Source organism: Ambystoma mexicanum, chromosome 1p (genome assembly GCF_040938575.1).
Source record: "Ambystoma mexicanum isolate Mex_15411 chromosome 1p, UKY_AmexF1_1, whole genome shotgun sequence".
Taxonomy (NCBI): Eukaryota; Metazoa; Chordata; class Amphibia; order Caudata; family Ambystomatidae; genus Ambystoma; species Ambystoma mexicanum.
This window is the reverse complement of record NC_090921.1, coordinates 301,669,654-302,157,240: the sequence shown is the minus strand read 5'-3', so window position 1 is coordinate 302,157,240 and position 487,587 is coordinate 301,669,654. Positions and strand designations below refer to the sequence as shown.

The 487,587-nt window shown below is 46.9% G+C and overlaps 1 protein-coding gene across 1 annotated transcript; it reads left to right on the top strand.

Moving 5' to 3' along the window:
- Positions 1-1,926: 1,926 nt before the first annotated feature.
- On the top strand, positions 1,927-314,208 carry LOC138569467 (uncharacterized). Its single transcript, XM_069647453.1, has 6 exons — positions 1,927-2,165; positions 93,459-93,679; positions 145,134-145,960; positions 284,795-284,967; positions 307,151-307,306; positions 308,008-314,208. The coding sequence occupies exons 2-6, from the start codon at positions 93,514-93,516 to the stop codon at positions 308,153-308,155; spliced, it is 1,470 nt and encodes a 489-aa protein (XP_069503554.1). The 5' UTR covers positions 1,927-2,165; positions 93,459-93,513; the 3' UTR covers positions 308,156-314,208.
- The last annotated feature ends 173,379 nt before the right edge of the window (positions 314,209-487,587 follow it).

The window sequence follows — 487,587 nt, the reverse complement described above, 5'->3', positions numbered from 1 at the left end:
TCCAATGACCACGGACCTCAAGCCGCCCTTCGGACCGATCGGAGGCCTGTCCACGGACCCAACTGGAAAGTGAGTTTGCGTACCGAACCCAGATATCACACACTTGTTTTTCACTACTCTTTGGCCATTTAAAAAAATACTGATCGGATTTACACCAAATTTACAAAAACACTCTTTTGGGACCAAGCCGCTGCTCCTGGCGCAAATTTGGTGAACATCCGTACAGCAGTTTGGGCATCTGATGTTGAATAAAAAGTCAAACTATGTAAGAAACCCCAGTCATGATTGGGTATCCATCCAGTTTGGACCATCCTGCGGATGCTAACACAACCATTATCATACACTTGTCCGTATCTCATTCTTTTAAGATGCAGGTCCCGCTCAGTGAAGCTATGACCATCTGAGCGATCCAGACTCAAAAAGAAGTAGCCACCCATGTCTCCCCCTAGATGAAGTAGTAACCAGAGGTTAGCATCTCCATCTACCTCTCAAGTTCACATCCTTTGTTGATATATCAACTTACACCCATTAGAGAAACATATACATTATTAATTATGTTCATATGCAGGGCTCCTCAAAGAAATTGTGAAAGGTCTAGAAGAAGGCAAGAGTCAAGCCACAGTCAGTTGTCGAAACGCCACATGGCTAGACAGATACGCCAAGAGCCCTTGTCATATGGTTCATGAGGGTTTTTAAGTGCTAACCCCTCAAAATAAAATGTATTTTCAGACATAAGCGCCATTAGGATTCACTCCTTGCCCAGTCTAAACAAGTACTACAATCATCACACTTGTACATCATATAGTGTGCTTATAAGAATTCAAGAAAATGCGTGTTCTTCAATGTATGTCATGTATTGATCTATTGTATGAATTTTAATTTGAAAACACCACCATGTATTAGCTTCGGGCATTGTTTTCTGGCCTCGTAGTTTATTAGAGACTTGTTTTTTCGCTCATTTCTGCTAGTAATCACTTGTTTATCCAATGTCACGGGTATATTAAATTGCTGTACACAGGTACAATGGATAAATGGACATATTTTTTAGAGTATATATTGGTGAATAAGAACGCGTTTTTGAAAAAACAAAAAACAAACAGAACGTTCCTTTGGCTCAAGGTTCTCCTTATGCATTCCTTATATTTGAAATTACACTTTTTAACTATCAAGCACATATTGGTAACCCACCTATGTATTTTGCTGGGAACGATCTACCATGCTAAAAACACCTGTACAGTTGCATGCTACCGAGGGTGAGAACGCAGCAGTTTGAAAAGACACAGTTGCCAACATGACCCGTTCCAGTTTTATAATGGGAACAATTGAACTACAAGTCCCAGAATGCAAAGTAAGAAAACAGGACTAGATACGCACCTACACATTGGAATGGGTCGTGTGGGTATTTTTATCGGCAATAGTTCGAGCACACCCTATTACAGACACAACAGGGGCCCTCGTTCCCAATGCCCGTGTGAGTGCTGTCCCACGATTTTGTTGTGGCGCTGCAGAACAGAGATCCGTTTAACTTTGTCATAATGTATCAATTTGCGTATCTTGCGACCTAAAACGTTTTCAGTGCCAACCTACATCATATGAACCCTTTGAACGGTTCACCGTATGCAAAATGCGTGTAGCGTATTGCATTCGTATTTTTGTTCTAAATTTGTATTGGTTGTTCAATACCTCATTTGTTTTGTTATGGCGTTCGTACCCGCGCATGTTTGAACTTCGTTGTTTTCGACCCAGCCGCCCTAGACAGCGAGCATTTTCGGTGAAGTCATGAGGCTGCTGAGATAAGTTTAAACCAATCCGAACTTGCCCTTGAGCATGAGACCTGCCCAGGGGTGGCACTTGCAGCCCCTCCTCCCAGAATCTTTTGTGTTTATGTTGTGGGGCTGTGCTTGGTCCACTGTTTGTGTTGCCACTGGCGCTGCTTTGTGTCAAAGCTTTCCCTTCTCAGAGAGATCAGACAAGGTTGCTAGGACCGGTAATCTCCGTGGTGGGATCCATAGGACGCTAAAAGCGGACCCTCCGCCCCCTCCACCCCCATCTTCTCCCAAATCGAACTCTCCAGACCATAGACCGCACCTAATGGGGTTCCCTGGGCTTTCCCTCAAATCACCCGTCAACCACTTCGAGGACATGACAGCTGAAGAGCGTCCGAGGTATTAATTGAGAGGTGTATGAGGAAGTCATTTAGTGTGAGTGGGATGCATGCGATGTTTGCGTGAGTGGGTTGGTGGGTTACCAGTCTTTCACAACAAAATACTGATGGGAACTGAATCCTTCACAACCCACCCTATCTTGACTGGTATTTGCACCCCCCCCCCCCTCTCTCCGTTGTGTGTGCGCTAACCTGACATCAAACAGAGGTTTTCACGGCCCTGCCGGCTTTTCCTGCGACTCACCCACTCCCATCGGCTTTTCCGAGGTTCTCTAGGATGGCATGTTTTTCAAAGACCCATGTCTGCCATGTCGTTGACTTCCCAGCCCACCTCATCATGCTTTTCAGAGGCATCGTTACGTGACTACTGCCATTTTAAAAACAAGCACCGAACTGACAAGTGATGGTTATTGTGCTGCCTTGCCAATACCCACATGTACCTGCATTTGTGATGACTTGTGATGTAAGTGGCAAAGGAACTGATTACAAGTTTGGTAGTGATTCTGTGAAATTACTCCCAAAATCGTTTACTGTTACCACCACTCTGTCCTGTGGGTTTACCACGGGAATACGATTGGTGGTAAAGTAATCCTCATTTTTGGAGTATTTAGGACTCTTGGATTTACTATGAATAATTATGCGAGGTAAATTTTCTGATTATTGGATTTCAAGTGGAGGATTTCTTTCTGGTGGGAGGGCTGGTAACCTTGTTTTATTCAGGAGTTGACTGGGAACCGGTAACTAGCCATAACGCTTGTAAAGGAATCCTGATGGTACATGTACACATCCCTGTGGGAGGGGAGATGTTAGATTTGCTTACTGTGAATACATCTTGGAATCTGGTAATTTGTGACCTTTGAGTCTCTTCAGTCATATGTTAATGACTCGTGTAGCAGAGGCGTAGACAGTGTAGGGCCTGAGCGGCCATGGCCCACCCAAAATCTGTAGATGCCCACTGAGCAGCACTGTGTGGGCAATTACAGATGTTAATGTCACCGCTGTGGGTCCAACTACATTAGCTTCAGGCCCCTCTTGTTAGACAATCCTGGCTACGCCTCTGTCGTGCAGTAGGATAAAAAGGTGGCAGATAATTGTTGCAGGGAAACTTAATGCAGCTTATTTCGAAATGGAGAGAAAAACCTTGCCCCCGCACCGCTCTCAGGCAACTAAAGAAAACGTAAATCTTGTGGCAGGATGATATTGGCAAAGGTGTATGCAGGTTTTGGGCCTCACTATACTGATAAGGGCGGTCAGAGGAGATGTGCCTAGTTGCATTACCTGGGGACCTTGACTGTACACTGAATTATAGCTTTGTGGGAGAACGATTGTTCAATATGTGAGAGTTTGGAGGTAAAACATACTGAATTTAGTGGCCATTGTATGCTGATTGCCACATTCAAAGTAAAAATGAGTGTGGGTGAACATAATGGCCTGAAAGACCTACCAGTAAATCAGGCGGGTGTCAGCGTTATATGGAACGCATGTAATTTGAATCTAGGTTAACAGGGTTTTGGCTGCCTGCCTGGATAGAACCTCTGAGGAGTGGAAAGTGGACCCCTTCTCTGTGAACCTTTTTGAACCTTTTGTCTTTGTGGATGATGTCATGAAGTCCTCCATACTATGACGGAGAATGTTACACCCCAAAGTATATAGGAAACGCACCCATAAATACAATCAGAATCTGGTGAAGAAAAAAAGATCTATGAGAGCCCAGATCAGAGAACAAAAGCTAAAAGCTGATTTGTCTTGGGAAATTCGAATCTTTAACATCAAGAAGATTAAACATTATTATACAAATTGGGTGAAGTAAAACAAACTGTATGTATCAGAGGGACGCAGAAACTATGTCAGGTGCCCTGGTAAACAAGAACTCCACCAGGTTTTGGCAACTGATTAATGAAAAGAGGAAACCCATTGGGCGATCAGCAAATCATTGCAGTTTCTGAGGAGGAATGGGTAGGTTACTATGAAAAGATCCTTGCGGAAGAACCAATGGAAGGTGCAGATTGGACTTTACTAGCAACTGTAGAAGACACAAGTTATTACCTGGTATTAAGAGATGATTGAGTGCCTAGTTAAGTGGACAAGCTCCTCCCAGAGCTTCAGGTCCAAACAAGATATCAAAAACGTGTGAGATCTTTGCCACAAAATTATAGACCAGTGCTTATACTAGATGCTGTTATCAAAGTTTTTGTATCTAGTCTGCTTCAACATCTAGAGACGTGGCCAAATGAATCGGGTATTTTAAAAAAGTGGCAGACACACGTCCACATCACTGAATGGCATTGTATTGAAAAGTGTTCAGTTTTTAGCATGGTCTAAAAAATATGAATCAGTGTTTATTGACACTATTGACCTCATTGCTGCGTTTGATGTAGTTAATAGACAGCTTTTGTGGTCAAAGCTTCAGTACTGGGGAATCCCATATGGCCTCCTAAAATGTATCATTGGGTTATATGATCACTCTGGTTCAGCTGAGGGTGGATCAAAAAGGAGCTCTTATCAAAAAGCATTCCGGACATGTAGAGAGAGGAGTTAGACGGGGGTGCATCTTGGTCCCCTGCCTTTTTAATGTATACGTGTTGGATTTGTGGGAATATTTGGAACCAGTTGCATTTGTACCTCCCAACAATAATTTGTCTATCACATGGCTAAGCTATGCAGATGATTTTCTTCTTTTTGACTGCACAGAAATGGGCTTGCAGTGCCCGATTACAGCATTTTGACATTTGTCAATAAGAAGTCACTGGCTATCAACCTCTGCAAATCTAAGGTTTTGCAATGCACTAGGAAAATAAAGTGGTCCACATATAGATGGCATGTCCTTTCTGAAACATTGGAGCAGATAAAGCACTTCATTTATGTTGGTTTTCCTCTCTAAGAAAAGTCACATAGGTCACAATTAGAAGAGTGTTCCGAATGGATGCAATGTATGGCAAATGTTCAGTACTATCTACACTAAAATTCTATGAACGGAATTTGGTCACTAAATTGCTTTACGGCTTTGACCTTTGTGGGCGTTAGATATGCTCCACGTACTGGAGGGTCAGATGTGGCGTAAGGTTTTCGGTATTCAGACTGCTCTGCCACTGGTGGCCATCCAGTACGAACTGGGCCTTAACTCATTAACTGTTAGAGCTAAGTGGAAAATCCTGTCTTTGTGTTATAACATAATTTGTCCCACAGAAAATGTATTATACAAGGATTTGTGCAATGAAATTCAATCTGTGAAAGTAGTATTCCTCAGAGAATTTGCTTCGTTTTGCCTGTCCTTGTTGAACTCCTTGGGGCAACGGATGGAAGATCTAATTCTAAACCCTGTGAGAGTTAAGAAATTGTTATATGACGATGATTGGATTCAGATCGTAGAAAGATTCCATGGGTATAAGTCGTTGGGTCACCTTAGTTACAATCATAAAAACAGAGGAACGGTAGCCCCCTTTCTTAACAATCTATCCAAGTAGAAAGGTGAGAAAGTGGTTACTGAGATTTCGATGGAATCTGCTCCAGTTGAATGAAATTCAATTTAGGTATGGACTTATTAAAACCGAGTGTTAAAAGTGTAGATTCTGTGAGTTGTGCAGTACAGTGGAGTCCTTGAAACATCTGTGGAGCGATTGCTCTGCTCTTGGTACAAAAAGACATTGCTATTTTAGTAAATGTGCAAATTATCAATACCCGGGTTGGGAGGATACGTTTTGAAGGACTCTCTGGCTGGGAGAACCACATTGCTTGTAATTGCAACTGCTACATCTGTAAAAAGTATTAAGCTGGAAGATATCGTAATTGGATAATGTAACTTGAATACTGCAGTGAAAAGTTTGTGTTAATTGGTATAACGGCCCAAAGTAACACTTCTTTTCTTTCTCATTATTTTTGTGGATGTTTGACTTCAGCCTCCATATGAGATCTTTCTTATTTGTATAGTATAGTGGCCCCGTACTCTGTTAATTTTAACAGTTATACAAGATTGTTTTAGTCATGGCAATTAATTCTAGGCTTTTATGAAATTTAAAGAAAGTTTCATTTACGGTATTTTATTAATTGGATTACATAAAAATAAAAAGTAGTACAGCAATAAGAAAATGGCAGTAACAGAATCAACGCATTTCTGGTATATAACTTGTCAGAAACTGGGTTAGCCCATGTAGAAAACAACTTCATATAGAATTCCCTTATGTGAGGATTCTGAAATGAGTCGGACACAAGTTGGCCATGTTTTTGGTTAAATACTTATCTTGAAAATAAAAGGGACTGGGACAAGGTATCTCTAACCCTGCTCTAGAGGAATGTACCTACCTAAACAAAAACTAAGACTGTCTGTGTCAAGATGTCAAAAACAAAATTGTCCTATGTCGAATGTTCTATTCTGACCCTCACACTACAAACTTAACTCTAAGGTGAAAAAGGAAAGTGTATTTAACCTTGAGTGTTTTGGAAAAAGTCTTCATAAAGGAAGGATAAATGACTTAAACAAATGTTTCTTCAAGGATAACGTTATTGGTTCCAGAGGGTATATCCCTTCCCCCGGATACTTATGTATTCCTTGAGGTTTTCATACACTTGTGTTCTCTGGACTCCTTAAGGATAAAGGTCTTTGGTCCAGAGGGTTGTTCCCTTCCTCTGAATTCCTCTTTACTTCTTGGGTGTTTATTCACCACAGTTCTTTGGACCTTTCTTGGCCAAGTACAACACTTGCACCACAACTGTTTGACTTTACAATCTTTGGGCCGCTCTTGGCCAAGTACAACACTTGCACCACAACAGTTTGACTTCACAATTTTTGGTCTCTTTCAAGAACAATTCTTTGGGCTTCCCTTAGTCAAGTGCAACATTTCCATACAAAACTTAATTAGCATCACAGTTCCTTTCAAGAGCAATTCTTTGGGCCTTTCTTGGCCAAGTGCAACACTTGTACACAAAACGTGCTTAATAATCTTGTTATTTAGGTCAAATTGAACTTTACACAAGATTTACTTAAAACAATACAACCAATTTATACAAAGCCAAATAATTCATCTACAATTTCTCAAGCAGCATAGCTACATAAAACCTAAAATCATAAGACCTAAAACAAAACATAAAATACCTGAATATTAAACCAATTCTGTCTTAAAACATACTTAGTAGATAGATATACCTTATTGCTAAAATCTATAAAACTGGCCTTCCATATGTTTGTTCAAATTCATTCAATTGGGAAATGTCAACAGTAACTGTTTCAACCACAGCCCCCTAGATCACATATTACTGTCTTACCCTCAACACTACAAGGAGCCAGACCAGGTATAAGGCTTTCTGCCAGGACATGGAGTCAGTATTTAAGCAATAATTCCAGAAGGTCTCTGTGGTGATGGCCTCATACCTGTGAACCGTACTCCCAATTGCACACATGTATGTGGGTCCCATATCAGCACACTGTGTCAAGACATGTCTGGCTGTCTTCCTTTTTTCTGGATTTTTACAGATGGAGCAAAACCGCCCCTCAACTGCAAGTTGCAAAGGAGGGCCATATACGTCCAGTACTGGAAGTTGGTTTGTTCAAAGCTCTAGGTAAACCTCCTTACTTCACTGTCTGGGCATAGTAATATATAAGGCTGTGTTTTCCTATACCTATGAACCACCTTTTACAACTGTCTCGTATCCATTTAGTTTAGATAGGTGAAGATAGTTATTGCACCAGTTCCATCTATTGAGCCACCTCACAAATGCCCCCTTCAGGGTCGCATAAGGTGTACCCAAATCGTAGTTGGGAACACCTGAAATTACTTCCCCTATAGACCAGTTCTTTATCGCCACTGTCCCCTAGCCGAGACAAGGCACAGCCCGGTTTAACCTTGGTCTTTCCTGTAGAAACAACCACGTGCCCTAAGCGCCATGCCCCTGAGTGAGGTTCATCCTAATTCTAAGCGCAAATATTCCATAAGGCAAGAGGGGCTAAGACTCAGGACTGTGTGCCAAAAGAAGCCCTCTATTTTATTTAACCTGTCACGATCCTGCTTGCAAAAGCTTAAAGCCCATAAAGAACTGCAGGACAGAGGCATTGTTTGTACAAGGTTATGTTGCCCTTAATTGAGTATCCTGCATATTCATGAGCAGACTTTGATAGGTCAGTAGTTTGGCTCTCCTGACCTTGCTCGCAATGATTTGCTCATAACCGGACCGGACATTTAATTCCAAACCCAGATATGGGTAAGAAGTGACAGTCTATCACTCCCAGAGTAGTTTTCATTGTAACTCTGTGGACTTTCCTTCTGGATAGTAACATGATCTTAGTCTTGTCCAAGTTAATAACCAGTACATGCTTGTTGCCATAAATTGCCAATTCATTAAGCATGTTCTTCCTTCCACTAAAATATGGTCGCAGATGACCAAATCATCGGTCAACAGCTGGTGTGGAGCCAATCTTAGGGGGCAATTAGCTTTCGCCAGCAAGCACATCAGGAGATCAGATACATAGAAATTAAACAGGGGAGCCAACACGCAGCCTTGCTTGACTCCCCTATAGACTCTGGTTAAAGGTGTCACTGTCCCTCCATTGTCCAACCTAACACAGGACAATTGTTACTATGTATCTTGGTTAGAACCTGCAGCAGCCAAAGTGGGCACCCCAATTTAGCGAGTTTAGCCCACAGTGTCTCCATGTTCACTTGGTCGATTGATATTTTATTTCTATCGCGCTCGTACACAAGTGTTTCAGAGAGCGCGACAAGGCAAGGGAGGGGAACAGGGCAGAACAAAACAGCGATCTTACTAGGCCCCGTGACATTGAGGACACGCAAGTGCATGGGAGAGTGGGGAGGGGAAAAGTGCATGGAAGGGGGGAGAGGTGGAAAGTGCGAAGCAGAGGAGAAACAGATAAATAACAATAAATAAATAATAAAGGCAACAAACAGTGGTAATGCAGCCAGCAATTTGCAAGTACTAGGTTTAAGGCAGCAAACAGGGTAGGTCCGATAAGTGCAGGACAAAAAAGGGGGGGCTGTATGGGTACAGATACAGACCCCAGTGCAAGGGGTGGCCCGGAGGCTGTGCGGGAGGGTGGCACGATGAGCACGTACATGGGCCCAAAAGACAGAGGGTGGCCAGGTGTACGGTGCCAAGAGAGAACAGATCAGCAGGGGAGAGGGGGAGCGAAGGCAGAAGAAAAGAGGAAGGTCTTGAGGTGCTTCCGGAACCGGAGATGGTTCTCCTCAAGTTTTAGATTGGCAGGGAGGCTGTTCCAGAGGGAGGCCCCAGCCGAAGACAGAGATCTACCCCCAGCTCGTTTCTTAGAAAAACGACTGACCCTGAGTGAGTTGGAGGTAGAGGAGCGAAGAGCTAGAGAGGGGAGGTATTTGCAGAGGGATAGCTGAAGGTATTTGGAACCAGGCCCCAGAAAGCCTTGTGGACAATGCAGAGGGATTTGAATTTAATCCTTGCATCCACTGGGAGCCAGTGAAGAGATTTCAGAGCTGGAGAGATACGATCCCAGGGCTTGAGGCCAAGGACAAGTCTCGCAGTCCTGTTCTGGATTAGTTGCAGAGGGCAGACAGTAGAGGCAGGTAGATTTAGAAAGAGGCTGTTATAATAGTCCAAGCTAGAGAGAACCAAAGCTTGAGATACCATGAGCTTCTGGGGGAAGGAGAGGAAAGGCAGAGTACCTTTGACTTTTTAGAGACCTCAGATGTTGGCGGAGAAGGAAAGGGTGGAGTCAAAGATGACCCTGAGGTTCTTCGCCTCGCAGGTGGGGGTAGGAGGAGGGCCAATGGAGGCCGGCCAGAGAGTGAGGGGAAAGGATGCTGATGGTGTGCCGATGAGGAGGATCTCCGTCTTGCTTGCATTCAGACAAAGATCATTGGCGGCGCACCAATCTTGAATGGCAGTTAGGCAATCAGGGATGAGAGAGGGAGAGGAGGTGGCAGAGGGCAGCCGGAAAATGAGTTGAGTGTCGTCAGTGTAGCACTGGAAATTTGAGCAGAAAATGGCAATGCAGTGGGCGAGAGCTGCCTGGTAGAGAGGAAGATAGATGAAAGGAAGGACCCAAGTTGGATCTGGGAGGGTCAATTTGAGAGGAAAGAGGTCAGCCAGGCCAGAGCCTGATCAGTGATACCCAAGTTTTCACAGAGACGGTTGAGCAGGATGGTATGGTTGACCGTGTCGAAGGCAGAAGAGAGATCGAGGAGGATGAGGACAGAGGGAATGTTGGAGTCAAGGTTGGTGAGCAGATCTTCACGGATGTTTAGGAGAGCAGTTTCCGTGCTTCTGGCAGCTCTGAAGCCAGACTGGTGGTCATGGAGACAGCCAACAGAATTGGAATGAAGGTTAAGCTGAGAGATGGCCAACTTTTCCAGGAGTTTGCCAAGAAAGGGAGTAATGGAAATTGGGCGTTAGTTTGCTGGACAAGAAGGATCAGCTGTGGGTTTCTTGAGAAGAGGATGCACAAAGGAGTGCTTCAGAGGGGAGGGGAAGGATCCAGAGGTAAAGGAGTAGTTGCAAAAATCAGCAAGGGCCGGAGCGAGGGTGTCAATGTGGTCCTTGATGGTTTTAGAGGAACAGGGATGAACCTGTTTTGAAGAGGCTTTCATAGATCGGACTTGTCTAGCAACCTCGTCAGGGGTGAAAAGAGGAAAGGACGAGAAGGATGGTGGGAGGGTGGCTAAAAGAGGGTCAGCAAGCACAGATGGAGAGGGAAGAGGAGGAGTGTGGGTGGAGAGGGTGGACAGGATGTCCTGGGTTTTTTAAATGAAGTGAGAGGCAAGGGTATTGCAAAGAGCCTGGGAGGCAACAGGAGGGGTAGAGACTGCAGCAGGGTTGGCCAGCTCCTTGCAGATTTCAAAGAGTTCGGCCGAGTTGGTAGATGCCGCAGAGACACCAGCTTGAATGTGGACTCTCTTCTTGGTGAGGACAGAGAGTCGGTATTGCCTTTGAAGCAGGCGACAGGCCAGTTTGTCAGAGGATGAACAGGAAGTCCTCCATTTCCTCTCAGCTGCCCTACACTTACGTTTAAGTGTAGCTAGGTCAGAGTCATACCAGGAATTGCACTTGGCTTTGGACTTCAAACGGATCCTCATGACAGGGGCAAGAACATCAAGCGTATCAGAAATTGAAGAGTAGAGCAGAGACAGGGCTGTATCAGGATGAGACAGCCAAAGGTGGAGGGGGGGAGAGAAAGTGGCGGCAAAAGCCTCAACTGACACACACTTCATGGGCCGAATGTCCGAGAAGGTAGGTGGCAGTGTTTGGGTGGGCTTGGCTTGGGGGGAAGAGAGGATGAGATGAGATGAGAGGAGGGAGTGATCGCTCCAGGAGAGAGGAGTGGTCAGAGGGATTGAGAGGGGGAGGTCAGAGGAGATCAAGACATCGAGTGTGTGCCCTGCAGAGTGAGTCGGGCCAGAGGGGAGGATGGACAGGGAGAGGTAGTCGCAGAGGTCACGGAAGAGTACAGAGGAGGAGCAAGGAGAGTCTAAATGTATATTTAGGTCACCGAGGAGGAGGAGTTGAGTGGTAGAGGCCAGGAGGGAGGAGGAGCGGTCTGCCCACTCAGAGAGAAATGAGGTGATTTGACCAGGAGGCCGGTAGATGGTAACCACAGTAAGAGAATGGGTAGGCGAGAGAGAAAGCCTACAGACAAGGCATTCAAAAGAGAAGTAGGTCTGAGTGGGAATGATAGAGGCAGGAATCCACTCAGGAAAGATCAGGGCTACCCCCCACCGGACCGGGAGGATCTGGGTGCTGAGAGGATCTTGTAGCCATCAGGGAGGAGAGTGTCAAAGCTCGTAACAGAGCTGGCCGTGAACCATGTCTCAGTAAGACCAAGGACACCAAGGTCTAGGTCTTCAAGGAGGTGGCAGATGTCAGAGTAGTGTTTGACGGCAGAGCGAGAGTTGGAGAGTGGCAATATGAAGAAGGTTGCCAGCCTTAAAGACCTTCCCGGGAGGGGTACAGATCAGAGGTACACCCTGCGGAGGAGAAAGAGCCCTAGGAGGGGCAGAGGAGGAGGAGGAGGAGGGAGAGGGCAAGGTAGCCAAGGGGGGAGAGGAGGGGACAGCAGGAGATGAGAGGAAATTGATGAGGCGAGGGAAGCGCCTATCAAAGAGGAGGAGATTGGCCCGAGGGCCTTGGGCCATGACAGTGCCATTTAGGTAGACATTAATGATGACTTTAGAGGAGTCGAAGGAAGCCATGAGAACTTCCCAGCGAGTGCCACCATAAATGGGAGAGGAGGAGATAGGGCAGAGCACAGAGACCATATGAGGAGTCTATAGATCCGGCGAAGGAACGACAAAGAGGATGTCGGTTAGGGTCTGTCTGGCGGAAGCATTGGAGTAGGTGTCGGCGATAGGAAGACCAGGATTAGAGGCCAAGATATCCTTTTTGAACTTCTTCCTACCAGACTTAGTGAGAAGGGAAGGATAGTCAATGGAGAAGCAGTTGGAGAAGATAGGAGAAACAGAAAGCGCCATTGGGGTGGAAGTAAGGAGAGGATGGAGATACTGGGGGTGCTAAGGCAAGTAGGTGTGAGACAAAAGAGAGTGGTGAGGTCACTGGGCTGGCAAGGTACAGAGAAGAAACATACAGAGAATTTCGCACTGGGCAGCAAGATATGATTTTTAAGAGCAAAGCAAAAACAGCAAGATTTGACTTTTTAGCACAAAGCAGAAACAGCAAGATTTGACTTTTTAGCAGAAACAGCAAGATTTGACTTTTTCAATCTTGGAATCGGATGTTGGCAAATGGTTTAGAAGCACTGCGCAGCAAGATGACAACATGGGAGCAACAAGCTGTGGGATGTTTTTACCCATGCATACAAGCCCTACCATAAAACTGTTCAGTACTGGCATGGAAAACATCATGATGGCCAGAACTCCCCAGAGGGTGCACAGGGAAAACATGAAGAATAGGCTGCCACCCATTTTTGCCTATGTTGTGAGCACATGAGGGCACTGCCTAAAACCACCATTGGGCTACACACACAGTAGCCTGAAACCATTGGGAATGGCAATGCTGATTGCCAAAAGCAACCCAGAACTGTGGGGAATTCATTTTCTTAATCCCAAAAATGGTTGCATTACCAGTACTCACCACTATCGGAAAGCCAGCGTTTTAAAACCACCAGACTTTTGTGTAAAACTGAACAAATGAAACAAAACCAGACCAAGGAAAGACTTGCTAAGAGGTGGATACAATGTAAAACTATATTCTGAAATGACTTGAAGGGAGTAATTATTTAATGTATAGGTAAAAATTGTCAGTTTGATTTGAATGTAGAAAACTGGGAACAAAAAGTGACATTTAGCTGAAACCTGGCTTAATGAAACTGAATTCTGCCTGACAACTACCCCCGACAGGAGTTGAAACTGGATGCTCAGCCACTCTGCCCCTGGCCAAAAGGAGTTAACACCTCTCTGATTAGATTGGGGTGGAGCAGCTGGGGACTACAGGGAGTTGAACAAAGGCCTGTCCTGGACTCAGGCAAATGTTATATTGGGGGCGTCGTAAAATAGCTTCCTCTTGGGAGAAACTGGGGGGCAGCTGTGCCTCTGTGAACAAGCTGGCTTGGGGGAAGTGGATAAACCAGTTATTCCACCATGTGATGTGGGAAGCCACACCCCTTTTTGACCAGAGCATAATTTTAAAAAGATAGATAACTCATAGTGCGGACTTGTCAGAATTATATAAGTAAATCATTATTTTTGTGATTTTTCTGTGAACATTTTGAGAGGCGTTAGGACCCTGTGGTGTATTCTGGGGGGTTGCTAGCGGAAAATAGGGTCTCACTCCAAATGTCTGCATGTTAAAAATCTGACACTTCATCAATTAATGTCCATACTCCTTGCGCACATGTGTGTAATTTTGGGTAAATGTCCGATATTGCAAAACCAGTTAAAAAGTGCAAAATGTTGTCATTTTTGAATGCAAGCCCCCAGGAAGATCAGAGGCGGACAAGCATGGACCATGAGGAATATATAATGTGCACATGTAATTTCAACAAATGGTATATCTGGGAAAGATGTATTTGAATCAAATATAGATTTGTGGGCAAACTGACCATGGGAGGATCCTCTGACCCATAAACAGACCTCATCATGATGACAATCCATTTCCTTCCCCCAATCATGGGAGAGGGGAGAATTGGGCCAATGACAAGTAGAGAGGGGCAGGCTTAGCTAGGCCCAGGCACACACCCATTTTCAAAACACATAAAAAGAGACTGCTGGGACAGGTAGAGACATTCAATTCCATTTGCTGCAGAGCATTCTGACCGACAACTTCACATCCAGAGATCCAACACTTAGACTTCCAAGCTAAACAGAGACTACAGAACTTTGAACCAAGAAGGCCCACTGCAAGCAAAAGTATTTGTCTGCAGGCCTCAAAATCATTTGCAAACTATTCCACAGCCAGGCGAGCTGTCTGAATTCTTTTGCCAAGAACTCTTGCCAGTACCCAGAAAGCAGTGTCACATCCAGAATCCACTTGATCCGGACAGCAGAGCAGTATCCAGAACCAGAGGCCGCTGAATCCAGAGAGGCTAGACCAGCAGAGCAGAGCTGACCCAGATCGCTGTGAGCAGAACCGGTGCCTGATTGACCCGCCGAGCAGACAGAACCGCAGCCGGACGTGTTGACCAGATCCGTGACGAGGCCTAGTTCAAATTTATATTGTGAGTACCTAGCAGAACTGTGCAGAACCAATCTCTTAGTTAAAATAATCTAATCCAAAGTATTTTAACCTAAGTAGAACTGCCTCCTAGAAATCGTGTCATCAGTCATTTTTAAAGCTGCACAACTGTCACCTGTCAATTCTGCAGCTGCAAGCTGTCACCTGTCATTTTGAGTTTACTTTAAATCCGAAAAACTACCTTTATTTAATTGTCCATATCTCTGGAACCGTTTGGGCTAGGAACGACATATAACTTTCCACTGAAAGCTTAGAATCTAAGCTTTCCAACAAGCCTAGAACCGACTTCCTACTCACACTCACGAAATTTACCGCTATTTGCGATTTTTGGCTCAATTTCTCCACTTGTCAAAATAGCAGCTCCATTCTTTCTTTTGTTAAAATCCATTTGGAACTTGGTAATAACTCATAGAGCATTGCTAAAGTGAGCCTGAACTAATACCAACACGCATCTCCCACTCACCCTGAATCTCTAGAGGGAATTAAAATCGGTTGGCACATTTTCCCATCCATTGCCATCACATTTAAAAGCATTTTGGGCCTGTGTTTCAAACTCCTACCTGTTTCCTCTAAGCTTGCTGGGGGGGAACTGAATTTCATATTGTATTTGATTGTATTCCTGAGAACTGTGTGCTCCTCTTTCCATCTCCTTCCATTTCTTACATTGCATAGGGGAGGGGGGTGAATTGCCAGAGAAAAGTGATTATCTTATCTTTTGCTAAAATCATATGAAGTATTTCTGTACTGCATTGTATTCCTCATTGCTTTTCCCTTGAAATCATAATATTATTTTTGCTACTTTATCCATCCTATACTAACTCCTCATTGATTGTAAAGAAGTGTGCTAGTGCCAGATTACCCATTGTTGATCAACATCATATGTCTAAGTGTACTATCAGATATTAATTTATTATAAAGTGTGATATATATATATATATATATTGTTTAAATTCTCAAATAAACCTTTTTAATTTGCAAAACAAACCTACTTCTTGGCTCAGTGAGGTCAGGGGGATTCTAAGAGGGGGGTGTTATACAAGGGTGGTCATCCAGAGTACTGAACTAGACATACAAATATATTAATAAGGGTTTTCCTCAGCATCCCAGACTAGGCATTGACTTGGCTGTAGTGTTGATTGAATATCGCTTACAGAAGTGGGGGCTCGGAGCCGGGACATTCTGGGTTAGGTTTACCATTTGTGCAGATTAATACAGTGTGCCAACTGACCAGATAAACATATCCGGTTAGATCACCACGCTGTTTTACACTGTGAAAGCACCCCTCAAAGGAACGCTCTAAGGAAACGGTCTGTTTTGCAAAATAAAATACAAACTTCTGTAAGTCAGGAAGGAACTCGAATTCCAGAATGACGACCTTGGTAGATATGAAAATAGCCAGAGAGCACTTCTTACATAAGCTATTTGTGAGAGGTGAGTGGACTCATCAGGACCAAACGGTATCGCGCAACAGGTCACTGAAACAGGGTCAGATATATGCAGAGTTCAGGGTCCATTACATGTGGCCCTGAGTGAATTATACATGGCTCCTAAAGTTAAAGATGAACAGGACCAGATGGTTAGGATAGCGGCATATTTGTATCTATATATGGGAGCCATGCAGGACAAATGTGCTGAAGGCCAAGATCTGGCAAGTAGGCAACAGCTGGCGTTAGAAAAGGCCCAATCTGACCTGGTCTCTTCTGAGCAGAGGCTGCATAGGAGCCAGGAGTCAGAAAATTATAGTAGGCAGTATATCATTAAAATAAAAGAGGACATGGATAGACTGCAACAGGAGAAGGCTGACCAGGATACCAGATTTCTGGCCTTGCAGAAGGAGTACCAAGAAGGTTTGGACTCCCTTCTGCAGAGCCAGAAAAAGCTGGAGCAACAACTGGACTTCAACAGGGCATGCACAGAGCAGGTAGCCACCCTGCAAATTTGATTAGACAGAGAGAAAGAGGAAAGCAATAAATTGATTCTGAAAGACCTGGATACCCAGGCAGAGTTTGATCAGGAGCGCCAGAAAGCTGGTGCCTTCCAAAGGCAAAGGGACGACCTGGCGGCACAGATGCAGGCTCTTGGTCAGGAACGGGATACCTTAGGCCAGGAAGTCTGCCACTTAAAAAGGAAAATGGAAGAAAATCACCTGGCCCTCCAGGGACTGTGTGACCTCCAAAAAGAACACCAGAACTTGTTAGAGCACACCAGGAGGGTGGAGGATGCTCTGGCAAGAAAGGAGCAGGCCAATAGGGACACAGCTCAGGAGGTAACCCTCCTGCAGCAGAGACTGGCCCAGTACCCCAGGACCAATCGGGAGGCACAGAGAGAAAATGAGGCTCTCTGTCAGCACAATGATAGGCTCCAGCACCAGGTAGCGATGCAGGAGAGACTGATAGAGTCTAGTAAGGCCTTAACTGAGGAACTGAAAGCGCAGGCTCTTGCATTGCAACAGGAAGCAGGGGCGGATAGAGATGAGGTTCGCTGGGAAAGAGAACCTCCTGAGCATAACCTCAGGAGCCCTAGTACCAGAGGCCTTCATCTCTCCCAGTCCCTGGACTCTGCCACCCCCATGTCCCCTCGCGCACATGAGCCCAGGGCCACGGGGATGGCAGATTACTATCCAGCTAGAAGTATGGGGCTCATAGGCCAGTACCTCCCAGGAATGGATGGGCGGGTATCCGGGTATGGGCACCCAAGCACAGTGCAATTTAGTGGGGGAACCCCAGGAGAGTAGGCCCATTAAGGGCATCCTGAAAACCTCTGCCCAGTTAGGTCAGGGGGGGGGTACCCAGCAAATCCTGTTAGCAAGGAGGGATCTGAAGACTCCTCTGAGTGTCACAGGACACAGGAGACCAGGTCCCCACATTCTGCCAGCCATTCCCAGGCTCGCAGAATCCGGGAAAACCTGGAAGATCAGACGGGCACCTCTGGGAGCAGCGCTTCTGAGTCGGAGGATGAATGGACCAGGGTTACCCGAACCAAAAAGGCCAATAAGGCAAAAAGGGCCTTGCTTAAGGACCCATTGAAACAAATGAAGGCAATAAGGAGTGTCATCACGCCTTATCATAAGAACGCCAAGTATTCTTTTTGGGAACACTTGAAGCTCTATGAGCAAATGATGGAGACTTTCCATTTGAAGGACAGCCAAAGCTGTATTCAATATGTAAAGTGGACCTTCTCGCCAGAATACTTCAGTTTCTTTGCGGGGCTGGAGGATCAAAACCATTCAAGGTGGTCCACATACAGGGCGGCCGTCTTGAAACATTTTTCTGTGCACAGAAATCCTCAAGAGGCTCGCAAGGCAGCCTACAATTTGCAATGTGGGGAGGATCAGGCCCCACAAGAGTTTGTGCAAGAATTAAAGCGTGCTTTTGCGCAGACCACCAGAAGGGTGCGCACGGATAGCAGAGAATTTATCAATACGTTTTTCCATGCCTTACCCAAATACATAATGACCCAGCTTGTGAGAGATTTTCATGAGAAAAGATCTTTAGACTGGGTCATTGAACAGGCTACCCGGAGCTATGAGGTGGAGAAGCCCATCGAAAATAAAAATTATGCGCCGAAAAACCCCAAAAACAAAACAGCACCCCTGCTGCTGCCAAGGTGGCAGAGGTAAAGGTTGCCCCCGTTTTAGATTTGGAGATGGGGGGGGCCTAAAAACCTGCCTGCACCAAATAATTCACAGCCCAGAAGGCCCTCGGGCCAGTCGCAGACAGGGAGTCGAGGAGGTAGTCCCACAAATGGGGTCCCCCGCCCCCCTGACTATGTACGTCCCTGCTACAAGGGAAACCGACCAATCCTGGGTTATGTGTGGACTCCTCCAGCCCAAGGGGGGGGATCCAGCCAAGCACCTGACCCGGGGAACTTCCCTCCTAACTTCCCCCAGGAGGGCAGAAATTCACCAAATCCTGGGCAGAACTTTTATCCCAGGTATCCACCCAATTTCCAGCCCCAAAATCATCCATCCTTCTTTTCCCAATTCCCTGAGCCCAGACAACCTAATCCGGGAGAGGGGAGGCCAAGGGTGGAGGGGTACCAAAATCTTCCCAACCAGGGGTACTACCAGAGAAGGGATAGCTACCCTTCCCGGGATCAGCCCAGGGGGGAAATAGAGCCCCGTATCAGCCTGAGCGGGTTTCACAACTTGAGCGCCAGGTCCAAAATATGGCACGAGATCTGGGTCACATACTGAGGGCTCAACAGAACCCTCAGATGAGCATGCCACCGCAGAATGCCCCAAACTCTGGACCTGGTGCTCCAGAACAATGACGGGGGCAGCACCCCGATAACCCACCGGTTCCCAGGGAGGAGGCACAAGGGGAAGGGGGGTGTAAAGCCTTGGAGGAAGCTTCCTTCCCAACTTGTAAACAGCCCCTGGAAAACCAGGAACCGGAAACAAAATCTCCTGCCCCTGAAAGCCTGCCTCCCAAGGAGCAGAGTGGGGTAGGAGAAACTAAGGACCCAAACAGACCCACTTTGTGGAGGAGGTACAGGTCTTCCAATTTGAGGGAGAGGGATCCTCAGAAGACCCTGGGAAAAAGGATGTTCTCCTTCAGAGATGGGGGAACTCCTCCCAAGGAAAAATGGGTCCCAAGGGATTCCAATCCAGATTGGGGAGATGTGGAGACTGAGCTACCGCCGCCCATCATCTCATCCCAGAACCGACAATACCAAAATCCCCTGGTTCAAACCCATCCTGGTGACTGCCTCCAAAAAGGGGGGGGCGGCCCAGAACCGGAACCAGGGCAACCCACAATGGCTCTGATCTCCAGTTGCCAACTTTTTCTTTCAGATTCCCAAGGCTCTCCACAGAATTCTGCCCAAATCTCTTCGCTAGCAATGTCCAAAACCAGAAAGTTAGCCCACCAGTTGTCCAAAAATGTGCATTATCTGTGCCCCCTTGAGGAGAAGGAGGGAAGATACTATGCCCCGGTACAAGTACAGGGGCAGGGTACAATTTTGGCACTGGTGGACACTGGATCCCAAGCCACCCTTCTGTCCAAAAGGGCCTTTGAGGAACTAAATGCAGGAAGGGGGGAGAATTACCGAATTCCTCTCACCTCTCTTCCTGGACAACTGCAGAACTTTGACCGGAAGGAAATTCCCGTTGAGGGGACTGCAGACTTGGACATTAAAATTGGGCGACACAAGGTGAAACACCCGGTCATAGTAGTGACTCCAGAGGGCACCCCTTGTTTACTAGGGAATGACCTCCTGAGAAGGTTGTCACCCCTAATAGATTGTGTAAACAAGGTCCTCTGGACCCAGACTAGCCGACCAATAAAATTAAAACAGAGTGTCAACCATGTTAGTTTAAACGGCACCTGCCACATGGTTGAACAAAAATCTGACCAAGTAGAATTTCACTTCCAGAACAACCAAACTCCAGACGTGACAGTAATAGCAGTAGGACAACAGACTGGTGATGGGGGGTCCTCTCTATTTCTGAAAATCAACCTTCCTTCCAGTTTAAGGTGGTATTCCACACTGGAAGGAAACACCCTGAAATTCTTTACTAATCCACAATCAGAAACTCCCGCTCCTATAGTCCAGAAAGATGTGAAATCAGCTCAGAGCCTGGCTGATATTCAGCAAATTGGAGAGCAGTTGTTCATCCCTGTTCAGTTAAATGATGGGAAGGACTCTGTTCTCGCTTGAGTGTGTGTGAACAACGGTAAGAGCTTCATCAGCGAAGTCATGTTCCGCCAACTCCCAAAAGATCCAGCCATTCCCACATTCAAACTGATAGACAAATGGGAAATGGACCTGGAAGCACCTAATTCCAGGTGTATGCTCAAAATCTCCATTGGCAACAAGAGCATAGTCCATAATTGTTGGGTCGTGCCAGACGTCACTGCCGCCTTTTACTTAGGCAGTGACATTCTCAATCGCTTTGCCATTAGTTTGGACCTAATAAACTTCAAAGCTTGGTCCCGTTTAGCAGATAATCCCATGGGCTTTGATGATCCAGAAAAAGCATTTAGGTCAGCTCAATTGCTACCTTATGCAGTTGAAATTCAGATTAAAGAGGAAGTCACCATCCCAGAAAGGACCCGACAATTCTCCCTGGGAGTGAAAGTTAAAAGAGGACAAAAATTGAAAAAACCTGATGCTTATATCCATCTAAATGCTTCTCTCCAACAGCAAGGGTTGGGGGTAAACCCAACTCCATTAGTCAACATAGAACATGACACCATTCCAATAGAGGTGGATAACAGCGACTTAAAGAGTATTACTCTAGCCGCAGGCACCATTATTGGAATGGCGGTTGATGACCGACATTTCTCCATTGATTTAGGAAATTAACTGTTAGGACCAATCCCCAAGGACTGTTTTGACAGTGACCGTGATTACAACACAACACAACACCAGACAGGATTTTCACCCGGCATGGGGGGAACTTCCTGGTGTACACTTCTTGCCCTTATGGTAAGGAAGATGTGACTTGTGACTTCAGGAGGGATGAGGTGATTTTCCAGGTCCATGAGGGCTGCCTTTCCCACCTGAAGCCTCCAGTCCAAATCAGCACTCTGACCAGGGACTTCTCCACCCAGCTGGAGGAGGCCGCTGAGATAGCCAAACCAGAGGTCTTTCCAGGCTTCAGGCAGATGGTGGAAGAGAGAGTCAACCTAGCTGATGCCTGTGTGACTCTGGAACAGAAGCAAAAGTTGAAACAAGTTTTCTAGGATTTCCAAGATCTCTTTGCGGTAGACTCATATGACTGTGGTCGCACCGACATCCACACCACAACAATTCCCACGGACCCTGGAACAACTCCAGTGTTTGTGAAGCAATATTGCTTACCTCTCGCATCCATGGAGTCCCTTACTGAAATAATTAAGAACCTTGAGTCCCGGGGAATAATCCGTCCAGTCCACAGCACTTTCAATAATCTGGTGCTGGGAATACTGAAGCCAAACGGCCAGTGGAGACTCTGTGCCGACCTTAGGGAGCTCAACAAACGGGTCCATACTTCCCGATGGCCTCTGCCCTACATTGACCAAGGGCTGGCCCAGATTCAGGGGTCACAGGTATTCACAGCAATAGACCTGACCAATGGATACTGGACCGTGCCTGTCAGTAGGGAGGACCAATACAAACTGGCTTTTACCTTTGGGGGCCAGCAGTACACATGGACCCGGACTCCCTTCGGATACCTCAACTCCGGCAATGAATTCAACATTTTCCTACATAAGGCCATGCCCGACCTGGGTGCGAGGGGTAACCTGGCTTATGTAGATGATGTCCTCATCAAAAGTTCATCTGTGGAGGAACACCTAGCGGAGATCCGTTATGTTCGGACACAGTTGAGGGCCGCCGGAGCAAAACTTTCCTTTCAGAAAGCACAGTGGTGTAGTTAATTTCTTGGGGCATGAGATTACTCCTCAGGGTCTCTGTCCCCAGAAGAAGAAAGTGGAAGCACTCCAGAAGCTGAAAGACCCCACAACTCAGCCGGAACTAAGGAGCCTCCTTGGACTGACTAATTACAGCAGAAAGTTCATTGAAGGCTACGCAGAGATCATTAGACCCCTGATTCATCTCTTGAAGGGGGGGGGGTCAAGTGGGAATGGGGTCCAGAACAATCCGAGGCAGTAAAACAACTCAAAAGAAGCCTCTCACAAGCGCCTTGCCTAGCTTACCCTGTCAGAAACAAGTTCTTCCTGGAGACATGGTTCTCTAATACGTGCTTGACGGCAGTATTATACCAAAAGCATGACAAGGTCAATAAAGGTCAATAAAGTAATCTCCTATGCGAGCAAAACTTTATCCTCTATGGAGGAAAAATTCAACGATTGTGAGAAGGCACTCCTGGCAACGGTATGGGCATTGAAGAATTACCACCCGTTTATCCAGGGAGAACACATCATAGTGGAGACTCCACACCAGCCTCTGCAATATCTCCAAAGTGACAGAATCCGGGCCGGAAATGTGAGCAATTCCCGAATTACTTCCTGGATTCTGTCAATGCAAGGCTTTCCTGTAGAGGTCAGAAATGGCCGGGAAATTTCCCGTATTTCCGGGAAATCTCATCACCTTCTTCAATAGCAGCTGGCAGAGCCACCCTTGTCTGCTGTCCAATGGGTTGACAGATAGTCATAGGTGGTGCTGGAATAATAATAGCCTGTTGTGGGTCATCGTCCTTCATCAGTCAACTAGTCAAGGTGCCTACCACTTGAGCGGATCTCCTGTTGGGGCTGGCAGCACGTTTCTTTGACTTTTTTGTGTTTATAAGAATATCAGATCTTACCGTAGAGTTGAGAGGCTGGGATTTGATGATGACCACCTGTGTATGCTGACTCTTTCTTGCCTTGGACACCAGATTCTGTTGGCGCTTTATCCTGCCGTTGCATTTTCCGGGTAAGTAGGCTTGTATGTATTACTTCACTCACTTCATTTACACCATTTGCACGTTTAGGTTTAACAGGAGCAACGTTGAGACATTGCGCTCGTACTTTATTAGCTTCAGACCGAGGTATGGGGTTACTAAGGGGCTGCTTATTTGAGCAGTTCAGATCTAAGAGTCTAGTCATCATAGATAGTTTTTAAGATCCTCGTGCCTTGCCCCACATAATTCCAGCAGGATTTTGACTGCAAATTTGTAAGACACCAAGGCTGAAACTGCTCTTGGGGTCATCCGCCAAGTTGGCGTGCAGACTTGAATTGTTGCTAGCAGGAGATGGGACGAAGTCTCCATTGGTTTCATAAAACATTTTAGGGTTTCCAGAAAGTCTCTATTGGAGAGGTTCTGAGTGGGAGGCGACTATGTCATCATCGCGGCCACCGGCGCTCCCACCCTCAGCGCTCGCAGAATTAGCAACATCCCTTTCTGCTGCAGATATGTTTGAGAGACCTGCTTCCTTGCTGGATGAGTTTTGTATACTTCCATGAAGGCCATAAAACAACATCAGCAACAAGTTATTATCAATGTCATGGAGTGAGTAGCTCAAGCTCTCCTGGTTTAGATTCGGAACATCCTTTGCATTGGGCAGATTAGATGGCATTTTCGCCCCCCCCAGACTTAGTGTTATATCCTTGTGCCTCCTCCCCCCAACCCGAGGTCTTTCCCATCCTCCTCACCTGTATCACTGGTGTCAGGGCTGCTTGGAGTTAAACGCTGCTTGGATTTGCAGTCCTTTTCCTTCTTATGATGAGATATCCTACCTCGAGAAGAAGCCACAGTGATCGCCTGTGAACAGCAGATCAGTGGCCCCTTTCCCGAAGAAGGACTTGTATGAGGAAAAAGCCCAGCTGGCACAAAAAACCCTGATGTAGTAGAGTCTTGCAATGTGTGACTTGAATCCAATTAGCTGTGGTGTCACGACTCCCGGATAGTAGCTGGATAGCAGGTAGAAGGTATCCGTCTCTGGAAACAAAAGTACTTGGCTCCGAAAACGAGATGAAGGGGACGTTCCGGAGGAATGGTCTGAGGTGGTTGGTGAGGATCACGGAGGGCAGAGATGAGCGACCTGTACCACTGCCGAACACGTGAGGAAGGAGGAAAGCTCAACACAGCGGCAAGCAGGTAGAGGTAAGCAGCTAGGAGTCTGCCGGAAAGGAGGAAGAAAAGGAGAAAGCAAGGAAAGGAAAACTGGGAACGAGGAGAGTAGGAAGGGAGCAAATGTATGGGACATGACCGTACGGGAAGAGACCGTACAAAACTACAGATAAAGGCAGGAACAGCAGAAGAAAGCACAGGGTGGAAAAGCCGAAAATCTCACTAAAGGGGGAAAAGAATTCTGAACGCAGGAACGGAAGAGAAAACAAGCGTTTGGCCGCAAAGAGAGTAACAGGATATGAGCAGTTGCAACGCACCGACCGCCGGGAGTGAGACAGCTCAGAAGCCCCCGGCGGCAGCCATGATGGAAAAAAAGACTAGACCAGCAACAAGAGGAAAAAATGTGGTGGAACAGTCTAATGGTGGCCCAACTTCCACCTGTGCCATAAGTGCCAAGATCCTGCGCGCATGACACTTAGAGGGAAAGTGGGCATTAATTGTACTCCTCACCCTTCTATGAGAAACTGCTGCAGAATCTATGTGGTCGTCATTCCTGACCCCAATTACACCCGACGAGGCGTTTCCCGTTTCACCGATTTTCGATGGGAAGGTGCCTTGCCAGATCTAAGGCCATATACCTTGGAGTTGCGTGAGAGGGAAGGTTTCAAATGGCCCTGGGCTTTCCCCAGCATTTTTCGACAGCATAGCTCTCAACTCACACACTTTTGACGGGTGTCACCCGCCTTGTAAAGGGCTGTATCACCCGCCAAGCCTCCTGCACGCCCATTTATTCCAATGGGCATCTCACCTGCCAAAAATAAAATCAGTGATTTCACCCGCCTTTGCAGCACAAATGGTTGAGAGCTATGCGACAGCTAGTACTAGGAATAGGCCTCCGCTCCCCAGCCACAGCTCCACCGAGATGTATGTAGTGGGCGGCCCAGAAGGCTTAGCAATTTCTTCGCACATCTCACCTTAATCACAGGGGCAGGTTGAGCACCGTTTCCACCTTGTTCCTACTTCAACAAAGGTCCTTGAGAGGCAGGGAGGAGAGGGGGGCCTGCCACCTCCACCGGTCCACAAACAGAATACCTTCTCAACCCACTTAACACAGTACTCTTCAATTGCCTGGTGTACTCTCCGGCCAGGCCCTCTGATTCACTTTTCTTGAGACTGCCTGGTGTATTGTCCAGCCAAGACATCTGATTCACTTCACACACTTATGACTGCCTGGTATACTCCACTGCCAGGACATTTGTTCATTTGAGTTTATCACCCTCTCCCAAATGCTGTTCCCCTGTGCCTGTGAACTCTCAAGAGTTCTTCTCCAGCTCCTGGCATTCCTGCAGCGACACTCGGTTCAGCAGTCAAGGGGCTGCAGGTGTATAAATGGAGCCCAACCCCGCGGCAGAGGGGAATGACAGAAGAAGGACCACGAAGCTAGTGCAGGTGGCTGAGGACCCTGCAGCTTGGAGCAGCAGTGGGTACTCCCTGGAGCAGAATAGGAAAGGAGAACAGAGCCGTGCTGGAAAGCTGCCCAATTCCTTTCTATTCAACATGCTCATTCCCCTGTGGTGGCGGACCACCTCAGGAGTGTCTAAGGGGCAGGAACTGGAGCCCCAACACAAAAGGAAGAAGGCTGTTTGATCTGTGCTGTAGTTCAAACATTGAAAGCGACCAGTGAGTTTCTGGTGCTTGAGAAATTCGGTGTGCGTGTGTGAATTTGAGCATTTCCTGAAATACTTCGTATCATATTGGTCGTGTGTAGCAAGAAGTACTTTTTCGATGTAATCCGAACATTAAATCGCCCAATTAAAGTGAAACTAACAAATATACTCGTTAATTATTTAACAGAAGGGAAATGCTTTGTATCAGAGTGTTTGCATGTGGCAAGGTACACGTTTTTCGAAAATCTCTGAACTATTTAATTAAAGTGAAACTAACAGTTTTATTTCTCACCTATTAAAGAAAAAGGTAATATTTAAAGAAAAACAACCCAAATCCCAAGGTGTTTAACTATTGAATACCGAATTGATCTACAACTTTGCTGCTAAACAGAATTAAAACAGTTAAAATCCAAAAGAGGAGAGAAAGTTTAAATCCATGCAAACCATCATAAATTGAAGTGTTGAAATTAATATAATTCTTAATCAACTATGGTATGCTGAGATATAATATGACTTGAAAAGAGAAGGCAAACAAAGGATACTGAAGCCTGATTTACAGTGATATTTCCAACATGTGTGAAAGTTACAAAATTACCGGAACTGTATATTTTGAAATGTGTCTTTGGCAACAACATTAATTAAACTGAGGAAGACTAGGATATGTTGTGTTTTTTTTTGTACTGTGCAACTTGGAATTTAGGGATGGGAACCCTGAGACCTGAAAAGACTATTTTAAAAAAAAAAAAATAATAACATTTTATTGGTTTAAAAGTAAAAAATAAAAAACATTTTTACACTCATTAAACCTTTAATATATGACATATATCAGATGCGGCTCCTCCATCATCTATTCAACACTCCAAAAAAATAAAATAAATAATAATACAACAAATTCAATTAAAAATAACCCATCCCTCTCCAAACCGGGATCGTTGCTTCTTAACACATTTAAATTGAACATGGATGACAGAAAGCTATGGGAAAGTACCAGAGGAAGCTAATTTTCTTAAATTTCATTTTCCTCCAACACCATTTTTGTAATAGAGCAGTCTCCACGCTTGCCCAGATTAGCTTGCTTCTTATTAAGTTTATTTCCAGATCTTAAGTTACAAGACACTAACACATCAGGTATAAGACAATAACACCGGCACCCATCACCCAGGGAGGGAGGGACCAACTGACTCAATACAGAACACTCAGCACAGCATTCTCTCACTCATACATCAACATTCCACCTGACGCTCACATGACCTCACCAAGCACAGGACACTACAGCAGACTCAGTCACTACACAACACATCTCCCTCCTTACCGAAACACATACACAAATCACAGGCACTTCATCTACAGGCACGTCACAACACATCTCCCTCCTTAACACACACATACATAGCATTCACTCACACCGAACACCTGCACGCATCACAAACAATCCACACCAACCAGCTAGTTTCACAAGATACTCCCCACAGCTATGCAATACCAAACTTCCCCTATGCTTATCCAGATCACCATCAGTATAAACACAAATCTCCTTCCTTCCGTCCGTCCCTGCCACGGACAAATTCTAGACTCTAACACTCTAGACACATACCAGCCCAGATCCAAGGCTAAACCTACCCTACAAACCAATCACCCACTAAAATAACTTTTATCCTTCCGCCCGCCACAGGCGAGCCTCCAGGCTGCCACCCTGAAGCTCAGCGTGCCATCCTGACTCATTACTAGACATCCAGGATAAAAACAGAATCACCATAACTAGAAAGAAACAACTCATCGAAACACTAAAACCACCACCAGGAAATATCAATCAATATGCATGCATCACAAACACACACACAAATACATCAATGGACTAAGCCAATCGAGCACACCCAACCACACCATGATACAGAAATCCTCAACAACTTGAAAATGCTGGCCAGCCATCTCCAAGACCACCTGGGGTTGACCTAACCACTCATCTCAATGGCAGCACTAGCAAGTCCCATAATTGAACCCTGACCTCATAACACAATGGCCAGGATTGACAGATAACACACACACAAAAACAAATCACCAGACGACTCTTCATCTTGGACAGCACCTTTCCTTTCGCTATTATGTTTACTGCAGGGCATCCCCAACCAGTGCCACAACTTCATCTAACAGAAACACTTGTCTCTTAAAATAGGAGTCGACTTCTCCTAACAGTGCACTACTACATCTCTTGACATTACCAGACATACAACCTTCCCATTCTCCTTAGTGCACATCTCAAATAGCACTCGCTCATACTCCTGACAGGGGCGCTAACCCCAGCGCTTCTCACTCACCACTATTACCAAAAGAGGCACTACCTCACAACGGTTAACTCGTACGAGGTGCTACCTCCATAAACACAGTAGTGCATACCACCCTTAAACCCAAAATGACTATGGGGCGCTACCACCCAGCAACACTTATCCACCAAAACGGAGGTGCTACCTCCCAACGTTGTGGTGCCTAACACCTGCTATAACAGATGCATACTGTGCATAAGCTCTCCTAACGCGCCACACACTGCAACAGAGTACCTGCTCCCTTCTTGGGAGTATACTTTACCACACACAGAAGACATGCGCACGCATCTCCCATACCTAACACCAACAGTTCCTGTTGCTCGCTCCCAAACTTGTTGAACTTGGTGAATGGATAATATCTCCAGCACAGTTCATTTCTTGTCCATGGCCTGAAATAGAATTAAATGGCTAAAAGTCCATGTTGTTGTTCAACAAACTGAAACCTAGAATTCCTCAATGTGTTAAGCTAACCCATTCACACGCCTGTAATCTCCACATCTGAAAACTTTCCACACCACCTCATTTAATTGCATTTCGTTCTATTCATTTCGGTATATCGTCCATGAGCCTGCAAATGCCTAAAACATGTTAAGTTCCTACCACAAACCGCAATTACCTAACACACGTTGCTGCACAACACACCTACCCCGCTGTCATATAGAAATGGCTAAAGCAACTATGACTCTTGCACACACTCACACCTACTACCTTCAACTGTGCGTGCTTTGTACAACTTAACCTTCACATGTAACGCCTCACATTTTGCAGGCAACACTCTGCAAAATATATTTGAAGCCACTTTAACCTACAAACAATTCCCAATATCATGCATTACAAAACTCTATTGTTGCACCTGATACGCCATAAGCAGCAACACCCAACAAAGTCTTCATATCATGGCATCTCATGTAATATGTATTCCTGACTCAGCCAAACGTTGTCCGCTACATGATGCCTCGCTAAACAGGGCGGAGCAGCATTTCCTCTCATTTCCGACGATGAGGAAGGGTGTGTTCCTTAACAGACAATTCTATCCTCGATGTCCCTTCCGGATTGTCCAACGTGATGCCTCACGTTGCATCACAACGACCAGGTATTTTACTCTAAACTCATGACTTGTTTCACTACGATCGTACCGATGACTAGCAGAAAACTGAGACCGCAGAGTTCTACTACTTCGCCGACTCCCCCTGCTGGACGACCGACGTCATCACATCCAAACCGGTCACCGAGGACAGAAGAGTTCCTGTGCTAATTCGTGGGCCAACTGTCATCCTGCAGGGACTGCCGTCGCACACTCATTTTCTTTAACCAAATGTCCTAATAGCAACGGGGCTGCTCATCATGTAAAGTCACGGTGACGTCCACGGTACAACAGCACCACTTATGTGAAAGCGTCACGGTTTCCCACATAGTCAAAAGTCAAATTGCTATACAATATGCCTTCAGCTTGGGACCACCTCTCCCAGTGGGACCCAGCTCCACACTCGGGCTCTCTGAACCAGCTGACCCTGCTTTCTTCATGGTGCTCCGGGTCCATCAAACTATGGACTGGTGAGTCTGGACATAGCTCACCACGTTCCTCACGGAAACACTTGAAACGGCACAAAAAGTCCAACCAGTGTTACACAGGGACGCAGACTGCACTTTAAATTCCCCTACTTCTTTTTCAACAGCCCGCACACCACTGTACTACCAGCAATGCGACACCTCCAGCTATTGTAATGGGACGCTTCCACCTGAACGGCAAACTTCTTTTTACTCATGCAGGCCTTGGAAATCCCTTCTGGCCCCTGACACAGCACTCCCACTGTATGGCGGACGGCTGGTCCTGACTGCTATGGGGCTCTCAACCGCCTCCCTTATCCGCCCTGGGTGATGTGTTTCCTTACTTAGGGGTGGGGTTGTCCTTTTCTTTCCTTCTGGTCCTGATGTTTCCTGCACCCCCGCAGCAGTCCTCTTCAGTCTCTGTCTTTTCTTTTTCATCTTTCCTTGCACCAGGGTTCTTCTTTCCAGAGATCCTCGTTGCCAATGTAATAGAGCAGGTTCCACGCTTGCCCATCTTGCTTCTTATTGAGTTTATTTCCAGGTTACAAGTTACAAGACACAAGACATCAGGTATAAGACAATAACACCAGCACCCATCACCCAGGGAGGGAGGGACCAACTGACTCAATACAGAACACTCAGCACAGCATTCTCTCACTCATACATCAACATTCCAACTGACGCTCACATGACCTCACCAAGCACTACAGCAGACTCAGACGAGCACTTCACACAACTACCATCACAGTCATACTCCGTCCAAACTGGCGACGCTACCACCAGACACGAGCATACATATGTTACCCATGCATGACTACTTCCACAGTCACACCCAGACCGAACTGGTGGCTCTTCGACCACCAAACACACGTGCCTTGCTTAACCATGTGCGACATCTACCTCAGTCACGCCCATACTATACTGGAGGCGCTACACCCAGATACCATACTTTGTGGCACTACCTCTCAAATATCCTTGTGGCATACCCATCCACATCCATACTGAATATTAGGCTGAAGGCGCTACCCCCAGCAACCACATTGAGAGGTAAGACATGCGGACCTGGCTCTTACACCATCAGCATAACCATTCTTATAAATTTCATATAATCTTCACCCAACCAAACGCATGGGAGGCACTACCCCCGCAATCGCCAGACAATCATATCCACACCCATACAAGGGATAATTGAAGGCGCTACCCCCAGAATCACTAAACTGCCCGGATCAATACAGACCATACATAACATAATACAATATGCAGTTCACATTGCAACGTTCCATACATTTGAATTGATGCATTTCTTAAGACACATCATGACGCCAAAACCAAATCCAGCCAAAGTACTGTTGGCTGCGGATGGGAATGACCGGCCGTCTGGACTTCCTCTGCGCGACACTTGACTCTTTGCTTCTGAGAGCCTTGCTCTCTTAGGAACTTTCACGCTGACTGAAGAAGGAGGAAGTCTTTCTGTGAAGCACACGGACTGCCTGGCCTTCGCACTTGCTGCCGGAGGTGACTTTTCCCCCGCCCATCTCTCTCTTTTACTTCCCCGGTGTCTAGGGGCTTGTGTTATGTTACGTAGGGCTTGTGTGTTAACCTAGACCTATTTGAATGTGGGTTAATCCTGATCATATGTAACTTTGCCCCCTTCAGGTTTCCTCCCTATTGGTGGCTCCGCCCCCCTGTGCTGTGTGACGCCCAGGAAGACAGGATAAAGGCTCAGTCCCCGGCACACCCGCGCCGCGCAACTAGCCAAGTACATGCAAAGTACTGTTGGCTGTTAGCGGTTTGTGGGGTGCGCGGGCGGGAGCCCAATTTCTAGGTAATGACTGCGGCCATATCTGGAGTTTTGGCTTGGCATTGATTGTCTTGTGTTTTTTCTGCTGCCAAACGGGCCATAGCCTTGGTAGTCTCACTGTAAGCAGTGCGACGCTTTACAGTTAAAAAGGTGTGGGGTGGGTCCTCGGTCACAGAGTTAACACCGGGCTCTCTCAGTGATCTCTAAAGGTGACTTATTCAAAGGGAGGTTTGGCTTTGAAGTTGGTTTGGTGGCGGGATTGTTGGTGGAAAATGGGTCCCATACTAAGAAGTGGGAAATCCGGTTCTGCCTCTAAGGAATCTGGCCCGCAATCTTCCGCTATCTTAGATAATGCGCTGCTCCCCCTGTCGCCCCCCTTCACTAATTCTCCATTGCTTATGATTGGCTTGCAGGAGGAAAAGGTGGAGGGGGCTCTATGTGAGGGTAAACTTAAATTTGAAAATGAGGCTACTCTTAGTTCTCCCAAGCCTCCAACCTTGGCTGGAAAGGCCTCGGCCTCATTAAGGGCTTCCTTTTCCCTGCAGGAGGCGAATGATAATGTAGGGGAGGGGGGGCTTGATGTTTGCCTCGGTCAATTTGCAAATTGTTCTCATCCTCAGGTTCAACAAGGGTTTCCTTGTAGCTCTGATACTTCGATTTTGGCCCCTACGATTGTCAACGAACTGGGTCGAAGAATGCGGCTCTCGTTGGGCCCTTCGTCTCCAGCCGCATCTTCGTTCCCATTTCGCGAACAAGTTCACCTATATCAGCCCCCTTTATACAGCTGTCTGAAATCTGGAGCCAGTATGAGTAATTTGGTGTTGATGCCATGCAGAGAGGCTGATGGGGGGGCCGCCTGCTTTTATGAGGACCTCCAGGCTGAGGTAGTTTCGCCTGCGGGATTTACCCAGACAGATGGTGCTAACCCTCTTGACTCAGGATCAGAGGGCTTTGATCCTGCTGTTCCAAAGGGAGAGGGTGTTTCGGCCTCAACCCCGGAGGACTTACGGTTGCCAGCCCAAACCGCTGATCCATTCAACTTTCCCGTAATTTCAAGTTTACTTAACTTACTAGATAGAGGTCATGAGCTCACGCATTATTCCATTAGGGAGATGCAGGGTTCGCTTTCCTTAATGAAAGACAAAATGGCAAAAATGGAAGGCTTTATTATGGCAGAGGAACGATCTAGATCGTCCCACCTGGCCCAAGTTGAAGCACTTTTGGAGAGGATAGCAGTCACCTACACCCAGCCCCCATGTGGGGTTACGACCGCCTCCCAAAGCACTCAAACAGATAGGGTTTATGGTGCTATAGAAGCCCCACAGAGATCTTATGCCCAGGTGGTGAGTGGAGGAAAGGGTGATAGAGTGGAACACGTAGGGGCTGAGGAAATCAACTTGGTAGAGGCTTTGAAACTCCAACATATGCGTCTGTTGCAGATGGAGCAGCTAGTATATAAGCTTGTTGACGTACAGCGTACGCCAGACCCTCAAGGTGGCGTAGGAGAGGCTATTTTGGCTGTTGATAGGCAGGCCTCTCCACCTGACAGCCCTTCCATTTTGTTGGATTTTATTAATGATCAGACTAAGCCCCCTGACATGGCCCCTATACCGCCCTCAGACCTCGAGGATGCCCCCGTGGAACATGAGGGTAGAAACTTTGTATCGCGGAAAGCTAGGAAATCCTTTCTAAGAGCTCAGAAGCGACTGAAATTGACCAAAGCGAGACTAAAGAAAGTCGACATGGCCACCTCCGACCCTGGAAATGCTTTGGTGACGGAGGTGGGGCCATGTCCCAGTAATGGTACCTGCCACGATGACTTGGGAATGGCCTTGCATGATCTAGACGATGAAAGTAGGCGGCATCTGCAGATTGCCGCCGTGAAGATCGGAAGCACTCAGACTGTGCCCCGTCCCCCGGTAAGGGTAGTTACCGACAAGCTCCAACCTAAGTTGCACTGCTTCTTCCCTAATACTGCCTCTAAAAAAGTGGCTATAGGGTCGATAGCGGTCAAGCAAGAGGCCGAAATGGCGCCTTTACAAAGTCCCGCTTCTATCCAGGAGACTCCTATTATGGTTAATCCGGATGTCCAGGGGACCCTGGGCCCGGCCCCGCCACAGGAGGGACCCCTCGAACAGCCGAGCAGCCTTGTTAGGGCAACTCTCACTACTTCAGCTTTAGTGTCTCCGGTGTGTGCTCCTTGTGTTAAAGTTGGGTCTCCATCCTTAATAGCTCCGGGAGGGTCAGATCTGGAAGCACCATCCTTTGCGCAAACGCCAAAGGATATGAAACTAATAATAGGGTGGACGAGTAATCCAGAGATAAATGGGCCTGCTCGTATAAACAGATCCTTCCTAATGAATTCATTTTTTCAAATCCCAGCACTAAGAAATCTCTCGTCCAAAGACCTGGATTGGGTCAAATTAGCGACCCATAATAACAATAGAGTACTCAGTAGAGTTCAATCGCAAATTATTACTAAAATGTTATTTGAATTTGCTGAAGACTTGAATTCCATTGGGCTTGTCCCTAGATTGTTTTCTGATATGGAATCCGCATGGGCATTTCTTGAATGGGTTCAGCCCCTCCCTCCGGTATGCTCAAATGCTCTGGCTGGTGACCTACCTGATTCACAAATTAACAAATTATCTATCCAAGTGGCGTCACTTTCGCAAGCCTTAAGTGGATTAGCCTGGTTGGAACCTTTGATAAAAGTGGCAGTTGCCAACATAGAGCCCAAGCCAGGCTCATAACTTCCATACTTGAAGGTGGCCTCTTGGAATTGTTGTGGGTTAGGCAATCTTACAGCATGGCACAAGCAAGTTGAGCCAGACAAGAGACCCGACATTTTGTTTCTTCAAGAAACCATGTCACTAAACGCCTTTAGCCTAGATGGCTATTCATGTTTCTCCATTGCGGCTGCAAGGATTAGCACAGGTCGCCCCTCAGGAGGTATAGCGATTCTCATAAATAACGGACTAAAAGCCATAGCATCTGTAGTGGATTCATCGGCCTCTTGTGCGTTGGTAAAACTGACGCTCAAAGGCTTTAAAGATCTGAATCTACTCTTATTATCTATATATTGGAATCCTAAAGTTGTTTCTCTGGATGTGTTACTGGAGGATCTGGAACGGATTCTATCCTATGCAGCCAGTGCTTACCCTGCATATGAAATCATGATTGGAAGCGACTTGAATTGCTATCTATACCTAAAGAGCGTTATATGCTCCTTTTCTTGCTGCTCAGCCTATACTCAACAGGCCAAGGACAGAGGGCAGAAATTATTACTGTTTTTCCAATCGTGGGGGATATATCCAATACAATTGGCTCCACAATCCATTCCGTTCTCATGGCATCGAGGTCTAGCCTCCTCACTTATTGACTACTTATTCGCTTCTAAAGTGAGTTCTGGGCTGCTTGAACCCATATTGATATTAGACGTAGGTCTGAGCGATCATCATATGCTGTTTTCTCGTCTGCATATGGGGTGGGAACAATATGCGGCTTCTGCCCCTGCATCCCTAATGGTATGTGATAGACACACTATATCAGTAAAATGGCACCCTGCGGTGTGTAGGAAAGTGACATTTTTGGTAAACAGGGACATCTTAGTGAGTTGGGACGATAAGATTTCTATAGAGAATGTAACCAAAATTAATGAAATAAATGCTAACATGATCCACATGCATCTGGTAGATGTTGCGAAAGATCCCTTGGGGAAGGCCGAATTTGGGGCTGCCCAGGTCAATGCTTCTCAGGTCGCGTGCTTAAAAAAGCAAAGAAATTGCGATCTTCGGCTTCTTAGGAAGCGCGTCTTATGTCTGTTTGTTTGGTTACAACCGTCAAAGAAACATGATTGTGGCGCGATATAAGCACCATTTAAGATTGTTGTGTCGGGCAGCCCACATTTTAGCCAACCAACATATGATTGGTCTGCTGTACAAAAAAAAAGTCCGGGACTTATGGGCCATTTTAAGAAATCCAACAGGAAAGGTCGATCTTCGCATGGTGGCTGTTATTTTAGGCCCAGAATGGGAGAGGTTCTTTGGTTTGAAATTCTCTGTACCTGATAGGTATATCGATTCAGAAAGTATCCCCGTGCACTTGACCCTTCCGGTGATCTGTCCATGGGAATTAAATGATATTATATGGGCGATTGAGCAATTGAATCCATCTAAAGCAGCCGGACCGGATGGGCTGCCCCCATGCTTGTTTAAGTCCGATCCCCACTTTTGGGCCAGATATTTACTTCCTTGTTATCAGTCGATCTATCATACTGGGATCATTCCGACATCATGGCTAACGGCCATCATTATTCCCATACATAAAAAGGGGGTGATAAGCAATCCTGCGAACTTTAGACCTATTGCGTTGATTGACAGAGCTGAAAAATTTTCACACAACTTATTTTGGTGGACTTAGAAACCCATATAAGGACCCTTAATATTTTGTCCAAAGCTCAGGTAGGATTTCGTAGGGCCATGGGTACTCAATTAAATGCCTCAATTTTAGCACATCTTAGGAGATCTGTGCATGGAGAATCAAAGGGCTCCATTTACATGGCAGCCGTGGATCTCACGTGTGCCTTCGACAATGTTCTGCGAGCGCGCCTTTGGCAGAAGATGTTGGCTTATGGCATCCCAGCCACCCTGGTGGCCCTAATTGCTGCTTTACATACGAATACTTCTTGTCAGATTCGGATAAATGCCAAAAGGCTTCTTTCTGCCAATATTCCGACGCGGATAGGGGTCAAACAGGGCTGCAATCTAGCTGCGGTTTTATTCAATCTATACCTAGCAGATATTGGGACCCTTTGGAAAGATATTAATGCATTTCCTGTAACATTGGGCTCTATGCGACTGCATTGGTTGGCATTTGCTGATGACATTATCCTATTCGACAGAGTGCCATTCGGCCTTCAGAACAAATTAAACATATTCTATGAATATTGTCTGAAGAACAACATGACCTTCAACTCGGTGAAATCACATATTATGATTTTCACGGCAAAAAAAAAATTGCCTAGATTTACCTTTACTATCAATCAGCAGCCTATTTCTAGGAGGGACTCGATTGTTTACCTGGGCTATCACCTGTCGAATAGGAACTCAATTGGTGGATGGCGGACTTTGCTGAACGCGAAGCTCAGCCCGCTTATGGGTCAAATGCGAATAATTTTCGCTAAATACTGCAGTTTTTCTCTTTTGCCCCTTATCCAATTTTACATCATGAAAATAGAGCCCACTTTGCTCTATACGCTTGATATATGTTTGTTGCAGCTGGGGCCCTTGTTAAACCAGATCCAAGGACAACTTTGGAAGAAAATCTTAGGGATACCAGGCTATGTACCAAATTCCATCATACTACATGAGCTGGGGCTCTATCCTCTGGCTGATAAACATCTTTGGAGGAAGGTAAATGCATTCTATAAAATTCTTTTGCCTCCCCCAAATTCACTTTATGAGGAGTTTCAGTTAATGTTGGATAAAAATTGCCCGGCTTCGGTTTTGGAAGCGAAGGTAGAAATAATGGAGACTCTAACTTCGCTTAATATGACTTTGATGGACCTGATTAATACTCCAATTAAAGTTAAAACTCGCTTCTTTCGCAACTCCTGGGCTCAAAATTCTGACAAGATCGGGGGTTACTCCTCCTTTTCGACCTATGCTATGTTTAGACACGCAATTACTCCAAGGTTGCCTTATATCCTATGTTTTCCTGACAAAAGGTCTAGACGGATTTATATGCGTTTCCGTCTGGATCTTATCCACACTGGAGCTCGTATTCGCTTTTGGGCTGGGTATAGGGATTTGGCGAGGTGGGATGAATGTCGATTCTGCCAGAATAAGTGTGTAAATGAAACTCTTGAACATCTCTTTATGTACTGTGAATTTTTCGCTAAGCAAAGATTATGCTGTTTGGATTCTGTGTTTTTTTCTTACTCTAAGCTTGAAGCCAACTTAGTATGGTTAAGATGTATGCAGGGCTCTTCGAATGCCATTATTCTGGCAACTGTTAGACTTGTTTTACTGATTGAAGAACAGCTGCTACCAATGAATTGTACTTCTTTTAATAGGATGGGTTTGGCCTATCCCCATGGGCAATAAGGGGTATGGATGCAGAAACTAGCTCTGTACCTCGCTTAATTGCTGCTTTTTCCTCTGTTTTTGTCTGTGTTTATGCTCGTCTTGTTGGGTTGCCTGTTATGTCTTCTCTTTTTGCCTTTGGCGATCGTGCGTATGGGAATGGTTAGGTGGTGGGTATTTTATTATGAAGTATTGTAGGTGATTTTTTTTCCTCCTTTTTTTTTTTTTTTTTTTTGATATGCCTACTGCGTAGTTGTATTTGTATATTTGAATGGATCTGTCTTAAGGTATTCTTTAGAGGAAATGAATTTAGGTGAGGTGACGCAATATTATTGTATTACTTTAATGTATATAATATGTTCTTAAATGTATTTTTATGACGATCAAATTTTGTAAAGGTGTAAAGTAAAATTTACTACCGAAACAATAAAGAAAAAAAAAAAAAAAAAAAAAAAACAAATCCACTCCTAAAAGTCCAAATCGCAATTTAGGTTACATCTAGTCTCTAATACATTAGATACCATGAACTCGACCCACATCCAATCCTAAAAGTCCATATTGCAATAATGTGACTTAAATACTGCAAATCCTCAAGAAGTTAATTCTAAGCTTCATACATGCTCACATCGCCCAACAACAATCCTCTGTATGCATCTTTTTCTGTTTAAATGCTAAAAGTCCATGTCATCTCCTATAACCATAAGTTGGAAATCCTCAAAATGTACCTTGTAGAACTACAAGGTACATTCAAAAGCATGTATCTCTTAGATACGTCGCACACAACCCATTGATCTGGACTGCTACCAGCACTCGCTCACATCCTCATCGCCAGTCACTGACGCAACCTCAATGCAAAATATGACCATTTTTACACTTCACATTCTAGGATCATAATCCGCACGATCCCAGATTTCTTATATAACTACAAATATTCCATTCCATATCAAATTAACCATACCAATACCAAACTGTGAAAAAGGATATATTTTCTTTGCTTGGAGTTTCACCAACAACCTTTTTGCTTGGAGTTTCACCAACAACCACTATATAGCGGCAGCCAAAAGAAGTTGCTTCCTTGTCCTCTGCCTGCATAACACTTCTTCTGAGCGTATTGCTCCGATCTGTCCCACGTTCGATACCAGGTGCCAGTCACTCCTCAAGCACCATCCACTGATTTCAGTCTATCGTAATTCAAACTTTTTCAATGAATCCGCCCAGACCGGAGATCAACCCCACAGCACAGCACAAACACGAGCACCACGCCTCCAACACTTCTCTGGATACATCTGCTGCTCGAACGCACTGAGACCCAAGCAAAAATAAAATAATCTTTAATGAGGCACAAGCTCCAACTGCACTCGGATCGTTCCTGTAGCTACATGTGACAGGACTGTATGGGCTACAGTCCACGCTGCAAGGTGCCTTACTCGAATGGCAAGCCGCTCCTTCATATTATTAGTAAATATTCCCGAACTGCATAGGCGTAAAAATACGGGTGACGCGCACTACCATTCCGAAGACAGTGCCACACGTTCCACTGAGTTGCTTACTCCCTCCACAGTGCGGATTACGCCATCATTTGCCAGCTGTGAGCAGGTAGAACACAAGTTCTCCCTGACCAACTGTCAACCTGTGCCTGACAACTCTTAACCTCCCCTCAGTGCCACGTCATTCTACTGCACAAACGACAGTGATCATCAACCATCTTTGTCACCCAATGCGCTCTCTACTCTGGCGCATATCCTCAGTTGTAAAAGCAATCTTCCTCAATTCCACATAACTACCAGATCTCCTGCCATGTAAAAGTATGAGGCACAGCTTCTCAGCCCCTCTCTTCTTCATATGGCTCCCTGCCTCCCGATCCATGGACCAATCTTCACCCTTAGTTTCAAAAGCTCACATCAATGCTCTCTTGATGGCCCATTTCCAATCCTGCACCCTAGGACACTGCTCTCCCTGCATTCCAAGGACTGCTGAAGGTCCCTCTTTCCTCCAAGCCTCCCTCCAAACAAGGGCCTTATTTTCCGTCCTCTTCTACTGCCCTGGGTGATGGGCCTTACTTGGATGGGGGGCAGTGTTGTTGTCCTTCTTCTTCCTGCACCCCCCGCAGCAGGTTCCCAGCGCAGATTCTTCTTTGAAAGACCAGCTCGTCGCCAATGAAATAGAGCAGTTTCCACGCTTGACCAGATTGCTTCTTATTAAGTTTATTTCGAGATCTTAAGTTACAAGTTACAAGACACTAAGACATCAGGTATAAGGCAATAACACCGGCACCCATCACCCAGGGATGGAGGGACCAACTGACTCAATACAGAACACTCAGCATTCTCTCACTCATAAATCAACATTCCACCTGACGCTCGCATGACATCACCAAGCACATGACACTACAGCAGACTCAGACAAGCACTTCACAACACATCTCCCTCCTTACCGAAACACATACACAAATCACAGGCACTTCACCTACAGGCATGTCACAACAATTTCCCCTGCTTTTTCTAACACAAACTCCACCATCTTCATTACTGCAATGACCAGGCTGGTTCGTTCTCCCAAGAGGATACACTCCCTCAATTGGGCCGGCCTCAATAGCTCAAAAACATTTCGGTGGCCTTCTAGGAATTTACAACGCACTTCCTTTAATGCCTTACAAGCAGTCACCAGGTAGAAAAGCGTTTCTACACTGTCCTGCTCATTGCAAAACCTGCATTCGGCATTCATAACCAAGGGCAATTTTAGAGCCCACTGTACTTCCCTAGTGTTAAGGATATTCAGTCTACACCTGAAGAAGATCTCAGTATACCGGAGACGTGAATTTTTTCAGGTATACTGGAAGACAGTTTAATCCTTTTTGCTCAAGGTCAAGGGGCTGTCTCAGTTTCCCCAGAGTCCATTTCTTCACTGTTGGTACCCAATCAAGAGACTGAAGATTCTTTTGAACTTTTACAGGATTTGATTCCAATTTGCACATTTCGATCCCCTTACTATCCAGAATCATTTCCAGCTTTGTTCACCATTGGGTTACATATCGATCCTGTCTTTCCTTGTTCAAATCAAAAATAGCAAAGGGAATAACAGCGTGTTCGTATGTGCACTTTCTATATAGGGCTATTTTCGTCCAAAGGACCAGAGATTCAAGCAACTGTAATGTCAGTTCATGTCTGATTGGAGAAATAGACAGTGTATTTGGGAGTTTTAATACTTGTCTCCAAAAATAGGCTTCCAGCCTCTCCCAGATTTGCCAGGGCAGTTGTAACACAGCCTCTGCCCCATAGGTAAGGATCTGGGCAACCTTTTGTTTGTAAAATGAGACAATCGGCACCACTGAGAACTTCCCTGATTGGTCAATGAGATTACCTTAGACCTTAAATGGTCATACTGTCCTTTTTAATCCAGGTTTCGGTTTACTAAAACCCCTAGATATATTATGGAATTCACTATTTCAAGCGGTTTTCCACCCACTCTCCATGTGAAACCACAATCTTTCTTTTTGCGGGCCGACTTCATTGTCAATATCTAGGATTTTGCCACATTGACCTTCATGCCATTTTCTTCTAGATATTTTTAAAGTGCTCCAATCCACCGCTGAAGGCCAATTGGTGTCAAATCTAGAAAGACCAAGTCATCTGCAAATAGAATCCAGGGCACTTCACCTGGTTTATTGTTGTGGGGAATGCTGACCTATTTTTATGAGAATCGCTCAGGTCAGCAATGTAAAGACAGAATGGTAAGGGAGCTAGGGCACACCTTTGTTTTAGTCAGCGGAAGGCTAGGATCTTCCTGGCAAGAAGTCCTTTCTCTGAGACGAATCTTTACTGAGGTGTTGGAATACAAAGCCTCCATGGCCTCGACCATGTCGACGGGACATTGCCAAGCTCGAAGCTTGGATCATAGCCTTCCTCTAATGACGCAGTCGAAAGCCTGTTCTAGATACATGAACGCTAAGTATAAGCAAGTTTAGTGTCCAAGGCTCTCTCTTTAAGGATGTTAATTATAAAGAGGTTGAGTAGAGTCCCAGCTCCCTTGACACATCCTGTTTGTCTCGGGTCCAGGATTCCCCTTCTGATGGCCCATAACTTTAAGTCTCTTAGTAAAACTGTTGCAAACAGTTTCCCCACTGAATCTAAGAGTGCGCTAGGGTGGTAGATCTTGGGATCCGGCCCATCTCCTTTCTTAAAGATGGGGACGATGTTGGCTTCTCTCCAAGTGGATGGAATCCCCTTATTTCGCATAATTTGGGCGAACATAGTAAACCATTTTCCCCATAGCCCCTTCTTTTTTTTCAGTACTTGATTGGATAGTCCATCCAGCCCAGCCGCCCTAGATGAGCTCAAATTACCAATCATCCTCCGGGCTTCTTCTTCATTGAACTGGAATTTCCAACTTGGTGTAATGGCATCACTTTTCTCCTATTCCACCCTACCAGGGTAAGTAAATAGGGCAGTTTAGTGGGAAACCCATGCCTCTTCGGAAACCATACTTATGGAATGACCTGCTCTAAAATTGCCCCCAATATTTATCAGCTCCCAGAGGTTTGGGTTATTTTTTGCACAGACCATTTTGAACATGGGCTCGGCATCCCACTGGGCTCTCCCTATTCTAGAAGAAGTTTGCCACTTCCAATATTTTTGCCTGGTTTTTTGCATTCTGTCCTTCTTAAATGGGCCTCTATCTCTCTGGATCTTTCTAATGGAGGTTCACATCTCTCGTCTCATCATCACCATGTCAAAATCATATGGATGTTTTCGTACCATTATCTTTCTGAATGTATTGCTTTAAGAATATATTGCTTCAGGATTCCCAAGTATTCTACACTATTTGTATGGGTTTTGGTAAGAGCTTTATACTGACTAGTAATTTGAGCAATGTCTCTAGCTTTCAGTCTCAGACTATTCTTACTCCATTCCAGCTCTACTTCCCCCACCCCCCCCATTTTCTCTAATCGCTTTGTTGGTTCTAATACCGAGATTGCTAAAAGATCATGGTCACTAGATCTTTGCTGTAGTATCTCAAAGCGATTCACCCGCTGCCTCCTGGGATATCGCCCTCAGTTTGTGCGTTCAGCATACACATAGCTCTCCCATGCATGCCCAGCATCCATTTTCAAGCTTTCTCGTCCCATTCACACTCTTAACAGAGGGGAACCTTCCTTGTTAAGGAGTTTGATGTTTCTGCATAGAATTATTTTAGCATCATCCCAATCCCTCATTACCTCATCCATCACACTAAAAATCGACTCTACAAATTTGACTTCTTTGGCCATATCGACTCTCCAGTAGATGTTGACAAGGAGGTAAGTGGCACAGTTCCTATCGGTTGCTCTTGTTAGAGTCATAATTTTGACGTATGGATTTTGGGTACTCAATGCTTGTAACAGTTAAACTAGATCCCATTTTTATCAGAGTCTAGAGTCCTGAAAAAGGCTGTCCATTGATTCCTTTCAGAGCTGGATTTAAGTGGGCAACAAACCTTTCACACTGGGGCACAGATCTTAACCACGTTTCTTGGAAACATAACACGTCGAACTGTTCCAGAAGCTGGGATTTCTCGCTAAACTGCGTTTTTAAATCCTTGTGTGTTTCAGGAGGCAATTCTGAGATCTGTCAAATGGTCTTGGCTATTGGTCTATTCCCTTCCTGACTTTTCCAGGCCCCCCGATAGCCAGTCCCATGCACTAGCATCTTTGGTTGCTGCATCCGATTCATCCCCGGTCAGATTTTTTTGGTTTTTCTGGTTTTCGACTGTAAACTTCATTGGGGATAAGGTCCTATTTGGAGAAAGAAAGAGGCTCTGACTTCATCAGATTCATGGTCTTACTTGAGGTTTTGCCTCCTGTTTTCAGTGACGTAGTACTTGTGTCCGTCTTTGTTTTTTTCTTTAATTCTGTCGCTGTCAAGGATGGCACTCTGTCAAGAGTGGCACAGGGCCCCCAGGTAGGGTTTGGTTGGCTGTGCTGATGTAAGGTGACAGATAAGTACACACACAGCAGGAAACTCATCAAGAAAGAAAAGTAGGCAACTGTAATTGTGAACAGAAAGGGGCAGGAAATACAAAGATACAAACAAACTGGATTCCCTCTTGGGGTGTATGCAGATATGGAAAAAGAGTGTTCCACGGACCTTTGGAAACTCCAGCCTTCTGCACAGATTACTATTACAGAGGCCCACTCTGTCTGCTCATGGCTGGGAACAACAGCTGTGGGTGTCTGTTAAACAGAAAACGCGACAAGGGAAGGGGCAGAGGTTGCCTGCCGGAAACCAACAGTCAAGCTCTGTACAAAGGATCAACATAAGACACAAGAGAGACAAGAACAGAAATAACCAGTGACAAGGAAGTCTAAGAGAAATGTAGCAGAAGGGAATGAAGGAAGAAACAAATACAATAGAAATGGGTAAACTAAAAGGGAGGACAGAGGAGTCAAGGAAGAGAAGGACCGGGATCAGGAACAAGGGGTTGCAAACAAGGAAGAGAGCAAGGGAGCAAGCAGCCAGGAAAGAGGGGGGCTGCAAACAAGTAAGCAATGCTGCAGTACCGAATTGCACAATGTACAGAACAACTGTAGTGGATTGCAGAGGACTGTAGTAGGCTGCAAGGCAGAGAGTCCAGAGGAGCAGGACTGAGAGCTGTAGTAGGTGGCAGACAGAGAGCCCAGAGGAGTAGGGCAGCAAGGAGCGAACCCAAAGGAACAGGGCGTAGAGGCAGAGAGACCAGAGGGTCAGGGCTGAAAGCAGAAGAGAGTAGCAGGCTGCAAGGCAGGGAGCCCAGCAGAGCAGAGCACCAAGGAGCGAGCTCAGAGGAGCAGAGCAGCAAGGCAGGGAGCCCGGAAGGCTATGGCTGTAGGCAGCGAAGTGTAACGGGCTTCAAGGCAAGAAGCCCAGAGGAGCAGGGCTGTGAGGCAGGGAGCTCAAAAGGCTAGGGCTGTAGGCAGCAGGATGTAGCAGGCTGCAAGGCAGGAAGCCCAGAGGAGCAGGGCTGTGAGGCAGGGAGCCCAAAAGGCTAGGGCTGTAGGCAGCAGGGTGTAGTAGGCTGCAAGGCAGGAAGCCCAGAGGAGCAGGGCTTTGAGGCAGGGAGCCCACAAGGCTAGGGCTGTAGGCAGCAGGGTGTAGCAGGCTGCAAGGCAGGAAGCCCAGAGGAGCAGGGCTGTGAGGCAGGGAGCCCAAAAGGCTAGGGCTGTAGGCAGCAGGGTGTAGCAGGCTGCAAGGCAGGGAGCCCAGAAAGAGCACTGGAACAAAAGCAGGAAAATGCAGCAGCAGGAACAGCATATAAATTTGAGTCAAAAGGCAAAAAGGGGCTGGGAGGACTCTTGATGCAAGAGACTGAGCTCCTGCAGGCAGCTGCTTAAATACCGCCCTGTACTGAGGCAGGCTAATTGGCAGCACCTGGAGCAGCACACTGGAATACAATCTGCCTCCTCCTTCTCTGGTCCTGAGATGGTGGAAGCAGCACTGATCCCTAGGGCTTCTGGGGATTGTGGTTCCAATGCTGACGAATGGGAATGGCCAGGAATTGATGGCTGTAGCAAGGTGCATTGTGGTACATGTAGTTAGTTGAGTTAAATAAGAAGGCACTAAAGTCACGCAAATGGGAATTAAGTACCAAAGTGTGAATAGGGGTTGTTCTAAGAGTATTCTGAAGATAAATGAATAACAAATAGTCCATGATGGTTGCCAATGTGTGTGCCCATGGCGCAGGCATGACAGTCGCTTTATTCCAGTTTGCTCTAATTCTGTCCTGGTAATCACTTATATCGTACCCCAGGCGGAGGAACCTTTCATTTAGAGATAGTAGGAGGTCTGTTAGATCTTATATTATCTGATAAGAAACACACAGGATACAGAATATAGTGCCTTGGATTCTCTTTAAAGGATACAGACTGGTAGCCGTAAAAGGATACTCTCAACATCTTCTCCCAACCGAATGATGGTAGAAGTAGAACGTAGTGCAGTCAAGAAAAAACGTTTAACTAATGTCACTCTGTGACTGGTAAAAATTCTACAGTCAGAGAGAGTCATTAGCGGGAAGGGCGTGAGTGGACCAAGCTTCACCAAGCTGTTGATAGAAAGAAATTGTATCAGGATAGTAGTAGAAAGGAAGAGGACAGTAACAACCTAGCTATTATGCACTAACCTTTTGTACAGCCACTGGTAGTCCAAAGATGTCCAAGGAAATCCAGGGAAACAACGACAAGGAAGGGTAAGTGAGGAAACTAACCCGTACGGAACGAGGGCTGCACTAGAGCCGGGTTGGTGCACACAGGAAAGTGTCCAAAGTTCAGTGCACTATTTAGTAGACAAATAAAAGAAGGAGATGGAAAATCTTGGTCCAGGAAGGTATGCCCTTTTGATGATGGAATGGAATCCAGTTGAGAAGGTGGTAGTACAGACTCTTTGAGAATAAACCACTAGAAACTATTCTCTGTTGCAATATAGGTAAGATAGGAAACCGGACACAGCAGGGTGTAAAAGGTAATCTTATGGAGTTGGAGCAGAGGGAAATGCCACGTAGGAACGCAGCTGGAAACCCTGTGTGGAACTTGGGGCTGGAATTTGCAGCATGCCGTGTAGGAGCATGGCTGGATACTCCGTAAGGAAAAGGAACTGCGTGTTGTTGGGCGCCGCGTAGATGACACGGTAGAGGCTCTGTGCAGGAAATCGGAGCGGAATGCGGGGCGTCGCGGAAGACAAACTCCCCGTACGGAATGAAAGGCAGTAAATGAGCGTCTGCGCGGAAGCAGCAGATGCAAGGCTCCGGGATCAATAACACAAGTTAACGCGATCAGAAGCGTCGGCGCTTAGGATCTGATCTGTTAAATGCGGTCAGCTGACCTACCCCTGACCAACGTGATGATGTGATGTTGGTCAGGTGATCCAGGCTCGTAATCCAGGAAGAGGAACAACACAAAACACGATCGGAGCCCCAACATGACAGCATGCAGGTGCAGCATCAACGGGGTCTCCCGGATAACTTCCATTGTGTGTAGACCGGTCTAGCCATTCTAAAAGCCGAAGATGCCGGTAAGCGGGAGCGTGTAGGGTGTGTAGAGGAGCCTGATGATGCAGGCATGACAAGGTCTTTCTTGGACTGTGAGGCCAGATGCAGAATAAACCAATCTGTCCGCTTATCTAGAGAAAATTCCACAATTTTGATGTCGGCTGATGATTCCTGTCTTTGTGGGAGGATGCATTGGAGCAGTCTTAGAGCATTTCTTCTGTTGAATATCGTAGACTTTGAGCCCTCCATGACTCTTTCCAAGTAGATCTTGCGACTGGCAGTAGATGTTCCAGTGGCTGGGGCTCGTTGGTTGCTTTTGTTTCCTCTGTCAAAGTGGCCCCAATGCCCTCTCCTTCCTTTGGGGCCCGCCCCTCTTACACCGGTATTTGCCCGGTTTCTTTGTGATTAGTCATTCTCTTTTCCTCCAATGTTCTAAACCTCACTGGGTCTTTCGAAGCTAGTTGGGGCAGTTGTTTGGGGATTGATTTATGCTTTACTGCACTCGGGAGGCTGAGTAGCCAGGGTCATTTGGTTCTCAATTTCAGCCCATTCAGAGGAACTACTATTATTCCAATTGTCATCTTCCTCACACTGCCCAATTTCTTCAATTAAATCACTTAGGCAGGTATCGGACAATTGAACTATTTCCACTGATCTAGGCGGCTCCTGAAATGCCACATCACCAGCCCCTTCCACCAACGGCATCGTGAGCTTTTTCTTGCACGTTTAGATGTTGGTCTATCGTTCGGAGGCGAGCGCAGATTCCTTAAGAACGCTCTAGAGCCATTTGACTTCCTTTTAGGCATAGATGACATATTTTTCAATTTTGTTAGCCTGTTGCATATTTTTCCTTTTGTCAATCATAGGACTTTTAATGACCTCATTTGTCTTATTTGATTTAAACAGAGAGAGAACATGTTTTCCTCATTAGCAGTTTTGAGTGGCTCGTTGGACGGAATCGTAATTATCTCCTCAGCCGAGCCTTTCTTATTCACTTAATGACTGCACAATGGAGTCTCTATCCATTTCCTTTGGCTGTTTATAATGGGCTCCTATGCATCGGCAATCTTCTAATAGTGCGTCCATCAATGAGGATTTATCCGCCGTTTCTCACTTCGCCAAGTTGCACAGAAGGTTTTGCCACCTTGCCGAGGTTTCGGCCTCCTTGTCCAGCCAAGAGTCGACCTTACTCGCCAGTATTTCCAATCGCACCATTTTACTGGACACGGCAGCAATAATGGCCCATTGATCCTGCAAGGTATTACAGAGGGTCTCATAGAGCTTAGTGAACGGTGTTAAAGATGCTGAAAGGATGCCATCACCATCTCCTGGAAGTAAGCTTGTTCCTCAACTCGCGATTGCCCCACTTTTTCCATCGAGACTTCCCCAATGTGTGGAGGGCGGAAGCTGATGAGGGCGTTGAGCAATCACTCACACTTTCCTCAGTCTCATCTTGCGTCCTTGATTTCTCCCTCAGCTCCCCTCATACACCACTTTCACTTTGCAGAATGTCCTCCTCATTGATACCAGGGGTTTCCGTTCTTTTTCTTGGGACATCTTCATCATGTATTATCTGCAGCTGGATGGACTCTTGGTCAGTTTGATCAGTCTGTTGCTGGACTGACTTCAGCACCACCTGTCTCTCATAAGTTCCAAGGGCGAGGGGTTGTCAATCCCTTTCCGAGCTCCTGTAACGCTGCACTCTTATCCGCCTGTTTCAGGATTCGTCCAACGCCAAGAACCTCTCTTTAGCACAAGACAGGCTAATTCTTTTCTGTTGTGCGATTTCTCTGGTCAAGTCTATGAATTCTGTTAATTCTTTTGCTAACTGGGCTGCTAGGTCTGAATTACAGCCACTTACTATCATGGGGGTTTGCTCGCCCACACTCTCACTTGTGCCGATAGGTGGTGGAAGTGGTTGATCAGCTTCAAACCGGCTTTCAGGAGCGTTGTCCAGATTATCAATGGCTGCTTCCTCCAAGAGGCTTGTACACTCTCTTCGCCCTGCCAGCACCTGTATTGACGGGGAAAATGGATGTACTAGATTCTAGATTCGGCATTACTGCCACTGGGACAGCCGGCAAGGTAGGTGTAACATGCCCCTCTTGCTCATTTAAATCACCCTGCATATTAGGCCTCCTTGGGAGACTAAAGACTATTAGATCTTAAATTCAAGAAAGGGAATCCTGAGGGCCCGATTCTTAACTTGGCACAGTGAACGTGCTAAAGAGCATGAATCATTGCACCAAATCAGGACGCCCAGGCTCCACCACTATTCTCGAGTGGGCCTAGGCGTCCTCGTAGTGCACAACAGTGCACCTTCAGCATTGCGCCCGTTTCTGGCTAAACGGGTGCAATCCTGAAATCTCTGCAGCCTTTTTGTAAAATAACTACATATTTGTTATTTTACAAAACTGCTGCCGAGAACACGGGTGTGTATGAACACTTTCATGCACACCAAAGTAAGCAGTTTCAACATTGTATTCCGCAACGCTGAAGCTTCTTACTTTGGTGTATACGAAAGTGGTCATATACACCTTGTATATGAACACTTTCGTATACACCAAAGTAAGCAGCTTCAGCTTTGCAGAATACAACGTTGAAGCTGCTTCCTTTTTGTATACGAAAGTCTTCTTATAACTATTATAACTCTTTGACTCAGACTTTACTTAATTTTACTTAGGTAGGGAAATCCCACCTTTAGTATAGGGCAATTTAGGCCTTTCTCCATCCTGACATTTAAGTTAATAAACGTGGTCGTTTTGAAATTGGAATCTGTTGTCTGTGTCCTTCTTCATGATGCCTTCACAGATGGTGTCATGATTTGGATGCGCTTGAACCGATCCAAGTTGGGGGAGCATACAATTTGAGAAGTTGAGTGCCAGAGCATCTGACCCCTCAGTAGCCTCTTAAAGCTCTATCAGGTTTGATATCTGTAGTAGTAATGATGAAATAATTCCTCCAGGAGAAAGAAGACTGATACAGACTGATCTGATTTAGATTCCACCCCTGATGCATACATTAGACTAGCACCCAAGTCAGGATTTGAATGGGGATTTGGGATTGATGTTTTTAGCGGGGTGATAGACCCAGACTTCCAAGGTGATGTTAAGGTTCTACTACAACACCATGAAAAGGGTCCATTCCAGATCCATCAAGGAGATAAGATTGCTTGAAAAATCAGTATTCCCTAGGCGTAAGGAAAAACCTGGGTAGGGTAGCACAGAATGGGAGACTCAACGCTTTGGGGAGGCTGACCGAACACCTAAAGAACCTCCCAAAACTGAAACTAGAAGACCTATAAATGAAGAGCCAGAGACACATCCTGACTTAGAGAAATGACAACCTGACTTAGAGAAATGACCCCTTATTGACTGAGTCATTCTTACAGGCAGTTTTGGAACCTGAGGGATGTGAGAAAGGTGGACCCTTCTTTGTTGTAAAATCTGGACTTTATAGAGGAGACCTTTTGGGAAGGTCTAGTTAAAACATAGTTGCTGATCCCTAAGAGTTAAAACCCGGTATTAGAGCGAGCCAATTCCCATCTGACGGGAGGTCATCTGGGGCAGTTCAAGACTCGAGCACATATTGCGCATAAGTTGTATTGGCCTGGAATTTATGCAGATATCAAGACCTTCATTCAAGCATGCGCAGTCTGCCAGAAAACTAGTACACATTACCACCACCCGCTCGCTTGAATCCGTTTCCAATAATCGAAGTTCCATTTTCCAGGATTGGTATGGATATTGTTGGACCTCTGTAGACTTCTATACTGGGGAATAAGTATAGCTTAGTCATTGTAGATCATGCCACCTGTTATCCAGAGGCCTTCCCTTTAAGGGCTAACGCGACCCAACAGATCTTGACGTATCTACTTCGCTTTTTCTCTAGGGTAGGATTTCCGAAGGAGATCTTAACGGATCAGGGCTCAACTTTCATGAGCAAGCTTATTGGGGGAGTTAATGAACTATTACATATCGCTATCGCTATCCTTGGAACCTCAGTGTATCATCCCCAAACAGATAGTCTAGTAGAAAGATTTAACAACACTCTTAAGACCATACTCCAAAAGTTAGTGGAACAAGATGGGAAAGAATTGAGATCAAATGATACCTGGGCCTTGTTTGCCGTTTGGAAAAATCCCTCAGGCCTCAACAGAATTTTCCCTGGTTGAGCTGTTTTATGGACAAGAACCAAGGGGTGCCCTTGATAAGTTAAGGGAAACTTGGGAGGAGAGTGAGGCAGCTCCAATTCCCCTCTCTCAGTCTGCGAGCAGGCTGAAAGAACACATGAGGGTTGTAAGATATTTAGTACAGGCTCTATGGCCAAGGCACAAGAGCAACAAAAGACCTCTTACGATAAAGTTTCCCTCTTTCTTTTTGATAGGTCAAAAGGTACTCGTCGTATTGCCAACTTTTGAAAGTAAACTTGTATCCAAGTGGCATGGACCATACGAAGTAACTGAGCAAACGGGTCCATTTAAAAAACAATTCTGTCATGTCATTTTGTTAAAGGAGTGGCATGAACATTACACACAGTCTCCAACCATAATATTATCTTGTCTGTTGCCCGAGGACACAGAAAGTAAGGGTCTAAGTTCATCGGACCTCAATAATAATCAGAAACAAGATTTATATGAGCTTATAAGATAGAATACTGATGTATTCCAGGAAGAACCTGGAAGAGTGAAGGATGTTTATCATATCAGCACTCCTGCAGGTGAAGTGGTACACCTAAAACCGTATTGATTACCTGAGCCTAGGAAGGAAACTGTAATTCAGGATGTGAAAACTATGCTAGAGGCTAACATCATTGAACCTTCTACTAGCCCTTGGCCCTCCCCCATCGTGTTGGTGGCCAAACCTGATCGAAGTTGGACATTCTGTATAGATTTTCGTAAATTGAAGGCCATCTCTGCTTTTGAAGCTTACTGAATGCCTCATATTGATGATCAAATAGATCGGCTGGTTATGCTGTATATCTGTCAACACTCGATCTCGCAAAGGGATATTGGCAAGTTCCTTTACATGGACATGAAGAAAAATGTTTTTTTTTTAAAAAAAAAACCTTTGCTACTCCCTTAGGATTGTTTCAGTTCGAAGTCCAACCTTTTGGGTTACATGGAGCTCCTGCCACATTTCGGAGACTTATGGATAAAATCTTACAGCCATACTCAGAAGTTTGCAGACCTATATAGACGACATTGTAATTCATAGTAACACATGGGAGGATCATCATCCTCTATACTATCAATCATAAGATTATTGAGAAATGCGGGGTTAACTGCTAATCCCAGAAATTGTAAAATGGGCCAGACGGCAGTAAAATATTAGTTTTTTTTGTGGGTAATGCTACCGTCCAACCACATCAGGAGAAGGTAAGGGCTGTCCTGGAAGCACCCCTTCTAAAACCAAGAAAGGTCTGAGGGCCTTTTTGCGATTAATCTGGTATTAATGCAGATATATTCCAAATCTTTCCAGTAAAATGCACCGATTGATAGACACATTGAAAAATGCTGAGCCCCAAAGGATCTGGTGGGAAGAAGAAGATGAATCTGATATAAAACTTTGAAACGGGCCTTTTGCCAGAACCCTGCTTTAGAAGTAGTCGATTTCTCCAAAGAATTCATTCTTTAGATTGATGCTTCCTTAACGGGACTAGGAGCGTTCTATCACAAAATGATGATGGGTTTGAACATCTCATTTTATACATCAGTAGAAAGCTCTTCTCCAGAAAGAAAAACTGTTAAGTCATTGAGCTACAGGCACTAGTAATCAAATGTGACATAATTCACCTAAAATATTACCTTTTAGGTTGCACATTTTTCCTAATAACAGACCATTCCCCTCTAGTTTGGATGAGTCAAAGTAAAGAGTCAAATCCTCGAGTAATGCAGTGGTTCTTGGACCTTCAACCATATTGCTTCACAGTGGAACACCGGAAAGGTTGATAGTAAGGTAATGCAGACTTCTTCTCGTGGTTTCCCTGTGACGCACCTCAGTCCAACACGCATTGGGTAAGGATATGTGAGAAACCTGAGGGTATTCTCACTCCTAGACCTCGTGGGTGCTCTGCGTAGGTGGCCAGTGAAAGGCCATTGCTATTGGATCCCCACCCTGTGGGTGGAGAATCGAGGGAATATTTCTAACCCAACCCTTCCAAAGCCTTTATGGGCTATTGTAAGTCAGCTCCCCTAATTTCTCCACAATTGACACTTGACAGTACTGGGACGAAGAAGAGACAACGAAGAGCAATAAAGATGATGCTCTTTTACCACTCTAGTACTGAGACAAGGAAGATGCCTGCTAATAGCAATGAAGGTCAGGCATGTCCCTTTTCATTGTGGTTAGGCAGGGCTGAATAATCAGCCACACCTGCAGCCTGTCAAGGGGCTGTAGATGTATAAATGGAGCCCAACTCAGTGGCAGAGGGGAACGACAGGAGAAGGACCAGGAGACCAGAGCAGGCGGCAGAGGACCCTACAGCGTGGCCTGGGAGTGGGGACTCCTTGGAGCAGAATAGGAAAGGTGAAGGGAGACGTGCTGGAATGCTGCCCATTCCTTTCTATTCAACAAGCTCATTCCCCTGTGGTGGAGGAGCACCACAGGAGTGTCTAAGGGGTAGGAATTGGAGCCCCGACACAGAAGGAAGAAGGTTGTGTGATTCACGCTGCAGTTCAAACCCTCAAAGCAACCAGTGAGTTTCTGGTGCTTGAGAAACCTGGCGCGCGTGAATTTGACCATTTCCTAAAATACTTTGTATCAGAGTTGTCGCGTGTAGCAAAAAGCACCCTTTCGAAGGTCTCAGAACATTGAATGGCCCAATTAAAGTTGAACAAACAGCTATACTTGTTAATCTCCTAACAAAAGGGAAATAATTTGTATCGGAGTGGTCGCGTGTGGCAAGGAACACCTTTTTCAAAAGTCTCGGAACATCGAACTGTGTAATTAAAGTGAAACTAACGGTTCTATTTGTCACCTATTAAACAAAAAGGGATTATTTCGAGAAAAAGAACCCTAAGCCAAAGGTGTAACTATTGAATACTGAATTGAACTACAATTTTCTGCTAAACAGAAATAAAACAGTTAACATCCAAAAGAGGAGAGAAAGTTTAAATTCATGCAAACCATCATACATTGAAGTGTTAAAATGAATATAATTCTTAATCAACCACAGTATGCTGGGATATAATATCACTTGAAAAGAGCAGGCAAACAAGAGATACTGAAGCCTGATTTACTGTGAAATTTCCAACATGTGGAAAGTTACAAAATTACTGGAGCTGTATATTTGAAATGTCTTTGGCAACAACATTAACTAACCTGTGGATGACGAGGACATTTTTGGTTTCATTTTGAACTGTGGAACTTGGGTAAGGGAACCTCAAGTTCTGACTTGGGGAATGAGATCGCGAGACCTGAAAAGATTATGACATCTTAAATTCAAAAAGAGGAATCCTGAGATTTACTTTGTGTTGAACTGTTTTATACTTAAGGAAGGGAGCTGAAAGGAAGCTACGAGCTGGAAGAAGCGCAGAACTTTCTGTTGACTACTGTTTTTCTTGGTTGCTGACATCCTGACACTTTACATGGATTAGTTGTGAGGGCAAGCATAGGTTTTGGACACAGACGGATTCCTAAATTGAACTCTTTGACTCAGACTTTCCTTAGTTTTATTTAGGTAGGGAAATCCCAACTTATTATAGGGAAAGTTAGGCCTTTTTCCATCCTGACATTTAAGTTAATAAACTTGGTTGTTTTGAATATGGAATCTGTGATCTATGTCCTTCTTCATGATGCCTTCACAATTCCCATTGGTATGTTCTCTCCACATACTTCCTAAAGTTGCTTGGTTTGTGGCATTCCCTTTTGGGGCTATCATTCTTTAATCCTTTACTTCCTTCCTCTCGTGACAAAACCCTTCCTGCATTACTCATTCCAGACTGGCTGCATACAATTTTCACATTCCAAACTCTGCATCTAAAGTTTTTACTGCTTCATGCAAACTCTACAACCTTGATCGGTTAAGACCACACTATTTCTCCTTCTGGTAGGAGGTTTTTTTCTGCACCCAATCTCATACACTGACAACCTTCACGTTGGCAGCTTTCCTCAAATTTAAATTTACCTTATTACCTGTGGGGTCCTTGTAACCTTATGAATGTCAATCTCACTCAGTTTAGCCTTTCCTAGCCACGGCAGATACTCTAGTATTGGGCTGTCTCACACTGAGCATCTCAAAGGGAGACACACCTTTGGTCGACTGAGGTGTGATCCTTTAGGCTACAACTGGATCATCCACAGGCATCCTCCAATCCCTCCTTTCTGGAATTGCACCATGTTTGCAGTCCTTAATGGACCTATTGAAGCATTCCACAATATAATTAGTTTCTGGATGATAAACGGCACTGGTGCGATGCTCTATAGCATTCCCCTTAAATAATGTCTCAATTTCTTCAGACACCATTTACACCAGGTATATCCTTCCCTCTTGAAAATGGTGTCCAGAAAATGAATATCACCAGTACATATGTTCTGTACCCAAGATATCTCTACCCATCGAGACAACCTATCTAATAACACTATGCAATATTTAAGATTCCCTTGGCTTCTCGCAGGACCCACAATGTACAGTCCCAAACATTCACACGGTATGGCTGGAACCATCATTCACATCATAGGGTTGCTGGTACACCTTTTGGCAGAGTTTTCACGGATGCTATTTTCTCTTATTAACCTTTCCACTTGTACATCCATACCCGGCCACCAATAGTCTTGCCTTATTAACTGTTTAGTCTTAGATATTCCCTGATGTCCTTCATGAGCCATTTTAAGAATTCTGTCCCTCGTTCCAACAGGGGAAAACAGCTTGCCACCTCTCAAAATCATGTACCATTTCAGGTGCAGTTCATCGCAGATCATCCTCACGGAATCTGGTATCATGCCTTATCTGTTCACTCCTCAAACCACTTTCTAACCTCTGCTCTATATCCATCATTGTGGTATCTGCAACCATTGCATCTTTCCATTCCGCTACTGATACTACCTCCTGATTAACCTCCAGTATCTGATCCTCACTTTCCTCATTGACATAATGCTCCTCCACCACGTTGGTTAGGCGAGAAAGACAATCGGCTGCCTTTTTCTCATTACCCGGAACATACTCCACATCCCACGTGTACTCCTGTAAACCTGCAACCCATTTTCTTATTCGGAAAGAGACCTTGTCCTAACCCTTTGTAGTAATTATCTCCTTCAACGGCTTGTGGTTGGAGCGAACAGTAAATTTGTCACCCCACAAAAAAGGTCTAAACTTCTCATCGCCCATTTCACAGCCAACAACTCTTTTTCTATAGTCCAATAGTTTATTTCTGCATTCTTAAGAACACTGGAGGCAAATCACTGTGAACTCTCTACCATCACACCTGATTGCTGGTATTAGTGGTCAATGTGTTCCTCCTCATAGGATCAAAAGTACTCGGAGTAGGAGTTTTGTTCAAAGCTAACTTGACTTCCTGGAACTCGACTTTGCTTTTGGCATCCCACTGAAACCTCACACCCTTTTTCACCATTCATTCTTGGGGCGGGGGAGGGAGATTTGGAATGAATTTAGAATAATACTCTGCCATCCCAAGGAACGACACAATCTACTCTTTATTGCTTGGACTGGGAAAACTCAAAATATTGTCAACTAGCCCTTTCTTAGGAAGGATACCAAACTCTGAAATCTCATGACCTAAATACTGGATCGCTCCTTTGTGGAAATTACATGTATCTTTACTGAGCGTCAGGCCTCCAGATAAGGTGTGTACAAGGCCTTTTTACGCATGAAAATCTTGTAAATATGACAGCTTTATTTTTTACCTGTGTACATTTACACACAAGTTTAGAGCAGAGGGCAGTGCAAAGGTCAGGTTACTTGACAGAACATAGAACGCTTCTTTTGATTTTTATCTACATGGATGTAATTCAAGCCATGGATAAAAGCCTCAAACAAAATGTATTTCTCTGAAGCCTTTCAAAAAAAGAAACTGCACACCATGATTTAAGGAATGGTTTCTTTCCATTCAGCTTCTGCAGTGGTGTGTGTGTGGAGCAAACAGAAGCACTGTGCATATTTATTTTCCTAGCACTTTAGGTTTGTATAATTAATAAGATGAAAAACTAAGATGCAATTGAGAATTGATATTTTGTAGTGAAAGCAATCCAGTATTACACAGTTGTATTTTTCAGAGTTCCGCTGCTGTGTGCATAGTCATGCGGAGGCAGATCATTTTTACTCTTATAATTTGATTCACACTCTAATTATAAAAGCAGTGTGTAAAATGATGACTATGCACGGTCTAGTTTACATTCATTCAACCTTGCAGTCAATGGGGTACATTATTATAAATGGCCCGTGGCAGCAGAGTCTTTGTGCAAGGGTGAGCGTTGTTACACCAGGTGTTCTAGCCTCTCAAATCTTCAAGACTACAATTAAAACATCCAAAACCCGACTCTCAAGGAAGTGCCAGCTCTGTTCAAATACCAACAAATGAAAGTTACATTTGTAATTGAAATAGAAACTCAGCAAAACCTTTCCCTGTGATAATTCAGATAGGTATTTAACTTTATGTAGCACTTCATGAATGGTTCGTCCAACATCTAGGCACTGTGATTATTATACCTCAGTCGATACTCAGTTTACCGACCTCTGAAGGATGTTAGCCAATAAGATAGCTCAGCCGGTTGAGCACTTGTTACTGCAATCTGTGCGTGATCTGTAGGTTGCAGGTTCGAATCCCGGCAAGGCTAATTCAGCCTTTCATCCTTTTAGAGGTCGATAAAGGAGTGGCGACTTTGGTTTTGTGATGATTGTAATAAATATGTTCTATGTACAGCGCTTTGCCAAAAGCGCTACATAAATAACCATTTGACCATGAGATTAAGTATGGAATTTAGCATGGAGTGCTTTCCTCTCTGCACTGTTATATGATATGATATTTATAAGGCGCTTAATACCCATGGGTTTCTAAGCGCTGACTCAGGGATCGATCCTGTGTTGCTCCATGTCGTCTTGTTTCTAAGGCGAGCATGTTGCCGCTGAGCTATTCTCCCGATAGCAAATATCATAACATTGGCATACCATCAGGTAGTAATAGCTCCAGGAAATGAGGACTTTCATTAAACATCAAAAGACAATTTTGCTATCTAACCACAAAACACACAATACAATTCTTGTTTGCTTTACTGTGTAATTGGCTAGGTTTTTGTGTTTTCAACATTTAAATATATACAGGAGAGATCAAATGGTCAGACCTTTAGAGAAATAATGAAAGGTGTATTCTGTCACAATGCAGAAAGCTGCTACCTAGTAATGATTTCCATACAGTTCTTGCACACGTCGGCAGGGTGTCACATACATTTTACTCTCTTGCAAAGGAGAAAAGTAATTTTTACTCTTAAAATGACATTTACTCTCAAAGTTTAAAATGGGGAGTACAATATTCCCACCTCCAAAATTTTATCTGGAGCACTGCTGAGCGTCAAACCTGCATTCTTCAAAATGTCCAGGGCAGAATGTTACACAGTGCAATAAGATTTTATTTTATTTTATTTATTTCACATTTATAAAGCGCTCACACAGCCCGCAGGCATCGAGGCGCTGTTACAGGAATTGTCTGGCGTAATTGTGTGTGTTTTTTTTTTTCTTAGTTACGTATTTATAACGCGCTTAAACACCCAAAGGTTTCTAAGCGCGGACCCGGGGATCGAACTTGTTGCTTCGTGTCGTCTTGCTTCCAAGACGCGCACGCTGCCGCTGAGCTATCCTCCCGGGATAAGATATTGTGATCTGTTGTTTTGGGGTATGTATTTGCGGTCAGTCTGTCTTCTCTCATCTCAACCGGAAACACTAGAAATGTGTACATAAAAGAATTTGAATATGATGGTGCCATGGATGTTCATGAGAAAAACCAGAAGTCTCGGCTATTATTTCTAATAGTGTCATGATAAACACTCTGGATGATCCTAAATGTTCTTCTTGCAATAACCATTCTACCACTTCCTGACCTTTGCCATGGGGGTCAGTAATGTGAGGCGGACAACTGCTTGTAGCTTTCTCAGAATTTAACATTTGATTAATGAAAGAAAACCTCCCTAAGCCTAGTTCCCTACCTAGTGTAGATTCTAAGGGAATATCTCCACTCGTATACAAAATTGGCCTCTCACTAAACAACAAAACATTTAAAGTAAATCATAAACAACATGCTCTTAATTTCTGTTTATCCCCCAGTTTGTGACACTTATTTAACCCCTCTTGGTCATACCCCTTCTTTTTTCAGTCGCAATCTTCGTACCTTCAATAACCCTCTTTGTATATTCTTGTATCTCTACCCTCCCGTCTCATTCGGCTTTTACAGCTCTCTTGATGGATGACGCTGCCTCTGTTTTTTTCTGCTTCTCTTTCTACTACTCTTGACACTTTCTATCCTCTTTCAAAATGTTCTCCTTCTCGTAAGCCTTCTCAGCCTTGGCTTCCTCTGTATCTTCACTCCATGAGTAGGGCTCTCCGTCGCCTGGAGTATCGCTGGCGTAAATCTCGATCTGTGTCTGACGGTGTGTCCTTCTCTTCCTACCATACTTATATGATGAGGCACATCTTTATTACTCTGATCTTTTACACTCTCAATCCTCCCACCCTTGCTGTCTTTTCCAATCCCTCTCTCGCCTATTGTCTCCCCACCTTGCCCAATCACTCCCTTCTCTCCACGCTTACTGCATTTGACTTTGATAATTTCTTCACTTCTAAAGTAAATTCTCTCCATTCTGCCATTATCATTGCTCCCCAGTCTTCATCCTGTTCTGTTTCTCTCACCGGCTGCTGTTTTTTTTCCCCTTTTTCTCGCCTATTTATAATTCTGACACTTCCCTACTCATTTCTCGGCACATCCCACTGCTTCTCCTAGAGATCCTGTTCCATTCGCTCTCATTTCTAAAATGTACCCTTCTTACATTACTAGTCTTCTTAACATTTCACTCACTACTGCTACTTTTCCTCTTCTATTTAAACATTCTATAATTCTTCTTGTTCTGGAAAAACCTTCTTTAGATCCTGCCATTCCTTTGCATTTCCGTCCAATTTCTCTACTTCCCTATCGTTCTAAATTACTGGAATGTCTCGTCTACTCTCAGGTTTCTTTCCTTTGTTGCTCTTAATTCTATTCTACCTCGCTTTCAATCTGGGTTTCGAGCTCTTCATTCTACAGAAATTGCTCTTTTATCTGTTTGTGACTCTCTCTCCTTTCTGCAAGCTATGCAAAACACTCTTCTATTCTTATACTTTTGGACTTATCTGCTGCTTTTGACACAGTGGATCACACATTACTTCTTCTTTCTCTCTCCTCCTTTGGTTTTTCTGGTTCTGTAATTTCATGGTTTGAATCCTATCTTGCTAATCGTACCTACTCGGTATCCTGGGCTGGTGTTAATTTGGATTCCTTTCCTCTTCTATAGAGTGACCCACAAGGGTCTGTCCCTGGTCCATTTCTCTTCTCTTTGTATACTTCTCCTTTAGCTAAGATTATCTCTTCTTTTGAATTGTCTCATCACTTTTATGCCAATAACACCCAACTTTTTCTATCCTTTTCTTCTTTCACATCTGATATACATTCAAATCTTTCTGCTTGTCTTTCCACGATCAATACTATTCTTCCCCCCCCTGTTTCCCCTCAATTTGTTCTTGTTCCCCCTTTGCATCTGCCTTTTTCTCTGACTGCTCGCAACCTTAGTCTTCATCTTGATGCTAGCTTTCCTTTGCTCATCATATGTTAATTGCATCTTGTTCCTGCCGCTTTCATCTTTTTAACATCCAGAAAGTTAGACCTCTTCTTACCTTCATTGCTACGAAGCTTCTAATTTCTTCCTTAATTTTCTCTCGATTATTCAACTGTTCTGTTCTTCTTTTTGTTCTTCCCACGGTGAGAAACCTGACTGTCTTTCACTTGCTAGTCCCTGGGGATCTGTCATCCAGGTGGCCAAGACACGGCCATCGCTATTGGATCCAGTTCCTGTGGGTAGACCAGTGAGGGAGGATCACCTGGATGAGGGGTCTTCGTGGAGTGGAAGGGGGAAACCGAAGGGTGAGACGTGGTATCCCCTTCTGTCACGATCCGGACCAATTCCGAGGCTCAAGGAAAGACCTGGGCCGAGAAGCTGGCTGCCTGGCGCCAATCCAGGCTGTTACCAGTGTAGCCCCTTCCAAAATGGCCCCCAGGACTGGATTCTTTAATTGGATTCAACATGGCCACTAGAGGGCCGTATTACTAGCTTCCCTGATGGTCTAGTGGTTCTGGGTGGGCCCAGGGCTATGAAAAACCCTGCCCTGGCCCACACCCAGTGCTTAGCGTTTTCTCCGGCTGCCAGCGTGATGCTTGCCTGCTTTGGAGTTCCTCGTGTGCAACCAGCTCTGCACTACGGGTCAAGACCTGTGCAACACAGACCACGCGGCGCGAAGTAAGACTCATTACAATACTCACCTGAACGCGTGCAGACCACAGACTTCTTCCACTCTGTTCCTGCATCACCTGCTGGGTTCTGCTCGCCTTTCTGTTCTTCGCGCACCGCAACATCTGATTAAAGAGACAAAAGGACATAAGGGTAAGCAGAGATCTTGGCAATCATAATCATCCCGCCCACCACCCACGCATCACTTACCTGCTCAGCTGGGTTCAGGAAAAGCGGCACTGCAACCTCGGTGCCGAACTTTTGAATAATGCGCCTGGGGGGAAAAGGAAAACAGGAAGATATTAACACATTGAAAATGTTTTCCAAACACAAAAGAGAAGACAGTGGGTGACGCAGCTGGACTGGGCATTCCACCAATCTAGTGGAAGAACTACTTACTCACCTCGCTTCAGTGAAGGAACTGGGGCGGATAGAACTGAACTGGTAAATGCCTAGTGAGGAAACTGGGCAGCAGCATTACCAGACTCTCGGACTGGAAAGACTTTGCTGAAAACGCCTGGAGGCGCAACGCGCACCAGAACCAGATCTTCCAGATCTCTCCTACCTCTCTGACCACTGGGTGCTTAAACCAGCAGTGAGTAGAGAGGAGGGAGAGTTTTCAGGAGGTGCACATACCGGACCAGGCACTCCTGCAGGGCCCAAAAGCTAAGCGTTACACCTTCCTTTTGACACCTTTTCCCCATGAAACTCTACCCCCACCCCCTTTTCCAACACTAACACTTTCTCATACTGTGAACAACAAAGAACTAAGACCAGAGCCGTTTACCGGACATGTCCCAACACAAGGGTCAGGCAGAGTCGGGCAATTGCTGTCAACTACACACACACACCTGACTGCCCTTTCCCTTCCCCATAGGGATAAAAGGCAGAGCACGCGAGCACACTCTGAGCAAGGCCGAACGCACAAGGAAGCAGCCATTCCAGGACGGCAGATCAAACGGAGGAGAAAAGCGGCAAGCCCTAAAAGGATTTCAAGGAGGGAGTTGCCCTTGCCCTTTTAAAGCCAGACCTGTAAAGCCTCTGATGAAAGGAACCTAAAACCAGGAATCACAGCTGACAAATGGTGTGAATGATGTCAGTGGTACATGGCATCCTTCCGCACTGATGGCGAGGGCGGGGAGACGTGGTTGCCATTGTGGTACCGTCCTTGACTCCAGCTGCAAAAGAAACACCAACGAGTTCAGCACAGCCATTGAGTCGGGAGAACCTGATAGCGGACTGTGTTACGCTCAAGGTTGCAGTGGCAACATTATGAAGATAAATAGAAGTAGGTCTTTTGTTGTGGACAAACATGTTACCAGTGATAGAGTGGTGTGGCGCCACGTGGGCGCTCGTCGGAAGGTCTTTATCTGGTACCCATCTACTGAATAAAGAGAATGTGATAATACAAAATTATTGAAGACAACAAGTACCAAGAGACCATAGGGATTTCTGGCGTGAGGTGGCACTTCTGCTTCAACAAATGTCCATCTTTTTGTAACTTCTGCAGCATCTTTGGTGTAACTTGTCGGAATGCTCTTCTAAGGGGGTATCTTTCTTCTTAACTCCCTTCTGCTAATGGCACAGTGAAAGCAGGCCCCTTTGCTTCACAGTGTACTACTGCTTCAACCACCTTCAATATAATGTTCTCTGCCAATAATATTATACACAACCACAGTTTTTTGTTATCTCTGCTGCAACTTGGTATGGGTAGTATAGCTCACTGGCAAGGCGCTCGTCTTGGAAGCAAGATGACGCAGCGCAACACTGGTTCGAATCCCAGGACCGAACTTAGAAACCTCTTCGGTATTAAGGTTGGTATAAAAAACATTTTTTTAATATATATACTTTATGGATTTATTAGGCAACTTAAAGACAAGACTCTTCAACCTCCCCAGGTAGGCAAGGCACTCTTCCTTCCTATGCCACAAAAAAGGGGCAGTCTCTTTGCCTTTACTGTCTGCCTTACAGCTACCACTGGAATCTGACTTGGCTGCTAGACTGCTTCTCTCTCTCTCTCTCTCTCTCTCTCTCTCTCTCTCTCTCTCTCTCTCTATCTCTCTCAGCTTGAACAGTCTCAGCTTTACAGATTTTTGGTCAGTTATTTTTCTTTTAACAAGCACCCAGCTTCCTTCCCCAGCTTTATGTACACCTTCTTGTTTCCAGCAGTTACCCCAAAGCTGTATTGCCACTCTTCCAGCATTGGATATCCTTGTCACCCTTTTATCAGAGGACACTGGATTTGTAACAACTTTGACAACTTCAAAATAAAGGTGGTTATATCTTAATTGGTGTGGTTTCATGTTAGAAAGAATTTGCCTTCTTGCTTGGATAATGCTTGCTCTTCTCGTTACTTCAGCAACTTCTACAATTATAAAGTTCTTGTTCTGGATGTTACAAGATTTGGGTTTCATAAGTGAAACCAAATTAGGTACATGCGACCACTCTTTCATGGAGAATTTCAACTCAAGACTGTAAAGACTTGCTTTCCCTTTCATTCATACAGAACACTGCTTGAAAGTGGATCAGGAATCACTGTCATTCATACACAACCTTGGAGAAAGTCAGCTGCTACCTTTCGAGTGATTACAAACCAGCATTCCCCCTCTTAATTGGAGATACGCGACTACTCCGGTAAAGATATTTAATACAACAATGGAAAAAAGAGGTTTTCCTTATATGCAAATGCTTTGTGGTTTTAAACGTGCGCATGAGACATTTCCTTTGTTGTAAAGACTTTGCACATCAACAAACAACTTTTTACATGAGTTCTAATTGAGCTGGCTATATTTACTGGCAAGGATTTTTCAGTGAATTGGAGTACAGAGCTTCACTCACCAGATCCAAAAACACTGTGGTTGTGGATGGCTTCCACTTCATGACTGATCTCTCTGCTGCTACTACTTCAGGCACTCTTGGGACCTATACCCCTCTTCAGCACATGTGTCTCTGCTCATCTGGCCTCGAGCATGGAGTCTCCTTCTCTCCTGCTTCCCTCGGCTGGCTTCTGCACAAAAGCCTTGGGTAACAGCACAACTTCAGCTCTGTAGTCACAGCGATTAGGCGCACCTGTGGAAACCTTTAGCTTCTCCAAGTCTCTTTCAGTGCAGCCACAGCCAGACAGGTTTTGTGAATACAGGACCAACTCTGAACTTGCAGGTGAAATCTGTTTGTCCCTTTTCCCTGCATCCCTTCACACTTCCTTGTGAACTGCCAGCTCTGTGCTCATCTCCTTCTGCTGCTACTGTCAACCTTCCTGCTCCAGCTCCTTCCTACTGCTCCAGCCTATTTTGTATTTGTATTTATTGATTTATAAAGTGCCTTACACCAAGGCGCTGTACAGTGGAACAACTTAGCACATAAAACATAAACAATATAACGGTAGAAGCAAAATTACAATATGAACCATTCAACAAAACAGTGAAAAGAGCAATTAACTAAGGGGAGAAGGGGGGGAGTAGTGGTGATGAGTTGGAGGAGGGAAAGGGAAGGGAGAGAGAGGGGAAGTAGGAGAGGGGGGAGAGATAGTCAAGAGGAAAGAGTGAGGAGGGGGGATGGAGAGGGAGGAGGGGGTTTCAAGGAGGAGAATGGAGGAGGAGAGATTTAAGGGAAGTGCAAAAAGAGGAGAAGGTAGGGGTGGAGCGGATTGCGAGAGGAAGGAAGTTCCAGTGCAGAGGCGCTAGGAGTTGGAAGGAGTGGAAACGGGAGGAGGCGCAGGGGGAAGGAGGAACAGTGAGAAGGAAATGGTCAGCGGATCGAAGGGAACGGGAGGGGGAGTAGAAAGTGAGAAGGGAGGAGAGGTAAGGGGGAGCAAGACCATGGAGGGATTTGAAGACCAGGCATAGAAAGTGAAATTTAAGTTGAGCGTGGAATGGTAGCCAGCCAAGGCAGGATAGCGAGGTGGAGATGGAGTCACGGGAGGTAAGGAGACAAAGGGTATGAACAGCAGAGTGGTAGATGGATTTAAGGGGGGCAAGATGAGATGTAGGTAGTCCAAAGAGTAGGGAAGAGCAATAGAAGAGGCGGGAGAAGATGAGGGAGGAGATTAAGAGTTTGGTAGCGTGGAACATGAGGGAGGGACGGATTTTGCGAATATTGAAGAGGTGATAGCGACAGGTGCGAGAAGTGAGGGAAATATGTTGGGAGAAGGAGAGAGAGGAGTCAAAGAGGACGCCTAAATTACGAGCTTGGAGAGAGATAGGGAGATTAGAGGGAGGAAAGTGAATGAATGGGGGAGGAGAGGGAGGGGGAAGAGAGTTGGAGGGAAAGAATAGGACTTCGGTTTTGTCAGTATTAAGAGAGAGAAAGCGTGAGGACATCCAGTTCTTAATGGCAGTAAGGCAGGAAGAGAGTTTTTGCTGAAGGTCAGCTGAGGAGGAGAAAGAGAGGAAGAGTTGAGTGTCGTCGGCATAGAAGTGGTGGGAGATGCCAAACGAGGAGATGGCAGGTGCAATGAGTGAGGTGTAAAGAGAGAAGAGAGAAGAGAAAAGGACCAAGCACTGAACCTTGGGGTACTCCGTAATCAAGAGGATGGGTAGGAGAGGTCCGGCCGCCCCAGGATACAGTAAAGGAGCGGGAAGAGAGGTAAGAGGATAACCAGTTGAGAACAGAGCCTTTGAACCCAAAGGAGGAAAGAGTGTGGAGAAGGAGGGGATGATCGACAGTGTCAAAGGCTGCAGAGAGATCGAGGATAATAAGGATGGAGGATTGCTTGGCATGGCGAGCAGAGAGGAGGGAGTTAAGGATAGAGGTGAGAGCAGTTTCAGTGGAATGTTTGGGACGGAAGCCAGATTGGGAGGGCGGAAGGAGAGAGAAAGTAGTGACAAAGGATGAGAGCTGAGAATAGGCAAGACGCTCAAGAAGCTTAGAGAGGAATGGGAGAAGAGAGATAGGTCTGAAGTTCGAGGTGAGAAGTGGATCAGCAGAAGGTTTCTTTTTTTTTCTTTTCTTCAGAATAGGAATAATTGTAGCATGCTTGAACGCGGCGGGAAAGGTTGCTGAGGAGAGGCAGATGTTGAAGGAGGGAAGGTAGGGGATAAGAAGAGGGTAGATCTTAGGGATAAGGAGGGATGGGAGAGGGTCAGTTGGGGCGGACGTGGGGTGGGCTTTGGATAGAAGGGCGGAGACACTGGACGGGGAGACGAGTGAGAAGATGGACATGGAGGATGAGGGAGGGGAGGGGAGGGGAGAGGGAGAGGGGAAGTCAGATTTTTTGCCAGAGGGTGAGAATTTTGGAGGAGAAGAAGCTAGCGAAGTCAGAAGGAGAGAGCTTGGAATTGGAGGAGGGATCAGGAGTGGGAGGAGAGAGAAGTCGAGAAAGAGTTTGGAAGATGCGGCGAGGGTGGGTGGCTTGAGATTGGAGTAGGTTAGAGTAGTAGGAGGATTTAGCCGAGGTAAGACAAGAGTTGTAGAGTGAGTGGTAAGAGAAGTAAGAGGTTTGGTTGGAGAGTGAGGGAGTTTTGAGCCAGAGTCTCTCCAGACGTCGGAGAAGGCGGCGCATAGAGAGGAGATGAGGAGTAAGCCATGGTTGAGAGGGTTTCTGGGTTGGACGGAAGAGAGAAAGGGGGTAAAGTTGATCAAGGGCAGAGGAGATAGAGGAGGAAAGGGAGGATAGAGCATCAGTCGCGGATAGTAAAGAGAAGTCTTGGAGAGTTGGAAGAGAAGAAGAGCAAGTGTCAATAAAGAGAGTAGGGTCGAAGTTACGTAAGTCACGCCGTGAGTAGATTGGAGGGGAGGGATTAGCAGCAGAGGAGTGTGGGAGAGGAGAAAGGGAGAAAGAGAGTAGAACGTGATCGGAGAGATAGACGGGAAGAGAAGAGACTGGGGAAGAGGGGTAGGAAGAATTGAAGATGAGGTCAAGGGTGGAGCTAGAGGAGTGAGTGGGGGAGGAAGGAAGGGGTGAAAGGAGGTAGGAGTCTAGGATGGAGAAGAGGGGAGAGGATTGCGGGGGAGAAGGAAGATGAAGATTAAAGTCACCAAGCACTGATAGAGAGGAGGGGAGGGAGAGATAAGCGAGAGGAGGTGATCAAGGTCTTCATAGAAGGAAGAGAGAGGGCCAGGGGGACGATAGATGATCAGGAAGGAAATAGGGTGGGGAGAGGAGAAAGATTTGTAAAGGAATTCAAAGGAAGGGAAAGAAGGGAGAGATGGTGAGGAGGAGGAGGAGATGTACTTAGGGTGGTAGAGGAGGCCAACGCCTCCACCACGGCCAGTAGCGCGAGGGATGTGAAAGAAGGAGGAGGTGGTTAGTGAAGCGGGGACAGAGGTGTTATTGGGGGGAATCCAGATTTCAGTCAGGCAGAGGAAATGAAGGTTGAGGTGAAAGAATAAGTCAAGAACTGCAGTGGTTTTGTTGCAGATGGATCTGGCGTTCCAGAGTGCCATGTTCATGAGGGCGGAATGGTTGGCGGTAGGGGGGGGTATAGAAGATTAGGGCGATGAGAGAAGGTAGAAGTGTGATAGGAGGAGTGAGGGGGAGGATAGTGGAGAGGACTGGGCATTGGGAGGAAAAAGGAGAGGGAGAGGAGAAGATGGTAGGAGGGAGAGAGGGGGGGAGAGGGAAGAAAGGGTGGTGGAAAGGAGTTTTGGAAGATCGCATATCAGAGGGCTCAGAGATAGGACAAGTAGGGAAGGGCCGTGGCTGTAGAGACTAGAGATGGCGAGGACAGAGACCTGTGTAGAAATTGCAAGTAGGGACAGTAGATAATGGTGGTGCCTGAAGTGGAAAGGAGGCGCCAGAGGAGGAAGTCAGGCAGCCAGATGGATGGGGAAGTGCAGGGATCTAAGTGCAGCGCAAATCAAATGCAAGTTCAAATGCAAATCGGAAATGCCACGAGTGTAGCAGCTTCTGCCGCTGATAGGATGGATTCTCAGCAGCAAAGCAGATGGATCCGGGAAGCAGGCGTGGGGCCCAGACAGGAGGTGGGAGGATAACAGTACAGCCGTGGTCAATAGAGGAGGCAGGCAGTATCAAGTGTAAAATGTAACGGCTCCTGCCGCTGTAAGGTGGGTCCTCAACAGACACTCCTGGCTGAGGGTGCGGGAAGTAGTGTCTCACACAACAAGATGGGGGTCCCAGGCGGCAGAGGCAGGTCAGAAGACGGAGGTGAAACTTTGCTGCAGCAGGAAGCTCAGGACCTGGAGCTCCGGTTACCTGCGGGAAAAGCAGAGGGCGACGCCTGGACAGAATGGAGGCACCAGGTGGCAAGCACCTTCCGTTTCAGATGGAGGTCCCAGGACCCAGCTCTGTGGATGGAAGTCAGGAGCCAGAATGGGGAGCGCAGTTAGAAGACACTTGAGGGTCCAAGGCAGGCCAGTGGACACTGCAGGCAAGCGCCACTGCAGCTGGAGGATCCAGACTAGGATCGTATGACCCCTGTGTGTAGGTAGATGGGGGCCCCGAGCCAGAAAGGAGACACAGGTAGCAGGCTGAGTGGTGAGATGGAGGAACCGGGACCTGTCGCCTTGGATGGACCCGCCGCCGTGGATGATAGGCAGGAACCTTAGCGGAGGTGCTGTCAGCAGACACCCGTTGTTGTAGGCGGAAGCCCCAGGGCAATGGAGGTTCGAGGCAGCTGGGGCGGGCGGGCGACACCAGAATGGAGGCGCAGTCAGTAGGCACCGGGGGGAGGAGAGGGGGGCGGAGGCGGAACTAAGCCAGAGGACACTGCAGGTAGGCGGCACTGGAGGCTCCGGATTAGGAGCGTAGGACCCCTGCTGGTTGGTGGAAGGGGGCTCCGAGCCAGAAAGGAGACACCAGGCAGCAGCACCTACCGCTACAGATGGAGGACCCAGGATCCGCCGACGCAGATGGATCTGGCGCCGTGGTGGAAGACTGGAGCTAAAGCGGAGAAGCCGTCTGCAAAACACCCGTTCCAGCAGGCAAGGTGATGTAAGAAGCTCGAGGCTGTTGAGGCGGGCGGGTGAGACCGCAATTCCGGGCAGCCGCTTCAGCCCCTGTGTGGGTAGGGCTATAAACGGAGACACTGGGTCCAGGATGCAGGCCCTTGGGCAGCTGCGTGGGCGGGAAGAAACCGCAGTTCCAGACAGCCGCGACGGCCGCCGAGTGGAGGGGGGCCGCAGTGGGAGCAAGCTGGAAGAGCAGCAGGGGGAGCCGGATGAGGCCTGCAGAGGGCCGTGGAGCTGGCCTTGAGGGCCGTGGAGAGGGCCTGCAGAGCGCTGTGGAGTTGTCCTTGAGGGCTCGGTCCACAACCCGCGGAGAACAGGGGGAGCCGGATGAGGCCCGCAGAGGGCAGTGGAGCTGATCTTGCGGGCTCTATCAGCAGCCCGCGGAGCACAGGAAGCAGGAGGCGCTCACGAAGAAGAGTCTCGCTGGCGACGGAACAGGAGGAGGCCTCACCAAGGGGCTGTCCCAGAAACAGTCGAAGGGAGATCCGATTCTCGAAGAAATCGCTGACAGAGGAGCCAACGGAGGTAAGAAGCAGGAACGGAGGGAGGTAGGGCGTTAATTGCTGTTTTTAATGTCTTATTTATGAAGGGTTCAGCCTGATATGAGGAGGCGCCGGTTCAGGCTGCCGAGCTTCTGCGCCCCCTGCTGGCAAGTTTTTTGCATCTCCGGTGAGGCAATTAACTTCAGGTGCAGGTCCTTAATTTTAATTGCTTGACCCAGACAAAGGCTCTTGGGCCTACTTGCCTGTCCTTTACGTCTGCATTCCTACTCAGCCCTCTTCTTCATCATAGTCCCTGAGGGATTTGGAGCATGTAGTTCATGTTGAGGAAATAAGATTGTTCCTCTTCTTTTTCACTTTTAATTCCCTTAATATTTTTAGAAGAGCGATTGTGGGGTTTAACCTTTTTAGATACCTAAGATGCATAGAAAGCAACCCTCTCACCATTCCCTGTAGTGTGCCCTTGATATTGAAGGAGATATTTATGCTTGGGGATAAAAGAGAGAAGTTATTTTGAAGAAACAGATTTAGATATTTCAATCTTAGATTTTATTACTGTAGTTTTATCTATAGACTGAAAGCCATTAGAATTACAACAAGCCATAACCTCTTCTGGAATGGCAGTAAGAGAATCCATTTCAGAAGAAAAATACCATGTCTCATCCCCTGGAATCTCCCAACTACCCTGGGCCTTGTCTCCACCTAGGTGATGCTCCTGCAGTACACCACCCCCAGGATTGGGATCAGGAAGCGTCTGCCCTCGCCTGGCCACCTGGGAGGAGACTTTAGGCAGAGTTTTGGTGAGGATTCCCCACAATAGGTTTTGGACATCCATAGTGAAGAGTACATTGTTGGTTTCGATGTTCACTTAATATTCTTAAAAAATGTGACATGTCTTCAATATATGTCTGTTTTTGGATAAGTGGTTTTGAAAAGTAATCTATGAAGGTGGGTAGAGATTGAGTGGGGAACGTTTGGAAATTGAATGTTTATGCAAATTACTGCATTATAATATTGAGAAGATACTGCAATCTGCCATGTTTAAACAACTGTTCTTGCTTGTGCAAGGTGAGGCTTTAGGCTTTACTGTGCATGACTTTGCGATGAAGGTTCTTCGTCTGATGCGTAGCGATACTTTCCTTTACATCTCTCTCGCTTCCAACGTCTTTCTATTTTGACATATGTAAGCATGTTTTAGGCTCACACTTTCTTAAGTGGCTTTAGCAGACAGTAGTCCTAGTGTAAGCGTTCTCGCCTGTCTCGGAGTGCTTGTGAATCTTTGAGGAGTATATTCAATTTCACTAAAGGTATCACGTTGTGTCCTCCCTAATACCACTGTCTAACATGTATGAATGCCGCATGTATTAAAGACTTGTATAGTGGGGCTTCGTTCGCTGCTTGTAGCGTTCTTTCAGTAGGATTACTTGCACTATCTTGACCACCCCTTTCATTGAAATGCATGTGTTCCTTTGGGTTTAAGAGAATGGTGCATGGAGGGAGGGATGGTTTTCACCTGCACTGTCTGATACTGTCGTTGGTTAGTCTTTTCTTGTGTTCACCAATCCATCAGGATAGTCGGTGGTAATTTTTCAATGACAGTTGTAATAGACTGTTAGTAGCTGATACAGTTGGACTTCCTAGTGGATTAGTCTTATTTGTGAATTTGTGTTAACAAATAAAATGTTGGTGTTAATGGGTATTTGTTAAAAATGTTGTTTTTTGTTTGTGATCAACACTTGTTCTTCAGCTTCTTGTAATAAAGCTTGTACTCGCATAGTAATATCTAGTAAAGGGTCATGTCCTAGAGGAGCATATATTGTGCCATCACTAAGTTATTGCGTACATTCTTTGTTGTAATCAACCTTATCATTAGTAAAAGGGCTCCTCCCTTGTCAGCTAGTTTGCTAACTAGATCATCAGCACAGTATAATGATTGTATCAATCTATATTCGCGATGAATCAGATTAGGAAACTTAGATTTCGTATGTGAAATAGTTTGTAAATCACTTATTACTGAATTGTCAAAATACTCAATTGTGGGAATGTCTATTGGAGGAACAGAGGAACCTCCTAAGTTGAAACTGTATAAACTCTTCTGTGCTACTAGGTCTTTCACCGTTTGTTTCTATTCCTTGCCTGCAATTTTAAATTCCTCACAAAACGGTGTAGTTCAACCTTGTTCTCACAGGGGGAAGAGCGATACCTTTTGTAAGCGATATTCAATCAACACTACAGCTAAGTCAATGCCTAGTCTGGGATGCTGAGGAAAACCCTTATTGATGTATTTTTATATCCAGTTCAGTACTCTGGATGACAACCCTTGTATAACACCCCCCTCTTAGAATCCCACCGAGCCAAGAAGTAGGTTTGTTTTGCAAATTAAATGGTTTATTTGAAAATGTAAACAATATATATATTTCTGAGGCTTGTGGAATCTGCTTAGATCACATGCTGTGCATAGGCCGACATCTAGTGGAAGCTGCGGAGTATTACAGTTTGTTTTTCGAAACTCGAAAATGGGCGTCGACACAGGCGTGCCAGTAATACTATCCCTAGTGTGACGTCCACTGTACCCAAGATCCCTCACGCGTCTGGGATCCTCAGATTGTTTTTTTCCGCCATACTGGTCGGAAGCATCTTGCGGAGTCCCCTGGCCTTAGCTATACTTTTGCTATAGAAGTTTAAAATTATTTATTGACATCCTTCCCCACCCCAACGTCGACCCTCGACACTCGACGACGGCTGGAGAAGACATCGACCGTCGGCTGCTGCACGACGGATCTGGGCCTCGGAAGGCCGCTGGCCTCGGCCCGGGCCTAGTAGGCCGCTGGCCTCGGCCCTGCAAGTAGGGAGAGTGGGGGGTGGTACATACTCTTCACTCTTGGTATATAGGTACACCTTATATATTTCCTACACTTACCAGCCCGCTGCCTCAAGGTGCGTATGGAGGGTACCCCTTTCCAATTCTGCCCCAAGTGTAACCGCAAATACCCTTGGGTCGACAGGCACGCCACGTGCAATCTCTGCTTGCCGAGGGACCACCCCGAAGCGAACTTCAGAGCGTGTAGTAGGTTTAAGCCTAAGACACTTAAGGACCGTTCGACAAAGCGTTGGGCCCACCATGCCAGGCAGGCGGCCATGGCAGCGGAGGGCGCCTTCAGCGATGGCAGCGACGCCGTACTTTCGGACGGCGAGGGCATTGCGGCGTCGAAAGACTGCCAAGCGCAGGTCCCCGACCTCGGAAGGTTGTCCGGCAGGGCGGCTATGGGGAAGACCCCCGGCGACGCAAGCGCTACACACCCTATACACACTAAGCACACTAAGTCCAACCGAACCTCGACGACGTCGACTTCTCGGAAAGAGGCACAGATAGAACGGTCCGACTCGGTGTCCTCTGGGCGCTCTCGATCGAGATCGCCTCATGACGCAAGGCAATCATCCACTCTTGCCAAGAGTGCCTCGCTCCCTAGATTAACGGAAGTTCGATCGTCGGAAGACGAAGACGACTTCCACCCCCAGGCCGCGCTCCAGGAGACCGAGGCCGCAGTTAACGCCAGCGAGGCCCCACGCTCGAAACAAGATACCTCTCCAGACCCTCGACGCCAGGCGTCGAAAGTCTCTGGGGCCTCCAAGGGGCAGGGAAAACATTTTTCCACGCACGGGGAGGGGGGGAAACAGCGGAAAGCACAGCCTTCCACTCCTGTAAGACCATCCTTCCACCCTAAGCAGACAGACAAACATAAATCTACTGGGACATCAACATCCAGCAAAGGTACCCTTGATAAGTCCTCTAAGTTGCCTACTAAAGTCATACCCTGTTCCAAAGAATGGTCCAGTGAAGACATAGACAGGGTCATGTCAAGGATGTCTTCCTTAGCTGATTTTATGACAAAAACCCAGAACATTTCCTTTCGTATGACCCTCAAGGGGCCACACCCTCAGGCTCCTCTGATCCTATCCCCCTAAGTAAAAAAGCCCGGTTCGAAAGACCTGAACCCTTCGAGGTGCAGCCTTACTCTACTCCATACTCTACTCCACACCCCAGATACCAAGGACAGCCTTTCCCTGAAGGGGACCAGGAGTTTACAATTATGGAGGAACAAACCGGGACTGAATACTATGCGGATGATGAGGACCTGGAGGAGGTAGAAGATGAACAGGAAATTTTAGATTCCCCGGTAGAGAGCAGAGCGAAGCCCCAGTTACCGACTCGCCAGTTGATAACCAGCCCCTCCTTAATGAAGTCCTCGCTCGCGCAGCAGAACATTTTCACATCGACACCCACGGTGTACAGGAGGAAAGGGACTTCGCAGAAGAGTTGGTGGGAGAGAGGAGGCCGGTCGCTCAGACCATCCCTATCCTTAAATCCATCCAACGTAGAATAGATCCATCCCTGGTGAGTCCTAACCTCACCAGAGCCGTCAACCCCAGAGTCGAAAAACTTTTTCGGGCAGCCCAGTCTGACCCTCTTTATATAAGAGGACATCTTAAACCAGACTCCCTAGTGGTTACCAACACTCGGAAGAGGGCTGGGACACCCTTATCGTCGTCAGAAGCTCCTCCCGACAAGGAGAGCAAAAGACTGTACGGGTTTGGCAGGAAGGTAGCCTCAACGTCCGCCTACCAAGCAAGGATTGCAAACTCCACCACCCTGTTGGCTAGTTACAACTGCCATCAATGGGAAGAGGTCGCGGCGCTCATAGCCTCTGCTCCTGAACCGTTAAAGGGCCAGTTGGCTCGGATCTCGGCAGAAGGGAGAGCCGTGTCTGGTTGCATATTAAAAGCAACTTTCGACGCCGCGGACAACGCAGGAAGATTGATAGCAGAAGGTACTGTTATTAAAAGACATGCGTGGTTACGGCAGTCGGGGTTCAAAACAGAAACCCAGGCTTCATTAATAGACAAGCCGGTGGAACCCGATCTATTGTTTGGGAAAGCGGTCGAAGACGCACTTAAAAATGCCAAGGACGAGTACGAGACTCTCAAATCCCTTGGCCAGCTTACCAACAAACTCCCTAACTAGAGGGGGAACAGTAATTTTCGTCGCCCACGCGGCCAAAATTCACAAAGAGGCAACTATGCCCAAGGACAGGGTACACAATGGAACAACAACCAGCAGTCTACCCAAAGTTACGGCAGGGGTAACAAGAGAGGTCGTGGAAGAGACAGAGGCAGCCCCAACAAGGGAGGTGGCACGCCTCCACCAAAGCAGTGACGCTCAGTTCAGGGTCCCTTCTCACGCAACCCCAGTAGGGGGACGCATTTCCAACTTCACCCAGGCTTGGGAAGGGATCACCTCAGACAGATGGGTGCTGTCAATAGTGTCCACAGGATATTGTATAGAATTACTGCAGCGTCCCCGGAACCACCCTCCACGACAAAGAATACACTCCTTAGAACATCAGAAGATCCTTCTCGAGGAGATCGCCATTCTGCTAGAAAAGGATGCGATAGAACTCGTCCCAGGACACCAGGTAAACAAGGGTATCTATTCAACTTACTTCCTTGTGCCAAAGAAAGATTTGACAATGCGCCCAGTATTGGACTTACGGCCTGCCAACAAGTATGTCAAGCCCCAAAAATTCCGTATGACCACGCTACAAGAGGTAATCCCCCTCCTAAAAAAGGGGGATTACATGGCAACCTTGGATATGAAAGATGCTTATTTTCATATTTCCATGCTCCCAGCGCACAGAAAATACTTGCGCTTCAAAGTGGACAGTCGCCACTACCAATTCAAGGTACTGCCCTTCGGGATAGCTTCAGCACCAAGGGTATTCACCAAGGTACTGGCGGTGGCAGCTGCACACCTACGCAGGGAGGCAATCCCAGTGTACCCTTATCTGGACGACTGGCTCATAACGGGGGAAACCCCAGGAATTTGCAGGTCAAACATTCAGAGGACTATCGACCTCCTCCACGAATTAGGCTTCTCTATCAACGAGAAGAAGTCAAGTCTGGTGCCAAGCACCTCAAAACAGTTCCTAGGAGCAATCCTAGATACTCAAAAAGGGTTGACCTTCCCTTCAGAAGAGAGAATTCGGAATATACTACTGCAAATTCCACATTATCAGTCAGGTCAACAAATAACGGTACGCAAAGCAATGCGGTTACTGGGTATGATGGCGTCATGCATTTACCTGGTCCCCCACGCGCGTCTGCGCATGCGTCCCATGCAGGAATGGTTGGCGAAACAGTGGTCTCAGGCAAGTGGTCAGTGGGACGATCTAGTGGTCGTTTCGCCAACACTCGTACAGAGCTTACACTGGTGGACAAGAGAGAATCTCGCAAGGGGAAAACCCTTTTACGATCCCGAAGTACAGGCAGTGGTGACTACAGATGCATGCCTGACTGGGTGGGGAGCTCACCATCTCCACCACACAGCTCAGGGTCTCTGGTCTCACTCAGTAGCCAAGAACCACATCAACCTGCTAGAGCTTCTGGCAGTATTCCGGGCGCTTCGGGCGTTCGAGCCCCATCTGCTAAACTTGTCAGTGCAGATCCGGATGGACAGCACGACAGCCATGTTCTATCTGAACAAACAAGGAGGGACTCGTTCGCCAAATCTGTCCAAGCTTGCCCAGAAAATCTGGATATGGGCACTCAGACGGAACATCTTCCTGTCATCACAACATGTTCCAGGGGAGCTCAATTCCCTAGCGGATGCCCTAAGCAGAGACTCCCTCCCAGAAGAACACGAATGGGTCCTTCACAGAGATATCGTAGAAGATCTCTTCTCTCAGTGGGGTTTCCCCACTATAGACCTATTCGCCACAAGCGAAAACAAACAATGCCCAGGATTTGCATCCAGGTTCCCCCAGCCAGACTCCCAAGGGAACGCCCTGTGGATGAACTGGTCAGGGATGTTTGCGTACGCTTTTCCACCAACTCCTCATCAGGAAGGTGGTGTACAAGATGAACAAGGAATCGATGACGCTCATCCTAGTTGCTCCCATGTGGGCGAGACAACCATGGTTTCCACACCTACGCAGGATGGCGGTGTGCGAGCCCATCAAACTCCCAGCCTGGTACAACCTACTGTCCCAGCAACAAGGTCAAACAGTGCACCAGGAACCCAACTCAATGAACCTGGCAGCATGGCTCCTGAGGTCATAGAGTTTGGGCATCTCAATTTACCACAGAGGTGTATGGACATCCTAAAAGAATCCAGGAAACCAAACACAAGGCACTGTTACTTTGACAAGTGGAAGAGATTCGTTATTTGGTGCCAGAATAAACAAATCAACCCAGTTGATTGCACTCCTTCCAACGTTGTAACATACATGCTCCACCTGCTGGACGCAGGTTTGGTTTTTAACTCTCTGAAAGTACACCTGGCAGCCCTCTCGGCTTACACCACATCCCATAACAAAGTATCGTGGTGGAAAGTACCAGTAGTTAAAGCCTTCATGGAAGGAGTAAAGAGACTTCACCCTCCTATTTCGAACCCACCGCCAGGATGGGACCTCAATGTGGTGCTAGCTAAGCTCATGGGCCCCCCTTTCAAACCCATGCATAAAAGTAGTCTCAAACACCTGACTTATAAAACGGCCTTCTTAGTAGCCATTACCTCTATAAGAAGGGTCAGTGAAATTCAGGCTCTGTCAGTGCAGGATCCTTTCTTTACTATCCACAAAGACAAACTGGTTTTACGCACACACCCTAGGTTCTCACCTAAATGTATATCTAAATTCCATGTAAACCAGTCCATCGAGCTTCCAGCTTTCTTCCAGAACCCGCAAAGCTCAGCTGAGGCGAAACTACACACCCTTGATGTGCGTAGGGCGGTCCTCTACTATGTAAATAAAACCAGACCGCTAAGGAAAACAGATCAACTGTTTGTCTCCGTAGCTACAGGCAGAGAGGGGGATCGCGTCTCTAAAGGCGCGATCTCGAAGTGGATTATCAACTGTATACAGCTGTGTTACTCTCTTTCTGAAAAAACTCTGCCTTTTACGCCAAGGGCCCATTCTACTAGAGACATTGGGGCCACTCTGGCTTTCATTGCAAATGTTCCCCTCGACACCATTTGCAAAGCAGCTACTTGGAGCTCTATTCACACTTTTACTCAGCATTACTGCATTGACACTCATTCCAAGACAGATACACAAGTGGGACAAGCGGTTCTAAGACACCTGTTTGCTCATGACCCTTCTCACATCCCACCTCCTTCTTCGGGTACTGCTCGCTAATCTATGCACAGCATGTGATCTAAGCAGATTCCACAAGCCTCAGAAGGGATACATTACTCACCGTAATCGTATTTCTGATGCTTGTATCTGCTTAGATTCACATGCGACCCACCCTTCCTCCCCTCCGAGAGAAGGCGCATGATTGCTTGTAGTCTTACCTTTCTGTCTATCTGCTTGGATTATCTGTACTCGCGCTACTCCTCATGCTTCCTCATGTCAGAAAAAATACAATCTGAGGATCCCAGACGCGTGAGGGATCTTGAGTACAGTGGACGTCACACTAGGGATAGTATTACTGGCACGCCTGTGTCGACGCCCATTTTCGAGTTTCGAAAAACAAACTGTAATACTCCGCAGCTTCCACTAGATGTCGGCCTATGCACAGCATGTGAATCTAAGCAGATCCAAGCATCAGAAATACGATTACGGTGAGTAATGTATCCCATATATATATCACACTTCTATAAATAAATTGATAATGGATATTACACTTGTGAATATGAGCAGTAGTCAGCAAGAGGTAACTTATGAATAGGAGCAGAAGAATAAGGTGGGGAAGAAGGCTTTATATGGTTCAGGGAAACGCAAGGTGGAATAAAATGCAGTACAGAAATAACTGATTTTAGCAAAAGGTAATATGATCACTTTTTCTTTTGACAATTCCCTCCCCCCCCTATGCAATACAAGAAATGGAAGGAGAGCACACAGTCTTCAAGAATCCCAACAAATCACACTTTATAATGCAATACACAGTTCCGGTTCCCCCAGCAAGCTTAGAGAAAACAGGGATGAGTTTTAAACCCAGGTGAATTACTTTAATGTGGTTTGCAAGGAAGTGAAAAGGTGCTAAAATTGCTTTTAATTCCCTCTAGAGGTTCAGGGTGAGTGAGAGATGCTTGTTGGTATTAGTTCAGGCTCACTTTCACAATAATCTATGAATGATTGGCAGATTGCAAACGAATTTTAGCAAAGAGAAGCAAAAAGCTGCTGATTTCTACAGATGAAGAAATCGGGCCAAATTGCAAATCGCAGTAAATTTCGCGAGTGTGTGTCTCGCGATTACGGAAAAAGTATAGGGAGTAGGAAGTCGGTTCTAGGTTCGTTGGAAAGCTTTCAGATGAAAGTTAAATCTCGTTCCTAGCACAAACGGTTCCAGAGATACAGATGATTTAATAAAGGTAGATTTTCGGATTTAAAGTAAAACTCAAAATGACAGGTGACAGCTTGCAGCTGCAGAATTGACAGGTGACAGTTGTGCAGCTTTAAAAATGACAGATGACATGATTTCTAGGAGGCTGTTCTAATTAGGTTAAAATAGTTTGGATTAGATTATTTTAACTAAGAGATTGGGTTCTGCACAGTTCTGGCGGTACTCGCAATATATTTTGGGCAGGAATGGGCCTCGCCGCGGATCTGGTCAGGTTTTGGACTGGACTCCGGTTCTGCTCACAGCGATCCGGATCTCTGGTTCTGCTCACAGCGGTCTGGGTCTGGTCTGGATACAGCGGCCTGTGGTTCTCTGGATCTCTGGTCTGGTCTCTGGCAATTGTTCTTGGCAAAGAATTCAAACAGCTCGCCCGGCTGTGGAATAGTTTGCAAATTATTTTAAGGATGCTGAGGCCTGCTGAGAAGAGTTCTAAGTTTGTGGGTTTAGGCCCTTGCTTTAGGTTCTGAAGTAAAGTTCTGGTCTTTGGAGATTGATGGATGTGAAGTCTGGAGTCTCCCGGCAGAGCGTCCCGCAGAAAATGGAATTGAATGTCCCTACCTGCCCCAGCAGTCTCTTTTTATGTGTTTTAAAAAGTGGGTGGAGAGGCTAGCATCCCTAAGCCTGCCCCTCTCTTCATTTGATAGGTCAATAGATTCTTTGGTCCCTGATTTGGGAAGGGGTAGTGTGTCAGATTCTTTGGTCCCTGATTTGGGAAGGGATAGTGTGTCAGAGTGATGTCATTTTTATGACCTGCCGAAATGACACTCCCTGGTCAATGTGCACACAAATCTATTCCTGATCCAAATACATATTTCCCAGGTACACAGTTGTTTGACATCACATACACACATCATATATTACTAAAGATAGTCCCTGTCCCGACTCTGGCGTTTCTAGGAGCTTTCATTCAAAAATGGCAACTTATTTTCGATTTTAGTGGGTTTTGCAACATTGGTTTTTCATCAAAAATTATACAAAGGTACATATCCCTTCCACATATATCCCAGTAACTTTCCATGTCTCTAGCTTAAACACATTGTCTACAATAATCATAATTAGCGGGGTTTTGCCCCAGAACATGGTACAAATTGGAGTTTGGACTCAAATCGTGAGGGCATTTTTCAAACTAAGACTCTCAAAGTTGTACATTCCTGTCATTTGGTTACAATAAATTATCACTGTTTCTATAAACTATATATTTGTTGCAATTCAACTCCCCAAAGTGTTTGGGACCGCCTCCAGGAGTCTGGGTGGGTCAGTGATCACATTGCTGGCAGAGGGCTGTTGACAGGAAACACTCAAAATTAACGTACCCCATTCAACAGAAAGAGACTGCCTGGAAGTCTCTCCTCAATCAATCAACAGGGTCATGTGATATCCTGCCTCCTGGGGTGGGAATCTCTGAGGTGTTAAGGTTTCCCAGCCTCTTGGCCTCTGGGAACAGCAGGTGGCTAAGGTTTCCAATTAACCAACAAGCTTTGAAGTCCCTGCCCCTCTTGCAACTCCTAAATACAGTTTCCCTGTCAGAGTTTAGACCGCTAGCGCCACCTTGGGGAATTTGTCAGTACTGCATCCATTTTTGAGTTGTCTTGAATTACTGCATTTCAATAGAGTGGTCTTTTGCTTGATAGTATAGGACCCTTGGTTAACATTGTGTTGATGGCATCCTTACAGTAGAGTGGTGATGTGGAACCCCCCACAAGAAGGTTGTATCTTTGGAGTGGTCTCGTGCCAACTGCGCAGTTCTCCTATTCTGGCGTGAATGTGGGCGGCGATAGCTCATCCCCACATCCACCCAGTCTATTGATTTAGTTTGTTCTGGGATAGAATAATGGGCGGCGACAGCTCATCCCCACATCTACCCAGTCTATTGATTCAACATGGGTCAAAACCCTTAACAAATCCCCCCGCCAGACTGTGCTTTGATTCAAGTCGAGGGGAAGTCGGGTGCAAAGGAGGTTTTGAGCCCTTGCGCTGCTATGTCCCCATTATCTTCTTACAATTCTGTAGATGGCACAGTTCAGCATCTTTTCCTCCACCCAGAAGGATCGATCGGTTCTCCTCGCCGGTCCTGATGGGAATATTGGGCGGTACCCCGGGCCCCTTGGGTCCCTGCTCCCGGTCTCCGGATCGTCCTCCTTGGCCAGTCTCCAGGTTTTCTTTCTCCTAGGACGACAAAGGAAAGCGGCAATACCTATTCGTAGACATTTCTTCCCCACCATTGATATAGTGGGGTGGCATATACATTTTATAGTCAAAACCTTTGCGTTCTTATTTTAACAAAAAACAAGATACAATCATAAGACATTTTTTTTTTTTTCTTTTTTTCAAATCATAATATTTTAGAGACTATATGTGGGATATTTTAGGGTTGGAATTGAATTACTCTGGGGCGGTCCCCTCTGGTATTGCAGAGGGCTCCTCCAGTTGTTGCAGAGTGTGCCTGGGATGGCAACACTTTAGCTGATTTATATGGACCCACTTATCTTCCCCCTCTGCCAAACTGCCTTTGGGGATGCAGATCTTATAGGCAACAGGGGAGATCTTGTCTATAATTTCAAACGGTCCCTTCCATGTAGGCAAGAATTATCGCTGTTTGGCCTGGTTCCTTTGGCAATTGTATAGATAGAACCGGTCCCCCACAGTATATTCCTTCCTGGTGGTCTTCAGGTGGTAGTGGGTTTTCATGCTATCAGCTGATCTTTCTAGATTCCGCTGAGCATAGGCAAAAGCATGCTGAAGGTGTTTCCTTAAATTCTCCACATACTCATGAGTTGTTGAGGCATTTATCAGTGTCTGCTCTTGGGTCCTGTAGAGAAGATGCTGGGGAAGCACCATCTTGCGTCCAGTCATCAACTCAAATGGTGACATTTTAGTTGCAGATGAAGGGGTAGATCTGATGGGCATTAGGACCAGAGGTAATCGGATATCCCAACTTGGCCCAGAATCTGCCACAAACTTTTTTAAGATGCTCACAATGGTTCGGTTATATCTCTCCACTGCTCCAGAAGAAGCTGGCCTGCAAGCAATTTGTAGCTTCCTTTTAACCCCAGTATCTCCCACATCTTTGTCATTACTTCACTGGTGAAGTGGCTACCTCTGTCTGACTCAATCCTTTGAGGTAGACCAAAACGGGAAAAGATGTGGTTAATCATCAGGGCAGCTGCTATTTCTGCCTTGCAGTTTGGGGCTGGGAGACATTCCACCCACTTGGTAAACAAGCATGTAACGGTCAATATGTACTTGTTTCCTCTAGACGAGCGAATTACAGGGCCTACAAAGTCGATTTGCAAATCTGACCATGGCAGTGTCATCCCCCTCTTTTGGAGAGGCGCACGGTGTGTGAGGGATGATTGCTGAAATTGTGCACACACAAGACACCCCTTCAAGTATTGGTCGAGGTCCTGCCCCATGTGTGGCCAGTATGCAACCTCCCTTAAGATTTCCAGTGTTGTGTGAAACCCCCTATGACCGGCGGTGGCCGCATCATGGGCGTGACTTAACATCAGGCTTCGGAATGAGGTAGGGACCACCCACTGATCATGGCCAGCTTGGGATTTCCTTACCAACAAACCGTCTTGGATTCGGAACCTTTTTGGACATTTCATCAACACTCTTGGGTCCTCTTTCCCAATGTAATCGGTATCCGTCAGGGGAAAGTTCTCAGGGTCCTCAAGGTGTTGGTAAAACTTACCAATAATTGGATCCCCCTTCTGAGCTGTAATTAAATCAGCATCAGGGGTCTCCTTACTCCATTGTGCAGTTGAAAGATTATTGTGAGCATTGGTCTGGGACCTAGTGATGACAGTGACCTGGATTTCCCCCAACAGTGACTCTATTTCTATTAGATCCCCTTGGATGGCCCCGGTTTTGGCCAGCTGATCAGCGAAGTCATTTCCAGTTTTTTCTGGTCCCTCTACTTTGGAATGACCCTTGATCTTTTTCCAGTAGATGGTCATCCCATTCGATGTGACCAGATCATCAATGTTTTGGATTAACTTCCCATGTTTCAGGGGTTTGTTATTCGCACATAACATGCCTCTGGTTTTCCAATTAACCAGGTGCTCCACGAACCTGTTCCGTACATAATCCGAATCTGTGATTATGACCAGTTCGTGGTGTCGATGTTGGACAGCTGTGAGGATGGCCTGATGCACAGCCATCAATTCTGCCACCTGACTACTTCGGGGACCAATTTTGTATCCAGCGGAGGGTTCTGGAAACTCCCTCACCCATGCATTCCCTACGCCGGCCACCAGTTCTTTATCCCCGTTGTTGTCAACATGCTAAAAGCATCCATCCACATAGACAGTGGGCATTCCCTCACACTTGTCTTCTTCAAATGCCTCCATGTTGTCCTTGATTTTTAGACTTTCGTCCTCGAGACAGTTTTCTCTGGCACAATCGTGCAAGTCAGCCGGACCTTGCGCGAGGGGACTCTTCTTGTTTTGGCCATATCTGACCTCCACAGGAAAGCCTTGCATTGACAGAATCCAGGAAGTAATTCGGGAATTACTCACATTTCCGGCCCGGATTCTGTCACTTTGGAGATATTGTAGAGACTGGTGTGGAGTCTCCACTATGATGTGTTCCCCCTGGATAAACGGGCGGTAATTCTTCAATGCCCACACCGTTGCCAGGAGTGCCTTCTCACAATCGTTGAATTTTTCCTCCACAGAGGATAAAGTTTTGCTTGCATAGGAGATTACTTTATTGACCTTGTCATGCTTTTGGTATAATACTGCCGTCAAGCACGTATTGGAGAACCCTGTCTCCAGGAAGAACTCCTTGTTTCTGACAGGGTAAGCTAGGCAAGGCGCTTGTGAGAGGCTTCTCTTGAGTTGTCTTACTGCCTTGGATTGTTCTGGACCCCATTCCCACTTGACCCCCCCCTTCAAGAGATGAATCAGGGGTCTACTGATCTCTGCGTAGCCCTCAATGAACTTTCTGCTGTAATTAGTCAGTCCAAGGAGGCTCCTTAGTTCCTGCAGAGTTGTGGGATCCTTCAGTTTCTGGAGTGCTTCCACTTTCTTTTCTTGGGGACAGAGACCCTGAGGAGTAATCTCATGCCCTAAGAAATTAACACTGGTTCTACACCACTGTGCTTTCTGACAGGAAAGTTTTGCTCCGGCGGCCCTCAACTGCGTCAGAACATAACGGATCTCCGCTATGTGTTCCTCCACAGATGAACTTTTGATGAGGACATCATCTACATAAGCCAGGTTACCCCTCGCACCCAGGTCGGGCATGGCCTTATGTAAGAAAATGTTGAATTCATTTCCGGAGTTGAGGTATCCGAAGGGAGTCCGGGTCCAGGTGTACTGCTGGCCCCCAAAGGTAAAAGCCAGTTTGTATTGGTCCTCCCTACTGACAGGCATGGTCCAGTATCCATTGGTCAGGTCTATTGCAGTGAATACTTGTGACCCTTGAATCTGGGCCAGCCCTTGGTCAATGTAGGGCAGAGGCCATCGGGAAGTATGGACCTGTTTGTTGAGCTCCCTATGGTCGGCGCAGAGTCTCCACTGGCCGTTTGGCTTCAATATTCCCAGCACCGGATTATTGAATGTGCTGTGTACTGGATGGATTATTCCCGGGGACTCAAGGTTCTTAATTATTTCAGTAAGGGACTCCATGGATGCGAGAGGCAAGCAATATTGCTTCACAAACACTGGAGTCGTTCCAGGGTCCGTGGGAGTTGTTGTGGTGTGGATGTCGGTGCGACCACAGTCATATGAGTCTACCGCAAAGAGATCTTGGAAATCCAAGAAAACTTTTGCTTCTGTTCCAGAATCACACAGGCATTAGCTAGGTTGACTCTCTCTTCCACCATCTGCCTGAAGCCTGGAAAGACTTCTGGTTTGGCTATCTCAGCGGCCTCCTCCCGCTGGGTGGAGAAGTCCATGGTCAGAGTGCTGATTTGGACTGGAGGCTTCAGGTGGGAAAGGCAGCCCTCATGGACCTGGAAAATCACCTCATCCCTCCTGAAGTCACAAGTCACATCTTCCTTACCATAAGGGCAAGAAGTGTACACCAGGAATTTCCCTCCATGCCGGGTGAAAATCCTCTCTGGTGTTGTCGTCATCACTGTCACTGTCAAAACAGTCCTTGGGGATTGGTCCTAACAGTTCATTTCCTAGATCAATGGAAAAATGTTGGTCATCAACCGCCATTCCAATGATGGTGCCTGCGGCTAGAGTAATACTCTGTAAGTCACTGTTATCCACCTCTATTGGAATGGTGTCATGTTCTCTGTTGACTACTGGAGTTGGGTTTACCCCCAACCCTTGCTGTTGGAGAGAAGCATTTAGATGTATGTAAGCATCAGGGTTTTTCAATTTTTGTCCTCTTAACTTTCACTTCCAGGGAGAATTGTCGGGTCCTTTCTGGGATGGTGACTTTCTCTTTGATCTGAATTTCAACTGCATAAGGTAGCAATTGAGCTGACCCAAATGCTTTTTCTGGATCATCAAAGCCCATGGGATTATCCGCTAATCAGGACCAAGCTTTGAAGTTTATTAGGTCCAAACTAATGGCAAAGCGATTGAGAATGTCACTGCCTAAGTAAAAGGCGGCAGTGACGTCTCGCACGACCCAACAATTATGGACTATGCTCTTGTTGCCAATGGAGATTTTGAGCATACACCTGCTTGGCAGGAGATGTTTGGAATTAGGTGCTTCCAGGTCCATTTCCCATTTGTCTATCAGTTTGAATGTGGGAATGGCTGGATCTTTTGGGAGTTGGCGGAACATGGCTTCGCTGATGAAGCTCTTACCGTTGTTCACACACACTCGAGCGAGAACAGAGTCCTTCCCATCATTTAACTGAACAGGGATGAACAACTGCTCTCCAATTTGCTGAATATCAGCCAGGCTATGAGCTGATTTCACATCTTTCTGGACTATAGGAGTGGGAGTTTCTGATTGTGGATTAGTAAAGAATTTCAGGGTGTTTCCTTCCAGTGTGGAATACCACCTTAAACTGGAAGGAAGGGTGATTTTCAGAAATAGAGAGGACCCCCCACCACCAGTCTGTTGTCCTACTGCTATTACTGTCACGTCTGGAATTTGGCTATTCTGGAAGTGAAATTCTACTTGGTCAGATTTTTGTTCAATCATGTGGCATGTGCCGTTTAAACTAACATGGTTAACACTCTGTTTTAATTTTATTGGTCGGCTAGTCTGGGTCCAGAGGACCTTGTTTACGCAATCTATTAGGGGTGACAACCTTCTCAGGAGGTCATTCCCTAGTAAACAAGGGGTGCCCTCTGGAGTCACTACTATGACCGGGTGTTTCACCTTGTGTCGCCCAATTTTGATGTCCAAATCTGCAGTCCCCTCGACAGGAATTTCCTTCCCGTCAAAGTTCTGCAGTTGTCCAGGAAGAGAGGTGAGAGGAATACGGTAATTCTCCCCCCTTCCTGCATTTAGTTCCTCAAAGGCCCTTTTGGACAGAAGGGTAGCTTGGGATCCAGTGTCCACCAGTGCCAAAATTGTACCCTGCCCCTGTACTTATACCGGGGCATAGTATCTTCCCTCCTTCTCCTCAAGGGGGCACAGATAATGCACATTTTTGGACAACTGGTGGGTTAACTTTCTGGTTTTGGACATTGCTAATTCTGTGGAGAGCCTTGGGAATCTGAAAGAAAAAGTTGGCAACTGGAGATCAGAGCCATTGTGGTTTCCCCTGGTTCCGGTTCTGGGCCGCCCCCCCCTTTTTGGAGGCAGTCACCAGGATGGGTTTAAACCAGGGGATTTTGGTATTGTCGGTTCTGGGATGAGATGATGGGCGGCGGTAGCTCAGTCTCCACATCTCCCCAGTCTGAATTGACATCCCTTGGGACCCATTTTTCTTTGAGAGGAGTTCCCCCATCTCTGAAGGAGAAGATCCTTTTCCCAGGATCTTCTGCGGATCCCTCTCCCTCAAATTAGAAGACCTGTACCTCCTCCACAAAGTGGGTCTGTTTGGGTCCTTTGTTTCTCCTATCCCCCCCTCTGCTCCTTGGGAGGCATGCTTTCAGGGGCAGGAGATTTTGTTTCCGGTTCCTGGTTTTCCAGGGGCTGTTTACAAGTTGGGAAGGAAGCTTCCTCCAAGGCTTTACACCCCCCTTCCCCTTGTGCCTCCTCCCTGGGAACCGGTGGGTTATCTGGGTGCTGCCCCCGTCATTGTTCTGGAGCACCAGGCCCAGAGTTTGGGGCATTCTGCGGTGGCATGCTCATCTGAGGGTTCTGTTGAGCCCTCAGTATGTGACCCAGAACCCGTGCCATATTTTGGACCTGGCGCTCAATTTGTGAAACCCGCTCAGGCTGATACGGGGCTCTATTTTCTCCCCTGGGCTGATCCCGGGAAGGGTAGCTATCCCTTCTTTGGTAATACCCTGGGTTGGGAAGATTCTGGTACCCCTCCACCCTTGACCTCCCCTCTCCCGGATTAGGTTGTCTGGGCTCAGGGAATTGGGGAAAGAAGGATGGATGATTTTGGGGCTGGAAATTGGGTGGATACCTGGGGAAAAAGTTCTGCCCAGGATTTGGAGAATTTCTGCCCTCCTGTGGGAAGTTGGGAGGGAAGTTCCCTGGGTTAAGTGCTTGGCTGGATCCCCGCCCCTTGGGCTGGAGGAGTCCACACATAACCCAGGATTGGTCGGTTTCCCTTGTAGCGGGGACTTACATAGTCAGGGGAGCGGGGGACCCCATTTGTGGGACTACCTCCTTGACTCCCTGTCTGTGACTGGCCCGAGGGCCTTCTGGGCTGTGAATTATTTGGTGCAGGCAGGTTTTTAGGCCCCCCCCATCTCCAAATCTAAAACGGGGGCAACCTTTACCTCTGCCACCTTGGCAGCAGCAGGGGTGCTGTTGGTTTTGGGGTTTTTCGGCGCATTATTTTTATTTTCGATGGCCTTCTGCACCTCATAGATCCGGGTAGCCTGTTCAATGACCCAGTCTAAAGATCTTTTCTCATGAAAATCTCTCACGAGCTGGGTCATTATGTATTTGGATAAGACATGGAAAAACGTATTGATCTACCCAGTCTATTGATTCAACATGGGTCAAAACCCTTGACAGTTGGAACACAGCTAATGCTCTTTTGTAAAGTCATATTCTCATTGGTAGTAAGAATACGGTTTGATAAACATACAACTTGTTTTCTTGAGATTTTGTTGTGTCTGTGGGCATAATAGTTTTTTCTTTCTTGTGGCACCTACAGCACCTTTTTGTTTTGTGCCTTGTCCTTAAAAAAAGGGATGAGTGCCCGAGGTACTTCTCAGCAATTTGCCTTACCTGAATAGTGGCATGGCTCTTGGTGGTGAAAAAGTAGGGACGATCTTCTCTTGCAGCCACAACTATCAAAGTAGTACAATTGCCAACCAGAGGCTCCAAGGAGGATCTGAACCCAAAAGGCAAAAAACTCCAATGAAGGAGCAAAAACCTTCAGACTGCTTAAGTATTTCACAAGAACTGGAAAGACTGTGGATGTCGGCTGACTGGAGCTTTCAAGCAGATTGTCAGGAAGTAGAACAAACTGGAGACCAAAGAGCATAATAGGGGAGAGACACGGGGACTAATCCAGGAGCAAGGAGGACCAGAGAATAGAACAAAGGAAGGCAAACCAGGGCCAGCTTTCGGGCCGGCTAGTCATTTCCATGCCATAGCAATCCTACACTTGACTAATATATAGTCCAAATCCGTTAATTTGGTAACATGGTTCGGGGCCTTAGGCCGAGGATACATACCAAGCAAGCACTCCTCAGGTGTCCATGCAAATCTATTAATCCCTGCTCCTTCTATTCTTGACCTGACACCAGACCAGAAGAGCTGCACCACACGGCAAGACCAACACGTATGCATCAGATCCGCCTTGTCCTCTTCACACATGGGGTAACTAACTTAGCTATCCTATACGGGGTCATGTTTGTCCTGTGAAGAATTTATAATTGAATGAGCTTGAGCTGGGCTTTACTAGAAACTTTTTTTCTTGTGTATAATGGCACATTAGCCTGTTCGTTTCCTCAATACTTCTGCCCAAATCCTCTTCCTACATAGTCTTCACCCTAAGGTCCCCCCCTATGCAGACCTGCCAGTAGCATGCAATACATCCTCGACACTCCATGTTCCTCTACAACCAAGTCATATAGCAGTGCTAGGGTACCATCAGGTTCGGGCCATCCGGTAGGCACTGCCAACTTCACTCCCAGTTTTTAACTTCAGGTGAGGGTAGTTGAGGGGTATTGCTTTGAGTTGGATCCCTTGGTCTGTCGACCATTCTGAGGTTAGGCACAGGAATTGTGGTGACATCCCACGCTTGTATTCTGCCTGCATGGTTTGTGGTGAGTTGGCTCTCCTCTCTCTGGTCCTGCGTGTGTAAATGTGAGCCATAGTCCACGTTAACATGCCCATCGCGTGACTATTTTCCCATGATGCTGTGCCGAATCCCCAGATGTTGTCGCTTCTCCCCTAAGGGAGCCTCTTTCTATGAGACCAGGGAGGTGAGTTCACTACCCAAGAGTCTCCCTGGGGGGGTGGTACTCGGCTGGTGGATTTTATAGCTAGGGAAACTCCCTATGGGATTAGTGACTACCAGGAGAGAATGCTTTATCCCTGCCCACTCGCCTGATCTAGCCCCCCTTTCATACTAACATCAACCTCTATCCAAAGATCTCCATGTGCTATTGTCACCATTCACCTAGTACTGAGACGAAGAAGACCTCTAGTGAGTCACAACAGCATGACCCGATCAGTGCTTGTAACACAGAGGAGGCGCAGAGCAGTACAGAGTACCTCCCAGAACCACTTTGCCCATTCTAGTGGTTCTCGATAGCTGACTCGACAAAGCCCAGTTTGTTTGTTTATTTAAAATGTATTAGGCGCGTTAGACCCTAGGGTATCAGGGCGCAAGCAGTAAGAAGTCATACAGCTTTTAAGTTACATTGGTTACATAGGTATCAGAAAAACAGCTGGTCTAATAGTTCATTCAAAATATACACAAACATCAGTTAAAAGCGAGGAAGGACTTGACAAAGTGTCAACCCGCCCTTGAGGAACCGTGAAATGGAGGATGCTCTAGGAAGGAGAGAGGCAGACAGGGAAGCTGAGAAAAGGTTGCTCTCAAGTTGGTCCGGTATGCAGGGACAGCACGGCGAACGGGAATAAAGACTATCCTGGCTTCCCCGAAGGTCGGCTCACATGGAGGAATGGTCCCACGCTGACAACAAGAAGCAAGTACGGTGGAGCCACCGCCGGAGACCAAACAAGAAAGCGGGGGAACCTCCACCGCAGACGGCAGGTGCACGTGACGACCCAAGACCATCACAGACCATGTAAGAATGTATGCTGGTGGTTGGGGTGGCGCTGGGGCCCCTATAGAGTGGCAGAGATAACTCCAGGGAGCAAGTAAACAAAATAAGCCACATGATTGGGTGTGGGACCCTGATGGAAGTCCAGAGACATTTGGAAAAATAAAATGAAATAATAACACTTGGCAGGATAGTGAACCAGGTTTCGTAGGATGCTGGCGAGAACCCGCAGTTCAAGACTGGGACCCTCACCTATATAAAATCAAGTATCTAGATTGCTGTACTTTGTTACAATATCCGACAGACTGGGGAAGCGAGGTGACTACAGCCTAAGAAAGTAAGAAACAAACAAAATTGGGTCCAGCCAAAATATTTTACAAGGCGGGGAGGGGTATGAGACTTATCAACAAAACACACATAGAACAGTACCCCATTCTGTAATTTCACTTGATTTTATCGTGTGCACAGAGGAAAAGTAAACGCATCATGGTATGAATTGGTATAATTATTTATAATTTTTTTGAATGCATGATCATTTAACAAGTGTAAACAGTGGTGACAGCAATAATCTATTATACACAAAAAAAACATTAAACTAAATTCTCATATTGTGAGGGCAATAAAATTCCATAACACATAGAGGTGAACTAGAAAACAGTTTAGCCCATTCAAAACAGGTGAACCAATGAGCGGCACGTGTTACTGGGTTCGTGCTTGGCGCAGCTTTCGGTTCACCACACGATTGTTAACGAGTAATGTTTAGCGCTGCACGATACCTCTAGATTGTCTCTCTCACCCTGGGCGACATGTACGAGATTGGATCTCCCTTACAGGAATGTTCCCTTACAGCGTGTCGGGTCCAGTGGTGTTACAATCTCCAAGTGTCCGCCTTCATTTTTGGCTTTGCCTTATGTGCGACACATTCTAATTACAAGTGTCAGTAGGCTTGGTCCTGCCACTGATGGTGACAGCTGGTAGCTGGACATGCCGCAATTCCTGGAGTGGGTTTTAGCTTTACAATGAATGCAGGCAGATTCATGCCAGACCCATCCTTAAGTGAGTTTTCCTTTTCTGTAAGGGCATTCGTGCAGTTGATATACACCGTACTGACATGGTCACAGGTGGTTCTATGGGGAGCACAGCACTTTGCATCATGACTCAGAGACACAGTGACTGAGCATTGTGACCATTGCCGGTGGAACAGCACATGGTCACTATTTTTGACTCATGTGTTTGGTTCCCCCTGCAGTTTGTATGCATGAGTATTTTTGGAGCGAATGAGATGGGATTGTCATATCTGAAAGTTTGAGGGGCATGCTACGTTTTCTAGTTCAACTCTATGTGCAGGATTTTTTTTTTGCCCTCGCAATGTAAGAATTTAGTTTACTTGGATGTTTTGTGTGGTAGGGTAGAGTATTGCTGCCACCACTGTTGTTTACACTTGTTAATTGATCTTGCATTCAAAAAAAGAATAAATGACTATACCAATTAATACCCTGATGTGATTACCCTCTGTCCAGACTCTGGGCACCGGTTAAAATCTAGTGTGTGCAGCCTGAGAAAGGCCTGGGGAAGGGAAGCATTACACCCCCCCCCCACTATGTGAAAATGGAAATACCATCCGAATAGAAGTCAAAGGAAGGGAGATCACCCTTTGACTTATACACCTTGGGAGAATACAACAGTCTGGAGAAGGGAGTGGTTCTCCAGACATCACAGATCAGACCAAGGGAAGGGAGGCATTGCCCGAGGTCGGTCATCCACATGCTGTTTTAAATTGTTGCTTTACAATAACCTTGGAGAAACCATAAAGGGAACCATGAGAATAATACATATGATGACAGTACTTGGCAGGGAAATGTACCAAGTCTGCATGGAAGATTAAAAAACCATAAAGAGAAAGGAACACAGAGCTTGGCAGGCATGTAAAACAAGTCTGTTTGAGACTAAGAGACCTAATAGAGAAGGAAACCAGGTCTTCCAACCTTGGCCAGTGACCCATCACATCTTGCAGAAGCATCTAGGCCACTCTTTTTCGTCACAGTGCCTGGTAGGAGGAAACCAGGTCTTCCAACCATGGTCAGGGACCCACTACAGCTTGGGGAAGCATCCAAGCCGCTCTTCTTCCTCGCAGTGCCTTATAGGAGTAAACGAGGTCTGACAACCAGGATCAGGGACCCACCACAGCATGGAGAAGCATCCATGCCACTCTTCTTCTTTGCAGTACCATGGTAGGAGGAATCAAGGTCTGCCAACCAGGGTCAGGGACCCACTACAGTTTGCAGACACGTCCGAACTCCTCTTCGTCACAGTGCCTGGTGGGAAAAGATCTAGGTCTGCCAATCGAGGTCAAGGGTCCCAGAGACACAGAAGAATTCTGGGAAGGGCCAATTGGAGAACAGGGCCATTTTCCCACCAATTGTTGAACTGTATAAAATGCCTAATGAAGGCAGGGGAAGCGAGACATCCTCCAGCAGTTTATTAACTATACCAGACGCCTGAGGAAGGCTGGGGAAGGGAGACCTTCCCACCCAACACTTGGGAAACTGATAAACCCAGAACTGTCTTTTTGTCCAGTGGAAGGGAGTCATTCCTCTGGGCCAGAAATACTTTTTTAAATTTAGTTTAAACTTCGAGTCTGAGGGACAGAGCTAGGATTTTGAATTGGATATTAGGATTTTTGCTTTTAACATCCTCACTGCAACATTAGTAATTTTGGTTGTGGCTGGGAAACCCCTCTTAGAGTTAGGGCAAGATAGGGTTTTCTTTTCTTTTTCACACGTGAATAAAAGGTTATGCCAACCATCATGACCCCTCGATGTCAGTGTCTTACTTCTGCTCCCGTTACCATGCTCAACATTTTGTTTCACGACACAGTTTGCCACCCATGCTAGGCTTTGTCCCTTTGACAGACTTGCTCTGCGCATGGGTGGACCTGTGGACCCAGTCCAGATCATGCAGCAAGTAGTTCTTTTGCTCACGAGCTGCTTCTTGTTCTTCTTTACCTGTAGTGGGAAGAATGTAGGAGCTCTGGGGTTGCCACGTTTGCTGCCTGAAGTGGTCCCTGTTTGTAGCTGGCATTTTCTGAATCTGGCACTCTGCAGTTCACTATCTGACGGATACCTTTTTCTTCACAGATGATTGGACCCACTTGGCCTCCAGACCTCACCAAGAAGCTAGTTCTGCACTGGAATGATGGGGAAAGTCAGCCTAGGCCAGAAAGTCAGGCTGGACCGAAGAAGACTGCCTCCTATACATGGGGCAGACGCTGCACGCAGTCGGGACAGGCAGAAACCTGCCTCAAATCAGTGGACGGGGCTGTGCATACCTGCCACAAAGTGCCCGCCCCAACCTCAAGGTGAGATGAAATGACGGAGGTCAAGGTTGTGAATATTTGTCGGTGAAACATGGCACTATCAATGCACAACGCTGCTGTTTCTTCACCTTTCTACATCACAAAGTATATGTAGAGAGCTGTAATGCATACTTTGCCCCTTCCAGTGGGATGGGGATCTTCTTGAGAGAGTGTGGAAGAACCACAGTGCTATGGTTGTCCTGTGATGGATTCTTTAAAATGGCATTTAATGGAAATGAAAAGAGTTCATTGTGACCTAATGAGTGACCCATAAGCCCTCCTATCAACTCTTGAAACATAACGTTTTTTATATTATATAACCAAAAGTACCTGTTCTCCGAACGAGTTCTGTAGACAATCATGATAACAATCTCCTCAATTGTTGAAAATCAATGGTGTTGTAGGACGCTGTTCCAATTCGCTTATCGCTTGATGTGCTTTGCACCCTGAAGTAAACTGCACTGAGAATGGGCACGTGTGGCTCGCTGACATACCCCAGAGCAGACATTGGGGGGGGGGGAGAGGCGAGAGTTAGTGTGCTGCTGCTTACTGGGACCTTCTGTGCTCTCTTCCCACCTGTGGCCACACCCCTGCATGGTGAAGTTCGTTGCGGTGGAAAGATCTCGGAAACCGTGCATCCTAAGGCCTTGAACTGTGGCTTTAGAGGTCCCATAGGAACCTTGAGTTTTGTTCCTCTTGTCGGGACGGTCCTTTTATGACTACATTGATATTTCACTGATTTCAGCCAACCGTCTCAGTTGCTGAAATCCGGGGAAAGAGATGAGGTGTCCAAATGTTATTTAGGCAGCCATGTCGGGAGGCTCAGAACAAGTAACTATGCACAATTTAGTGCAGATTGGTGAAGCAGTGTGGAATTGTATAAGGAACAACGCTTTGCCACACACCCAGCCATCCACACATTTTCACTTTTATGAATATAGATTAAAATAAATGATCTTCCACAATGTATACAATACATACAACCACACGTTTCCAAATGTATTTACATTTTCTTGTACGTCTGCATTTTCCCCAAATGTTATAGACCTAACATAGGTCACTCTTATAAGCACTTTTTCAATCCTGTCAATTATTACAACATATAGATGTTCTCATTTAGATGAAAAGACGATTTCAGATAGATTGTATTCATTTATAGAACTCCCTTTCCCCTTTTGTATGGCCTCAATGAGCTTTGAGGTTGTAACTCCCTCGGTGACCGCATTCCATGTGTAGGAGATTTTAAGAGTATAAATTAAAATGTGTGCATTTTTGTGCCTGGTTAGGGTGGGCTGACTAGGCTCCAGTGAGCAGCCCAGAGGTCAGGCATGTGGGTGGGTGCTGTTGGTGGTTTAGGATAGAGTGCTAGTGCTGAAGAAACGATGTGTGCTCAGATAGACCGATTATGTTTCGTTGGTTGTCGCTGGGGTTTGTGTTGGCGGTTATGTGTGCTGCTAGCCCCGAATAGGATAGTCTGAGCTGCCTTCTAGGGTGCATGGGTGGGTGGCTCTGTCTGTGGTCTGTGTCCACAAACGTGGTGTACAGTATATGTACTGTACGCTTGGATGGAGTTCGACTGCCGTGTTTTTTTTCTTGTTCCAATGCGATTGTCTGGTCTCGCTATTCGTGGCCCCCCTTAAGCGCAAGTGGTTGCGGGGGAGGATTACAGGGGGTCAATAGTTAGTTACGGTGTGCCTCTGTGAACGCTGCCAGCATCCGTGGGGTATTGGTGGGTAGTAGTAGTGTTGTTGTGTTTGGGAAGGATGTTTGTCACGGTGTGCCGCTGCAAATGGCATCAGCATTCGTGGAAACATCAGGAGAATTTAGGAAGCACGGATTGGGATTCTCAAAAGAGGAAAAAGCTGAACGAGGATATGCCCAAACCACCATACCCTGCCAGTATGGCTAAGGTAAGTAAGCTATTTAAAAAAATAAAGAAAAACCAGCAACAATAACTTCTGGAGAACTCCTACACCAGGCTGTCAGACCTGCGGCTTCCAAAACAGAGCAAGGCAAGGGCTGGCTGTTACCTTGAGTTCCACTGCAAAAAAGGGCTTGCCAAAGGACAACCTACCAATCATTAGAGGTGGCTGGGGTAAAGGGTCACATGACCAAAGATACTGATTGGTCGGTAGGACTGCAAACCGGCCTATACAACCACCACAGGAAGTGAGAGCCCATAGACCCACACTGGCTTAAACCAATATGGATGCTGCAAATTAGGTTCACAAAGAGCCCATAAATAGTAAAAACTGCCATTTTGTGCCTTTCTGGTGCTAGTCCTGAACAAAAGCGAGACATAAAATACAAAATTGTCGAGAGCAGGATTTCACACAAAAAATAAAAATGCATTGGTGCTCCAAAGGCTAAGAAAAAAAGATACTTTAGGCTACCAAGGTGGTACAAAACTAAAGTAGAGCTCCCACTAACCTAAGCCCTAAAACCTATGTAGGCTAAAATAATAATCCAAAAACGAGGTGCCTCTAAGCACCTCTAGGACTTGGCACATTAGAGGGACCCATACACCTTAAGTAAAGTAAAAGGGGTTCCAATGGCAGGGTGACTTCAGAATTCCATCTGGCCAGCTAAAATGAGGATGTGGCCTAAAATGCATAAAGGTTACAAGTTGAGGTGTACTAAGAAATGGCCCTTAAGGAGGAAGTGGTGCGGGGGGCACTCAGAAAGACCTACAAGGAACAATGAATGTTGAAAAAAGGTTGAGGAAGTCACACCAGGGAGGAGCCAGCCACAGAAGAACAGGGAACGAGAGGTGGATGGCACAGCAATTGAGGCAGCACATGACTCTGGTGCTCCTCAGGCGAGTGAGAAAGAACCAGAGCACTTGCCAGATGTCCTCAGATTAAGATTCTCTGGTTGGTTTGTTTGGCACAGTCTTTGCAGTAGTGGGTCACCTGCTTTTGGGTTCGGCAATGAGGGAACGGTCAGGAGCTGTGGTCCAGTTGTTCCCACTGGGTCAGGGGAAAGGAGCAATACCGTTGATTCCTTCGGGCAGCCTTGAAGAATGCAGCTTCAGGGTTCCAGCTGTTGAGAAGGTGAGTGTTAGATTCCTGCTTGTATCCACTGGGGGAACATCACTCAAGCACACAGCAAGCATCAGTGAAAGCGGGATGTGGTCAGCCATCCCTCCAAGCACTGTAAGGAACTCATGGTGGCAACAGTAAAGACGGGCACAAGTGATAACAGTGCAAGGGTGTTTATTGAACAATGAATGCAGGGTGGAAAAACGCCTAACCTAAATCTAAGATGGGAGCAAGCGTCAACCATCAAATGAAAAATAAGGCAGACCTAGTGGCGTCCTGCTAAAAAAAAAAAAATACTATAATGAAACTATTGCCAAGTCCTTACAACTAATTACAGAAAGAGTGTGGGAAAGGGTTTCAATAAAGAAAGAAGTGTTTTCAAATCATAAGTCAGGATGGTCTTTAGCCAGGGGTCTCCCTTCCCCACGTTTTGAGCACAGGATAAGGTGGGACTTCTGAGCACAGCACACGCTTGAGCTTTCCCAGCACGAGGTGACAGCTCTTGTACCAGCTATCTGGTTATTCGATGGTTAAGTCTCTTTTAACAAAAGTCTCTTGTCTTCGAGGGCCTGATTTATTGAAAACAAACAAAAGGTTCTATTCCACAATCCACATTGGGTTATGGCTTCAACCCAGGAGCCCCCTATTCCGGGTGTAGACCCCTCAAACAGTTCTTTATCGATATCAGAACCTTCAGTGGCTGAGTCTCCCGCTTCCGAGCGTCTGATGGTTCCAAAAGAAACTAAACAAAAAAACAAACAAAAGTTCCTTTCGGATTGCACGCTAGGTGAGGATTCATCACCTCTGGGTCCCCCTCTTCCGGGTGTAGACCCTTCCTAAATCTCTGCCTCCCTCTGCTGAGTTCACTATAGCTTATTCTCTCATTCTAGGGTGATGGTTCTTCACCCCTGGATCCCCCTCTTCCAGGAGCAGTCCCCTTTTCGAATAGTTGTCTGTTCTCAGCCTCCCTCTTCCAGGATCACTATGGCTTTGCAGAAAGACAATTCACCTTTTAACTTTGAGCAGTCTTGATGTCTCTTCAAGCAATTCTCTTGGACATCCCTCCGTTTCTTGGGACTTAAGACTTTACTCCTCTCGATTGGCATCCCTCCACCGGGTTCACTCTTGCCACTTCTTCTCAATTTCCTTTTACTTTTTATGATTGCAGGGTTCACTTTCCTTGCTTTCTTTTGGTGCTGGATTCACTTCCCTTGCTTTCTTAATTGGTTGCCGGTCAAAGACTTTCAATTGTATGGGGATTTTGCTGTATGACCACTTTGACCACTTTTCGCCTCTTCCAGAGGGCTTCTGGATACAGTAGTTTCTACCATTGGTTAATTTTCCAGCGTTTCCTGCTTGAGAACCCACATGTAGCCGGCCTCCTCGATTGTTGGCTATCCCCCTCTTTCTTCAATCGTATCTTTACAATTTCAAAGTTCAAATTAGCCGCTGGCTACTTCTTGTTCAAGTTCATTTTTTTCATCGATTCTCCCCTCAACTCACGGGCTGTGATGAACCGATTGCCTTTCTTTATCCTTGGAGTCCAGGTCGGTACCTCAGAGAACCAGCGTCCTTCTCCGGCTTGCTTATCAGTGGAGGAGGGTCTTGCGTACCATAGACATCTTCTGCAACACATGCTGGCTATTGTTTGCGGTCTTCTATTTTCTGAGGAGGTTTCACAGGCCTTGGTCGGAAAGGGCAAGGTCGTTTCCCTCCTTGTCACCCTATCTGTCTGCACCGTCTTTCTCCTCCTTTTGAACTGCCGTGCTGAGTTAGCTCTCAAGTCGTGTGGTCTGCCTTGCTCTTCTTGTGCTCCACCTTTTATTCTTGTGGGGAAAGGAAAGGGCCATCAGGTGTGTGTGATTCTGGTTGAATGTCCGACTCAGCCTGACCCTTGTGTCGGGACATGTCAGGTAAAATTATATTCTTAGTCCTGGGGGGAGTTGGTAAATTTGGAAGGGTGGGATTGGTAGGGTTTGTGAAGTAAACGCGAATGATCAGGATTATTATTGCGAAATAAACAAGGGGGTTTGTGGGAATGGTAGTGTTTTATCTGAGCAGGTTGGAAATGATGATCAGAGGGACGGGATTGGTGGGGTTTTGTCAAGGTAGATTGGGTTTTCGGGAAAGAATAATCATAGAGACATGGAGAAGAATGATTGGGAATATCCTGGTAGAAGACAGGATAGTAGGGATTCTGGGAGTTGTGGTTTTTGATGGATTCTAATAAGTGAGAATCACTGGGCATAAGGGAGGTAGTTGTACAGCAGCCTATAAAAGCCATAAGGACTTTGTCCTCCTCACCTTCTTCCCTGGTATAATACCGCATCTCACCTTGGATATTCCACCAAGCATAACCTCGGGCCCCCCTACCTAGCTGATCCTTCCTCGCTCATCCACCCCCAGGGTTGGGATCTCAAAGCGCTAGCCCTTCCCTGGCCACCTGAATAAGGGATTCTTGAAGTCTACTCAGGAGAGTACCATCAGCTTTCTCACAGCACACAGGAGGGTTCTCCTACAAAGGAATAAATCCACTGGGCATGATGCTGGTGTACTAACATCATTGATAACTGGAGGGGGGAGGGTAGGAGAGGCAAACACGGACGGTAACTGCCCTACGACCATGTAAACAGCTCAGACTGGTAGGCCTTTGCTGCCATGTATGGGTCCTATGTAGGCCATTCCCGCTATAATCAATGAGAGTTTCATTAAATAAAGAAAAGGGAACCTTCTCAAAGCTCACATGTATTCAACTTTTTCCAAGGGAATGTAATCTGTTTTGTGCTGCTTTTAGGCGTCCCACCTACTTGGATTTTCAACAGATTTTTAAAAATGTAAGTGAGAAGTGTTGGGAGGGTCTATTTGCAAACAGATTACATATTTCGATTGAGCTTCCGTTCGGCCTAGTGTTGGGAGGCAGGAGGCAAAGATAAGGTCTTTATGTAGGTGAAAGAAACCCATACCTGATGTCATGTCGGAACTTGGGTTCGTGCTCATCGGTTCACATTTTTTAGCCAACAGAAGATCGGATTTCTCCAGTAGCTGGATGAGCTTGATGAGCTGCCACAAGTTTTTTTAGGTTAGTCCTCCACTTTGGTAGAAAGAGTCAAATGTCGTCCAAAGCTCTAGGCATATCCACTATGTAAAGGTTAAATAGGAAAGGGGCCAGCACACAGACTAGCTTTAGACCCAAATTGGTGCTGATTTTGCTAGAAAAGTTCCTCTCCCCATCTAGTCTTATTCTTACGTTAATGTCAGTGTGCAGTTGCCATGCCATGTTCAGTAGGTCCCCTGCGATAACCCAGTGTTTCAGTTTCTTCCATAAGTTCTCTCTGTGTTTGGTATTGAAGGCTCTACTGTAATCAATATAGGCTATATCAAGTGGTAGGCCAGTTTTCATGGCCTTTTCAGCAAGGGTTTTTAATAAAAGGATATTCTGGATGGTACCACATCCTTTCCTAAAACCATTTTGTAAAGGATTGAGGTGTTCTTTATTGTCCCAAGAGGTGAGCTATTTTAATAATATTGTGGCAAAACCTTTGCTAGTTAAATCTAGCAGCGCTAGAAGCCTATAGTTGTTCTGGCATTCGCTGTCCCCTGTTTTAAATGCTAGGATCAGTAATGAGCATTTCCAGCTACAGGGATTTCATGGTGGATGACAATCGTTCAGTTAAGTTTCAGGAGGAGTTGTTACCAAAGTGATGCATTTTCTTTCATTATTTAATTGATGATCCCATCCGGCCCAAGTTCCCCCGAATTTTTCAATATTGATTATTATCTCAATATCAAGCACTTCTAGATCCCTCAAGTCATAGCGCTCTGTAGGAGATACAAAATGCATATAGTCATTGTAGTATCTTTCCTGGATGTACTTGAAACAGATGGATTCCCTCATCACTTGTATTAAGGAGCAAGCCGTCACGCAGGTTTTGTTGTTAAAGGACCGCAACTTCTTAGAGCTGTTGTTGCCAATATTTTAACCTTGGCTTGCCATTTCCTCGTATTGACCGTATTTTTATATTGGGTGTGGCAATCTTTATACTTGTTTTGAAGTGTTTTCGGTGAGATCCTTTTCTCTGTTACATTTTTCACAAAACAATATCTCGGGCTCCTAAAAATGATCAAGCTTGCACAATGCATATTCAATAACCAATTGAATTCATATACACTCAATCTTACTCATAGCTGTGAGAAGGCTGCACCGGGTCTGTCGGGACCCCACCTGAAGGAGTCCTTTCACAAACAAATGCAATCTACACAACAACGCCCTTTGTGTGCCGACAATGAGCATGTAAACACAACCAATCTTACTTGATATTTTGAAATACTTTTTAATTACTTATACAATCCTAAGCATTTAATAATTTGCATAGTAATTGTGCCAGATAGGACAAATGCTTTACAATAATTTCACATTAAGCCTAATATCGTGAAACAATATAGGCAAATCAATACAATATGCCAGCACGTGTTTGTATGGACCTGGTGCTGGTCGAATGACCTGATAATTCAAACAATAGTAATTGATCCGGTCTTCTCTCCGTACACAGTTGAATTGATTAGGTCTTTCCTCTTGTTTGTTAAAATTGGGATTTGAATTGTAACATGGTTTTGTTGACCTTTCCCATTCTACCAATCCCCACCCTTATAATTTCAGGATCATTTTTAATGTTAAAGGGAGACGGGTGCAAAACGCTACTGTTAAAGACAGTTTATCTTCTGAAGCTAAGCCCTTTGATACTTGGGAATGGCTACCTTCTGACTTGCAACATACGAAAAAAATGAATTATTAATAACTCTGATATCTATGTGACGAATTGGATTTTGCCCTGACGAAGTACAAGGATGAGTAGAGACTATAATGCCCACTCAGCCCTCTCACTGCTACAAAGCCGACACAATCCTAAAGGTAAAACGGGAATAGTTAAGAGATTTAACCCTGCCTTTTGTGGAACTGTGGGCCGGCTACACTCGAGGGGTGTGAATATGATCATTTAGCGACCCAAACAGCACAGCAGAACATCCCAAGATAATGTCCAATCAAGGTTCTAACACAAATGGATATACTTTAATAAAACGTACCATCTGCAACATAACTAAATAGAAAAACACTACACAAAACCTTCCCTGAGGAAAGAACAGAGAATAACCAAAGATAGCCTAATACAGCACTGTGAGTAATGAATCGGGTGTGTATGGCAAGTAAACGCCACAATGTTCTTAGGAAGGATATGTTTCTTGGATGCATAAAGGGATTTAGTGACCTAAACAGTCTCTAGGACCCAGAATTGACCATGGGACATTTATGAGTTGATAGTACCCAGTCGACTGCGTTGATCTTGGCTCCAAGCAGTTTGCATTTAACCTGGCTTCAAGCAGTTTGCAAGTGGATCATGCACAGTTTGGGTACGGTGGATTGTGGCTCCGACCAGCACACTGGCATCAAGCAGGGTCTAATGCAGTAGCTCTGTGCAGTTCGAAGGTGGCATTCAGCAAAGAAGGGTGTGATGCTCACCAGGATCTGTTGGAGGTTGAGCTAGGCTTTGACCACTCGATACAGTCGGTGAGTGACGCTCCAGCAGTTGTCAGTGGGCAGTGGGTCATCATAGCAGTGATCCTGCTGCATCGGTGCTCGGGCACCCAAAAAACAGGGGAGGCTTTCACACAACTGGAGGGGTCCTTCACCATGGTGAGTTCCTGTAGCAGTTCACCCCCACTGATCCCTGGGGATGGTTAGGGGGCAGAGCTTCCCTCTGCCTTGAATACTCTGTCTTCAGCTCACTGGTGGAGCACTTTGGAAAGATCAACTCTCCCTACAGAGGTCCAATGAAATCTTCTTGAAAGGTCGGAACCCAAAAGATAATTCAAAGAAGCGGTGCGAGACACCTTCTTTTAAAGGTAAAAATCTGCAGATTATTGGACTATAGCTAGCCTGCCTTGGTGGTCCAAGCCCTGCTCTTGAAAGAAGTGGACTTGCCCTTCTGACATCACACCCAAAGTGCTTTGCTCTAGGAAAGGAAGGAGAGAGCGAGGCAGAGAGAAACAAGATGGTGCAAGTCTTTCTCCATTGTACAGAGCCCTCCTGTCTACTCTAACCACACACCCTTGCCTCCTCATAAGGACCAAAGGCCCTTGAAATGCAGCATCCTAGTGTTGGGCTAATCCTTTTGCGAATATATGTGCCCTTTCTTTCCTGTTTTGTTGATGCATCATGGATTAGCACTACTTTAGTTTTTAAATAGAGCACACTGGTATATTCATATAGTAAGAACAGGCTTACTATCACATAGTAAAATATGGTGCCCATAATATACCTAGTCTGTCTGTGGACCAGGCTGTCAACAGCACCATCCGGACTGTGTTCAGTCCTTCTTTAGTTTTCATGACTTACACTCCACATAGGAGGGGACAGGTGCGTGCGCAATTTTCTTGTGTACCGTGTGGTTCCCCGGACAACAGAGAAATTCATTAGAGAGCGCGCGAGGGTCGCAGCTTCCCTGCACGACAGTACGCACTCAGCCTTTCCAGCGTGATTGAAGAGGATACTGACAACGGACGCTGAATTCACATTCCGTCCTTGAGTAGATGTAGTCCGCTGTACAGGTGAGAGTCACGCAGGGTTCAAACACTGCGTTCTTGTAAGAGACCTCTTTAAGAATAAGAGAACATTGAGTGATCATTTTTGATGTTTTTTGTAGACGTTCACCCCAGATCGCTGCTGTGTATGCACCATGGATGGAAGAACAGGGCAAGCACTATACAAGTAGTGCATTGAAACTTTTTACATCATCCTCACTGTATTAGAGGTGAGCCTGCATTATGGATACAATAATCATGTTCCTGCTTTTTACTTATCCTACAATTGACTGAGTGAATGTATATATTGGGGGACAGTGTGAGCAACATTACCATTATTTTCAACAGATCACAAGCACTTTGCTGACACGAGTGCTATATAGGAACTGATGTGTAGGTCACAGCCGCAAGCAGTTTCGAAAATGGCACTTTGGGAATAGAAGATTGCACCATAAGTTTCTGGTGAGACCAATAACTAGGATCCTGGTTGATCCTAGAGAGAATGTATATATCCCGTATATATTAGAGCTCCTCATCGATACATATTCAAATGCTATGTTTCTAGCAGGGTTTTCCGTCTCAAGACAGGATAGTTATCCAGTCTTGCGAACAGAGCACCAGAACACAGAATTTTACTCCTAGAAGAAGGTCCTCAGGCACTCAAATGAAGGTATGCATATTAATTTGTGAAATTATGCCCTGGGCTGTCTAGACACAGGGTCACAGTAATGCATCAATAATAGTGATACTATATATCAAGTACTGGAATATAGGAAATACACTTGGACTCAGGTTAATTGTAGCTGTTTTGTTTTCACTACGCAAGGTAATAGCACTTTGATGGTAGAAGACAGCTCTGAATTAGAGGGATCAATCCTAGATGGATGACTTTTCTTGATGCAACAACAGTCATGGTACTCCATAATCCATCACATAATCGTATGCTGCCTAGCAATTTGTTAGCATTTATGTCAAATCTGCTGTATCTATTTGACTGGGTCTAACCCTTGTTTTCTTATGTCAGTTTAGACTTTCTCTAAATCTTTAAGTTTTGATTGTAAGGCAAAATGCTTATAGACTTTTCATTTACATTGTTGTTTTACAGTTCAAATTTTTGCTCAAGAAGGAGAGTTGGTTAACTCGAAACGCGTCAGCCGTTCAAATTAAACTTTATACATGTATTGATGAAATTGTTCACACAAGCCGTTTATTTTGGACTTTGTACCTGCATTTCAAAGGAAAACATTTTTTTCACATTAAATTACTGTGTTTTTTATCAAATGAATAACCAGCGTGGTGTTTACATTTACAATTGATGAGAGGTAGAATAATTATTTTTGAATATTAAGAGTATGTTAACCGTCTTATGACGGGATAGTAATGGTGTGCAGGGGACGGGAGGGTTCCCACTTCTGGATCCTCTTCTCTTCTTTACATATGTGTGTTAGTGGTCCTGTGCCAGGTTCACTGTTCCACCCCTGCACCTTAAGTATTTTTTGAATAACTACATAGGCTCAGATTGAAAAATTTAACATACAAATTTTGGAGTGCTCCAACAATTCCCTTTCACCCTTTCTTTCCTGTTCCCAGGCTAACCTCCTGTGGGGTAGCTGTCTTCGGGGGAAGGGTGCCAAGGAACAAAGAAGCAGTCCCCCAAGGCTACATTCCTACCATGAGTGGCAAGGTCCAGCTTGTCTGAGAATACACATAATCCTTTCAAAGCATAGCATGGAACCCCGTGGCTGGCACGTGTGATATCAAATTTCTGTAGCTGTAATAATTATGAGAATACCATGCATCATACCGTAACTCGGGTATAGCTTACATTTAAAGATTATTTTGCCACCATGAGGTAGACTCATAAATATAGAGTGTTGGGACATAAGTGCATATCTTTAATGCAACCCCTGTGCTGTAGAAACTTGGCTGTCCCTGCAGCTGTCAAGTGGGCACCTGTGACCTCTGAACATGCTCTGTGCCACTGGTAGAGCAGGTGCTGCAGATAAGGCTGCTGATGCAGCAGGGCACAAGTACGATGCTTTTGGCATGAAGCCTATGAAAGGGGAATCTGGTCAGCAGATTATTCTTTCAGAAATGGAATTAACTGCATCATTTTGTTAATTAATATAAATAAAAAGCCAGGGCTTCTATACCCTTGCCAAATGGCACTCCGCCACACTTTTGCTTTACCTGGATCTCCTGCAATACTAGAGGCCACTCCAATTATGTTCACTATTCGTCTGGTTATGGTTTATTCGCTAATTATGACCTCTTTGCACTGCAGGAGACTCGGCTAACATAAAAACTAGTTATTGAAAACTAGTTATTGATGGGTACTCCATAATTGAGAGAATGGCTTTGAAGGTGTTTTTGTGAAGGCTAAGAGGAGGGCTTATGATTGGACTAAAGACTCGGAATTCACTAACGGAATTGAAATCATGCGGAGTTCACCTTTATCAACTTACAAAATGCCACTTGGTGTATACGAATCAAAACTCTAGTATGTTGATCATTAATGTATACACTCCTCCTGGGGGTGCCCAGACTCACTCCATTATAACATTTACCACTAAAATGCTGGAATGGAATCAGAATTACTTGATTATGTCATCACCTGTGAATACTTTAAATCCTACTGTGATCTTGTGGTGGCAATGTGCTGCAGGGACATGGTGCATAGTGACATATTTCCAACTCTTCAGATAACCTTGATACAGGCATTACAGGGTGAGAAATGGTTTAATTGTACCGCCAATTATGGCTTACAGTTCATTACTGACTTCAATGACGAAGATGCCATTTGCAAATACACTTGGCCAAATGGAACTACACATAATGATATCGATAAATTCTGCGTCCTAATTTTGCCCAACGCGTTACGGATACCAAATCCTTCTTCAGGGGAATAAGAACTGCTCTTTCTAAAGTCATAAGCACAAAACTAAACTAGTTCTCTAAATTATATACAAATCCTTCCAGAAAATAGAATTAATATAAAGTCACTGACCTGCATTTGTGGCAGCGCAAGTGTGTGTTTTCTTGAACCAGGTATATTCAGAAGTCTTTCTGCCGAACTACAGCCCTCCTCCATCCTTGGACTAAGCCTGGCTGCTTGACCACTCTACCAAACATTTGGGTAGTTCAGGTGGATCCTAAATGGTGTAAACCCTGTTCAGCCCAAGGTGGGCCTTCCTAAATCCTGTTGTAGGCAGTGACTTTTGCAAAACCCCGTAACGATGCTCCTTGCCCTGCGACCTTGCACGGAGTCTGACTTTCTTTTCCTCACAAAGCACCTTAGGGTACACTGACTGACACTACCTGCAATCTTGCATGTTATGCCTCACCCACAGACAGTCGAGGGAACAAATTACTTGTGTGAGGAGCCAGGAATGAGACGCGGACACAGATGACTTATAGTGGTTGTTATAAAATGCCTCACTGTTCCTAATCTAGGAGGTATTCCCCTACCTGAACCATGGGTCTGTCAAATGTCAAGATGCCTAAAGCAAAAATATCCTGTGTCCGAAATCCTATCCTAGCCCTCGCATTCTAAAACAAACTCTATGATGTTAAGGGTATTATTTTATTTGCTTAGAAAGTGCACAAATGTTCAAGTTCAACAAAATGTAAAGCTCCAACTAAAGTTCCTAATTGATAATGTTCACAGTTTCAGAAGAAAGGTCTCCCTTCCCCAGGATTCTCTCTACCAAAACAAATTCTCAATGAATAACCAAGTTCTTTATAGTCCCAGAGAATAACTTCCCCCCTCTTGTGTTGCAATTCACTACAGGGGACTCCCTTCCCCAGGCCTTTTTCCACATTCAATTCTTAAGGGCATGGGTCTTCCTTAGGATTCTCCTTTCAAGATAACACAACTTGGGTGCGTGTCCTAGACTCACAAAACACCTGGTATACTTGTGTGCCAGGTTCTCTTGTTCAGCTCCTTTACACAATGTGGGTGTGTCCCAGACTAGCAATACACCTGGTATGCTGCCCTGCAGATTCTCTTATACAATTATTTATGGGTGCGGATCACAGATCCGCTCTTCGTCTGGTATACTCTCCGGCCAGGACTTGTTGCAATCTCTCTTTCTCATTCAGTACAATGGGGCATGGATCTTCCCCAAGTTACGTTATGGCAAAATACGGTGACGATGAAGATGACACTGATTCCAATGAGGATAACTCTTTCCCCACTCTTGGCAACCAATTCACTCTTTTAGGGTCTCTTTGCCTCAGTTTCGGCATTCCCTTCTCCCCTCTGGGCTCACTGACAGCATATGCATTCTCTCACTCCAAACATACACGTTTGTGTACCCACCTCTGTAAATGCTGAATTCGAACGACATTCCACAGTCAGTCTCTCTCCCTGCACCGGAACAAAGCCCGTCCTGGCTTCCAGTTCCCGCTGTGACTTCCTTCTTCTTCTGCTGGCGGTTCCACAGTCAATCAGCACCGCTTCACTATGCGGCCAGGCCCAAGCTTGCCTCTGCCCTTTTCTATCGCCGGTAGTGCTCTGCAGCCACAGCTCTGTTACACCCTTTTTCTCTAGCACTTTGTCGCTGAGGTACCACAGAACCAATTGTGTACTGGCTATGTGCCAAAAGGGGTAGGTTGAGAGGGTGAGGAACATACATCAGAAAGACATTATCACAAGATAAGTAACTTGTTCTTCAAATGGATTCCTTCATGTTAAGAAGAACAAATGGCTTAACCCTGGTAATGTTCTTGCTGATGGATGATCCTCAAACAGACTCCTCATCTTTGATATATCCGATATCCTGCTCTCAGCTTCGGAAACCTTTTGACAGAAGAGAGCGCCATGCGTCGTCGACTCAAGGTCCCTCTGTGGCTTCCATCTGCGGCTTCCATCCTGCTCTCTGCCGTGACATCGGCATTGGTATAAATAGCATGCGCCGTACCCAAATTTCTCCCCTCTTATTTGCACAGGTGTCTTGAAGATCAAACAAGCACCCAGATGTTGAAAGAGAGGAAAATGTAATCATCGGAAATTCACCCAAGGATAGAGGGACAGGTGGGGAGGGCGATGAGAAATCTGTGGGTGGAACATCCACCCAAAATGACCATTACCAGGGGTAAGAAATTTGTTCTTTTAATGGATTATGTCCTCCCATGGATTTCTCATCTTTGATAGACTCCCATAGCAGTACATAGATGGAGTTGGGATCAAGTATTTGCTATTGATTTATGTTATGAAGGCCAAATTTAGCTGCCCGACTCGACACCGAATCAAGAAAATAATGTTTTGTAAAGGTTTGCAGAGAAGAGCATGTTGCAGCATTGCAGATATCCTGCACCGGTACCCCTCTTTGAAGGGCTGAAGATGCAGCCACTCCTCTTGAGAATGCGCCCTTAAATCATTAGGAACATCCTTGCCAGCTAAATTGTAACATTCAGAGATATAATCCATCGGGATACGGTCTGTTTGATAACAGACTGACCCAGCGTATATGTCCAGTGTATCCAACAAAATGTTGGTCGTCTTGTCTGACTTTAGCAAGCTTGCTAATGTAAAAACTTAATGCTCTCCTGGTATCTAACCAATTTAGTCTCTCTTCATCCTTGGAAGGGTGAGGAGGTGGATAGAACGCTGGCAGAACTATCCTGTGTTGGGTGAAACGAAGAACGAATCCTCAAGACCAGCTTTTCCTTACAGAAAGTAGTACATGACGGTTTGCATGATAAAGCTTGAAGCTCACTCACTCTATGTGCAGAAGTGATGGCTAAAAGAAAAGGTTAGCATCCTAAAAGGGCGTGAATGAAGTGGCTTAAATGGGGATCTCATTAAGAATTTTAGCACTAAAGTAAGATCCCAAGCCTGAACTATGAAAGTTACTGGAGGGAAGATGTTTGTCAATCCCTTAAGGAGCTGAACCCCAATGGGAACCGCAAAGAAAAAGTGCTTGAAAATCAATAGCGCAGACAGATTTCCTTTTGCACCTGATTCCCCGATGGGTGTGTGGGAGTGAGGGGTCGTTTGGGCCCCCATCACACATTCAGCACAATGTGGACCACTTGCAATAGCGGGGGACGCCTCCATTGGCCGTATGCTAACATTAGCACCAAACGGGGCTATTGTGGGGGACACTTGGCTTCCATTTTGTGTGCCCTCGACTTCATCTTTGGACTAGGCCTCACTTCGATAATACGATAAGGCTTCTCGCCCCTCTGCAGCGCTGCGCACACCGCGCTAATGGCCCCCACCTTTCCTCACTCTGTCTTAAAGCCCTTTCTCATGGATGCGCCGGGGATAATTGAAACAAATATACAAATGTAGCATCTCACTCTTCCTCTGAGATCACTGTCCTGTGTGTGAACCGGTTTGAATCCTGCCTTGTAGATCATCCATCTCCACAAACCCGCCAGTGCCCTCTTGGAAAATTTCTGCCAAAATAACCCTGTGCCCTCCTAAGGTATTCTCTTGATGTACCAGAAGTGTGACCCTGCTGTGCAGCCCACCCCAGGGTGCCCCCTACTAAAACCAGACCTCTGTCACCATATATTGCACCCTAGAACTAACACATTTCAGTGTCCCCCCCACAATCTCTTAGATGCACACAGGCCCGCACTATGACTAAGGTTATCACACCAACCAAGAACCCTAAGCCCGATACCCATATACGTCCTAATGAAAAATGGTATAATAATGGTATAATCATTGGCATGCAATGTATAGGTTTGTAAGATTTACTCAAAGGTATACTAATGATTATTGTTTGTGTGTCTAGTGGTAGTTTTTCATGCTAGCTTAGTTAGTGTCCACCATATCTCACCATGCCCTAACCCTCACCCCTCCTGGACGCTGGCAGCCGGACAACGTGATGTTCACCCTCCCTCCAACTGGGCAACCAATCCGGACGAAGCAGCGCCTCCTCGGACATAAGTATCTATACTGTCTATCCAATCCTGTGCTGGTCTAGTACCCTATGTTAGTTGTGTCATCTATGACGCTATTTTACTTTATATTTTCATGTAATTGTAATGTTTGCCAGAGCGCTCTGGAGGCAGCCGAGTTCTCTGGATGCCAACTTTATATAAAGCAACTAAACCTTGCAACCTGTTCTTTGTCTCATTCCCCATTGGGGTGTCTTATATTTTTTGGGCATGCATGTTTAAGACGGGGAGTGAGCCATATGTAATAAGAAAGATAACACAGAGGGAGTGTTGCAAGCAAAAGGATCCATATTTTTAGCTCTGTACCAGCTGCAAAATATGTTCCAACAGCAGCGCTTAGAGTTTTTGTTGCTGGCCTTCTGGACAAAAGCAACACCTTCATAACATCATCTGGGAGGTCCCAATCCTTGTATCGTAACCTCTCAGAAACCAGGTGTGAAGTTTAAGTCCTGATTTCTGCGTGAAGAAGATGGCCTCCCTCTTGTGAGATTAGGTCCACTCTCTGGGAAGATGGATTGGAGGGCAGATGGACATCTTTAGAAGGTCTGGGTACCACGTTCCCCCGGCCCAATCTGGAGCGATAGTGGATCATTTACATCCCGAAATTCCTCAACCTCCTGATGACATGAAGAATGACTGGGACTGGAGGGAACGCATACAGGAGTGGAAACATCCAGTCCACTATGAATATGTCCCCCAGAGCTCATCTCTAAGGAACTTCCCTAGAGCAGAACAGCTCGCATTTCCTGTTGATATTGGATGTAAACAGATCCACTTGAGGGGGGTCCCTCCCTAAAGAGCAAACATTTCTAGAAGGACTTCCTGAGCTAACACCCACTCGTGGGAGACTGTGCTCTGCCTGCTCAAAGCATCCGCTGTCGTGTTCTCATCTAGGGCTAGGTGAACGGTCGACGGAGAGCTTGCTTCTTGAAGTGTCGAGAAAGAGAGATGCATTGCCTCTCTGCACAGAGGTAGTGCCCCTACACTGCCTCTCCTGTTGAGCTAATGCATAGCCACTGTGCTGGCCGTAATTATCAGGACATACTTCCCTCGCACAGAAGGCAATAAGGTCATCAGCGCCAGTCTGATTGCTCTCAGCTCTAAAAGGGTTTTGGATTCTGACAGAGACCAACAACTGCTGATTGTCATATCGTCCATATGGGTTCACCATCCCTTGAGTGAGGAGTCCATGACTACTGTCCTCTCCGTCCATGGTTGCCAAAAATGTTCCCTTTTCAACATACCCTCTTTGCAGGCCCACCACAGGAGATCATTAGACTGGCATCTGGCATTAGGAAAATGCAGGATGCCATAAGGCCGAGCAACCTCAGAAAATCGTAGGACGGCAGATGTTGGGCATTCGGAAATGTTCTTACCATCTTCGAAATATGCTGAGCCCTCACTTCGGGGGTCAAAGCTTTCCCCCGAGGAAGAGTCCAGGACTGCTCCACTAAATTGAAGCTTTCGAGACAGTGTCATATGGGACTTCTTGAAAATGAGGGAGGAGCCCAGTTTGTGAAGGGATTAGCAGGTCCTGCTGAGATGACCCAGAGCCTGTTCAGAAGAACACACTCTGATCGGCCAATTGTCCAGATAGGGATAGATGTGAATCCCTCCTCTCCTCAGATTTGCTGCCACCACCGCGATTAATTTGTTGAAAACCCTTGGGTGGGGGTGAGCCAGAATGTCAGAACCTGAAATTGAAAGTGAGAACTGCCAATAGCGGACCTTGGGTACTTCCTGTGCTTGGCATGTATAGGCACATGAAAGTAAGAATCCTGAAGATAGTGACACCATCCAGTACTGTAGCTGAAGGGCCTTGATGATAGAAAGAGTGACAATCTTAAATCTGTCATTCTTTGTCCAAGCGTCTCAGGTCCAAGATGGGTCGCAGACCTCCGCCTTTCTTAGGATTTGGAAAATGAGAGGAGTACCATCCCTGTTTCCTCTCTGCAACAGGAACTTTTTCTAGCGTACTTTTTTCCAGCAGGGAGAGTATTTCCTTCAGAAGGAGCGGATCTGTTCCCTTAAAGATTGCTTGTTTGTTTGCTTGTGGGGGGGTGGACAATCTGGGGGCCTCTTTAACAATGGAAAGGCAATAACCATGGGCTACCGTTTGCAGTACCCAAGCATCTGAAGTAATGCTTCGCTATCTTCTAAACGCTGTGCTAGTCTGCCTCCCACTAGCATCCTGTGGACCAAGGACTTGGAGATTTTGTTCTAGTGCTGCAGCAGAGGGCAAAGGGGCAGAGGCTTTGTTGGTTGATTTACCTCCATGACCTCGTCCACCACAAGGTAGTCTTCTCAGACCTCTCTGAGACATCTGTCCCCTTGTTCTGCCGAATTAAGTATAGTGTTGAAATTAACAACCCCTCCCACCTTGATTTTTAAACTATTGGCATTTCTTTTTTTTTTAAACGTGTTTATTTTAAACAGGCAGGTTATGGCAATACAAAGCTTAATCACTTGCAACATGTAGCATTCAGTAATATCAATTGATGCTCCTCCCACCCCACCCTTCGGTCTCAAGTTCCGTCTTCACGTCCCCACCGGGGATCTCCATCCTGAATAGTTCTCCTGGCCAGTTGGGGCTTGAAAGTCAGGGCCGGGAACCTTTGGTCAAAGTCCAATACCGGACCCCAGATTTTGCGAAAGCGATGCAAAGTGCCTGCCCCGGCCGCCGTCACCTTCTCGGCGATTAAGATGTCCCAGACTTTCATCCACCAGAAAGTCATGAGAGGGCCTTCTGTCGTTTTCCAGGTGCGGGCTATCTCGTTCCTGCCCGCCAGTAGGCATTGCGATAATAGTTTGGCCTTGGGACCAGACCTTGGGTAGATCCCGGGGATCGGTGCTCCAAGGAGGATAGGTTCGGGGGCCAAGGGCAGTCGCACCTGAGTGATGTCCGCTATTGTCGCTAGGCATTGTTTCCAAAAGGCTTGAGCCTTGGGGCAGGACCACCACATGTGGAAGAAGGAGCCTATTTGGCCGCATTGCCTCCAGCATTGAGGGTTGAGTGTGGAGTTCATGTGGTGAAGTCTTAGGGGTGGGTAGTATCACCGGAGGAGGATCTTGTAGGCGCACTCTCCATTTGTGATGCATGATGAGGAGGTGTGAGCCCGGGACCAGATGTCAACCCACTGTTGGTCTTCAATCGGATAGCCCAGGTCCGTCTCCCATAGGGCCATATACCGGGTCTTGGAGGTTAGGAAATCCGTTTGGAGGCGCTTGTATAGAGTGGAGATTCTTCCTCGGGGCGGGAGTTCATTAATGGTCAGTTCGATGGCCGTGGGGGGACGAGTCGCCGCCTGGAGAGTCTGTGGGTGGGTGCACCAGTGGCGTAGCTGGGTGTATGTGAATCTATCTTGTTCCTGGATCCTAAAGAGTTCTTTGCATCGCTCAAAGGTGCAGGGTTGACCCCCTTCAAAAAGTTGACCCAGGGTCTCTAGGCCTCATGCAATCCAGGCCTTAAAATTCCGGGTAGACAAACCAGGAGAAAAGGTCGGGTTCATAAACACCGGGGAGAGGGGGCTAAGCCCCGTCGGGATCTTCTGTTTCAACGCCTTGTCCCACACCGAAACTGAGTGTTTGGTGGATGCCAGAAGGTTCCGCCACTGTCCCGCACCGGAGGGGGGGGGCATGTGGGAGAAAGCGTAGCGGCAGGGGTAGCTGCGCTTGTTCGAGGTCCACCCATCTAGGGCGGTTGGTGAGGACTTGCCATGACTGGATACAGGACAGTTGAGCCACCATTTGGTATTTCTGCAGGTCAGGGACCCCGAGGCCCCCCAGTTTTGCGTTTCCCAGCATCATGGATTTAAGGATCCTGGGCTTTTTCCCCCTCCGGATAAACTGCAGCATTTTCTTCTGTAGGCGCTGAAGGGCTGGCACCGGGATTGTGGAGCACGCATACAGGAATCTCGGTAGTAAGTTCATCTTACAAGCTGTAATACGGCCCATCAGCGATATCCCTTGGGCCGCCCAGCGTCTCAAATCCGCCTCCAAGGTTGTAAATCATGGGGGAAAATGAGCCCGATAGGTCTCGCTTGGGTTGGCCGGGATCTGAACTCCCAAGTAGCTAATTCCTTTGGTAGTCCATTGTATTGGGCACAGCAGGACTAGAGCTTCTCGATCTTCTCGGGTCACACCTACTCCCATGGCGACTGATTTCCGGTAGTTGACTGTGAAGCCTGTGACCCTGCCATAGCTCGTTATCTCAGCCAAGGCTTGAGGGAGGGAGTAGCATGGTTTCGTGATAGTCAGGAGGACATCGTCTGCATAGAGGGCCAGCTTGTGGTGTGCCGGGCCTGATTGAAAGCCTTCGACTGCAGGGTTCAACCTGATCCGCTGGGCAAATGGTTCCATAATTAGAGCGAAAAGAAGTGGGGACAGTGGGCATCCCTGCCGGGTTCCGCAAGTTAAGTTGATAGGGGAGGAGAGGGTGCCATTAACTCTGAGAAGGGTTTTGGGAGCTTTGTAATTTGCCAGCGTCATAGTGCAGAACTCCGGGCCAAATCCAAACGCCTCAAGGCTGAGCCTCATGAAAGTCCAATCCACCTTGTCGAACGTCTTGGTCGCGTCCAGGGCCAGAAGCACCAGTTCCCGGGAATCCCGGGAGGCAAGTTCCACCAGATCCAAGGCTCTTCGAATGTTGTCGGCCGTGGAGCGGTGTCTGAGGAAGCCACTCTGATCCGCACTGATTATCTCTGGCAGGAACTGAGACAGACGTGATGCCAGGATTTTAGAATAAATATTAGCATCTATGTTGAGCAGGGCAATGGGTCTATAGGATGCAGGGTTTTTCGGATCGCCTCCAGGTTTAGGTAATAAGACCGTAATTGACTCCTGCATGAACGGGGTTACAGTGCCTGTGGTCCTGAACGAGTTAAAGAACTGTACCAAAGGTGCTAATAGTTGGGGTTTGAAGATTTTGTAAAACCTGGTTGTATACCCGTCAGGGCCAGGGGCTTGGGATTTAAGAGCTTTTATTGCCTCGTCCACTTCTTCGTCAGTAATCGCCGTCTCCAGGGAGTCACGGGCTGTACTTTTTAGCCGAGGAGGCGCTGCACTCCGTAGGTCCTCCTTCTGTTCCTCCATGTCCTGTACTGGTGCGGTCATCACCTGAGTCAGGTGGGTCGCAGCGAGCTGCAGTTTGTCCTGGTCAGCGTAGTGGACCTTGCCTCGTTGGTCCCGCAGGCCCACAATTGTATTGTTCCTCTTCTCCTTGGCAAATTTGGCCACTAGTAGCTTATTTGCTTTGTTGTTTTTAGCATAATAAAACTGTTTTGCTTTTGCCATTTGGTGGGCAGTGTGTTCGGCATAGTGGGCCTCGATCTTTCTTTGTGCTATCCGGATGGCCCGCTGAGTTTTAGGGGTCCAGCCCTTCTCCTTATGGGTCTTTTCTGCATTCCTGAGGTCTTCTTCAAGGCCTTGGCGAGTTTGACGTTTGTGTCTATGGTAGGCCGCTCCTTGCGCAACCAGTTCACCCCGCACTACTGCCTTCATTGTGTCCCAAGTGTTGGCGGTAGAGGTGTCCTCACTGGGGTTCTCCTTAAAAAAGTTGGTGATCGTGGTTGCAATCACATCTCCGAGTGGCATCTCATTGAGAATCGGATCATATAGAGTCCATCTGCGCTGTTGGGGGTTAGCTGGTTCCTGCACTCGGATTTCCAGGGTCACCGGAGCGTGATCAGACAAGATTCTGGAGCCAATTGTCACGTTGTTGGTGAACGTGAAGATTTGTGGAGACACTAGAAGATCATCTATCCTGGAGAAGGTTCTGTGGACATAAGAATAAAAAGAAAAGTCTCTTTCCACCACCCCCAAAGTTCTAAATAGTTGTAAGAGAGCCCGGGCTATGGTGAGGTCTCCGGCACTGGGTGGGTGTGACTTGTCTTTCGTGGGATCCGGGAACCCGTTGAAGGCCCCCTCCAATCACAATCTGGCCTAACAGAAACGGAGAGAGAGTTGTACTCAGGGATTCATAGAACAGCGCCTGGCCTGAGTTGGGTGCGTATACAGAAATTATAGAATAAGTTGTCCTAGTAGTAGGCATTTCACCGCCATATGCCGCCCCTCCGGGCAGCTTAGAGTCTAGAATTTGAGGGTTCAGTCCCCTCCCAAATAGGATAGCTGTGCCACCCTTCTTGGAGTTTCCAGATGCGAAAAGTTGCTTTGGAAAGTTTCTGGAGCGTAGGCGGCTATGGTCTGCAGGCAGCAAATGGGTTTCTTGTAGCATAGCCACTGCTGCACCGTCGTTCTGAAGCTTCTGTAGGATGGACTTGCGTTTGGCGGGTGAATTTAGTCCCTTGACATTCATGGAGACGAACCTCAGAGTTCGATGTTCTGGGGCCAGTTCCGGGGAGATTGACGAGTCCTGGGGGAGAGGGGGAGATGTAGAGGGATCAGCCATCATGTCGCGGAGTGCGTGGCCATTCCCCAACCTGCCTGTGGGGTTTTTTCTTGGGCCGCCAACGGGAGGGCCAGGTTTTAACTGAGGGCAGCTGACCTTTTGCGGGTCTAATGCCTCCCTTGGCCAACGGGGCCATAGAACAGTGTGTAGCCAACATGGCTAACCTTACAGGAAATCTTAGTGGTTTGTTCCAAGGACTCGTAGATGGACTGTGCCTTGGAACTGGGCATTGACCATGGAATAATGCCCGCTGCTTCAAGGATGAAGCTTATTTGTGATCCTGAGGGTGCTGATCGGATCATGGTGTCGGACTTCGAGCCAGAATCGAAGTGGAAGCTCCATCATGGGGTCGCCTCTGGCTATTTCCTCTTCCGGAATCTGGGAACCTTCGACCAAGAATCTTGTGTGAGACTAGGGGAGGCCACCAGGTTTGAGTTAGCCGTTGCTTCCGAGGGCAGGAAAGACGTGGGTTTGGAAGCATCTGGGCGCAGGAAATCGGTAGCATCTTCCGGGTGGCTAATTTTCCTGAGTGAGCCCTTGTAGGAAAAATGCAAAGCTGTGGGAAAGAGCCATCTGTAGCAGATTTTTTGAGCCTGAAGAAGGGTGGTTAGGGGGCAAAGGGCTCGCCTCTTTTGAAGAGTAAGCGGAGAAAGGTCCTGAAAGAGCTGGAGGGAGGTCCCTTGGAAAGTAATTTCGTCTTTGGAGCAACTTATTGCCGAGATGGCTTATTGCCGAGATGGCTTCCTTCGTGGTAAAGAAGTGCACCCTAGTGATGATGTCGGGGGGGCATCCGATTCCACTCCACGCCGGGGATTCAGCCTGTGGGTGCGAGCTAGGAGAAGCTGTGAATCTTCGAGATCAGGGAGGAGAGATTGGAAAAAGAGGCCCACATATTCAGCTAACCCCTTGTCTGGGATCGAAGTGGGAACCCCCCCGAATACTGAGGTTGTTGCGCCGGGCCCAATTTTCGAGGTCCTCTTGCTTGTATTCCAAAATGTCGTATGTTGTCCTGCAATAGTCCGATTGAGCGCTGGACCTCCGTTAGTGCGGAGGCATGATCTTGGATATGATCCTCAACAACTCCCACTCTTTATTCAACCTCCGAGACTTTTTTATCTGTGCTTTCCAGTTTAGTTGTGAGTTCCGCCACATAAGAGCGGAATTCTGATTTGATATCTGCCATGAATTCATGTATATCTTCTCTGGTCGCCAAAGGTCCCTTGTTATCTAGGGATTCCCGTGAGACAGAAGGGCCGGAATCTTGTTTTCTAGCTTTGTCGGAAGCTGTCAGCAGAGTTGCTATGTCCGAAGACTTGGTGGTCTTTTGTTGCTTGGCCATCACGCTGATGGTCAGCGGCGGGGCAATGGCCACCAGGAGCACTGTAGCAGTGAAGAAGAGTTGCTAAGGGAGCTGCTCGCGGGCCTCCAGCGGCTAAGAAGCACTGCTCGTGCGGGATGTACGCCTTATCCGGGGGCGCAGGGTCGTGGGCCGGGGCGCCCCAGGAAGGGCTCAGGGAGAATTTAAGTCTCTCAAGGGGCTTCTGCTGAGGGCTCCCACCGTCAACCGTTGGGGGGAGGGTCTCCCATCTCCGTTCCAGGAAATCGAGTCGCTTCAAGGGTCGTTGCATATGTCCATAGGCCGGAAGATAGGCTCCACCGGACACCCAGGAGGATCTCCGTCCGCTGGATGTGAAGCTGTAAAGCGGCGTGGGCCGGGGCGCCCCCGGAGGAAGAGGGAAAAGGTGTACAAACGAGGCCAGTGCATGCGGGAATCCTCGCCGGTTCCAGGGGGGGGGACCTGGGCCGCCCTCACCGGCCGATGGGAACAGTCCCCACTTGTCTGGATATCCGGATGCTCGTCCGTCCCCTCCGGCTCGAGTGCTACGGGGAGGATCGCCTCCAGCTCCTGACTGCGCACGCCATCATACGTGCGCCCGCCATCTTGGATTCTCCGAGCGGCAGATGGGGCAGAGGAGACCGGGATTCAAGCGACGAGTACAGACATAGTGCTCCCTCTCCCGGCTTTCATCTTTGAGCTGCTAGTGCCCCATCGGTTCCGATCCACATAGCTGGCGGCGATGGATCATGTAGGCTACAGGAACCGCATAATTTTAGCTATAGCAGCGGGCAGTCCACAGGCGGCTTTAGAGGAGCGACTGCATCGCGTCGGCTCCAAGCCACGCCCCCAACTATTGGCATTTCTTAACATAACCGGAACATTGTGCCAACTTTAAACACATAACCCCCAAACAGTGGTTCATCTACAGTGCATTAATTCGGAGCTTGTTTTAGAGACAGTGGAGTATGACTTTACAGTTGCTTATCTGTTGAATTATCCGCATTGAGTACTGACTGCGCATCATTGGGGCAACATGCTTACATCTCGTTTCACGTTTGTCCGTCGAGGGTCATGCAACATCAGTTTGTCTGTCGGCAGCATTCCGCAAGTTATCAGGGAACTGCCTTGAGCTCTTTCCGATTCTTGTGTTAATGCAATCAGGTAGTGTATGTACGGTCCCCAGATGTCTCTGGGGCTAGCCCGATGATACAATAGTTTACTGTATTCCACCTCCATGTCATCGCACTATAGGATATCCTTGTGCCATTGGTTCATTGTTGGAGACTGCGTTCCTTGCCATGTCATTGCCACCCGTGTTTTGGCTAAGAGTAATAGCAGGCCCACCAATTTCTGTGTACCTCCTGGGATTAGTCTAGTATGACCCAGTAATGCTGTCAAAAGATCTGGGTTTAGCTTCTCGTCTATTATCTTACTGATTGTCTCGAATGACTGTTTCCAGAATGCAGAAATCTGTGAGCATTTCCATGCCAAGTGCAGAAAGTCAGCCGGCGCATGTTGACATGTTGCACAACTATCTGAGGTGTCAGGGAAAAGGCGATGCATTTGGGCCAGTACATGATAGAATTGGTGCAGATATTTAAAGTGTATCAGTTTATATCTAGCATTGAGGGTCACTTTTCTCGTACCCTTACAACAAGACCTCCAAATCTCTTGTGTTATTGTGCACCCCAATGTTGTTTCCTATTTCTCACTGGGGATTTGGCAAGCTCGCGCCTGCCAGCAAGGTATAAGTGCATAAATTGTCGAAACCACTCTTTCCTTGCAACCACTCTTAAGTACTTTATCAAGTATCGGGGCTATTTCAGGACGGGGACAACTGTTTTATGGAATTGCGCAGTACAAGAACACATCTAGGACCGAGAGCCAGTTTTATGAATTGTCCATTTGGAAACAATTCACAAAAGCAAGCTAACTCTTAAGCGTTTCGTAAGGGTATGGAAAAAAGAGAAGAAATCCCTACACACCAACTCATGGTTTACTGAAGAACTGCACTCAATGCGATCCCACAAAAGAGCAGCACTAAAAAACTGGCAATCGGACCCCTGCACCAATACTAAGAACAAATTCAATTCAATCTCCCACCAATACAAGATAGCTATCACCAATGCCAAAGCCAACGCTTTCAACACGCGTATCTCCAATGCCAAATCACACTCCAAAGAGATCTTCGCCATCTTTAATGAGCTTATCTCCCCCCCTAATACACCGGACGAAATAATCAAAGACGAAGCTTGGTGTACCAGCATTCAAACTGCCATGCTACACAAAATTGACCTTCTCCAAAAAAAAATCAAAGACCACTGCAAAGCACTTCCCCAACAGACTGAAACTAAACCCACCAGCACCACACCCACCTCGCCCAAGCCCACCATACCCGTCTTCTCCTTCAGAGACGTCACTGAATCAGAAGTTATTAACCTACTAAAAAATCTCAAACCCTCCCCCTGTAAAGGAGACATTTGCCCACCAAAACTCGTCAAAGACTGCGCAGACTGCTTTGCGCCGCTCTTCACGGCATTCATCAACACGTCTTTTAAAACAGGCATCATCCCAGCCAACCTCAAAGAGGCCTGGGTCCGGCCTCTTTTAAAAAAAAAACCACTCTCGACCTATTACAACCAAACAACTACAGACCCATAACCACGGTGCCATTTCTGCTGAAACTACTGGACAAAGCTGCACACTGCCAAATCCAACACTTTCTGGAAACCCATTCCATCCTCGGGACTAGGCAATCAGGCTTCCGGAAAGGACATGGCACGGAAACAGCCCTGGTAGATCTGAAGAATCAGATCACCCAAATCATGGACAAAGGCAAGCCTGCTCTTTTGCTCCTTTTAGATCTCTCAGCCGCGTTTGATCTGGTTGATCACAAGACTCTCACTTCACACCTCACACACTCAGCCAACTTCTCCAAAGAAGCAGCCCTCTGGATCACTTCCTTCCTCGAGGGAAGAGCCATGAAAGTCTTCTCAGACATCGCCAACGCCACTCCCACAACAATCCACTGCGGGGTCCCTCAAGGATCTTGCACTGCACCCACACTCTACAACTTGTTCACCAAGCCCCTCTTTGACAAACTTGACTCATACGGCATCACATACACAAACTACGCGGACGACACACAAGTACTTCTACCCCTTTCAGGATCATACAACAAAGACGCCAAGGCACTCCACACAATCTACTCCGTCATCAAGGCCTGGATGGCTGTCAATGGCCTCTGCCTCAATGGTGACAAAACGGAAATCATGATATTAGGTCAACAGAACACCCTAGACAAACTTGACAAACTGTACGCCAACTTCTCCATTGACAACTCCATCATCCCTGTTTCCACAGCCGTAAAGACTCTGGGAGTATACCTTGACTCCTCACTATCCATGACTAGACAAGTCAGCGCAATCACATCCGCATCCGCACACACCACCAAACTCATAAACGCCATCAAGCCCTACCTCTCTAAACCAAATTGCCTCTCTATAGCAAGGGCAACCATTGGAGCCAAACTGGACTACTGCAATGCACTCCTAGCAGGCACATCAGCCAAAAACATAAACAGACTACAAATCACCCAGAACAATGCTCTCCGGGCCGCTCTTAGTATCCCAAGAAGAGAGCATATCACCCAGGCCAGGCACTCAGCCCAATGGCTCCCGGTCAAAGAACGGATCACTCTCAAAATCCTCACCCTCACTCACAAATGCCTCTCTCTCTCCGCCCCGTCCTATCTATCAGAAACCATCCTCAAACCCTCCTCCTCCCGTCCCACCAGGACGCAATACTCCAACCTAATCTGCATCCCACGCATCAAAAGAGCCAAAGCCGGAGGTCTAAGTTTCCCCTACATTGCAGCCAAGACCTGGAACGCTCTCCCTGCTGACATTAGAGCGGAAAACGCACTCCCCACTTTTCGCAGGAAACTGAAAACCTCATTCCTTGCGAAATATCCGTGAAACTCTCAGGAATCCATGTAAATATACTGCATTGCTAATGTATACATATCCACTGTAAATTCTGTATTTTATGTAATTACTGTATCATATGTAACTAAGATATTGTCTGTAACAAGCGCCACGATGCCTCCGGGCTGACGTGCGCTCTATAAATCTGAATAAATAATAATAATAAGGGTGACGGAGCACTTCTCACTAGTGATGGAGACACCTTGGACATAGCATATTGTTTGTAAAGCTGCACTGTGTATCCGTCTCGCCCAGGAGACTTCCCAGATGGGAGTGATCGAATAGCCCCGGGCACAACCACCAAGGTCAGTGGGTGACCCAGCCATCCCCTTTCATTATCCATACACCAGTATAGGGCCACCCGCTCCAGATATTCCCTAACTGCACCTGGGGGGCCCCAGACCTAAGAAGAATATAGTTGCTCGTAAAACTGACAGAATTCCCGGATTATCTCCGTATCTGCAAAACACTCCATTCCCTGTGAATATTTTATGGATAGCACGCGATCCCTGGGGTCGTCTAGCTTGGCCACTTTGGCCAATAATTTACCTGGTCGTTGTCCCTCCCCATGGAGTCGTATGGCAGCTTTTCCCAGCAGGAACTTAACATCTCTGTGCGCTAGCTCGTTAAACCGGTGCAGAGGTCTCCTAATTTCAGCTTGCTCTGAGGGGGTTGGTGTGGGTGTTTCCGCCTGTAATCCTTGGATATGAGCTTCAACATCCAACATTTCCCTCATTATTTGCTTTAATACCCCTGATTCTCTAGCGATAAATTCACCTCGAACTATACACTTAAAGCTCTCCAATAGAATTGCTGCTGACTCAACCGATCCAGTATTAGTTTCGGAAAAAAGATGCATCACCCTCGCGAGGTCCTCATAAATATTGCATCAGTTAGTCCTTTACTTTTAAACACACGGGTCGCTCTTTCTGTCTCCCGGCACGTTAGTTCAATAGCTAATAGCACTGGAGAAGGGTCCGACAGTGTGCGAGTGTTAAGTGTTGAGAGTCGTGAAGATATAGGGGACCTCCGTCCCCAAGTGCCGCACAGGGAGAATCGCTTATCACTCCCTGTGCAACCCTTGAGGCCACAGGTGGAGAAAGAATCCAACGCCGGAACCGAAGTACTAGGAACCCCAAGGCAGCTGTGAAAAAAGGCAATGGTTATAATTCAAGCAGGCAGGTACTACATGTATATGTAACAGAGAAGAGTTCAAGCCTTACCGGGGTCTTTGATGTAATGGATGTTGGACCTAAGAGGGGAAAGGTTCCGGGACTCACGCAGACAAGGAACCCCTTCTGGACCCAAAAGTATCCGTCTCCAACTGGAGAGAGTAGTATTGGAGGAAGGGTCTCAATTAGTCCGATGATAGCCACCAGGAGGAGTGTGACCAGTTAGTGCAGAGAGGCAATCCGGGAAAGCCAAGAGGTATCCGTTGAACAAAATTAGGTCTGTAGCCAGAGAGAGCTGTCCGTATCAATGGGAAACAAGGAGCAGAGGAAGTCCGTGATTCAGTCCGAGGTCAGGAGCCGTGATGAATAGAAGAGCCAATGTCGCCGTAGCCAAACGTGATCCACAAGGAGTCCAAAAAACAAGAGCAGGATTCGAGGAAGCCGGGTGAGTAGCACGGGTAAATCAGCCAGACAGATTCTCCGAGGAAAACAGCTGTGAAGCGTGGTGTCTAGGCGCTGCACCGTTTAAATATCATTACTTCCTGGTCACGTGACACTGAACGGAGTCACGTGACCGTAAATCAGGGTCACATGATCGCGTAATCAAGTCACGTGACCGGGCCACAACGGTGCGAGAGCGTGTGCTACCGCTCGAGCGGCTGCCTAATCTCCATGGCAACTGCCAATGGAGAAACTGTCGTAAGCGCGACTGACAGGCATGTGGTGATTGCCTTGTCAGCGCGTGAGCCAAACTGGGTTGCCTGCGCGAGCCCCGGGAGAAAGGTAAATGGACGGGGGTGGTCATGTGATTGGGTGACGGGACGTGACCGGGGAGACCCCTTGCAGGCATGACAGCGAGCCAGGATAGACGCCTCTATTACTCTTCCCCAGTAACGTTTGGGAGATTAGGAAGTACTTCAGCCTAGACGCTGAGTCGTGCACAGAAAAGTGGTATGTGTATTTCAATGCGTCCTGGTTCCTAATTCTCCAGACATCGGCAGTCTCCCGCATTGAACACATGTTTTGTAATTTATCGGTTGTCTTGGGTATTGCATGGTGGCTCAATCCCATGCGATCTCGACCCTGCTCCATAACCGTGTTAAAATCTCACTGCCAAACTATCTCTCCAGGTGGGAGCTTGCCTAGTTGATGGTTGATCCATTCCAGTGATTCTACTGTGTCTTGATTAGGACCATAGTAGTTGACCAAGGTGTACAGTCGACCCTGTATAATCCACTGCACCACCAGACCCCTACCTTGATCTTTGACCATTGTGGTTAGACGGAACCTGACAGTTGTGGATGAGGATGCACACCTCTCTTGAGTATAATATGTATGAGGAGAAATACCGGTGGCAACCCCAACTCTTCCCAAATTTTGCTTTGGTATCTCATGTCAAATGTGTCTCCTGTAGAAACGCAATACCCACTCTGCATATATAATAACACCCTGCAACCTTTTGAATGGGCAGTTCATGCTCCTCACGTTCCATGTAAGATACCCAAATGATCCAGACTTTGCGTGCCCACTTCAATATTTGTACCGTATATTGGACCGTCTGAGATATATATTTTTTACATGGCCTACGGTAGCGGCCATGTAGTCATGGTTAAGTTGCTCATCTCATAGGAAGAGCACTTTTTGGGCGGCTTATAGCTTCGCTGCCCCTGGACAAATCCTCACCCAACTTTGCAAAAAAAGTATATGGCCCACTCTGAATCATCTTGCAGAGTTTGGTGAGGTTTGGTCAAGGGGGGAAAATGTATGAGGGGGGGGTCCCAAATAATTATTTTTTTCCCCATAGACTGAATGGAGAAAAAATTTCTGTTGTGCCTATGGCCCAAACCGCTAGACGCATTTTCACCAAATTTGCCGTAGGAGTAGCGACTTGGTCCTGAAAGCGTGCTTTTGTAAATTTGGTGAAAATCCATCCAGTACTTTTTTTAAAACAACCAAAAAGTAGGTCTGAAAAAATTAGTGATATCTATGTCCGCTCCGCGGACACACTTCCCTGTTCACTCCGCAGGCAGGACACCGATTGGTTAATCGGCTTGCATCATGTCCGCGGACATGCAACGTGTTTGCTGATTGGCTGGGATTGACGCATGAGGTGCTTCAGATTTTTGGCAACGCCCGCCAGCTTGGATTCACGGACAGCGGCCGGTGTCCTCGGACATCGCGGTAAAAGCATATTAAAAAACACAAAATTGCACTTGTCAAACTTATCAAATAATCTCTGGGGAGGTGAGGGGTGATGAGGATGGGATGGACTATGGCTGCAAGAAGGAAAAAAACAGATGTATTTCACCATGAAAGTCTGCGAACAGTTCGGATGTTCGCGAACAGTCCTGTGAAGTTCAGACACCTCTGCATGACAGGGTTGGTGGAAAGCAGTTCTTGGATGGCTTATAACTTTGGCGCCACTTAATGAAACTGCATGAAATATTGCAATTATATTCCTGACCTCATCCCGAATGCTTTTGTGAAGTTTGGTGGGATTTTGTCAAGAGGGGGCAAAATTAGAGGGGGGCTCCTGAAATAATGTAAAGGCTTATAAATGTGGTGCAATTTGATGAATCTACACTTAATTTGGCAAACTGATAATAGATCTAGATATAAATGTTTTTGTGAAGTTTGTGGGATTTTGTCAAGAGAGGGCAGAATTAGAGGGGGGGTGCCAAAATATTGTAACGGCTTATAAATGTGGTACCATTCGACAAATCTACACAAAGGTTTGCAAAAAGATTATAGGTCTAGATACAAATGTTTTCGTAAAGTCTGAATCGATTTTTGTCAAGTTGGGGTTAGGTTATATGACAAACTGAGGCAATAACAACGAACAGGAAACAACAAACAAACAGTAACAATATGCTCATGGAATACTAGGGGACACTCGCATCTTTTCCAAATGGAACGACCTGAGTTGAACGCAGTAGAGGTGATATGCTTACAGGAGACATGGCTAACAGCTCCCCCAGTATGCGAAGGATTTCTCATACACATGAACCCTGCAATTAACAACAATGGAGGCAGACCATCTGCAGGACTTATTACCCTAATCAGTCAAGACCTGGCAACAGAAATTATTGAATATCAGAATATAGGAAATTGGGCGCAAAACACCCTAGTCAAAATACAAGCGATAACACAACCACAGAGTAATAATGAGACTACAAGGACCCAACACTTAAACATCACCAATGTATATTGGAATCCAAGGAAAGTGCCAGAAGAAACGGTAATAGATACTATCTTTACTAAGATAGATAAAATCGCACAGGAGCATCAAGATGTCGAATACATAATATGTGGCGATTTCAACTTGCATCTATTTGATGATAAAGGAGAACCAATCGAAGACCAACTGCTGGAACATAGAGCACGAAGATGGATAACAGAGACACGCAATAGAAACTTTGAAAGATGGGATGCCCTTAATGTAGCAACAAAACCGATACCAACATGGTCACGAGGGAAAACCAAATCAATTATCGATTCTATTTATACTAGTAAGGGAATTACTCAAACTAAAATCGAAGCCAAAAATCTATTTAGTGAACATAGTGACCACTACATACTAAAGCGTTCATGGGAAATGAACAAAGGAGAATGACTCAAAATAAATCTACCCAATCTGACGCTATCAAATAGAATGAACCGTTTGAGAATTCCGCATAACAGACTAAATGAAATCACAGAAACATTAATGAATTCAAAGAAAGAAGATTCCAATAAAATGAATTATGGATGGTTAACTAACCAATTCCAAATGAAGCAGTGATTGAATAATCGATCAAAGCCAGAACGAAAATATATTTATAACAAAGCTATCGCTGAAAAGAAAAAGGAAAAAAAAGCGATCATTAAAAAAGCACAAAAGGAATCTCCACAAACCAAAAAAAGAATAATTGGCCAAGCAACACAAAAATTCAAAAACTGGCACAAAAATGCTAAAATGATGCAAGAGCAAGAAAACACTGAATCTATGATGGCTTCCCTTAAAAATTGTAACACCAGACGTCCATGGGAACTCTTGAAATCGAATAAAAACTCAGAGGATGCAATGATAGTGGATGTCCCTAAAGCAGCGTGGGTAGAGTACTTCACAGCACTCTACGAAGAAATATCAACAGTAATGAATAAAAGCCAGTAACACACGCAAAAGCCATGGAACATAAAATACGATATTGGTGAAATTACCAACAGAATAAAAAAATTAAACGCATCAAGGGCCCCGGGCCCGGACGGCATGTCAAATGCCACACTAAAACGAAACCCTGAAGTTTGGGCACAATTCTGTGGTAAAATTATAGACCTGATTAACCGTACGAAAAATGTTCCTGATTCCTGGAAAATGGCAACACTAATCCCAATATACAAACAAGGATCATCCAATGAGCCAAAGAACTATCGACCGTTGGCGCTAACCTTATACTGACAAGATTAAACATTTGGGCTAAGCAAACAAACCATCAAGCAGTGTGTCAAACAGGATTTGTGCACAATGTCGGTACAAATATAAACCTGATGATCTTAAACATGATGAAACAGGAAGCTGAAAGAACAAAAACGAATACAATAGTAGCGTATGTCGACCTGATCTTAGCCTATGATAAAATCAATAGAGACTTGCTTTGGAACAAACTTGAACAATGGAGATGCCCTAGCGACATCCTAGAACCAATCAAACTCTTGTATACTAACACAAAAATACAAGTGAGAATGACATCGGATGGAATAATAACAAAACAAATCAGCATCTGGCATGGCCTAAAGCAAGGGTGTCCGCTAGCGGCTGCACTGTTCAGTCTTTTCACGTCAGATTTTGAAGAGTCCATAAGTACATCGAGCAATAATCCGCCGAAATTAAATGCGACTGCAGTCCCTTGTTTGATCTATGCAGATGATATAATTCTATTTGCTAAAACACTGTGCGGATTACAAAAAGCCCTCAACAAAACTCATGAATACATGGAAAATAAATGAACTCACAATAAACATCAAGAAAACAAGAATTATGTATTTGACAAAGAAGAAATCAAAATGGAATAAAGCCTTCAATTATTACCTTCAGGAAGAAAAATTGATCCAGGTCGCAACCTATAAATATCTAGGGATATGGATCAATCAATCACTGACAGAAGCGCCATGGGCAGAACAGTTAAAGGCTAAAACCAGAATGCTTGCCAGACAAGGACTGTCAATACATAAGAAATTCGGGAAATTTTCTCTCATACCAGTTGTAACATTTTACAAGCACAAGGTGACAGCGATCCTTGCGTACGGTGCTGAAACCCAGATCAACCATGACAGAACAATATGGATGAAACTGGAGGCGATTTACTGGCGGAAAGTACTAAGCCTACCCCAGAACATGCCAATGACACGTATCCGCTATGAACTGGGCCTCCAATCACTAGAATCAATAATAGAATGGAAAATACTAGATCTATTCAGAAAAATGAACAGCGAAGAAAAGATACCTGCATTGGAAATACTAAGAACTTCACAAGAACACGTTAATGATGCTACATTAAACAAATGGAAAGAAGCGTCTATGACTATATGTAACAAAAAAGGAATTACACTGGAGACGTTGACGAAAATGCCTCAAATCGCAAAAAAGAAGCTGAGTCGAACTGATTGGATCGAGACACAAGAGCAGAAAGACCGATATAAAATGACTCTGAAATGTGATGGAGAGGCAAGATCACTCAACCAACTTCCATACTACCTAAAACTATACCCAGATCGAAGAATCAGAGACATGTTTTTAAGATTCAGACTGAACCTACTACCAACAAGAGAAGTCCTGGGGAAATGGAACCAAAATAAAAGTGCAAATAGCGACTGCAGATTCTGTCAAACAATAGGAAAAACAGAAACTCTCTATCATGTGATTATGGAATGCGAGACACTAAATAAAAAAAGACTACTCTATAGCTCCAAATATTTTAGTACCACAGTAGAAATGGAAAAAGAAGAAAGATGGAGCCAAATCCTGATGGGAAATAATAGAAAGATGGTGGCAACCATAGTTGACTTCTGGGAAACTATTAGGTTGGAAAACAGTAGCAGTAATGAAGAATAATAAAAGTCAACGATGTTGCCGTTTTTAATAAGGAGAACAATGTAAATCGAATGTGAATGATAAATGTAAGGTTTAAGATGTAAACCAAATACATTTTAATAAAAAAAATTTATTGTATGTGCATACATTTGACAATTTTGAAAAATAAAACATGGATGGATTTCCAGCAAACTTACGTAAGGAGCATTGAGAAGGACCTGAAAGCATGGTTTTGCAAATGTGCCTGTGTTTTATATTTTGACAAGTGTCATAATGTAGGTACAAAAAATTGTGATTTACCTTTGGCGACTGAGGTGTAGCCTGTGACCATGGGCAGTGGCCATATTGTGCGGCTTACGTAATAAGGTCATGATCCGGACAATCTGGCTACTGGCCATGACCATAAGGGACAAAACATGGGGTTAAATTGGCCATGTCCACCTGGGACTGGCTTTGTGGTAAAGTTATTCGAAATTGGGATAGATTTGAAAAGGAATAAAAATGTGCTTGTGGTAATATGGTCATAGAGTTCTCTTTTTGCCTTCTGCAGGCTGCCATGGAAAGCGAAGAGGGGCCCTGTATTTTTTTTTTTTGGCAGGAGAGCTAAGAATGAAAGGTGGGGAGGGAAATGAGGGAAAACCAAAAACTAATATGGAGAGGTAGGTGGACATGGGAAAATGTTGCGCGTGTGTTATATCTAAGGTAGGGGGCAGTGTTTCTCATGCTCCTTGTTTACAGCAGTGGTGGTGGTTCTTGGGGAGGAGGGATGGCATTAGCTGATGCCATTTTAAGATAAATAGCAGTTTTGCTAAAAGTATGTACTGTGTACTAGATTGTTAATGGATAGTGAGCAGGAATTGGTGTTGGAGCTGTGTAATGTACATTTTTAAGTTGAAAGTTCCTAGATCAGTAGAAAATGCAGTTGGGAAGTGCCCGCAAAGCACAGATCTTATTGTGAAATGCGGACGGGTTCTCGGACACTTCATCATTTCGCGCGCGCCAGCGTATGGGATTGTGGCACTGTCCGGAAGGTCCGCAATGAAGTCAGATGTTCGTAGACGTCTACGGATGCAAAACTAGTTGAAATAGTTGCAAAAAGTATATAGAAGTGTTAAAAATGATTCTAGAAGGTGGGAAATGGGAGAGTTTTAAGGTGACATTTTGTAAATTGGACACAAATATTGCTATATTGGGTAAGTATGATAATAGTAAGTTGTAGGAAAATAGCATGCACTGGTAAAAACCCATAAAATTCACTGAAAAATCTTTGTTAAAGGGACGTTATAGTTACAAGTAAAACCGGAAAAAAACAGAAATTCGCCAGTTATGGTAAGCTAAGCAACCATAACTCGCGCCACCACCGTGCACTGCTAAGACTAACACCCATGACATCAAAGATGACATCACAAATGTCATTGACAACATCACATGTGAAATACATTTTGATGAAAAGTCCCTACAAGGAGTTGTGTTTATATTGTTGGTAACAAGATGTTGTCAGGGGTGATCGGGAGACCTATCATAAACTACTTTATCTTTTAAAGAATGTACTCCTCTAAAATCATTGTATTGGAGTGTTGTTGTTAATACAGAAACCTAATCCTATATAAACATAGGCAATGACTGCAGCATGCACCATAGAAGTACACTATATATAATCTTGTAATTTTGGATAGTACAATAATGAATGCTACGTTATCAGAGTTTTGAGTAATGTTAAACATGTAATAACTAGCTAACAATTCAAGACTTAGAACACTTGAGCTGGCACAAACAATACATATGAAGAACCACAATGCATATAAATCAGAGGCACATACAGGGAAACTAAACTAAGGAAGGAAGAAACAGTGTTAGGTGTTAGGTCCAACAATAGTTATAACACATATGAACAGGTGTCAAGTGGACAATACTGGAAAAGATCAGACTACCACGGATGGGACTCTTTGACACTTTCCCAAAAAAGGCTATTGCCAGAGTGGCATGCATCATTTGCCATGGCAGAAGTTTTAAGTGACGTTGCCTACTGGATCCATCACAGATCTACTGCAAGCTGGTTTAAGGCCTAGAAGGATGATGGTGAATAAATACTCTTCATGGCTGTTGGAACCAAGTCGGAAGAAGGTAAAATGGTCAAGCCAAATGTTAGCTTGATTCCAGAGGAATTGGATTTAGTTCTCAGATAAATAATCTGATGTATTTCCAAGGTGAGTGGCAGGATTCCATGACCATAGTCACACCACATTATTATTATCATTATTAGGGCATTTATTGAGCGTGGACCTAGCTTCAAGAAATAGAGCGATTTGCAGAGGTATACAACAGTACAGATGCAGAACAGCGCACTTTTCAGACATAACAGAACTGATATACAGCGGTGGGGGAGCATACAGTGGGCCACAGGGCAGGGTTACAGCTGTACCAGGTGGCAGGGAGGAGTGGGGCTAGTGGCGTCTAGTAAGTCAGGTGGCTTGAGGGGCAACGTGATGGACTAGGCGTTGAGGAGGAGAGACTCCTTGGAAAGGTGGGCCTTGAGTTATTTTCTGAATTATAGGAGCGTGGGGGCGAGTCTGATGCTGACGGGAGGCGATTTCATAGTCTTCGGGTGTAGCCAGAGAAGGCTTGCTTTCTGGTCCTTTCCTTTTTGCAGCAGTGGATTTCAAGTCTGCACATGTCCTGGCTTCTGGTAGTGTGCTGTCCACTGGAGATTCTGAGTTTCTCTGTGAGGTACCCAGGTGACTTGCAGGCGATTGCCTTATAAATGGTACAGCAAGACTTGGAGATTTGTGTGCAGTGGAAGCCAGTGAAGGTCGATGTGGGCCGGGGTGATGCAATTGTATCTGCGTAGACCCTCGATGAGGTGTGCAGCCACATTTAGGACACTTCTCAGGGACACAAGGGAGGGTGACGGGAGGCCTTTGGGGAGTGCATTGCCCCCATCCAGGTGGGATAGGACCAGTGCTTGAACAGTGGATCTAAAGCTGTCCGGAGGGAGGAAAGACTTGAATTTGAGCTGGGGGGAGAGATGATCCACCGCTATGTGTGTCTTGAAGGAGAGGTGTTTGTCGATGTGGAACCTGAGGGACTTGGCGGTTGTGAAGCACAGAGTTCATGGTAGATAGCCAGGTCTGTATTTCTGCGTGTTCAGCGTTGTTGGTGATGAGCAGGAATTCGTTTTTGGAGGGGTTCAGCTTCAAGTATGCACTGGACATTCAAGACCGGATCGGTGAGAGGCAGGTTTTGAGCCTATGGATGTCCTTGATGGACTTGATCTTGAGATATTGCTCGGTGTCATCAGCGTATTGCTGCATGTGCATGTTTTATGTGGCTGGCCGGGCTCCCAGCAGCTCCATCTATAGATTGAAGATCACTGGGGAGAGGATGGAACCCTGTAGGACTCCACAAGTGGCGGGCAGCATTGGAGAGTAGTCCATCTGAACAAACTGCTGGTGGTTGGCAAGGTAGGACTTGAACCAGCGTAGGACAAGGTTGCTGATTCCTAAACGCCGATGTAGAGTGTCAGTAAGCGCCTGGTTATCTACTGTGTGGAAAGCAGCTGAGCAGTTGATTAGAACCAAGAGGCAGGTGGGGCTGTCATCAAGGATGTTGAGGGCATCGTCAACCCGCCTGTATGGTTGCTGTCTCCGTGCTGCATCTGGGTCTGAATCCATATTAGTAGGTTTGAAGGAGATTGCTGGTGTCGATGTGTTGCTGCAGTTGTGCAGCTAACGCTTTCTCAATAATCTTACCTAGGAAGGTAAGATAGGTGAAGGAGTGATAGTTACCTAGGTTGTCGGAATCCAGAGTGGGTTTCTTTAGTAGAGGGATGTTTGTCCTGTCTTTAGGATCCATGGAAAGGTACCTTGAGTTGGGGAGCTGTTGATGATCTCCAAGTAGGGAAGGAGAGCTTCTGTGGGGAGGGTCTTGAGGATAGATTCTGGGAGTATGTCGTCTGTATACGATGTGGCTTTGAGGTTGATCTGGGTTTCTACTAGGAGTTCTTGAATGTTGTACAGGGTGTGGAGATTTTGCAAGTAGGGACGTGAGGTAGGTCTGTGGACGCAGAGTTGGTGTCTATGTGCTGGTGATTCTTGCTGAGTTTATCAATGAAGAATGTGTGGATGGCGGTTGATTTTACAATGAAGTGCGGTATGGCAGGGTCGGGTACCAGGTACACACAGTGCTTGACTACTTTGAAGAGGATTTTTTGGTGTTCTGATAGTAGGAGGCATTGGCTGTGTTGATTAGTTGTTGGCGGGTTTGCTTGGAATTCCTCGAGGAGCGCCAGGTCTGATACGGTCCTGGAGCGGCGTTCAATTTTCTTTCGTTTCCTGAGGACTCTGTTGCTGAAGTTGAGTTCTTGTATGTACTAGGGTGCTGACTGTTTCGATTTGCAGGTGCGTTGTTTCAGAGGCGCTTTTTGTTGACTGGAGGCTGAGATGGTGCCACTGAGTGCTTCCAGTGGAGAGCCGCAGTTCAGTTGGGGGTATTCGGTCCCTGTAAGGTGGAGGGTGGCAATGTCTTCCGTGAGGGCTTCCACCCGGAAGTTCTTGAAGGACCTTAAGGTTTGTCTGATGGGTTTCTACTGGCAGTGCTTGACTGGGGTGGTGTGCAGGATGTTGAAAGACACTGCTAGGTAGTCGTACCAGGCAAGCGGGAGAGGAGAGCTGTAGTGGAGGGAAGACAGTGCAGTGATGATTAGAGCGAAGATGTTACCTTTCTCGCGTGTTGGGTCTTTCGTGTGCTGTATGTGTCGAGAAGGCTGAGGAGAGCTTCCTTCATCGGTTTGGTTGCCTGGGAGGTTGAAGTTACCTAAGATGATGTTGTTGGTGTGCATGAGAGACATGACATGATATGATATGATGGGTTATAAGCGCGGACCCGGGGATCGAACCTGTGTTGCTCCGTGTCGTCTTGCTTCCAAGGCGAGTACATTGCCACTGAGCTATCCTCCCGGGGCATCCTCCCGGGACATGGTGGTGACCGGGTTTTTGAAGTCTCGGATGAAGGCGATGTGGGCTTTGGGTAGTCTGTAGATGAGATGGAAGGTGACTGTTGGCTGGGGAGGGTGGGAAGTGGCAGTAGAGGACAGTGAATGAGGACAATAGCAACAGATACAACTTTGACCTTATGGACTACAAGAGATGTGCTGCCAAGTTATCAGACGTTTAGAAGAGGCAGGACCTTCACAGCTAGAGTGGGCCGCTCCAACAGCCATAGTGGGAAAACCTAATCATCACTGCACTGTCTTCCCTCCACTACAGCTCTCCTCTCCCGCTTGACTGGTCAGTGCAAAGTGGATGGACTGGATCTATATCACAATAGGCCATGCGGTTTTGGGAATTCAAGGGGCTGGTGTTAGACCCTGAGTGGCAATGTGGATACCATGGTCCTGCCAGTGAGTCTTCTTCCGTCCCATGAGGGTTGTCCCTCCCCACCCCCCAATGGTCCTCCCTCAGGCAGCCACCACCAGGGTCGGGATCAGGTAGCAGCTGCCCCTCCATGGCCATATGGGAGGAGAGTTTCCATGGAGTTTCCCCGGAGAGGGAGTGATGACATTGCCAGATTCCCCACAACTCCTAGGACCGATCTATGGGGAGTCCTAAGAGAAGGAGTAGGAGTATGTGGCAATATACCATGTAGCATGCAGGGGTAGGTGGGTCCCAGAGCGTCTTGGGGCCATGGAAAGCCACCCCCTAAGCAATGTGATCCCTGAAGGTGGTACATAGGAGTAGGTGGAATCCAACAGAGACCACCTCCCTTCCCCAGACTGTTGAGTAAAGTCGCTCCCATAGCCCTATCGCTTTGTAAGGTAGAAACAAGTTATTAGAAGCATGGAGCAGAACAGTGGTCCATGAAGTATCACCATGAGCTGAGGACAAATAATGCTGATAGTACAAACTCTGAGCAAGCGGCCCCTGAATCAGAACATAGGACCTCTAGGCCACTCACCAGATCAACAGGAGAACTTTCCAGGAGCCGCAAACCATGGAGAAAGCTTGTCGGAAGATGGGATCACTCTGGAGCTATCACAGAATCTGGTGTCCAACATGACAGTGCTTCCAGTGAGCAGAAAGCCCTTTAATGTCTCAGGGGCTTGGTAGTAGAAGGAACAATGAGAACAGGCTAGTTACCAGGGGACTGAGCCAAAACAGGAACAGGCCTATCTGTCACTTAGCCCTTGGGAGTAATTAGCGCCAGCCCTTACACTGCAAAAGGGGACAGAAGCACGTCAACTAGGGCAGTATTGCTTAATGGTGAGTTGGGTACAGAGTAAGGAACCAGTTGGAGAAGAAGGGGCAGAGCGAAGAGGAGGAGATTGGTACAAGAGAAAGGTTTGAGTAGGAGAAGGGAAATGAGAGAAATATCAGGAGGAAGGGAGTACAGACACGGAGAAAGGGGGAGGAGAGAGATGACTGCAGAGGCTGCAAGTGGTCAGTCAGTTAGGTCCAGCAATGGAAGGACCTTCTCTCTGGGTTGAGGGGGTGGATGCATAATCCAGTACCTGGCTTGAGCCACTGAAACAAAGGGACCACAAGCTTGGTATGAAACCCCCGGTCCTTCGGGCAAGGTCAACTCCTAGGAACTACATTGCTGGAAGGGTGTCCGGTCATTTGGTCGAAAATAAATGGTCGAATGACCATTTGATCGAATCAAAATGGTCGAAAAAAAGGTCGAATTTATTTATTTATATATATTTTTTTAGTTTTGGTTGCTTAAAAAATATTTTTTAATAAAGAAAAAGGAGGGTTGGGGGAACCCCCCCCCTTAAAAAAAAAATAAAAAAAATTCTACTTTTTTTTTTTTTTTTCGACCATTTTACATCGATCAAATGGTCATTCGACCATTTGGTTTTCGACCAAATGACTGGTAACCTCCTGGAAGTTCACCACAGTCTCAGCTGCAAGCCTGTAACCGGTGGCTCCTGTTGTACTGTAAAGCCCTTTGCTAGGGAAGTCAAACTATGAAAGTCCATCAAGGACAGAGCAGAGGGAAAGCGGGTCAACATCTACAAGGCTAGAGCAAGGAAGGATACCGACTTTCAGCATGAGTTTGTCACGCACCCATTCCAGTAGGGCAGTTCTAAGTCGTAGCTCGTTTTCTGTGGCACTGTAAAACTCCCTTTGAACAAATCTCCAGGTTGATAAAGCCCTGAATGTAGATTATAGAAGAGTAGGGAAACCTGGACTTTGGGCATTAGATTCTGTGTAAGTTACGTACAAGCATCCCACTTGGTTTGTGCAATACCTTTGCACTAGTGTACTATGTGTTGCCCCTCTTGTGTTTGTGTTTTCTCCCAATAGTTCCCATAGCCCTTTCTCCAGCCCTGATGTTTGATACAAATAAAACAGTGCTAAAACCTGACCTGTGTTTTGCGTGTTCTGTTGATCCGACACGCTGTGACAATACCTAAGATCCTAAACAGTGACAGCAGCTTTGCTATAGGCATCTTAAAATCGTACTTCTTTTGGCTCAATCTCCTAATCACCAAAAGTAGTCTGTACAGGGACACTGCACTTTACAACAAGCTATTGTCTCCCCTAAAGTTTAAGCTCTGTTTGTCATGCAGCCTGCAGTGGTATAGACCTCGACTTTGCAACTGGTCTATCGGTATATCTTAGGGTAGGAAGGGTGGTATTTGGAAATAGTTGGAGTGAAACCTTCCTATGTTTTCCCATCTTCAATTTGGGTCTGTCAATTTTCTGGACCGATTTCTCCTTTCGAAAGCAATGGTACTGTATGTGCACATGGGTCTTAGAGGAGTCTAGGTGGAGAATGAGTGTGGAGTGAAGCAGTCTGGCATTCCGGTCAGCCTGGTCAGGTGGTAAAGTCGGGGAAGGTCTGTTTCCCTGAGACCCCTTGCTGAACACCAGTGTTGTCAAGAGAAGAAGGCTCCAACCTGGGGGAGGTGTGTTTTGCGAACACCTAGCTGAACCGCGGGACTCCACGAATGGGGTAAGAGAAACTTGCTTCTGTGCTGGAGGAGTGGCTTGAAACTTGATTCTTTTTTGAGTTGTGACCCGGGTGACTGCAGGGTGGGTTTTCACCCTTTGAGCCCAAAAGTGGGTCAGTTATAAGGAAAGTGCAACATGTGTTTAATCATGCCCGTGTGTTGGATCCCTTCAGACTCCTTGCTTGAACATCAGTGTTGTGAAGAGAAGAAGGCTCCAAATCGGGGAAGGTGTGTTTTGCGAAAACCTAGCTGAACCGTGGGACTCCATAAATGGGGTAAGAGAAACTTGCTACTGTCCTGGAGGAGTGGTTTGAAACTTGATTCTTCTTTGAGTTGTGACCCAGGCGACTGTGGGGTTAGTTTTCACCCTTGGAACCCAAAAGTGGGTCAGTTATAAGGAAAGCGCAACACATTGTCTGGCTGTGTGTGTTTAATCGCACCAAAAACATTGCGAAAACTAGGGGACATTACCCAAAATCTCTAAGCTTTGCAATGGCGAGCTGAAAATAACCAACCAAAAAAGGGCGCATTGCTTTACAAGTCCATGAGGAGCTGGAAGAACTGTGCGAAATGCAGTACCCGCAACAACATTTGGAAATTACCTATGCAGAATTAAATGCTGTTTCTAGGGAACAGGAACTCCTCATGGGGGGAGCAACAAAGTACATCTAAGTTGCCGTCCACAGAAGACCGGGGTGACAATCGGGAATTGCATGGGGAGTCGGTCCCTGAAGTAGACAGTACTCCCTGTCTGTACTCTGTATTGGGAGACGGCTATGATTCCCATAAGGAGTTCCAAAGTCAGAGTATGGGTATAACTGGTTAAGTGCTGTCACCAACGAGTAAAGATCTGTTGCCCACGGATAAAGGAGTGCCATCTACGAGTAGAGCCCATGTAACTTTTGCTACCCCAAAACGTACGTCTGGTGAGAACGACGTAAATGCTCTGGCATATACTAGCATAACAGCACAGAATAGGGAGACTCGGGGTAACACCCTTCACTATATGCAATGAACATCAGAGCCTATTAATGCTTTGAGTAACTTTGCAATGACATGTTGGGAATCAAGGAACATGCCTATCGAGCAACTAAGAAAAGTGGTTTGCATAGTGAAACAGAAAATCAAAGAACTGGAAGGGGTTATGAACATGACCTGAGTCCTCTAAACAGCTCATTAATAGAGCACCAGAAAATACGAGGATTCAGACAAGCTCAGTCCGCTCCATTAAACGAAAATTACTTTACCCCTAAAAACATTACACTAAGGAGGGACTCTAACATCATGCCGCAAATGGAAACCCTTGGCTCTGCCTCGATCTCAGCAATTCATTTAGTACTGGAATTTTTATTGAGGCTGTACGACAATGTAAAAGAGCTGGTTCATGCGAATGCCCTAAAGTTAAACTCCCTGGATCAAGGGCTGAACAAACTACTGGAAAAGAGGCTGGAAACCTCATTCCAGCGTAAGACCATACGTCTGTACCCGGAGACTGGAGAAGAAGTGGAGGAATTGGTACCAAGCACGACTGAAAATCAACCATCCGAGGAGATACGGGTGGAAATGAGGTCTGCCCCGGAGGACTTGGAACAATTGGTGAGAACAAACACAGAATCTCCAGACAGTCCTACTCCGCTTGTTGAACTATGCCTCAGGGAGAGACAAGCTGTCTTGGAGGAATCTTGCACAGTGCAGGAAGTTCATACACTCAGTGATTCACCAGGAGAGGAGAGTGGCCGCGGAGGCTGGGTAAGGGTGAATAGACAAAAAAGGAAAGGAAAACTCCAAAAGTAAAAAAACCTGCCAGCCTTAAATGGTAATAAACAGTTTATTAATGCTCTGTCAGGAGAGGTTTCGGTGCAAAATGAGTCTCAACAAAACCAAAGACCAAGCTCCGTAGCCAACAAAGTTGTGGCTGTCAAAAACAACCTGAAATAACATCTAATGTTGACATGCCCTCTCAAGAAGTTTCCAAAACAAATGCCCTGGCAGAGGTGCAGACAACTTCAGCTGATCAGACAAGTACAGTGCTTCCTTCGAGGGTGGATGTCGTCCCAGGCAAGGTGGAAACGATGGATGCTGGTGTTCTTCCTCAACCACAGCAGGCCCTTGGCTCTATCGTCCTGAAACAGAGACTTTGCAGGGTACTACGATGAATTGGCAGATCGAGTCACAAATATGTGGGTCCCTTCATATAAACAGGTGCCAAATGATTAAAAGCTTCCAGGCTATTCCCCAGTTACGGGCCCTGAGATCCGACGGCATTCAAAGGGTTGCATTCCCCAAAAAAGGTGCTGAGAGGTCTGTCTGTTATTATGCCTCCAATTTGATTGCACAAATTGTTTGGAATAACCGAGTAGTACTTAACTCTCTTGGCTACCAACGGGGCCAACTAAATAAATCCGAGGAGATTGAGGTTTTCTTAGCCCCTTTACAATCACTTCAAACTTTTGATATAAGATGTTAAACCTGAAATCCAAATAGCGACAAGACCAGACCTATAGGAATGGTCCTGGCTGGAATCTACAATTGAAATGTTTAAGAAGTCCAAAGTCAAGCAGTTGAGTCTTTGAGGGAGGTTGCCTGAAATTGATGTCATGGAATATGTGCGGCTACCATAAACTGGATGGTCACTCTGGAACGAACCTAAAGATGACAACTGTGTTAATGATACAAGAAACGATGCCTAGAAACATTTTTTAATTGAAAGGGTTCCATACGAATTGTAAGCCAGCAATCAGACGACCAAAGGGTAGACCAATAGGTGGTCTTGCAATTGCAGTAGATTTAAATTGAAACTGTACACATTTCGAGTTAAGTCAAGTTGAATATAGAAAAATCCACATTGTTCCCTTATAGGTGTCCTGCAGAGGTCCCGGGCACCGATTTACAGTATCTGGGAATTCCAATTGCTCTGACAGGCCTTAAATAGCTAGGAATGAATATTGCGAAGGACATCAAAGACCTTTACGCAGCTAATTTCCTCCCGCTTCGGTCTGAACTAACTAATGAAATGGACAGATTGACAGATGGGCCAAACTTACAAATTCCTGTTCGGTTTGCTGCAACGCCCTCAAAATGGCCGTCCTCCCCAGAATCCTCTATCTATACCAGATGTTGCCATTAGCCATGCCAGGAAGCCACTTCTCACACTTAAAGGGCAAAATCAATAAATTCCTATGACAAGAAAGAAAGAAAAGGATAACATAAAAGATGCTGAGACGTGCCAAGGAAGAAGGGGGAGTAGGCCTCACAGATTTCTACACGTATTATCGGGCACCCCAGTTCAGAGCCCTGATTTCACACCTCAGAAATGATGAAGACAAGCAGTGGGTGGAGATAGAAAATTACTTGCTGAGGCCAGTGACGCTAGGACAATGGCTATGGGTGCCGAACGCAGCATTCCTGATTAAAGCTCTAAACCACGGAATATTGGGCACTCTCTTACAACTGTGGTGGAACAAGCGTGAAATGAAGGGAATTACATCTTGGCTGTCCCTGATGAGCCACATATGGACCCCCCACTCCTAAATCATACGATATTCAGGAACCACAACGCTTCCAAGAGTGGTACAAGGCAGGCCTAGAGAGGGTTGGTCAAAAGATAAAGGGCAACAGATGCATTTCCCTCCAGCAATTCGAAGAGGGGCTGAGAATAGGCCCCCTGTCAATCTTCCACTTCCTGCAATCACAGAGCATTCGGACATCCCAGAAATGGAGGAACATGCCGCAACCGGACCTGACGCCGATCGAAAACATATTGAGCCGAGCCACATCCACAGTGGGTCTCATCTCGCAAATTTACATAGCCTGTTGAGCACTATGTTTACTCTCTACTCTACACTATCACACAATTGGAGTGCAGCTACACCCCTCAATCAATTTGGCCTAACTGCTCACATACAAACATTACCCCTTGAACACCTCATCATTCTAATAAAACGCAGCTATATCCCATGACAAACTGGCCTAGCTGCACACTTGAGCGTCCTACAGGCATAATGTAGCTAGAACCTAGTCTTGGTGTGCACCCGCCAGACTGCACACATTCTACTAATATCAATAACACCACACCTAATGCTAGGATGGAGCTACAATTAGGCAATCACATCAGCTGCACACATAACTGGTGCACCCAAGCACCCTATGACGCCCTACTCTCTCAACTGACCTGGACTACAGTCTCAGAGGGCGTTCAACCTACCTGCACTTTGAGGTCATACCAATGATGTATAGAGCACTATGTAAATGCCAAATAACATAACAGAAACAAATATGAACGATATCCTCAAAAGAAGGTGGCAAGAGACCTGTGCAGACCTATCCACACAGAGCTTGGAAGCAACTATGCACCAGCACCCACAAAACGTCCATATCAAGCCAATACAGACTGCATAGGCTGAAGCTACTTTATAGTTGGCAGTACGACCCACTTCACCTCTCCAAGATGTTCCAGGAATCAAGCCCTCAATGTTAGAGAGGGTGTGGCCTACAAGCAGACTACTGGCACATGTGCTGGTCATGCCAGAAAGCACAAGCGTTTTGTAAAGAGGTCCTGGGGTGGATAAGGCGCTTAGACAGTGTGGAGAGACGCTATGAACCCTGGCTAGTTCTATTCGGACTGAAGGAAACAGAGGGACATTGGCAACGTCTCCCACACTTGCCCCACTTACTTCTGTTAGTTGCAAGGGTCTGCCTGACGATAAATTGGAAGTCACTGACGCTTCCCTCAGAAAAAAATGTTGGCCCCAAAGGCCAAAGAGATCTACGAAATGGAAAACATCACAGGGGCTCTGCACAACCTCTCGCCAGCAAGAGAAATGGAATGGTCTCCCTTTCTCAACGCCTACAAATAAAGGACATTCTCGATCCACTGCCGCTACATCTCCCATCTGCCCAAATGCCACAGACTTGAATTCGAACTGTCACCCCAATTCGTCTGTTGTGGGAGGGGCTAATGGGGGTAACAACGGGTTCTGAAGATAATAATTGTTAAGCTTATAACTATGTTAACCTGTTCTACAAAAAGTTTAAAATGACAGCCTAGGTAAAGGCATCAAAAGCAGAACTGTGGGTGATATGATGTTCTTTGTAAAAGGTTCACTTTGACTAAGGCTTAAATAAAGAATACAAAATAAAATAAAAAGTCGAAACACTTCATGGCAATCAATATTTATTTACCCTGTCTAAACGCAAATATGTTGATTGTAAATTTTTATTGGAACCACGCCAATACTAAACTAGCAGATTTACAGCCGGAATTAGATCTCCTGTTTATGGAATGGTTGGGAATGGATGAAAAAGAGTACCTTGTTGTAGGAGGGACTTTAATGCCACCTGTGTTCCGTCTCCACCTACTGGGGCACCCCACGGTGTAAAGAGGCTTTCTACTCAAACGGTGCAGCAGGGGGCGGTTTGGGATCAATGTTTTGCGTTTTGGGTCCTCCAAGTATGTTTACCAAGGGAACTGGAGTTGAAGGACTTTTTTTACGTGGAGTAGGGGGGCAAGAAAGTCATGGATTGACCCCTTCTATGTATCTGAGGAATTGGGATGTTTGTGTGATCCATTGGTGAGGGGGGATGCTTGGGGCAGTGATCATTAGCCTGTAATCCTGTCCATGAGTTTACTAAACTGTTTGTCATCTGCAGTATGGTACAGTATTTTTTATGCCAGCGGGGAGGGGTTTGACCATGAAATGGAATTCCAAAGTGTATAGAATCTTTACCATTATATGGGAACAAGAACTGCTGAAAATGGAGATGAAGAGAGTCCGGATAACCTCCAATAACTATAATCGTAGCTTATTAGAATGTAAGAACCTCTTAAAAATGGTTGAGTCCTTGAGCTATTTGGGGTACCATATAACTAACACGGGTTCCAAGCAAAGCTGTAAACTATTGATCAAGGGGAAGTGGCGCCTTTGTTGGCAAAAGTGAGAGGGCCTATACTCAATTGTGCCACTTTTTGCTAAAGCCTCTGCTTCAGTATTATCTGTAGCGTGGATGTGGTTTTATTGTATGGTCTGGATCTTTCCTTGAACGATTTGGGGGAATATCTCAACTCGGTACAGGGAATGTTCTGGAAAAAAACACTGGGATTTGCAAATTCAATTCCAAACTCAATTATTAGACAAGAGTTCGGCTTCATTTTGGTGGCAACTAGAGCCATGTGGAGAAAGATGGCTGAGTTTGCCAAACTGCTAAATCCCCCCACCCCTCCCTTATGTCCCTTTATCAGAGCTGGGGTGATGACCAGGCTAGGGAATCTGGTGCTAGCAATAGAGAATTATTTAAAGAGCAAATGACTGAAATACTTTCCCTAATTGGCTCATCCAAAGAAGAACTTATTCATAATTTGGCCATAGTAAAGAAGAAGCACTTCAAATATGAGTGGGCGGTCTTCTCTGATCAGCTTGGAACGTATTCCCTGTATGGTGAGTATGCCAAATATCTCACTAAGGAAAAAGATCTCAAAGTATATTCTTAGCTTTCTTTGTCCAATATTAAGGGCAATATACCTCTGTTTCCGTCTAAACCAAATTCTGACACAAGAAAAAACAAGCAAGTGGGACGCGGGTTCGGGTGGCCAGACTTGTAGGTTCTGTACTAATCTGGCTGCTAAAGAGACTATTAAATGTCTAGTAACTAACTGCACAGCACTGAATGATGAAAGAAATGGATACTTAGGGACTGTAATAGTAAATTATCTGATGTTGTCTGGTTTGATGGGAGGGCAACGGCAGAGTTTGATTCTTGCATTATGTGGGTTTCCTACCCTAATAATGACAGAAATGGCAGGGTTAAGGCAATAATCAACTCAAATTTCACTCTCGAATAAACTGTTTCATGAATTGTTTTGACATTTATTATGTAAATCCAAAATTAATCTTGTTTAATTTTATTGTAAATCTGTATGAGGATGTTTTATTTATTCTTTTTTTTTACTGATAGTGAAAGGTTTGTACATTTGATATCTGTACCAAAACACTAATAAATAAAAACATTTAAAAAAAAAAAAAAAAAGAGGAGACTAGCATTGACTTATGGGGAATCCAGTCTCCAACAACTTCACAGGTACCCCAAAGGATGCACGAAGCCCTCTGTGGGGTCCTGAAAAACACCTCATGCCCTCAGTGTCAACCAGCTATTCTACATATAATCTAGGCATATGGGCTTGTTGGTAGGCCAAGTGTGCACAGATATCAATGCTTTGATCCACTAATGATCACTCATTCCTGCAGCTATTGGATTGGTGCTTATAATTTAGAATGTATGCATGCATACAGTGTAGCAGATCAACCACAAGGCAACATGTCTATACAGAAATACTATAAATTAACGCTTTTTTAGTTTATCAGATAGCGGCTGCAAAAAAGTATGTTACTAAGGGGTGCCAATTCATGACATTTAAAAGAGCTGCAAAGCCCAGTGGGATACAGGTCACCTTGCTTTGAGGCTGCAAGTTGGGATAAACCATGTTTTGGGATAAAACATTTTTTTTTTAAACTCTCATATGTCTGCAGTGTAATTTCATTTTTGCAAGTGCTCCATTTGTTTAAGAAAATAAATCCTTGCATGTTCTCGGGAGGATAGCACAGGGGCAACGTGCTCGTCTTGGAAGCAAGACGACACCAAGCACCACAGGTTCGATCCCCGGGTCCGCGCTTGGAAACCTCTGTGTATTAAGTGTGTTATAAATAACCTATCATATCATTTTACGCTTGAGTTTGTATTAAACCTTTTGTCTCATTTATATTGCTAATTTAAAGTGCTTCTTCAGGAGTTGAGTTAAAAACATCTTGGAGTCTATTCCATTTCTCATTCACTCACACACTCCATTCCATACGTTTCAGTCCTATCAGCTAAAATTGTACCTCTGCAGGTCAAGCCCAATTTCCAAGTCAGTTTGTCAAAAAACCTTTTTGGCTTTCTTCTGTCTTGATAATACAACTTCATGTTCCCTCTTGGCTTGAACATACTGTATGCTTTTTCTTTCAGGGATCCTAAATGCTAAGGAAAGGAGGAGCAATTTTGACCGTAGAGGGGGTTTGGTTTCAGACTTTAGTCCAGTGGACCCTACTCTATCAAAAGAAATTAAGTGTTTGGAGGAGTCTTCCATCTTAAGGAAATCTCTCTGGCAGCATGAGGGAAGAGCTGGTCAGAGTGTGTGGTTTGAGAGATGCCAAAGTCCCCCAGACACCCCAAACCAAGAAGACATGTCGACCAATGGCATGGGGTCCAACACCGGAAACGTGAATGATTGCCATTGGAAACCCAGAGTTCACAAGATCCATGTTGACCTCCGAGCTGCATTGGCGAATGTGAACGAGCCCTGGGGCTCTTGGGATGGATACTCCTCAGATACAGGTAGCATTTCTGGAGGGACTCCGATGCCAAGGGAAGATCAAGAACCAACCAAGGAAGAGGAGGATGAAGGAGAAAACGCCCAAACCATGAGAATAAAGAGAAATGACTGCCAGCAGAACTCTTCACCAGAGCACAGCTCCACTTTACAGCCTACGCGGACACGTAGCTCACACAGAGAAAAGGGCTCACCATATTGTCAAAGTGGGTCATATGGACTGTGTTCCACTCTACCTCCTCCACAGACTAGCAGCACGTACAGCGAACAGGAATTGTGTTATAGTCGGAATGGACCATCAAGTCAGAAACTGGTGAGCCTGGTGGAAGTCATGGGAGATGGGACCTTGGCTAGTCAGAAGTCTCGAAACTCCAATGCCAATTCTGCCTCATTTCCAAAAGTAATTCTTAAGCCGGATTATTGGTTGCCGCGTCCAGGACAGAAGTCTCTGGCAGAGATTGTGGTAAGTGAAATCCTCCTTCCAACTTTGAATGCAGGCTATTTTGATTCCCTTGTCCACTGACTGATATCAGATGTGGGGTTGTGGGGGTGTGTTTTGCTTTGTCTTGTCCACGTGGGGAGACCTTGTACTTGGGTCCCCCGGACCCATGCAAAATCAGTTATTGGGCTCAGGTAGGCAAAGAATTGCACACAAACACTGGTTATAATGATATTATAAATGGCTCTTTATAGGCCCTTTATTCACTCATAACATGCATAAAGAAAAATAAACACATAGTTATACATAAACATCGAAAAAGAGCATCACAGTTTGGATAGTTGCAGAAGGCTTCTTCATCTCAACCACCACGACACTGCTTAGTCCCACGGCAGGCAGGCAAAGAAATCACTCGTACTAACCGGGTATGGAGCAGAGCGTCCTCCCTCTCAGCGAGACTGCATCACCCAGGGTCCAAGTTCTAGCTGCTCTCCTAAGAGGAATACCTCTTCTCTTTATGGGGCTAACCCTCATGGGTTACCAGACTGCCCTTGGCCGAAGAGCAGACAATAAGCATGAGGAGCAAGAGTGGAAAATTCCAGCTAGAAGTGGAAAAACCCAGCTTCTCTCCTTGCCTTCGTTCCCAGGACCCCTTATCACTGAACCTGCATAATGCTCCGACTCCCTTTCTGGCTTGCCTTTCGGCGGAAAATACAATAACTATTCTCCACAGTTCATTCATCTGACATGAATATGTGACCTTGTCTTCACTGCAGAAATATATGTTTACTTGCTGATCCCATGCAAACGTAGGCTTTCATTGCTGTTTCATTGCGGTAAATGGCAGTGAATGTTCAAGGTGGCCTCGCATCAACACCATGTTTTCTTTGCTCATTTTTCGCACACGCACTACACTCCAACCCATGAACATTTAACTACCATAACCTAATGGGGGAAAAAGGAGGTTCCCAGAATACACCAAAACAGCAAAAATACCAAAAACCCAAACCAAAGCCGAACGCAACGCCTCAGGAATCCAGGAAAATATTTGACCCCACCAGTCCCCATCCTTATCCTGTGCCACTCGGCCAACTAGACCTCTCAACTCATTAATATGATCCTCAATGGAACGGGAACGATCTTCCAAGTCAAAACAACACATCCATTCTACAGCGTTACACCACAAATTATGCTTCAAAAGCAGATAATCAATAGCTGCCCTATTTTGTAAAAAAGCCTTCCTAAAATTCTTATCATCCAACAATAGCTCAGTCAAAGCCTGCAAATTCTCATTAAGCCCTTTTGACTATCAAACAAGCAAATGTAATCGTGGTTTTATATCCCCCATCTGCCAAGCCCCAAATCCCGAATAATGAAATAGCTAACGCCAACACTTCAGTTTCGGACAACAAATGAACATCAGAGTTACAGTGAGGTGATAGGGCGGTGTAAGGAGCAGATCGCGTAGACCGCCGAATAACAGGACGTAAGGGAAACTGCATCAAGCCAAGGCGTGTTAGAGTACAAGGACCTCTGAAATATTAGCAGGAATATATGAATAGGTGTGGTTCCCACAAGGGAATAACCACCCTGCAGGAAGTGTCACATGGCTCAAGTGGCTGGCATTTAGAACATTGAAATTACACCACATATGTTAGAAACATCAATGCAAACACAAGCGCAGCTCAAAATCAGTTTCCTTCCCATTCTGGTTCAAAGTTAGTTGTTGACATTTACCGACAAAGTTTGGATCCCAAATCATTTGGTAGCAAACATCAGCAGGAGCAATATTGTGAGTAATAATGCTTGTCATATTTCTCCATTTGCGGTCCGTGTCCATACAGAATTTACAATATTCATATATCGAAAAAGAACTCCGTATATCGGAACTCTCAACCAAGGAATCCTTATGCAAGACCCCAAATAAATTCTGTAGCACTGGGACAGATGTCGGTACCGCCACAAGGCAGTTGGAAACCAGTCGCAGAGTCATGCACATCCGACATATAGAAATGTGAAACGTTCAACACCTGTCGAGCAAGGTAAACCTATATATTTTCGGTCTGCCCAACGAGGGTGGGATAGTTATTTTGCACCACAGACATAGAAAGAACAGAAAGGGGCAAATCATTACGCTTTTGTCCTCGGCGTTTCCTCAAGGCACTCCGGTATGTCGCAATAGATGCATCATTAGGCTCAGCAGTGTTAACAGACGTGTCAGTCTTGATCCAAATCCCGACTCCATCGGCAGAATGGAGACACTTGCCACTTCCTCCAACATGTCCCCGGACCCTCCCGAAGACACTCCACCGTGCCTCACGCAGGCACTCATCGGCACACTCTGGATCTATAAATCAAGGATCAAAAACAAGATATCAGCAGAGTACATCATTCATGCAAATAATATTTGTCAGCAGGGATATGCATCCATTTCCTTTTACCAGGTTTCATCACAAGAACCACTTGATCATCTCCTGCTGCAATTGCATCCGCCGAGACAGGCGGACCATTAGGTTTTTCGACTCCTACCTGTCATGGCCACTTGCCCAGGTTCACAGGAGCGGCACCATCTGGTGGAGGAAGCAGGGGGCATCATGGTTCACACACGTCCGTTTGGGGCGTTTATACATGGGGGGGCCTGGGTGGACACAGTCCTTGCGCCTGTGGCACCAGGCTCATGGAAGAACTTGAACAGGACATTTTCATTATGGGCAGAAGTGCTTGGAATGGAACAGAACTCTTTTATTATGGGCAGGAATACTCTTAAGAACTTCTCATTTGTGTGTAACTAGTCCGGGTGTGGCCTCCATCTGCATCTGCACGTGCAACTTTTACGAGTGGCAGGGTGTGGCAAGCAGGACTGAGCTAGGGAGGCGTGGCCTTAAGAGCTCAGCTATAAAAGCCAGCCCAACCCCAAGGCACACGCTTCGCGTTATTCTGCACCTCCGTGCAGCGTAACGCTCACTGTCGCCTGGGATTCATTTTACCCGGAGAGATCCTGCCATCTACATCCGTACTTACCATCTGGAGGATCCTGCTCTCACCTGTACGTTTCTTCCTGGCACCGTGGCTCACCTGCAAACATCTCGCAGCACAGACATCTTCTTCCTGGAACTGCGGCTCACCTGCAAACCTCTCGGAGCGCAGACATCATCTTCCTGGTACCGTGGCTCACCTGCAAACATCTCGGAGCGCAGACATCTTCTTCTTGGCACCGCGGCACGACGCACTCCATCCGAACTCGCAGCACCTGCAAAAGACAAGGTTAGACACTTAACAGACATTACGTTAAGGGCGCGCTGCCATTAAAGATAGCGCCTTCCCTAAAACCATCACTCACCTGCTGCCTGACATCGCGGTCGCATCCATTTACTGCTCAGCCGCATTCCGCGCCTCAACAGCCGTTGTTGGGTCGCATATCCATCTAATTGGGAGAAAACAGAGAGGAACGTTATTCAGTGAAAAACAACATTGAGAGCAATAACATCAAGACATTGAGAGAAAGCAGAAAGAGGGAATAAGACGAGACATTGAGAGAAAGCAAAAGGAGGAGCTTAGTCACAGCTGGACTGGACTATTACTCAGGAATCAGTGAAGGAACTCGAGTACATCAACAAGTGCCCCTGCCAGAAGTAGCAGGACGGAGAGCTCATCATTCACGTTTACCAGGTGAGCCTTATGGGCCGGTACATGCCCACAGATATCGCACCTTGGGTCGAAGGGTTTGGGAGATACCACAGTCGCCTATCAGTGCATTCACGTTTTCCCATATCCACGCAGGAGCAGTGCCAACGATTGTCGCTGCCCACAGCTGATCCGCAGGGGACGAAACCAGTAAGGGGTGACCTAACTCCAGGGAGGCCTACAACCGGACCCCAACGCCTCCACAGAGACCAGGTGAGCGTAACAATAACTTGGCACCTGAAACCATTGCATCTGACGAGCCAAAACCCTTGTACCCAAGAATAGTTAATACATTTAGACATAAGGTACTCAAACGGTTGCGTACTAACGACCTATAAACAGATTCACTTCACACCTAGCTACCCCCGGCTTACATCTGACATGACCTCCCCACTCCCCTCACCCGACTATCCCCACCACTCTATACTCACTACTTGTATACACTCCTTGTATGCATACACGTCCACAAATATCTGCAGTGAGCTATACTGTATTTTAGGCTAATATGTATATATAATTGTATGTCAATGTTTGCTTGACTGTAAGGACACGTTCTGTATTATATGTATGTATGTAATTGTTGCATTTACCTGTGTTATGCACTGTAACTAAGCTATAAGACTACTTGTACTGCTGCGCCCGGCTACCTAAGGGTTTGGTGCGCATTACCTAATAAACAAACAAACTGTGGGTGGCTCTCCTTTCCTCACTATGGATAATTTTATGGGTACTACTATCAATTGGGTCACTCGATCTCCCTTACGTAGAGGCAACATATTTTCTCCACTGTTTATGAGAATGACTGCAATGGGACGGTTATTATGTATCTTCACAGCATCCGACACACATTCTCGCCACCCTTTCATAGTACCCTCATCAGTTTTGCGCTACTGTTCCTTCAACACACGATTCATTCTCTCAATTAACCCTGAAGCCACAGGGTGATAGGGGACATGAAAGATCCATTTGATTCCTTTTTCCTGACAATAGTCTAAAACCAACTTTCCCTTAAAGTGGGGCCCATTGTCACTTTGAATCTGTAAGGGAATACCATAATACACAGCCACTCGATCTAATAATTTAATCGTGTTCAATTGGGTGGCTCTTTTACATGGCAATACCATTAAGTAACTGGAATATGTGTCCACTGTGGTACACGCATATTGACATCCTCGGCTAATGGGCATGGGACCGATATAATCGATCTGCCAGATCTGTCCAGGCAATTTACCCCGCCTCAACGTGCCGTGAGTTATATGTAGAATAGATCTTTGATTCTGATGTTGACACATGGGACATTGTAGAATTGTTTTCACAATCTGTGACGGAATGCGGATTCCCCTGTCTTGTGCCCAGCTGATAGTAGCCTTCTCTCCGAGATGTCCACTCTTCTGGTGGGCCCCATTTAGCCATCCCCTCCAAATCATGTTTCTCAGCCCTCGCGTTCATGATCAAAATGTTTGCATGTTTGTCTGCAACAGAATTGAACCATCGTTCTAATGAATCCGTTGCACAATGTGTGTCTACGTAATACACAGTTACTGTAGTATGCATTAGCATCTCAGCAATGTCTTGCCACAATTCTTTCCCCCACAATTCTTTAGCAGGAATCTTCCATCCGTTATACTGCCAAGTAGGCAGACACACCACCAACCCATTCTCAGTTAACCTCGAGTCTGTATAAATGTAACAACTCCCAGGCATCTTCTGTTTGAAAGACTGGTACACTGCATACAATTGCATGAATTGGCTGCTCTTCCCTTTGCCAGAGGTGGTTAACACTTTTTTCAATCTGGGATTATAAAATGCAGCTTTCCAATGTCGCTCAATTCCCACACATTTGGCGGAACCATAAGTAAACCAGGCATGTTCAACTTGTTCACTCAAACTCTCCATATGGGATTCCCCATTTGACTGGAGATTCATCAATTGTCATCTCTCCCTCGGGTTCCAGGTCTACTAATGGAACCCCTGCCACTTGCTCGTGAAGTTTTGCTACTGCACTCGTTCCTGTCTTGGCACGATCTTGACTGTACCATTTCCATTTAATGATGCTAGCCTCTTGCGCATGCCCAATTCGATGTGTTTTAGGGGAGCTCAATACCCATTGCATGATTGGTATTTCCGGTCGGATCAATACATCATGACCCCCCCCGTCATCTGTTCTGTATCCACAAGCACTAAATAACAGGCTAACAATTGTTTCTCAAACTGAGTATATCTGCTACCAGCTTCAGGCAATTTCCGACACCAAAATCTTAAAGGCACCCGCTTTGTGTCCTGTTTTTGCCAAAAACTCCAGTTGGCATAGGCATCTTGTACGGATACATTTAGTTCCACCTTTCTGTCCCTCAACGGCCATAAATCAAGTACTTTCTGAATGGTGTCTTTGGCTAATTGGAACGCCCTATCTTGCTCATCACCCCATTCCAAATTGAATTTCTTGCATGTTACTTTCTAAATGGGTGCCAAAATCCGCCCCAAATGTAGTATATGTTGTCTCCAGAATCCGAATAGCCCAATAAAGTGCTGCGCTTGTTTCTTAGTCCTCGGAGCGGATCTTCTGTTTGGCTTTGGGCACCATTTCGCAGTGTACCTTATGCCACTGATTTCCCAGAAAAATCACTGTCTCTGCAGGACCTTAGGTTTTGGTCTCATTAATCTCCCACCCTTCTTTCCGTAAACCGTTCATAAGATCTAGGTGCACTCGCATACTACGCTCATCTTTCCCTTGGATAAATATATCGTCAATGTAATGTACGATCTGCACCTCAGGCTTGCACAGGATTTTGTCCAGATGTTCAGCCACCAGCCGGTGATAGATTGTTGCACTGTGCATATAACCCATTGGTAGACGTTGGAATATATACTGCCTCCCATTCCAGGAAAATCCAAATTGCTACCGACATTCATCAGCAATTGGTACAGTGAACAACAGGGTCGGACTGGGACAAGAAATGGGCCCGGACACCCAAATAAAAGTGGCCTATCCCTCGCCTCAAAAAAGTGACCCACCCCTTGCCTCTCGACCCTTGACCTCTGATGATATCACCAGAAGTGATGTCATTTGACACAACCCCAAAGTGATGAAACGCAACCTTTCACCCCTTGACAAAACAGGAAGTGGCATCGAATAGCATTGTTCCTAAGTACACTACGAAAAATATGGTTATGATTTCACTAATGTGATATACATTTCATACAAGAATGGATCACCATATGTATCATTAATATCTGTGTGTGTATAGATCCATATTGTCAAATTACAGCGAATGCAAGCAGACGTCCAAGGCCACATGATAATGTGTTATTGTATAGCACTTAAGCTTAAGCTCTTTTTTAGAACAAATATGCATACAATATCACCCAACCTGTGTTGGTACTCATTTATCTACCTAAGAAGGATGAAAGGCTGAGATGGCCTTAGTGGGATTTGAACCTGCAGATCACACAAACATCACAGCAGCAAGCGCTCAACCCACTGAGCTATCCTATCGGCTATAGTAAAATTAGCAATTATTCTGTAGTGGATACCATTAAACTGGTAACTGAGATTTAACAGCAGACCAGTTAAGTTCATCTTCATTTCTGGTGCAAAGTTGGCCGCATGTCAAGCCTGCATGCATCTATTTTCAGGCTTCAGAGGTTGGCAAAATAGAGAAAGCAGTGCACTCACAGGACATCCAGTACTCTGAGCACTCGTTACCTCATACATGCAAACAAACATCCTGAACAGCATGCCAGGGAGCTGAGAAAGATAGACACATTACAAGAAAGCATTCATTGTGGCACAATGAAGTCAATGGCCACTTGATGTGCTATGGTCAAATATTTCTACGCTGTACAGAATCTTTTAGGCACAAGGATTTTGTGAAGTGACTGAGGACACCAAGATGAAATGTCTTCTGATGATCGTAACAGAGACAACAGCATAAAATAAAACATGCTATTACAACTTGCGAAAGGCAAAATACATAGTCCGAAATTGATGCTTATTCTACTCTAAAATTGTTTTTTATCACTAATACAACAGCACAGCCACTCCAGGGGGCACCGTGCCCCCTGAAGTGGCGGCACGGTGACAGCCGCCGGCCCGGCGGCAGCCCCGGCCCCCTTAACTTTGCAAGCTGCAGTAGCAGATGAATGATGCATGCATCATAATTTATGATGAACACATCATGCTTGCAAATCCATCATCAAAGCAAGGTAACATTTGTTACCTTGCTTTGATGAATTATGCTGTTGCAGGTGTTTTGTTTTTGTCCAAAAAATTTGTTAAAATTCCCAGTCCTTTTTTTAATTATTTATTTTATTTATTTATTTATTTAAACTGCCCCAGGCGTGGTCAGAAATCGGCCCACACTCCCCAGGGATGATATTTCGGCCCGGCCACAGGCCGAGAGGCGAATCCTACCCTGGTGAAGAAGGCATTAGCCAAGTCTAACACTGCATACCAAGTTCCCTCCAATTTCGGCACATTTTCAATCAAAGTCACTGCGTCGGGGACTGCCGGTATTAGCTGAGGTGTATTCTTATTCAAAAATCAACAGTCATCCTGTAGCTCCCGTCCAGTTTCTTAACAGGCCAGATCGAATTGTTCCAAGCCGTGGTCATGGGACGCAGCACATCGGCTTCTACATACCCTTTAATGGTTTCTGAAATCTCCTTCTGCCCTCCTGGTATCTGATATTGTTTCATGGACACTCTCTTAGTGACTATGGAAACCTGCACTGGGGACATCTTCAATTGTACTACCAACACGTGGGTGCAAGTGAACGCACTTACCCCAAATTGATAAAGTTTACCTCCCAATCGGAGCATTAACCCTTCTAGAATGTCAAATCCAATAATGTATTCAGGGATCTGAACCACTAATACCTGATAAGATTCCCTTCTTAAACATCTGATTTTCATATCAATTTTCGTTTGGACAGCAGGGGTCTCTTTGCCCCCTAACCCTGTGATCGTAAAATGTAAGCCCTTAAACCTTGAAGGAATTCCATATATCAATGAGGCCCCGCCCCGGTTTCAATTAAGGTGTTGACCTCCTGAATGTTTCCTGACTGCCAAAATAATTTTACCTTTCCATGAGGCCGTCTGTCTACCTTAATTTGGGCAGTTGTTACCGGAGTTTGACCATCATCCTATTCGTACTTTGAGTGCAAGTGTTTGGATTCCATTTCCACCATCGCACTCACCATTTTCCTCAAATCCGCAGAAATTGGCTGGGATTTTGTGGACACACCTGGGGACTCATCGTCTCCCTCTCCTGGAGGTGGTACAAAAGGATCCTCCTCCCTCTTGGGCTTACGTACTTCTTGCAGCTTCACTTGTTTGTAATGCTCCTTCCTATCTAGACCCCAAACGATTGATATTTTTCCAGCATCTCAATTCCATCTATCTTCTCGCGGCACTCCATCTTTCAGCACAGCTAAAAACATATCCTTTCTGGATACGCGATAATCTCGATTATCAAACCTCTTCCCAGGAGTGCGTTTTTCACTTCGCCTGTGCCTCTATCGCTCTCGGGGTCGTTCCTATGTCTTTTCCCATTCTCCTAGATCCGCCAATTGCATAATAGCATCCACTACCTCATCCGTTATTTTACCAGTCATTCCCACCAATAGGGACATTATGACATTATTATTATTTTTTTTAAAATATGTTTATTTTAAACCAAGGCAAGGTGATAAGTTTACAGAAGTACAACAAATAGCATGGCTCTTGATCATTCCCCACAATGTCCCCCGTCCCGGCACCCTCCCCTTGGTGCAGGTGTGTTTCACATACGCTTGTGTTTCGGTCCGTCCATATTGTTTTGTTTTTCTCCTTTTCTCCTTTCAGGTGGCGTTGTGGGTGCCCAGGACTCGCCGGGCGTTAGTGGGCTTAAAGGTCAGAGCAGGAAATCTCTGGTCATATTTCAGCACGGGGGCCCAAATGTTCTGGAAGCGGTGAAGGATTCCGGCCTTTGCCGCTGTCACCTTTTCGGCAATCGGGACGTCCCATAGTTTCCCCCACCATTGGATCATCGAGGGGCCCTCTGGGGCCTTACAGAAGCGGGCGGTCACAATTTTCCCCTCCAGGAGGCATTGGGTTAGTAGTTTAGCTTTGTTTCCCGAGAGCGGGTATATCCCTGGGATCGGGGACCCTAGGAGAACGGGTCTGGGGTCAAGGGAAAGTGGGATCCGAGTCATCTATTCAATGACCGCTAGGCATAGTTTCCAAAACTGTTGGACCTTCGGGTAATGTCCACCACATGTGGAAGAAACATTACGACATTCTAATATGCTGGGGGAGCAATTCGAATAATGGTATGTCTGACACAGACAACGCTACCAACCCATATGCTCTGCAGTATCTAGATGCATTGCCTCTTTCATGGCATGTTCCCTCCCTCTTTGTATAGCCTCTTTTAATGTATACCATTTCTTCTCCTGAGTCGGCCAATCTGAGGCGATAGGATACTTGCGGTTACACCCTTGGGCTGCCAATTGTAACAAAGACATTTGAACCTCCCCTCCATCATCCTTGCGAGGAGGGCCTACACGTGGGTTTTCCTGTACCTGGATTTCTTGCGTCAAGGGTAGAAACCTGGCGGAGTCGTTCGCTTCTACTCGGGGACCCGCCACACCTCCATCAAATAACCTGACCATCCAGGTCAGCAAGAGTTCACCAGTCATCTGTTTTAATCGGTTAATGATTTCCCCAGGCTCTTGCTATGAATAATCTTCAAGTGCGATCATATCCACTACCCCTCCTCTGGGATTATTTGGATTACGACCCATTCTGCTATGTACCACAGGTTTAACAATTACTTCCTTACTGCCAGATTCCGACTTGGATAACACCTGTGGCTATGAACCACTCTTGGTACTACTACTGTTGAATACATCTCCATCCCAATGAATGGGATCCCAATCCAGCCCTGCAGAAGCAATCGCAATTGCCACCATACGAGAATTTACTCTCTCTCGTCTCTTTCTATATTTGTAACAAGCAACCCTCACAGCCGCTCACACGGGTACTGCTTGATATTTGTTTGCTTTATCATGATACAATTTCATCTGAAACTGCTGCATCAATGCAATCTGTTTTTCAGCAGCCAGCTCCTTTTCTAATCTCAGGGCATTTGCCTGTAATTCCACATTCTGCTGGTGTATCTTTCGAAAGGCATGTAACAGGATCCAGCCCCTCCTACCTAGAGCCGAACACACCTTCAATGTTTCCACCAGCACCTGTTGCAGACAGCCCACCACTTAAGCCGGACTTGCCTCTCCTATACTGGTATCCCATTCCTCGCTCAAGCCCGAACCACATGCCCAAGTCTGTGCGACTTTGTCATACGGACTCCTAATCCACCCTGGAATAGTCACCTCAGGACAGCCTGTGCCTGTGGAGCTTCCTTTTTTCCTAAATAGGGAACTTATTTTAACTAAAAGATATTTCACGTCTCTATTGTTAATACCTCGCCACACAATTTTCGCATTCCAAATTATATCCTCTCAGAGTCCAATACCTTTTACGTATATCAAATTAGCAGGGCATCAATACCAGCACAACAACCCTACTCACAGCACCAATTGTTTTTCTTTGTTTTGTCCACGTGGGGAGACCTTGTACTTGCGTTCGCCAGCACCTTGCAAAATCAGTTATTGAACTCGGGTAGGCAAATAATTACACATAAAACACTGGTTATCATGATAATATAATGGCTCGTTATAGGCCCTTTATTCACTCATAACATGCATAAAGAAAAATAAAGACACAGTCAGTTATACATAAACATAGAAAAAGAGCATCACTGTTGGGATAGTTGCCGAAGACCCCTTCATCTCAGCCATCACGACACTGCTTAGTCCCACAGCAGGTAGGCAAAGAGATCACTTGTACTAACGGGGTCAGGATCCACCCTCTCAGCGAGGCCTCATCACCCGGGGTCCATGTTCTAGCTACTCTCCCAAGAGGAATACATCTTCTCTTTATGGGGCTAATCCCCGCCCATCATGGGTAACCAGACTGCCCTCGGCCGAAGAGCAGACAATAGGCATGAGGAGCAAGAGTGGAAAATTCCAGCTAGAAATGAAAAACCCAGCTTCTCTCATTGCCTTCGTTCACATCCCCCCCTTATGACTGCACCGGCATAACGCTCAGACTCCCTTTCTGGCTTGTCCTTCGGCGGACAATACAACAACTATTCTCCACAGTTCGTTCATCTGACATAAATATGTGACCTTGTCTTCGCTGCAGAAATACGTTAACTTGCTGAGCCTACGAAAACGTAGGCTTTCATTGCTGTTTCATTGCAGTAAATGGAAGTGAATGTCTACGATGGCCGCGCATTGACGCCTTGTTTTCTTTGCTCATTTTCGCACATGCACTACAGGGTGGCACAGGCTTATACACGTTTTTGACACATATGGCCCAGCCCAATGAACATCAAGTAATTTGACAAGGGGAACCTTATAACGGTTCTACTGAGGATTCTGTTACATTCTGAAGCAAAAATGTTCTGTACAGTGGGGCATGGATCCTCTGCTACAAAGAGAGCACCAGACCAATAGAAAATCAGTAGTATTCATGATGGGAGGCCGCTGGTCTGTCACAGATGCACATATTCTTATAAGTGTATATTGTTGCATATTTTATTGTTGCACTGATTATAAGGCTTGGTGTGGTCTCTTACTATTGCATTTTCTGTAAAAGAAGGGATAGTCTCTTGCTGTCGTCCATTTTAAAAAAGGCTGACTGTACCATAGGCACACTTCTTATAAGATACTGGCTGGACTCTGGGCCTGATTCACAGAAGCATATTATAATGGCACAATTCCATTAGAAAAGGCTCTGTGAATCAGTCCCTTTGTGTCATAATTTCCTGGACGATGGGTGCTGGTCTCTTAATGTCATATTTGTGTATTCTCCTATTTTACTACACCCTTCTCCATGAAAATCCATTCAAGTGCAAGGCCCCATCAAGAAAATGTACACGTTGAGTAGAAGAAAACCTGACACACATTTCTACTTACGAATAAGTGTAAATATTTACATGAATTATAGTAAGGGGAAAGAAGCTACCAAAACGAGGAAAATAAGGCACAAAACAAACCACGTAGGGAGGTCAGTAAGAGAAAAAATAGGTAACATGAGGTTTGTCACCTTTTAAAGGAATGAAGAATATAATTAATACAAATGAAGGAAAACAAACCTAACATGCGGTGAGATGGCTTGAGGTAAGAAATAAAACAAGAATATGAACACAGTAGAGGAGGAAGGAGGTATTTAAAATATCAATGGATTTAATGAAAGCAGAGGAGGGGACAACAAAAACATTAAGATACTTAAATATTTAATTAACTTGTACATTTATATTTAAAATATTGGATATAAAGATAGGAGGAAGGGGCAAAGGGGCATATAAAAGAGACATTTTAAATACCACAGAGGTATCATAGAAATTAAAGTTACTCACTGTAGGGGCTAGAGTACTCATAGTCCTAAGCCCCCTTTCCTCCATCCACGTTACCGGAACCTTTGGCAGCGAAAAATGTGAGCTTCTCCTTTATATTTGGTATAGCGGGAGAATAGCTCCGGTACAACGTGCTCACCTTGGAAGCAAGACAACATATAACAACAAAGGTTCGATTCCCAGGTCTGCGCCTAGAAACCTCTGGGTATTAAGCGTGTTATAAATAACCTATCATATCATATAGCACACAGGGGCGTGGCCATGCGCACTAGGCCCCGCCCTCCGGCTCCTCACCTCAGTCCCTTTTTGAGACATCAGATTCTTGTAAACCTGCTGTACTGACAATTTTAGCCCCTGGCATACTAGCGGGGTAAGGTGGGTGGGGCCGTATGGAGGAAAGGGGTGTTGGGACTATGAGTAATCTAGTCACTACGGTGAGTAGCTTTAATTTGAACCCAGTGACCTAGGGCCCTTTAAGATGAGGTAGCAATACTTTGAGATGAATGGGGATGCAGAGTTACTCAAACATCAATAAGCAAACCAACTCAGGAAGTTGGCAAAACTCTATGATGTTCTATATGCAGTGGTCTAAAATGGACATCAACGGACGTTCGCTTGATTTCTCTCAGCCCATATCACAAAAAACACAACTTGTATAGCGAAAACTCGTCATAAGTGACGTCGCACTACGTGGCAAACTACAAAATCTACTTGGGGATGTGATAGGATTACAGGGAACATCTAAGTATACGTTCCATACTGACGGAGGAAGTGATTGGGTTTCTACTGTCAGGTGGGCAACTAAGCCCATCCCAAGTGCAAATCATCTTTCGTGTCACTCTAATACTCGAAACTTCTTGGTTATACAAACTATAGGGCTCTTTGATGGTTGTATACTGATTGACCTTTTCACAATTGATCTCGGGAGAATCGACCTCGGGAGAAGTGACCTAATTTAGAAGGTCAATTAGGACATATATGCAGGGGGAATCCCCCCGCAGGTCCCCACCCAATCCAAAACACCCCGCAACCCCCACCCAATCCCCTTATATCATTTATAATACAAAACCACCAACCCAATACATGTATAAAATAACTAAAATAATATAAAGGTCAATTGTGCAGAAGGTCAATGTATAATCCAAAACCACCAACCCAATACATGTATAAAATAACTAAAATAATATAAAGGTCAATTGTGCAGAAGGTCAATTTGGGTAATACCCACTTGGATACATGGCCCCCTACCATTGGTTTGGCACCTTTGTATCCTTCTGGAATATACCACACACTAGCAGCACGCAGGCTACCATACCAGGTGCATGGAAGGTCGGCGTGATCATGACTGCCCTTCCAATTAGCCCCACATCCATCATCATTCTTGCTGTCTGCCAGTCAATTAGGCTTTGCACTTGGCCTTGTAGAAGCTCTCTGTGCCTGAGAAATAAAGGGAGTATCTTCTTGGTTTTGGTGTAGCTCGACCCAATGTCTATTTTGATTCGACTACGTGACTGGGATTTTCAAGCCTCTTGCAGCATTTAATTCTATTAAATGATGAACTTTTGACGCCTCCAGTGTTTTCCCATTCCATTTCAAACAGAAGTTTGTTTCTTTCTCATGTTCATTGTAACTACTGAAGCCATGGGCTAAAATAGTTTACCCTATAAGGCGGCGAGAACCACATTCAGGTCCCAGATGGGATGGGGCCTTTGCACAGGTGGGAACAGTCTGGTTAAGCCCTGGAGGTGAGCCTTTACCACTGGGTTGGCCCCTTGGAAAAGTCTGATCCGGCGAGTTGTTTATACGCCCCAATGGCCACCAGGTAAATGCGTCAAGTATCCGCCTGTCCCATTGAGTGGGCCAGGTGCGCAGAAAGACAACATGCCATCTAGAGAGTTGGAGTCAATGCCCTCTACTTGTGCCCAATAGCAGAACCTGGTCCACTTACTCTTGTACTGCAAGCATGTGGACGGCCTCCTGGATAATCTCCCAATTACTTTCAGAGAATAGCGAGGGATAAAGCTTCAGCTGAACAGGATGTAAGCCGAGAGGGCCAGTTTGGCCTGTACTGCTGAGTAGGGAAGGACCGGGACCGGAAGATGGACCGGCCCCTGCAACCTGCACTGGAGAAGGTCCGAGAACCATTCCCTTGATGGCCAGTGGGGGGCGATCGGGATAAGGCTGCAGCCCACCGAGGCTTGACATTTGTGAAAGGTCCGCTGTAGCAATGAAGGGGGAAGAAACTCATAGCACCTGCGGCCATGTCAGCAAAGCAGGAAAGCATCCCCCAGTGACGCCTGGCCGCGGCCTGCCCATGATGCAATGAGGGGGCATTTGAAGTTCTCAGGAGATGCAAACAAGTCCAGATCTGGAGAAAAAAACATATCTGGAAGAGGGGTAAAAAGGAGTTGATGTTCAATTCCAACTCGTATGTGTTTTACTCCAAGCGGCTGAGCCTGTCCGCTTCTGCATTGCTGTCTCTGGGGAGTTCATCCCCTCTGACAACGCCCACTGCCAGATGGACACTGCTTTCATGCAGAGGGGAGGAGACTGGGCACCCCCCTGCTTGTTCAAGTAGAATGTTGTTGAATTGTCTGTCCTGACCAGATCCACCTTGCCCCTGATCAGGTAGGAAAGCCCTGAGAGCCAGGCCCACCACCCTGAGTGCCAAAAGATAGATATGAAGGAGGATCTCCACCGTCGACCATGACCCGTAGATCGAGTAGAGTTCAGAGTCACTCACCGACCCAAGAGTCCATCGTCACCACCACAGTTGGCTGCAGCTGAGAGAAGGGGGCTCCCACTGCTACATTGCTGTCAAGGAGCCACCAGCAAAGATCCAGAAGAAGGGTTGGAGAATGGGCAGCCTGTCGGCCATGGGGAAAACCCTCTGACCGACTGTGTTCCACCTGACCCAGCTAAACTCAAAATCCTGGGAGGCGCTCAACTGTGACTTCCGCTGCTTGAGGAAATACCCCAGTTGTTGAAGCACATCTGCCAACTGCTGGCAGGAGTGAAGGTCCACTGCGGGTGAGCTGGCCCTCCCCAGCCAGTCGTCCAGTTAAGGGTAAAGGTGGTGGCCCTTCAAGTGAAGCAGGCCAGCCACTGCGTTCAGAAGCATTGTGAACACATGAGCGGACGAATTGAGGCAGAACGGCAGCACCCTGCATTGGAAGTGGTGCGACATAATCGTGAACCGCAGGAATTTCCAGTGCGTTTTGAAGATGGTGATGTGTAGGTAAGCATCTTTTAGGTCTAAGGAATATATCCAGTCCCTTCCATACAGCGCGTTCTTTTATGTGAGCAGGCGTAATCATCTTAAAGCGTTCGAGCGGTAAAGACAAGTTGAGGAAAAAAGGTCCAGGACTACCCTCAGGCCCGCCTGGTTGTTCTTGGGCACTGCAAAAATCCTGGAATGATACCCAGCCCCTCTGTTTAGAGGGGGCACCGGTTCTACCGCCTGCATGTCCAAAAGGAGCAGGATCTCCCGCAGTAGCGCAGGCGACCCTATCTGCAACAACGGTGGGGAAGAAGGAGGGGCAGGGAAAGGGAGAGGGAGACTGAACCCCATGGAGACAACTCACAGAATCCAGGGATTAGAGAACAAAACACTTCATCTGCTCACAAAGAGAGCCAGCTGGCCACCCACAGAAGAATTGTGGTCCCTGAACCAAAACATCATTGTTTTTTGCTGTCAGAGGCAAGCGTGAAGGAGGGGGAGCAAAAACAAAACCTGCAAAGTTCTTTGCTGCTTCCTCCTATGCTCGCGGGGTGACCTATCCGGTTGGTGAGGTCTTCGATCGCGAAAACCCTTGAAGCCGCTGAAAGAGTGCAGCTTGAAGTCCGACCTGCCCTGACTCTGTGGAAAGGATTTCTGCACCGCTTTCATAAGGATCGCCAAAGACTTAGCAGTCTGGGTAGATGTCTTCTTTTTGGTTTACTCGTCGTCTGTTGATGAGTGGAACAAATTGGAGCCCTCAAAAGGGAGGTAGAGGATCCCATCCTGCTTGTCAGAGTAGAATTTCTGTTGCGGGCCATCCGCCCTATCTCGACACCCAAGCAGAGGCACTTGCTGACCGTGTCTATGTGGTAGCCCGTGGACTCCATAAAATCCTGCGCAGCCACGTGTGCTTCCGCTAGACTCACCTTGAAGGAGGATTAACTCTCCCGGGGTAAGCATGGGAGAAAGCCCCCAATCTCCCGCCATAATTTCTGATTTGCCGCCGCAAGGATGGCATCAGCGTTGGGCTGTTGGAGATGAAGACCCGCATAGAGAGTTTTTCTCTTGCCAAAAGACTCGAGGACCTTGTCCTGTTTAGACAAGCAGTTGGATCTAGCGCCGGCTGCAGAAGAAGCGAAGAAGACTTTGAATATCGAGATGCAGCCACATCTACCGAGTAGTGGGTCTGAGGGTGGCCAGTAGCCGAAAGCGGCCATCCAGCGTCTTGTTGATCTGAGCATTGGGCCAAGGCTTTTCCCAGATCTTCCTTGCTAAAGAGATGTCTTTTTGCAGAGGAATGCCCGAGCAGCCAGTGGCACGCAGGGCCAAGACCTCCGCCAGTACCCCCAGCTCTTGGGGGCCTGTTCAGATGACTGCACTAGGAAACTACATCTCCCAGAATCCCTGTTTTCCCATTGTGTACCCGAAGACTCCCAGTCATTCTTCTCCACGTCCCTCTGATTACTATTTCCCGAACTCCCAGTCTGTTTTGACAAAACACTACCTTAGCCACAATTCCCCCTATTAAACCCCCCCCTTACAAATCTTACCTTTCCAAGTTGACCAACCAACACCCCTTTTCCTACACGAACACTTTCTCACACCGTGACAGACAACGGATTTATAGCAAAGCTGTTCACTTGACATGTCCTTACACAAGGATCAGACAGTCAGGCAATTGACAATGACTATGCACACCTGAATGCCCTTTCCCATCCCCACAGGGATAAAAGGCGAGAACACACTTCGAGCAAGGCCTAACGCACAAGGAGCAAGGCCTTACGCACGAGGAAGCAGCTCTTGTGGACCGGCAGTTCAAACGGAGGAGAAAGGCGGCGAGACCTGAAAGGACGACAAGGAGGGAATTGCCCTTTTCAACTCCCACCTGTAAATCCTCCGAAAGAGAAATCATAAGATGGGGGAGTCCAGCAGATGTCAACGGTGCCCGGAGCTCTCCCACGCTGATAACCAAGGCAGGGAGGCACGCTTGCTACCGTGGTACTGTCCTTGACTCCATAAGCAAGAAACGCCAACGGGTTCAGCACTGCCGGTGAGTCGGAAAGAGTGTTGATAGAAAACCAGCCTGTGTTGAGCCCAAGGTTGCGAACGGCAACATTGGATGAACTTTTGAACAAAACCTGTGTGTGAAAGCTTGACAAAGTCCAGTGAAGGACCAGCTGCAGAGGGCTCAGGCGCCACATGGGCACTCATTCGAAGGACTCTGGTTGGTTCCCTTTGTTGAAACTACAAGTACCAGGAGGCCCTAGGAGAGGCCGGCGTGAAGAGCCAGAGGGGTCATACAAGGGTCGAGTCAAACCCCTTGTACAATCGAAAGTCTCTGACACGTTGACAAGAAAGAAAGTAAGTAAAGGGAAACCTGCCTGGGGGCTGAGATCCAGACTTGGGTAAAAGGAAGAACCTAAGGGGTCTAAAGGAACTGTCATGTGAACTGTGGCAAGAGTGAACCCAACGGAAGGATGTCCTGAGAAGGCTAGGGGAAGGGAACCCCGCTTTCTGATGAGATGAGCAAATCATGAACTGTATTAGCCATTCTAACACAGTTCATGATTTTCTATGTGAACCTGACTGATGGATGCCAAAGGGAAAGCTAACGAGAGTGAGTCCCGCACTGTGACAAAGCAAAGTGAACTGTGTATTTGGCAAATGTGAACCCGGCTTAGGGATGCCTGTGAATTGGGGTGAACAGTAATACACCCGTGAACATTGTGTCGACAAGAGTGAACCCGGCTGAGAGTTGTCCACAATTAATGGTTATTTAAAAAGACATTGAGACTCTTGAATGTTACATTGTGAATGAAAGGCCGTAGTGAACCCGAACGGCAGGGAGGCCCACGTTGTACAAGGGATCGGAGCCCGGCAGAGGGGGATCCTAAGGCAAAGAGTAATCTCCCCATGAAGATTTATTGAAGGAAATTTTGTTTTTGTTGATTTTAACACATCAGGTCCTCTGAGGCAAGAGACTTCAGGTGAAAGAGACTTGGCCACAGAAGGCCATGATATTTTGGACACTAATTGTAACCTCGTGCTGGCAAGTCCTGCCTTGTCCCTTGTTAAAAACGTGGGGAAGGGAGAGCCCAGCCACACCATCCTGACTTAACATTTTGAGAACACTTCTTACTTTTCTGATGAATATTATCCCACACTATTTTGTAATTTAGCAGTAAGGATTGGCAATATTTTTTTTTTTTAGTATAGTCCCTTTTTATTTTGGCAAGAGGTCACTAGGACTGCCTTATTTGACGGTTGTAGCTTGCTCCCATCTTCGATTTAGGTTTAGATTAGCCGTTTATCTCATCTCACCCATTATACAGGTCAATAAACACCCTTGAACTGTGATCATTTGTGTCTGTCTTTACTGTTGCCATCATGGGTTCCTTACAGGAGTCCGGTTCCTGGTGCAGCAGAGCTGGGGGAAACCCCCCCTCACCCCACCAGCCCATACCCTGTGAAGGCTGGGACGGGTAATTGGCGTTTACTGCAGTGGTGGAGGCAGAGCGGGCACCAGAGCCGGAGGAGTAGGAGGGGGGGGCCTGGACCGGAGCAGCCACAGGCTGCGGTACCGGCACCCCCGTCAGAACTGGCTGGGGGCCCAAAGGTGGAGTCCTTGGAGGCAACACTTGTAGGACCACCTCTTTGATGAGCTCCTTATGGAATCCCGACATTTTGATGAGAGCGCACAAGCAAAAGAAAGCACTTGAAAAAACAGTCCTCACAGGCCGCCGGGTTGCGTGATGGATCCCGGTCTTACGAGATGCTGTGCCTCCTGTCTGGCTTGCCACGAGGGGGCACTTGGGAAGGATAACCAAACGGCTGGCTGTAATATAGGTAGCCCTGTGAGGACCAGTTGCCCGAGGACCTGAGCCGAGCCCCGAGGGAAGAGGACTGGAACTGCCCTGAGCCATCCATTCTCCTGGCAATTGGGCAGACGGAGGCCGGTTGTCAGAATCTAAGATGGCCACTGGGCGTGGAGGCTTGTCTTGTTTTCAATTTTGGGAGCCTGCAGCATGCCTTGAGAGGGAGGGCACGAAGGCCCTGAACCCTGTGCTGGGTTCCGAAATAGTCTGGGCCGGTTTGTGACCCGACCCTGAAACAGAAGTGCCAACCTCAGAGAGGTCTCCGGTAGGCCTAGGGCCCTCAGCCCTGTGCAATGACCTCGGAATGGACTGCCAAGAGTCTTCTTGCCCTCAGCTGTAGAGCTGGTAGTTGTATGGGACAACACCTCAGACTTTCGCCTGCAACCAGAGCTCGAAAGCCCTTCACACCCCAGTAAAGTAGAGCTAGAGTGACCCTCCGTGATTAACCCGGAATAGCCCCTAGGCCCCTCTGCCTACCACCAGTGTTAGTCTGGATGACCCCACCCAGCTGGAGGCCCTGGAAAGGCATCTCCAGGCTGGGGTGCCTTAGAGAACGAATTACCTACCTTCTTGTGACACGGGGCCTTACCACAATGTCCTTCAGGTGACAGGGAGGTGAAGTGTGGAAGATCTCACTCCAACAGGAAAGCTAATTCTTCAATGAATGATGAACATTTGAACTGCAAGCCGTGCACGCATCCCAGCAGTGATCAGACCCCAGGCACTCGAGGCAGAGTGCATGGCGGTCTGATTCTGGGAAGGAACGAGCAAAGGATGCGCCTCTCGTAAAGCTTCCTGCTGCCAACATGCGCAGAGGGAGACATGGCACTGGAGGCAAGTAATTCAAAAAAGTAAATAATGGGGAGCACGCGAAACACCCAAAAGTGTCCACGCCAGGCTGCCGGGTCCAACACTGTCCGTGTGAAAAAGGGACTGAGGTGTGGCACCAGAGGGTGGGGCCTCGTGGGCCTTCCCATACCTGATGCCGCTCCCCCGCAAGTTATACTAAATTTAAGGGAGAAGCTACCATTTTCCTCCGCCAAAGGTTCCAGTGTTGTCCACATGTTATGGGACGTCCACTTTTTTTTTTTAATCAAAGATTTTATTGATTTTGAACATAAAGACAACATTACAATCATCTCTCTGCATTACAGGGCGGGGAAAAAGGGGGGCACATGTAGAATCAACATATCCAGGAAGTAAATAAAGGAAGAGAGAATGAGAAACAAACAAAAAACAGAAACACCAAAACTCAACATCAGGGACCACAGTCCAATGGACCGTCAAACTTTGGCAAAGAAACTCAAGGCACAGTTTGTTCATATCTGGCTCGCATAGCCTGGTGTCGCGGAGCCCCTCTCAAACTCGGTACCTGCGGCTCCGCCTCTGGCGCCTAGCTGGCCTCCTCCCACCGACTCCATATTTTGTTCGCTTTTTGCGGGCAGCCCCTCGCCGCATACACCCGGTGTTCCATTACAGCGCAAATGTCTGCATCCGTGACCCACCGGTCGTAGCTAGGTGTACGCTCCGACCCCCACAATTGCACAATGGTCCGCCTGAGTACTGCCGTTGCGGTTGACCAGAGCAGTTTCTCGTAGCGGGACAGATCACTTTCATTGGCAATCCCTTGTATTGTCTTGCCTATGACGCTGGTCAATTTGTCACAGCATTTCCGTCAGAGCTGCTGAATGTTACTGCATTCCCTTAAGATATGAAAGAAAGTACCTTCCTCGCGCTTGCAGTGTAGACCTCGTGCGTCCGTCTTACCCCAGCGGAAGAGAGCCACTCTCGGGTAGTAGGTGCAGTGCAGGATCTTAAGTTGGACCAGTCTGAGCCTTGAGGAGATGGTTACCTCACAAGGGTACATTGGGGCCTCAACCCAGTCTTCTGGTTGAAGCGGTCCCACATCCTGCTCCCACTTGGCTTTCAGACTGGTTAGTTCTGATGTCGCGAAGGATGTTATCACGTTGTACATGGTGGAGGTGACCTTCCGTTCTACCTGGTCCAGTACTATGTTGCGCTCTAGCGGAGAGCTTTCTGGCATGTCCCATGTGATCTGTCCGTGGGCGCTCCAAGCGTGTTTCAGTTGCGTGTAGTGGTACCTTTCTGTAGCTGGGAGGGAAAATTCGAGTGTAGTGTCTCAAACGGTACCAGTTTATCCTCTCATATCACATCTCCAATGCTGGTGATTCCTCGTTGGACCCACTCGAGCCTTCTAGGCAGTTTTTGTATTTCGGGAAGGCAACTGTTGTTCCATAGGGGTTGGGCCAGTGTCAGTTTCCCGTCCCACTCTAGGTGTCGGTGTGCTTCTTTCCAGATTCTCGCAATATGGGTTTTCATGGCCGCTTTTGGTGTACGACGCAGGCCGCCATACAGGTGCTCCAGTGGTGTGGCTGTGCTGTTGGTATTGATCCCTTTGATGTGTGGGAGGCTCCCATCCCCATGGAGCATGTCGTTCACCACCGCCATTTGGCCGCCCCAGTAGTATGACTGCAGTCTGGGCAAACCAATCCCACCTTCCCAGATGGACCTCTGGAGAGTGGAGAGAGCAATCCCAGGGTGTCCCCACCCCATAGCAGCCTCCAGAGGATGCGATCGATTTTGTGGAATTCTGGGTGTGGGATGTATAGTAGGGCATTTTGCAGGATGTACAAGAATTTGGGGAGAGCAATCATTTTGAACAGGGCGGCTCTACCCATCAGCGTCGGTGGCAAAGAGAACCAGTGGCGAGTGTCTTCTGCTAACCTTGTTACAATGGGGGAGAGGTTCAAGGATGTGTAATCAGCGAAGGTGCTTCGCGATACGTATCCCAAGGTATTTTAATTGTTCAGTTTCAATTTGGTAAGGGCCGGCTGCTTGGCTCGTCACTTACAAGTCGCCTATGGGGAATTGGATGGATTTGGCCCAGTTCACACGTAGGCCGCTGAATGCCCCATATCGCTCTAACATGTGCGGGATTCTAGGGCAGGAATTGCCTAGGTCTTTTAGATAAATGAGCAGATCATCGGCATAGAGCGATACTCTGTCTTCCCAGGTTTCAGACAAGCGGAAGCCCTCCCAGATTGGTGTGTTTCGCAGGAGGATTTCCAAGGGTTCAATTGCGATTGCAAAGATCATGGCCGATAGTGGGCAGCCCTGCCTCATGCCCCTCCCCAGACTAAAGAGCTCCAATTGCCAGCCATTAACCCTGGTTCTGGCCACTGAGCATTAACAGTCGCACCCAACTCATGAAATTCTTGCCCAAGCCCATGCGGCGCATTATGTTCCAGACAGCCTCCCATCTCACTGAATCGAAGGCCTTTTCGAAGTCAATTGCTAGTAAGGCTAGAGGGCCTTGTATGCTGCCCGCTCTTTCCAGGGCTGAGTATAGTCTGCGGAGGATCATGCGCGTCGATCTCTGTGGCATGAAGCCACACTGGTCCGGATGGATCAGGGAGGGGATAACCTGCTGTAGACTATCTGCTAGTAGTTTTGCCAGTATTTTAGTTTCGCTATTTATGAGTGAAATAGGCCTGTATGAACTGCAGTTTTCAGGGGGTTTGTCCAGTTTGGGTATCGCTATTATTGTTTCTTCTCGCAGGTCTGGTGGGAGGATGCCCTTTTCTTGTGCATGTTGGTACATCCGCAGTAGGTGTGGGGCAATCACGTTGGTTCCTACCTTCTGCCATAGCTCGACTGGGAAGCCATTTGGGCCTGGGGACTTGCTGGTTTGGAGGCCGGACATGGCGTGCAGCACCTCATCCTCCATGATATCCCTCTCCAGTAGTTCCTGTTGTGCCGCATTTACGGTGGGGATGTCGATTTCCTCCATGATCGTAGTGTCTGTATGAGACATGGGTTCCTTTATAGGGCTCAGCGTAGTATTCCGCAAAGCCTTGCGTTATAGCCTGGTCTGTCACGCGTGGATTTGGCCCCCCTGTTTCTAGCTGATGGACATGGCTGCATCCTTGCTCCTTCCGTTCCAGCCACGCCAGCATCTTGCCGGCTTTATGGCCTGTTTCATAGATTCTTGCTCGCATCGCGGTGTGTGCATGTCTTGCGTTGTCCATTGCTATATTTTGGAGCCTATTTTGTGCTAGAAGCAGCATACGGTTTGTGTCCAGCGTGTCCTCAGTTATATGCCTTTCCTCTGCTTGCTTCACTTGCTGTTCCGCTTCGAGTGTCTTACGTAGGTGCTTTTTCTTTTTTGCAGTTGTCCAGGATATAAGTTCACCCCTTAGTACTGTCTTGTAGGCCTCCCACAGTGTCTCGGGGTTTGATGCACTCTCTGTGTTTAGCTCGAAGTATGTGTTGGTGGCCTCTTGAAGTCTATCCACTAGCTCCGGGTCGCCCAGATAGTATTTGTTCAGGAACCAGCTCGGCAGGGGGAAGCGGCCTGGATGTTGTGAGTTTTAGCTCCAGCGGGGAGTGATCAGAGATGCCCCTGGGAAGCAGGTTTATTTCTTGTTCCCTATGCAGGTCAGTTGATGGGATGAAAAAATAGTCTAGCCTGGAGAGCGAGGCGTGTACCCCCGAGTGAAAAGAATATTCTCTAGTATCAGGGTGGAGTTCTCTCCATATATCGCATAGGCCAAGTGCATTGGTGAATGTGGCGAGTCTAGTAGGTAGGTTGGGGTTTCTATTACGCAAGTGTGATCGGTCCAGGGTTGCGTTCATGACTTCATTGAAGTCTCCGCCCAGTACCATGAGGTTGGAGGTATCATTTGTGATCAGCGGGGCAATATCCGTGAGTAATGGCTCTAGTAGGGTTGGCGGTGCATAGGTGGCTAGTAATGTGGTAGAGTGATCCCATAGCGTGCCCGTCGCATGTACGTATCTGCTGCCAGTGTCTTGGGTCACTGTGTTGAGATGGAAGGGGAGGTTTTTGTGTATCAGGATCATGACGCCCCTTGAACCCATCGTGAAGCCTGCATGGAGTGCCAGCTTATAGTTTGTACGTTTGAATAGGGCACATTCTGTGCCTGCAAGATGGGTCTCGGACAAAAACACTATGTCTGGTGCTTGTCTGTTTAGAAATTGCCGTACCAACCAGCGCTTGACTGCATTGCCGAGGCCGTTGACATTCCATGTCATGAGCCTGAGTGTTCTGTAAGCGTTAGTGGTGGTGCTATGTGATGCCATGTTTGCCTTTGGTGGTAGAGACGTGTGCTGCTATCAACGACGTTATGCGCCAGCCGAGTTTTTGCCCATGAGTTATTACCACCTTGCCTGGCCTTGGTATGCTATGGGTTTGACTGGTCCCTTATTTAACTAAACTTAACAAACCCTCTACCCCCCACCCTATACTCCTCCCAACTAGAAGCTCCGGTCGCCCGAACATGAGAACTTAAGATATCAACTGGACACCTTACATGCAGTGAACTAAGTTTAGGTGCAGGTGGTACCCCGTAGCGTCATACGATCAGGGATTGGCACCACTAGCACTGTTCTGTGGTGTGCCTATGGGGGGGGCCCTTTCACCCGAGTTTCCCCCGTGACCACAACTTGAAGAGGTGTGTTACCTTGTGGTAGGTGTTACGGTGTGTGGCATATGGTTGGGTGATTCAGTATGTACTCACTGTTGTGTTACGGGGCGTTATCAGAGATGGAGGCAGGGGTCATCCGTCACTGTCTTCCGGCAGGTCTTGTGCCGGTGGCTGTCGGGGTGCACGTTGTTGGTCAGGGGGTGGTCTGTTGTTTCCTTCCCTGCTACCATGAGCAGTTGACCAGTCTCCCTCTATGTGCTGTTCAGCCCAACGCCATGCTTCTTTGGGATCATTAAAGTGGACTGTTGTACCTTTGTGGTAAATCTTAAGCTGTGCTGGGAAAAGCAGTCCATATTTGACCCCCAGTGATTGCAGGTGTTTTTTGAGTTGGTCGAAGGACTGCCTCGCTTTCTGCACTTCTCTCGTGTAATCGGGGAAGAAAGCAATTTTTGAGCCATTAAAGGTGATCGGGTCCGTGCGTGTTGCAGTAGAGCATCTCGGTCCCTGTAGTTTAGAAATTTTGCAATCACTGTGCGCGGAGTTGCCCCCAGTACCGGTCTACCTGTGGGCATTCTGTGTGCACGTTCTTTAGAGAAGAACTTGGAGAAAGAGCTCAGATCAAATATGTCAATTAGCCACTGTTCAAGGAAGAGCTCCATACAGGCCCCTTCGGCTTTCTCGGGTATGCCAAGTATGCGCACATTATTACGCCTCAAACGTCCTTCTCCATCTTCAATTCGGTTCTCCAGCACTTTAAGTTTTGATGTGACACTTCTGAGCTGATGTTGCATGTCCCGTACTCTATCCTCTGTGTTTGAAATGCGCTGTTCGGCTTCACCAGGGCGTGCCGTTAGTTTTTGGAGGTCATCTCTGAGGAGGGATACATCCAGACTTATCCCGTCCATTTTTTGCTCCATTGACGTGCGGTAATCCGCTATGGCGGCCATGACGTCCCTCAAAGAGATTGCGTGGTCGGGCTGCTCTTCCTCCAGGGTGGCCGGGTGGGGATTGGGAGCCTGTGTTGGAGGAATGGTATATTGGTCCATTCTGCTCTGTGTGGGGAGCCTCTTGGGTTTGTCTTTCCCCATGCTCCCTGTTGTGTCTTGAGGCCGCCGTTGCCACACAACTTTCACTCGGTGTTAATTTAGTAATGTGCGTCGTGGCAGCACACTCGCCCCGTGGTACTGTCTCATTGCTTTACCAGAGTTTGGGTTATTTATGATACCTGCGATCAGGTTTGCACCAGTGCCTCTGGGATGTCTTGGCCGCCTCTCAGGGTGCTCCCGCCGTGGTCTGTCGCTGGTCACCGCTCGAGCTCCAGCCCGCTGTGCAACGTGTTTTTATGGTGTTTGTGCCCGCACAGTATGTCCGCTTACTGTCCTTGTCCTTGTGGTAAAGGGACTTCGGTCTACCACGCCGTTAAGTGTTTGCCCTGCTCATTCGACTCACCCACTGCTGGTGTGGGTCCAGGGTTATGATGACTCAGGGCGCCTTGGGGCTCCGGTCCCCCACCTCTGGCAGTTTGGCCTCCGTGTGTGTGGGCACAACGCCCCCGCTGTTCCTCCCTCAGCAGGCCTGGCACTGTGTGATCCAGGTTCCACACCCAGATATGTGCGCTGTGGGGAAATGAGACCTCCAGTGTCCCCTCAATGTCAGCTCGTTGGTGGTCATACGTGTGATACGCAGCGCCGCTTTGCAGCTCTCTCGGTCCGCTGTTAGGCAGGCCTGCTCTTCCCTGGTCGCGCGTTTGCGTGGGCCGCCCTCCTTCACCAGGAGTGTCCTCCGTTCGCAGTCTCCGTGCCTCCGTGTGGATGTCGTGCAGAGACTTCTCCTCCGGACTGTCTCCGGCTGCGTCAAGCCCGGACTTGGGAGACGCACGTCAATGGAGCCCTGTCCTCTCTCGCAGCTTCGTTGGTCCGCCCAGGTTCCCACACGGCACTGGGAGCCGCCGGAGCTCTCCAGGAGTCACACCCTCTCTCCGCTGTTGTTGGCAGGTAGGTGACAAGCAGGGTGCCGCTGTACCACACACTCTCCCCGCGGCCTCCGGGTGCGTATTATTTCACACGGGGGTGGCCATCTTTGGAGCAGAGAGCTCGTCGAGAGCGCAAAGTGCTCCATGCCTCAGGCATCGGAGAGCAGACGGGTTTTGCTCTGTTTTTTTGCTCCTCTTCTGTAACAAGCTGTCCCACACCCGACAGGGTTCTTTGTACAGCTTTAAATTTCAAAAAGCAGGATTTTAGGGCAAGGTGAGTGTTGCGGCCACGGGAGCTGGCACCCCTCACGTCTTCCTCATGTCGCTGCTCGGGACGTCCACATTGATAGAGGGAAGGGGATGGAACATATGAGTAGAGATGATATAAGGAATGTTTACATCAGAAGACAGAGCGGGGAGTTATGAAGGAGACCTTCAAATAGCTAGGGGGTGTCGGGGGTACAGTAGATGATGGTGAGGGGAGACATGAAGGAGATATTTGAATGCTCCAGAATATAGGAAAAGCCAGAGAGGGAGATGGGGCAGAAGCTTAAACAACTCAGAGGTATAGTTGAAGAATCAGAGTGATGTAAAGGACATGTTTAATTATCTTTTATAGGTTAAGACAGAGAGGAGGTTATTAAGGAGGCATTTAGTTTGTTTTTTCTTTCTCGTTGAAATAGTTTGAAGAAGTCGAAGTCCTATTGGTCAAGTAAAGATGTTGCCTGTTTCAAAGTCCAGATATAGGGCCCATATTTTCATGATTTCAATTTCATTATGAATGGTGTAATTGAGTTTCTCCAAATTAACTATGTCTGAAACCATTTGCATTCGTTGCTCACCAGTTCTTCACCTCCCCTTACCCCAGAAGTTCTGCTGCTAATTTTGGTCCTTTTGTGAGTTTCCCAAATGGCAAATGTAAAGAGTACCTTTACTTGCTTGGGCTCCCCAGAATGTAGCACTACATCTCATCTGGAAATGGGAAACCTACAATATCCTTTATTGTGGAACACATCGCGAGTCAAATTGTGTGAACATATCCATTTATTAGCATAGCCCCTCAAAAACCCATCTGATCTATTACCCTAGAATTATAGTATATTTGCAGGAGTGTTTTACCATATGTTATTCATTTTTTAATGTTACTACCTTTGCTGTATAAAGCTGGAGGCCTTCCCTACTCATATCCACACATTCATCAGTCAGATCCCACTAACAATCATACCCGACTCTGGATGAGCTCTTGTCAGCATTTAAGATTTGATAGATGTCGAGCACTAGCCTTTAAATGAAGTCGCTGCTTGGATCAAACATTTGAAAACCGCCAACATTTTTATTCCACGCCCTTTGAATTGGCAGATTTGATGCCTAGCGTCTCAGATAAAGGCAACACATGCCCTCATTTTCGGTCACTTAAACATCTGCTTTGCTTCAGCTCCCCCTTTTGTATAGGTCCCCTATCTTATTGTATGCATCTTTCTTCGAGTTTAAAATCTTTGCTCATCCGTGCTGAGGTAAAATATATATTATGGTATGAAAAAGAAGGTCTGGAAGTCCCTCTACCGGCATGAACACAGTCCATTGACCTGTTCTTGGGTGGATGGATGGTCCCCGGGAGAGTCTCAACCACGCTTTAGCTCACTGCGCAGAGAAATGTCCATATGCAGATGATAAGTCTTTGTCCCACCCAAAGGCAGTCGAGCACCGAAATGCTAGGAAAATCTCGTCTGAACAAGAGTACCAACAGCCACTGCAGACAAGTGTTTCAGCATAGTCTGGCCTCATCAGTGAAGTGAAGCGGTGCCTCTCTGAGCACATTCAGCAAGGGGTCCACGTCTGGATTACCCTGGTAACTTAGGGTGAGACCCCAAGTACCTGAAAATATGCAAAGTAAACACTGTTCAACTTATCTATGACTGTTACACTTCTCTTGCCAGGGCTTTTCCATTTAAAGATACTTGCAACTGGTATCCCCCTGGTATACTCTTCTTCCAGGAGATCTCTTGTCTGTAGGTATTCATATGATATGGGTTTGCCTGGTACACTCTCCTGCCAGGGCTTTCCCACATAGGTATGTTCCTGCACTGTTAATCTGCCTGGTATATTTTCCTGCCAGGGTTTTTCCTCTTCTGATTTGAAACTGCCTGGTATGCTTTCTTACCAGGGCTTTCTGCTCTATATATGTTCTTGCAGCTTTTAACTTGCCTGGTATATTTCCTTCCAAGGCTTTTCACAGGTGTATATTCTTGAAGCTTGTATCTGTCTGGTACACACTTACAAATTTGATAACCTCTTTGGTTGCATCTTAAATCTGCCTGGTATACACTTCTGCCAGGACTTGCCTTATATATGTACTGCGCACCCTTGTGGACTTGACGTTTCTTATATCTGTACTGTCCTGTCTGGGAGCCCCCTGACAGGACAGTATACTTTCGTGCCAGGGTTTCTCTGATGCGTGTATTGCATACACTCGCAAACTTGACAGTCTTTTCTGCATATTTCATTTAGCCTCTTTAATAGAATTTCACTTGCTCGTTCTTTGTGCTTTGTTTGTATTTGTTTGAGTTTGGCAGGCTTGCTTATGTGTCCCAGTGTCCCCGCTTCCTTTGGCTGCAGTGCGTCAGGTTTCCTGCTGCAAGCTAGTGGCAGCCATCCGGCGTTCTACCTTCTATCGCCGCATCTGGTTCATGGCCTCTTGCAGGTCTCATCTCTTCTTGAGTCTTTCCGGGCTGCGGTTCGGTGGAGTCAACTCCTGTCCCAACTCCCCCACTCGGTTGCGCCCTGAACCCCCGGATTTCTTCCCTTGTTTGTTTTATTTATTTCTATAGTGCACCTTGACCTGTAGGTATCTGGGCACATTGGAACAGTTACAAATGTTACAGGTATACAGCTGTCATATAATACAGGAATACATTATGACCAGTCAAATGATAATAACAACAGGTTAATATACAGACTATGTACAGTTCGAGGTTCTTAATAGGCAGTGCACGGCAGAGCATCATATGCAAAGATGAAATGCACAGTGGGAAAGCTACAGTTGTCTTTTTTACAATTAGACCTTCTTATTTAATGGCGTTGCTTCTGAGCGAATTATTTGGTCATTTTCAAGGAGAGAAGGAGCGAGTTCCATAGCTGAGCAGCCATTCCCTTAATTTACTTTCGATGAGCCCCCTCTCCCGTTTCCTCTGCGCTCCTTCCACTATTAACATTTCCTGTATTGTGGCCTTGGTGCCATCCCATACCATACAGGGGTGCCCCTCCCCTGTCTCATTGACCTCAAAGGAGGATCGGATTTAGTTCCCCAGGTATTCCTTGAAAACTGCATCTCGAAGTAGGACATCATTGCAGCGCCACCCAGGGTTAACCCTTCTATTTGCTTCAAACTGCCAGGACGCCGTCACTATTTCGTGATCAGACCATGTGACTGTTTCCACTGTGGGGGATGTACTGTCCTTCGCTTGTTCCCGGGGCATCAATAGTAGGTCTATCCTGGTATAAGCAGACTGAGGGGGGGAGAAAAAGGTATATCCTTCCACCTGGGGATGGGAAGCCCTCCACACATCCACCCAGAAGTGGTCCTCGAGCAGGGCAGTAAATTCGGTGTTCTCCTTTCCCACCTGTTTAGATTCTCCCTCTCTCGCTGACCACCAGTCTAATCCCGAATCCACCACCAGATTGACATTGCCCCCAACTAGAACGTGTCCTTCACCCCATTCCTCCAATGCAGCAAATACCCTCCTAAGGAAGTGAATCTGACCCACGTTGGGTGTGTACACTGTGGCCAAGGTAAACCAGACTCCATCCACTTGGCCCTTGAGTGCAAGGAATCTCCATCCAAAGCCCCTCTTAATTTGCAGCCCCTTCATACAAAAGGACCTTGCCAGAACAATTCCAACCCCTTCCTTTTTAGGATTCTTATTGGAGGCCCAGAACATTTGCCCCACTGCCCCTTTCCGCAGGGGCCGCTCCATCCCCTGTCTAAAATGTGTCTCCTGCTAGAACAGGATGGATAACTTGAGGGACTGGAACATATTTTAGGTCAGGGAACTCTTATTTGGGGTGTTCGGCACCATGAGGTTGAGGGTTGCGACCTTCAGATCAACCATATCCCTGCCTAGGAAATTCCCCTGAGCATGGAGTCGCTGTTCTTTCACATGTCACAGAAGCTCCTCCATTGCGTATGCCGATCCCTCTCCCCGTGTCCCCCCTGTTCCCTCCCTAACCCCCAACAACAGACCCACCCACAAACCCTAAAAAAATAGGACTCACCTGCTCTCCAGTATCCCCTGGATTTGTTGTCACCGATCCCTCTCTGCTGTCCACTGCACTCTGGAGGTGGCGCCAGCGCCCCGGGCCACCTTGCCGGCTTTGTCTGGGCCCACTAGTATTGTATTGTTGTATTGCTTATTTATAGAGCGCACCGGGTGGTTAGGCAACTATGCGCTTGTGAAAAATCTTAAGTTACAGTTACATAAATATCTTAGATCTCTTATGTTACAGTTACAGGTTATTGTTGCATGAATTTTACAATTCTTATGTTACAGTAACCGGCATATCATACAAGTTACATACAGGATATAAGGAAACATTTACAGTTATCAGAGGCATAAGGGGGATAAGAGGAGGGCACGGGGAGGGGGAGGTGGGTCTAGGAAACCGGAGAGGTGTCAGCGGTCGTTAGTTTGTAGCCAGAGTTTAACTTTGGTTTTGAACAAGTGAAAGGAGGGAATGGCTCTAAGTGGATCCAGAATAGAGTTCCATAGATTTGCAGCCAGTACTGGGAAGCTTGAACCTACTGTTATTTTCAGATTGAAATTTGGGATTCTGATGCTGTTAGTTTGGGCCTTTCTAATGGGGCTTTCAGATGTGTACCTAGTAAATTTCTCGGTGAGGTATGCGGGCGCTTTGTTATTAAGGTAGTTGTGTAGTGTTCAGGGTTTTAAGTTTGCTACGGTCATTGATGGACAGCCATGGACAGCTACTTAACGGTTCTTCTTTGGTCAGATATATGTTGTCCTTTGGGAATGCCTAGTGTTGTTCTAAGGGCGTTGTTTTGCGAGGTTTGGAGTTTGTGGGTGTCGTTTGCTGGTGCCTAGATACAGTGCGTTACAATAGTCTAGTTTAGATATGATAAGGGCTTGTGCAATAGTGATGCAGCTGTCCGTAGACAGAAGTGGTTTACATGCGTGAATAAGCTTGCAAGTGTAACTGGTTGCAGAGGCTGTAGCATTCACTTGCTTGTTAAGGTTGAGAGCGGAGTTTAAGTAGAATCCTAGCGTTTTTGACTTCCTTGGCTACATTGATTTTGATACCATCAATATTGATGGATTTGTATAGGTGGGGGAGTTTGTTTAATTTACTGGTGGATCCAATGACTAAAAGCTCGGTTTTATCGTCGTTAAGACATAATCCGTGTGTGGACATCCAAGTTTGAATGATTTGGTAGATTTTGTTTATGAGGATGGAATCTTTGTCGTAATCTCCTTGGATTGTATATGAGACACCCAGACTGCCCAAGATATCGAAGAGGGGCTTTGTAAAATTATTATACAAAGTAGGGGAGACGCATGATCCCTGAGGAACACCACAGTTGATGGGAACTGGATCAGCGGCTGAGATAGGCGAGAAGACGCTTCTGGTTCTATTATCCAGGAATGAATTTATCCATGCCATGGCCTTGTTAGATAAGTTGGCAGCCGATTTAAGATGGTTGCAGAGTACTTTATGATCTACCAAGTCGAAAGCGGCTGATAGATCTAGGAGTAGGAGAATGGATGTCTCCTTTGTCTTTACACTCATCTAGTTGGTTTTTGAGATCAAGGAGGGCCGTCTCGGTACCATGCCTCGGTCTGAATCCAGATTGTCTAGTGCCCAGTAGGTTATTAATCTCCAGGTAGGATTGGATCTGTAGATAGGCAGCTTTATCTAAGATTTTCAGGAGGAACGGAACTGTTGTTATGGCTCCGTAATTGGTTGGGTCACCAATTTGCACCTGAGCAGGGGTCGTGTGCCTGCTGTTGCCCGCCGTACTATCCAGTAGCTTTGTCTCGCTTACTGGGATATTCTTATAACTTTGTGGCATAGCTGATCACACAGCTCCACACTCACGCGGCCCATCTCTACCATGCCACATGGTGGTTTCTGTATGCTTTGTTAGTTTTTTTTGCTTTAGGCAAGGTTTGTGCAATTCTTGGCTTTGGGCAATAACGCGTCACTCTTTGGCTTTGGGCAATGTTAGTTTGTTCACTGGCACTCACAATCCTTAAAGTTCAGTCACTTTGGTTCACAGCTACAATGTTTTCTACTTCTTCACCACTTGAGCTCAATACTACAATGGTTTCTGCTGCTTTACAAATTATCCTTTAATTAACCTTCACTTTGGGACAATTTTTAAGTATACGCGATTGGTAATTATGCTGTTTTCCTCAGTTCTGTTTTCAATTAGTGCTATTCAAGCGATTTCACTCATACGAGAGTGCTACTTTTGCTGCATTCATTGTCCAATCACCAGCAATTGGGTTCACAGCATTTCCACTCTCACTCAAATGATTCTTCTCTGTTACTATTGCCTGCCTTTGTTACGTGCAATGGTTTAGAAAGCTTGGTAACACTCACCGACTTCTGTCTTTGGTAGCCTTTGCATGTTGCAAGACTTCCACTGCCATGGCTGCTTTCGAATGAACACACTCCCTCGTTGAAGTTGTCTTCGTCCCTGCAAATTAAGCATGGAGCTTGACTTGCTCCTGAGACTCTCTGGTGCACCCCAGGCCCCAGCCACGGTCTCCAGCACCTTTCCTGCCGCGCAGTCACTGCAATTGGGTTTACATGCGCGAAAGCTGCCTTCTTTCACGCTTCCTGCTGCACAACCTCTGCACTTCAGATTTATGGGGAAAAGGACCCTCTCAGGACTGGCAGCAGGAATCTGCCCTGCAGTGGTCCTGGTACCCTCTCTTTCCTCCAACTTCTGCTTGGACTGCCAACAACGAGCCTGCTGCTGCTCTCAACTTCTGGTGCTGCTGCTCTCAACTTCTGCAAAACCAATGGAGTCCATACTGCCATAAATTCAATCAGAAAAATGCTTGTATAGTGAGTTATTTGATCGGTGTACCTAAGGGTATCACTAAACCACTGAATGTAGGCTAACTGCAGACTCAGAAAGCAATCAGGGTAGTCTCTAATTAAAAACAGAAAACCTATTTATTTTACAAGAAAACATCATAAACAGAAAATGCACAAATAACTAAGAAAATAAATATGCTAAATTAAAAACACAAAAACAGTAATCTTACTTCAGAGATTGTACGAAAGCAGACAAAGACTGCAAATAACTAAGTGGTGCCAAAAAACTGGGCCAACACTCTCTCTTATGGCTTATATTCAGCCAATACAAAAGTTTTTTTAGATTGACAAAATGAATTATTAAATATACTTCATTTTACTGACAGGTCTGCGTGTATGTGTCAGAAAATTAATAATGAAAACAACAAATTAAACAGACATCTTGAACACGTTTCGGCAAAAAAGCCACCTGTCTGGCAAGTAATTCCAAGACATGACATGAATGACTTGCCAGACAGGTGGCTTTTTTGTCAATCTAAAAAAACATTTGTATTGGCTGTATGCAAGAACTTCTTGCGGAATATGACACACAAGACCGAGTCCCGCACAACTTCATTTTGGAACTTATGACCTTAGCACTTAATAAAAACTATTTCGAATTCAATGGTCAATTTTATTTGCAGACGAAGAGTACAGCAATGGGGGCTGCTTTTGCCCCTCGTTTAGCTATACTCTTCATGTTCAAATTTGAATCACAACACATCCTGCCCATACTAACCCATTCCGCTACTACATAACAAAGTGGAAGAGGTACATAGATGACATTATTTTCTTCTGGACTGGATCCGAGTCAGACTTGGCACTTTTTCTAAATTGGTTGAACAATATTGATACCAACATCAATTTCACAATGGAATTTAACACCAAATTGCTTTTTTAGACCTGGTCATCAAAGATGAATCAGGGAAATTGATATATTCCCTATATAGCAAAACAAGTGCTCGCAACACTTTGCTGCACTACTCTAGTAACCACCCACGCCATCTCCATGATATCTTACCTTATGGACAGTTTCTCCGTATTCGAAGGAACTGTTCCAATTTGGATGATTTTTATGAACAATCTGAAAAACTGAGCAGTCGTCTTACTGAAAGAGGTTATCCTAAAGGATTGATTAACAAAGCTAAAAAGAGGGCACGTTTCACGGACGGAGACATATTGCACTCCCCCAAACTTGATACTGACTCCATCAGGCACTGAAAGTACTAAAATGACGCGTGTCATAACCCACGGACCACAAACCTTCCAGATCAAAAAAGTGATTGCCAAGTACTGGCCGATTGTAAAACCCAGCTTGCCCGATGCCCCACTGCCAAGGTTTGCTTTAAAAAGGGCCAAAAATATCTGTGACAAGCTTGTACATTCCACTTTCAAGAAAGATCCTCTGAGGTTGGGACTTTGGGACCTGAGAACAACTGTAGGTCATTTTCCGTGCGGATCTTGCTCTGTCTGCCAATTTACAAAAAAACGCAGAGTTTAAAATTGGGGCCAGAACCTGGACCCTATCATCCATGACAAACTGCAAAACTAAATGAGCAGTATACTGTATTCAATGTCCTTGTGGTCTTCGATATGTTGGACAAACTTCTCGACATGTCCACATTAGGATTTCTGAGCATCGTTCAAGAATTTGGTGCCGGACGGAATATGCACCTCTTGTAAATCATTACATCGAACTACAGCACTCTGCCAATGATATTTCTTTTAGATGTAGTCAAAAACACACCGAATGTGTCTCATTGTCTCCTGCAGAAGGAAGCACGATGGATTCATCGTTTATCTACCCACACTAATGGGCTAAATGAGGAGTTTCTCCCCCTATCCTGAATATACTTTTTGCCCCTTCTGTTTCTCCTTCCTTCTGTTTTTTTGACGCTTCAGTTTTTCTGCTGTTGAGACTGTTTGTTACTCAGCAGCTGCATTCCAAATCTGGTTTCCAATTTTCTACATGTCAGCATTCATGCTTATTTCGTATTATTTATCTGACCCCTTTTTTACCTAAAATTTAAGCATTGCGTTAACTAACTGTCGCTTTTGCTTTTGACACCAGCCCAATGATTCACTCATCTGCCTATCATGTTTTCGAAATATTCATTATTTCCCAGTTTCCCAGATATTTCTTAAACTTTTTTTTTTTTTCCCCTTCAGGACTCGGCAGCCATCTTTTGTGTTGTCCGATTCCCGTTAATGTGACAGCACATCAGATTCATTATTATCATTCGGAGCTCTCCCGCACCTTCGTATTAATCATTTTTTATTTAAAAACGAATAACTAGGATGCTCCCGAACATTCGCTTTAAGCGATTTTTGTTTTTTCGGCTCTTGCATCGGATGTAGCATCTGTCAGCCCTCGGGAGGCTTGTCAGCCTCTACCTATCACAGTCTCACGTCAGAGACGTGCAGATCGCAAGTTCGAACGCCCCACTGAGGCCGGGCAGCTAATATCCAATTTACTTTGTTACATCCGGAGGCACGTCGGCCTTCAGCCTATCCTGGCTCCTGAGTGACGTATCCAGTAGGAGGCGGTTTTTTAGTTACCGCCCTCCTCCATTTCTTGAACCTCTAGGCTGTGCCCCTAACTTATCTGCACTCGCTTCCGAGCACTCCGCAAAGTCGGATCAATCAAGCTACTTATGAGCCGGCTGCCCCCTTTACGCGCTCATTTTGTTTCTCAGCTACGATTCACATCCACGCTGTACCGAAGTACTCCATTTAATTTGACTTCAGGCGCAACCTCTTAATCACATTTTTTGCCTTTTTTCCTGTTTCTTTTTCTTTTTCTGCACTACAGAGCCAGCCTTCATTGCGTTTTCTTTCTCGTGTTCTGCCCTCCACTCCAAGCATTACTTCAGACCACTAGCAGTCTCTAATATCACTTTACTTTACTCTTAAGGTAGGCGTTTGCTATTTTTCACTGTCTTAATGAGCATTCAAGTGCTCCCAACATTCAGTTATAAGCATACTTATACGCATTTAATTATCTGCAGGTTCCCCCTTCGATGTTAACCCTTGAACTCAAGATTCTTTCGGAAACACACTGAGAAATGCTATACAAGCATATTCCAATTTTTCCAGCAACTATGACTGACAGGTCGTTTTGGAACTCCAATGCCTTTTTTTCCCCCATTTTTTGAAACACATGTTCCAAAATTACTTTAGACAATTGTTTTTTCAATTTTACTTTTTAGAGAGTGTTTTCCCCAACGATTTCCCCTCTCTCGATGATGTACCTCTGTTGTGGGTCGCCGCGGGCCCATTTACCCAGACGCCTTGCATCGGTCTTTGGCCAGTACTGCGCCTGGTTATCTCCACTTATCCACAGTCTCCCGCATAGGTAACTTTTGTGCCCCTGGGCTTTTAACTGTTCCTCTAAGCAATCTTGGTAGATTCTCTTTCACATCATTTATTTTTGTTTATGTCTGCTTCCCCACAGGGTCCAGTTGTTGTGTGTTATTTCGCCCTGAGGAAGGCAACTTTAATCATGTCTTGGAATTACTTGCCAGACAGGTGGCTTTTTTGCTGAAACGTGTTCAAGATGTCTGTTTAATTTGTTGTTTTCATTATTAATTTTCTGACACATACACGTAGGCAGACCTGTCAGCAAAATGAAGTATATTGAATAATTAAATTTTGTCAATCTAAAAAAACTTTTTTATTGGCTGAATATAAGCCATAAGAGAGAGTGTTGGCTCAGTTTTTGGCCACCACTTAGTTCTTTGCAGTCTTTGTCTGCTTTCTTACAATCTCTGAAGTAAGATTACTGTTTTTGTGTTTTCAATTAAGCATATTTATTTTCTTAGTTATTTGTGCATTTTCTGTTTATGATGATTTCTTGCAAAATAAATATGTTTACTGTTTTTAATTAGAGACTACCCTGAGTCTGCAGTTAGCCTAAATTCAGTGGTTTAGTGATACCCTTAGGTACACCGATAAAATAACTCACTCTACAAGCATTTTCTGATTGAATTTATAGCAGTATGGGCTCCATTGGTTTTGCTTAGTTTACAGTCCCTCTCCACTACTGCTTTTGGGACACTTCCCCCTCTCCGTGTGTTAAAAAAGCTCTCAACTTCTGCTGCTGCTACTGCAACTCCACCTCTATCTCATCTAATGACCTGCACCTGAGGGGGCCTTTGAAGCCTCTCTGCCTCCCTCCGGTGTGGATCATTTGCCTTAACAAGCTGGCCACTCCTGTTGTATATCTCTTGAGCCCTCTTCCTCGTCTCCATTGTTGACAGCGCTGCCTCCACAAATTCCCAGGACCCTTGATTCGGCACGTGCATGGTAGCAATAGTCAGTACTCTTCCCCCAGAGCTTGCCCTTTACCATCAATAGCCTTCCCACTAGGTCTCGTTTCACTTGGACCTCTTCGAACTGGGCGTTTAGGCGGACGTTAACTCCTACGCCTCTTTTCTTAACTTGCGCCGAAGACCGATAACATTGACCCACATATTTCTTGATGATTCTGGGTTCCTTCCCCCAGCGGAAGTGCGTATCTTTAATCATTAGTATAGACATTGCTCGCAATCTCATTTTCCTCCCCAGTAGCTATCTCTTGGTGGGAGAGTTAAGCCCCTTCACGTTCACTGTAGCTAGCTTAAGGAACCCCATCTCCTGCTTGGTTAGCATTTATAACTCCGGGATCTTGGCTTGCTGCGGGCAAATCTATCGCCCCTCCCCCTCGTGTATCATTCATTTCCCCTCCCCACCACTCATTCCCCAATTATAGGCCCATGGTCCAACCCCTTCCTCTTGCACTGCCCCCTTACACCGTCCTCGGTCAGCAATGTGCAAAGGTTCCTCCGCCACCCCAAACAAGGGCTCTTCCTCTGCCCCGAAGCCACCTCAGTTTCCCTTCTCACGTTAAACCCAATGAACATAGCAACAATAAACCAGTCCCCAACAATTTCAACTTGTAAGTGCCCCTTCCACCCTCTGTCCATGACCCCCATGCCTCCTTTCATCCTTAAATGATCAACAATGCATTTATGCCAGCCTCTCCTGCCCCAGATGACCTCCTTCAGTTCTTAGGCCCCCGTCAACTTACAAAACTTTCGTGACCCCGACGTCCTGACTCTCGTCCCCTTGTCATTAAAAGCTTTCAGGAACCTGTCCTGCTTTCCCTTTTCCCCATGAAGTGGGAGATGAGGCAGGTCTGCCTTCAGTTCCTCCAGAACATCCAAAATGTCTGCTTGATCTGTTAGCCTGTGCAGCACCTGCTGGAACTCGAAGGACAGAGAGAAGGGGGAAACCCCCACCTCTACCTAATGTCACATTCCATAAGGAACGTTGCGAGAGGCTGAGGCCCTCCAGCGAGAGAGTGCACATCGACAAATCCTGAAACACCTGGACTACCGCACCTTCAAAGCTGATTTGCTTCTGTTGCCTCATCCTCGCCAATATCTCCATCTTGTCTTGGTAGTCATGACATTTGGCGAGGGTCAATCGAGAGCCTTTCTTGGAACCCCCAGCTATTTGGATGCGGTCGAACTAGCTCCTCCTTGACACGCCTCCTCCCACCGACTCACCCTCTCCACCTGGCAGGCCCAAGATCCAGATCTGGATGTTATTGTGCCTCTCCCTATCTTCCATGTCATCCATTCTAAGCGCCTTCCCTCCGTCGCTCCCCTCCAGGGCCCGCAGGTGTGAGTCCATCTGGACCTCGAATGTCTAAGGAAAACTGGCTCTGCTCCACCTTTTCCACTCTGGTTACCTGACCCCTGAGTTCAGCCAAGGAGACATGCAAATCTGTGCCGAAGGCTTTTATCTCTTGTAGCACAGCCAATATGTCTGCCTTAGTCAGAGCCTGCCCCATCCCCCTGCTATTGCCAACAGTGGGTGCTCTTCCATAGGGCCTATCATTGACAGACCAGACATGTATTTCCGGGCCTCACCCCACCCATGCCCCCAAGAAAAGTCTCTGTGTTCAAGTCAGTTCAGGGGGGCTCCCCTTCAGGTGTTCACTGCCTGTCCTAGTGCCCCTCTTAGGAAGTAAACCGGCTGCCCAGACTGGTGCCTCACACCACCTATTTGCCTCCCTCAGGGTTCTTGGCAGACGCTGTTCAGGTCCTCACCAGTGCCCCATCCTTCTATATGTCACTGTTGAGCCACCTCTCCTAGGCAGCCTCCTAGAAACGTATTCACCCCGTCCCCTTCGGACTCCAATCCGCGCTGATCCTTTCTCCAGTAATGCCTGCCGGGGCACCAAAACCATCCCCACTGGGCTGCACGTTCCTCAGTTCCACCCAGCTCACAACTCGGACATAGTACCAAGTGATGCTGCACCACGTGGCACGTGCTTGGCTGCTCTCCGCATCTCTGGCATTCGCGTTCAAAAGGGATCTATATGCGCCTTCCTCGTCGAGGCTACCATAGCATGGCTTTCAAGCTGCTGTCTTCTCTGTGCCCCTTCCTGGTTTCCTGTGGAAGCTCTTTAATAACTTGTCATAAGATAGATGCTTGGACACATGTGTAGCATGTTCTCCCTTTGGTGTTAAATATCCGTTGGTCAGTGCTGTAAGGTCTGTCTCTAGTAGGGGTAACCAAACTGGGTAAGAAGCGCCCCCAACACGGTTACCCCTACTAGAGACAGACCTTACAGCACTGACCAATGGATATTTAACACCAAAAGGGGAAGAGGCTATGGAAGTGTCCAAGCATCTATCTTATGACAAGTTATTAAAGATCTTCCAAACCAGGAATCCATCTACGGTTGTTGGATGCCCAATTCTAATTAGCCCAAGCATAGGCTTATTGAAGTGTATCAGTCTTGAAAAAGACTGTTACGGCTCGAAACAAGTGTCACCAACCACAATTTAGGAATACCGTTTTCACCATGTCAAACACTTAATGACTCAACTATTGAATTTTCATCTTGAAATAGAGTATTGGCTCAGGGGACGTGCGTGTTAACACTAGTACCAATCACACGTTTCTGTGGTGATATGGTGCATAGCCACTGTACCAATGTGAATGCAGCAGTCCACAAAATAGCAATTTCCTGATTTTGAACTAATCAATGCAGCGTTGTAAAAAGGGGGCCTGCATGGCCATCTTTCTTGCCTAACTGATACTTTGGATGGGTTTGGTGCACCATGGTGGGGTTTGGAGGAAAGGTGTGGCCCTGCTGTCACCTTCCGCCACCTACTCTTCTCATTCTTCTACATGCGCCCTTTTCCACCCTGCCCGCTACTGGGCTGTCCTTCCTGTCTGCCAGCATAGCTTCACTGTCTGTTTCCACCACCCACATCCATACTCTTCCCCTTGACTGACGGGTTCTTCCGTAACCTCCCTCTGCTCACTGCCTGAGTGGATAGTCTCTCGTTCTCTCACCTGCCTAAGATGATCCAGCTCTTTTCCCCTCTTTAACTTTGTTTTCTCTTTCTCACTGAAATCCTCGCTAGCCTCCAAGTCTTCTCCTTTCTCTACTCCACACCTCTTCTCCTAGATCTTGAGTTTCATCTGGTTTCTCAAGACAAATGTCCAATTCAGTCGCATTTTCTTCTCTAAGATGGCTTCACTCTCTCCCTCAACCTTTTGGCAGATGGTGTTACCTTCCTTCCTTGAACAAGATTTCCCTCCCTACTTTCTTCCTCCGACACACCACACTCCTCTTCTGTCTTCTTCCAAATAGGTTTCTTGTCCTACACAATATTCCTTTCTTCCCCCTCCCTGATAGTGCTCTTCACTCTCCAAGTTGAAACTGATCGGTTTGTTTGCCCATACATATTCTCTCTAACAAGGCAGGGCCTCTATTCGTCTGCACACAACTCTTACTCCTCTTCTCTGATAACACAAACACTTCCTGAATCAACCACCCCCCTTTCTTCACCACGCTCCTGTCTCCTTGTCACATACCAATATCTCCTCTTTCCAGATTGGTCGAATGGACCTTCAGGCTTTCTCAGGCAATGGAGGTGCCTCCTCTTTGCCCAGCCTGGACCGAAGAGTCTTGGGATGTCTCGACGGGCCAAGTGGGTGTCTTTTATGTCCTGACTGCCACTGTCCTCTGCCAGGGCCTTGATTGATTACATGCTTATAAAGCACCGAAAGCCCGCAGGCATAGGGCGCATTACATAAAACACGTAAAAACAAACCAGACAAAGCGAAATTACTTCATCAATTCAGGTATACGATTTTCCTTGCCCTTTCATATAAAGAACATTACACCATATATAATCCTCTTATTGCTGCTGTAGGAATTTGGAAGCGCAATTGAAGGTAAAGTGTAGGAGTTTCAGAAGGACTTGCATTTTTTTACCACAGAGATTCTCCCCATTTTAAAAAGCTTGGTAGGAGGTGGTCATTCTAAACCGCATGTATTGATTTAACTTTTAAGGCCCCATAAAAAGGTGTTCCTGTCATTGTCTTTCATGCCCAAGGTTACATGGCATATTTCTGATTTAGTTTTGTTTTTATTTGAATCCTGCCATTTTAGAGAAATACTGCATTGACTCTCCCACCTCCCCGACCACATTTTCTGCAAAAGGGAACATTTTGCATTGCATTCCTACTATCATTATTCCTTTTTCAGGGTGTTCTAGATCATTTCATCCGGACGAATATTCTATCCATGTTTAAGGCAAGTTCGAGCAATGGAGGGGAATGCTTCTGGCCTACATCTAAGACATCGAACAGTCGTTGAGTATTATCAACAGAGGCATAGACTGGGTAAGGCCTGATCGGGCAAGACCCACCCAAAATCTTTGAATGCCCACTCAGCAGCGCTGGGTGGGCATTTACACAAGTTAATATGACTGTGGTGGCTCCCTACATTAGCTTCAGCTACCACTTTTTAGACAACCCTGGCTATGCCTTTGATTATCAAGGGTATTTCTGTTGGCTATAAATACTGATGAATATTGGTCCTTTAGCAATGAAATAATCCCCATCGAGGCACGTTGTGAGTATTTTTGTGAAAATCTCTGTATTTCTTGAATGAAAGGGAACTTTACTTACTGTCTAATGTTCTTTCTATGGGTTCTCCTCTCGCACAGCTCTCCTCTTGATGGATAGCCACGAGCGCAAGCTGTTCTCGGAAACTTTCGGCAGGGGGCATATTGTGGCTTTGCGCTGATCACCTTAAATCTGCTTACTCAACCCCAGGCATGATATCACTATCCTATAAATGGAGCACACTATGCCCAATGACCTCAGTGTGCCCCTTTTGTTCCCCAGCAGCTAAGGGAGCCACTACTACAGAGAGCTTGTAACATATAACTTAAAAAGAATTATTCAATTGCAGATATTTTTTCAAAAGTATTTTACTGTCATATAGCATGGAAGGCTGGTGGTAAGGTGATGAGCCTGTGAGCGGAGAATCTATGGAACATTACACGTTCAGACATTTTCCCTTTTAATTCATTGCCTCACCCGACAGATTCATAATCTTGAAAGACTATCAAAGCAGTAACAAGAGGGTAGATAGCACCAGCCCGTTCACACCAGAAAATAACCACTCGCCTAAAATGAACACCCTGTCCTGTGAAAAAATCCATGCAGTAGTGTTTGGAATACCTTTGGCGTCTGGTGTCTGGCGTTTGGCGTCTAACCACTCACTGTTTCAAGCTGTCTGGCACATTGTGTGTCTAAGAGTTTGCATTGATGCTAGTAATCATATCCGTACTAATAACTGTCCTTGTGTCCCTTATGGGGGAGGTCTTGGGTCATGAGGTGACCCCGTAGGGCAAAGGTTATACCTTTGTTTTAATAGCAGATTCTCTGAGATTGGAGAAAAATGTGTTTGAGCTTGAGTGCCTGATGGAGACATTAAGAAACAAACCCAGACAAGCAATTTAAGTTGAAGGCTACTTCCTTTATTAGGCCTGTAAAACAAATCGGGACCTGAAATAAATGAAAAACCTTCTATGTTGGGTCCATTCTAAAGAAGACCTGAATAATCTGAGGGGTATATACCCCTGCTTCTTTCCCTTCCCCAATGTGTGTCTTAACTAAACAATCCCATATACCTTAGAATGATTATATTGAATTATAGTGAATCTATAGTCAGCATGCTTCTCTGTAGACAAGTCATTTAAATGTTGAGGGTCACCTATACTGATGACCGACTGTTGTGGAGCAGTCCACCTTATAAAACACTCTAGTGTTCCTATCAAGCCTCCCCTCTACCTCTTTCTCTCTCCAGGACTTGTCCTGGGATTGCTTCCCAAGTGTCAGTTGAAGTCAATTTGTCAGGTCCATAGGATCTCTGTAATAGTTGGAAACAAAAATTGGTCCTGGTCTGTTCCTGGCATCAGTCTTTGGAAATCGTACTCCCTGCCGGTTAAAGTCCAGGCTGGCAGCTGAATTTTCATTGTGAGGCCAGTGTGAGGAGTGTGGCAGATGTGTCTCGAACACTCTTGCTGTATCTTCATCTGCCCTTGAAGTCTGCCTTCGACCAACCTATTATTCTGGAATATCCCTGCTCTTTGTCTCTCTAGGAGTTGCCTGTTCTCCTCCGACCTTTTCAAGTTGAGTAGGTCTGTCTAGTTTATTCTGATGCCGCGCTCCAAAGAGGGTTTTGCGTCTATATTCACCATTCCTCTATCTCACTAGATGACTCCACTCCTTCAATCCCCCTCAAGGTATCTATTTCCAGATGTGAACACCGCCCACCTCCACAGTACTTTCCCCCAACCACTAATTCTCTCTCTACCAGATGGTATCCCCACCTGCTCCATTCTCCTCAATACTCTGTACCCGCAGCTCTCTCTTGTACCTTTTATTCCGAAAAAGTCCTCTCGCTTTCCAGTCTTCCCCAAACACCTTCCCCTAGAACTGTCTCAAATACCCCACACTGCCAGACTGAACTGCCTTGTTTTTATAGGAGGGTCTCCCCCCTCCCTTCCCCCTGGGTGGTGTTTAAGAAAATTGGTTACACCTGGGTTATGTGAGCTGAGCTGTTCTGTGATTCAGTCAGTCATAGAATCCAGTGAGCTTCAAGGGGATTAGTCTAAGCCTACCTCTAAGGCCTTCATCCATCTTGTGAGGTCTTCTTCCTTCCCCCTTAGGCACCTTCTTCCATTGTCTGCTTTACCCTGTGCACTTTTGCCTCCTTAGCGTATGAATTACAAGCCAGAAAACCCTCTGATAAGCCTGTGAAGTTGTCTTGTATGGTATGCCATGAGAAAGATGCAATTTTGTAACTCCCACAGCATTCACCAGAGCAGGAGGATGGGCTTTGTTGACTGTGAGGAACCAGGAATGAGACAGTCACAGAGAATTCATGGTGGTTGGCATAACATTTATTGAAATGATAAAGGTGTTGGAAAATGGCTCACTCTCCCTAAACTAGGCGGTATTTTCCTACCTCAACCAAAAACTAAGGGTCTGTCCGGTGTCAAGATGTCCAAAGCAAAAATGTCCTGTGTCCTAAATCCCCCCCTTGTTAATTTGCATATTTAAGTAACTTTGGGTCTCACCCTTAGTTACTTGGGGAATCCAGACGTGGACCCCTTGCTCACTATTCTTAGAGAGGCACAGATCAACCCTTCTGATGAGGTCCAACCAGACCGAAACACGTGTCTGGGGTTTCTGTTGGTACTCTTGTTCAGAGGAGAATTGCCTAGCATTTCGGTGCTGGACTGCCCCAGGGCAGGACAAAGACTGATATGTTTGGGATATTTCTTCTCTGTGAAAGATAGTGAGCTAAAGACTCTGGGTAAGTCTCTCCTAACCAGGACTAATGTCTGGCAGAGGGACTCCCAGGACCCCCCACGCCCCCCCTTGTTACTTTGCTAAATCCTATCCTAGCATTCTAAAAGTAACTCTAGTTGTTAAGAATAATGTCTTTGTCTTTGGCTTCAAAAGTGCACAAATGTTCAAGTTCAACAGAAACGTATAAATCCAACAAAAGTTCCAAATGGATAATGTTCACATTTCCAGGGAATGACTCCCTTCCCCAGGTTTCTCGCCAACAAAACAAAAGTGCAATTGAATAACCAAGTTATTTTCTTTATAGTTCAAGAGGATAACCCCTTCCTCTTGGTGTTGCAATCCACTCCAGGGTAAATGACTCCCTGCCACAGGTCTTTACCACATTCAATGTAATTCAAAATCCTATGGACATGAATCTTACTTGGGATTCCCTGACTCGCAAAAAACCTGGTATACCCTCCTACCAGATTTTTCTTATACTGTTTCTTAATACAATTTGGGTGCGTTATCCAGACTCGCAAAACACCTGGTATACTCTGCTGCAAGGTTCCCTCATATATTCATTCACTATCAAGATCTGAGGGTACATGCCCCCTCACCCCACCCCCAAGTTCCTCTTATCATTGGTGTATATGGATCTCCCCAAATACAGGGACTTGTGAAACTCAGTTTGTTATGTAAGCCATAGGGAATTTGCCTCCTGTTCCAGTTAGGGACCAGCAATTCCTTTTCCGGCTCCCTCTCTGTGCCCAGACCTTCCACTGTGGGCTCACCAGCTTTAGGATGGCTTACTTGGCTTCTCCGACCCTGCTCAGGTCTTTCTCAGCTTGCACTCTCTCTCTCTACTTGGGGCAGCGCATCTCTGCGGCTGGTGGCAGTCTGCTGTCGCTGCGGCTTCTCTAGCTGGCGCAAAGCTCCTTTGCTTGCGTCCCGCTTTGGCATCTCTGCTGGCAGCGAGAACGCATCTCTGGTCCAGATGCTGCCTCCCTCTTTCTTAGAGCCTCTTCTTCACTCGCGTGTCCACCTGATAGCTTGTTGGCTTCTCTGGCAGTCACTAGCTGGTCTGATCTCCCTGCATCTTTGAACTCCTGCATTACTGAAGGGAGCTGTTTGGAGCCTATCGAATTTCTCAAACAGCTAGGCCACACACTTTGGTCTAGCTGAGCAATCTTCATTCTGGTAGCTCTCTTCTTTGTGTCAATCTTTGTCACTGATGTAACTACGTGATGTTTATAGGTTCTATGACTCAGTGTTGAAGAATATTGAGGGTTACTGCCACAATATGCCATGAGGGCCTGAGGTACTGAAGGGGTGTCCCTAAAAGGGAACAGGAGATACCATGTCTCACCCAATGATGTCGTTCCACTCCCTTCAGGGTCGCCTCCCCCATGTGCTCCTCACTCAAATAGCCACGCCCAGGGTCAGGATCAGGTAGCGGCTGCTGACCCCTGGCCCCATGTGGAGAGTCTGCCTCGGACAAAGTAGTGATGACATCATCAGATTCATCACATTACTTTCCTTCTCGCTTATAACGCAAGTCCGTTTCACTTTTTGTGTGTGCATGTTTGTATTCGTGAGGCTTTCTCAGATGGCGCATATATGATTTACAATAGAAAATGTTTCCTGCGGCATTTGTGCCAAAGGCAGAATAGTATTTCTTTGCTTGCGTGTGACTCTGAACTGTACCAACTGGGTTTCCTTAAAGGCACAGGCTTTATTTCCTATGTGGGGTGTCTAGCTAGGGAGCTGAAATGATTCTTTAAGGGTATCAATTATGGAGAGCAGTTTCTTTAATGATCTACCATTTTCTCCCTGGTGGCCACTAGTGACTGCATGGTGTGACAAATCTATGGATGTCGTCATGCCTCCACCTGGGGGGAGCCCATTCCCGTGCCACCAGGGCGGTGCGGCCACAGTCCAACAGTTACCCTGGGGGTGGTACACAGGGGGAGGATCTCATGGGAGAGAAATCCCCTTCTGGAATTAGGTACGACCATCCAGAGATTAGTTTCCTCACTATAACCTAAACTTGAGCCCCTTCCTATAACCCTAAGAACAACTACGTCCCTAATAAGTTCTTAACTTGTAGTCACCTTACCATTCTCCTAAAAATTACTGGGACAAGGAAGAATAGTAGTTGTCTAAGTGAAGGGTCCTTTCCCAGTACTGTAACAAGGAAGAACCCCAATGATTTATACGGGAGTCCCAAGATCAGTACTGTGATGAGGGAGAAGTGTGGGGCTTGAGGGTTACCTACAGGAACCATGTTGAACGGTCTAGTGTTTTCCCAAATCTTATTGGGCAAAGCCAGTATAAAAGGGATGATGGACTCAGCAAGTGTGAGGGAAGCCCTCCCTGGAGAAGCAAGGAACAGGAATGCTGTGCTGAAGCAGAAGAAGCTGTGAACCAGAGGCTCTGCCAGGAGGAGCAGGAACCTTTGCAGGCCGGCGAAGTACTGAGGACTGGGGGTCAAAGGACCTGACGGAGAGCCTAATCCTCCCTGGAGGAACCTGGGGCGCCACATGTTGCGCAGCTGCCACAGCACACCAGAGAAGGGGAAGAACACTGCAGAAGTCCAAACCCAAAGCAGAAAGAACCCAAGACTGCTGGAAGAGGCCACGATGGTATAGGGGTGGACGGGACGGTTGGTAGGGGCAGAAGGAGCAGTGGGATACCCTGACCCAGTTAAACAGGGGAAGAAACTCTGGGAAGCAAAGTAACCTTCCTGGGCCCTCAAGAAGACAAGACTAGTCTGGGATTACCATCGTCAATCATGTTCATAGTCGCAGTAATTGGCAGGCTAGTGAACCAGGACTGCCACACAATCACCAAAGAACGTTACGGATTTGGGACCTAGTCCCCAGAGACTTGAAAGCAGGGCAAAACAAGCTGAGAGAAGAAGAGACTAAGGGAAGGGAGGTGTCCTCCCTGGTGTTGTGAAGAAGAGGCCAGGGGAAGGGAAGCATCCTCCCTTACTTCTGCACCCTTACAATGGGTAGTGGAGATATGCAGGCATCGTCGCATTCAAAATGGAGCAGTAGTGCTGGTAAATATGATCCAATAAAAGTCGAACAGGTGTGCCAAAAATATGGTAGAGTACCATTTAATTTATTGAAGCCCTGCTAATTAGTGTTGGTTCTGACCCAAAATGTATAGCGCTCTTAGCCGATCCCATTACCCACAAATGTGTATTATCCTGACTGAGGATTATCATGGGGTTAAATGTAGGTCAGGATTTATGCACAGTCAATCCTCATTCTCTGTGGAGTTTACCAAGAAAACACCCACACCACGCACACATCTACATCTTCCCCATAATGAAAACACAAAGTATAATGCTATAAAACTGTGTGCAGGGAGGCACTCCTAAAAGGTCCACACACACCCAAAAACCTACATGCCAGGCTCGATATAGCAATGAGTTTAAAGTATTCCACAAAGTGTTTTGAAATAATTGAAAACTTAAGCCTGCTCCACCAGCATCCTTGATTCACTGGGTAATCTTGCGTTTTCTGTATCATGATCTGTATCATGATACAGTAAGCATGTGATGAATCAAGGATGCTGAAAACAATTTTAACAGTCGAATCTTAGCTTCTTCAGTGACCCAGCAGCAAAAGAATTACGTGAAATTGGTTCCTCCATTAGTAAGGAAGGGTTAAAACACAGCCTCTGGCCGTTGCCTGTTGCGTTGCACAACCTTTCCCCTCCATTTTGTATACAGCAAACAAAAAGACAGGGCGCTTAATCTCCTGCATTCCAAGATGACATCAGTCTTCTCCTTGCAGAATTGGTGAAAGTAGGGGAACCTAATTCCTACATATATACAACATCTCAAACCACAAACCAGAAACACCAGTGGGTTGACATTGACAGTCACTATTGTTCACGACTCCTAATGCGTGAAGGGCACAGGACACCAACAACAGAAATCTGGGTCTCTAAGCAATTTGGGATGTGTTTTATCACATTGTGTATCTTAGCCTGTAATATTTCCGCTGCCAACGAGACTCCAAAGCTCAGTCGCTTGTACCTATATAAGCCAAGATGTGTTACAAACGTGGTAATATAACGGTTCTCTGGGCTTGGGACCAGCTGGTGATGGTCATTAGTCATGTCTAGTTTAGAAAACACCTCGGCGCCATTCAGGAGATGTACCATGGCGGTGATGCGAGGGGCCAGATGCCTTTCCCTCTTGATGGCCTGATTGGGCCGTCTCATGTCCACGCACAGCCTGATGGCCTCAGAGCCTTTCTTTGATATGGGCAAAATAGGTGACACCCAGGGCGTGGGGCCTGACTGCTGACTCTGTAATGTCTTCTTCGAGCGGTTTGTAGAGTTCTTCCTCCATTTAGCTTTGTATGTTAACAGGGATGCCTCTCTAGTGTTGTGAAGTTTGAGCTGTCGGTTTCCTAATTTGCCAATGCCCTTAAAGAGCATCGGGAACAATTGGTCAGTCTTGTCCACAGTGTCAATGTACTTGTTGACCATAAGCCTGTACAGCACATGAATTAGACCCATGTCAATGACGGTCTTAAAACTTAAGATGCATTCGCACTTTGTCGCTGTGGTGATCACATGCACAGGAATCTTCCCTTCTTGCATTTTATAACGGTGTTTTCCTTCAAATTCACCAAGGCACTTTAGCTGGGAATTGAACCCGTATGGGTAGATGTCCACTTCAGATGGGCCAAGTCTCGGTGCGTGAGGAGGGCCTTGTATATGTGCTCACTAATGACATTCACCATGGCACTAATGTCTACTAGGAACACCATTTGCCAATCATTTAAGTGCATGAGCAGTGTGGCGCTCTGCTCTGTGTCCTGCATGTTACCCAGAGCATATAGGTATCCTTTCTGTCTCTGCTCTCCTTCCAACAAACTTAGTTATCTTTCTGATGGTGACTGATGGTTGAACCAGGTAGCATATATCGTGTCTTGAATGTCTCTCTGGGTGTGAGGAGGGGACACTGTATCTTCTCTGATCCCTCACTTATCTGTTCTCCCTCCGGTCTCTTGCTTGCTTCTCTTCTCCTGACACATCTCTGTGTCTCCCGTATACATGGGTTGCAATCTGAGACACTTCTGAGGCCGCGGTTCGTGCCTACTCCTGGGGCCTGGTCACACTGGCGCCTTCACTGTCTCCTTTTCCCGAACTCCTAGACATTCGGCAAAGTGACTTGAAGTGGTCACCCGCCACCCACACGCCGAGCACCTCTGTCCATGTGCTGGGCATGTGCCATCATGGGGAGATTTGTATCTGCATCTGTAACAAAATGGTTCTCCTTAAGCCCCATCAGCTTCTGTATCATTTCCGGGTGCACGTGCAAACTCTTTCGGTTGCCCATGGCCTTCACCTGTGATTCCATCGCTAGTTCTGCTCTCGCCAGCATCAGAATCTCCTCCAGTGTCCTGGCTTTCTGCAACAGCTTCCTCCTGAGGTTCTGCGACTCACAACCCGTAATTATCTGAGACGGCAGAGCTTCGGTGTTCGAATAATTGCTGAAATCAGTGTTTTAGCTTTATTCGTAGCCTCATCACAAATGGGTTCATAGTCGCACCCTTTTGTTTTTTAGTGGTGTGAAATACATGTCTTTTGTAATCCACTTTGGAATATGACGTGAAATAAATAGCAAGGACAGTCTTTAGGCCTTGAATGGTGTCAATAGAGTCAGCTGATAGTTCATCAATGACCTCTCTGGTGGCCGGGTCGGCTGCCAGCTTCAATCGGCATTGTTGTCTGTTCTCCTCCATGGGCCCCATAGCACCCATGTATAGGTCATAATTCCTGATCCATCTGACCCCCATGTTGCTGGGATCAGTCACATCAAACACCCCAGGCAACTGTACTGCCAGGGATTCTTGTACCCTCTGCTGTACCTAAACCTTTGGTGCGACAGGGACAGTGGCTGGAATGTCCTGATCAGACATGGTGAGTGGGAGGGTTTGTTCTTTTTGATGAGATGGCACAGGGCTGAGGAGCCAGAAAATTGTAAGTATCAGTATGCAGTATACAGAAATCTCTCAAAATGATCTCAACTATGGTGAACTGCCAGATGCAGGCAGGCCATCACGTGTCCATATGCCAGTGCTACTGGCCAGCAAATGTCCATAAGGGGTCTCCCCTCCTCCACTGCTCACCTGCACATTTAACAGGCCCGTGGGCCTCCCTCAAAATGGCGGCCGCCAACTCACCACAAGCACCACCTGCCCCTCACACTGATGGCACTTCCTCCTCTTTAATCTAAAATTAAATAAGACGCAGACACACCAGGAACGTGAATGCACATCTCCTGTATTCGTCTATCGGCATACAACTGACTGCTTCCCCCTTCCTGTCGTCACTTCCATTACCGCCCATGCCCCAAGTCATTACCCAAATTCCCTGATACTACAGAATGCTTACAAATGAATGCAGCGAAACAGAAAATAAATCCCTTTCTTTTTCCACAGCACCTGTGATTGAATCTTACATCACGGTGCGTACAGGGGCCTCCTTCTTCTTACACCTCTTGGGCTGGGAGTCAGAATCTTCCGAACTATCCGGAGAGGAAATGGGAGTTGAAGGGGCATGAACCGGAGGAATTGGCTCAGGTATCTCACCCCCACCACCAACCTACGCTTCAGGACCCTAGTAGGGGAATTAGTTTGACTAGGGGAACTGGACACCGGACTGAGTTGTCCTTTCAAATGCTTAGATTTCTGTGTACTTAGGGGCATGTACTGCCAAAGAGGGACCCTGATCAGAACTGGGGTGATAATCAGAAATGTTATTAATCGGCCTATCAAAGGCTGAGGCTAGGGTTGAGTTCAGGTTAAGCAGAGCAGAGTCCATTGAATCCTGAATAGCCCTAGTAATTAAAGGGGGGGCCGCTAGGGAGCTCTCCTCTGAACCCCATAGCCCGGAATCCTCCCCAGACCTTTGTTTTCTTCAAAGGCCTAACTTGGGTACTAGCATCTGCAGAAGGGGTCCATAATTGCAGTAAGTGAAAGAGGACCCAGACAAAAGTAAGTGATAGCCTCCCGGTGCACCCAATAGCGGTGGAATGTGGAGGCAAAGTAATATTTTTCCCCAGGGAAGACCAGGGAGCACCTGGAAAGCCGAGCAGGCTAAGGAAAATAAATAATGAACAGTATCAGAATGTTGCGTGAGGTAGGAATGTGTCTGCAGAATAATTCCATCAATCAATGAAATGTGGATTGAAAAAAGGCCTAGCCTGAAAGCCAAGCAGGCCAGCAAAGCACTTCCAACAAACAACTCTTGTTCACCCCAGGCTGAGCCTGGAATCAGAGCAGGACACTTTCAGACACGCGTCTGGTAATTAGGGAAGGAGGGGCTGCCTTCCATACACACACGCTTGTGGAGCGTTGAGGTTGCTAGGTAACTCAGTGATACGAGGTAGCTTTGCCGAGCAGGCGAGCGTTAATTGTATGCATGCGATCGATCGATCGCTGAAAAAAATAAACATAATAAATAAAAAATGTAGGGTGAATAAATGAAAGTGAATTCCCCTAACACACCCTCGCCAAGCAGGCGAGCAGTGAATTCTATGGGGGCGTGTGAGGAAACGCCAGCGTAGAATGCTGGGAGGACCGAAGGGCGTACCTTCCTCCTCAGCACGCTTGCCGCCGCTGAGTGCGTAACCCACATGGCCCGTGTTGTTGGGCCTCGAAAATGGTACGCCGAGAGTAGCGTTCCTGTGCATGCCACCGCTGAAGGGATGGTAAATAAACGAAGTGGTCGCTCTGTACCCAGGGTAAACAGTTATTCCTGACATTTGTGGCGCTGCCCCGTGTGGGACGCGCACGCGGCGGCATGACGTTGCACGTCGCCGCGTGCAAGTTAAATAAACGGGGCGTTCCCGGACGCGACCGGGGAGCCCAAACTAGATGGACGTGTGTAGTGTGTGGTCTGTCTAGTGTGGGGGCTCACGGGCATGCACGGGGGCCAGGACACACCCCCAACAGTGGCGACGAGTGCAGACGGATGCCCGGGCCCGGCGGTGAAAGGCATTCCGAATTTTTTCTTCATGTCACGGAACGTTCGTGAGTGTTTTGTTTCACGCCGTGGCTGCGAACCGTACACGCGGCTGGTGGCCATTTTGTTTGAGGCCGTGGAGTTTCACAAGGTTCCTGTTTGGAGGGTGAAAGCGATCCAGGTCCAATTTTTGGATATTCTGATTGCAGGCAGCATAACATAAGAATCTGATTACAATCCTTCTCTTTGACCAAGTATGAGTGTAAAACACAGTGGGCCTCATTACGACCCTGGCGCTAAGGGGTCTGCGCCAGCGTTAGCTGCGCGGACCCCTTACCGCCAACTACGAGTTCCTGGAGCGCCATGGTCATTTTTCCGCCCGCTTTTTGCGGGCGGAAAAATCCATGGCGCTCTGGGACCTTGGTGTTAATTACGCCACCGTATTTTACGGTGGCGTAATTAACTCCTTCCCCACTCCCATTGAGCCCTATGGGGCCGAAATGGGAATGGGGAAGGGTAAATGGGTCAATGGGGACTTACCGCCCCGCCGACCTCGGAATGGGGCGGTAAGTCCGCCATCCGCCATGGCGTAAAGGGACTTTGCGCCATGGCCGGAAAGTCCGTCGATGGCGGAAAAAATCCGCCAGGGTCGTAATGAGGGCCAGTATCTAATTGGATCTTTTATGATCCACAGATTGGTTTCCTTGTAAGCACGAGTGGATTTTCTCCATGCCTTTGTGCATAATGTCATTTACAACCCACTGCTGAGTGGGCATGAACGCAGGACGTTCTGTTTTTCACCACTGACCACACCAATGAGGTAAATCCACACCTAATATTCTTTGGTTTCATTTATTTACCTTATAAACCACTTACGGCATTTTTCTTTTTCTTTTTTCTTTTTTGCTATTGATATTTACCCATGATGTAACATCTACTAATTGGTATGTTTCCTTTAATTTTTTTCAATGTGTGTTTCGTTTGAATTGTCACCATTATATGAATTTGTCACATATTTGCATTTGTTATGTTATATACTTGCTTGCTGGACTTATATAATTAGACTCGCCCTGATGAAGGAAATAATTTCCGAAATGCATTGGCTTTTTTAGTCTAATACATGTGGATTGTGGCAACTGCTTCCTCACTAAGGATTATTAGTGATAGCTTTTTGTTTGAACTATTATGGATAAATCATTTTTTGATATGAATCAGAAAGACTCATCTTACTTTCTCTAAGAAGTATGGTATATTATGGATACTTGAACATATTGTCGTGAATCAGATATAAATACGTGCCCATCTTGGGCCCCATATGAGAGCGGTTGTGTGACCCAGTATTATTACTTGGTCTCCAGTGTGTGTTGCAATTATAAGTCCGGGTGTCTCCAGACTTAGTCACAGCCAGCTCCTTTTCAATTGGATGTATATTCTTTTTTGAAATATTTGATTTTTACTTGAATATTCTGAACATTTTTGAATACATGGTGGTGCCCACTCTCTTCTCTGTTTGTTAGCATAACCTGCATGCCCATGCCTGATTTGTGTATTTTACTCCAGTTTTGGGATTCCTACGTCGAGTGAAAGCTAGGGGAAGGACTAATATGGCTGGGCCGAATTAGTCCACTCCACCATCTCAGCTTAATTTTTGGGACATCCACACCACTGTGGCCTGCAGCAAGGTGGAGGCACGGCTCTTCTTTGTTCCCTTCATCATTAGGACGCTGTGGCTTCTTCTTTGTCTCCTTCATCATCACAAGGTTGGCTGCAGTGGATGCTCTTCTTCTCGTCTGGTGCATCGTCACAGACCCCCTAGTTTGGACTGCCATTGTGCCTGGAGAGGGGGAGAAGGTCTTTTGGTGTGGTGCTGAGGGGCAATTGAGTTGCGGCCCCCAGGAAACAAGGTGGGGGTGCCTGTGCGCTCAGGCCCATGAGTGACTCTGATGATCAGGAGGGTGGTGACCAGGTGGCACAGCCTAAGCAGGCCCTACAGCCTCCAGTGCTTCCAGGACAGCGACCAGCGCTACAACCTCAACAGGTTTTCCCCGGGGCACAGCTAGGTGCTCCTCAATTCGATGCATCGGGCCCACCTTCAAGCATGGGGCCTCGGTGGAGGAGGTGGGTTGCTCGCCTGGACATGTACTTCAGAGCTGCTCAGGTGACAGACAATGACAGCATGGTGGCCACAATGTTGTATTTGGCGGGGCCTGCGGTCCAGGAGATCTTCGAATCGCTCACCCCGGTGGACCAGTCTTATGATGCGGCCAAGGCAAGCCTGCTTGCTCACTTTCTGCCCCTTGCCAATGTGGACTACGAAAGGTTTGTCATGTTGTCGGCCAAGCAAAAGGACGATGAGACTCTGGATACCTTTTATGGCCGCCTGCGCCGCCTCTCCCAAGGATGCGCATGGGGGGGACGCGGAGGACATGATGCGCACAATGCTGATTCAGGCATGCTCCTCTGGCAAACTCAGGAGGCAGGTCCTGTGAGAGCCAGGCCTCACCCTACCCCGCATATTGGAACTAGGTCGGTGTCATGAGGTGGCCGAGGCTCGCGCCAATAAGATGGAGGCGGGGTCACGCTCGATGAAGTCGGAGGAGGTGTGTGCAGTCTGGCGGGGTGGCAGAGGAACAAGAAGACCTGGTGGAGGACCCCGGGACAGGGCAGGAAGATCAGGGGAGTCGTGCCAGAAGTGTGGCTATGACCTCCCCCACCCGATGGAGTGCCCGGCAGCGGGGAAGGTTTGAGGCTGGTGCGGCCTGCCGGACCACTTCTCAAGAGTGTGCAGAGCGGCTCTGCCGGTGCTGGTACCGAGAGGTCCGGCCCGGACGTGGACTCCGCGCCAGAGCCGACCACCAAATGTGGCCCAGGTAGACCAAGGTGAGGAGGAGGCCCAGCTGTTTGAGGAAGACGAGGAAGAGAACTTTTTCTTTGTTTCGAACGTGGGGATCCTGAAAGGGAAGAGCAGGAGGCAGCCAAGGTGTGTGGTGGAGGTGAACCACTCGCCGGTTCCGGTGCTGGTGGACACGGGGGCCTCAGTCAATGTCATGGCGAGGGGACACTACGATACCATGTGCCCGCCACCAGACTTGGCCACACCGAGAGCCCGCATATTTGCCTTTGGAGGGCTGGAGCCTATACCGCTGGATGGTGCATTTGTGGCGAAGGTGGAGTATGAGGGCTCGACGATCAAGGCTCGGTTCTATGTCACCCCGGTGAGCAACAACACGCTCCTGAGTTGTGCCGCTGCAGAGGCCCTGGGGATTGTCACTTTTGCGTACTCTGTGTACTTGGAGGACATCAATGACCTGCTTGACAAGTACACTGCCCTCTTCAACGGCATTGGGATGATGACTGGTGACCCGGTCAGGCTGCATATCGACGAGTCTGTACAACCCATTGCCCTAAAGCACCGGAGGGTGCCGTTTCATCTGAGGGAGCAGGTTGACAAAGAGCTAGACAACTTGGTGAATCTGGATATTATTGAGAAAGTCGAGGGCCCTGTAGTGATAAACAGTACCCGCACCTCCCTGGGATCCAGCCCTTTGTGCAAAGTAAATCACTCCTAATTACCTTCCCACACAAATAAGGTTTAAGACGCACGATGAACTCAATCTGGAAAAAAGCCAATCACACAGAATATATGATGCTTGCATTTATTATCTACAGTGTCTAATGAGAACTAAGCAGCAATTTACAATAATGTGGAAATAGAAAAGTGCAAGCTATATTATGCCAATTATCAATCACAGATGAATATGCAATTATTTGGTCTTACGCTCCTAATAAAATGTAGATGAAGGTACGATCTGATCACACCCAGGACCCTTGCCGCTACAGGTGCCCGGCACTCCTCGGAAGGGGAGGGGAGGACTGGCCAAGCCCCCACAGTCCTACACCAGAGCGGGGATGTGATGCTAGGAGTCTCGGCCCAGATAGTGCACAGCTGGTCGTCCAGGCACTGTTCTTCTTGATAAGCGCGTCTCTCCAACAGCCCAGGATGAGTCCCCCCTTCCCTGGTCCAAGTATAGTTCTCTTATTAGGAGCTGCTCATCAATCATCATGACGTGTCAGCTCTTCGAGAAGCTTCTAGGCTCACCCTTCCTGGCAGTAAGCATGTTTTCGCTTGGAAAGTTACAAGACTGGAAACAGCCTGTCTTGGCTCCCAGGCTTCGGGCACTGTGTTTTGAGAAGATCAGACATTCTTGCCTTATCAGTGCACCTGACTCGCAGAGCGAAGACGAGCAAAGCTGTGCCTGGCTCCCAAGGGCTGCATAGAGCCTCTTGCAAATGCTAGATGTTTTATGTCTTCAGAAAAGGCCTTCGCAATTAACCCCTTGCAAGCATGCAGGCCCACCCAGTTCGAGAGGCCTGGTTGATGTCAGCATTTTCCTCCACGCTTCTAATAGGCTCTAATACACACAAGATAGCTCAGTGGGTTAGTGCAAATGCAGGTTACTGCAAGCGCCTAGCAGTTTATCACAACATTCCACCCCTTTCGAAGTGAGGCCTGAAAATGCTGACTCAGTTCCATGATTTGGAAGCATGCACAGTGTGCTGTAGGCCAATTAAGCGTTTCTCTAGCGCAGTCATTCTAGTATAAAGGAAAGACATTCTGCGGAAGAGCCCAATGAAGACGATAAGTATGAATATTAGGGAAATCGGCAACCACAGCAATGGGTGCAGTATTATATTAAGCAGCTTAGTGGAGGAGGGAGACCATCCAGTGAATATATCCCACCAGTGGTGAGTAGTAACTGATTGCAGATGGTCAGCAGTTTTGATTGATTGGTTTCTGTCTATTATCAGCTTGTACTCTGCAGAAATAACTGAGGTAGCTAGCGTCTGGAAATCTTTCCAAGCAGTTTGAGCAAACTGTCTAATAGCTTGAAGCCGGGCAGTAATCACTCCATAGGATAGAGTCCAGTTAAGCAAATGCGTGAGCTCAGCATGCAGAGTAGTGTGAGACCACTGGGTTAAAGAATATAGGGTATGAGTAACAATGTCTAAGATAGTCACAACTTGATCTACGCAAAATACTTGAGGATTCCCTAATAACCTATAATTGTTAATAAGCAAGGAATGATTAGCAACTACGCAAGCTTTATGCTGATCTATCTGGAAGATGTCAGTCCCATTAATGTGGTATTGCATCCAGGTGCACTCCCCTGCTACGGGATGTACGCATGGGTCCGGAACCCTCCCAGTTAGGGGACACACTCACCCCTGATCCCAGGCCTCGTATTTGCGGAACCCACCAGGAACCATTGATTTTCATAGGCAATACTATAAAAGGGCACCATATTTCTAGAGCATAAGCGGTCCTACTAACTTGCATTAACGCATGGCAGGTGTTATTCATGCAATCAAAAGCAAGCGGCTTAATCCATATGTTTGCTGGTAACTGTAGCTCTGTGTGCCAGTGGGTTGAAGATAGTCGCCCCCATTCGGAGCGGAAAGCCAACACCTGCTGATTTAGCAAAGTTTGCCATAAAATGCATCGTGTGTCTTTAGCAGTTTTGTTGACCTGTCCTATGGCAGAGAAAATGTCTTCATAGCTGAAATTCTGCCACTTCCAATGGTTGCCAATACTTGTAGCAGTGTTGCGCAGGGTAGGACTTATCAATGGGCCCCACTGGGCCAGAAGTTTTATAGCGCCGCTGGCATCAGAACCCATAGTGGCTAACTTGTTGCGCACAGTTTCTATGTCAAAAGCATTTAAAGCCCCCGTTCCCACTCCCGCTGCACCCGCAATCAATTAATCTAAGCCCCTAGCTACGCGCAATTTGGTGATGGGCCATAGTAATTGACTCCATTTATAGCAGCTTGGTAGTACTAAGGAAACATTGCCCCGTGACAAGTCTATGTCTAAGTGTACCTCTGAAATGATGGAAGCGTGCATCACATGTCTGCAATTTAAATGTTGTCTTACTACTGGATAATCTAGCATGTTTATATTCCCGCTACTAGGCTTCACAGTTTCTACTTTGTGTGATTTTGAAAAACACCATCCTCCAAGTGGGATGCCTACCATATACAATATTGGTTTTTGATATAAACACCATACTACCATCTGGTAGAGGCTGTTTCAACGTACAATTGTATGAAAGGCATTTGGTCAAGTTATAGTCCAGAAAATCTTGGCGAGTACACTCGTTGCAGTTCTTGGGGTAAAAGAAACATGAGACAGCAAATAAATTATTTCATCCATTCACTGAAACTTTTGGGCCTAAGATTTCGTAAGCACCAGTCATATGAGTTAGTGATAAAAGGTGTCCGACAATGTGCCAATCTAGAACTCTTGCAGTTCCATGTGGATACTCATTTGTAACGCTTTTCTCACAGGTTACGGTGCGGTTGTAGTTATCACGCAGGACTGGAGCATCAGGTGTTAGTGCATGCGATTCTCAGAGTCCATGTAGTGTCTTGCAATAACCCACTCTTTACAGAGAAAGTGTTGGTTTGGCAGGCCAGGAGCACCCATGGCAAGGCAAGTTCCATCCCCTTAATACTACTCTACGTTCGTGGTGTGAGCCTAGTAGCGGGAATATAAACAGGTATGTCAGAATTATGCAAAAGTACAACATAAGTACTTCCAACACCTTGACTTAACACTTCCCCAGCCTCAGGCTTTTTGTTAGGATGGTGCACCCACACCTTTTTTCCCGTGCTACCGAGGGCCTCCTTCCCCCCTCAATGTAGTGTCTGGGGATTGCTTGCTCTCTACTACTAGGGAGACAACTGCTCGTTCACAAATCAATTGTGCAATTCGGTCATATTTGGTTAATGGTACTGCAGATGCACCAGCATTATGTAAAAGTACCGAAACAGTCCCTCTATAATCAGCATCAATCACACCTCCCAATATGTCAATGCCTTGTTTTGCCAGGCTGGATCGTACAGCAATGCGTCCATAAGTACCAGCCTGTAACGCTCACCTGATTCCCGTAGAGGCGCCGGTCTTGACTGGGCGTATACCGTATCTTCAAAGGTGATGTGTAACACACGGCTGGCTCTTTGGGCTGGACCTCTGTGCACTGTGTGTCTGACTCGAAGGGTAAGATGTCTGCAGATAGAAAATATGGGATTAATGAACTGGGTTATTAAATGTCTCTCTCTTCTTCCCTTTCTCTTCTCCTGTAGAACCCCGAAGGTTAACGCTCTCACCTTAGGTAAGTGAACGCCGTGCTCTCCATCTGCCTCGGGGCAGGGTGCTGTGACCAGTTTCTTCACTGGATAAGGGGAGCAGGCCTCTTGACTTCAGAGGACTGCTGTCCGTCGTTTACTGCACGAACGGTAAGTTTCGAGTAATTCTAATGTCTTTAAAGTCTTTAGTAATGATGTCTCTTGTTTTGCAGGGTTCCGGCGATGGTGGATGACGGGCTGAAGTGAGTTGAAGATGGAGCCCGTGTGATGAATAGAAGCGCCTGGAAGCACGTAAGTAAGCGCTTGTTGCCTGCTTCACGATGCGCTCTAACTGTCTTTTTATTTTGCAGGTACAAGTTCGGAGCGGCTGCAGGGTGCCGGAATACCCACTGGGTTAGATGTGGAAAGGAGTAATGGCACGTGAGTATTAAAGTTCCCCAATGTCTTTAAACGCACCTTGTTTTGTCTTTCAGATGCGGGATGCAGCGCCGAAGGCCTCCGGAGCGTGCGAAGAGTTGGTAAGCTTTTGTCTTTCAGATGTCGGAATGCAGCGCGAGGCGTTGGTGACAGCCGATGGACCAGGTAAGTGAAGAGCTGTCACTGAAGACCGTAATGCTAACCTGTTCTTTCTTGTCTTTATAGGTGTTGCTGAAGACTGGATTCAGGATGGTAAGCCTTTTTCCTTAGGCCCAGGATCAGATGCAGAAGACACGATGAGCGTTCTGCTGCAGAGGATGCAGAATAACGCAAAGCAAGATTCATCCATCGGGTGTGGTTTAAATAGCCTCCTGTAGTGCTTAGGTGTCTCCTTCCACAGCCACGCCTAGGTAAGAAAAGAGTTCCTGCTTTCCAGAAGAGTTCCAGTGTTCTGAACCTAGGGAGTGGCTCCTGCCCCACCCAACAGGAAAAGTAGTTCCAAACAGAAGAGGATCAGAGGCTCAACTGGCAGGCAAGTAAGCAGCATGGTCTGCTGCAGGTAAGTCCACCCAAGCATTATGAGCCCGGCGCTTCCAGCGCTGGGACTGGGCATATTTATGAGCCTGGTGCCACTGGCGCCAGGACTGGGTCCAAAAGGTCCCAATTGGGACTGGTTGGCACTCGGAACCTGGGTTATGGATCTGCTTCCAAGGGAGTTGGGAAAACCCTGACCTTTTGGAAGCAGAGATCATGACAGTACCCCCCCTCAAGGCCCCTCCCAAACCGGGCTTCTCCGGGGGTTTTGGCTTGTCAGGAAATGTTCGGTGAAATCTTTTGATTAGGCGAGGAGCGTGGACATATTCAGCAGGTTCCCAGGATCTCTCTTGGGGGCCGTAGCCTTTCCAGTCAATTAGGTAAAATAGTTTAGATTTGGTGATCTTGGAGTCCAGAATGCTTTTGACTTCAAACTCGAGTTCTCCATCAACTAGGATAGGTTTTGGAGATTTAGTTAGTCGGGTTTGAGGTTGCACGGGTTTTAATAGAGAGACGTGGAAGACCGGATGTATCTTCATGTGCGGGGGCAAGTCCAACTTGACCGCTACTGGGTTTACTATGGTAGTGATGGAATAGGGACCAAGGTATCTTGGGTTGAATGTGCGTGGCCCTTTTAGAGGTAGATATTTGGTGGATAACCAGACTTGATCCCCTACTTGATATTGAGGGGCTTCCTTCTGATGTTGATCTGCTCCTTTCCTGTATTGTTCTTTAGCCCTTTGAAGGTGAGAAACAGCTTCCTTAAAGGCTTGGGTGATTGTAGAATGCAGGTAGTCTACTGCTGGTGTTTCAAGATCTTGGAGAGGATCCAACTCCGAGGTTCGAGGGTGACTGCCGTACAAAAGAAAAAACGGGGTTTTCCCAGTTCCCGAATGGACAGAGTTATTGTAGGCATATTCGGCTATCCAAAGGATGTCTTTCCAAGTTTTTTCAGTTTGTTGCAGCATGCAGCGTAAATACTGTTCCAGAGTTTGATTAGTCCTCTCGGTTTGTCCGTCGGTCTGAGGGTGGTGACTGGTCGATAGTCTCACATCAATTTGAGCCGACCAACAGCAACTTCGCCAAAAATGAGAAATAAATTGACTACCTCGATCCGAAATTAGAACCGAAGGAAAACCGTGCAGTCGGACGATGTTTTCGAGAAATTCTCGGGCCAGAGTTGCTGCTGTTGGCAAGCCTTTGAGCGGAATGAAATGCGCCATCTTGGAGAATAAGTCCACGATTACTAGAATCGTATTGTATCCGGAGCATGGAGGTAGATCGGTGATGAAGTCCATAGAAAGCGTATGCCAAGGGCGAGGTGGGATGTCAATAGGGCGTAAGAGGCCTGCTGGTCTTTCCTTTTGACTCTTGTTTTGGGCGCATACTCCACAGGACATTATAAAGTCTCTGATATCTTTTTTCCAAGACGGCCACCAGAAGTAGCGCTTGATCTTTTCTGAGGTTTTGGCTATACCGGGATGTCCTTCCATTAAAGAATCGTGATAACAAGAGATTACTTTTTTCTGTAAATCTGTGCTGGGTAGGTATAATCGTTCTTGGAAATACAATAAGTTGTCCTTTACTGCAAAGTCCTTTCCCTGCAGATGCCAATTCTGTATGTCTGCTGGAGTTACAAGTTGCCTGGCTTTATCCTTAACTTCCTCTATGGATTGTGTGGCGATTACACCCAGAATTCTTTGTTCGGGAATGATTGGTACAGGTTTAGGGTTGATCAAGTGTTCTTCCACTCGCATCCGAGAAAGGGCATCAGCTTTACTGTTTTTTGTACAGGTCGATAGGTAATTATGAAGTCAAACTCAGCAAAGAATAATGCCCAACGGAGTTGTCTAGAGGATTGGGCTTTTGCGGTTTTCAAATATTGCAGGTTTCGGTGATCCGTAATCACAGTCACGGTGTGTCGGGCCCCCAGCAGATAATGCCGCCAAGCCTTAAAGGCAGACTTGATAGCCAGAAGTTCCTTGTCAGTAATCGTGTAATTGATTTCAGGAGGCGAGAATTTGCGGGACCAAAATGCCACGGGATGCAACTGATTGGTTATCGGGTCCTTTTGTGATAGAACTGCCCCCATGGCAAGGCTTGAAGCATCAGTTTCCACGATGTAGGGGAGTTCGGGGCGAGGGTGTTTTAAGATTGGTGCAGAGATGAATTTAGTCTTCAAATCCTGGAAAGCTTGTTCCGCCTCGGTAGACCATTCAAAACGTTTGTTTTTCTTTAACAAGGCAGTGATGGGCTGGACTATTCGAGAGAATTCGGGGATAAACCTGCGGTAAAAGTTAGCGAAGCCTAACATGCTTTGCACACCTTTTACGGAGGATGGTGATGGCCATTTGAGAACTGCATCGACCTTCTTTGAATCCATACGCACTCCGCCAGGTGATAATATGAATCCCAAGAATTCAACTTCAGTCACGTTGAAAACACATTTTTCCAACTTAGCGAAAAGTTTGTGTTGACGCAATCTTTCGAGGACCATTTTCACGTGTTTCCGATGTTCAGATTCCGATGAAGAATAAACGAGGATGTCGTCAATGTAAACAACAACACACACATCTATGAGCTCTCTGAGGACATCGTTCATAAAATATTGAAAGGCGGCCGGGGCATTGCAAAGTCCGAAGGGCATGACCTGATATTCAAATAGCCCATACTTGGTGCAGAAGGCCGTCTTCCATTCATCGCCCTCTTTTACTCGTACCAAGTGGTAAGCTCCTCTAAGATCCAGCTTTGTATATATGCATGCTTTTCTGACTTGGTCCAGGAGTTCAGGGATCAAAGGTAACGGATATCTATTCTTAACGGTGATCTGGTTCAGGGAGCGATAATCGATACAAGTTCTAAGGTCTCCTTCCTTTTTTGGAACGAAGAACAAAGCTGAAGAAGCAGGGGACTTGGAAGGACGAATAAACCCATTTGCCAGGTATTGATCCAGGTATTGTCGAAGGTGAAGGTTCTCAGGCTCGGTGAGGGCATAAATTCTACTACAAGGAGGAGTAGATCCAGGTATCAGGTCTATCTGGCAGTCATAAGACCTATGAGGAGGTAGAGAGTTAGCCTGATCCTTCCGGAAAACATCTTGGTATTCTAGGTATTCGGGAGGTAACTGGGGAGTCTCTGAAGAAATTGCTGCCAGTGCAACACCAGGTGGAGAGTGACAAGTAGATACACATTCTGGAAACTGGACCGTTCTTGCTCGCCAATCGATCAGAGGATTGTGTTTCTCTAACCAAGGTATTCCTAGAATAATCTGAAACTGAGGGGCCTTGATCACATCGAACACGATCTTCTCATGGTGTCCATCTTGACTTACTAGCGTCACTTCTTGAGTGGTATGCGTTACTGGCCCGGAGGCTATCTCCGTACCATCCACCGTAGTAATGACGTCCTTTACAGCCTTGGGACAAAGAGTTAGATTCATCCTCAAAACCATTTCATGATCCACATAATTGCCGATGGCACCGCTGTCGACGTAAGCTTCAATTGAATGTAATCGATCCGGATTATCAGGGCTAATGAGGACCATAGGTATCACAAAATGCGAGGTCACGGAACTGGTTTTCAAGCTCGGCAAGAGGACCTCTATTCTTGTCGGGCGAGGTCGTTTCCCTGCTCAGAGTTTGTAACTTTGGTAACTGCAGCTCCTACTGCCTTCTTGGCAGGTTTCACCGGACAGTCTCGAAGAAAGTGCCCTGAGTTTCCGCAATAGAGGCATAATTGCAACTGTTTTCTCCTTTCCCGCTCCTTTTGTGTTAGAGGACCTTTCAGACCCCCTATTTGCATGGGTTCCCCGGAGTCTACTCCTTTGGAAGGAGTTGGCGGTTTGGAAAAAAACTCGAGCATCAAACTTGGAACGATCGGCCTTCCTGTTCTGCAGTCTGTGATCTATTTGAACGACTAAGTCTATATAGTCCGAACAATCTTGTGGGGGATTCACTACTTGGGCTAACACATCTTTGAGCTCTCCACGTAGACCTCTATAAAACAGCGTAATCCTTTTGTCCTCAGGCCATTGAAAGACGCAATATAAGCCAAAAGGTCTTGATTACCTTGTCGCAACGAAAGAAGCTCATTGTCCAAGGCCTGCCCCTGTGAATGTCTTGCCAACAGTTTTTCCATACTGAGCTGAAAAGCTTGAAAATCATGGAGGACCGGATCATCTTGATTTACTAAAGGGATCAACCAGTCTGCCGCATTGCCACTAAGGTACGAAAGCACGAAAGCTACTTTAGCTTGATCAGTTGAAAAGGCTGCTGGCCGGCATAAGAAATGCAACCGGCACTGATTGATAAATACTGCAAACCTCTTTGGGTCACCAGAAAATCGTTCGGGCGGAGCCAGAGGTACATTCCCAGGTAGGTTGATCTGCACTGGATTCATAGAGGATGTAGAAGGAAGATTTCCCCCAGATGCGGGTAACGGGGTCTGTCCGGCTTGTGACTGTAGCAATTGTCTAGCGAGATCATCTGTTCGCTCCTTGGAAATAATCAGTTCCCTTCTTAGAGCGTTCGTTTCCTGACGGGCTGCATGCACTTCTGCCCTTAGTTCCCCAAGTAACTGGGCTAGTTGGTCGGTATCCGAGGTTTCCATAGCGCCTGGACGGGAGTTTTGTGGTAGGCTTTGCGTTCAGTAACGCTCACCTGATTCCCGTAGAGGCGCCGGTCTTGACTGGGCGTATACCGTATCTTCAAAGGTGATGTGTAACACACGGCTGGCTCTTTGGGCTGGACCTCTGTGCACTGTATGTCTGACTCGAAGGGTAAGATGTCTGCAGATAGAAAATATGGGATTAATGAACTGGGTTATTAAATGTCTCTCTCTTCTTCCCTTTCTCTTCTCCTGTAGAACCCCGAAGGTTAACGCTCTCACCTTAGGTAAGTGAACGCCGTGCTCTCCATCTGCCTCGGGGCAGGGTGCTATGACCAGTTTCTTCACTGGATAAGGGGAGCAGGCCTCTTGACTTCAGAGGACTGCTGTCCGTCGTTTACTGCACGAACGGTAAGTTTCGAGTAATTCTAATGTCTTTAAAGTCTTTAGTAATGATGTCTCTTGTTTTGCAGGGTTCCGGCGATGGTGGATGACGGGCTGAAGTGAGTTGAAGATGGAGTGATGAATAGAAGCGCCTGGAAGCACGTAAGTAAGCGCTTGTTGCCTGCTTCACGATGCGCTCTAACTGTCTTTTTATTTTGCAGGTACAAGTTCGGAGCGGCTGCAGGGTGCCGGAATACCCACTGGGTTAGATGTGGAAAGGAGTAATGGCACGTGAGTATTAAAGTTCCCCAATGTCTTTAAACGCACCTTGTTTTGTCTTTCAGATGCGGGATGCAGCGCCGAAGGCCTCCGGAGCGTGCGAAGAGTTGGTAAGCTTTTGTCTTTCAGATGCCGGAATGCAGTGTGAAGACCTCCGGAGCGCACGAAGAGTAGGTAAGCCTTTGTCTTTCAGATGTCGGAATGCAGCGCGAGGCGTTGGTGACAGCCGATGGACCAGGTAAGTGAAGAGCTGTCACTGAAGACCGTAATGCTAACCTGTTCTTTCTTGTCTTTATAGGTGTTGCTGAAGACTGGATTCAGGATGGTAAGCCTTTTTCCTTAGGCCCAGGATCAGATGCAGAAGACACGATGAGCGTTCTGCTGCAGAGGATGCAGAATTAACGCAAAGCAAGATTCATCCATCGGGGGTGGTTTAAATAGCCTCCTGTAGTGCTTATGTGTCTCCTTCCACAGCCACGCCTAGGTAAGAAAAGAGTTCCTGCTTTCCAGAAGAGTTCCAGTGTTCTGAACCTAGGGAGTGGCTCCTGCCCCACCCAACAGGAAAAGTAGTTCCAAACAGAAGAGGATCAGAGGCTCAACTGGCAGGCAAGTAAGCAGCATGGTCTGCTGCAGGTAAGTCCACCCAAGCATTATGAGCCCGGCGCTTCCAGCGCTGGGACTGGGCATATTTATGAGCCTGGTGCCACTGGCGCCAGGACTGGGTCCAAAAGGTCCCAATTGGGACTGGTTGGCACTCGGAACCTGGGTTATGGATCTGCTTCCAAGGGAGTTGGGAAAACCCTGACCTTTTGGAAGCAGAGATCATGACACAGCCGGCAATTTGATGCCAATACCCAGCGAGATAGATTTGGTTTGCCCCGCCGGTATAACATCATCTTCACAGGTAGATAGATCAAGTCCAATGCTGCCTGCAGTGGCTTGCACAGGCAGCTTAGCTTCTTTGTCGGTTTTCCACACAACAAGAGTCTTTGTAGATTCCACTTTCTCACTTGTCAGTCTCACAAAGGGTGCCTGGCGATTTCCCAGTGGACGATTGTTCAGCTCAAATAGTGCTTGTGCCAGATGTTTGGACCACCCCTTGAGAGTGTGAGTCTTAGTCCGCTTCTTTATTTGTTGTTTGAGCAGCCCATTGCTACGTTCCACCAGAGCAGAGGATTCTGGGTATCGGCTGATGTGCAGTGTCCATTTTATGCCTTGCTCTAGTGCCCAGTCTTGCACATTGTGTCCAGCAAAATGGCTGCCTTGGTCTGATTGGATTTCATCTGGGATGCCATAGTGTCTGATGAGGTATTCCATGCCTTGCAAGGTAGCCCGTTGATCTGCATGGGCGGCTGGATAAGCTAATAACAGTCCAGAGTATGTGTCTACCATGGTCAACACATAATGCTTTCCATTCTCGGGCGGTAAAGGGCCAATGTAGTCAACTTGCCATACGCTAGCAGCTCTTTCACCTTCTCAAAGGGCCTTGAGGCTTCCTCTCCAGAGGGTAGTGCTTCACTTCACAGCACACGGAACATTGGGAGGCAGCTTGTCTGGCTTGATCCATGGTAATGGGCAATTGTCTCTTTTTTGCCCAATGATATGTTCCTGTTTGCCCTAGATGCCCTGAGGTTTGGTGTTCCCAATCCACCATCCCTTGCAGCGCCTCAGCTTCTTGCGGTGTTGTCACTGGGCGAATCTTTGCCATTTGGTCCACTTCATTGTTGAACAGGGCAGCCAGTGAGGCGTCAGGGGGCATGTGTGCATCGACATGCCCAATGCAGATTTTGCACCTCTCACCTTTGCACCACATCTCTTCCCAGATGTCTGCCCCCGCCCCCCCAGATCGACGTGTTCTTGATCTGCCAACCATCTCTTCTCCATGCCGGTGCCCAATGTGTCAGGCCTTGATATGTGGCCCAACTGTCTGTGTATATGTATGCAGTCTCTGTTTCCTTCACCTGTTCAATCACGGAGGCCACTGCCTGCAGTTCAGCATACTGACTTGATCCTCCCACACCTTCTCTCATTAGCAGTGTTTTTCGGTGGGGCTGGAATGCGACAGCTTGCCAGTGTCTTTGCCCTTTATCATACTTTGCGGTGCCGTCCGTGAACCATGCAGACTTTTGTTCTTCCTCTGTCAATGTATCATAGGCGGGTGCGACTTTGAAGGGAGATTCTGGCAATGCCACAGGGGTGTTTGGTTCAGGCATCGCTTCCAGATCTACTGCCTCCAGCATTTGTTCTTGCAGTCTGGAAACCCCTGTGCGGCCAGCTTTCGCACGTTGCTGAAATACCATTTCCATTTGACATGAGTGGCGTCTTGTGCTCTGCCACTTTTCCCGCTTGCAGCAGTGTCACGCACCCAGCCCATGATTGGAATTTCTGTGCAAATTGTCACTGGTTGCTCGCCTGTGATTCTTTTAGTTTCAACTAGAGCCCAGTACACTGCAGCAACTTGTTTCTCAAGCGGAGTGTATCTTGTCATAGGATCTGTGAGTTTCCTTGACCAGAACCCCTGTGGCACTCTTTTCTGTCCTTGCTTTTGCCACAAGCTCCACACAGCCACGTCATTGTAGACAAGAATTTCCAATTCAAAAGGATCAGTTTTTGTCAGGGGCCCCAGCGTGATGTAATTTTGCAATGCGTCTTTAGCCTGTTGGAAGGAAGTCTGTTGCTCTAGGCCCCATGTAAAGTCATGTTTCTTTCTGGTGACTTTGTAAATGGGTTTCAGTATCGGGCTTAAATGAGGTATGTGATTTCTCCAAAAACCCATTAACCCAATGAATCTTTGTACCTCTTTTTTATCTGCTGGTGGAGCCATCTGCTGAACCATATCAATTACCGGGTCGGGAATTTTCTTAACTGATCCAGACCAGATTGCACCTAGAAATTTCACCTCTTGAGCAGGCCCCTGTACCTTTTTGGGATTTATGGCCCACCCCCGATTTTGCATGTGTGTGATCAACTTTTCAGCAGCGTTTTCTACATGTTCTTTCTCAGCACTGGTTAGCATGATGTCATCAATGTAATGAGCAATAAATACATCATCCAACTGCACCATCTTTAAGTTTCTGGCAATCAATCCATGACACAGAGTTGGACTATGCACATACCCCTGGGGCAATTTAGTAAAGGTAAATTGTCTGTCTCCCCAAGTGATAGCAAATTGCTCTTGTGATTCAGTGTCAATATCAATGGAGAAAAATGCATTGGCCAGGTCAAGGACCACATGCCATTCACCCACTTCTCTCGTAAGGTTTTCAATCAGGGTGATGATGTCTGGCACCGCCGCAGCTAAGGGCGGCACCTTCTTGTTCAAAATGCAGTAATCAATTGTCAGACGCCACGCCCCATCCGGGCGGCAGACAGGCCAGATCGGCGAGTTGAATGGACTGACTGCCGGCCTCATTATGCCAGCTTTCACCAATGACTCAATAGTTTCACCAATCTCTTTATGTCCTTCTGGCAACCGGTACTGTTTCACGCACACTGGTCAGAAGGAGGAGGTAAATGCAAGGGGGACCATTTGGCATGCCCAACCACAACAGGGTTAATAACTCTCACATGGATTTTTCGATTGCCAAAAACAAATTCGCCTAAATCTGTAGTCACACTTTTGCCCAACAACACATCCATGCCAAGGATGTACTCCGGTATATCTGCAATCAAAACATTTGCTGTGAAAGGCAATCCCTCGCCAATTGACATTTTTACATTAAAGGCTTTTGCAACAGTTTCTGCCCCCCCATAACCATTGACCAAAACTCTGGGACCAGATAATTTACTGGGATTGCCATTCAGAATGGTTACCTCAGCTCCTGTGTCTAATAGAGCCAAAACATGTTTTACTTTCTCATCTAAGTACAAGGTAAGTGGCACAAAAGGGCGTCTGTCTCTGGAACTAGTTCTCTTTATTAACCGTACCTCAAAGACAGAGCCAGCCCTTCAATCAAAAAAGTTTTTCCCAATCCCTGTCTTTTTAATTTCTTCCATTTCTCAAGCAGCACAGATGTGGGTTTACCATCTATCTCTTCCCTTGGAATTCCCGCTTTTAGCAGGTCCACCCACATTTGTCTGCGTGTGATCTCGACAGTATCAGTTTTCTCTTTAGACTTTACATTTTTACCACGCCTTTTCTCTGAATCATTGATTGTAGCCACTAGGCGCGCTGCTTTACGCACATCCAGCCCTTCTAATTGCCCTAACAGAAGTGCCACTTCACCAATGGCTTTGCCCTGCGTTGGACCCAGCAATGAAAGCAATGCGCCCTTCATGTGACTCGGTGCATTTCTTAACAAACGTGCGCGCATGCCAGCTGTAAACAACTCCATGTCAGGCCCTGCAAAAGTTGCACTGTACAGTGCACACTGTAAACCCATCTCTCTAAGCTGATCTGTTGCTTCAGTTAGTGATTGCCAACCGCCCCAACTCTCTTCCATATCCATTGGACTCCCATATAGAGTCATTAGGGCAGTCTGAAGCCAATTAAACAAGGAATGAGAGCCGTGCTGCCCGAGCGCACCGCGCACTATCTGTCCCAACATCACATTAGTAGTGAGTGAACCCATCTTTAACAGTTCTTCTGGGGTTAAGAAGATATTATCGGCACCTGTGTCCCAGAGGCGAAGGAACCATCTCAGAAGTGCTTCACCTGGCTTCTGTCTAAATAATTTAGCAATCTCTAAAAGCTCTGTCTGTGTATAATCGCGGACAATCCTTGTATTCTGAATATTTGCACCGCCAGCTTGGCCTTTTGACTTGTTAGTGATTAACGGCTGCGCTGGATGAACAAATTTCTTTGGAGCACATTCCAGCTCCTCTTCATCAGAACAATTTAATTCAGCAAGCCTAATTTCAACAGAATCATTCCAGTCATATGCTTGCTCAGTTTCGCTATCACTGACTTCACCTGACCATACATTTGGGTCCCAGTTATCTTTCCTAATTAGCGTGCGAATCCTTATCTTTGACGGATTGCCCCGCCGCTGTCTGCGCTTGTGCGTGGCTACACGCACAGCTAAAGAGGCACACCTGTCCTCCATCTGATCAGCCCGCTTAACGGACGATTCTAGGGTCTCTCTCATAATGATTTGTTGGTCTTGGAGCAGGGAAATCTCATCTGTTGTCAGGATGCCCAGGTCCAAGGCGCAGGAGCGAAGCAGTACCAACCACCCCCTCAATGGTCTCAGTGTCTGCAAGTCAAGGCTTACACAGACCTCTGTAACCAGAGCGGGGAAGGAGGGTTAGGGTCTCGATGAGTGGATAGGTAGAGGGATTTTAGGTTAACCGGATTGAGGGGTAGGAAGAGGTTATGGATGGGACTGGGGATTTTAGGATAAACGATGACTGCACACTTTTCTTAAACTGGCTGATGTAACTGTTTTAACACCTTTACATGTAAAGGTGTTTCCCTTCACATTGCATTGCCCTTCTAACAAAACATGTACGTGCTCCTCTGAACACGAAGTCAAAACAAACATGGATTGGTTAAACAATTTGAGCCCAGTTACATCTTCATGAACAAAGTCTCATGCACTAGCACACTTAGCTTTTGCTTCTGTCTTTAAGTCCTGTCCTGCAAAGGCTGTCGAGTCCTGTGCCACGTCCTTGCGGTCAGGTGATCAGATGCAAACTAAAAGGAAACAAAGGACAAGCATTAGCGTGTGCTTTCTAGTTCTGTTGGTCTCTCACTCTCCCAAACACATTCTACACGCATTCAGCATTCTGTGCATTCATGGATTTCAGGTTCCTTTTGGGTGCGCTGCCGCACGTGGCCTTTCAACCCCCAAGATCTATGTTTTGCCAATATTCGGTCTTCCTTCAGACCGAGTGCCTTTGCACTGTAATGCCCTCCCGTCTCATGCGCCTTTCCGGCGTATGTTCCACGAGACGAAAACACGTGAAAACATTCACAATAAATATCGTCTTTGATCATCACACATTCACTGAAGCAGAACTCTTTCCCCGAAGCCCGCCCACTTAGCTTCTATGTGACGGTGCAGGGGCTCTGGAGGGGTTGGGAAATGCCCCCTGCGCTTCCCCCATAAATCCCAGACACTCCGTGGGCTGAGCGGTACTTATCTCTTTGAAGCGAGGGGCCGGATGGTTCCTCCGGAGGCTCTGGGCCCCTCGCGTGTGAATTCAGTGAAGCTGCTGGGCACACGTCCACTCTCCTCGATGTCTCGAGCACAAGCCCCGTGCCTTGGGGCTTGCGCATGCGCATTCGCGCGCCACACCCAGCGCGGCTTCCCATTGGCTCGCAAGTCCACAGAGCATGCTGGGAAATGTAGTCCTGGCGTGCCAAATGCTGGGATTTGTAGTTTTGAACTGCACATGTCTACAGAAAGGGCATAACAGCCTTTTTAAGTACAATAACTTTCTGGGTCTAGGTTTTTTCATGGTGCCTGGCCCTACAGCTCCAACAGTACATGGTCTATGGCCAGTCCTGCCCCTGACATCTGTTAATTTGCGAATTTGTACATCTTTAAGCAATTCATTCTCATGCACCTTTCTGAGCGCCTGCAGGAATAACCAGCCTATGTTTCCTGCTGCCTTTAGCTCCCTTCTGCATTTCTCAAGCGGTAAACTCTCCAAGCACTTACTAATTACCGCCAGGGAAACATCATTTTCAAGCATGTCCCATGCCCTCAGTGCCGAGTACCGATGCAAAATATCTGCCACACCCGACCAAGCATTTGATGCCGGCCATACTGGAATGTGACAGAGTGCACTATCTTCCCCATTGCATTCATCTTTTGAATGTTTTTTCCAGAATGGCATCGTGCTCGTAAACCCTGCTCACAGCGCCAAATGTAGTGATAAACAGTACCCGCACCTCCCTGGGATCCAGCCCTTTGTGCAAAGTAAATCACTCCTAATTACCTTCCCACACAAATAAGGTTTAGACGCACGATGAACTCAATCTGGAAAAAAGCCAATCACACAGAATATATGATGCTTGCATTTATTATCTACAGTGTCTAATGAGAACTAAGCAGCAATTTACAATAATGTGGAAATAGAAAAGTGCAAGCTATATTATGCCAATTATCAATCACAGATGAATATGCAATTATTTGGTCTTACGCTCCTAATGAAATGTAGATGAAGGTACGATCTGATCACACCCAGGACCCTCGCGGCTACAGGTGCCCGGCACTCCTCGGAAGAGGAGGGGAGGACTGGCCAAGCCCCCACAGTCCTACACCAGAGCGGGGATGTGATGCTAGGAGTCTCGGCCCAGATAGTGCACAGCTGGTCGTCCAGGCACTGTTCTTCTTGATACGCGCGTCTTTCCAACAGCCCAGGATGAGTCCCCTCTTCCCTGGTCCAGGTATAGTTCTCTTATTAGGAGCTGCACGTCAATCATCATGACGTGTCAGCTCTTCGAGAAGCTTCTAGGCTCACCCTTCCCGACAGTAAACATGTTTTCGCTTGGAAAGTTACAAGACTGGAAACAGCCAGTCTTGGCTCCCAGGCTTCGGGCACTGTGTTTTGAGAAGATCAGACATTCTTGCCTTATCAGTGCACCTGACTCGCAGAGCGAAGACGAGCAAAGCTGTGCCTGGCTCCCAAGAGCTGCATAGAGCCTCTTGCAAATGCTAGATGTTTTATGTCTTCAGAAAAGGCCTTTGCAATTAACCCCTTGCAAGCATGCAGGCTCACCCAGTTCGAGAGGCCTGGTTGATGTCAGCATTTTCCTCCACGCTTCGAATAGGGTCTAATACACACAAGATAGCTCAGTGGGTTAGTGCAAATGCAGGTTACTGCAAGCGCCTAGCAGTTTATCACGACAGGCCCGACGCCGTGGGTATCTCCTATTGTTGTGGCAAGGAAACCGAAACAACCGGACTCTGTTCGTATTTGTGTGGACATGAGGCTGCCCAACAAGGCCATCAAGAGAGAGCGGCACCTCACCCCGACCATCGATGACATTATCGCCGAGGTGCAAGGAGCCCGATTCTTCTCCAAGCTAGATCTGCGAGCAGGATACCATCAGGTTGTCCTCCACCCTGAATCCCGGTACATAACCACGATCACCACCCACCACAGGTACAAGAGGTTGAGCTTTGGGGTGTCATCGGCTGCGGAAGTATTTCAAAACATCGTACGGGGCGCCCTCGCTGATCTGGAGGGTGTCCTCAACATTAGCGATGACATTCTGGTATTTGCCAAGACGGAGGTGGACCATCTAAGGAGGCTGGCAAAGACCTTTTGAGAGGCTGCAGTCGCTGGGCCTCACCCTTCACAGGGACAAGTGTGAATTCCTGCACCCCTCCATTGAGTTCTTCGGGTTTGTGTTCAAGGAGGGGGGGGGTGTCACCAGATCCAAGGAAGGTCCAGGACATTAAGAAGGCGCAGCCCCCGGAGTCGGTGTCGGATGTGAGAAGCTTCCTCGGTATAGTGACCTACTGCGGGCGCTTCATCCAAAACCTGGCCTCGAGGTCCGAGCCGCTCAGGGCGCTGACGAAGAAGGAGACAGTCTGGCATTGGGGCCCACTGGAGCAGTCGGCCTTTGAGGACATCAAGAGTGCACTAACAGCGGAAGACACCATGGCGTTCTTTGACCCGGCGCTGCCGTCGGAGATCATTGTGGACGCGAGTCCATTTGGCCTGGGGGCTGTTCTAACTCAGGTGGACTGAGATGGGAGCGTTCGCCCAGTGGCGTATGCCAGCAAGGCGCTCTCGGACATGGAGCAAAGATACTCCCAAATTGAGCGGTCCTCTGGGGATGCAGACATGTTCGACTCTGTCTTGGGGCGCCCGGTGACCGTGGTCACTGACCACAAGCCCCTGCTCCCGATTCTGGCTGGGTCGTCCTCAAAGCCCCCGGCCAGGATTGAGAGATGGATGCTCGCCCTGCTCGAGTATGGAGTCACCCTGGTGTACCGGCCGGGGGCCAACAATGCAGCGGACTACCTCTCCCGACATCCCGGAGTGCGCGGGGGAGAGGAGTATGACACCTGTGCAGAGGAGGCCGATGACCATGTCCGGATGGTGGTGGAAGGGGCCACGCCAAATGCGATGCCCCTGTCGGAGCTGGAGGCTGCAGCGGCAGTGGATGAGTGTTTTCAGATCCTAAAGAACTCGATGCAACACGGCTCCTGGAAATCCATCTTGGAGGCTCTGGCGGGGCGGACCCAGGAGGCCAGGACTGGACTCGAGCAGCTGTGGAAGGTGAAGGACGAATTGTCCTTCTCAGAATCGGGTTTGCTGCTCCGGGGTGATCGCATTGTGGTCCCCCAGTGCAAGGTACAGGAGGGGATCACTCTTGCCCACCAGGGACACCAGGGTGCCGCCAAGACCAAGGCGAGGCTGCGGCGGAAAGTCTGGTTCCCGGACTTGGAAAGAAGGGTGGATGAGTTTGTGGCGGTGTGTGTGTGGTGCCAGGCGGCCTCACTCGTGCAGTGAGAGCCGACCATCGAGGCGATGCCCCGGGGGACCCGCCCTTGGGAGGTCGTCCATGCGGATTTTGGGTCCACGGCCGTGGGAACCCACTTCATCGCAATTGTTGATGAGTACTCCCGGTACCCGGAGGTGGAGTCCGTGGTCGTAGCGGTGGAAAAGATATTTGCGGCCCATGGGTTCCCTGTGACTCTGTGTTCGGACAATGGGTCGCCATTTCAAAGTGAGCGGTTCTCTGAGTTCATGGAGAGCTGCGGAATCAAGCACAGGAAGATATCCCCATTGTGGCCTTGTGCTAATGGAGACGCTGAAAGGCTGATGCGGACCCTGAATAAGACCTTCAGGATTGCTCAGGGACAAGGGCAGCCCCTCCAACGCGCCCTTTATCAATTCCTGCGGGTATACCGCACCACTCCACACGCCTCCACCGGGGTCGCCCCTGTGAAGGCCCTGTTTAAGCGATGCCCCCGGGGTCTACTGCCTGAGGTCCGGGAGAAGGAGCCCGGGGTGATCGACACTCAGCAGGTTGAGGCCGATAGGAGGACCAGGATTGACCAGGAGAACCTGCGAAGGGGTCTTCGCCCCCAGCGGTTGGAACCGGGGGACGAGGTGCTCATTCGAAACAGACACCCCCATGGCAAACTCTCGCTCCCCTACGAACCGGAGCCACTGGACGTGGTGGCTGTGAAAGGGTCTATGGTGACGGCCTCTGATGGACGATCTGCTGTCACCCGAAACGTCAGCTTCTTCAAGAAGCTGGGGGACTCCCGAACTGAACCACCCCTGGACCCTGACATGGCGGAGGTGCCTGAGGACGTTGGAATCCCTGTGAGTGCCCAGAGCTCTCCAGTCCGGGGAGGTGTGACTGGTGGACTTCCCGTGCCGGAGGTAAGCGGGAGGTACCCCCAGAGGGCTGGGCGAGGGAAACCCGCTTATCTCAGCGAATACGTGTTGGGACATGTGCAGGATCAACCGGAGTGAGGGGATCCGGGTGGCTGACATTAAAGGGGCATGGGTTCATTATGTTGATGTTATTTGTACGTGCGGTTTGCAGTGTTTAATAATAGCAATTGTGTTTCCTCCCGAAAAAGGAGGAGTGTGGCGCTGCCCCGTGTGGGACGCGCACGCGGTGGCGTGACGTTGCATGTCGCCGCGTGCAAGTTAAATAAACGGGGCGTTCCCGGACGCGACAGAGCGACCGGGGAGCCCGAACTAGATGGACGTGTGTAGTGTGTGGTCTGTCTAGTGTGGGGGCTCACGGGCACGCACGGGGGCCAGGACACACCCCCAACACAATGAGGGATGACTATTATTGCAACAAAATAGCACAGTAGAACACACGTTCCAATACTAACAAAGACACTGACTTGCCTCAAGTACAAGCGTGAAACAAATGTATTTCGTTTATGGCGTCAGCAGCATAGAAAGTGGAGTTGCTTTTAGAGGAATGGACTTATGAGGGTGGGTCTCTGCTAATTGGTTACTGGCATGGCTTACCTGTCCTCTATCTTGGACTGGGATTCCTCCCTTTGGTTCTACTAAGATACTGGCCCTCATTACGACCCTGGCGGAAAGCGACTGACCGGAGCGCCACAGCGTAAATAGCGTTTCCGCCATTGCACGAAGGAGCAAAGTGCGGCCCATTCCGACCCATCGGGCACGAGCACCACGGCATGGCGGAAGTGCAAAGTCCGCGATGGCGGAAAAGACCCCAAAACGGCCCACACCGCCGCCGTACGGCGCCCCAGGTGCAATACCGCCACCCCTCTTAGCGGTCACCGCAGTGTGCGCCTACCGGAAAGTACGGTGGCCGGAAATATACGGAAACGGAAGTTAAAACATGGGCCCGGAACGGGAAACAACCCGGCGTACACCTATAAATACACTAAAACCACACAACCACTAAAATCACTACCCTGAAACACACCCCAACCCGTCAACCACCCTAGCGAAACCAAGAATAATGGGAAAAGCAGCGAAGAAAGCGTGCGACCGCAAGCGGCAGGTCCACTTCTCCCGTGAGGAACTCACCGTGCTAACAGAGACCCTCCAGGAGAATGCTGCCGTCGTCTTCTGCACGCAAATCACCAGGACGGCACTTGCAAACAAGAAGGCCATATGGGCTCTGGTGGCACAGCGGGTAAGTGCGGTGGGGACCGCACCCCGCACCCCACAGCAATGCCGCAAGCGATGGGACGACCTGCGGATACGCGTCCGCAGCATACTCTCTGCCAACCGCAACATTGCCACAGCCACCGGGGGAGGTCCTGAATCACCCATCAAGTTGACCCCCTGGGAAGAAATCTGTGCCTCCACCATCGGAATGGAGAGCATAGAGGGAGTCGGAGGGATGGAGAAAGGAGTGCAGACATCCGAAGATTCAGGTAGGTGGGCCAGATAAAACAATGCCAAATCCACACAGTCCATCCATGTGAAGTACCATGCGTCCACATAGTGCAACAGAAACACATGTCCAGGAGAACGTCCACACACATCGGCCTGATAGCGCACGTTAAAACCCACAATAAATACATAAATAATTAAAAACCCCTAATACACGCACTACACGTGCAGCAGGCACACCCTAACTGCAGGCTGCCAAACAACTGCACCCTCACTCCACACACAAATCAAAGCACCTCCAAGGGCCCGGCCCAAATCACCCTCAGGTACCACCCCAATGCATGTGACACAATGCAATTCCAATTCCCACAGACCCACCAATAACCCTCGCCCTCCTCTACTCCACCACAGGGTCAGATCCAAACGGCGAGCTACAGGACACCCCTACCAGCACACCTGCAAAGAGGGCCAAGACCAACGGCCAGAGACCCTCCACCTCAGCTGCACGCATCAAGACACGGCAGCAGCACAAATCAGGTGGCAGCACAGAGGAGGGAACATCAACAGGCACCCCAGCAGCCAGCATGCCCACAACACCACCACCACAGGTCCCCCCAATGGATGCCACAGAAGGCACTGCCTCCGGTGGCAGCAGCACCATAGGTGACACCCCATTGATGGCAGCATGCTCCGACACAGAAAACGGGGATGCCGAAGTCAGATCCATCCATGACCTGTCCCAATCCCCCTGTCTGTCCCATCCCGTACAACATGAGGATACCACGCAGGGGCACCCACAAGACGACGACTGGCCATCCCCCACAAGCCCTGTGGCAATGCAACATGAGGACAACAGCCCCTCTGTGACACCCCCGCAAATGGCCTTGGCCCAGCAGAGGCAACAGTCCCTCGACCAGTTGATCGAACAACAGCAGCAACTGGCCACGCTCCTCAAGGACCATGCTGATGAATGTGGGGGCACTAAGGCAGACATAGAAACATCAACTGAGACACTCAGGGCACAAATCGAGAGTAGCACCGAGAGCCTGAGAGTCCAAATGGAGAGTAGCACCGAGAGCCTGAGAGTCCAAATGGAGAGTAGCACCGAGAGCCTGAGAGTCCAAATGGAGAGAAGCACCGAGAGCCTCAGGGGGGAACTGCATGCGACGGCCAAGGACGTATGTGCCGAACTTGCCGCAGTGCGCCGTGTGCTCACTGAGCTCTCGCAAACCCTTAGGGACATGCATGGACGTGAGCAGGCAGACACATCATCCGTTGCAAGCTCCGTCCAGGGCAGCCCCCAACGTAGATCTGGAAGGAACCTGCGCTCCACAGGCAGGGGTGCCCCTGATACCCGCAGAGGGGGCTTGCAATAGCGACAGCCCACTGACAATGAGCATCTTTGGACACTGGTGTTCGGGGGGGACGTAGGGGGGTGGAGGGGGTGTGTTGGGCTCACTTGGGTGGCGGGTCGATAGGGTGTCCAACATGACATCACATATGCCATAAAAAGTGCACGATCAACCAATGAGATGTGTGGACATTGATCTTTGTGTACTAGGCCATCATAGGCGTACAGTCCATATTGTGCATGTCCCAGACACACGCAGTGCCACGAGTCCCGTGTCCATGTATCAGCCACCAGGCGTGAGTGCTAGAAGCATACATCAATGAGATGCTGACGAATGTCACGGGCCTCCGGTGCCTCGCAGACTCCATGAGGTGCTGCCACATCCCCACCCTCATCATGACCATCATCAGGTGCTTGCAGTTCGGCGTCAGGGGGCATGGGCACATTTCTACGTACGCACATGTTGTGGAGCATGACACATGCCATCACCATCTTTGCAACCTTCTCATGGCGGTACAGGAGTGCCCCGCCAGACCTTCTGAGGCAGCGGAAACGGCCCTTCAGTAGGCCGAATGCCTGTTCTATGACTACACGGGTACGTGAGTGGGCATGGTTGTAGTCCTCCTCATGCTGGTCCCGTGGGTTCCGGACTGGTGTGAGGAGCCATCTCTTCAGTGGATATCCAGCATCACCTGTATGTGGACGAGAAACGTATGATGTGGAATGCCATTGATACGTACGCACACCCCCCCCCCCTTCCTGCCAGGTCATTGCCAATTCACATACCCCACATCATCATGCATGTAATGAGACTCACCGAGTAGCCAGGATCTGTTCCCTGCGTGTCGCTCCATGTAGCGTGGTATTGTAGAGTTCCTCAAGACCATAGAATCATGGGTTGATCCAGGGAATCGGGCACAACAATGTGTAATGATCCTGTTGGAGTCACACACCATTTGTACATTCAGGGAATGAAATTGTTTTCGGTTGCGGTACTGGGCCTCCATGGCATGTGGGACGACCAATTCCACATGGGTGCAGTCGATGGCACCAATGCAACCCGGTATGCCGGCAAGTGCATGGAATCCCACTTTCGTGTTTGTAATTTCCTGCTCCGAGCGTGGTAGGGAGATGTAGTCGTCTGCGTGCTGCAGGAGGGCATCGAGCACTTGCAATAGTGTCCGTGAGAACAGTGGCTGAGAAATGCCATGCAACTGTCCGACTGTGTGCTGGTAGGTGCCTGTGGCCAGGAAGTGGAGTACAGACACCACCTTCAGTAGGGGTGGGATGGCGGTTGGGCTATCTATCATGCTGACAAGGTCAGCCTGTGTCATGTCCACAATGGCGGCTATGGTGTCCCGGTCCAAACGGTAGAGGGTGTGGATCTGCTCATCAGTGAGGTTGAACGGATGTGCTCGGAGGCGTGGGATTGCGGGCTGCCTGCGTGGTGGTAGTGGCTGTGCTGGTGGGCCTTGCTGGCCCTGCCTTGCCCTCCTCCTCCTCCTGCGTCTCCTCCGTGCGGCCGGTTGTAGTTGGTGTTCGTCTTCCTCTTGGAGTTGGAGCACTTGCAGTGCTATCAGGTCCCCCAGGGCCAACATCGCGAGTCCTGCCGGTAGCATTTCGGTGTGGTTGTGGGAGGAGACTGGCTGTGCAATTCATGTGTTTTCAGGCTGTATGGCCTCCACCTGTGGTGATTCATTCCACCTGTGCAAACTGCTCTCCCCTTTGGCCGAGCACGTCACGCGCACAACGCTGCAATTCGGGGAATGGTATCTTGCTATTGCTATCATGTATTTGTACCCGATGGGCGTGTTGGATTGGTTGTTATGTTCATTCGGCTATGGTCCCATTGTTTCCCATTCTATCTGTGCAGTCGCGAACAGACTTGTGAAGGGTCAGTGGAACGTAGTACTCGAGTAACGGTGGGCCCTCATGCATCACTGTACCGAGTTGCAACGACGGGCGGGGCGTCCCATTCGTGGGTGAAGGCAGTTGCCATTTTCACACACAGCCGCACTCGATGGAATAATTAGTGATTTCAAACGGCCACAGATGCCTTTTCGACGTGATGTTGCAAATGTGGAATTCGGAGGGCGGCGCTTTCGGTTATCAGCTGGCGGCGAGGAGATGCCCACAGGTCTGACTGCAAATATAACGTTCTATTGTTCAATGTCCTTGAGACAGGGCCCATGGCGAGGGAGCAATGACTGATATGAATAGTTTGGGATGCGCATTAGCTACGTGGCCGATGAGGCCGGCCGTTCCCAAATACATGTTACTTCACAACACTTGAATTACGGGCTGGGGCACTGTGGATTTTGCAGGCTGCATAACGCACAGACTCAATGGATGTTTCTAATGTCATGTGAGTAAATATTCAGGCGTTTTGATACCGGGATGAGGGAATGATGAATGGATGCATGGGCAGGTGATTTGATACAGAGTTTGCCATGTACAGGGCTTCTTGGGATATATCCGCCTCCCCTACGCTATGTGATGCAGGCCTGCCATAGTGGGACCATCGTCTATCTGGCCTTGTTGAGCCCTCCCTGTCTCGAGGCGCCCTCAGACACTTGTGTCCATGCACGTTGACATTCCCATCTGATGGATTCTGTTTTGACAGACGCATGCACGGGTACACTCGTTTGTGATGGTGTTTGCACCTCGATATAGATGGTTATGAGTCGCAAGTGGTTTTGGGGTGGTGTTGATCCTTTTGAGTGGGCTAGCATGCATATGGCTGTGGATTTCGTGTGATCATTGAAGTGAGTTGTTCGAATGTAGTTCTGATGGCCATTCTGTTCTTTTTCTTTTCTTTTGGTTGACAGGTATCTCCTCCCCTTTTGCCACTGCCATCTGTATGCCACTCCTGCAGATGGATTTTACTCCCGACACCTGCTGCTTCGTGTTAATCGGTGGAGCAGCATTACGATCTTATGGGACGATCGCCAATGGCCCACATGCCCTTACGCAGTACTGGTGTCTCGGAGCAACATTTCGGCCTTTCAGCTGGACTAGTGCCTCCCCATTGGGACAGCCCTGCGGTTCTGTGCGCTTCCATGTTGCCTTTTCGTACGTGAATGTGGCTCTGTGTACCATGGGGGTACAGGGCGACACACAAGTAGTGGCTGGTCATTTCTTGCGGATGCAGCCCACAATGGTGATTGGTGTTTTGGAGTTCATGGCCTGATGGCTGTATGGGCTTGGTGTCTTTGATGTGCATAAATTGCTATTCTGATTTGGCCCGTGTAGCGTTTTTCTTTGCAAGTGATGTGGCATATGCCTATTTGGGGGGCGATGTATTGTGAGGAGATCTGCATTGGGTTCCAGCTTCGGGGTTTAGTTGCGTGGTACTGTACTGGGCGCGTTTGCCTACTAAGCCCGTGAGGTCAGGGATGGGGGCTGCCTATATGACAGTTTGAATGTTGTCATGCTCAGGGGCGGGGGATTGGGTTTTGTGTAACAGATGCCGGTCAGCCAGGTGGACTGGTGGAATGATGTGATTTTCGGAATGTTGCTGGGCACAGGTGCCTGTGTTTGCGTGCGTTTCTTGGTGGGGGACTGTGGTCATGTCCATTGGGATGGCTTCTGTATTCGTGCCATCTGTGACCTGCAGCTCCCATTGGCCCCTCTTGTGTTGCTTTTGTTCGTTGGCATGCATGGGTGCTTTGTACATTTCAATGGTTGCATTGTGACTTCATTGCACCTACCGGGAGTTGTACTTTGTGGGCAGGGAGCGGTGTACAGGCACTCAGTGGGGCCGTTTACGGTTGATTCGCGATGCCGTACTTCTCGCCATGGCGGAATGGTACATTCCGCCATGCCTGATGGCGTTAGGTACATGTCCGCTAGGGTCGGAATTGGCGTACCGTTGCACCATGGTGGTGTTTGCGGTTTGGCATGGCGCGCGCGCGCGTGCTTGGTGCAGTTAGCCTTGGCGTTCACTACGGTGTCGCTAATGGCTTCGTACTTTGCGGTGACGGGTCATAGTCGCACCGAGCGCTATTCGATGGCGGTATTGCATTTCCGCCATCGTTTTTCGATTTCCGCCAGGGTCGTAATGAGGGCCACTGTATTTTACTAGTTTACTTGTTGAAACTTATTTTGTTTTTTAAAGGTTTTTTTTCTTTGCTGCTATGGTGTCTGTAGTAAAGATTGTTTTGCATAATATAAAGCCTCCTGTCTTGACCTAGAATTGCCCGTTTTGTTTTTAAATATTTGCACCAGCTGTAGCGCTAGTTTTCAATTATCAAAGGTTAGCCGCTAGCGCGAGGTAGCTGCCTCATGCAGCATTTTGTTTGTGTAATTTGCGTTTAGGTGGCGCACTGTCATGTAGCTGGATTCCGCAGGTCGTCCCATCTATTGACGCGTGATGGAGTGGACAAATCTGCTTGAGTTAACTGTTTTTAGGTGCACAGGAGAGTAAAATAGAAGCATTGGCACATCGCGTCGTTTTGGGGGTTCCTGCTGTTCTTTGCAATGCTCTTTCCATTTTGCATTTATAGGCACCAGAGTTCAAAGGACAGGGCAACGTTTCAAAGGAGGATGTAATAAGGGGATCAAGTGTGCAAACAAGGGCAATAGAGCAAGGGAAAAGGCATTGCTCGAGGCTGAAATCGATGATGAGCAAGAGTAAATGGAAGCAAGAAAGGATGAGAATGGGGTTAGGGTGGGTTTCTGGGGATAAGGAGTGTGAGGGTAGGCTGCTGATTGGAACACATATTGTTAGGGAACTCACTGGGTAGTACGGCTGATGAGTTTGGAAAAAAACTTTAGTGATTTGGCTATTTCATGCCGTGGCATTGCCGGTTCTATGCCAACTAGATGTTCTACAGTTCAGAACCCCCTTTCCCCTCCTCTCTCTTCTGTAACAATGGTTTCGACAATTTTGTGGTGCAAGTTTCACAAAGAATTCACCAAAACCAATGAGTACAGACGACACTACACATTTTGGGGAGATTGACATGGTAACTCTGGGGCTATGCTGCAGTTCAGCACTGCTGTGCTTAAAGCATGTATCGCAGTACCTCTGCCCCCTCAAGCTTAATGAGCGCATGTGTCCTATGCAATCTGCACCCCTCCTGTTTAATTTCCCATATGATCACTCACGGTTTGCCGTTCCAATGGTGGGCCCAATTGCCCCCAACAAATGGTCTCTACGTTGTCCAGTGCAGCTTGTTTGTATTTGAACACTAATTACAGGAGTGGCACAAAGAAAGACAAGGATAGTCTCTGTTGAAAACAATGCCCACTGGAATGGCGCTGGCCGGTGAGGACATTCACAATACCAACCAGGGGCGCCGAGTACGCGGGTGCTCCAGGGCCCGGGCACCCCCTAAGAAACGCTACTTTCATTAAAGTCTCTATTCTTAGAATGGGACTTTTTTCTTAATACCGCCGGCATGGAAACAGCCTGCTTTTTGCTCAAGCAAAAAACAGGAGCTTTTTTTATAGGAAATCATTGTAAACTCCACCTGCCATGCATGCGTACATGGCAGGCAGCGTTTACTGTAATTGCACTGCGGAATGCACACCTGCCATGCGTACATGGCAGGCAGCGTTTACTGTAATTGCACTGCGGAATGCACACCTGCCATGCGTACATGGCAGGCAGCGTTTACTGTAATTGCACTGCGGAATGCACATAGAGAAGTGTAAGGAGTCTCATGTCGCCTCTTGGCACTGCAGGGCGTAAGTGAGAAGTGTAAATGAAAACTATTGCCTGGGGGGGGGGGCACTGATGTGCACTATGACTAATCGCAGGCATTCGTTTCCTCTCCCCAAGGGGGAGACTCCCCCTGTGAGGCTAGGGCGATGAACCTGCACTGCAAGGCTCTCTCTAGGGGTAGAGGTTAGTGCGACCTCACTGGAAGAGTTTCCCCCTTTGGGGACAATTACTCCGGTTCCTGTGAGGAACTCCCTAAATCAAGTACCCTAGCCACATATATGGGAATATCTTCTATGAAGAGTAGTGTGGCAACTTTGTTTGGTTGAAGACAATGTAAAACCTATGTGAAAAAAGAAAGGAAGATCTTTCTTTACCCAGAGACGTGTGTTTAACTGCGATGAGTCGGAGCAGAAGGAGAGGAGAGTGCCATGTGCAGGCCATGCGCCCTGACATCACGCCGTGCGAAGGTGGAGTCAAGTCAGGTTGCAGAGCCCGCAACTTTCAACGAGCCAGAGACGCACAGTGGGAGACACCGGAGGGCCGGTGTATGCAACCGCAAAGAAGCCGTGCGAGAAGGAACAGTGGGCATGGCGTGACCACGCTTGCAGAGTGGTGGGCAGGATGCCCGAGGAACAGTGCAGAATACCAAGACGTGAAGCCTGAACAGCTCCCAATCACCAGCATCTGTAGAAGGCAGGCAGCCGACCAGGAACTGAGAAAGGGAATCCGAGCAGCAAGAAGTAGTATCCGAGTGAGCCGAGCCCTGAAACCTTTTCACGCACAAGGAGATCTATCGGGGTAATCGAGGAAGTGCAGGAAGCTGCCAGGGAATCCTTATATGCATGAAGAAACTCGTCCTAAGGACGAGATAGAAAATATAAAGTTAATGATTTGGAACTGGAAAACCCAGAGAAAGCAAATAACAAACAACCCAATCAGGGAAGGCTGGTGTCACTTGACGAGAGAATCTCGTCCCAACCCCGAGAACGAGATGGCATTGAAGAAAGCAGTTTACAAGGAATGTGAACAATATATAGACGATTTACCCAACCCAGAAGAAAGATTGGGAACTAAAACCTTGGGCGGAAGGGCACCCACCCCATATCTGCAAAGTTGGAAGCTGGAGAAAGTACAACCCAGAAACAAGTAAGAAGAAAGATTAGATGAAGCTTGCCAATGAACAAGATAAAAGAGCAGGCGGCCTCAGACAGAGAACCCTTGGCAAGGAAAGCCTATAAGGGAATCAAGGCATATATCATTTAGGAAAGCATGAGCAAACTGATTGGGAAGAACACATATGTGATGACAGGAGTGTGAGGAACTGTTGGAACTAAAAGTACTCCAATGATAGGGCCACAGAAAGCACAAGAACCAAGAGTCCTTTTTGAAGAACTACAAGAGTTGATAAGAGAGACTATCAAAATAGATTACGCGAAGAAATATATGATCCTAAAAGAAACCTGTATATAAAAAGACTATCCCCAAAGAAGAGAAGACCTGGCCTATTTACTATAGTTACAGTTAGTGGTAGGGGGACATAGTTCGTTTGTACGGAGGATGTCTTTACTTTGGACTTCCTGACATCTGACTAGTGTGTCTAGTTGCTTTAGATAGGTAGGGTATTCCCTTTAGCAATAAGGCAAGGTAGGTGGTGTTCTTACAATTTTTATTAAAGAGAGTACAGAATGTCCTCATCGTGTTTTGACTTCTTCTTCCGACCCAACACTGCACATAAGTACAAATGTAAGCATCCCTGGCCATTTTCTTTTTAAAGAAAAATATGCCTTTAAGTCTCTGGTCTCGCAGCTGCCTAACCCAGATGGCACTTTCGGAGCAGCAGAATGTTATATTATGGTTAAGTTGCTAAACACATAGGACGACCACTTTTTCAGCGGCTTATAACTTTGCTCCCCCTGGAGAAATCCTCACCAAACTTTGCAAAGAATGTATATGACCCGCTCTGAATTGTCTTGTCAAGTTTTGTGAGGTTTCGTGCGGGGGGGGGCAATTTTTTTTTTCTCCATAGACTGAATAAGGAAATACTTTGTGCACGGCTACAGGCCGAACGGCTGGACATATTTGCACCAAATTTGCAGCAGGAGCGGGGGCTTGGGTCAGAAAGAGTTCTTTTGTGTGTTTGTTGGAAATCCAACCAGTACTTTTGTTTCAAAGAACTGAAATGTAAGTCTCAGAAAATTAGTGATCACTGGCTCCGCTCCGCAGACCCATTTCCCTGTCTGCTAGGTGGACAGCCGGGTCATTGGCTTGCAGTAAGCCGTGCTGTCAACGAACTTTGAACGCGGCCGGTGGTTGGCTGGAGGGAAGCGTGCTGTGCGTCAAAGTTTTTGGGAATCCCCGCCATGGTGTATCGGAGGATATTGCTGCGCCGTTAGGGGTTGCAAAACATGGTTTGCAGGATTGGGAGGGTGGAAGAGGAGATGAAATGTTTGGGGGAGTGAAAGGTGGCGTATTCAATGTATTTGTTTGGGTCGAAGAACACGGTGGTGTGCGAGTGGTGTACGCGATCAATGCAGGAATTTTGCCGCGCCGGAAGGAGTTGCAAATCGTGGTGTGCAGGATCGGGTTGGTGATAGAGGGCATGAAAAGGTTGTGGGAGAGAAAATCCGAAATTAGGATACATTTGTTTAGGGCAAAGAAGACGATGGTGTGCAAGGGGTGTATGCGAGCAATGCAGCAATTTGTGGATAGCTCCTCAGGCGACAACCCTTTGTGGCGACTGCATGGACGCTCCATTGGGAATGGATACTGCATTGCAGATGATGCAAAGAAATTGACAATGTATTATGCTGTTACCCAGTGGTGTTGGTACTTATGTTGTGTTTGTGGGGTCCATTAGGTTGTAGCGCTGGGTAGAGGTGTCGGTGGCAGTGGTAGGATTTAACAAGTACGGTACGTGGCCAAATGTTTCCATGCATGCCTCCATTGCCGTCTAGTGGTTGTGGGCAAGGCTTAGCCTTTTGGGTGCATGGGCGGGGGTCTTGGGCCTCCACATGTACCCAAGAGGCCAGGGCTCAGGCACAGCATTGCTTCCGGGAGGGTAGTAAGACATTGTAACATGGAGGGAATTTTTACCATCACAGTTTGGTGATATGCACCATTCACGCAGCAATGCACATGCACAGGCCACTATCATTCTTCCGGTGAGTGCAGGTCAACTCCAATCGGTATAGGCAGTGCTTTGGAGAGACTATGAGGATGTGTGCAGTTGGTGTACTATGTTGTGCCTGCAAAGCCCCTACTGCCTTGCCTGCATGGCTAGGGCCCTTGGAATGAACAGTCTGGCCACAGGTTGGAAGTAGGTTTCAGATTGTTGCCTTCTTTGGGTTCGTTCCTATACTGATATGTAACTCTAGCGAATACTCTTGGAAGTATGCATCTCTCCTGTGGGTTGCCACCATTACAGAATGGATGTGGAGGACATTTTGCAGTTGGTACACCCAAATACACAAGAAAGACACTGGGGAAAATGTTAATGGCCACAAGATTCGTCCCCAATTAACAACATGCGAAAGCTTCTAAACTAGAGAATCTCGTTGCCTTCATGCTGTGTCCCTTTAAAGGAGAACTGAACACTAATGTGTACCCACAGTAACTACACCAAACACTTATCAAGACTGAATCAATTAATTATGCAATTTTAGTATATTGATATAAAAAAACACATACAAAATAGTTTAATTACTACTTTAAAAAAAATGTAAAAAAATTAATTCTTTTTTGCTAAGTGCAAAAGTGCAAACACACAGTCAATATTCCATTCAACCACTGACTGACTAAAACATCACTCGACCCACACTTCAAATAACCACATTTACCGAATACTCAATTAAGCAAGCTCCCACCTTGCGGGCTGCTCACTTTTCACAACTAATGTTCTTGTTAGGTGAATCCTAGTGTGTACACACACAAGGTTCTTATTAACTCAATTCATTGGTGAGTGTTAACATAAAATATACCACTTAAAACACCCTGTTGGTACAGAGGAGACGTGCAGTGCCTGCACTTGCATGTGGTGTACGTCATTGGCCATGTTGCCGTTCATGGACTGACAGGCCACGATTTCTGTTTGGTATGGTGGACCCCTGATAATTCTCTGTGCTATGCGAGTGAAGAAAGACATTGCAACATCACAGCCATAACTAGGCAGCACACATTTTAAGTATGGATAATGTATAGACCGGCTCGCATACATTTGCACTGAACAGAACCATGTGCGCCCATAAGTCCCACTACATACAGGACGGCAGGCCGTCTGACTGTTAGCTTTCTTTTGCGTACTTCTTGAGATGGCCCACAAATGCGGTTGGTGTACCTATTGCGTGCACATTGCACGCTTCCATTACCTATACATGTTTGCACAATATACCATCGCAACAGGCACTGGCATAGCTGTCTTCAGTTGTGGAGATTGGTTGCTCACAGTGTGCACTCCAAGTATTTTCGTTACGTGCATGCCAAGCCTAGCGCACTCTGTCATGTGAGCACCTCGCTCCGGAAAGGAGCAATATAAACAAAAGCAAAAGCACATATGCACACACAGAGCATACGGTTCCAGAACATTCCCATACTGTAGGACCAACACTGTGAATTGATGCAAGAGCTTTATTTCACTCCAGAATGATCCTGAGAATTTGTAAGGTGGCTGCTATCGCCGCTCTTTTATTTTGCAAACAAAGTCCAGTGTGCAATACCGTCTGTGTACTTCTGTCCTTTCGTTGGTGTCTAGCAAAGTGGAAAAAGGAATAATGTACTGGCCTTGGTGGCCCGTGGGGAAGAAGGCATTTTATTTGCAAGATGAAGAAGGTACCAGTTGTTGCCTCTGTGAGGCCTCGTTTCCAAAACGTGTGCATGTTGGTTTGTAAGGCCGGAACCGCAAATGGACAAACAGGGCCATATCGGTCGGCCCAGATAACAACGACTGAAAACACATTGGTTATGCTAATCTTGATATGCTTGGTACACCACCCGTCTGTTGGAATGTGGAAGGTGTGGCATACGCAATAAAGTGTCAGATATCTAAGAAGAAACAGGAATAAGAATAGATGTAAGTCGGCGTTACTACTGTCAGCGTATAGGACAAGAGTTTGCGGGAAGGATTTTGTCAAAAGTGGCTGCCTCAATGAACGTGTAGTGAGTGTTATTGAGCAGTGTCATATGTGAGCCCACTGCTTTGCTCTCTGTTGTGTACGTGATACTGTCCTTGGACGGCGCCACACAAGCGAAATGTCTTTCAAATGTTCCCACCAGACGCTCCTTGCATGTGTTTCCTTTTTAATAAAAAATGACACTGCTAGCGAGTGTTGTTAGACCCACGCCACAATGTCCGTGTGTCCAAAGGAAAAAAGTTTTTTTTAAAAAACCTCATGGGGATCCCCTTGGATTGCATGAGAATGCAGCAGCTGTTTTGCTGAAAATTGCAAAATTGAAATGTGAACTGTTCACGTTTGTGTGCCGGTCAACTGCTGTGTGCACCTCTGGCCGTATATTACTTTGACTACAGTGAGGGTAGAACTGCTGATTTTGAGAAGGAGCATAGTCTAGGCAAAACAGGGAATGTAGTATTGCACGAGTGAGTATAAGGGGTGCTGTTTCACAGCACGAAATGCATTCCCTTTTCATCTTGCCTTTTGTGTCTGCATTTTCATAGGCTGGGGAAGAATGGTAAGTGCTATTATAGTTGCAATGCACGGGGAATGGTGGAGACATGGCACGGTTGCGGCGCGTGAAGACTGCTGTCACAAAACTCTGTACAATGCACACAGAGAAAGTGTGCGGTATAGTAAGTTTATAATTATGCATACAGAACTGCAGTCTCGATGCATAATTGTACTGCACTGCATGTATGTACATGTTAACTCTAATACACTTGTAATGTAAAGTTGTACTTACATAATTTTGGCAATTTCCATGTTTGTATTGAGTGCACCACAAATTGCTGAACGGCATATTCAATCGTTGCAGACGACCTCTGGAGCACATGGGCAGAGCAACTGCAGTGTCAGTTATCTATCTTTTTTTTTTTGTACAATTTCATACATTTTCTGCCCTTGGTGCTAATCATGCGTCCCACTCAAGGCTGTTTTACAATGAACATTTGACCTGTTGAACGAGAGGTATGGTAGGTTTTGCTTTCCGGAAATGATGCTGGAGAAAAAAAAAAGGAATCGGGCGGCAATATGTTTCCATTGTACCATGCATTTCCGAATATTGGTAGTGTTATGATGGTAAAGGTAGTACGACATATAAGGAGAAATGTTGCTGCCTTTCACATGCTGCACTGCATGCACAGATGGCAAAATACATAAAATGTGCTTTTTCTGTCCCTAAGGAACAATTATATGTGCAGTGTGTTTCGAGGCAACGGTGGACGAAGGCAGACTGTGTGTGCCCTGGATCAGAGTACGTGGGTGGCTTGGCCATCGTACGCAGTTTGCTATCTTGTAGCATGAACATGTTTGGGACCGTAGTCGGTCGTGGGCAGGGTATACAATATTGAGTGCATGGCTGGAGCCCGTACACTGTACTGGGTGTAGTGAAGCGTGTAGGGCATAGGCAGAAGCTGTGCAGTGTTTTATAGGTGTACATTGCAAATTGTGACATTGGTATGTGCATTGCAGAAGTAAGTGCACACATTGCACTGTGCACATTGTACAGACGTATGATAGCACAAACTTCATACTTACTGCTTGGATGGGGGAGGACCTGTGTTGTGTGTGTATGGAATGTGAAGTGTTGTAGTACTCTTTGCTGCATTGTCTGTGGGGACCAAGACCAATATGTTAGAGCAGGTATTTTGTTACTTTTTTAGTCGACACTCTTGCATATAATTGGCCTGTGTTTGTTTGCATAATCATTGGGTCTGTGGTGGAAAACAAATCCATGCTGCATTAAAAAAAAAACTTGCAGATTTCGTCGCTGCTATGGTGCACAATGATTTACAGTAACGTTTGCAGTGGTAACAGCAATTTTTTCTTTTTTTTTTTTTTTAACTTTTGTTTATTTTAAATCAAGGCAGGATGGCAAATATACAAATCATGACATATCACAAGCAATGCTTATTCAGGTTCTTCGATCCCCAGTCCTCATTTCCCCCATCAGGCTTCCTCCTTCCCACCTCCCTTCGGCCTCTCCCCCCCTCAGGTTTGGAGGCGGAATTTTCCCTTCTGGGTTGTCCAGTTCGCCCCTTAGCGTCTAAATTACTTTACGCCACTTACCTTGTACTGCACTTCCCCCCTCCCCTTCCCCTTGCACTTTTCCCCCTCCCCCACCCCTGCACTTGCACGATCTGAATGTCACCTGGCCTAGTAGGATCGTTGTCTGTCTCCCCTTGTTCCTCCCCTCCCTGCCTCGTCGCGCCTTGAAACATCTGTGTATAGGCGCGTTACAAATGCCATATCATATCATATCATATGTGTCTTCTCCAGGGTCCTCTTGGTGTTTCAAGATCCATCGGGCCCTGGTCGGTTTGTAGGTCTGGGCGGGGAAGCGCTGGTCGTATTCCAGCACCGGGCTCCAAACATTCTGAAAGCGGTGGAGCGTTCTCGTCTGTGCTGCCGTGACCTTCTCCGCGATCAGGATGTCCCAGAGTTTAGACCACCATTGGGCTATGTGAGGTCCTTCTGGGGATTTCCAGGCCCTGGCCAACACCGTTTTCCCCGCAAGAAGGCAGTGTGTCAATAGTTTAGACTTGGTCCCGGAGCGCGGGTAGATCGCGGGGATCGGGGCTCCCAGCAAGACTGGTTCAGGTTCCAGAGGAATCGTCGTTCCCGTAATTTGTGCGATGGTCTCTAGGCATGTCCTCCAGAACTGTCGTATCTTTGGGCAGGCCCACCACATATGGAAGAAAGAGCCTGGGTGACCACATCCTCTCCAGCAGGCATGATCCACATGAGGGTTCATGTGGTGAAGTCGAAGGGGCGGGTAATACCTCCGGAGGAGCACCTTGTACGCACATTCCCTATTAGTAACGCAGGTGGAGGAGGTATGTGTTCTGGTCCAGATGTCCACCCAGGTTTGGTCCTCGACCGGATGGCCTAGGTCCGCCTCCCATTGAGCCATGCAGCGGCTCTTTGTGGACAGGAAGTCCCTTAAGAAGCGCCTATATAGGGTGGATACCCTGCCTCGGGTTGGAAGGTCCCTCATTGTCAGCTCCAGGGCGGTGGGCGGGCGAGTTGCTGCCTGCAGAGTCTGGGGGTGCGAGCACCAGTGGCGTAGCTGGATATAGGTGAATCTGTCCCTTTCCTGGAGTTGGAACTTCTCCTTGCATTGGGCGAAGGTGAGGGGTGTCCCTCCCATATATAGCTGGTCTATGGTCTCCAGCCCGCCCTTTATCCAGTTCCGGAAATTGCAGGGGTCTGCTCCGGGTGAGAAGGATGGGTTATGGAAGACCGGGGAGCGTGGGCTCAGTCCTCTGGGCACTCCCTTCTGCTTTAGAGCCCAGTCCCAGGAGCTAAGGGTGTGTTTAGTTGATTTTAGGAGGTCTCCCCAGTGTTTTCTAAGGGGGGGCGGAATGTGTGGCAGAAATCGCAAGGGTAAAGGTGTTTGTGGTGGTTCCAGCTCTACCCACCTGGGGCGGTTTGTTATAGTTTGCCATGCCTGAAACTGTGCTAGTTGTGCTGCCACACTATAGGCCCTCAAGTCCGGGACCCCCAGACCTCCTAGCTTGGAGCCCCCCAGCATCGTTTTGATTCTCGCTCTTACCTTTCCAGATGAATTTCAGCATTTTCCTTTGGATGTCCTTGAGGGTTGGTGTGGGGATCGCTATGGGGAGGGAGGCGCAGGCGTATAGGAACCTCGGCAGTAGGTTCATCTTGCATGCTGTGATGCGCCCCAGCAGTGAGATCTCTTGGGTCTCCCATCGTTTCAAATCGCCTTCCAGTTCTTTCAGTAGCCGGGGGAAGTTGGCTTTGTATGTGTCTCTTGGGTTAGCCGGGATGTGGACCCCTAGGTAGGGGATGGCCTTCTTCACCCATGTCATCGGGCACATCGTCGTCAGTTGCTCCCGTTCTGCTGGGGTGAGCCCGATGCCCATGGCCGAGGATTTGTCAAAGTTTATAGTGAAGCCTGAGACCTCACCATAGGTGGTAAGTTCTCGTATTGCCTGTTTCAATGATGATTGGGCTTCTGAGATGGTGAGTAGGACATCGTCCGCATATAGGGTGATTTTATGTTGGTTGGGGCCGTCCTGCAGCCCTTTAATTTGATCGTTTCCCCTAATCCTTTGGGCCAAAGGCTCCATGGTGAGAGCGAAGAGTAAGGGCGATAGCGGGCATCCCTGCCGGGTTCCGCATGATAGGGGGATCGGAGCTGAGCTGTGTCCATTAATTCTTAGACTCGTACTTGGGCTCTTATAATTGGCCAGCACCATTGTTTGAAAAGTTGACCCGAAGCCGAAGGCCTCTAGGGTAAGTTTCATAAAGGGCCAATCTACTCGATCAAATGCCTTGGCTGCGTCCAGAGCCACTAAGACCAGTTTTTGGGAGTTCCGGGAGGCGAGGTCCACCAGGTTCAGGGTTCTCCGTATGTTGTCTCCCGCTGATTGATGGAGGATGAAGCCTGCTTGGTCGGGATGAATGATCTTCGGGAGAACAGGATTCAGGCGGTTTGCCAGGATTTTTGAATATAAATTTGCATCAATGTTTAAGAGTGCTATCGGTCTGTAAGAGGCTAGACTCCTTGGGTCCTTTCCTGGTTTGGGCAGGAGGATGGTGGTTGATTCCTGCATCGATGGGGGTGACCGCGCCTGTGTCTCTGAAGGAGTTGAACAGGGTCACCAGATGGGGGGTCAGTTGTGGCCTAAATAGTTTATAGAATCTGCTCGAAAAGCCGTCCGGGCCTGGGGCTCGTGTTTTAAGCGACTTGATGGCCTCCTCGACCTCCTCCCCCGTGATGGGATCCTTCAATTCGTCTCTCGTTGTGTTGGCGAGACGGGGAACCGCTGCCCTCTGTAGATATTCCACCTGTTGCGGTCGGTTCCGAGGGGTTGCCTTCATGATTTGGGTCAGGTAGTCTGTCGCGAGCTGTTGTTTTTCGGGCTCTGAGTATCGGGTGACCCCCTCAGAATCACGCAGGCCTGCAATCGTGTTGACGCGTCTCCGTTTGGCTAGTTTGGCCACCAGGAACCTGTTCGCCTTGTTGCCCTTCGCGTAATATGATTGTTTGGCTTTTGCCATCATTAGGGCGGTTTGTTCCGCGTAGTCTGGTTCAAGCTTTTCCCTCGCTGTTCGCATGATCCGTTGTGTCTTAGGGGACCAGCCTTTTTCTTTGTGGATTGCCTCAGCCTCTCTTAGCTCGTCCTCTAAAGCTATTCGGGTCTGGCGTCTGTTCCGGTGGTAGGCCGCTCCCTGAGCGATGAGGGAGCCCCTGATTACTGCCTTCATGGCATTCCAGTTATTTGCCAGTGAGGTGTCCGAGGCTGGGTTTTCGTCAAAGAAGTTTTTAATTTCTGTCGCGATCTTGTCTCTCGTAGCCATGTCATTGGGAATCGGGTCATATAGGGACCATTTGCGTGGGTTATTGAGATTGGGGTCCTGAACCCAGAGTTCCAGGAACACTGGAGCATGGTCGGACATGGCTCTCGTGCCGATGGAGACCTCTTTGACTGAGGGGAAGGTGTGCGGGGAGATCAGGAATAAGTCGATCCTTGAGAAAGTGCGGTATACGAACGAGTAGAAGGAGTAGTCTCTTTCGTCGGGGTGAAACACCCGCCACGAGTATATTCTCTCCAGAGACCTGAACAGCCGGAGGAGGCTGAGTGCTTGGGTGAAATCGCTTGGAGTCGGGGGGTGTGACCGGTCTTTAGTGGGGTCGGGAACCCCATTGAAGTCCCCTCTGACAATTGTTTGGCCCTTCACAAAACTAGCGAGAGTCGTGCCCAAGGAGTCGTAGAAGAGTGATTGTCCCGTGTTAGGGGCATATACCGAGATGAGGGTGTATAGGTCTCCCAACAGGAGGCATTTGACTGCTGTGTATCGGCCTTCCGGGCATGTTTTTGTTTCCAGGATTTGTGGGTTCAAGTCTTTTCTAAAGAGAATCGCTGTGCCCCCCTTTTTGCTTGGGCCGGAGGCAAAAAATTGAAGCGGGAATGATCGAGAACGAAGCCGGGTCAAGTCCGCCGGCAGCAAGTGGGTCTCTTGAAGCATAGCTATCGCAGCGTTTTCGTCCTGGAGCTTTAATAAAATTGCCTTTTGTTTGTTAGGGGAGTTCAGTCCGTTAACATTTAGGGAGAGGATTCGCAGAACTTGGTAGTCCAGAGGTGTCCCATTGTCTATCTCTTGAGTTGGGGGGGGAGTTTGGGTCGATGGTTCAGCCGCCATGTTTGTCATGAGATCTTGTAGTACCATCCTGCACTTGAGGTTTTAACGCGGGACCCCAACGGGGGGGCGCAACTTTAACTGGTGGGTAGACCGACGTTGTAGGTACGGGCATACCCTTGGCCAACGGGGCCGGTTGTCCCATCGTGTATCAAGTACTGTGGGTTTCCAAGGAACGAAAGTTGGAAAGTGTCCTTGGAGTGGGTATGAACCGTGGGTATGGTCCGCCGTCCCCGCCCTCGAGGCTCGTCAGACTAGGCGTTATGTGGCGGATCCGAATTCAGGCCGGGTCAGAGGAGACCAGGGAGAGATGCAGTTGGAACCTGGAGGTGCGGGGGGCGCCATTGTTCATCTCTTTTTGTTGATCCGCTGGGTTGATGACCATGGCGTACGTTTAGGTTTCGGGGAGGAAAGCGGCCCGGAGTCCTCAGCTCCCTCCGGGGTTGGTGTGGAGAGTTCCTGGGGCGAAGTTGGATGCGTGATCCTCTCTGCATCCTCCAAGTGACTGATCCGGCGTAGGGTGCCTTTATATGTGAATTGTAGAGCTGCTGGAAACAGCCATCTGTAGCGGACTTGCTGCTCCTGAAGGAACAGTGCCAGGGGTCGGAGTGCTCTTCTTTTCTGGAGGGTGAGTGGTGAGTGGAGGGTGAGTGGTGAGAGGTCCTGATATATTTGGAGTGGCGTGCTCTGAAATGTAATTTCCTTCCCTTGGCGGCTGATCGCCGAAATCGCTTCCTTGGTTGTAAAGAAGTGGACCCTCGTAATGACATCTGGGGGGCACCGAGACTGCCCCACGACGCGGGCGAAGTCTGTGGGTGCGATCTAGCAAGAGCTGAGATTTATCCAGGTCTGGGAGGAGGGCCTCAAAGAAGCGTCCCACGTAGTCCGCTAGCTTGTTGTAGGGGACGGAGGTTGGGACCCCCCGAATGCGGAGATTATTGCGGCGCGCCCTATTTTCAAGGTCCTCATGTTTAAACTCCAGGATCTTGCATTTCTAATGCAGGGAGTCAGTGGCTCTTCGCATTTCCCCTAGAGTGGTGGCGTGGTCCCGCGAGTGGTCTTCGATTTCTCCGAGCCTCTGTTCGGCCTCCGTAACCCTTTGGTCTGTCTGTTCGATTTTGGTGGTGAGCTCTGATAGGCATGAGCGGAACTCCGACTTGATGTCCGCCATGAAGGCTATCAGGTCCCCTGTGGTAGCGTGGGCTCCCCCGTCCTCTTGTTGTTTCTGTGGAGTGAGTTTGGGAGGCTCTTGCTTCTTGCTTTTATCTAGCGTAGTGAGCATGGTGGAGATATCTGCGCCCTTGCCAACCTTCGTTTGCCTAGACATGATGATCGTGTTTGGCGGTCTTGGCTGGAAGAGTTGCGGCGGGGCCAAAGCTGTGCGCCAGCCGCCTAGGAGAGTTCAAGCATGGGAGTGCGAGTGAGACGTCGGGGTAGCTGTGATTCCGCAGTAGACTGGGTCGCTAGCTGGATGGGTGGGCCGGGGTGCCCCAGGAAGCACTGAGTGGTGCGTGAAGGGAGGGCCCGCGAGGTTGAGCTTCTCTGGGTGGCTCTCGGGGCTTAACTCGTGGCCTCCGTGTATCCTCTGTCGACCTGGCCGAGTGCTGCCCCCGATGAAGTTCTCACATGTTCTCCGGGCAACCCCGGCACGATCTGGCTGGATCCGTGTTGGCGGGTCCGTCTGCTACTCCTCTTCGGTCCCCCTGAAGCCCGTCACCATCAGATTCGCAGTATGTTGTTGAGATCCGGCGCGGCCGCCATCTTGGTTTCTTCGAATGGCAACGGGGGAGCGGTTCGGTCGCTAAGTTCTAGGAGAACGCTCCAGCGTTCGGAGGTCATTGTAAGCCAGGTTGTGCCTCATCGGTTCCGATCGCCGTGGATGGCATTGGCGACTTGGATACTCGGTCAGAACCGCTTGAATTTGGCGGCGGCGGCGGCGGACATCCCACGGGCGGCCTCAAGGGAGCGACCACATCTATGGGGCTCCAAGCCACGCCCCCGGTAATAGCAATTTTTAAGGTGTGCTCTTGAAGTAGGAGGAAATGTAATGGTTTATGATTTCTGGCATATACATGTGCGTAGGATGGGAGTGTTGTATAGCAGTTGGGGTTTTGTAAATGTTTACTGGCTTCCTTTTTTCAGCACTGTTTCTTTATGCATTTGGTTACTGTTAGTATTTTTGTCACGATTCCTGTATGGGTACAAGCCAGATGCGTCGGGGCCAGGAGGCTCTCCCCCCATGACCGTGTAGGGAGCCGATGGGTTTGTGGGATGGCTGGCTGACACAGGCATGTATGGAACAAGGCAGCAACCCAGTCCAACATGGCTGCCAAAGAGGAACCCACTGTGGAACTCAAGTTGGCACCGAATAGATAAATGGATCTGAAATCCTTGGTGGTGTACTGCTGACAGGGTGCGGTCCGTGGCTATAAAACCACTCACCGGACCACACCCTGCACCTAGCATTTCCTCTGCTTTCTAACAGAGCAGTGTTAGGCTTACCGATCCTGTTTGTTTTGCACGTTCGATCGGCACCTACGCGAGTTTGCAGAATTTTCAACTGGAATTGAGGAACTACTTGCCCTGGCGGCCTACTGCTTTGTGTTCGGTCTTTATCCTTTCCATGACCTTGGAACACTTGTGGCATCCCATCCTGGTAACTCGGTGTCTGCGGTCCTTCGTCTGCCGTCTAAAGTCATCACAGTTCCTGGGAACTAGAAAACAACAATACTAAGAGACTGAAATACCAAGTACCTCCCAGTTCCCATACTTGGTTTAACTTGGACTTGCATACAAATTCCAGCTTCTTCCCTCCGCTCTGAGTACAGATAGCTTGCCCGTGTTTAGCCTAGAAGTGAAGAAATTAAGAGAATATTAATATTAAACACATCTATAAAGACATTGCACATGCAAGTTATGTTTTACCTTGCGAAGCGATCAAGATCTAGATTAACGCCTCACCAGAATTTATGAGCTTATCATCTGTATCCAGTGCGTTGTAGCCGGTCTGGCCAACTAGTCTTCAGTGATGTAACTGGAGTCTGATGCCTACCAGCTAACCTTGCCGTTCAGTACTCCGTATATTACGGTGAGCTAAATCCGCGACGCGCAAGCCATCCATGTACATTAGGGAAGGGGAGAGACGGGAGGTGGGAGAGAAAGAAATCGAAACCAATATTACATACATACACGTATCTTTTAGGCTATCCAAACCCCCCCAAACACCATTTTCAAGAGGAACCAAGTTCATACAGGTCCCTACCAGCCTCACGACCTCTGGAGGTTAAGCCACCAGCAGACCGCTGGGGAAGAGAGTGGGTGGGGTGTTTTGATTGCAGAGATAACCCGAGTGAGGGGGCAATGCGTTAGAACAGCCCGGACCAGGCACTCCTGTAGGGCATCAGAGGTAAGCGTTACAGAACGCCAAGCCCACGTCACCGGCCGTGCCTAAGTGTCATGGAATCAGGGCTAGACATGTTAGCAGCCCTTTTTGGGGACTTGCGAACAGAGGTGCTCGCAGCCCGTTCAGAAACCAACTCCGTGCGAAGGGAAGCAGTACTTAATAGAGAAAAAAACGATGACTTGGCCAAACGCCTATTGGTAGCGGAAGCAGGCCATGTGCCACTACCTCATTCATCTGATGGGACCATAGTTGGGGAGCCCCATATACATGTAACCACCCCACCCACCGGTCCCCTGGCCCCTCCTGAATGATTTCTAGGGGACTCACAAAGGTATCCTATTTTTATGAACCAGTGTAGATTACATTATTTGTGTCGGCCAAGTGCCTTTCCTATTGTGCAAATGAAGGTGGCTTTAGTATTGTCATATTTGGTGGGCATGCCGCTATTTGGTCAGTGCATTTAGTGAATCGAGATGACCCCATCCTGCATACTTTTGGTGATTTCCAACAGGAGTTAGGAAAAGTATTTGCTTGCAGAAGCCAGGGGCAAGCATTGCATGGGGAGTTGTTGGCCTTACGGCAGGGACCACAGGTATTACTAGTATACATCACTGCATTTAAGCGACTCATCGCTTAAACCAATTGGCCTGAACAAAAAAAAGCACCATTTTCTATTTGGGTCTGTGTGGGGAACATAAAGATGTGTTGGCGCGAGTGGTCAATACGCCGGAACGATGTTAAGAATACATAGATTTAGTAGTACAGCTAAATCACTGATTACAGGAGAGAAAGGCAGAGCATGCCCGGTCAGAGAATAGGCCCTTATACATCCGCACAAGCGAAATGCAACCCTGTGCTCAGGCGATTGCCCCAGAGCCTATGCAGTTGGGTAGTGTGAGGGGGCCACTAGCCAAGGAAGAAAGAGACGTCGGCAGGACCAACTGTGCTTATATTGTGGCAAAGCAGGCCACTTTCTGAAGGACTGTACTAAGAAACCAAGCAAACGGCCCTTGGGAGCAGCTGAGGTGCTCCCAGTGAGCCCCAAAAGGTCCTAATCCACCGTCGGACAATTCCAAGACTCGACAAGAGTAGGGATCGGCTTGTCGAGGGAGCAGAAATCAACCACAGTCTCACACCTTACAGTCATCCTTATCAGACTAGAACAACCCCAAAGGATGTAAACCTTGGAAGCCTATATCGACTGCGGTGCAATCAGTAATAACATAGATATGAAAGTGGCACAGAGAATCGGCATACTGGGGCACCAAAGGAAGAAGGTGGACAACATAGTCTTGGTGGTTTACCATTGTCATCTGGGCCAGTAACGCAGTGTACGGAAGAGGTTGAACTATTGTGCAGAGACAGCCACCGGGAGCGAATAACCTTCGACCTGATTAATGCCCCACAAATCCAACTTATACTTGGCATGCATTGGTTGGAGTACCACAATCCTGTTTTTAACTGGTAAATGCATACAGTAATCTTTCCATCCAAGTGCCTTCGCACCTTTTACCCATTTGTACCGGTTGTGGCAAAGGAGCTAGCGTCTAGAACACACAAGTTGGGGGCCGTGATACAGCCCAATGGAGAGAAAAAACTACCTGCCATATACAAAGAATTTGAGGACGTGTTTCAAAAAGAACAAGTCAATACCCTTCCTCCTCATCGTCCATATGATTGCCAAATCGATTTGATACCAGGCTCGCAGGTTCCATGTAGTCGCATTTCTGCTCTTATGCAAAAAGAAAACCAGTACTTGCGACAGTACTTGGTGACCAGTTCTTGGCAAACAGATTTATTCGACCCTCCAAGTCCCCAGCATCTTCTGCTGTCTTTTTCACAGCAATGAATGAATGGGTCCTCAGAACTTGCATCAATTATAGGGGACTCAATAAGATAACTGTGACCTTTCATTCCCGTACTGTTGGACCAACTTAAAGAGGCGTGATATACAGCTAATTGAATTTGCGCTGGGCTACCATTTAGTCTGCATAAAGGAGGGGGATGAGTGGAAAACTGCTTTTCGCACCAATTCTGGGTTATACGAATATACAGGCATGCCCTCTGGCCTGTATAATGCACTGGCGGGCTCCCCATTGTTTATGACAGACTTTATACGGGAACTCCTGGATGTTTGTGTCCTCCTCTATATTGATGATATATTGATCTACTCAGCCACCGAAGAACATGTGCTTCACGTTAAAGCTGTCCTAGCAAAACTCGGCGAACACTGTTTGTATGCAAAGTTGGAGAAATGTTACTTTCACGTGACCACAGTGGAGTACTTGGGAATCTTCTTAACCCAAGGTGGAAGTAATCTTAAAGTTGCCCTTGTCTACGTCTGTGAAAAATGTGCAAAGTTTCTTAGATTTTGCTAACTTTTACAGGCGATTCCTACCCCGCTTTTCGAACATTGCATACCCCATCACGGCGTTACTGAAAAGGCGCAAAACGTTCATGTGGACCGATGAAGCTGAACAAGTGTTTAACCAACTAAAGGCACACTTTATCTTGGCACCGATTTTGAAACACCCAGATCCTGAACTTCCATTCATCGCTGAAACTGATGCGTGCAGCGTGGTGGTGGGAGCTGTATTGTCCCAACGAGATCCGACCACTAATCATTTACATCCTGTGGAGTTTTGGTCCGAGAAATTATCCCCTGCGGAACTAATCTACACAATAAGTGACAAGCGTTGCTTGCCATTAAAGCTGCTTTCAAAGAATGGCATCATCATCTGTTAGGCGCAAATCATGCAGTTACTGTCTACACCGACCATCACAATCTACAATATTTGCGAACAGCACAGGCGCAAAGTCCCCGTCCGCTTAGATGGGCCCAGTTCTTTTCGGAATATGACTTTGTCATAACCTTCTGTCCAGGAGTCAAAAACGGAAAGGCGGATGCCCTCTCCCGCATCGGATGGAATGTGGAGGGAACAGATGTTTATGCATTTCTAAACCCCGGGAGGTAAATTATTGAGATTGACAAGTTGAACGTTGCCTGCTTTAGATCAGCTGTGCATTGAAAATGGGGAATATCTGACACTGTAACAGTTAGTCCCAATACCCTCAACGAACCATAGAATATGGCGTACTGTACAATCGAGGGCACCTGTAATTACTGGAGCCGAACATGCAAGACAAGGTTTTACACAACTACCACAATGCTTTAACCACTGCTCATCCTTGAATCACCAAAACCTGAGTGCAAATTCTGCAACATTTTTGGTAGCCTAAGTGGCGAAAGAACGTCATCCAATATGTAAAGACTTGTGAGGTGTGTGCCTGCAACAAGACTTCTAAATCTAAACCGTCAGGATTACTTAGACCATTGTGCATACCACCTACTCCATGGCAAACAATATCACTGGACTTTATTACCGATTTACCTCCTAACTATTACAAGACCATCGTGGTAGTAGACCTCCTAAACAAGATAGCGCATTTCATCGCGTTGAAAGGCTTAACAAATGCAAGGACTGTTGTTCAAGCTTTCCTAACAAGCATTGTACGATTACATGGGTTTCAATCCGTAAGCATCTCAGACCCAGGGAGTAAATTCATATCCAAATGTTGGAGGAGTTGTTGTGATGAGGCTCAAATTGAAATCAGACTACCCACCAGCCATCGCCCACAAACTGATGTTAAGACGGAGAGAACTAACCAAACGCTTCAGCAATACCTGCGTTGCATGTTTACCCAGGTGGACAGTTGGGTTAATCTGCTGTGGGCAGTGGAACATGCATACAACAACAGTATTCACAGTGCCACAGGTTTTTCACTCTTCCACTTTTTACATGGAAGGGATCCATGTACCACAGCAACATCTCTGCATACTAGTATCACAGAAACGTTTTATGCAAAGCCACCAGAACCCTGAACGATGCCAAAGCTACTCAGAAACATTTTGCCGATAACAAAAGAAGAAATGCACCAGTTTATGAAGTATGGCTCTCCATCAAACATATTAGGTTAAAAGGCCCCAAAAGGTTTCACCCTAAATTCATTGGTGCCTACCCCATAACAGCCATCATTAACCCTGTTGTACTTAAACTGAAGATCCACCCTGTCTTCCATGCATAGTTACTGAAACCAGTACAGCCCTGCCACATGAAACTCAATGTCTAATCCTCATGTCATCAATGACATTTGTGATGTATTCTTTCATGTCATGGGTATTAGTGTTAGCATTGCACAGTGGTGCCGCGAGTTATGGTTGCTTAGCTTACCATAACTGGCGAATTTCTGGGGTTTTCCGATTTTACCTGTAACCATAACGTCCCTGTAAGAACGTTTGTACAGTGAAGTGCATAGGTTTTTAGCAGTGCAACTTATCCATAACGTCCCTTGTTAACAACATTTTTTGTCGGCGAATATATATCTCGTTTGCACTTGAATTATAAGGAGTAATTTTAACATATAACAACAAGCAACTTAACTCTTTTTTTAAAACAATGTTTCAAAACTTTTTTTAAAATATGTTCGTACAACAATTTTAGAAGGCAATATTTATTCTTGCATTTGCATTAATTACTTTTTACCACCTTGCTAAATATATAGGTTGGTACAGTCACAACATATAGGCGCCCGCAAGGGTAACACACTGCCCATGTGTACATATTAGACCACCTATATGTTTCATTATGAACATTCATAATATATATCATGGATTGTATGTCTCTTCTAATGTATAGTTATGCATAGTGGAATCGACCAATATGTGAGGCACCCGCAAGGGTTATACACAGCCTCATGTCACAGCATCTGGGCGCCCGCGAGGGTAACACACTGCCCATTAATATCAACATTTTTGAAACTTATGATATACAGAGATCTGAGTGGGATAGAATACATATTAGAGGCACCCGCAAGGGTTAAGTACCGCCTCTAGATTTAATTCCCAATCACTTGCGATTTTGCAATATGCACTTTACACTATGCACTTTATTGATAGCACTCAGCACTTTATCAAACAACCGTTTTTCAATGTTTACAAAGTATGCAGCACTTTATTACCTATAAAACACCTGCATATCTCAATTTTGATATCTGCAACATATATGTTGTAAAACAATTTTTTGAGAGCACACTTCAATCCATGTTGAGACAATGTGTCAGCCCACTTGGGCCGAATTCAACATACCCAGCACAATAGAAAACGGTGTACGATTGTCTTACCTAATTTTATTGACATTGGCAAATACCAAGATGAAACCACATGATTTAATATCAGTGATTCAATATCAGCAATCTCAGGCTTTCTGTCTATCCCTTAGCCACTTGGGACATTTGGTTTGATTAAACAAACATGTTTCAAACCGTTACACTGTCTATGAAAATGCCGTGTCTCTTTTAAATGCACTGAACTGTGTTGTTATGCAGGTTTCAACATGGCTGCATTTTTGCCTACCACTTGTTAGCTTATCTTAGTGCAAAACATTGAAAAAGGACTCATACATTTGTCTATATAATACCACAGTCCTCTCTCTATGTCACTTACCTGACGAAGCCCGAGTAGGGTGAAACGCGTCGTTCCTTCTTGCACCTAAGACCGTTGCTGCCTCCTTTCTCCATGTATCTTAAATAATAAAGGACACTTTGACTGCACTGAATACAAGTCTGTGTGTGGATTTATTGAAGACATCCAGCCTTTCGCTTCGATCACAGCCGGAGTGCCGATGTAATCCGGATTGGTTTCCAGTCCTTTTCTCTACATATATATATATATATATATAGAGATAGATAGATAGATAGATATTTATATATATATATATATAGCGTTCTTGTTCAGTTCATTTGTACCATGCTAGCTAAGGGTTGAATAGAAGGTTGATTCAGAAGAAAACAGCGAGCCATTATCTTAATAAGGCTAACAAATTAATTTATTTTGCATATTTGCAAGCTTTCGTGGAATGTCTTCACTTTCTCAGGCAGAGATGAAATGAAGTATTTGGAAAACATCACTGCATTACAGCCTTCATAGCCTGTCCTACTGATACCCCGTTATCTGTGCCTGTCTGTACCTGATTTGTAGTTTTGCTCAGAAAGCCATGTGGATGTTCAACTCCCCCACACATTGCAATTTTCAAGGCCTAAATGTGATGCACTGTGTTAAATGGGGCAAAGTGGAGAGCAGAAAAGAGAAATGGAAAAACACCCCACCCTGTTAGTGTGCTCTCAGGAAGGCAGGAGGGGTTGGTTAGGTTTCATTCAGTGTATGGGCAGTTCAGTTGAAGCTTTGTATGTCAGGCCAGTCCCTTTACAATATCAGTGGTAGCACAGTCATCAGGCTTGTGCCTCTAGATGTCTGAAAGAGGGGATATACAGCCAGTTTATATTTTAGGCCTGTGACCCCCGGAGCCCAGTGTGGTAACTTTGTGTCATATACTGTATTGGGATTGTGTTGCATCCAAATCAAGAGAAAAAGGTAGGATTTGACTAGGGACAAGGGTCATGGAAAGCTTTTGGCAGATGGGGCTGGGTTGTAGGGAGATTGACAACAATTCATTGCTTTAGAGGGGCTGCATTGGAAAAAAAGATAGTGTCAGGCCTGGATGTTGTGATCCCTGTATCTCTGAGTCAAAACTGTGAAAGTCTGTTAGTTGGAATAGTGACTCATGAGACCATGACGTTTACGTGTGTGTGTGTATATATATATATATGTATGTGTGTGTGTATATATATATATATATATATATATATATATATATATATATATATATTCAGTGAAAAAACTTTGTTATGGTTACAAGTAAAACCGAAAAACCCCAGAAATTCGCCAGTTATGGTAAGCTAAGCAACCATAACTTGCGCCACCACTGTGCACTGTTAAGATTGACACCCAGGACATCAAAGATGGACCACTATCCCCCCGTTCAAGCCACTGTAATGGGGGATGAAGGCCTTTAGCACCGTAGGGTCCCAATGCGGGAATCCAGGGTGCTAAAAAAAGGATATTTCTTCAGAGTAGGAAGGAAAATCCTTTTTCAAGATGGCCACCATGGAAAGGGAAGGGAGGGTTCCATACAGGCCCCTCTTCGCTTTCCATGGCAGCCTGCAGAAGGCAAAAAGAGAACTCTATGACCATATTACCACAAGCACATTTTTCTTCCTTTTCAAATCTTTTCCAATTTCGAATAACTTTACCACAAAGCCAGTCCCAGGTGGACATGGCCAATTTAACCCAATGTTTTGTCCCTCGTGGTCATGGCCAGTAGCCAGATTGTGCGGATCATGGATTAAGGTCATGATCCGGACAATGTGGCCACTGCCCATGGCCACAGGCTACACCTCAGTCACCAAAGGTATATCACTATTTTTTGTACATACATTATGACACTTGTCAAAAAATAAAACACAGGCACATTTGCAAAACCATGCTTTCAGGTCCTTCTCAATGCTCCTTACACAAGTTTGCTGGAAATCCACCCATGTTTTATTTTTTCAAAAGTGTCAAATGTATGCACATACGATTGTCATATAACCTAGCCCCCACTTGACAAAAACCATTCAGGCTTTACGAAAACCTTTGAATCTAGATCTATAATATTTTTGCAAACCTTTGTGTAGATTTGTCAAATGGCACCACATTTATAAGCCTTTACAATATTTTGGGACCCTCCTCTAATTTTGCCCCCTCTTGACAGAATCCCACCAAACTTTGCAGACACATTCGGTATCAGGTCAGGAATATAATTGCAAAATGACATTAAGTGGTGCCAAAGTTATAAGCCATCCAAGAACTGCTTTCCACCAACCCTGTAATGCAGAGATGTCCACGAACTTCACAGGACTGTTCACGAACATCCGAACCGTTCGCAGGCTTTCTTGGCGAAAAACACCTGTTTTTTTGCTTCTTTGTTTGTTGCAGCCATATTCCATTCCATCCTCATCCCCCCTCACCTCCACAGAGATTATTTCATAAATTTGATAAGTGCAATGCCAAAAATCTGATGCACCTCACACTTCATTCCAGCCAATCAGCGAACACGTTGCATGTCTTCGGACATGACGCAAGCCGATTATCCAATCGGTGTCCTGTCTGCAGAGCGGACATAGATATCACACATTATTTGAACCTACGTTATGGTCGTTTCAAAAAAAAGAAAAGACTGGACGGATTTTCACCAAATTTACAAAAGCATGCTTTCGGGACCAAGCCACTGCTCCTACCGCAAATTTGGTGAAAATCCGTCCAGCAGTTTTCTCCATTCAGTCTATGGGGAAAAAAAGAAATTTTGGAACACCCCTATAACTTTGCCACCCCCCCCCCCCCTTGACCAAACCTCACCAAACTTTGGAGAATAATTCAAAGTGGGCTATATACTTATTGTGCAAAGTTTGGTGAGGATTCGTCCAGGGGGAGCGAAGTTATAAGCCGCCCAAGAAGTGCTCTTCCTATGAGATGAGCAACTTAACCATAGACCCCATGTCAAATGACACGGAAGTGTATTGAATAATGCACACAACAGAGGCTGGACAGTACAGGGACAAGGTCCTGTATGACGCGTTTCGCACTCGCAGATTGCTTGTTCGCACGAAGGTAGCAAAACATGAATGGGCTTTATAAATCAACAAGAGTCCTTTCTCTCTATTGGCGATGCATTTTAGCGTGGAAGGGAAAACGTGCAGAACAGGCAGACATCTTGGAACAGAAATAGATTCAAGCTGTACATAGCAAAGTGGTGTGGTAATGTACAATTGCAATATAAATAAAAACAAGATGTAAAAACATATTGCACATTGTGTTCCATGAATCATATATTAAGGAGGAAACCGCCACTGAAAATAAAAGTATAATTAATTGGCGAATCTCATGAAGTGCTAGTGCTAGCAGCAATTTGTTATACAAATTTGAAACGCATAGATGAAAAGCATGTAACTAAGAACATTAGTCAATGTCAAGCTAAAAGACATATTCAATAAAGTGCAAGTGTCTGCAACAGATATCAAGTAGCTGCATACGAATGAATCGTCAAAGTGCTAGTGCTAATGCATGAGATTATCTTGTGACCCTCAGTTGTAATTATTGAAAATAGCAGATGAAATGTTCCTTAAAACCACCATGCATATAACACAATACAAAATATAACTATTAGATTCTTTAAAACACAGTGACTGTAGCCCACCAAACAAATGTAATATGTGTGCAGGCTTCCTACAGATCTTAAGTAACATAATTGCCCACTGAATGCCAACACCATAACCAAAAATACTATACATAAAATAAGTACAGGGCACCCCAGCCATATCATCGCCGAGTTATAGGTGGCTGCACAGAAAAGAGAGGACCAAGTGGTGGTAAAGGGATCAGTTAAGGGGGCAAAATGCCATCCAAGCCCCCCCAGCCACCGAAATGTGCAACGAGTGATGAGCGGGACAAAGCAATGTACAAAAGATAATGGCTCAATATAAAAGATGAAAAAACCCACAATACAACCCAATGCTACTATATATGCAGGAACAAATGCGGTGAGAAAAAGTAATACTCAAAGTACTGTACAGCTTAAAAGAGCAGCACAATTTACGCAAATAGATCATTGTTCAGGAAATGAGGCATCAGCATAATGTAAACAGAATAAATAATATACAGAATCCTACCCACATCAGTGAATATTACCAAAGTAAGTATGGAATTGGACAAACATATATGAATGTGTAGGTATAAAAGAGAAACAGAAAAAGAAAGAAAACAAAAATAAGAAAATGGAAAGAAAAAATTGAAAAGAAAACAGAGCCAGTTCATAGCAGCATTCTAACCACATCAAGGAAAAGAATGGATGGGACCAGATGGGCAAGAAAACCAACCATAAAGAACGCTAATGAACATAATTAAACCCCTATGAAAGTATACAGTTCTTCGACATTATGCCTCATCCGCACTTTGGTATCAAAATCTAAAATGTATTTAGTCTCGAGCTGACGCAACTGTAAAACCCTATCTCCCCCTCTGGGATGTTTGGCTATATGAGCAACCCCAAAGAAGGTGAGCAATTGGGGATTGTTATTGTGATGCTCCTTAAAGTGCTTAGCCATAGGATATGAAGGATCAAATGTTTTAATGGCCCTCAAATGCTGAAGCATCCTCAGCTTTAATTTACAGGTGGTGCTGCCCACGTACCTTTTTTTTGCAGGGGCAACAAAGGACGTAGACAACGAATGTAGTATCACATGTGATGAGCTGTTTAATGACCTATGGTAAGGCTGTGATAGGATGTACAAAGGATTTTTGAACAATAGCATGAGGACATACTTTGCACTTGTGACATTTTCACAAAACCTGCAGAAGACACAGGGAGCCATGCAGTGCTGGTTGAATTCTTAATGGGCGGCTGCAAAAACCTTGAAACCAATTTATCCTTTAATGAGGATGCCCATCTATAAATTAAAACGGGACTTGATGAAAGTAACGGGGATAGATCTTTTTCCATTTTGACGATGTGGACAATTTTTCTGACATTTAGCGCTGATGTATCAAAGGGGACAATCAAACGTGGGTCATTATTGATGGTGGGTTTGGGGAGTTTGTTCATATTAAGTAAGGCATCTCTGTGAAGCTCTCTGGCCTTAACATATGCACTTTCCATGACCCCCCTAGAGTAACCTTGTGCTAGAAAGTTGAAAGAGGCTGCTGCACAACTTTTGTGAAATTGCTTGATGTCAGTACAATTCCTCCAATAATGCACATATTCCCCATAAGGGATGCTCCTCTTGCAACTAGCCGGATGACTACTAGTAGCATGCAGTGGAAGACCTGAGCTAGTAGGTTTTTTTTGTAAACGGAGGTGTGTAACCCGGTGGTATCCAAAGTAACAATAACATCCAGATACACAAAATCACTACAGCTACGACTTTCAGTGAAGATCATATTCACTCCATTGGTATTGATGCTTTTAACAAAATCAACCCATTCACATTGGGTCCCCTTCCAGATGATAAAAACATTGTCAATGTACCTCCACCAGACGACAATCTGTACAGGAAAATTCTCAGATATATGATCTGACAGATAAGTGGCCTCCCACCAGTCCATCATAAGTTTGGCATAAGAAGGAGCAAAGGTACCGCTGATGGCAGTCCCATGCACTTGATTAAAAAAAAAACTTCAAAAATAAACACATTATTGCAGAATTTTTACATTTCCAAGATCATGGTGCTATGTGAAAGAAAGTTAAGCGAACGTATGTCCAGAAAATGTTTACACGCATTCATGCCGACCTCATGATCTATGGAAGTGTACAATGACACAACATCAAGTGTAGCCAAAATCAAACCCTCTTCCCATGGGACCGCGTTGCTGTGTTGTAGAAAATCCTTAGTGTCCTCTAAATAAGAGGGTAATACTGATACAAAGGAAATCAAAGTTTCATCAATAAAACGTGACATATTCTCCAACAAAGATCCTGATAATGTAACACTGGGTCTCCCAGGTGGATGCACTAAAGATTAATGGATTTGTAGCAACAAAAAAAAATGGTGTAGATGGTGAAAAAAAGGGAACCAAAAATGTGAGTATGTCCTCATTCAAAATGCCATTCTCACACCATTTGATGACCAATGCCCTCAATTACAACTGCATTACAGAAAAAGTATTGGAGGACAGAGCTGAATAAAGGGTTCTGTCCCTGAGTTGCCTATGTGCCTCAGCCACATAATCACAACGATCCTGCAAGACTATGTTGGAGCCTTTGTCAGATGGTTTGATGACAATATCTTGTACATTTTGTAATTCCTGTAAAACACTAAATTGCAGTGATGTTGGATTCCGACTGGTGGTGAAAATAGATGACTAGCGTAATTTGCGCAAATCTGCTATACATGAATCATGAAATGCCTCTAGGCAACCCCCCGGCGGTGGGCATAGTGGCATTGAACTATATATATATATATATATTTCTGAGGCTTGTGGAATCTGCTTGGATCACATGCTGTGCATAGGCCGACATCTAGTGGAAGCTGCGGAGTATTACAGTTTGTTTTTCGAAACTCGAAAATGGGCGTCGACACAGGGCGTGCCAGTAATACTATCCCTAGTGTGACGTCCACTGTACCCAAGATCCCTCACGCGTCTAGGATCCTCAGATTGCGTTTTTCCGCTATACTGGTCGGAAGCATTTTGCGGAGTCCCCTGGCCTTAGCCATACTTTTGCTAAAATTTAAAATAATATTCTATTGACATCCTTTCCCACCCCAACGTCGAACTTCGTCACTCGACGCCGGCTGGAGAAGAAATCGACCGTCGGCTGCTGCACGACGGATTTGGGCTTGGTAGGCCGCTGGCCTCGGCCCGGGCCTGGTAGGCCGCTGGCCTCGGCCCTGCAAGTAGGGAGAGTGGGGGGTGGTACATACTCTACACTCTTGGTATATAGGTACACCTTATACATTTCCTACACTTAACAGCCCGCTGCCTCAAGGTGCGTATGGAGGGTACCCCTTTTCAATTCTGCCCCAAGTGCAATCGCAAATACCCTTGGGTCGACAGGCACGCCACGAGCAATCTCTGCTTGCCGAGGGACCACCCTGAAGCGAACTGCAGAGCGTGTAGTAGGTTTAAACCTAAGACACTTAAGGACCGTTCGACGAAGCGTTGGGCCCACCACGCCAGGCAGGCGGCCATGGCAGCGGAGGGCACCTTCAGCGATGGCAGCGACGCCGTACTTTCGGACCGCGAGGGCATTACGGCGTCGAAAGACAGCCGAGCGCAGGTCCCCGACCTCGGAAGGTCGTCCGGCAGGGCGGCTATGGGGAAGACCCCCGGCGACACAAGCGCTTCACATACTACACACACTAAACACACTAAGTCCAACCGAGACTCGACGACGTCGAGTTCTCGGAAAGAGGCACAGACAGAACGGTCCGATTCGGTGTCCTCTGGGCGCTCTCGATCAAGATCGCCGCATGACTCCAGGCAATCATCCACTCTTGCCAAGAGTGCCTCGCTCCCTAGGCTAACAGAAGTTCGATCGTCGGAAGACGAAGACGACTTCCACCCCCAGGCCGCGCTCCAGGAGTCGGAGCCCGCAATTAAAGCCAGCGAGGCCCCACGCTCGAAGGACAGGGACACCTCTCCCGATCCTCGACGCCAGGCGTCGAAAAACTCCGGAGCCACTAAGGGACAGGGAAAACATTTTTCTACGCACGGGGAGGGGGGAAAACAGCAGAAGAAACTACCTTTACTTTCTTCCACACCTGTGAAACACTCCACCCCCCTAAACAGACAGACAAGCCCAGGTCTGCTGATAGGTCCACAACCAGCAAAGCTACTCAAGATAAATCCCATAGACTTGCTGAGAGAGTCATTCCCAGTTCCAAGAAATGGTCCAGTGAAGACATAGATAGGGTCATGTCAAGAATGTCTTCTTTGGCTGATTTTTATGATAAGAATCCAGAACATTTCCTCTCGTATGATCCACAAGGGGCCACACCCTCAGGTTCTACTGATCCTATCCCCCCGAGTAAGAAGGCCCAGTTTGAAACTCCAATGAGGTCCGAACCCTTTGAGGTACAACCTTACGCAAGACCATACTCACGGTATCAAGGAGAGGCTTCCTTTTGTGAAGACCAAGAATTTGGGTTGATAGAAGAGCAAACCGGGACGGGCTACTATGGGGATGATGAGGACCAGGAGGAAGAAGAGGATGACCCGGAAACATACAGAGTAGATTCCCCGGTAGAGAACGAAGCCCTGGTTACCGACTCCCCGGTCGATAACCAACCCCTCCTAAATGAGGTTCTCGCTCGCGCAGCAGAACATTTCCACATTGACACCCACGGTGTACAGGAGGAAAGGTACTTCGCAGAAGAGTTAGTGGGAGAAAGGAGGCCTGTTGCCCAGACCATCCCTATCCTTAAATCCATTCAGCGGAGAATAGATCCGTCCCTGGTGAACCCAAACCTCACCAGAGCAGTCAATCCCAAGGTTGAAAAACTTTTCAGGGCATCTCAGTCTGACCCTCTCTATATAAGAGGACATCTGAAGCCAGACTCCCTATTTGTCACCAACACTCGTAAGAGGGCTGGGACACCCTTGTCTTCGTCAGAAGCTCCTCCCGACAAGGAGAGCAAAAAACTATACGGTTTCGGCAGGAAGGTAGCCTCAACGTCCGCCTATCAAGCGAGGATTGCTAACTCCACCACCCTGTTGGCCAGCTACAACTGCCATCAGTGGGAAGAAGTCGCGGCTCTCATAGCCTCTGCTCCTGAACCGTTAAAGGGCCAATTAGCTCGGATTTCCACAGAGGGTAGAGCCGTGTCTGGTTGCATTTTGAAAGCAACCTTCGACGCCGCGGACAACGCAGGCAGATTGATAGCAGAAGGTACTGTTATCAAGAGACATGCGTGGTTACGGCAGTCTGGTTTTAAGGCAGAAACTCAGGCATCATTGTTAGACAAACCGGTGGAAGCCGATCTGTTGTTTGGTAAGGCGGTCGAAGACGCACTGAAAAATGCCAAGGACGAATACGAGACACTCAATTCCCTTGGCCGGTTAACCAATAAACCCCCTAACCAGAGAGGGAATAGTAATTTTAGTCACCCACGCGGCCAAGATTCCCAGAGAGGATCTAACTATTCCCAGGGGCAGGGTACACAGTGGAACAACCAACAGTCTACCCAGGGTTACGGCAGAGGTAATAGGAGAGGTCGTGGTAAAGGCAGAGGCAGCCCCAGCAAGGGAGGCGGCACGCCTCCACCAAAGCAGTGACGCTCAGTTCAGGGTCCCTTCTCACGCAACCCCAGTAGGGGGACGCATTTCAAACTTCACCCAGGCTTGGGAAGGGATCACATCAGACAGATGGGTGCTGTCAACAGTATCCACGGGATATTGTATAGAGCTACTGCAGCGTCCCCGGAACCATCCTCCACGACAAAGAGTACACTCCTTAGAACATCAGAAGATTCTCCTCGAGGAGATCGCCATTCTTCTACAAAAGGACGCGATAGAACTCGTCCAGGGACACCAGGTAAACAAGGGTATTTATTCAACTTACTTCCTTGTGCCAAAGAAAGACTTGACAATGCGCCCAGTATTGGACTTACGGCCTGCCAACGAGTATGTCAAGCCCCAAAAATGTCGTATGACCACGCTACAAGAGGTAATCCCCCTCCTAAAAAAGGGGGATTACATGGCAACCTTGGATATGAAAGATGCTTATTTTCATATTTCCATGTTCCCAGCGCACAGAAAGTACTTGCGCTTCAAGGTGGACAGTCGGCACTACCAATTCAAGGTACTGCCCTTCGGGATAGCTTCAGCACCAAGGGTATTCACCAAGGTACTGGCGGTGGCGGCTGCACACCTACGCAGGGAGGCAATCCCAGTGTACCCTTATCTGGACGACTGGCTCATAACGGGGGAAACCCCAGGAATTTGCAGGACAAACATTCAAAGGACTATCGACCTCCTCCACGAGTTAGGCTTCTCAATCAATGAGAAGAAGTCAAGCCTGGTGCCAAGCACCTCAAAACAATTCCTAGGAGCAATCCTGGATACCCAGGAGGGGTTGACCTTTCCTTCAGAAGAAAGAATTCGGAATATACTACTGCACATTCCGCATTATCAGTCAGGTCAACAAATAACGGTACGCAAAGCAATGCGTTTACTGGGCATGATGGCGTCATGCATTTACCTGGTCCCCCACGCGCGCCTGCGCATGCGTCCCATGCAGGAATGGTTGGCGAAACAGTGGTCTCAGGCAAGTGGTCAGTGGGATGATCTAGTGGTCGTTTCGCCAACACTGGTACAAAGCCTTCAATGGTGGACGAGAGAAAATCTCACACAGGGGAAACCCTTTTACGATCCCGAAGTACAGGCAGTAGTCACTACAGATGCATGTCTGACGGGGTGGGGAGCTCACCATCTCCACCACACAGCTCAGGGTCTCTGGTCTCACTCAGTGGCCAAGAACCACATCAACCTGCTAGAGCTTCTGGCAGTACTCAGAGCGCTTCAGGCGTTCGAGCCCCACCTACTAAACCTATCAGTGCAAATCCGGACGGACAGCACTACAGCCATGTTCTACCTGAACAAGCAAGGAGGGACTCGCTCGCCAAATCTGTCCAAGCTTGCCCAGAAAATCTGGATATGGGCACTCAGACGGAACATCTTCCTGTCATCTCAACATGTTCAGGGGAGCTCAATTCCCTAGCGGATGCTCTGAGCAGAGACTCCCTCCCAGAGGAACACGAATGGGTTCTTCACAGAGAGGTCGTAGAAGATCTCTTCTCTCAGTGGGGTTTCCCCACTATAGACTTATTCGCCACAAGCGAAAACAGACAATGCCCAGGATTTGCATCCAGGTTCCCCCAACCAGACTCCCATGGGAACGCCCTGTGGATGAACTGGTCAGGGATGTTTGCGTACGCTTTTCCACCAACTCCTCTCATCAGGAAGGTGGTGAACAAGATGAACAGGGAGTCGATGACGCTCGCTCCTAGTTGCTCCCATGTGGGCAAGACAACCGTGGTTCCCACACCTACGCAGGATGGCGGTGTGCGAGCCCATCAAACTTCCAGCCTGGTACAACCTACTGTCCCAGCACCAAGGTCAAACAGTGCACCAGCAACCCAACTCAATGAACCTGGCAGCATGGCTCCTGAGGTCATAGAGTTTGGACACCTCAATTTACCACAGAGGTGTATGGACATCCTAAAGGAATCTAGGAAACCAAACACAAGGCACTGTTACTTTGACAAGTGGAAGAGGTTCGTTATCTGGTGCCAAAGTAGACAAATCAACCCAGTTGATTGCACTCCTTCCACTATTGTTACATACATGCTCCACCTGCTAGATGCAGGATTGGTTTTTAACTCACTGAAAGTACACCTGGCAGCCCTCTCGGCTTACACCACTTCCCATAGCAAGGTTTCGTGGTGGAAAGTACCAGTAGTTAAAGCCTTCATGGAAGGAGTAAAGAGACTTCACCCTCCTATTTCAAACCCACCACCAGGGTGGGACCTTAATGTGGTGCTAGCCAAGCTCATGGGCCCCCCTTTCGAACCCATGCATAGAAACATTCTCAAACACCTGACTTATAAAACGGCCTTCTTAGTGGCTATTACTTCTATAAGAAGGGTCAGTGAAATTCAGGCTCTCAGTGCAGGATCCCTTCTTTACTATCCATAAATACAAACTGGTTTTACGCACACACCCTAGGTTCTCGCCTAAATTTATATCAATATTCCATGTAAACCAGTCCATTGAGCTTCCGGCTTTCTTCCAGAACCCGCAAAGCTCGGCTGAGGTGAAACTACACACCCTAGATGTGCGTAGGGCGGTCCTCTACTATGTAAATAAAACCAGACCGCTAAGGAAAACAGATCAACTGTTTGTCTCCGTAGCTACAGGCAGAGAGTGGGATCGCGTCTCTAAAGGTGCCATCTCGAAGTGGATTATTAACTGTATCCAGCTGTGTTACTCACTCTCTGAAAAGACTCTGCCTTTTACGCCAAGGGCCCACTCTACTAGAGGCATTGGGGCCACTCTGGCTTTCATTGCAAATGTACCCCTCGACACCATTTGCAAAGCAGCTACTTGGAGATCTATTCACACTTTTACTCAGCATTACTGCATTGACACCCATTCCAAGGCAGATACACAAGTGGGACAAGCGGTTCTAAGACACTTATTTGCTCATGACCCTTCTCACATCCCACCTCCTTCTTCTAGTACTGCTCACTAATCTATGCACAGCATGTGATCTAAGCATATTCCACAAGCCTCAGAAGGGATACATTACTCACCGTAATCGTATTTCTGATGCTTGTATCTGCTTAGATTCACATGCGACCCACCCTTCCTTCCCTCCGAGAGAAGGCGCATGATTGCTTGTAGTCTTACCTTTCTGTCTATCTGCTTGGATTATCTGTACTCACGCTACTCCTTATGCTACCTCATGTCAGAAAAAATACAATCTGAGGATCCTAGACGCGTGAGGGATCTTGGGTACAGTGGACGTCACACTAGGGATAGTATTACTGGCACGCCCTGTGTCGACGCCCATTTTCGAGTTTCGAAAAACAAACTGTAATACTCCGCAGCTTTCACTAGATGTCGGCCTATGCACAGCATGTGAATCTAAGCAGATACAAGCATCAGAAATACGATTATGGTGAGTAATGTATCCCATATATATTTTTAAAAAATGTCTTTTTTTATTTCTTGAAAGCACACATGAACTCAGTTTTGGCTCCATGCAATGGGAATAAACAGCATAAAAGCCTTGCATAATACTTTTACACTGTTGATTTTCGTCACGCTTCATTTTCATTAATTTGTTTTGCGGAGTGTAGGGCATACATGCCAACCCTGACAATTCAGGCAGGAGACTATTTTTTTCATCAAAAATTGTGCTATTTTATACTTTCTCGCTTCAAAATATATTTCTAACCCCAATTCAATCCAATGGGAAAATTCTATTCTCCCGATTTCTGTAAGAAAAATCCCCCTCCCACCCTCCAAAATGTTGCCATGTATGGGAGAGGCGGAACTCGACTTGCATTTCTGTTGCCTCCCTTCCTCTCTGCCGTACAAATGCCACAGCATGGTAGGCAGAGTTCACTCTTTTGCACAGTGGAGTGCAAATATGCAGGGCAAAGGTTAGCTGACACGCGTGTATGCCGCCTTTTGCCCTGCACATTTGCACGCCATCGTGCACATGACCAAGATTTGGTGACGTGGCACAGCCTATTTGTATGTCTACATGTAACTGCTCCCCAACGCCAAATTCCGCCATGGAGCAAAATTAGCTCCTCAAAGTTTTGGTGGGCTCCAGTCACAGGGCACACCCTCCGAAACTCTCAACAGTTGGCCACTGGATGCTGCTAAACTACACCTTCCATTGTTGGAACGTGCGTAGAAGTCCGAGCTGTCAAACAGCGATAGAGAGGGCACAGTGAATGCCTGTACTGCAATGCACTGGGGCAAAGATGGAGTACTGAATTAGTTGGTTGAGACGCTAGGGAGGAAGGAAACCTGCGGGTGGTAGGGTTGTGTGGAAGTTAATGCTAGGTGGCAAGAGACATGGAATAAAGCAACTGAGGGGAGAAAGGTTAACATCAATGCAGAAATAGAATAGTTGGAATCGGGGGGCTTCTTGGAGCCCAGTGATTTTATTTATTTATATTTATATAGCGCGCAAGCAGCCCAGGGGCATTGAGGCGCTGTTACTTGCAATAACTTAGTTACATGGTACAGGCGTGATAGCGATTGTCAACACATTATGAATACTACAATATATCATACTGTTACAGATATTGCATTGGGACGTATATTACAACATATATGATAAGTATTCGTGCTGGTGTGTCAGGCCTTATGTGAAGAGGGTAGTGGAACATTGTCCCTTTTAAAAAGTGGAAAATTGTATGGAGATAGAAGCAGGTCCCCTCTGATAGGGGAGTGGATGGTGGTTCTGGGATTGCAGTACCATCTAGGTATTGGGTGTTGAAGCATGAGGAGGAGGTGTCACTTATTAAAGGTGTGGACGGTGACCAATGGGAAGCTGTGAAATCTTTAGGTTCTACTGTGAAAGAAACAGTGTTGGGCGAGGGGGATTTCTTGGTAATTGACAGTTATAGTAGTGGGAAGGGATTTTAGAAATGTATGACCAATTGAAATAGCAGACTTTGCTCAGGAGAGGGTCCAATCGCCTTGATACAATAGAAATATAGGCAGGGAAATCTTTGATATGTTGCAAAAGATTTACACAAAAAGAAAAGTGTTCAATATTATTATTTGTTGGTGGTTATTTCTGTGGTATGTACTATTCCTACAGCCAGGGTGAATAAAGGTTCAGGGTTATTTATGGTGCGCCAGTATCGATTTGGAGTATCTATTGGTGGAACATGAGCATAATGTGGCGGAGTGAAACGACTGGGTTGAAGGGGGTAGTGCAGCCTACCTTCGTGTTAAGAACTGTGGCAAATCGAGAGTATTTGTCACTTCTCCCCAAGGGGGAGCCCCTTCATGTGAGGCCGGGAGGTGATCCTGGTCTGCAATACCCTCCCTAGGGGTAGAGGCAAGTGAGTCTCCCCCCTTACGACCAAGGACTTCTGTTCACATGAGGAACTCTCTACAGTGACGAAAACAATGGCAAATGTGAGATGTTCTCCAACTCTGGAAATGTCTTTACATTCAAACTGGGATACAGAAAGCTGTCCCTTTTAAATAGAATGTATAAGTCCACTGAGACGAGTACGTCTTATTACTGTGACGGATTTGTGGATGTCGTCCATTCTGTCCTAGGGGGGAGACATTTCCCATGGGGTCAGGGTGGTGCGTCCACAGTACAATAGTCCCCCCCTGGGGGTGGTGCACAGAGGGGAGGATCACATGGGAGAGGAAACCCCTTATGGGATTAGGGACGACCATCCCCTGAGAACACGGTACCTCCGATTCATTACACCCCCACTCTTTCCTAAATCCAAACTCACCTTCCCTCCTTCCAGCCAGTAGCAATTTCTTTTTTGGAAAGTCAGCTAAACCAGTATGTTAGACCTAAGGCACCAGAGAACACCATTTGCTTACCATATAGTTCCAATGCAAGTACTGCGAAGAAGAAGATGACCAGGAGTATGAAGATCACTCCAGAGAACCGGATTGAACAGTCTAGTCTCTCGCAGCACTTGATTGGTCAAAGACAATACAAAATAGCAGAGGGAAAATAACATGGGGAGAGCCATCGTTTGAGGTGAAAACCTGTGAGAGACTGACCCGGTGAACAGTGAAGCACATCACAAGATGGCGTATACGGAGGCCAATGGGAGCTTGAAGGTAGTCCAGGATGAAGGTACTATGCGGACTGTTGCTCAAAAAACCCTCTGGGTGCCCCAAAGTCCACAAAACTGCTGGACACCAAAACCGCAGCCCGAGAAGGTAGTGGTGAACAACAGAGCAACTGCTGATGCAAAGAGTTACCCAAACAAGGCTGGAGACAGCAAGCCCAGTCCAAGAAAGAAGTAGTAACTGGTAGAAGCGAGAGAGCATCTGAATGCTACTGGAGCCTCGCAGTGGAGCACCACCGGTTGGAAGACACGAACCACAGATACAGGGGCAGACCAAGAGGTGCTAGAGGTCTGGAGGACTGGAACCCTGAGAGTAACAGACAGAAGGAAACAAATTTGCTCGGCAGGAGAGAAAAACGCAGGCAAGAAACATTGTTGCGAGTCTTGGACCCATACCCATATGAGAACCATAGAATAAGAGGGTCTGGGACTCTGAGAGAAACCGACACGGTCCAGAATAAAACATGCTTGGCATGAGTGTAAACCACGCTATTGTGACACTGCATTGTGAGTCTGGGGCCCAAACCCACATGAGAGCCAGAGAATAAGAGGATCTGTGACGCTGAGAGCAAAAGAGACGGATAAGAAGAAAACCTGTACTTGGCAGGAGAGTACACCAAGCTAGTATAATACCTCATTGCGAGTCTGGGACTCGTATCTATGTGAAAGTCTAAGAATAAGGTGCAGCCATTCAAGAAAGTACAGGGTCTGGGACTCGAGGAGAAAAAAATAATATATTAACAGAAGCTACCCGTTATAATTTCCTGGGGAATATTTGGCAGGAGAGTGAACCATACATAAACCCTCAGTGAACAAAGAAGTAAGTTTTGTTGTGCATCTGAGGGGAAAGCTTGGAATGTCCAGGGAAGTGGAGACAAGTCCCCTGGCTAAGTGAATACTATGCTTTCTCCTGTGTTAATTGTGCAAAATAAAGGAAACCATACAAGTCGGAGAAAAAGCCCCTAATTTGTCAAGTAGAATAAGAAGAAATCCAGGGGAAAGGAACCAACCTCTGATCACTCTGATCATTGGAAGGATACATGGTGCAAAAGGAACACTTGTTTTGTTTCTTGACAACACAAGACATTGCAAACTTTCTGTTGGCAAGAACTGTCATCACTTTTGTTCTGAATACAACGTCCTGGCACATTAGATTTAAGTTACTAGTGTTCAGGTCAGAAGCAGGGTTTTTGGACATGACCGTGGCTATTTATTAGACAATCTGACGTTATCCTTCAGTTTCTTTGAGGCAGGGAAATCCCTCTTAGCTTTAGGGACAAAGAGGCAGTGTTTCCAACCTTTTCTTCTGGTTAATAAAGGTTTGTAACCAAAACTATGTCACCTTTGTGTCCGAGCTTTACTTCTGCACCCTTACATAATGTAACCTCAAGTAATCAAAAGAGAGAGCGAAAGAAGAGTAAACGTTGTCGCGGGACGGCCCTGAAAGACGCAGCACCTGCAGGCAGCAGGAATCTGAGAGCCCGCGAGTTTAAAACTCGCGCTAGCAGAAGGAGCGGAACGGCAAGGCTGCAGTGTAGCCATGATGGGAGAATTTAGTCGAACGCCAATGGTAGTGGGACAACAGGGACATGTCTGTGGTGGACCAGTGGTTCAAGTAACATCACTGAGGCCATTGCAGATGGGGGAGGGGAGCAGAAGCTCTCCAGTCTCACGTTCCCAGTACGGAATACCAAGGTGAGACGAGAAGCCAACAGAGCATGGGAAACCACAAGAAACCCTCTAGTCGAGAATGGAAAAGGCCAGCGGTCCATAACAAACAGGAAAGATCCAGGGGTACCTGACCCCAGAAGACTCTCCATTGAAGAGAAAGGTAACGGGGTAGTATGGGAGTTTGCGGGTGGCATCAAGGAGGGGATCGTTATGTTGTGGATCCTGCTTGTCTCAGTAGCTATTCTAAAACACCATTTATCTTACAAAATGTCAAGAGAAAGAGTGAGAACACAAGAGGAGAGTTTATTGAGAAAACCAATATTGTGAAAAGGGAGAAGGTGATTAACCTAAAAGGGAAAAGACTCTACAATAAATACAAAGTGGGATTGCAGGAAAACCCAAGCCATACCCTGGGAAAAGGGAAGAGATTCTAAAGTGAACACAGTGTTTGATAATTTGAGAATCCAAATCCTAACTAAGAAACAGCTACAAGGTGTGCCTCTGATTCATTGCAGCAAAAACCCAGCTGAAGTGAACCATGTTCAAGTAAGAAGGAAACAACCCTCCTATCAGGAATATAAACAAGTATACAGTGAAAGATACAGTGAAGGAAGTGAAATCTGTGACCAGTCAAGAGGTCCCAAGAGGGAAAGGAGACTTCTTAAGCCCATTGGAAGAATTAGAGACTGATCCAAGAAATAATGAGAAGATATTTAAAGTCGTATGTTAAAGGAGAGAGTGATACTACCAGTATCTAAGGGGAAAGGAGTCATTCCCCAAGCCTAAGTTAGTTCAAATAGTGGTAGTGAGTTACGATAGTTTCGACAGAGGACCTCTCTTTATTTAGATCAAGACAGACGAACAAGCACCTTAGTTTGTTAGGTAGGGAACTCCCATAGTGATAGGGGAAGTTTGGAAAGTTTGGCATTAAAATCTTAATAAACCATCCTGACAATGTCATGCGATAGTCCATGCCTTCCTTCTGCCTCGCCAGAGAACCTTTAAGTCACGGAGATACTGCAGTACTTGCGTATAGGCTATGCAGGATTTTGTGTGGTTAAGCACCACTCAGGTGCTTGAAGTGTCAGAGGTTTGGGCATATAGCCATTATTTGTTTAGATAAAAAGAAACCTGTCTGAAGGAACTATGGGGAGGATCATTGTGGCATGTACAAACATGTTCTTCATATTTGCGAGGCTCTTGTTCAATCAGTCAGGATTCCTTGGCAATTTGTCTTCAGCTGCTGCAGTGCCACGCATGCATGCAAAGATCAGCAGAATTATGGTCCGGATCGTTTGGGGTTGACTGAGGCGTTTCCTACTCCCGGTATTAGCCGAAGGTCAAACATTCTCCAAGCAGGTGGATGAGACGATTTTGGTGATGGCAAAAGAAAAAAGGAAAGTTCTTACTCTTTATGATTGAGGACATCAAGTGTTCCTCTCAAACACAAAGTAAAACTGAGAAGATGACGATTAGTGTTGACGGGGCTGAGAAGTGTTGGGACATGGTTGGGTTTAAAAGAGTATTTAAATGAACATCATGTGCGGGGGAATGTGTGATTTGTGCTTGGGCTGATAGGTTGAGTATTTAGCAGGAAGGATCGTGAAGTTGAAAGGAGAAAGAAGGGTGTTAGGCAAAAAAGGACAACACTAATTTAAAATGCATTTTGGAGAGGAGACAGCAATTGATGTCCTAACCAAAAGGGGGTGCACATCGTCATACCTGAGGAAGGGGCTCCAAAAAACACGAACCAGAAGAAGAAAACACACAAGGATCATCTCTGCCCTCTGAAAAAAGTGGGCGGACGCTGTCCACCCCATTGTTCCCTGGACTTGTGCTCTGGTTTCTCCTATGTGGCGGTGCGCTGGATGCCCAAACGTGCTCTACAGCCTGCCGTTTCTCTGTGGGCCTGGTCCATTTATTTGTGCACTGCGGAGCATGACACATGTCTTGAAAGTGCCGCTTGAGACACTTATAAGCCAAAATTATTGCATTAGAGTACAGATGGGGAGGAATGGCGTATGAGGATGGACACACAGCCTGTAGGTGTTTGGTTATGCGGCCACCCATTGGCTGCCCATGGCCATGCTAATCCCTATGGCCATTCCCACCCAGTTCTTTCCCCTCCTCGCTCAAATCACCTCCTTGTGGGAACTTTTTGAGCTCACTTTAATCAAAGTTTACCATCAAACTTTGCACTCAAGTGCCTGCCAATGTTTTTTCAAAGCATTCAGAGAGTGAATTACTTAATTGGAGTTGTAAATACACAACTGGTGTTGTCAAATGTTTTTACGATATCCAGGCATTCCATCAAATACATAGTATCGAATGCAAAATCATCTGAAAAAAATGCATCGAAAAATGAATTTTTTTTGTAGGTAATTTTTTTTTTTTAATTATAATGGGTTGTAAGGGGTAAAAATAAAACGGGGGTTGGGGGACCCCCCCATTAAAAAAAGACCCCCCATTTAAGAAAAATGCATTTTTTTCAATGGTTTTGTATTCAATGCTTTTGCATTCGATGCAATCACTAGGAACCGTTTTTACACGTCTGCCTACAGCCACTGGATTTGTAAGCACTCTGTAACACCCTTCACTGAAGTCCTGTTAAAAACAAGCTGTGGCAAATCTAACAGTTTTGTCAAAGGCCCAAACTGTTGGCATTGCCAATGCTTGTTTGGATAGCATTGGCTGCCCACGACCTCGTAAGACCTTGTCAACAGCTGCTGCATCATAAAGCTTGAAAAGCTGTTGCTAAACGTGGACGGCTTCGATTATGGATGGCGGAAGTGCGTAATGCTGTGCAGAGTCACTGGGACTGAAACTCGTGACCTGCAGGTCGCACAAGGTCTTGCAAAACGTGCATTACCCAGTTGTGAGTTCATCACTCATACATAATAACAGCAGGTTTTTAACTCTATATAGCTCTTCGTGCCCGATTGCGCCCACTTCTAACCCGAATCGCTGCTATCAAATATACCGTGGCGACAATTCGGCTGATTAAAAAAGGGCACGATGAGACAGACATAGCCCTGCAGCACTGCTTGAATTTTCTAAAACGCCCACAATCAAGTGCAGGCTGTGGGATATTTGGGGGGCTGCAGATAAAGCACCGAATGCCACAGCACCACGGAATGTGCAAAACAGTCTTGCAACCTAGTCAATACGGTCCAATTCTGTTCTAGCTTTAATGCAGTAGAAGTAGATAAAGGTTTTGGGCAGGTGTGAGGCATTTGATGGCGTTGTTGTGGTTCTGTTTTTGGCGCAGGTACTTGTGTGCCTCTTTTCTAGCCGCAATGTTTGTGCCCTGGCGCTCCCATGGCCAGGGCTCAGTGTTGTCACTCTTTCGGTTCTGTTTTGGCACTGCTGTGCCACTTGCCCACCGGTTCCAGCACTGGTGTGGATGTGCCTCCAACCATCTTATTATCTTTTTGGGGCCTCACTGGTTATGTATTGCCATGTTCTTCCAGTTTCGTAATGTTTGGCCTGCCTTTTTTCCCACCTCACCCCGAGGTTCCGAGCTGTTGTAGACCTCATGGCCTGCGAATGCAGTAGCCCCAGAGCACCCAACACAAGACACGGGGGCACAAGTAGTTGGTCTGGGATCCGGACGTGCGCTGCTGTGCCAACGCCCCATTTAATGATGTAGCAGAGTTACGTCACTCTGTTGCGTCTCTCTTAAAGCGGCACTGCCATACTCCTCCTTTTTCATAACAACAAAGATCCATTTGAACATAACACACATGCTATAGTTCGACACATCTTTTTTTTGTAACATGAGGGATAGCCTATTGTCAGGCAGGACATGAAGGCTGGATAGATAATTTGTACAGGGGGGTTGTCCTGTCCTCGATCATTTGTACTACATTGAATTATTGTAGTGACAGTTTGAACACATCTCCATATTGATGTTTAATACATCCATGTAAGTATGTATCATTGGAGAAAAGTACGAATCCAAGTCCTTTAAAGCATAGTGTTGTGTAAATGTTGTGGGTGACTAGGACAATATCCCAATAGGTTGACCAATATGATGCAATACTTGGCAACTCGATAATACAACACAGCACTAGTATAGTCGTGTGTAGGTAACACACTATACTCGTCTTGCAAATGTACAGCTTTTATGAACTGTTGGTACATTTCTAAAAAGTCACCTTTGAAATGCTGTACTGTATGGACTAAACAGGCTGAATTAAGTGACTACCTGTCACCACTGGACATGTCTTGCTATTTAAAATATGTTCTTAATATTTGAAATACATGTACTCTTGTTCTAGATAACTTACCAAGTGGGTGACTAGGTTTATTCTATTTTTGTCTCATGTTTAAAAAATTCTTTTCATGTTTATTTTTTGGTATTTACATTGAGTCACCAATGTTTGAAACTTGCGACCTAATTAATAAAGGTCACCGAAATAGTTTTCTCTCCAGGACTTGGATTCGTACTTTCCTCCAATGATACATACTTACATAGATGTATTAAACTTCAATATGGGGATGTGTTCAAACTGTCACTACAATAATTCAATGTAGTACAAATGCTCGAGGACAGGACAACCCCCCCCTGTACAAAATAGTTTGACACATCACCTGCTTTATGCGTCCAGCACATTTTCCTTCAAACGGGAGGGCCTGCTTTTTATCTATCGCTGAGGGTACCTCGTGGCCCCCCCCCCATCTTGATATTCCATCGTCTGCCGGTCCTTGGTTCAACAGGTTCTTGAGGGATCCACTTATCTTTGGCTCCCCCAGCCTTGTCTTCGTTCCCATTCATCAGGGTTGGTCCTGCTTGACCACTTGCGTCTACTTTTTTTTAAAGAAACTCGAGTTCCTGCTTATTGTCACCTTTCCATCGGGCGCTGTGACCATGGACCCCTTCACCACGTCCATGGGACGACGTTCAAAGGTCAACAAATGTTTTCCTTCAGGGTGTCTATTCCTCACCAACACCTCATCCACGGGTGACAGATGATGTGGCTGGCAACATTGATGGGTGTTCTCACTTTCATTCCTGGTTCTCCTCTCTTCTGACACTCTTGTCGTCAATCTCAGCAGGTGACCTTGTTTCTAGGTCTGGTAACAACCTGCGATGGCATCTCTTGAACAGTGCCTCTGCCGGTGCGACTCCTGTTGAGCAGTGGGGAGTCCCTCACAAACTGATATAGTGCCTTTCTCAGGCATTGACCCTGGCCGGAGAAATCTTCCTGTGGCTTATGCCACACTCCACCATGAACTGCGCGAAACTGTCTCCTTGGAACAGTGGTCCGTTATCCAAACAAATCTCCTTCGGGAAACCATGCGAGGCAAATACCTTCTACATTATTGGCACTATGCGCGCAGATGATGTGGACTCCACAAACTCCACTTCCAGATACTGTGTCCACTGATCAATGAACACCAGAAAATGCGTGTACCATCCTATGGACCTAAAGTCCACATGTACCGTCTCCCAGGGGCTACAACTTCTTGGCAATTCACCACTAAAATTCATCACTAAGATATAATATAATATATAAGGTGCAAACCGCTCTTCATCTAATAATACATTCCTGCTGGCATACAATAATAACCTTTCATTATTCCTTGAAATACATATTAATTTTTCGCCACAGACAGCAAAGTGCAATGTGTACTGAATCTCAATTTAAGCAAGAATGCATCCGTTTTAATGGATCCATGTCGACTCACAAACTTCCCCAAAATACACATGTAATCAGTTCCCATTTTTACACACTCAGTAAAAACGTGCGTAGCAGTTTTTTGGTTGTCCTGTAGCTTGCAAATACAGCAAACTGTGTTCAAGGGGTATTTTAGTGTAGGTACCCTGTGTCACCAACAGCGGTAATTGATTTATCCGGAGTCAGAGCATTACATTTGAAATTGCCGGGTTGGAACTATGCAGTAAGTATATTTGCATTCTAAGGTAGGTATGAGCGACGGTAGATACATACTTATAGTTGCGCACAGTGTTCAAATGTTCATAGTTATTAATCCAGTTCCATTGCTCTATTTTTCCCTAGTAAATGTTCTTTATTATTTTGAAACTAGTGCCCCGTCCAAAATCCGGAAACCAATCAATGCTAGTAAAACATTCTTCATTCAGTTTTACAAAGCTGTTGTTTCTTCTCTTGTCTTTGGGCTCAGTGTCATGGTTACTGCCTATCATTCCCAGCATGGGGCCTTTGGGTCCTGATCTAGATTTAATGTACAGTGTCCCTCTGCGAATCAGAACTTGGCTACTGAGACAAACCAGCCCTGACTATATTCGGAAGTATGCCATGGAGGTAGAGGGGGCTTAATTCAGTATTTTCTGGCAAAAATCCCCTTCCATAATGTTTAGCCAAGTCAAATCCCTTATGGCCAATGCCTCTAACCCATACAATATGGCAGGGCTAAAACTCAGCTTATAAAGCAAAATTACTCCTATAGAGTATCCCGCAGTTTGTTTTTTGAGAACTTGTTTATAATAGAGGTGAGTTGGCAGGCTTTACTTTTCTTCCCCTCTTTGATGTTGTAGTAATCCCCACAAGTCGTCAGCTCCAAGCCGAAATAGGGATACGATTACACAGCAGTACACATGCATGGGAGGTTGCAAGGCTTCACAGAAGCAATACACTTACCCCTGGAACAGACTCACCTCATGCATGCAAACTGATAACCAAGCACTGCTTGGCTGACCCAGGACTCCTCCCCGGAATCCGTGACGACACAGTACAATCTCGTGAAGGTGTGGGTAGACCACTACGTAGCGGCCTTGCAGCTGTCGAGCAGGGGAGCACCAGAGAGGAAGGCTGTAGTTGCTGCAATGGCTTTGGTGGAATAAGCTCTCGACCGACCCAGTAGCAGTCTTTCGACCAGATGTTGGCAATGCGTGATACAGCCAGGGAGCCACCTGGAGATGAAAACTTTAGACAGGGCCTTCCCGTGTCCCATAGGACTGAAAGCAAAGAAGAGCTGAGAAGTCGTTGGTGCATGCCACATAGTACATTAAGGCATGCGAGACATCCAGCAAATGCAACACCCTCTCTGCCGGTAAAGATGAGTTAGCAAAGAAAACTGGCAAGACCAAAGGTTCATTTAAGCGTAAGTTCGATAGAACCTTAGGCATAAAGAATGGATGAGTCCGCAAAACCTCCTTAGAAGGATGGAATGACCGATATGGAGGTTTACATGAGAGCCTGCATTTCCCCAACACGCCTGGCTGAGGTGATAGCCACTAGGAAGTCTGTTTGCCAAGATGGAAACCTTAAAGATGCTTGTTGCGTTGGTTCAAAAGGTGAAACCATTAGCTTTGACAACACCACATTGAGCGCTGGAGCTTTCACCAGAGGGAACGCCCTGAAGAGGCCCTTGAGGAACTCCTTCACGAGTCTGAGACCACAGGGATGTCAATCTGGAAAAGTGAATACCCTTCATTTGAATGACAGACGTAACTTGATGGCCGAAGTCTATGCTAACCCCACCGCAAGGGTACGCACCAATAGAACTTACTCTGAAAAGTGGCCCCTGTGCAGGCGCACCCGACAAGGTTGTCCCCTGTGTCCCATGCTCTACATCATCGCTGCAGAGCTTGTAGCGGCCTACCTGAGACAGGAATACGGGGATGGAGGCATTCATATTAACGGAGCCACTCACCTTGTCTCCATGTACGCCGTTGACACCCTCTTATACCTTCGGGACCCCGAACACCTCCTACCTTATATTCTGGAAACTCTGGACTGCTTCCACAAGCACACCGGGATCCAAATCAACAAGAGTAAATCCTGCCTCTTCCCCCTAGCTGCACTACACAGTGAATGTTACGGATCTCTCCCTCCCCTTGATCTGAAATGGCAAGCAACCTCCTTGAAATATTTAGGGATAACTATACACAGGAACCCCGCTACAGAACATATCCTTAACACCGTTAGGGTCAAGGACTCGCTTTCTAAGTCTATGGACTTTTGGGGCCAGCTCCCGCTCTCAATGGCAGGAAGGGCGGGCCTCCTCAAAATGGTAGCCCTCCCTCGCTTACTGCATACCTTCACCAACGTTCCCTACTACATCCCTCCCTCGTTCTTCAGGGACCTCAATAAACTTTACAGGGGCTTCCTTTGGGGGGGGTGGCAGACACAGGGTGGCACTATAGACCCTCCAGAGGCCATACGAGAAGGGCAGACTGAAGATCCCAAACTTCGAACTATATTTTCTCGCTGGTCAATTGAGACATGTTGTGCAGTGGATGGCTGACGAGGACACAATAGACACGCGCCTTCTTCAGCCAGCCCTCCCCCAGCTACTACTCAGGGACCTACTCTGGACTAGAGGTGGCGCCCTTGAACACTGCCCTTACCTCGCCAAACTTAGGACACGCCTCTGGGCCTGTAAGCTGGTAGGGCATAAAGACCCGTACTCCCCACAGATCCCTATCGCAGCACTCATGTTTAACCAACCTTGGGGGCACCTTGAGACTCGCACACTATGGGAGCCCTTTGGTGTGGCCACGCTGGGAGACTTGTTTCATGAACAGGAACTCATTGCCTTCCCCGACCTCTGCGACGCCACTGATCTCTCCACCGGGCAATTTCTACTGCATAGAGCGGTCACACAGGCCTTGAGTGGTAGGTGGCCTGAGGCTACTGACCAAATAGGGGAGAATGTATGCATCGAAATGATCCTGAACGCTGCTGAAGGCGGCCATGAGACCTCTCGTATCTACGAGGCCCTACTACAGGGCTCTACCAAGGATGACCTGAAATGCCGGAACAAATGGGAGGCTGAGTTAGGCCTTGTTTTCGAAGACTCAGATTGGGGGGACATTATCCATTACCACAAAAAAATCTCCCGTAATGCCCGCTTACAGCTCATCCAACTGTATATAATCAACAGAGCGTACCTCACCCCAGAAGCTATATCTAGATTCACCGGCGCTGGCACCCAACTTTGCCCCAAATGCAGCGAAATCGAGGTCGGTATGACACACATGTTTTGGGGCTGCCCAGTGCTCAGAGAGTTCTGGGTACGAGTTAAGGAAAGAGTGGCCGGAGCGGACATTGACATTGAGGTGGAAGACCCCTCGGCATGTATCCTGGGCAGGTTTAAGCGCTGCAGGAAGAACAAACCACTAAATAAACTCAAAAACCTCATATACATCACGGCCAAAAGGCGCATAGCCATGAGCTGGAAAAGCCCCAGAGGCCCGCCTATATCCTTATGGTGGGGCGACCTTTTAAAATGGACCAAGGCTGAAACGGCGGCATGGGAGACGGCGATTCAGGTGCAACGAGCTACAACGTTGGGTGGCCCCAACAGTACCCTTGCTTTATCCTGAGCTACCTGAGAAGTAACCAGATGGCGATACCGACCGGAACGTCTGTTAGAACTCTTGAGGAACTTTGTTCTTACCATGGTCTTGGTGGGGGGGGGGAGAGAGGGGAGTGGGGAGTTGGGTGTTTATTTCCTCAGGTCATTTATGATATGCTTTTCTGTTACGAATGATGATGATCCTGTTACTTGAGATACGGAAAATAATAAATATATTTAAAAAAAAAAAACTTGATGGCCGAAGGCCAACCGTCTTATGCTTGCCAGGAGCCCGGGTATAGCAGGATATGGCGGCCAAATGCACCTTGATAGAAGCATTGGCTAGCCCAGACTCAGCAAGCAGGAGTAGGTAAGGAAGAAGTTGCAGGGCTGTGACTCGCAGTGGAGACATCCTCTTTGAACGGCACCACACTGTAAAGCGTTTCCGCTTGTGCTTATATCAGGAAAGTGTCAACGGAGCTCTGGCTGTAAGCCAGAATTTTCTTGCATTCCAGAGTTATTGAGTAGTGTCCGAATTCTAGGGCTCCAGAAGCCAGGCCGCGAGGTTCAGCAACTCGGGTTCGTGGTGCAGGGTTGACACTCCTTCCCTGGAAAGGAGATCTCAAAGAAGAGGCAGTTTAACAGCTGGCGCCACTGACAGAGATGTTCTGGATACCAGATCTGCCTGGGCCACGCTGGTGCAATGAGTATCATCCTGCAGCGGAATAGTCTGAGAGTATTGAGAAAATATAGCAGCATAGGAATTGGTGGGAATGCATACAGGAACAGGCACTTCCAAGGGAATGAGAAGGCTTCTCCTAGGCTCTTGGCTTGAGTATACCTGCTGGCAAACCTCTGGCATTTCGAGTTGGCTGCCGTGATAAAAAGGATGATGTGAGGGTGGCCCCACTTTCTGGAGAGAAGAGATACCAGGGTCTGTTGGAGCTCCCACTCGTGGCAGAACCATAGTGGGCACTGGAAAGGAGATCTCACTGCCCTGCAGCCCTGTTCCCCTGCTTGCAGTCCTCTGTCTGCATGCAGCCCCTTGCTCTCTACCACCGATTTTCTTGTCCCTGCCAGCAGGTCCTTGCTCAGTGCCCATATTCCAAGTTACTTGCCTTTAGCATCCAAAATTCCAGTCCTGAGTTTCCTTGTTATCTGTCTGCAGACCTGCCCTTGTTCCAGTCCAGACTTATTGTTCTTTGTATTCCTTATTACCAATTTGCAGTTCAGTTCTTGCTATCCTAGTCCAGAGTTTCAATCCGGAGTTATCTTTTTCCTGCTCTGTAGTTCAGTCCGATGTTCCTTGATGCCAGTCTTTAGTTTCCAGTCTGTCGTTCCAGTCTCCTGTACTCTCGTGCTTGGATGCTTGACTTCTTGCCTGTGCTCTTTCTTCTTGATATCTATCCTGAACCTTGCTCACTCTCTCTTTCTGTTCTTTCTCTCGATATTTCTGTTGCTGTTATTGTCCTCACTTGTGTTTGTGTCATTCCTTCGGACAGAATTTGGCTGCTTGGTTTCCCGGCAGACAATCACTGCCCTTTTCCTTTTTCGCATCTCAGTCTTGTCCATTGTGCCATATTTGTAAACAGTGTGCCGATTGCTGTTTCAGGGAGCAGACACTGTTCTGTTCTTGCTGAACCTGTACAGGCTTCAGTCTTGTGAGTTTTGTTTCATTGTTCCTGCCTTAGCGTCCAGAGACGCCTACTCCTGCTGCTCCTTTCCATAAGCATTCAGTGTGGGCCCCTCTAATAACAACCAGCTCAGAAGGCTAGAGTTTCAACTGATCAGTGGGAAACTCTTCTCCCATTCTGCATACACCCAAAGTGGGAACTTAGCGTATTTGTCTCATTGCATTCCTGCCTCTTTCTGTTAATGCCTTTGTTGCTTGTCTGTAGTTATTGCATATCCTTCTTTTTCTGCAGGACTCCTTACACTCCCATCTCTTGTGCACTATTCTCCCCTCCACTTTGTCTGCACGCCTCTGCCCTCAAGCCTATCACATATAGGCCTTTTGTTTGATCGCTCCATTGAGCAAAATGTAATTTGCTATATGAAGTTAGGAGATGTGGGGAGTGATGTTAATTCCAAGCTATCCAAAAGATGTATATACCCATTGAAAAGGGGCCAGATTCTCCAACCTTTTTTTGTCCACATGTGGGTACCGTCAAATTAAAAATGTCCTAATTTTGTGGCATTTACTTAGAAACCTGTCACTTTACTAAATATTGTTAATTCCCATACGCTAGAAGCTCCATGGATAATGAAAATAAAAAGGGTGACGACAAAGGGCAGTCCTGATGGGTGCCTCTTCGTGAAATACATTTGTTACTGTCCCCCTGCAAGGTATTTTGTGAGGTACAAGGTGGGTGGTCTTGACAGTACCATGGTTGGTGCTTCCTGGAGATTTTCTGGTTGGTGTCTAGCATGAATGGTGGGTTCTTTCGATTGCTTTGTGGTGTGGGTTAACTCTTTGAGCGTCTCTGCCACTCGTGTTCTGCTGTCTTGATGCCCCTTCTCCCATAGTGTGTAGACTGCCAGTGAGGCTGCTCCGGCAGGTGTGGGGGGTTATGGGAAAAGTAATCTTGGAGAAGGTAGTGTGAGGGGTCAGTAATGCGAGGCAAACAACTGCTTGTAGTTTTCTCAAAATATACCATTTTATTAAAGAAATTTAAATAAAGAAAACACCTTGCTTTCCCTACTCTACAGAGACATTCCCTACTTAGTCTAAAGGCTAAGAGAACATTCTCTAGCATGGGAAAACTGGCCATCACACTAAACAACAAACCTACAATGGAAATTATAAAGTTACATTACATAATAAAAAATATCAGCACAATATCGGAATGGACATCTCCTGTCCTGAGTAAGATGCCTTCCCCCAGGATACAAAGTCCACTCCCAAAATGTTAAACTAAAGAAAATACGTTTTTTTTTTTAACCATTTCATGAGAGCTCAAAGTCTAAGCAAACGTTCAACAAACACAAATCCACTGGTAACAACTAATTTGTTCCTGGATGAAAAGATCCCCTTCCAACTTCCAGAAAAGAAATTGCACCAGAGGTAACCTGGTTATGATGATAAATTGTCTCTTCTTCAAGATAAATTGCCACAGTTCAAAAGAAAGTGTAATATTCTTCAATGTCAATAATTTCAAGACTACTTTTGGTACTATGAGAACAGTCACCTTTGTCTCGGAGTACGTTACTGCTTCAACCACTTCATTGTAACATCTGTTGACTTCATATACCACCACAGGTCAGGTATTACTACTACTACTTCAGTACCTTTGAAATATTTAGGTAGATTTCGACAAGACACTTCAACCTCATTGGGTAGGAAAGGCACTCTTCCGTTCAATTGCTTTCTTAAAAGAGGCAGCCAATTTGCCTCTTCAGTCTGTCTAACTACCACAAGAACAACCTGCTTCTACTCATAAGACTCTCTCTTCTAGCTTCAGCAGTCTTTCACACCACAGGTTGTATTCTACTGCAGAGTATTCTCCACAAGCATTTGGTTCCCCTACAAAAGCTTTGTACCCACCTTTCTGTCAGTTATCAGCCAGAAGCTTTGTGCCACTCTTTCATCTTCAGGTAACAATGGAGTACTTGTTTCTTAGGCGACTTGCTGTTAACAACTTCACAGTGTAGTTGGATGGCTCTTTAACTCAAAACTGGTTTCACTATGAAAAGGGGATGCATAATGGCTTGGTCTTCTCCTTCAGTACTTTAGAGTCTTTACTTATTTGAAATAGAATGAGTGGCACTTCTGGATACTGTATAGAGTTCAGTCCTTCAAGTGAAAACACAATTGGGCACACATGACCTCTCTTTCAGATAGAATTTACAGTTTGAAGTTGAATGAGGAATTGTATTCCCATGTAATGGTAAAGGATGCAACTCTGACTTCCATTGGGAAACACAATTGGGTACACATGACCTTGTTTTGATGGAGTTTTCACTCTTTGTTACTTGTAACTCATATAACGTCAATGTTAGGAATCCAGAAATGGTCTATAAAGCGTTCCTTTTCACAATTAAGGACACCCCCGCTGTTAATCAGCAACAAGTTAGAAAGTGTTCAACAATGGATTCATTGCATTTTCTTTCTCGGGTGAGCATCAAAGCTTTCACGGCAAGCGCAAGTATTACAAGTGAATTGTTTAATAGAAGTTTGAATATACCAAATAGCTTTTACTCGCTTTCAGCCAGACGGAGTCATTTAGGAGCTGGCTACAGTTACCGGCAACGCTCGCGAATGTATCTGAACTCTGTGCTTCACTCACCGGCTTCAATGACACTGGTTTTGTGGGTTGCACTTTTTCCCCAACTTCCTCTGCCTCTTCTACTACTTCTGGCTCGCTGGTGACCCACACCTTTCTCCACCATGGGTGACTTTGGTCTGGCCACTTGATGTGAGAGCTTCCCTTTCTCCCGAGACCCTTGGCTTGCCTTCTGCTTCTGGCCTTGGTCTCCTGCACTTCCACGGCTTCGCAATCACAGCAACAAGGCTTATATGGGTGAAAAATCAGCCTCCTGCACGTCTTTTGCAATGCAACCGTTGCATTTACGAGTTTGGAAGAAAGGGACTCTCTGAGCTTGCAGGTGAAATCTGCTGTCTACACGCTCTGGTGTCCCTTCTATTCTGCCACGTTCTTGTGATTTGCCAGCCTTGTGCTTCTCCTCTGCTACTGCTGCTTCAGCCAGCCTCCCAGCTCCTACTACTCCTCCTTTCCTGCTGGGTGTAAATATCATTGTCCATGTCGCGGCCACAGCAGCGCTTGTCAGCACAGGGCAAAATCCTCACAGCGCAAGCTGGCAGGGGTGTTAAACTCAAAGTGCATATTAGCAGTAATCAAATTCCAAATTGCAGTTTAGCAGGGATTAGACATGACCATTCAGATTTCAGGGACTGAAAAACTTTATAGCGTAGATCAGTGGTCTTCAAAATTAGTGGCTGCCCCCCAAACCCTCAGGGGGGCCAGAGGATGTCCGGAGAGGAGGGGGGCAGTCTCTTTAAAAAGGGATTAAGATGACTGCTTTTAATATAAAAAAGGAATAAGGTGACTGCTTTTAATAGAAAATATGAGCAGTAGAAAATCCTATTTTTTAAAAGCCTGGGAACCGCCCCCCTCCCCCACCTGTAAATCCTTTGGGCCCCCTAGGGAGAGCCAACTCCTAGGAGGGAGGCAGAAACAATATTTGCACTGAAGGGGGATGAGGGGACCACGGTATGAAAAGGTTTGAATACCACTGGTGTAGATCAATAGATTGGACCTCACCAGGCAAATTAGCAGGGACAAATTCACAGTGAAGAGGTGGCCCTGGGCTACATCAGAAAAGGCGAGATATGAGAGCTATAGCTAACATGTATAAATACAGGAGGTTAAAGGAACATATTGCTGCATAGGAGTTATTATACATCACAGTATCACCAGATAAGACTTGTCAAGTGGGGACTCATGAGCAACATAGACAGGTTCTTCTTTACAGAAAAGGTGTTAAATGTTGTAATTGCCTCATGGCAGGAGTGGTATTCAAGAATTACTAACAGGGAGTAATCAAAGTCATAGGGCAAAGAGAGAGCTGGGGCTTGATTGTTACAGATGTAAGACAAATGGGCACATTAGATGGTTTGCTGGTATCTACAAATACGGTTCCTGTAATCCTGCTTTGTAAGTGACAGTCGCAGGTTTATAACCCTCTACCCACCTATGTGACCTATGCAATATATTCACAGATGAGTGAACCTGTGCAACGGCTTTTGGTCTGCCCTCTTTCCTTACAGCTTTTATGTTCCTTCTTTTTTTCCAGGCTGAAGATGAAGACTACACTCAACCTGAGTATTTTGTGGACTTCCAGCTTCCGACAGCACTCCTCCTGCAGAAGGTGCGGGATCAAACAACCAGCCAACACCACGAGTTGATTGCCCAGGTCCTGTGTTCACTTCGCCAGGGGCATGGGGCAGACACCATAGACAGGCGAGAGTAAGTATCATTCCCAGTGATGCCCTAACATATGTTTGAGATATGAAGAGACTGTTGCAGAGCCAGGATAAAGAAGACGTGCAGTGTCAACTCCCCACAAAGGACTGCACCACGTTTATGGGTGAACATCAGAGAAGGCAAGAGTTGTCAGAGAGCATGTGGAGACTCTGGGTAATCCTGTCCAATAACTGTATGAACAGTATCCCATTGCTCTACTGTGTATTAAGAATGTGTGTCATCATGCACATCCCTTACTATGGTGCAGCCACCATTGTGACACTGTTGTCCTGGGATCCCTCTTGTCTTGCCTCCGAATTCCTGCTGTCAAGCAGGAACCATCGCGATACAAATCTTATCAATTCCCATCTATCATATTATGACATAATCGCTATCATGATCTGAATCTGGGGCACCTCCAGATCATTGTGCCCACCTCCCTGCTAGATATATGGGTGATCTTTTCCTATTATCCTATTACCTTAACTAAGTCTGTGAAACACCCCCTCTTTTTACTTCTAGTAGTGTCACCAAGGCAATATGCCTTGCACAATTATCAAGTGACCTGGATCACAGAATAAATTGGCCACGAAGTAAACTGAAGAACGATATCATCTCGCAGCGTCGGGAGGGACATGAACAGTGTACTACCAAGTTAGGACGCAGGCATTACGTTTCACTGAATATCATGCCGTTGGCACCAGGGAGGCGGGGTATATTGAGTGCTTTGCAGGAAACTATGCAATATGGGACTAATTAAAAATCAAATTTAACAGCGTCAGATCTTTTGAAATTTATGGTGCCTGGCAGAACATCCCTCGGGAGGCCCGGCTGTGTCACTTATGTAGTAATAACTGTGTGTAAACCAGCAAGCACTTATTACTATACTGCAAAGCGCTCCTACCTTTAAGGATTATAGCATTTAGAAATGCAGGCACACAGATGAATACAGCTCTGGAGGAGGTCTGGTGGACATATATGATGGGAAATTCGGAGAGCGTAATCTTCCATTCCTCTTTGTTGTGGAGGAAAGTCAATTCAATCTTCCATGTACTTTCTAACTAATAGATAATTGATGTGTAAGTGGAAAATTCTCTTTTTTTAAAAGTTGGTTCTTGCATCAACTGTATACAAAAATTTAAAAACAAATATATTATTTCTTGCTCCCCCTGTGGGCTGGCGGTAGTCATCTCACTAGATCAGACTTGCTTTGTTAGAATACTTTATACAGTCCTGGGACACAGTGGGGTGAACATTGATTGTGAATGACTGTACCTCCTGGTGATTTATGTACACTGCAGAGGACTTTCTTACTTTTAAGATATATAGATCTACCTATGGGTATTGTGACAGTCATTTGGTGGGGTCCAAAAAAGAAGGGATCCAGAGGCTCCTGCCGCCAGGGTGATTCACTCTCTTGTTGATGCAACTCTTGGAGGTGGAATGTGAGGTTCGCCTGGAGCCTCAAGCCCATCCCCAGTTTGTGAAGGAGTACAGCAACCTGAGTGATGGACATGCGTGGATGACACTATGCGACCGTAGACTGAAGCTCTGGGAAGTTTAGAAGCATATAGTGACACCTACACATGCTTGCTTTGAATACTTTCCAGGAGGCTTGCGTGAGGCAACAATCGAAAGTGGGCCAGTGGCTCCCAGTCCCGTTTGTGTTTTTCCAATTATGCTCACCAACAATAGGAATCTGACGGAGGGTGAGGACACTCATGGTTTCAGGAACGGAAGAGATCAACAAACATGCAGACCCAAAGAATTCCACTACGTGGCTGTGGAGCTTCCATGACCACATTGTCTGACTCAAGACCTTGGCTACTGCCTTTGCACCCTCTACCTGCCCAATCACTTCAGTTATGAACATACTAAATCCCAATCTTTATTGAGTCACTTTAACATGCTCTACCTCAATATTAAAGGAGGCACAAGTAGATATGTAGTGTGGGAGTTCAGCGGAGTTGGAGAGCTGGTGAAAGTGTAGTGAAGGCGAGGAGTACATATTTTCCTGTAGTCTGCTCAGGGCTATAGCCCCAAGCTGGGCAAAAGCCAGAGGACCTCAAGGCAGAAGGAATTGCCTGCTACCTTATTAACCTGCTGCTACTGCACTACTTGAGTCAAAGGCAACCCAAGGCCAAAGGGTTAAAATGCATCTGCCCAGAACAATATCAGAACCAGCCAAAGGACCAGCCAAGAAAGCATGATGGGGCACTATAAATGCCCTGCGATAGCGTGATTTGGTAACTAACCAGAAGGGGCTATATTCTTGCAACTGTAACATCATGTCCACTTAGATTACAACTTTGCACCAATCTGTTACTGTGCCACCGTGACACCATTAGATATAAGTTGCTTCCCCTTTTCTGTTTCCGAGATCACCTTAAAGTTCCTGCAGGCGGTAATTCAACCTTCCTTGTGGAAAAAATAGTGTTAAACTTTGCTCTGTATGTGTTTGTTTGTTGCCAACCATGAAAAGATGGCGTCCATGATAGGAAGAACAGGATATGAATCAGAAGCCCAACCCTGAGAATGCAACTATGAACTTAAGTAGGGTATGCATGTCCCCAGAGACTAAGGTTCCCTATTGGTCTACTCTCAAAGCAGCATGGTTTGACCTGTACAGCTCAGATGATTGTCTAATTTCCTCTAGTTTACTCATCATTGGCTCTGTGAAGAGTCAGTGGACCTCATTACGACCCAGGCACTAGGGGGTTAACGGTGTTGGTAGAGCTGTCAGCGCCGTTAACCCCCTACCGCCTCATTACAAAGTCTGCTCGCGGGTCCTGCTAAGGCCACCTGGTAAAACCAGGCGTCCTTAGCGGGTCCCACGAGTAGACCAGGATGCTAACAACGGGCCCGTCATTAATGGGCCCCTTGTTAGCATCCTCCCCATTCCCATTGAGCCCTATGGGGGCTCAAATGGGAATGGGGATGTACCGGGTCCGGGTTCCTTGAATGGGGAAATACCGGACCCTCCAAGGTCGGAATGGCCCGCTATTTCCCCATTCAAGGAACCCGGTCCCCGGTATGGGGGTAGCCATGCCGCATATAGCGGCATGGCTACCTCCTTACTCGTAATGAGGCCCAGTGTGTGATGACTCACTGCAGGTCCATCATCACCCACTACTCCCTGTTCCTCATACCCGCTTGCAACCTTAATTGGGAAGCCATAACCCGTTCCTCTCAATCCCTCCGAATCCTAACTTACCATGCTGTGTCCCAGCCCACACATTATACACATTCCTGGGTCAATCTTGCTGGTGCAGAGACCCAACATTCAAAGGTCCAGGAGGGGAGATACCAGATTTATTATGATGACAGGACTCCAGATATTGGTTGTTCCTCAGACCTTTAGGATGAATACCTCCCAAGTCTCAACTGATGGTCAACAATTTTGTTGATGCAGGAACTGGCGTGGTGGACTGGGATCACAGGGAAGAAGTAATGATTTTCCTAATTAGTAAGGGCCTCACCCCTGTCCAATGCAAATAGTTAATTTGCAAATTGATCTTTATTCTGGATGTAGATGCGGTGCACATCTTTGAGTCATTCCCCTTATCCAGGTCCCAGCAACATTTTGGACAAAGTCCTTGAGGAGTTAATTGAGTGTTACAAAGCCAAGTAGGATCAATATGTGGCAGACAAAGATGTTACATTTAAAAAGATACAGGTAAATTAGGGATTATTACACAAGTGTGTCAACTAATGGGAAACACTATGGAACCAAAGCCATAGTTTTTCCTATAGGTCCAAAACAAATATTTGTGTTTAGTAATTCTCAATCCTGTGTCCTTTCCAGGTATACATTGGCCAATCTCTGTCAATCAGTCTCAGGGGTTTGTGTCTACCAAGATTATTTCTTGACTCAGTGCTGTGTAGATTCTGGACCCCTGCTTCTCATCTGTGACTTCTTGAAGACCTCTTGTATGGTTCTCTGGGGTCTCCATTAGTGCACAGTAGACCTGGACCATGGCTGAAGCTAGGATAGATGGTAAAAGGATGAACCCCAGAGCTTCCATCAGGAGGCTGGCCATCAGAGTGCCACTACATGCGGAGTATGGGTATTTTTCCTGCCACCTTGTCTCATGGTCTTTACTCTACATCCCCAATGACCCTTTCCCGTTTACCACCTCGATGAGTCACAATGGTCTTGTGCCTAAGGGGACTTTTCCTGTACTTCCTTTATTCTCCCATCCCTCTCTCCTACTTCTGCTTCCTCAATGCTCCAACACATGTTCCTACCTCCACCCATCTTCCACTCACAACTTTGTCTTATGGCTTGTCTGCTCTCCCGCTACGTCCCTATGGTCTTCTCCTCCAACTCTCTGACAGTGCACTGCTTCTCAACTCCACTACCTCCAACTGATGTTTTCCTCTCCTCTTCCTCCACTCATCTACCTGCTCCGCCTCTGCCTTATTTGTACCTCCAACCTCCTCCTGACCCCATTTCTCCTCCCCCTTGATATTGCCACCAATTCAGTGCTTTTTATTTTCTCTCTCGCTCTCTCTCTCACTCTCTCTCATTTTGGTATCCCATTCTGTTAACGCTAGGACCAGGTCACTGTGTCTTGTGTTCGTACAAAGCACTACTCAGCCTTGCATAAAAGACATCAGGACTCTGGTTTCTCTTTACGTAATTAACCACACAAGGCTTTTGAGTGTGGCAGCAGAATGTGCACCAGATTTCTCAGGTTATAATGTTTCTGTTAGTTCTACTTTTACAGTGGGACTTGATAGCCATTTTTTACCTGATGGCCACAGTCTTACCTATACAGAGGCTACAAATGTCACATAAGAGCACTTCAGCGGGGAAGAGGATACTGACGATTACGCAGATGACAACTTTTGGGAATGATTGCACTGCAAAGGTAGACGTATTGTAGACATTCCATACAAGCTTGGAGCCTTTATTATTAAAAAAGGGGGCAGGCTCTTGTTCATATGACACATACCTGCCAAAATATTGGGGGATTGGGGGTGGCGGTGGGGTAGACCAGGAGAACCCCGCACAACTCCCCAGGCCCCGGAACCACGTAGCAAAGGTTGGCACCCTGCCATTGTGGCCACCACTCACTGTTCCCCAAGAGCCAGGCAGGAGGTATCATCACAGGAAATCTCCTAAGTTTGCTGACCACACTCTTCAAAGTGCTTTTGAACAGATAATTCTGGAAACTGGTGGGAAGGGGCAACAGGAATGTTTTATATAACGCACAGATAACGGGGATGGGAAGCCCTGGTACCAATGGTAAATCCACAAAACCCTTACTGCATAGAGTCCTGGAAATTACTCTTTTCCCATTTGAGAGCCATAGACCAATGGGTAACAAAGACCCCAAATCATGTTTTATCACAATTCATTTAGCCAGATATGTACAATCAGTAAAAACTTGATCAGTCCAGGTGCCTCTGTTAAGACATCTCAGGCTGATATCCCTATGGCCAAGCGTTCGCTTTTCCCTACCGCACACCCCTTCTTCTGGATAGGGATGGGTATATTGGAAACAATGTCACCTTCAAGGGCTGGCAAAAGGTATATTCTCATCACAGTGGACTCTGCCACCCAATAACCAGAGCATTTTGCACAGGACAGCACTACCACAGATTCTAAAGCAGTTGGTTCCTGATTTCAGCATGGTAGGAAAGACATCCTAACCATGGATCCAGCTTTGTATCAAAACCTGTGGACAAACGTAAAGACCTTCTTTACGTTAAGGTCTTGCTAATATCTATATAATGACACATAAATTGACAGATTAGCTGAACTTTTAATCCGACTCAAAAGAAATTGGTGGGGAAGTTAGCAGATAAATAAAGGGATAGCAGGGATATTCCCTGGCCATGTTTGCTGTAGGGGAGAACGCCAGAGGATTTTCCAACTTTGAACTAAACAATTGGGATCCCCAGGATGTTGTAGACGTGCTAAGAGACTGGTGGAACCAGCAATGTGACCAGTACCTGTCTTGTTCAAAGCACCAGAGACAAGGTGTCTCTAGTCAAGTAGTTGGTAGATCAAGACATGAGAGGCTCAGGAGAAATAAAAGTAAAGGACTTTACGACTAGAAACCTGACTGAAGAGGTTCAATGTTGATCAGGTTTTAGCTCTACTGCACAGCATGGACAATACGCTTCTAGCCCAATGGCACAGCCTTTATATCATCATACTAATAGTAAGTGATATAAACAACAAGTTCCAGAAATCCGATAGGCATAAGGGAGATGTTAACCATATCAATTGGTTAAAATGATGAATTACCACAGATGCAAGTTGCTGCCCTTTGGTACTGGAAGAATTAACACTTAGAAAAAAGATCATTTACAGGATGTCTTATGTGATGATAAAGAACCCTTCAACCCATCCAGGAAGCTCAAATTCATACGCTTCGGAACGCTGATACATCTTGGACACTATACACTTCACAAGGCCCAACACTAAATATTAAGAGATGGGATATACAAGCCTGTACTGAAGAGTCCCTTTCAGTCCTGTTATGTATGTGCGTTGGCTGCAGGTGAGACATGATTGCAGGTGGTGGTCCACTAAGGTCTCCCTTCTCAGGAGAGTTATCATTATGCCAGTCTAATATTGTCCTTTTTAGGCGGTCAATGAGCGACAAGCGATTTATGCGAAGCGTCATCAAAGACAAAGATTCCTGTTTAATGTAGCCCATTTTGTGGTGCTTACCGCTAAAATCCGCAGTAGAGGTCTTGGAAGCATAAGAGGCCTTGCAGCCGAGTCACGGCGAAGACTGGCTTGGCTCCTGAAGCACCTGACGTTTCTGGAAGTAGCGTGCTGGGGCACCTGGGATCTGTAGTTCTCTTGAAGATACAAAGTATCACAGTTTCAAAACAAACCTAAATGCCGGTGGATTCAATACAATAGTGCACTGATGTTGTCACAAGATGTTAATAACAAAGATGTTTTGTCACAAATGAAATTCTGCCAACTTTTTACAAATCGCTAGCAAACTGCCTGCTGTCCCTGCAATGGCAAAACAAATTACAGATGTCTATTTAGCTGCGCTTCTATATTTTCAAATCATGTCTTTTACCTCAATTAATGGATCAGTTACTCCCCCTTTTATCTTGTAGGGCTCTCCCCATGAGGCTGGTAAATACTGGATCCCGGAGCCCCACCCCCCCCTTCGGTGTGTCATTACTAGTGTAGGCACTGCCTAGTTCAGGAACCAGTCCTCACCGTCATCCAGAGGGAAACCTGCCCAAAGAATACTGGGAAACTCAATTCATGTGTTAGACTTATTGCGAAGAAAAGTAGCCCCAGAAAAGATTTGATATTTAGAGACCACAAAGCCATTCTGGACCCACTTGCGGTTCCTTCTGCAAACAGGAATCATGGAACAGCATATGCCAGGTATGCAAGACCTTGCATGGGATACGTGCAGGAGGAAATAAAAATATTCTATAGGTGAAATACCCAAAATAAACTGATCGAATTGTCCCCATTAGACCGCTACATTATTCCAATACGGCAGAAATGCCTTCTGAGATCTTGGGACACAGAGCCGATTCCAGTTAGCCGAACACACACCCACACATAACAATAAGTGAGAACAAAGGCCAGGCACATGAGGATAAGGTGGACAAATTAGGAAAGGACCGATCACAAACAAACCCATCAACTAGACAACTCGTTGGGACAAATAATATGAAGCCCACCTATAAAGAAACATAAACCTCCTGATGTTGACTGTGTTAGGACGGAATTCTGGCAAGTGATTTGTGTTGCACATGGGTTAGGAGAAGAAGAGAGGGTTTGGGGGGAAGGGGGAGAGGGGGAGAGAACCTTCATTGGCCAAGCAAAATAGATCAGTTGGTATGAAAGTTGCAAAACAAGGGGCACCTAATCCAAGTGAGCCACATTGCATAACAGACCAGGTTGTAAGGGAGCATACAGAAAGGGCAATTCCCCAAATGGAAATATCAATCTCTTCTAAATATTTGGCCATTTCCCAAGGGATAAACTTGGAAAATGATTTCTGTGGTATCGTGTTGCCAAAATAGGAATATACAAATGGGAGCAAGAATCAAACAAACTAGTGCTTTTCAGCAGAAAAAAACTTTAAAAAAATGATCTTGTAGAATTTTTTTTGTCAGAAAAGCCATTTCATATTTTTTAATCTAGAAAGTAGTCCAACTCTGTTAAATAAATAAGAGATTGTATAATGCAATGCACAATAGAACTAAAAAATACAAATAAACAGACTGGCAAGAGTGATGATAGCCAATATTGTACTACTTTATTTTATGTATATAGTACTACTAAATACATTGAAAACAGGTTATTTCCTGGATTTCAGCATGTAAAATGTTTTCCGACGCATCACATTCGCTCATCTTTATGCACTACTATTTTGGTGGCATGCCAACATAGAAATAACTTGTAAATCCCTAGGGAACCTTTCCATTATATACTGGTTGAAAGGCAAGACTAGACTAGACCTTGCACTAGGAACCTCTGACCCACAGGTCAGTAGGATCCTTGTCTTGAAAAAAGAAGTTGGAGAGAAACCAGTTGGGGGCTTTAAACCAGGTACTGGTGGCAATAACGTGACCACCATCCCAACTAAAGAAGCTTGCAACCTTTCAGAACCCAAGACATTTCAAGACTGTGCCTTCCCAAAAAGCTGATCAATGCTGGGATTATCCACAAATTGAAAGACAATAAAGTGTGCTAGGGTATTCACAAGTTATCTAATTAGTACTTTCCAGGGTGTGGAGGCACCAAGGACCTGTGATTTAGCTTAGAGAACAGACATTGGACTCGGAGCACTCATTGCTTGGCGAGAATATCCTCTGTTGATCTAATTCGACTGCTTTTCATATAGAAACCACCATATTTGTGTTTTTTAGCTCAATCGCTAGACCATGTTGGAGTTTCTCACCCTACCGTTACCCTAGCACTCATGAGGCGATACTACGAGATCCGACGGGACCACAAAGGCAGAGGGATACTTACTTGACTATTCCAATATAGGCTTGAGCAATTCTGGAGACCTATCCTACTGATACTAAGGATCATCACTGTCTACTGTTAGCCACCGATTCCAAAGGGTAGATCACATTGGGGTTTAAAGAGGTTCTTTGATACCGATACAAGAGGGCAAAATAGGCATTTTGTTATGTCAAATCCCCTTTATTTCTTTTACCTTTACCCCAAATCGAACTCACAATAAAATGTGTCATGATTCAGCCTTTGGTGTACAAGTTTCTAGTTCTTTCTCCTCATGGTTCACTATACAGATGGAGTCTTGTGATGCATATTTGTTTGCGGGTAAAGCGATCTGCATTTGGCAATGTAGCCCAATAAAACTGTTTTGTTTTGATCCTTTATGCTACTCTGACACTTTGTTTGACTATCCACTCATCGATGTTAACTTTCTCTCCTTCTCTACCTTAAGTCTCAATCTTCTTCCCTCCTCCACCCCTTAGCATTCCACTGCCCCCCTTCTTTATGCTTCTGTTCCTTCTTCTTTCTCAGTTATCCTCAACTCCTCCTTCCCTTTCTAATGTCTTCCCATTCTCTCTCTTCACCTCCTCTGCATCTGGTTTTAATGGTCTCCCTTATCCTCAGTACTATTCTCCAGCTCCTTTACCCTCTTCAACTGCTCCCCTCCTGCACCTCACCTACTCACTTCATGGCCATCCACTGGCTTCCTCCTCACACTGCAAACTCCTGACTCACTCACTGCCCCAGTTCTGTCGCTTTTTATACTGATTAGGGAGGGCATGTAATTACGTGTGTGTGTGTATGTGTATGTGTATGTATGTGTGTGTGTATTGCTTGGCCCGCACACCATAGACCTAGAAGCCCTCCAACTTGAGTTAATTTGTTAACTGGTCTCGGCATGGCTCCTCTGGCTGTTTCTATTTTAAATGGGATCAACCATCTAGAATGTGTATTCTGTTCAATGGTTGTCACTGCCAGCCAGAAGCTCCAAGTCCTTCTCTTTTTTGTATCAGGTAAGCATTGTATTTTGTGACATGCGCGAGGGCCTGAAAACCTCAACAGTGAATTTGTGAAAGCATGCATGAACTAAAGTTGCAGATAAATGTCTTTGATTAAACCAGCCTTCTGCACTGCTGCTGCTATGTGTTCTGTGGACACCCACATTTCCAGGCTTGAAGCATGCAGTGGTGGTGGAAACTAAATTTCTTTGAACCCGGCAGTTCTCCTTTCATAATAGGCAAATGTATGGTTTTCCAGGTTGATAGAACGACTAAAACACAGAAGTTAGGAAACATGATGGATTTGCCATATACTTTCTATGAAACGTACTACTTTGAGTGGGTGGTGGTCCATGGCTACTATGGTCTCTTAAACCCATCTTATAGCTGAAGGCCACCAGGCTTTGTCACATACCCCATCCCTTCAGCGGAGCCCCCGCTTGGGATATGTATAATATGGTAATCTCTACAGCTACAGGGCTCTGTCACAAACCCCCTCCCTTCAGAAGCTGGGTATCTACAAATTGGCAACTTCTACAGCTACATGTGTCTGGTGGTGCTTCTATCAGTCTGTAATGGCGAGGATGGAGAATTGTAGTGCCAGGAAGCACCTCATAATATGCAAGTTGATCTCCCAGTTTCTGGTCAGTCAAGTTAGAGGGTCATGGTTAGTGACAAACTGAAATTGTCTTCCCATTAATTAATATCTGGAGGCTTCTATTAATCACTTACTGGCATGATGCTACAGTTCGATGGTATCATAGTTTTTCCTGGTTAAGGGATGTCCTCCTGATTTACGAAATGGACCGTTCGCTGTCCCCCCCATTGCTTTGAGAGTACAGCCCAAGACCTACTCGAGTGGAATTGGGCTGTAAAATGAACTGCTGAGAAAAATGCAGCATAATGAGGATGGGTGGAGGACACAGCGAACCCTTGATTTCCTCAAAGGCCTTCTGTCTATGACGCACGCAGTCTGCAGAGTGTGAACCCGGAGGCCCGGGTCACAAAAGGTCACATGCAAAATGGAAGGAACGGGGAACTCGGCAGCTGGATGCCAGAGCTCTGAGGAGGGAAGTGGGCAAGGGGGCGTGAGCGGTAGAAGGAAGACGGAGGGTGCCGCGTAGTGGTCGGGGGTTTAGGTGGGAACCCCCAACAAGGAAGGGGAGAGGGCAGCACACAAAAGGTTGCTCCCGCAGGTTTGCAACCTTTTTGAATTGCAGTCGTGGGTGCGACCCTTTGTGCGTGGCCTGTAGACATAGAACAGTCTGTGATCTGTCCACCACAAGTGGTTAGGTTGTGAGTCTCTAAGCTGGTCAGTTAATGGTCCTGATATACTTGAAATCTGGAGAATAAATCTCTGATAAATCTGTCCAGACCAAAGTGTCAAAGCAGAGGTTCTTTGCAGAAACAACAATTGCCACCTGACTACTCCACCAGCAAAGTGGGAGCAGCCCAATGACGTCAAGAAGCTTGAACATTGTTTGGACTTCTAAGTGTACCATTGCGCCTCAGGTAGTCTATATGACCGTAGATGAACAGACTTCCCTGATGGCATGTGTATCTGATGGAAGAGGCCCCTAACTCTTCCTGGCATATCTGAAAATGGATCCCAGATATGATGTAGAACGTTTTGGAGGTCAAACATCTAGTATGGTATTAGTTCTTCTGGGATCATTGTGTGGTAAGACAAACTGGGAGATTCTTGGGGCATCCCACATTTGGTGCTGGCTACCGTCACCAGGTTTTCTGGGTCTTTCCACTCTTTTACCAAGTTCACATATTAAATCTGGGAAGGCTTCTGGGGACCAGCCTCTTGTACTTGGGAGTTGAGATCCCTGATGACATCAATAACCAACCCAGGCTGTGCTAGCAACATTTTCTCAGATGGCGACTGTAGCACCAGTTCCTGAACTTCGAACTTAAACCAGAGTAACCAGACCTGTTTGGCCAGCTAAGATCATATAAGCGCTTTTGTTTGTCCTGAGCCTGGAAATTGTGTTGATTCACGAGTCTGTGTATCAGCACTATCCTCTTCTGCACAAACTGCAGAGATCATGTCTGTTTGTCTATTTCATTCTGCCAACTTTTCTTTAACATGCCCAGGACGTCTGTGTTTGCTCCCATAGCCTAGATCAAAAGGGAAACCTGAAGGTTCTTCCGGACAGCAAACACTGCGCATGAGATCAGATCACCCCAGTTTTCTTTTTCCTCCGCCAACTTACTTACTCATAAGGTTCCTCCCGGTTTCATTCCGGTAAATTGAGGTCCGACCGGTTTGTATGTTATCGAGTGTTTTGACTTCCTCCATGTTACAAAGGTGGACTTCTGGTCTCTCTGAATCTCCTTTGGGAAACCTGCCCTAGAAAAGAAAAGTTATTTATGAGCCCGCCTTACACAAAAACACCACCGAGCAGATCATTAATGTGTTGTGTAATCCACTGTAACCACCATCTATCAGCTTCTTGCCTTAGAGCGTGTCACAGCAGCTGGATCAACAGCCCACTCTGAGCACAACTTGTCCTGTTCAAAAGGGGTTGTGTTAAAAAAGAAAAAAGCAAAGAGGTCTGGGTATACTGGAGATAAGGTTGTAAGGAATTCAAAGAAACAATAGTGAGCAAAGTCGCCTTCTTAAGGACTGTTGTCTGTCATTCCCTCCCTTCCTCATGGTTCTGCTGGCTGATGGTCAAAGCACTTGTCAGGTTATCACCCTTCTTGATAGAGGGTTATACCACCTTGTGTTTGTGGGTAGTTTAGCCAGGCGTTGATCAATAGGCCTGTCTGGGCCTAGGGATGGAGAAGCATGGATCTCCTGATATTGATGACCGAATCTACCGCAGTCTTCACCAGGCCCGCGGTCATAGTCCTCCCACAAGGCTGATCCCCTTGGCTTTGGGCAACTCCTCCTTCTTCTGTCCTTTCTCATTTGCTCCCCCGTACCATTTCCTACTCACCTCTTTCTTCCCAAAGGCCCTGCAACATGCTGGCCCTCTTCTTTCTCTTCACAGTCTAGCACACCTGCTTGTTGTTATCTGTTCCCTCTTTCCTCCACCTCCCCTTGTCTTCACATGCCTTACAGCCACTTCCTCCACCTCACCTGTTGTTGCTCCTTTCACCTGCCTTACACTCACTCCTCTGGCTCCCCATACTTCTGATTACACCTACTCTTCTTTGTGTTCTCTCTATCTGCACGCCCCATCCTCGCTGCACAGATTTGCCAGATCTCTGTCACTGGACCTGTAACTCCTACAATCCCAGCAGCAGTGGTTGGTCTGCCCGTGGATCTGTAACAGAGCGACTACAGATTGGCCTGCAGAATTTAAAATTAGCATCTCGGCTTATTCCGGTTCTATGGTGTAGAACTGCAGACTGATACCGCATGAGGGACTTTTTTCTAAATTTCTGCTGCTGTTCACTAGTCCTGGCACTTTGGTCACACTGACTGAGATTGCTGTATGGTTTCATGTTGCCATCTGTGTGTTTAACAGCTCCAGGCCTGCGGGCGCATCTGTGCTCCGTATCAGCCATCTGATGTCTCAGTTTGGAGAAACAGAAATTTTGTCTGTGTGTGCCCATGTGGACCACTCATTTGCCTGCCCATGAGCAGGTCCCTCGAAGGACATTTTGCCAGCACAGTCCTTCTTGTATCATGATGTAACCTAGGGAACACTAAATGCAAATGTCAGTGGCCGCAGCAATGGCACTACCACATTAGCAGACATGCTAGCGACATTACCATTCGTTATATTCTGTGGAGGGTAAATGTGACCTAGAAATCTAAGAGGGGGCTTTTGTGTTATTTTAGGTATATTCATATAGAAGAGGTAAAGCATGGACTTTGATAGCTGTAGTTTCTGCCATTTACTTCCTCCGGGGCCAACTTCACGTAACAGGTGGTGGTTCCTAGCCCCATGACTCTCCCAGTCTCATCCTCTAAATTACAACCTGGATCTTTGTCACATGGGGCTCAAGGGAGCCATGATGTCCCTACCCAACCAGGAAAAGGGGGACATCAATAATTGGTAGACGTTCCAATGGTGCTCAGCAATCATCTACACTGGTAGTTTTCTGTCAAATTTGACATTTCTCATAGAAGTGTTTGTTTTGAAATCTCACAGCACAAAAAAAGTAGCTTAGGATGTACTGAGTTTTGGCAATGCCCTCCCTGGTTTTGGGCTGTAACTAGCTCTATTACCACTTTCATTAAAGTGGTAGACTGAAAGTTGAAATTAGGTGGCCTCATCCCTTTGTTTGTCCCCTGATACAAAAGTTCCTTTCTTTGCACAAACTATGGTCCCTGTTTGCTCACTCCTTACTATGCTGAAATAATCTGGTCAAAGGCGTTTTGGAGTGAGGCTTCATTTTGTTAGACTGATGCAAATCTAGGCACAGGTAAAGTTCTTCCTTGTGGCATGACACCATTGATGGATGGGTGGAGCCAAACCCTGTTTTGCTCTTTTCAGCCCGTCCTAATCCCTTGACTTCTTCAATCTCCAGGAGGAAGATGAGCTCACAAGCAAGTTGGATAATCTGGTCATATGTCTTAATAGGAAATAGGGCGGACAAGTGCTTAATGACAAAAACCATAACTTCACCTTCAAAACTGCGATCCGTCACCCTACTCCAACATCTCTGCCATTACAAGCTGCTAGTCTAGCCTTACTAGAGCTATTTATGTTTCCCCCCTCTGCCCCTTTTAGATGATGGATTTTCACTCCCATTGATACCAATGTCCTTTTCCCGGCCGGAATCACAGTGTCCTCTGTAGTACAGAGGTCACAAGCAGCAGATGAGGCTCTCTGTGGGAATTTAGATTGGCCGGAAATCCGAACGATCTTCAGGGTAGGGTTGGAGCGGCTAGGCATTGTGCATCCTTTGGGCTGGGCCCTGTTGATCCAACTTCCAGCACCATACGTCTCAGCCAAGGGATCAACCAGTGTAAGGGCTTAGGTCCAACTGAGGTCACTTTATGGTATTTAGGCATCAAAAGACAAACTGTAATGCTTCTCTTAGGACCATGGTCTTTAGTCCTTCCCTCTCCCCGTAAACTCTGCTTTTTTGGTGGCAAGTCATACACTCAATCGGGATTTAATAAGCATACAATAAGCAGTGTCGCATAGCAATTTGCTATGCAATGCTGTAGGCTTGCTAATTAAATTGACACTTGTTTTTGCAACGCTAGCTATTTAAGTTACCCTGTTCAAATGAAGCAGAACTCACCCTGCATTCCTCTCTTGCCCTCAGGGCTCTCGCTCCAGCCTCTCTTCACTGTAAATTCAAAGTGGCTAATGGGGAGAGATAGTCCAGGAGTAATCATCTCCTCCACTCTTAAGTGCCAAAGGCCTGTGTGGGAGTGCTAGGCAAGAATGTTTTATTTTTTTGTTTTCAAATAATTGCAAACCAGAAGTAATCCGGATGATACTTCTATGTATTTGTTTGTTTATTTATAAAGCGCCATAGCCCGCAGGTCTCAGGGCGCACAATTAGACAGATAAAGAACAAAACAAAAGAAAAGTGACAAGCGTATTAACCTAACTACATCCTGTCTGGCAAATGTATTGGCTTTATTTTGTTAAAAAAGATAGTTGGGCAATGCATTATATCCATGCTTTAGAGTAAAGATTAGGTTAGTGTGCCTAAAACTCATTGTCAACTACATTTCGGTTTGTTGAGAAATATGCATCATATTGACAAATGAACACTCTTGGGAATGTGCATGATCACATGGTCAAATGCTTTTGATGGCAAACCTAGTTCTGTGATCTGCTAGTTGCATCCATCTGTGCAACTTGAGTTCAACCGATGAGCTGATCCCATACTCCATGACATTCTATTTTATGTCACTGTTGCTTTATACCAGCTAACCTGAACGTGAGATGACCACCAAAAACAATATTTCTCCTAGTTTGCTCAGTTCTCTGCCTGCTACGCCATCCACTCTGCTTAGTCTCTTACTTTCTTTCCTCATACATAATGAATACACATGCCACCTAGATGTTTACACAAAGCAGTGATCAGTATTTGTATCCAGTCTATACATCTACTGCAATACGGTATCAGCAATTTACTGCGCATACCATTACTGCACAGCCAAAAATGTTGCATAGATTACAACAAATCTACGTGACAATATAGAGGGGGGGTTATGGTATTTATTGAAGTGGGTGGGCTGCAGTGGGTCTCCGCCCCCATTTAGTATCACATAAATTTGCAGTAATAGATGTGACGTTTTCAGCCGCGTAGTAATGGATGTGCACAATTCACATAGATCCCTGCAATACCACACACTAGTTAGGCACCAGAGCGCGCTTTGATCTGATTATGATTGCATATATATTAGCACTTGTTTCTGGTGGACAGATTTTAGGAGGCAACCTTAGTTATAGTGAACATGGGACTCTGGGAGTTCAGCCATGCCCAACCAAGGTAAGTGTGGAGAGTGGTCAAGGCCAAGTCTCAGGAGAGATGACTGGGGTCAGGGGTCTGCAATGAGTCCAGTGAAATACCCAAGGAATCTACTTGGACAGGTAAGAATAAAAATACTATTAATTTTAGGGCCAAAAAGACACTATACAAATTAATCCAGCAGGTAATATCACAAAGCACTCTGAATATTATACATAGGAAGTTTGCTGTTTGATGTCTGTGGACTACCTACGTCTTAATTTTGTAAAAATTGTGATACAATTAAAACAAAATAAAAAAAAAAAAAAAAAAAAAAAAAATTATACATATATACAGTCACAGTCGGTTAATACAATTCACCATTACACCTGAAAGGAAAGGCAAGTAGTTAGGCAATTGTATAACCAGTCCGCAGGAATATAAACCCCAAGTTGAATGGGTCCTTGTGCTCAAAACTTCACAAAGTACCTTTACAAGAAGAGACAAAGTTAGGACATGTTCCTGTGGGTGTGAAGGGGATTTACAGTTAAGTAAAATGTGTTTCCTAGCTTCTAGAGAAGCTTTTTCAACAAACGTTTAACAAGCAATGGAATATAAATCAAAGTACTTCCCAGACTTTATAATGGAGGAGATGGTGGCACCGGTAAGTATTGCGACTACTCACTGCCTTTATTCCGATTTTCCCAAAGGACTTATCAGGTCGAATGGGGGTCGCTGAAGGTAGGTTTTCCCTCTGTTGGATCTAGTAGAAGATGCCCAGGAGCAGGTGCACAGAGGATTCCGGCCAGGACAGGAGTTGGGAGCAACCCTTTCAAGCAAAGAAATTCAGCAAGCACTGATGAAGGACTCTTCAGGACACTCTACTGGACGTAGGAAGGCCTGTTCCAGCGACCGTCACCGCACACAGGCGACAACAGGCGTCTCAGCAGTCGTGACCAAAGGAAGCCTTCCAGAGCAGTACACATCGATGCTGGGAGGCTGATACTCGGCAGGAAGGCAATTTGTAGGATTAGCTGGAGACCACTGAAGTTCCAGGCAGAAACTCGGAACGCTTTTGGCATGGTAGCTCAAAACGGAGCTGGTCAGTCCATCCGGTGGTCCAGGGACACTTCCAAAGGCTCCAGGCTTGTCAGAAGGGATGGAGACTGGTTGGTCCCACCAGTCCAAATTGTCGAAACACCAGCAAGGATATTCTGGGATCAGGTAGTCCAGCAGGGCTTCATTGGGACAGCAGAAATAATGGTCGCCAGGCCTCTTCAGGATTCGTCCTCGGGTCTTCTGCCGTCTGCGCAGCTACACAGGATACTTGGCTCCTTTTCTGATCTGCTGGAATGGCAGGTGAGTGATCAAACACAACCCTCCAATAGCAAGGCTCTGTACAACTCATGCACACCAACAGTCCGATCAGGCGCCACTATGGGGCTGACTCATGCATGCACATTAGACAAAGGCACAAGTATGTAGATTGGGACCAGACAGTACAAGCCCACTTCCTGAACCCATGCACACATGGCATGCACTAGCCCGTGAAAACAGCAGCTTTCCCGGGCAAATGCATGACCATAAAACGGAATTCCTGACCTTCAAAGGCAGGAAGGAGGCCGAAAAACGAAATGGTCAAAGAACTGAAAAACCTTGTGCCACGGCTATCTTGGGACACTAGCTACTGTTAGTAGCCAAACACGGTAAACGCGAATGAGCCGAATAAAAATATAGCCAAAAAAAGGAACGTCTCCTACCATCTTGTCTTAAGGCACATTTAAAAGTAACTGAAAATCCCTTTGGTGTAGGTCTAGGGTGATACAATAGTACCTCCATTGCACTGCATTTTAAGATGCTGTGTACAATATGAAAAACTTACTTAAACAGCTAACATGTCAAAGAAGAAAAGGGAAAAGCAGTTTCCATGTACTGACAGTCTGAGGGACTAGTCAGTTTCCTCATAAAAAATGAGCAAAAGGCCAAGGAATTGAAGCTGAAGGCTTCACTTCTCTGTAAAAAGTAAGAACAACGTGTAAAACAAAAGCAAAAACTTTAGTGGTCCATAGAATATGCAGGGAAAGTTGCCTAAAAGAGAAAACTTTCCTAATGCCACCTGCAGGAGGGAGCTGGCCAAACTGTTTACAGAGCCTTATCATATTTGTGTCCATTGATGCAACTAACCTTTTACATTTAACTGGCACTCATCCAGGGCCACAAAGTTTACTCACCCACTTGCATAGTCAAGTAGATTTTATGAAGGGTGAGTACCATTTGCAGGGGATGTCTGAAACTTTTATTTAACATTTACTTTGTTTGCAGTAAATGTCAAATAAGTTCCACTGTGCATGGCTAGCCTCTGTGTTGCAGATTTGTGCCAAACAATGAGTGGGTTTTTGGTGACATGCACCATTTTACAGAAAGCGCATTTACATTTTGTCATCAATTGCCATGGGCCAAGTGCATTTCTCTGAATCGAGTAGGTAAACTAAGTTACTTACTCAACCTGCAGGTCTAGTGGAATGTGATGTGATGTCACCAAACATTAGAATATTGAGGTGAAATATGCATATTTCATTAAATTGGCTTTGCATAACCACCCAAATTGCATAGGATGAATGGCATTTGCCTTTCATAAAATCAGCACACACATAAAACCAAGAGGGATATTTTCTTCTAATAGTGTTTATGAAAACGTTAAAAGTTGTGCATGATTTAAATTCCAAGAACCAATACACAGGTTTTCCCTTGAGTACTGAAATGGGACATTTCACCATTAGTTTTGTTATTTTTCATCGGGTTATATAGTGCAGAGGTGAAGTGTTCGGCATGCAAACCTGAGACTGCAGTTTGATCCCAGGGGTTGGCTTTTGTTCATAATTTTCAAAGAGGACATTCAATGTTTCTCCTTTTAGCTGAGTCCACCTTCGGAAAAAAGTGGATGGATTCCATCCACCCGCGTGTACCCTCGACTTGAGCCCTGCCTAGGAGAACCCATTTTCTAGAAGGGTAGGGTTACTGTGTACGTTGTGTAAAGAGTGGCAGAATGCTGCTTGCAACAGCTTTTTAGCTTACCCTGACTAGTGCTTTGATGGATAATATGTGCTGCATTTATATGTATCGTTGTTTTGTAAAGGGATTATTCCCCTCTGGAATGCAAGGCTAAGCCCTGACACACATTTGGCGAGGCAGCCTGTCCCATTTGAGTGGTTATTCCACCGTTTTGATCAATATACAGTAGCTTTGTGCAATACTGTGTAAGCGGGCACCAGCAGTTGGTTTACATTAGTGCACTATCACACGCCTTAAAATGCAGCATTGTGCAGTTGGGGGACCACTTCATTAGGCGGCTGATAAGTGGTGTAATTCAGCCTAGGACCACCCATCATGTTCTGCAGCAGTTCAGTACCGCAGGCTCAATATGTGGTGCTATGCAGTCTCGCTCCACTTATAGAACAGCAGCCATTATACTTTTCTTTTTTAGTTTATATACACTTTCCAGGGTACAATTGATGTCCCCTAAGTCTTAAAAAGCACACAAATGTGTTTCTTTATGGGTATCTGTTCGCACATCCAGTTCTCACTATGTGTGTTACTATTCAGACGTTTGTCATGGTATTAGAGTGTTTCTGCTCATAAAAAGGCTTCCAAAAACACAACGAACACGCAATTCGACTCTTGTGTTCCTGCACACATTTATCCAAGGGACTCGAGCAATGATAGCCTCAAAGCAGACACTAAAGTTCTGGGTGCGACTGGTGAAAGCCAAGGGAGTTGCTACTGGCACATTCGATCTTGAACCAAATTACAGTATTTCTATTACCCTTCAAGTCCCTGTATGTATTGCTCTGTTTATTGGGGAAAACCACCAAAGTATGGTACAAACGCAATTGCTTTCCGAATCGCAGTTTCTTCATGCAATCTGCAGTGACAATTTTAAACCGTTGGTATTTTTTGTTCTACCCATTACCCGACAGTCAGTACTCTAGGCCGTCATCACACTTTAGCGATATTCACACCACTCCCACCCGTGCAGAAAATGAGCAGTGTAGGGTTGATGGCATAGAGAGTCTCCCCTGCTTTGTCCGAATACAAATGCCTGGAAAACCAAAGAGGTGATGGCTGGAAGGTTTGGAATTAATTCTAACCTCTGGCATTGTTCTGGGCAACCCTCCAGATCATCGTTTTTCAGCGTGCCAAGCCATTACAGAAGGGGAAAGGCCATATGCAAATCAGGCTTGATCCCATCCCTAAAGGGACACTCCAGCTGAACTGCTAGGTCGTATCCCTTATGTGCAAGACCACAAGCATCCCCAGACATGTTTCGGCATTATTGGGCGTCATCAGTAAGGGGTCGCTTGGGTCTCTATGCCCAGCAGGCTCGGGGCCCACGCTCGGGATCCAAACGCCTGACAGGAAATTGTGGACCGATCAATTTGCAAACTACAAAGACATCCTAGTGTGTCCTTCACATTGATAATTGGGTATCTGCTATTTGGCAGGGCAGCAGATGGATAGTTGTTCAAGGGCTACAGGAAATGAATTCAACTCTTGTGATTTGTCTGTGGCTGTTGGACAGCATTTGATTGAAGAAAATCCAGCAGGCCCCTTTGTGTTGCATCCTCTGCACAGGAAAGCGAGGGGCGTGCATTCTCTTCTAGCCCCCTCACTCAGGAAATAAGTACCACCACCACCACCTATGGTGTCTACACCCCAACCTTAATGTCATTCAAGAATTACAGGAAAACTTAAAATAAAGGGACTCCTGGTTCAGATGTGATTAATGCTGTAATCAAATTCTTAGTAGTGGATGATCTATCACCAAAACACTTTACCGGAAGGGAGTCTTGAAATCGTGGTTGGCCGGTAATGTTGTGCCACTTATTAAAAACCACCATTGGCAAAACCCTCAGCTCCGGCTGTGTAATCGTAATGGGTAAGATTTATTTTTGTAAAGCACCTGGAGCCATACCTATTAGCTTTGTCAGTGTTTGTGCCAATTGCTTTGCACTCATGAAGCCAGCCAAATTGAAACCCTTTCATAGATCCAGGCCTTGTTTTCTATTTCTGGCTTGTATACTTTAAAAAAGGATTATGCATTGATTTAAATGAAGATAAATATACGAAACATGGCAATAATTTTCTTTAAATGTTGCTCTATTCTTTTAAGGAAGTGTGTTTTATCATGTTTGTACCATGATCTGTTCAATACAATGGTTACTTGGATGAGCACTTGAAAAATCACTTGGTATTAGGTTGAATACAATGCTGTTTGGTAAACCCCTATTGATTATAATGGACTAAAGTAAAAACATATACCAGGACTGAAACATGGTGTCTCCCGTGGGATGAATTCATCTAGTAACCTTACTTATTCTGCATTTGGACATTCGGTGGTTTGTAGAAGATGCAGCTGTTTATTTGTGCTGCAGCCCCAGCTTGACAGACATCTGATCTAAAGGAGTTGGATTGCCTTCTGAAGTCTATACATGATATACCATTGTTGAAGAATATCCTTTAGTTTACCCAGTATTAGGCACCGTGGCCTGTAGGATTTATTTTATCTTAAAGGAGGAATATCACCCTTCTACTGCCTTCCAACATGTTTTGAATTATAAACCTATCACGTTTTTTTCCATGTTAAATCCTATGGGGCTTTAATTGTCTCACTTCTCAGATTTTTCTAGTTTTAAAAAAAAATGTCCCTTGTTTTTTGCTGTGTTTAAAAATGCAGTACACTATTCTAAATGTGGTCCAGTAGAAGTAGCTTAAGGGCATGTGGTCATTGTGTTCTTGGGGGAGCCTGTTTCATCTTTATTTTTCCGTTTGGCCGCAGAATGGAGGCACCAACCTGGAGGCAAAATCCAATGAGTGACAACAATGGGTGGAAAACCAAAAAGACAGCTCTGCAGAACATCCAGAGAAGACTGGCACCTGGCAGCCTTCAAGCCCCTGCAAAAGGAATTGCCAAATTCACCTGGCAAAAGAGTAGGTGGGTAATGCGATAAATTCACAAACTGAAACGGGCACAGGCTAATTTAAGGTTGGAACCAACTCTCTGGGAATCTGCATGTCCTGAAGGAGCCCTCCTGCATCGATGGCACTGGACCAGGACCCTCCCCCCTCCCCCCTACTTTGTGGGCTTTAGCATGTTAAATTTGACGGTAGGTGTCCTAGGGCACAAAATGGTGCATCAGCGACCATCTCTTCTGCTTTGTGCTCCATGGCCCTCCTCATACCCTTTCTTTTCTATTGATTCTAATTTCTCAGAGGGAATACACAGCACGAGGACAGTATTCCCTGCATTCTTCACAGGTTAGACGGAGCTAGTATTAATTTCGGAATTAACGTAAAACATGCCGATTGCATACACTTTGTGGTTTTCAAAGGTCTTGTTGCATGATAGCTTGATGCATCACTTCCTCATTCAGCTTCCAAATCTGCAAGCTGGCAGTCGTCCCTCCTTGTGATTATCTAAAGTGGCATGGCCATGATTCTTCTCTTGGACCCTTATTATATGGTGCTTCATGCCAGACTCCAGCCTCTAAGCCCGAGACAGGGACTGGGCATCTTTGTTACCAAAAGGAGTGTTTTCCCTCATCTATCCACCCATCATCTCTTTCAGATTTTGGGCAGGTATATGGTGGGCCTTGGAGGTTAGGCTCCTTTCCTGACTGTGTCTCTCTTTTCCAGTCCACAGGTTGCTGGCACTGTGCCTCTACATGTGCAGAGAGACCTCCACCTGATGGGGCACAATGGAATAAGCAGCTACTGGCGGATGGCCAATACCTCCGGAGAGTCGCAGATGGACACCCAGAAGGCATTTGCCATGAAGTCTTGACACCAGATCCCCTCTGTGCTCTCATGCACTGCTTTCTTGTTTGCCAGCGCCTGACATTTGAACACTGGGTTCTTGCTCAGAACTTTTCTATTCAGTTGGTCTGGGTGCACTGGAATAACTGAGGTCATAGGGCAAAGGAATGCCAGGACACCCCTGATACTGAAAGATCAGAGGAGTCCAGTCTTTAAAAGAGAATTTGCATATTTGGAAGAACAAACAAACTTCACTCTATACAGATATTTAGGACCACAGATTCTTTTACACAATGGTGCTCTACTTTACTCAAATGAACCTACCTTACCATCAAATTAGACTGCACATTCCCTCATTGCGAGGACTTCAGTGGTTCAGATGGTCCTGGGCCATTTCAGAATTCCAGACAATAATGTCCTCGTTCTGCGATAACTCAGACTCCCAGTTAGAATAGATCCGTTTTCATTTCATCCCCTGCCTCCAAACTGATCACATTTAATTGCAGGTATTCTATAATGAAAAATGTGCTTAGCCGCACACTTCTTCCTGTGCGTTGATTCTGGGATGTAGTCCCTCAAAGCGCCACAAGGTGACTATATGGTGGGTCTTTGACATTGGTGGATTTAATTCTGGCTTTGAAATACCTCAGTTCCTTTGAATCTGTTCATACCGAAGGTAGTTCTATTCAATGGCAGGGAGCAGGATTGGCTAGCGGAATGTCCTAAGGAAGGGTGCATGGAAAAAGTCACATTCATTCTTCTTTCTTTCAGACCAATGGAAAAACTACAAATGAAGCTAACGGCAAGAAGAAGGTTTAAGTTACTTACTGTAGCTATTGTTCTCCAGCATAGGGTCTGGCATGGATTCACATGCTCATGAATATTCTCCGTCACCAGGCTTGGAATCCTCAGTAAAAGAAAAAACGGTTTCACTTTCACTTTAAAACTGTGTTTCTCATCTATACCAATCACTGTCCCCTGGGTCATACTGTCCCCATCCAATGGCCGGCCTCTCCCTAAGCCCCGCCTCGCCCAGCCATCTTCAGATTTGGTAAGCACGTAAAGTGGCAGGATGACCAAGAAGAGTAGCAGAGTGGCCCGGAGGACGGAGGGATCACATGTGAATCTCAGACCCATGCTTGAGAACAATAGTTACAGGTAAGTAACTTAAACCTTCTCCAGCATTGGGTCTAGCATGGATTCACATGCTCATGAATAACAGATACACAGCAGTACCACATTACAAAACCACAGGAGGTGGCAAGGCTCAACAGAAGCAATTAACTCTTACCTCTGGAACAGACTCCCCTCAAGCGAACAGGTTGCATAGCACTGCTTAGCCGACTCTGGACTCCTCCCTGGAATCCCTGTCAACGCAGTAGAACTTCGTGAATGTGTGCTTGGACCTCCACGTAGCAGCCCTGCAGCTGTCTAGCAGGGGCACACCAGACAGGAACGCCGTTGTCGCAGCTATCGCTCTGCTGGAGTGGGCTCTCAGACGGCCCGGCAGCAGTCGGTTCACTAAACGATGGCAGTGCATGTTTCAGCCGGAAAGCCATCTAGAGATGGAAGCTTGGACAAGGCCTTCCCATGGTTGACCGGACCAAAGTTCCCAAACAATTGAGAAGTCTTAGGAAAACTCTTTGTGCACATCACATAGAATTTCAAGGCACAGGCAACGTCCAGCGAGGCCCTCTGTGTGCACTCCCCACCCTTTCAGGGAGGCATCCGTGTTGATAGTCTACTGTTATGTGGGTTTTTGAAATCCCTTGCCTTGGCCGATGTCAGAGTGCACCCCCTACGACTCTATCACCGGTCAGGACTCCTTGTCGAGAGGGATCCTGTCCGTTTAAACCTCCGACACCTGTATCTAACAGACATCCAGGAATTCCTGTAGGGGTCGCATCTGCAACCTGCACAGATGGACGAGGTAGATGCAGGACTCCATCATGCCCAGTAACAACTTGATGGCCCGCACTGTGGCCGTCTTCACCGACGACAGTCGTTGCACCTTTCCTTAAATGGTTGCTAGCCTCTCCTCAGAGGGTGATGCCAGGCAAGACACTGTGAGTCTAGCGCTGAGGAACAGCGTGTTCTGCGATAGCGGTAAGCAGGACTTTGGCTAGTTGATAGGGATCCCATATCCGACAATAGTCGGCCGGTCGCCTTCATTTGTTCGTTGGCCAGCTCCCACATGGGGGTACGTATCAAACAATCTTCCAGGTATGGGTATATGTGTATGCCCTGCAGACTTAGATGGGCCAGCACTGTTGCCAGGCATTTTGTGAACACTCTTGGGGCCGACTTCAAGCTGAATGGTAGGGTCTTGAACTGGTAGTGCTGGCCCTGCACCTAAAAACATCGACATTTCCAATGTTTCTTGTAAATGGGGATGTGGAAATAGGCGTCCCCCAGGTCCTACAACATCAAGAAATCCCCTTTTTTCCAGTTGGCTAGGCACATGCTGTAATGTGACCTTCCTGAATTTTTGGGACTTTAAGTATTTGTTCAGATGTCGTATTTCCAGGATGGGTCTCCAGCCCCCTGTCTTCTTTCTGGGTAGAAAGTAACTGGAATAGACTCTGGAGACCTGTAGCAGTTGGGCAACTAACTCTATCTCCCCTTTTCGTAGCATGGCTCATACCTCTTCCAGAAGTTGACGGATGTGCTGCTTCTGACGGGGAATATGAGGACACCTATGTTGGAGTTCTAAGGTGTGCCCCTGGGCTAGAGCGTCCAGCACCCATCTGTCGGTGTTGATCTTCCTCCACTCGCTGACGAACCTCGTCAGCTGGCCTCCGACCAGGGCGCTCGAGTGGGAGCCCCACGTCTTGGCCACTTCAGGCTTGCTTGGGTGCCGGCGTCCTGCCCTGCAGGCAACGGCAACGCTGTCCTCTGCTACCATAGGCCTGGGAGGGGCCTCTGTAGGATCCTTGTGTTGAGGACCGGGAAGGCTGTCCATAAGACGTGTAGAAACCTTTTGATGACCTGCTCGATTTTTTTTCCCCTGGAGCAGCGAAAAGAAGATGAGCGGTCCTGGTGGAGAGTGCAGAGGAAACGGGCCGTCTCCATATCCATCTTGATGGCCTGGAGATGGACTCGTCGACTGCCTTCCCAAACAGATTTTCCCAGTCAAAGGGCATGTACAGTACCTTCGCTATGGACCTTCTGACGGAAGTTGGTGGCCTTCATCCATCCCTGCCGACAAAGGCAGACACTGTTCCCCCATCTGCCGGAAACCTGTGTCAGCGACGTCCACTGCCACCATGGTGGCATGGTCCGATGCCACTTCCTCCTCCTGAAAGAGAGCGAGGGCTTGCATCTTCTTATCGTCGGGGAGGAACTCCAGGATCGGTCCTAGCTTGTACCGCAATTCCCTGTTGTACCTGGCTAGGATTGAAGATGACGCTGTGTAAATCGCCTTCTTCCCCATGGCGTACATCTTTTTTCCACTGGCTGTCTGGAGCGACTGACGATGACGGGTTAGCCGACCGTTTTCTCGCTGCCGATGACACTACCGAGTTCAGTGATAGTTGCGACCTCAGGCACTTGGGTGCGGAGCCTGACACCCTATACTTATTCTCCAGCATATCCCGCTTAGCTGGAGCCATGCAAGGGCTTTTCATGAGGGCCAGGCCCTACTCCCAAATATCGTCCAGAAAATGCACAGCCATGATCGTCTTCCTTTTGGCCTCACGCCTTTGGCACAAGAAGCCCTCCTTCTTGGTTTCCTCGGGCACCGGATGAAATAGCTCAGAGGCCCTGGGATTCAGAGTGGAACGATCCCACCTCATCCAGCGGGGAAACCCTGTGATAGGCATCCAAATTTGGCGATTCATTGTCCGATGGGATAAAATTCTTCATCTTCATCCGTGCTCGTGGTCGCATCCGTCCCCGTCTCTGGGTCCACCGGGGGGTGGGGGTGTTGGCCTGACGCAGTGGAGGAAGTTGATATTGGGGTGTCAGGTGACAATTCCTCTTTTTAGACGGAGGCTGATCTGGGGCCTGGGGCCTGGGGCACTAAAGGTACCAGTGGAATTCTCTGCTGGATCTCTGACACCACGGCATGGAGAGTTGATAGGATGTCCAATGAAATGTCCCTCGGCTGAGAGGACAAAGAAGGAAAAATTAGGCTCTGCGCTGCCGTCGTCCTCGTGGACCGTATGCATGGACTCTTGATCTTCGTCGTCCATGGACAACACCTCTATAGTTTGAGAGGTGACCTGGGTTGACTGTTTCGGGGCCACCTCGCCCCCTCTTTTTTCCTCCCTGAACTGGGACCTGGGTCGGTATCTTTACCCCATCTTGAGTGCTGGCAGTCTTTGCCAAGGCCTCTGCGGTGGTGTTGCGCCATGGGGGCAGCAACACTCGCTGAGCTGCGAGAGCCACCCTCATAGGATCAGAGCCCGTGGCTGCCATGGTAGTAGTAGCAGTCGACAAAGTTGTTGACAAGGACTTTGTCTGTGCCGGTTGAGCCTGCTTGGGCTGCGCGGCTTTCTCCTCTGTCGACAGCTTATGAGATTTCTCCTGTAGCTTTTCCGGGGTGGACAACTTCCTTTTTGAAGAGGAGCTCAACGGTAGGCTGGCTATGGAGGTGGAAGGTGATGCTGATCATGCCCTATCCAACTTGGGACCTACGTCAGCGGCGAACCTGGTGGACTCGGACTTGCAGATCTTAGTCTTATCTTGGACCCCCATGGATGGGGCGACTTCAAAGGATTTAGAAGACTGCTCCTCAGACAGACCGGCCGGTCGTGGACGAGGCATGACCCTGCTTTGAGCATGGGTCAGAGGCCTTGTTCGAGTTAAGCCATGCCACCAGCCTACCATGCCTGTCTTTCACCGTCTTCTAAGAGAAACCTAGGCATATCTTGCACTCTACTCTACATCCTTATGGTCCGGGTGTAGGCAGTAGAGGCTTGTCTTCCACAAACACATTCCGTAGCCCGCAATTGGTGCAGGGCCTGAAGAGGGACCTTCCATCCTCTTCCTCATCCATCAGGGTCAGAGGGCACGAAGTAGGCCCAAGATGGCCTTCTAGAAGCTTCACCCTTGAGGGGCGCGGAACTTCACCAACAACGGATCCCTGTTGCCAGCATATGAGGAAAGCAGCAGTCTATTTGGAACAAAAATGTAACTTTTCTCACCGAAAAAAAAAAAAAAAAGGACAAATAGCTCAGAGAGCAACTAGGGGACTCCCAACAGTGAAGTGTGTGCTAAAAATCTGAAGTAGGCTGCCAGAGGCGGGGCTTAGGGAGAGGACTGCCATTGGATGGGGCAGTATGACCCAGAGGACAGTGATTGGTTTAGAGGAGAAATACAGATTTCAAGTGAAAGTGAAACAGTTTTTTCTTTTACCGAGGATTCCGAGTCCGACGACAGGCAATATTCATGAGCATGTGAATCCATGCCAGACGCCATGCTGGAGAAACAAGTAAATTAGCGGTCAGATTTAAACAAGCACATTCTTGAACAGGGTCTGTCTTGAAGATTACCTCAAGAAAAAAGGGGTGGAACATGCAGGAAAGCCACTGATGCGGTGTGGATACCCTCTAGAGGAGCAATTAACCTAATATAGATTCCTTCCAGTGTACATGGCCTGATCCAATGAGCCTTACAATCCTAGAGGTGAGTGACACCTCCTGTTTGAAGAAAAGATATTAAAAAGAATGGGTTCCTCTTTGTACAGTACAAATAAAATATAAGGGCCTCCAAGTTATGGGTGGTTTATTCTAAATTCAACGTTGTTTTTGGTGGGAGAAAGGGCAGGGGAATGCATTTCAGTCAAATCCTTTATCCCTATAAAAAAGGATGGACGATTTGCCAAAAGGGACTGAAGAACACATTAGCTACATTGTGTTGTCTTCTTTCTGATAAGTCCATCCTCCCACAAATTCCTCATCTTCGAAATATCTTTCCCTGGTGCTTCCTGGTGTTATGTTCCCATCAGCAACTATTGTGCAAAGGAGGGCTCCCTCCTTCGAGGCTTTGATGCTACATACGAGATCACAGGTACATGCATGTAACCACATGCCCCCCATTACCTCAGTTCTGTTCGTTTTCCCCTATACCCAGGGGCAGTGGAACTGCAGGTTATACGAGCAATCCTTCTAAGGGGTAGGAAGGAGAGTGGCTGCGGAATATGCTGGAGTAAGGAATTATCCATCAGAAATAACATTACCAAAGGTAGGTTATTTGGTCTTGTAATGGGTACCTCCCCCCACAGATTCCTAGTCTCTGAAGGCATCTCAAAGCAGTTCAGAACCGGGAGGATAGAGAGGAGCCAGCAACAACAGCTGAAATCTCTGGTGGTCATAGCAAGCAAAGACCATGGGGATCATTACGAGTTGGGAGTATGCCAGTGGTAAATCCACCGGAATACTGCCCAATGGAATTACTGTTACTGCCACTTGGTCCAGCCAAATTGCAAGTTGCAGAGTGGCAATGCAAGTCCAAAAGGTTCTTTTTTTCTATGGACTTAATTGGCCATTTCAGGCAGATTTACCACAGCTTTTAATTCTGCTGAAAATAGGCAGGAAGTTGTCGAATTTACCTCCAGCTCATAGCTGGAGGTGAATCCTTCAACTTTCACCTCACTCATATTTGGGCGGTGCAGTAATGCGGCGGTTTATGGTAATACCGCCCCATTTACCTTCCCCACCCAACTCATAATTACCCCCATGCGTTCACCAGCAAAAGCATCCAAGCAGCAATGCTTTTCAAATGTATGTAATGAGGCCCACATCACAGCCAGACAGATACCAGGAGGATAGCTGATGGGCAACACACTCGCCTTAGGAAAAGGGGGCTACTGTGCATGAAGCTCTATACAATAACAAAAAACAAGGACACTCCAATGTAAGGCAGAAATTGCAGTCAGGCCTTCAGTGGAATGAGCCCGAGGACCCGTCGGCATCTCCTTGTTTGTTTTTTCAACAAGACTTTTTATTAGCATTTATCAACCATATTTGCTTCATACGGTATACATGTCATCAAATAGGTAGAAAGTAGTAAACTTAAATTCAGTGGAGGGTGTTTCCGGGGGGTGCCCAGGTCGGGCCGGTGCAGACTTGGGTTACTGATATGGGGAGCAAGTTCTAGTGCTGGCTGTGGGTCGGATTGCTGCTGTTTAGGTCTGGCAGGGTCCAGTCAAATTTTTCCAGTCAGCGTAAGGCTGGTGGCTTTCTGGCTATCCTGAGGAATTTTTGCACGTAGTCTAGGAATGGGCACCAAATGCCATAGTACTTGCTCCTATTGCCAAAACGAAGGGCTGTGGTCTTCTCCGCTGCAGCAATGTCCCAACACTTTGCCCACCACATTGAGATCGCTGGGCCTTCCAGGAGCTTCCACAGCCTAGCTCTTCAGATTTTGGCTGCTGTAAGCAGCTGCGTGCAGAGGTCCGCTAGCCTCCCTGTCATCAGGAATTGTCCCTTGCCAGTGTCACCCAGTAAAACAATTCCCGGGTCCCATGGGATTGTTAGGCCAGTGATGAGTCTGATCTGCTCCAAGACTTCCTTCCAAAATCTGACTGACTTTGGGCAGGTCCACAGGAGGTGGAACAGCATTCCAGTATCCGCACAGCCTCTCCAGCAGCCTGGTGGTATGGCGGGGTTGTTTTTATGTAAAGTCTCCGGTGTTAAGTACCACCTGTAACAGACCTTTATTGCCCCCTCTCTATTTGTAACGCATTTGGAGGCTCTGTGGCTTCTCGTCCAGGTACGGTTCCAGCTAGCCTCATCCAGTTCTCTGCCTATATCGCGCTCCCAGCTTTTCTTGTAGGGTTCTTTAGACTCAGGGGGTACTCTGTCCAGCAGCTTGTATAGGGTTGAGATTTTCCCTGTAGGCAGGGTCGTCGTTAGTGTGTGTTCTAGCGCTGTGAGCTCCCTGTGACCGTTCGTCCTCGTTGAGTCGTGTGACAGCCAATGTCGGAGCTGGGCGTAGTGGAACCTCTCGCTTTCCGGGATCTGGAGTTTTTCTTTGCAGTCCTCGAAGATTAGCAGGGAGCCAACCGTATAGCAGTCTGCTAAACATTTCATGCCGCCTGCCTTCCATTTGGAGAAAGCGTGTTGTCCCAGCCCTGGGGTGCCCTGGGGTGAATTCAGGGTTCTCCCAGATCGGGGCCCACTGTGCTTCTGCAGTTCCATTTCCTGGCTGCACTCTTCCAACTGTACACCGTGTTTTTGGTCGACATGAGGGGGCCCGCATTTGTGAGGTTCCTGGGCCAGGAGATGTGTGGGAGGGATTCCAAAGGGTACCTACTCCAGTCCTCCTCCAGCTTCACCCATCAGGGTTTGTTGGCACCAGGCTGCCAGATAAAGGCCGCCGAAAGCTGGGTTGCTAGGCAGTACCTTTCAATTTCGGGGACCCCCAGGCTGCCGGATCCGGGGCTTCTAAGCAGTACCCTTTGGGTGATGCAAGGTTTCTTACCATGCCCCTCCATCCCCCATACCAATTTTAGGATGCTTGCGTGTAGTTTCCGGCAGTCCTTCTTGGGCATCGTGACCGGGAGAGCTGCGCAGTAGAAGAGTAGTCTGGGGACCAGGTTCATTTTTAGAGCTGCAATTCTCCCCAACCATGATATTTCCTGGCTTTGCCAGGGGGACATGTCCGATTACAAGTCTTTGAGCAGTGGCGGGAAGTTTAGCTTGTAGGCGTGCTCCACGAGCTTCGGGAGGTGGATTCCCAGGTAGCTGAGGTGAGATCTGGCCCATGGGATGGGGAGGCTTGCCGCCAGAGTGTCCTCCGCTAATCTGGGGATGTTGATGCCCATCGCCGTGGATTTTGCTGGGTTGATCGAGAACCCGGAGGTGGATTTGAAGCTGTTTAGCTCCTCCCATAGAGCAGCAAGAGATGTTTTCGGGTGGGATACCGTTAACAGCACATCGTCCGCATATAGGGCCACCTTATAAGTTTCGCTTTTGAGCTTGAAGCCCTGGATCAGCAGGTTCCGGCGGCAAAGGGTTCCATGGACAGTGCAAAGACAGTTTATTCTGAGAGATGTGGTGGGGTGCTGGTAGTTTGCCATCGTCCATTTTAGGAATCTCGGGCCCACGCCATAATGCTGCAGTGTCCTGCTCATGTAACCCCAATCGAGCATATCGAAGGCCTTATGCGCATCCAGTGATAGTATTGCTAGTTCCTCTCCGGATCTGTTGGCTGATTCTATGATATTTAGAGTGCGTCTGGTGTTGTCTAGGGTGTTGCGGCCTGGAATGAATCCCGTTTGGTCCGGGTGGATGAGATTCCGGGAGGATTCCAACCAGTCTGCGTGCCAGAAGCTTTGAGAAGATGTTGGAGTCCCATGTTCATCAATGCTATGGGTCGATACGATGTTCAGAGTTCTGGGTTCCCCCCAGGCTTCGGTATCGGGATCGTGATCGAGTCCTTCATGGAGGGGGTGATGCGGCCTGTTTCTAGGAAGGTGTTGAAGAGGGAGGCCAACTGGGGTGCCAGGATGTGGGTGTACGTCTTTTAAAAGGGGGCAGTCAGGCCATCCAGGCCTGGGGATGTGTTCTTCATTGCACAAATGACTTCAGTTACCTCCTTGGCGGAGATGGGACCTTCCAGGGAGTCAAGTTGTGGGTGTTGAGGCGGTGCTGGGGTCGACTGCAGGTAGTGGATGTGTGCTTCATCGTCCGTGGGGTTCCCCGACATCGCACTCCTGTGATGTTCCGTCATAATGGCTAGCTTGTCTGTGCAACAAGGCTTTCCTTGTCGGTCCCGCAGGACTAGGATATTGTTTCTCGTGTGTACTTTGAGTTTGTGCACCAGCAGACGATTGGCTTTATTGCTACTCAGGTAATAATACTGCTTTGTGTATGTCAGGGTCCGGGCCATTCGGTCTGCCAGGTGCATCTCCAGGGCTGCTTTAGCTTTGTGGAGATCTCTCCACGTCTTCACCGATTGGCGCCCTTTGTAGCTAGCTTCTTTGTCTGTTACCTCCATTTCCAGCTCTGCCAGTTTGAGTTGGTGCCTTCGTCTTTGTGCTGCTGTGCAAGCCATGGCTATGCCTCGGATCACCGGTTTCATGGCGTCCCTCACCGTTGCCTCAGGGGTTCCCTTGCCTGTATTTTCTGCAAAGTATTTGGCCAGGGCTTCCGATAGTTCTTTGTTAGCTGCTACATATAGAAGGATGTGGTCCTGCAGCTTCCAGGCCCTCTGTGGTGGTATCGGTAGGCCGACTGTTTGTAGCTGCATTATCACCGGGGCGTGGTCAGAGATTACCCTCGGGCCAGTGCGGATGTCCGAAATGCAGGGGAACAGGGCGCTTGAGACCAGCAGGAGGTCTATCCTCGAGAAGCCTCAATGGACGTGTGAGAAGGTGTAGTCCCGGGCTCTGTCGTTTGCTAGTCTTCATGCGTCGATCGTTTCTGTCCCTGTGAGGAATTCCGCGAGCCCCAAAGCCTTGGCAAAGTCTGATCCGGTGGGTGGCAGAGTCTTGTCGATGTTAGGGTCTGGGGTGAGGTTGAAGGCTCCCCAATCAGCAGTTTGCCTTCGGTGAACGTGATTGGGAGTATCTTCCGCAGAAAGCTGCCCTGGGCATCATTTGGGCAGTATATCACTGCTATGGTGATTGGGAGCTCCACCAGAAGGCCTTTAAGCATTAAGAACTTGCCACCTGGGTCTCGTTTGACTGTGATGTTTGATAGGACTATCGATTGGCTGAGCAGGATTGCAACCCCTACCTTCTTCGGCCCCGATGATGCGAAGTATTTCCTTGGGTACCGACGGAACCTGATCTGTTTTTCGGCTGGGGTTAGTAGGTGGGTCTCTTGAAGACGTGCAATGTCCACTTCAAGTTGGGCCAGCCGGTGTTCCACGAGCTTGCATTTCCTGGGAGAGTTTAAGCCTTGAATGTTCCAAGTAATCATGATGATGACCTTAGTAGGCGCTGTCATCCCGTTGAGTCAGGCTTGCGAATTGTGGGTGCTGCTCCCACCCGGTGACTGCAGTGCCGCTGGGGTGCTTGGTGCCTCAGCTGTTCCCTGGGTTGATTTCTCAAATTCCTCCACCGTCTGATCCCCTCTGCCCCCTGTAAAAATAAAAACTTGGTCATCTGGGCCAGCCTACTACCAACGGGGCCTCCGACTGGGCCAACTCTGCCATCTGAAATTTAGACATTTTGGCCTCTGCTGTTGAGTGGTGAAGGTTGGGAGTCTGATCTGGAGAATTGTTCCACTTTGCGGCACACCCTGCACGATCAGTGGCCATGGCAGTTGTCTGGATTCCGGGCTCTGGTCCTTGAGGGTGTTGGGCTGCTCGTGTTATGTGTGGGGCAGGCAGCCTGCTACGGCTGACAGTGCTGAGTCCGCCATTTTGTCACCCCCTTCCTTGCTGCTCCGCCTCGTGCATCAGGACCCGGTTTCACCTCGAACCCGACGATGGTGCTGGCTAGAAGTTGGCCCATATGTGCAGCATGATCTCAGCTATGGGCTGCGCCGGATGAGAGACTTCAGACGACTGTCTCACTCAAGCATTGCGATTTGGCGCGTGGCACCGGCTGGAAGCTCTCACAGAGCCTCTCCTTCCCTCATGGCTCCAAGCCACGCCCCCCTCCCCCCCCAGCATCTCCTTGTTTTCCAATGGATAGCATTCCGAGATGCACAGGCAAATCAGTCTGGGCAGAATCTGTCTGGTCACAGTTATGTACCCTGATGAATCCCAGCAAAGGTCACAAAAAGCCTGTCTTCTTTTCTACTGTGTCTTGTCCATGTAATGTAAAAAATCAGTGATCTCTTTGGCTCCAGACAGTGAGATGAGAAGGGAAAAAAGGCTGCCAAATTGATCTTTGATGAGAGAAATTCAGTGAGCACTTTGTAAAGGATGGGGTATGATGGGATCTATGTGAAAATATTGCATCCCTTACTGTGATGAGAAAATGCAGAATTAAATGTTTTCTTTTACCCCATTTTACCCCCACCAGATCTGCATGGTCGATGAGAAAGTCAGACGCTCCAGTCCCTCAATATGTAGGATGGGACCCTCCCGGGTCGTCGTCGTCATAAGTGCCGAAAATATCAGCCATGGAGCTGAAAAACTCAGTCCCGGACTTGGGTGTGTTTCTTCTTGTGGGGGGTGGGGGGGCGGGAAGAGGACGAATGGCTAGGTGAATGGGACTTCTTTTTGGTCTTTTCCCGATGCCTCTCTTCCTGTTCTGGAGTCGCCCTCTCCGTCTCAGCTTCCGACAACCAAAGGTCGACCACATCAGGGATTTAGAGGGAGGTTTGCCTACCTCGAGCTTCGCTGTCTGTTCCCTGAGGGATTTCGGATTCATCTTGTTATATACAGCCCTTGGTGTCATGACCGTCAACGAGGCACCACACGCAGACTCTGTTGTGTGGTTTTGTCATGGACATTTTGGAACTGCAGCCTCTGCAGTGTTTGAATCCGGAGACTCTGGCGCAGACATGGCTTGAACCAACGTAATGACGCAGTACATGTACAACGATCAAGGTCACATCTGGAGCTGATGATCGAGGCAAGAGGGATCGACAGCCGAGTCAAGGTGCACTATGCCCCCTGTCGAAAAGTTATCCGAGCAGCTGATGCTAGAAGAGATATCTATCTGATGAGGAATCTGGGGGAGAACGGCAATACATTGAAACACACTTTCTACCCAGTACCATAGTCCCCATCTACCCATTCCTTTCTGTTTTTCCCACTCCTCTACGTAATGGACCCTTGTCCACCCTACCTACTTACCTGTCTCAGCTGCACTTTTCTCCGACCTTGCTTATTGACCGGGGAAAGACAGAGCACAGCAATTGACACACTTTACCAGCCGACATGGCAGCGGTGACTAGCACACCCAGGTGTTCAGCGGTGGACTGGGGTGCACTGTCCTATAGGAAACGCTGGAGTTTCTCTGGTAGGCCCCTACACACTGGGCCTCTTGTATGGTAACCTATTTTAGAGAAAGAGGTGGGCTTTCTGAAATGTGTAATATGTGGCCACTTTGAACATTATTTCCAGGGCCTCTTTTGGTTCCCAGTCCACCAATACAGGTGTTCAGTGTGTTTATTGGGATTTACAGATTTTGCTACACAATGGGATAAAGACTACATGGGGAACATCAACCTAAGGCAGATTGTGATAGTGGTTGCACCTCAAATCAGATTTCTCATGCAGCAAGGATGGTAGTGGTGACATGGTCAGGAGAACGGCCAGGACAAGATGGAGTGGGGGAGGATCACGTTGAAAACTCCACTGCAGAGTTTACTAAATTGAGAGAGACTTGTCTGTGGGAAGCTTAGCGGTATCACTGGTGAAGGACATTTTGTGTGACGGACAGATGAATACACCACAGGGTTTAATAGCTTTCTTGGGCCATCTGTGGAGAAACCAGTGTTGTATTTGTGCTGGATACAACATCCTAAAACCTTTACAGGAGTTACAGGAAAGGTGGGAGGGAGGCGATATGGTAAGTTGGTATACGGAGAATGTTTAGAGGGCTTGATGTCCCCTATACAATAAGAACAAGGTTCCAGGCTTTACCGGGTCCATTAGAAGATCTTTACAGAGTATATTTAAAACGGGAAGGAGTACTGACAGCAACTGCCTCAGTTGCCACTAACGATGGTGGTCACCTTTTTAGTTTGAGTACAGATCGGTAGAAAAGGCATATGAGGAGGGACACACAGCCTGTAAGTGTTGTTTGGTTATGTGGCCATCCATTGACTGCCCATGACCATGCTAATCCCTATGGTGATTTACACCCCGTTTCTGCCACACCCAAAACACCTCATGGTAACTCTTTGAGCTTACTTTATTCAAGCCTTACCATCAAACTTTGCACTTGAAGTGCCTGCCAGTGTTTTTGTTGAGGCAGCTGAGAGGTAATGACTTAATTGGAGTTGTAAACCCGTTACTTCTATAATAAAAATATCTAAACCAGGTCTGCCTTTAGCCACTCGATTTATAAGCACTATGCGTGTCCTTCACTGAAGTCTTGTTAAAAACAAGCATTATTATTAGGTTATTCATTGTGGGCAGACCTAGTTTTGGTGAAGCAACGGATCGCTTTACAATCATAGGGGGAAGAGCACATTGAGGGAAGCAGTGAAAAAAGGAGCGAGGAGCTAACAGGGGGGTGAGGTTGGACAATTGCCAGCAAAGGATCTTCAAGCAGCCAGGAGGGGGGGGCAGTGGGGAGCAGATCACAGTCTCAAATAGGGTGGCGAGTGCAGGCTGGATGGACCTAGGTGTTAAGGAGGAGCCATTCCTTGAAAAGGAAGGTTTTGATCTCTTTCCTGAACTGTTGAAGAGATGGGGTAAGTCCGATGTTGACAGAGCGGAGGAAGGCACAGACCAGACTGTATGGCCGCAATTCAGGAATGGTGTGCCACTAATGATCTGTGCCTTAATGCCAGTAAGTCTGAGATCCTCCTCATTGGGACACCCGCTTCCTCCTTTCCTCTCACTCTCTGGCCCACTCTGGGCCCTCTTCCTGTGAGGCTAAGAACCTTGGTGTCATATTCGACTCCGCCCTCTCCTTCTCTCCTCACATCTCTGACGTCTCTAAGAAGTCAAACTATCAGCTGCACCTCCTCAGAGGTATTCTTCCTTTTCTCACTTTCCCCCAGAAGCTCACTGTCTCCAGAGCTCTGGTCCTCTCTAGGCTGGACTATTGCAACAGCCTCTTTCTAAATCTTCCTGCCTCTACTCGTTGGCCTTTACAACTTAGCCAGAACAGGACTGCGAGACTTGTCCTTGGCCTCAAGCCCAGGGATCGTATCTCTCCAGCTCTGAAATCTCTTCACTGGCTCCCCGTGGCTGCAAGGACCAACTTCAAGACTCTCTGCATCGTCCACACAGTTTCTGGGGCCTAGGACTGCTCTACCTCCACCTTTCTCTTCCAAAACATCTTCCTTCTCGAGCTTCCTGCTCATCCACCTCCAACTCTCTGAGGGTCAGACGCTTCTCCAAGCAGAGAGTTGGGGGCAGATATATCTCCTCGGCTGGGGCTTCCCTCTGGAACCGCCTCCATGCCTCTCTCAAACTTGAGCAGAAAGACCTTTGTTTTCACTTCCACTTTCTCTCTTCCTCTCCCCTGCTGATGCACCTGATTGCTCTGGGCACTGGTCACCTGGTCACCCTCTGAACTCGGGCCCAGGCTCCTGCATGACCAGATGCCCTTGCACTTCCTCACGGCTCCCCAGCACTTAAGGGTATGTATCTGCAACCCTACAGTCGCTTCTCTCTGCACTTGTTAGCCACCAGCTGGCTGGACTTGTGAGTTAACTGCACTTCCCTATTCCCCTCCTCCGGCACTTCTCCCATTCCCTTTTCCCCGCACTTGCGTGGTCTGTATGACACAAGGCCTAGTAAGATTGTTATTTTGTCCTCCCTTTGTTTCCCCCTCCTTGTCTTGTCGCGCCTAGAAACAATGGTGTACAGGTGTGTTATAAATGCCAAATCATATCAAAGCCAACTGTTTCGGCTTGAGTCATGTATTAAGACATTTGGCAGGCACTGCTATTAGATGACCAGGCACTCGCGCCATTTGCACCTGCTACCATCAATGGCCAATTAATAGCACCTTGGCTGTGCCTGGCAAGTGCCTTTCCCACGCCTACACAAAAGCCCAAACGGTTGGCACTGTCAATGCTTGTTTTCACCTAATCTGGGATTGTCAAGTAATCAGGGATTTCTGAGAGCAGATAACAGCCAAACTGTCCACTGTGTGATGAGAAGAAATGCATTAGACATGCAAATATCCTGTTAACCCTGACCATTGTTGTGGCCTAGAGAGATCTGATGATTATAATGGGCTGTTGCATTCAAGCCCTCAATAACAAAAGGGGAGGTGGGCATGCATAAAGCAGTATCTGGGCCCAATGTTGTATCACAACAAGGGATTGCCTTTGGAAAGTTCATGAAAAGGTCAAAGTGAATCAGACTAGGACTGTGCACGATGAATAAGGATGATTGTAGATATAACGAGATGCATAATTATCATTGCATGCTGTGGAATGTGCAAGCATGATTGCACGCAGGACTGTATGGAAGGTGGTTTTTGCAGAGGCAAGGCTGTATCTATCCTCTGCCTTGGCAACTTTGAAACCTTGGCTCCAATCGGAAAATGAAAAGTTACTCACAGTAGTGACTGAATTACTCCTAAATCCATGGTTCCTTTTCCTCCATACTTTATGGGCGGCCCGGTACCATTTTGCCTCACAAAAAAATGCAACTTCCCCCTTTAAATTTGGAGTGCCTCAACCCAGTCCACTTTGTAGCATCAGCCCCAAGAAGGACTAGTCTGCTAGATATTTGATTTAGGGGGATGGCTGGTGGGCCGTACGGAGGAAAGAGGAATATGGACTAGGAGAACTACAGTCACTACTGTAAGAAGCGTTGTATTACTCCTACATCACACCCCCTTTTCTCCATAAAGTATGGGCGATTCCAACACACCATTTCTCAGGCAGGAGGCCCAATTCTTTTAATGGACCTTTGAAGAACAGGTGTTTTAGTACTGCCTGTCTGATTGCTGCATCTGACCACGCACTATTGTTGAGGCAGTAATGTTTACAGAAGACCGAAGGTGATGCCCATGTGGCAGCCTTACTTATGACGTCCCACAGCACTTGTCTTTGGAAAGCGACCACTGTGGCTTTAGCTCTGACAGCATGTGCATGCATTCCTGACAGTGGTGGTTGTAATTTGTAAGATTATGAAATAGCTGCTACCATCCATCTGGCTATGAAGGTTTTGGATGCTTGCGACCCTGGAGAGGAACTTCCCAAAATGACAAACAAGGCTTCTGACTTTGTGAAGTGTTTTGTCCTGTTCAAGTAGAATTGTAATGCTCTGTGTGAGTCCTTGGATCTTGTCCCTTCTCCCGTAGGGCGGTCAAGGTCCAATAGTCCCCTGGGGGTGGTGCACCGTAGGAGGATCACATGGGTGGGGAAATCCCTTACGTGACAAGGGATGACATTACAGGGAGAATGCAATATATACATACCCCTTTAACCGCCCTCTTACCCTATTCAACGCAACACAACCTCTATGTATTATTGTAAGGTAGAAAATACCAATTCCTAAACATACACTGACACAAGGGAGAATAGCGACTAACCATGTGAATACTATAACTGGAAAACTGAGACAAAGAAAAGGTGCAGAGTAATGCAGAATACCACGCAAGTCCAAACAGCATGGTCTAGTCAATCTGAAGTACAACCGAGTATAAACATAGAGGAAGGACTGGGAATGGCGTTGAGCCCTCCTTGGAGGTTCCGCAAGAGTGAGCGGGGCCCCAATGAATAAAGAAGGCTGACCGAGATGCTGAGGCGGGAAAAGCAGAAGCAAAGCGGAAGGACCGCTCAACAAACCTGGAAGATGAAGCTCCTGGCGGCGCAGGAGACTGAAGAAACTGAGAAGGAAACATTGCATTACCCAGTAGAAGATTGATTGCAGAGCTGTCGCAGACCTCAGAACGACCACAAAGGTCGGGAAGCCCCACGGCAGACCAGAGATGCCCGGGAAGACTCAAACTATTGCAGACCAGGAAAAAAGAAATGCTGGTTCTCAGGGAGGCGCAGGGGTGAGCAAAACCCAGAAGCCAGGGTCTGGGACCATGACCAGGTGATAGAACTTTGACACATTCAAAACCGCCCTATGATACTTGGCAGGAGAGTATACCAAGTATAGTAGAAGACAGAATATAAGCCAGAAAGGCGAGTCTAGGCCGCGCACCCATATGAAGATTAAATAGTTGAAAATCTTCATAGTCACAGTACCTGGCAGGTTAGTGAACCAGGTTGACTGTGAGAGAAGCTGGAAAGAAACCAGGGGAAGGGAAGCATCCCCCCTGGTATTTGTGAACACTATACCAAGCCAATCGAAGGGAGTGTGACAAATCTTTGGATGTCGAACCTTCTCCCCAAAGGGGAGACTTTTCCCTTGGGGCCAGGGTGGTTCATCCACAGTACAATAATCCCCTGGTGGTGGTACACCGGGGGTGGATCACATGGAAGAGGAAGCCCTGATGGGATTAGAGAGAACTATCCCCAGAGAACTCTGTATACAGCCTGTGCATCACCCTCTGTTTGCTAAAGCCAGATCCTTCTTATACATTGCCAAACAGTACCCACATGTTTTATTGTAAAGCCAGTCCAACTAACACAATAGACCTGGTTACGGTTCAGGAAAATCAAACTTGCCTTGCATACACCATGAGCATCGGTACTGGGAAGAAGAAGATGGCTAGGAGTAGGAAGATTACTCCAATGAACTATGGTGAGCAGTCTAGTCTTCTGCTGTATTTCATTGCACCAACGATATATAAAATAGTCGAGGGAAACCAGGTAGAAGAAAACCATCCTCCAGAGAAGTGCTGTTGGAGAAGCTGATCCAGCTACCGTGAAGCATAAAGGGAAGACGCCACGCACGTAGAGGGAAGAGAGACCGGCTGTAGCCCAAGACGTGGGAACTACAACTCGTACTTCCTGAATAGACCATTAGGTGTCCCACAATCCCAGAAGCAACAGCAAACAGAGAGGAAACTTTGGGTGAGACGTGGTAGTCTGCAGAGCTGTGACCGACGCTTGGAAGAGCTTGAACATACCAGAGCCTCGTGATGAAGTCCTGTTTCGAGGAAGACCCAAACTGAACAAAAAGGTACACAAGCAGACTGAAAGGGGCAGAATGTCCCGGGAAGCCGGGAGAGGCTAAGAGAGAACAGATTGAGAGGTTCGGGAAGCCTGAAAGCCAGAGAATAAGACAGATAATACAAGGGTCTGGGACCATAGCCACAAGAGAACCAGTGTAGGGAGAACTTCAAGCTTGGCAGGAGAGTAAACCACGCTACCTAAGAACAGCACAGCGAGTCTGGGACCCGCATCCATATTTGACTGGGGAGCCTAAAAGCCTGAGAATAAGACTCGATGGCACTCTGGGTGAGACACAGATAATATGTGAGTCTGGCAACCCAGCAGCGAGTGAACCCGCGAAGGGAGAAAGTCTAGCTTGGCAGGAGAGTAAACCAAGCTGCCAAGTAACTGTACTGAGAGTCTGGGACTCGCACCCCTATTGGAAACAGAGAATAAGAGGCTTGGGGACCATGAAAGAAAGAGAATGAAATACTGAAGAAATCCATGCTTGGCAGTAAACCAAGCTGGTTGTAAACAGCACAGTGAGTCTGGGATCCACACCCATATTAGTGTCCAAGAATAAAGTGAGCTTTATTTATACTTCAGGGTCTGGGACCCAAAAGGAAGAGCACAACTTAAGGAGTATTTTATTGGTCCCTATACCACCTTAACCCTAGCAGTAAAATCCCAGAGAAGCCTGACTCCCATAGGTTTATTAGGCATAAAACCTAGTCTTAAAAATAAATGTCTACATCCTTCGAGAAGCATTTAAGGAATGTGATACCCCCAGATAGGCCCAGAGACAATGTGCATAGACGAGTTCCCTGACCAGTTTGACAGAGATATTTTTTTATTTGGGAAATCTGAACCCATTTTGGTCCCCTTCCCGACATCGGAAGAAACTCTTACACTTCTGCCTCCTTCCATAGAGGAACAACTACCAACAGAGATAGAAATAGTAGATGCATACCTCAGCCTCCCAGACAACCTCCTAGGTCTCGGGAGGATAGCTCAGCGGCAACGTGCTTGCCTTGGAAGCAAGACGACAGGGAGCAAAACATGTTCGATTCCCGGTTCTGCGCTTAGAAACCTTTGGGTATTAAGCGCATTCTAAATAACCAATCATATCATAAGTATGAACCCATTGGAAGTCCTGTTGGAGCATTTGGTTGATCACCAAATACAAGCTGATGATCGATTCCAGGAGTGGCTGGAAAGAGTGATAAATGCCCAACAAAAGCCGGTATTAGCCCATGAGATTTTACAGCCCTATCGGGAGGGAGAAGATCTAGGGAATTTCTTCCTAAACTTTGAGCGACTACTTGGTTCCTCTCTTGAAAGGAGAACTTCAGGCGTCGTATCAAACCCTGAACCCATTAGGTACTTTATCTTTTGACGAATTCAAACAGGGTTTATCACACCGGTTAGGACAAACAGAGTTTTTATCAAAGTAAGTTGCGCTAAATAAAATTAAACGCAGGTAAAACACCCATGGAATTCGTGGCATATATACAAAATATCCGAACTTTATGGTTGGCGAAAAAAAACCTACCAGAAGTCTTAGAGGCATTGGCCCAAGAACAGCTAATTAATAGTTTAACACCATCTGTACAAAGGGCCATCTTACAACTGACCAGATTTATAATGACAATGCCCATAGAAACTACCCAAGCACATGCAGAGGCTAACGAACAACTAAGGCCCTTACATCGAACGGTTGAGGTACGGAGGGAATTAAAATTAAATCCCAGTCCTCCTAATCCTCATGAAACAAAATACCATACCAAAGATCAGATTCCAGAAAATACATCTAAAACTCTTAAAAGCGGAGATAAAGATGCATTAAAAAAGGAGGAAAGGAAATATCTATCAACAAGGAATAGAGAAGATAGAAGAAGGGAAAGTGTTAAAACCACTGGTAGTTTTCTGTTTCTCTTGTGCCGAAAGGGGCCATCTAGCCAGACATTGGCAGGGATTCGTAGAGAACAACCCATGGAGATCGGATGGATCAGCGTGGAAAACTGAAGATCTAGAGAAACAGGAGACTTTACCTATTGAAAATATAAATAGCTGTCTCTGTATTTCTCCCCCATTTCAAACTCATGAGAGAGCTACAATAAATGGTACCTTGGTTTCTGCCTTAGTAGACTCAGGTAGTACATATATCATATCAAGTCTGCTCTTATGGCAGTATGATAGGTTATTTATAACGTGCTTACTACCCAGAGGTTTGTAAGCGTGGACCTGGGGATCGAACCTTTGGTGCTCCGTGTCGTCTTGCTTCCAAGGCGAGCACATTGCCCCTGAGCTATCCTCCCGAGACAAGATATCCAGATACCTTGAAAGAAACCAATCCAGTTAAGATCACGTGCGTACATGGAGACCAAGAAATATATCACTGGACTCCGATACTAATAAATATCCAAGGTACAGAGACAAAAAAAAGCTCATCCATCATGCCCAGCCCCACCCCGCCCCCCTGGAGGAAGCCCTCATAGGAACCAATTTCCCTGATTTTAAAAATCTAGTTATGGATCCGATTAAAAACCCTTTCACATATTCCCCTTTTGATAGCTGGGAAGGAGAAGAGTAACCATTGGAGAAACCCCTTTAGTCCTAGGAGAAAGTATACCCCAATAAAACCCTGGAAAAAGGCAACCATTCCAACCCACATGTGGAAGCTGCCGTCTTAAGGTGAAGGTATGTGATGAGTCCTTGGATCTCGTCTCTTCTTCCATAGGGGGGGACCCCTCCCATGGGGTTTGGGCGGTGCAGCCACAGTCCAATAGTACCCCTGCGGGTGGTGCACCGTGGGTGGATCACATGAGTGGGGAAATCCTTTATGGGATGTGGGATGGCATTACAGGGAGAATGCGGTATGTATATACCTCTTTAACCACTCCCTTATGCTCTTACCCTATTCAGGGCAACCCAGCAACTCCCTCTATGTATTATTGTAAGGTAGAAAATACTAATTCCTTACCATACACTGAGATTACGGAGAATAGTGGCTACCCATGTAAACACTGTAACTGGAAAACTGAGACGAAGAAGGGGCGCATTGTAAGGCAGAATACTGTCCAAACAGCGCGGTCTAGTAAATATGGACAATCTGAAGTATAACATTCGAGGATGGACTGGGAATGTTGTTGCCCTCCCTGGAGCATCTCCCCTGGAATTTGTGAACACTATACCACGCCAAGAGAAGAGGGGCATTCTCTTGGCACTTTGAAGAAGCTGAAGAGAAACCAGGGGAAGGGAAGCACCCTCCCCCCGCCTGCTGTTTGTGAACACTATACCAAGCCAAGAGAAGAGAGGCATTCTCTTGGCACTTTGAAGAAGCTGAAAAGAAAAACAGGAAAAGGGAAGCATTCCCCCTGCTGTTTGGGAACATTTTGGAAAGCCAAGAGAAGGGAGACATTCCCTTGGCATTGTGAGGATCTGACGACCTTTTGGCACAAGGTTGCACATCCTTTGGAAGTTTGTTTTTGCACCTTTTTAACTTTGTTTTACGAGCTGGAAAAGGACTTTGAATCTCACGCCCAGTAGAAGATCACCATTAACCTTTGTTTGAGTTCCTAGTTTAAGGGCTGGAAATAGGTTTGACACAACGGTGGACTTTTTTCTTTGGACATCCTGACAGACTCCTTAGATTATTCTGTGAAGCCCCCTTATTATTAGGGATAGCTGGGGTTTCCTCAAAGCTAATTTCTTTAATGTTAGTTTATAGTAATAAACATGCCACCATTGTGTTGATCTCTTACTTCTGCACCCTTACAGCACGTCCAGTCAATGCAAAACAGATGTGGGATTTGGAAAAAAGGTAGGAAGAACTATCTCCTGGTTGATGTGGAAAGCTGAGACAACTTTAGGCAAGAACCCTGGGCGGGATCTCAAAATCACCTTCTCCTTATGGAACAATGTGTATGGCTGCTAAAGCCTGTATTTCACTCTCTCTGCTAGCACATGTCAACGCAACCAATATTGTGTTTTTTTGTGACATTAATAATTTAATGTCAGTGGATGCCATTGGTTCAAAAGGTTTATGCGCCAGTGCAGCAATAAATATATTCAAGTCCCACACTGGATGAGGACGAGCGATAGGTGGATACATTCTCGTAAGTCCTTGTAAATATCTCTTGAGCACCGGGTTAGCTGATAATAGCAATAGTTTGTCAGAATTTCTATATGCACCAATGGACGCTAAATAGATTCGACATGTAGCCACTTGTACTCCTGACTGGGCAAGATGTGTTGAAAAAGATAATACATCATCCAGAGAGCACTGCAATGGGTTGAAAAAGTTGTCCTTATCCCAGAAGCAGAAACTTGACCATTTACTTTTATATTTGGACCTGGTAGAATCTTTTCAAGCTTTTTGAATTAACTGAAACTTTTGCTGTAATAGGAACCAGGTCTTGAGGGCTAACCTGCCAAGCCCTGAGGGCTAGCCAGTCTGGAGCAGGGTGAATCACTTCTCCTTTCTGTTAGGTTAACAGGTGAAGTTGCCTTGTTTTCAACTGAATGGGATTTTTCTGAGCTAGGTGTAAGAAATGTGAATACCACACTCTGGCGATTAACCCTCCAGGGGCCTGAATCTGGCATCAAGGCATTTATTTTTAGACAGAGTAGAGTGCGGCTTAAGCCACAGCTTTTTAGCATCTACCAACACATCTTTTTGCAATGGTATGTCTTTTTTAGAGATAGAATCCCCGGCAAAACTCCTGCTTCCGGCTGTTCCTGAAGTGGTGCAGGTATTCCCAGGAATTCAGCCAGTCCTTCCATGCGGTCAGGAAAAGCTTTTGCCGAGAATGATGTATCCTCCTCTTAATCATCGTCAGTGTCTCTGTGTAGAGACTTTCTCTCATGGGTACCCGAAAACACATTCAGAAGAGTGGGCTCAAGCGATTGGGTAGGAGCTGGCGGAGCCTCTATCAGACTAGGAGCCGCTTGCGTTGGTGGAACATTCACCTGTATAGGAGGTGGTGGTGGTGGTGGTTTTGGAGGAGGAGGCAGCAGAGGAGATGAAGGCATTGGAGCCATTAACTGCGGCTCTGGTGAAGGTCTTGGTGGGTGAAGGTCTTGGTGGTTGAACCGGAGGCACGACATCCGGAATAAAACATTTCAGAATGCCTGGCATTTGCTGTGATCTCATAAGCAGCATAAAATGGTTGAAAAATCATTCTTCGCATTGGAGCTTGAGGTGAAAATTGTGTAATGGGTACTCTGTGACGCAGCAGCTGCTGCAGACATTGGTGTGTAAGTGGCTAAAGGCCTTTCTTAGACGTATCTGGCATGGGAGCTACGAGGTTCAGGCATATTTCCAGAGGATAAAGCATACAAAGTGCACCACAGCGATTGACACTGGTACCTTTCCCCTCTTGCTCCGGAAAATCTCCATAGCTTGACTGTGTCATCTGTAATGAGCGTCTGCCTAGATGCGATACCTGTTCTGAGGAGGTAGAATCCAATGAATACTGTGATTCATCCCCTGACATACGCCCTGAGGTGTCAACTTGTTTTGCCATCATTATTGTGCAAGGTCTAATTGGGATACCCTGAGGCTGCTTGCTCAGTGCAAAGCCCAGACCTATGTGCTCCTTGTGAGTTATCCCGGTATTATCAACGACCTCAGAAGTAGCACCGGGAGGCTTATTGCCCTCAGACTCTGGCCTGGTAGTCTTTTTGTTACATACAGGTGCCCCCTAGGCGTAAGTCTGGTAATAGAGCTATGACTAGTGTCTGGTAGTAGTACCTTTCTTTGGCCCCTCGGCCCCTGGCCTGGTAGAGTCTGAAGACCCCTCGATGCGTGCACCGGTAGACCTAGGGACCTCAGGGCTAACGCCGGTATGAGAGTCTCGAGGGCCCTTCGCAGCTGAAGAACTCCCTGGGAAGGAGTGCTCTATGGTGGTGAAGAAGAAATGTGACTTGCCTGTTTCTTTGACTTCTGTCAAGTGAAGGCCTTGATGTGTTCTAACGGGGACCGCAAGAAGATCTCCCTCCACCTCGACAGACGGTTCTTGTGTGATCTTGGGGTAAGTGCAAGAATCCCACTGGTGTTCAGCCCCTAGACACTCTAAGCAGAGCAAATGGGAGTTTGAAGCCAGAAAGAATCTGTCGCAGGGTGGACCTGGAAAACCCGCTCTGAGCCGACATATGCCGGCGAGCAAGGCACTGGAGTCGAAGGAAAAATGCAGGGGAAAAAAGTTTGCTGCGCAGCAAAAAATACATGCGCTAATGCAAGGCAGGTCTGATCCCATCCGAACGGAAAAGACGACTTAGATGAGGCGCTGGTGGGCGGGGCATTGTTGGGCTCTTTGATGAATCTGATGATGTGATCACTCCTTTCCCAAAGTTAGCCGCTCCTCATGTGGGCAGGGGATGGCAGCTACTACCTGATCCTGACCCTGGCGTGGCTAATTGAGGGAGGATCACATGAGGGGAGGCGGCCCTCAGAGGGAAAGCCTGGCATCATCAGATGAGACATGGTATCCCCCTTTCCCTTTTAGGGATACCCCTTCCAGTCCTCAATGGCATATTGTGAGCACTCCCCTTCAACAACCATTAAAGCCTGCTGATAATATCCCTCAATATTCTGTAACCAACAGAATAATAAAGACTGAGACGAGGAAGCAGGGCTGAGTAATACTCTGCAGAATCAGAAGGAGCAGTCTAGTGGTCGGAGGAAGCCAATTGGCTTCAAGCAACTCCCTTCCAGGAAGCAGGAATTTAAAGATGAAACGGAACAGCTGAAAGTAACAGAGTTAAAACCAACTAGTTACTGCAAGGGAAGCCAAGCTAAGAAGCCCACAGGCGAGTGGGGAGACAGTGAGTGAAGGGCTGCAGGAGCTGGTTCGCCATGCTGGGATTGCAGCAGGAAGAGAAGAGGATCCTTTCTTGCGGCTGACGGAACCGAAAAGCACTGTCTATGCTGCCCAAATATGGAACAGGGCTCAGGAGTGAGGCAGGAGCCGCAAAGGACGTGGAAGCCACCAGAAAAAGGTAGTAAGCCTGCCAAGTGGAGGTGGGATGGCAGGGTGCTTCTGTGCGTTTGCCGTAAGAGGTCTGAAGAGAAAGCCAGTGAGCCCAGGGATGGGAAGCTGGGTCACCAGGGCGCTTCGACAGCTCCACCAAGTACCAATAAGGGCCAGGTACATGAGTCGGGGGACCCTGAGCATGGAAGTTGGGTCACTGGGACATTTAACAAAAAAAGTGAATGATAGAGGATTCGAGACCCGATACAAAAGTAATGCAGAATATTGGAACTATGTGAATACAAGAAATACCAGAATAATCAGAGAACCTGGCAGGGGGGTATACCAGGTGTTTGGGCATTTGACAAAGGAAGTAAATTGAAGTGGGTTTCAGACCCAGTGTTTTTGTGAAAACAATACTGAATATTGGAACTGTGTTAATACGAAAAATACATCGATAAAGCGAGAACCTGGCAGGAGAGTATACCAGGTGTTTGGCGAGTCTGGGACTCGCACCTAAATTTGATAAAGGAATTACAAGAGAGAGCCTGTCAGTAGAGTATACCAGGTGTCTTGCGAGACTGGCACCCACACCTGAATTGCGTTACTTTGAAAAGAGAATCCCAAGGAAGTGCCATGCCTTTGGGGTTTTGAATTACAGTGTTTGTAGAAATCACTTGGGGAAGGGAGTTATTTTCCCTGCAGTGGATTGTAACACAAAGAGGAGAGAGGCATCCTCTTGGGCCTTAAAGAACATGCTCATTCTTTGGAACATGTTGTTTTGCTGGTGGGAAACCTGGGGAAGGGAGCCATTCCCAGTAACTGGGAGCGCTATCCATTTGGAACTTTTGTTTTGGTGGAGAGAAACATGGGACGGGAGCCATTCCCAGGAACTGTACACATTATCCATTTGGAACTTGTGTTGGATTATATCTTTTTGGTTGGCTTGAAAAGTGCATGTTCAAGTTTGAGACAATAACCTTATCACCTTCGAGTTAGTTTTAGAATACAAGGGTTAGGATAGGATTTCAGACACTGGACATTTTTGCTTTGGTCTTCTTGATATTGGTGTCAGAGGCCTCTGCAGAACCTGTGTGGGGGAGGGAGGGTTGGGGAATCTTGCTGCCATATGACCTGTTTTTTTTAAAGTCATTCTGACTTCATAAAGAAATTATTTCCTCTACGGTCCTGTAATGGAAATTTCTTGATGAAGGCAGAACCACTTTAAAAATAAACGATTACTTTTTGAAGTCATAGGCCCCCACACCCAATGACATGGAGGCTTCCAGGTTGGCGGCCTCCATGTCACGTGGTGGTGGGGAGCCCTATGACTTCAAAAATAAATAGTTTCTTTTTGAAGTCCTTTTGCCTTCAGAAAGACATTATTCCTGTTATGGTAATTTGTCCCGTAATGGAAATAATGTATTTATGAAGGCACTATTTATCTTTTAAGTCAAAGGGGTCCCTCGCACACCGTGACATGGAATGGAGGAGCTTCCAGCTCCATGAAAGGACAAGTGTTCTTGCTACACTGAAGGCCTTGTGTGATATCAGATGTTCCACTTGGAGATGGAAGCCTTCGACAAGGCCTTTCAGTGATTCACAGGTCAAAAATGTACAAACAGTTGAGAAGTTTTCGGAAAGCTCCTCATGCGTGCCAGGTAAAACTTTTTAAGGCACAAGAAACATCCAGCAAATGCAAAGCCCTCTCCGCCAGCGACGATGGATTCGGGAAGAAGACGGGCAACACCAAAGGCTTGTTGAGGTGGAACTCCGACAGCACCTTCGGCATAAAAGTGGGGTGTGTGTACGCAGTACCACCTTTGAAGCGTGGAAGGACAAGTACGGCTGCTTGTACAGCAGGGCCTAAATCTCCATGACCCGCCTGGCCAAGATGATCGCTACAAGGTAAGCCATCTTCCACAGTAGAAACTTGAGCGGGACCTGATGCATCAGCTCAAAGGGGGCCCCCATGAGCTTAGTCAAACCCACATTGAGCTCCCAAACCGAGGCAGGAGCCTTCACTGGCGGAAAAGTCCTGAACAGTCCTTTGAGGAACTCCTTGACCAGTCTGTGCGGCCACAGAAAAGACCTACCTGGCACCCTGGTGTTACGGGATATGGCAACCAGGTGCACTTTGATAGAGCTACAGGATTGCAATACGCATAGGGGTAATCGTCTGAGCCCAGCATCACACAGAGAAACTCTTCCACTTATGGCCTTAGCACGTCAAAGTTGAAGAGGCTCTGGCCTTGGCCAGGATGTCCTTACATTCCGCTGGTAAAGAATAATGCCAGATTCTAGGGCTGCATGAGCCAGGCCCTGAGGTTAAGCAATGCTGGGTCGTGGTGCAGAATTGCTCCTCCTTCTCTGGCGAGAAGATCGGGAAGTAGTGGCAGTCTGATGGATGGAGCCACCGACAGACGTAGCAGGCCCAGATACCAGATTCGTCGCAGCCATGCCAGAGCAACGAATATCATCCTGCAGTTACACTCTCTTAGTGTGTTGATCACTCATAGCAAGAGTGGAAACGGAGGCAAAGTGAATGGGAAAACTCCTTCCCATGGGAACGACAAAACAACTCCAAAGCACCTCGGCTGCTGCCGAACTTTTGACACTTGAAGTTTGTTGCTGTCGCAAAGAGATTGAGCTCGGGTTGACCCCACTCATGGAACAGAAGATCCACCGGGTCCTGGCGAAGCTTCCATCCGTGGCAAGAACGTAGCTCCCTGCTGAGCAAGTCTGCAATGGTGTTATTGGTGCCCGCCAAATGAAACGGGACGAGAAACATGTCCTGACGAATGGCCCAGTGCCACAAATGCTGGGCCTCCTTGGAGAGACCCGGGGAGCTCGTGCCACCCTGCATCCGGATGTAGAACAGGGTGGTAGTGTTGTCCATGAAGATCCTCCCCACCTTGCCCCTCAGCGACGGCAGGAAGGATTTGAGGGCCCAAAAGATGGCCTAAAGCTCCAGGATGTTGAAATGAAGGTTCTTTTCATCCGGCAGCCAGAGGCCAATGTGGGCTCCCCAACCTTGCAGGGAAGCATCTGTGGTGACTGTCTCCTGGCAGAGAGGAACTTGGAACGGAGCCTCTTACGTGAGATGAGGGCTCACGCGCCACCATTGAATTGCCTGTCAGAACTCCTCATTGAGGATGATCTTGTCCATCCAGGATCTTGCACTTGCAGCCAACTCGCATCTAGAAACTAGTCTGCAAAGGTGAACGAGGTTGATGCAGGAGAACATCATGCCCAGCAGCGATTGAACTGCTCGCACCACAACCAACCTTGCCCATGCCAGGCGCTGTACCTTCCCCAGGATGGCTATCACCCTTTCTTCCGAGGGAGATGCCAAGCCAGTACGTGGGAGCGGGATTGGACGAGCCAACCATCCAGATAAGGATAGACGGGGATGCCCTCGAGACGAAGAGGCGCCGCCACCCGAGTCAAGCATTTTGTAAAGACCCTTGGGTCTGATTTCAGGCTGAAGGGGAGCAGCTTGAACTGATAGTGTTGTCCCTGGACTCCGAGCTGCAAGAACTTGTTGTGCTTCCGGTTGATGGGGACGTGGAAGTAGGCGTCCACCAGATCCAGCGACACCAGGAAATCTCCTTCCTCCAGCTGGCAGAGCACGTGCTGCAATGTGACCATCCTAAACATATCAGACTTTAAGTACTTGTTGAACCGTCCAGGAGCGGCCTCCACCCTCCCGACTTCTTTCTAACCAGAAAGTATCTGGAGCCACGGAGACACTGGGGGACGGGTTCTATCGCCCCTTCTTCAACATGGCATTGTCTTCTTTCAGCAGCTGTGACACGTGTTGTTCTTGTCGAGCCACCAGGGAGTAAGAGGACACCTGCGTTGTGCCCCTGTTCGAGAATGTCCAGCACCCATCTGTCGGTGGTGAGGGTCTTCCAAGTGCTGACGAATCTCGTCAGTTGTCCTCCCACTGGGGTGCACAAGTGGGGGCCTGAGTCCACAGCTGGTTCATGCCTGTTTCGGGGCTGGGGCCTTGCCCTGCGGGCGGCACCAACACTGTCCTCCACTGCTGTACACCTGTGAGCAACCTCTGTTGGCCTCTTGAGTCGTAGAGCAAGAAGGTTGCCGATAAGTGGTGGTATATCCCTTGGAGGACCTGCCAGACTTTCTTCTCGAGGAACGAAAGGATGACAATCGACGTTGTTGTAGGATACTGTAAGGAAGACATGGTATCAAACAGTGAAGATAGAGACAAGTGATCACAGTTCAAGGGTGTTTATTGAACTTCAAATGGGTCGTTTGAACGCCTATCGGAAGCTAAGGATGGGAACAAGCTAGGACCATCAAATAATATTAACGCAGTCCTAGTCAAGTCTCTGTCAAATAAAAGGGCCTATACTAATAAACCTATTGCCAATCCTGACTTCTAAAAACAAAAGGGTGTGGAACAATGGTGTATGCAAAAAGAAAAGTGTTTGAGAAATAATATCAGGACGGTTGAGCAGTTGCCTTCCCTTCCCCACATTTTCAGCACAGGGCAAGGCGGCACATTCGAGCTTCGCACACACTCTGGCTTCTCGCTAGTGATCATGCTCTACTAGAAGTGGAACTTCGTTGGAAGACTGGAGAGCAGAAGTACCGAGCCGTCCCGGCAATGGAATTGACATGGGGAAGGAACAGGCTAAAAATAAAAGCACAGGCCAATTCTGAACTAGCAAACCGGTTCAAACATAACCTTAAGGATAACCACGAAACAGTAGACTATGGATGACTACTAAAGGACAAATAAAAACAAATAACAAATAAAAACAACAAATTGGTAAGGAAACATGCATATAACAAAGACCTGCTGGAAAAAAGGAGGGAACACCGTGCAGCACTGAGACGCCTCCATAAAAGTACTCATCCCAATAAAGAGGAACACTTAAGACAATGTAAACAGTCTTATAAGAACTGGATAAAATCCTCTAGGGTGTGGAGAACACAAGCAGATGCCGAAGAAATGCTGGCGGCAATAAGTACATCGAATACTAGATCCCTATTGGAGATAATTCATAAAGGAGAGGACTTCCAGTCAGCCCTAATATCAAGTCATGTTTCAAAGGACCAATGGGTAAAATTCTACACAGACCTCTTTCAGGAAAAAGAAGCAATCGTGATAAAGTAAAGATCTAGTAGCCCGTGGGTCATCGACATTGACAGGGATGACATACTATCAAGGATTAAAAAGTTGAGCTCTACAGCAGCAGGACCAGATGGTATATCGAACTGTATGCTGAAGGAAAATGGGGAAGAGTGGGCAGATTTCATCTTAGTATTATTTCAACAGATACTAAAAACAAGAATAATCCCTCAATCCTGGAAGGAGGCCCTAATTGTGCCGATCTATAAGAAAGGGGACCGTACAAATCCCAGGAACTACAGGCCGATCGATCTTCTTGATTCCATCGGAAAGCTGTTCTCCTCTATCATCTTGAGAGACCTAAAAAGATGGGCAATAAGGACCGGAATCTTAGACTAACGACAAACAGCATTCATGAGTGGCGTCGGTACATCACTGAACATATTCATCCTGAATATGTTAAAACTCTGGGCACTGGAAAAGAAAAAGAACATATACCTGGGTTTCATCGATCTCAAACAGGCCTTCGACGGAATCAGTAGAGCACTGCTCTGGGCCAAGTTAAGAAAATTTAACTGTCCGGAACATCTGCTCGAGGCCATTCAAGAACTCTATACTAACACTTCTATCCAAATACCGGTCTCCAAAGGCGGCGATGTGACAGAATAAATCTTGACGTCGAAAGGTATAAAGCAAGGTTGTGCCTTGGCACCCTTTATGTTCATTCTCTAACTAGCAGACATGAAGGAACACCAGGCACATATTCAAGCTTTTCCACCAGTGTTTCAGGATGAGGCACTGTCATGGATTCTATATGCCGACGATGTCGTATTCATGGTCCAAACCCCTATAGGTCTACAAAGACGCATGACGGAATTTAAGATCTACCTAAGCAAAAATCATCTGAAGATCAATGTTAAAAAATCAATGATCTTAATAATGCAGTCGGCCCGAGGGCACAAGGCCACAAAAATAAAACGCATTCACGTGGTCACTGGATTAACCATCCTCTGGACATAGTTGATTCTACTGTCTATCTTGGGGTCCGAATTAACAAAAATATCAACGAACAGGCTCAACAGAGTTTTATTAGAGAGAAGTTCATAAAACTATCAAACCAAGCCCGTGCCCTCCTTTGGCGTTATGGACCATTTTCAATGATGCCATTAATCCTATTTTATAAACAAAAGGTCGCAGCAATCATGTCCTATGGAGCCGAATCACTGCTAAATCTCCATTGGAAGACCTGGGGGGTGTTCGAGGGCCTATTTTGGAGAAGGGTTCTTAGGCTGCCAAACTGTCTCTCAGCATCAACAATAAGGCACGAACTGAGGTTGCAATCACTGGAGTCGATAGTGTTGTGGAAGACACTCTCGCTATTTCGGGAGTATATCCTGGATAAACCTCCTAACTCATTTGAAATGTTGGCTAATAAAGACGTTAGGAATACAGATCCTAATTTCGAGACTTGGAAACAGAATTGTCTAGAAATCCTATAGCATCATAACAATAAAATGGATACGTTGAAAGAAAACCCTCTGTAGAAAGGACTGGGAAGAAACGGATATCCTAAAGAGGCAGAATACAAGCTGCCACATCATCATTTAGGAAGGAAAGGTTCTGAATGATCCTCCACCGTATCTGCAAAGATTCCCTTCGCCTAGACATAGGGATCTTCTGATGAGATGCAGGCTAAACATCTTGCCAACCAGATAGGTACAATACCTAAGAAAACAAATTCCACCTGACGAGGCTAGATGTCGTTTTTGTAATAACCCGGATATCCTGGAATAAATAAAACATTGGATGTTATCATGCCCAGTATTGGCAGTTGCAGTTGCCCAGACCTTTCAGAGTGTTGATCAGGCGTTTGTGATCTAAAAGATCAAACACTGCCGAGGGTTGAGTAAGAGGAGACCAGTCTTCCCTTTGTCGAAGATGGTTAACGTGCGGGTTTGCATGTCAATACGAGCAGTTTCAGTTCTATGTACTGGTCTGAACCCTGACTGACGGTTTTGGAGGAGCATATTTGACTCTATAAAGAGTTGAAACTGAAATGTGGCCACTTTATCTAGAACCTTCAGAAGAAAGTTGGAGTCAGTAATAGGTGGTAGATTAGAGGCCATCTTCGGGTAAAGACCTGGTTTTACTATCAAGGGGGTGACTGAGACAGATTTGATAGCCATAGGTACATGGTTATCTCAAAAAGATACATTAACTAGGCGGGTCAGGAATGGAGCAAAGACCTTTTTATGCTGAATTTTTGGGGAAGAATATTAACCTGACAAGAAGCTAGACGCAAAGACTCAAGAGTTCTTGCCATGTCAGCAAGAGAGACAGAAGTGAAGCTAAATTTGGGAAGGTCCGATATTATGGGAGGAGGGTTACTCACATCAGGACTGGTAGGGGTGGTAGCTAGGTCGCTTTTGATCTTATTGCGTGCTTTTTCCACTTTAGCAGCAAAGGTGATTTGTACATTGGTACAGACTTGGGGTGACAGCGAGAAAGAATGTGGTTGAGAACTACTGTGTCCTCATTTTCTTCAAGATCTCAAACACCTTCCTTGAATTATTTGGAGCTTCCTTGATTTGTTTGTCCAAGAAGTTCTTTTTTGTGGAGATGATGGTGTTTTTATAGTGTTATTCATGAATTTTCCAAGCGGTTTTGTTAGCTTCTGAAGGATGCTTCAGCCATTTTGATTCTAGTTTCCTTTTAATCTTTTTTTAGGGTTGCCAGTTCGGGAGGGAACTAGTTTTGGTGGCCTATATTCTTCCTTAATGACTTAGATTTGAAAGGGGCATTTCTATCAAGTAGGCCTGTAAGTCCGCTCTTATAGGTGGATTCTAAGTTCTGAGCCGTATCCATGTCAGATGTACCGGACATAATGTCCGTTAGGCACTCTTGTAAGTCAGTAGGTGTTAGCTTTTTGAAATTACAGCTGACGATTTTTTCAGGCACATTACTGATTTTCGACAGAAGTTTTTGGAAGTAAACTTGAAACTCAATCATATAATGGTCCGACCAGATACAGGGGGAGCCCATATGCAATTTTAGATTCCTTGCAACCACCCAGTCCAGAATGTTATTCTTGGCTGTGGTAGGTTAATTATTACAGACGTGGAAGTTCATAGCTTTGAGAGAATATTCCAGATCTATGGTCATTTTGTTTACTTTATTGCCTTGCCGGCGATTTAAGTCACCCAAAAAAAGCATAGAGCAATTTGGGCCAAGAGAGTTACTCAGAAACTTGGAGATTTCTTCATTAAAATCAGGCATGTCCACAGGAAGGGGGCGGGGGGTTCAATGAGTATGTAATACGTGCAGCAGTGGCCCGATAGGGTCATTTTTAAGTGCAAAATGTAATAATCTTGGCAGGTGCTGAAGGCGGGAAAGAGTTTGAATTTGCTTTTTGCAGTGATAGCCACTCCACCTCCATGACCTAGTGACAGTTTTTTACAATATATGGAGTAGCCCTCTGGAACCAACAGTGTAATCATGGGGCCACTGGCCTCAGTGACCCAGGTTTTGGAGAGGCACAGCATATCCAGGTCCCTTTCAAGAATAAGGTCATGAATGTCAATTGCATGCCTGTTGAGTGACCTAGTATTTAGCAGAATTATATTCATGCCATTCGTCGGGTTAATTAATAAATCATTATCCCCCTGCTCTTCCAGAAGAGAAGGGGCCGTGGCCGGGGGTTTATTGTTAGAAAATGTTGCCTCACAGAGGCTTGTTTGTCGGGGGCTAATAATGTTCTCCGTTTTGGCCATCACATCACCCTGGATATCTTCAATCAGATTGACTAGTGGGTGACCTGCTACGCCAGCTGTGGCTGTAAGTCGATGAGCCTGGAGTAGTGTCTAGTATATCCTGTTTTAACCGAGCAATGGGGGCTGGCTCCCAGTCCAAGTGAGACTGTGAGGATTCCAGTGCTGGTGAGGGGATAAAAGGTGGTAACTTGAGGACAGGAACTAGGTCAGGGTCTTCGAGAGTTTTGGTTTGCAGATATTTATTTACAATGGCTAAACAATTAGCCTTTTGATCCAAGAGAAGTATGTGGTGGTCGTCAATGTAATCCATGACACCCAAAATAACAAATCAGGTACACAGTTAGCTCCTGCTGTAGAAACAGGTTGCTCGCACTTAGTAGATTCAAGTGATCGTTTTAATGTTTTAAAAAAAAAATGTTTTTATTATTTATATAACAAAAATCAACACAAAAAAACACAGAAACAAGAAAAAACAAAACAATCCAGCAGTGTATGTCATTGTCATCAAGAGTTTGACACATTAACACAAGTTTACCACTGCTCTCCCTTAACCCTCCCCCCAACTCGAGCCTACTCTCCCACTCCGTCCACCGTGGTGTCTTCCAGAGGTTCACTCCCCTCTGTATCGCTAGAGGAATTCTGTTCATTTGGCCAGTCCTGGGTGGACCCATACAGTGTAGCTATTAAGTGTCTCCATGCCATCAGAGTTTCTGCTTCCTCCTCCCCCCTCTATTGGTTGCCTCATACCATACAGCTGTTTCCCCCTCTGCCTATTTCAGGAAGTCCCGCCAGCACACCTCTATTCTGGGTCTGTGGCTCGCCTTCCATCCCATGGCAATTCTACGCTTGGCGAGTACATAGGCCAGGTCCTTGAGTTTGCTTACATGCCTCAGGTTGCGTGATCTTGTGAAGCCCCCCACCATACATGCCTACACTGATTCCACGTCTAGCCGGATTCCTTTCAAGACTAGTCGTTTGGTAATTTCACCCCAGAATTTCCCAATCTCCGGGCATGTCCAGAACATGTGCACCATCCCAGCATTCACCTCTCCACATTTAGGGCAAGCTTGTATTCCTGTGTTTTTAAATCTAGCGACCCTTTGGGGGGTCATATGTGCTCTGTGGGTGTTACGCTCACCTGGCTCCTACAGAGGCATCGATCGGAACTGGACAGCTGCGGTCTCCACCAATGTGACGCCTAGAGCCGAGATGATGGACTGGACTGGGCCACTTAGCTTCATTTGCTTGGCCCGTAGGAATATTCTTCTGCAAATGGAGAAAGGTAATTAACCACCTGTGGAGTTGAGCGTAAATCCCCCCACCCCTGCTGTTCTCCCCAAGGATCACCTTTGATGTCCCCTCTTTTAGTCTCACCTGATGGTTAGAAAAGATGAGCATCCTGCATTGAGTGCAGGGGCGCGTTGATAACCAGTTGCTTCACTGGCTCGAAGGAATTGGTGAGTTCCAGAACAATATTGACTCTGAGATTCCCGGCAAGACGCCGCAAGTATAAAATTCGTAAGAGTTCAAATGCCTGACTTTCACTCTTGTCCGATTCCTTGAAGGTTGCAGCTTGATCCTAATGAAGAGTTCCTCGTGGCAACCGGTAGTATTCTGGTAAGGATTTGTATTTTCCAACACAGTTCGATAAAATAATGTCAATATGTAACCTGTTGCTTTCTCCCTTATTCAGGCACTGAGAGAAAGTATGAAGTCTTGGGGAATAATACCTCCGGCGGTACAATCAGGCAAGTCTATTGTGGTGAGGAGGGTTCCCCTTGTTTGTCCCTTTGTTTCAGCTTGCTGTCCTTTTGTTTCCCCTTAGGGGCCGGGTTCGGCGAAGATGCAGTGGAAGCTGCGCCGACCCGTGAAGAGCTATAGTACCCCCGGTGGTAAAATCAGGTAAGTCTATGGGAGGGTAACTAATATTCCTCTGTGTATTCCCTTGGCTCACCTTGCTGTTCTTGTCTTCTCCTTAGGTGCCGGAGTGCGGCGGGAACATACAGGAGGATGCGGTGGAATGTGAAGATGCTGCGAAGGCCGGTGAGTTCAGCGCGGCGCTGCAGCAGGCGAGGCGACGCGCATAAAATAACTTCTTTCTTCCAGCTCGAAGGCGTGATGCATCGAAAATTCAGGTAAGGATTAAAGGTATTGCTCTTGTTCTAACCTTTTCTCCTTCTTTCTCCCTTTTTTTAGGAGCTCCAAACTCGCGGCGGGCGTGGCAGAAGGCTGGATGCAGACTTGCAGGCACGGTGAGCGTTACGCTGCTGGATGCAGAATAACGCGAAGCGTGTGCTGCTCTTCGGGCGTGGTGTAAATAGCCTTCAAAGTAGTCCCAGGTAAGTATTCCTCCCCAGCCCCGCCCGAGTAAAAAATAGTCCCTACGTAAAGTAGTCCCTTCCAATCCTCTTTCGGCTTGGAGCTCTTGCAGCATGGTCTGCATCAGGTAAGTTTTAATCTATGAGCCTGGCGCCTATGGCGTCAGGACTGACTCTCCATATGAGCCTGGCACCATAGGCGCCAGGACTGGACCCAAATAGCCCCTAGCAGGGGTTGTTGGGCTTGCTTAGGATAACTTGATGCCTGCTTCCGGGGTTGCTGGACGTGGTCTGGGTCCCCGGGGGTAGGCATCATGACAGCACCCCCCGAACCCCTTCCCCCCAAGGCCCCTCCTAAAGTCGTTCTTCCCTGTGGTTTCGGTTTGTCTGGGAAATTTCAGTGGAATTTTTTCACCAATCGGGGTGCATGAACATGGTCACTAGGTTCCCATGACCTTTCCTGTGGTCCGTAACCTTTCCAGTCGATTAAATAAAAGAGTTTTGACTTTATCAGCTTGGAGTCCAGGATGTTCTTAACTTCAAATTCGGGTTCTCCGTCTACAAGGATAGGGTCTGGTGGCTTGGTTAGTCTTGTCCCTGGTTGCACTGGCTTCAAAAGTGACACATGAAAGACGGGGTGAATTTGCATATTAGCAGGTAAGTCCAACTTGACAGCCACCGGTTCGATAATGGCCTTAATAGAGTAAGGTCCCAAATATCTGGGATTAAAGGTCTGTGTTCCCTTTAGAGGTATATGTTTTGTGGCTAACCATACTTGGTCCCCTATCTGGTATTGTGGAGTATCACTTCTATGCCGATCAGCATCTTTCTTGTATTTTTCTTTCGCCTGTTTTAAATATGTAGTTGCTTCCTTAAAGGCTTGTGTAATCGTAGCGTGCAGATGGTCCACTGCGGGCATTTCGAAGTGTTGGGGTGAGTCAAGGTCTGAGGTTCGAGGATGGTGCCCATATAAGGTATAAAAGGGGCTTTGTCCAGTTCCAGAGTGTACTGAATGATTGTATGCATTTTCGGCGATCCAAAGAATGTCTTTCCAGTTACTCTAAGTCTGATGTAACATACAACGCAGGTATTGTTCGAGAGTCTGGTTGGTCCTCTCCGTTTGACCATCGGTCTGGGGGTGGTGACTGGTCGATAACCTCACATCGATTTGCGCCAGTTGACAGTATTTTTTCCAAAAATGTGAAATAAATTGACTGCCCCGGTCAGAGACCAATATGGACGGAAATCCGTGTATGCGAACAATGTTTTCGAGGAACTCCTTGGCCAGGATTGAAGCTAATCCCTTTAAAGGAATAAAGTGGGCCATCTTGGAAAAAAGATCCACAATAACTAGAATGGTGTTAAATCCATTGCATGGGAGTAGATCAGTAATAAAGTCGAACGATAAGGTGTGCCATGGTGTAGGCGGAATGTCTAAAGGTTGTAAGAGTCCAGCTGTTTTTTTCTTTTGACTTTTGTTTTGGGCCCAAATGCCACAAGACATCACAAATGATTTAATATCCTTTCGCCAGGTGGGCCACCAGAATTGTCTTTTAATTTTAGCTTCAGTTTTTGCAATACCTGGGTGCTCCTCCATTAGGGTATCATGATAACGGGAAATGACTAGCTCTTGTAGTTCCTTGTGTGGCAGAAATAGCCGCCCTTCGTAATAAGGCGGATCATTGGTGACAGAGTAGTCCGGGCCTTTTTTACCCAGTCCTGCAGGGCTGTAGGATCAAAGAGTTGCTGGATCTTTACCTGAATGTCCTCTAGTGTCTGTAGAGTAATCATGCCGAGAATTCTTTGTTCGGAAATTATAGGTACTGGTTCTGGGTTCACTTCTGCCTCTCCCATCCCTATTAGGGATAAGGCGTCTGCTTTACCATTCTTACAACCTGGTCGATAAGTTATTACGAAATCGAACTCAGCAAAGAACAATGCCCATCGGAGTTGACGTGACGATTGGGCTTTGGCTGTCTTTAAATACTATAAGTTCCGGTGATCGGTGATCACAGTAATGGTATGCCTGGCACTGAGAAGATAGTGCTGCCAAGCCTTGAAGGCGAATTTAATGGCTAATAACTCCTTGTCAGTAACCGCATAGTTTAACTCGGGTGCTGAGAACTTTCTGGACCAAAATGCTACTGGGTGAAGCTGGCCAGTTTCAGGGTCCTTTTGAGACAGGACAGCTGCCATGGCTAGACTGGATGCATCAGTTTCCACTATGTATGGAAGTTCAGGGCGCGGGTGCTTTAATACAGGTGCAGAAGTGAATTTCGCTTTCAGCTCTTGGAAGGCATTTTCAGCTTCTTCAGTCCACATAAAGCGTTTATTTTTTCGCAAGAGTGCTGTGATGGGATGTACAACATGTGAAAAATCCGGGATGAATCTGCGGTAGAAATTGGCAAAGCCGAGCATGCTTTGTACTCCTTTAACTGAACTTGGTGATGGCCACTTAAGGATTGCGCCCACCTTTCGTGAGTCCATTCGGACTCCCTTTGGGGTCAGGATAAACCCAAGAAATTCAACTTCTGTGACATGAAAAACACATTTTTCCAGTTTTGCATATAGTTTGTGCTGGCGCAATTTTTCAAGGACTGCTCGGACGTGCTTCACATGGTCAGATTCTGAAGAGGAGTATACTAGAATATCATTGATATATACAACAACACAAACGTCAATGAGTTCATGAAGGACATCGTTCATGAAGTATTGGAAGGCTGCTGGTGCATTGCACAACCCGAAAGGCATCACCTGGTATTCGAATAACCCATACTTGGTGCGGAAAGCAGTCTTCCATTCGTTGCCTTCTTTTACACGTACCAGATGGTATACCCCCCCGGGGATCTAATTTAGTGTATATACAAGCGTCCTTCACTTGGTCTAGTAGTTCAGGGATCAGAGGCAATGGGTATTGGTTCTTAACAGTTATCTGGTTCAATGCGCGGTAGTCTATGCACGTTCGGATGTCACCTTACTTTTTGGGCACAAAGAATAAAGCTGAAGATGCAGGGGACTTGGATGGGTGAATAAAGCCATTGGCAAGGTACTGGTCTAAGTATTGTCGTAGGTGAATGTTCTCAGGTTCCATAAGGGCATAGATCCTGCTACAAGGGGGTTGTTCTACGGGTATGAGATCGATTTGACAATCGTACGATCTGTGAGGAGGTAAGGTGTTTGCCTGTTCTTTTTGGAAGACATCCTGAAATTCTTGGTATTCTGGAGGTAGTTGCATGACTGCTGTGGTTACTGTGGCCAGGCCTGCGTACTGACTTTTCTTTGGGTAACAGGTTTGTGCACTATCCGGGAAGTTTATTCTCTTCTCTCGCCAATCAATACAAGGATTATGTGCTTCCAACCAAGGTATCCCAAGTATTATTTGGAACTGTGGGGCTTTGATTAGATCAAACACAATAGTCTCTCGATGCCCATCCTGACCCAATAGTGTCATCTCTGCGGTGGAATGAGTTACAGTTCCAGAGGCAATTTCAGTTCCATTGACTGTGATGATGACATCTGAGGTGGTTTTTCGGCAGAGAGGTAGATTCATCCTGGAAGCCAATTCATAGTCCACATAGTTTCCTATGGCCCCGCTATCAATGTATGCCCTTACTGCGTGCATACGCGATGGCTGTCCTGGATCTACGAGGACTATTGGTATGATGAAATGCGAGGTCTGAGTATCCTTCTTCAAGATCGGCAAGCGGACCTCTACGCTTGTCGGGCATGGTCGTTTCCAGAGTCTGACTCCATATGGCCTTTATCAGCAGCTCCTACCAACGTCTTGGGTGGTTTTACAGGGCAATCCCGTAGAAAATGCCCAGAAGTCCCACAATATAGACACAATTGCATTTGCCGTCTCCTTTCTCTTTCCTTCTGGGTTAAGGATCCTTTAACCCCTCCGATTTGCATGGGTTCTGAAGCATCTGCTCCTTTGGGGTTAGCGTGGGTTTTGACCAACACCCAATTCTCAAACTTGGCTCGATCAGCCTTTCTGTTCTGAAGTCTGTGATCTAACTAGACCACTAAGTCTATATATTCAGCCAGTCTTGAGGTGGGTTTACGACTTGAGCCAAGACATTCTTGAGTTCTCCTCGAAGCCCTCGATGAAATAACGTGATTCGTTTTACCTCAGGCTATCCAGTTTCAACTATCAACCTATTAAAGGTTGCGATGTAGGATAGAAGGTCCTGGTTACCCTGTCGTAGGGAAAAAAGTTTGTTATCTAGGGCCTGTCCTTGGGAGTGCCGGGCAAATAGTGTTCCGTGCTCATCTGAAAGCCTTGAAAATCCCGAAGAATTGGGTCATCCTGAGTAACTAGTGGAATTGACCAATCAGCTGCACTGCTGCTGAGATATGACAATAGAAAGGCTATCTTGGCTTGATCGTTTGGGAAGGCTCCAGGTCTGCATAAAAAGTGCAAGCGGCATTGGTTCATAAAAACGGCGAACCTTTTGGGATCTCCAGCAAAGCGTTCTGGTGGAGCTAATGGAATATTTCCTGGTAGGTTTATTTGCGCAGGGTTACTCGATAACACAGGAGCTGGATTTCCCCCAGAACCAGGTAGGGGTGCTTGTCCAGCCTGGCTTTGCAATAGTTGCCTAGCAAGGTCATCAGTTCACTCCTTTGACAAAATCAGTTCTCTCCTAAGAGCATTGGTTTCTTGACGGGTGGAATGCACTTCAGCCCTCAGTTCCCCTAGTAATTGGGCCAATTGGTCAGTCTCTGAGGTATCCATAATGCCCGGGTGGGAATTTGTGGGTAGGCTTCGCGTTCTGTTACGCTCACCTGGCTCCCACAGAGGCGTCGATCGGAACTGGACAGCTGCGGTCTCCACCAATGTGACGCGTAGGGCCGAGATGACGGACTGGAATGGCCCACCTAGCGTCGTTTTCTTGGCCCGTAGGAATATTCTTCTGCAAATGGAGAAAGGGAATTAACCACCCGTGGAGTTGAGCGTAAATCCCCCCACTCCCGCTGTCCTCCCCACAGATCATCTTTGATGTCCCCTCTTATAGTCTCACCTGATGGTTTTAAAATATGAGCTCTCCATCCTGCATTGAGCGGAGGGACGCGTTGACAGCCAGTTGCTTCACTGGCTCGAAGGAATTGGTGAGTTCCAGAACAATATTGACTCCGAGATTCCCGGCAAGACGCCGTAAGTATAAAGTTTGTAAGAGTACAAATGCCTGACTTTCACTCTTGTCCGATTCCTTGCAGGTTGCAGCTTGATCCTAATGAAGAGTTCCTCGTGGCAACCGGTAGTATTCTGGTAAGGATTTGTATTTTCCAACACAGTTCGATAAAATAATGTCAATATGTAACCTGTTGCTTTCTCCCTTATTCAGGCGCTGAGAGAAAGTATGAAGTCTTGGGGAATAATACCTCCGGCGGTAAAATCAGGTAAGTCTATTGTGATGAGGAGGGTTCCCCTTGTTTGTCCCTTTGTTTCACCTTGCTGTCCTTTTGTTTCGTCTTAGGGGCCGGGGTTCGGCGAAGATGCAGTGGAAGCTGCGGCGACCCGTGAAGAGGAATAGTACCCCCGGTGGTAAAATCAGGTAAGTCTATGGGAGGATAACTAATATTCCTCTGTGTATTCCCTTGGCTCACCTTGCTGTTCTTGTCTTCTCCTTAGGTGCCGGAGTGCGGTGGGAACATACAGGAGGATGCAGTGGAATGTGAAGATGCTGCGAAGGCCGGTGAGTTTAACACGGCGCTGCAGCAGGCGAGGTGACGCGCATAAAATAACTTCTTTCTTCCAGCTCGAAGGCGCGATGGATCGGGAATTCAGGTAAGAATTAAAGGTATTGCTCTTGTTCTAACCTTTTCTCCTTCTTTCTCCCTTTTTCTAGGAGCTCCAAACTCAAGGCGGGCGTGGCAGAAGGCTGAATGCAGACTTGCAGGGACGGTGAGCGTTACGCTTCGGCCGTGGTTTAAATAGCCCCCAGAGTAGTCCCAGGTAAGAATTCCTCCCCAGCCCGGCCCGAGTAAAAAATAGTCCCTAAGTAAAGTAGGGTTTATAGTAATTTTTTCGAATGCAAAAATGAATTTTTTTTAAATACGTTTTTTATTCGAAATTGAGGGGGGGTTCCACCCCCAACCCTCCTTTTCTTCATTTTTTTTTTTTGTTTTACCCATTTATTTTACTCCCGGACCCCAAAATAAATATATAATTAAGAAAAGCGGAATTCAACATTATTTTTTCGAAAAAATTGTCATTCGCCATTTTTGTTCTCGGAAAAATGACCACCGTAAAGTAGTCCCTTCGAAGCCTCTTTTGGCTTGGAGCTCTTGCAGCATGGTCTGCATCAGGTAAGTTTGCAGCATGGTCTGCATCAGGTGAGTTTTAATCTATGAGCCTGGTGCCATAGGCACCAGGACTGGACCCAAATAGCCCCTAGCAGGGGTTGTTGGGCTTGCTTAGGATAACTTGATGCCTGCATCCGGGGTTGCTGGACGTGGTCTGGGTCCCCGGGGGTAAGCATCATGACAGTGGGTTACGTATAGTTGGATCTGCTGCAACCTCGCGTTCCTGGACACTTTTTTGTGGTATCTTTGGGCTCTCTCCCACATCCCATCATGCATGGGTGCCCCTACTTCCTCCTCCCAATCCCGCCTCAGTTGCGGCACCTCCTTTCCCACCCTGGACATCAGGAGTTCATAGATTCGGGAGACCTCATGTCCTCCATCCGAGATATCCAACATTGTTTCAACAGTTGCATCTGGCTGGTCTTCCAGTACCAACTCAGGCCACGTTTCTCTCACCTGCCGGACCACCCTGGTGTAGGTGATGCATTGACCGGGATGTACTCCGGGTCCCTCTACCAGCTCGTCAAATTCTATGACCTTTGCCTTCTGCCATAGGTCTCCCAGTGTTGCAATGCCCACCGTTTCCCAGTGCTTCTGGATCGTCTTTCGCAGTTGTTCGTCTACTCCCTCCAGTGCCACTAGCGGCACCTGAGGGGAGCACAGAGTCGGGTTCTCCAAGGCCCGATAGGCCTTAATACCCTCCATCCCAGTTCCAACAGCCTCGCTCGCCCTCTCCGTTCTATTTTGGGCACCCATATCATTTCTTTCAGGAAGAACGGGGCATATTCAGACCGAAGCAAATTGGATTCAGCCGTGGGGTCGATCTTTATGACCCGCTATCCGCGCTTGGTTTGTTAGGCTTGAGGACAGGGATGATAATAGCCTCTCTGAGGGATTCCGGCAATCTCCCCGCTTCCAACGCCTCATTCAGCATATTAAGCATTGGGGGGGGGGAAGTACTTCTGCGCCATACATTTTATAAAATTCACCAGGCAGTCCACCCGTCCCTGGGGCCTTACTGGTGGACAACTGCTTAACCACTGCTTCCAGCTCTTCTAGCGTAATCGGGGCATCCAAGTACTTCCTTTCTTCCACACTTATTTTGAGTAGGCCTATATCCTCGAATATTTCTGTGATCTCGCCCCCCTACCCTTTTCCTGTGTCTTGGTACAGTTGTTGATAGAATTTAAAGAACCCTTCATTCACTCCCTCTTGGGTGTCTAGCGTTTGACCATTCTCCCCTTTATGGCTCTGATAGCTGATCTAGGCGATTCTTTTTTGTACAGCCATGCCAGCAACCTCCCCGGCTTATCTCCACCTGCATGTTGTCTCTCTGTATATTTCTTAGAATTTAGGTTACATAATATCTCCCAAAGTCCCCCACATTCTTGCTGCAGTTTACTTATGGCTTCAGCGCCCCCCCCCCCCCCGGGAGCTATCACCCTTTTTTCATGGCTGTTTCATCGTTTTAATGTTATATGCTAAGTGCGGTGGAAAAAGAGTCCCTAATGGCTCCCAAACCTATTGAGGAAGCAGCCAGGCAGAGCAAGCGAGCACAGTACCTTAGAGACAGCGTCCGCTGGAACCATACTCCAGACACAACAGGACATCAATGACGCGTTCAAGTCCTTCTACACCCAACTTTATTCGCACAACACCCCCAAACCACGGGAGAAAATTCTAGGCACACTAGAGGAAATCGGTTTACCTAAATTAACACCCGCACAAAGAAATGCCCTGGACGCATAAATCACGGCAGAAGACATCACAGAGGCCATAAAATCTTTAGCCACCTCTAAAACCCCAGGTACTGACGGGTTGCCCCCTGAGTTCTATAAAACCTATGAACCATCCCTCACACCATTACTACTCAAGGTGTTTCAGGAAGCAAACGAACTAGGGACCCTGCCCGAGAGCATGAAGAAAACACTCATTATCCCAATGCTTAAACCCAGAAAACCAACCGATGAATGCGATTCCTACCGCCCACTTGGAATGCTTAATTACGATGTTAAGATATTGACCACAATACTGGCCTCCAGGCTCTCTAGACAGATTGGTGAGTTAGTACATAACGATCAGAACAACTTCATACCTGGCCGTAACACTACGCCAAATCTTCGCAGGTTCCAGCACATTATAGCCCAGACCAACCAACATGAGGGCTCTTATGCGTTACTATCATTGGATGCCATAAAGGCGTTCGACTCCATCTACTGGGAATGGTTACCTACCACGCTTAGGGAATTTAGGTTTGGGGCTGGCTTTATTAAATGGGTGAACATTCTATACACCAATCCCAAAGCAAGGGTGAAGTCTGGTAGACTTGTGTCCTCGATATGGGATATATGCAGGGGTACCAGACAGGGCTGCCCGCTGACCCCCTATGCTTTATATATTAGGTCTGGAAGCAATCGCAATCTACTTTAGGAAGCAATTCTTCGATGCTGGCATTCGGCTGGGTGGGGTGTATCACATAATATCACTTTATGCTGACGATGTACTCCTTTGCGTCAGAGACTCCCATTTAAATGTGCCCTGCATGTTGGAGGTTCTGGACAATTTTTCTGCTGTCTCAGGTATACGGTTTAGTAGACAAAAATCCTGTCTTTTCCCGTTAGCAGGCCTTAAGGGTGTGAAGGTGGAGGATCTTCCGGAGGTGGGATTCCTGTGGCAACCAACCTCATTCAGGTACCTGGGTGTCACCATGATGCATACCCCAGAACTGATGCATGAACATAACACCGGAGCTGCACTTAAAGTCTTGCGCAAGTCAATTGGTTTCTGGTCCAAACTTCCCCTATCAGTGATGGGCAGGGCGTCAATTATCAAAATGATAATCCTTCCCAGATTTCTTTACCACTTCCAAAATGTCTACTACTACATTGTCATCTTTCTTTCGCCTACTTGAAATTATTTTCAGAGACTTTATGTGGGGGACCAGCAGGCACAGGTTAGCGTTGTCCACACTAGCATTACCCCACAAGGCAGGTGGAATTCAACTCCCAGACTTGGAGAGGTATTACTTGGCCGCACAACTAGGTTTTGTGGCCCGATGGTTGTCAGATAATATCACAGCCGAATCCGGACTACTTCAGCATCTAATTAGTCCCCTATGCCTGAAAGAACTTATCTGGGCACCACAAATATGCCTAAGTAATGCACTCATGCTGGTGGTCCTAGGTCGGCAAATATGGGTCAGAACCCGGGCACTACTACACTTAAAACACTCATACTCTCCTGAGGTCCCTATGATTTCAGACCTATGCAAATCTAGCACTGAGCTGGCACAGATCACATTCTGGGAAAGGAATGGGGTTTACACATGGGCGGACCTATACGAAGAAGGCAACTTCAGGGACTTCACATCGCTCCAAACGGCAGGTGGCATGCCGAGCGGGCAATTCTTGTGGTACCAGCGAGTCAAGCGGACTGCACGCATGAAATGGGGCAAATGGCCTGAAGAGCCCGAGGCACACCCCTTCCTGACATTGCTATACAACCTGGGGGACGGCTGGAGACTGGTATCCCAGATATACAGCCAACTCATGGACAGACCCAACCCCCGCAGCGCAGATCTGAAAACCAGATGGGAACGGGATATAGGACAGGAGATCACAGACAAAGAATGGGAGAGGGCTTTAGCGTTACCCAGGGAAATGTCCAGAAATGCCAGGTTTAGGCTGATAAAACTCAATGTGCTATATCGCACATATAGGACTCCACACAGAATAGCCCAGTTCAGCAGGCAGGTCCCCCATAGATGTGTGTGGTATAAAACGGAAAACTAAGAACTATGGCACATGTTCTGGAGATGCCCCAGGGTATCCCACCTCTGGTCCAAAGTGGAGCAAACATCCAGGAAAGCCGGCATGACCAGGCACGACTGGTCTCCCAAGGAATGCTTGTTGGGCACATACCCTCGTCTAGCCAGGATGGACCATGTAACGAAACTCATGGACATGGCTTGCGTGCTAACGAAAAGGATTATTGCAATAGCCTGGAAGCGGACGAACGGCCCACAATTCTTAACATGGCACCGGGAAATGACACGATGGGTGGAAGCAGAAACCCAGGCCTGGGAAGATGGAGTCCTCAGATCCCCAGACGCCGCGTGTGTGGTGCTTGATGCTTGGAAAACCTTAACACAAGACTTGTTTCACTCTTCGGATGATAAACCGCCTTGAGCAAATAACCCTGTGGATAACCAGCGCCCCAACCTCAGGCTAGCTCTCCTGGGAATGGCTGCATAACGACCAATGACACTTCTTCATTTACCCCCTCCCCTCACACTCCCACTCCCAGAGATCCCACCTGCGCCCACCAGGCATCCACCCAGCTAGATTAAGAACTATACATTGGAGACCACGGCAGTTTATTTGTATTGTTTGGTTGTATGTTGTGTTCAAATGTTATCATTGGTTTGCAATTCAGATAAGATGCTGTGACTGTCGCCTGGAAACAACAAAATGGTCACTACAGAGTTGGGATACGGCCAGGGAAAAGAAACGCACCCCACAAGGTCTGGGCCCATACTCACCTATACTGCACAACCCTTATTTCACCCCGGGCCTCCAGGGAAAAGACTGGGTGGGCTGGACTGGAGCCGAGAACCTGACCCTTACGGAGATGTACAAAGATGGTTCCCCACTACTTTTCACAGACTGTCAGAAGAAGTTCGGCATAGGGGAAAGAGAGCGCTACAGATATGCGCAAATAAGGCACTGGATAACCCATCTGACGGTAAGAAGAGCAGGCACACGACCACCATCCAGCCTAGAGCTAACCCTACAGGAGGCTCAGACAACAAAAGGGGTCACCAGACTCTACAAACTCCTCTCAAACTCCCAAACGACAGACCCCCTCCCATACCAAGTGAACTGGGAGAAAGACCTGCAAGAGTCTATAACGGAAGAAGAATGGTGCAAAATATGGTCACGGGCACATGGTACCTCTAGATGCACCACAATTAAAGAATCTGCCTATAAACTGTGCCTCAGGTGGTACATGCCCCCATACCGCTTACACAAGATCACTAAGACATATTTGCCAAACTGCTGGAGAAATTGTGGAGAGAGAGAGGAGACTTAATTCACATGTGATGGACATCCCCTAAAGCTGTGGCCTACTGGAAGGAAATACTGGGCCACATAAAAGACATCTCTGCGATCGAACTCCCGAGGTCCCCGAAAACCATCCTGCTTGGTGTCCCTATAGACGGCAAATATGCAATGTCAGGGGCGTCAGCCACTCTCATCACTCACCTGCTATCAGCGGCAAGAATGACCTTGGCGCAGAACTGGAAAAACGAAGAAGGCCCCATAGCGGCATGGTGGTGGGTTAAGGTCTGGGGAGTGATGGCCATGGAGAAAATATGTGCACTCAGCGCTGGAAAATACCTAAAATTCTTGACGGTCTGGACTCCATTCCACGAGTGGGTGCGTGACAGAAAGGCCCAATACTTCAAACCTCGTCTTCTCAGGAACACACATGTCATATAAGTTCCTACAACAGAAAGAGGGAATGAACACAATTCAAACCCTAACCATGGACCTCACACATGTCGATCTCTGTATTTTTGAAGTTTTGGTTAAAGCAGGGAGGGGGGGCAAGGGGAGGGGGGGAGGTGGGAAATGGGTGAAGGAACTGAAAAATGAAAAACGAAAAACGAGAACACACAAAGGCTAAGAGACTTTGACCATCTTTGAACAATAACAGAATGAGATAGGGGCTGTGCAGCAACAATAACCTAATTATTCTGTACTGTTTTCATTTTCTTTCTTTGTGGTATTTTGTATGCCTTTGATCCAAAAATAAAGAGTAAAAATGCCAATAAATAAATATAAAAATAAATTAGAGGCAGCATCCGCTGCCGGTCGATGACTATCAAAGCCCGGGCTGGACTAAGGTGTGCCGGTGCGGGTGCCCCCGGTCACCTTATTAGTAAATCACTGTGCCACTGGGAAATGTAGTTTATCCAGCCTGCCATTTTCTGGCTGACACAATAATTTCAAATCTAGGTGCTGCTTTAAAAGCAATATTGCTAGATCTTGCATGCAGTGTGAAGCAGTACACCTAAATACAAAACATTGTTTGACAATTATAATTAATAGTTCAGTTTAAATGGTAGTTTAAAGGTTACAGGCAGATTTCATGCAAGGATACACATTCACAGGGTTGACCACTCAAAGCTAAGCTGAATGTTAAGCACACGTCTCACAGCAATCAGAACAGTCTATGAGGTTCCGTATGGAAAAGGTGCTGTATATATACCGGCAAAGACCAGGCTGGACACTGGTGCACCGGCGATGTTGCGCGTGGTCACCTTATTAGTAAAGCGCTGGGGCCACTGGGAAATGTAGTTTTCCGTGCCCAGTATTTTCAGGCACGCACAATCATTTCAAACCTAGGTGCTGCTTAAAAAGCAGGATTCCTAGATCATGCATTCAGCGTGAAGCAGTATACCTCAATACAAAACATTGTTTGACAACTATAATGAATAGTTCAGTTTAAATGGTATTTGTGAGGTTGCAGGCAGATTTCCTACAAGGATACATGCACACAGGGTATGATGCTCTTCCGTCTGGACTCATGTTGTTGGTAAAGGAATCCTTCCTTTTTAAGTTTCTTCAGGTACCAGTTGGAAAAGGTCTGAGGCCTTGGATAGAATTGCGTGGAAGGAGCGTACCTTATCCGGCAGAGTAGCCCTGTGTGGTTCACCAACGCTACAAGGAAGGCATGCTATCAAAGTAAGACAAACACAAGTTATCACAGTTCAAGGGTGTTCATTGAACTTTATCAGGGGTGTGAAAAACACCTATTCTAAATCTAAAATGGGAGCAAGCTACTACCATAAAAAATAATAATACAATCCTTACCGCTATGCTACAAAATAGTGCCGGCCAATGTTCACAAAAAGAAAGAAGTGTTCACAAAATGATAGGTCAGGCTGTGTAGGCCATTGGCCTCCCTTCCCCACGTTTTTAGCATGGGACAAGGCGGTTCACTCAAGCACAGCACACTGCTGGGCTTCTCTGGCACGACATCACAGTTCCTTTCACCAATATCAGGGCCTTCTGTGCCCAAGTCTCTTTTGTGCAAAGTCTCTTGCTTCAGAAGACCTGATGTACCATAAACAATAAAGAAAAGTTCCTCTTTTCTGTATCCACGTCGGGCGATTTACTCTTCAACTTGGATCCCCCTCAGCCGGGCTCCAATCCTTCTTTCACTGTTAGCCTACCTCAGTCGGGTTCAGACCAACTTCAATTTGTAGGCATCACTCAGTCGGGTTCATATTTACCACAACAATCTTCTCGGGTGTGTTACTGTTCACCCAGGATCCCCCTCTTCTGGGCTCAGACCCCTTTTCTACAATAAGTCCCCCTCAGCCTGGCTCAGACCAATTTCAGTTTACAGACAATCAAAGACTTTCGAATGTGCACAGGATTCAACACAAACCACTGCAGGACCACTTTGATTTCACAGTTCAATAATTCTTCCCTGCTCGGGGGAAGAGGGCACCAAAGAGAGACCTTCGAGTGAGCACACATGTGGGGACGGACCACTCTGTATCTGGTACCTATTTTGGTTTTACAAAGTGCAATTGTATGCAAGTTCTCTTTCTTCATGCAATGTTGCAGCTTGCAACCTTGAGCACTACACAGTCCCGTCTGATATCAGTTTCTCCAACTCACTGGCTGTGCTGAACTCGTTTGCATTACTTTGCTGTTGGAATCAAGGACAGTACCACAATGGCAATCGCTTCTCCCCGCCTTGGCTATCAATGCGGGAGGGACCTGTGTACCTTTGACACACGCTGCACTGTCAATCAGCTGCAATTCCCGGTCTTATGTTTCTTTTCCTGGAGGCTTCCTGAAAGTTGCAGTTCTGTGTTGAAAAGGGCAAGGCTAATTCCCTCCTTGTCATCCTCTCTGATCTCACTGCCTTTCTCATAATTGCTGCTTCCTCGTGCATTTTGCCTTGTTCGGAGTGTGCTTTCATGTCTCTGCCTTTTATCCGTGTGGGGAAGTGTGATGGAAGTCAGGTGTGTGTAATTATCTGTAATTGCCTGACTCTGCCTGACCCTTGTGTTGGGACATGTCAGGTATATGGCTCTGGTGTTAGTCTGTTGTCGCTCACGATTAACTGTGCGTGAGAAAGTGTTCATGTCGGAAAAAGGGGGGGGGTTGAGTTTGAAGGTATCCTACCTAGTAGGATGGGGAAAAGGTGTTATGAGGACAGGGCTACCCCGTCTCACCCTTCGGGAAGAAAGTGAAGCACTGGGAAATGAAGAGCCGGGTGAGCAAAAGCGGGAAAAAAGTAAATCAAAGTGAGAAAAGGTAAAGGCAAAAGCAAAGCAGGCTAAAGATGGAAAATGGCAAGAGATAGAAAGCAGAATATACGTGAAAGGTGCGGTAGAGGCACTGAAGTAGAGAAAGAAAGAGCAAGTGCGCTTGGGGCACGAAAGCAGCTAAGAGGGGATACGAGTGACTCAAAAATTAGCAGAGGGGCACAAGCAACCCGAAACAGAGAGAGACAGCAAAGCAGCTGAGACGGGGTGCGAGTGACCCGAAAATAAGGAGAGGGGCACAAGCGACCCGAAAGAGAGAAAGACAGCAAAGAGACAGTAAAAAGGAAAATGGACAATGAAGAGAGGGTGCAAGAGAGCACAGTGAAACACAAAGGGTGCAAGAGAGCATGGTGAGACAAAAGAGGGTGCAAGAGAGCATGGGAAAAGTAAAAAGAAGTGTACAAGAGGCACTGAAAGGTGGCAAGAAGGTGCAAGAGTGCACGACAGGAAAAGGAGGTCTGCAGGGCGCAGAACAAAGTAAAGAAAGGAAAGTGTGAAAGAGGCACAGAAGAGGAAAAGGTGGCAGAGAAGGAGAGGGGTTAGAGGTCAGAGTAGTCGCACCTGGGATGAGCAAAGAACCTGATGTTCTCAAAGGTCTCTGATACTAACCCCATGAAAGAACTGTACAGTGTAAGGTACATTCTGACAAGAGGAACTTTTTTGTTTGTTTGAGACCAGATGGGCCTATGCTTGGGGAAGAGAACCCTAAGAGGCCCACTAACAACATTGTAGAACTTTGTGAAGAGAGGCCTATGCTTGGGAAAGAGAACCCTAAGAGGCCCACTAACAACATTGTAGAACTTTGTGAAGAGAGGCCTAGACTTGGGGAAGGGAACCCTGAGAGGCCTAACTGGAACTGTGTCTTTTTGCTTGGGGCTGGAAGGATCAAAGCTTGGGGAAGGGAACTCCAATAGACCCAGAGACATTGTGAAGTTTATTGATTTGCTGCAAGAGCCCTACGAGGAAGTTTCCAAGGGCAACCTCTTTGAGTTGAGCTATTTTGAACTAGCAGAACTACACCTATTGGTAAGGCTACATGCACCACAGCGGCTGCGGAAACCACTTTTTGCATAGATACCTCCTTGTTTTTTCCATGCACTCTAGGACAAGGAGGAACGATTACCAAACATATGGTTAGACAATTCACCCATGGACATCTCTGCTTCTTCTTCAGTCAGGTGGAGATTTCTTTCTGCCGTTAGTCTTTCCATCATATTTTGATTTTTTTGAAGCCTTTCTTGGATTGGAGCTCTGTGAGGAGTCTGACATGGAAGACGGGCACATAAATTAAGTTTTCTCATAAGTTGCCATTTATGAAATAATAAAGGGTGAGAAACGCCTAACTTTCCCTAAACTAACAAATCAAAACTAAAGCAAAATGACCTAGTGTCCGAATAATGTCTGTTCCTCGCACTAATACATACAGTAAAAATCATACAGGGATCATTTGGCTGTTTCAACTTATAAATTCAAACATAAAGACAACAGGTATCCTTGTGACCAGGGTTGCATCCCCTTCCCCTGGATCAATGTAGGATGTTTCAAATAAAAGTTCAATTTTAGGAAAGTTCTTTTCACTAGCCAAGTTCCATTCCAAGTAGAATACGCAGTTCTTTTCATCCAGTATGTCCTTCACTTGGCAAAGAGACCATTTCAGTTACAGAAAGGTTCCTCACTCTTAACACAGTTGTTAACGTTTTCACAATCTCTATTTGGTAAACCAAAAGTACTCTTTCTTCATACATTAAAGTGGAAAGCCAATGGAAAAAACATCCTTTCTCAAAAGGACCAATGACTTTCTACTACATTGCTTTTTTCTTCATAAGCAATACCTTAGTCAGGATGTATTATATAACAGTTCATTCTTCTTCATAAGCAATACTTTAGTCAGGATGGGTTATATAATAGTTCATCAAAACACAGTAGTGGAATGGCCTTCTCTTTTTCACCACAACCTTCTACCAAAGTCAGAGTACTTCAAATCTTCTTCCTCGTCCAATCGTCTGCCAGGACTAAACACTATTTGTCCCTTTCCTGGTGTACTCGCCTGCCAGGATAAAGCTCTTACTTCTACAACTTGTACTCTGTTGTGAGGTTTGCTCCAAACCTTCTACACTTTAGTCTTTAAAGGGGAAAGTTGAACCAATAACTACTTCTTGGGTAAGTCTGGCAAGGTCTTTTGAATTTATGTTGTCTAAAAGGACAATGATTCTCAAATCGATCTTTTTGGCATAGGCAATGCCAGTTACATTTCTCTCCCTCTTTTGGAAAACTGTTTTCACTTGATTTGTTTATGGCCTCCTCTTGGCTTTGGCGATACAGGTTACAATGTTCTCTTGTTCGACAGCCCCCTTTTGAGAGAGTCCATTCACTCTGTTCAGTTATTACCCCTCTTGGATATGGCAATGTGGGTTACAATGTTCTCCTGTTTGACGTCTTGCAACAGGAGAGTTGTGCCCAGTTAGCTTTGGTTTATAGGCTCGATATTCAAATGGTGTACTTTTGCACTGCAGTCTATTTTGGAGCGTCACAGGATCACGTCTATGAGGCTAACTCAGCGGTATGTCCTGGTGTCTCCGTCAGACTCGCTGCTTCTGCTTCACACGTCAGGATCTTCCTGACGTTTGACAGTTCTGGTCAGCCTTCTTCAGCTCACGCTGTCAGTGGAGCACCCGCTGCTCCACATACACCCTGGTGTAGACTTTGCACCAGAGTGAGACGCCAGACATGGGGCGCTTCTCTCTCCTTTGAGACAGCTGGCCTCGACACCGCTTCCCACTGTGCATCCTCTGCATCTGGCTGGACTCCCGACCTTCGCCAACTGCACGGCGTTCCGCAATTAACTCACAAGTGCAACCAGCGGGTGGCTCATAAGTGCAGAGACAAGGGATTGTAGGGTTGCAGATGCAGACCTTTAAGTGCTGGGGAGCCCTGAGGTAGTGCGAGGACAACTGGACATGTTATTTTAAAAAGAGAATCAACAACTTTACAATAGGTCATTAGGACTGTAGGATCATTAGGGAAATTGCTAAGGGGATTCTCCCATCCCTCCTGACCCGAATCCCCTCCTATGGGATCTTCCCACATAATAACACCCCCAGGATCAGGTAGCGGCTGCCTGTCCCTGGCCACATGAGAAGGGTTCCATGCCAGAGTTTTTGGATGATCACCTCTGATTCAGCCCCCATGAGTCCCAAGCGGCAGGTCATTCTTTTTATTCTCAAATCTGAGCACTAAAGATGAAAGGGAAAAGGAAGGGGAAGGGACCTGAGTACTACAGTCATTGAGCAGGCATTCAGGAGCTTTACCATCTCATTGAATTAATTCCTTCAATATTTGTAACGTGATCTTTATTTCGCTAAGTTGTAGGATATGGGCTAATAGCTCACATTTGATATTCTCATAGAGGCGCACAAAGGATCTTAATACAATATTCAAAGCAGAGATGGAAGAGTCGGTTATTTTCACTTTCTCATCTAAGTCTCGTAGGGTGTGATGAAGATCCTGATCCGGCCTCTTTTCCAATAATGATGTGGAAGAATGTTTAGCAGAGACCAGATGATCAGTGAGAAAATATGTCACATCCTCTATGTCCAAGGGCAACTCATCCCGCACCACCCCTCTGTCAACTAATCAAATTTCAGACTCTACAACAATTGCTTGATTCAAGACCAAAATTCCAAAGTCATTCAAATCATCCTCTAATAGGCTTCCATCATTGATAAAAATTGAATTCCCAGACTGAGTGTTGTTGCTAGACCAAGCTACTGTGCTCATACCAGCTGTTGGAAAGAAGTCGAGCATTTTCTTTGGAAGCTTCCGCCCAGGGCATGGAGGGATGTATTTAGAACAATGTGGTTGTTCATTTAAGACAAACACCTCATCCTCATTTAGCCTCAATTCAAGTGATTTGTCAATCCCAGGGTGAGAGGTAAATGTGTTAAAATAGTAGTCGGTAAGCCTGCTCCTTCCTTTCCCATTACGACTATTTCACCTGGGGCAATTTTATCCGGCAATGCCGAAATCCCTGAGGAGGAGGCGATCACAGGCAGATAGATGGAGCCATCTGCCACAGCCTCTTCCGGTGGTGGTTGAGCCAGCAGGAAGGCTAGATTAATTTGTTTGCTCAACACATGGGAATTGCTCCGCTTAGATGGCACCTCCATGGAGAGATTAGATTGTCTGGGACTGATTTACTTCAGAGATCATGCATTGGCCAAAAACTCTAACTGAAGAGGGGAGCGTAGGAATAACCAAATGGATTATTTACACAGCGCTGAAAGCAGCCTCTTCTTCATCCCAGCAGCGGTTGTATAAGCCACCTGATACCTCCGCCCAGCTCTGCGCCTGTGAGTTTTTTAAACCGAAACTTCTCCTCTTCCTTGGGACGTCCGTTCCAGCCCAGATAAGCAATAAATGAGCGCTGCAGCACACCAAGCTCTGCCACAGACTGCAACTCTGCAACACTCCATGCCTGTGAGGGGTTTTTAAACTGAAACTCATACTATTCCTTGGAACGTCGGCTCCAGCTAAGGTAAGTGAAAAGTTAGCACATCAGCATCTCTGCAGCAAATCCACCAGCAAACACATTGGGAGTACGTCTTTCTATGGATTCTTCTCCCACAGATTCCTCATCAGATAGATATCCATTCCAGCGTCAGCTGCTCAGAATTTTTTTTGACATGGGGCGCAGTACGACATCGGCAGTCGACTCTTCTTGACTTGATAGTGCCACTCGTTGGCTCTGGGCGTGACATGGGCTGCATATATATTATGCCACTACGCCCCTGTACCTGAGTTCTCAGCCGAATTATCCCCCACCCCCCCAGAGCGCAGCATCTGCGGAGGAAGACTCCAAAGGATTTGGCTTGAAAATAGCTAAAAAAATATTCATTTTTATTTTTTGTGAGGAATAGCACTTTACAAGAGGTCAAGAATGACAGTACTAATAGATCAAGGCATCAAACTGTGCCTAACGCCTAAACATCCTAACCTTATCCCAGTAGAAGAAGACAACCAAATATATAAAGCAGAGCACTTTCATAGCGGGCTGGATGGGATGGTGATGAGGAATCTGCGAGAGAAGAATCCATAGAAAGAAAATTACTGGTAAGTAATTTCTCCTTCAATGGATTGCATCCTCCTGCAGATTCCTCATCAGATAGACTCCCAAAGGAGTAAAGATTGCAGAGGCAGGATGAAAGCCCTCAGGCAAGGAAGCTTTGCAACACCACTCTGCTGAATCAAGCTTCCGAACCATGTGCCACTTCCAAGCAGTAATGCTAGGTGAACGTGTGGAGAGACGACCATGTCGCTGCTCAACATATTTCCTTTACTGGCACGCCCCTCTGTAATGCGGAGGAAGCTGCCACACCTCTGGTGAAATGTGCCTTGATGTCTAGTTGCAGCTCTTTACCTGCTCCCTGATAACATGCTGCAATGCAGAGAGTTGTCCACTGAGAGATAGTCTATTTGGACACAGCCAATCCCTTCCTGGACAAAGTGAAAGCCACAAATAATTGGTCATCACACCTAAATTCCACCGTCCTAGCCACATAAAAGCTGAGAGCCCTCTTAGGTTCCAGACTGTGCAGCCTCTCCTCATCTTTAGAAGGATGCAGAGAAGGATAAAACACTTGCAAATCAATACTCTGGGACACATGGAATTCAGAAATTACTTTTGGCATGAATTTAGGACGCACCATGGTGAAGCCTTCTCCTCGAAGAACCACAGGAAAGGTGGTTTGCAGGATAGGGCCTGCAGCTCACTTACATGTCTTTCTGATGCGATTATCACCAGGATAGCCATTTTCAGGGTAAGTAGCCTGATGGGTCATGAATGCATGTGCTCAAATTGAGCCACCATCAAGAATGCCAAAACCAAGTTTAGGTCCCAGTCTGAAACCAGAAATAGAGTAGGCGGGAACCTATTTACTAAGCCTTTCAGGAATTGGGTCATAGCCGGGATTGTGAAGAAGGATCCTTGATCTGGAGTCCTCCTAAAAACAGACAAAGCCGCCAAGTAGCCTTTGGCTGTGCCTATTTGTAGGCCTGAAGAGGCCAGTGACAGAAGGAACTCCATCACTGTAGAAGTGGGACAAGCAATGGAGTCTAAACTGCATTCCCTACACCACACATCGAATCTTCTCCATCTGCATGCGTACAAAATATCTCAAAGACTGTCTGCATGCAGCCTTTAGCACTAAAAGTACCTCTTCTGAGAGGTCTCACTCATCCTCTCTCTCAAGAACCACATGTGTAGGTTGAGGGATTCTGGGTTTGGGTGGAGCATAGGGCCTTCCAACTGAGATAGGGCAGTCAGGCTGTCAATGCAACTGGAGAGATGGACAGATGGTCATGTCCAGGAGCTACGAGTATCATGTTCTTCTCGCCCAATTTGTGGTAATCAAGATCATGGTGGCATGAAACCACCTCAACCTCATGAGAAACTACGGGATGACAGGTATCGAAGGAAACGCATAGTGGAGGTCAAAGACCCACTCCACCAGGAATGCATCTCCCCCTCACCTTTTGCTGGGAATTCCCTTAAGCATAACTGTCTGTAATTCACGTTGGACCTCGTGGCAAGCAGATCTACTGTCAGTGTACCCCACCGGCCAAGAGCTCATTGAGAACTTCCTTGCACACTTCCCACTCATGCGAGATCACATTCTGCCTGCTCAGAGTATCCGCTAGCCCGTTCGCTGTTCTTGCTAGATGGACCGCTGAAGTGGATATCGGGTTCTCCAGCAACCAGAACTATAGTTGCAGTGACTATCTGCATAAGGGCAGAGCTTAACACCCCCATTTGTTGAGGTAGTGCATGGCCACTGTGTTGTCCATCAGAACAAGGACGTGTTTCCCCTTGAGGGAGAGTGCAAATGCCATCAGGGCCAACATGATCACCTGCAATGCCAGCCTGTTAATATGCCACTGGCATTCCAGTGGTGACCAAGGGCTGCTCACGTTTATGCCACGTAGTGAGCACCCCAACTCTTCAAGGATGCATCCGTGACCACCTGGGATTGAGGCCGCGGAGGCCAAAAGGGTTCTCTCCATCATCCTGTTCGCTCTGCTGGCCCACCAAGTTAGGTCACTGGTCACCAACCTCGACACCTTGAGAATGTCCTTCATCGCATCAAAGTACTGAGACCATTGATCCCTATAAAGCCAATGCAGAGGTCACATTCAGTCTGGCCTCTGGCACCAGGAAAAAGCAAGAAGCCATGAGATCTAAGAGGTGGAGGAAGGAAGCCGCTGGTAGACTGTTGTGGCTCTGTAAAAACTTGACTATTCGCCTGACCACTGATTACTCTTTCTCTGGGGTTAGGGGGAGCCTCCTCCACCCGTGGGTCCATTACTGCTACAATAAATTGGAGCTTCTGTGTTGTGATGTGAGACTTCTGGAAATATAGAGAGAAGCCCAACCTGTGAAGCGGAGAGCAGGTTTCTCAAGCTGTGTCGATACCTGCTCCGGGGACCTTCCTTGGATCAGTCAGTCGCCCAGGTATGGGAATACGTGAGGTGCACCACCACCACTGCCATCAGCTTGGTGAAAACCCTGGGTGTGGAGGTTAAGCCACAGGGAGCACCTTGAATTGATGAGTCTCCCCTATGATAAATCTCAGGAACCCCCTGTGCCACTGATGAATTGATACATGAAAATAAGCGTCCTGGAGGTTAAGCGACACCAACCAGTCCCGAGCCTGGAGAATTTCTTTGAACATCAACGTCCTAAACTAGTCCTTCATCAGGAACTTGTTCAAGGCGTGAAGTCCAGAATGGGACGGGGTCCTCCCCCTTTCATGGGTACCAAAAATAACAAGAAAGCCAGCCTGATCCCATCTGCTCAGGTGGCACCTCTTCCATGGCACCCTTCAATAATAGGGCTCTTGGTTCCTCCTGGAGCGCCTGTTACGTTAGTTGTTGAGGGGGCTGGTCTGTCTGGAGGTTTCTTCGAGTAATTGCAGACAGGCCCCCCCCAGTCCCCTCCAGCGTCAGAGGTCATCTTCTTCCACCTTGGAAATTCTCCCTCCAACTGGGAAAACATTTGGGGAGAACTCAAAGCAGCATAGCGGGTGCCAATGCCCCTGCCACTGGTGCTGCAGTCCTGCAAGAAAAGTCTCTGCCCTTGTCCGGCTTGCGGGAGCTGCAGGGGTGTTGCTATGTCTGGAAAAGATATGGAGCTACTCTAATTTTGGGACTGTCGGGCTGTGGGCTAGCTAGCCTTTTTGGTTGTAACCCCTGAGCTTCTATCCAGGGCTACAACCAAAAGGTCTAAGGGCTATAGCCTCCTCATCGCCCCCCCCCTAGCAACACCTCTGGGGAGCTGTGCCCTCTTTTCAAACGGAATATACGACCTGTAGCCTCATCCCCTGGAGGAGAAGCCGAAATATTGCATCGCAGGTTGCAGCACAGCTAAGCCCAGTGACTTGCGAGGGGTCAGAAATGAGAGCTGGACACAAAGTTATGGTATTCTCAAAGTCAGACATTTTATTAAACAGGAGTTGGTTGGAAAAACACCTCTCTAGCCCTATTCCAAAGAGGAATTTCTCTACCTAGAAAACTAAAACTAAAGATCAGTCTGTGTCAAGTAGTCAGTAACTTAAAAACCGTCCTTGTGTCCAAAACTATCTTCGCTGACACTCACACTAGCAACAAAGGGTGCAAAGAAATGTCTTTGACTCAATGCCAGGCAAAGGTTATCATAACCAAAAATGTTAAAATGACTCTAACAATTGTGTTTTCCAAGTAGAAACCCGGGGGTCCAGAGGGTGGTTTCCCTTCCTCTGGAAGTTTAGCTAGGAAGGCAGGAATGCAGGAGTGTCTCTTTGCCTAACAAGTCCTTTGTATCTTCATTGCACTCAAAAAGTTCTTGTTCAAACAATACATTGCATAACAGTCTTTCTTCAGCTCTTCTTGTATCATTGGCAGATTGCCTTGTATACTCCCCTGCCAGGAATCCTATGTGTTTTCCAGTTCCCCTGGTATATTCCCCTGCCAGCTATCTTCTCACAATGTTAGAATCTTTATACAACTTCAAGTGCCTGGCATACTTGCCTGACAGGACTTATTTCATGGGCTTCTCAGATGCCCTGGTATACTCCCCTGCCAGATATCTTCCCAAAATATCAACTGCCTAGTGTAGTGTACTCACCTACCAGGACTTCTTATTTGTTTCACTATTCTTTTCCGCTATACCTCAGTAGCATATATCCCGAGGTGCTCTGTATATTTGCTTATAGTAACAGTTGCTTCAGCTTTCCCCCCACATTGGCATCTCATGCATCTGAACTTGCTTGGGGTTTGTTGCTGCACTTTGTCTTGTCTGCATTCAAATATTAGTCTTATTGAGAATTGAATTGGTATTGTGTTTTGTCTGCATTCAAACCACTTTTGAGTATTGTCTGTATTAGCAATCTTAGACCATTCAGTCACTCAGTTGCATGCATGTAAGTACACCCTGGGGTCCCCAACAGTTTTGGGCAGACTCACCGGTCGTTCTCAGACTCTTGATGTGCCTCTGCGAGGAAGCTCCCTCACTGGTACAGCTTCTTGCACTGTACAGATGTCCCTCCAGCTTTTCCTGCAGCTCCCCGATCACTTGCTAGCTGTTCTCCATGGCCTGTACCGGAGAGCGCTGCCTCTCTGCACGGCCATACCTCCAGGAGATCTTCTGCGTTCCCCAGTGCTTCCACAGGCCTTCGGGTGTGCCTGCTGCACCTCTCTTCCCTTCTAATCACACCGGTATGTGTATCTCGCATTTGCGAGCTGCCGCCTGGATTTGCATGCCTTCTCTCGCATTCATTAGTGCGGATACCATTTTTAACTGTCCTGCGCACATTAGGTCAAGTAAACTAGCCTGCACGTTAGGCTTCGGGCTTCCCTTGGTTTGCATAAACGCCTGCCTCCACTTCCTCGTTTCAGTAGTTGAGGGTTTATGGGAGATGAAGTCCATAGATGTTACTGGATTTCTTGGATGGTGTGGATCAAGTCTCACATAACGATCAGAAACAGAAGATGTTACATATGAGTTGTGAGTGTTTGACTCATAGATGGGAGCTTGACTGGAGTGACAGATGTGAGAAACCAGAAGGTGTCTCACCCGCTAGTCCCCAGGGATCTGTCATCCAGGTGGCCATGACATGGGCATCGCTTTTGGTTCCAGTTCCTAGGGTTGGACCAGTGCAGGACGATCACCTGGATAGGGGTCTTGGGGGAGTGGGCGATCAAATAGTGAGACGGGGGTGCCCTTCCGGTAACACCTTTTCCCCATCCTACCAGGTAGGATACTTAGGAACTCATCCCCCGTCCTCTTCTGCGACACAAACACTTTCTCACACACAGTCCAATGTGTGAGAAAACAGACTAACAACCAAGATGTATACCCGACATGTCCCAACCCAAGGAACAGACAGAGTCAGGCAAATACTGAAAATGACACACAGCTGACTTCCATCACACTTCCCCACACGGATAAAAGGCGGAGCACGAAAGCACACTCTGAGCAAGGCAAAATACACAAAGAAGCAGCAATTCCGAGGTGGCCGTTTAATACGAGGAGAAAGATGGCAAGACCAGAGTGGGTTGCAAGGACGGAAGTGTCCTTGGACTTTTCAGTGGAAACGCTACTTTCATGAGCCCTCGAGAATAAGAAACATAAGACCCGAATTAAAGCTGAAGCAAGGTGCATTGAGTTTCGAAGGTACCCGCGGCTCTCCCGCATCGATTGCCAAGGCGGGGAGGTGCGATTGCCACCGTGGTACTGTCCTTAGCTCTTACAACAAAGCAGCGCCAGTAAAGTCAGCACAGGCGGTGAGTCGGGGAGACTGATAGCAGATCGTTCTGTGTTAGAACCAAGGTTGCAAGCAGCAACATTGCATGAGCAATCAGAAGAAACAGTGTGTGAAGCGTATGTGATGAGCGACACAAATATAATTGAGCATTCAAGGAGTGACTGAACTTTTAAAGCCAAGATAGATACCATATACAGCGTGGTCCGGCACCACGTGGGTGCTCATTCCAAGGTCCCCGTTAGGTATCCAACTGAGAAGTGTGAAATGTGAATCATGAAATCGAAGTGGTCCGCAATGGGTCAAGCTAAATCCTGTGCACATTAGAAAGTTTTCGATGGCTAATACGAACTGCAATTAGTCTGAGCCCGGAAGAGGGAGACTGGTTGTGTAAGAGGAAGGATCTGAGCCCGGCTGACGGGGATCCGGGGTGAACTTTCACACAAGAAAGTATATTCTATGAACATTGGAGAAGGGGATTTGAGCCCGGAAGAGATGATGCAAAGTAACGATTATGATATACAAGGGTTCTGAGCCTGTCTCAGGGGGATCCAGGGTAAAGAGTGAATCACTTAACTTGAGTGCTTGTAAGAGGAAAGAAACTTTTTTCATTTGTTTTGGTACATCAGGCCCTCTGCATCAACAGACTTTGATAACTTAAAGAGGCTTGGGCACAGAAGGCCCTGATGCTGTTAATGGAACTGTATCTCGTGCTGCAGAAGCCTGAGTGTGCTATGCTCGAGTGAACCGCCTTCTCCCATGCATAAAACATGCAGAAGGGAGGGCAATGGCCTGAAAATCCTGACATAACATTTTGTGAACACTTCTTTCTTTTTCATGAACACTACCCTACACTATTTGTATTTAGCAGTAAGGATTGGCAATAGTTTTTTTAGTATAGGCCTTTTATTTTGATGAGACTCCACTAGGACTGCATTATTATTATTTGATGGCCGTAGCTTGCTCCCATCTATAGATTTAGGATTAGATAGGCGTTTATCACACCCTTGTTAAAGTTCAAGAAACACATTTGAATTGTGGTCACTTGTGTATATCTTACTAATGATGCCATGACTTTCTTACACGGAGGAAAGGTTTTCTGACTTTTAATGTAAGGGAGAATCGTTAGGTGAAAACAAGCCATCAAGAACTTGGGTATTATAGGGTCTTTCTCAGGGGAAAGGGAGGAATACTGCATCTCATCAGATGTAGTCATCATCTTCCCCTGGTACTTGTCTCCTCCCATGTGATCTCCCTCATATAGCCGTGCCCAGGGTCAGGATCAGGTAACGGCTGCCATCACCAGACCACTTGGGAGGAGGTCACGCTGGGGAATCAGTGATGACCCACTGAATTCATCACACTAGGCAGCCAATTTAGAGTCCTCACATTTCAACATGGATTCCTCAGCCTTCGGGTCAAACAGGTATTCATTGTAGAAAGCTATGTCCAGAAGTTTAGCCTGGACATTCAGTGAGAATCCTAAGCTGTGGAGTTAGGTAGAACTCCTTAACACAGTGGACGTCCCTGTTGCACAGCCTACGCAATCTGCAGTGTCCATGCCGGACTGCAGTGCTTGGTATGCCACCTCCTTGCCATCAGTGATTCGCATGAACTCACCCCTCATTTCACCATACAGTGGTATGCTCACTTCTGCTTCTGTCATGAGTCTAGTACTTAGTGAATGCGCAAGATGCATTGACTGCCTTCAGTGCCATGCTTCCGGAGGCGAAGATCTTTTTGGACAGGGTATCCGTTTTCTTGGATTCCCTGTCTGTAGGCAGGTTAGAGGTGGGCGTGGCTAGTCTAGAACTTACTGTAGCGGCTTGCACCACTAGGCCTTGTGGCGTACGATGGGAAGACAGAAAAGGCAAATCCCCATAGCCGGCTTGTATTTCTTGGTAAGCTCTGTATCCACAGCTGGCATGGAGCAAGGTCTCACCCACAATGTTGAGATGGCATCTGACATGGCCGCATTAAAAGGCAATGCCCTTTCCGTCTGCGGTCCCCTTTCTAAGATGACCGTTAGATGATAGAGCAACAGGGTTTTTTCTGGAGCACTAAGACCCAACGCATCTATTACCTCTCCACAGTCCTTTGGTACTGTGCATTAGGGTGACTATAAGGAGCAGACTGCTGCATATCTAGATCAGATGATGTGTCCAGTCCACTTGCATCATGCAGCCCTTCGGCCAGGGCAAGCAAATCTGCTTGGCCAGCAAAGTAATCGTCTCCTCTATATATCCCGCCCATAGGCTCAAAACCAAAAGGCAGTTGGTCCCTCTCTTCATCGGAAATTGACCGCATTGCATCGAAAAACATTGATCGGGGTTCAGGGACAAATGAAAGGTCGACTTTCGGCGCTGACGTTGATGGTGTCGTTCCCACCAGGCCCTTCGATGCTAGTGCCGGTTTGCCGGTCATCCTGGCCAAGCACAAGGGTGTGGGACAAGAGTTGGCTACAATGATGCCAGAACCTCCAGGCACAACTAGAGCCATACTGGCCTGCAGCATCGAGACTGAAGTCGTACTTGCTGCGGCTGTACTAAACACCTAGAGCATTTGCTCCTTGAAAACCTCCCACACTTCCGTCAAAGCGCACATTGGTTGGGCAGGCCTTAGTGCAATCCTGCGATGAATCGGAGTCATGCCTGCGCCAATGCCATCTCTTTTTATTATGGGAAGAAGAGGAGGATAAATGGCTATGGGAATGCAAACGCTTCTTCGCTTTCTCATATCATCTGTCCTCCTTTTCGGTCGTGGGGCCTTCGGTCTCCTGTCCCGATGACCTGTTCGTCGAATGAGCTGGGGACTTAAATGGAGGCTGCCTGACCTCTAATTTAACTGATCGTTCCCAAAAGGATTTGGGATTAATTTGTTGACACAAAGCTGCACTCCTCAATATCGTAATCTTTACCTAGGTACCACACGCAGATGCCATGCGGGTCAGTGATTGACATTTTAGGCTTGCATTCCTGGCAACACTTGCATCCTGACGCATTAGGAGCCGACATATTGACAAAAGTGGATCGAATTTGGACGAATAGTCGAATTGAAATGTTCTCATTCCAAATAGCAGCGTGCTGAGCACATGCAAAAAAGCAACTGATGTATGGGGGTAGTGACATAGTATATATGTGGCCGACTTTACGCCTGGGGTCGACGAGTGGCATGACCGAGTCGATGGTCGATGTCGAGGCGTACTATGTCCCCTGTCGAAAGCGTTTCAGAGCAGCTGAGACTGGAATTGATATCTGTCTGATGCAGAATCTGCGGGAGAATACAAACCATTGAAATATCCTTGAGAAGCAAGCTGGGCTCGTAAGCGCAGTGGGCAATACAGAGTATCTTTTTTAAAAAAATCTTTTTTTGCAGCAAGATAATGCAGCATGCAAACTGCATGGGTGATGTGTTCAAACCTTTTCCTCATAAGCAGTAGTCTCACTGCAGTCTTTTATGCTCTTTTCAACTTTCCTGTGAGGTCATCTGGAGACCTAGATAAAGGTTGTTTGCAATCATGTTTTAACATACATTTGCATAACAAATTTGCCGGGTCCACCAGAAATTATCAAAGCATCAAAGTAACGAGCTGTTGCAAAAGAAATTATATATATATATATATATACATATATATATATGAATATGAAAAAACAAAGTAGCCAAAATAGTGGTGCTAGGAAAGGAAACTTTGGCTAAGCTCCTAAATGTATTAAAAACACATGTAAATGGAGGGTTGTAGCACTACAACCCTCCATTTACATGTGTTTTATATAAATATATATATATGGAAAAATTAAGCTTTTCCAGGGAAAGGCAACTGGTGGAATGCACTCCAGGGAGCAGCTGTGAGGGGAGAAATGTCCCTGCAGCAATTAAGAGGAAAAAAAACCACCTCTATATTTCCTGGCAACACAGTTTTCTTTATTGATATTTATGCGTCGGGAAAAGGAACCATCCTGGTAAAAAAAACAACGCGTTTCATGGTATGCAAACCGCTTGATCACATAGATTACAGACAACACAGATGATGGACTGAGATTTCAACCTTGACAATTCTCTGATTGCGGATAGAGTGGGTCTACCTGCTGGTTGCCGCTTGTTTACATGTTTTGTCAAGCGGACATCTTTAAACACTGAAATAGTATATAATTCACATGGGTAAATGCAAACAGTTTCCATTTACCCGCAAAGCATAGAAGACAGTTCTAAAATGTTTTAGAATAAATTCACTATTTCAAAACCAATACAGTAAAGACAATATTAATGCCGTTATAAATAAAACAACTTTCATGAAAGACATTTGTTTCTTGCATACCGTCTTTTTGTGTGTCTGATGTTTAATAACATTGCATGGGAATGAAAAGGATTGTGTACTGCCCATGGCTGCTTAATGAAAATCAAAAAGGCAGCCTTAGCAAGGTGTTAATCGGCTATAATGCTTGTCACCTGCTCAAGCAGAAATATGCGGCGCTAAGTGTATAATACCTGGTTGTTGGATGCTGTAACTATATGTGTAGTACAGCAGGCATTGGTAATACTTAAAAAGAGGGCATGTTGATAATGTTACCCATTTTGTTGGGCTGTGCAAATACGCAAGTATAAGAATATAAAAATATGTGCAAAATGCATTATAGCAGCAGCGATTTGAGTTAGCATAGCAGCAAAAAATAAAGTGCATAGTGCTCTCCGTCCATGCATGTCACTCAACTATAAATGTAAGGCTCCGTAGTCTGATATATGTGGATTGTAGTATCCTCATTGTGTTAAAATAAAGAGTATCTCTATTAATTTATTTTTCTCACAGAGTCTTCAGTGCATGCACGGGCTGCTTGTTTTTAAAAATAAGGGGGGGGGGGAGTTTCCTCTTATAAAGTGCAAAGTGCATGCAAATATTGCTTTGTTATAAAGTGCTGTGTGCATTGAAGGTCCATATTCATAAAAATGCCTGTAAGTCATATTAGTTAGATATTTGCCCATATTTGTGCATCTTTTTTAAAAAAAAGGATTCCAAATGCAGTTTAAAATCACTATATGTTGCACCCATTGTGAATTATCACAGATTTTAACATTTAAGCAGATTCAACACAGATATTTTTGGACTTGTTTTAAAGGGCCACTTGAAATAGGTACCAAAACCTGTACAGCTACAAAGTTCAGTTGAACATTCCATAGCAAAAGGCATAACTAAAATATGTTTAACCCGATCTATACCTGGGAAAAATAACAGCAATGTAATGCATGTGAAATCTGATCCAAGCAAACCTAAGAAAGAGTCTACAAAGAACCTCATGTGCCCAGGAAGGTATATAATTCCTCATCGAGGTTATGACCCCTGGGTTTTTTTGTCTCGAGGTCTAGAATGCATTTGGTTTTCAATTGTCTTAATGTAAGTTTGCGATTGCCACCTCTGAGTGGTTTGATTACTGTATTTATTCCAAAGAAGGTAAAACCCTCCAATTTACCACCATGTTTGTTCTTAAAATGAAGGTTCATAGGATAAGTCGGATCAGCATTCTTGATTGCCCTAATGTGCTGTAGCACCTTCAATTTCAGTTTTCCTTTGGTGCTTCCAACATACCACGTGTTACATGGGCAGTTTAACACGTATACCACATATTCAGTTTCACAAGTAATCCTAGATACAATCTTAATGTTCTCTCCTAAAATGGGATGTAAATAGCAATTAGTGTTAACAGCATAGGTGCATGCTTTGCATTTAGAACATTTTTTGAAGCCCAGTCTTTTAATGTTCATCCAACTGGCCCCTGATTGATCATAAAGAGGACTAATGAAACTGGGTACAAAGGTATCTTTAAATGAGGACGATCTACGAAATGTGATGTTCGCTTTAGATGCCAGTATCCTGCCAAAATGTTCATCTAACTTTAGAACATGCCAGTGTTTCTGTATTACATGGCGAATATTCTGGGCACCATTACCGTAGGTCAAGATCAGACGGGTATCTGCATTGGCCGCGATCTTGGCTTGGACAACATTGGAAACCAGTAGTAGAGAACGATCCATGTCCCTAGCTTTTAAGAATGCTCTCTCCAGTACTTTAATCGGATAGCCACGATTTTTGAACCTGTGAGCCATCAAGGCACATTTGCTGTCAAAAGTGTTAATGTTAGAGCAGTTTCTACGAATGCGAATAAATTCCCCATAGGGAATACTCCACTTCAGGGCTGTGGGATGGCTGCTCTTCGCATGCAGTGGAATGTTAGAGCTGGTGGGCTTCCTATATAGGCTGGTGGTAGGTTTGCCGTTGGCCACAGAGACTGCAATATCCAAAAATACAATATCCGTCTTACTGTGACTGTCAGTAAATTGTAGGTTGAGCTCATTAGTATTCAATAGACTGACGAAGTCTAGCCATTCCTGATCGGTGCCGTCCCAGATCACAAACAGATCATCAATGTAGCGTAGCCACAGTGCTATTTTGTCTGTATGTTTGATATTTCTGGGATGCCAAACAAACTTCTCCCACCAGCCTATTGTCAAATTTGCATACGAGGGAGCAAATGTAGTGCCCATAGCAGTGCCTTGGAGCTGGATGAAGAACTCTTTGTCAAAGAGAAAACAGTTGTTTGTTAAATAGAGTTTAATCATCTCTAGTATCATGAGGTCATGTTGCAGGTAATTCATGGACCTGGTGTACAAAAAGTGCTCACATGCTTTAAGGCCATCAGAGTGTCTGATTGATGTATAAAGGGAGAGCACATCTAATGTTTTTAGTAAGTAAGACGATTCCCACGTTATACCTTTTATCCTACTCAGGAAATATTTTGTATCTCTCAAGAGGGCAGAGTAGTAACGAAAGTAACCAATGTTTCATCCACAAAATGTGAGATTTTCCAACAATGCCCCACATAGTGTAACTATCGGTCTGCCTGGGGGTTTAGTCAAGCTCTTGTGGACTTTAGGCAGAAAGTAAATAGTTGGAACAATAGGGAATTTGGGTTGTAGAAATGTACAAATGTCTTCCTCTAACAAACCTCTCTCCTTCCAAGTTTATAAAAGGTTAGATAGTAGAACACTCATGGCTTGTGAAGGATCATACTGTAGTTTAGCATAGCAATTCTTGTCCATTAGTTGTCTTTAGGCCTCCTTAATATAGTCATGCCGATTCATAATGACTATGTTAGTCCCCTTATCTGACGGTTTGATTATATACTCCTTCATTGCACCTAGTTGTTTCACTGTGCGTTGTTGTACCGGGTTTAAATTTGTTCTCGGTGGAGCCCATTTTTTCCGGATCTTTTTAAGATCATTAATAACCAGGTCCTGGAAAGCCTCAACATGGCCTCCCGGATTAAACATAGGCTTAAATCGGGATTTAACTTTTAATACTGTTTTTCCTGGCCAGCTGATGTCAACATTCATTGGTTCAAGTTCTTGATCCATATTATTTGTATGGTCTGCATTTTCAAGTTCCAAATCTTCAAGATTATGTAGGGTGAGAGTGTCCTGAATCGAGATGTCGCTGTGTCCTGGGTGGCAGACTTTAGGTTTAGGTGGGTACACGGCAAAGAATATTTTTAATCTGATTTTGCACAGATATTTATCAAAATCTATGCGGGTTTCAGCATAGTTGTAAACAGATGTGGGACAGAAGTTCAACCCCAGTTTTAACACCCGTTTTTCTGCCGGGGTCAGCGCGTGGGTTGAGAGGTTTATTATAGACATATCTGGTAATGCAGGAGTGGTTAAATTCATTTCTTTGTTCCAGAGCGTTTTAAGCGCTCCGGTTTTTCCACATTTGCTGTAGATGCAGCGCCTTCCCGTCCTTGCTTTTTTCTTCCTCTTTGGCCCAATGCTTTGCCTCATCCTCTGCCTCTTGTTTTTTTGCCATTGTTTAGTCTGCCTTCCATGCCCAGCAACCTCATCTCTTCTAAAAAATGTAGTTTTCTGGACGGTTGTTCACTCTCGCTTTCAGTTGCGTCGACATCCGAGGATGATAATTCTGTAGAACTGACATTCGTGGAAGTAGAAGGTTGAATAGGGAGTTTTTGTCTTAGTGTATCGAAGCGTTTTGCAAAGGTCAATACTCTCCCTTGTTAATTTTTATCACAAATGAATTTCCTCTGCTTGCGTAGTTTGATATCTTCCTCAAACGTTTTATATCCCTTTAGCATGTTGATACGTATGTTTTTACCCTCTTCACTTGCCTCTAAGTTTTAATATACATTTGCATAACAAATTTGCCGGGTCCACCAGAAACCATCAAAGGAAGGAGCTGTTGCAAAAGAAATAATATATTACACCAAACATGTTTTAAAAAACTGCCAAAACGTGTCTTGTACCTCTGGGTACCTCTGGGTGTACCTTCAGGGGTACAAGAGAAGAGGAAGAAAAGGCTTCTTTAGGAACCAAATCATCCTGGCTCATCAAGGAGGCAGGGGAAAGTGGGGTGTTTGGGAACTGTGAGGGGTCTGAAGGCGTAAAACCCTGAACCCAGCTTGTAAACCAGTCGAAGATGCCTGACCCCTGCTGGAGCTGAACCTTTGGGGCTGTGCCTGGTGGCACTACAGTCGCCATCTTGCTAATGACAAGATCTAAAATGCGGGTGCTCCCAAGCTATGAGACCCCGAAGAAAGGGTCTCCAGAGAAGCAGAGAAATCCAGATGAGAAGAAGCAGACTGTGTTCAGAGGAATCAAGAAAAAGTGCAGAGCAAATAAATACCCACACAGAGTAACTGCGATAGTTCCCGGACGGAGATTTTGTGAGGCATCAGGATCCTTTTACTTGCATCTACTGACTTTTGGCAGTTTAAACCCCACACAGAAGACATGCAATTTTATGCTGCAACTTTCTTTATTTGGGTCAGGTTTTGTTTAAAGGGTAAGTTTGCTCAGAAATGTTACTGGCCGAATCGATCTGACATGTATTTGTGAGCATACATTGATCGATCGTAAAAATAAAAAAAAACAGTGCATCTTTCCTTAGTTTTTCTCACATTTACAATTTAGTAAACAACGGTTCGGGTACCGCCATCTTATGCTTATCTTATCTGTTGATCCATCAACCTAACTTCGATTGCCCTCGTGGCAGTAATTCAGATCACCCGCCCCAAAAGCTGACATCACAAGTCAAAATTATATGCTCCACCAATTTAATGACATTCAGGGACAGCATAGCCAAACGCACCCTGTCACCATCCACACCATAACGTTACCTAACGCAGAACCAGGAACATAAACACACACATCCACACAAAACGTGAATGTTTTGTTTCTTTTCACAAAAAGGAGAAACAAATGTATATTTTGAAGAAAACAGCAATAGTCAGGAACGAGACAAGTACTTTTATTTTTGAGCTAACGCTCAAAAGAGACGATTATGCCCACGAAAACATTGATAACTTTTGCCAATAGAGGTTAGAGATATAACACATTGCATGTTGTGCATTTTATGTAGAACTGTGAACAGTGATCTTATAATACCGATTCTGTTCATCGATCGATCAATCCCAGTATTTGTATTCTTGAATTAAAGTTCATATGTTCCATCACAGATGTGTGATCGATGCACATATCTGTTTCGTTAGTGCGAAGAATGGAGTAGTTTCACTTTCAAATGCATGACTTTCTTTTCAGACACTATGGGCTGTAATATTGCTTCTTACTACTGCAACCGCAAAAAGGCACATTGGTGTCTGGCGGCCATCCCAGATAATGGTTATGAGAGATGCGTTGCTAACGATTATTGTCCAATTTCTGCTGAAGATCCCGTCAACAGGAAGATTGAAGTCATGGCAGGCACACATCGGTAGAATATAGCTATGTAGATTTGGGAATCCAAATTATATTTTAGTACCCAGTTCATAATAGAATATACACAGTACATACACATGTTAACTATCAATTTACGTTAAAATTAACACGTATGATGTCTATTCTGTGCATCTAATTGAACATTCATCCGTCATAATGTTAATCATCAAACATACAACACATATGCAATCCTCACTCGCTAACAATTATGTCAATGCAAGCTTACATTATGTCTTGATTTTCCATTCTCTCTATGTGATGGTGAGCAACTGCTTCGGACGACAGATCTCAGAAAAAGAAAGTTAACTTTCCTATGTCCACTTTCAATATAGTGAATGTTATCAATTCTGTGTGGATATTCAACACATTGTGTCCTTCACATTGTTAGTACCGTTGATTCAAGAACAAATAACAATGGGAGCCTTTATACAGTGTTCGCTGCTAGCCACTGGTTGCTTTTGTTTTATGGAATACGTGCCACAAAAATGCACAATATTATTATCTGCTTTCAATGACAAGCTGTGCAGTGAAACAAAATGAGATATTTCAAGTATTCCACATAGCAAAATATTTACTTCCATTTTAACGGTATTAAGGCGCCTAGGTCCCACAACATTTATGGATTCTTCCACAGATGCGCATAGGTGAGTTGCAGACATGGTCGGACTTGCATATAGGGCAATTGCAGAAACAAAAATGCAAATCGCTAGTGTGGTCCAGTTTTGTTGATCAAAGTATACCACAAAGTATTCCACGTTTTTGGCAAACGTGGGCCTCTTACATGCGTTACATCATGATTTGGCTATTAGTTTTGACCATTGATGCAGAATAAATAGTCTTTGTATTTCCTTTTATCTAAAATATCCCCTTTGGCTACTACTCAAACAGTCTGTTGCAAAAGAAAGGTATTGCCATTTGCAAAGGGGCCTACTTTTTCCTTCTGACTGACACAATTGTATGCCCCTATCCGACCGTGTGTGCAGAACACGTACACCACACATTGCAATTTGCAATGTATGTATTGTTTGATATGAATGTGCAGAATATGAGGCCACCCTGCAGCAGTGTGGTTGGGGTGCAGATCTGTCTCCCCATACGGTTCAAATCAGGCAAGGTGGTGATTGCATTACTGTCCAAAGAGTTTTTTATTGTAAGATATTACACTTATTTCTTATAGGGACAGAAAATAACACAGCACTTGGCATTCAGAAAATGACACCCACCTCTGTCCAGGTCTTCAATGGTCTAATGCCAAACCCAGAGTCCCTTGACGAGAATGTGACCTTACCCGGAATCCCCTCCACGGTCCAGCCAACAAGGGCTAGAACGTGGTGGGGTCTACAGGGAAAACCCCCAAAGGGGAAAAAACCCTGAGATGGGCTGCTAGGGTGCGTGGATACCAGTGGGTGGCAGTGGTGACAGCAGCTGGTGTCTGTTTACTGGGTATGGATGTCTTCTTGCGAGGTATTCTAACAAATACAGAATGACAGTGTGATTGAAAGGTAACCCAAGAAGGAAAGGAAACACGAAGGGGGTAAGAATCAAACAGGTTTAGGGTGAAAACCGACTCTGGCCGGAACAGTCAAAATGACCGTAGAAATCCCCCGCAGCCAATACCTATTAAGAGTTATAGATGTCAGTGATAAGTGACAAGCGGTGAACAGTTAACACGCTGACTGACTGATCTATAGAAAAGAGGTGTGTACACACCGGGCGAAAACGATCCTTAGAGAATTATGGAGGCGGATCCTAATGCCTTGTAGGATGCAGGCTTGTGAGGGCGTATTTGAGCAAAGGAGAGTTAATAAGAATAAATGCGTAGGATAAGGGGTTGAAAAACAAGACAGTAAGGAGCAGCCTAGGTTTCGTACTTACGGAGCGTGGCGAAACTCTGGAGTGAGTAGCAACGCGACAAGCTGACTCCCGGAAGACTGAATGTACGATTCCGGAAGCCGGGGGCGTAGCTACAGGCTCAGCATCAGAGGGCAAAAACCCTAGACCGCTGCGGGCGGTTACGGTCTCCACCATACTGCGGGTGGTGTGTAGCGTATGAACCGCGTGAATGGATGGAATTGGTGGAATCGCACAGAGGGATGTAACAGTATGCCCCTTCTCAGGGCTATCGCCCCCTGGCTTTCCCAGATGGTTCTTATGGAATCGTTTCACCAGCCGTGGAGCATGAATAGAGGAACCGGACTCCCAAGTCCGGTCGGCTGGAGTGTACCCCTTCCAGTCAATAAGGTACTGTAGTTTTCCACGATGAATGCGTGAATCACATATCCCAGAAACCTCATACTGTGCGTCAGAGCGGAGTGTGACTGGTGCAGGGCGTAAAGAAATTACAGGATGATAGCTGCTTCGTATATCAGGCTTCAATTGAGAAATATGGAATACCGGATGTATCTGTGCCCATGTTCTGGGTAACTTAAGTCCGAATGCCGCTGCACCTACAGTGGCGGCCACCCAGAACGGACCCATGTATTTTGGTAATAATTTAGAAGGCTTGAGGTGTCTGGGTAAAAATCGGGAGGAAAGCCAAACCCAATTCCCTGGCTGAATGATAGGAGCGGGTGTTCGATGACGATCCGCTGACTTCTTAGATCTTTCCTGAGTCTCCTTGAGAGCCTTTGCAGCAGCGTCTTGGCCCTGGTGTATCTGTTCCAGAAGAGTTCCCACATCAGGGAATTATCCCCTGAGAATCTCTTATCCGGAAAGGATGCTGGATGAAATCCATAGGAACAGTAGAAAGGAGAAATTTTGATAGCAGAATGAAAAGCGTTGTTATAAGCGTTCTCGGTGATGGGTAGCAGATTCAGCTAGTTGTCTTGTGCAGCAGAAATGTAGCTCCTCAGATAACCGTCTAATGTTTGATTTAATCTCTCAGTTTGGCCGTTGGTCTGGGGATGATAGCTGGAACTTAAGGCCCGAGTGATGCCCAGAATTTTACAGACCTGCTTCCAATATCTAGAGGTGTATTGGGAGCCTCTGTCTGAGATTATAATTTCAGGCAACCCGTGTAGAGAAAAAATTCAGGATATGAATGTCCGGGCCATCTGGGCCGCAAAAGGAAGACTTCCGAGTGGTATGAAAGGAGCAAGTTTAGTGAATGAGTCAATGACAACCATTATGGTTGAATGTCCACCAGAAGGAGGAAGGTCCACTATGTAGTCAGTGGAGATGATCTGACAAGGACGTGCAGGTAAAGGCATTTTAACCAAGGCCCCGACAGGTGAATGCCTAGGAGTTTTGTTCTGTAAACAAACAGGACATGACTCCACATACCTATGGACATCGCTCCTTACGGAAGGCCACCAAAAGTATCGGGAGACCAATTCACGGGTGTTGAGGTGACCCCAATGTCCCGCTGGTTCGGAGTCATGGCACATGTCAAGTACCTCTATTTGTAGCGTCTTGACCGGTACGTATACCTGTCGGCCGTGGAAATAACATCCGTCTCTCTTGACCAGGAGGGATTGCTCATTTTTCGTCAAACCCTTCAGTACTGAGGGTCCTGAGCTTTGTTCCAGTCGCTTAAGAAAGTCGGGAGATTTGCAGCGTTTAGAAATACTTAGAGCACACTGAGGGAATATCGGTTCGGGCTTCACTGTAAGGTGCTGAGTATTTCTTTGCGGGGCAACGCATCTGCCTGTAAATTACACCTTCCTGGGATGAAAGTAACACAATCCTGAAAGGTGAAAAGAAATGTGCCCATCTTGCCTGCCGGCTGTTGCATGTCTGGGCATATTGAAGAATCCTCAGATTCTGGTGATCAGTCCGGACCTCAACTGCATGTTGTGCTCCCAGAAGTAAGTGTCTCCATTCTTCGAAGGACCTCTTGATGGCTAGTAACTCTTTCTCAGGTACAGTGTAATTCAATTCAGCTGATCAAAGGGTCTTGGAGAGGTAGGCGATGGGACGTTCTAACCCCTGTTCATCTTCCTGTAACAGTACGGCCCTAAAGGTGAATTGAGAGGCATCAGTCCCGAGGATAAAACGACGAGACTGATCAGGGTATAGGAGCAGTGGTAAACCTCTTCTTGAGAGTCTCAAAGGCCTGTTGTGTTGTCTGATCCCAGACATAAGTGTCATGAGCACTGCTCCCGAGAAGCCAAGTCAAGCCCAGCATCCCCGGAAGCAGGCTCACAACCCTCGTCCCCGGCTCCAGCAAACCCCTATTGGGGCCCTTTGGACCATGTCCTGGCGCCTCTGGTGCCAGGCTCATAAGGAACCTCAGTCCCGGCGCCAGGGGCGCCGGGCTCATAATTCTTGCAAAGGTGCTTGGGTGGACCTACCTGTAGCAGACCATGCTGCATACTCACCTTTGCAAATGCGGGCAGGATGAAGTCCCCAGCCTTCTGCTGGGAGGAACTATTCCCTGAACTGGGACTACTTTCTTACCTGGGTGTGGCTGGTGCCACTCCTTAGCTCTGGAACACAGGAACTCTTTTACCTGGGTGAGGCTGAGGAAGAAGACACCCAATCACTCCAACACTATTTAAACCACACCCGATTGGGAAAACGTGCTTCGCGTTATTCTGCATCTGCAGCAGGACGCTCACTGAGTCAGCTCCAGCATTCCAGTGACATCTCCAGCTTCAGCTCAGCAACCTGTGGAAGAAAGACACGAGAACTATGCTTACCATCCAGGAATCCAGACACCGGCAGAACCTGCAAGCAAAAGAAACATACGGTTTGCAAGTTGCAACACGTTCGCAGCCGCGCTCGCTTACCTGATCCATCTGTGCGTTCACGGATTCTTCGCAGCCTTCTCTTCAGCAGCCTAACGGCACCTGTAAAAACAAAGAACATTGTTAAGTAGGAATCGGGTGAAGGCGGCCGCATTTACTTTTCTTACCTGCTTTTGTGCGCGTATTACGATCTCTTCAACCGCAGCAGCCCGGCACCTGAAAACAAGAAAAGACATTATTTAAGTGCCATTAAAGACTGCAAGAAAGCCTAACACTTACGTGTTTCCCCACGTGCATCCGTGACTGGGAAAACGCCTGGAACATCTCAAGACCTGAAAACAGAAAACCAGGGACATTATTGAGGTGTCATTGAAATTCCCATACCTACGTACAACCGCACGGGTCGCGCTCTCAGTGACCACGCCCTCAGCATCCAGGCACCTGAAAAAGACAATGCAAAGACTTCATTAAAGGTGCCCATCTCTTCAAGACTATAAACTCTTTATACCTACTGGCATCCGCTCGTGCAGTAACGGCGGCATCGCCTTTTGGCATCTCAGCACCTGTGCCACTTCTAAGGCCACAAAAGACTTTGAGGATCTCCAGTGACGTAACTGGAACCCACGCACCCCTGCATAAGTCGCAGGATGGAGAGCCCAGCATTTATACGCCTAAGGTGAGAGCTCACCAGGACTTTGGACTTTCGGAGAGTTGGCGATTAGTGAGGAGGAAGTCCAGCTAACCGGTCATTAACCCTTTTTTCTTCCGCCTGCAGAAACCTTACCCTGCAAGCCAGACGGTCAATAAGAGGAAGCCCAGTCCAGAGAGTCATCCGAGCTCTACGCTTCTCAATTGAAGAGACTATAACAGTTCAACCGGGACCAGCGCCTCCGTGGGAATCAGGTGAGCGTTACAATAAGGGACTCTTTTTTTCAACAAATTAGTTTAAGGCTGGGTGAGAGCCGAAAAGTTCGGAATGAACCGCCGGTAGAAGTTGGAAAAACCAACAGAACGTATCTCCTTGACAGTTTTGGGTATGGGCCAGTTCTTGACGGCTACGACCTTTTCAGGATCCATAGCTATACCTTGTGCGGATAAGATGTATCCCAAGTATGTTACCTTGGTTTGATGGAAAGAACATTTTTTCAAGTTACAAAATAGATGGTTTACCTGAAGCCTATGTAATACCTCTCTGACATGGGATTCGTGTTCTGAGGTGTCTTTAGAGAACACCAGTATGTCATCAAGATACACGATGACAGAGTGTAACAGAATATCAGAGAACAAATGGTCCATACACCTCTGGAATATGGCAGGCGCGTTGGGCAACCCAAATGGCATCACCTGAGACTGGAAGTGGCCGAAAGGTGTCCTAAACGCGGTCTTCCAATAATCTCCCTTTTTTATTCTGATAAGATGATAAGCACCCTTCAGATCAAGCTTTGTGTAGATTATAGCTCCTTTTACGGCTTCCAGAATGTCCGGAATCAAGGGCATGGGGTACCTATCAGGGATGGTGATTCTGTTAAGACCCCAGAAGTCAATGTAGGGTCTGGGTTCCTGAGTATTCTTCTTGGGAACAAAAAACAGGGATGTTGCTGCGGGTGAGGTGGATTCGGTGATTAAACCATTTTTTAAATTCATGTCCAAGAAGGACAGCCTTTTCTGGTGCCGAAAGTATGTACATCCTTCCGAAGGGCAAGGGTTGATCTGGAATAAGATCTATCGCGCAGTCATCTCTGCGATGAGGTGGCAACACTGTGTATTCGGAGGTGGAGAATACCTCCGCATATTCCTGGTATCCAGAGGGGAGCTCAGTGACTGAACTGATGGTGGTAATCTGTCTGAGGTCTTCTTGTTTCGCACAGTCCGTCAACCCAGTGTGACCCAAGCAGTGGATCAGACAGAACTCAGAACCCAAGAAAAATGAACCCGCAGACCAGTTAATGAACGGATTATGCCTTCGTAACCAAGGCAAACCCAGTATCACTGGGTAGTGAGCCGCTCGTATTATGTCCATGGTAATGGTTTCCTCATGCGTAGCTATTGCCATGAGTAAAGGACCAGTCTGGTTCACTATGGAGCCTGAGGATAAAGGACTGCCGTCGACACTCTCGACCGGTATGGCTTCTTTCTTTGGAAACTGAGGAATATGGTTGTGATTTGCCCAACAATCGTCCATGAAATTCCCCGCTGCCCCACTGTCTATTAGAGCTGATACCTCTGGAAAGACCCGATTTCCAAATTTGAGAGTGATGCGCAACACCAACATTTGTGTGTGAGAAAAGTGACTCCCTAAAGAACTATGTATACGAGAGGAGGAACCTGAAATCAGAACAGGGTCCCGGATCGTGGTTCCTCTTACGACCTGGCGTTGGTGTTTCCCGCTGCCGAGGAGGAGTAATGGGACACTCCTGGACAGTATGGGTATTTGAGCCGCAATACATACACAGCCCTTGTGTCCTCCTGCGTGTTCTCTCCTCCAGAGAGAGAGGACCTCTGGTTGTGGTTCCCAGCTGAATGGGTTCCTCGGTTGTGTTCCCCCTATGTGTTGCTGGAGATGTGGAGAAGGTGTGGGTGGTGACTTTCCCCTTGCGTCTCTCGCTACTCTGTTCTTTTATCCTGTAATCGATCTGCATAACAAGAGTTATGAATTCTGCTGGGGAAGTTGGACGTGGTACCCTAGGAACCTCGTCCTTCAAGTCTTCTGATAAGCCTCTTCGGAACAGAGTCATTTGTGCATCATCTGACCATATTGACTCACTGGCTATCTGTTTGAATCTAGAAATATACGTCAGAATGTCCTGACTTCCCTGTCTCTATTCTAGTAAGTGTTCTTGAGCGGCTATCCGTATCTCCTGTCTCCCGAACATGGACTTAATACTGTTACAAAAGGCAGCATGGGAATCCAGTATAGGATTATTAGTCGTGACTAGAGGAGTAGCCCAAGTCAAAGCAGGAACCACCATCCGTGAGATCATATAATCATCTCTATCACGGTCGGTTTGAAAGAAGGCAGCTTTAAACGTAAACTGGACAGAACATGCGTCCAGAAACTCCTTTATCTTATGCGGGTTCCCGTCAAATTGGCCTTCGGGTAAGGGTCCTGGAGGAACCTCTGAACAGTGTGGAACCCTACTAGTTGTCGCTAGTTGGGCGGCCAGCTGAGCCGATTGTTGTTGAGCCTGTTGTTGAGCCTGCCACAAATTGGAATTCTCTTGCTTAAGAGTCTGAACCTCAAAGGTAAGAGACTGAACTGCAGCTATGAGCTGCTGGATCTGCCAATCCATGACCGGAAGACTGGATAGTGGTGTACCTTAAGAATGCCGAGTGTTGTCTGAGTCAAGGCCGATTGGGCGTTGCTAACTATAAGATAGTAGACTTATTTCTTATAGGGACAGAAAATAACACAGCACTTGGCATTCAGAAAATGACACCCACCCCTGTCCAGGTCTTCAATGGTCTTCAATGGTCTAATGCCGAACCCAAAGTCCCTTGACGAGAATGTGGTCTTACCCGGAATCCCCTCCATGGTCCAGCCAACAAGGGCTAGAATGTGGTGGCGTCTCTAGGGAAAACCCCCGAAGGGGAAAAAACCCTGAGATGGGCTGCTAGGGTGCGTGGATACCAGTGGGTGGCAGTGGTGACAGCAGCTGGTGTCTGTTTGCCGGGTATGGATGTCTTCTTGCGAGGTATTCTAACAAATACAGAATGACAGTGTGATTGAAAGGTAACCCAAGAAGGAAACACGAAGGGGGTAAGAATCAAACAGGTTTAAAGGATAGATCTTACCCTGCACATAAGAATGTGTTCCTTATCCCTGTCTGACAGATCGAAGTTCCTCTGGATAATGAGCTAGTAAACTAGTCCGGATAAACTGATAGAAGGGATAGTGGGTTAAGATCGTTTTGAGTCAATAGAAAAGTAGAAGCACTATTGTTATAGGAAATCAGAGTCAGAGCCTGTTCTTACCGGACAATAGCTATCCTGTAGGTTTAGGGTGAAAACCTACTCTGACCGGAACAGTCGAAATGACCGTAGAAATCCCCCTCGGCCAATACCTATTAAGAGTTATAGATGTCAGGGATAAGTGACAAGCGGTAAACAGTTAACACGCTGACTGACTGATCTATAGAAAAGAGGTGTGTACACACCGGGCGAAAACGATCCTTGGAGAATTATGGAGGCGGATCCTAATGTCTCGTAGGATGCAGGCTTGTGAGGGCGTATCCGAGCAAAGGAGAGTTAATAAGAATAAATGCGTAGGATAAGGGGTTGAAAAACAAGACAGTAAGGAGTAGCCTAGGTTTCGTACTTACGGAGCGTGGCGAAACTCTGGAATGAGTAGCAACGCGACGAGCCAACTCACGGAAAACTAAATGTACGATTCCGGAAGCCAGGGGTGTGGCTACTGGCTCAGCATCAGAGGGCAAAAACACTAGATCGCTGCGGGCGGTTACGGTCTCCACCATACTGCGGGTGGTGTGTAGCGTATGAACCGTGTGAATGGATGGAATTGGTGGAATCGCACAGAGGGATGTAACAGCCACCCTGCAGCAGTGTGGTTGGGGTGCAGATCTGTCTCCCCATACGGTTCAAATCAGGCAAGGTGGCGATTGCATTACTGTCCAAAGAGTTTTTACAAACAAGTGCCTGTCTTTCTTCAATTTTAAAGTCAAGTATCAACATCACAACTAAACCAAATTGTATCGCACCTGTACATGTCCAAGCCAGCTCCTCACTTCTCAAAAAAACAGAATTCGAAGACAAACCATGAAAACAGGCTTTTCAACCTTGACCCCAATACAACGACTTCTGAAATTCTGTCCATTGGTTAAATAATGTCAGCGTAGGGACTCTGCAACCTATTGTAACATTATTCAATGCACCTAGTTCTGAACTCCTGATGCATATGTATTGCTGTTATCTAACCAGCTATTCTATTCACTATCCACATTCAGTGAGGATTAAACACGCACAAACTCATTTCTGAAATCATATTTGACATATAGAGTTGGTTACAGCGCGAAATACAGATGCATGGATATAGATGGATGAAAAGATGTGTGTTAGGGTTTAAGTTACTTACCTGTAACTCTTGTTCTCCAGCATGGGTCTGGCATGGATTCACATGCTCATGAATATTCCCCGTCGTCAGGCTGGGAATCTGCAGTAAAAGAAAAAACGGTTTCACTTTAACTTTAAAACTGTATTTCCCCTCTAAACCAATCACTATCCTCTGGGCCATACTGCCTCCATCCAATGACAGTCCTCTCCCCAAGCTCCACCCCTGATGGCCATCTTCAGATTTGGTAAGCACCTAAAGTGGCATTATGAACCAAGAAGAGCCACAGATGGGAAGGAGGGAGGGTTCGCATGTGAATCCATGCCAGATTCATGCTGGAGAACAAGAGTTACAGGTAAGTAACTTAAACCTTCCCCAGCATGGGATACGGCATGGATTCACATGCTCATGAATAATGATTACATAGCAGCACATAAACACAACCACTGGAGGTGGCAAGGCTCAACAGAATACACACTCACCCCTGGAACAGACTCACCTCAAGTGAATAGGTTTTATAGCACCGCCTTGGCTCACCCGGGACTCCTCCCTGGAATCCCTGGCGATGCAGTAGAACCTTGTGAATGCATGCATGGATCTCCATGTAGCAGTCGTGCGGATGTCGTGCAGGGACACACCAGAGAGAAACACTGTTGTTGCTGTGTTGGCTCTGTGGAGTGGGCTCTGGGCCGGCCGGGAAAATGCCTGTTAGCCAGCCGATGACAGTGCATGATGCAGCCTGAGGGCCACCTGTCGATGGAAGCCTTCGACAATGCCGTTCCCTGAGTCACTGGTCCAAAATTGACAAACAACTGAGAAGTATTCCGAAAACTCTTTTTTGCGTGCCACGTAAAACTTCAAACGAGCAATGTCCAGTGAATGTAACGCCCTCTCCGCTGGCAACAACGGATTCGAGAAGGAGACGGGCAACACCAAATGCTCATTGAGATGGAACTCCGACAGCACTTTCGGCATAAAGGTGGGTTGGGTACACAGTACCCCCCTGGTAGCGTGGAAAGATAAGTATGGCTGTTTGCTGGACAGGGCCTGGATCTCCCCGACCCGCCTAGCTGAGGTGATCGCCATGAGGAAAGCCGTCTTCCACAAGAGCAACTTCAGGGGAACCTGATGTATTGGTTCAACGGGTGCCCCCATGAGTTTAGTCAATACCACATTGAGTTTCTAAGCTGAGGCCGGGGCCTTCACCAGCGGAAAAGTCCTGACGAGGCCCCTGATGAACTCCTTGATGAGTGTTTGAGACCACAGGGAAGGCCTACCCGGTGTCTTGGTGTAACGGGATATGGCGGCCAAGTGCACCTTGATAGAGGCGTGAGCCACTCCAGCCTTGGCCAAGGAAAGCAGGTATGGCAGGAGCTCCGGGGCCAAACGCAGTGGAGTGATCTTCTGTGCCCGGCACCATACAGAGAATCACTTCCATTTATGGCTGTGGCACTTTCACATGGAAAAGGCTCTGGCGTTGGCCATGATTGTCCTTACATTCCGTTGGTGAAGTATAATGTCCAAATTGTAGGGCGGCAGGAGCCAGACCCTAAGGTTCAACAACGCTGGGTTGTGGTATAGAATCGCTCCTCCTTCTGTGAAAAGAAGATCTGGAAGTAGCGGCAGCCTGATGGGTGGTGCCTTCAACAGGCGTAGCAGGTCCGGATACCATATCTGTCACAGCCACGCCTGAGTGACAAGTATCATTCTGCAGTGACACTGTCTCAGTGTGTTGATCACTAGTAGCAGGAGTTGGAATGGAGGGAAGGCGTAAAAGAAGAGTCCCACCCATGGGACCGACAAAGCATCCCCCATGCTTTTCCGCCGCAGTAACCTGCTGGCGAACCTCTGACACTTGAAGTGCATCACTATCACGAAGAGGTCGATATGGGGCTCCCAGATATCATCTAGCAAGGGGACAGACATGATGGTCTTCCGCCTGGACTCACGTCTTTGGTAAAGGAATCCTTCCTTTTTAGTCTGGGCATCATAGCTTGAATGAGCTAACCTCATTCGGTGGAGAGGCCGTGTGGGGGTCATCCATGCCCAACGGTTCCCCGTCTGCTGGTATAAAGTCATCTGGCTCGTCAATGTCCATGGCTGTAGCTGCTGCATCCGTGCCCGTGTATGTTGCCGGATCCCCTGTCAGAGTCAAATCCCGAGGTGGGAGTGGAGGCAGAGGTGTTGGTTGATGCCTTGGGCCTGGTAGGTCCTTTGCCTTGCGCTTGCGCCAGGTTGGACACCCAGGCTGCGGTCTTGGAGGACTCCTAGATGGTGCAGGACCCGGTGTGGGAGGCATTCTCTGCTGAATTTCCGAGACCAGAGTGTGCAGCGTTGTCATTATGTCCAAGGACATGTCGCTCGGTTGAGGCATGAAAGGAACGAGTGGTGGAGGTTCAGGACTGATGCGTCTTCTTTGGCGAGGCAGTGAACCCTTCATGGTCCGAATAATAATCTTCGCGCAGATCATCCTCACCCTTGCTCTTGTGACCATGGACACCACTGTCGTGGCTAGACCCCCCTCGACGAAGAAGTGATGGCCGTCGACGAGGTAATCGAAGAGATCGTCGACGGTGTGGTTGAAGTCTTCATCGACGTGACCGTGGGTTCCATTGACGAAGTTGTTCTGGCCAGCTGAGCTGCCGATGATGATGACGTCGTCGACGGGGGTAGAGAAGGGCCACCTTTCGATCCTTCCTTTGAAGTATTATCTGGCGATGGTAAGCGGAGTTATGATGGAGTCAAGGGCTTTCTCTTAGTTGGTGACAGCGACCTTGGCCTTCCCGCACTGGGACCCGCAACCGCAGCAAACCCAGTGGAATCAACGTCATGCAGCCTGGCCTTTTTTTAGACCTCTGGGAGTGGGGCGTCTTCAAAGGACCTCAACCTCTTTTCTGAGGAAGTTCGTACCGGTGACCGGCCGTTCCTGGGTGTAGCATGACCATGCCCATGCCCTGAAGCAGAGTCAGGGCCCTTACCCAACTTGAAACAAGCCGCCAGCCTGCTGTAGTGGTCTTTCTTTGTCTTTTTCAAAAATCCTGGGTAGACCTCGCATCCCTCCTCATCATGGTCCAGATGCAGGCACTACAGACATATATGGTGTCGATCTTTGACATACACAATCCTCAATCCACACTTCGCACCAAGTTTGAAGAGGCATCTCTTTTCTTCGGGCATGGTGAAAAGGCGCAAAGCAGGCCCAAGCCCAGGCCTTCTCGATACTCGATGAAAGATCCATGATGTAATGATCTTCGCTGACAGCGGGATCCAGCTGTCGGTAGTCGACCTCCGGTCGAACAATGAGACAAATATCGGTCAAAATGTACTCAAGATTTGTCAAAAGAACACTTGTATATGAAAAATAGGTCAGATAGCGACAAGAGGACTCCCCAACACTGAAGCGTGCGGTCACAATCTGAAGATGGCCACCAGGGGTGGCGCTTAGAGAGAGGACTGTCATTGGATGGGGCAGTATGACCCAGAGGACAGTGATTGGTTTAGAGAAGAAATACAGTTTTAAAGCTAAAGTGAAACAGTTTTTGTTTTGATGAGGATTCCCAGCCTGATGAGGGGGAATATTCATGAGCATGTGAATCCATGCCAGACCCCATAATGGAGAATATATAGAAACGCTGCAGTCAGACCGGGAAGGGGCAAAGGGGCGATTGCCCACTAGGTAGGACGGCATTGTTGCTCCCAGGGCCACATGTACAAAGTGCACAAAACATAAATCACTAAACTTCATGTTTTGAGAGGCTTACTGGCTTCTTTGTAACTATAGTCCAGAAATCATCTTGATTTCTGCAATGTTGCAGGTGCGCCTGTGTATCTTCCACATGTGGGCCTCCACAATAAGAGGAAAATGGGCAAAGGCCACATGCACATGTTCATATTGCACATCAGCAAATTATGTATTTAAATGACATATTATTTCGCCCATTATTTCAATGTTGGCTATCACTGTGGCCCATAAACCTTTGGCATATTGCAATCTGCAGCCACATAGCACGATTCTACATATACTACATATCTTAAAAGAGATGTTCGTTGATTTACTTCTGTATGACTGCTGCTCCACTTTTCTAATTAGATTCTTGAACTCTTGCGAGTTCAATACAAAAAAAGAGTAGGCAGTCCTAAAATCGACTCATGTCCGATCAGATGGCTGGCTTATGCTGATGACATTGTTAATAATGATAATGATGTGTTATTTATATAGCGCCTTAATCCAAAGCACTTTACAGAGCACATAATTACATACAATATCACCCAGCTGAAATTGGTACTCATTTATCGACCTCGGAAGGATGAAAGGCTGAGTTGGCCTTGCCGGTATTCGAACCTGCGACCTGCAGATCACGCTCCGATCGCAGCAGCGAGCACTCAACCCGCTGAGCTATCTTACCGGCATATCTTTTGGATAATACAGTAGTTGGACTCCAGCGCATGTTGAATGCACTGGAGACCTATGCAAGATAAAATGACTTTCTAATTAACCTAAGGAAGTCAAATATAATGATCTTCAAGAGACCAGGTAGACAGGTCGCGAAATACAATTGGATCTTGGGAGACCAAACGAACCCGGTGGAAAGGGTGGTTTACCTGGGCTTCACACTATTTGCCTCTCCGAAGGTGGGCCAAATTAACCTAGGTTTCCTAGAGAGATCTCCCAATTGACCTCTCAAATGAGGAAGTTATTTGTGACATACTGCAAATTCTCCATAATGCCTGTGATTAAATATTACAAAGCTAAAGTAATCCCAATTATACTATATGGTCTAGAAGCTAAACCTCTGGCCTGGGAGATGAACTGGCCCAGATTGGAGGGGGGCACCTGGAAGAAGGTTCTTGGCCTCCCTCAGAGCCTGCCTATGGCCAATCTAAGATACAAGCTAGGTTTAAGATCACTCAGATCACATGGGGAACGGAAGCTAGATTCCTTATATTGATTGATATTGGCACCACAAGCTAATTCGCTCTATGAAGACAAACGCACATTTGGAGCATTCCTCATCAGTATTTTTGTCTAATTTAAACCAGCTGGCATCTAGAATGCTAATAGAATGCGATAGTGATATTGATACCCTTCTGTACAATCCAATGAAGGCAAAGAAAGCATTAGAGCAAACTTATTGGATCCGTATAAGGCATAAAATAGGCAATATCGCATTGCAATTTGTGATTAAATACTACCGATTTGCGTTTAATTTATTGAATTATGTCGCTCTCCCTGCAACATGATTTGTAGAGCCAATGCTAGGCTGCTTTAACTATAAAGTGGTGCTGTTTGGAGTGCAGGCAAGGAAGAGGCACCCCCTTGGGCTGAAACAGTGTTTCCATTCATGTACTCAACCTGGACAAACGCACGATGCTGGTAGTAGAAATAATTCGCAGAGGAGCACATGAGAGCTGCAGTGTTCGTGCACCTCCTGCCCTATTTTGTGAACATGGTAAGTTAACGGGCAGGGGAATTCATTGAGGCACCAGCGTTTGAGCGAGTGGTTGCTGAGTGGGCTGTCTTGCTGCTGGATACGCTGTTCCTGGCTGCATTGAGCACACATTTTTGTACTCCCTGTTCTGGGTCTATTTTGTTGCTATTTGCCTCCTTGTGGTCATTTGGACTGTCCTTGACACCCGCCCACTCTCCCAGCAACCCTCTCGGCTCCACTGTAAAACCACTATTTCCGTGTGTTTAGCGCGCGCGTTTGAGCAAGTGGTTGCTGAGTGGGCTGTCTTGCTGCTGGATACGCTGTTCCTGGCTTCATTGAGCACAAATGTTCAGACTCCCTGGTAATAATGTGGTGGACTTGCTCAGAGACTGTTTCTGCACATTTTTATTTTTAACGTATTTTATTGGCATTTGTATTGGATGCATACAAATACAAGAAAATTAACTAAAACATTAAACATAAACAACAACAGTCTTCATATGAAACAGTTCATCTTTCTCAGGTGGGCATGGTTGCAAATAGGGGTTCCGGTATCACGGGAAGTGGGAGGGATCTCGGACAAGAGGATCGCCATCTCTGGGCGAGTGCGAGGGATCAGTTATGGCAAAGTAGTGGAGTTTATCAAGGGGGTTTATGGTCTGCACTGAAGTGTATATCTCTCAGGAGGGCCTTCCAAGAGTCCAGAGTGCCACTCGCAATGTCTCCACTTGAGATGATTCCATCTTTCGGCTGCAGTCCATCTCTCTAGTTCTTTAATCCAGCGTTCATTTCTAGGGCCTCCTGGTGTCTTCCATGCCATGGCTATAGTTCTTTTAGCAAGTATACATGCAATGTTCATCAACTTGACAACATGTTTGTATTTTCTTGGTCTGGGGTAAGCCCCTAACAAGCATTCCCCGGGTGTCCGTTCATATCTGCTTATTCCGGCCTCTGTGCAGGTCTGTTTAACTTTGGACCACAGCGCCATTGTCTTGGTGCAAGTCCAGAACATGTGGATCAGATCAGCTTTGTCGTTACCACACCATGGGCATGCCGGAGAGGCCTGTTTGTTGAAAGAGGCCACCCTGTGTGGGGTCATATACATCCGATATAGGACGTTTAGCTGTATCTGACCGAATCTGGAGTTTCTCGATACCTTCTTGGGATATAGCAACGTTCTTTCCCATTCCTTGTCTGTAAGCGTAGTTTCAAGGTCTGTTTCCTATTTTGCCTTCAGTGCTGCACTTTTGGGGTTGGGTTTGTCGTTGAGCCTCTTGTAGAGTCGAGAGACCAGTTTCCAGCCATCTGTAAGGTCGGTCTGGGGTGGGTTCCTCTGGCCATCTGCACCAGTACTTCTTGGCGGTTTGTTTGAGCCGATGATACCAGAGAAACTGGCCGCTTGATAGCCCTTTGTTAGCCTGCAGTGACTCAGAATCCTTGAATTCGCCCTCCTCAAACATATCTCCCCATGTATAAATTCTGGCGCCGTCCCACCTCCTGGCTGTGGAGAGGTCCGATTCTGTTTTGCACACGTCGACCAGAATAGGGTTGTCTGGAGAGTAAGGGTGTTTCGAGACTGTTTCTGCACATGGACATTAATGTTGCCACGTGTGTTGCTAATATATAGCAAACTAAAGAATACATGTTTTCTTTTAGTTCTGGGTCTATTTTGTTGCTATTTGCCTCCTTGTGGCCATTTGGACTGTCCATGACACCCGCCCACTCTCCGAGCAACCCTCTCAGCTCCACTGTAAAACCACTATTTCTGTGCGTTTAGCGCGCGCGTTTGAGCGAGTGGTTGCTGAGTGGGCTGTCTTGCTATCTAGCGGGATAGCGGGAGCGGGAGTGCAGGTATTTTGGTGAGAGGAGTTGTTTATTTTGTTGTATATCAGTGTTTTATAGTTTAGTATTGGTCATGTCAAGACAAATAAATTCATTAAAATTGGGAATGCCAGAGAATGGGCCGGATATTTATAACCTATTGCCCCTACAAGCCAAGAAAGCCTTAATGGTTAAAAGGCTCAAATATAACAAAAACAGAAAGCGTGCGAGTTCTTTAAATGTAGATATTCGCACGTTTTGCAAAATAGACACAGTGATATTGGAAAACTTGATGCCTGCTTCCCTACAAAAAGATGTTAACGTACAATTGCCATGCAGTATGTCTTCTGATGTAGCGCAGCAAAGGACTATAACTAATGTTCCAGCTGAAATGCAATTGGCTGCTAACAATGTTTCAGATGAAGCGGTGCCTGATCCACAACTATGTCCTCCTAGTGTGAAATCTGAGCAAGCGGGGAGAGAAGTGGCGGATACAACCATTGCCTTAGCATGTAAAACGGGAGAAATATGTATCTCCCAAGTAACGGCCACCGTTGACATACCTCCTGCTGCCCAACCTATCAAATCGCCCACAAATATCGCTATGTGTTCTGTTCAAGCACAGCACCTATTGCGAGATGAGTATGAAAAACTATCAGCAGTAGGCGATATTGATGAAGAAACAGTGGCCTTTATGAATCAATCTAGTCGTCATGAATCAGACCCACCAGAGGTGATGTATTGAGGCACCAGCACTGAGCTGCTCCTTTAGTAGCTGCTGAGGCAAGGGTCATTGCCCATGATGTGTGGGGGTAGGGACGCCCGAAGAGAGTGTTTCACAAGACATGGGATACAGGGCTCCCGAGCTCTCCATACAATGTAGAGCTTTAGTTAAAACTCGCACTGGAACAGCACTGTAATGGGTTTGACATAGAAGCATAGAATTCACTTTATTGCATGTTTGCTGAAGCTATGCCACCCCGCAATGAGAATTATTAGGACTTACACATGACACACAACGTATGTGTCAACTGCAGGAAAGTAAGCGGGCTTAGTCTTGAGTAGGTTCTGACAGCCGTGACGCAGGTTAATAAAAAGATCCCCACCCCCATCTGCTCCAATGAATCACTGCAAGGCTGGATCCAGGGGATTTAGGGACTATATAAAAGAGCTTCAGCATAGGGCATGGCCCATGTTAAGTCGCTGAATGTGGAGAGCCAAAGTGAGCTTCCTGCCCCCAGGCGGCAACACCATTAATCAGCTAATTGACGTTGGTCTCCACCTGCCAGGGACGTCATTTAGAGGTTGCCGGGGGACACAACTGCGACCCCTGAGGTCTCCCTTGCTACCCCTGTGGTCTCCCTTGCTACCCCTACAAAAAAAAACGAAAAAAAAATGTTTTTTTCTTTTTAATCCAGCTCCTGGGCTGTGGCCAGCATCACGTGGCTCTTTGCTTCTGGAGTGGCTGGCTATCTTGTTCAGGCCTCTTATAAAGAAAATTATTAAAAAAGAACAGGGGTTCCACAAGTCTAACGCTTTCAGCGATAACCCTAAAGAAGAAAGAATACCAAATAATTTGTCTTTCTGGAATTCTATACAATAATTGATAGACTCATTAAAGGTTTATTTCAGGCACACTTCAGGGGGTGAGTCACTGATGTAGTCTGTTCTTAAATACCTCAACTCAGCCTTTCATCCGTCTGAGGTCGATAAATGAGTACCAACACAGGTTGGGTGATATTGTATGTATTCTATATAAAGCGCTTAAGTGTAAGGGCTATATAATAAAACATAATTATCATTTGGCCATGGACGTCTGCTTGCATTCACAGTAATTTGGTAATATGGGCTTGTACACACTGATCTTATTGATACATATGGCGATCCATTCTTTTATGAAATGTATCTCACATTATAGTGATTTCGTAACCATATTTTTCGTACTGTACTTAGGAACAATGCTATGTGATACCGCTTTCTGTTTTGCCAAGGGTAAAAGGTCGTGTTCCATCGCTTCCCCCGCTATCACTTCGGCGTGGGGTCAAATGACATCACTTCCTGTGATGTCATCAGAGGTCAAGGGTCGTATGATGTCACTTCCGCTAGCCCTGCCATTTTGGTGAAATTACGTCCCTGCCACCGCCTCTCCAACTTTCTGAAATTCTTGGGCTGTTGCTAAAGGGACCTGTTCACCTTCCAAACACATGAGCAGGAAAACAGCGTTTAGGGCTCTGCAGCAAAAAAAAAAGGCTTCACAGTTACATTTCTTTTGTTCTCGGCAGCACTTTTATTATGTGGGAATGACTAGACAATTTGGCGTTTAATGGGACATTTGCAACTGAAAGACCCTCACAGCTCCTATTTCCTACCAGATTGGTCTGCTTACAGCACAAATAAAGTGAGTAACATAATGAAATTCCTTTAAAAGACACCTTTGTTTCACAGCTTGATATGCACATTTTTTGTATTTTTAGTTAAATGATGTCTGCAAACAGGCTCTATACCTAGGTAACTGGTCACAGTTTTTTAAAGAGCGTGCATCACTTTGATTGCAGTTTTCCATGGAGAGTATGGAAAATAAAGCTACAATGATATTCTTTTGGCTCGAGATCTTGCTTTAATAATTTATTTGCATATTGTCATGTTGCATGGAAATAAACCTTTAAAGCCATTTTTCAGCTCTCACTATGGAAGCCACCCAGCACACCAGACAACGTAGGGACATAGGCCTGTGAGGCGCAAAGGAATTACTTTCAAAACATATGCAAACTGCCGTAACAAGGAATTTGAACAGCTCCTATTTAAGGTGGCTGGGCACTTACCACGCAGAGGTCATGCAGGCTGACACGGAGAGAGCTTCTGTTGGATGTGGTAAGCCCAGGGATGAACCAGGAACCAAAAGATGCCCTGGAAACCATGTTCGAAGTGGCCCCATATTGCACATTTTCAGCAAACCCAACACTATGCCTATGAGAAAACTTGGAAATAAAATCCAAAAGAGGCCCAGTGCGCAGAGGCCTACCTGGGAATTTCCAGAGTTGGCTGTGGGCCAGCCCACCCCTGGGTAAGCTCCACCTCTCAGGTGACAAAGCACTGAATCTGAAACCACAAATGTGATTGGATAACTGTGTACCAAGTGTTGCCCAAACACGAGCAGCACAATGCCTGGTAACCAGAAAACAATATAGCAGCATCAGGCCCATGACCATATAAGGAAAAAGCGAGGTGGCACACTGATCGCACACGTGTCGTCATACATTTTTGTGAAACATTTCCCCCATTTTTAAACCAACCAATTGCTTCTCATTGCAAGAGTTTAGGCCAAAAGTGGCAAACCTTCTATGTCTTTTTGTGATTATCACACTTTCCACATTGAAAACATTGATCAATATAATTGCTAACCATTTATGATATGATATGATATGGCATTTGTAACGCGCCTATACACAGGTGTTTCAAGGCGCGACGAGGCAGAGAGGGGAGGAACAAGGGGAGACAGACAACGATCCTACTAGGCCAGGTGTCATTCAGATCGCGCAAGTGCAGGGGTGGGGGAGGGGGAAAAGTGCAAGGGGAAGGGGAGGGGGGGGGAAGTGCAGTACAAGGTAAGTGGCGTAAAGTAATAAATAAATAGGGCCAGCTGGTGGCAAGTGCAAGGTAAGTGCAGAACAAGTGCTGGAAAAGAGGGGGGGGCTGTAGGGATACAGAGACAGTCCCGCAGTGCAGAGGGGTTCCAGGGCATCAGTGCAGGTGGAGAGTGGCTGGGCCCAGGACCGAGGCCGTTAAGAGTGGTCCAGTTGCAGAATCAGTGCAGTTTCAGTGAAGAATATTAGCTGTTCAGCAGGGGAGAGGGAGAGAGAAAGCAGAAGCAAAGAGGAAGGTTTTGAGGTGCTTCCGGAACCGGAGATGGTTCTCCTCAAGTTTCAGGGAGGCAGGAAGGCTGTTCCAGAGGGAGGCCCCTGCCGCGGAGAGAGATCTACCCCCAGCTCGTTGCTTCGAGAAGCGGCTGACCCTGAGGGAGTTGGAGGCGGATGAGCGAAGGGCTCGGGAAGGAAGATATTTGGGAAGAGAGAGTTGAAGGTATTTAGGACCCAGGCCCCAGAAGGCCTTGTGGACAATGCAGAGGGTTTTGAACTTTATCCTCGCAGCCACTGGGAGCCAGTGTAGAGATTTCAGTCCTGGAGAGATACGGTCCCTGGGCTTGAGGCCAAGGACAAGTCTCGCAGTTCTGTTCTGGATGAGTTGCAGAGGGCGGAGAGTGGAGGCAGGCAGATTAAGATAGAGGCTGTTACAGTAATCCAGCTTCGAGAGAACCAGGGCTCGGGAGACAGTGAGCTTCTGGGGGAAGGAGAGGAAGGGAAGAATACCTCTGAGGAGGTGCAGCTGGAAGTGTGACTTCTTAGCGACATCAGAAATATGAGGAGAGAAGGAGAGTGTGGAGTCGAAGATGACCCCAAGGTTTTTTGCATTGCAGGTAGGAGCAGGGAGGGGGCCAAGGGAGGCAGGCCAGAGAGCTGCAGGGAAGGAGGGAGTGGGTGTACCGATGAGTAGAATCTCAGTCTTACTGGCATTAAGGCAGAGGTCATTGGCGGCACACCATTCCTGGATAGCAGACAGACAGTCAGAGATGAGGGAAGGAGAGGGGGAGGCTGAGGGTAGCCTGAAAATGAGCTGGGTATCGTCCGCATAGCACTGGAAATTAGGGCAGAGAGCGGCGATGCGGTGGGCAAGGAGTGCCAGATTCTGGTTGAACAGCCAGGGAGAGAGATTAGATCCCTGGGGGACACCACAGGTGGAGAAAAAGATGTCGGAGAGGAAGGACCCCAGTTGGACCTGGGAGGGTCGATTTGAAAGGAAAGAGGTCAGCCACGCCAGAGCCTGACCAGTGATACCCAGGTTTTCACGGAGACGGTTGAGCAGGATGGCATGGTTGACAGTGTCAAAGGCAGAGGAGAGATCGAGCAGAATGAGAACACACGGAGTGTTGGAATCGAGGTTCAAGAGCAGGTCTTCACGGATGTTCAGGAGAGCAGTTTCCGTGCTTCTGGCAGCTCTGAAACCAGATTGATGGTCATGAAGACTACCAACAGATTCAGCATGGAGGTTAAGCTGGGAGATGGCCAGTTTCTCCAGGAGCTTGCCCAGGAAGGGAGTGATGGAGATAGGGCGATAGTTAGCCGGGCAGGAGGGGTCGGAAGAGGGTTTCTTGAGAAGAGGGTGCACAAGGGAGTGCTTGAGGGGGGAAGGGAAGACTCCAGAGGCGAAGGAGTGGTTGCATTTAGGGTAGATTGCTAATCAAAAAATGTTTATGTAGCGATTTTAACTAATCCATTTTGAAAAATGAATGCTTGTCTTGCCGTTCAATCGATGAAATGCATAGCCTATCTCTAGCCAGCTCACTCTCGCTATTTGATAATGAAAAAGGTTTCCTTCCAAGGTACCTAAGACACTCTCCTGGCCGGAAAGCGAGACAGACCTTCCTTAGGTTCAGACTAAACCTGATCCACACTGCAGAGGTGTTGTCGGGCTGGGGCCGTGGTGGAGAGGCCAAAAAATTGTGTTCAATTTGTGAGGATGCTAGCCAGCAGTCCATTAAACATATTCTAATGGTGTACAGAGGCACCTGGGAAGTGAGGGTGAGATATCTCCTGCGAGTTGTAGAAAGAAAGAAGACAGATTGTCATCTGATATGTTTTGGGACCGACTTATAGAAGGCCATGAGACATCACTTACGATAAATGTCGTTCGGGTACTGCAGATTTGTGGTTTGATAGATGGCTAATACCATTTATGGTAAAGTACTGCTCCAGCGAAGAGACTAATCAAAATAAGAGACTGGCTTAGTGTGCATTATAGAATAATAAGTTCATGAAGGTTTTATGTGATTATGTTTCTTTTCTTATTTATTTATCCGGTTGTATATGTGAAAAGCCGTTATTCGGATGAAGCACAAATAAAAAAAATTAAAATAAAAAAAAAGTTCGATAGCTCCCCCAGTAATAACCATGAATGATAAAATGATGGAAGATTATGGTACTCACTTTTGTGCACAGTCCAATAACACGCACAGATCTGGATGTAACAGTCAGATATTACATATTATTCTAATAAGACCATTACTAGTCATATTTGATGCACATAACACAATATTGTCCCTGTGAAAGGACACAAGAATGTGCGCCTCTGAGATGCCATCCTTTTCATCCCTTTCCATGCCCCTTTTGGAAAATGTTAAGTGTTTTGAAGGAAAGGTCCTCTGCATTGTGCACAACAAACATACCTATTATTGGTGAGACGTACTCCCTCTCCATCACCATATCCATGGATGACACCCCAGGAAGTTACCTCTGCTTCCATGAATTGAAATATGCAGCCAGCGTTACAGAAAAGTGCAATGTCTGCAAAATAAATAAAATAGGTGAAATCCACTCAGCGTCTTTCACTGTTTTGTCCATGGGCAGTGCCCATGGCTACAATTACCATCAAGTGCCCTACCAAAACTTCTTCCCGTGTCTCGCATAACACGAATGGCAAATAAATGTGATCTGACATGTACATGTGAACCATAGCAATGAAAGGGGCTGATTTACAAGCAATTACTCGATCGGCAATGTCGCTAAATGAAAGGGGTGGCGTGCTAGGTATATGATACGTTATTAATAACGCGCTTATTACCCAGAGGTTTCTATCCGTGTACCCGGGGATCGAACCTGTGATGCTCTGTGTCGCGTTGCTTCGAAGGCAAGCACGTTGGCCCTGAACTATCCTCCCGAGGCAGGGGAAGGGACGTCAGTAAAGAGTGAAGGGATTGTGCAAAATGGTATCTGAGGTTTGACATTTTATTATAATTAAACGTAGGATGAAGAGGCATAATGATATGGTGCAATGGAATTCATACATCATCAGCCTACTTGTGCAGCGTTGTGCACAGTGAGACCTTAATCCAGTGTTCAAGTGCCAAAAAAGGCATTGACTCATTGACATATCAATTGAACGCGGTTTCATATGAAAGTAGCATAGAATGGTGCACTCTGAAAAAAGTTGGTTGACTAATGGAAAAAGTGGGGCTCCTCCGTTCAAGCACAGGTCCCTTCGACTTCAGCCCGGTTATAATGCTTTATTACTATCAGTCACACAATGAATAGTTATTGTTCCGTCAATCCATGTCCTGTGTGCAAGATAAATTCTACCAATTTTAATAGTACATATAGTACATCTTGCATATGTTGTATTTTAAATATTTGAATATGTAATTCCATTACCTTCAGTCGATGTTCTATTTCTTGTAATGGAGCTTTTTCTGAGACATTTTACAAATTGGGAATAAAAAAGCATAGTATGGAGAAATATAATCATAAAATACTTTTCGATAATTTGGAAATAAAGGCAACCACTTTAAAAAAAACACATTGACTTTTATTATTTTAATATAAATATATTGCATATCACCCAAAATAATGAAATTAAATTATTCAACAATAACATTACAAATTATATGCTATTACATTTTTTTGTACAATCAAAACAGTTTCCAAATAATGCGCAAAAGCTTAAAACTTGTTTTCGAAAATGTTGTGAAGACAGCCACATATTGTTTGAGTCAGCCTTTCAACAAGTTCAGGTTTTGGAGGACAAACCTCTTTTGCAATGTTGAGTGGCGTAGACTGGGCTCCGAGAACAAAATCTGGAGCCATTCCATGCGTATACATGGCCACCACAGTCAATGTCAGATCTGTAAAAAATTCAAAATCCATCTGCTGGAATATTGGCTTTGCCAACCACTGTTTGCTTCTTTTTGTAAATGCCATGTTGTAACGAAGTATCCTGAAAGTTCCTGCAGTTTCTGCTTGTTCCCTACCAACGTTCTCTTTGTGTGCAAGTCTATGCCAAAATGTAACTTTTTGGGCCTGTACTTTAGGCACATATTATGGAACACCTACAAATTTCCAGTGTGGCAGAATTCGATGAGTACCTACATGTCTCTTGAAAACGTTTTGTCGTACACAATCTTCTCAAGTGCTATGTGAGGCGGCGAGACTGTCACCAACTACTTTTTCTTATGCTCCTTACTAATTTCTTCCCAAGAGCGTACGTTTGCACAATGGTACAGCACTGAACACTATTTCTCAAGTAGAATATCTACAGATCTATCACAAGATTTTAAGTGGCACCAAAGATGGCTGCTGATAGACTGACCAATTTAAAATGCTGTTTGTATCCTTTTTTTTACCAGCTGCTGTAATTCTTTTAGAAATCGGTTTAGCTACATGCCATATATCATATTGATGCTGTATGTGTGGAAACTGCTCTCGAATGACCTTTGGTATTCCAACGTGCCTGACAGTGGTATCGGGTCTATTTGCAATCATCTAGATTGCAGAAGTTCAAATGGATTTAATGAAACCATATTTCTCCATGGCAACAGAAGATGTAAATTCAGACACTTTCACAACTGTACACACTATATTTTTTGCCTTCCATCTATTGGAAGTGGTAAGTGCAGTATTCAGCAGAAAACCCAGGACTGTCACACTGTCCATCACCAGCAAGCCTGAGTGTTTGGCCTGCGAGAGCATTGTCCATTGATATCTGTTCTAGATTCCAGGTCTGGCTAATAGCAAGGAACAAGAAATGTTTCTGATATTTGTAGTATTGGGTTTTAGTAAGGAACCCAAGTCCCACAAATGTATAGAAACTTGAAATGTTACTAAATTATCTGCTGAATAACAAAGAAGATGAACAAAGTACATTTCCAGCAGGCCCTTTTACAAGCATCGGTTGAGTAGACGATGAAAATGTGTTATGATGTGGACACAGCTACCCCTGATCTTCAGGTAGGTGCCTTTGACTACACAAGTAAACTTCACAAATGGCTTCCCACAAATCTTGCTATGTAATCTATGGTCACATTTAATCATTTTCACAATCTCTACCAGGCAGCAGTTGAATACAATGTATTTTTAGTCCTTTAATAGCCAATCGTCTAGCAGTGCAGTGATTTGGGATTCAATGGTGGTGGACAAGTCCTCCACACTGGGAAGAGTGAAGTCCAGATCAGGAGCACAATCTTGTATCAATTGTGAAGATTCTTGACTTACTTCAGTATGTGATATTTCCGGATTTTCCGGATGTGTTGGGAAACCAGGGAACATTGGGCCTCATTATTAGGCTGCCGGTATCCTGGCAGTAGATCCGCCAGGATACAGGCAAATGTTAGTAATGTTTCTGGAACCCCAGCGCTGTTGCTGTCGGATTACGAGTGCCAGAGTGATGGTGTAAATCCCCATTCATGTAGTCCCATGAGGGGATTTGCCACCATTACCGGCACCGGCAATACCAGTGCCGATAATTACGGATTTATTTGCCAGTCAGGCACCTGCCGTGCCCCACCAGCAAACCTGTAGTCGGCCGGTCCGGTAAAGTGCCGGTATACATCAATACTGGCACTTTATTACCCGACCGGCCGATTTATAATGAGGTCCATTGTCTCTTTCTTCCATTAACATTTTTTTAGAGGTTGTGGATAGTGTGAGCGGGTCTGCAAGCATTCGGAAACATCTTTTGCGTTGTCTGTCTCTTCTGGGTGAAGTGCGTGCAGTAACAATGATCTAGGTTTACTTTCCATGGGTCACTGGTGACATTCCATTCACATTCCGGCCACTGGAAATCTGCATCACGATTCTGAATCTTGAGAGGACCATGCTGAGACTCAAAATGTTGTTGCTCCAAAGTGACATCGGTTTGGCAAGCAACATCATTAGTTTGTGCTGTTAATATGCTCCTCTCTGTCCTAGGCCTCTAATTGATTTTTTTTAATGTTTAATTTATAGCACACATACAGAATATTTGAATTCCAACCTCAAAAATGTATATCTATAGAATAATTTTTGAACAAATTCTTTAAAAAAAACGTTTTATTATTTACCATTTATTTCCTAATTTTCCTTGAAACAGTACATTTTGATTTCCCAAATACAAGACCAAGCTGAAAAATAACAAATTTGAAAAAGTATAAACCAAGCAATTTACTCTTCCACTTCCAGAATCATATATGCATATATTAAAATAGAACCACATCTATGTATATAAACCAATAAAACATATTAAAAATTACACAAAAGGAAAATTTGGAAAATTATATTTTACAATATCTTATGTGTACCTCATGTCCATGTGTCTCTTCAATTTCTACTGCTTCAGTAATACATTCCTTGTACACACAAATTCAACAAAAAGGTTCAATTGTTATCAATTTAATGTTAAAATGTTTGATCCCATAAAGTACATCTTGAGAAAGCTGATTTAATGCTTGTTGGCCTTACAATATCAGTTAAACATTGAGAAAGGATACAGTACATCGTTGTAATACGAATGTTTACATTCTTATTAAGATAAAGTCGGACACTGTATACATGTAACATTTTAAAAAGATACATTTGAAATTGTACCTGAAATCCTTCTGAAATGTCACAGGGAGTGGGTGCGAGATCATCCTGCAAAGCATAGTGAGTTAATTGCTGCCTAAACAATGTTGCGTTGTGTTAGGAAAGATTTCTATTTATGTGTAATTTTCCCTCCAGTTCTTAGCTCCTCAACCTTTTGCTGTTGACTAACCATCCTAGCTTGACTTTTTCCAGTGGTGCCCAGCCTTCTGCTGTACTCTGCTGGGCTTTTGCTCATTTTGTTATGGGAAAACTGACATGCCCTTAAGAAATCAGTACTGGGAGACTTTGTTTCCCTTAGTCTTTCACTTTGTTGCTATTCTTTAGAAACATTTTATCAGTGCACAAAGTACCTTACAGAACAGTGCACTGGGGTCCCCTTTTCATTTTTAAGGCCCTTGACCCCCTGAAAGGATTTTTCAGTGAATGTACAAATGTGCCTTGGACAGAGCTGATGGCAGCTGTTACTTTCCATGTATTTTTTTTGTTGAAAATTTGGTTTTATTAAGTTTTTATGGTCATGTCATGAATAAAACAATGATACATCCTGTGAAATAAACAAAAGATTAATGTTCACAACTTTTGCCCCCCTCCCTGCATTCCCACCCTCCTCCCTTTCCCACACCATGGTACATTAAATGATGATAGCAGCGGGGTTCAACATGTCATCTCACGAAGGTTAACTCTCAAGTACAATCTGGCCCCCCATAAAGGGGGGGTTGTAGCTCGAAACCACCAGGGCCAGGCTGTAAAAACTGTGACTCAGGTCCCTCTCGGGCAAAGCAGAGATGTCCAGGCAACAATGTTCAGATCTAGGAGACTGTCCAGAGCTCGTCGTTGTCTTTCAGGCCGTTCTCCCATATTTGTCGAAAGAATGGAAGCCATAGGCCCTCGATATTGGACTTAGATTCGTCGATCAAGTGGGTCAAAAATTCCATATCATAAATTGCCCGTATTTTAGAAACCCACTCTCCCTCCCCGGGGCTCGGGGTGATTTTCATTTTTGGGCCCAGCAGCATCTAGCCGCCACTAGCATGACATGTAGCATGTGGTCGTGTTTCACCTTTGGACCCCCCTCAACTTCAATACCAAACAACATTAGCCAGGGGGATAGGGTCCTTTCCATTGCATCTACCTCTTTTATCCAAGAGAGGACTTCTCTCCAGTAGGTTTGTGCAGCGTGACATTTTCACCACATGTGTACACAATCCCCTATTTCTGTGTGGCATTTCCAACAATGAGGATCATAGCCCCTTCTCATTCTGGCTATTCTTTGTGGGGGGTAGTGCCATTTATGTACCCTTTAGTAATAAGTATCGGAAGGGGGAGACATTGGGAAGACCCAGGGCGCCCTTCAGATCCCCCAAGGGTATGAACACCCCATCTGTCCAGAGTTGTCCCGCTCTACAAAGACCTGCCTCGTACCATTGCTGGAAGGCCAGTGGCTCGTTGATACCTTCCCAGAGTGGGGGAGCCCAGATGCAGCTCAGGGGCGAGGGGCACGTTGTGAGCCACCTAAAATAGCCCCCTTCCTCCATATGGTCCATATCACCCCTAGTACTGGATGTCTCAATACCCTTTTTGGAATCCTTGCTTTCGGGACCCATAGCCATTCGTCTAGCATGACCGGAGAGAAAAGCAGATTATCCAGCCCCACCCACTGTTTCTTCAGGCTCATTGTCAAGTGATCTACCAGAACTCGCAACTGGGATGCCCTGTAGTACGTGTCTAAGTCAGGGAAATTAACTCCACCCTCGTCTTTGGGCCTTATCAGGGTGTCGTAAGCGATTCTGTGGGATTTTCCCACCCAAAGGTAGCGGAGAAGAGTTTGCTTAATCTCTAGGAGGAACGGCTTCGGTATCTGGGTCGGCAGCATTTGGAACAAGTATACAAATTTGGGAAGGATGACCATCTTGATGGAGATAAGCCGTGCCATCCACGAGAGGCCAGATTTCGTCCAGCATTCCAGGTCTCGTTTGACCGCCAACCAGAGAGGAGGGTAGTTTGCGTTGAAAAGGTCGGTCAGACCCAAAGGAATCTGGATCCCCAGGTGGCAGGATCCCTCTGGTTGCTTACAAAACGGGAGGCCCTCAATATATTGTTTCTCCGCGTCGTTGAGTTGGCCTACTGGAAATGCAACTGATTTATCTAGATTTACCTTGTAACCTGCGAGAGTCCCATATTGTTCTAAGCTGTTTAGTACCTCGGGGACTGTTTGAGATGGGTTGGAGAAATATAGCAGGACATCATCCGCGAAGAGGGTTATTTTATTGTTGGTTTCACCCATTTCGATACCCTGGATTTTGTCGTTTCCCCTTATAGCTACGGCCCAGGGCTCCATTACTAGAGCATATATGAGGGGGGAGAGTGGGCACCCCTGTCTTGTGCCCCTTTCTAATGGGATGGCTTCGGATTCACATCCGTTCACTGTAATTTTTGCTGAGGGGTGAGAGTAAAGGGCTCTCATCCATTCTAGCCATTTGGATCCCATCCGCAGGGATGATAGGACAGTTTCCATGAAGGCCCAGCTTACCCTATCGAACGCCTTCTCTGCGTCTAGGGACAGGAGAAGAGCGCCCTCCACCCTAACTCACTTTGAACTTAGTATGTGTAGGGTTTTGCGCATGCTATCGGCCCCCTGTCTGTGCATCACGAAACTGACTTGGTCTGGGTGGATCAATCGGGGAAGACATTTTTCTAGGCGGGTTGCCAGGATCCTTGTAAAGATCTTTGCGTCTGTATTTAGTAGCGAGATGGGCCTATACGAGCCGCATTCCGCCGGGTCCTTATCGAGCTTGGGGATTACTATGATTATGGCCTGCAAGAATGTTGGCGGGATAGTGTCTGAGGTTTTAATGTGATTAAAGAGTTTGGTGGGCGGCTGTATCAACACAGATTGGTACTGTTTATAGAAGTCAGCCGTGTAGCCATCTCCCCCCGGGGTCTTGCCTACGTTCAGTTTCTTGATAGCCTCTTCCACCTCTTCCCCGGTTATCTCCTTTTCCAGTGTTTCCCTCTCTAGGTCCACGAGTCTTGGGAGGGGGTGGTCCTCGAGGTATCTTCTTATATCATCTAGCGATTCGCCTTTCTGTTTAGTGTAGAGTGCCCTATAGAAATTCGCGAAGGCCTCGGCTATAGGCCCTGTTTTTGATTGAGTGTTACCAGTCTCGTCTCTGGCCTTCTCTATTCTCCTACTCGCTCTGTTTCCCCTCAACCTGTGTGCCAAGAGGGTACCAACCTTATCTCCCTTTTCGTAGTATCTTTGCTTTGTGTACCTCATTTTCTTGACCACCTCCCCAATTAGGATTGTGTGCAGGGCTTGCCTCTTGTCCCTCATTTTACTCAGGAGGTTTTTGCGGTCTAGGTTGCCTTTCGTGAGCTGGGCCCTCAAGGCCCGTAGGTCCTCACAGAGTTTAGACTCTATTAGCGCTCTCTCTCGTTTTTTGGCCGAACCCTCTGCAATTAGGAGGCCCCTGAAGGTGGCCTTTGTGGCCTCCCAGACTATAGCCATTGGGATTTCCCCCGTGTCATTTGTCGTGAAGTAGTTTTCCATTTCTTTCCTTAAGAATTCTTTAAAGACCTGATCCCTCATGAGGGTATCGTTACAGCGCCATCTATATGATTTTGGGGTGTCCTGCAGTCGCCACTCCATGACGAGGAGTTCGTGGTCTGACCAGGTCACCGATTCAACCATAGGGTTCCCAACCCCGCCCCCCCCTCCTTCTTCCGACACCAATAGTAAATCATTTCTGGTATAGGTTTGATGGGGGGGAGAAGAACGTGTAGCCCCCAGGGGCCGGTTTGCATTTCCGCCAAACGTCAACCCAGTAGTATTCCTGGAGGAGGTCCCTCATTGCTAGGTTATCCCTGGTGGGGCCTTTTGGCCCGACCCCTCTGACCGACCATCAATCTAGGTGAGGGTCTGTGATGGGGTTGAAATCTCCACCCAGGATCATAGCTCCCTCTGCCCAATCGTCCGTGACTTTAAGGACTTTGTGGAGAAATTTGATTTGGCCAGTGTTCGGTGCGTACAGAGTGGCCAACGTAACCCTCATGCCCTGGGACAGGCCCTTGATCATAGCAAAACAAAAGAGTTGATGGCTGGAAGGTTTAGAATAAATCTTGACCTCTGGCATTGCTCTGGGCAACCCTCCAGACCATCGTTCTTTGCCTGCCAAGCCATTACAAAAGGGGAAAAACCATATGCAAATCAGGCTTGGTCCCACCCCCAAAGGGGTAGTCCAGCCCGAACTGCTAGGTCACATCCCTTTTGCACGAGACCACAAGACAGGCCCTTGATCCCCAGAAATCTACCCCCAAAACCCCTCTTCGTCTCAACATCAGTAAGGTGGAATGATTTACCCAGGAGAATACCCACCCCCTCCTTCTTAGAGGATTTATGTGAGGCCCAGAAGTTCCTACCAATCTCCTTTCCTTTTATCGCCGATTCAGCCCCCCTCATATAGTGTGTTTCCTGCAGGAAAAGGATTAGCAGTTTCTGTTTACGAAACATGTTGCCAATAAGAGACCGCTTATTTTGTGAGTTTAGGCCCTGGACGTTGAGCGTGCCAATCCTTCCCTCAGCCATGGTCATCACTACCATGTGGAGTTTCAGTGGGTTCCCTCCGCTTCATCAATTGAATTAGGTCCCCTTACCATGGGATGGTATCCCCGTATCCTGTATCCCTCTCTCACCCCCTCCCTTCTACCCCATCTCCCTTACCCATTGTGTAAGGCGTTCGTCTCCCTTGCCCGACAAGCATCAGGGTTGGTTAACGAACCACCAGGGCTGCTGCCCAGACCCCGGGAGATTAGATGGTACGGAACGTGCCCTTCAACTTTTTATTAAAAATATTCTTCCCGAACCTAGTTGGTATTTCTATCCCCGTGTGGGATCCCACTCAATTCTCCCCCCCTCTCGCACCGCTCGTTGAGTGTCTCCTGTGTCTTACTTTGGCATAGAGCGGGGGCCGGGGAGTGGGCGCTAACATCAGAGACCTCAACCCGCCACCCCCACGAGAGGTCGGTGGGCTATCGGCTCCCGCATAAAAGTGCCTACGATATTCAAATACACCAATTAAACATAAACCTTGCCAACAGTGGCACCACTCAAAAGACAACACTCGGCATTTGCCAACACCGGAGGACCGTCGAGGGGCCACAAGTGATTGCACTATGGCATAATTCAGGCTCGGGGGTCCTCTGCCTCTCGGCTCCCCCACGGATCCCCCCGATCAACCGGTCTCAAACATTGTGTCATGTCAATGAAACAAATAGTGTGTGGCTCCCCCAAAACTGGGGAGACCCCCACCGACTGTGGGAACAAGTGCATTCCTGCGGACCTCCATGTGACCTCCCCAATGCGATCAGACGGGGTCACCAAGTTCGGCTGGCGGATGCCTTGTTTTCTGGAACTTCCGTGTGCCCTTCATCTTGTGTTTCCCCTGTGTCGTGGGGGGGCTCTGGAGGGCCCGGGCAGAGTCTCCGCCAGTCTCATTCCTGTCCCTGGGGGGTCCATGGGGGGTCTCCCACAAGTTCATCCGCGTTCTCTGAATATCCTCTTCGGTCACGAGGTGGTGGCGTTCCCCTTGCCATTCAAATTCCAGGTAGAACGGGTGACCCCAGCGATATCGGACCCCCTTCTCCTGTAGCCATCTGGTAATTGTTGTGCATTTTTTCCTCATCTGCAACGTGAGGGCGGACAGGTCTTGATAGATCGCCACCCTGGAATTGTCGTATTGTATGTCTCTCAAAGTCCTTGCCCTCTCGAGTATCCGTGCTTTGTCCCTGTAGTAGTGGAATTTGGCAAGGACTGAGCGTGGGCCCCTTCCGCCTCCTCCAGCCCGGTGAACTCTGTCGATCAGGACGGTCTCTCCTGAGTCGGTACCTAGGACGATCCTAATGATGACTTGCACCTTGGCCTCTAGGCCCGTCTACTAGACCGAAAATCCGGAGGTTAGACCTCTGTTCCCGGTTTTCCATGTCGTCCACCTTGCGACAGAGTTCCCCCTCTCGTTGCTGTAGTTCCTTGAATCGTACCTCCATTTGCGTTTTCAGGAGGGCGGTGGCTACCTGATTATTCTCAACCCCCTCCATTCTGTCCTCGAGGGTGGAGACTTTGGAAGTGAGGTCTGCCAATTTAGCCCCCATGTCTGTTCTCATTCCTCTGATTTCTTCGAGGATCGTTTGAATGTTGTTTTGCATAGCGTTCATATCAGGGGCTTGGGTTGCCTCCCCCTTAACGTCTCCATGGTCGTTTGGTCGCCCCAGTGGTCCTTCTCCGGGTCAAGAACTCACCTCCGGTCTCACTCCAGCCAGACTTGACTTCCGATCCGGCCTTCAGGGACCTGTAATTGTTTGCACTTATTGGGGATCCAGTCTGTCCATCAGAGCAGGTTCCGCCACCCCTTGTATGTTTTACTCCTTGGCACCCTGAGGGCTAGATCCCACTCGGTGTTCCAGCGCTGGCAGTTGGGGTATGTGAGGGCCTCCACCCGGTTGGATGTTCTCTCCCCTAGGTCTGGTGTTCCGGGGCTCCCCCAATCTCAGCAGCCCCCCAGCTGCAGTCCCGCCACCTAACCAGAGAGGGGCAGCTGCCCTATGGAGGGGAATGTGTTTTTCCCGTATTGCTGGCCAGCTGTGGTCTCACTGGGGTCTCCTCCGACACGCTGGAGTTATCTTGGGAGTGTTGGGGCCTTGCTGGTCTTGGGCACTCGCCTCCTACCTTGTTGTCCGCTGCTGGTGGGCCAATGGGGGCCCCCGAGCACGCTCCCACGTCGCCCCTGGCCCCAGATGGAGCTGGTAACAGTGGTGGGTGAAAGGTCCGGGGAGTGGGCTGGCCAGCAGCACACCACCTGCGCACAGCGTGTCTCCGGTTTTGCTGAGCACCGCTGTGAGGAGGGGCCCGGGCGCGCTCCCGCGACGCCCCGGGACTTCCAGTGACTCCGGCGGTGCGAGTGTGGAGGGGGCAAGAGTGACTTCTTGGGAGCCCCCTTCGGCAGTGGGGGCCCCTCGTGTCCCCGGATGTGCCTCTCAGTGGGCCAAACGACCCTTCTTCTTTTCGCCAGGTGTCGGGAGGCTCACTGAGGGTCCCATGGCCCTGATGTCTTGGTGGGGGGGGGGCCGCGGCTCCCCCTGCTCAGTGCTTGTCCTGGAGGGGGAGCTGGCCAAGAGGTGCGCCGAGCCGCGCAGGGTGTTCCTCGCCCGCCAAGCGCAGGGCAGTGAGAGGACCTCCTCCCGCGTGTGCCTCATGTCCCGATGGGGGAGGGGAAGGCGCGCAACTTCTCCGGGGGAAAGCTCGGCAGCGGGAGCAGCCTCAAGCGTCGGGAAGGTGTCTCCAGGTTCCTGATAGTTGCACACGCCGATTTTTCTGCTTTTGGTACGGCGAGCGTTCGGTTTTCTCTTGTGTCTCCGCTATTCTCCCGGGGCCATCAAGGGAGCTCGCGGATCAGGAAGCCATCTTGCCTGCGCCCCCTGGTGGCCTCCTCCTTTCCATGTATTTTTAACCCTTTTCTATAGCCCGTACCGCGTTTAAAGTGTATGGCCCAGGACAGTGGGGCCAGTGCCTAAAATGGCCATGCCACGAGGTCCTTTGTTCTGTCCTTTGGCCATCTTGTCCCTTTGCCTTCCCCAGGTCGAGCAGGCCCAGGAAATTCCTTATTTGGTCATGCAGACCCCCACACAAACTGAAGCTTTCACAGACTTCTGCATGCCTGTGTTTGCCCCCAGGATGTGGACAGGATTGTCTAGTTCCAATACACATCCTGGGTGCCAGAATGTCTGGTGTGCTGAGAATGACTTGGACCGCCATGGTCTGTGATTGGTCCACGTCTGGGATGGCTGTATGTGAGCAGATCTCTCACTGGGTCCTCTTAGTTTTGGCGATTCTGGATAAGAGAAGGCATCTTACACCTATTCCAGTTCAATCTCTTGAGTACACACCAAACTTAGGAAAGGAGCCAACTATCCTGAAACCAAGAAACAGAGCCAAGGAACCGCTGGTGACCTGCTGGAAGGTTTGGCACCCTGAGCCTGCTGTCGTCCCGTTGGACCACCTGTTTCTAAAAGGTCTGCAAAGCCGCTTCGACCCATTGGAATAGTGGGACAAGCTATTCTTGGCACCTCCAATTTAACCTGTAAGCGAGCCTTTTCGGAAGTGTTGCAGGACCACCCAGTGAACTGACCAGCTTGCACAGGACTTTGGCCCTGGAACTGTCACCATCTCGCGTTGACACTTGAGCATTTGGAGACAGTAAGCTCTGGGTATAAGGCAGTGTCCTGCAGGGTTTCGTACACCTAGCATTCCTAGGTCTGGAATTAGAAGAGTATGCCTGAACCCGAGCATACACGGTCACTGTGTCGCCCAGCTGTAGTGACAAACTTTGTGGGTGCCTTGCTGCTGGGCCCACTGTGCCCTCAGACTCTCTGCAATGGAATTGGCCTAATCCCTTCATCAGGAGCAGAGAAATCACCACTGTCCTGCCACAGAATCATCCCTGGAACGCAGCCCCTGAAAGCCGCAGAGCTGGGTAACTGCAGGATTTGAACCTGCGACCAAAGTAGACTCGACTGCCGAAGTTTGGTCCGGAGAGCGCAGAGGGTCGGTGAGTACTTGCAACCCTTACCGGTGGCCCCTGGTGCATCCATCAATTTTTACGCACAAGTGTCCGCTGAGGGCCACTCTTCTTTATTGAGGTAGCCTGTGCTACCGAGCTATTCCCAACTTTTGCCTCAACCGCGCAATCACGTGCACCAGCACAGAAAGTACTTTTGAGCACAAGGCTCCACTCATTTTAGGGATTGGACTGCCTCTCAGTTAGGTTTGAATAGTGAAGAACTGCCTAAACGATATTTGTACTGTATGATCCCTTTCCTTACAGGTTCTGGACCCTTACTGTGTACTATTCCTTTAGGCCATTGGTGACTGTATATATGTTTAATAGTAGCGTTGTGTTGGTTTAGTTATTAATGCTGAGATTTGCTTTGTGTATGATTTCAAAAGGCCTTTAATAAATGTATATGTATTTTTGATATATACACCTGAGAGAGTAATTTGTAGTGTCATTTACTGTGTGTGCTCATTGTGGGCTTTGGATCACCCTCACCCCTCCTGAGACCTAGTCTTGACTGCCACCAATGCTACCTTGATTGGTCTGGCTTGTCCAGAAGGTTACCCTGTTCCAAGAAACTAGGCTAGCCTTCTGAACTTCTGAACACCAGGCAGAGTTCAGAAATTCATCTTAACACGATGCAATGTCTTTTTTGAACCTATTTCGCTTTGGGTAGTGTGAGAAACCAGAAGGTGTCTCGCCCGCTAGTCGCCGCAGAGCTCTCTCTCTCTCAAGTGGCCAGGGCATGGCCCTCGCCTTTGGATTGAGACCCTGGGGGTTGATAAATGCGGGAGGATCACCTGGGTGAGGGGGTCTTCGAGTGGAAGCGAGAGACCGGATGGCGAGACGCGGTATCCCCTCCTCGTAACACCTTTACTCTATTCTACCAGGTAGGATACATAAGAACCTCCCTTCCCCCTTTTCCTTTTCGAACACTTTCACATGGACAGCCGGCTCTGGGAGAAAACAGTCTCACACCCGAGCAGTGTACCTAGCATGTCCCGCTACTATGGTCAGGCGAAATCAAGCTATTACTGACAATCACTCATACCTGACTTCCATTAAACTTTCCCACATGGATAAAAGGCGGAGCACGAGAGCACACTCTGAGGCAAAGCACACGAGGGAACAGCAGTTTTGAGTCGGCAGCTGAACGAGGGGAGAAAGACGGGAAACCAAGAAGGGTTCGAAAGGAAGGAAATACCAGTGACCTTTTTGGCAAAAAACTGTTACTTTCACAAAACCTTTGAGGCAGAAAGAGTAAGGCCAGGAAACCAGACTGAAGAATCCTGTGCGGTGTGTCGCATATACCGAAGGTCCTCCCGTGTGACTGATCTGGGTGGGGAGGAGCAGCAGCAGCCGCCATGGTATCTTCCTTGGCTCCAAGAACAAAGAGGTATCAGAGAGATCAACACAGCCGGTGAGTTGGGGAGACCGATGAAAGACCGGTCTGTGTTGAAGGTAAGGTTGCAAACAGCAACATTGTATAACGAGCGGTGGAACAAACATTTTAAAAGCGTGTGATGAAAGATGCAAGTAAAGCTAAACTGCTGATGAAGGTAAGATGCGATACCGTTGACAGAGTGGTTCGGCACTGTGAATGTGCTCAGTCGAAGGTCTCTGTAAGGTATCCCGCCAAGAAAAATGAAAATACAAGATTGGAAGAACATTGTGTGAAGTGAATCAAAGTGGTCCTGCAAGGGTTTAATAAAAACCTATCGCACATTCGAAAGTCTTTGATTTTAATAGCATGATGGCCGAGCCCGTACGAGGGAGGTCCAAGGTCTGAAACAGAACGAGGGAGACCAAATGTAAACATAGAGATATCAAAAGGATCCAAGCCCGAACGAGGGAGATTCATGGTCCGAGCCCGAACGCGGGCGACCAAGTGTGAACATTGTGATAAAAAGGGGTTCTGTGCCAGAAAGAGGGAGACCCTGATGAACATTAGAAACTAGAACATGCACATGTGAAAATACTAAAAGGAGTGGAACTTTCATATTTGTGTGTGATGACAGGCTCTCTGAAGTAAGAGACTGTTAATGGAAAAGAGGCTTTGGCAAAAAAGCCCTGAAACCTGTGCTTTGAACTGTTTCCTCGTGGTGAGAAAGCCAGAGTGTGTGAAGCTCAACGTGCCGCCTTGTCCGTGGTGGAAACGTGGGGAAGGGGAAGCCTACTGCTCAACTACCCTGACATAGTATTTCTTGAACACTTTCCTTTTTGCATATACAATTGTCCCACACCCTTTTATATTTAGAAGTAAGGATTGGCAATAGGTTTATTAGTATAGTCCCTTTTATTTTGACAAAGACTCCACTAGGACTGCGTTATTATTTGATGGTCGTAGCTTGCTCCCATTCTTCAATTTAGGCTTGGGTAGGAGTTCAACCAACCCATTTGAAGTTCAATAAACACTCTTGAACTGTGGTCATTTGTGTCTGTCTTCACTGTTTGATACCATGCCTTCCTTACAGTAGGCAGCTAAAGTTTATGAACATAAACCATTCATATAGTGTAAGGTTCCATGTTATTCAGTTACATAGTATGTTTTTGTAAAGGTTTGTCGTTGTTGCATATGTTTGGGTGATAAATACAAGGTTATTGATCTAATTCTGAGCAATTTGCTGACAGTATTGTAAATTGTCAAAAATGTATCACTTACCTTAATTTAAAGACAAATTATTGTTATTCAACAACTATTAATACACATTCTCAATTCTCATACCTCATCCTCCATACCGGTAGCAATAGACAAATAATACGTGGTAGAAGTTCGAGCCTCCCCTATATCAAAGTAATTGTTATAATAAATATGTAAAAGCAGATTAAAATTAATGTTACATAAGATGGTCGATTTTGGCATACAATCCTACATGCCACTTTGTTACAATAATTAATACAATACATAACAATGAGCAACATATTTAAAGTTGAAGTGAAACATAAATGTATTATGTAATCGCATCATAAAGATTTTTATGAAAGCATTACTTGAAAGGTGATTGAAGATGATGTTGACTTCTGAATAGTGATTGATGTACAATCTCTGCCCTTTATTCGATGTATATATTCCAACCAGTGTTCAATATAAAATGACGCCTTGTCCTGACTATTTAACCACTGAAGATAGGACCTATCCTACAATGTTTCCCAACACAATCTTTATAGCTCAAGCGATCAACCTCTTGGAAGAGATTCGAGCCAAAACCCAGTCCTCTGACCTCTGGAAGGACGTCTCTAGGAAGAATCCCTGGAACTTAAGAATCAAGGAAGGATACTTATTCAAGGACAATGCCTTGGTCATTCCCACACCGAAACCTCAACATAAAATAATAACTCTCTGCCATGATACTTTTCATTCTGGACATCGTGTTGTAACCAACACGCTCCGTTTTATACAAAGACAGTTTTGGTGGCCGGAAATGAAATGCAAGGTACAAGAGTACATCAAGACCTGTACTGTCTGCAGTCAGAATAAGCACGACAATAAGAGACCGGCGGGCCTTCTATTGCAACCTACACTGCAACAAGACCATGGGAATGTATAGCTACAGACTTCATCGTGGTATTACCACCTTCCCGGGGTTACACGACCATCATGGTAGCCATAGACTTGTTTACTCATATGGCACATTTCACGCCTCTCTATAAACTTCCTTCCTCTTCAGAGCTCGCAGGAATTTTCCTAGAACACATTTTCCGTCTTCATGGACTCCTTTCCAAGATCATATCGGACCGAGGACCGCAATATATTTCACAATTCTGGAAACATCTCTGTCGTTTTCTAGGGATGCAACGCGCTCTTTCATCTGGATATCACCCACAGACCAATGGGGCCACAGAACGTGTTAATCAAACCCTGGAGCAATATCTTCGTTGTTTTGCAACCAAGGTACAGGATGATTGGTCCCTCCTTATACCCTTGGCCGAATTTGCCTATAACAATTCAGATCACTCAGCGATCAACGTTAGCCCCTTCTATTGCAGTCAAGGTTTTCATCCCTCCGTGTTACCTTCAGTTCTACCACATCCAACTCCAGTACCTTCACTTGATTCCTGGATTGAAACTCTACTCAACATCCACAAGGAAGCCAAGGAACAATTGGGAAAGGCCCAGATTCGCACTAAGCGATATGCTGATTCCAAAAGAAGACCAGCACCCTCCTATTCTATTGATGACCAGGTCTGGTTGTCCTCGAAACTATTACCACGACATCTACGCCCTAACAAGTTAGCCCCCCGATATTATGGTCCATTTTCCATAAAAGAAATCATCAATCCTGTTTCTTATCGGCTCAAGCTACCAGACTCCTGGAAGAGAATACATCCAGTTTTTCACACTTCTCTACTCAAACCCTACATCCACTCCACCCGGAAAACCGGCAGACCCAGTCCTGTGATTGTGGACAATCAGCTTAAATATGAAGTATCCAGAATATGTGACTCCAGGTACAAACAGGGTCGGCTTCAATACCTGGTCGAGTGGAAAGGCTATCCTCCTAGCGAGAGAACATGGGAACCACTATCCAACCTAAACACCCCTCGATTGCTGAGAAGATTCCATCTCATACACCCTGGCAAGCCTGGTGGGACGGGGTTTCGGAGGAGGCATGCTGTCATGAACCATGGACATAGCCCCTTCTGGTCTTCCTGGTCCTGGTCCAGACGGAGAGTGTGCTCCTTGATACTTCCAACATGGCCGTGCCCAGTGCCGTGTTCCGTACTAGCCTGTACGTCGGACACGGCACGTTCTATAAATGGGCCACGCCCCCGCGTCTCAACGCTATCTCTAGGTAGTGTCTTGACGTGTGTGTGCTGCTCGGCGTTACCCTTTCAAGTTCCTGGCCAACTCCCTTATTCTTTCTTCCCTTTTCCCCTGTTTCCAGTATCTCTTACCTTTCTTCGATCCTCTTCCTGGACGTCCTGGAACACGCGGCTTCCTGGAACTTTGAACGCTCGCGCTGGAGTCAGACTCGACTCGCGCGCACTTATACAAGTCCCGGTCCGGCCGGGAGAAGGAGTCCTCCGCGGAACGCCACAAGAAGAGAACTCAGGTGAGCCGGGGGGGAAACCTTTGACACAGAGTATGGTTTGCAAGTGACATTTCTAGGAGGTCGATCATGTCTTTAGTGAGATTTATAGAAAAGGACCCATGTAAAAGTCTTCGTTTAAACCTAAGGGAGCTAGGGCGTCAAGTCTGTGGATCCAGAATAGTTCTCTTTGTGCAAGTCTCTTTGCATTATCTCCTCCTCTTGGCAAGTTTTTCATGATTTCTAAGACCACCCATCGGATCTGTGAGATGTTGTGTTGGTTCGCCTTAAAGTGCCTAAACACTGGTGACTTCTGATTGCTTGTTCTTATATTCGATTTATGTTCTGTGAGCCTTTCCTTTATTTTTCTTATGGGTTTACCTACATAGTATTTGCCGCAAGGACATTTCAAGGCGTAAATCAGATTTTTGCTGTCACAAGTTGTGAAGTCTTTTAAAGGGATTTTCTTGCCACTGTTCGGATGTCGAATGTGGTCTCCTTTTAAAATATTCGAGCAGTGTTGGCAATTGAGACAAGCGAAGGTGCCATGTTTTGGTTTGGCCAAGAACGTTTGCTGTTGGCATTTTTGTTTTTCAGCTCTGATGAGTGAGTCTCTGAAATTTCTGCCCCTTTTAAAGGCCAACATTGGAGGTTCTGGAAATAATTTATTCAGATTGCTATCAGACTTGATGATGTCCCAAATCTTTAGAATGATCTTTTTAATCCGGAAACTCTGACTTGAAAATTTGAGTGTGTGCATCAATCTTGTGTTTTCCTTTTTTGGTTTTTCTCTCAATAGCACTTTTCTCTCCAAGGTTATGGTACGTTCAATGGCTTTATTGATGGTAGAATCCGGGAATCCTCTTGTCTGGAATCTTGTACGCATTTTTTCAAATTCATGTGACAATTGAGTTGCGTCTGAAGTGATTCTTTTGGCTCTTAGGCATTGACTGTAAGGTAAGTTCTGTTTCAAATGAGATGGATGAAAACTTGCGAAATGCAAGGTCCTATTAGCATCTGTGGGTTTTCTATATATTTTTGTGGTGAATGTGTTGTCTGATCTGGCGATGTCCACATCCAGAAAATGTGTTTGTGGGTTACCTATTTCCAATGTGAACTGAATCTTTCTATGGCATCCATTGAGGTAAACAAAAAATTGTTGTAATTCATCCTGTGTCCCATTCCAAATACCAAAGATATCATCAATAAATCGTTTCCAGAAAATCAAGTTTTTGTTCCATGGTTCTTTAAGAATGAATCTCCTCTCAAAATGATACATAAAAATATTTGCATATGCAGGGGCCACCGAAGAGCCCATTGATGTGCCTGAAATTTGGAGGTATAATTTATTGTTGAAACGAAAATAATTATTGTAAAGAATAATATTGAGAATCTCAATCGCAAATTCTTTGTGTATCAAAACGTCCTCATGTTGTAACAAGAACCATTCCAATGAGGCTATCCCTTCCGCATGTGGTATAGACGTGTAAAGGCTGGTGACGTCTAATGTAAATAGAAGAACTGGGGATTCATTAAGCCGTAATTCATCCAATAAGTTCAGAAAATGTGAAGTATCTTTTAAGTAAGTTTCTGTCTTCTGTACCAGGGGCTGAAGTGCCCTATCCAAGTATATGGCCAATGGGTGGAATATACTTTCAGTGCCCGCTACTATCGGTCTGAATGGTGGATCTTGCATATTCTTATGTACCTTCGGTAATGCATATAGTACAGGAATAACTGGGAATGTTTTAAGTAGAAATTCACCTGTATGGTCTGTAATCCAATCATGGTCGATAGCTTTGTCAATGGTCTTCTTGATCACCTCTTTGATTGCTGTGTTAGGGTCATTATCCAACAACATGTAAGTTTCTTCATCTCTCAAAAATTTCATGCATCCTTCGTTGTACATTGTGGTATCCATCATGACCAAAGCTCCGCCTTTGTCCGCTGGTTTAAGAGTAATAGTGTTGTCCTCTGCAAGTTCTTTTATTAGTTTAAGTTGATGTTTTCTTATGTTGTTTTTACAGCTAGGACCATATTTAAGGCGTTTAAGATCTTTGGTAGTTTTATGTTTGAATAAATTGATTGCTGCATGGTTGAGTTGAGGGTGAAATGTGCTTTTGTTCTTCATTTCAAGGAACTCATGTTGTTTACGTTGGATTGGCACAATACCTGATTTAGATTCAGGTATTGTGTCGAAGAAAACTTTAAGTTCCATTTTGCGGATTAGTTTAAACAGGTTAACTTCTTCTTCAAATAGTGTTGTGTAGGCTGTGGGAATAAAAGAGATTCCCAAATTAAGAGTATCTTTTTGTGCTTTGGTGAGTAGTTTGGATGAAATATTGAAAATAATTGACTCCTTTATTTGTTTTTCTGTCTTTGTTTTCTTTTGCCCTCTACGGATCTTTCGCCTCCTCCTAAAAAAGGAGGTGGATCAATAGTAGGCATTGTTGGTGTTGCAGGAGTTTCACTGGGTGGTGTCCAAGTTTCACTGGCGCTGGTGCTTGGATTGTCACACAGTCCACTAGTTACGTCTGACCTGTCGGTATTTTCCTGTTGGTTTGGATGTCTTGGAGGTCTTGTTGGTGGTTTTTGAGGTCTCAAGTTGTTATAGTATTCCTGCCAAGAGTATACAATATCTCTAGCGTAGTCCAAGGTGTCTCTTCGGAATTTGCGTATTTTCCTCTGTTCTCTCTCTTGTTTGTATGAATTCAGTTTTTGGTTAGTATCCTCCAGAATCTGTTTCAATTCCTCCTGTGTTTTTAGTTTTGAAAGCTGTATTGTGATTTCCTCAATTTCCCCATTAATAGTATTCAAAGATTTTGACAGTTCCTCAATTGTTAATAAAATTAAATCCAAAGAGCATTTATTTAGTATCTGTTCCCATCTTTTGACGAAAGCCTGATTTTCCTTGCACAAAGTAGTTTTAAGATAGACTCTGAGTCCTCTAGGTATTTTTTTGCTTTTGAAATATTGAGCTAATGTGGTAGCATGAAGTTTTTGTGAGATTTCACGTCTTATTAGTTTTTCCAATTTGAATATTAACCTTTCTGGGTTATCATCACTGGTCGAGGTGGACGCTGTGTCTTTGATAAGACCAAGGATCCGGTTTGCTGCTTCTTCGCTAAATGCTAAAGTAGTAGCCGATTTGTCAGTTAGCAAATTAATTTTGGAAAATGACATACTTTAAGTAAGTAGTATGGGTGCGATTGATTGTATATGCCAACCCGACAGGGTCAAATATATACAACCAATATGAGTAGATCAATCGACACACCTGATTTTTGTATGTATAGTAAATGGATTTTTACATAAGAGAATAATGGAATTTAAGGTGCAGAGGAGAAAGAGGACTCATATTGTTTGCAAAGAGCAATTGATTCTGGGTCTGCAGCATGTTCTTCTCAGAAGATACCCACAAACCATCAAAGTACACTATAAAGCTTCGCCCCAGACTCCTAGTGTGTCAAAAGGTAACATGATGTAAGCTTTTTAGGTTTTTGTGAATTTTTCCATCAACATTTTATTACACAAGGTTCATTTGCGACACAATGTACATTAGTTTATACTACTTTGTGTATCCCTACTTTAGGGATTCACGATAAATTGAGTGCAATGGGACCCTTTCTAAAAACTTATATAGCGTATTCTAAAAATAGGTTATTTTGGTAAATGTGATAATTATCATGTATCTCTTTACGTAGACCACACCAATGGAAATATAGACCATTACCGCTGAGGAAACCACAGACATGTCAAATATCCAAACGGTGAGGCCAAGCAACATGCACGTAAACTTATTTTTGAGCGTTTAACGTGGTATAAATTATAACACTAATAACACTATAACACTATAACTAGTGATCCAGGAACATGAGTGATTTGGAATTGGTACTGGGCGAAGAAGTAGGCCCAACGCGCCTGACGACTGTTCCTGCACTCCATAGATTGGAGAATTTCTAGATTTCGATGGTCCGTACGGACCTGGACTGGATATCTAGCACCCAGGAGTAAATGTCGCCATTCTGTGAAGGCTTGGCGGATTGCCAACAGCTCCTTTTCCAGGACGGAGTAATGGGTTTCGCTGGTTGTTAGGGTTCTAGAGAGGTAAGCCACTGGGTGGTCCATCTTGTCCTCAAGCACCTGTTTCAAGACTGCTCCTATGGCATGGTTGGAGGCATCCGTTTCCACTATGAAAGGGCGATCTAAGTCAGGCTGAGCCAGGACAGGGCCTGCGTGAATCTTGTCTTCAAGCGTTGAAAAGCCTTCTCTTGCGAGGAAGACCAGATGAAGGGAACATCCTTCTTCAGCAGAGCAACGATCGGTTGGACGAGCTCAGAAAAGGTAGTAATGAACTTTCGATAAAAGTTAGCAAGTCCCAAGAAAGACTGAACCTGTTTCACAGATGTAGGAGCAGGCCAGGCCAGTATGGCCTTTACCTTTGAAGGGTCCATTCCAACTCCTTCTGGGCTGAGGATGAATCCAAGGTAATGAACTGAAGTCATGTGAAAAAGACATTTCTCAGGTTTGACCAAGAGCTTGTTTTCACAGAGCCGTTGCAGTACCGCCATGACATGTTCTTCATGTTTCAAGGGATCCTTGGAATAAATCAAAATGTCGTCTAGATAGACAATGACAAAGAGAAAAAGCATGTCAGAAAACACCCTATCCATGAAACGTTGAAAAACTGCAGGGGCATTAGCTAATCCAAAGGGCATGACTAGATATTCAAAGTGACCAAAGGGCGTTCTAAAGGCGGTCTTCCATTCGTCCCCTTCCCGGATACGGATTAAGTGATAGGCACCCCGGAGGTCCAACTTCGTGAATATTACGGCGCCTCTGAAAGCTTCCAGGATATCTGAAATCAGAGGCAGAGGGTACCGATCTTTGAGGGTGCATTGATTTAGACCACGGTAGTCGAGGCAGGGTCTGAGTTCCTTGGAATCCTTCTTAGGAACGAAGAACAATGAGGCACCCGCTGGAGATTTTGAGGGTTTTATGGTGCCATTTTCCAAATTGATGTCCAGGTATTCTCGGAGGGCCTTTTTCTCAGGTTCTGAAAGGATAAACATTCTGCCAAAGAGAATTACTGCCGAGGGATCTGTCTCAATGGCACAATCTTCGGGTCTGTGAGGGGGTAAAGCCTGGACTATGGCAGTCGAAAAGACATCAGTATATCCTTGGTAGACCTCTGGGACTTGTACAATGTTGTAAACCATGAGTGAGGATTTTTGCTCTCCTGAAAGTTCAATAGCTTGTGTTAAGGAGAGATCCAGGGATAAACAGTGGGACATACAAAACTCAGAGCCCAGAAACAATGACCCTGCTGTCCAATTAATGTACAGATTATGTCTTTGAAGCCAGGGCATACCCAGAACCATAGGGTAATGGGCTGATTTGATGATGTTGAATGTAATCTGCTCTTGGTGGTGGTTTATGGAGAGACAAACCTCTTTTGTCTGTAGGGTTATGGGTCCTGAAGAGAGAGGTCTCCCATCAATTGCTTCTACCGGCTGTTTAATGTTCCATGACTCATATGGTATTTTATGTCTGATAACCCAGTCTTGATCAATGAAAATTCCCATAGCTCCACAGTCCACCAGGGCCAGTATGGGATAGGTCTTGTGCTTGGAGGGCGATAGAAAGGCCTGTAGCACCACCAGGTTATTCTGTCCAGGAGAGTTCAAGGATGTGATTGATGTGGAGCAGACATCTTTCTCCCGAAACCTCGCTCCATCTAGGGCCGGGAGCTGGCGTTTCCCGAACGCTGTGGAGGGGCTAAAGGACATTCTCTAACGAGATGCTTGTCTGAGGCACAATACATACACAGGCCGGTGTGAATTCTTCTCATCGTTTCTTGTAGAGTAATTGGCCCACGAAAGGCGCCTTTTTGCATTGGTTCGGAGTCGTTATCAGGGGTTGAGACAGGATCGGATTTCACAGTCGACTCCGGAGGGGTTCGTTGAAAGGCAGTCTTAGCCTTTTTCCTTTCAGCCCTTCTTTCCTGGATACGAAAGTCTATTTGTAAGGCTAGATCTACCAAAGCCTGAAACGAACTGGGGCGAGCCACTCTGGCTAATTCATCCTTGATGTCGTCATTTAGACCCCTGCGAAATAAGGTGAAACTCGCTTCTGGGCCCCAATCAGCCTCCTTTACCAGCTGTTTGAATCTGGTAACGAACGTTAGCATATCCTGGGATCCTTGCCGAAAATCAAGTAGGCGTTCCTGGGCGCTGAACACTTGTTCGGGGCGGTCAAACATAGACTTGAGCGCCTGGATAAATGCATCATAATCGTCCTGGAGGAGGTCTCCAGAGTTCACTAGGGGAGTGGCCCAAGATAACGCATTCCCTGTAAGGTGGGAGATTATGACGCCCACCTTGGCCCTGGAAGTTGAAAAATAATAGGGCTTGAATGTAAAATGCACCAAGCAGTAATCCAGAAATCCACGTAAGGATTTTGGCGAGCCATCGTATTTGTCTACCACTCCACCCAGTATCACGCTTTCCTTATTGGCAGAGTCACGTGACAGCACTAATTGTTTCAAGGCTGCGTTCTCTGCCTTTAAGTTCTGTACCACGGTTGTTAGCTCCTGCATGCCGCGCATGAGGTCCTGGACCGCTTTCTCCATAGCGGTATCAGTGTTGATCGTTTGGCGTCTCAATCTGTCAAAGGTTTCCCCCGGCTCACCCGAGTTCTCTTCTTGTGGCGTTCCGCGGAGGAATCCTTCTCCCGGCCGGACCGGGACTTGTATAAGTGTGCGCGAGTCAAGTCTGACTCCAGCGTGAGCGTTCAAAGTTCCAGGAAGTCACGTGTTCCAGGACGTCCAGGAAGAGGATCGAAGAAAGGTAAGAGATACTGGAAACAGGGGAAAAGGGAAGAAAGAATAAGGGAGTTGGCCAGGAACTTGGAAGGGTAACGCCGAGCAGCACACACATGTCGAGACACTACCTAGAGATAGCGTTGAGACGCGCGGGGGCGTGGCCCATTTATAGAACATGCCGTGTCCGACGTACAGGCTAGTACGGAACACGGCACTGGGCACGGCCATGTTGGAAGTATCAAGGAGCGCACTCTCCGTCTGGACCAGGACCAGGAAGACTAGAAGGGGCTATGTCCATGGTTCATGACACTCTGACTCTCAGGTCAAAGACTTTTGACTCTGGTTCTTTAGAATCTCCTGATATAATACTTACACTCTCGGGTCCAGGATTTTTGTCCTGTGACATTTAGAGTCTCCAAGTACAATTCTAATCATTCTAATAACCCTATTAATTCTGTTGATGTTTTTTTCCTTGTGCAATTTATTGACATAATATGTTTTAAAGATTGTGAGCTTTGGTAAAAGACAGTTCCACTGTTACTAATGGCCTTTTTCCACTACTATGTCAGTATACATTTTCCAAAACCTTATAAAAATCGAATAGTTCTGACTATGTTGTGACTTCGACATCACAGTCTATCCTTGGCATTTGAGATATGCATATTCAGACTAGGAAATTGACTGACATACCACAGACTACATTACTTTATTTACTTCTTTTTCCATCTCTCACCACTTTAAATGCTTTTTTGCATTTTTAATTGACCCTTTTTTATATGCATTCACTCATCACACATCATTCAGATGTTTTCTATTAGTTAAGTCTTCTGTTAGTTTCCGCTCTACATACATCAGGTTGGATGTACTTTGAATCCCTTTCTTTCCTTATCTGTTTTAATCTTTTTCATCATTTTAGATTGTGTTTACCTTAAACGCACACACGTGTGATGACTTCACTGGTCTTCCTTCACTTAAGATCGTATTAACCTTTACCGCGCATGCGTGTGATGACATCACAGTGTTTACACTGTGACGTCACACGCTCTTACGACACGGTACGTCGATTTGTGCCGAGTATTTAAGGACCGCTGCAAATCACTTTCTTTGCAGCGGATCCTACAAGGAGACAGCACCTGCCTGAAGACCGTGTTCTTCTGTTCTTCTCTTCTTGATATCAGCATTTCGCACAACGTGAGTATGCTTTTTGACCCTTAATGGTCATTAGGTTTTTTTCCTCCTCCACGGGTCATTGAATCTCCATCTACTTCTTCTGACTTTTTCTCTAGATCAGGAGCTCCCGGGCACATTTAAAATCCAGTCCTACCTTACTTAACAAAATGACGGATCATCCGATCAGATTGGATCCGTATTCAGCATCTACTCGCCAGCCATGTTGATATCATTACTGGTAAGACATAGCCAAAGCTTCTTCTTTTCAATTTCATTTCTATGTTCTTTACATACAAGGTCGCTTCACTCATTGATGCGAATAGATAGATGATAGACTTCTCTATTTTTCGCTCTGACGATTGAAGCATCTTAAACCACAGGCAAAGACTCTTGACAGTAATCACTTCATGGTACCTTTTTTATATGATCGGACATTGCTGTGCAGATATGACATAGTGTGTTTGGACTACTGGTATGGAATTAAGGAATGAGCACATATTGTTTTCATGATTATTGAATGAACACAAAATATGGATTTCTCTTTTCTTTGAAAAAATGAAAATTAAGTACGAATAACTTGATTTCTGTTTGGAAAATGAATCCCTTTCTTTTCGCTGGATATTGATCCAAAAATAATTAGGTGTTCTGATTTGACTAGAATTGACTAGAACTGTAAATTGTAAATAAGATCCTTTTGAAATAACTTGTTCTAATGTGGATTTATTTGAATGTTATGTTTTTCAGAGATTGTTTGAAAAGTTTGAAAATTTGTGAAAAATATGAAAATTGCCCCTGAAGAAGTGAACAAATTCACGAAACGTGTTGGGCTTCCAAATAAACTATTGGATTTGCACTAAATGTACTTTTGTCTCTGTGCATATTTGCATATATATAATTGAACAAATATTGTTGATTACTTTACTGTTAAAATTGAATGAATATACTACCTTAAATTTCTATTGAATAGAATAGATCAATAATAGGACTCATTGATGAACCACTTACAGAGTGCGGAGGACGCGAGTTCCCAGTTTTGGGAACTTGATATTTGTTCAATTGCTCTTTGGTTCATCCAAGACATCCTTGGCGCTGCTTTCAATCTTGTGCACTGGAAATCCGTAGATCAACAGCCATCTTTTTATTAAATGCAATCCTTTGGAAATACATGCATCACTGTACCATGAGTTTTGACATGGTTGATATTCGGACAAGCAAAAAAGATAAATGAATGCTTTGGCTGAATGTACAGTAGATCTGTAAAATAAAATAAATATTACAATTAATAAAGTATCACAGTAAGTAAATCAACCTTTACATTAGATTTTAAAAAATGCCCTGTAGCCGGGTCTAACCACCAGAGCATCAAGTTAGTCAAAAATCATTGGTTTACAACAAGCAGAAACGTATTAATCGTACATTTAAAAAACTATGAGCCACCTAAACAAAAAATACATTGAAAACATTGATGGCGAAATATTACATTTGGAAACAATACACTAATATTATGTGCTAATTCCAGATATGAAACTACATAGAAAGGTTGACAATGGTGAAGTCTTTGAGATACATTAAAATAAGAATATAGTGAACTTTGAGTATGAAGCAATACAAAGTTGCCGAGCTGAAAACGATGAGACTCCAGAAACCAATAGTTGACTAACCGTTACTTGGAGGAACAGATGAGCCGACCCATCAAGGAAGGTAAAAAGTGAATTGGGGACGATACTTGTTATAGATTGCAGAGATGTTTGCTAGGTAAATTTCAAGGTATTTATAAAGGCTGAAAAAAGTGGGTGTGTATGTTACTGTGACATGTTTGTTCCCACCCACCTAGCCTCTAAGTGAATGTTTGACCTGCTTCATCCCGCCAGCTCAGCCCACTCACGAGCACAGAGTCACAGGTGCAAACTGTCATTGATACCGGACGGGATGTGGATGAGGCGAGCGCAATAGTTCCAGTACATAGTCAAAGGACAGAGTGATATGTTGATTGCAGGGACAGGGTCTTCAAAGGGGAGTCTGGAGACACCGGGTCTGGGGTGGCATGCGGCCCATGGTCCCCGTATTAAAGAGCCCTTTGCGGTGTACATGTTATTCGGCATCTTAGGCGTTCGCATCCACCCAGTCCCCCTGCTAGTGCATGGTCATAGGTGCGACATGCCATTGATACCGGAGGGGGGATGAATGTGGATGGGGGAAGCGCAATAGACCCGGAACTTTATTCAAGGGAAACAGAGATATGTTGATTGCAGGGACGGGTTCTTCAAAGGAGAGTATGGAGATACCGGGTCTGGGGTGGCCATGCAGCCAATGGTCCCCGTGCGAAAGAACCCTTTGAGGTGTACATGGTATTCGGCACCTTGAGCGTTCCCATCCACACAGCCCCCTCGCGAACGCACATTCAAAGGTGCAAACTGCCATTGATACCAGAGAGGGGATAGATGTGGATGAGTGGAGCGCAATATGTGAATAAAATTTGTTAAAGCACACCGATCTTTCCTGATCCTATAAGATGTATGGACATGTTGTGGACCTACAAAAAATTTAGAACAACTTTTTATTTAGAACAACTTTTAATATTAACTCTGGGTTTTTTTTCATTTAGATTGTTAAGCTGAATTGCAATGACAAACTGCAAATTGTACTGCTACGGTTGAGGTACTGTCCATATAAAGCCCCGGTAGTCACTGGGGAACTTCTCACGAATGGCTCGAACCACACATGCAGGTATCACTCACTGAATATAGAATCCCAGTCTTCCATGAATCCACCATGTACACGCACGATAGGCCACACGCCTTTACCACCTGTGTAAGAGATACAGAAATAGTTTACTTGAATGAACCCAATCATTGCATTTATTTTGTTTGCGCTACCTTCTAAAATGTAAGGCACTGTTATACTTTAAAAGGTACGTTTTTGAAAAAAGTATTAACAGTACTTGTGATTTCAAGTAGGGATAAATTAGAAATGTGTACAAGCATTCCAGCAAAAACAGTTTAGGACATAGGGAAATATTGTTTCAATTTACAAGTGAAAGAAACTTAATTGTTCGGACGTTAAATCTAATGATAAATACTATGGTTTGAGATTAGAAAGAGAAAGTTATTGAATTTACTGAAAAAATATTTCGTCAGTGATCCATCAAAGTTATAATGATGTAGGAGCACATAAAATGTTAGCCATCTCGGTTGTGTGAGAAACCAGAAGGTGTCTCACCAACAAGTCCCCGGGGATCTGTCATCCAGGTGGCCAGGACACGCCCATCGTATTTGGATCCAGTTTCTGGGGGTGGACCAGTGCGGGAGGATCACCTGGGTGAGGGGTTTTCAGGGAGTGGGACACTGGATGGTGAGACACGGTAGCCCCTTCCCTGTAACACCTTTAACCCATCCTCCCAGGTAGAATATTTAGGAACTCTACTCCCCCTTCCCTTTTACAACACAAACACGTTCACACGGACAGCCCACTATGAGATAAAACAGACTAACATCCGAGCAGTATACCTGACGTGTCCCAATACAATGGTCAGGCGAAGTCAGGCAATTACAGACCATCACACACACCTGACTTCCATTAAGCTTCCCCAAAAAGATAAAAGGCAGAGCACGAGCGCACACTCTGAGCGATGCAAAGCACAAGAGGAAATAGCAGTTTCGGGAGGGCAGCTGAACGAGAGAGGAAAGACGGCAAAACACAAGGGAATCACAAGGAGGGAAGTTCCCTTGACCTTTTCGACAAGGAACCGTTACTTTCCAAAAACCTAGAGGATAGAAAGAGTAAGACTAGGAAACCAGGCTGAAGAATCTTGCATTGTGTGTCGGAGATACCTGGGGCCCTCCAGTGTCAAAAATCAAGGCGGGGAGAATCACCAGCCGTTGTGGTACCATCCGTGGCTCCAAGAACAAAGCGGCATCAGTGAAATCAACACAGTCAGTGAGTTGGGGAGACCAATACAAGACCGGTCTGTGTTGACGCCAAGGTTGCAAGCAGCAACATTGTATGGCAAGCGCTTGAACAAACATTGTTAAAACGCGTGTGATAAGAGACGCAAGTAAAGTTGAACTGCTGTTGAGTGACTGAACCTTAAAAAGCAAGATACAATACCTTTGACAGAGTGGTCCGGCACTGTGTGGTAGCTCAATCGATGGTCTCTGTAAGGTATCCAGCTGAGAAGTGGCAAAAGTGAAAGTGAGAAAAAGGTTATATCAAGAAGAGAACGAGTAATTGTGAATCAAAGTGGTCCTGCAACGCATCAAGAAAAATCCTGCGCAAGTCGAACGTCTTCGATTTTGATGAAGTAGAGAAAGTTTGGAAGAGTAGATAAATTTGGTCCAAGCCCGGCAGTGGGAATCCAATTGAAGGATTTTGTGTTAAAGTGGGTCTGAGCCCGGTGGCGGGGGACCCGGGGTGAACAGTAAATCACCTGAGTAGTTGTATATGTGAAATCCTAAGAAGAAAGGAACTTCAATGTTTGTCGTGTTGCATCAGGTCCTCTGAAATAAGAGACTTTGAATGGCAAAGAGACTTTGGCACAGAAGGCCCCGATGTTGAGGTTTTGACCTGCGTCCTCATGCTAGAGAAGCCAAAGACTGTGCTAAACTTGAGTGTGCCGCCTTGTTCTGTGCTGAAAACGTGGGGAAGGGACGCCAATGGCTTGAATATCCTGACAACACTTTTCTTTTGATTAACATTGTTTCCCACACTATTTGTATTTAGAAGTAAAGATTGGCAATATGTTTATTAGTATAGGCCCTTTTATTTTGGCAGACTCGACTAGGACTGGCTTATTATTTAATGGCCATAGCTTGCTGCCAACTTTAGATTTAGGATTAGATAGGTGTCTTTCAAACCCAATTGAAGTTCAATAAACACCCTTGAACTGTGATCACTTATGTCTGTCTTACTGTTTGATAACATGCCCTCCTTGCAGTTGTCAACCATACAACATATAAAGAGTACACCTACTCGTTACTTGGATTACAAGGGCAAGCTGTAGCTCAAAGTTCATGCATAACGACCATCATCATTTGCAGCAAGGATCTTGTAAGGCAGGCTGCCCTGTAGTCATGCAGCTTAGTCCTAGCGGTGGTGTGTCTTCTTCGGCAATGTAGGCCAAGCAGCAAGAGTTTTCTCTCCAACAGCAGTTCTCCACCAGAGTAGGCATAAGCTCACAACAATGGCAGGAACACCAGGTGGAAACGTCTTCCATGCGACTGGGTTCAGGCTCTGGTGATTGATTGTCATGACTTTTATCTGATACCTCATCAATTCAGCTTCTTTCTCTGTCCAGTATGTCCTCTTCTGAATAGTCGGGCTCATACAAGACAGGCTGAATTGTTGCCATAGTTCCTGAATATTGAAGAAGTACAAAATCAACAGTGAGAAAAATAAAAAAAACAAATTTGTATACCTTAATGGAATGAGGTTTAACATTAAAAATCAATGTTAAAGAAAGACAAGGGAAGAAACAGCTATGTTACAATAACCCATCGTGCAAAGACAAGATTAATAGGGTCAAACTTTGAAAGATTGCAAAGACACATGCAAAGAAAATACCATGTTACAGTACATTTTATGTATTGTTTGGAAAAGATATTTGTAAATAATATAAGAAATGTTTAAATAATAAGTGACTACTGAGTTAATTCATTTTAGGCAGTGTAAGTACCTATTCTCAGTGTGTAGCACTTAGAAGATAGCGGAACAGAGCAGAACCAGATCAGGGAGGCTAGAAATGAAATACACTGACACAAAGGAAAAAGAATCTCCAATACTGTGTGATCAGGAAGGGTGTGTTTATACTTGTCAAGTAACAAGGCCTCTGGACATTTCCATGGAGACACGTCAATAGATTGCGCTTTCAGGATGTTGACATGAGACTGGCATTGACATTGTGAAAAGGGGCGCAAGCGTCTAGTGATGTCACCTTTAGGGGCAGGTGATCCGAAATACTACTGAGAGGGCACTTGAACTTAGGGCAATGGATCAACAGATTAGCACAAGATGGCGGTACCTGACCCGTAGTTTTTGCATGTGTAAATGAGAGAGAAACAAAGGTAGGATGCATTGGATTTTTTGTTATGATCGATGTTTGCTCAAAAATACATGCCAGATCGATGGGCCAATAACATATTTGAGCAAACTTCCCTTTTAAGTTGCCAAACACCTATGTCCCTCTCTCATTGAGTTTGCTCAGTTTCATTACTCACCCATAAGGGGTTCACTACACTTTGGTGCCCCTTTGGAAACACCATACAGCAGCCTTATGCACACTCTTTCACCCACAGTAATGTTTTGGTCCTTAGTAGGGGCTATATAGAGCCCTCTCCTTTACCTGAACTCTCCTAATATTCAGCCTTTCTATATGGACCTGGTTGGTCCCTTTGCTTCCCCATGCCATGCTCCTTAAATCACAGAATCTCATCATTATCTTGAATGAGATGTGTCCTGTTGTGGAATGGCCACAGACTATATATGTAACATTTCTTATACCCCTTGTTTAACTGGATATCTTACTTCAACCAGTAATTGTATGCTGTCCTTTTATATCCTTCTACTATCCCTATGATTGCAAATGATATAGGGCTGCAATGCTTTGTTCAATGCCCTGTCTGTCCAGGAAGTGCTTTCTCCCACGGGTTACCAGTTGTGTACCAGTATCCGTTACTATGGTATTTGTACTGCCTTTGAGATTGATGTCAAGAACTCTTCGCACTCTCTTCTGGTGAGTTTGTTCATGAACTTTACTTCTGGCCCATGAGAAAAATAGCAGCTAATTACAATGCAGAATGCCATCTGTGTGTAAAATATAAAACAGGTCTACAATGTCTAATGCTATCTTGCTCAAAGGCATGTTAGGCACTTCCACCATGGAGAGAGGTGCAGAATTAGTGCTCAAGACTGTCACTGCTGAGATTCTTGACAACATCTCACAAAGTGATCGACAACTATATCCTTTCCTGGCTGCTAGAAGTGTTCCTTGTAAAAGAGTCTTGAATTCGGGATGTTTTTTTGGGTCGCGCTAAAGACATCAATCACCCTGTTCTGCACCCAAGAGAAAATAATTCCCTTCTTCACTAACCTCTGCATGGGTTCAGCCACCATGGAGACGTTTCGTAGGCACTTTGTATACTATTTGCACATCTGTAAAAAATGAACCCTTTCTTATTTGCTTATGGGTTTGGAGCTTTCTCTAGGGCCCATATCAAGCCCCTATGGGCTAAATCCCTCAGCAAACCAATGTGTGCTCCCGTTAGCCTACCCTTTCAACATGAAGTTTATACTTTTTGGCTTTGAAGGTAAGATCATGTGTTTGCAAAATGTTCAGGATCTTTTCAAATAATATCGTTTTACAGCCACTGTTTCGGTGCAAGTTACAATGTCATATTAGAAATAAAGAATTTGCTGAATATGTCTGTCAAATATTTTCCCTATTATTCTGTAGCAAACTGATGCTAATGTCGCTAGTCCAAAGAACGTCTTGTTGAGGTTTTGGAGTCCAAATGGGCATAAGAAATGCTGTAAGATGTTTGCATTCCTCTGCAAGCTTTAACTGGTGTTAGGCACCATTGAGATCCAGGGCTGAGAATACTGCTGCCTTCCTACATTGTGCAATAGTTCTCCTGCATACTGGCAGTGGGTGAGTCTACCAGGATATTAGCATTTAAACCGTTCATGTCCACAAGTAGCCTGATCAAGTTAGATGGTTTATTTGGTGGGGCTATGAAGTGACCCATTGAGATAACAGCCTTCTCGATTATTTTACTATTGATATTCCCATGCAAGACTTTCTTCAGTCCATTGTGCAGCATTGAGGCATTTCTCCAACATCATGTCTAATGCATATTGCTCCCTTCTTCACTTGTATTCTGTCTTCTTGGTCCTTAGCCATCATGACAAAGGCGCGCCTTCACTGCAGAATGCAATTAATGTATCCAGTGTGGATTTTCTACTTCTTCCACACACTACACAAACAGCTACTATGTTTGTGTATGGGTTTTTGGTTATCCACCCTTTGTAATCGTTTCCTTTGCAATATTTGGCATTGTGTCCTATATTGGTGAATTTGTTGGGCTTCTACTCCTAAAACACAATACACATTACTTGTGTACTCTAGCAAATGTATTCCGTCTTGATGAAGGCCGCATAATTGTGACACCGCAGTTGGGTGAAGAGACGGCCCGAAACACACCGTGTCCACTTTAGATACAGCAACCACCAACACTGCAAAAAGATAGGGCAGGTCAAATATAACGGAAAAAGAAATTTAGACAGGGGTCTGGAGAACACCAGGGTCGGGAAATATTACAGTGATCAGAAGGATCTTTGCGGTTCATAGGTCTTAATTGTAAACATTGGTTCTATTAGTGTCTGTAATAGATATGTGTGTTTTTTTGACTATTTAAACATTGTATGAAGGCTAATTAATGTGTATAAATGAATTGGGTTTAAAGGAACATATGCGTTGTCCTGGTACACAATAAAAAACTGATGTTTTTTTATAAGAAATAGAAAACTCCATGGTACTGTTTGAATAACTAGATGTTTGGAGTGTGACATAATAGCCTTGGCGATTGTTGCTTTTCTCTTGCTGGGCAGTCCTGCAAAGAAGCTGCATGCGAGTGATCACAGCACCTATAGCATTGTAGGTCCATCCTCTTTGAGAAGGTTGCTCCTGCTTGCTTCCCTGTGACTTCTTAGTTGTTGTGCCATCGCATTGAGCATTCAATTGTCTTGCGAGGTTGAGGGTTTCATCAAATGTCAGCTCTGATATCTGCTAATGGTGAGCGTTATTGGTGTGTAGCATAGGGTAGTCCCTAAAATATTCTATCTAGGGATTGTACAAACCTGTATGAGGAGACTATGGTCTTGAGGCAGCTTTATAGTGGTTATTAAATCACGTGGGAGTTGTTCCCTTTCATAATAGGTGCAGCAATCCATCATCAAATTCACCTAGAGTATGGAGCGGTGTCTTTCCTCAACATTACCTTGCCATAGGCATGGAGTCCTCTTCCTTTCTCTTTCAGAATGTGAGGTATGCAACCTGCAAACCTGTTGTCCTTCCAAACCTAGACAGTGAATAAAATTGACTATTTCTCCCTGCTGTGAACCTGGTACAGGCAATGGACTCCAAATGGGCATGCTGGTTCTGCTAGAGGTCCTCGGAAGTGCCTGTACATTATTTGAGGATATTCCTAGTGACACAAGCTTAATGTTTGCCTGTTCTCCAATGTATTGTATCCTGTATGTTGGATGTGGTATCCTGGTATGATTGTACTGACTGCTTGAGTGTATGCAGGGGCCTCATAGAATGGTGAGGTGGAGCTTGGAGTGTGGGAGGCCTGGGGATTCCACAGAGTGTCGGTTTGGACTAGGGAGATGGACTGGGAACCAGGATAGATGCATGTTACCTTCTCTCATACCTTTCATTAACTATTCTATGTAACCAAGCAAGAATAAAGCATCTTCTGTTTATACGTACCTGAGTCAGCCTGGTTCTAGCTGCTCCATGTCATCCCTGACTCAGATACATCATTTGGCGATGAGGTATCCTTGAACCCGGAGCAAGGTGGGAGAGCGAAGCGGAGGAGAAGTGAAGGAGAGAAAGCCAGATGTCCGTGCACCAACTGGGAGAAGTGCTGTTTTGTTGAGATGGCGTTGTGCAGCGTAGTTGGTGCCAAAGTGGGAAGTGGCTGTGGCATCTTGGGCAACAGACAGACTGGTGAAGAGTCTTTAAGCCCTTCCATGGGGCAGGAGCAGCATTGGGCCCTAGTGGAAGATTGGGGGCCGAGTGGCAAAAGTAAGTTGCCATTAGAGTGTGGCCCGGCGAAATTACAGATGATCCGAGCGCCGTTGCACTTTTGATGAGCAAGGGCTCACGGCGCACTTTTGATGAGCAAGGGCTCATGGGACCTGCAGTCCGTGGAGGATTGCACCATGGTGGAGACAATTGAAAAAAAAAAATACATGATTTAGGGCGCTTCTGGAGGGTACCTGGGAGCCGTGGGTGGCGCGCCCATTCGTGCCCCCTGCATTCCAGCCGTGCCATTGGCTGGAATGCATGAGAAATGCCTGTGCCATTTGTTTCCCCAAGTTCGGATCACCGGGAGTTGTTTACATGAGGAGGCCGCTTTGAAGAAAGGCCCTAAGGACGTGTGGCAACGTGCTGACATCCTATCAGGAAGCAGGAGATGCCATGGGATCTGCGTGGAAGACGTTTGGTGTGTCTTCTTGACTTCCACGGCGAGACGCTAGGGTTGATTGCAGAGGCGAGACAAGGGGGGGAGAGGGGGAACTTGCTACAGGAGGGCCGGTCGGGTGCGATGTTTGGAACGCGGCAGGGATGAGGGGTGCATAGGACGGAGAAGGGGAGAAGCGTGTGAGGGAGTTTTGGAGGAATGTCTGTTTTGTGGCAGGAATTGATGTATCGCAGTATGTGAGTGGTAATTGGGATGGACTGACTGGGCGAGTGGTAGTCTCAGGTGGGGCATGTGAGAGGAGTTTGATGGGCGCAGCAGAGGTCTGGTTGCATTCTCAATTTTTTGTTGATGGAGGATTCGGGATCTAGTGATTCTGGTTCTGAGTGGCAGTCAGTCCCTGCTAGGAAGCGGGGTAAGTCGTGGGATGTGTCTAGAAGTTGGTCTCCTGTGGATCGGGTGGGTGTTGGCAATGGTGTCACTGTGTCTTCAAGGTTCTCTGTGTTGAAGCAGGAAGAGGCAGAGCCTCTTTGTTCTGAGGTGGTGGGAGTTGCGGGTGGGGGTGCGGTGTCTGATGTTGGTTCTTGTGTACCGAGTAAGGGGGTTGGTGCTTCGGAGGAGAGGGCTTTTGTGGTTCTTGTGGCCAGTACTGTGGAGGGTCGGGATTTCAGACAGGTGTGCCCGATGGAGATTGCGATTTCAGTGGAGGAGTGGGCCTATTCACCTCGATCTAACCGTAAACTGAGTGGAGGTAAGCTTTTAGTTTGCTGTGTCTTTTGAGCAGCAGGAGATCGTGTTGCGTTTGTGTAAGGTGGTGGGGATTCCGGTGGTGTGTTCTGTTCCGCCTGTTCGTGTGGTTAGTGGTGAGGGGGTGGTTTATGGTGTTCCGGCTAGTACTGATTTGGACTTATTGATGTCTGAGCTTAAGGGTGTTGCTGTGGTTGGGGTACGTAGGTTGGGTCCTAGGAATGGGGATGGGGTTGTAGTTTCGACTACTGTTTTGGTGTTGTTTCAGTCTGTGGAGGTGCCCTGGTTTTTGTGGATTGGATTTGAGAGGTTCCAGGTGGCAAAATATGTGCCCCCTCCTTTGCGTTGTTTTTGGTGTCAGAAGTTTGGTCATGTAGCCGGTGTTTGTAGGGGGGAGCAGTGTTGTGCGAAGTGTGGTAGTAGACATGATATCAAGGAGTGTTTAAGTGAGACGGTACCTGTATGTAGGAACTGTGGTGGAGATCACTGTGTTATGTTCAAGGGGTGTCCTGTGTATGTTCGAGAGGTTCAAGTACAGTCCGTGAGAGTGTCTCACAATTTGTCTTATGCAGAGGCTGTTGCGCGGTTGCCAGCTGCTGGTGTGGATCAGGCTGAGAAGGTTTGTCTAACTTGGAATGGGCTCTTGCCCCCTTCAGTTGTTCCTGTGGATGGTGTTGTGCAGCCATTGGTAGTGGGTGATTTATTGGTGTTGACGAAGGAGAAGTTTTTGTTGTTCATGATTGAGGTTATTAATTGTTCTTTTCAGACACAGAGTAAGACTGAGAAAATGATGATTATAGTTAGGGCGGCAGATACGTTTTTGGGTATTGTTGGCTTTACGAGGGAATATTTGAATGAGGTGTTGGGTAAGGGTAATGTATGAGGTGTGGTGGCTATTTTTTTGTGTGGGTTTATTGGTAGTGGTGCTTTGCTGTAGTGGTAGGTTTGTAGCAGCATTTGTGGGAAGTTTTGGCGAACATCATCTATTTAGATGGAAATCGCCGGCACCTGGTTTCTGGGAGTCACCCCAAGAAGAAGAAGACGACGACATTTGGTGTTTACAGATTAACAGGAGTTTCTGATCGGAGTTTCAGAGAAGTGTCTTTATTGAAATGGAGGTTCACGCACAGAGCTACAGTGGGCATTATTGCTCTATAAATCTTGTAGACATGCTGGCATTCTTTGTTCAGATTGCCACAGGAACAGCTGAAGTTCATCATGCATTGGAGTCCCACGTGTTTTGCCAGGAATTAATAAATAAGCTGAGTGGCGGTTTCGGGTGAAACGTTTTATTGTTTATGAGTCAATCAGTTTCAACATGTTTAAAAGTCATTACTGCAGTGATACGTGTCTGGGCCAAGTAGATTGGAGACGTTTTCTTTGTTTGTTTAATGACACCTTTAATTTTGCAGGAGGACTCTAATACTGTGTGCTGTAGGGCAAGAAAATAATGACTTGAAAATATATTGCTAACAGTTTTTCAAGAGGTTGTTGCAGAATGTTAAACTGTGATGTGTTTATGCAGATTAATGGGGATTAATGACATGAGGTTGCATGAGTTGTTGTGTACAGCGTGTTTGTAGATAGTGACAAATGCAATTTTGAACACAGCAATTAGTTTATGAGGACTGCACAAAATTATGAATTCTGGTTAATATTTGAGAAGTCCACGATGTTTAGTTATACAGGTTATGACATTTTGTAGGGATGTTTTTTATGCGAGAGGTAATGATTAGTCCAAGTTGAAATCACTTTGATGGGTATAGTGATTTGTACCTGCGCCCCCAGCATGGTGACTGATCACCACCATGGCTGGTGGCGCAACACATCCAAATGTAGGAAATGTAGATTTATTTTCAAATGCACATTTGTGTGTAGTGTGTATATGTGTTGTGTGGACTGTAAGTTTGGAGTTTGCAATTGTGACATTTGAGTGTGCACATGAGGAGGCGTGTAGTGTAACCTTTGTTTTCGTGTGAATGGCAACACGTTTGTAGTGGAGTTGTAGCTGTACATGCTTCTGGAGTTGCATGTATTTTGTTGGGGTGGCTTTCACATGCCGGCCGGGTGTGTTTGCCGAAGAATTGGGAAACCTTTTGTAGTAATCTCATATTTTTGTGGAGGTTGGACACTTGTGGTAGGAGTGCTCCAGTTTGAGGTTAACCCTTTGGTAGGGTAGCTGTTAGACACCAGGGCATGGGGCCCATTTTGTAGTAGTTTGGAGGTCAATAAAATGCAGTTTGTGCATGGTAGTTTTGGGCATGGGGCCCATTTTAAAGGTATGTGTTTAAGGTGACCGCACATGTTGGTGTCTTTTTAGGAGTAGTTACACTCCTAGTAGTTGGTCTGTAGTGCCAGGTGGTGCAGAGTAAGCTAAGTTTAGTAGTTTGGCACCCCAGTTGATTTTTGTTTCTCATGGTTTTTGGATTGGCACACAGATAGTAGGCCAGTTTTATATTTTTGACGGTGTTTATTTTTGGTTGTAGTTTTGGTCGTTTAAGGACCAGTTTAACCACACACTGGCAAAATTTGAATTGTTGAAATGTTAACATCAACATTTTATTACATTTTACTGTGAGCTTTGGAATTTAGCATGACATATTTTTTTTTGTTGTGCTATAATAATAATTCCTGCATTTTTACATTTTATGCATACCGCTACATTCCATCATTGTAACCGTTGTGGACAGTTTATTTTTAGCATGGTTTTTACCGTGTTTGGGTTTATGCACCTGTTGGGATATTGCTTGTATCATTTTACATTAATGTTTCTTGTACTACTTTATTCAAGTTTAGATTCAAATGACATATGTTTTCATGCCATCAATAGTTATGCCTGCCTCTTACTTATGTATGCTATTGTGAGGTAATGCATTCCTTTCAGAGTGTTGTGCTTTGAAAGATTCTGTTTGAAGCAGTTGGTGCAGGTTGCTGGAGGCAGTGCCTGCTGTCACAGACAGATACTTAATAAAGTATCAAAGTGCCATCCTGGTCTGGACATCAATACTTAACATTGGCGACGAGGATGGGATACGAACCCACGCGTGCGAGGGTCCTGGGAATCTGTTCTTGTGGCTGTGCTGATCCCTTATCTCCCGGCGGCCGTGACAGCAGGCAAGCAGAAGAGGTCGAGCCGCGAGTGGGCTTCAAGGGAGATCTCCAGTTAAGGCAAGTCAAGAGTGCGCTGCGCTGCAAGCCCAGATTGAAAGGACCCCTTTTCTTGAGCGCGCGCATGTACTGAGGCATTCCCCAACGTATTGGGAAGGCGAGCTGGAGCGCGAGCACAGCGCGAGCACAGCGCGAACACGCCAGAGCGGACGCCAGCTGGAGCGCGAGCAGCGCGAACATTCAGAACGAACGCCAGCTCAGGAATAGCTCCCGCTCACCGAGCCGTGAAGTGCGAGTGAGCTCGAGCACAGGCTCAACCTGCTGACTCGAGCCGCACACGGCGAAAGAGCGTCTGAGCAGGCGCTGCGGCTGTAAAGCCCCGAACGGCGTTGAGTGCAAACTCTGCCCCCGCAACGGTGGCCCCGCCCCCCTTTGGCCTTGCACTATACAAAAAAAAAAATGTTTATATGGTGATCTTTATCTTTACTGAAACAGCCTACAATACATTATATGCAACATCCTGAAATACATAAATTGTGACTCAAGAGTGAAAGGCCAAGGTCACAACTACAGTGTCTCTGGTCACCATGGCTGCTTCCATCCCACCCCCTCTCTCTTTTCTGAATGAACCAGGCCGGCCAGCAGTCAAGTGGGATAAATGGAAGGATGCCTTTGAGAACTATTTAGTGGCCATGGGGGGGGACAGATTTTCTCCTGCACGCAAAAAGGCTCTTCTAATACATAATTTGGGAGTAGAAGGACGAAGAATCTTTGATGGCCTTACCGGAAACCAAGTGTCAGGATCTGGCGATATGGATGAGTATGAATTGGCTCTGGGTCGCCTGAGAGACCATTTTGAACCAAAGAAGAATGTCAGTTTTGAAAGGCACAAATTCTTTCAGAGGACACAAGAAAAATCAGAACCTGTAGAATCGTACATTGCATGCTTGAGGTCCCTGAGCTACTCCTGTGAATTCGGACAATTGAGTGACTCGTTAATCAGAGACCAATTGATAAGGTGCACCAACAATGTCAGAGTTCAAGAAAAACTCCTAGCCAAGGACATGAGTCTGGATGAGGCGGTGGAATTGGCCAGGGGCATTGAACAAACTTCACAGTATGTCAAGGAGCTCAGGGTGGACAAATCGATCACACCATCATTGGCCGTGTGCACCCTAGACCAAAGAAAGAAATCGAATACATTTAGTGGAAAAAAAGGGAACTGGAATATGAGAAGTTCTTGCTCTCGCTGTGGGAGTCCCAGACACGGCGCAAACTTTCCATCGTGTCCTGCTAAATTTGGTGAATGCTTCAAATGCAGGGGCAAGGGACATTTTGCAAATGTTTGCAAGGTCGCTGCTGTCAGCTATGTAGAACACAGAGCAGAAGAAAACAAAGAAGAAAACATTAGAAGAGGATATGACATACAGGAAGTGGCGGATGTGAGAGAATCAATCAACAAGCATGTTTTTGAGATATCAGCCTTGTCTGGGGAAACGAAGGGCCCAGTAGACGCATTTCTTGTAGATGGGTGCGAGCTAGTCATGAAAGTAGACATATGCTCGCCCTGGACCATCATATCCCGAGACACCCTTGTCAGTGTCTTAAGAAAAGGTGAAGACATAATTCGACCCACCAGTGTCAGAGCTTGCGGTTACGCAGAATCGCCTATAGACATTATGGGGGAATTTCCAGCTAAGATACAGTATAAAGAAAGAAGTTGTCAAGCTATGGTACTGGTAGTGAAGAAAGGTACCTCGTTGCTGGGTTGGGAGGAGCAGAGGAGCTTGGGAGTGCGAATTCAAGCCAGTGCTCCCAATCCTGTGACCATAGCAGAAATAGAAGATATTTGGACCAAGGACTTCCCAGAAGTATTTTCAGAAAAGCTAGGCAAATTAAGAAAGTTCGAACACCATATAAAGCTCAAAAATAAGGCACAGCCTGTAGTACACAAGGTGTGGCAAGTGCCATTGAGGGTGAGAGTTCAACTCAAGGAAGAACTCGAAAATTTGATTCACAAGGGTGTCATTGAGCGAGTAACGGCCACGGAATGGTTGTCGCCCATTGTCTTGGTGGCCAAAGCAAATGGGAAATTAAGGTTGTGTGTTGACCTTCGCAGCTTGAACCAGAACATCATAGTTGAGAGACATCCACTCCCTAACATTTCTGAGACTTTGTCAACCTTGGGTGAGCCAAAGTGGTTTTCTGTCATTGACCTTTCGTCAGCATACCATCAAGTTCCATTATCCAAGGAATGCCAACATCTCACTTCCTTCATCACACCCGAAGGTGTGTTTAAGTATAACCGCATGCCTTTTGGATTGGCCTCTGCAGCCTCTGTTTTTCAGAGAGTTATGGAAGAAGTACTCAGGGGCTTGAAGAAAGTCACAGTGTTCCAAGACGACATACTTATTTTTGCAGAGAATGAGCTTGAACATAATGAAATATTGAGAGCAGTGTTAGTTAAACTCAGAGAAGCTGGTTTGACTGTGCAGAGAGAAAAATGTAAAATTGCCGTAAGAGAGGTGGATTATTTGGGCCACAGGATTTCAAGTGACGGAATTTCACCCAAGAAATCCCTGGTGGACAGCATCAAGTATGCTCCTCAGCCACAAGACAAGGAGCAATTACGCTCTTTCATGGGCTTGGCGGAGTACTACCACAAGTTTGTCGACGGATTTGCCACCATGTCTTCGCCTCTGAGGGATTTATTAAAGAAAAATGCTAAGTATATGTGGACTAATGAATGCCAGAGTGCTTTCGTGAGGATCAAGGATTGTATTGTGGGTGCTCCCTCTTTGGGACCGTTTGTTGCCAATAGGAAAACTGTATTAGCAGTGGATGCAAGTACCTTGGGTTTAGGTGCTGCTCTTTCCCAGTTTGATGATGGCAAAGTGGAACATGTTATTGCTTTTGCTTCACGTCCTTTGAGGGGTGCTGAAAAAAATTATTCTGTGGTAGAAAGGGAGGCTCTAGCAGTTTCATGGGCTGTTGAACATTTCAAATTTTATCTCTGGGGTCAACCTTTCACTGTGAGGACGGATCATAAGCCATTGGTTCAATTGTTAGGAAGTGTAGAATGGGCAAAGGGTTCTCCTAGAATATCCAGATGGATGGTAGATTTACTGGCTTATGACTTTAAAGTTGTGTATATACCTGGAAAAGACAACATAGTGGCAGATTGTTTGTCAAGGTTACCTGTACAAGACAATGACTCTAGGGAAGTAAGTGTGGAGCATGGTCTGAGCATTTATGAAGTAGAATATGAAGCCATAGGGAGAGATGAGTGGAAGGATGCTGACGGTATGGATGAGATAATAAAACAAGTAAAAATATGGACAAAAATAGGATGGCCCAGGAAAGATCTTATTGAAAAGAAATACGAAGGGTACTATGGCATAAAAGAAGAATTGAATTTATCAGAGGATGGTTTTCAGCTCAGGAAAGGTCTAAGGGTAGTTCCCCCTTGTAATATTCGGTCCAAGTTAGTTAACATTGCGCATCAAGGTCATTTAGACTTGGGGGGCACCAAAAGACATATCAGACAATCTTTCTGGTGGCCAGGAATTGATAGTGAGGTCGAGAAATGTGTGAGAGGTTGTAGAGAATGTGAAAAGAGTGATAAGAGTAAGGTTATTAGGGAGGCTCCCATAAGACCCGTAAGTGTTCCAAGTGAGCCATGGAAAAAAGTTGCGGTAGATTTGATGGGGCCTTTGCAAGATTTAGGAAATGATCTAAAATACTTGATTGTCCTTGTGGATTACCATTCCAAATGGGTGGAGTGGAAGGCGATAAGAGAGGCTAATACTACTCAAATGATAACATTTTTTGAAGAGGTATTTTATAGAGAGGGATTTCCAACAGAGATTGTATCTGACAATGGCGTTCAGTTCTGCTCTGACAGAATGGTGGAGTTCTTTAAAAAGTTTGGAATCAAACATTACAGAACCGCTCTCTATCAGCCTAGGGCAAATGGTTTGGTAGAGAGAGCAAACCGATTTATAAAAGGAGGGCTACAGTTAGCTATGGTGTCAGGTCTAAATTGGCAAAATGTATTAAGGGAGATGGTGTGGAATTACTGCACCACCCCACATTCGGTTACCAGAGTTTCTCCATTTATGTCCCTCAAAGGTAGACAACCAGGGACCAAATTGTGTCCGGGATGGTTAGATTTGGCAAAGAGTACTTATGTGGACAGGACCAGAGTTATGTCACTCATAAGAGAGGCTCAGGATGAGTATGTAGAGAGGGCGAATGCTGAAAGGAAGTCCAAAACAATAGCTTGGAAAAAAGGAGATATGGTTTACATAAAAAATCCGAGAAGGTCTCCTAAGTGCATTGAGAGTAAATTCATTGGGCCCAAAAGAATTTCCGTAGTGAGAGGAAATGTAGCCATCATGGAGGGAGGTGAATGTTGGTCCATGTCAAGGTTGGTGAAATGTAACAACAATGGGCCAGTTGAGGATTATGAATGCACTGAGAATGACAATAATGACAATATGTTATCGAGTTCAAATGCAAATATGAGTGTGAACAATAATGCATTAAAGGATAGCAATGTAAATGTGAATTTGGAGAGAGTGAGGAGCAAACCTATTTGGTTAAAAGATTACTATCTTAATTGAGTTCAACATTGTAAGGGAGGAGATGTGTTGGGATATTGCTTGTATCATTTTACATTAATGTTTCTTGTACTACTTTATTCAAGTTTAGATTCAAATGACATATGTTTTCATGCCATCAATAGTTATGCCTGCCTCTTACTTATGTATGCTATTGTGAGGTAATGCATTCCTTTCAGAGTGTTGTGCTTTGAAAGATTCTGTTTGAAGCAGTTGGTGCAGGTTGCTGGAGGCAGTGCCTGCTGTCACAGACAGATACTTAATAAAGTATCAAGTGCCATCCTGGTCTGGACATCAATACTTAACAGCACCATTCTTCTTCCTTTCCGTGGTTGCGTTTTGTAATTCATGTGGTCTTTGTGTAGTTAGTCCTTTTGCTCTATTTTTCATCCTTTTCTATGATTTTCTTTGGGGAGAAGGGATAAGGCGTTGAGGCATGGTTGTTTTTGCTGTTGGCATGTTAGGATTTAGTTTAGGCCATTGTGTACGCTTGTGGGGCTACACTATTTTGGAAAGTATGTTGGTCTCATTTGAGACGTGGTTAGTGCTCAGGTGTGGCAGGCTTGAGGCCAGGAGTGGCAGTTCTGGCAAAAGGTGGTAGGGTAGGATGGGTTTTTGATGGTAGTTTAGTTTTTATTGTCCATGTGGCAAGGTATGCGCTTGGTGGTGGCAGCACTGAGACCTCGGTGTGGCAGGACGGGGTAGAAGGTGTTATGTTTGTTTTGATTGTAATCCTAGCATGATGGTGGGTGTATTCTGTTTCTTGTGGTTGTTGTTAAGGAGGGGGATGTGTGGTATCCTGGTATGATTGTACCGACTGCTTGAGTGTATGCAGGGGCCTCATAGAATGGTGAGGTGGAGCTTGCAGTGTGGGAGGCCTGGGGATTCCACAGAGTGTCGGTTTGGACTAGGGAGATGGACTGGGAACCAGGATAGATGCATGTTACCTTCTCTCCTACCTTTCATTAACTATTCTATGTAACCAAGCAATAATAAAGCATCTTCTGTTTATACGTACCTGAGACAGCCTGGTTCCTGCTCCATGTTATTCCCGACTCGGATACATCATTGGATTCATTGCTGTTAATAAGATTGTGAAGTAGTAGTACTGCGACATGTAGTATGTTTACTAGGATTTCTCTTTATTCATTTGCTTCAGTTTTTATTGTAGTGGTTCATCTCTTCTATTTCCTTGCATTTAGGCACTTACATTCACTCTTCACTCCGTGTAGCTGTAAGGAGTAATCAAGGACCTCTTGGAAGCACATTGCTAGTTACCTGGCCAAGAGAATACTCTAGGAGAGGTACCTGCACTGCACATTGTGACGTCACATGCAGTGTCTGACCTCACAGGTTTGGCCTAAGATTGAAGCGCTGGTTGCTTGTAGCTTGTTGAGCTTGCACTGGTCTGTCATCCTAACGGATGAAAGTCCCAGGTAGGAACCAATGGTCCCCCCCTCCTGCGTTCAGTTGAGGCTGGCTTCATTGCAGCATGCAGTCAGAAAATTCCACTTTCCCTGTTGATCCTCATACAGCCCTAATTCTTGCACCTGCTGCCAGTTTGCCTATGCTACATTAATGCTCACCCCAGTTGCACGGTTTGGCAGCATGGGCTTTTGAAAGATGGTATTGCAGTGCTGTCCTGACTCACTCGTGTTTCAGTACGTACAACGCAATTACATTTGAAGGCCAGTCTTAGAGAGCAGTGAAAAGTTACTTGGCCACTCCTCTTGCAGTTTTTTAAAGCAGGAGGTACCGGATCTGTTTTAAGAATAATTCAGAAGTTGCTAGGCTGCTCCTTCGGAAGTATGCTTATAGCGTTTGATAGCAGTCCATGTGGTCCCTAATCATATATTTTATTTGTGTGCGTGTGCGCATAATATCGCTGAGCTGATACTTAGTATGCTGACTTGTAGGCAGTGACCCACCCTTGAGGTGGTTAAGGGTCTATGGTCCCCTCCATCTCACATGAACAATGTGAGATCATGCTTTCTGGTCTAGTGCGGTCGCGAATGATGGACTGGGGCTGAGACTTGTCACCAAATTGTAGCAATGACGCTAAAATCATAGCGGGGCCATCCCTTACTTTGGCCCCTGTATGGAAGGCATGGTATCAACAGTAAGACAGACAAGTGACCACAGTTCAAGAGTGTTTATTGAACTTTAACAAGGGTGTGATAAACGCCTATCTAATCCTAAATCTACAGATGGGAGCAATCTACGACCATCAAATAATAATAATGCAGTCCTAGTGGAGTCTTGTCAAAATAAAAGGGCCTATTCTAAAAAAACTATTGCCAATCCTTACAGCTTAACATACATAGTGAGGGGTAGTGTTCATGAAAAAATAAAGAAGTGTTTACAAAATTATATTTCAGGATGTTTAGGCCATTGCTGCCCCTTCCCCTCGTTTCCAGCATGGGATAATGCGGTTCACTCAAGCAAAGCAAAGGCACAGTTCCATTACCAGCATCCGGGCCTTCTGTGATGCAAGTCTCTTTGCTTTTCAAAAAGTCTCTTGACTCAGAGGGCCGGATGTACAAGAACAAAATAAACACCAAGTTTCTTTCCTCTTTTGAGTGTTCAATTCGGGTGTCTCACCCTGGATCCCCCTCAGCCGGGCTCAGATCCCTTTTTTATATCACACAAGTGTTTAAGGTGCGACGATGCAAGGGAGGGGGAACGAAAGCAATACAGAGACAATGATTTTACTAGGCCATGACATTGAGATCGCGCAAGTGCATGGGAGAGGGGTGGGCAAAACAGGCAGAGGAAAGGGGAGGGGGCAGTGCAGTACATGGGATCAAACAATAAAAGAAGTGCAGCCAGCTGGTGGGAAGTGCAAGGTTAGGTGCAGACAGCAGATGTTCAAAGTGCAGGTAGGGTGACTGTAGGGTTACAGATACAGACCCAAGTACAGGGTTGCCAGGGGTGGCAGTGCAGGTGTGTAACTGGCGGGGAGGGGACCTGGGCTCCAGATCAGAGGGTAGCCAGGTGATCAGTGCAGTTTCAGCCAGGAATTCAGCAGGGGAGAGGAAGAGAGAAGGCAGAAGCAAAGAGGAAAGTCTTGAGGTGCTTCTGGAACCGGAGATGGTTCTCTTCAAGTTTCAGAGAGGCAGGGAGGCTGTTCCAGAGGGAGGCCCCAGCTGAAGAAGGAGGGCTACCACCAACTCGTTGCTTGGAGAAGCGACTGACCCTGAGGGAGTTGGAGGCGGAGGAGCGAAGAGCTTGAGTAGGAAGATACTTACGAAGAGAGAGTTGGAGGTATTGAGGCCCAAAGCCCCAGAAGGCCTTGTGGACAATGCAGAGGGTCTTGGACTTAATCCTCGCAGCCATTCGGAGCCAGTGCAGAGATTTCAGAGTTGGAGAGATACGATCCATGGCATGAGGTCAAGGACAAGTCTCGCAGTCCTGTTCTGGATGAGTTGCAGAGGGCGGAGTGTAGAAGCAGGCAGATTTAGAAAGAGGCTGTTGCAGCAGTCCAGCCTAGAGAGAACCAGAGCTCTGTAGATGGTGAGCTTCTGCAGGAAGGAGAGGAAAGGAAGAATATCTCTGAGGAGGTGCAGTTGGTAGTGTGATTTCTTAGAGACGTCAGAGATGTGAGGAGAAAAGGAGAGTGTGGAGTCAAAGATGACCCTGACGTTCTTAGCCTCAAAGGTGGGAGCAGGAAGAGGGCCAAGGGAGGCCTGCTAGAGAGTGACAGGAAAGGCGGGAGCAGGTGTGCCGATGAGGAGAATCTCTGTCTTACTGGGGAAGATCAGGAACACCACTACTGGATAGCAGACAGATAGTCAGAGATGAGAAGAGAAGAGGTGCCAGAAGGGAACCTGAAGACAAGCTGAGTGTCATTCGCATAGCACTGAAAGTTGCGGCAGAGAGTGGCAATGCGGTGGGCAAGAGGTGCTTGGTATGGTTGAACAGCCAGGGAGAGAGGTCAGACCCCTGGGGAACACCACAGGTAGAGAGAGAGATAGAGGAGAGGAAGGACCCTAGTTGGACCTGGGACTGTCGATCTGAAAGATGTCAGCCAGGTCAGAGCCTGATCAGTGATACCCAGGTTATCACGGAACCGGTTGAGCAGGATGGAATGGTTGACAGTGTCAAAGGCAGGAGAAAGATCGAGTACGAGGAGGACAGAGGGGGTATTAGAATTGAGATTGGAGAGCAGGTCTTCACGGATGTTCAGGAGAGCAGTTTCTGTGCTTCTGGCTGCTCTGAAGCCAGACTGATGGTCATGGAGACAACCAACAGATTCAGTATGATGATTAAGCTGGGAGATGGCCAGCTTTTCCAGGAGATTGCCCAGGAAAGGAGTGATGCAGATTGGGCGATAGTTAGCCGGGCAGGAGGGTTTGGCTGAGGGTTTCTTGAGAAGGGGGTGCACAGGATGGTGCTTCAGGTGGGAAGGGAAGGCTCCAGTGGTGAAGGAGTGTTTGCAGAAGTCAGCCAGGGCAGGGGCAAGGGTATCAAGGTGGTCCTTGATGGTTTTGGAAGAACAGGGGAAAACCTGTTTTGACAAGACTTTCATAGATTGAAACCTTGTTGGGAAGAACAGAGGAAAAGCAGAGAAGGAGGGAGGAGAGGTGGCCACAGGGGGGCTAGAGAGAGAGTAGAGGGGGGAGGAGCAGAGAACGAGAGAAAGGACAGGATGTCCTGAGTTTTAGAGATGAAATGAGAAACCAGGGCCGTGTAGAAGGCCTGGGAGGGGACAGGAGAGGTAGAGACTGCAGCAGGATTGGCCAGCTCCTTGCAGATTTTGAAGAGTTTGGCCGAGTTGTTGGATGCCGCAGAGACGCATGCTTGGATGTGGGCTCTCTTCTTGGTGCGGACAGAGAGCCGGTATTGCCTTTGGAGCAGGCGGCAGGTCAGTTTGTCATAGGATGCACAGGAAGCAAGCCATTTCCTCTCAGCCACCCTGCACTTGCGTTTAAGGGTGACAAGGTCTAAGTCATACCAGGAGTTGCACTTGGATTTGGGCTTCAAGTGGATCCTCATGACAGGGGCACAAACATCAAGTATCAGAGATAGCAGAGTGGAGCATGGAAAGGGCTGTGTCAGGATATGAGTCAGCCAGAGGAGGAGGAGGGGGTGAGAAAGTGGCGGCGAAAGCCTCAACTTACACACGCTTCATAGGGCAGATAACCTAGATGGTAGGTGGCAGTGCTGGAGTTGGCTTTGCCTGAGGGGTAGAGAGGGTGAGACGGGAGGAAAGGAGAAAGTGATCAATCCAGGAGAGAGTAGTGGTGAGAGAGAGAGGGGAAGGTCTGAAGAGATCAGAACATCCAAAGGGTGCCCCGCAGAGTGAGTCGGGACGGAGGGAAGAATAGAAAGAGAGTCACAGAGGAAGGACAGGAAGCATCCAGGTGGATGTTAAAGTCTCCAAAAAGGAGGAGTTGAGTGGTTGAGGCCAGGAGGGAGGAGAGGTCCGCACACTCGGAGAGGAAGGAGGAGATCTGACCAGGTGGCCGATAGATAGTAGCCACAGTAAGAGTGGCCAGGAGAGAGAGAGAAATCCTGCAGACAAGGAATTCGAAAGAGGAGTAGGTCTGCATAGGAATGACAGAGGCAGGAATCTACTCGGGAAGATCAGGGTTACACCCCCTCCAGAACGGTTGGATCTGGGTGCAGAAAGGATCTAGTGGCCATCAGGAAGGAGTGTGTCAAAGCTTGTGACAGAGCTGGCCGTGAACCATGTCTCGGTGAGACTGAAGACACGTTCTTCCAAGAGGAGGCATATTTCAGAGGAGTGTTTGACAGCTGAGCAAGAGTGGCAATATGGAGAAGGTTGCCATCCTTGAAAGACTTCAGGGTAGGGGTACAAATCAGAGGTATGCCCTGTGGAGGTGTAGAAGTCGCCCGAGGGGGGGGGGGCAGAAGAGGAAGGAGGAGAGGGTATGGTAGCCAAGGAGGAGACACAGGGGGGAAGGCAAGGAAGCCGTGGAAGGGAGAGAAGGGACAGTGGGAGATAAATGAAATTGATGAGGCACGGGAAGAGTCTATCAAAGAGGAGAAGATTGGCCTGAGAGCCTTGGACAAGACGGTACCATTCAGGCAAACATTAATGATGACCTTAGAGGAGTGGAAGGGGGCCAGGAGGGCCTCCCACCGTGTGCCACCATTAATGGGAGAAGAAGAGAAAGGAGAAAGCACAGAGACCAGATGAAGAGTCCATAGGTGTGGCGAGGGAACGACAAAGGGGATGTCGGTGAGGGTTTGTCTGGAGGAAGCACTGGTATAGGCGTCAGCGATAGGGAGGCCTGGGTTGGAGACCAGGATGTTCTTTTTAAACTTCTTCCTATCAGACTTAGTAAGGAGAGCAGGATAGTCGATAGAGAAGCAGTTAGAAAAGATAAGAGAAACGGAGAGCACCATAGAGTAGGTGGGGGAGAGGAGAGATGAAGAGGAGAAAATAGGGGAGGACACACAGAGGGGTACAAGCAGATAAGACAAGAGGGACAAGACAATAGTAGACAATTGCCCAATACGACAAGAGCTCAGACATTAGAAGAACAGTTTGCTAGATTAACGATTTGCTAAGAAGACAAAAACCACAAACAAAAGGACAAAGTAGTTGGCAAATGAGTACCTGGAGGAAAGAAGACTGCAGCGGAACACCCTGCAGTACAATGTAAGACAGGGCAGTCAGTGAGGCGAACACAAAACCACACCAGGAGCAAAGAAACCGGCGAATGAGGACCTAGATGAGGGAGGAATACAACCGGAAAAACACAAAGCAGTATAAGCAAAAACAGGGCAGGCAGCAAGGAAAACCACAAAGCAAGAGAGCGCAGTCAGTGAGGAAAACAACAAAGCAATGTACAAGAAAGGGAGTCAAAGGGTGATAACCTAGAGGAGGCAAAGATATGGCAGAACACGGAACAGTATGACAATCAATGAGCAGGGCAGTCAATGAGGAAGAACGGGGGGGGCGCGTGGGAGCAGGGGGAGGTAGAGGGGGTGTGAGGCTAGTGCGCGGAACACGCGATCTGGGAATAGCGAGGAAGTTGCGGGGCCAAGCTATCAGGGAGTTACGGGGAACCACGTGATCATGGAGAAGCGAAGAAGATGCGAGAAACACACAATCGGGAAGTACAGAGGGACATGCGCAGGGTGCAGTAGGCAGAGGGGGGTGCGAGGCAATGCGTGAAGCACACGGTCAGGGAATGGCGAGGAAGTTGCGAGGACACACGATCAGGGAGGTACGATGAACCACGCAATCAGGGGCATGCCGCTGCGAGCGAAACCAGAGTGGAAGTGTGAGGAACCACGCAATCCAGGATTGCAGGGACCGCGCAGGCATGAGCGAGGCCGAGAAGACAGGGCCGCCAAGATGCGCGACGATCACGGACGTTCAGGGAATGCACCGACCGAGCGCGGCCAAGGATGGTAGGGCGCTTGAGCTCACACAATCACGCGATTACGAGGGACCAAGCAAATCGGGGGTGCAAGGGGAAGCGAGAAGGAGAGGGTGTGGACATGCGCAGCCGAGAAAGCGAGGATTCACGCGGTCAGTGGACACGCAGCCCACCCGGAACCAGCGCAAGGGAGGAGTGTGAGGGACACGCAGGTGAGGAGGCGAGGCATGCACGAAGCGAGAGTAGAGGTGGCTGGGGCACGCGTGCACAAGCAGGGTTAGAGGGTACGGGAAGAGGGCTACGAAATGCAGAGCAGCAAGCAAACTCTCCACTTCTTACCTGGCGGCCCCAGACAGGAGTGTGAATCGTCCGCACTCAAAGTCTACGCTGCAGACCCCTCCGCCGCCAAACAACTGCGTCACTCAACACTGCGGCCTTGTCCTGCGAGGACTTTGCCGCAGAGGGTCTGAATCTCGGATTTTATAGGCTCTCGTAACGTGGACGTAACAAACGTGTTATGTGGAAATCGGGCAGTGTCTCCTGTGTCACTCAACACTGTGACCTTGTCCTGCGAGGGCTTTTGACGTTCGTCACATACGTTTCACACACTATTCTCTTTAGATTTCTTCATACAATGTTGGAGCTTGCAACCTTGGTTCTAATACAGGCTGGTTTGTTATCAGTCTCTACGACTCAACGGCTCTTCTGTCTTTACTGGCGCTGCTTTGTTGTAGGATCCAAGGACAGTACCACGGCAGCAGCCGCTCCTCGCCACCTTGGGTATCGGGGCAGGAGAGCCCCGGGTACCTCTGACACACAATGCAGGTTTGTTCAGCTTTAGTTCCCGGTCTTGGGTTTCTTACTTTCCAAGGTTTGCGAAAGTAGCGGTCTGAAAAGGTCAAGGGTACTTCCCTCCTTGCAACCCTCTCTGGTCTTGCCATCTTTCGCCTCATATTAAACTGCCATCTTGGAACCGCTGTTTTCTCGTGTGCTTTGCCTCGCTCAGAGTGTGCTTTCATGCTCCGCCTTTTGTCCATGTGGGGAAGTGTGATGGAAGCCAGATGGGTAATGATCAGTTATTGCCTGATGTTGCCTGACCATTGTATTGGGACATGTCAGGCTCTGGTGTTAGTCCGTTATCGCTCATGGTGAGCTGTCCATGAGAAAGTGTTTGTGTCGGGAAAGGGGTGGGGGAAGGGATTGAGTTCATAGGTAACCTACCTGGTAGGATGAGGAAAAGGTGTTACTGGGAAGGGGATACCGTGTCTCACCTTCCGGTGTCCCACTTCCACTCCCCGAAGACCCCTCATCCAGCGATAACTGTGTCCTGGCCACCTGGATGACAGATCCCTGGTGACTAGCGGGTGAGACACGTTCAGGTGTCTCACTTCCCCTCCCCGCCCAGACCCAGAGGCAATATGTATTTACAAAATAATTGGCCACAGAGACAATTTACATTTGGAGTCGGCAACAAAATGGGGGCGGGGGGGCGGTCCCACCTTCCTTTTGCGTAATGGTCTGCAGCAGCTTTTAGGTGACAATTTTCAATTCCTGGCTTTCTTCAGTATTTTATGGTCCTCGGGTGACCCACATCACCTCCGGTTGTAAAGTAGCAGACGTCCACCCTGGTTGCCAACTGCCAGGCAGTAGCTCACATGCCCTAGCTTGGAGATAATAAACCCGGGACCATTGCATTCAGTTGATGAGGGGTCTCAACTGTCCGTAAAGGGGTCAGTACCCGTTGAACTCCGAACCTGGCTCTTGCGTGGCCATCGAGTACCACTTGCGGCCGAAATTACAGCGAAAACCCCTCATAGGACCACCCCATAACTGCCACGTGTTAGGGGTGGCCCCCTGCTGCCCCCACCTACTTCAGACCTTAACCTCATCCATCTATACTCACCATGGCATCTGACGCACATCCTGCCCTTCTTAGATCTGAGAAAATCCTTGTGCCATATGATACCACAAATGCCCTGAGAACTTCTGGTATCTGACTGCCAGGTCAGTCGCTCCCATAACCATGCCGGCACCAATTTCTGGACAGTCTACTCACCACAGCTCCCTAGGCCCACCCTTTTCAGTGCTGCCGCACAATTTTAGTTTTTGGGGGGGGGGGAGACTACACCAAGATTATGATCCCTTCTGGGGTGTACTATCCTTACCCTTTGGTGCAGCCATCCTCACTACCTGCAAGGCAGCAATGCTGCCATCGCATGGCCGAAGTATACCGCCAGACCACATCCGTGCTCGGTGCTATGACGGTGGCCCTATGTCACACCACATACATCCTGTAAACATGGTCACCTACCTGCCAAAAGAACAGTCACTACATCTAATAGTCAACTAACGGGCTGTACCAGCACCACCTGTTACCCATGAACCTGTAAGCTATTCCTTCCGGGTGGCCCTTTGCCATTCCCATTCATCAACCGATGGGGACACCTGTCGCTACCAGTTTTACATAACTTCCCAGTGGCCTTTTCCATTCCCGGGAAGTAACTCCCATAACATTTAAAGAACTTAGCCCTGGGCCACTTGGCAGCCGCTGGGGAGTCCAACTGCCCCCTATTATTACTAGTTCTGTCCAATATACAGTGCTCACTTCCGGGTGGCCCTTGGCCTTTCCAGGCTATTCCGGGTGGCCTTTCACCATTACTGTTCATCATCGGAGTGGCCCTTTGCCAGTCTATGGTAATACTCCCCTCCTACCCTGTATGGAGCACCGCCCAAGGTCGCTGCGCACATGGAGACTCCATCCAGCTGCTCCTGTTGTTAGAGTGCCCGCCGGACAACCCAGCCCCTCTCACCCTAGGGTATCGACCATGCGGCTACTCTGGTACCTGGGCCTAATTTATGGCACGATCACGCGCTTCCAGAGCTTTTAGACCACGTTAGCAGCTACCACCAACCACCATGAACTGCTCCCTTAGCTTCCGCCCTTACTGCTAGTCCTCCGAATTTCTCTTTGCAATGTGCATAGTTTCCCTGGATTGAAGTACCTGACGTCACCCCACAGGCATATTGAAAAATGACATCCCATGTCCTTAGCTGGGCCCTTCTCCATGCATGCACGAACCCACCTTAACAGTGCCACTCGGCATTTGTTATAAATTCTCAACCGGGCCGATATCTGATACAGAACCTCTGTCTGCTGAACCTCTCGCTGGTCCTTCGTTTCAGTGACATAACAGACACAATTAGCAGTTTAGCCCTTACCCTCACAACCTCCATCTTAATGGCCAGAGCATGTCACTATTAAACCTTTAAAAGGGGGGCAGCTTCCCAACTTCACCAATTTCACCTTGAAAACCACCATCCAACAGTAGGTGGACCAGTATGGTCCCTGTGCCCAGTAACCCAATTTCAGAAAAACACTAGTGCATTATCATCGCACTTATGCCTTCCTCAATCATGGCAGGGGCAAACCTTATGCACATGCCGCTGTGCTGTCCTGCAACCAAGTTATTTTATTATTTAACTGTAATATTTATATCCCCATTTTCCAAATCACTATAGACCATTTCCCTGTACCATTGTTATGACCCCAAACTTGGTACTTGTCATCTACCTTGGAAAATGAGGGCTGAGTCAGCCTTGGCCATACTCAACCTGTGACCTAGAAATCCCACCTGTATTTCAGTTGCAAGGATTTAACTCACTGGTCTTTCTCACCAAGAAGAATGGCAGGGAAAAATCTCCATGAACCGTTGGAAATCTCACCTGATTGAGAACAAACATGGGTCACACCCCGTCTGTGGGATTACTCCCACTCAGGCTGGTCTACAGCCATGTAGCTCACTGCACCTTTCACAGAGGAGAAACATCCCAACCTTAACAATGTTAATCCCTACACTGCGTTTGTCTTTCATCTCAGCTCCTTCCTGATACAAACCTCTCCACCGGGTGTACTTCCCCACGGTCCCCTATACTGACCAGAAAATAGTAATATCATTATTACCCCTCTACACATCTACCGAGCTCACTGCAGCGAGATGCCACACCATACACCAATACAGGCGAAAGTCAAACCTGCCATCATCTATGTTTCTTAGATGCATCTGCTTCTCCCATGGTATCCCAACTGTGACCAACTTGCGGCTGAAAGCTCGCACTTGAGGCTGCGCATGTTTCCTAAAGCGCACATTTGGATTCTGGGAGGGCGGGAACCTGTTAAAACCACTTGGACCTCACACTGCCATTTCACTTTCACATCCCTGAAGGGTAGCTAGAAACCAAAAGATAGCTCACACTTCTGCTATGTTGTTCCCTATGTCTTAAATAACTAGTATATTTACAGCCGGTCAAGTGGCACAGCGAGTAGAACACTCGCTTTGACATCTGTGCAGAGCCTGCTAACGCAGGTTTGAATCCCAGCAAGGCCAAACTCAGCCTTTCATCCTTCCGAGGTCGATAAATGAGCACCACACACCGTGGGTAATAATATGCAGCGCTATATAAAATGCGAAATTAAATTAAACCTAACATATCTACATGTAGCAGCCCCCTCACCATGATAACAACCAACATCTGCTTGGGATTAACCTGTTCCAACAAATCATGATCAATCTCCATAATTCGGTGCAGCAGTATATTTACTACCAACCATTGTTTCCTGTCCTCAACCTGTGTTGGAAGATGGAACCTGTGTTACTCCATGTGGTCTTGTTCCAAGGCGAGCACGTTGCTCCCAAATTGGAAGGACTTCCAAGCCCCCTACACCTCCCCTTTACATGGGCTCTTCCCTGAATCAAGTACTCCTAAACTTGTGCGTTCGAACCGACGAGCTACCTTGTGGTTAAATGAATCCTATCTGTGCTTTTGCATTCCTCTGCAGATCACCCTCAATTGATTTTTAATTTTTAACACTTAGCCCAGAGGCATCTGGGCGCTTGCACTTAATTAAGTGGTTACAGTAGTTGCTTAATTCGAAAGGTTACAATGGAGTTACAATAACCCCGGCATCTGTCCATTCATAACCGTAGCCAATACATACCCATAACTCATTCCCCCTTCCCCCCAGAAAAGTGTAGAATGAGACCTGGTAGTTTGTTGGCATAAAAAAGGCCACAGAATTTATTCCACAATAACAAAAACCACACTGCACACATTTGTGGAAAAAATTGTTCGGAAGATGCGGCGACTGCTCCGTGTTCCCAGAACCTGCTTCCCACTTTCTTTCCTGAGAGTCCATAAGTAGGCCCAACTCTCCCCACCTTGTTGTCCGAGCCTCACCTGCCCCTGCAGGTGCCCCTGGACGGGGAGAGTGCCGTTTCCTCTGGGGGAAGCTGAGCCGTAATTGTTCCTCCTCGACGCCCCTGCCGCTTAGGCTCCCAAGGGGTGCTGGGTCCAAGAAGGGCAAAGACCCTTCCTGCTTACTCCTGGCTCCTCCGGAATCTGTCTCCTGTGTTTGTCTGGCCAAACACCGCCACGCCACGAGTGGGTTTTCCGCCCACCGTGGCTCCCCCCTGCTCCTCTCCTTACATTTCCAAGATTTTTGTACAGATATTCCATAAAAACAAGTCCATGCCTAACAGTGATAAATGTACCCCATCCTTCAAAAAATATTCTGGCGATTTCAAATTAATTAGGCCATGTCTGACCTGTCCAAAACCCCTGCCCCTGCAGAATTTTGCCATTGCACAATTAAGCTTGCGCCTGGATTTCTCCACCGCCGCGTGGTTATCCGCACTCCTCCATTCCAACCTAGGGATGATTTCAGACCAAACAACCTCTGTGTCCCCTAACTGTCCCGCCAGCTTCTGCAATGAGAACATCATCTCACGCATGAGGGCCCCTCTCCCTAAGCTAGTTAAATCGTTCCCCCCCCCCAGGTGAATAATCAGTATCTCAGGCTTACTTCTGTTGGCTAGGAGCTTGCGCACCTGCCCCTGCAGCTGTGCCCATTTCATGCCAGGCACCCCGTGCCACCCAATTCTGAAATCGTCTGCCGTCTGTTTTTCTTGCTCCGCTGTCCAGCAAGCCCCAGCCCTAGACACAAAGGAGTGTCCTATTACCCAAACCGATATCTTCTTCTTCCGGGCTGGCGCTAAGGAGGAAAAGAAGAAGGCATGTCACCCTTACATTTTTTCAGGCCTAATGTATCTCTTAAAGCAACCAGATTTCCATCTGCCAATCTGCTTGATTGCGATATCCCCCATACCCATGGCCGCTGCAGATGTCGCGGCCCCGATCCGGAATGAATGTGTCCCAAAAACCCCTCAGTTTCCCCAATTTTTTCTAGTGCAAATTCCATCACCCTCCTGAATTGGAAGCGACTTAGCGAGGAACCATCTTCATGAATAAGAAAAGGCGCCTCGTTCCCCGATGCAGGTCTTACCTTGAGGAACCCTGCTACAGCCGTGACTGGGCAGACCGCACTTCCTGCGATGGGTTGCAAGGAGACTGTACATCCTTTCCCCTTCTGGTCTGTTTTTGACCTCTTTAACCATAGTGTTACCTATCCTTCCGAACATTGTACGTCCTGAATCTGCAAATACCCTGCGCCTTTCGCCTTTTTATTCTCAGGGATCAGTTCGCTTACCCTGAATGCCCCAAAAAATGCTAATGAAAACACTGCTCTGAACAGCGCAACTTCAAAACCCCCATGCCAGATTTCATCTAAACTGGTTACGACCCTCTGTAATTTGACATAATCAATGGGTCGCCTCACGTCTGCTTTGGGTTTTGCCTACCTGGCCCAACCTTTCATGGCCATACAGATATAGTGTTCTTTTGTGGGATCGGCCAACCCTTGCAATTTAGAGAAATAAGCAATGGCTGCTAAGTGATGTGCCATCCATGACCTGGTTTTTCCACCTTGCCATCCCCAGCCCACAAAGGCCCTTACTGGCCTATCTTGACTGTTTACCCCCAGCTACAGTTTGATTTTTTGACGCCATGTCATTCATCTGGCCATGCTGCGCCGCACCACTGGTTATTCAAAATTGCCCGAACCCTAGAGCCCCGGATGCATCTGTAAATAACTTGCGCCTCTCCTCGCTGTTGCTCATGGTTCTCCACACACAAACCCCGTTAAAACTGTCCAGGAAATCCCACATAGCTAGGTCATCCCTCACTTCAGCCCCCAACCTGACACGTTGCCCTGCGTGCTTTAGGCCCACCATTTTCAGCTCAATACTTCTCGCGAAGGTTTTACCCACCGGGATGACTTGGGCCGCAAAATTAAGATTACCCGCCATGACTTGTAGCTCTTTCAGAGTAGCCTTCCTCTTGGACCTTAATTCCTTGATGCGTGCCTTCAGTTTTGCTACTTTGTCCTGAGGCAGCCTACATACACCCTCCACAGAGTCAATCTCAATCCCCAGGAAGGTGAGGCAAGTCACCGGGCCCACAGTTTTCCCTTCGGCCAGTGGTACCCCCATCACTCCCATTGGAATACCCGCATGATCTCCCGGCATTCCGCCGTACCTTCTTTCCCTATGAATAAGAAATCATCCAGGTAGTGCAGTACTGCCCCTGACTTGTACTCCTGCTTTACCGTGAACTCCAAGAAGGAGCTGAACGCTTCAAAGTACGCACATGAAATGGCACACCCCATTGGTAAACATTTGTCAAAATAATACAGCCCTTGAACCTTAAAGCCCAACAAATGCTGGCTTTCCTGGTGTATGGGTAACAACCTGAATGCTGATTTGATGTCCGACTTCCCCATAAGAGCACCTTTCCCTGCTGTCCTTACCAATTCCACAGCATCTTCAAAGGAAGCATAGTGCACCCTGCATTTATCCTCCCCTATCACGTCATTTACTGACTCACCCTCCGGGAATGACAAATGATGTATTAGGCGATACTGACCTTTCTCCTTTTTAGGTACCAGCCCCAGTGGTGATATTACCAGATTGGGTAGGGGTGGATGCCTGAAAGGTCCCGCCACCCGGCCCAGATCAACCTCCTTGGCTACTTTCCGCAACACTACTTCAGGCATTGCTAAGGCTGATTTTAAGTTCCGAGCTTTGGTACCACCCGTCCTTACTGCACATGGGATCTTGAAACCCCAGCTGAAGCCCTCCCACAACAGTCTAGCATCTTCAATGTTATGATAGGTATTCAACCATGGAGTCATAGCTTGTAAATTCACCGGGGTAGGCAACCCGCCTTTAATCACAACATTACACATTCCATGAGGGGCAACTCCCGTTAGTAAGACATTGACTTCATTCTTTATTAACCTTGCTTTTACCCTTAGGGCTGCATTTACGCCTCCCCTCGCCACTTTAGGAGCTGTGATCTTTGCTGTTACCTTCCTTTGGATGTTTGAATCAGCAAGTTTTGCCAAATGGACACCCTTCTTCTGAGTTGACCCTCCAGCATTCAGCCTGCTCCCCCTGGTAGCTGGACCTGTTGTTCCAGGAGGAGTGCCCGCGAAAGGACGCCCTTCCTCGCCTGTTGTAACCACCTCTGCCCCTCCATACCTGAGTTTTTTCAACTGCTGGTTTTTCACCCCCTTCATTTGTGAGTACTAGTTTATCTACTACACCCCCCACATCCATTTCATCCCAAGCCAAAGCCGGCCACACTTGCATCTTTTTTTTTTTTAAACTTTGGTTTTATTGGTAGTTTTTTAGAAAGAAAATACAAACGGCAACGCTGGGAGCGTTATCATCACTTTTAACATTGTCATAAAACCCCCAGGTTCCCTCCCCACCCTCTCCCCCCACCCCAACTCCTCCCCTCCCCCCAGATCAGAGTCACTTCAAAAGTCGAACAGCTGGAGCTGTCATCGTTGCTCGTTGTACGTTGCCACAGAGGTATGCTATACTCTCGCGTCCAAGTTGGCTGAGTGAGATCCGCTTTCTCCCGGGTCCTGGGCTACTCCTACATCCTTGATTAAAGCGTTCCAAACCCACCCCCCGCCATCTCGCCAGAGTGTTCTCATATTGTCAGTGGGGGACCCAACCCCATGCCCCATAGACCCCATAACAGTTAACCTGAAAGGAGCCCAATTCATTATTTACCATGGCCGTCAATTTGTCCATTAAGAACATGTTTTTGAGTTTCTTGAGCCAATCTTCTTTGGATGGGGTCTCTGGGCTCTTCCACCTTTGTGCAAGGGCCACTCTACCCGCTCGCAACATCGTCTCCCACATTCTTGGGTACCTATACAGATCGGTGTCCTCCGGGGGGAGGCCCAGCAACATCGTTAGGGGGTTGGGTGGGATTAGTTCCTCGGTGACCTCGGCCATCCACCCCCGTACCTTCTCCCAGAACTCCTGCACCTTGGGGCAGGACCACCACATATGCCCCCTCGACCCCACTTGGCCACAACCCCTTGGGCATCTGGGGGACACTCCCGGGAACATCTTGGACAGTTTCAACGGGTCCCTGTGCCAGCCCTGTAGAATCTTGAAGTTGTGCTCCATGTCCGATGTAAATAGGTTCCCATGAAATGCTATCTTAAAGACTTTGGACCACGCCTCCTCTGAGAGTGGTTCTCCTGCCAGGTCGTCCCAAAACCCTCGAAACCCTCTTCTCCCCTCCAGGTTAACAGTGTTCAGTATTTGGTACATTTTGGAGACCGCCCCCTTCCTTGATGTGTGTGGCCGTGTCCAGAAACTTTTCGAAGGGGGTCAGCTGTCTCCGTAGGTTCTGGCCCCATGTTTGGTCACAAAGGATGCCTTTCAGGCGCAGATATTCAAAGATTGAAAGGGACTCCCGCCCCAGTGCGTCTCGCAGGGCCTCGTATTCGAGGAACTCGCCCTCTTTGAACAGTTGTCCCGCCCATTCCAGACCCCTGTCCGACCAGGACTGGGCACTCCTGAATCCCCTGCTACCTAGTTTGAGCGGGTGGCCCCAAAGCGAAGACATTGGAGAGGGCCATGTCGTGAGGTATGAGGTTGTGGGTCCCTCTTTCCAGATTGTCCAAAGTATTCCCAGGGTTGGGTGGGCTTTCAGTTTGCTAGGGATGAATCTACGCGGCAGCCACAGGAGGTCGCGCACTTTCAGAGGGTGGGCGTCCATGTCCTCCAGGTATGACCAATAGGTGCCCATCCCCTCCTTCATGTGCTCCAGCAAGACCCGCAGCTGGGCGGCCCGGTAGTAAAGGAGAAAGTCTGGTAGTCCGAACCCGCCCTCCTCTCTGGGCAGTGTTAGGGTGGCCTTTCCTATCCTCGGGGCCCTCCCTTGCCATATGAACTCGCGGATTGCTTTTTGTAGATCACGGAGCAACTGGGCGGGGACCTCCGTTGGGAGTGCGGTGAATAAATATAGTAATCTCGGCAGAACGTTCATCTTTATCGCTGTCATGCGCCCATACCAGGACAGAATCATACCATCCCATCTCCTCAGGTCAGACGTAACCCCCGCCAAGATAGGCCCATAGTTCACCGGGGCCAATCTCGAGAGATCTCTAGTCAGGGTTATCCCCAAGTACCTGATGGAATCCTTCCCCACCGCAATCCCCGCACACCTGTCCCGGGGGTCCAACCGCGGGTCCTGGACCCTCATGGGTAGGAGCTTTGAATTTAGCTGCATTTATTTTTAGTCCCGAGAACTGCCCGAAGGCTGTCATCAGACGCAGTAGGGGGGGAGCGAGGAGCTGGGCTCCACCAAGTACGCTAGGATGTCGTCAGCAAACAGGGAGAGCTTGAACTCTACTTCTCCCCTTTTGATCCCTTTGATGTCGGGGCGGGCCCGGACTGCTATGGCCAGAGGTTCCATCGTCAGGACGTATATTAACGGAGAGAGTGGGCACCCCTGTCGTGTTCCCCTCGTGAGGGGGAATGAGTCGGAGAGTTCCCCGTTCACCTGCACTCTCGCTGTTGGGGCTCCATAGAGGGCGGAGACCCAGGTCCTGACGTGAAGCCCGAAGCCCATTCGACGGAGGAGGAGTTGCATGTACCTCCACTCAACCCTGTCGAATGCCTTCTCGGAGTCCAAGGAAAGCAAACTAACCTCTAGGTCTGATTCCTAGGCATAGTGGATTAGGTCAATAGTCTTCCTGATATTATCCGAGCCCTGCCTGCCCTTCACGAACCCCACTTGATCCCCGTGTACTAATTTGGGCATTATCCCCTCCAACCGTTTACCCATCACTTTGGCTAAGATCTTAACATCTATATTTAAGAGGGAGATCGGGCGGTAGGAGGAGCAGTCAGTGGGGTCTTTTCCTTCCTTGGGCAATACCACTATGATGGCTCTCATCATCGTTTCCGGCAGGGTGCCCCCCTCCAGTACTGCATTGAACACCCTCGCCAGGTGTGTGGCCAAAATGGACCGGAACCTCTTGTAGAAGTATACTGAGAACCCATCTTCCCCCGGGGACGTTCCCGCCTTCATCCCACCGATTGCATTCTCCACCTCCTCCTCTGTGACCCCTCCCTCTAGACCTTCTGCCATTTCGCCTGTCAGGGACGGGATCTGGATGGAGTCCAGGAACTCCTCAATCTGAGTGTCTTCCCCGGCATATTCTGACGAATATAGTTGTTCATAGTAATGTCGAAAAGCCGCTCCTATGACTGGGGTGCTATGGTCTAGTGAGCCCTGTTCGTTCCTGATCGCCCTCACCATTCTGCTTCTCTGGACCTCTCTAAGTTTCCAGGCCAGGATTTTATCGGCTCTATCCCCCTTCTCATAGTATTTTTGTTTCACTAGCTGGAGGTTGCGCTAAGTTTTATGCAACAAGAGATCTTTCAATTGAAGTTTGTAATTTTCTAGGGCAGTGATCTGTTCCATAGCCAAGGGTGCCTCCGGGGGGCCTCCCGGCTGGAGCTGTGCGATCTTTTCCCTAAGGGATTTTTTCTGAGCCCCCATTCTTATGAGTACCCCGCGTAAGGTCGCCTTGAAGGCGTCCCACAGCACATGCGCACCCACCTCGCCATTGTCGTTCAGCTTGAAGTATTCCATAATGGCGTCCTGCACTTCCTGCGCCAGGACATCGTCCTTCAGCAGGGAGTCGTTGCACTTCCATCGCCCTTTTCTGCCACCTCGCCATTCCCCTGTAATGGTGGTACGGACCAGGTCATGGTCGGACCAGGGGACCGGGTCAACCTCATAGCCAGAGACATATGGGCGCAGGGACTCGTCTACCAGGATGTAGTCTATTCGGGAGTATGATGTGTGGATTGCAGAATAGTATGTGAAGGAGGGGTGTTCTGCCCTAGGGGTCGGGATGGTGTCCACTAGGCCCAGCTCTGTGTTGACCCTTTGGAAGGAGCGGGCCATAATTTCGTCGTCAGCCCTGGTGGGTTGGGATTCCAAGCGTTTCCTATCAACTTTCGGGTCCAGGACCATGTTAAAGCCCCCCCCCCCACCACCATCAACCGCGTACGAATAATTTCAATCTGTTCTTCACTTCCTCCCAAAATTCCTCCCAAAATTCCTCCCAAAATTGCGCCTGGCCTTTGCAAGTGTTAAGGGGGAGCCCCGCAGGGAGCCCCTCGTCAGCAGGAACCGTCCCTCTGGGTCTTTCAATGAGGTTTCTACTTCAAAGCCAATGTCCCTCGCTAGCACTATGGCCACCCCCCTTTTCTTGGTCTTGTGGGAGGCGCTGAGGACTTCCCCAATCCCCCCCCGTAGCCTTGGTTCTTTCCCCCTCGCCCAGTGCGTCTCCTGAAGGAAAAGCACGTCTAGTTTAGCCCTCCTGAATTCCCTGCAAACCAGGGATCTTTTGGTGGGGGTGTTCAGCCCCCTCACATTAAGGGAGCCCACGCCCAGGGTAGGCAGATCATCAGCCATTGTCTAAGATTAACCAGCTACTGGATAGCTGACTCGTGGCACTTTCCTTGTCCGGCTCTTTTCGTGTTATCCTCTGATCTTCCATTTCCCTTCCCCCCCTCCCCCCCAGGTGGTCCTGAAACCTTTCCCCAACTGACCCCTGGTCCCCCCTGTGAACGTAACCACATCAACAATCCCCCTACCCCCCTCCCCCCACCCCGGCGTCCAGCCAAACAGTTCTACCATTGTTGGTAGCTGGCCGGACCACCAGCCTACCGCCTCCTGCTGGGTGAATATCCATATTAGAGCCTCCATGAGCCCCCCCTCCCCCCCTCAATGTAACTCTCATACTTGCTGTTCCGGGAGGATCCACATAAGTTCGGACCCCATGGTCCTGGAGTTCGGCCTGTCTGCGGGCCGGAACAGATGGTGAGTCCCCGTGACGAATTCTTTACACAGTTCCCCCGAGGCTGATGTCGCCTGCCGTGAGATGCCTCAGCACCCTTCCTCCCCCGGGTCCGACAGTCCCGCTCCACCCTGGCCGGGTTCCGTGTCATTCCTGTCCGTCGATGGGGACGGTGGGTTCAATTTTTTAAATTTCCATGGGCCAGTCTTTTTTCTCCTCTCTCCTCGTGACCGGCACGCTCTGGCTTCATCCGCGGCGAACCCGGAGGGTTCCCTCCGCAGGGTCGGGTCCGTTGCGTATTCCTGTATGGCTCCCCTTATATCTTCCTCTGTAATCAGGTTCACTCGTTGGCTTTCGTATTCAAACGTGAGGGAGAAGGGGTACCCCCATCTGTAGCGCACCCCCTTCGTTTTCAGCATCTCGGTCAGCGGGCGGCACATCCTCCGTTTGGCCAGCGTGTATGATGAGAGGTCCTGGAAAATGGCCACCTGAGCATTGTTATAGATTATCTCTCGGGATTTCCTGGCCTCCTCTAGAACCTTCGCTTTTTCAGTATGGTAGTGGAAGCGAACCAGAATTGACCGGGGGCCCCCAGCTCTTCCCCCCGCTCTATGGATCCGATCAAACGTCAGTTCGGTTGTCATCTCATCCGAGAAGAGGAGGGTAATGATGTCCCTCACCACCCGGGTCAAGTCTCTTTCCGTCTCCCCCTCCGACTCCGGCACCCCAAAAATTCTGAGGTTGTTCCTCAGCTCTCTGTTTTCAAAGTCGTCCATTTGTCTTGCCCTCTCCTCATCTCTCTTTTCCAGGGCCGTTAGTCTCAGGGCCGTGTCCAGCTCCTGGGTCGCTGCTGAGGACTGGTTGGACTCTAGTTGTGACATTCTATCCTCGACTTTGTCCACTCTGCGGTCCATGTTTTCCATTTTTTGGGCGATGTCTGCCCGCATGTCCCTAATCTCCTGCAAGACCGAGGCAAAGCCCTTTTCCATGGTGAGGGTGGGCAGGGGTGGGGTCTCGGAATGGGACATGCCGGTCCGTCGGTCCGGGTCGCTGTTCTCCCTGCTGGTGTCTTGGTAGCGGTACTCCTGGAGGGTATGGCGCCAACTCATTCGGTCTTCCTCCTTCTCCCCTCCGCTGGTGCGCCCCTGGGGGCAAGGGACAGAGCCCGGTCGGGGAGCGCGCTCTCTCTCCTTCTGGTGTGGCCCTCTGTGGGGGGCCTCTCGTGGGCGGGCACTCGCCCCACCAGACCTCCGGTGGGGGCCTCACACCCCCTCCCCCCCTTGTGTCCTCTGCCTTTGGTCGGCGGTTCTTAGGGTGGGGGGGGCGGCCATGGATGTCCAATAGCGGTCTGTTGGGGGGCTCTCAGGTGTGATTCCCCCAGCGAGAGCCCCCAGGCGGGCACTCGCCCTGGGATAGAGCCCAGGGGCCTCCACCTAGGGAAGTGATGAGCTCGAGGATACTCTCCTCCGAATGTTGTGTGTCACCTCCAGGACTGGGCACGTTTTCCCCCTCGTCTTCCTGACTTTTTTTTTATTATTTTTTTTTTTTTTGGGGGGCTCGACAGGGGGGGGGCGGGGCCGACTCGCCCCTCCGAGCCATCCGGTGCGCCCCGCGACTGGTCCCCCGGGGTCCTTGAGGGTTGCGTGGGGGCTGGGGCGGGCTCCCCCCACCTACCTCGGCTCCGAACTCGGGAGCGCGGGCAGGCCGCCTCTCCTTAAGCGGGTCGCGGCCCGCGTATCTTCCGGCTCCTCAGCGGGAGGACTTCCCCTCCGCGACGGCTCTGTGGTCGGGTGCTGCAGGGGTGTCGCCGGCGGGTCTTCTGCCGGGGCGCCGGCGTGCTCCGTGTTCGGGGAGGAGAGGGGGTCGTGCGCGCCTTCGATTCCAGGCCGCCGGCGCACGCCACTTCCTCCCTCAATGGTCGAGACGCTGCCTGGGGCTCTCCGGGGCTCCTCCCTTCGGGCCGCAGAGCTCGTTCTCGGGCACCCGGGGGTCCCCAGATGCCGCTCTTTCGCCCCTGGGGGCGCCCGAGGTTCACGGGTTCCGCGGACCATGAATGTCCCGTGGGGGGGTTGCGGGGGGGGCTCAATCCCTCTGCGTAGCCCAGTTACGGCGGGAGCGGCGTGTTCAGGCTGCCATTGCCTGTGCGCCCCCTGGTGGCCTCCACACTTGCATCTTTAACCGAAATGCCCGATCATACTTAAGCCAGCCTTCACCTCCTTTTTTCAAATAAATATCTTGGATGTAGTGACAATATGCTAACATTGCAGAAGCATCCTGTGGGTGTTTTTCAATCATTATAGAGGTATAAATCAAAAAGGATTTTATCCAATTGTGGATGGATGCCTCAGTCTTAGGAGTCTCCTTCTCCCTTTTGTCTCTCTCTTTCTCAGATAACTCCTTCAACCCATTACCCAAGGGCTCCATCCCCACAAACTCCAGGATCTCAATAAATTCCTTCCTCCATACCCGTTCCTTGACTGACATTGGTATGTGCCATGACAGAGAGTTAACCGACACCCTAACTGGAGCAAACCCAGGCATAGATCTCCCATATCGCGTCATAACACCCTCTGTTCCCCCTTGTCCAGCGATGCTGATCTGAGGTACTCCCATGTTAGCAACCTCTTGACCCCACCAAGCGGCTGACTGTGCGCCTATCGCTGAATCCCCTTGATTCCCTGGGCCAGCCCCGGCCACCGGAATCCCGGTGTTAGTAGGTAAGAGAGGCTGACTTAACGGGGCCTGCATTGCATTGAGATTCCCCATGACCCCATTACCCGCCATATCTGTACCTTGACCCATTGCCTGTTGATTCCCCCCATTCAATATCAGCGTGTTGGGCCATCCCCCTGACCATTGGACTCCTGACTCAGGCACCACACAACCCAGAGGGTTTGCAAACATTTGACCACTCACTGGGCCCCCCCCGCCGAGACAGGTGTCACATCCTTCTGTTGTATTACAGTAGCCCCATTCCCCATTTGGTTAAATGCATTAACATTTCCACTCAAGAGTGGCCCATTGCCCCCACTCCCCAAAGCTTGCATACATTGTAGCACCATACCTTTCAACACCTCCCTGGAAGGTGGTCCATTCCCCCTCACCGCCACCGGTCTGGTTTTAGGCGTGCTGGGTGCTCCCTGGTTCATGGGTGCCGGCACAGGTGCAGGTGCCGGTACGGCTACAACCTCGTGTGCCCGTCCTTTGGTCCTAGCGGGCACAGCCCTCCCTTTCCTGCTGCTCGCCGCTTGCTCTTTACTTGCTTTTGCATCATCACCCTTTTCCTCTTTCCCGATGGTTCTTCCTCTTCTCCGACCAGTTCTTCCTCTTCTTGGTCCCTTAAATCCTCTTCTTCCTGAAACATTAAAGGTGAATTGGGCCTCTCACTGGTGCAAGCCTGACTTCCACTTGGCTGACTGACCAGTGACTCCATCCAGTTGCTGCCATGTTTTGCAACCACCAATTTTGCCATTGCCATAAAGGCCTCCATGTCCCTGCTTCCTATGGGTCCTCCTCGTCTCTATAGTAAGCTCGCTCTTACTACAGCGTTTGCTGCTTTGCTGCTGATCCGTGAGCTACCGGCAACAGTTTGCAATGGGCTGCTGCTTGCGAGCTTCCAGTTTGATCGTGCTCTCCCTCCATCAGCGTGTAGCTGCGCTCCTCCGAGCAGTGCCGGTAGGCCCCGGCAGCACCTTCTGTATCCTGTTTACGGCACGCCCGCAAGCACGCTCGCGTGAACCAGCTGATCCCCCTTAAAGGCGCCGCAGCCCCCGAGCACCAGCTGCTCTCTTTGCTGGATCCGTGCTGCTGAGCGGGCCTCCCTCCGTGCTTTCCTTCTACGATGGCCAGGCAGCTGCTCTTACCCACCGGCGGAAGTGGCGCTGTTCCCGTGGACCAGCTGATTCCTTCCGAAGCGCGGCGATGCAGAAGCCGCCCTCGGCCGAGAGCCGTGCACCCTGCCGCTCTCCTTCTTGCTCACCGGTGAGACCCGCTGCAGGTAGGTGGAACAGCACCCCGGCCGTGGCCTTTCAGATGAGCTGCAACGGTCCACCGGCTGCTCCCTCGGTTGCGCCGACCAGCTCGAGGCGATCCCCTCCAGTTCTGTCTTTCCTCGCAGACGGATCGCCGCTGATCGTAAAGCGGAGCGAGTACAGCAGCTGTTGGTAAAGCAGCACTCGGCAGCCAAGCGACACGGTTCCCGGGCTTGCAGTCTCCCTCTAAGCGCTCTCCTCAGCCAAAGCGACACGTCCAACGATAACCTCCTTCCGAACACGAAAACCTTCTCCTGATGCCCACGAGCGGGGGTCCACGGGTGCAGCTGGATGCTGCCTTCTGTGTGAGCCCCTGCTCTCTATAAAGGGGGAAACCCCTCCCCTTTCTTTTGTTTGCCCTTTCGCGGGCTTCCCTGTAGCTGCCGGGCTTTCTGGTTCACAGGCTTTTTCCCGCTTCTGGCGCTCTCCTTTTCGCGGGCTTCTGCCCGTTTTGCCACCTTTTCCCTGCGCCTCCCCCTCCTTCGCCAAAAGGGAGGGCGAGGGATCCACCAGGAGGACACTGCCTGGGTTATCGGGGGTGCCTCCTCCATTTTGCTGGGCTTTTGTTGTCGGCCCTTGCATAGTTGCCGCAAAACCTTCCTATTTGTTTCTGCTTTCTCTCCTCCTCTCCCATGCTGAATTCCTGGCTGAAACTGTACTGGTTACCTGGCCACCCTCTGATCTTAGGCCCAGGTTCCCTTCCCCGCCAGTTGCACACCTGCACTGGCAACCACTGCACGCTCTGTATCCCTACAGTCCCCCACCAGCACTTGTCATCTGATGTCTGCACTTGCCACCAGCTGGCCCTACTTCTCACATTTTTTATTTATTCTTTACCCCATTTACTGTACTGTCCCCACCCCACTCCACACTTTTCCTCTTCCCCCTTCCCAGGCACTTGCGCGATCTGAATGTCACCTGGCCTAGTAGGATCATTGTCTCTGTCTTCCCATCCCTTGCCGCGTTGCGCCTTGAAACACTTGTGTATAAGCGCGTTATAAATGCCATATCATACATGGTGCAAGTGCTTAAAGGTCAAGTCAGGTTACAAAGTATAGATGTGGCCGGAGTGCAGCGTAGGCTGCAAGGACATATAGAATCTGTTACATAGTATAGACAAGGTGTGTGTGTGTGGTCAGTAGATTGCAAATCAGGTAGATTACTTTACAGGCAAGCCAACTGGCAGAGACACACTGCATGTTACATGGACTGCAGGAGACAAGCAGGTAGCGCAGGGTAAAGGTCAAATCAGGTGGTTACATGGTGAAAAAGGCACCTGGGCAACACACGGCTGCAGGGTCAAACCTGGTAGATTGCATTGTAGGCAAGCCATCTGGCAAAGTCACAACTTAGTTACGGAGGCTGGCGTAGTCATGCAAGCAACCTAAGGCGAGTAAGTAGTACAATACATCAGAGTGTTACATACATGAGAAGATCACGTTGGCGAAATGCGCTGTATCTAGGAGGTCACTTGAGATCAAGTTTAGGACAACCAGCTAAATCGAAAATTAGCTAGACATGGAGAAGCGGCGTGAGTCGGGAGTGCACCTAGTTGCGGGTTACGTTTACAAGGTGGTTGGAAGTGATTTCTAGGCATGCCATTCCCATCACACAAGGTCATTAAGACAGAGGCATGTGGATCAGGGAGCTACAACGATAGTGCAAGTAGGAGCCGATCAAGTTTGAGAGGCTACAGTTGTGGAGTGGCTGGCAGGTGTTAATCGATCTTGGATTGAATATGCCAAAATCAGTGCGTTCGAAGGCGGCATGGCTCCCTGGCAATAAGGGGTTTCCTCATGTTAGAAAGCAGATGAAAGGTAGGTGGGTGCAGAGGGCCCGCAATATGCAAAGTAAAGTATATAGATAGAGTGAAGACAGGCTGGGCCGTTGAGAGTATGTTCAAAAGGTTCCGATTGAAAGCGTAGTAGAGAGGAAGAGGAGTGGGAACAGTATGGAGGCAGAGACAGCATGTTTGCAATAGATAACGCCCCGGTGAGCGTTGATCGCTAATTTTACCGTGTAGATTGTGGTATGAGTCCAATGTTTTTGATGGTAGGGGTGATATGGGAACTGTAAAGGATGGCTCGTCAAGCCCCGGACAGGCACAGACAGACAAGCAGCCTTCCCCAGCAAAATGAGCCGGCTATGCCTGCCAGCTAAAGGGAGGCCCAGGAAAGGAAACGGGGCTCAGCCAATCAGATTGGATGGGAAGGAGGCACTCGTCCTGGCTGAGACACAGTGCTGCAGAGTAGTAAAAAGCAGCGGCCATCTTGATATGGCAACGCGAGGCGGTCATTCTCCTCGGCATCCCAGTGCTGCTACCTAATCACATTACAACACGTCTGCATAACGAAGGTATGGTGGGTGATTGAGTGCGCGAAATGGGGCGCAACTCCAGATAAAGCCAAATACCAAAAAACAAACTCAAAAGCCGGAAATCCATCCGTCCTCCCAGGGAAAAACATAGGTGCCGATTCTGAGCTCATGATAAAAGGAGTGTGGAAATAAGACATTCTCCCCTCCAGTTGCCAGTACCATCATTCTGAAGTGGGTGGAAGTACTGCAATGGAGATGTGTTACTTTTCAGCAGCAAAATCTGCTAGAATCTCTTGTTATGGGAAAACATATTCTCCAGTGGCATTGCAAGCATTTCTTAAAAGACTGACAATTTTCCAATTTAAGAACACATTTTTAAACTTTCATTAAACTAGAAAAGTGGTCTGCAGTCTAAGAAATGCTTTGTTTATAAAGGGAAAAAGCATGCAGTGGATTTTTAACAGCACCCCAGAGGTTGTCGTATTTTAACTCCTTTTATTCAAGTGCTAAACCAGTGCTACTGGGAGGAGAACCCCTCCATGAGTCTGCCCTGCATTCCTGATGGTTGCTAAGGCTGTTGTCAAGCCGTAAATCAGGCTCATGCAAAAGCTGAGGCTTTAATGTCCCTGCACCACATTCTTTCCCTGTCACAGGAACAAGGGCATTCCTTCCCCACAACTCCCCCAAAGGGGTAGAGGTGAAAGGACTCGAAATTAGAGAGGCTTTGTAATGGTGAATTGAGGAGGAGGCGCTGCCACAAGATGTACTTTTCCTTCATGCCGCCTGCTAGGAGGGAAGGTGGGTTGGGGAGAAGTGGGTGGCATATGGTAACTACAGAGGCCCTAATCAGGGGTGAGGAAAGGGAGAGTGGTTGGTATTAACATTTATTTGCCATCAAGATTATATTCTACATATCTAATGATGCAACTTGCCCCTTGGCAGTGCAAAAATTGCATTTCTACCCCTGCTGCCTCCACAGGATTTAACCCTACCTCCCTGTACAGAGGCAAGAAGAGGGCAAAAGGAGTGCTGGTTCCTCAAAAAAGAGGGAGAAGTGGCTTGGAGGCGACTCGAGCAGCATGGCTCTGTGAAAGCTCCTGGCTGGGCCCATCATCCAAACCCATATTTGCAAGCTGGAGCCTCCGGTTTCTTTCAGAAATCTCCCCACAGGACTATGAATGGATGCGGCACCCAGCGCTTGAGGACTGAGAGCGCTGACTAACTCCTAAGAGCCAATAACCCCGCCGTGAGTTCCCGCCATCAGCCCGTAGCAGAGGGGGAAAAGATGGGGAGCGCCAAGTCCTGGAGCTCCACACTCTGCGGGAAGAGGCGGAGCCGCAGCCGCAGCCATATCAGCAGCCCAGACGCCTAGTGACAGGGTAATGGACGCAGCAGCACCTATGTTGCTGGACCTGCATTTCTGCATGAAACCGTAGACAGCACCCCCCCCCCCCCACCCGCAGAGAAGCCAGCTCTCACCTAATCCATCCTCGGCGCAACACTCCACCCCAGGACCCATCCAAAGCCGTCCTGTACTGCGGCGCCGGTTGCGGGAAAACGACCACCCATCAACCTGCCTCCCAGAGGATCCCAATGCCGACGCTGACTAGGTAGGAGGCACCAGGCACCCACCATCCACCTGCGGAGTGGGAAGTGGGAGTCGGGGTAGGAGCAACCCTGCGCTGACGTACAGCCGACAGGGTAGTCAGCGGGTGCTGACCTGCACCTCTGCCGACCTTCCAGCACACGGGTGCCCACGTTGGCCCCCGGCGCACCCGATGTTAACTGAGAATAAGCACACTCTCCAACAAATGAAGCAATACCCCTGCCCACATAGACGGTAGAGATAACCAGCGGCGCTAGCCCACATTTCCACCAATCCTCCCCTATCCAAAAGACTACAACGCCATCCTGAACATCACATACAATCGGAGAATCTCGTCGCCCGCATTAACACACAGACTGCAGGGGTGGCCAGCAAGTGCTGGCACAGGCTCCCACCAATTTGCCATCAAACAGGCGCCCACAAGGCACTGAGAGAGTAAGACCAATCGACAGGCACACTTGGAGCTAGCTTTCCGCAGCATGGGAGCACCACAAGCACTTGGATGCCCGCAGAGGAACCTAGGATCACAAGCACTGCAAGGAGCTCCTGAGTGCGATTCCCATTCGGACAAGGAGCAGGCACCCCACCGCCCCCCACCCACGCCCTCCCTGAACCCTGATCTGAGGGGGAATACGTGGCTGAGAAGGCCCCTCAAATCAGCATCTACCTGCTCAAGCCCCTCAGACCCACGTGAGGCGCAGAATCCCCGGGCTCCCTCAACTGTGTGCTCTCCGTCCACCCACCCAAGCCCCGCCGCGAGTTGGGGGTGAAAAGAAGAAGCACTCCTGAGCAGGCTGGAGGCACATGGAAAGGGAGTGAGCGCAGCACAGCATCTCACAGACGGATGTGGCAGAAGCATACAGTGGAATCAGGGTGCCTACATCCTCAAGTGGCATCAGGAAGCTGGGTGCCTCCACCTTACCCACACAGCGGCAGAGATCCACAAAGCAGCCTAGTCCAGGAGCAAGGGGTCCTCGCCACCACACGCAGCCGTCGAAACTACCACAGTAACCATGGCAAAGAGTGGAAAAAAAAAACAGACAGACATTGCAGCCCTAATGAGCAACCCTACCCAAGTAAAAACGAAGAAAAACGATCAAACACTGGGGACTATCGCCGAGGTAATCTATACTTCTGAGATGTCCGGGTCAGCCCAATCTGCGACCAAATCAGACCTTAAAGACCTACTGTCGGCCTTAACAAAGGAGATCCAGAAAGGGACAGATGAGGTCACGAAGATTTCAGCATTGGTGTTACGCTCACCTGGTTTCTGCTGGGGCGCCAAACAATGCTGGGCGTGGCTGTCTGCGGGCACTGCTTCTGAGATCACTCTGGTCAATGGTATGGTCAACCTTGGGGGAGGCTGCTCCTTTGGTAGGCGAGAGAAGCAGTTAGGAATTGTTCTTGATGCGACCCCCACCACCCTCTGCTCTCAAGCCCCTCCCTCAGGGTTAGCTCTCACCTTGGGTTTATGAGTGATGAACTCTCCGTCCTGCTGTTCTATGCAGGGGCGCCGTTGTGGATGCAGGTGACGAAGGACCTAGTTGCTTCACTGATCCACGGGCCTGTGTGTCGAGTCCAAAACGGCTCTGACTTAGACTCTTGCGTTGCTGTTTTAAGGTGGGAATTGTCCTTTCTCTGTTCGTTGTATTACACTCCTTCTCTTCTGTCTCTGTCCTTCTTTTCCGTGTTTGTTCTTCTTTTTGATGTTTGTTTCCGAGTGTTCACTTTATGCCCAACTAATGTACTGTGTCTCTTATCTCTGCAGTTGCAGTTCGTGGAGCGTAGCCGCGGGCCGATTTTGCTCGTAGCAGGATGGATGCAGAGCCCAGGGAATGGAAACTGGCAAAGATGACAGGTAAGTTCTAGTGCGCGAGCGCTAGCATCGGGCTGGGGTGAGCGTGAATGATGCTAACCTGCTGTCTCTGTGTTTTCTCCTGTTCTGACGTTGCAGTCTGCGGTGGGCTCCCGGAGTGATGATCGAGCAGACCGCTTGGATGGAGTTCAAGATCCTATGGCTTGCTTGCAGGTAAGCGCTGTTATTCTTCTCCTTGATCTGCTCTTTTTCCTTGTAGATCGGCGGTTGGATTCGGGACTGGAATTCAGGTAAGCAGAGCTGGACACAGTGAGCGTTACGCTGCAGAGATGCAGAATAACGTGAAGTGTGATTTTCAGCCGAGGCATGGCTTATATAGCCAGCCACACCAGAGGACCCAACCACACCCAAAACACTAGTCTGCATGGTCCTGTTGGGTAACAAGGCTGTGGTGTAGGCCTCCATGTTGGATTCAGGTAGCATTCATGACACTTTGCCATTATTCACTGTAATGAGCCTGGCGCCAAAGGCGCCAGGACTGTGACCAGGTGTTTTTTCTCTAGTTCCTAGAGGCCCGTAGGGCCATGTTTGGATGCTGCAGTCCCGCTGTAGCCTGGGGGAAGTGAAGCGAAGGGTCATCAGGAGTACCAACCAGGACAGTTGGACAAAAAGGTGGAAGAAGTAGAAAAACGCACCGGAGACATGGAAAATAATCTGTGCCACCACGCCATGGAACTGGAAAGGGGCCTGGACCGTATAGCAGCTTAGTGAAGCAAGATATGAGTCTCTAGAGGCCAAGCAGGAGGACGCGGAAAACCGCTCCAGGAGGAATAACAGCCGCCCCCAAGGAATCCCTGCAGCATTCACTGACAGAGCTAGAAGGCTTTACAAGCGACCTGTTTAGATTTATTTTAACTCTCCCAGGCAGCTCTCCTCTGGAGATCGACCAAGTGCACCACACAACCCCGAGACAGGCGTCCTAATCACCTCCCGACGTCCTTGCGTGAATTCATTTCTTTAAAATGAAAGAAGAAATAAAGAGGGAGGCTAGATCATCTAAACAGATACTCTTCCGAGGAGCAAGTATCTTGCTATACCAAGACCAATGCTAATTTACAGAAGTGGAAAGCACTAGGGAACCTTACAGAATGGCAATCTAATATCGCTGGAGCTTCCCAACAGCCCTGAATTTGACATGGGAAGGTGCCCAAAGGCAAATCCGCACCCCAAAAGAAGCGGAGAAATTAACGGGAACAGGGGTAGAAAGTGGAGGCTCCAAATCAGAAGCACCTGACCAAGATCAAACAAAAACACCCTCAGCCGGCACCTGGTCCAGAGCCAATAGGAGGCGAAGGCCCCGGGGCCCTCGGAAAACAACCAAGCCAGACTGAGTCCGCATGATGATGGCTACCTACAGGTTAGTCACTCCCCTCCACGAGGCCCCCTCCAACGCACCACACCACGCAGAATCAATACTCACGCAGCCATGCGAGTGGGAAGCGGCGCAACAGGGGCCATGGGGAAGTGCTAACTATATATCTAAATAAGAATAATACAGTGCAATCAGAACAGGACACGCAGGTCCACTCGGTGACTGAATGCAATTCCTGCTATCCCGTTGACAGCATGTGAGGCCCGTTGGCCTCTACTGGTTCGATGATGGGGCCCAGCTAGTTACTTCGTTGGGTGAGGCTGGTCTAATACCTAGAAGTGTGGGGGAGGGAAGGGGGGGATGGGGGGAGTTGGGGGACGGGGGCAGGTGCACATCCCAGGCCCCCCAAAACACCATTAATTGTGCAACTCAGACTTATACCGACAGGACACGCGCATACGCTCATTGGGGGCACCCCAAGACATCAACATAGGGCCCAGTATCAAGGTGCCCAGAGTTAATCAGCTGAAGAGCCCCATGGGGTCGGATGAAGAGACATTTGCAGTCTCACGTGGAACATACAGGGCCTCAACTTCCCGGGGAAGCGCAAATCAGTAGAAAGCAGGCTTAACGCTCTGGCGGGTGATATATTCATTCTCCAAGAGACGCATTTACTAGCTGCGGATGAGCGGCGCATCAGATTCAAGCGGTTCAAAAAGCCCTACTTCGCCACCTCAGGGGAGAAAAAGCAGGGGGTGGGGGGTAGCGATTCTACTCATGGAACCCACAGTAAAAAGGGACCCCGAAGGTAGGTACCTCTTACTAAAGGGATATATCTCAGAGCAACCAATCACTATAGTCGGGATCTACTGTCCAAACACTGGTCATGATAAATTCTTGCTGGATCTTATCCCAATACTATTAACATTTACAACAGAGCACCACATCATCGGTGGAGACTAACATGGTTCCCGATCCACTAACAGACAAAACCCTCCCCACATCTAATTCTGACTTTACACGGGCCCTAACCCTTGCTAAACTCTTGTGAGAAAGTGAAACGGTAGACGCTTGGAGGCTAGCAAACATGGGGACAAGGGATTAGACCTTTTATTCTAACGCACACAAAGGACACTCATGGATTGATCTATTCCTGATCACGGCGGCCCTATTCCCATGCCTATGGAAAATAGAAATTCATACCCGAATGATCTCTATCACGCCCCAGTATCAGACCTACTAATCAAAGGTTCACCCACACCCCCTCTAAGATACTGGAAGCTAAATGACTCCACCTTATTAGACAAAACATTAAAAGCAGAGGTGAGGGAATCGCGGACTAACTATTTCAGAGAAAACACAACTCACGATACAGCCATTGAAATAGTTTGGGAGGCCATGAAGCCTGTGGTGAGGGGAACCCTCATCAGCGCAGACGCTGAACAATATCGGGTCTCTAAGATCCAAGCAACCACTCTGGAGCTAAAAGTCACAGCACTGGAGAAGGAGCTAAACATCCGCCATACGAGGAAGTCAGAGAGGGAGTTAAGGAAAGCGAGAACAGCCCTAGAAATCCACTGGGCAGACCGCTTAGCTTAAACCCTAGCATGCACAAAAACGTTTTTTTTTATCACAAAAGCAACAAAGCAAACCGTCTACTAGCTTATAAATTGTAACAGGTGCATAAAAGGAACAACAAAGCTTGCCTCCTTGGGGAGGATGGCAAACCCTGATACACCAACACTGATAAAATGGAAGCCTTCGTAGCCTACCATAGAGCAATCATGACAGGCCCGCCACCCCAACCGGGGAATCAGCCCCAAAGCTTACAGTATTTACAATCTTACATAGCACCCAACACCAAACCCCAGCTCGAGTCCTTGGAAGCCCCAATATCAGTAAATGAGGTAACCGACAGCATCAAATCCCTGAAAAACCCTGGCCCTGGCCCAGATGGGCTAACGGCAACATTTTATAATACATACGCACAAATGCTAGCCCCACAGCTTGCACTTGTTTTCAACTCATTCTTGGAAACCGGGAAGGTAACCAAATCAATGGTGGAATCGCGTACTATTCTAGTTCAGAAACCAGGGAAAGACCCGAACACGTGGCCTCCTATAAACCGATAACCCTCATGAACATGGATAGGAAGATCTACTCTAAAGTTTTAGCATCCAGACTGGGGGAAATTCTCCCAGACATATTAGACAGGGACCAGACAGGGTTCATTCCGGGTAGGAGAACGCATGATAATAATCAGAAGAATGCTGGACCCCATTGAAAGTGCTAACTGGAGGGGGGAGGAATTATTGGTCATATCCCTAGATGCTCACAAGGCGTTCGACCTTGTGAACTGGGAATATATCATACACACACTCACACACATGGGATTTGGATGCAACTTTACGAAGTAGATAATGGCGAACTATCAGTTCCCGACCACTCAGCTGAGGGGAACAGAATCAGATTGGAGAGTATATCTATAAATAGGGGCACGCGTCAGGGCGGCCCGTTATCTACCATAGTGTTCGCGTTATCCATGGAACCTTTTGCTGGAATGATCCGACAAAATATAGACATACAGGAGCTCACAGTGGGGGGTAGGGAATATAAATCAGCACTAAATGCTGATGATGTTCTCCTAACAATAACCCACCCAGGCTTATCCCTAGTCTCCCTACTGGAGGAGCTCGACACATTCGGAAGAGCCTCTGGATTCAGGGTAAACTACGACAAATCTTCTTTATTAGCGATCCACCTGGCAAAGAAACTAAAGGAAGAGCTCAACCCCAGACTCCCCATCCCATGGGCAGACACAGCAATTGGGTACCTGGGGGTCCATATTCCCAAAAACCACACCCAGATCTACCAGAGCAACATCCCACAACTGTTTAAGGACCTGCAGAGAGACATACACCACTGGGCTAGGCAGGAGATCTCATGGCTGGGAGAATAGCAGCGATAAAAATGAACCTAATCCCCAGACTAATATACCAGTGCCTAGCACTCCCGACACACATCCCAGAGAAGGACCTAAATGCCCTACAGAAAGCCATATCAAAATTTGTCTGGGCAGGGGAAAAAATCCTGAATAGCAAAGAGAATCATGACCCGGGCCCGAACTTCAGGGGGACTAGGCGTCCCAGACGTATCCAGATACAGACGAGCAGCACAGCTATCCCATGCATTCACATGGACACAAACCTCGGACCCACCATACTGGAAATAGATAGAAGAGGCATGGTGCAAATTCCCTCTGGCCCACCTTCCACACATCCAGGCTCCGAAGACCCAGCCAAACTCTGGTCCCCTCACAGCAACCCACAATACAGTAGCTAATTCGAAAGCAGCAGCTCGGAAATGGGGATGCACAGGGACTCTGGGCCCTCTCACGCCATTATGGGGCAATCTTGAGTTTTACCCGGGTCTTCGTCCACAGAGCTGCTCCGCCTGGCAAAACGGGGGCTGTGGAAAATCTAGAGGGGGGGTTAATCCACTCACATTCAAAGGCTGCAAGGCAAAATTCAAAATCCCAGAAGGGGAGAGGTTCAGATACTCTCAGATCCGTCACTGGCTGTCTCAGAGGATTGTTAAGGAGAAAGGCTCCAGGGACCTCACAGCACTGGAATAACATTAACATCCACCCCCCCCAGAGGGAAAATCTCCACCATATATCGACTTTTGGATAAGTCGGACCCCAACACCAAGGAAAAATACATGACCAAATGCGAGCAAGACCTGAGGCGAACAATAGACATCGAAACCTGGAACAAGATCTGGGCAAGAATGCATAAAAGGACCCAATGTGTCACCAACAGAGAGGGCGGGTATAAGGTTTGTTACAGATACTACATCACCCCGGTACAACTACATAAATCCAACCCAAACATCCCACCGAGCTGCTGCAGAGGCTGCACAACCGAGGGAACATTATTCCACCTGCTATGGACCTGCCCGCAAGCTATGAACTACTGGCGAGGGGTACTAGATCATATAAAGTCGATGACAGGCCTTGCAATTCCCTGGGATCCGGGGATCGTACTGCTGGGGGATACCGGTGATGGGGAATTCCCACTGACGGGCCACACAGCCCGCCTATGTACCCATCTTTTGACAGCAGCCAAAATCACACTAGCACGGCCCCTCAATCCCAATATGGTAGTCAAAGTGCTGGGACATCGTAGTGGCCGAAAAGATCACAGCACTACGATCAGGGAACCTGAATTCCTTTTCGTAACACATGGGCCTCGTTTATGGACTATGCAGAAAAATTCCCCCGCTCTCACTCTAAGGCCCCCACTAACCTGCTGGCTGGAATGAGCCAAGAGACTATAAGATAAAGCCGCACTGACTGTTCATTCCCCTAGAGGAATACACACCCCCTTAAGCCTGACTCCCATAACATGAGACTGCACTACGAGCGTGCTAATGTCGTATTTCCATATGTATACATTCAATGTCTGATGTCTTTGTAATTTCTTGAAAATGCTGATAAAATGTTGAGTTGAAAAATTAAAAAGAGGGAGAAGCTTACTGCATAGCTAGACCTACAGAACTTTGCTTGGTAGATTTTTACATTTCTTAAGCAGATCTTCTGCATTTTCTACAAACCAGTTAGACCCACCAAAGGAGATTTTCAGTAATTTGCCCGGAACATTGGGGGTAAAACTGGAGGTCCTCATCTAAGAGTGCCTGTGGATCACTACACTGGTGGCCATGAAACTGGCGACATCATATGCCACGCCCAGTCCTGCTTTTAGAATCTGTATAGCCACCTCACCTCCCTGCTGTCAGCAAGAGGATCCACAAATCTTGGGAGGCAAATTAGTGGCTTCCCTCACCATATTCCGAACCCAGGATTCAGCCCACCTGCTACCAGAAGAGAAAACGTAATGTTACTATTCTGAATTAAGCTAGAGAATAGCAGCCTCATTACGAGTAACTGAGTTACCACCAATTTTACCACTATGACAAATTATGAGGTTGGGTTTTCTTTTGAGTGGAGGATTTACCTTCAGAAAATCCCTAATGGTAAATCTTGTAAATCCCTGGTGGTAAATCTTCCCACTCAACGCTGAAAAAACGACAATATTAGCGGTAAATCCGCAAAAAAACATTGGATCCAAAATAAATAAGGAATTACACCGCCACCACTACTTGTAATCAGGCAGAAATTCCACCTGACCAAGTGGTGGTAACGGTAATTCCTTAGGGCAATTATTTGGCGTATTTACCACCGAATTTGCGCCTAACTTGTAATGAGGCCCTATATCTGCAATGTCTGGAATTTGCTACCTTGCATAGTATTTTTAAAGCTCTGAATGTTATTTTTATCTTTGGACACTCTGCCAGGCGACCCCTCTGACCGCTATCCTCTTCTCCTTTTCTCTATGGGTTCTTTGAAGTATTCTGTATGCTGGTGGCATAGTACAAACAGCGGTAAAATAAATAAAATCCAAGAGCGTGTAAGTAACGGGCCAAAGCACAGGAGGCATTGATGGGCCTTGGTGCCAACTTTAGACAGAAGCAAAAACTTTGTGTCTAAACGCTTTCAACTTTTTCAATCTGTGTTTCTTAGCAAGGGTCTTAGAGACCATGAGAACAAAGTCGGTTTCTCCTATATCACCATAACTGCCTCTGAAATGGCAGGTAAACGGAAGAAAAGTTTCTGTTGGTGCCTCCTCTCCAAAGCATTCTGTTTCGTAGCGACTGAGTGGACTGCAATGCCCTAAGCATTGCCTCAGCTTTGGCTAAAGTGCATTTGAAGGGAACATTTAGGCACCCAAAAGGAATTGCGGCCATGAACTCCAACTCTTGAGATGAGTTCAACCTGCTTGCCTCCCTATAATAGGTGGCCGGGTCAGCAATGTCAGTGACCTTGAAATATAACTTCTGGGAAGTCCCCCCCTTTGTCCTCTTTCATAGATTCAAAGCACAAAGGAGAAGGGTTGCTTTCATCAAAATCTACCTAAATCTATAATGGCTTCTGGATGCTGGAATCTGCTTTAGACATCCTAGTTCTGGTGACTAGGTACAATTTGGCATCGAAGGAAGCAGGGCCTGGCTACTTGGCCCCATTACAGAGCAAGGGGGACCAATCTCTTAGTTTTGCAAAGGCGGAAGGAGGAAGAAGGGCCTCCACCATCCCGAGAGGGTTGAGCAGGTTTGGCTTCATACTGTGAAGAGAGTCTCAAGCCACTGGAGACTTCTGCTTAGGAGCAGAAGAGGCAGTTGGAAATTATACCTGTTCTGGTGGTTTCACTTCTGAATCAGAGGCCGAAGGAGGATCTGTGTTAGGATAAGGAAAAGCTCCTAGAAAGATCTCTTCTTCTTGTTCTCCTTGTCCATGATCTTTGGTTTTCTCCTCCCACAAGAGCTTCCTCTTGTCTGGTTTGTCTGCAGGCCTCTGGCAAATGGTATGGCCAAAGACGTACAGTTATACCTTAAGAAGAACAAGTTACTTTCTTACCTGGTATCGTTCTTTCGCTGGGATGTTCCTCCGACGTATTTCACATCTATGACAGTAATCACCACAGCTGTGTTGCTTTGGAAAAGTTTTCGGCGTCCACGTCCTGCGTCGATGATGTTGATACGCTGTCCCTCGAGGGCCTCCGTCGAGCCGACATGACCGGATGTTATAAGCAGGACGCACAACGCCTCCAGCCTCAGTTGTAGTTTTTTTCCGAGAACGTGTGGCACCAATCTTCTGCCAGTATGACTACAGAAAGCCTTGCACAAACGTAAGCTGCAATCGCATAAGAAATTCTGTAGAGGAGCAGGCTGGGAGGGTGCGATGTGGAATACGTCGGAGGAACATCCCATCGAAAGAACGTTACCAGGTAAGAAAGTAACTTGTTCTTCGAGGGGATTGTCTCCTCCGACGTATTCCACATCTATGACAGACTCCCAAAGCAGTACCAACGTATGGAGGAGGGAAAAGAATTTAGAATTTTAGAATGCCCAATCAAATTGCAGAATAGAGGACCGCCTTACCAAAGGCCAAATCTTGCCCATGGATAGAATCCAGGGAGTAGTGTTTTACAAAAGTATGGACAGAGGCCCATGTGGCTGCTTTACAAATATTACGAATGGGAACACCCCTCTGCAGAGCAGTGGAGGCAGCCACACACCTAGTAGAATGGGCCCATAAGCCTACCGGAGGGTCCTTACCCGCCAGACGGTAGCATTCAGAGATTGTCAAGATGATCCATCGGGACAAAGTCTGCTTAGAAACCGCTTTACCTAAACACCTTCCAGCGTATCCCTCAAATAGCTGATCGTCCACTCTGACCCGGGACATCGGTGAAAGATAGAAGCTCAAAGCTCTCCTACGATCCAACCTATGGAGACTCTCCTCTTTCTTACTAGGATGCAGAGGAGGATAGAACGCCGGAAGAATTACCTTCTGGCTCAAATGAAAATCCGACACAACCTTAGGCAGAAAAGAAGGACGAACCCTAAGGACAACCCGGTCCTTATGGAACACCGTGAAAGGTGGCTTGGCAGAAAGTGCCTGCAACTCACTCACTCTGCGAGCTGAAGTAACCGCAACCAAAAACACAGTTTTAAAGGTCAACAGTCTCAAAGGACAAGAATGTAAGGGCTCAAACGGAGTTCCCATTAGGAATTTCAGAACTAGGTTCAAATCCCAACTGGGCACCTGGAAAGGTGACAGTGGAAACACATTTGTCAGCCCTTTTAGAAACTGAGAAATCAAAGGAATCTTAAAATAAGAACACTCCTCAGATGAGCGCTTAAATATGGACAGCGCCGCCATGTAACCTTTAATGGTACCCACTTGCAGGCCCTTGTGGGCCAAAGAAAGCAAAAAATACAGAACCATAGGAATTGAACACTGTAAAGGTTCCACATTCTGTACCCTGCACCAGTCGCATAATTTTCTCCAACGGCAACGGTACAGGGATTTTGTTGCTGGCCTTCTGGCCGAGAGCAACACCTCCATCACGTCTTCAGGGAGGTCCCAATCCTTGTACCTCAACCTTTCAGAAACCAAGCAGGAAGGTTGAGAGACTTGACTTCCCCCCGACCCCCCTCCCGTGAGAGCAGATAGTCTCGGTAGGGAAGACGGCGTGGAGGGCAGATGGACATGTCGAAAAGGTCCGGGTACCACGGTCTCCTGACCCA

Excerpts from the sequence above, each read along its gene's own strand:
- LOC138569467 (XM_069647453.1), top strand. The coding sequence starts at position 93,514 with ATGATGGGGAAAGTCAGCCTAGGCCAGAAAGTCAGGCTGGACCGAAGA. Across the intron at positions 93,680-145,133 it reads GTGCCCGCCCCAACCTCAAG|GGATCCTAAATGCTAAGGAA; the intron begins GTGAGATGAAAT and ends TTTTTCTTTCAG. Across the intron at positions 145,961-284,794 it reads AGTCTCTGGCAGAGATTGTG|GCTGAAGATGAAGACTACAC; the intron begins GTAAGTGAAATC and ends CTTTTTTTCCAG.